We start from the raw sequence: 555,214 nt of genomic DNA on the forward strand, positions 1-555,214 counted from the left end.
AGGTCTCGTCGTAATAATTTAAGACTAATAGGGCTCCCGGAACATATAAAGGACTCAGAGCTGGGTAGTTTTTTAGAAACCTGGCTTCAGAGCACATTAAAAATGAACAATCTGCCGGGGCCACTGCGCATCGAGAGAGCACATCGGCTGGGGCCGAAGCGCCAAGGAGCGGCGAGACCACGGGCGGTGATCATGAAGATCCTCCACTACGGCCATAAACAGGCGATTTTGCAGGCTGTAAGGGCAGGAGGGGAGCTTCGGTATGAAGGCCAGAGGATCCTTTGCTTCCAGGACTATTCAGCACGTGTAGCAGCGGCGCGCAAGGAGTTTGCGCCAGTGTGCACGGTTTTACATGAGAGAAAAATCAGGTTTGCACTGATATACCCTGCCAAATTGAAGGTGCAGCACGAGGGAGGAGATAAAATATTTGAAGAGGTGGCTGCAGCTAAAGAATTCCTCAAGAGTGTTATACAGGAACCGGCAACCTGATGTGGAAAAATGGCGTCATCTAGAAGAAGTCCGGGGACGGACATATGTGTTGAAAGAGATTTTGGACATGGACTAGAAGACTGTTAAGTATGATTAGAGATGACATCTCTATACCTAAACTGTGGGTTCAAGGGAATAATTGGACAGAGGGACATAGGGTAACTACCCGGTCTCGATCATTGGAGACAGGCATAAATACTACAGGATGGGGTCTCCCCATGGAGCAGTTGGTAATTTACATTAGTGGGGGAAAGGACACTATACGTGATGAGTTCCCTGCTGGAACTCAAGGGTTTACAGAATGGAAGGGGGGGGCGGGAATGCAGGGGGGGGAAGGGAGGGGAGGGGGGGAATAGGGGAGGGGGGGGGGGAGCAGGTCTGTTTGAAAAAGGTATGTAAATATGGTGGGAAAAGGAAACTAAGAAGTGTTGTGAGTATACAAAAAAGTGGAGGGAGGTGTAGGCTGGGACACCTTTCTCTTTATTATGGGTTTAATAACACATGTGAGCCAATTAGGCATGGCGATGGTTAAGCTAATATCCTGGAATGTGGGGGGTATTTCCTCCCCAATCAAGAGGAGTAAGATTCTACAGACCCTAAATAGACAAAAAGCGCATATAGCAATGCTACAGGAGACACATTTAACAGCAATGGAACACAAGAAGCTGTGTAAATGGTGGGTGGGGGACTATGTGGAAAGCCCGTCACCAAATAGGAAGGCAGGAGTTATTATCTTATTTCGCAAAGGGCTACATATTACAAAAAAGCGAGTAATTGTGGACCCACTAGGTAGATATGTCTTCTTAGAAGCCCATATAAATAATCACCCTTTCTTACTAATTAATGTCTACGCTCCAAACCAATATGACAAGAAGTTCTATCAGACCCTGGTGAGACATGTGCACTCTTTTGATCAGATGCCTATACTTATGGGAGGAGATTTTAACGCAGTCTATGACCCATTATTGGATAGCACTGGAACCTCTAGAGTAGGGCCAGTGAACTTGACAAAGGGAATCCCACGGCTGTGCTCGATGTTAGATCTAGTAGATGCATGGCGCCTGTACCATCCGGGAGAGAGGGACTATACCCATTTATCCAGGGCACATGATACACTATCCCGAATTGATTATATTCTGGTTTCAGCAAATAGGACCCCCTGGTTGCAACAGGCTGAAATAGGGCCCACACAGGTCTCAGACCATGCTTTTGTGTGGATCACATTTGGGGGTGGGGGAGATAGAACCCAGAAGCCTAGGTGGCGCTTTCCCACAGAACTGTTCTATGACCCACAATTTGCCACCTATATACAATCCCAGTGGAAAGAATACTCAGAGTTTAATGAGAATAGTTATCACTTAGACCCGATACTATTTTGGGAAGCGGCCAAGGCCGTGCTGAGAGGAGCCATAATCTCATATCATTCCTATAAGAAAAGAGCTAGAGAAGCAGAGATAGTCAGGATGGGGAAAGAAGTGGAGCAGGCACGCCAGAGATTTGGAGCTAACCCAACGCTTTTGAATAAAACAAGGCTGTTAGAGGCTCAGGCATCTTTGAACCAGTTAATACACGCCAAAGCTAAAAAATCAAATTTCTATTATCGATATCAGCTATACAAACATGCAAATAAGCAAGGGAAATTGATGACACGACTGATACAGCAAGTGGGTGGCTCCAGATATGTGTCACAAGTTAGAGATGCACAGGGGGGTATTCAGCATTCTCTGGAGGGAGTGAATGAAGTATTCCGGCAGTTCTATGAGGCCTTGTACTCCCCGCCGGAGGACCAGGGGCTTCAAGCAGAGTGTTATTTAGCAGGACAATCACTCCCACAGATCACAGCGATACAACAAAGTAGCCTTAATAGATTAATAACAGAGGACGAGGTGTGCTGGGGTATACGAGCCAGTCCGTTGCATAAGTCCCCAGGAGTGGATGGACTCTCCTCTGAGTTTTATAAGCTCCTCAGATCAGATATTATACCTTGTCTGACAGAGGTTTTCAATAAATGTATAGAGAGGGGGGGCCTACCAGAGTCCCTAAGGAAGGCACAAATCATAGTTTTGTTAAAACCGGGCCGCGACCCACTCTTAGCCAGTTCATATAGACCAATATCTTTGCTTCCCTTTGAAACAAAACTACTGGCAAAGATTTTGGCAAACGGATTGGCACGGATACTACCGGAGATAGTGGAGGAGGCCCAGGTGGGCTTTGTACGAGAAAGATCAGTAGCCCGCAATATGAGACAAATTTTGGGAGCGTTGGAAAGTTTACATGAATCATCAACCCCGGCCTTAATAATTAGTTTTGACGCCGAGAAGGCATTTGATCGGGTTAATTGGGACTTTATGTTCGCCTCCCTGAGGGCATTTGGGATGGAAGGGTTTTTCTTACATGCCATAGAAACGTTGTACCAGGGACCTATGGCAGAGGTATGGGTAAACGGGCAAGCATCGGAAACATTCAGGATTGCCAGGGGTACCCGACAGGGATGTCCCCTCTCGCCCCTTCTGTTTGTGTTGGTGCTTGACCCTCTTATAAGAGAAATCCAGAATATGGAGGAGGTGAGAGGGGTACAGATACAGCAAACTTCCTTTAAGATCTCAGCCTTTGCTGATGACCTCTTAACTATAATACGGGATCCCCAGGTGTCTTTGCCATCCCTACTGGACATTTTTGCTGAATTTGGGGACTACTCTGGTTTTCGTCTCAACTTAGACAAATCTGAGGTCATGACACTTCAAATGAGCGAGGGGCAGTGGGAAAATCTGTGTTGTCCACTTAAGAGAGTGGGGGAGGCGTTCAAATACTTAGGGATACAGCTCACCAAGGACCCCAAGCTGCTATATAGTGCAAATGTAGAATACCTGTTAGAAGACACCAAGAGAACATTGGGAAGATGGGCAGGGCTGCCGATATCGCTGGTGGGACGCATCTCCTTGTTTAATATGGTGCTTTTCCCTAAATGGCTATACTTTTTACAGACAATTCCACTGTATCTCAAGCACCAGGAAGTGAGATCTTTACAAAAACTGCTTACAAAATTTTTGTGGGCTGGGAAACGTCCCCAGATAAGATTTTCACATCTGATGAGGCCTTGGAGAAACGGGGGGATGGGGATGCCGGATATTAAACGCTATAATGTGGCATGTTTACTGCGCCATCTAGGGGACTGGTATCTGCAGAGGGAGGATTACACCCCATTGGAGATAGAAAAGGCAAGGTGCAGCCCCTTGGGCCTGATGTATGTCTTACACGGGGCATTAAAGGACCTACCGGCAGGACTGCGGACTAGTGTTTTGGTGGGGCCTTTAAAGGCCGTATGGAAGGACTTGGCTAGGCTGTGGTCCTTCGATCCTAGATGCAGTAGATTACTACCCCTTATAGGGAATGAAGCGTTCCGTCCGGGGGATGAAAATCCTATAGTGAGTTCCTGGGGAGAAGGGGACAAAGTACTTATACATTACTGGTTGGAGCCCAGCGGTAAGCTTAAAACAATGGCCGAACTAAACCTAGATGTAGCAGATTGGGGGGTATGTTTTGCATATGAACAGCTTAGACACTATATAGCTTCACTCCCCCGTGCAGCACTTGGTGTTGATTTGTCCACTAAGATGGGGGAATTATTTGAGACGACAACAGAGGACCCTATCTCGATATCAGTATTACATAAAAGGTTGTTAATGGCTAGACCACAGGGAGACCTTACACGAGTGGCAGCAAAATGGTCAGCTGACATACAAAAAAGGATCATCCCGGGAGATTTGTTGAAGGGGTGGAGGGGAGTCCTGAAATGGACGCAAAACGCAAACCTTCGAGAATGTCAGGTCAGAGTGATCTACAGGGCTTATACCTCTCAGTCGCGTCTGTGTCAGATGAGATATATAGAATCTGCCAAATGCAGACGCTGTAATGCGCCAGACAATAACTTCTACCATGCTTTTTGGAAGTGCCCAGCTATAACAGCCTTCTGGACAAGAATAGTTAAATATTTAGAAAAAATAGGAGGGAAAAAGGTTACTCAGCAGCCTACGACCATTTTGTTGGGTTGCCATGCGCCAGTAGAGGGGGGTACGAGATACCAGAACATAATGGCCCATAAGGCGTTTTTGGTGGGCATGAAGTGCATACTTGTTAACTGGACGCAAGAAATGAACCCCTCCTTCTGGCAATGGAGGAATCGCTTACATGACTTACTTATGATGGAGCTCCGGGACTCCCTGCTTAACCCTCGGACACAAGGCTACTTTTTCCTTACCTGGGAAGGTTATATTAACACCCTGTCTCATAGGGCGAGGAGCCACATTATTAATAAACTTGGAGCATTGTCTAAAGTTCCACCGGCAACTGCTGGGAATTAAATGGGAATAGAGATCTTTTTCTACCAACCCTTTAGCAACTGACAAGACGGTAGAGCAGACCATGGCTGGGGGGGGGGGGGGGGGGGGGGAGGGAGGGTTTAGGGAGGGGGGCAGGAGAGGAGACTGTTTTATTTGGAGTTCTATTAGTCCTTTCCCAGGGTGAAATGGATGTCCCCCGTAGGGGGGTAGGGGGGCCATCAGAGCACAGGCCCCCTGGCTCGCCTGTGGAGGGGTATAAGCCCGTATAGTAAGGTTTGATCCTAATTTGAGGCTTTGTGGCTGCGCAGTTGACACAGGCAGGTGGTTATAATTTGGGGGGCCCAGCGTTTGAACACACGGTGTCAATTGGCAGTAAGGAAAGTTGGGGGGAAAGGGAGGGGGAGAATTTGTTGTTATTAGAGGTTGATGATAACATGTTAGTTAATAATATAGGAGGGGGGGGGATAAAGTAAAAAGATTAATGGAGATAAGCAATATCGTATAATTTCAATACTTGGTGTGTGTTGATTGTTTGTAGAGACATTTACAAGATGTAACCACCATTTTTGAGCATTATTTCTGTGCTTCATTAATAAAAAATGTTGAAACCTAAAAAGCAGGAAACCGGCCAAAGAGTCGGTTGGGCCGCTGGACGAAAATGGTGTTAAAGGGGCGATCAAGGAGGACAAAGCCGTAGCGGAGAAATTAAATGAATTCTTTGCTTCGGTCTTCACCGAGGAGGATTTGGGGGGGACACCGGTGCCGGAAAGAATATTTGAAGCGGGGGAGTCGGAGAAACTAAACAAATTCTCTGTAACCTTGGAGGATGTAATGGGTCAGTTCAGCAAGCTGAAGAGTAGTAAATCACCGGGACCTGATGGTATTCATCCCAGAGTATTAATAGAACTAAAAAATGAACTTGCGGAGCTACTGTTAGAAATATGCAATCTGTCCCTAAAATCGAGTGTAATACCGGAAGACTGGAGGGTAGCCAATGTTACTCCGATTTTTAAGAAAGGTTCCAGAGGAGATCCGGGAAATTATAGACCGGTGAGTCTGACGTCGGTGCCGGGCAAGATGGTGGAGGCTATTATTAAGAATAAAATTGCAGAGCATATACAAAAACATGGACTGATGAGACAAAGTCAGCACGGATTTAGTGAAGGGAAGTCTTGCCTCACCAATCTAATGCATTTTTTTGAGGGGGTAAGCAAACATGTGGACAATGGGGAGCCGGTTGATATTGTATATCTGGATTTTCAGAAGGCGTTTGACAAAGTGCCGCACGAAAGACTCCTGAAGAAATTGCAGAGTCATGGAATCGGAGGTAGGGTATTATTATGGATTAAGAACTGGTTGAAAGATAGGAAGCAGAGAGTAGGATTGCGTGGCCAGTATTCTCAGTGGAGGAGGGTAGTTAGTGGGGTCCCGCAGGGGTCTGTGCTGGGTCCGTTGCTTTTTAATGTATTTATAAATGACCTAGAGATGGGAATAACTAGTGAGGTAATTAAATTCGCCGATGACACAAAATTATTCAGGGTCGTCAAGTCGCAGGAGGAATGTGAACGATTACAGGAGGACCTTGCGAGACTGGGAGAATGGGCGTGCAAGTGGCAGATGAAGTTCAATCTTGACAAGTGCAAAGTGATGCATGTGGGTAAGAGGAACCCGAATTATAGCTACGTCTTGCAAGGTTCCGCGTTAGGAGTTACGGATCAAGAAAGGGATCTGGGTGTCGTCGTCGATGATACGCTGAAACCTTCTGCTCAGTGTGCTGCTGCGGCTAGGAAAGCGAATAGAATGTTGGGTGTTATTAAGAAGGGTATGGAGTCCAGGTGTGCGGATGTTATAATGCCGTTGTATCGCTCCATGGTGCGACCGCACCTGGAGTATTGTGTTCAGTACTGGTCTCCGTATCTCAAAAAAGATATAGTAGAATTGGAAAAGGTACAGCGAAGGGCGACGAAAATGATAGTGGGGATGGGACGACTTTCCTATGAAGAGAGGCTGAGAAGGCTAGGGCTTTTCAGCTTGGAGAAGAGACGGCTGAGGGGAGATATGATAGAAGTGTATAAAATAATGAGTGGAATGGATCGGGTGGATGTGAAGCGACTGTTCACGCTATCCAAAAATACTAGGACTAGAGGGCATGAGTTGAAGCTACAGTGTGGTAAATTTAAAACGAATCGGAGAAAATTTTTCTTCACCCAACGTGTAATTAGACTCTGGAATTCATTGCCGGAGAACGTGGTACGGGCGGTTAGCTTGACGGAGTTTAAAAAGGGGTTAGATAGATTCCTAAAGGACAAGTCCATAGACCGCTATTAAATGGACTGGAAAAATTCCTCATTTTTAGGTATAACTTGTCTGGAATGTTTTTACGTTTGGGGAGCGTGCCAGGTGCCCTTGACCTGGATTGGCCACTGTCGGTGACAGGATGCTGGGCTAGATGGACCTTTGGTCTTTCCCAGTATGGCACTACTTATGTACTTATGTACTTATATCCAGCAGATAGCCAAGACCTGTCGCTTCTTTCTCTATAACATCAGCAAAATTCGCCCTTTCCTCTCTGAGCACACCACCCGAACTCTCGTCCACTCTCTCATTACCTCTCGCCTTGACTACTGCAACCTACTCCTCACTGGCCTCCCACGTAGCCATCTATCCCCTCTTCAATCTGTTCAGAACTCTGCTGCACGTCTTGTCTTCCGCCTGGACCAATATGCTCATATTACCCCTCTCCTCAAGTCACTTCATTGGCTTCCGATCAGGTACCGCATCCAGTTCAAGCTTCTCCTACTAACCTACAAATGCACTCAATCTGCAGCCCCTCATTACCTCTCTACCCTTATCTCCCCCTACGCTCCTACCCGAAACCTCCGCTCACAGGACAAATCCCTCCTCTCTGCACCCTTCTCCACCACCGCCAATTCCAGGCTCCGCCCTTTCTGCCTCGCCTCTCCCTATGCTTGAAATAAACTTCCTGAGCCCATACGCCAAGCCCCCTCCCTGCCTATCTTCAAATCCTTGCTGAAAGCCCACCTCTTCAATGTCGCCTTCGGCACCTAACCATTATACCTCTATTCAGGAAATCTAGACTGCCCCAATTGGATTGTCTGTACATTTTGTCCATTAGATTGTAAGCTCCTTTGAGCAGGGACTGTCCTTCTTTGTTAAACTGTACAGCGCTGCGTAACCCTAGTAGTGCTTTAGAAATGTTAAGTAGTAGTAGTAAATTCGCCAGATAAGTGGTCCATGATACCTCTGGCCAACCAGCAAAGCTGGCAGTTCTTGCAAAATTGGTCATCTTCCGGTACCATTTTCTTTAATACAGAAACGGGAAGTGTCACTGACAGGCTAGGGGCCTGGACAGCTATCTTTGCCTGGGTCTGTGAGCTCCATTGTAGCTCTGTGAGCTTCTGCAACACTGGCTGCTGCATGTGTTGTTGCTGTTCAAGATGCACCTGTATAAATTGCTGCTGCTGTTGTTGCCACTGTAACTGTTGCTGCTGTTCAAGATGCACCTGCAAAAACTGCCGTTGTTGTTGCAGGCCCTCCACCAAGTCCTGGAGTAACTTCTCCATAAGCGGCTCACACCACACCGTTCACCAAACACCAAAATAAAAGCCTGCCTGTACGGCACTAACTATACCACCACCACCACCACCTAGGGCAGGGCTAACCCCTTTTACCCAATGTCCCAATGTAGTGCTGTTAATAGGGCCAGCACTCCAGAGGTCATGGATTAGGCTTCCTCAGGCAGAATAAGCTCAGGTGGTTGGGAGGCGGGGCTAGTGCTGGGCAGACTTATACGGTCTGTGCCCTGAAAAAGACAGATGCAAATTAAGGTAAGGTATACACAAAAAGTAGCACATATGAGTTATCTTGTTGGGCAGACTGGATGGACCGTGCGGGTCTTTTTCTGCCGTGATCTACTATGTTACCAACCAGCTTATTTTCGAAAGAGGAAGACGCCCATATTTCGACCCAAATCGGGAGATGGGTGTCCGTTTCCCGTGGTCACCAAAATCGGTATAATCGAAACCTGATTTTTGGCGTCCTCAACTGCAGTCCGTCACGGAGACGAACAAAGATCACGGGGGCGTGTCGGAGGCGTGGCGAAGGCGGGACTGGGGCGTGGTTATCGGCCGAGGAGAGATGGGCGTCTTTATCTGAAAGAAGGGCGTTTTTGACGAGAATTTGGTCCGCTTTATTTGGACCCTTTTTTTTCAGGTCCAAGTCCCAAAAAAGTGCCCCAACTGATCAGATGACCACCAGAAGGAATCAGGGAATGACCTCCCCTGACTCCCCCAGTGGTCACTAACCCCCTCCCACCAACAAAAACCCACTTTACAAACTTTATTCCCAGCCTGTATGCCAGCCTAAAATGCCGTACCCACCTCCATGACAGCAGAATGTGTTCTATCCTCTGACAGCCTTTCCCTGGTTCTGATGTGGGTCTCGGGTAAGTGTGACACCTTTTCTGTTGTGGTGGGTGTAGGGTATTGGGCTCCGTGATTCCACTAGCTTGTGTTAAATGCTCACGATGTTGGTGCTTTTCCCTCTGCTTACTGGGTCAGAGTGTGCCCTGTTTTGTTTCCGGTAGTCCATGAGGTAGTGGCCATTTGTGTAAGCCAGTTTTAGATCCCTTTCATGTGTTAGCCACGTTACAGCACTTAGTTCTTACCTTGACTGTTGCTGAAAGAGGGCAATGTACACCATTCTGCCAGCTGGGACCTACTGCTAATCTTAGTACCAGCGAGACTCGTTGCCAGTGGGGCACAACCTCTGATCTGCAGTTAACTGTGAGTAAACGTGCTTATTCGAATAAAGGACGTTTTCAGCGAGATTAGTCTTCAGGTGTCAACTGCTGTGCCAAGGTTATACACCAGCACAAGTCCTGTCCCTGGAGCACTTTTAGTGGGTACTGCAGTGCACTTCAGGCAGGCAGACCCAGGCCCATCCCCCCCCCACACCCGTAACACTTGTGGTGGTAAATGGGAGGCCTCTAAAACCCACTGTACCCACATGTAGTTGCCCCCTTCACCCGTAAGAGCTATGGTAGTGTTATACATTTGTCCCTCCTTGGTAAATGGGAGGCCTCTAAAACCCACTGTACCCACATGTAGTTGCCCCCTTCACCCCTAAGAGCTATGGTAGTGTTGTACATTTGTCCCTCCCACGACCAAATGGCTTGGCTTGGGACGTTTCTGAGCTGGGCGTTTTTAGTTTCCATTATTGCTAAAAAAAAACCCCCATCTCAGAAGGGACCAAATCCATGGCATTTGGTCCGTCCAAACCGTATTTTCGAAATGAAAGATGGACGCCCATCTTTTTCGATAATACGGTCTGTCCTGCCTCTTCACATACCCATTTCTGGATATAGACGCCCATGGAGATGGGCGTTCGCGTTCGATTATGCCCCTCTATATGATCCCATCAATGCCACTACATGTGAGACTCTGATGGGTGGCCCTGTCAATAACACAGTCAGACAAGATTGTAAAAGATTGTAAATATGAAATAAGTGTTCTAGGCTGTTCCTTCACAGGCCTAGAACAAAAGAAAAGTCTCTTATCTTTACCTTTCTGCTGTTGATATGTTACTTTTTATATCAAAGACAATAATGAATGAAGCTAATATGGATGCCATAGACATGAAAAGGCCGATATTCAGACCGTGAGAGTTAGACCAGCTAACTCCCGTGGCCGGTGCTAAAACAAGATATTCAATGCTGGGCTGTTTCCGATAGCTGGCATTGAATATCCAGTTTTGGCCGGTAACCAGCTAAGTCTATATTCAGACTCAGCTGGTTATCTTGAAACCAGCCAAAGATATACCCGGTTTTCATGTGACCAAATATGGCTGCAAAACTGGCTTTTAAAATCAGCAGATAGCTGATACAACCGGCTATCTGCTAGTTGCTAACCAGTGATATTCAGCGGGGGATAGCTGGTTATCCCCCACTGAATATTGGCAGATAGCCGGTTAAGTGCTATTTAACTGGTCAGCAGTCATTCTGGCTGGTTAAATAGCGCTGAATATCAGGGGGAAGAGTATCCCTAACCACACTCTTTCCAAAGGAAATCATGTGATCTGTGACCCCCCCCCCCCCCCCCCCCCCCCCCCCCCCCCCCAATGAGCCTTCTCTGGAGTAGCCCCCACACTCTGGAAGGCACTCCCAGAAAAGCTTCACCTAATCTAATACTATCTCTACTTCATGAGCAGGTGAAGTCTTGGCTTTTCTCTTAAGCCCTTAATGGAAGAGGCAAATAACTAGCTAGTCACACTCAAAAGGACTAGCACTAGCTGCTTATTTTATAGCAGGACTTGCTTATGACATATGCACCTTTTATGATTCATGTGCAATTTTTCCTTAAGCTAGTCACACTTATTTTCTATCTAATGCTTTCAAAATCTGCACCCTGGTTCATAAAATTATCTACAGTGAAGCCCTGGGATACATAACAGACCTCATAGACCTACCAACCAGAAACACAACAGGATCAACACGAACATACCTAAATTTCCACTACCCAAGCTGCAAAGGACTCAAATACAAGTCAACCTATGCATCCAGCTTTTCCTACATAAGCACACAACTATGGAACGCATTACCAAAAGCCATGAAAACAACTTATGATCACCTAAACTTCCGGAAATCATTAAAAACTAACCTGTTCAAAAAGGCATACCCTACCGATCCAACTTAAATGCATGTACCATGCAACACAACGAAACCAAAGATCATAATGGCCATATAATAACTCTTCCTCTCTACGATTCCCTAATGTGTCTGTACGCACAAACCTTATTCTACCACAACATTACTGTATTTGTTCATACCGGAATTGGCGAACACCTTTACAGTACTATGTAAGCCACATTGAGCCTGCAAATAGGTAGGAAAACGTGGGATACAAATGTAATAAATAAAATAAATAAATAATTCCTGTTAGTCTATCATATTTGTCTATATGTTCCACCTTCGCTTACCCCCTATGTTTTCTTTTAAGATGTTTTCATGTGTGTTGTGTTCACATTGTTAGTAGTATAACCATAGCACTCAAAAAGAAAAACATCTCAAAAGTGGCACAAAGTGCCAGATGGTCATTTTTATAGGGGAAAACGACCAAGTAGCAATTTTCAAAATTCAGATTTGAGATGGTTCATCTGAATCACAAGGGTGTGGGTTTTGGGTGGGCCCAGAATGTGGACATTTTCCCAGGATAGTGGAACAAGATAAAAATTTCTAGGGCAAAAATTAGGACATTTTTATCTGGACCTTTTTTAATCATGGCTAAGTCCCAGAAAGGTGCCCTAACTGACCAGCTGACCACTGGAAGAATTAAGACATGACCCTACCTTAATCCCCCCAGTGGTCACTGACCCTCTCCCAAACCCAAAAGATGTGATAGTGACAGTACATAGCAGGCTCTGTGACAGCTTCTTCTCTCTCCTTCTCTGCTCATATTCAACAAATCGCCAAAACCTGTCGCTTCTTTATCTTCAACATTAGCAAAATTTGCCCCTTCCTTTCTGAACACGCCACCAAAACCCTTATTCACACCCTTGTTACTTCTCGCTTGGAGTATTGCAATTTACTTCTCACTGGTCTTCCACTCAATCATCTTTCTCCTCTCCAATCTGTCCAGAATTCTGCAGCTCGACATATTTTCCGCCAGAATCGCTATGCCCACACTAGCCCACTTCTCAAGTCTCTTCTCTGGCTCCCTGTCCACTTCCGTATTCAGTTCAAACTTCTCTTACCGACCTTTAAATGCATCCACTCTATGACCCCTCCTTACCTCTCTCATTTCTCCCTGCATTCCTCCCCTTGAACTCCGCTCTCTGAGCAAGTCTCTCTTGTCGTCCCCCTTCTCCTCCACCGCTAACTCCAGACTTCGTTCCTTTTATCTTGCTGCACCTTATGCCTGCAACCGTCTTCCTGAGCCCATACGTCAAGCTCCATCTCTACCTGTTTTTAAATCTATGCTGAAGGCTCACCTTTTCATTGCTGCCTTTGGCTCCTAGCCGCTACTCATTTGCCCTCCTCCTCCCCTGTTCCTCTTTACCCTGTAATTCCCTTGCCCGTAATGTCTTGTCTGTCTGTTTTACCTAGATTGTAAGCTCTTTGAGCAGGGACTGTCTCTCTATGTCAAATGTTCAGCGCTGCATGCGTCTGGTAGTGCTATATAAATGCTATTAGTAGTAGTAATATTATAGCCATTCCTATTAGAGCAGCAACTTGTCCCAGAAGTAGGCTAGTGGTCAGTGCAGTGGACTGTAGAGAAAGGGACCCAGGTCTATATCCCACTCTAACTAGTACACTTCTGGTAGAAAGTTTGAGCCTTCTAAAACCCACAAAATGCTAACTATCCCTATAGATAGGAAACACCTGCAGACATAAGGGCTTTTACAGTGGTGTACAGTTAGATACAGTAGGTTTTTAGATGGTCCTGTTTACTAGCCCTCCTATCATCCTAGAGTACTGATAGAACTGAAAAATGAGCTTGCGGAGCTACTGCTAGCGATATGCAACTTATCCTTAAAATCGAGCGTGGTACCGGAAGATTGGAGGGTGGCCAATGTAACGCCCATTTTTAAAAAAGGCTCCAGGGGAGATCCGGGAAATTATAGACCGGTGAGTCTGACGTCGGTGCCGGGGAAAATGGTAGAGGCTATTATTAAAAACAAAATTACAGAGCACATCCGAGGACATGGATTACTGAGACCGAGTCAACACGGCTTTTGTGTGGGGAAATCTTGCCTGACCAATTTACTTCAATTCTTTGAAGGAGTAAACAAACATGTGGACAAAGGGGAGCCGGTTGATATTGTGTATCTGGATTTTCAAAAGGCGTTTGACAAGGTACCTCATGAAAGGCTACAGAGGAAATTGGAGGGTCAAGGGATAGGAGGAAATGTCCTATTGTGGATTAAAAACTGGTTGAAGGATAGGAAACAGAGAGTGGGGTTAAATGGGCAGTATTCACAATGGAGAAGGATAGTTAGTGGGGTTCTTCAGGGGTCTGTGCTAGGACCGCTGCTTTTAAATATATTTATAAATGATTTAGAGATGGGAGTAACTAGCGAGGTAATTAAATTTGCTGATGACACAAAGTTATTCAAAGTCGTTAACTCGCGACAGGATTGTGAAAAATTACAAGAGGACCTTACGAGACTGGGAGACTGGGCGGCTAAATGGCAGATGACGTTTAATGTGAGCAAGTGCAAGGTGATGCATGTGGGAAAAAAGAACCCAAATTATAGCTACGTCATGCAAGGTTCCACGTTAGGAGTTACGGACCAAGAAAGGGATCTGGGTGTCGTCGTCGATAACACACTGAAACCTTCTGCTCAGTGTGCTGCTGCAGCTAGGAAAGCGAATAGAATGTTGGGTATTATTAGGAAAGGTATGGAAAACAGGTGTGAGGATGTTATAATGCCGTTGTATCGCTCCATGGTGCGACCGCACCTTGAGTATTGTGTTCAATTCTGGTCGCCGCATCTCAAGAAAGATATAGTAAAATTGGAAAAGGTGCAGCGAAGGGCGACTAAAATGATAGCGGGGATGGGACGACTTCCCTATGAAGAAAGACTAAGGAGGCTAGGGCTATTCAGCTTGGAGAAGAGACGGCTGAGGGGAGACATGATAGAGGTATATAAAATAATGAGTGGAGTGAAACAGGTGGATGTGAAGCGTCTGTTCACACTTTCCAAAAATACTAGGACTAGGGGGCATGCGATTAAACTACAGTGTAGTAAATTTAAAACAAATCGGAGAAAAATTTTCTTCACCTAACGTGTAATTAAACTCTGGAATTCATTGCCGGAAAATGTGGTGAAGGCGGTTAGCTTAGCAGAGTTTAAAAAGGGGTTGGACGGTTTCCTAAAGGACAAGTCCATAAACCGATACTAAACGGACTTGGAAAAATCCAAAATCCCAGGAATAACATGTATAGAATGTTTGTACGTTGGGAAGCTTGCCAGGTGCCCTTGGCCTGGATTGGCCGCTGTCGTGGACAAGATGCTGGGCTCGATGGACCCTTGGTCTTTTCCCAGTATGGCATTACTTATGTACTTATGTCTAGGTGGCATACAAGCTAAAAGTGACACACAGTAGTTTAATATATATGTATTGACAATAGAGGACAGAAGAGGAAAAAAGGGCAGAACAAAAATATCCAAATAGGAAAGAGGGGAGGGGGAAAAAAGGAAGGAAGGAAGGGCATTAAACTCTGCAGTCAATCAGACTCACCCTCCACCCGGTAGCTAAATGGGTGGTGGTGTGTAGGATGGACAATGAGGAGAAGGCATCTAGGAACAGGAAGGTCTTAAGGTCCTTTTTAAAATTTTGAAGGGAAGTGTGGTGACGAAGTGGCTGTGGGAGCCAATTCCGTGTTCTGGGCCCTGTACAGAGAAGATAGTTTTTCTAGTGTGTTCATGTACAATCTCATGAAAAGACGGAATTATCAGCAGATTTTGAGTAGATGACCAAAGAAGTCTCTGGTTAGCATATGGAATCAATAGCCAGGAAAGATAGGATGGTTCTCCTGTGAAGTCCACTTCACTGGCCATTAGGCTGCCCTTCTGCTCTGCTTGGATGTCTGTGTGGCCACTTTACTAGAATAGTATCACATATCTATCCCCATGACTTCTTTTTGTTCATTTTTCTCTAGGACTATTTTTTTTTGTTGTTGAAAATGGTGCCTAAGGAAATATGTACTGTGCACAAAAACGTCTGTTAATTAGTGATTTTCAAAACAAAACAAAAAAAGATGTTTTTCTGTTTCAAAAATTGTTATGTTCAGGATGACAATTTTAGATGTTTTCACCAAAACATCTACAATTGGACTTGGACATCATATTGAAAATACATTTTGAGGAGTTGATATTCAGCCAGCAGCACTCAGTGTTTTGCTGACCGCCACCAGTGTTATTCCTGAAAATTCAGTGCCAGGTCATATCTGCCATTGAATTTCTGAGTTTGTGGAGTTGGCTACACCATAGCCGGTTAAGTGTGATATGCAGCACTTGACCAGCTATGGGGCACTGCATAAAGACAGAAATGTCTTTTATGTGGTCCTATTTATGTAGTGACTTTGGTCACTGAAGTGCTGAATATCGGTGCTAAGCGGTCATTTTCAGCGGCACTAACTGGTTAAGTGCTGCTGAAAATGACCAGTGAGCCCCAAACAAGTGATTTAACTAGCCAGGAGCCATTTCTGGCCAGTTAAATTGGACTTAAACCATACATCTAGGCAGGCAATGTCACGATATACATCCCGTTCAAACAAGATTTAACTGAAATCACAAACGAAATCACACACAGCCTCCATATAATGAACTCATGGGCGGACGCATTCCAACTAAAACTAAACGCAGAAAAAACACAATGTCTCATCCTGTCCTCACAATACAATACAAACAAACCCAATATCATAAATACTCCAGACTACACCCTACTGGTCTCAGACAGCTTGAAAATTCTGGGAGTCACAATTGACCGAAATCTCACTCTCGAAGATCATGTGAAAAACACAGCAAAGAAAATATAGTAACATAGTAGATGACGGCAGAAAAAGACCTGCATGGTCCATCCAGTCTGCCCAAGATAAACTCATGTGTATACCTTACCTTGATTTGTACCTGTCTTTCTCAGGGCACAGACCATATAAGTCTGCCCAGCAGTTTTTCCCGCCTCCCAACCACCTGACCCGCCTCCCATCATCGGCTCTGGCACAGACCATATAAGTCTGCCCTCCCCTATTTTCGCCTCCGAACCACCAACCCCTCTTCCCCCTCCGCCACCCAATTTTAGCTAAGCTTCTGAGGATACTCAATGTGGAAACTTAAAAGGATCAGACCTTTCTTCCCAAGGGAAGTATTCCGCAGCCTAGTACAATCAATGGTGCTAAGCCATCTAGACTACTGCAATGCCATTTATGCCGGATGCAAAGAACAAATCATTAAGAAGCTTCAAACCGCTCAAAACACAGCAGCCAGACTCATATTTGGGAAAGCGAAATACGAAAGCGCCAAACCCCTAAGAGAAAAACTACACTGGCTCCCACTAAAAGAACGAATTGCGTTCAAAGTTTGCACCCTGGTCCACAAAATCGTTCAAGGGGAAGCCTCGACATACATGTCTGACCTTATAGACTTGCCTACTAGGAACGCAAAAAGATCAGCACACACATTCCTCAATCTCCACTACCCTAACTGCAAAGGGCTAAAATATAAATCCACATATTCGACCAGTTTCTTATACGTTTGTACCTAGCTATGGAACGCACTACCGAAGGCCATAAAAACAACGCAAGACCTAACTATCTTCCGAAGGCTATTGAAAACAGATCTGTTCAAGAAGGCATACCATAAACAGCCATCTTAAATACTAAATAATAAGACTATACATGACCTAGACACAACCAAAATCATATCACTTGACTGTTTAACCTCTTTACTACTAGTGAACAAGCACTCTCACCTCAACCCTTATGTCGAACATGGCCTCTCCATAATCAACGACCTAATGAATGTTCTAATCCAATTGTCCTCAGGAACCTTCATGCAATACCATAATGTATTCTTCTTTACCATGTATGCTGGGAGAATTTTTTCAAAAATGTAGTAAATAAATCCTAATCAATAAATTCTTCTTTGCCATGTATGCTGGGAGAATTTTTTCAAAAAGGTAGTAAATAAATCCTAATCAATAAAACATAAATAAAAAAAACTATAAATGCAGTCTTAATTGGAAATGCAATTTATGATCATACACCAAATATATGTAAGACAAGAGATGTGTGGTATTTTGTCATTTACTCATGTAACTGCCATGTAAATATCAGTGTCTTCTTTACACCTATAAGCAGTCATTTTATAACTTTATCCTTTATGCATATGAAAGAGCATTTATAAAATTAACCCAGGGGTATGTTCTTACAATGTTTATTATTACTTAATATACTGCCTTTAATGCCAAGCAGATTAAAGTGGTGTGCAATTCTATCAAGAAACAACAGAAAAGAACTCTGTCAAATTGACAGGACATAAAGGAGAAGGACAACAACACACTACATCATAGGAGCCAACTTTTCGAAATGATTGGGGGTGCTGAATTTTTTTTTTCAGGTGGTGCATTCCCCCCTCCCTCTCCACCATCCCCCTCCCTCCTCTCCCTCTCTCCGAGTTCCAGGCCCTCTCTCCCTCCGAGTTCCAGGCCCTTCCTCCCTCCGAGTTCCAGGCCCTGCCCAACCACTTCTCCCACAACAGTCCTCCGCCGGTCCACCCTCGCCTTCCTGCGTGCCGCCCAGAATGTTAAAAGTCATCTTACCTTGGGGTCCCGGCAGCAGCAGTGAAAGGTGAGCAGGCTCGGCACTTCAGCCTTCCCTTCTCTTGTCTCAGCTCTGGTCCCGCGCTTGCGGAAACAGGAAATGAGGACAGGACCAGAGCTGAGACGAGAGAAGGGAAGGCTGAAGTGCCGAGCCTGCTTGCCTTTCACTGCTGCCGCCGGGATCCTGAGGTAAGATGACTTTTAAAATTCTGGGCGGCACACAGGAAGGCGAGGGCGGACTGGCGGAGCACTGTTGAGGGAGAAGAGGGCGGGCACCAGGCAGGTCGGGCTGGCGAACGGAACTTCCGATTCCGACTTCCGGTGGGTGAAATATTGGGGGTGCTGGAGCACCCACAGCACCCACAGAGTCGGCGCCTATGCACTACATGGACACAAATCAAAACAGATGATCGTGTAACAGCAGCAAAACAAATACAGTGACAAAACAGTATACAGTTTTATGTGTCATGCATGCATGTTATAGGGCAGAATTTGATGACAAAGAACATTACCACCACACATACACAGCGTCCTTGAAAAATGAAATTCTTTATAAAAAAAACCCGGCATGGCCATATTTTGCCCTCAGGCTGCCTCAGGGTACAAAGATACAGCAAATCCCAGGGTCATGACTCATGCAGTAATGCTGTGTGACAGATACTGTGAAAGTGGTTTGATACTTCAGTTTTATTCTGTTATTTAAATAGCCTTGTGTTTGACACTCAGGCTTGCTGTATCTTTGTACCCCTGAGACAGCATGAGGGTGGATATCTATATCTTAAGTATAAAATCCCATGGCAGCCAGAATTAAAAACAAAACACTGCTGACCATCGTAGACTGAACATTGACCCAAGGACCTTTATGATTCAATTTTGTTTATTCACAGACTTATACTCAGTTGAAATCAGTGTCTAAAAACAAACACAATCCCCCCTTCCACTCACAGATGAAACATACACAGAGAAAATTATTGTGCACAAATGCATTACTTTCCACCTCCATTTAATCTATGCTCTTGATAATACCCGCATGCTAAAATGTAAACAACAACCTTTTCTGCTGCACCACTAGCACCAAGCAGAGGTTAGAGATTTTTTTAGTGGCTTTACTTGAGGAAAAATGGAGAGAAAAGTAGAAACAACCACCAGTAGGGATTTCTATCAACTATCAATAACCTGAGTTCTGGCCCAATAGTAGGTTGTTTCCTATGACAGTAGTTAACTGACATTATGGTGTCAGTGACAGTACTGAAGCTAGAATTTCCGTCTCTCTGCTGTCACCATTTTGCCCTGAATATGTTGAAGCTCTGAATATTCTGTGTCGTCTTGAGATGGCAGAGGTGGCTTTCTTCTGGGGTTAATTCTGAGGAAATCAATGGTGGCGTAGTGGAGGGACTCATCTCCATTCTCATTCACTTCTACTGGGGCGCGTGTGAAGAAGGTCACAGAGGTGGGTGTTGTGGCTGCTGTCCTCTTTTCTGCTGTCACCCTGGGGCTCTTGAAAAGAAGCCAGATGCAGATAATATGAATGAGGGTATATCAGGCCTGTGGAAGCTCAAGATTGAATGATGTACATCATTAGCCTTGGGACATTGTATGAACAGCTCTGGGATTTTCAGTTCCATTCTCAAAGGATTCTGGAACTCATTAGGGACTTACATTAAGAGGCTGGAGAACTGGGGAGGACTTGACATGGAGCAGTGCATTTGGCACTCATAGGTTGTAGTACTGGATATGGGTCAACATGGGGACAGTGAGTATGGGATCTGTGAGGTTGTAATAAAAGTGGAGAGAGAGAATTCCTCTGAGTATAAGACTCCTTTGACCATCTGTTTAGTTGGAGATTTGTCTGTCTTGTGAGCCATATTAACACCTTTCCTCGCTGCTTTTTAGCAGGACATATTTTATCATTACCCATACCATGTAGTAGTAATATACCCACATATAGGAGAAAAGTAAGCAATCTGATCAATGCTCCTCTAAGTTACATAGGATTGATGTAATTCATTTACATAACACTGTGATAACTGAGGCCTTATAGGATAAGTGGGATTCTGGTGCAGAATGAAATGTTGACTGTGGATGGGAGATAGGTATAAGGAGGCTGAAAATGAGCCCAAATAACCTATTTTGTTAATTTCTGGGTGAAAGTGGCCATAGTGAGCAGGAGGAGAGCTGTAAAGAGAACTGAACGTTTAGTGCACCTTAGTTAAAGGACCCCCTTAATGTAGTTCATTTTCCCGTTCTTATATTGTTGGCTGTCATTTTTTCTGGAACCTCAACACTTCTGCTGCTGCTTAAATGTTTTAAATCCCCCTAGACTCCCTTTAGATTCCCAACTATCTCCATATATATAATCTTCTTAGAGTAGGAGCAACCCCCTTTGATTTCTGCCACACTTCTTATCTTTGTCACGATGGCATGAGCCAACCCAAGGCCAGTGCCATACAGCAGAATGGTACCAGTCTTGGTTTAGCCAGTGCCATCTTTTTTAATAGGCGATTGTTCTTACTATAATAAGACTATAAATAGTAAGAGAGAAGCCTAGAGGGGTGGGGAAGCAGAGTAAGGAAGGGCTTAAGGAAGGTTTAGATGTTTTGTTTTGGGTTTTTAAAAAACATTTTTATGGCAGCAGCAGTACTTTAGAAAAATGGGGCAGATCTTTTTTTCTTCTCTAAATAGTTTTTCATTTTTTGCTTTCCTTTCTTTCCCTATTGAAAATTTAATTATAAAAAATAAACAAAATATATAAGACAAACCAAATGAAATAACGTGCCCAATCTTAAATTAGCTGCCCTTAGTCCTTGGACAGGTCCAGTCACTCTCAGAGAGTTATATTTTTTTCTGAAATTCAGTGGTTAGATGGCTTGTCAAAAATTATTCAAAAATTGCAAAGCTTTTGCTGGGGCAGATACATGATTATCCAATTATGCAAAGCAAAAGTATAGAATGGCTGATAAGTGAAATTCTTAGAAAGTAGAGTCATTTGATGAAAAATAGACTCAAGAAATAAAATTGCTTTAAAAATAATGCTACAGTATCTGAATAGTGTATCTGTGCTGGATTTTGCTGACCAAGAAAAACTCTACAGACTGCTTATGGAAGCATAATTCTATATCAACCATACCCAGAAGGACCAAGACCTGTGGTCTGTGTGTGCCACAGTTTAAGTCACACTGAAAAAAACTGGAGATTACATAAGAATAACTATACTGCATCAGACCACAGGTCCATCAAGCCCAGTATTCTAGTAGGAGTGTGCAGCTAGAAAATGTTCTTTTTGTGTTTTTCATGTCATTTATACAGATGTTCATTTTCCATGAATTTTTTCATTATGGATGCCATGTTGTCAACAGTACGTATTATTTTGGAAAGTGTTCACTCTTTCAAAAGAGTACACATTTTTCACAGTGTTCACACTCTTCCTAAAGAATGTGCACAATTTTCAAAGAGCACAATCTTTCTCAATAGTGCACACATGTTTAGGAAGGGTGCAAACTCTTTGTAAAAAGTGCACACTTCTGAAATAGTTCACGTTCTTTAGGAAGAGTGTGCATTATTGATAATAGTTCACGTTCTTTAGGAAGAGTGTGCATTATTGATGGCAAATGGAATATAAAAATTCTATTTGCTTTCTTAGCCACCGCAGCACACTGAGCAGAGCATTTCAACGTATCATCAACAACAATGCCGAGATACCTTTCTTAGTTGGTGACTCCTAACGTGGAGCCTTGCATTACATAGCTATAATTCGGGTTCCTCTTTCCCACATGCAACACTTTGCACTTGCTGACATCTGCCATTTAGATGCCCAATCTCCCAGTCTCGTAAGGTCCTCTTCTAATTTTTCACAATCTTCTCGCGATTTGACAACTTTGAATAACTTTGTGTCGTCAGCAAATTTAATTACCTCACTAGTTACTCCCATCTCTAGATCATTTATAAATATGTTAAAAAGCAGCGGTCCCAGCAGGGGAACCCAACTATCTACCCTTCTCCATTGAGAATACTGACCATTTAACCCTACTCTGTTTTCTATCTTTTAACCAGTTTTTAATCCACAAAAGGACACTACCTCCTACCCCTTGACTCTCCAATTTCCTCTAGAGTCTTTCATAAGGTATTTTGTCAAACGCCTTTTGAAAATCCAGATACACAATATCAACTGGCTCACCTTTATCCACATGTTTGTTCACCCTTCAAAGAAATGTAATAGATTACATAAGTAATGCCACACCGGGAAAAGACCAAGGGTTCATCGAGCCCAGCATCCTGTCCAAGACAGCGGCCAATCCAGGCCAAGGGCACCTGGCAAGCTTCCCAAACGTACAAACATTCTATACATGTTATTCCTGGAATTGTGGATTTTTCCCAAGTCCATTTAGTAGCGGTTTATGGACTTGTCCTTTAGGAAACCGTCTAACCCCTTTTTAAACTCTGCCAAGCTAACTGCCTTCACCACATTCTCTGGCAACAAATTCCAGAGTTTAATTACACGTTGGGTGAAGAAACATTTTCTCCGATTTGTTTTAAATTTACTACACTGTAGTTTCATCGCATGCCCTCTAGTCCTAGTATTTTTGGAAAACGTGAACAGATACTTCACATCCACCTGTTCCACTCCACTCATTATTTTATATACCTCTATCATGTCTCCCCTCAGCCGTCTCTTCTCCAAGCTGAAAAGCCCTAGCCTCCTTAGTCTTTCTTCATAGGGAAGTCGTCCCATCCCCGCTATCATTTTAGTCGCCCTTCGCTGCACCTTTTCCAATTCCACTATATCTTTCTTGAGGTGCGGCGACCAGAATTGAACACAATACTCAAGGTGCGGTCGCACCATGGCGTGATATAACGGCATTATAACATCCTCACACCTGTTTTCCATACCTTTCCTAATAATACCCAACATTCTGTTCGCTTTCCGAGCCGCAGCAGCACACTGAGCAAAAGGTTTCAGTGTATTATCGACGACAACACCCAGATCCCTTTCTTGGTCCGTAACTCCTAACGTGGAACCTTGCATGAAGTAGCTATAATTCGGGTTCTTTTTTCCCACATGCATCACCTTGCACTTGCTCACATTAAACGTCATCTGCCATTTAGGCGCCCAGTCTCCTAGTCTCGTAAGGTCTTCCTGTAATTTTTCACAATCCTGTTGCGAGTTAACGACTTTGAATAACTTTGTTTCATCAGCAAATTTAATTACCTCGCGAGTTACTCCCATCTCTAAATCATTTATAAATATATTAAAAAGCAGCGGTCCTAGCACAGACCCCTGAGGAACCCCACTAACTACCCTTCTCCATTGTGAATACTGCCCATTTAACCCCACTCTCTGTTTCCTATCTTTCAACCAGTTTTTAATCCACAATAGGACTTTTCCTCCTATCCCATGACCCTCCAGTTTCCTCTGTAGCCTTTCATGAGGTACCTTGTCAGACGCCTTTTGAAAATCCAGATACACAATATCAACCGGCTCCCCTTTGTCCACATGTTTGTTTACTCCTTCAAAGAATTGAAGTAAATTGGTCAGGCAAGGTTTCCCCACACAAAAGCCATGCTGACTCGGTCTCAGTAATCCATGTCCTTGGATGTTCTCTGTAATTTTGTTTTTAATAATAGCCTCTACCATTTTCCCCGGCACCGACGTCAGACTCACCGGTCTATAATTTCTCCGATCTCCCCTGGAACCTTTTTTAAAAATGGGCGTTACATTGGCCACCCTCCAATCTTCCGGTACCACGCTCGATTTTAAGGATAAATTGCATATCACTAGCAGTAGCTCCGCAACCTCATTTTTCAGTTCTGTCCGTACTCTAGGATGAATACCGTCCGGTCCAGGAGATTTGCTACTCTTCAGTTTGCTGAACTGCCCCATTACGTCCTCCAGGTTTACCGTGAAGTCAATAAGTTTCTCCGATTCGTCCGCTTGAAATATCATTTCCGACACCGGTATCCTACGCAAATCTTCCTCGGTGAAGACCGAAGCAAAGAATTCATTCAATCTCTCCGCTACGTCTTTGTCTTCCTTGATCGCCCCTTTTACCCCTTGGTCATCCAGCGGTCCAACCGATTCTTTTGCCAGCTTCCTGCTTTTAATATACCACAAAAAATTTTTACTATGCTTTTTTGCCTCTAATGCTATCTTTTTTTCGTAATCCCTCTTGGCCTTCTTTATCTGCGCCTTGCATTTGCTTTGACACTAGTTATGCTGCTTCTTGTTATTTTCAGACGGTTCCTTCTTCCATTTTCTGAAGGCATTTCTTTTAGCCCTAATAGCTTCCTTCACCTCACTTTTCAACCAGGCTGGCTGTCTTTTGGAGTTCCGTCTTTCCTTTCTAATTTGTGGAATATGTTTGGCCTGGGCCTCCAAGATGGTATTTTTGAACAGCGTCCATGCCTGTTGTACAGTTTTTACCCTCTCAGTTGTCCCGCTACGTTTTTTTTTAACCGTTCTTCTCATTTTATCATAGTCTCCTTTTTTAAAGTTAAACGCTAACGTATTTGACTTCCTGTGTATAGTTACTTCAAGGTCGATATGAAAACTGATCATATTATGATCACTGTTATCAATCGGCCCCAGTACCATAACGTCCCTCACCAGATCATGCGTTCTACTAAGGACCAAGTCTAGAATTTTTCCTTCTTTTGTCGGCTCCTGCACCAGCTGCTCCATAAAGCTGTCCTTGATTTCATCAAGGAATTGTACCTCTCTAGCGTGTCCCGATGTTACATTTACCCAGTCTATATTTGGATAATTGAAGTCACCCATTATTATCACATTGCCTATTTTGTTTGCGTCTCTGATTTCTTTTATCATTTCTGCGTCTACCTGCTCATCCTGGCAAGGCGGACGGTAGTACACTCCTATCACCGTCCTTTTCCTTTTTATACATGGAATTTCAACCCATAATGATTCAAGGGTGTGATTTGTGTCCTGCTGAATTTGTAATCTATCTGAGTCAAGGCTCTCGTTAATATACAATGCTACCCCTCCACCAGTCCAGTCCACCCTATCACTACGATATACTTTGTACCCCGGTATGACAGTGTCCCACTGGTTATCCTCCTTCCACCAGGTCTCAGTAATGCCTATTATATCCAATTTTTCATTAACTGCAATATGTTCTAACTCTCCCATCTTATTTCTTAGACTCCTAGCATTTACATATAGACATTTCAAAGTATGTTTGTTGTTCCTATTTGCATGATGCTTAGTACTGGACACTACTGATTTGCCATCTTTTGTCTGATCTTTGGTTGTATTTAAGGGCACCTGGCCTACCACGGACTGTTGTGCAACCTCACTATCCAGAAACCCTATCTTCCCTGTTTATGAGGTATTTTTGCAAGATACCTTATCCCGAACCATGTGCTTTTGAGCGACTGTCGGCCTTCCCCCCCATTTCTAGTTTAAAAGCTGCGCTATCTCCTTTTTAAATGCCGACGCCAGCAGCCTGGTCCCACCCTGGTTAAGGTGGAGCCCATCCTTTCGGAATATGCTCCCCCTTCCCCAGAATGTTGCCCTGTTCCTAACAAATCTAAAACCCTCCTCCCTGCACCATCGTCTTATCCACGCATTGAGACTCCGGAGCTCTGCCTGTCTCTTGGGCCCTGCGCGTGGAACAGGTAACATTTCAGAAAATGCTACCCTAGAGGATCTGGATTTGAGCTTTCTATCTAAGAGCTTAAATTTGGCTTCCAGAACCTCTCTCCCACATTTTCCTATGTCATTGGTACCCACATGTACCAAGACAGCGGACTCCTCCTCAGCACTATCTAGAATCCTATCTAGGTGACGCGTGAGGTCCACCACCTTCGCACCAGGCAGGCAAGTCACCAGGGGATCCTCACGCCTACCAGCCACCCAGCTATCTATATGCCTAATGATCGAATCACCAACTACAACAGCTGTCCTAACCTTTCCCTCCCGGGCAGCACTTGGAGACATATCCTCGGTGCGAGAGGATAGTACATCCCTTGGTGGGCAGGTCCTGGCTACAGGAGTACTTCCTACTCCACCAGGGTGATGCTCTCCTTCTAGGAGACCTCCCTCCTCCAGTGTAGCACAAGGGCTACCAGACTGGAGGTGGGACTTCTCTACAACATCCCTGTAGGTCTCCTCTATGTACCTCTCTGTCTCCCTCAGCTCCACCGCTACTCTAGCCTCAAAAGAACGGACACGTTCTCTAAGAGCTAGGAGCTCTTTGCATCGGGCACACACATATGACACCTCACCAACTGGGAGATAATCATACATGTGACACTCAATGCAAAAGACTGGATAGCACCCCTCTTGCTGCTGGACTGCTGACTCCATCTTAGTGTTTTTGAGTTTTTCAATAATTTAAAACTTGCTACAGTATTAAGGATTAAATTGGTGAGGCAAGATTTCCCTTCACTAAATCTGTGTTGGCTTTGTCTCATTAATCCATGCTTTTGAATGTGCTCAGTAATTTTGTTCTTTATAATAACATTTTGCATGGCACCAACATCAGGCTCACCGGTCTATAATCTCCTGGATCTCCTCTGGGACCTTTTTAGAAAATCGGCGTTACATTGGCCACCCTCCAATATTCCGGTACCACGCTCGATTTTAAAGATAAATTACATATTACTAACAATAGTTCCGCAAGTTCATTTTTCAATTCAATCAGTACTCTGGGATGGATACCATCTGGGCCAGGAGATTTGCTACACTTCAATTCTCAAATTGCCCCATTGCATCCTCCAAGTTTATAGAGATTTCATTCAGTTTCTCCGATTCGTCAGTTTTGAATATCATTTCTGGCACCGGTATCTCTCCCAAAACTTCCTCGGTCAAGACCGAAGCAAAGAATTCATTTGATCTGTCCGCTATGACTTTGACTTCCCTGATTGCTTATGTACTTATGTATCACCGGGGAGTGAAGTTGCTGTGGTTTATCCTGTGCAGTTGAAAGTTTGGCGCAATGGACAAGCGCTCACCCTGGTTGGTAAGGAGTTGGCTAGTTAGTTCCTGGATGGCCTTAATTCACCAAATCTGCCAGGGGATTGCCCCTGGGGGGCCCCTCCAGCTCTGGCCTCAGTGTGGACCAAGCTTAGTTGCTACCCAGTGAACTTGTTAGTTAATCAACCGGACTAGATATGGAACTGTAGCTAGTACAGTCCTTTCATTTGCGATGGGCTCGGAGTCTTCTTAGCTGGCTGGCTATACTACCTGATGTATTGGGTTGAAGGGAGTACCCATGCCGAGCATGGGGCACTGATGTTGTGGCAGCCCCTGCTTATCCTGCCCATTTGACCCTGTGGAGACTGATACATAGTGGTGGGGACTGCATCAAGACTAGGATGCAAAGGGAAGTTCTGTCAAGTTGTGGACTTCTTTTCAGTTTTCTGCGGGCCTTATACTAACACTGGCCTGCTGGGCTGCAGAAAGCACATGAGGCAGAGTGGAGGTTTCCCTTTTTCTCGTTGCATCTGTGACTAGAGTCCATGTCCCTTTCCCTGATCTCTCTTCCTCTATTTTCCCTATATGCTGAGCACCTGGTTATTTGCATGAATTCTTATGAGGGGTATACTGGATTGATAGTTCTAGGCTCCTCTGCAGTACCTTTCTCCCTTAGTAGTTATGGGAATTTCCTGGAGAAGGTTGTTTTTTTGCTGCTTGGACCTTCAGCCAAAGTTTGGGAACAACAAAGGTTATTGGCTTTCGGAGCCTTGTAGGGGTGGGGAGGAAAAGAGGGTGGCAGGAGGGATTGGGATGTGGGGGGGATTAGTGTGTGTGTGAGGGTGTGTACGGTGGTATGGTTGGGGGAGTTTTTCAAGGGGGGCGGGATTGTGGAGAACTCATTTCTGGTACTCAGGCTTTGGGGATTTTCTTGTTTTTCATACTATTAGTGTTTGTTCTATGGGTTTTATTCCTGGGGGGGCCTAGCTGCTTGTGAAGGAAGTATACAGATGGCAGTGCATTCTACATATCTCACATGTTTACCTCATGGTTAATTTGCAACTGATCACCTTAAATGTTGATGGTGCCAATTTACCCATCAAGAGAAAGAAAGTTGTTTCCTGGCTGCAGAAGAAGAGAGTGAATATAGCATACCTCCAGTAAACCCATCAGCTTTAGAACATGAGAAATTTAGGAGAGGATGGGTGGGGGATATTGGGTATTCAGCCTTTAACAACAGACAGAGAGGTGTAGCCATGGCTGGCGCAAAGCGGTAAGCATTGCAGGAGAGCGCTGACCTCTGGAGGGTGCCACAAGACATGCTTACCAGGCGCTCCCAGGCCCCAAACGCAGTCCCCGGTCCTCACCTGCCCACTCTCAGCTCCCTCGCCAGCCTCCTTCTCGCTTTGTGCTGCCCTGCATTTTTTTAAATCTTTGAATCGGCCACGCCAGCATCTGTGAAGGAAGAAGGCTGTCTTGAGCCTTCCCTCACTGTGTCCCACCCTCCTCTGATGTTACGTCCTGTTTCTGCAACGGTCTCCTTTCTCTGTACGTTTTCTAACTCCACTATTCAGTTTCTGAGATGCTAAAACCAGATTTTCACCCAATACTCAATGGTCCTTGTTTTAGAAGAATATTCATGTTTTGGATTTCCATAAACTGGCATTTAGATGTCTGTTATGTTTACGGACATTCAAAACTGAAGAACATCCAAATAATCAGGGATTACTAGGGACAGGTAGTGTGGGAACCCAGGAGGGTGTAGTACTGGAGAGAGCTGAATTAGAGGGAGGTGAATGTCTTTTAAACTTGCCATTAAACAACATACATTTAATTTGTCTTGAGCTGTTGTATGTATTAACTTTCCTTGATCTACCATCCCATTCAGTCCAGCTTCAGATGTATTTCCTTTTATTATCCTGCAGAAACAAGAAGAGTATGAGACAGTAAATAAGCTGACTGCTGAGTTCTCACCTCTTCAGAATACACTTTTCACAGATGTCTGTAAAAGATCATAAAAATCTTTTCATTATATATAAGGTTGAGGCACTCATAAGAAATCCTGTGCTTTTCCATCGTACAGCTTCCTTGTCTTGCTGACCAGCTTTGCTGAGAAACTCCTTCATCATGTGGTCATCAGAATACAGATTTGCTCAAATTACATATTAGAGTCTGTTGCATGGTGATGGTTGTTGACTATTTATTTATTTATTTACTAGCCGTTGAGCCCGTAAAAACGGGCTGGTATTGGGGTTTTCCTTCCTTCCCCCTCCCTCCCTCCCCGTGAGGTCGCCACCGCTACCGTTCCCCCCCCCCCCCGGAGTCGCCGCCATCACTCCACCCGGCCCGGGCCCTCTCTCTGTCCGCTACTAAACTTACACATCCATTCGCCGGAACGCAGCACGCACATCAGCTGAGCTGCCGTCGGCCCTTCCTTCTCTGCCTGTGTCCCGCCCTCCTGTGACGTAACGTCAGCGAGGGCGGGACACAGGCAGGGAAGGAAGGCCGACGGCAGCTCAGCTGATGTGCGTGCTGCGTTCCGGCGAATGGATGTGTAAGTTTAGTAGCGGAGAGAGGGCCCGGGCCGGGTGTGTGTTTGGGGGGGGGGGGTAATGGTAGCGGCGACCTCGGGTGGGCGGGTGGGGGGGGGAGCGGTATCAACCTCGGCGGCGCAGTTTCCCTCTCTGTCCCGCCCTCGTCATCACGTATTGACGCGGGGCGGGACAGAGAGGGAAGTCTCTACTGCGCATTTGCGAGTGAGTCGGTCACTCACCGTTTATATGTTTGATTGCATTTGTATCCCACCTTTTCCCACCTATTTGTAGGCTCAAAGTGGCTTACAGAGTTTGGTTATGACTAGCACTTGTCTGTGGATCTTGAAGGCAGTGTCTTCAATTTGGTTGGTTTTGCACATATAGGGCTAGAATCAGTAAATGGCACCCCAGATTAGACACTGTTAAGATCCACACTAAGTGCCAGTTCTGTGAAGGTCACTTAGCAGCTGCTGAAACCTGGTGTTTATCCTCAAATCCAACTGATGGCAGTTGGGTATTTAAATCCAAGTATTCTATATCATTGCACTTAATTTCTGGGAATGCCCCTGACCCGCCCATGCCCCGTCCATGGCCACACCTGATTTTGAATATCACACTATGAAATTTATTTATTTATTATTTATTGCATTTGTATCCCACATTTTCCCACCTATTTGCAGGCTCAATGTGGCTTACAAAGACCTGTTATGGCATCGCCATTCCAGGGTAACAGATACAATTGGCATTACAACAAGATCAAGGATGAGAAAAAGATCTAAGCCAGTGATGGCGAACCTTTCAGAGACCGAGTGCCCAAACAGCAACCCAAAATCGAATTATTTATCGCAAAGTGCCGGTACTCATTATGGGCGGGGTCACCACATATGACTCCACCCTTATGATAGCCACACCCCTTACACCAGCCATGGCGCATATAAACAGACATCATTGAAAATATTATACTAGTATAGGAGAAAAAAATAACATGATTTTCTTTCATTATAAATCATTTCTGTAAGCTGTTACAGCTCCAGTATACCCAGTGCAAAATAAGACAGCAGATATAAATTCTCAAATTGGACATATTCCAAACACTAAAATGAAAATAAAATGATTTTTTCTACCTTTGTTGTCTGGTGACTTTGTTTTTCTGATCATGCTGGCCCAGTATCCGATTCTGCTGCTATCTGTCCTCTTAACTCCGTTTCCAGGGCTTCCTTTCCATTTATTTCTTTACTTTCCTCCTTTCTTCTTCATTTCTTGCCCTCGATCCATGTCCAGCAATCCTCCTCTCCCCTCCAGCCACCCATGTCCAGCCACCCTCCCCTCCAGCCACCCTCCTCTCCCCCTGCCCTCCCTCCCAGCACCAGGCAGCCCTCCCTCCCAGCACCCAGCATCAGGCCTTCCCAGCACCCAACATCAGGGCTCCCACCCAGCACCCAACATCAGGGCTCCCTCCCTCCCAGCACCCAGTAGCAGGCCTCCCTCCCACCCAGCACCACCCAGCACGAAGCCTCCCACCCACCCAGCACGAGGCCTGCCTGCCTCCCTCCCTCCCAGCCAGCACCAGGCCTTCCTCCCGCCCTCCCTCCAACCAAAGAAGCATCAGGCCGCCCACCCATCCTCCCTCCCAGCACCAGGAACCCCCCTCCTCCTTTGAAATTTAAAAAGCGTACCGTCCTACTCCTCGGGGTTAAGGCAGCGTGCGTCGGCAGTGAAGCGCGTGTTCTTCACTCGGCGCCTTCGGTCTTCCCTTCTGTCTCTCAAGCTCTGGTCCCACCCCATAGGCGGGACCAGAGCTTGAGAGACAGAAAGAAAGGCCAAAGGCGCGCCGCACAAAGAACACGCGTTTTGCTGCTGCTGCACGCCGCCTTAACCCCGAGGAGTAGGACGGTACGCTTTTTAAATTTCAAAGGAGGAGGGGGGTTCCTGGTGCTGGGAGGGGAGGGCGGGCGGGCGGCCTGATGCTTCTTTGGTTGGAGGGAGGGCGGGAGGGATGCCAAACTGGTGCTGGGAGGGAGGGAGAGTGGGCGGACCAGCGATGGCGCGCGTGCCAATGGAGAGGGCTCTGCGTGCCCTCTCTGGCACACGTGCCATAGGTTCGCCATCACCGATCTAAGCGGTCAATTATAGAAAGATGACTTTCCGAATAAGGTGAAGTGTTATAATTAAGCTATGGATTCTCATTGTAGGCCTTGTTGAAGAGATAAGTTTTCAGAGATTTGCGAAAGTTAGTTATTTCGGTAATCGTTTTCAAGTCAGTTGGTAGCAGTGGCATAGCCACAGGTGGGCCTGGGTGGGCCGGGGCCCACCCATTTATTGCTCAGGCCCACCCAACAGTAGCACACATTTAGTGGTAGCTGATGGGGATCTCAAGCTCGGCCAGCTGAAGACATCCCCCTGATGGTAACAAAAATGCTGCTCTCCACAATGCTGGCACCTGCACACGCTCAGTTTTCAGCGCATGCCTGCTGCATACTGCCAAGGTGGAAAGAAGCATTTTCCCGCCAGCTGAAATATTTTTTTGGGTGGTGGTTGGGAGGGGGGAGAACACTTGGTGCCCACCCACTTCTTGCCTAGGTCCACCCAAAATTTGTTTTCTGGCTACGCCCCTGGTTGGTAGTGCATTCCACAGCTGCGTGCTCATGTAAGAGAAGCTAGTCGCATGTGTTAGCTTGTATTTTAATCCTTTACAGTTGGGGAAATGTAGATTAAGGAATTTGCGGGCTGATCTTTTAGCATTTCTGGGAGGCAGGCCCACGAGATCTAGCATGTAGGTCGGGGCATCTCCGTGGATGATTTTGTGAACAATCGTGCAGATCTTGAACGTGATACGTTCTTTAAGTGGGAGCCAATGAAGTTTCTCTCTTAGGAGTTTTGCGCTTTCATATTTTGTTTTTGTGTTTGCTATAGAATAGGGCATAGAGCAGATGTGTGTAATGCCTAATTAATGCAAATTAACTCCAATAATTGATTGTTAGCACCTTATTAACTAATTTATGTGCACATCTGGGATCCACACCCAAATTTGGATGACCTGTATAGAATCTGGGGGGTAAGGATAGTGATAGACTTCATTCCTAGGCCAGAGATTTAGTAAGAACATTGTTAAGTGGTTAAGGTTCATAGATGATGTTTTTGTTCTGTGGGGTAGAACCCAAGACGAGTTGAACATGTTTATACAATGGGTAAATATTTGTGATGAAAATCTAATGTTTAGTATGACACCAGCAATCGATAAAATACAATTTCTGGACGTAGAATTGCAAGATACTATAATAGGGATTTTTTGTTACAACCTAGAATACACAATGTTGAGAATGATGTTCAAACGTGTTTTAAAATTTCCCTCTACTTGTACAGAGGTAACCAAAATCATTAGAAAAAATTGGGATATTGTTAAATTTCATCCTGCTTTTGAAAATGTAGATCTCAGAGTGGCTTTTTCTTATAATAAAAATTTCAAGGAGATTTTGTTCCCAGCAGATATTTTAAGAAAAATACTGTACCTAAGAATGTAGTTGTAGATCATTAAAAATGTATACAGTGTTCACTATCAGGCTTATTTTCAAAAGAGAAGGGCGCCCATATTTCGACACAAATCGGAAGATGGGCATCCTTCTCCCAGGGTCGCCCAAATCGGCATAATCGAAAGGTGATTTTGGGCGTCCCCAATTGCTTTCCGTCGCGGGGACGACCAAAGTTTCCGGGAGTGTGTCAGAGGTGTAGCGAAGGCAGGACTTGGGCGTGCTTAACACATGGGTGTCCTCGACCCATAATGGAAAAAAGGGCATCCCTGACGAGCACTTGGCCGACTTTACTTGGTCCATTTTTTCTTATGACCATGCCTCAAAAAGGTGCCCGAACTGACAAGATGACCCCTTACTCCCCCAGTGGTCACTAACCCCCTCCCACCCTCAAAAAATGTTTTTAAATATTTTTCCAGCCTCTATGCCAGCCTCAAATATCATACCCAGCTCCATGACAGCAGTAAGCAGGTCCCTGGAGCAGTTTTAGTGGGTGCAGTGCACTTCAGGCAGGCAGACCCAGGCCCATTCCCCCGTACCTGTTACACGTGGTGGTAAATGCGAGCCCTTCAAAACCCACCACAAACCCACTGTACTCACATCTAGGTGCCCCCCTTCACTCCTTAGGGCTATGGTAGTAGTGTACAGTTGTGGGGAGTGGGTTTTGGGGGGCTCAGCACACAAGGTAAGGGAGTTATGCACCTGGGAGCAACTTATGAAGTCCACTGCAGTGCTTCCTAGGGTGCCCAGTTGGTGTCTTGGCATGTGAGAGGGACCAGTGCACTACGAATGCTGGCTCCTCCCATGACCAAATGTCTTGGATTTAGTCATTTCTGAGATGGGCGTCCTCGGTTTCCATTATCGCAGAAAATCGGGGACGACCATCTCGAAGGATGACCATCTCTAAGGTCAACCTAAATTTCGTGATTTGGGCGTCCCTGACTATATTATCGAAACAAAAGTTGGATGCCCATCTTGTTTCAATAATACGGGTTTCCCCGCCCCTTCACCGGGACGTCCTGCAAGGACATCCTCAGGAAAACTTGGGCGCCCCTTTCGATTATGCCCCTCCACGTGACATCATGATTCAAACTAAAGAATTCAAGAATCCTATTTATGGGGAAGTTTATGTAATTTTTCTAATTGTAAAAGTGAATATGTTATTTACATAATTGTCTGCCCCTGTCAGAAGATATATGTGGACATTACAAGTCGGAATTTAAAACTATATCTACTGGAGCACAAGTCAAATTATTAATAGGTCGTTTAACAGCACCACTGATCGAACATTGTGTGGACAATAATCATAAAGGATCTACGTTGCTGTGTGATAGATATTGAACCATCATGGTATTGAGGAGGCAACAGGATGCAGAGGTTACAGAGATGGGAAGCTAAATGGATGTATAGACTCAAATCAATGCAACCTGTTGGTTTACATCAAGAGGTAGAATGGGCAGTGTTTTTGTAAAGGTAATGATTGCACATGAACAGTAGATGGCGATGTTGAGTTTAGATGTTTTGAGTTAATAAAGTTTTGTATATAAAGTGATTTCGAATATATAAGAATGTAAGATGGGTGATGGGTAATATCCACGGCATCCCCCTCCAATCGGAATCTTCACTAGCAAAGGCCTTTGCTAGCCCTCGCATGCCCATGCGCACCGCGCATGCGTGACCGTCTTCCCGCCCGAACCGGCTTCTTTTGTCTGCGCTCGGGACGGTCGTGTTTTGCCGCCGTTTCGTGCCCCTCAAGTTGACCTTGCGCGTCTTCGCGATTTTCGCTTTAAAAAAAAAAAAAAAAGGAGACCGATCCGGTCTTTACCCCTTTCCTGTGTTTCCAGCTTTTTCTCCGCGTAAGTTTCCTTTCGCTTTTGGGACCGGCCTATTTGGCCTTGGTACAGGTTTTTTCTCCCTTCTTTTTGGTGCCTTTCGTCATCATTGCGAATTTTTGATTTCGCCGGTGTGATTTTTCCGCCCATGTCATCAAAGTCTTCCAGCGGCTTCAAGAAGTGCACCCGGGTAATCTCGCTCACTGATAGGCACGCTTCATGTCTTCAGTGTCTGGGGGCTGGGCACCGCCCGCAGGCCTGCAGTCTTTGTGCTCTTTTGAAAAAGAGGACTCAGGTAGCGAGATTGGCCCAGTGGAACGCGTTGTTCTCGGGCTCTTCGACGACAACAGCACGGGACTCGTCGAGTGCATCGACGTCGACAGCATCGAAGTCTTCAAACACTGCATCGGCATCGACGGCATCGAGGCTTCTACCTCCTGCATCGTCGGTACCGAGACATCGAAAGGCTGCGTCGACGTCGGTGGTACTGGGACCTTCGCTATTGCTGATGTCGTCGGACGGTGGTGCTTCGTCTGGAGTGCAGGTGAGGGCTGTCCATTCCCCTGCTGGTGGCGGTGAGCCTTCGGGTGGGTCTCTTCCTGCGGTACAGCCCCCCCGAGATCGACCTTCTTCGGCCTCGGCCCCGAGGAAGCGACGGTTGGATTCTACGTCCTCCTCGTCGGTACCGGGAAGCTCCGGTGACATGCTTCACTTGAAAAAGTCGAAGAAGCATCGACACCGGTCTCCTTCCCGTCTCGGTACCGAGAGCTCTGGGTCGCCGAGGGAGTCGGCACCCAGTAGGCATCGGCACCGAGAGCACCGTTCACCCTTTATTCAGGAGGTGTCGATGCGCTCCCCCTTGGACAGGCCGGAACCGCCTCCACGCCCGGAACAGACTCTGACCTCGACGCCTGCATCGGCTTCTCAGTCTTTCTCCACAGCCGCTCTGCACGAGAGTCTCCGGGCCGTTCTTCCAGAGATTCTGGGAGAGCTGTTGTGCCCTTCTCCTCCGGTACCGGGGGTGCTTGCGCCTCCGGTACCATCGGGTGAGGTGACGGCTGGCCCTTTGCCCGAGGTGAGGTCTCCGGTATCGGTACCGGCTCCGGCCGCCTCCCAGGCAGACTCTCCGACGTCGGCGGAGGGAGCTTCGCCAGTGCTGGCGAGGGAGTCCACCTCTCGACGCTCCTACTGTGGCCATGTTCCCACGGAGTCGAGTCGGGCACAGCTTCAGACGCAGGTCCGTGAACTTGTGTCTGATACCGATGGTGAGGCCTCGTGGGAGGAGGAGGAGGACATCAGATATTTCTCTGACGAGGAGTCTGATGGCCTTCCTTCTGACCCCACTCCCTCCCCTGAAAGGCTGCTTTCTCCTCCCGAGAGTCTGTCTTTCGCGGCTTTTGTCCGGGAGATGTCTACGGCCATCCCCTTCCCGGTGGTCGTGGAGGATGAGCCCAGAGCTGAGATGTTTGAGCTCTTGGACTATCCTTCTCCACCTAAGGAAGCGTCCACAGTACCCATGCATCATGTCCTCAAAAAGACATTGCTGGCGAACTGGACCAAGCCATTAACTAATCCCCACATTCCCAAGAAGATCGAATCCCAGTATCAGATCCATGGGGACCCAGAGCTGATGTGCGCTCAGTTGCCTCACGACTCTGGTGTGGTGGATCTGGCCCTAAAGAAGGCTAAGAGTTCTAGAGAGCATGCTTCGGCGCCCCCGGGCAGAGACTCCAGAACCTTAGACTCCTTTGGGAGGAAGGCCTATCATTCCTCTATGCTCGTGGCCAAGATTCAGTCCTACCAGCTCTACACGAGCATCCATATGCGTAACAATGTGCGACAGTTGGCGGGCTTGGTGGACAAGCTCCCTTCTGAGCAAGCCAAGCCGTTTCAGGAGGTGGTCAGGCAGCTGAAGGCGTGCAGAAAATTCCTGGCCAGAGGGGTATATGATACCTTTGATGTTGCGTCCAGGGCCGCTGCTCAAGGTGTGGTGATGCGAAGACTGTCATGGCTGCGTGCCTCCGACCTGGAGAATAGAATCCAGCAGCGGATTGCGGACTCCCCTTGCCGAGCGGACAACATTTTTGGAGAAAAGGTCGAACAGGTGGTAGAACAGCTCCACCAGCGGGATAACGCTTTCGACAAATTCTCCCGCCAGCAGCCTTCAGATTCTACCTCATCAGGTAGACGTTTTTATTGGGGACGGAGGGCTGCTCCCTACTCTTCTGGTAAGCGTAGGTACAATCCTCCTCGCCAGCCTGCGGTCCAGGCTAAGCCCCAGCGCGCTCTCGTCAGCAGTGTGCGCCTCAGCAAGGCCCCACGGCTCCCCAGCAAAAGCAGGGGACGAGCTTTTGACTGGCTCCAGCAGAGCATAGCCGATATCAACGTGTCCATGCCGGGCGATCTGCCGGTCGAGGGGAGGTTGAAAGTTTTTCACCAAAGGTGGCCTCTTATAACCTCCGACCGTTGGGTTCTTCAAATAGTCCGGCAAGGGTACACCCTCAATTTGGCCTCGAAACCTCCAAATTGCCCACCGGGAGCTCAGTCCTACAGCTTCCAGCACAAGCAGGTACTTGCAGAGGAACTCTCTGCCCTTCTCAGCGCCAATGCAGTCGAGCCCGTGCCATCCGGGCAGGAAGGGCTGGGATTCTATTCCAGGTACTTCCTTGTGGAAAAGAAAATAGGGGGGGGGGGGGTGCGTCCCATCCTAGACCTAAGGGCCCTGAACAAATACCTGGTCAAGGAAAAGTTCAGGATGCTTTCCCTGGGCACCCTTCTTCCCATGATTCAGGAAAACGATTGGCTATGCTCTCTGGACTTGAAGGACGCCTACACGCACATCCCGATATTGCCAGCTCACAGGCAGTATCTGCGATTTCGTCTGGGCACACGTCACTTTCAGTACTGTGTGCTACCCTTTGGGCTCGCCTCTGCGCCCAGAGTGTTCACGAAGTGCCTGGCTGTAGTAGCAGCAGCGCTTCGCAGGCTGGGAGTGCACGTGTTCCCTTATCTCGACGATTGGCTGGTGAAGAACAATTCCGAGGCAGGAGCTCTATAGTCCATGCAGATGACTATTCGACTCCTGGAGCTACTGGGGTTTGTGATAAATTACCCAAAGTCCCATCTTCTCCCAGTACAGAGACTCGAATTCATAGGAGCTCTGCTGGATTCTCGTACGGCTCGTGCCTATCTTCCGGAGACAAGGGCCAACAATCTGCTGTCCCTCGTCTCCCGGGTACGAACGTCCCAGCAGATCACAGCTCGGCAGATGTTGAGATTGCTTGGCCACATGGCCTCCACAGTCCATGTGACTCCCATGGCTCGTCTGCACATGCGATCTGCTCAATGGACCCTAGCTTCCCAGTGGTTTCAGGCTGCTGGGGATCTAGAGGACCGTGATCCACCTGTCCACGAGTTTTCTCAAATCCCTGTACTGGTGGACGATTTGGTCCAATTTGACTCTGGGACGCCCTTTTCAAATTCCTCAGCCACAAAAGGTGCTGACTACGGATGCGTCTCTCCTGGGGTGGGGAGCTCATGTCGATGGGCTTCACACCCAGGGAAGCTGGTCCCCCCAGGAACGCGATCTGCAGATCAATCTCCTGGAGTTACGAGCGGTCTGGAACACTCTGAAGGCTTTCAGAGATCGGCTGTCCCACCAAATTATCCAAATTCAGACAGACAACCAGGTTGCCATGTATTACATCAACTAGCAGGGGGGCACCGGATCTCGCCCCCTGTGTCAAGAAGCCGTCAGCATGTGGCTGTGGGCTCGCCGTTACGGCATGTTGCTCCAAGCCACATATCTGGCAGGCATAAACAACAGTCTGGCCGACAGGTTGAGCAGGATTATGCAACCTCACGAGTGGTCGCTCAACTCCAGAGTAGTGCGCCGGATCTTCCAGATGTGGGGCACCCCCTTGGTAGATCTCTTTGCATCTCGAGCCAACCACAAGGTCCCTCAGTTCCGTTCCAGACTTCAGGCCCACGGCCGACTGGCATCGGATGCCTTCCTCCTGGATTGGGGGGAAGGTCTGCTGTATGCTTATCCTCCCATACCTCTGGTGGGGAAGACTTTGTTGAAACTCAAGCAAGACCGAGGCACCATGATTCTGATTGCTCCTTTTTGGCCGCGTCAGATCTGGTTCCCTCTTCTTCTGGAGTTGTCCTCCGAAGAACCGTGGAGATTGGAGTGTTTTCCGACCCTCATCACACAGGACGAAGGGGCGCTTCTGCATCCCAACCTCTGGCTCTCCAGGTCTGGATGTTGAGAGCGTAGACTTTGCCTCTTTGGGTCTGTCGGAGGGTGTCTTCCGTGTCTTGCTTGCTTCCAGAAAAGATTCCACTAAGAGGAGTTACTTCTTTTTATGGAGGAGGTTTGCCGTCTGGTGTGACAGCAAGGCCTTAGATCCTCGCTCCTGTCCTACACAGACCCTGCTTGAATACCTTCTGCACCTGTCTGAGTCTGGTCTCAAGACCAACTCTGTACGGGTTCACCTTAGCGCAATCAGTGCATACCATTACCGTGTGGAAGGTAAGCCGATCTCAGGACAGCCTTTAGTTGTTTGCTTTATGAGAGGTTTGCTTTTGTCAAAGCCCCCCGTCAAACCTCCTATAGTGTCACGGGATCTCAATGTCGTTCTCACCCAGCTGATGAAACCTCTTTTTGAGCCACTGAACTCCTGCCATCTGAAGTACTTGACCTGGAAGGTCATTTTCTTGGTGGCAGTTACTTCAGCTCGTAGAGTCAGTGAGCTTCAGGCCCTGGTAGCCCAGGCCCCTTACACCAGATTTCATCATAATAGAGTAGTCCTCCGCACTCACCCTAAGTTCTGCGAAGGTAGTGTCGGAGTTCCATCTGAACCAGTCAATTGTCTTGCCAACATTCTTTCCCCGCCGCATTCCTGCCCTGATGAACGTCAGCTGCATACATTGGACTACAAAAGAGCATTGGCCTTCTATCTGGAGCGGACACAGCCCAACAGACAGTCCGCCCAATTGTTTGTTTCTTTTGATCCCAATAGGAGGGGAGTGGCTGTGGGGAAACGCACCATTTCAAATTGGCTAGCAGATTGCATTTCCTTCACTTACGCCCAGGCTGGGCTGGCTCTTGAGGGTCATGTCACGGCTCATAGTGTTAGAGCCATGGCAGCGTCAGTGGCCCACTTGATGTCAGCCACTATTGAAGAGATTTGCAAGGCTGCGACGTGGTCATCTGTCCACACATTCACATGTCATTACTGCCTGCAGCAGGATACCCGACGTGACAGTCGGTTCGGGCAGTCAGTGCTTCAGAATCTGTTCGGGGTTTAGAATCCAACTCCACCCCCCTAGGCCCATGTTTATTCTGTTCCAGGCTACACTCTCAGTTAGTTGGATAAGTTGTTAGGTCAATCTCAGTTATGTCCTCGCCGTTGCGAGGCCCAATTGACCATGTTTGTTGTTTTGAGTGAGCCTGGGGGCTAGGGATACCCCATCAATGAGAACAAGCAGCCTGCTTGTCCTCGGAGAAAGCGAATGCTACATACCTGTAGAGGGTATTCTCCAAGGACAGCAGGCTGATTGTTCTCACATACCCGCCCGCCTCCCCTTTGGAGTTGTGTCTTCCCTTGTCTTTGTCTTGCTATATACGGGACTGACGAACATGAGCCGATTCGGGCGGGAAGACGGTCACACATGCGCGGCGCGCGAGGGCTAGCAAAGGCCTTTGCTAGTGAAGATTCCGATTGGAGGGGGATGCCGTGGACGTCACCCATCAGTGAGAACAATCAGCCTGCTGTCCTCGGAGAATACCCTCTACAGGTATGTAGCATTCGCTATATATATATATATATATATATATATATATATATATATATATATATATATATATACAGTGCACTCTATTTAAGTGCACCTCGGATAAGAGCGTGCTCTGTTTAACTGCATGACGTACTTCGGTCCCATTTTTGGCACCATCAGTTTCTATGGGAACAAACTTCGTTTTAGCGCACCACTGATAAGTGCAAGATTCACTTATATGCATGGTTCAAGACCGCTCCTCTGCAGGAAATACTCCGCATAAGCACGCGCATAGAATATGGAAGCTGATTGGCGCGTGACAACTGAGATTTCAAATTTGCCAGCTCTGTAACTGTCACAGGCAGATTAGGGAAAAGAATGTTGTTGGAGCATGCACCGGGGTTGTCGTCATCGTCGCGGCAGTGGAACTGTAAGACTTTAGCACTGGCTGAATGAATAGAAGTTCTTTAAAAAATTAGAAAACAAGGAAAGTCAAGCATCTATTGCTAAAGAATATGGTGTCAATCCCAGTCAAATTTCACATGTCTTGAAGCAGAAAGACCAGCTTCTGGAAGACTGGCTAAACAATACAAATCCACAACGGAAACGACAATGTGCGGGAAAATCTGAGGAGGTAGAAGATGCTGTTCTTCGGTGGTTTTCTTGAGTCAGGAGCAGACAGTTTCCTATCAGTGGTCCACTGCTTATGGAGAAAGCTAACCAGCTAGCTGAAAGTCTTGGACTAACTGAATTCAAAGCCACTGTTGGATGGTTGGAAAGATGGAAGGAGCGGAACAGCATAAAATTTAAGAAACAGCATGGTGAGAAACAAGACGCTGATGACTTTGGTGCTGAAGATTGGGTTGTTTCAGTTCTTCCTACCATCTTGAACGAGTTTTCACCTCTTGACATTTTCAATGCTGACGAAAATGTTCTCTACTGGCGAGCGATTCCTGATGGAACACTTGCATTCAAACATGCCGAAATTACTGGAGGTAAAACATCGAAGGACCGACTGACTATCCTCCTTTGCTGCAATATAGATGGGAGTGAGAAGTTGGAACCCCTCGTCATTGGAAAGAGCAAGCAGCCCCGTTGCTTCAAGAAAGTTAAGCGAATTCCTGTGTCATACGAGGCTAACACAAATTCGTGGATGACTGGAGAAATTTGGAAGCAGTGGCTAAAGAAGTTAGACACTAGAATGCGGGCACAAAAGCGTCAGATTTTGCTGCTTTGTGATAATTGTGCTGCACACAGGGATGATGTCAGGCTGTCTAACGTCAAGGTGGTCTTCCTGCCACCAAACACTACCTCTCTGATCCAACCTCTGATCCAATTTTGGTTCCAGCAAAGCTGCTTTCAATGAGTAGTTTGGTTTTAAACACTGGTAACTACTAGTGCTTTGATTACATAGTGCTTTATGAACATCAGTGAGTTTTACTTGTTTGGAGCATTGTAATCTAAATTTTTCTATAAAGAAATTTTTCAATAAATGAATTTTTCAATAGCCAATTTCAAACAACATTATCGGGCTCTTGTGCTACATCATCTGATGAGCATTATGGATGACCAGGCAGGGAAGGATAAACGTGCTGTTGAACTGGCTCGTAATCTATCACTGTTGGATTCCCTACATTTGCAGAAAGAATCCTGGAATCATGGTACACAGGCAACCATTGTGAACTGCTACAAGCGGGCAAGCTTTGTTAAGGATGTGGAGAGTGACGAAACAGGTGCAGCTGTTGCAAACGCGTCAGATGAAGAGGTTATTGACATCCCAGCCGGTTTTACTGAAGAGGAGTTCCATCACTACGTAGCTGTTGATTACGATCTACAAACAGCTGAAGACAGCATTGATGTCGAGATATACTCCTACACGCAGGCAACAACCGCTGATGATGGAACAGATGAAGAAATGAGCAGCGAGGCACATGCTGATGAAATTCAACAACCTCCTCCTGTCACTTTTGCAAGAGCGCTGGAGAGTCTCAACACTGTGCGGGCCTATCTGGAGGCCACGGGATGTCAGTGCTATGACAGTTTTTATTTATTTTTGTTACATTTGTACCCCGTGCTTTCCCACTCATGGCAGGCTCAATGCGGCTTACATATTGTATACAGGTACTTATTTGTACCTGGGGCAATGGAGGGTTAAGTGACTTGCCCAGAGTCACAAGGAGCTGCCTGTGCCTGAGGTGGGAATCAAACTCAGTTCCTCCACCACCCTAACCACTAGGCCACTCCTGGCAGACGTAGTCTATGGGACTCACAGACCCAAGAGTGTACAGAGGACTATAACTGATTACTTCAGGCCAGCCTAATGTCAGTTAACTAAGACTGTATACTGTACGTATAATAATAAATAGTACTGTACATATGTTTATCAGATGTCAAGCTTCTTTGGGTCACAACGGTTAAGTGCATGCTCTGGTTAACTGCATACATGTCTTTGGTCCCAGACCCTTGCACTTAAGCAGATTGCACTATGTGTGTGTGTGTGTGTATATATAGATAGATAGATAGATAGATAGATAGATAGATAGATAGATAGATAGATAGATAGATAGATACAGATATATATAAATGAAATGAAAAATGTATTGAAAATTTATTGTGTAATTTGAATAGCTCTATGAAGCGTAGGGCATCAGTGCTTAAAGTGCCAAAGTTGCCATCTGATGTAAGCAGCGCCTCGGTCAGATGTAAGAGACTCTGAACCGCATACACAGAAACCACAAAGTGTTAAAATATAATTGTCATAAAGGCTATTATTGTTTTTTTTTTAATTTAAGTTACTAATAACTGTTGTTATATTTGGTTGTCTGTCTGTAATTTGACCCTGAAGAAGCTGTGATATCGGTGAAACGGGTCCTGTTGGTTACAACACAGCGGTTTTTAATATGCTGCTTGGCTTTAAAACACTGAAGCACTTTGGTTCCAGCAAAGCTGCTTTCAATGAGTAGTTTGGTTTTAAACACTGATAACTACTAGTGCTTTGATTACATAGTGCTTTATGAACATCAGTGAGTTTTACTTGTTTGGAGCATTGTAATCTAAATTTTTCTATAAAGAAAATTTTCAGTAAAATAGTTTGATATTTTCTCTGCAACACTTGGCGGGATTTTTTTGTGGTTCTTTGCTTATATTTGAACAAGATTTAAATGCCATGATGAAGCTATATTTAAAAGATCTTATTTCAGGGTCAGAAAGTGTGGATCTATCTAGATGTAACAAAAGTGACTCAAGAAAGGAGAACACTTTTCCTATCTTTTAGACAACAAGTTAAAGAATTGGGAGCTTCTTTTTTTATTGAGCTATCCTTGCAATTGTGTAATTAAATATCTAGGTGTGAAATATGTTTTTTTTTGTACGTGATCAGTTAAAAGCATTCTTGGACTTAAAGAGACTTTCAGCATCTTCTTTAGCAACGCCTGATGCAGTTTAGTAGGTTAACAGGGTTTAAACATGCTATTGTCTTTCTTCCTTTCTTTTTTCCTGAAATTTTGCTCTCATATAATACTTAGGGCTGTCCCCCACTAGTTTGTGGTCTGATGTACGAGTTTATTTTCTTTCTTTTTTTTCTTCTGAGTATAAGGAATTGTTATTTTACCTCTTCTGTATTTTTCTTTGTGTTGTTTATTCCTGCTCTGTATTTCCTTAAACAAGTGTTTTGCTTGTGTAAATTTGATGCTTAAAATTAAAAAAAATTAGGGCTCTGTTTACTAAGCCATGTTGTATACGCGCTAACATTTTAGTGCGCACTAAACAGCACGCGCTAATGAGAGACACCCATTATATTCCTATGGGTGTCTCTAGCATTAGTAAGCGCTAATACACTAAAAGGTTTGCACGCCTACAGTGTGGCTTAGTAAACAAGGCTCTAATAAAATTGTTTGCTGTTCCCCCCTCCCCCTCCCCAGTCCAGGGATGCTCAGGCCAACCCAATTGCAGCTCAGAAAATATCATCACTTGCACATCTGCTTCCCTGGCTTAGAAGGAATTTTGATCTGAATAATAATTTTATGACAGGTCACCTAGAATGAGAGGGCAAGAAGGTGCCTATTTCATAAAGACACATGGAGGGGTATGTTCGATATATGTCATCTAAATATGATTTTGGATGTTTTGCAAAAACATCCAAAATTCAGTAGTGAACAAGGCCATTTTCAAACCAGAAATATGACCAACTGATTGTTTCAAAAATAGCCATTTGCTTGAAGTTTTTGTGCTCAGTGCATCTATCTTGTAGGACCATTTTCAGAAAAAAAGTCCAAGGGGAAAACGCACAAAAATAAGCCATTGGATATATAGGGACCAGCATTCTTAGTAGAATGGCCATACAGACATTCCAGCAGAGCAGTGGGACATCCTAGGGGGCACTGCAGTGGACTTCACATAAAAGGTCCCAGGTACACATCTCACTATTACCCCCTTATATTGTATGATGAGCCCCTCAGAAACCTATTGTACCAACTGTACACCACTACAATAGCCCTTGAGCCTACAGGTTTCACTTATTTGTAGGCACAATAGGTATTTAAAATTTTTTGGAAGGCTCACATGTTCCACCATAAGTGTAACAGAGTGGGATATGGGCACTGCACTGACCACTAGGCTACTGCTGGGACCTCCTTGCTGCTCTTATAAGGATGGCCATCATATCTGAAGCTGTCATAGAGCTTGGTATGTATTGTCACTATCACATCTTAGGGGGCGGGGAGGGGGGTCAGTGACCACTGGTTGAGTAAGGAGAGTTATTCCTTAATCCCTGTAGTGGTCATTTAGGGCACCTTTTGGTCACCTAGTCATGACTGAAACAGGTCTAGCCAAAAACATCTTAATTTTGGCCCTAGATGTTTTCATTTTCTCCGAGAACAAGCAGGCTCTAATATTCTTACATGTGGGTCGTCGTCCGCAACAACCCCAGGAGGCCGGAAAAATCTTCAAAGCTTAAGAATCTTCCAGAACGTTCCATCGCGCAGGCCGACCCACCGCGCATGCGTGGGCGACTTCCCGCCCATGATGCGAACATGCAGCTCTCAGTTCTTTTTCTTCCGCGCTTGAGGAGAGTTGTCTTCGCACTGCTCTCCTTCGTTTGCCTCAGGAGACCGTGTTTTTCTGTGTTTTACGCGCCCCCCTTTTCTTCTTTTTTCTTGTTTATTCACCTAATATATAAAAAAAGAATTTTAAGTTATCTTTCCTTTATTTTTTAGTTTTTCTTCCTTCGTCGAACCCGGCCCCGAGGAAGCGTGAGGATTCCACGTCCTCCTCGTCGGTACCGAGGAGCATCGATGACGGGCGTCCAGCGAAGGTGAAGAAGCACCGTCATCGATCTCCTTCCATGCACGGTACCGAGACTCCGGGGAGCCGAGGGAGTCGGCACCCGAGAAGTGTCAGCGCCGGAAGGACCGCTCACCATCCATTCAAGAGGTGCCGATGCGTCGGTCGTCTGGCAACCTGGTACCGGCTCTCAAGCCCCAGCAGATTCTGGCATCGACTCCTGTACCGGCCCCTCAGCCTTTTCTGATGGAAACTCTCGATGAGCGTATCCGGGCCCTTCTTCCAGAGCTTCTGGAAGGGTTGCTTCGTCAGTCTGCCTTGGTGTCGGGGGTGCTTGCGTCTCCCATACCGACTGTAAAGGAGGCATCTGGGCCATCGCCTGTGAGGAGGGTCCCCGCCACCCGGGTCGACTCCCCCTCGACGTCGGTGGAGGAAGTTTCACCGGAGTCCAGGCAGGGGTCGTCTTCTCGACATCCCCCACGAGGTTGTCGATCCTCGAAATCGAGGCAGGCTCAGGTTTGGGCTGCTCTTAGGGAGCTTCTGTCCGATACCGAAGATGAGCGCTCATGGGGAGAAGAGGAAGATCCCAGGTATTTTTCGGAGGAAGAGTCCTATGGGCTTCCCTCTGATCCTACTCCGCCGATTGAAGTAAGGATGTCTCCACCTGGAAGTCTTACTTTCTCATCCTTTGTATGGGAAATGTCTGAGGATATTCCATTCCCTATGGAGGTTGTGGATGAGCCCAGGGCTCAGATGCTCAAGGTCCTGGATTATCCTTCTCCACCTGCAGAGGTTGCAATGGCCCCCCTGCACAATACACTCAGGGAAGTGCTGATGCAGAATTGGTCTTGCCCTCTCTCTAATCCAGTGGTCCCCAAGAAGTCCGAGTCCCAGTACAGAGTCCATGGAGAGCCTGTAATGGTGAAGGCCCAACTTCCTCACAATTCCATGGTGGTGGACTCTGCTCTCAGAAGAGCCAAGAGTACTAGAGACTATGCCTCGGCGCACCCAGGCAGAGAGTCTAGGACCTTGGGTTCTTTTGGGAGGAGAACGTATCAGGCCGCAATGCTTGCCGCCAAGATCCAAACATACCAGCTGTACACGAGCATTCACTTACAGAATTCAGTGAGGCAACTGTCCAGTTTAGTTGAAGCACTTCCTGTGGAGCTTGCTGAACCTTTTCACCAGGTGGTCAGGCAGCAGAAGGCATGGCGCAAATTCCTGGCCAGGGGGGTCTTATGACACTTTTGATGTGGCATCCCGAGTAGCTGCTCAAGGTATAGTGATGCGCAGACTCTCGTGGCTGCGTGTCTCTGACCTGGATCAGAAGACCCAGCAGCGAATGGCGGATGTTCCTTGCCAGGGAGTTAATCTCTTTGGAGAAAAAGTAGAGGATATGGTTGATTAGATGAAAAAGTATCATGATGCCATGGATTCTTTCTCCTGCCAGACGTCTTCTGCTACTGCCTCCTCTTCCAGGAGGTTTTTTGGAGGAAGGAGGAGTGCTCCCTATTCCTAAAATAGGCATAGGTACACTCCTGCCTCTCGGCAGCTGGTTCAGGCTCAGCCCCAGCATGTATGTTCTCGTCAACGCCATGCCCCTAGAGCTCCCCAGCAAAAACAAGGGACGGGCTTTTGACTGGCTCCAGTGCAGCATAGCCGCACTAAAAGTATCCGTACCAGGCGACTTGCCTGTCGGGGGGAGGTTGATATTTTTTCACCAAAGGTGGCCTCTTATAACCTCCGACAGGTGAGTTCTTCAAATAGTCCAGTTAGGATACACACTCAGACTGGCATCCAAGCCTCCAATTTGCCCACCGGGAGCTCAATCCTTCAGCTCCCAGCAGAAGCAGGTACTTGCGGAGGAACTCTCCGCCCTTCTAAAGGCCAATGCGGTCGAACCTGTTCCACCAGGGGAAGAAGGGCTGGGATTCTATTCCAGGTACTTCCTTGTGCAAAAGAAAACGGGGGATGTGTCCCATTCTAGACCTAAGGGCCCTGAACAAATTGGATGGTTTCCCTGGGCACCCTTCTTCCCATGATTCAGGAAAATGATTGGCTATGCTCTCTGGCCTTAAAGGATACCTACACTCACATCTCAGTGCTCCCAACTCACAGGAAGTACCTTCGATTTTGACTGGGAACTCAGCACTTTCAGTACTGTGTACTGCCCTTTGGCCTAGCATCTGCACCTAGGGTCTTCACAAAGTGCTTGGCAGTTGTCGCAGCATCACTACGCAGACTGGGAGTGCATGTGTTCCCTTATCTCGACAATTGGCTAGTGAAGAACACTTCGGAGGCAGGGGCTCTACGGTCTATGCAGATGACTATTCAACTGCTGGAGCTACTGGGGTTTGCAATAAATTATCCTAAGTCCTATCTTGTTGCGGTGCAAAAATTGGAGTTCATTGGAGCTCCATTGGACATACACACATCTCGAGCTTATCTTCCCCAGGCAAGGACAGACAATCTTCTGGCTCTAGTGTCCTCGGCTCGAGCGTCTCAACAGATCACAGCTCGACAGATGTTGAGACTTTTAGGGCACATGGCCTCCACAGTTCATGTGACTCCCACGGCACGCCTACATATGAGATAAGCTCAAGGGACCCTAGCTTCCCAGTGCCAAGCCACAGGGGATCTAGAGGATGTAATCCATCTTTCCACTGACGTTTGCAGTTCCCTTCAATGGTGGACCATTCGATCCAATCTGACTTTGGGACGTCCATTCCAAATTCCTCAACCACAAAAAGTGCTGACGACGGATGCATCCCTCCTGGGATGGGGAGCTCGTGTAGTTGGAATTCACACTCAAGGGGTTTGGTCCTTTCAGGAAAACGGTCTTCAGATCAACCTCCTGGAATTGCGAGCGATTTGGAACGCGCTCAAGGCTTTCAGAGATCAGCTGTCCAACCAGATAATCCAAATTCAGACAAACAATCAGGTTGCTATGTATTACACCAACAAGCAGGGGGGCACCGGATCTCGCCCTGTGTGTCAGGAAGCCATCAGGATGTGGCTTTGGGCTCACCATCATGGAATGTTTCTCCAGGCCACATATCTGGCAGGTGTAAGCAACAGTCTGGTTGACAGGTTGAGCAGGATCATGCAGCCTCACAAGTGTCACTTAACATGGGCGTTGTCCACAAGATCTTCCGTTTGTGGGGCACCCCCTCGGTGGATCTTTTTGCCACTCAGACAAATCACAAAGTCCCTCAATTCTGTTCCAGACTTCAGTCCCACGACAGACTAGTGTCAGATGCCTTTCTCCTACATTGGGGAACAGGCTTTCTGTATGCGTATCCTCCCATACCTCTAGTAGGGAAGACTTTGCTGAAACTCAGGCAAGACTGCAGAACCATGATTCTGATTGCACCTTTTTGGCCCCGTCAGATCTGATTCCCTCTTCTTCTGGAGTTGTCCTCCGAAGAACCGTGGAGATTGGAGTGTTTTCCGACTCTCATCACCCAGAATGAGGGGTCGCTTCTACATCCCAACCTCCAGTCTCTGGCTCTCACGGCCTGGATGTTGAGAACTTAGAAGTCGCCTCTTTAGGTCTTTCAGAGGGTGTCTCCCGAGTCTTGCTTGCTTCCAGGAAAAATTCCACGAAAAAGTGTTATTCTTTTAAATGGAGGAAGTTTGCCGTCTGGTGTGACAGCAAGGCCCTAGATCTTTTTTCTCATCCTACACGGATCCTGCTTGAATACCTTGGAAAGCTAAAGGTGGACAAAGCCATGGGGCCGGACAGGATCCACCCCAGAATACTGAGGGAACTCAGAGAGGTTCTGGCGGGTCCTCTTAAAGATTTGTTTAATAAATCCTTGGAGACGGGAGAGGTTCCGAGGGATTGGAGAACGGCGGTGGTGGTCCCTCTTCACAAAAGTGGGGATAGGGAAGAAGCTGGAAACTACAGGCCGGTAAGCCTCACTTCGGTTATTGGAAAAGTAATGGAAGCCATGCTAAAGGAAAGGATAGTGAATTTCCTGGAAGCCAATAAGTTGCAAGATCCAAGACAACATGGTTTCACCAAAGGGAAGTCGTGCCAAACGAATCTCATTGAATTCTTTGACTGGGTGACGGGAGAATTAAATCAAGGACGTGCTATGGACGTCATCTACTTAGATTTCAGCAAGGCTTTTGACACGGTTCCCCACAGGAGGCTCTTGAATAAACTAGAAGGGCTGAAGATAGGACCCGAAGTGGTAAACTGGATTAGGAACTGGTTGACGGGCAGACGCCAGAGGGTGGTGGTAAATGGAGTTCGCTCAGAGGAGGGAAAGGTGAGTAGTGGAGTGCCTCAGGGATCGGTGCTGGGGCCCATTCTGTTCAATATATTTGTGAGTGACATTGCCGAAGAGTTACAAGGTAAAGTTTGCCTTTTTGCGGATGACACCAAGATTTGCAACAGAGTGGACACCCCGGAGGGAGTGGAAAACATGAAAAAAGATCTGAAGAAGCTGGAAAAATGGTCTAACGTTTGGCAATTAAAATTCAATGCGAAGAAATGCAAAGTGATGCACTTAGGGAGTAGAAATCCAAGGGAGGCGTATGTGTTAGGTGGGGAGAGCCTGATAGACACGGACGGGGAGAGGGATCTTGGGGTGATAGTATCTGAGGACCTGAAGGCGATGAAACAGTGCGACAAGGCGGTGGCCGTAGCGAGAAGGTTGCTAGGCTGTATAGAGAGAGGTGTGACCAGCAGAAAAAAGGAGGTTTTAATGCCCCTGTATAAGACGTTGGTGAGACCCCACCTGGAGTATTGTGTTCAGTTTTGGAGGCCGTACCTTGCGAAGGATGTTAAAAAAATGGAAGCGGTGCAAAGAAAAGCTACGAGGATGGTATGGGAGTTGCGTTCCAAGACGTATGAAGAGAGGCTTGCTGACCTGAACATGTATACTCTGGAGGAAAGGAGGAACAGGGGTGATATGATACAGACGTTCAAATATTTGAAAGGTATTAATCCGCAAACGAATCTTTTCCGGAGATGGGAAGGCAGTAGAACGAGAGGACATGAAATGAGATTGAAGGGGGGCAGACTCAGGAAAGATGTCAGGAAGTATTTCTTCACGGAGAGGGTGGTGAACGCTTGGAATGCCCTCCCGCGGGAGGTGGTGGAGATGAAAACGGTAACGGAATTCAAGCATGCGTGGGACAGGCATAAAGGAATCCTGTGCAGAAGGAATGGATCCACAGAAGCTTAACTGAAATTGGGTGGCAGGGGGAAGAGGGGTTGGTGGTTGAGAGGCTAGGATGGGGGAGGGCAGACTTTTTATACGGGGTCTGTGCCGGAGCCGGTGATGGGAGGAGGGACTGGTGGTTGGGAGATGGGAAATACTGCTGCACAGATTTATACGGCTGTGCCCTGAAAAAGACAGGTACAAATCAGGGTAAGGTATACACATATGAGTTTATCGTGGGCAGACTAGATGGACCGTGCAGGTCTTTTTCTGCCGTCATCTACTATGTTACTATGTTATTTATCAGAGTCTCGTCTCAAGACCAACTCCATAAGAGTTCACCTTAGTGCAATTAGTGCTTATCATCAACGTGTAGAAGGTCAGCCTATCTCTGGACAGCCTTTAGTTGTTTGTTTTAAGAGAGGTTTGCTTCTGTCAAAGCCCCCTGTCAAACCTCTGCCAGTGTCATGGGATCTCAACATCATTCTCACCTGGCGGATGAAAGTTCCTTTTGAGCCACTGAATTCCTGCCATCTGAAGTACTTGACCTGGAAGGCCATTTTCTTGGTGGCCGTTACTTCAGTTCTTAGAGTCAGTGAGCTCCAAGCCCTGGTAGTCCATGCACCTTATATTAAATTTTATCACAACAGAGTAGTCCTCCGCACTTTACGGAGAGAGTGGTGGACGCTTGGAATGCCCTCCCGCGGGAGGTGGTGGAGATGAAAACGGTAACGGAATTCAAACATGCGTGGGATAAACATAAAGGAATCCTGTTCAGAAGGGATGGATCCTCAGGAGCTTAACCGAGATTGGATAGCAGAGCCGGTAGTGGGAGGTGGGGCTGGAGGTTGGGAGGCGGGGTTAGTGCGGGGCAGACTTATACGGTCTGTGCCAGAGCCAGTGGTGGGAGGCGGGACTGGAGGTTGGGAGGCAGGGATAGTGCTGGGCAGACTTATACGGTCTGTGCCAGAGCCGGTGGTTGGGAGGCGGGGAAAGTGCTGGGCAGACTTATATGGTCTGTGCCCTGAAGAGCATAGGTACAAATCAAAGTAGGGTATACACAAAAAGTAGCACACATGAGTTGTCTTGTTGGGCAGACTGGATGGACCGTGCAGGTCTTTTTCTGCCGTCATCTACTATGTTACTTACCCTAAGTTCTTGCCAAAGTTGGTGTTGGAGTTCCATCTGAACCAGTCAAATTGTCTTGCCAACATTTTTCCCCGTCCACATACCCGCCCTGGTGAGGACAAGTTGCACACCTTGGACTGTAAAAGAGCATTGGCCTTTTACGTAGAGCGGACTAAGTCCTACAGACAGTCCGCCCAATTGTTTGTTTCTTTCAATCCCAACAGGAGGGGAATTGCCATCGGAAAATGCACCATCTTAAATTGGCTAGCAGATTGCATTTCCTTCACTTATGCCCAAGCTGGGCTGACTTTAGAGGGCCATGTCACAGCTCATAATGTTAGAGCCGTGGTTGCGTCAGTGGCTCATTTGAAATCAGCCTCCATTGAAGAGATTTGCAAGGCTGCAACATGGTCATCAGTCCACACATTCACATCTCACTACTGCCTTCAGCAGGATACTCGACGCGACAGTCGGTTTGGGCAGTCGGTGCTGCAGAATCTGTTCGGGGTTTAGAATCCAACTCCACCCTCCTAGGCCCATTTCTGTTTTCTTCCAGGCTGCACTCTCACTTAGCTGTATTTCTTTTCAGGTCAATATAAGTTATGTCTTCGCCGTTGCGAGGCCCAATTGACCAATGTTTATTGTTTTGAGTGAGCCTGGGGGCTAGGGATACCCCAAATGTAAGAATATTAGGGAACAAAATGAAGAAGGCCGACAGTCGCTCAAAAGAGCATGGTTCGGGATAAGGTATCTTTCAAAGATATCACCATAACAGGGAAGATAGAGTATCCTGATAGTGAGGTTGCAAAAGAGATTGTAGTAGATCGGGTATCCTTAAATAACAATAAAAATCAGACAAAAGATTGCCAATTAATACTGTCAAGTACTAAGCATGATGTACTTAGGAACAACAAACATAGTTTGAAATGTCTATATGCGAATGCCAGGAGCCTAAGAAATAAGATGGGGGAGTTAGAATATATTGCACTAAATGAAAAATTAGATATAATAGGCATCTCTGAGACCTGGTGGAAGGAGGATAACCAGTGGGACACTGTCATACCGGGGTACAAATTATATCGTAGTGATAGGGTGAATCGGATTGGTGGAGGGGTAGCATTGTATATTAACGAGAGCCTTGAATCAAATAGATTGAAAATTCTGCAGGAAACAAAACACTCCTTGGAATCACTGTGGATTGAAATTCCATGTGCAAAGGGGAAAAGGATAGTGATAGGAGTGTACTACCGTCCGCCTGGCCAGGACGAACAGACGGATGCGGAAATGTTAAAGGAAATCAGGGACGCAAACAAACTGGGCAACACAATAATAATGGGGGATTTCAATTACCCGCATATAGACTGGGTTAATGTAACATCTGTACACGCAAGGGACATAAGATTTCTTGATGGAATCAAGGACAGCTTCATGGAACAGCTAGTTCAGGAGCCGACAAGAGAAGGAAAAATACTAGACTTAGTCCTTAGTGGTGCTCATGATCTAGTGCAGGGGGTAACGGTACGAGGGCCGCTTGATAACAGTGATCATAATATGATCGGTTTTGATATTGGCATTGAAGGAAGTGAAACTAGGAAATCAAGTACGCTAGCGTTTAACTATAGAAAAGGTGATTACGACAAAATGAGAAAAATGGTGAAAAAAAGACTGAAAGGAGCAGCTCGCAGAGTAAAAAACTTGCGTCAGGCGTGGATGCTGTTTAAAAACACCATCCTGGAGGTTCAGGACAAATATATTCCACGTATTAGAAAAAAGGGAAAAAAGACTAAACGTCAGCCGGCGTGGCTAAACAGTAAGATAAAGGAAGTCATTAGAGCCAAAAAACAATCCTTCAGAAAGTGGAGAAGAGAACCAACTGAAAGTAACAGGATAGATCATAAGGAATGCCAAGCCAAATGCAAAGCGGAGATAAGGAGGGCAAAAAAGGACTTTGAGAAGAAATTAGCGTTGGAAGCAAAAATACATAGTAAAAATTTTTTTAGATACATTAAAAGCAGGAAACCGGCCAAAGAGTCGGTTGGGCCGCTGGACGAAAATGGTGTTAAAGGGGCGATCAGGGAGGACAAAGCCGTAGCGGAGAAATTAAATGAATTCTTTGCTTCGGTCTTCACCGAGGAGGATTTGGGGGGGACACCGGTGCCGGAAAGAATATTTGAAGCGGGGGAGTCGGAGAAACTAAACGAATTCTCTGTAACCTTGGAGGATGTAATGGGTCAGTTCAGCAAGCTGAAGAGTAGTAAATCACCGGGACCTGATGGTATTCATCCCAGAGTATTAATAGAACTAAAAAATGAACTTGCGGAGCTACTGTTAGAAATATGCAATCTGTCCCTAAAATCGAGTGTAGTACCGGAAGACTGGAGGGTAGCCAATGTTACTCCGATTTTTAAGAAGGGTTCCAGAGGAGATCCGGGAAATTATAGACCGGTGAGTCTGACGTCGGTGCCGGGCAAGATGGTGGAGGCTATTATTAAGAATAAAATTGCAGAGCATATACAAAAACATGGACTGATGAGACAATGTCAGCACGGATTTAGTGAAGGGAAGTCTTGCCTCACCAATCTAATGCATTTTTTTGAGGGGGTAAGTAAACATGTGGACAATGGGGAGCCGGTTGATATTGTATATCTGGATTTTCAGAAGGCGTTTGACAAAGTGCCGCACGAAAGACTCCTGAAGAAATTGCAGAGTCATGGAATCGGAGGTAGGGTATTATTATGGATTAAGAACTGGTTGAAAGATAGGAAGCAGAGAGTAGGATTGCGTGGCCAGTATTCTCAGTGGAGGAGGGTAGTTAGTGGGGTCCCGCAGGGGTCTGTGCTGGGTCCGTTGCTTTTTAATGTATTTATAAATGACCTAGAGATGGGAATAACTAGTGAGGTAATTAAATTCGCCGATGACACAAAATTATTCAGGGTCGTCAAGTCGCAGGAGGAATGTGAACGATTACAGGAGGACCTTGCGAGACTGGGAGATTGGGCGTGCAAGTGGCAGATGAAGTTCAATGTTGACAAGTGCAAAGTGATGCATGTGGGTAAGAGGAACCCGAATTATAGCTACGTCTTGCAAGGTTCCGCGTTAGGAGTTACGGATCAAGAAAGGGATCTGGGTGTCGTCGTCGATGATACGCTGAAACCTTCTGCTCAGTGTGCTGCTGCGGCTAGGAAAGCGAATAGAATGTTGGGTGTTATTAGGAAGGGTATGGAGTCCAGGTGTGCGGATGTTATAATGCCGTTGTATCGCTCCATGGTGCGACCGCACCTGGAGTATTGTGTTCAGTACTGGTCTCCGTATCTCAAAAAAGATATAGTAGAATTGGAAAAGGTACAGCGAAGGGCGACGAAAATGATAGTGGGGATGGGACGACTTTCCTATGAAGAGAGGCTGAGAAGGCTAGGGCTTTTTAGCTTGGAGAAGAGACGGCTGAGGGGAGATATGATAGAAGTGTATAAAATAATGAGTGGAATGGATCGGGTGGATGTGAAGCGACTGTTCACGCTATCCAAAAATACTAGGACTAGAGGGCATGAGTTGAAGCTACAGTGTGGTAAATTTAAAACGAATCGGAGAAAATTTTTCTTCACCCAACGTGTAATTAGACTCTGGAATTCGTTGCCGGAGAACGTGGTACGGGCGGTTAGCTTGACGGAGTTTAAAAAGGGGTTAGATAGATTCCTAAAGGACAAGTCCATAGACCGCTATTAAATGGACTTGGAAAAATTCCGCATTTTTAGGTATAACTTGTCTGGAATGTTTTTACGTTTGGGGAGCGTGCCAGGTGCCCTTGACCTGGATTGGCCACTGTCGGTGACAGGATGCTGGGCTAGATGGACCTTTGGTCTTTCCCAGTATGGCACTACTTATGTACTTATGTAAGATACATGCCTGTTGCAAGTATTCTCCGAGAACAGCAGGCTCAATATTCTTACAACCCTCCCTCCCCGTTGGAGTTGTTTTTATTTATATTGTTATGCTTTTTATTAAACTGAAAGCTGCACGTTCGCATCGTGGGCGGGAAGCTGCCCACGCATGCGCGGTGGGTCGCCCCGCGCGACAACGTTCCGGAAGATTCCTAAGCTTTGAAGATTTTTCCTGTCTCCTGGGGCCGTCGCAGACAACGACCCACATGTAAGAATATTGAGCCTGCTGTTCTCGGAGAATACCTGCTATAGGCATGTATCTTCATTTTGTTCCCTTATTGCCCAAGTCCTGCACAACCCCCCCCCCCCCCCCCCCCCCCCCCATACACACAGGCCACACGCTCAAATGCCCCCTTGAAATTTGGATGAACTGTGGAACAAAACATCTAAAATTGGGGTGTTGAAAATCACAATTTGGATGGTTTTGAGAGAAAAGCGGTCTTTGGCCACCTTATGATATTTTGGGGGTGTTTTTTTGTTTTGAAAAATGAGCCCAATAGGTGCTTATACCTTTATAAAACATTAGGGCTAAACCAGCAGAAATTGCAGCTAGATTGATGCTGCAGACAAAAGTTTAACATGTAATATATATAAATGCATGTGTAATTTATAAACTATTCATATACGTTGTGGCTCTACCTATGCTCTGCACAAACTCTACCTCAGAAGACGCCTATACAGGTGTCATGTAGCATTAAGTCCTTTCTTGGTACCGCACGTACAGTTACATGCATCAGTGGGGTTATTTTATTATTTTATTATTTATTACTAGTGTGAAACTGGGTTTTATATGCACGAAAACATTTATAAAAATTACTCCCCACATGTATAAATTAAATATTTAAAAGTATGGACAAATATTCAGAGTGAGTTACGTGTTCATCAGCAAGTGGTGAACACACAAAGTCACTTATTTTCAGCAAATCTAAGGGTAAAATCATGTCATTTGAACTCACTAAAGGAACAGATTTTATACACGGAAAAAGGGGTGGGCTGTGGGATGAGGTGAAGGTGGCATTTAACTGCCTAAGCGAAAATTGGACAAAGATAGGACTGTATTTTTTGTGGTCCAATTTGTCTGGTTAAGTTAGGCGGTTACATAAGTACATAAGTATTGCCATACTGGGACAGACCAAAGATCCATCAAGCCCAGCATCCTGTTTCCAACAGTGGCCAATCCAGGTCACAAATACCTGGCAAGATCCCAAAAAAGTACAATACATTTTATGCTGCTTATCCCAGAAATAAGCAGTGGATTTTCCCCAAGTCCATTTTAATAATGGTCTATGGACTTTTCCTTTAGGAAGCCGTCCAAACCTTTTTTTAAACTCCACTAAGCTAACCGCTTTTACTACATTCTCTGGCAACGAATTCCAGAGTTTAATTACAAATTGAGTGAAGAAACATTTTCTCCGATTTGTTTTAAATTTACTACTTTGTAGCTTCAATGAATGCCCCCTAGTCCTAGTATTTTTGGAAAGAGTAAACAGACGCTTCAAGTGTACCCTTTCCAGTCCACTCATTATTTTATAGACCTCTATCATATCGCCCCTCAGCCATCTTTTCTCCAAGCTGAAGAGCCGTAGCTACTTTAGCCTTTCCTCATAGGGAAGTTGTCCCATCCCCTTTATCATTTTTGTCACCCTTCTCTGCACCTTTTCTAATTCCACTATATCTTTTTTGAGATGCGGTGACCAGAATTGAACACAGTATTTGAGGTGCAGTCGCACCATGGTGCAATACAAAGGCATAATAATGTCCTCATTTTGTTTTCCATTCTTTTCCTAATAATACCTAACATTCTATTTGCTTTCTTAGCCGCTGCAGCACACTGTGCGAAAGGTTTCAACGTATCATCGACGACGACACCTAGATCCCTTTCTTGGTCGGTGACTCCTAACGTGGAACCTTGCATGACGTAGCTATAATTCGGGTTCCTCTTTCCCACATGCATCACTTTTGCTGAATATTGACACTTAACCGCATAAGTGCTGAGTCTGCTCACAATATAACCAATTTTCAATTTGGCAGTTAGTGCTGATATTCAATGACATTAACTGATTAATTGCCTCTGAACAGCCGCATGCAAGTGATTTAACCAGCCAAGAGCCTCTCCTGGCCAGATAAATCACTGAATATCAACCCCTTAGAGGGCAATTTTATGTAATGTGCTGCATGTAAATTCTGGTATTCTAGTAATTTACGTAGATGGTCACCTACACAACTAAATTATCATTTTCCAGCTAAGCGATATTCTGTAAGTATGTGACAAGATGTGATATTGTGTACTTTGCAGGTGGGTGGAGTTTAGGTGGAGTATAGGTGGGGTGCACATTTATGCATGCATGGGTCAATATTCACAGTGATTTAACCAGCCAGAAATGGCTCCTGGCCGGTTATATTGCTTGTTTGGGGCTCACTGGCCATTTTCAGCAGCACTTAACAAGTTAATACTTCTATTTTGAGGGCATTCAGGGGGCAGAGTTGGCTCTTGGCAGGCTAAGTGCCGATATTCAGCATTTAACCAGCCATGGTAACTGCATAAATAGGACTGCATAAAAGTCAGCCTTTCTTTATATGGTGCCCCATAGCTGGTTAAGTGCTGAATATCACACTTAACCAGTTTCTGCAAACCCAGAAATTCAATGTCAAAGCGTGAACCTGCCCAGCATTGAATTTCCAGACATAACACCAGTGGTGGTTAGCAAAATGTTGAGTGCTCCCGGCTGAATATTGGGCCCGTAGATTATAATATTCTTTTGCAACCTAGGAGTGAGCATTTACACCAACTCTATGGCTCGTGTGTTTATGCCTGCAAAGTAGACACGTGTAAGGTAGCTTACTCTTGTATTCTGTAATGAAAAGTAGGTGCATAGTTTTCTTTATAGAACAGGCTTCAAATAGGCACTTTCCTAGCAGCTAAATTTAGGTGCTGCATTATAGAATTACCCTTCATGCTGCTAAATGGATAAATAAATAATTGAGTTGCAAAGTAAATTATAACACCCAGTTTGTATAGATTGTAGAGGGAGGAATTAAGATATCCAAGTCAGCACATGATCAATTCGCTTTGTGTTGTGCAAAACACTCCTTTTACAAAGGTGTGCTGAAAAATGACTTGCGGTAGTTTAGACATGGGTTTTGGGCGTGCGCCAATCCATTTTTATTGTACCTGTAAAAAAGGCCTTTTTAAAATTTTTGCCGAAAATGCACGTGCAGCAAAATGAAAATTGCTGCACATCCATTTTGGGTCTGAGACCTTACTGCCAGCCATTGACCTGGAGGTTAAAGACTCATGCAGTAACCGGATGGTAATGACCTACATGTGACAAATGCCACTTGGCGTGCATTCATTACGTGTGCCCGAAAATAAAAAATATTTTTCAGTCACACGTATCGGACATGCGCCAAAAATGAAATTACTGCAAGAGCCACATGGTAGTCGGGCGGTAACTCAATTTTGGTGTGCGTTGGGCGCGCGTTGTCATTTACATGGCTTAGTAAAAGGGCCCCTAAGCCTCTTGTAAAATGCTTTGAGAATATGCATGTGTATTACCAGAATATGCAGCATGAGCAACAATTTTTAAATGAAAACATGAAAAAAAAAAGGGTCCCAAGCTCTTAAATTAGTGCTGTCGTAGTCAGGAACATTACAAGTTATTGGCTGCAGCAGTGAGATAGTGGGTCCTAAGTCAGGCCTGTTATCTATTAAATGCTTACTAGGGGATTCAGATTCCCCACCCCACCACACCAGACCTCACTAACATCATCACACCACCCCACAACCCTCTCCAGCTCTTACCTGAGGTGATTTAGCAGGGAGCAGGAGCAAACCCCCAATGTTCCTTCTCTATGAAGTGACAGGGGTCCAAAATGGCACTTTCGACTCTTAGCAATAATTTTTCATGCCCCTTATTTGGAAGCTTGACCCCTAGTGGCAATCTATGACCACCTCTAGAGGCCAGAGGCAATGTTTTAAACCTGGGTATGATGGAGCAGAAAACGATGGGGGACTGTTCCTGCTTCCTGCTGGACCACCAGAAGGAGCCCTTGATAAAAGGCAGAGAGGTCTTGGAATGGGGGAGGGTATTCATGATGTCAGGGGTGATGAGAGGGGATGTAGTGGATGTCCAGGGAAGAGGAGATTTATGACATCACAGTCTCACCATGCCCCTTGACATCTTAGGCTTTCTAGACATGCAAATGGCAGCTTCCCAATATCTCTGGGGTTCTTTTACAAAGCCATGCTAGTGTTTTTTATTGCATGCCAAAAATAAGCACACGCTAAACGTTAGAGGCACCCATATATTTCTATGGGCATCTTTAGCATTTAGCGCACCTTTTAAAAGGACCCCTCTGTTTGCAATAGAGATATGTAAATGGTGACATTTGCATGTCTTGACGCTTCTAAACTATTGGATCTATCAAGGTAATTCTATAAAGAAGGATTTAATATTTTCATCCCAGTTAAACACATCAATGTTTAGAATACTAGTATATATGTACATACATGCAGGATAAGCATCTATTCTGTAAATACACACATATCTGTGATAGTGAAAATTTTATAGGTGGGCATACATATGTGTGGACTTTATGGGAACCATGAGCGGGGTACACATTTACAACCTGTTTTGTAGAATGGCCTATTGATTCAAACTTCAGTGAATAAAGACAGAAGTGTGGAGAAAAACATTTGCTTTTTGACTCCCAGAGAAAAAACACTTACTTCTTGACTCCCAGGACAAGGAGAAAGCCCATCAGGATGATAAGACTTATAATCGCAGCTCCGTAGAACCCTCCTTGAATCATCAGCTTGGATGAGGTTTTCACCACTGAAATGCAGCAGAGACATTGTTACTAGAAATTCACTTTTTCTCTGCTGAAGATTTAAACAGTTTTGTGCCTCAGCACAGGCAGACAAGGTGGAATAGAAAAAAAGATGGATGGGGGGGGGGGGGGGGAGAGCTGAAGGGCTCCATAAGAGCTTTGACAGGTTATGTTATTCACTGTTTGGAAAGCACTCTTATTACACACACTGCTGTATTTGTGGAAGGTGTTGAGTAGGGGACCAAAGAGAAGTGGACAGTTTGTGTCAGTCATATAAAGAGGAATAATTAGGTTCTTCTGATGATGAGAGCTGTAACCTTGGAGAGAACGAGCTGTGAATATTATCTGTAACTGTTGAAACTAAATGTACTATACAGGGCCTTGACACTAGACAAGAAACTAGGCGTAAGGGAGGAAATGTGTTTGTAGTCTAGCTAAAGAAGATAAGATGTGCTGTAAATATTACAAGAAAGAAGGAGAGTATATTGTTTACCAAATTTATGATCGTGTAGTGGAATACATGGAATGTGCTGTCATGCTGATTATTGCTAATACAAAGTCAGAGCTGAGAAGGGAAATCAGAAGTCAGTCAAGCAAGGCTGCTAGACTTTGCAGCTGTGACACTGACCTCCCTAAAGCTTTAACTAACTTGCAAATACATTCTCTCGCACAAACCATGAACTCCGAGAGCCAAGATCTGAGGTAGGGTGTGCAAACCCCCAGGCTGGATCAAAACCACAGACAGTTTGGTGTCATGATGGGGATTTCAGAGCCCAGCATCTGTCCGACACAACCACCAATGGGGTAAGTAAAGACTAAGGGGAATTTGTTAAGAAAATGCATTAGTAGAGCATGTCAGATGCAGTATGAAGAGTGGCAAAAAGAAAACAGATGAAATTGCCAATAAATCAAAAAGTTTCTAGCAATAAGATGTGTCATCATGGCAAACAGGCACTGGAGCCATTTGCCAGGTAGCACTGTATGAGTGGTGGTAATACTAGCTTGCAGTTTCTGTTAGGGGGCACTTTTGAGATATTTAGAATACCAAATGGCATTGTCCGATTTAGTACAGCCACACACTAGTCATTAGTGGATCAAATTTTCTCCGAAGACAAGCAGGCTACTTGTTCTCACTGATGGGGTGACGTCCACGGCAGCCCCTGATGACCGGAAAATCTTCCTAGCAACAAAAGTCTGCTAGAGCCTTCGAGCGTGCACAGGCACATGCACCGCGCATGCGCGGCCATCTGCTTCTCAGCCGTCGCGTGAGAGTCCTGTCAGTTTTTTCTCTTTCCGCGTAGAGAGCGGTTGTGTTAGTCGTCTCTCTCTGTGCCCCTGAGAAAGAGCCTTCGTTTTTTCCGCGAGTTTTCGCCAGTTTTTCTTCTTTTTCTTTTCTTGTGCTCTGTTGAGCTCTTATTTAAAAAAAAAAAAAAAGGAGTCTCCTTAGGTTCCTAAGTTGGTCCCGCTTTAAGTTTCCTTTCGTTGCCATCACGGCCCCGTTTCTCCCTTTTGTGCCCTTTTTTCTCGGCACCATCGAGAACTTTGATCTTGCTGCCACTATTTTTCCGTCCATGACATTGAGGATTCCCAGCAGCTTCAAGAAGTGCGGTCGGTGCAGCCAGGCAATCTCAGGTACCGATCCCCATTCGTGGTGTATCCAGTGCCTTGAGCCTGACCATCGCCCAGTCGTGTGTAAGTTGTGTCTTAGCTTTAAAAAGCGCACACAGGCATCGAGAAAATCTCAGCGGGAACACCTGTCTGGAGCTTTGCCTGGCACATCGACGTCGACAGCGGTACCGAGGTCGGCGGCGTCGACATTGGCACCGGAGATGACATCAACATCGGGAGAGAAGGTAATAGCTGTCCGGAGACCACCACACGCTGGGAGCAGTGAGCCATTGAGTGGGTCTCCACCTGTCTCGAAGGCTCCTGCTGTGCAGGCCCATCAGGACCGACCACTTTCGGACCCGACCCCGAGGAGGCATGTGGATTCCACGTCCTCCTCGTCAGTACCGAGGAGTACCGATGCCGTGCATCGAGCGAAGGCTAAGAAGCATCGGTCCCCTTCAAGGCACGGTACTGGGAGCTCTGGAGCATCGAGGGATTTAGCACCTGAGAAGCGTCGATGTCGAGAGGACCACTCACCGTCCATCCAAGAGGTGTCGATGCGTCAGTCTTCGGACAGTCCGGTACTGCCTCCCTACTCTGCACAAGTTCTGCCTCCGACTCCTGCACCGGCCCCTCAGCCTTTCCCAGCAGACACTCTGGACGAGCGCCTCCGAGCCATTCTCCCAGGTCTCCTGGAGGGGCTGCTGCGTCAGTCTGTTCCGGTACCGGGGGTCCTTGCGCTCTCGGTACCGTTGATGGAAGCGGCAGCTAGCTCAAGGCCTGTGGTGAGGTCCCCAATGTGCTGCCACCCAGGTTGACTCCCCGTCTACATCGCTGGAGGGAGCTTCATCGCCACCGGCACGGGAGTCGACTTCTCGACGTCGTCATCGAGGACGTGGTTCCCCGGAGTCGAGACGGGCCCGGTTTCGGACTGCAGTTCGTGAACTATTGTCCGACACTGAGGAGGATGCCTCGTGGGGAGAAGAGGAGGATCCCAGATATTTCTCTTCTGAGGAGTCTTGTGGTCTTCCTTCTGATCCCACTTCTTTGCCTGAAAGGAAGCTTTCTCCACCGGAGAGTCTTTCTTTCTCCTCCTTTGTGCGGGAAATGTCTGTGGCTATTCCTTTCCCTGTGGTATCTGAGGATGAGCCCAGGGCTGAGATGTTCGAGGTCCTTGACTATCCTTCAACACCTAAGGAGTCATCCACTGTTCCTCTGCATAATGTCCTTAAGCAGACATTGCTGAAGAACTGGACGAAACCACTCTCTAATCCCACCATCCCCAAGAAGGTTGAGTCCCAATATCGAATCCACGGAGAGCCTGAGTTGATGAAGTCGCAGTTACTTCACGACTCTATGGTTGTGGGTTCTGCTTTCAAGAGAGCCAAAAGTTCTAGAGATTTTGCCTCGGCGCCCCCGGGCCGAGAATCTAGAACTCTGGATTCTTTTGGGAGGAAGGCCTACCAGTCCTCTATGCTCATGTCCAAAATTCAGTCCTACCAGCTCTATATGAGCATCCACTTGTGGAACAATGTGAACCAACTGGTGGACTTGGTCGATAAGCTCCCTTCGGAGCAAGCCAGGCTTTTTCAGGAGGTGGTCAGGCAGCTGAAGGCGTGTCATAAATTCCTGTCCAGGGGTGCCTACGACTCTTTTGATATTGCATCCAGATCCGCTACTCAAGGTATAGTGATGCGCAGACTCTCATGGCTGCGTGCCTCTGACCTGGATAATCATGTCCAGCAGCGGCTTGCGGATGTCCCTTGCCGGGAGGATAATATTTTTCGTGAGAAAGTCGAGCAGGTGGTAGAGCAGCTCCACCAGCGTGAGAACGCCATCGACAAACTCTCCCACCAGGCGCCTTCAGCATCTACCTCATCAGGCAGACATTTTTTTCCGGGGAAGGAGGACTGCTCCCTATGCTTACTATAAGCGTAGGTACAATCCACCTTTCCGACAGCCTTCTCAGGCTCAGCCCCAGCACGCTTGTTCATGTCAACAACGTGCGCCATGGCAGGCCCCTACAGCTCCCCAGCAAAAGCAAGGGACGGGCTTTTGACTGGCTCCAGTTGAGCATAGCCGCTATAAACGTGTCTGTGCCGGACAATCTGCCAGTCGGAAGGAAGCTAAAATTTTTTCACCAAAGATGGCCTCTCTTAACCTCCGAATAGTCCGACTAGGATACTCCCTCAATTTGATCTCCAAACCTCCAAATTGCCCACCGGGAGCTCAGTCCTTCAGCTTCCAGCACAGGCAGGTACTTGCAGAGGAACTCTCCGCCCTGCTCAGCGCCAATGTGGTCGAGCCCGTTCCACCGGGGCAAGAAGGGCTGGGATTCTATTCCAGGTACTTCCTTGTGCAAAAGAAAACAAGGGGGATGCGTCCCATCCTAGACCCAAGGGGCCTGAACAAATACCTGGTCCGAGAGAAGTTCAGGATGCTTTCCCTGGGCACCCTTCTTCCAATGATTCAGAAAAATGACTGGCTATGTTCTCTGGACTTAAAGGATGCTTATACACACATCCCGATAATGCCAGCTCACAGGCAGTATCTTCGATTCTGTCTGGGAACGCAGCACTTTCAAGCATTGTGTACTGCCCTTTGGTCTCGCCTCTGCACCCAGGGTGTTTACAAAATGCCTGGCGGTAGTTGCAGCATCTCTACGCAGACTGGGAGTGCATGTGTTCCCTTATCTCAGTGATTAGCCGGTGAAGAACACTTCAGAGGCAGGAGCTCTACAGTCCATGCAGATGACTATTCAACTCCTAGAGCTACTGGGGTTTGTCATAAATTATCCAAAGTCCCATCTTCTTCCAGTTCAGAAACTAGAATTCATAGGAGGTCTGCTGGATTCACAGACGGCTCATGCCTATCTTCCAGAGGTGAGGGCAGACAACCTTCTTGTTTCCTTGGCCAGAGCGTCTCAGCAGATCACAGCTAGGCAGATGTTGAGACTGCTAGGCCATATGGCCTCCACAGTCCATGTGACTCCCATGGCCTGTCTTCACATGCGATAAGCTCAATGGACCCTAGCTTACCAGTGGTTTCAGGCCGCAGGGGATCTAGAGGATGCAATCCAGCTACCCACCGAATTTTGCAATTCCCTTCAGTGGTGGACAGTTCGATCCAATTTGACCTTGGGACGTCCCTTCCAAATTCCTCAGCCGCAAAAAGTGCTGACAACCGATGTATCTCTCCTGGGGTGGGGAGCCCATGTAGACGGGCATCACACTCAAGGAGCTTGGTCCCTCCAGGAATAAGGTCTTCAGATCAGTCTCCTGGAGTTGCGCGCGATCTGGAACGCTCTAAGGGCTTTCAGAGATCGGCTGTCCAATCAAATTATTCAAATTCAGACAGAAAATGAGGTTGCCATGTACTATGTCAACAAGCAGGGGGCACCGGATCTCGCTCCCTGTGTCGGGAAGCCATCCAGATGTGGCTATGGGCTCGCGCTCACGCATGCTTCTCCAAGCCACGTATCTGGCCAGTGTAAACAACAGTCTGGCCGACAAGTTGAGCAGGATTATGCAACCTCACGAGTGGTCGCTCAACTCGGGCGTGGTGCGCAAGATCTTCCGAGCGTGGGGCACCCCCTCGGTGGATCTTTTTGCCACTCAGACCAATCACAAGGTCCCTCAGTTCTGTTCCAGACTTCAGGCCCACGACAGACTAGCATCGGATGCTTTTCTCCTTCTTTGGGGGAAGGATCTTCTGTATGTGTATCCTCCCATACCTTTGGTGGGGAAGACTTTGTTGAAACTCAAGCAAGACTGCGGAACCATGATTCTGATAGCTCCATTTTGGCCGTGTCAGATCTGGAATTGTCCTCGGTGGATCTTTTTGCCACTCAGACCAATCACAAGGTCCCTCAGTTCTGTTCCAGACTTCAGGCCCACGACAGACTAGCATCGGATGCTTTTCTACTTCATTGGGGGAAGGATCTTCTGTATGTGTATCCTCCCATACCTTTGCTGGGGAAGACTTTGTTGAAACTCAAGCAAGACTGCGGAACCATGATTCTGATAGCTCCTTTTTGGCCGCGTCAGATCTGGTTCCCTCTTCTTCTGGAATTGTCCTCAGAAGAAGCGTGGAGATTGGAGTGTTTTCCGACTCTCATTACTCAGAACGAGGGGGCACTGCTGCATCCCAACCTCCGGTCTCTGGCTCTCACGGCCTGGATGTTGAGAGCATAGAATTCACTTCTTTAGGTCTCTCTGAGGGTATCTCCCAAGTCTTGCTTGCTTCCAGGAAAGAGTCCACTAAAAAGAGTTACTCTTTCAAATGGAAGAGGTTTGCCATCTGGTGTGACAGCAAGGCCATAGATCCTCGCTCTTGTCCTACACAGACCCTGCTTGAATACCTTCTACATTTGTCAGAGTCTGGTCTCAAGACCAACTCCGAAGAGTTCACCTTAGTGCAATTAGTGCTTATCAATGTGTAGAGGGTAAGCCTATCTCTGGACAGCCTTTAGTTGTTCGCTTCATGAGAGGTTTGCATTTGTCAAAGCCCCTTGTCAAACCTCCACCAGTGTCATGGGATCTCAATGTCGTTCTCACCCAGCTGATGAAGCCTCCTTTTGAGCCACTCAATTCCTGCCATCTGAAGTATTTGACCTGGAAGGTCATTTTCTTGGTGGCTGTTACTTCAGTGAGCTTCAAGCCTTGGTAGCCCATGCTCCTTATACTAAATTTCACCATAACAGAGTAGTCCTCCGCACTCACCCTAAGTTCCTGCTGAAGGTAGTGTCAGAGTTCCATCTGAATCAGTCAATTGTCTTGCCAACATTTTTTCCCCGTCCTCATACCCGCCCTGCTGAACATCAGTTGCACACATTGGACTGCAAGAGAGCATTGGCCTTCTATGTGGAGTGGAGAAGCCCCTTCAGAAAGTCCGCCCAAATGTTTGTTTCTTTTGACCCCAACAGAAGGGGAGTTGCTGTCGGGAAACGCACCATTTCAAATTGGCTAGCAGATTGCATTTCCTTCACTTACGCCCAAGCTGGGCTGACTCTTGAAGGTCATGTCACGGCTCATAGTGTTCAAGCCATGGCAGCGTCAGTGGCCCACTTGAAGTCATCCAATATAGAAGAGATTTGCAAGGCTACAACGTGGTCTTCCATCCACACATTCACATTTCACTACTGCCTTCAGCAGGATACCCGATGCGACAGTCGGTTTGGGCAGTCGGTGCTGCAGAATCTGTTTGGGGTTTAGAATCCAACTCCACTCCCCTAGGCCCATTTTTATTCTGTTCCAGGCTGCACTCTCAGTTAGTTGTTTCTTCGTAGGTCAATCCTTGTTATGTCCTCGCCGTTGTTATGTCCTCTCTTTGTTGTTTTGAATGAGCCTGAGGGCTAGGGATACCGCATCCGAGGACAGCAGGCTGATTGTTCTCACCAACCCGCCCACCTCCCCTTTGGAGTTGTCTTTTTCTTTTTTTGCTTTGTTATTGAACTGACGGGACTCTCACGCGACGGGCGGGAAGCGGATGCCCGCATATGAACGGTGCGCGCGCTTGAAGGCTCTAGCAAACTTTTGTTACTAGGAAGATTTTCCGGTCATCAGAGGCTGCTGTGGACGTCACCCCATCAGTGAGAACAATCAGCTTGCTGTCCTCGGAGAATACCTTCTACAGGTATGTATCTTCATTCTATTGGTGGAACTATATAGTGCATGAAGAGAATGTAAGAATGGAGCAGAGCAACATACAAGAGTTAAGAGATACTGTTCATAAACTTGAAAAACAAATGTATCAAGGGTGCATGGCTGCACAGTCTGACTCAGAGGTGCTGTTGGTACCCACCGCTCTGCATGCTTATGAAGACGAGGTGTGTATTTTGGCAGCAGGACTCCCTGTTCAACCATCAGCCCAGCCTATACTGCCTCCCTCTCCATATTCAGGTAGGACCATGGGTTCTTGTTCAAAATAACATAATAAGGAATTGTTACAGGTTAATAGGGGAAGCCATGGGTAAAGATGGCTGCCCAATCAGTGTAATTTATTTATTTGCAAAACTTTCTGTACCGCTCTAGCTGACGGGCAGAACAGAGTGATGTACAAGCTAAGGTAGGAAACATGAAAGGAACTCCATTAATGTACAGAAGACCAGGATAGTTAAGTCTGGAAGACAAGCATAGCTAAAAGAAAAAGTAACACACATATAAAAGAATAGCAGGGTTGAATGGGTACAACTGGTAGTTTCAATCAGATTGTTTCCCCAAAAGTAATAGGAAGAGCCAGGATTTCAATTCAATTTTAAAGTTCTTGAAAGAGGAATTGCAATGGAGGGAAAGGGGGAGATTATTCCAGGTGTGAGGGACAAGAAAAAAGAAAGCGCTGTGACATGTTGATTCCAAGTGATCATGTTTAGGATAAGGCAGAACTAAATGGTGATCATTTAAAAAACGGAGGGTTCTGGAGGGGGCAGTAAGGAATGATGAAACAGGAAAGATAGTGATACCAAGACTGAAGTAATCCTTTGTTTGGCCAGGAGCCAATGATATTGTTTCAGCAGGAGTAAAATATGATCCGAGTGATAGGCACAACACAGTAACCTGATGGCGGTGTTCTGGAGTGACTGAAGTTTCTTTAATGAATGACAGGGCAAACCAGCATAAACAACCTTACAATAATCAAGACGGGTAGTAAAAAAAGAAAGGATTAATACATGAAATTGTAGAATATCAAAAATATGATGAATTGCTCGTAATTGGCAGAAGACTAGAAAACTGACTTTAGTCAAGTGTGAGATTTGTGGCAGAAAGGAGAGAGAGGAATCAAGGATTACACCTAAATAATGAAAAGTAACATACTGATGTAATAGACGAGTCAAACAGAGAAATAGGGGATGGGACCGCTTGATAACAGTGATCATATGATCAGATTTGATATTAGCTTTGGAGTAAGTATAAACAGGAAATCCAATACGTTAACGTTTAACTTTCAAAAAGGAGACTAGCTAGCGGGACTCATTTTCAAAGCACTTAGCCTTCTAAAGTTCCATAGGTTGCTATGGAACTTTGGAAGGCTAAGTGCTTTGAAAATATGATAAAATGAGAAGAACGGTGAAAAAAAAAAAAACTTAGAGGAGCAGCTGTGAGGGTCAAAAATTTACATCAGGTGTGGATGCTGTTCAAAAATACCATTCTGGAAGCCCAGGCCAAATATATTACATGTATTAAAAAAGGAGGGAGGAAGACCAAACGAAAGCCGACATGGTTAAAAACTGAGGTGAAGGAAGCTATTAGAGCTAAAAGATAATCCTTCAGAAAATGGAAGAAGTAACCGACTGAAAATAATAAGAAACAGCATAAGGAATGTCAAGCATGGGCGTAGCTACGGGTGGGCCTGGGTGGGCCCGGGCCCACCCAATTTCAGCCCAGGCCCGCCCACCCAGCACACACACAACTGCAGCAGCAGCAGCCTAGCTGCCTAGCGTGACGGCAGACAGACGGCACCCGACCCGCGGCACTCTGGCAGCTGATCTCAGGCTTCGATTTCCTCAGGCCCGCCCACACACACACACCGCATGCAGCAGCTGAGTGAGCCTAGCTGCCCTAGCGTATGTCGCGGGCACCCACGCTCAGGGCAGGCTCAGACGACATCTTCAGCCCACGCCCACCTACCTTCGGGCTTAGAGAGAGGCAGCTGAATGCACTTGCAGCGCGTCATGGCGTGGTTGTTGTTGGTCGCGTCGCATTCGCATCCATCACCTAGCGGGCGGAAGCGATATGACCCGGACGTGGGGCTTGGCTGTGCGCGGCAGCGTGCCTCTGCTCGCTGGTGACGTGGCATCTGAGAGAGGGCAGGCTAAGGCTAAGCTGCACATGGCCACATGCACGTACGCAGGGTTCAGCCTGGCCTTGGCCTGCCCTGGAAACGTGGAAATTGAATTTGGGAAAGGAAACAGAAAGGTCTGGTCGAAGTCGTCGAGTTCCTGTCTCCCGGCCCCAGGTAACTTACTGCCAAGTAGCAGCTGCCAACCCAGTCCAGCCCAGCCCAGCAGCAGGTAATAAAATTGTAAATGCTTTTGGGGTTTTTTTTACATCTCATTTTTTACATCATGTCATCATCATGTAATTTGTTTTTAAAATTAAGCTAGCTGGGGCCTGGTGGGCACTATTAAAATTTATTGTTGTGGAATTTCTGGGTGGGGTAAGCACTTCACTGCCTAGGGCAAAAAATGTATATATTTATTAAAATATACCTTTTTTTGCCCTGCAGTGAAGAACCCACCCCCACCCAGAAGCCCACCACCATGACCTGCCAGCATTTTGATTACTCTTTTATCATCAAAATGATGGCTGTGGTCTGGTAGTGGGCTTCTGGATGGGGGGGGGGGGGGGGTAGACGTTTCACTGCCTGTGCCTAGGGCAATGAGGAGCCCATCCCCACCCAAAAATTCCCCAACAATCAATTTTAATAGTGCCAAGCTAGCTTAATTTAAAAAAAGTTGTCTCTCTCTCATTTTGGTGGGTTTTTGGGTGGGGATGGTCTCTGCAGTGCCTAGTTTAAAAAAAAAAAAAAAGTGTAGGCACCGGCGGTTTTCTCTGGGTGGACCAGTGCGTGCAGAGGTGGGCATGAAAAAAAAGTCTTTTTTTATTTAATTCCATAGAGGGTGGGTAGGGAGTAGGACAGGGCTGATGCTAGGCTACAGGGAGGAGTGGGGTGAAGGATAGAGCTGATGTTTAGCTATGGGATGGATGGTGGGGAAGGGAATGATTGATACTGGGCTACAGGGATGTTTTTTTTTTTTGGGGGGGGGGGGGGGGGGGGGGGGGGTAAGGTAGAGAAGGGAAAAGCTGATGCCAGGCTGCTGGGATGGATGGGGTAGGGTAGGGAAAAAAGTCTTCAAAGGTTTTCTTCCTGTTTTGCTTAATCAGGCATTTACATTTGTTAAGCAAAGTTGCCATTGCTGTGATTATACTGTTATGTGTGTTGACATATTTGCCATTATAGTAGACATATCTGATCAAGTTTGATATGGCATAATGTAACTATTGGTATTTTTTCACATTAAGTAAGTGGTTTATGTTGATGCAGGGCAGCTGTTGGGCAGAATACTTAGAAACCCATCATCAAGTGCATTCTAAGGCATTATTTTGTAGTATCCCAAGAAACACTACTCGTGTCTCTCTATATCTATCTCTTTATATCTATATCTATCTATATCTATGTATCTATATATATATCTATATCTATAGATATATATATATATTTCTCCGAGGACAAGCAGGCTGCTTGTTCTCACGACTGGGTTGACGTCCACGGCAGCCCCCACCAACCGGAACAAACTTTGCGGGCGGTCCCGCGCATGCGCGGCCGTCTTCCCGCCCGTGCGCGACCGTTCCCGCTCAGTCTTTTCTTTTCTGCGCTGGAGAGAGCCGCGTTCGTCTCTCTCTCTGTCAGCCCCGGAAACTGGATCGCGCTTTCGCTGCGAAGTTTTTTCTCTTTCGTTGTTCTCCGTTTTCTATTTTATTTTGTCTAAAAAACAAAAAAAAACCCGCTGAACTTTGTTTTTCCCTCGTCTTTTAGCGGGGGCGTCTCGTTGCGGCCTTGTGGCCGCGCGGTCGATTTATTTTCGAGGTGTGATTTTTACCGCCACCATCGACAACTTTGACTTCGCCGACGCGATTTTTCCGTCGATGTCCTCGAAGGTCCCGAGTGGATTTAAAAAGTGTGGTCGGTGCGGCCGGCATATCTCGCAGACCGACACCCATGCTTGGTGCCTCCAGTGCCTCGGGCCGGAGCACGATACCAAGACGTGCACCTTGTGTCTCGGTCTCCGGAAACGGACACAGGTAGCGAGGCAAGTTCTTCGGGACCGTCTTTTTGGAACTTGCGCCGGCCCCTCGACGTCGACTTCGACAGCATCGGTATCGACGGCCGGATCTTCGGTACCGGTATCGATGTCCATGAAATCGGCACCGACGGCACCGACCCCAGGAGCACAGGTCCCGTCGGCCCGCCGGTCCTCCGGAGACGGCAGGGGTGAGAGGCCGCGTGGGCAATCAGCCCCGGTCACTCCCTCTACCCAGGGTCCTCAGGACCGAACCCTGTCGGACCCGATCCCTCGAGGCCGAGGGGGATCTACTTCCTCCTCTTCTGTTCCACCGAGCGCCGATGACGGGCACCGTAAAAAGGCGAAGAAGCACCGTCATCGGTCGCCCACGGCGCATCCGGCTCCCAGCGCCAGGGATGAGTCGACGCCGAGGAAGCGGCAGCGCCGAGAGGAGAGGTCCCCCTTTGTAGTAGAGGTATCATCACGTCAGGGTGCCAGCACTTCGGTGCAGTCTCCTGGACCCGAGCAGCTTCCGGCACCCACACCTCTACCGGCCCCCTCGCCTTTCCCGACAGCGGGCCTGGACGAGTGCCTCCGAGCCATCCTTCCGGGGATCCTGGAAGGGCTGATGCGCCAGACTGTGCCGGCGCCGGGGGTGCTTGCGCCGTTGATGGAGGCGCTGGCGTGCTCTAGCCCGGTGCCGAGGCCTTCGACGCCGACGCCACTTGCGGCGCCGGTCTCGACCGCCAAGCAGGTGAGGACTGAGTTGCAGGAGCTCATGTCCGACACCGAGGAAGAGGCCTCGTGGGGGGAGGAGGAGGACCCCAGATATTTCTCCTCAGAGGAGTTTGTGGGCCTTCCCTCCGACCCCACTCCTTCACCAGAGAGAAAGCTCTCACCACCTGAGAGCCTCTCCTTTGCCTCCTTCGTCAGGGATATGTCTATTTGCATTCCCTTTCCCGTGGTCTCTGTGGATGAGCCGAGGGCTGAGATGCTCGAGGTCCTCGACTATCCATCACCACCTAAAGAGTCCTCCACGGTGCCGTTGCACAATGTCCTCAAAGAGACACTGCTTCGGAACTGGTTGAGACCATTATCTAATCCCACCATCCCCAAGAAAGCGGAGTCCCAATACAGGATCCACTCGGACCCAGAGTTAATGCGGCCCCAATTGCCTCATGACTCGGCGGTCGTGGACTCTGCTCTCAAGAGGGCACGGAGTTCGAGGGATACCGCTTCGGCGCCCCCGGGGCGGGAGTCTCGCACTCTGGACTCGTTTGGGAGGAAGGCCTACCAATCTTCCATGCTTGTGACCCGCATCCAGTCTTACCAGCTCTACACGAGCATACACATGCGGAATAATGTGAAGCAACTGGCGGACCTGGTCGACAAGCTCCCGCCGGAGCAGTCCAGGCCTTTTCAGGAGGTGGTCAGGCAGCTGAAGGCGTGCAGAAAGTTCCTGTCCAGGGGTATATATGACACCTGTGATGCGGCCCAAGGTATAGTGATGCGCAGGCTGTCATGGCTGCGTGCCTCTGACCTGGACAACCGCACCCAGCAGAGACTGGCTGACGTCCCTTGCCGGGGGGATAATATTTTTGGTGAGAAGGTCGAGCAGTTGGTGGACCAACTGCATCAACGGGAAACCGCTCTCGACAAACTCTCCCATCGGGCGCCTTCAGCATCCACCTCAGCAGGTGGACGTTTCTTCCGGGCCAGGCAGGCTGCGCCCTACGCCTATAACAAGCGTAGGTACACCCAGCCAGCCCGAAGGCCTCATCAGGCACAGGGACAGTCCCAGCGCGCTCATTCCCGTCAACAGCGTGCGCCTAAGCAGCCCCCTGCACCTCCACAGCAAAAGCCAGGGACGGGCTTTTGACTGGATCCACGGGAACATAGCCGCCATCAAAGTGTCCGTACCAGACGATCTGCCAGTCGGGGGGAGGTTAAAATTTTTTCACCAAAGGTGGCCTCTTATAACCTCCGACCAGTGGGTTCTCCAAATAGTGCGGTGCGGATACGCCCTGAATGTGGCCTCCCCTCCACCAAATTGTCCTCCAGGAGCTCAATCCTTCAGCTCCCATCACAAGCAGGTACTTGCAGAGGAACTGTCCGCCCTTCTCAGCGCCAATGCGGTCGAGCCCGTACCACCCGGGCAGGAAGGGCAGGGATTCTATTCCAGGTACTTCCTTGTGGAAAAGAAAACAGGGGGGATGCGCCCCATCCTAGACCTGAGAGGCCTGAACAAATACCTGGTCAAAGAGAAGTTCAGGATGCTTTCCTTGGGCACCCTTCTGCCAATGATTCAGAAAAACGATTGGCTATGTTCCCTGGATTTAAAGGATGCATACACTCACATCCCGATACTGCCAGCCCACAGACAGTATCTCAGATTCCATCTGGGAACACGGCACTTTCAGTATTGTGTGCTGCCCTTTGGGCTCGCCTCTGCTCCACGGGTGTTCACGAAGTGCCTCGTGGTGGTCGCGGCGTATCTACGCAAGCTGGGAGTGCACGTGTTCCCATATCTCGACGATTGGCTGGTCAAGAACACCTTGGAGGCAGGAGCTCTCCGGTCCATGCAGTGCACTATTCACCTCCTGGAGCTGCTGGGGTTTGTGATAAATTACCCAAAGTCCCATCTCCAGCCAGCCAAGTCTCTGGAATTCATAGGAGCTCTGCTGAATACTCAGACGGCTCAGGCCTTCCTGAAGCGAGGGCCAACAACCTCCTGTTCCTGGCTTCCCAGACCAGAGCGTCTCAGCAGATCACAGCTCGGCAGATGTTGAGACTCCTAGGTCATATGGCCTCCACAGTTCATGTGACTCCCATGGCCCGTCTTCACATGAGATCTGCTCATTGGACCCTAGCTTCCCAGTGGTGCCAAGCCACCGGGAATCTAGAAGATGTAATCCGCCTCTCCACCAGTTGCCGTACTTCACTGCACTGGTGGACCATTCGGACCAATTTGATCTTCGGACGCCCATTCCAAATTCCACAGCCCACGAAAGTGCTCACGATGGATGCGTCTCTCCTGGGGTGGGGAGCTCATGTCGATGGGCTTCACACCCAAGGACTGTGGTCCCTCCAGGAAAAGGATCTTCAGATCAACCTCCTGGAGCTCCGAGTGGTCTGGAACGCACTGAAGGCTTTCAGAGATCGGCTGTCCTGTCAAATTATCCAAATTCGGACAGACAATCAGGTTGCAATGTATTACATGAACAAGCAGGGGGGCACCGGATCTCGCCCCCTGTGTCAGGAAGCCGTCGGGATGTGGCATTGGGCTTGCCAGTTCGGCATGCTTCTCCAAGCCACATACCTGGCAGGTGTAAACAACAGTCTGGCCGACAGACTGAGCAGAGTCATGCAACCGCACGAGTGGTCGCTCCATTCCAGAGTGGTACGCAAGATCTTCCGAGAGTGGGGCACCCCCTCGGTGGACCTTTTCGCCTCTCAGACCAACCACAAGCTGCCTCTGTTCTGTTCCAGACTACAGGCACACGGCAGGCTAGCGTCGGATGCCTTTCTCCTCCATTGGGGGACCGGCCTCCTGTATGCTTATCCTCCCATACCTTTGGTGGGGAAGACCTTGCTAAAGCGCAAGCAAGACCACGGCACCATGATTCTGATAGCGCCTTTTTGGCCCCGCCAGATCTGGTTCTCTCTACTTCTGGAGTTGTCCTCCGAAGAACCGTGGAGATTGGAGTGTTTTCCGACTCTCATTTCGCAGAACGACGGAGCGCTTCTGCACCCCAACCTTCAGTCTCTGGCTCTCACGGCCTGGATGTTGAGGGCGTAGACTTCGCTTCGTTGGGTCTGTCTGAGGGTGTCTCCCGTGTCTTGCTTGCCTCTAGGAAGGATTCCACTAAAAAGAGTTACTTTTTCAAGTGGAGGAGGTTTGTCCTGCACAGAACCTGCTTGAATACCTTCTGCACTTCTGGCCTTAAGACCAACTCAGTAATGAATCACCTTAGTGCGATTAGTGCTTACCATCTTCGTGTAGAGGGTAAAGCCATCTCTGGAGAGCCTTTAGTTGTTCGATTCATGAGAGGTTTGCTTTTGTCAAAGCCCCCTGTCAAGCCTCCTGCAGTGTCATGGGATCTCAACGTCGTCCTCACCCAGCTGATGAAACCTCCTTTTGAGCCACTGAATTCATGCCATCTGAAGTACTTGACCTGGAAGGTCATTTTCTTGGTGGCAGTTACTTCAGCTCATAGGGTCTGTGAGCTTCAAGCCCTGGTAGCTCATGCTCCATATACTAAATTTCATCATAACAGAGTAGTGCTCCGTACTCACCCTAAGTTTCTGCCAAAGGTGGTGTCGGAGTCCCATCTTAACCAGTCAATTGTCTTGCCAACATTCTTTCCCAGACCGCATACCCGCCCTGCTGAACATCAGTTGCACACATTGGACTGCAAAAGAGCATTGGCCTTCTACTTAGAGCGGACACAGCCCCACAGACAGTCCGCCCAATTGTTTGTTTCTTTCGACCCCAATAGGAAAGGGGTCGCTGTCGGGAAACGCACCATCTCCAATTGGCTAGCAGATTGCATTTCCTTCACTTACGCCCAGGCTGGGCTGACTCTTGAGGGTCATGTCACAGCTCATACTGTCAGAGCCATGGCAGCGTCGGTGGCCCACTTGAAGTCAGCCACTATTGAAGAGATTTGCAAGGCTGCGACGTGGTCATCTGTCCACACATTCACATCGCATTACTGCCTCCAGCAGGATACCCGACGCGACAGTCGGTTCGGGCAGTCGGTGCTGCAGAATCTGTTTGGGATGTAAATCCAACTCCACCCTCCAGGACCCAAATTTATTCTGGTCAGGCTGCACTCTCAGTTAGTTGTTCTTCATAGGTCAATTTCTGTTATACCCTCGCCGTTGCAAGGTTCCATTGACCTGGGTTCTTGTTTTGAGTGAGCCTGAGAGCTAGGGATACCCCAGTCGTGAGAACAAGCAGCCTGCTTGTCCTCGGAGAAAGCGAATGATACATACCTGTAGCAGGTGTTCTCCGAGGACAGCAGGCTGATTGTTCTCACCTACCCTCCCTCCTCCCCTTTGGAGTTGCGTTTGATCATTTTTGCTTGTCATTCAACTGAGCGGGAACGGTCGCGCACGGGCGGGAAGATGGCCGCGCATGCGCGGTGGGCGTGCCCTGCGTGCGGGACCGCCCGCAAAGTTTGTTCCGGTTGGTGAGGGCTGCCGTGGACGTCAACCCAGTCGTGAGAACAATCAGCCTGCTGTCCTCGGAGAACACCTGCTACAGGTATGTATCATTCGCTATATAGTGCCCACCCATATTAGCTCTGGGCCCACCCAAAATGTCAGGTCTCGCTACGCCACTGATGTCAAGTCAAATGCAAAGCGCTAATAAGGAAGGCTAAGAGGGATTTCAAAAAAAAGATTGCATTGGAGGCAAAAACACATAGTAAAACTTTTTTTTAGGTATATTAAAAGCTACAAGCGGGCAAAAGAATCGGTTGGACCGCTAGATGACTGGGGGGTAAAAAGGGCAATCAGGGAAGGCAAAGCCATAGCGGAGAGATTAAATTAATTCTTTGCTTCGGTCTTCACCGAGGAAGATTTGGGAGAGATACTGGTGCCAGAAATGGTATTCAAAACTGACGAGTCAGAGAAACTGAAAGAAATCTCTATACATCGAGAGGATGTAACATAAGTAACCAGGGCAACCAGGGGAAGCCTATGTGGACTGTAAACTTCAGAGACATGGACATGGATTAAAGATAAGTTTTGTTTATCATTTATTGAGCACATTTAGTTTGAGCACTCGTGTGTTTGCAATAGCACCTTAAAAAATTCACAATTAAGAGAGAGCCCTATGAAGAGATGCTATGCCACTAGGCAAAACAATCAATGATATTGCCTTTATAAGTGGTGTCTCCTGAGGATTCTCTTTAAGAGTATATAATAAAAAATTTGCATACATACAAAGAATAAATAAAGAAAGAAAGTAAAAGGTACTGCTATTTGCAGGCATTGAGTTAAGGTCTTTGGTTTTGTAGTTTACTAGTGTGTTTTTACCAAAGAATGTTTTGGGGAGATTTTGTGTTGTTTCATTACATAGTAGATGACAGCAGAAAAAGACCTGCACGGTCCATCCAGTCTGCCCAACAAGATAAACTCATATGTGCTACTTTTTGTATATATCCTACCTTGATTTGTACCTGTCCTCTTCAGGGCACAGACCGTATAAGTCTGCCCAGCACTATCCCCGCCTCCCAACCACCAGCCCCACCTCCCACCACCGGCTCTGGCACAGACCGTATAAGCCTGCCCAGCACTATCCCCGCCTCCCAACCACCAGCCTCGCCTCCCACCACCGGCTCTGGCACAGACCGTATAAGTCTGCCCAGCACTATCCCCGCCTCCCACCCACCAGCCTCGCCTCCCACCACTGGCTCTGCCACCCAATCTCGGCTAAGCTCCTGAGGATCCATTCCTTCTGAACAGGATTCCTTTATGTTTATCCCACGCATGCTTGAATTCCGTTACCGTTTTCTTTTCCACCATCTCCCGCGGGAGCGCACTCCAAGCATCCACTACTCTCTCCATGAAAAAATACTTCCTAACATTTTTATTGAGTCTGCCCCCCTTCAATCTCATTTCATGTCCTCTCGTTCTACCGCCTTCGCATCTCCGGAAAAGGATCGTTCGTGGATTAATACCTTTCAAATATTTGAACGTCTGTATCATATCATCCCTGTTTCTCGTTTCCTCCAGAGTATACATGTTTAGGTCCGCAAGTCTCTCCTAATACGTCTTTTAACGCAAATCCCATACCATTCTCGTAGCTTTTCTTTGCACCGCTTTAATTCTTTTTACATCCTTAGCAAGATACAGCCTCCAAAACTGAACACAATACTCCAGGTGGGACCTCACCAACGACTTATACAGGGGCATCAACACCTCCTTTCTTCTGCTGGTCATACCTCTCTCTATACAGCCTAACAACCTTCTAGCTACGGCCACCGCCTTGTCACATTGTTTCGTCGCCTTCAAATCCTCAGATACTATCACCCCAAGATCCCTCTCCCCGTCCGTACCTTTCAGACTCTCACCACCTAACACATATGTCTCCCGAACATTTCTATTCCCTAAGTGCATCACTTTGCATTTCTTCGCATTGAATTTTAATTGCCAAACCTTAGACCATTCTTCTAGCTTCCTCAGATCCTTTTTCATGTTTTCCACTCCCTCCCGGGTGTCCACTCTGTTACAGATCTTAGTATCATCCGCAAATAGGCAAACTTTACCTTCTAACCCTTCGGCAATGTCACTCAATATTGAACAGAATCGGCCCCAGCACCGATCCTTGAGGCACTCCACTACTCACCTTTCCCTCCTCCGAGCGAGTTCCATTAACCACCACCCTCTGGCGTCTGTCCGTCAACCAGTTCCTAATCCAGTTCACCACTTCGGGTCCTATCTTCAGCCCATCCAGTTTAAGAGCCTCCTGTGGGGAACCGTGTCAAAAGGTTTGCTGAAATTTAAGTAGATTACGTCTATAGCTCGTCCCTGATTCAGTTCTCCTGTCACCCAATCAAAGAACTCAATGAGATTCGTTTGGCACGATTTCCCTTTGGTAAAACCATGTTGTCTCGGATCTTGCAACGTATTGGCTTCCAGGAACTTCACTATCCTTTCCTTCAGCATCGCTTCCATTACTTTTCCAATAACCGAAGTGAGGCTTACCGGCCTGTAGTTTCCAGCTTCTTCCCTATCACCACTTTTGTGAAGAGGGACCACATCCGCCGTTCTCCAATCCCTCGGAACCTCTCCCGTCTGCAAGGATATATTAAACAAATCTTTAAGAGGACCCGCCAGAACCTCTCTGAGCTCCCTCAATATCCTGGGGTGGATCCCGTCCGGTCCCATGGCTTTGTCCACCTTTAGCTTTTCAAGTTGTTCATATACACACTCTTCCGTGAACGGTGCTCTATCCACTTCATTCTCATTTGTACTTTTTCCAGTCCATCGCGGTCCTTCTCCAGGATTTTCTTCTGTGAAAACAGAACAAAAGTATCTATTTAGCAAATTTGCATTTTCTTCATCATTATCCACATAGCGGTTACCAGTATCTTTTAGTCTCACAATTCCCTTTTTAGTCATTCTCCTTTCACTAATATGCCTGAAGAAATTTTGTCACCCCTTCTTACATTTCTAGCCATTTGTTCTTCCGCTTGTGCTTTTGCCAGATGTATATCTCTCTTGGCTTCTTTCAGTTTCATCCGGTATTCCTTCCCGTGTTCCTTTTCTTGAGTTTTTCTGTATTTCTGGAACGCCAGCTCTTTAGCCTTTATTTTCTCAGCCACTTGCTTGGAGAACCATATCGGTTTCCTTTTTCTCTTGCTTTTATTTACTTTCCTTACATAAAGGTTCGTGGCCCTATTTATAGCTTCTTTCAGCCTGGACCACTGTCCTTCCACTTCTTGTACTTCCTCCCAGCCCATCATCTCCTTCCTCAGGTATTCCCCCATTTTACTAAAGTCAGCATGCTTGAAATCCAGGACTTTGAGTTTTGAGTGGCCGCTCTCCACTTTAGCTGTTATATCAAACCAAACCGTTTGATGGTCACTGCTGCCCAGGTGGGCACCCACTTGGATATTTGACACGCTATCCCCATTTGTGAGCACCAGATCCAGCGTCGATCCCTCCCTCGTGGGTTCTGTCACCATTTGTTTGAGCAAAACACTTTGGAAAGCATCCATGATCTCTCTACTTCTTTCCGATTCTGCAGACGGAACCTTCCAATCTACATCCGGCAGATTGAAATCTCCCAGCAACAGCACCTCTCTCTTGTTTCCCAACTTTTGAATATCTGTGATCAGGTCTTTATCTAATTCCTCCAATTGTGTCGGAGGTCTGTAGACAACACCCACATGGACAGAGGTTCTATCATCTCTTTTTAATGTAATGTAATGGGGCAATTTGAAAAATTGAAGAGTAGCAAATCTCCTGGACCGGATGGTATTCATCCCAGAGTACTGATAGAATTGAAAAATGAACTGGTGGAACTATTGTTAGTAATATGTAATTTATCTTTAAAATCAAGTGTGGTACCAGAAGATTTGAGGGTAGACCATGTAACACTGATATTTAAAAAAGGTTCCAGAGAGGATCCAGGAAATTATAGACTGGTGAGCCTGACGTTGGTGCCGGGAAAAATGGTATTATAAAGAACAAAATTACAGAGCATATTCAAAAGCATGGATTAATGAGACAAAGCCAACATGGATTTAGTGAAGGGAAATCTTGCCTCACCAATCTATTACATTTCTTTGAAGGGGTGAACAAACATGTGGATAAAGGTGAGTCGGTTGATATTGTGTACCTCATGAAAGAGTCCAGAAGAAATTGGAGAATAATGGGATAGAAAACTGGTTAAAGGATAGAAAACAGAGAGTAAGGTTAAATGATCAGTATTCTCAATGGAGAAGGGTAGATAGTGGGGTTTTTAACATATTTATAAATGATCTAGAGATGGGAGTAAATCGTGAGATAATTAAATCTGCTGACAACACAAAGTTATTCAAAGTTGTTAAATCGCAAGAGGATTGTGAAAAATTGCAAGAGGGCCTTACGAGACTGGGAGACTGGGTATCTAAATGGCAGATGACATTTAATGTGAGCAAGTGCAAAGTGATGCATGTGGGAAAGAGGAGCCTGAACTATAGCTATGTAATTCAAGGTTCCACATTAGGAGTCACCGACCAAGCAAGGGATCTCGCCATCGTTGTTGATGATACGTTGAAACCCTCTGCTCAGTGTGCTGTGGCGCCTAAGAAAGCAAATAGAATGTTAGGTATTATTAGGAAAGGAATGGAAAACAAAAGTGAGGACATTGTAATGCCTTTATATCGGTCCATGGTGCGACCGCACCTCAGATATTGTGTTCAATTCTGGTCACCGCATCTCAAAAAAGATATAGTGGAATTAGAAAAGGTGCAGAGAAGGGTGACAAAAATGATAAAGGGGATGGGACAACTTCCCTATGAGGAAAGGCTAAAGCAGCTAGGGCTCTTCAGCTTGGAGAAAAGATTGCTGAGGGGAGACATGATAGAGGTCTATAAAATGATGAGTGGACTGGAAAGGGTTCATGTGAAGCGTCTGTTTACTCTTTCCAAAAATATTAGGACTAGGGGGCATTCAATGAAGCTACAAAGTAGTAAATTTAAAATGAATCAGAAAAAATGTTTCTTCACTCAATGTGTAATTAAACTCTGGAATTTGTTGCCAGAGAATGTGGTAAAGGCAGTTAGCTTAGCGGTATTTATAAAAAGGTCTGGCCGGCTTCCTAAAGGAAAAGTCCATAGACCATTATTAAATTGACTTGAGGAAAATCCACTGCTTATTTTTGGGATCTTGCTAGGCATTTGTGACCTGGATTGGCCACTGCTGGAAACAGGATGCTGGGCTTGATGGACTTTTTGTCTGTCCCAGTGTGGCACTTATGTACTTATGGAGGGGGAAAAGAAGTGCCAGAAAGCCAACAGGTCACAGTTTTATCCTAATTGCGCCTTACATGCTGAGGCAGATCTGGTTCCCTCTTCTTCTGGAGTTAACCTCCAAAGATTCATGGAGATTAGACAGTCTTCTGACCCTCATCACACAGAACGAGGTGTCTTTTCTACATTCCAACCTCCAATCCCTGGCCCTCACGCCTTGGATGTTGCGATCATAGAATTTCAAAACCTTAGATTTGCCAGAGGGTATCTCCCGCATCTTGCTATCTTCCAGAAACAACTCCACTAGGAAGTGTTAGCTATTTAAGTGGAAGAAGTTTGCTGTCTGGTGTGAGGGCAAGGCCTTAGATCACCTCACTTGTTCTACACAAAAACTGCTGGAATACCTCATGCACCTCTCTGAGTCTGGTTTTAAAACCAACTCTGTAAGGTTTCATCTCAGTGCAATTAGTGCTTATCACTGTGTGGGGGGGTAAGCCCATCTCTGTACAGCATCTAGTTGTTTGCTTCATGTGAGGTTTGTTATTGACAAAACCCTCTATCAAATCTCCAGTTGTGTCATGGTATCTCAATGTTGTACTCACCCAGCTGATGAAAGCTCCTTTTGAGCCGCTTGATTCCTGTCATCTGAAGTATTTGACCTGGAGAGTTGTGTATCTGGTGGCGGTCACTTCAGCTCGCAGGTTCAGTGAGTTCCAGGCCCTAGTAGCTGATCCACCTTACACTAAATTTCACCACAATAAAGTAGTTCACAATAATGTAGTTTCTAAGGTAGTGTCGGAGTTCCATCTTAGTCAATCGTTCTACCAACATTTTCCCCAAAACTGCATACCTTGGTTTGCAAGCGAACCTTATCCTTCTATCTAGAGCAGACTAAAGCCCATAGACAGTCCACCCAGAGTTTTGTTTCTTTTGACCCAAACAGGATGGGGGTAGCCATCGTCAAACGCACAATTTGCAATTGGCTAGCAGATTGCATCTCCTTATGCCCAGGCTCGATTGACTCTAGAGGGACATGTCAAGGCTTATAATGTTAGAGCTTTATGAGGTCAGCCTCCATAGAGGAGATTTGCAAAGCTGTGACGTGGTCATCTGTCTACACATTCACATCTCATTACTGCCTTGAGCAGGATACCTGACAAGACAACTGGTTCGGCAAGCAGTCCTGCAGAATTTGTTCTCTGTCTAGAATCCAACTTAATCCCCCTACACCCAGTTTTCTTCTGTTCCAGGCTGCACCTCCACATCTAGTAAACAAATTGTTTCAGGTTGATTAAATAACAGGCCTTGATGATTCGAGTACCTGTTGTCCTAGCATTGTTATTTTCAGTGAGCATGGTTACTAGGGATTCCCAGCTATGAGAATATGATGGCCTGCTTGTCCTCAGAGAAAACAAAGTTACTCACCTGTAACAGGTATTCTCCGAGGACAGCAGTCTTACATCCTCCCACCTCCTCTTGGGGTTGAAATCTGTAACTTTTTTACTACGACTGAGGATCCTGCGCTCACGCGTCGGGCAGGAAGGCACCAGTGCATGTGCAGTGGGGTATTACTAAAAAGTTCTTCATCTTGTTAGTCAGCTTCTGCACTGGGCTCCGTTGGATGATGTTACCTAGCTGTGAGAATACCTGGCCTGCTGTCCTCAGAGCACACCTGCTATAAGTGAGTAACTTTGCTTTTCTACTGTAGTAACATAGGATTGCATCCTAGAACCTCATAATTTAGAATGTTGTGTTTGCATGTGAGTGTGTGTGTATGGGTAACTTGAGTTGCAAATATTGTGTGTTGTTCATTGAATCTGTTTGTCTTTGACAGATAGGGGCTTTGTTTTGTTCTAGGGCTGATAAGATCCAGAGAGATTTGTAAAATTGCAAAGATTGCTTTAACAGGGAATTGCTTGAAAAGAAAAAGGTCTTCTCTCTTGTCATTTAAGCTTCAATAATTGGGATTATAATTGTAATTGTATTTTTTTACATTTATTTACTGAGTGAAAGTACTATTTTGATGCAGTTTTATTTGTTATAATATTGCCTAATTTGTGACCCTTCCCCCTAGTTTTAAATCTGCTTTCCTGTGCTATGAGTAAATGGAGTATATAAACTGCAATTTGTACTGGCTTGACTAAAATCTAACTTGGAGTAGATTTGATGAAGTCCTTGTTTCTTCTTCCCTTGACTGCAGCAAGGGAATGGGGAAGAAGGGGGGAGGGGTGTGCACTGAATTGTTTTTAAATGTCCTTTGTTTGAAATGGGTAAGTGACGAATGGTACAGCTGCAACAATAAATTGTTTTGTTTAATGTTGCTGTTATACAAATGAGATGGTGTCCTAAATTAAACCTTTTGTTTATTCCTTATATGTCAGTTTAGATTTAAGGTTATAGTTTCCTGTTTTATGACAGGAAGGAATAACAGAGAATTGTAGCAGGGAAACCAGATTTCTTAGGACAATTGGAGAATTCCATAAGGTGTCTGTATAGTTTTGAAATTATGTAAAATGGTCAATAAATAACAACACATTTGAAATGTTTTGTATTGTGAAGTTAGGATGCTTACGTGTTTTTAAAAATCTTTCATGCAAGTTAATTTGGCTTTCATAATTTGAAGTTATATCTATATAATAATTATCATATGTGTTGCTTGCTTGTGATACTTCCTGTGTATAGTTGCTTAATTCAGGAAGCCACAATGTCAGAGGGTTAAATTTATGTTTTTGAATTGTATGCAGTAAAGCTTTGAAGGAGCTGAAGGATTTGGAAGTATAATCCATGCATATTAAAGGTTAAGGATTAAAGAAATGTTTGAGTAAATGAGAAACACATTTATTATTGTGTTAAAATGATAACACTGTGAACAGTCACCTGACAAGGACAGGATGAACACTACCCAGATTGGGAAAGATGAGAGGGATACTAATAATACTAGTAATAAAAAGCTTGCCAGATGTTATACAGAGGCTGACTGATCTCTGGCCTGAACAAGTATGAGGTCCACACTGTAAATAATAATGAAGATGGTTGTTGTGTTTTAACTGATTTTGACTCTATCTCATTTGAACTATTTTTGCACTTTGGCACACCCTTTTACACAAACCCTATTTAACATATGTTGAAGCCTTATATTCACAGTCTTTCCAGAGAAAGGATTACCTCCCCCACCTAGATGACCATTCATGTCATGGAGAAATTACCCCCAAAAGACCAGGCTGTATGAAAGGTGCCTCAATGTAAGTTTCCACTGAAACTTCACATAGAAGGTCCATAGCCAAATATCATGGCCCAACATGGATCCACATAATCTCCTCATCAGCTACCACAGGAATCCGAATGGCTGTTGTGGGCTCATTTGCCACCAGGCTCACCATCTACAATTGCAACAAAATTTTAAGACTGCACAGTAAAGCTTCATAGCCTGTTTTTGTTTTTCTTGCAACTAAGGACTTATTTTCATTGTTACTTTAGGAGTTTTATTTTCCCTTAGCACGTATTAGGTATTGTCCTGTGTGTATTATTGGAATTATTACTAAGTTTGTAACAAAAAAAATCTTGAAGAAAGTGATAGTAAATTTTAGAAAAAAAAACTGTACCCCCCCAATATTCAAAGCTCTTTAACCAGCCAGACATGGCCGCTGACCAGTATATTGGTGCCTAAACATGGATATTCAGCAAGAGATAACTGGTTATCTTCCACTAAATATCCCGGGTTAGTGGCTAGCCACTAACTGGGTATATCACACAACATAGCTGGTTAGGTGTGGATATTCAGCACTTAAAAGGCTATGTTAAGTGGTTACAATAGGCTGTATAAATAGCAGGCTTATTTTTAACTGCTAAAAAGTTAACTGATTAGCGCTGAATATCGGTTCAACCGGTTAACGTTTTAGCGGATAACCCCCCCCCCCCCCTCCCCCGACATTCAATGCCAGTTGCTGGAAATGGCCCAGCATTGAATATCTGGGTTTAAGGCCAACAGTGGACAGCAAAAGCGCTGCTCGCTGCCAGCTAAATATCAGGTTCAATATATACCTCCTGTCTTGAATCTTATGTTTGTTCCTTATTTTTACTCATTTCAAGAGACTCTCTCCCTGTTCTCCTTGCTGTCCAGCTGAAGGTAGATCTTGAACGAGTACAGAGAAGGAAGACAAGATACCACCTGCTTACAAGAGATGGGGGCCATGGCTACTGCAACAGATGCTGTCATGACTGATTCTTATCCACTTTCCTTATGCAGAGGTGGAAGTTTCTGGGTTAGGGAGTGGAATGCTGAATGTGAGCACATAAAAGATTCCAGCACGGTCACCCAGACTTTAACACCTTGTGGGCACAGCCTGCAAATGTCCAGGGTAACCCAGTCTGCAGTGGTCAAAGCCTTTGTAGGGGAGCATGTGGATACTAGTTCTTTCTTGTGAGTGATGATTTTATTGACTTGTTCCATTAGGTGCAGTAAGCTCTTCACAGGATGAAACCATGCGTATATTTTGATGTACACTTCAGAAAGAGCAGTATTTTATGAAGATAAGATGTTTGAATAAGAAATTGTTTCACCTTTGTTCATGCAGTCCCCCATTGTAGGGTTGTCTTCCTCACTCCCTCTCAGGTGGAATTGGCATGTTTGGGACAAATTAGTAATCCCTTCTGGGATCAAAGGGGGGAACTGATGAAGGAGAACGACTATATGAAAGCCTGGTACTAGATGTCCAGCACGCATATCAAAGGTTATCTAGAGAAAATGTATTTTAAAATGCTTATCTAAGTGTTATAGAGTACTTAACTGGGTTTAGCAAGGAATATAACCTATACGTGGAGGGGCATAATCGAACGGCACTGGCCATCTCCGAGGATGGCACCACGAAGGGGCGGATCCAACTGTATTTTCGAAAAAGATGGCCGGCCATCTTTTTTTTCGATAATACGGTTGAGGCCGCCCAAATGTTAGAGATGGCCGGGTTTGAGATGGCCGGCCTCAGTTTTTGCCCATAATGGAAACCGAAGCTGGCGATCTCAAATCTGGCCAAATCCAAGGCATTTGGTCATGGGAAGGGCCAAGATTTGTAGTGCACTGTTCTCCCTCACATGCCAGGACACCAACCGGGTACCCTAGGGGGAACTTCTAAAAAGTAAAAAAGAAAAATAGCTCCCAGATGCATAGCTCCCTTACCTTGGGTGCTGAGCCCCCCAAACCCCTCTCCCCACAACTATACACCACTACCATAGCCCTAAGGAGTGAAGGGGGACACCTACATGTGGGTACAGTGGATTTCGGGTGGGTTTTGGAGGGATCCCATTTTCCACCACTAGTGTAACAGGTAGGGGGGGATGGGCCTGGGTCCGCCTGCCTGAAGTCCACTGCACCCACCACAACTGCTCCAGGGACCTGTATACTGCTGCGATGGACCTGAGTATGACATTTGAGGCTGGCATAGAGGCTGGCAAAAAAAGTTTTTCAAGTTGTATTTTTGAGGGTGGGAGGAGGTTAGTGACCACTGGGGGAGTCAGGGGAGGTGATCCCCGATTCCCTCTGGTGGTCATCTGGTCAGTTGGGGCACTTTTTTAGGACTTGGACCTGAAAAAAAAGGGACCAAATAAAGTGGACCAAATTCTCGTCAAGGCCGACTTTCTTTTTTCGATTATCAGGCGAAGCCGGCCATCTCAACGCATGCCCCCGTCCTGCCTTCGCTACCGTGCCGACACGCCCCCTTGAACTTTCGCCGGCCCCACGACGAAAAGCAGTGGGAGCTGGCCAAAATCGGCTTTCGATTATACCGATTTTGCCGACTTCAGGAGATCGCCGGCCATCTCCCGATTTGTGTCGGAAGATGGGCAGTGATCTCTTTCGAAAATCAGCTGGATAGTGTACCAAGCTTAAAGAAAATGAGGAACTATACTTTTTTCTGTTCTTGAACCTTGAACTGCAAGAAACTGCTGAATTAAGTAATTACTGTATGTCTTCTGTTATTATTAACTAGAACAATGCTGAATTGCAAATTGATCCACATAATCCACATCAGATGTCGAAGGGAACCCCCCCCCCCCCCCCCCCCCCCCCCAATACCTCTGCTTTTTGTATTTGGAGAATGCTTACTTCAAGTGCAACCCTGGCAACTTGTTTCATTGGGGTATCATCTTAAGTCTGCACTATTCAGGAAGTTACCACTTTTAATGGATTGTCTAATTATGAGGATTTCACATTCTCTACTCTATAATGTAGGGACTGTTAACACACGCTCCATTTACACTAATTATTAGCCATTCCATATCTCTTGTTACTGTTACCACTGCAACTGATAGATGCATTTACAAAAATAAAGCAAAGTATATTACTGACGTAGCCTATTCTGGTCTCCTGCCCGATTACCACCGGGTACAGTCCGGCGCCTCAAAAATTAATTTTTGTAGTGCCGGAAATGATGGCACGGTAGGGGTGGGAAGTACCATCTGGCTGCTGCAGTAGCCTGGCAGTACTTCTGTCGTAGCAAGTGGTAAGCCTACGTTGGGCTTACCACCACTTAGTAAAAGGAGCCCTTAGTGTCTTTTGTTTATTCTCCTATGTACTTACCCACTGGCTGGTTCCTTTTGTGTGGAAGAATTGCTTTCTTGTGTGTTCCTTCTAATTCCTCAGGAGGTTCATACACCATTGGAAGACTTACCACTGTAGCGTTTTTAAAGTGGTCCTCATCCGGTCATATTTATAACCTCTCCTCTAGATCACTCACCACCCAATTTTCCTCTGTCAATCTGAAGTACATTTATTTTCTGAAGCTGAAGCTCTTGCCTTGGCCACCTCCTTGGTTGGTGTGCCTAGGTTAGCACTTCATGTGCATATAGAATTAACAAATCTGACGTGTACCTTAGCTAAGACTATTAACCTTACTTCTTCTCTCATTATAGACTTGACCCAGGAATCCCATAGTTTGAGGAAAACAGTTATCCACAACCACCTTGTCATTATTTGCTCCTTAGGGCCAATCATGGGTGCAAGGAAATTGAGGGATTGCATTTTAATCTGACTGATAATAGTACCCTTGTTGAACAGAAATCTAAAGCCCTTAGAAATTTGTCTTCTGGCATTCATTACTCTACAGCAGGGAATCGTTTTTTGTCAAGTATCTCAGAGTGGTTTGCTAGCTGGCTGCCTAATATTGCCTGACTCTGTAGCCTCTTAGTTACAGTAATGGGCTTTCTTGCTACATTTATCATCATGTGCTGCTTTCTGCAGTGTTGCTGCTCCATCTGGCAGCTCAGCAAGGGGGTGTTCCTCAGAACTGGTACTGTTCATAGTACTTTTATATTGCAAACTGTGTGATTCTGGACAGAATCAAAAAGGGGATGGTGGAAGGGGTCCATTATGGGACCAAGGAGAAGAGGAGAGTTTGTGTCAGTCATATAAAGAGGAATTGTTAGGTTCTTCTGATGATGAGAGCTGTAATGTTGGAGGAAATTGTTATCTGAAACTGTTGAAACTAAATGTACTATATAGGACCTTGCGACTAGACATGAAACTGGGTATAAGGGAGGAAATGTGTGTGTAGTCTAGCCAGGGAAGATAAGGTATGATGTAGATGTTACAAGCAATGTGTGAGAAAGAAAGGAGTATATTGTTTAAAAACATAAAATAGCCATACTGGGTCAGACCAATGGTCCATCAAGCCCAGTAGCCTGCTTCCAAGAGTGGCCAGTCCAGGTCACAAGTACCTTGTTGAAACCCAATTAGTAGCAACATTCCATGCTACCAATCCCGGGGCAAGAAGTGGCTTCCCCCATGTCCATCTCAATAACAAACTATGAACTTTTCCTCCAAGAACTTGTCTAAACCTTTTTTAAACCTAGATATGTTAACCGCTGTTACCATATCCTCCAGCAACGAGTTCCAGAGCTTAATTATTTCTTTGAGTGAAAACATGTTTCCTCCTATATGTTTTAAAAGTATTTCCAATTTTGTTATGTAATGGAATGCATAGAATGTGCTATCATGTTAATTATTGCATATAAAAAGTTGGAGCTGAGAAGGGAATTCAGAAGTCAGTCCAGCAAGGCTGCTAGACTTTGCAGCTGTGACACTGACCTCCCTAAAGCTTTAGCTAACTTGCCAGTACATTTGGTGTTGTTGTATCTTATTTCCTTGTACAGACCTTGGACTCTGAGGCAGAATGACATTTACAAATAAGGAAAAAACAAGGGAGGGTTACAGAATCCTACCCCAAAGAGTTTACAGCTTGGAAAACATGAGTGGTGCACCAGAGCTATGACCCCAGGGAGGAGCAGAGACAGACGGATTTGGGGTTTCCAAAGTGCTTTAGGCAGGAAGTAGAGTACGTCTTGACATGAGAGTTGGAAGTAGGAGCATGAGGAACAGAGAGTGGGACAGAATCATTTTCCTGCAGTAAGGGAAGTGGAGAGCTCTGCTGCAGGAAGAGCAAAGAGGGGGATTAACAGCCAAAGATAAACTATTATTCAACAGGATTTTTATGTTCCTTTTACCTCAAGGTACTTTTGAATGGAATAATACCTCAGTATCAACTGCGCTATCATACCTTCACCTTTTGAACTTCGGGATAGCTTTATAGTGAGAGCACCGTATGTGTTTAAGCTTATGCACACAATCTGGGATCTGTTGCCCTCGCTGTCCTGGAGAGTTAAGTTGCTGGTGCCTGTGTGTCCATAAGTAATAGAAGACACCTGCAGGGTACCATTGCTGTAATTCCCAGTGAAAAGCTCATTATTAATGAGCCACCACATCACTGGTGGAGGATTGGACTGGATCACACAGGAACATTTGGTTTGGTGAGGGTCAGAGTTGCAAGTTGCACTGTTTCCATCTCCAGATCTGGGCCCAACTGCAAAACAGATCAATAAATTAAAATGATGGATCCAAAAAATCCAGTCCTTTCCTTTCACCTCTTCACATCAGTCAAGGAGGGTCAGAGTTCTCCTCCCTCACAAGAGAGCCCTACCAACCCCTGAAATACACACACTCAGCACTGAAGTATCTCAGTGTATATTGATGTCAGAGTGCTTATACAGGAAGTTAAGAAGAGCTGGAGTGGAGCAATATGGATTGAAGAGACCATACAAAAGTCACATGGCCCATTCCTAGAGGCTCTTAGAAGACCAGCAGAGGCCTGAGTGAGAGGAGAAATATGCAGCCATTGTGGGGGCTATAGAAGGACCTGTTTCTCCACAGAAAGCATTCAGTTCATTTTTGAGATTGATGACTAATTTTTGAACATTTGGAGTTTTTTTTTTTAGAAATTAATGCATGTAAAATTTGATTAAAATGTCTCCAAGTTTTTTAACACATGTAACTACTTTAAATTTGAAGGTTTTGTGCACATGAAGTCAATTTAGTGCCCCTATTGTACATGCATAAAACTTTCCAAATCAAAAATGGAAACCAAATGTACATCCCTGTTGCAAATATTTCAAAGTCCAATTAACTAACAACAGGGAGTCAACCATTCTTATATCCTCTCTGGAGCCTAAGAACACAGACAAACTCGCACTGCAGTTCATGAATGTAGTTCTCTCAATACTTCTTATTGATGTAGAGGCCCCTAGCCGGCCGATATTCAAAGCAATTTAAGTGGTGATATTTAGCAGAACTTAACTGGACAGTGCCACTGAATATCACCACAGACCTCCCCAAAAAAGTGGGCAGGTCAGGGGTGGCACTGGGGGTAGCATTAGGGAGGAGCCATGGGTTATGCAGTTGCTGGCAATTCAGTGCTGGGACCCGCTTAGCTAAGTGGGTTAATTTAGGACAGCTCAAAAGCTGTCCCTAGCCCACCCTCCCTCTTAGCCTGCACCCCTCAGAATTCTAGGTAGCCCCCCTCTCTGGGCCTATCTGATGTCCCTAGTGGTTCATGGAGATTGTTGGGAGGCAGGCACTGAATATCTGGGTCTGCAACAGCACCCGGAGCTTATCCGAGCACAGCTGATATATAATGCTGTACCTGCTTAGCTTACCAGGCAAAGTTGGGACTGCTAGTTGTTCAGTCCAACATGCTCAGTTAGCTATTGCTAGGTCCACTTAACTGTTGGATCTACCTTGAATCCAGTTCTGGATTATCCCTGTACTAATCAGAGAGTGCAGCGGCAGTCAGAGTGGATTTTCAGCAGCACAATCTGGTTAAGTGCCACTGAATATCCAGGTCTAGGCTGGCCAGTGTGATTTAACCAACAAGAACCTCTCCTGTCCAGTTAAATCACTTTGCATATCAGTCCTTAATATTCTGCTTAGTACTAAGTAAGCCCTAAAATAGATCATGATAAAACACTATCTCATCTTAATTCATTTGACTCACCACCTTTTAAACCTAACATCGAAGTGGCATATGGTCATGAGTAAAAAAAACCCATAAGCACAAATGATACATCAAACAGTACATCAGCATAGCAGAAACGCCAGCTAAAGGAACAACTAACAACAAAGAAGGAAACAGAGAGAGGCTAAAAAGAATCATTAAACCCAGTTTCTTTACAGTAATAATTTTTGCCATATTTAATTGTACCTGCACTATCTGTTCACCAAAGTTTGGATTTTGGATATGAGCAACATCACTGCTGTTAAAGTACTGTTTTCATTTTCTGACCCCTACCCCCCCCCCCCCCAAATCTGTGCCTCATTTATTTCTTCGCTCTGTGCTTGATTCCAGGGTGCATAGAATTTTTCTCTGCACACCCCGAATCGTTCATTCTGTTTAGGTGTACAGTTCCACTTGTGATCTTGACGAGGATTCTTACATTAGCTAAAGAGCAAAGTTACTTACACTGCACATTTAAGTTGAGAGTTGTCTTAGTGGATGCTCCTACTGCAGGGTAGTACACCTCACAGGTCAGTGTTTTGCTCTGGTCTCCTATGGATGGGATGAAGGACATCATGGATGCATGAGTGACTGTCCCGTCTCTGTTCACAGATGTGGTGTTAAGTGTGGAATTAGCTGTATTTAAAGTTCCTGTCCAGGTGATTCTGGGAGGGGTTCCTGAGCACCTCCCCGGAGCTGTGCAGGTGATATTCACAGGAGTCCCTGCAACCAGCTCTACAGAGGGAGAGAGCTCAGGCTGCTCCCACAGATCTAAACAAGAAACACAGAGTGTTACATAATTTGGGTCTTACTACTGTACTTTTCTTATTATGCTGTATTTTCTTGTGTTTGTGTTCTCGGTTTGTGGGAGACAGGTAGAATAGAGGTACAAAATAGAAATAAAATATCCTAGATTTTCAGAAGTTAACAACCACAGCAAGCATAAGTCATTGCAAAGTGCTTCACCTCATCACAAGTTCAGCAACATGAATCGTGTGTAGTTACTGCATCTAAAAATTTTATTTATTAAGATTTATTTACCGCCTTTTTGAAAGAATTCACTCAAGGCAGTGTACAGTAAGAATAAATCAAACAAACAATATACAATTACAGCAGTAAAAATATTTAAATAATACAAAGTGTGGCATAGTATACATAATGCATAATAGAATATTTTAATAGACAGCATAGGGTATAAGCAAAGATGGAACATATAGACAGGTAAGAGAAGTTAGAAAATAAGGTGACTAATTTAAAGAAAGTTGTATATGAGGTCCAAGAAGTGATTAAATATCTCAGCTAGGGTAGGAGTGGATAAACATGTCTTGCTGCAGTATGTGCAGCCGTGTCACTCCTTGTATGTGTGAGTGAGATTAACAAGTTAGTTACTTCTTCCATTAAAGGCCTGGTTGAAGAGTCAAGCTTTTACCTGTTTCCTGAAGTAGAGATAGTCTTGTGTTAAGCAGAGCCTTTCAGGGAGTGCATTCCAGAGTGTGGGGGCTACTCTGGAGAAGGCTCGCGGGTTCCGTGTAATGTCTTTTGAAGAGAATATGATCAGGGATACCCCTTGGGAGGACCTTAGTGTCAATGGAGGTGTGTAGAGGGTCATCCTGTTGTTCAAGTACTCGGGGCCATTTCCTTTAAGGGCCTTGAAGATCAGACAGAGTATTAAATTTAGCCCAGTGTTGTACTGGTAGCCAGTGAAGTTTTTGCAAAATTGATGTGATGTGTCTGTGAACATACTTTTAATAATTTTAACAAAAGTACTCACCTATTACATTCACAAAAGGTTGGGTTTGTTGTACGTAACTGTAATTAAATCCTCCATGAATCCTGAGAAAATATTTTTCACGATCTTCCTTCTTGGCATCATCAATCCTGAAGGTGCAGTCGTGTTTCTTAATGTCCCCTACCAGCTTAAAGCGACCGCTGGTCTCCTCAGACACTGTCCAGAAGCGATGATTAGTTGCTACAGGTTTGTCTATTTTAATATTGGCTTTTTCCCTGAACCAGAATCCATGAGGTTTATCACCTAATTGAGCGTTTTCAGGGAAAGTGAAGTTACATGGGATGAGGACACACAGCCCCTTTTGCACTGTAATACTCTCACTGACAATCACATCAAAAGATAAATGTTTCTGGAAAAGGAATCCTGCAGGAAGAGACAAATCTAGTGTTATAAATAAACATTTCAGTTTAAATTTCAGATTTAATACAGAGCTAAACCCTAAAAGAAACTCATTACATTACCAAACAGAGATCAGTTTCCAAAAACAACAGCTACACTTAATGCTCTTGCAAATGTTTTTCATAATTTGCACTTAAAGTCCAGAGAGTAAGATTATTATCTAATCTGAGCCCTTTTCCTTTGGGTACGGATCAGTGCTGAAGATCTAAAATGCCTTGGGGATGCCCATCAAAAAGTGTCTGTATCTGATCTAATGAGCCTGTTTTTGGATCCGGTACAGAAGAGAGGAAGGCTTCTTCCCATGGACATAGAATAGGAAAACTTTCTTTAATAAATGCCTGATGAGTGCTGCACCTCCTTATTTATTACTATGAATTCCGTTGGGTATCTTTCACTTACTACTGCTACAGTGTATCTGTCTCACACTTACCTGTCCGTATCAGACTTAGTAGAAGAAACCCTGCTCTCTTCATGTTTTCCAAGAAATTGATTATTGCTGTGGGTGAAGCTCTTAATAGAAGAATCAGCAGTGAACGTGGCTATCTCTCAGCTCTTGGAACACTCAGTGACCCACAAATCACTGGGACGTCAGCAGTGAGATCAGCAATCTCTCAGTTCCAAGTACAGTCACAGATCCACTTGGAAGTCAGATGTTCAGGATTTATATGCAACATTTATGAGCAAGATGGAAATACCTACAGAATCAGATTAAAAAGGAAAGGGAAGTTATTTCAGGACTGCAGCTGCCTTCTGCACAAAGTATACAGCAGGAGAGTAGCCAAACCTCGAGGTGGGAGGGGTTTGGTCGCTGCCGCCCACTGCCACTGCTGTAACATCTTGGCTGACGGGTCCCCAAGCACCGACGCCGCCAATACTTTGGCTGAGGGGTCCTTAACTCCTGCCAGCTGAAGACTTCATCCAGCACTGGTCTCTGGTGCCACTACATTGCCTGCACTGCTCTCTCTTCCCGTGTCCAACATGGGGGGAAGAGAGAGCAGGGCAGGCAATGCGACAACGCTACTGCCGCAGACCAGCGCTGCACAAAGTCTTCAGCTGGTGGAGGTTGAAGACCCCTGCCAGCCAACCAGGAACCCAGAGCAAATTTGGGGGAGCCCAGGCCCCCGTGGCCCAACCTAGCTACACCACTGGTACACAGGAGTCTAACTACTAGAGTGCACCCATGTATTAACATGTATATTAATGATTTAACATGTCTTTATGGTAACTCACATCCTTGCATTGCTATTAATGCAGAAAAAAATCCCATAGTGCACAAAAAACATTAAACCACATACTTTTTGTTAACTATCCTCATAATGTAAAATTGTAGCTGCACCTTGTGACGTGTGTCACAACCCCTATAGGTTAGTCCTTTATGTCAGGAACTCGGCACTAAACACTTATCACGAATGATCAGGACTTCCTGAAAGAAGTTAAGAACAGTATTGAAGTTCCCACTTTTTTTTAATTGAGATTTTATCATAATAGACAACATTAAAGAATAAACAAGAAAAATACAATATTATACAAAAGGAAAAACATGATCTTAAAGTCCACATTAAAGAGAATACAATGCAATCTTAAGAAGTATAATAATACAAGAAAAAACATATGACCAGCAAATTACTGGCATCAAAAACACAATTAGAACTATTGTAAGCTCTTTGAGCAGGGACTGTCTTTCTTCTATGTTTGTGCAGTGCTACGTACGCCTTGTAGCGCTATAGAAATGCTAAATAGTAGTAGTAGTAATCCCAAAAAGCAATCAAGAAGTAACAGGTCCCACATTACCTAAATTATCCTTAACTGGTTTATCTACTAAAAAAGTTTCAGTTGCATGGGATCTATAAAACCCATTGGGCCTCTTTTACTAAGCTGCGCTAGCAATTCCCAGTGTGGCAATTGTACCACAGCCCATTCACTGAGAATTGCTAACACAGTTTAGTAAAAAAAAGGCCCATAATGATTATTCTCATAGTCAACTAGGCATTTACAAGGAAAATTTTAAGAAAGGAATAAGCGCCTATTGCCAAAACTTTAGACGAGTTCTGAAAAGGTTTTTCTAAGCAATTGGGTAGGCCTAGAGATATCTGGAAATAACAACAGCCTGACCACAAAAAGGCAAATTCTTTTTAAGAAAATAGGCCCTCAAAATTGTCAGCTTTTGCTCCTCTGAAAACAAAGTAACTAATAAGGTTGCTCGCTTACTAATGACATCCTGAGATGATTCCAAAAACTGTGAGACATCTAAGCTATCTGGAGAACTAATTGCATCTATCCCTCCCTCCTCTCTGAGCTCTCTAGCACCTCTAGGTAAATAATAAGTATTAATAATTGCCAGAGATTCAGGATTAGGTAATTGCAATATGCCTCTCAGATACATTTTGAAGCACTCAGTTGGAGATAATGTGTCACAGGAAAATTCAAAAGTCTTAAATTGCATGCCATTCTGAATTTTCAATCATTTCCATCTGCATATGTATCAGTAAGTTATCCTTGATAGTTGCCGAAATTGCAGCATAGACAGTTTTAAACTGTGAGTTAAATTTAAGCAACTGTTGTTCCACTGAACCAATTCTGTTGTAATGTTCAGCAATTTTAGAGGAAGTATCTTCAGAAAATTTTAGACAATAGGGAAAGATTATCATGTAATATTTTCTCCATTCTAAACACTGCAAAGCCAATGTCTGTTAAGGAAATTTTATCAGAAATACTACCCACCATTGGCTTCACTGTGGAAGAGGAGTCATACTCAGATGAGCCCAATACAAGCTTAACTGGGGCAGGCACTGGTTAAAAAAACCCCAGAAAGAATAAGAAAAGTCTCTTGAGAACGCAAAGATCCTCTTAGAGATTCACTGCCTCCATTACTAGGTGGCAATGGCTTTCCCCATACATCTGCCAGTTGGGGAGAGTGGTGGAATTCGATAACCCGAAGACAGGGAGACCAAAGAGGAGGAATCAATACTCACAGTCCACCTTCCATCATGAGGTCGACTACTTGAATGACTTTGGCAGGGTAGGTATTATAAGAACTGTGATCACATGGGTATATAATTGGTTTAATCCTGACTTAAAGGGTGTGTTTAAATCGAGGACATTATGCTTACTTATGTTGTCATAGCTATCAGTCTTAGGATCTGTATAGAGTCATTGGAATCTTTTTCTTCTGTATACGATTCTTCTGACTTGCTTTGTAAATAAACCATTCTCTGTCCTAGTCCTCTCCTGGTCTGTCATTTTCATTCTCCGAGGACAAGCAGGCTGCCATCGGGTTGACGTCCGATGGCAGCCCCAGGTCCAGAAATTTTCCTAGCAACAAAGTTTGCTAGAGCCCTCGTGCACACAAGTGCACGCACCGCGCATGCATGACCGTCTTCCCGCCTGTCGCGTGAACGTGCCCTTCAGTCTCTTTTTTTCTGCAGTCAGGGTGGCTGTTTTACGGTCGCTCTGCGCCTCAGGAGAGAGCCCTTTGCGGTTTACCATCTTTTTCCTTTGTTCCTCGGTTTTTCGTGGGTTCACTCGCTTGATCTTCTAAAAAAAAAAAAAAAAAGTTAGACAACTTCACCTTCCTGTTTTATTAGTTTGTCGGAAGTTTTTTGTTTTCGTTTCTTGCGGGGTTTTGTTTTTCCCCCTTTTTGGCGCCATTGCGTCTTTTGAGATTTTTCCGTCGATGTCATCGAAGATCGCCAGCGGCTTCAAGAAGTGCACTCGGTGCAGCCAGGCAATCTCAGCCACTGATCCACACACTTTGTGTATTCAGTGTCTTGGGGCGAGTCATCGCCCTGACGCTTATACTTTGGGTCGTGCCCTTAAAAAGCGGACACAAGCGTCGAGATTAGCTCAGTGGCAGCACCTGTTCCACGCTTTGCCCAGTTCTTTGGCGTCGACGTCGGCAGCGGTACTGAGATCGGCGGCAGCGGTGTAGATGTCGGCACCGGAGAGTGCATCGACGTCCAGAGCACAGGCAATGGCTGTCCAGAGACCATCTCATGCTGGCAGCAGTGGGCCATTGAGTGGGTCTCCACCTGCCTCAAGGGCTCCTGTGGTGCAGGCCCATCGGGACCGACCCTCTTCGGACCCGACCCCGAGGAGACGTTTGGATTCCATGTCTTCCTCGTCGGTACTGGGGAATGCTGAGACCGTGCTTTGTGCGAAGGCGAAGAAGCACCGTCATCGGTCGCCCTCCCATCATGGTACCGAGAGCTCCAGACGCCGGCGTCGACGCTGGGAGGACCGCTCAACCTCCATTCAGGTGTCGATGCGCACTTCTCCGGATAGCCCGGTACCGCCTCCGCCTCCTCAGCAGATTCGCGCTTCGACTCCTGCACCAACTCCCCAGCTTTTCTTGTCAGCCACTCTTGACGAGCGCCTCGAAGCCATTCTTCCAGGGATCCTGGAAAGGCTGCTGTGACTGCCTGTTCTGGTACTGGGGGTGCTTGCGCCTACGGTACCGTCGATAGATGCAGTGGCTGGCTCCCCGTCCATGGTGAGGCCCTCGACGTCGGTACCGCTTGCGGTGTCGGCATCGGCGGCCACCCAAGTGGATTCCCCGTCAACGTTGGTGGAGGGAGCTTCATCAGCACGGGAGTCCACTTCTCGACACCGTCATCAAGGGCATCACTCCTCGGCATCGAGACGGGCCCGGCTTCAGACTGTGGTCAGAGAGATTGTGTCTGATACCGAGGGAGAGGTCTTGTGGGAGGCAGAGGAGGACCCAAGATATTTTTTGGATGAGGAGTCTTGTGGTCTTCCTTCTGATCTTACTCCTTCGCCAGAGAGAAAGCTTTCTCCACCCGAGAGTTTGACTTTCTCGTCTTTTCACCGGGAAATGTCTACGGCCATTCCCTTCACAGTGGTAACTGAGGATGAGCCCAGGGCTGAGATGTTCGAGGTCCTGGACTATCCTTCACCACCTAAGGAGTCATCCACTGTTCCCCTACATAATGTCCTTAAGCAGACATTGATGGTGAACTGGATGAAACCATTTTCTAATCCCACCATTCCAAAGAAAGCTGAGTCCCAGTATCGGATTCACGGGGACCCGGAGTTGATGAAGACCCAGTTGCCTCATGACTCTGCGGTTGTGGATTCTGCTCTCAAGAGGGCCAAGAGTTCTAGGGATTATGCCTCGGCACCCCCCACGGGGCGGGAGTCTAGAACTCGACTCTTTTGGGAGGAAGACCTATCATTCCGCTATGCTCGTGGCGAAGATCCAGTCCTACCAGCTCTACACGAGCATCTATATGCGGAATAATGTGAAGCAACTGGCAGACTTGGTCGATCAGCTTCCTTTGGAACAGGCCAAGCCTTTTAAGGAGGTGGTCAGGCAGCTCAAGGCATGTCGTAAATTCCTGTCCAGGGGTGCTTATGACACTTTTGATGTTGCGTCTAGAGCTGCTGCTCAAGGTATAGTGATGCGCAGACTCTCATTGCTGCGTGCCTCTGACCTGGAGAATCGAGTCCAGCAGCGGATTGCAGACGCTTCTTACCGGGGGGATAACATTTTTGGTGAGAAGGTTGAGCAGGTGGTAGAACAGCTCCATCAGCGGGAAACTGCACTCGACAAACTCTCCCACCGGACGCCTTCAGCATCTATCTCTTCAGGTAGATGTTTTTACAGGGGTCGGAAGAATGCTCCCTACACTTACAATAAGCACAGGTACAATCCTCCTTCCCGCCAGCCTGCTCAAGCTAAGCCCCAGCGCACTCGTTCACGTCAACAGCGTGCGCCTCACCAGGCCCCTGCAGCTCCCCAGCAAAAGCAAGGGACGGGCTTTTGACTGGCTCCAGGCAAGCATAGCCTACATAAAAGCGTCTGTGCTGGCCTCTTGTAACCTCCGATCAGTGGGTTCTCCAAATAGTCCGGCTAGGTTACTCCCTCAATTTGATCTCCAACCTCCAAATTGTCCACCAGGAGCTCAGTCCTTCAGCTTCCAGCACAGGCAGGTACTTGCAGAGGAACTCTCCGCCCTTCTCAGTGCCAATGCGGTCGAGCCCGTTCCACCGGGGCAAGAAGGGCTGGGATTCTATTCCAGGTACTTCCTTGTGCAAAAGAAAACAGGGGGGGATGCGTCCCATCCTAGACCTAAGGGCCCTGAACAAATATCTGATTCCAAAAAACAACAAGGCAAACGATCTGCAAACTCCAACGTAGACAACAAAACAGCAGATGCAAAACGGAAGAATGCTCAAAAATTTATTGATGATGTCAAATACCAGACTTATTGCCCGGCACAGGCCGTGTTTCGCCCAAGAAGGGCTGCGTCAGGGGCAAAAATCTCAGAGATATCATTCGTCATAATAAATGTTATTCACATGAACCTTGAAATGCTAGGTTCTTGACAGAATAATGAGTTCTTGAAAAAACAGCAGGAAGGATATACTAATGACGATCATCACATGCCTTTCCTCCAGTGCTGAGGTATTTGACATCATCAATAAATTTTTGAACAACCAAATATTTGATTCAACAAAAGTTCAGGATGCTTTCCCTGGGCACCCTTCTTCCCATGATTCAGGAAAACGATTGGCTATGCTCTCTGGACTTGGATGCTTATATGCACATCCCGATACTGCCAGCTCACAGGCAGTATTTTCGATTCCGTCTGCGAACGCAGCCCTTGCAGTATTGTGTACTGCCCTTTGGGCTCGCCTCCATGCCCCGGGTGTTCACCAAATGCCTGGCGGTAGTGGCAGCATCTCTACGCAGGCTGGGAGTGCATGTCTTCCCTTATCTCAACGATTGGCTGGTGAAGAGCACTTCCGAGGCAGGAGCTCAGCAGTCCATGCAGATGACTATTCAACTCCTGGAGCTACTCGGGTTTGTTATAAATTACCCAAAGTCCCATCTTCTTCCAGTTCAACAACTAGAATTCATAGGAGCTCTGCTGGACTCAAAGACGGCTCAGGCCTACCTCCCCGAAGCGAGGGCAGACAATCTTCTGTCCCTCATTTCATGGGTCAGAGCGTCTCAGCAGATCACAGCTCGGCAAATGTTGAGATTGCTGGGCCATGTGGCCTCCACAGTTCATGTGACCCCCATGGCCCACCTCCACATGAGATCAGCTCAATTGACCCTAGCTTCCCTGTGGTATCAAGCAGCAGGGGATCTAGAAGATGTTATCCAGCTGTCCACAGTGTTTCTCAATTCCCTCTATTGGTGGACAATTCGATCCAATCTGACCTTGGGACGTCCCTTTCAAATTCCTCAGCCACAAAAGGTGCTGACGACGGATGCGTCTCTTCTGGGGTGGGGAGCTCATGTCAATGGGATCCACACGCAAGGAGTTTGGTCCCTCCAGGAAACCGGTCTTCAGATCAACCTCCTGGAGTTGAGAGCGGTCTGGAACGCGCTAAAGGCTTTCAGAGATCGACTGTCCAATCAAATTATTCAAATTCAGACAGACAATCAGGTTGCCATGTACTACATCAACAAGCAGGGGGGCACCGGATCTTGTCCCCTGTGTCAGGAAGCCGTTCAGATGTGGCTTTGGGCTCGTCGGCACAGCGTGTTTCTCCAAGCCACTTATCTGGCAGGCGTAAACAACAGTCTGGCCGACAAGTTGAGCAGGATAATGCAACCTCACGAGTGATCTCTCAACTCCAAAGTGGTACGTCAGATCTTCCAAGCGTGGGGCACCCCCTTGGTGGATCTCTTCGTCACTCGACTCAATCACAAGGTCCCTCAGTTCTGTTCCAGGCTTCAGGCCCACGGCAGACTAGCATCGGATGCATTTCTTCTACATTGGGGCAAGGGCCTCCTGTATGCATATCCTCCCATACCTTTGGTGGGGAAGACTTTGCTGAAACTCAAGCAGGATCGTGGAACCATGATTCTGATCGCCCCCTTCTGGCCGCGTCAGATTTGGTTCCCACTTCTTCTGGAGTTGTCCTCCGAAGAACCGTGGAGATTGGAGTGTTTTCCAACCCTCATTACAACGAGGAGGCGCTTCTGCATCCCAACCTCCAGTCCCTGGCTCTCACGGCCTGGATGTTGAGAGCGTAGACTTTGCTTCCTTGGGTCTTTCGGAGGGTGTCTCCCGAGTCTTGCTTGCTTCCAGGAAAGATTCCACTAAAAAGAGTTACTCTTTTAAATGGAGGAGGTTTGCCGTCAGGTGTGACAGCAAGGCCCTAGACCCTTGCTCTTGTCCTACACAGACCCTGCTTGAATACCTTCTGCACTTGTCTGAGTCTGGTCTTAAGACCAACTCCGTAAGGGTTCAACTTAGTGTGATTAGTGCCTATCATTGCCATGTAGAGGGTAAGCCTATCTCTGGGCAGCCTTTAGTTGTTCGCTGATGAAACCTCCTTTTGAGCCACTGAATTCCTGCCATCTGAAGTACTTGACCTGGAAGGTCATTTTCTTGGTGGCTGTTACTTCAGCTCATAGAGTCAGTGAGCTCCAAGCCTTGGTAGCCCATGCTCTATATACTAAATTTCATTATAACAGAGTAGTCCTCCGCACTCACCCTAAGTTTTTGCCAAAGGTGGTGTCGGAGTTCCATCTGAACCAGTCAATTGTCTTGCCAACATTTTTCCCCGGCCTCATACCCGCCCTGCTGAACGTCAGTTGCACACATTGGACTGCAAAAGAGCATTGGTCTTCTATCTGGAGCGGACAAGCCCATTCAGACAGTCCGCCCAAATGTTTGTTTCTTTAGATCACAACAGAAGGGGAGTGGCTGTCGGGAAACGCACCATTTCAAATTGGCTAGCAGATTGCATTTCCTTCACTTACGCCCAAGCTGGGCTGACTCTTGAGGGTCATGCCACTATTGAAGAGATTTGCAAGGCCGCGACGTGGTCATCCGTCCACACATTCACATCTCATTACTGCTTCAGCAGGATACCCGACGCGACAGTCAGTTTGGGCAGTCGGTGCTGCAGAATCTGTTTGGGGTCTAGAATCCAACTCCACCCCCCCCCCCCCCCCCAGGCCCATTTTTGTTCTCTTCCAGGCTGCACTCTCAGTTACTTCTCTTTGTTTCAGGTCAATCTTTTATGTCCTCACCGTTGCGAGGCCCAATTGACCCTGTTTGTTGTTTTGAGTGAGCCTGGGGGCTAGGGATACCCCATCAGTGAGAACAAGCAGCCTGCTTGTCCTCAGAGAAAGCAAAAGATACATACCTGTAGAAGGTATTCTCCGAGGACAGCAGGCTGATTGTTCTCACCAACCCACCCACCTCCACTTTGGAGTTGTCTCTTGTCTTGCTTTGTAAGTTGACTGAAGGGCACGTTCATGTGACGGGCGGGAAGACGGTAGCGCATGTGCGGTGCATGCACTCCTGCACAAGGGCTGTAGCAAATTTTGTTGCTAGGAAGATTTCCGGACCTGGGGCTGCCGTCAGACGTCAACCCATCAGTGAGAACAATCAGCCTGCTGGCCTCTTAGAATACCTGCTACAGGTATGTATCTTTTGCTTTATCAGCAAATCTATCTACTTATCATTTCTATAGTGCTACAAGGCATACGCAGCGCTGTACACCATACACGAAAAGACAGTCCCTGTTCAAAGAGCTTACAATCTAAATAAGACAAGTAAACAGAACAACTAAGAGGCAAGGGAATAAAGAGGTGGGGATAAAAGGACAGGGCAAGTGAGTAGTGGTTATGAGTTAAAAGCAGCATCAAAGAGGTGGGCTTTTAGTCTGGACTTGAAAATGGCCAAAGACAGGGCTAGATGTACAGGCTCTGGAAATCTATTCCAGATGTGAGGTGCAGCGAGATAAAAGGAACGGAGTCTGGAATTAGCAGTAGAGGAGAAGGGGACAAATAAGAGAGATTTATCTACAGAACGGAGTACCCAAGGGGGGGGCGTAGGGAGAGACAAGAGTGGAGAGGTACTGGGGAGCGGTAGAGTGAATGCACTTATAGGTCAATAAGAGAAGTTTGAATTGAATGCGGAAACGGATAGGGAGCCAGTGAAGTGACTTAAGGAGAGGGCTAATGTGAGCATAGCGACTTTGGCAGAAAATGAGTTGCACAGCAGAATTTTGGACTGATTGAAGAGGAGAGAGATGGCTAAGTGGGAGGCTGGTGAGAAACAGGTTGCAATAATCAAGACAAGAGGTGATAAGAGTGTGGATAAGGGTTCTGTTAGAGTGCTCAGAGATTAAGGGAGGGATTTTGCTGAGCAGAGAAGGAGAGAGAGGAGTCAAAGATGACCCCAAGGTTACAAGCTGATGAGACAGAGAGAATGAGAGTGCCATCCACAGAAATAGAGAAAGGGGGGAGAGGAGAGGTGAGTTTAGGGGGAAAGATGAGAAGCTTGGTTTTGACCATGTTAAGTTTCAGATGACGTTGAGACATCCAGGCAGTTATCTTTTTGCATCAAACCACTGTAGTGTTCTGCACTCATTCTATTTTTAGATATTTTATTTATTAGGATTCACGTACCACCTTTTTAAAGGAATTCACTCAAGGCGGTATGCAGTAAAAATAGATCAAACATGAGCAATAGGCAATTACGGCAGTAAAAATATTCAAATAACAATACAAAGTATGGCATAGTATGCTACTTAATAATATCACATAATTTGCTCTAGAACCCAACAGTAACCCCAAAGATTACAGAATAATATATTAAAGAAAAGAAACCTCAATAGCCCGGGGTGCCTAAAAAGATGGTCTACCCCTAAAAAGGGCACTTATCACCAGTTTCAATCAAACCTCTGAAAACAAACCAGTGGAAAACAACTCCTCGCAGGGAGAAATAAAAAACGCTGAAGCCAACAATGTCAACACAATATGTAACAGAACATTTTAATTGACAGTGAAGCGTAAGAACTAGGCAAAGCCAATAAGGGGGGGGGGGGGGACGCACACAAACAGGCTGAAGGCCAATGAGGACTAGAGGGGGAGGGGTTAGGAGAGGGTCAGGACGAAGAACAGCTGCAGGAGGATTAGGTAAGGAAGGGGTTAAAGGAGAAAGGGGGAAGAAAGGAGGAGCGTCAGACAGAAAGGGCACTGAGAGGGAGTCATTTTGTGACCAGCAAGCGTAAGGAGAGCAGCGCTGACCCAACCCACCCACCCGATTACCAGGTGGCAGTTGTCGCAGCTAGGCGTCAGGCTACGATGGTTATGCAATGACAGCGACGGGCACACAGCATCGTAGCAGCTGACAGTTCTAAGTTATGTGGTAAATCCTTGTGTGGAAAATAGTTGTTGGAAAAGTTGAAACTTAAGTGAAGAAACATTATGCTTGCATGTTAGCGGGCTTATGAGTGAGAGAATGTGGACACAGCTTGTCTCCTGGCTTGGACGGCCGGGAGGCCTAGAACATCGGGTTTGAAAAGATTGTCAGTGCATCCTTCAATGGGATACACCAAAGGACAACGGGTGCTATGAGAGACTGCACAGGGCCTTAAGTAGTGGAGGAATTAGGCTCAAGCATGTGCAGCTGATTCAAGATGGCTGCCCGCATCAGCAGAGGTGCCTACGTCCAAATATGGGCTTCCTTCCTGACCTCGTTACTCCAAGATGGCTGCCCCCTCCTGAGCTAGCCAAGATGGCTGCTGTCCTTGATCCAACCAAGATGACGGCTGCCAGAAACAGGAAACAGAAACAGACCCATCCTGGAGAAACCACATCCAAAATAGCCGGCTATCTCAGCCGGACCGCACCTCGCCGGCGAATCGGCCGTGCAGTCCTGGAACCAGGTGAAGAACGTAACATTCCCCAGGATCTCAACCCACTGCACTATCAGGCAGCAGCGGGAATCAAACCCAGTTCCCCAGGTCCGCAACCAGCCTCACTAACCATTAGGTGGCAGCAGTGGTTCATTCATGCAGAGTAAGGATGTTATTCTAGGTTTCTTGGCATGTACGTATTTAATAAATTTGGTGAAAATTCATAGTAATTAAGATGCTTTTTTTTTCTGTTTTGTAAAGGACTTTTACACCCCAATGCAGATCTAGGCAAAATGAAGGTCTCCATTGATAAATTGCATTTAAATATAATTATGAACATAATTTTAAGATTATTTTTCAAAATGAGCACTAAAATTTCAAAAGAAAAAAAAACCTAAATGCTTGAATTAGCTTTTTACTATGAGGTGTTTTGACCAAGGATTATAATTTGCCACTGTTTTTGGAAAACCTACTGTGGGTCCTCTTAAATGGCACCTGAGTTCTTTCTTTCTACATATTATATATTTGTGAGGGACTCACTAAAATAAGGTTTCTGTCTCCTTGAGCTTACAAAGAAGTGAGTATTAATCCTTACCAGGTTCTGGATTTCTCTCTTTTGTTGGAGTAAAATCCAGAGATAGCCTAGGGACAATGCTGCCTGTTTTGGGACTGTAGCAGAGCTAGCATACAGCTAAAGGCAACACCTGGAGTGGATTCCTTTAAAATAGGACAATAAAACTCAGGAAGTTCCAGGACTCACTTAGCCCCTACTACCAGCAGTGATAGAGTTAATTTCACGGGGGGGGGGGGGGGGGTTAAACTATGGAGGATTCTGATTCAACTGGAGTGTTATCAGTTGGAAGCAAGGAGCTGAGAGGGAGCCAAGGAAGAGACTGGGGATGGTGGAGCTGGCCTGCAGCAATCCATAGGATTTAGCTCCTGATTGCCAGGGTGTCCAGCAAGCAGCAAGATTTCCAAATCATAAAGCAGATTTGAACTGCTATAGAGGTTCAACCAAAAGAGAGAGGTGTTTTTCTGCTTTGCAGCTAAAGGATCCTCTGGATATAGAGTGGAGCTCCATCCTGCCTGAAGCCAGAGCAGACACAGAGGAACTTCCACAGGAAATATTCCCACCATTAACAAAAGCTAAACTCAGAACCAAGAGTAGGAAAGAATGTATTATTCAGCCTGGGAAGGAACTACTGTTCAAGCAGGGTTCCAAAAGTGACCACATGGTTGAGAAGTTTTTCCACCTCAAGTAGAGAATTATCTACTATTAGAGATCTTAAGGAACTGACTAGGAAGCTTACATCTCCCAACATATCACAATGGGATCAATCTGAACTGTGTGCACACCCTGCAGAGTGTTTTACTTGTTTTCATTTTTTTCTTTTATCCCTATTTGGCTGCAAGTTCTTGCAGCTGGGTATTTGGCCTAGGACAGCACTACAGTCCTTTACCAATACTGCAAGGCCAGGGTTCATTTAAGCTGAAACTAAATTTGAATGTTTTATGTTAATGCCTGTTTAATGATTGAACTGATTACTTATATTCTTGTAAATGTCTTTCTCCGAGGACAAGCAGGCTGCTTGTTCTCACATGTGGGTGACGTCCAACGGTAGCCCCAGGACTGGAGAATCTCCCTAGCAACAAAAGTTTGCTAGCCTTGCGATTCCGTGCGCACTGCGCATGTGTGACCGTCTTCCTGCTCGAACGCGAGCGTGCTCGTCAGTCTTGTTTTTTCTGTGGCTCGGGACACTGCTTTGCTGTTCTGCCCCAGAGACCTCGCTGCGGACTTTCCATGTTTTCACCGGTTTCGGCGCTTTTTTCCGAGTCTAGTCGGTTTTTTCTTTTAAAAAAAAACTTAAAAATAACTTTCCCTTTACTTTCTTCTTTGTTTACCGTTAAGTTTAGTTTCTTTTTCATTAGTGGCCATTTTGGCCGCCCGTGCGGGTCCTTTTTCCCCTTTTTCTTGGTGTTCCTTTTTCAGGCACCATTGCGTTCAACCTCACCGATGTGATTTTTCCGCCCATGTCCGCGAAGCCTACCAGCGGCTTCAAAAAGTGCACTCGGTGCAGCCGGACAATTTTGCTCACTGATAGACACGTCTCGTGTCTTCAGTGTTTGGGAGCTGATCATCGCACCAATGCCTGTACGCTGTGCCTCCAGTTAAAGAAGGGGACCCAGGTGGCGAGACTAGCTCAGTGGAACGTTCTGTTCAGAGCTAGGTCCGGTTTTTCGGTATCGATGGAGCCAGCGGTACCGAGGTCGTCACAGGTATCGATGTCGGTATCGGAGAGTGCATCGACATCCGGAGCGCAGGTAATGGCTGTCCAGAGATCCCACGCTGGTCGCAGTGAGCCATCGAGTGGGTCTCCACCTGCCTCGAGGGATCCTGTTCTGCAGGCCCCCCGGGATCGACCTCCTTCGGACCCGGCCCCGAGGAGACTTGTGGATTCCACGTCTTTCTCTTCAGTACCAGAGGGTACCGTTCGCATGCTTCGAGCGAAGGCTAAGAAGCATTGTCATTGGTCAGCCTCCCGACACGGTACCGAGAGCTCCAGGATGCCGAAGGATTTGGCTCCCGAGAAGCGCCGACGCCGGGAGGATCAGTGCGCTCTTATCCGGACAGCCCGGTACCGCCTCCACGCCCCAGGCAGGTTCTAGCATCGTCGGCTGTACCGGCTCCTTTGCCTTTCTCTACACCCACTCTGAACGAGAGCCTCAGGGCCATTCTACCAGAGATTCTGGGAGAGCTGTTGCGACCATCTCCGGTACCCTCGGTGCTTGCACCGTCGGTACCGTCTGCTTCGGTACCGCAGGTGCTTGCGCCATCGGTACCATCGAGAGAGGCGATGGTAGGCTCATCGCCCGTGGTGTGGTCTTCGACGCCGGTACCGCCTGCTGTACCGGTATCCGCTGCCACCCAGGTTGATTCCCCGCTGGCGTCGTTGGAGGAAGCTTCATCGCCTGCGGCATGGGAGTCTTCCTCTCGACACCGTCATGGAGGAGATCGTTCCTCAACATCAAGGCAGGCCCAGCTTCAGACTGAAGTTCGTGAACTTATGTCTGATTCCGAAGGAGAGGACTTGTGGGAAGCAGAGGCAGACACCAGGTATTTCTCTGACCAGGAATCCTGTGGTCTTCCCTCTGATCCTACTCCCTCACCTCAGAGGAAGCTTTCTCCCCGGAGAGTCTTTCCTTCTCCTCTTTTATTCGGGAAATGTCTACGGCCATTCCCTTCCCTGTGGAGACTGTGAATGAGCCCAGGGCTGAGATGTTCGAGGTCCTGGACTATCCATCACCTCCTAAGGAATCGTCCACTGTTCCTCTTCATAATGTCCTCAAACAGACATTGATGACGAACTGGGCGAAGCCACTAACAGATTGAATCCCAGTATCGAGTCCACGGGGATCCAGAGTTGATGAGGACCCAATTGCCTCATGACTCTGGTCTGGTGGATTTGGCCCTTAAGAAGGCCAAGAGTTCTAAGGATTACACCTTGGCGCCCCCTGGGCATGAGTCTAGAACTATGGATTCTTTTGGGTGGAAGGCCTACCATTCTGCTATGCTCGTGTCCAAAATTCAGTCTTACCAGCTCTACACGAGCATTCACATGCGGAACAATGTGCGGCAGTTGGATTTGGTTGACAAGCTCCCGTCGGAGCAGGCCAAGCTGTTTCAGGAGGTGGTCAGGCAGCTGAAGGCGTGTCGTAAATTCCTGTCCAGGGGTGCTTGTGATACTTTTGATGTTGCATCTAGGGCCGCTGCTCAAGGTATAGTAATGCGCAGACTCTCATGGCTGCGTACCACTGACCTGGACAGTAGAGTCCAGCAGCATGTGGTGGATGCCCCTTGCCAGGGGGATGTTTTTGGTGAGAAAGCCGAGCAGTTGGTGGAGCACCTCCACCAGAGAGACACTGCTTTCGACAAACTCTCCCACCAGGCGCCTTCAGCATCTACCTCAACTGGTAGACGTTTTTACGGGGGAAAGAGGAATGCTCCCTATGCTTTTAATAAGCGTAGGTACAATCCACCTTCTCGACAGTCTGCTCAGGCTAAGCCCCAGCACGCTCATTCTCATCAACAGTGTGCGCCTGAACAGGCCCCTGCAGCTCCCCAGCAAAAGCAAAGGACGGGCTTTTGACTAGCTCCAGTGCAGCATAGCCGAGATCAAAGTGTCTGTGCCGGACGATCTGCCAGTTGGAGGGAGGCTAAAATTTTTTCACCAAAGGTGGCCTCTCATAACCTCCAGTCAGTGGGTTCTTCAAATAGTCCAGTTAGGATACTCCCTCAATTTGATATCAAAACCACCAAATTGCCCACCGGGAGCTCAGTCCTTCAGCTCCCACCACAAGCAGGTACTTGCAGAGGAACTCTCCGCCCTTCTCAGCGCCAATGCGGTTGAGCCCGTGCCACCGGGGCAGGAAGGGCTGGGATTCTATTCCAGGTACTTCCTTGTGGAAAAGAAAACAGGGGGGATGCGTCCCATCCTAGACCTAAGGGCCCTGAACAAATATCTGGTCCGAGAAAAGTTCAGGATGCTTTCCCTGGGCACCCTTCTTCCCATGATTCAGGAAAACAATTGGCTATGCTCTCTGGACTTAAAGGATGCTTATACTCATATCCCGATACTGCCAGCTCACCGGCAGTATCTTCGATTCCGTCTGGGAACACGGCATTTTCAGTACTGTGTGCTACCCTTTGGTCTCGCCTCTGCACTCAGGGTGTTCACGAAATGCCTGGCGGTAGGGCGGCGTCTCTATGCAGACTGGGAGTGCATGTGTTCCCTTATCTCGACGATTGGCTGGTGAAGAACACCTCAGAGACAGGAGCTCCACAGTCAATGCAGATGACTATTCAACTCCTGGAGCTACTAGGGATTGTGATAAATTACCCAGGAGCTCTACAGTCAATGCAGATGACTATTCAACTCCTGGAGCTATTAGGGTTTGTGATAAATTACCCAAAGTGTCACGTCTGTGGCCGTGACCACCCTCATACTTACCCTGTTTCTGGGAGTCAGTGGCTGTGCTGGCTTCTGCTTGTCTCTGTGTCTGTCTCTGTCTTAGTTTCTCTCTGGCTCTGTGTGCTGATTGCCCTACTGAATCTCACCTATGTGGGCTTTGCCTCTTCCAAGATGGCTGCTGCTTCCTCCTCCTTGCCAGTATCCAAGATGGCTCCCGCTGTTCCTTCCTATGGGATGACTGCTTTGTGTGTCAAGCCTCTGTTTGGTTGCAAGGTGATTGCTGCACCTGTAGCTCTGGTGTGGAGGGGCTTTATTAGTGACTTGGAAACTACAGTCCTGGCCTTTGCATTGCCATTCCCTCCGCAGTGCTTTAGGTCCCGAGGTTAGTGTGCTGTTAGCACCATTTGCTTTCCTTGTCTTTTGCTCTGTGGGTTTTCATCCCTTCTGTGTTTATTGTTCTGTGGGCTTCCTACCCTTCTGTGTTATTTGCTCTGTGGGTCTCCTACCCTTCTGTGGGTTTTCAGCCCTTCTGAGTTTATCGCTTTGTGGGTTTCCAGCCCTTCTGTATTTATTGCTCTGTGGGCTTCCTACCCTTCTGTGTTTATTGCTCTGTGGGTTTCCAGCCCTTCTGTGTTTATCGCTTGTGGGTTTCCAGCCCTTCTGTGTTTATTGCTCTGTAGGTTCCCTGCCCTTCTGTGTTCTTGCTCTGTGGGTTTCCAGCCCTTCTGTGACCATTGCTTTGAACCTACCTAGTGCCAGAACCCGGACATTCCCTGCCTGTCTGCCTTGCCATCGCCTAGGGGCCAGGGGGCACTCCTGGACCTTCATTCCTGCGGTTCCTGTAAGTCCTACCGGCTGCCAGAACCCGAGGGCTCAACCTGAGGGGGAAGGCAGTCAAGTGTAGGTGAAGCCTAGGTTCGGTCCGGGTTCTAGTCCAGTGTGTTCCGGTCCGGTGTGTGTTCCAGTCTGGTGTGCTCCAGTCCAGTGTTCCAGTCCTGTGTCCTCCAGTCCGGGGGATTCCAGTCCAGGTGTTCCGGTTCGCTGTGCAGTGCCTGCAGTCCCTGCCGTTGTGCTTACCCAGTGTTGGTTGGTGGGTTTTGCCTGCTGCTGTCGCTCCTCGTCAGCAGCCCAAGGGCTCACGTTTGCTCCAGAGCCCGGTCCGCGGGCTCAGAACCTGACAGAACCTGACACAAAGTCCCACCTTCCAGTACAAAGACTAGAATTCATAGGAGTTCTGCTGGATTCATGGACGGCTTGTGCCTACCTTCCAGAGCAGAGGACCGACAGTCTCCTGGCTCTCGTCTCTTGGGTACGAGCCTCTCAGCAGATCACAGCTCGGCAGATGTTGAGACTGCTCGGCCACATTGCCTCCACAGTTCATGTGACTCCCATGGCTCGTCTTCACATGAGATCAGCTCAATGGACCCTAGCTTTCCAGTGGTACCAAGCTGTGGGAAGTCTAGAGGACGTAATCCGATTGTCCATGAGTTTTCTCAAATCCCTGCATTGGTGGACAATTCGATCCAATTTGACCCTGGGACGTCCCTTTCAAATTCCTCAGCCACAAAAAGTGCTGACGATGAATGCGTCTCTCCTGGGGTGGGGAGCTCATGTCGATGAGCTTCACACCCAGGGAAGTTGGTCCCTCCAGGAAAAACGATTTCAAATCAATCTTCTGGAGTTGCGAGCGGTCTGGAATGCTCTAAAGGCTTTCAGGGATTGGCTGTCCCATCAAATTATTCAAATTCAGACAGACAATCAGGTTGCCATGTATTACATCAACAATCAGGGGGGCACCGGATCTTGCCCCCTGTGTCAGGAAGCCGTCAGAATGTGACTTTGGGCTCGCCAACACGGCATGTTTCTCCAAGCCACGTATCTGGCAGGCATAAACAACAGTCTGGCCAACAGGTTGAGTAGGATAATGCAACCTCATGAGTGGTCACTCAATTCCAGAGTGGTGCGCCAGATCTTCCAAGCGTGGGGCACCCCCTTGGTGGACCTCTTTGCCACTCAAGTCAACCACAAGGTCCCTCAGTTCTGTTCCAGACTTCAGGCCCACGGCAGGCTAGCGTCGGATGCCTTTCTCCTTCATTGGGGAGAGGGCCTCCTTTATGCTTATCCTCCCATACCTCTGTTGGGGAAGACTTTGCTGAAACTCAAGCAAAATCACGGAACCATGATTCTGATTGCGCCTTTATGGCCCCGTCAGATCTGGTTCCCCCTTCTTCTGGAGTTGTCCTTCGAAGAACCGTGGAGATTGGAGTGTTTTCCAACTCTCATCACTAAACGAGAGGGCGCTTCTACATCCCAACCTCCAGTCTCTGGCCCTCACGGCCTGGATGTTGAGACGGTAGACTTTGCCTCCTTGGGTCTGTCAGAGGGTGTCTCCCGTATCTTGCTTGCTTCCAGAAAAGATTCCACTAAAAAGAGTTACTTCTTTTTATGGAGGAGGTTTGCCATTTGGTGTAACAGCAAGGCCCTAGATCCTCGTTCTTGTCCTACACAAACCCTGCTTGAATACCTTCTGCACTTGTCTGAGTCTGGTCTCAAGACCAACTCTGTAAGGGTTCATCTTAGCGCAATTAGTGCTTATCATTACCGTGTAGAGGGTAAGCTGATCTCAGGACAGCCTTTAGTTGTTCGCTTCATGAGAGGTTTGCTTTTGTCAAAGCCCCCCATCAAACCTCCTACAGTGTCATGGGATCTCAATGTCATTCTCACCCAGCTGATGAAACCTCCTTTTGAGCCACTGAATTCTTGCCATCTGAAGTACTTGACCTGGAAGGTCATTTTCTTGGTGGCAGTTACTTCAGCTCGTAGAGTCAGTGAGCTTCCAGCCTTGGTAGCCCACGCTCCATACATCAAATTTCATCATAACAGAGTAGTCCTTCGCACTCACCCTAAGTTCTTGCCGAAGGTGGTGTCGGAGTTCCATCTGAACCGTTCAATTGTCTTGCCAATATTCTTTCCCCGTCCTCATACCCGCCCTGCTGAGCATCAACTCCACACATTGGACTGCAAAAGAACATTGGCCTTCTATCTGGAGCAGACAAGCCCCCACAGACAGTCCGCCCAATTGTTTGTTTCTTTTGATCCCAACAAGAGGGGTGTGGCTGTAGGGAAACGCACCATTTCAAATTGGCTAGCAGATTGCATTTCCTTCACTTATGCCCAGACTGGGCTGACCCTAGAGGGTCATGTCACGGCTCATAATGTTAGAGCCATGGCTGCGTCAGTGGCCCACTTGAAATCAGCCACTATTGAAGAGATTTGCAAGACTGCGACATGGTCATCTGTCCACACATTCACATCTCATTACTGCCTACAGCAGGATACCCGACGCGACAATCGATTTGGGCAGTCAGTGACAGTCGGTTTGGGCAGTCGATGCTGCAGAATCTGTTTGGGGTTTAGAATCCAACTCCTCCCCACTTGGCCCATTTTATTCTGTTCCAGGCTGCACTCTCAGTTAGTTAGTTTAGTTGTTAGGTCAATCTCAGTTATGTCCTCGCCGTTGCGAGGCCCAATTGACCATGTTTATTGTTTTGAGTGAGCCTTGGGGCTAGGGATACACCACATGTGAGAACAAGCAGCCTGCTTATCCTCGGAGAAAGCGAAAGCTACATACCTGTAGAAGGTATTCTCCGAGGACAGCAGGCTGATTGTTCTCACGAACCCGCCCACCTCCCCTTCGGAGTTGTGTCTTCTGTTTCTTGCTTTTTACTGGACTGACGAGCACACTTGCATTCGAGCGGGAAGATGGTCATGCATGCGCAGTGCGCACGGAATCGCGAGGCTACAAACGTTTGTTGCTAGGGAGATTCTCCGGTCCTGGGGCTGCCGTTGGATGTCACCCACATGTGAGAACAATCAGCCTGCTGTCTTCGGAGAATAACTTCTACAGGTATGTAGCTTTTGCTTTGTATGCTACAGTGTATACAGTACAGTTAATAATTTTGTGCCAGTAAAGCTGTTGTTATTGAATCCTGTTCTCTGGTAAATTCCGTGGTGTGATGGGGGTTGTCACAGAGCTCAGGGAGCAACTGTCTCTTTTGTTACTGGCCATCCATACTTTAGATGCTTGACAATAATCCTGGTTCGTATGTCTTTACTAGGTTTCCACATCTACAGATAAACTTGGCCAGTAAAATCCAGCCTTCACTAGTTCTGTGGTACAGTATTGGAGAGCTCAGCCTCCAAAAATCTGAAGGGGTACTGGGGCTTGCAGGGAGGACAAGGTGGGTCCCAGGGTTACATGTTTTTGTGTATTCACTTTTGATATACCACTCTTCCAGACAGGCCACAGCGGTTTACAAATAAAATATACAAAGAATAAGGAAAAGAGACAATAAAAATGGGAAAGGAACCCATCCGTCACACATAAAAGCAACACAACCAATCAAGCAGGTAGCAATTTATAGACCAAAAGAAAAACTTAATTGTGTCTCAAAAGCCCTCCTAAACAGAACAGTCTTCAGCTGAGACTTAAACTTCTTAAAAGAGAGTTGAAATGAAGGGATCAGGTAACTGATTCCACAATAAAAGAGCCAAACAATAAAAATAATTTTCCTTGTAGATTCTAACCAAACTATAGACGTGGCTGGAATATCCAGTCTATACACATTCGTGGAAGATAATTGTCAACCCAGAACATATGGAATTTCTCAAAGAGGATAAATATGTATGGCTCTCTCCAGAAAGTGCCCTATAAACCAAAAGTAGTACTTTAAATTCTATTCTCTGAGCTACAGGTAATGAGCGTAGCTGGATAAACAGAGGTGTGACCTGATCAAACGTTCTTTCTCTCCCTCTGACATCTCTAATGCTTCTTCCAGGCATTAACTCTGACATCTCTAATGCTTCTTCCAGGCATTAATTAAAAAAAAAAAAAAGTACAGGATGGGTCCAGCAGGGGGCTCCAGCTTCCACTATCTGCAATGAGGAAATGGAAGCAGTTCAAAATAATTCCATGCTGGTGACAAAAAGTTCTGGATTGGCATCCTGGCAGAAATTCACCACAGTTTCCAGGGCTGTCACTATGGGTGAGCAAGAACGGCTGGGAATCCTCTCAGGGCAATGTTGATGTTTTTTGTGTTGTTTCATTTATTGTATGTTTTTTTTACTATTATGTATGTTTTATCTGTACTGCGCCTAGAATTTTTTTTTAGATAGTGCAGGTTATATATTTTTAAAATAAATGGCAGCAGACATAAAGCAGTCAAGCAAGTTGTGTGCTGTCTGCCTCCATCCATCTCTTTCCCATTCATTTATAGAAATGCTTGCCCCAATGTGAGGGCAGGAATATGCAGCCAATTTTGATTGGTGGAAAGGGGAGGTGGCTAAGTGCCAGCCAGATCAGGTGCCAGTGACACTGTTGTCCAGGTAGCTGTGCTGTTGGCAATGATCCTGGTCACTTCTGTTCATCTTTCTGATTTTTTTTAAATCACCATCTCTTCACTTGCACATCCTCTCTGTTTTATCTCATGACTTTATATCTCTATATCTCCCCTTCCCTATTTTACCCTCCTATCTTCCTACCAGATATCCATTTTTCACTCATATTGCTTGCCAGCCCATAATCTAATCTCCCCACTCTCCATCCCTGCCTGTTTTATACCCTTTTTTTCCACCCCATTTACAGACCACTCTGGCCTTGCCTTCATCCTTTTCTTTAAATCCACACCCAGCTTATCTCTGCATTCCCTCACCCTTTCATCCCACCCCTGGCTTTCAGTATTTCATCCAATCCCTGCCTCTCTGTTACCCTTTCATACTGTCCCTGCCTGTTCTTTCTTTCTTTCTTGCATTTGTATCCCACATTTTCCCACCTCTTTGCAGGTTCAAAGTGGCTTACAATGTATCGTTCTTGTTGGTATTGGATTAGAACATAGTTAATTATTGTTACTTGGAGAATTAGAGTAACATAGTAGAAGTTTAAAACAAGCAGATATTATAAAATAATTACATATTGTTACATAGAGATTTTGAGTAACATAGTAGAAGTTTAGAACAACAGATATTATAAAAATAGGTCTGTGTTAAAGTAGAGGAGACGCACGCATATTTGTTGTTCTTTCAGCCCACCCCACTTCTCCCTCAGCCTTTCACTCAGTCCATTGCCAGCTGACCTTTACTGCTCCCTTCTGCTCCTCCTCGGCTCATCACTCTGCTTTTCCTTAGCAGTCTTTATTTATTTATTTATTGCATTTGTATCCCACATTTTCCCACCTTTTTGCGGGTTCATTGTGGCTTACAATCTGAGTTAAATGTTGGAAATACAATTTGTTACAGCTTGGTTATGGATTACATTTTGCAGAGTTATGCGAAACAATTGAGGTGTCGTTAAGGAATGTAACAATGGAGCACAAACATTGAAACTTTGGAAGGAAACAATGGGAGCTTAGAGGGCGATAAAAAGGCATGAAGACATATGGTATATATCTTTCTGTGATTAAAGGTATGAATGATGTGATAATACAGGAATGAGAGTTCAGAGGTGAATGTATGATGCATTCGTGAACAGTAAGTGTGGACTTTATGTGTTTTGGTTCTTTCCGTAAATCTTTTCGAAAAGATGGGTCTTCAGTGATCTGCGGAAGGAAGCGTGCTCGTTGATTGTTCTTAAGTTGCGCGGCAGTGTGTTCCAATACTGTGTGCTCATGTGAGAAAAGGTTGACGCATGTAGCGCTTTGTATTTCACGCCTTTGCAATTGGGGAAGTGGAGGTTAAGGAAGGTTCGGGATGATCTTTTGGCATTTCTGTGTGGTAAGTCTATTAACTCAAACATGTAGGCTGGGGCTTCGCCGTGAATGATTTTGTGGACTAATGTGCATACTTTAAAAGTGACGCGTTCCTTGAGTGGAAGCCAGTGCAGTTTCTCTCGTAATGGTTTTGCACTCTCATATTTTGGCTTTCCAAAGATGAGTCTGGCTGCTGTATTCTGGGCTGTTTGAAGTTTCCTCAGTGTTTGTTCTTTGCAACCTGCGTATAGTGAGTTGCAGTAATCCAGATGGCTGAGCATGAGGGATTGCACTAGGCTGCGAAAGACGGATCTTGGGAAGTATGGTCTTATCCTTTTCAGTTTCCACATGCTGTAGAACATCTTTTTAGTTGTGTTGTTAGCATGAGTTTTGAGCGTTAGGTGGCGGTCGATAGTGATTCCAAGGATTTTTAGCGTTTCTGAGATTTGAAGGTTCAGGTTTGGTGTGTTTATAGCTGTGAATTCTTTTGTGTTGTATTGGGAGGTGAGTATTAGGCATTGAGTTTTTTCTGCATTTAATTTCAGACGGAATGCATCTGCCCATGTGTTCATGATGTGTAGACTTTGATTGATTTCGTTGAAGATTTCGTTAATGTCTTGTTTGAAGGGGATGTATATTGTCACATCATCAGCGTATATATATGGGTTGAGGTTATGGTTTGATAGGAGTTTTGCCAGAGGGATCATCATTAGGTTGAAGATGGTTGGTGAGAGAGGTGATCCTTGTGGTACTCCACATTCAGGTGTCCATGCCTTAGACGTGGTCGAATTTGATGTGACTTGATACGAACGTTGGGTTAGGAACCCTTCGAACCAATTCAGGACATTTCCTCCAATGCCAAAGTATTCGAGTATGTGTAATAGGATTCCGTGGTCAACCATATCGAAGGCACTTGACATGTCAAATTGTAGGAGTCTCTATCCTATCTCTAACCTTTTCTCTCTCACCCTGCTCTGTCTAGCCAGTGTTTTGTGCTCTCAATGCATTTAAATACAGTACCAGTTCTGCTTCTCTTTCACAATGCTGCTTCTTCTGTCACCAGGTCACCCCTGCCAAATCTCACTAGTTGGGAGACTCCTGCTTTAGGATTTTACCTCCCACTGTCCTCTGCAAGAGCAAAAAGTTCCTGCTCAAGGTGGGAATCTTAGAAGGCTGAGTCCTCTTGTGTCTGTTAAGAAAAGTAGAGACAGCTGGAACATCTCTACTGGTTGGGAGGCAGGGCTTGTGCTGGGCAGACTTATACGGTCTGTGCCCTGAAGAGCACAGGTACAAATCAAAGTAGGGTATACACAAAAGTAGCACACATGAGTTGTCTTGTTGGGCAGACTGGATGGACCGTGCAGGTCTTTTTCTGCCATCATCTACTATGTTACTGGCACTCTAACACAACAACTCAGGTCAAAACTCGGGGCAGCACTTCCTGCTGCTGAGATTGTGATTTACAGATCAGAAATAGAAAGTGTTTGCTTACTGTTTTGACATAGAGGGGCTCCTCTGAGTAAACGAGGCATGAGGGGAGGGAGCCAGGTGAGAAGAGGCAAAGACAGTGATTGATGAAGAGGAGGGAGTGGGGGGGGGGGCAGATGCTCTGGTTGGGGCCACTAAAAACGCATTCACTGTTGAGGCAGATGGCTGTATATGTAGGTTAAAGTTGCCCCAAAACTGTCAAGGAGTCAACATGAACTTTCACTGTGGTCAGATGTCTCACAATCTCCATTGGATCAGTAGTACCATCTAAACTTGGTTTGCAATAACACACCTCTATAGCAGCTGTTTTGACCAATATATTTATTTATTACATTTGTATCCCACATTTTCCCACATAGCAGTAGGCTCAATGTGACTTACAGGTTCCGGAGAGGAGAGTACCAACTCTGGGAATATATACAGAGTGGAAAATAGAGTAACAGTAGGTGCAAGGAAGCTGATAAGGTTCCGGAAAAGAGAATACAACTCTGGGACGAATATATAGTAGCATATAGAGAAAAGTAATCCTAATGAGGCTGATAAGTCTCTGGGGATGGGACTACAGCTTCTAGTGAGCAATACAGAGTAGGATAAGGGTAGAAGTACATTTAATTATAACTGGAGTAAAATTCATACAGTTTGGATTATGCTGGAAGGGGTATTGTTTAGTTCGATAGATGTGATGCATTGTTCATGAATTAGTTCGGGTCTGCTGGGTAGGCTTTCCGGAAGAGGTGAGTCTTGAGGTCTTTTCGGATGGTGTTCAAAGTTCTAATGTTTCTAGGTAATGCGTTCCAGAGCTGGGTGCAAATGTAGGAAAAGCTGGATGCATATGTTGATTTGTATTTTAGTCCTTTACAGTTTGCAGGTTTAGAAATGTTCTTGATGATTCGATGATGTTTCTATTTGGTAAGTCAATAAGTTCGGTCATGCAGGATGGGGCCAGGCCATGGATTATTTTGTGGACAGAGTGCAAATTTTGAAGGATATTCATTCCTTGATTGGTAGCCAGTGCAGTATTTCGTGTAGGGGTTTAGCACTTTCGAATCTTGTCTTTCCGAAAATGAGTCTAGCTGCCGTGTTCTGCGCGGTCTGGAGTTTCCTTAAGATTTGTTCTTTGCATCCCGCATATACAGTGTTACAGTAGTCAACATGTGATAGTACCATTGTTTGAATTATGTTACAGAAAGTTTCCCTTGGGAAGAATTGTTTGATCCGCTTGAGTTTCCACATTGCATGGAGCATTTTCTTTGTGGTGGCAGAGGCTTGGCTCTCCAGGGTTAGGTTGGTGTCAATAGTAATTCCAAGGATCTTCAGTTTGTCCAATATTGGGAGAGTATGTTCCGAGGTTTTTATGGATGAAGGGAGGTTTGTTTTGTGGTGAGAAGAGAGAATAAGGCAGTGAGTTTTTTCCTTGTTAAGTTTGAGTTTGAATGTCGATGCCCAGGCATCCATTAAGCTTAAACTAGTCTTTATTGCAACAGTGATTTCTGTTGGATTAGAGTTCAACGGTATGTAAATGGTGACATCATCCGCATACAGAAAAGGATTAAGATTTTGCTTACATAGGGCATGAGAAAGGGTGATCATCATCAGATTATAATAATATGGGTGAGAGGTGAACCCTGGGGTACGCCACAGTCGGTACTCCATGATGGTGATATGTTTGAGTTTGCTTTTACTTGATAAGATCTCGTGGTTAGGAAACCCTTGATCCATTTGAGCATATTCCCTCCTATGCCTATCTTGTCGAGTATTCTTAATAGTATATAGTGGTCAACCATATCAAATGTGCTTGACAAGTCGAATTGCAAGAGGAGTATGTTTTTACCTAATTTGATTTCCTTTTTTAACTTGGCTAGGAGAGTTACCAGGACTGTTTCCATACTGTGGAGGGATCTGAAGCCCAACTGTGATTCATGAAGGATTGAGAAATTGTCGATGTATTCAGTAAGTTGTTTAGCCTCAATGCTTTCCATCAGTTTGGTTGTAAGTAGGATGGATGCCACAGGTCGGTAGTTGGTGATATCGTTAGTTTTCTTTTTGGTGTCTTTTGGTAATGGTGTGAGTAGTACATTACCTTTGTCTTTAGGGAATATGCCATGCTGGAACAAGAAGTTGAGGTGGGAGGTAAGTTCAGTGATGAATCAAGCAGGGGGGGTCATTAGATAAATGGGGTAGATGTCCAATTGACAGTAGGCTGTAGAGAGCTTATTGGTTGCTAGTTCTATTGTTTCTTGTGTGATCTGGGCGAAATTTGTCCAAGTTCGGTCGGCTGGATATTCTTCTGAGCGTGGGTCTAGCTCATTAAGGATGGTATCAAGGTTGGTGTAGTTCTGTGACATATTTTTGCATAGATCGACAACTTTACCTTTGAAGTAGTTAGCAAGTTCATCTGCTGTTGGAATTCCTGATTTTGTTGAGGACACTGGTTTTGTGTCTAGTAGTTTATCCAGTAGCTTGTATAACTTTTTCATGTCTTTGTAGTCAGAACCTAGTTGTTCATTATAGTAGTTTCATTTGGATTTTTTGATTTCATATTTGTATTTTCTATGTGATTCTTTCCAAGTATTTAGATTTTGATCATTTTTGTTTTTTCTCCAGGCTCGCTCGAGTTGTCTGGTTCTAGATTTTAATTGTTTCACATTGTCATTGAACCATGGGGTCCTGTTTGGTTTATGAGTGTTTTTTGTTCATAAAGGAGCTAATTCATTTAGAACGGTGATACATCTCGATTCCCAATCTGCAAGATAGTTGATGGAATCAGATGGAATAGACCAGTTGTTGTCGTAAATTGATTGCCAAAATGCAGTTGTGTCCACTTTCCCTCTGGTTTGGTAAGATCTTTTTTCATCAGCTTTGAGATGCCCATTTTTCAGGTAATGTAGGGTCAGATTTAATTTGAAGTGATCTGACCATGGAATTTCCGTCCATTTGTGATAAATGACTTTAATGATTTGGTCTAATGCGAATTTATGGGTTAGCAGTTCAAGTGTGGCCTTTTCTATGGGTGGCATTCGGATGTAGCCATTCGAAATCCCATAGTTGGAAGAATTCCATACAGTCTTGGACACCAGTTGAGTTTGGGTCTTCTAAATGAAGGTTTATGTCCCCAATGACTAGTATGTTTGAGTTAGATGTACAAGTGGCCGATATGAAATCCATTAGGGTTATATATGCTTCGCTCCAAGTGCCTGGCAGTCTGTAGAATAAGACGCAATTTAGATTGCCGGCTACACTTTTATGTTGCAATCTGATTGAGGCAAATTCTAGTTGAGGTGTGATTGATTCAGCAGTGGTTTCTAAAGTGAGATGGGATCTGTAGATTATGGCAATGCCTCCGCCTCTTTTACCTATTCTGGTCCAGTGTGTAATGTTCTATCCTGGAGTGCAAAGGTCCAGTATTATGGGATCTTTTTGGTCATGGATCCAGGTTTCGCTGATGAAGAGTAAATCTAAGGTTTCCAATGTGATCCAATCTTTTATAATTTCTGTTTTGTTTACTGTTGATCTTGTGTTGATGCAACCTATTTGAATTGTAAGGTATGGATCTTCCATAATGGTGAAAGTGGGAACCTTTATTAGTTGTTGTTTGTATGTCGATTTGGATTTATTGCTATTGTAAGTTCTGTTGCCGATTTGGTTGAGGTTGGTGTGTCTGATAATCCTGAATCAGCTATGTAGTATTGGTATGGTGTTATAAATATCGAGAGGTATGGCTAACAGTATTTGGAGCAATGTTAAGGAGTAGATTCCTATGAGTAATTTCATTACATTCATTCTGGTTCCTTTATGTAATAGCAAGTGCTTTCGGTTTTGCACTTTCTCAGGGGATCCTATGTAATCTGTTGCGTGTTAAAAGACTTCTAAGAATGAACTCGTGGGGGAGTATTAGAAATAAAAAAAAAAAAGTATTACAAAATACAAAACAAATGTAAAACAATAACTGAAAAAAACAAAATCTAATCTTATACAGCCTAGAAGATTACACAGCATATTTACCTATAAAACATAAGGAAACATATGAAAAAGTAAGGTGTGCAGTATATGTAGGCCAATTACAGCACAAAGGAAGATGAGGCTGCAGGGAGGAAAGGAGGGCACAATATACTATACACACAGTATTGTACATGAAGGAGCACACGTGGAGGGGAATAATCGAACAGCGCCGGCGAAATACATGGCCGGCGATGTATTTTGGCGGCGCCACAAACAGCTGGCCAGACCCGTATTTTCGAAAAAGATGGCCGGCCGTCTTTTGTTTCGATAATACGGTTCCGGCCAGCCAAATGCATTGGATTTGGCCGGGGTTTGAGATGGCTGGCTTCGTTTTTTAGCGATAATGGAAAGTTATGTCAGCCATCTCAAACCCCGGCCAAATTCAAGGCATTTGGCCATGGGAGGAGCCAGCATTTTTAGTGCACTGGCCCCCCTGACATGCCAGGACACCAACCAGGCTCCCTAGGGGTCACTGCGGTGGACTTCAGAAAAGCTCCCATGTGCATAGCTCCCTTACTTTGGGAGCTGAGCCCCCCAACCCCCCCCCCCCCCCCCCAAAAACCCACTACCCGCAAATGTACTGCACCCACTAAAACTGCTCCAGGGACCTGCATACAGCCTCTAGGACTTATTGCTGCTGTATACCTTTGGCACACCAGTTCACACCTGAAGACTAATCTCTCTGAAAAAGTCCTTTCTTGAAATAACCACGTTTACTCACAGTTAATTGCAGATCAGAGGTTGTGCCCCACCGGCAGAGTCCCCTGGTACTAAGATTAGCAGTAGGTTAGAGCTGGCACAATGGTGTACAATGCCCTCTTTCAGCACCATTCAAGGTAAGAACTACGTTCTCTGACGTGGGTAACACAGGAAAGGGAACTAAAACTGTCTTACAAAAATGGCCACTACCGCATGGACTACAACAGGAAACAAAACAGGGCACACTCTGACCCAGTAAGCAGGGGGAAAAGCAGAGCCTACCAACTACCAATACCTATACCCACCACAATGCATTGCTGATGTGACTCTGCAGTGCAAATAACAGAAAAGGTGCCACACTCACCCCAGAGCCACATCACAAGCAGGCAAAGGCTGTCGGACGACAGAACACATTCTGCTGCCATGGAGGTGGGTACGGCATTTGAGGCTGGCATAGAGGCTGGCAAAAGTATTTATAACTTGTTTTTTATGCTGGGAGGGGGTTGGTGACTACTGGGGGAGTACGGGGAGGTCATCCCCGACTCCTTCTGGTGGTCATGTGGTCAGTTCGGCCACCTTTTTGAAACTTGGACCTGAAAAAAAGGGACCAAGTAAAGGCGGCCAAATGCTCTTCATCGCTGGGTTTTTTTTCCATTATGGGCTAAAGCCGGCCATTTCGTAATCCCGCCCATGCCCGCCCATGTCCCGCCTTCGCATCGCTGCCAACATGCCCCCTTGAACTTTTGCCGGCTCTGCGACGGGAAAGCGGCGATGGTGTCAAAATAGCGGCTTTCGATTATAACGATTTGGCCGCTTTTGCGAGATCGCCGGCCATCTCCCAATTTGTGTCAGAAGATGGCCGGCGATCACTTTCGAAAATGAGCTGGATAGTAACATAGTAGATGATGGCAGAAAAAGACCTGCATGGTCCATCCAGTCTGCCCAACAAGATAAACTCATATGTGCCACTTTTTGTGTATACCTTACCTTGATTTGTACCTGTCTTTTTCAGGGCACAGACCGTATAAGTCTGCCCAGCACTATCCCCGCCCCCCAACCACCAGCCCACACACAAAGGAGTATGCTTCTTTGCTGCTGCAGTTTTGTGTCTGTGCATGCAGTGCCACTCTACACACAGGATAATCTTTTGTCATTGGTGGGTGGGCATCAGAAATAGTGTCAAAATCTCCGATGACCCACCCCTGTGATATCCCCATGCCCTTGTCTACTCCCTCAAACCAATACCCCCACATCTCCAACATACACCTCACCAACACACCCCATATACATAAATATCCTTCACACATCCTCCATTCAAACTCCTTTTATACCAAGCCTATCATCTACCACCCCACACCCACCCACATCCCCTCATATACACCCCACATACACACAGTCCCTACATACATCCCCCCATGCCCACATATCACAAACACAAGCACAACCACACACATTCCCCACAAAAAACTCCCAAACCCACTCCACAATCTCCCCACATCAACCCATATCTCCCATCCACTTGTAGGGGATAAAGCCCCCTGCCAAAATATAACCGGTATATTATAGACCTTAATCTGTGGTTATGGCTTATGATGTCACATGGATGCTCTTTATTCTGTGCTAAAAGACACACTGCCTTGCATCAGAGAAAGTAATGGCTGTGATCCTGATCAAGCTGTCTATCCGATGACTCTTCTGACTCAATCTGGAGGAATATATATAGGCAACCTTGGATAGAAGTAAAAAATTATTGTTTATGCAGCTCCAGACAACTTGGAGCCCCAAGTATTGAGGGATATCCAAACATGACCTACAAGACTTTCCTGTGTTTATGCTTAGCCACAACAAAAGGGCACCAGCTAATCACCTCTCATTATGATTTGAGGGGGGGGGGGGGGACATTACTGATAACAAATGATATAAAGATGAACCTGCAGAGGCAGAGGAACAACATCAACACACCAGAACAACACCGACGACTTCATCAGCATTTAGCATCAACAACTCAACAAGAAGACTGAGAGTGAGAGCACCACCTCCCGCATTATCAGGCCTCCATATATCACCTTGAGGAGATGACTCTACCAACATGCTGAGGTTGTATTGTTGAAGTTTGTGATCACAATTACAGGTGTTATTACAGTGGCCTTTGCCAATAGGGAGTGTGTGTTGATGTCACCTGATTTCTGTTCATATTAAGTATTAGTATTAGGTGATAGAGTCAGGGACTTATAGATCTGCCTTACCGGTATAAACCTTTATTTTTGTTTGCACTTTATCTTTGTTGCACTGATGAATACATTTGCTTTCTATATACTTTTGGCAATATGTGGTTCTTATTAGAAGATATGGAAGGGTTTGGATTTTTGGACTTGAAGTTAGGTGCTTCTTTCCTTAGACTTAGTGCTGTTACCTACATATTTATCGTACATCCTTTGGGGAGACATCCCCATGCCTACCACCCTACATGCACTCATCTTCTCACACACCTTCTTATTCAGACAGCCCCAGTATCCATATACTTACCACCCCATATGCACTCATACCTGTTGTGAGGAGGCAGGGAACTACAAGGTCCAGAATGCACTGCAGCAGCAAGGGAATCAGAGTCAGGGGGAGGACTCTAGGCAGGAGAGTGCGAAGTCAGCAGTTGATTGGGAAATTGAACCAGGTTGAGAGGGTTGCAGGCAGCTTTATTAAGAGAGTGGTGGAAAGCTGTAGGAGATAGATGGAAACACTGGGGAAGCTCTCTCTGGAAAAGGTGACACCTGGAGGAGGAAAGTAGATGCTTGTGTTTGACTGAGTTTGAGGAACTGTCTTAAGTTTGAGAAGGGTTTAAGTAGAAGGTTCTGAGTAAAGTACCTTTCTGTTATGTTTGACTTGAAGAAATGTTTATGTTAAAGAAGAAGAAATGTTGATGTTAAAGAAGAAATAAGCCATGAGGAGCATGTTAAATGGCCATTAATAAAACCCTTAATTATAAGAAGCCTGGTGTAGATGAGCATTTTGTGAAGGGGGAAGAGGAGGTAGAAAGCTCCCCAGTGTTTGAGACAGAATCCTGTGAGTTACCGAGGAGGCTAGTGCCCAGCAGTGACTGTGTGTGTGTGCTGGCTGGAGCCTGGAAGGGTGACCAGCTCACAAAGTGGTGGGATCCGTTGAAGTCCTGCCGGTAGATGCAAATACCTCACCTGTGTCCGGTAAGCAGGCACAGAGTTGGGGTAGGATTGTGAGAAAGGTAGAGAAGTCACAGGCTCTAGACAGGATATCTACTCTGAGGAGTGGCACTTGGGTCCTGTGTGTTGTGTTTTTGCAGGTGGAGGCATACGACCGGGGGCATGGATCCGAAGGAGCTGATGGTGTTTAAGGCACACCAGTTCCAGAAACAACAAGAGATGGCCCATAAGTTTCTGGAGGAATCCCTGGCGGCGTCACGAGCCCAGCAGCAACCTCTGCTAGACCTGTTACAGGACAGGATGCAGGATGGAGGAGCACGAGTGTATGGAGAGCCTCGCCAGGTGAATTGGCTGCCCTGGGGAAAATTGGCTCCAGGGGATGACATCGAGGACTATCTGGGAACCTTTGAGCGGGTCGCTGTGGCAGCAGAGTGGCCTCAGGAGCAGTGGGCCATTCAATTGGCCCCAGCATTGGCTGGAGAAGCCTTGGCAGCGTTTCGGGGTTTGACTCCAGCTGAGGTAACTGACTATGGCTGCCTTAAAAGAGCCATCTTGGACCGGTATGGCATCAGTGAGCAGGCGTACCGTCGCCGCTTCCGGAGTTGGAGGTGGACGGAGGGCTAGACCCCGAGAGCTCTGGCGCAGAAACTAATGGACCTTGCCACAAAGTGGTTAGACCCGGATAAGAGGTCAGTAAGGCAGATCTTACAAGAGCTGGTATTAGAGCAATTTCTAGAGGCTCTGCCTGCAACAGTAAGAACTGACTTGGTTAAGAGAGATTGTGAAACGTTAGAAGCATGGAATGTTACCTTGAGTCACAATGTTTAGGAAGACAAGGGGGGGGGGGGTGCCAAACACCTTTCACTCGTATCCTCTTGCATACCTATGCACCTATATCTTCTATATTTAAAACTATACGTACGCTGACATCCCCACATCCAAACATATCTCACATTCCCCCACTCATAGTCCCTTGCATAGATACTCCACCACATACCAACCCGTCATCACACCACTCCATATTCATCATACCCCATGTAACCACAACCTCAAACACATTGCCACCCCACTTCCCACACACCCTGCATGCACAGACAGCCATCCCAAGTATTACCACACACATCCCAATATCCCCCTCCACACACTATACATACTGTAAGGGGTTGGAGAGAAGACTGCCTCAAGGAGGACGAGGGCAGAGAGAGGAGGGAAGTGTTCTCCAGATGAAGAGCAAATGTCATGCCCAGGCTCCTGGAAGACATGGAATTTGCCCTCTAGTGGCCAAAAGGCAGACCAGAATAATGGCTAAAGATAGGGACTACCATTCCCACAATTCACCAGACCCTATGCAGAACTAACAGGAAATAGAGGGGGAGGGGCAGGATTGGGAGATGGTTTCTAATCAGGGGAATGGAGAGCAGCTAGAGGAACCCTGTGGGGAGGAGGAGGATATGGAATTGTATAAAAGGGAGGAAGGGGGGAGGGGAGGAGATGAGAGAGAAGTGTATGGAGGTGTCAGCATTCGCACAGACCCCAGATGATAAGGTGAGAGGTTTCCTAGCTGCAGTTTTTACCTCAGCTGTTTAAAATTGGGGAAAGAAGACTGGTGCAGTTGGGGAGGAACCTGTGGAGGAGAGTAACTCTAGCAGATTTACTGTGCACCGAAGGGAGTGCCTTGAGAGAGGAGACTGTGACTAAAACCCTCAGGAGGGGAGGAGGTTGAAGATATGTTGTGGAAAGATACGGTTTGTGAAACGTAAAAGTAGCCAGTAAACTACCTGAGAACAGAAGGTAGTGCCAAGAGAAAATGGACTTTGGTTAGAACACCTTGAGACAGGAACTTGAAATGTAAAAATGCTTGAAGTGAAGAAATGTCCTTTAATGATGAAGTTGAAATAAGTCAGTATGACTGAACTGGTGTAAATAAAAACCCTTTACCTATAAAAGTGTTGGAGTTGCTGCACATTTATTGAACTGCTACCTTAAGGACTGCTTGGGAAGCAGTTACCAGAAGGAGCTGCAGAAACAGAGGGTGTGGAACAAGGACAAGCCCGTAGTCTGAAGGTCTGGGCAGACATTGAAGTCTACTTGCTAAGGAGGGTCAACCCTGGCTGGAGAGTGGAAGAAGGACCAGCTGACAACACCTCATATATATCAAGCCTTACCACACATATGCCCTGCCCCCAGTGAGACACAGTTGTTTGCTGGCCTACCTACCAAGTCCCTCACACAGACAAGCCTCAGTCTATATCAATAGAGGAAGGGGAAATACTTCACTGCATCACACCACAGTGCTTCACCTCTGATCTGTCACTAAGAATAAATGAGGGAAGAATGCATGAACAGATGGGATAGTCTCAGATGTGGGTAAATTATGCATAAGAGACTAGTACAAGGGAATAGAGGTAAGCAGGATGGTGTCCAGTCTATTTATCCCACTTAGTTTCTCTTCCTACTGATTGTCATTCAAGTAGATCAGCACACAAGATTTCTCATCATGCTACTCATTCCTTTCAACTCATTTCTACCATCAAGAAGGTATTTAGCTTTGTGGCTGTAAAGTATTGGAATTCATTTCCTACTGAGGTTCCCTTAGAACAAGAAATTTTGTAAACAACTAAAAATGTGGCTCTTAAATAAACACCTAAATGTTAGCTAGCAATAGGTGTTAGCAGTGGTGTGCTGGAGCCGGCTCGCTCCGGCTCGCAAGATCCGGTTGTTAAATTTTGGCCGGACTTGCGAGCCGGTTGTTGGAAAGGGCGAGCCGGCTCTCCCTCCCTCCGCCCTCCGGATCCGGTCCCTCACAGATCCTACCTTGACTATCGAATTCTTCGGGGCAGGCAGTGTTGCCTGCCCGCTGCTATCGCTGACTTTCCTCTGCAGCCTGTTTGCACTTTAAAAATGGCCGCCGAGACTTCTGTAAGTCTCGGTGGCCGTTTTGAAGCGCGATCGGGCGGCGGAGGAAAGTCAGCGATGGCAGCGGGCAGGCAACACTGCCTGCCCCGAAGAATTTGATAGCCAAGGTAGGGTCGGTGAGGGACCGGATCAGGAGGGAGGGAGGGAGGAAGCAGAAGAATTTATGAAACAAGTCAGGAGGGGGTGGCAGGGGAGAGGAGGGTCACTGCTGGGCATGGGTGGATGGAGGGCAGGGGAGAGGAGGGTCACTGCTGGGCATGGGTGGATGGAGGGTAGGAGAGAAGGGTCGCTGGCCATGGGTGGATGGAGGGCAGGGGAGAGAAGGGTCGCTGCCGGCCATGGGTGGATGGAGGGCAGGGGGAGAGGAGGGGAGAGAGAATAAATGCTGGACATGGATGGAGGGGAGGGAAGAGTGAGGAAGGAGATAAGATAAGGGAAAAGGAAGAGAGGAGAAAAACTGCACATGGATGAAGAAAATAGGCAGAAGCTGAGGACCAGAAATGAAGAAGAAAGGAGGAAAGGAAAGAAATAAATGGAAAGGAAGCCCTGGAAATGGAGTTAAGAGGACAGATAGCAGCAGAATCAGATACTGGGCCAGCATGATCAGAAAAACAGTCACCAGACAACAAAAGTAGAAAAAATCATTTTATTTTCATTATAGTGTTTGGAATATGTTCCCTTTGAGAATCAGGTGCTCAACATGAAAAGTTTATATTTATTTACTTATTTATGGCATTTTATCCCACATTAAACATGAATTAGATTGGAACCTGGGATCATTTAATTTTTTTTTCCTGGAGAGAGTAATGCATTGCCCCCCCCCCCCCCCCCCCACCCACCGGCTATAGCCAGCTCTGCAATTTTGGGGGGGCGCAGAGGTGGACGGGGGGCGCAGAGGTGGACCGGGGAGAGAGCCTGTTAAAAATTTACCAGCACACCACTGGGTGTTAGCTATAGATTATTCTCTTTCCATATCACATATATAATTGATATTGTTTTTATCTTTGATTGTGAACTGTTCTGAGCTTTATGGTTGATACAGTACACAAAACTTGATATGTTATTTATTTCATACCCACAATTTATAGTATATTAAAACAAGAATAGCCCAGTGGTGTGCTGGTAAATTTTTAACAGGCTCTCTCCCCGGTCCACCTCTGCGCCCCCCCCCCCCCCCCCCAAATTGCAGAGCTGGCTATACCTGAAGAGCCTGGGGGGGGGGGGGGGAGGCAATGCATTACTCTCTACAGGAAAAAAAAATTAAATGCTCCCAGGTTCCAATCTAATTCATGTTTAATGTGCGATAAAATGCCATAAATAAGTAAATAAATAGAACCTCTGAACGTTGAGCACCTGATTCTCATAACATGATGTCTGTTTAGAAGCCCTTTACAAGGAGAAAAAAAATCTCTGCACCAATATAACAGGGTTAGGGTGTCCCTATAACCAGCCCCTCCAAATGACACATAGACTACAATTTATAACAAATTACTACTCTACCTTTGAAAAGTTATTTCCTTATTATACTTCCTCTGTGTCCATCCATATGCACAAGCCAGCATGTTTGAAACGGGGGCGTAGCCACAGGTGGGCCTGGACGGGCCCAGGCCCAGGCCCAGCCACTTTTGCTCCAGGCCCACCCAGCCTCTTCTGCCCGCTCTCTCTGTCCACGTGGTCTGCTCACTTTTACTGCCCTGAAGCGCCGTTCTCCCTCCAGCGCCTACTCTGCAACTTCCTGCGTCCCATCTTTGCGGAAAACAGGAAGTTGCAGAATAGGCGGGGCGCGCCTGAAAAGAGGCTCCGACGACGCGTGCTGGCAGAAGGCTGGCTATGGGAATCGCTGGTGCTAGAGGGAGAACGGCTTCAGGTCAGGAAAAATGACCAGAACTGACCATGTGCAGGGGGCTGTCGGGGGGGGGGGGGGGGGGGGGTAGCGGATGGAGAGGAAATCTTGCGGCGGCAGTGGGCGGGGGGGGGGGGGGGGGGGGGGCGGTAGCGGGTGGAGAGGAAATGCAAGGCCTGTGCCCACCCAGTCCACCGCCAGGCCCATCTAAAAATTAAACTCTGGCTACGCTACTGGTTTGAAAATACTTTTTTTTTTTTTTTTTTACAGTATCCTCCCTATGGTCCCCACCCCACCTACTCCAGGTGTCCTCCCCGCTCCCTCGAGCTGCAGGGTCCCAGCACATACTTTAATATTCCTGCTAATGATCCTTCCAACTCTTATATTTCCAAGTTACTCGCTTTAACGTCGTCCTTTAATCTCCAACTCTGCTCCACCTCCCCTACTCATCAAAATGGTCACTGTCTTGATCTCATCTTCTCCTCCAACTGTTCACCTTCTAGTTTCCTTGCCTCTGATCATCCCTCCTCTGATCACCATCTTATAACTTTCACACTTAAATCTCCTCCCTCCCAGTCCCGTCCTATCCTATCTAATTTATCTAGGAATCTTCTCGATATTGACCCTTCATCTCTATCCTCCCATGTTTCAAACCTCCTCTCTACTGTGGCTCCATCCACATCTGTCAACGAGGCTGTTTCTTCTTACAACAATACTCTATCCTCTGCCTTAGACACTCTTGCACCTTTGATGACCCGCCCTGTAAGGCGTACAAAACCCCAACCTTGGCTGACTTCTAATATCCGCTACCTACGTTCCTGTACCCGCTCCACCGAACGCCTCTGACGGAAATCTTGGGCCCTTGCTGATTTCTTACACTTTAAGTTCATGCTGACCTCCTTCCAATCTGCTCTTTTACGTGCCAAACAGGATTATTATATCCAACTGACCAACTCTCTTGGCTCTAATCCTCGACTTCTCTTCACCACATTGAACTCTCTCCTCAAGGTTCCCCCTCCCCCAACTCCCCCTTCATTATCTCCTCAGACCCTTGCTGAATTCTTTCACAACAAGGTTCAAAGATAAACCTTGCTTTCTCTACCTCACCACCTCTCCCTCCACTAGTCCGTTCCCCTCTCTCTCCTTCCCCTGATTCCCTTTCCTCCTTTCCTGAAGTTACTATTGAGGAAACTACACTTCTCCTTTCTTCCTCAAAATGTACCACCTGTTCCTCTGATCCCACCTTCTTAATGCCATCTCTCCTGCTCTTATTCCTTTTATCTGTCACATTCTCAACCTCTCACTTTCCACTGCGACTGTCCCTGCTGCCTTTAAACATGCTGTGGTCACACCTCTCCTTAAGAAGCCTTCACTTGACCCTACTTGTCCCTCTAATTACCGACCCATCTCCCTCCTTCCTTTTCTCTCCAAATTACTTGAGCGTGCTGTTCACCGCCGCTGCCTTGATTTCCTCTCCTCACGTGCTATTCTTGACCCATTACAATCTGGTTTTCGCCCTCTCCACTCAACCGAAACTGCGCTTACTAAAGTCTCCAATGACCTATTACTGGCTAAATCCAGAGGTCAATATTCCATCCTCATTCTTCTTGATCTTTCTGCTGCTTTTGACACCGTCGATCACAGCATACTTCTCGATACCCTGTCCTCACTTGGATTCCAGGGCTCTGTCCTTTCCTGGTTCTCTTCCTACCTCTCCCTTAGCACCTTTAGTGTTCACTCTGGTGGATCCTCTTCTACTTCTATCCCTCTGCCTATCGGCGTACCTCAGGGTTCTGTTCTTGGTCCCCTCCTCTTTTCTATCTACACTTCTTCCCTTGGTTCATTAATCTCATCCCATGGCTTTTCCTACCATCTCTATGCTGATGACTCCCAAATCTACCATTCTACCCCTGATATCTCACCTTGCATCCAAACCAAAGTTTCAGCGTGCTTGTCTGACATTGCTGCCTGGATGTCTCAACGCCACCTGAAATTAAATATGACCAAAACCGAGCTTCTCATTTTCCCCCCCAAACCCACCTCCTCGCTCCCCCGTTTTCTATTTCTGTTGATGGCTCTCTCATTCTCCCTGTCTCCTCAGCTCGAAACCTTGGGGTCATCTTTGACTCTTCTCTCTCCTTCTCTGCTCATATCCAGCAGACCGCCAAGACCTGTCGTTTCTTTCTTTACAACATCCGTAAAATCCGCCCCTTTCTTTCCGAGCACTCTACCAAAACCCTCATCCACACCCTTGTCACCTCTCGTTTAGACTACTGCAATCTGCTTCTTGCTGGCCTCCCACTTAGTCACCTCTCCCCTCTCCAGTCGGTTCAAAACTCTGCTGCCCGTCTCATCTTCCGCCAGGGTCGCTTTACTCATACTACCCCTCTCCTCAAGACCCTTCACTGGCTCCCTATCCGTTTTCGCATCCTGTTCAAACTTCTTCTACTAACCTATAAATGTATTCACTCTGCTGCTCCCCAGTATCTCTCCACACTCGTCCTTCCCTACACCCCTTCCCGTGCACTCCGCTCCATGGATAAATCCTTCTTATCTGTTCCCTTCTCCACTACTGCCAACTCCAGACTTCGCGCCTTCTGTCTCGCTGCACCCTACGCCTGAGCCCCTACGTCTTACCCCATCCTTGGCCACCTTTAAATCTAGACTGAAAGCCCACCTCTTTAACATTGATTTTGACTCGTAACCACTTGTAACCACTCGCCTCCACCTACCCTCCTCTCTTCCTTCCCGTTCACATTAATTGATTTGATTTGCTTACTTTATTTATTTTTTGTCTATTAGATTGTAAGCTCTTTGAGCAGGGACTGTCTTTCTTCTATGTTTGTGCAGCGCTGCGTATGCCTTGTAGCGCTATAGAAATGCTAAATAGTAGTAGTAGTAGTAGTAGTAGTACCTGAAGGCAACCACCCTGGTGGTCTAGTGGATTCTTCGGGGCAGGAAAGATCCCCAGACTTTCCTGCCCGCTGTCAGCACTGACCCTCCTGCTGTCACATTTTTATTTATTTTTTATTTATAGTACATTTCTACCCCACATTTTCCCACACATGAAGCACAATGTGGCTTACATAGGATTGAGAAAAATAACAATCTAATATAATAAAACGCACCCTCAACATTCTGAGGACAACGTTCTGAAGCCATCTGACGTCACTCCCAGGCTGAAGGGTTCGTGGATTCGTGGTGTGAAGCCTTCAAGCCAGCCAGCCGTCTCTGCCCCGCCCTCGCGTCAAATGTCATGACGTCGAGGGCGGAAAAAAAAACCCAAACAAATCCGGCAGCGAAGCGTCAGGGAAGGAGGCGGCGCTCCCGACGTCTAGCCTTCCCTTCGCTGTGTTCCGCCTTCTTCTGACGTCAAGGATGACGTCAAAAGAAGGCGGAACACAGCGAAGGGAAAGCTAGACGTCGGGAGCACCGCCTCCTTCCCTGACGCTTCGCTGCCGGAACCGCCACGGAGGTAAATTTAAAAAGAAGAAAAAAAACAAAAAGGGATGTTGGGGGGAGAGAAGAGGGTGGCCAGTAAAGTAGAACAATGGGAGCGGGAGGGAAGGGGAGAAACGACAGCATGGATGCGAAGGGGGGGGGCATGGATGTGAAGGGGGGGGGAGAAGAGGGCGGGCCAGGCTGGGACATGGGAGAGAGAGGAGCATGGATGCGAGGGGGGGTCATGGAAGGGAGAGAGGGGACTTGCTGGAAAAGGATGAATGGAGGCGGCAGGGGACAGAGGAGCATGGATGGGCATGGATTGCAGGGCAGGCCTCAGGGAGAGAGGGGAATTGCTGGATAGGGATGAATGGAGGGGACAGGTGACAGAGGAGCATGGATGGGCATGGATTGGGAGGGCAGGGCTCAGGGAGAGAGGGGAATTGCTGGATAGGGATGAATGGAGGGGACAGATGGGCATGGATGGATATGGATTGCAGGGCAGGCCTCAGGGAGAGAGGGGAATTGCTGGATAGGGATGAATGGAGGGGACAGGTGACAGAGGAGCATGGATGGGCATGGATTGGGAGGGCAGGGCTCAGGGAGAGAGGGGAATTGCTGGATAGGGATGAGTGGAGGGGACAGATGGGCATGGATGGATATGGATTGCAGGGCAGGCCTCAGGGAGAGAGGGGAATTGCTGGATAGGGATGAATGGAGGGGACAGGTGACAGAGGAGCATGGATGGGCATGGATTGGGAGGGCAGGGCTCAGGGAGAGAGGGGAATTGCTGGAAAAGGATGAATGGAGGGGGCAGGGGACAGATGGGCATGGATTGGGAGGGCAGGGCTCACACTCTCTCTCTCATATACAATGTCTTTCTGACTCTCACTCTCACACACTCTGTCTCACACTGTATCACATTCACGCTCTATGTGCCACACAGTCACTCACACACTCGCTTGGTCTCATACACTCACTCTCACAGAGAATCTGTGTCTCACACACACTCTCTCTCTCGCCCACACACACACACTCTCTCTCACACTGTGTCTCACATACACACTTGCACACGCTCATTCTCACAAACACACTCACACCCAGACTCACTCTCTCTCACACACTCACACTTTCACTCTGACTCTCAAACAGTCACTCTCACATACACTCTCCCAAACATACACACTCCAAGGAAAACCTTGCTAGCACCCGTTTCATTTGTGTCAGAAACGGGCCTTTTTTACTAGTACAATATAATAAGAGATATGTTAAGAGACATTAAGCAAGTAAAGGGGCATATCAGAATCGGGGAAAGCAAGTGGAATTATTAATCGGTAAGACTATAGGAGGGGTAGGTTAATCCAAATAGGTGAGTCTTCAGCAGCTTCTTGAACAGTTGGTGATCCGCAGGTTGAGATGCGAACGCGAGGTGGCTACTGCAGTGGGAATCAAACCCAGGTCGCCAAGATCAAAGCTTGCTGCACTAATCATGTTTAAAATGGCTCTCGAGGCTTACCAAGGGCGGCCTCGCAAGACTCCAGCGGAAGTCTCGCGAGGCCGCCACTTTTAAAGAGCGATGCGACAGCAGTAGTGTCAGCACCAGCAGGAAAGACGGGATCTTTCCTGCCCCAAAGAACCCACTAGACCACCAGGGTGGCTGCCTTCAGGCATGGGTGTAGTCTGGTCATTTCACCTGGGGGGGGGGGGGGGGGCAAAGGGTGTGGCTTGGCTTATTAGCATATTCATTTGCATGCATACATATTCATTATGGTTCTTCAAACAACACAAAACAAAAACACACCCCAGACTAAAACACTGAATATGAAGCCAGTATATCAAAGCAATGAAGTTTGTTTGTTTTTTTTACTGAAATGAGACAGTACCAAGGGGAATTTCTTTCATTATGCCCCTCACATTCATACAAATTAGCAAGGGAAGAGTGCCCTTTCCCTAGGCCTGACACAGCACCATCTCAGTTCGCTTTCTCCAAATTCCAGCTTTCTCCTTCCTTATCAACAACTCTCCATACCATGCCACATAGTGTTGGGGGGGGGGGGTATATTTTCTAATACACCTGCTACTGGGAAACTGGAACAATCTGGACTGTTACACATTCCTATACAGCCACTACATGCTAGCAGAATCCTTCACCTAAGTTGCACATGCAGAACATGGACAGTCCCCTCACATGGTACAAAATAGAGAAAAGAGGCAGGGTAGTGGAAGGATCTTCCAGCATAGGACTTTATCATGCAGGTAATTGCCAATAAAGCCTCTTGAACAATTACCTGCGTCTTAGTGTCCTATGTTGGAAGACCCTTCCACTACTCTCCCTCTTTTCCCTTCTAGACTATTTATGGTGGTCATCTGTTCCCCCACCCAGTGGCGTTCCTAGGGGGGCTGACACCCGGGGCAGATCGCCGATGCGCCCCGCCCCCCAGGTGCAGCGCCCCCCCCCCCCCCGGCGAAAGAACCCCCGATCCCCCAGCGAAAGAACCCCGCAGGTGTACGCCGCTGGGGGGGGGGGGTGCCACGCGCCTGCCGGCTCTTCATTTTCATGCTCCCTCTGCCCTGGAACAGGAAGTAACCTGTTCCGGGGCAAAGGGAGCATGAAAACGAAGAGCCGACAGGCGCGCGGCACCCCCCCCCCCAGCGGCGTGCACCCGGGGCGGACCGCCCCCCACCGCCCCCCCCCCTTGGTACGCCACTGCCCCCACCTCAATGGTTTTCATCATTATATAAAACAAGGAACCACTGAAAAAGAGATCTCCCTCAAGAAAGCCAGACTCTGTAAGCAGTGTAAACAGTGGTAAAAGAGAAACAGAAATGTATTTTCTCCTGCACTCTACAAAATACAAAAATAGAAAAGATGTACATTTCACAAAGCAGGCACATCTCAATCTTTAAAAAAAGTTTTAAATAAAAACATTTCTTTTCTACCTTTGTTGTCCGAGCACTTTATTTTTCTAATTGGGATGGTCCCAGCTATTTTCCACGTGTCAATTTTCTGTAAATTCTTTTCCACGTTGGCATTTCCATTTCTTCTCTCTCCTCTTGGCTTCTTCCTTTCCTTCTCCACATCTGTCTGGCAGTGACCTTTCATTTCATGCCCCCCCCCCTTAGTGTTAGTGTTATTTATCCCCTTTTCTCTCACCTTAGTCTCTGTTTCACTTCTCATCTACCCACTAGCTTTTACCATTGCTCCTTCTCTCTCACTTAATATCCAGTCTCCTAAACCCCAATCTTTCCCCATCTTTCACCCACTTCCTTAGCCCCCATTCCCATCCTATTAGCTCTCATCTACTCTCCATTGGATCTCATCACCCTTTCAGTCTCCAGCTCCATCCTTTTTTTTTTTTAATTTTTTATTTATAGATTATATGCATTTACATTTATGTAATATAACATAAATTCAGATATCAAAGAAATATATCAAAATAAATAAACAGGAAAATTTCCAATTATTTAGTCCACAATAATGGATCCAAGATCTAGGTAATACTGTACTCAATAAAATGGGAAAAAAAAAACAAAAAAAACAAACATGAGCTGAAGGAGCTGGTGAAGTCACAGCCGGGTAATAAGCGCCTAGCAATCCTAAGCTATTACAGCATTATTCTTTAGAGGAAATAAATTCAATTAATTTTCCTGGATCAATGAAAATATAATTCGTGGAATTGAAATAGACATAACATTTACAAGGAAATCTTAACAAGAAAGTCCCTCCAACTCGAAGAACTCTCTCTTTTAGCAAAAGAAAATGTTTTCTTCTTCTGTGAGTGTCTAGAAAGATCTGGAAAAATCTGCACTTTTGATCCAAGGAAAGGAGAGTTCATGTGGCGGAAATAAAGCTTAAATATGTTGTTGCGGTCAAGTTGCAGAGCGAATGTGACCAACAGTGTTGTTCTCTCTGCTATAACCTCCATAGAGTTCTCTAAGAAATCAATTAGATTTAAAGCAGCTTGTGGCTCATTTAGTAATTCTCTCCCCCCAGTACCAGAGATATATTGTAACCTAGTAATAGGTGGGAAACCCTCAGCGGGGACTCCCAATATTTCTCTGACATATTTTTTTAACATCTCTAGGGCTGGAATGAGAGGAGATTTAGGAAAGTTTAGAAAACGCAGATTATTGCCTCTAATCTGGTTCTCTAAATATTCTATCTTGCGCTGTTGGAGGTTACTGTCTTTAATTAACATTAAGATTGAGGAATTCACTGATTTCAAGTCCTTATCAAAAATTTCCATCTTATTTGTTTGCTCTGCAAGTTTGTTTGTCACCCCTACTTGAGCCTGTTTTAGTTCAGCCACTTCTCCCCTTAAAGTACCTGAGATTTGCTGCAAGGTGTTGTTCACAGCTTGAATTGCTTCCCATATTGTTTCCAGTGTAACAGACATTGGTTTTCTCAAAGCCTCAAAACTTAAGGAAGGCACACCTGAGCTTCTCTCCGACCGACATCCTGCCTGGCCTGATGTTCCCTCTGGCGTCGACGAGGCTGCGGGGTCTCCACATTCAGCCGCAGGGGTCCGACTTCCAGGTTCTGCGCGCTGCTCACTCGCTACCGGTCTATCCATTCCTGGTCTTGGGGGCGCTGTTAATGAAGGAGGGCTCAGCGAAACTCCTTCGGCGGTTTGGTCAGACAGGTCTTCCGGACCTCCCGAAGTGGCCGCTCCAGTTCCCCGCGCTCGCAGTCCCGATTCCTCGAGTGTCGTCTGACGCATGGGAGTGGGATTCACCCTGCCTGTGGAGATAGACAAATTGGGTTTCCCTTTCCTCTTCCCCATTATGGGTCTGTGGAACTCGAATGTGCAGCGTTTCTCCGGGCGAAGGAGACTGCTTCACGCACATCAGCTCAAGACGCCATCTTGGATCAACACTCCTCCTCCAGCTCCATCCTTGTCTCTCTTTCATTCCCTTGCTTCCAAGGCCAATCTTATATCTCTTACCCTATACCCCATGCCCTTCCTTCCTCTCCCCCCCCCTTTTCAAGGTCACGTCGCTTTCCCTCCCTCCCTTCTTTCTTCCCTCCAAGGTCCAGTGTCACTTTCCCTCTCTCTCCCCCTCCACAAAGTCTGGTGTTGCTTTCCCTCCATACCACCCCGCCCCCCCAAAAAAAGTCCAGTGTCGCTTTCCCTCCATTCCCACGCCCCACAAGGTCCTGTGTCGCTTTCCCTCCCTCCCCCTCCTATGTTCAGTGTTGCTCTCCTAATCTTCCTGCCTCCCCCCACAGGGTCGGTGTCACTCTCCCTCCATTCCCACAAGGTTCGGTGTCACCCGCCCTTCCTGCCTCCCTCCTTCCATACAAGTCCGGTGTTGCTTGCTCTCCCTTCTCCCCCCCACCCCACTTCTGGTTCCTGTGTCGTACTCTCCTTCCCCCCTGCAAGCTCCGGTGTCACTCCTTCACCTCTCTGCTTTTCGCCCGCTGCAGCCTTTCCATCTTCTGGGCTACTGCCAGCGTTAGCAATGTAAGCACGCTGCCTTCACGTGACCGGAAGCCTTCTATCTGCAGCGAGTGACCTGCCTACGCAGAAACAAGAAGTTGCAATAGAGAAGGCTTCCGGGCCTCACAAAGGCAACGTGCTTACATTGCTAATGCTGCCTGCAGCCCAGAAGATGGATAGGCTGCAGCGGGAGCAGAGCGGAGAGGTGAAGAAGTGACACCGGAGCCTGCAGGAAGGAGTTGGAAAAAGAGAGATGCTGCCATGCAAGCTGTTTGGGGGGGGGGGGCATTACCCCCCAAACTATGCCCATGCCTTCTGGTATGTGCTGGGACCCTACGGCTTGGGAGGAGGAGAGGCAAACCGACTCGCCCTACCTCAACAAACGGCTCGCAAAATGTCAAAAAAATTAATAACTGGCTCTTGCGAGCCAATGCGAGCCGGCTCCAGCACACCACTGTAATAGCCATACTGGGTCAGACCAATGGTCCATCTAGCCCAGTATCCTGCTTCCAACAGTCATCAATCCAGGTCACAAGTACCTGTCAAAAACCCAAATACTAACATTCCATGCTACCAATCCCAGGGCAAGCAGTGGCTTTCTCATGTCTGTCTAAGAAACTGAAACACAGATGATGTCAGATATTAAGAGTAGCTTGACACAGTTGACTATGTGGTTACAAAGTAACAGTCTTGTCCTCAACCTAGACAAATCCAGATGCATACTATTCTCAAACTCTCTCAACATCATTTTGCTACAATCCCCTAAGAGACTTTGTTTGGTATTGGTCCCTCAAAGCTCCATAGCAAAGGTCTTGGGAGTGGTTATGAGTGAAACACTTTCATTTCAACCTCAGATTGCTTCTGTAGTTCAAAGATGTTTCCATTGGCTTAGGCAAATTAGATCAATCAGATCATTGATAGATCCTCTGGCTTTGAATATCCTGAATCACTCTTTTGTTATTAGTCAGCTAGACTATTGCAGTGTACTCTATAATGGTCTTACGCAAAGAGATACACGCTGCTTACAACTTATACAGAATACCGCTATCACGTTAATCACCAGATCTAAGAAATTCTATCACATCTCCCCATTTCTGAAAGCTACGCACTGGCTATACCCCTAGCTCATCACTTTATGTACAAACCTATGCTCCTTGTACATAAAGTCCTTATGTCTGGGGAAACTCCAATATCTCTCCTGTCTACTGACCCCATACACCCCTCAAAGAATGTTAAGATCGTCCACTCAGCACCATCTTGTGATGCCTTCATTTACGGAAATTTTGCATGAGCATACACGGGTTGCCATTTTATCAGTACAAGATCCTGAAAACTGGAATAAATTGCCACAATCTTTCCGTGAACAAAAATCACTTCAGAAATCTAAAACGGACCTTAAATCTTTTCTCTTTCAAGATGTCTACACTTAAGGCTCTCTCTTCTCAGAGGTGGTTCTGAACAATGTCCCCTTTCCTTTTGTGATTTCCCCCTCTATCCTATCAATATTGTAGTTCCACCCTGTGAAATCCCAGGCAAGGGTTATGGGGTGGCCAGGTCAATAACACAGCTGGACAAGCTTGTAAATATGAAATAAGTACTTTTATTAACTTAAATTGGAGGCCTGTTCCTTCACAGGCCTAGAACAAAGGTAAAGTCTGTTATCTTCAGAGGGAAAAAAGATTTTGCATGGGCCTGTGGCCAACAGGGCCCAAAACACAGTCTATGGCCTGTGTCAGCCGCACCCCAAAACACAGTTTGTAATTTTCTTTCTTGGTCTGGCTCCAGCCAGATCTTTATTTATTTATTGCATTTGTATCCCACATTTTCCCACCTATTTGCAGGCTCAATGTGGCTTACATTATTCCGTAATGGCGATCGCCATTTCTGGAATGAGAAATACAAAGTGGTATTGCATTAAAGTACATAAGTAACAGAGTAGATTAAGCAGCCAAGTATAGAGAATTCATATTCGGAATGAGAAATAAAGTGGTATTGCGTTAAAGTACCTTCGTGACAGAGTAACTGAGGCAGTCAAGTATAGAGAGTTTGGTTTTGTCCAGTTCTGGTATGAGTTTCATTGTCTGGTATTTAGGATGGATCATTGTGGTATGCCTTATTGAACAGGTTGGATTTTAGTGATTTTCAGAAGTTAGTTAGGTCGTGCATTGTTTTTATGGCGTTTGGTAGTGCATTCCATAGTTGCGTGCTTATGTAGGAGAAGCTGGATGCATATGTTAAATTACATTTTAGTCCTTTGCAGCTGGGGTAGTGGAGATTCAGGAATGTGCGTGCTGATCTTTTTGTGTTCCTGGTTGGTAAGTCTATGAGGTCTGACATGTAGACTGGTGCCTCGCCGTGAATGATTTTATGAACCAGAGTGCAAATTTTGAACGTAATACGTTCTTTAAGTGGGAGCCAGTGTAGTTTTTCTCTTAGGGGTTTGGCGCTTTCATATTTCTTTTTTCCAAATATGAGTCTGGCCGCTGTGTTTTGGGCAGTTTGGAGTTTCTTAATGACCAAAACATGTGAAACTCTCGCATATATCCAGAAATGCTAATAATGCCTTCTGTTATATTACTATCATGTATTCCATTACCATGCAACCCAAAATCCTTCTGTAACACCAAATGTTTACTCCCCTCTCATTTCCACTATCCATGATGTATTGTAAGCCACTTTGAGCCTGCAAAAAGGTGGGAAAATGTGGGATACAAATGCAATAAATAATAATAATAATTTGTTATTTGCATCCAGCATAGATTGCATTGCAGTAATCTAGGTGGCTTAGCACCATTGATTGTATCAGGCTGCGGAATATTTCCCTTGGGAAGAAAGGTTTTACTCTTTTTCCACATTGAATGGAACATTTTCTTTGTTGTATTTTTTGCATGGCTTTCTAGTGTGAGATTTTGGTCAATTGTGACTCCGAGAATTTTCAGGCTATCTGAAACAGGAAGGGTATAGTTTGGGGTATTTATAGTGGCGGGTTTGTTCATGTTATATTGTGATGAGAGGATGAGACATTGTGTTTTTTCTGCGTTGAGTTTTAATTGAAATGCATCTGCCCATGAATTCATGATTTGGAGGCTGTGTTTGATTTCATTTGTGATTTCTGTTGGATCATGTTTGAACGGCATGTAGATTGTGATGTCATCTGCGTAGATGTAGGGATTAAGGCCTTGGTTGGATAGTGATTTGGCTAGAGGTGTCATCATTAGGTTGAAAAGGGTCGGTGAAATCTTTGAACAAGGTTTACAGTTATTCAAATAAAAGATTGGCTTACCTCCTCCAGATCACAGCAGTTAGAAGTGTTCAGTAAGGGCATATGCTGAGGCTTCTGTTCTTCCTTAACCGCAGCCTGGCTCTGTCTTTTAAACTCCCAGGTATTGACTCTGCCCTGCCCCAGCTCATTTCCTCCCGGGGCAGGATCAGTGCTCTTAAGGTGGCACAGGCTAATTAGAGAGGGATTTTCCTTAAGGGTGAGGGGCAGTGTTCTATATACCCTGTCACACACCCCTTATCCTTCTATTCAAGTCTTGTCTCCTCCTTCTCTTTCAGTTTATTTTAGTCTGTAAGCCACCTAGATGTAACTCACAATTGTTGGGGTAGTAAACCCCTAATAAACTTGGAAACCTGATGAAACCTGAAATACAGTGGAGAAATTATGAGCACAAGTTATGCATTATGAAATGGGTTAAAAGGTTAGAGATTGATAAAGACTGTATAACTCTGGGGTCTGTCAGAGATATATGACTGAAGCAGGGGCATATCTGCGTGGGGCCACAGGGGCCTGGGCCCCCGCAGATTTCGCCCTGGACCCCCTACCACCGTCAACCCTCCCCCGCCGTTGCCGTCACCTACCCCCGCCGAGGTTCGCTTCCTCCTGCCGGTGCCTTTAAAAATATTACTTCAGCTGGCGGGGGACCCCAACCCCTGCCAGCCCAGCCGAGGTCTTGTTTAAGTCTGACGTCGCAGCACGTTGTACGTGCAGGACGTCAACGTGCTGCGATGTCAGACTCCTTCCGAAACTGGAAGGGATGCAGGCTGCAGCTTTCAACAGCATGAGGAAGAAGAACTTAAAACAAGACCTCGGCTGGGCTGGCGGGGGTAGGGGTCCCCCACTAGCTGAAGTAATATTTTTAAAGGCACTGGCAGGAGGAAGCGGACCTCGGGGGGGGGGGGGGGGGGGGTAGGTGACGGCACTGGCGGTAGGTGGGTGAGGGTTGACGGTGGTACCCCTGCCCCCCCTACCGCCGAACCTCAGATACGCCCCTGCTCTGAAGTCTGTTAAAGATTAATGAGCCTGTATGATCTCTGGAATTTATGATACCCTTAGGGGGAAGGCAAGCGGGCCTGGGAAGGACAGCAAAAAAAAGTTGTTTAACAGCTTAAAAGAACCAGATGTTTGGAAATCAGATAAGCTGTGAGAAAGCTAGCGTTTCATAAGAATATTTCAGAGATGCAGACAGAGAAATATCTTATGTTCCTGTATTGATCTCTCATATGAGAAACTATTGTATTTGTATTGGTAAGAGAATAAACGGTACTTTCTCATATCCTATTTACTTAGCATTGGTTTCTTTTACTCCTCCCAGTTGAGAATGGCTGGTTTATGCTAATCTGGGAAGGGATACAAGCAGCCTTTTTTATTTTAAAAACAACGTCTGACACATTGAGAGTTATTTTATAAGAAAGAAGCCTTGTGGTACCGGCTTTTTCTACTATTCCTTATGCTGAGACATCAGGATTTGCTTTTTCTGTGGCAGGGCCAGTGCTTCCAGGGTATCTCAGGTTTTGTTTGAATTTGCAGCAATTTTAAGAAGCTTCTTAAAACTCATTTATTTTTGTAGGCTTTTGCTTATTAGGAGATGATTTCTTAAAGTAGCAGGGGTGTCAAGCACTAATGTTGATGGGGAATAGACAATTTTAATTAGTGTTTTTCATTTGGTTTTTTTGTGTTTGTATGATTTTCTTTTGAATTATATCATATTCTTTTGTAAACCACTTAGAGGTAAGCGGGGTAAAATAAATAAGGGGCTCAATGTTCAGTCTATTTTATAAAGACATGCAGGTATCTACTTGTCTTTATAAAACACTAGCGTAAGTGGCAGTCCTACTGCAAGTGTAATTGTCCGAGCCAAAACTTGTCAAGTACATGCATAAATGATAATATTTTATAATCCACATATGTATATGCCTGCAGTGGCCACCCTCCACCAAGACTCTACCTCTGTACATGCCCATTGGTAATGTAAACACTATCATTTCAAAGTGCACACTTTTGCACCGGCCAGTATTTTAGAAGAAGTCATCTATTACAGGAAGATAAAGAGTGGAGAAGTAGGCAAATGTTTAGTGCAGTGGCCTGAGAATAAGAGGAGCGGGGTTTGATTCTCACTTCAGTTCTATGTGACCTTGTGCAAATCACTTAACTCTCCACTGCTCCAGGTACAAAATGTTAGATTGTGAGCCCACTAGGGACAGAAAAAGTTCCACAGATAAACAGTACTCATCAGCCCACACCACCCACTTTCTTCAACACACATATTTTTAAAGCAGCCATGTCTTTACTAAGCATCTAAGTGCAATATAAACAAGGTGCCCTATAACTGACTATCTTCTCATATGTACTTTTTAAACAAAAACCCTTAGGGGTAAGGAAACTGTCTGTAAACCCCAGAGGACCAAAGAGATCTAAAAGAAGCAAATCACTTAACCCTCCATTGCCCCAGGTACAAAACAAGTAACTATATAATATGTAAATTGCTTTGATTGCAACTACAGAAAGTAAGTATCTCAGATCCCACCCCCTTTCTACTTCCCCATAGCTAATTTTAAATGCAATAGATGATTTAAAAGTTGAAGAACAACATTAACTTACAATTTGTGCTTGGATAGGTAACCAGTGTATCTAGACCAAAAAAGCACAAATTCTCCACTATCAAGAAACTTGTGTTGAATGGAGCATATGTGGGCACTAAAATATACTGAAAGGGGGATTAGCAAAAGAACGTCAGCTGCATATGAGAAAAATGTAATACTCAGTTCCCACAAACCATGGTAACATGAACTTAAGAAATTAAGCAAAACTGGTGAGGGGGTGGGAGATCTTTTTGAGACCCCAATTGCATCTTCAAGAGTGAGACAAAGAGACTGAAACTAAAGGGTAGGTTGCTTGACGAGAGATAAAGCCCAAAGGAGAAGTTCCTGGAGAGGTCAAAGGAAATCCCCCCCACATCTGCTCAGTCTTTGCCTCTGGGAAACAGGAAGGGAACCCCAGCCTCCTGCTCGCTGACTCCTTTTTTGGTCCAGAGAGAGGATTCTCTTACTCATACAGGACTGTCAGTTTAAGAAAGCATGGGACAACCATGTGGGATCCCTTAGGAAAAGGAGGAGTTAAGGGTTACGGAGGATGGGCAGACTGGATGGGCCATTTGGCCTTTATCTGCCGAAATATTTCTATGTTTCTATGTTCTGTCTCTTCTCAGGTTATGGTGGTTCCTGTCCAGCACCAATTCCTAGGGATGGGCAGTCAGAAAAATTTTGTTTCTGTCTCCTCTCAGGTTTTGGGGAGGAATTCTCCTGGGCCAGTGTGTTAGAGGATACTCTAGTGTACCACCCTGGCCAGGGCCGTGTCTAGGGTCTCTGGTGCCCCCCTGCAGACTATCAGTTGGCGCCCCCCCCCCCCCCCCCCCCCCCGCCTAGCAGAGCAGGAACAGAAAGGAGCAGGCAAGTAAGCTGGACCTCAGGAAAAAAATAGCACTGTATGTATCCCTCATTGATAAGTCTCTGACTCTAAAGTTTAGCAATTTCATTAAAGCAAAATTCATTTTCATAACACTTCAAAGATTTCCAACTCAAAATAGGAATGCTAATTCAAAATGTGAGCAAAGTCCTCTTAGTTTCCAAAGATTCTTTTTCTAATCTCCTTTGCATCAAAGGATATAATTCAGATCAAACATTTATTTCTGATCAACTATCTCAGATCAAATATTTATTTCAGATCAAATATTAAGGTTTCCTTGCTTACAGTCACTTAAATCTACCTACCCTTTATATAGCTTATAGGATTTAAACACTCTTAAACTGAAATTCACCCTTTTCTATTCTTCATAAACTTCAAGTAATCCTGAAATATTCAGATCCTTTTCTCACTAGAGAAACCTCAAACTTCAATCTCCACCAACCTCTTTTCACTCATATTTTCTCATTTACCACATAATCAGGCACTCTTTTATAATTTCAGTCAACACACACAGGAACTCACAGCTGCATGTCTCTCTTGGCCAAATGGACAGGGTCAGTTGCTGTCTCACTCTGTTCCCTTCCCTACAGATTTCTAACAGAAGCTGATCATCCAATCAGAGAGCTCTATTTGAATGCAGATTAACATACAGACACTGTAATGGGAATTTTTAGTCAAAAACACTAGATAAACCCTTCGTTTTTGGATCAAACTTCATACTTTGATCAGAGCCATGACCTAACATTAAGGGTGTAAATATTTCCATCATTTTTTATCCTTAAATATGCAAATGAGAACCTCCCAAAAATGGACTAATTTGCATATGATTTAAACAAATCTGAGCATATGACAACCAAGTACAGACTCCCAGCGCCTGAATTCTGCAATTAGATTTAATGCAAATACTTTTAAAACTTATTTTTAGCACTTTTAAAATTTCAGGTTCTTGAATGCTGGTCAAGCTCTGAAGCTCACCCTGAGTGTGGAGTTATCCCCAAACCAAAGACATATATACCAATCTGGTTGCATTCTCTTAAATAACTTGAAGAGCCTGCCTGCCTCAATGAATACTGCTGCGTTGCTTTCACTTCTGGTTTGCCATGAAAAGGAGGGCAGGGGAGATAGGAGAATCACAACTTCAAGTAAATTATTTTGCAAGTGAGCGGAAGGCAGGGAAGGCAGGGCAGGCGCCCCCCTGCCATGCTTACCCTGCTTGCTTACCGCATTGGCATGGCCCTGACCCTGGCTCCTTTGTAATCTCAGGTCATGCAGAGTGTGCTTACTGCCCTCTTCTCCTGGGACACAAGGAGGTGATTCTCAGACCAGTGCTGAGCATGTAACAGTGGAGTCTTATGTAAATATAGAAAAAAAGAAACCTTTACCTTGTCCCCTCCCTTTTCCCTGGGAGGGGGCATCTTGCAGAGGACAGGGAGGTGCAGAGGTCTCAGAGCAGCCCAGCAACAGCACTGACACCTTTTAGTTAAAATGTTTAAAGTGATTAAAATGCTCCAGCATTGTTGTAAAATGAAGAACTCAGGTGCCCATAGATGCTAGAGGTTTGTTTAAAACTTTACGAGTTTGTAACTGTGGGAGGATGGGCAGTGAAATCTGTTACAAGGCTCCTGATTTGCTGTCTGAGGCCCCAGAGCAAGCTGGGAACTAGAGGATGGGCAGTGTGGAAGGCAGCCAATGGGAGCCAGGATCTGCAAAGGGGCACAAATTTGGACCAATGAGGTGGCAGGAGGCAGTCTGACCCATAGATTGGCGTGAATTTCAAGCCAATCCAGGGGACAGGAGGGGTGGAACAAAGAAAAAGATTTGGAGTCCAGAGGCAGCCTGGGAAGAAGAAAGGCAAGCCCAGACAGACAAAGGAGGCTGAAAGCATGCTCTGAGAGAAGAAGATCAGATCCAGGCAGGATTGTACAAGCTGGGGCAGAGAAGGGCACGCTCGGGCAAGCTCAGGCAAGAAGAGGCAGCTGCTGGGTGGATGAGAAGGAGATCAAATACAAGCAGGAGTGAGTTGCAGTAGAAGAAAAGAAAGACGAGCCCCAGATGAAGAGAGAAAGCTGGTGAGTCCTCAGACCCGGGCCGGACACTAAAGCAGGCAGGATCAGGGGAAGAGGAAGAGAAGGGATCTGGAGTGAGCTGGGGCAAAAGAGAAGCTGTAGCAGTAGCCACAGAGGCCATTCTTCAGACAGAGAAGCAGAGGAGGAAGAAGGGAACACACTGGGAAGCCGAGACATGTTTGGAGCAGTGCAGAGCTGAATAGAGGGCAATGTGGCCAGGTCCCTGAATCCCCGGGAAGTCTACCCAGTGCATCCCTCCATATGTGTGTTTGCCTGCCCAGAGAGAGAAGAGAAAGCCGGCCGTGTGACTGCCTGTCCTGTAAAGAAGAGACCTATCCGGAAAGGGAAGAAGCCCCACAAAGAGAGAGAGACACCCCCCCCCCTGCACTGAGTGCCCAGACTCCAAAGGAACTTTTTTTAGAGTGTCTGCCAGCGTGAGTGTCTGCCTCAGGAGGATCCAGACAGAAGCCTGCTGGTTTGAGTTCCCGCACCGTATCCCATCCCGGGCCCTTACCTGGGCTCCCGCGGCGGGAAGCGATGGTCGACGGAGCCCGCGGGGCCCAGTGTGGCGAAGATGAGCCGCCGACGGGGCCGGCGCTGCCGCGGGTCGGCCCGAGGCCGGCGACCCGCTGGAGCGTACGCCGGCCTCGGAGAAGGGAATACGCCGGCCAAGATGGCGGCGTCGGCGTCTCCCCGGCCAGAACAGACCAGCGGGCAAGCCCCGCCCACTCGCGCCGGATTGGCGCATGGAAGGAGAGACTCCGCCTGCTAGGCAGGCCTGCCAATCCAGGCGCTCCTTGCCTGTCAGGGCCGGAGGGATTGGCCCTTCTTCCAGGGAGGGGATGGACTGGCGGGGAATTTAAACCTCGGAACAGGAAGGGTCCAGGGCTTCCGTTTCTAATGTCAGGAGCCGACACAGTGGATTGCGGAGTGTTGCCCTTCAGAGACTGTGTTCTTCTTCATTGCTAGCCGTCCTTGCTAGCCACCCTCAGAGACTGAGTCCATCTTCATTGCTAGCCGTCCTTGCTAGCCACTCTCAGAGACTGAGTCCATCTTCATTGCTAGCCGTCCTTGCTAGCCACCCTCAGAGACTGAGTCCATCTTCATTGCTAGCCGTCCTTGCTAGCCACCCTCAGAGACTGGGTCCATCTTCATTGCTAGCCGTCCTTGCTAGCCACCCTCAGAGACTGAGTCCATCTGCATTGCTAGCCGCCCTTGCTAGCCACCCTCAGAGACTGGGTCCGTCTTCATTGCTAGCCGTCCTTGCTAGCCACCCTCAGAGACTGGGTCCATTTTCATTGCTAGCCGTCCTTGCTAGCCACCCTCGGAGATTGTGTTCCTTTTCAGTGCTAGCCGCCCTTGCTAGCCATCCGCGGAGACTGTGTCCTTTCAGTGCTAGCCGTCCTTTCTAGCTGTCTTCAGAGACTGTGTTCCTCTTCAGTGCTAGCCGTCCTTGCTAGCTGTCCTTCAGAGACTGAGTTGCTGACTACCAGCCAGGCCGGCCGTCACCCCCGCGGTTCCAGCAGTCCTGCTGGCCGCCTGCAGCTGGGGGCTCAACCCTTGGTGAACGGCGGTCGCCGCGGGTGAAGATTCGGGGTGCGCGGCTGTCCTCTGAGGTCTTGCGGGGCCTCAGGGAACCTAAGGGCTCACCTATAACCGACACAGGACAGGAAACGGAAGCCATGAGCTCGCCTACGCAGCCTGATCTACGGGACCTGGCCAAGGTACTTCAGCAGCAGCAGGAGCAGCTGAACGCCCTGTCAAGGGCGCTCCAGAACGTATGTTCTCAACTTTCAACGCTTCAGGTACAGAACCAGGCCGCTGCGGTCCAGGGGGCCGCAGCAGCTCCCCGTTCGGGAGGGTTCCGCACGGGACCTCGGTTCCCTGAACCGGCACGATATGATGGGGCCCCCGGAGGTTGCCGGGGGTTCCTCAATCAGTGCAACCTGGCCTTCCGGATGCAACCGGAGGCGTTTGCTTCGGACCAAAGTAAAGTGGGATATATCATGGGCCTATGCGAAGGGAAAGCCCTGGCCTGGGTGGCCCCACTGAACGAACAGCAAGACCCCATCTTGGATGACTATAGTGAATTTCAGCGCCGTTTCCGTATGGTGTTCGACCTTCCTGGGAGACCATCTTCCGTGGCGTCGGAACTGCTGCGAATTCATCAGGGTGAAGGGACGGTGGCCGATTATGCCATTCGTTTCCGGACCTTAGCCACAGAGCTGCGTTGGAACCCGGAGTCCTTGATGGCAATTTTTATGGAAGGGTTAGAAGAACGGATCAAGGACGAATTGGCAGGACGAGAGGTCCCAGGCCAATTGGATGCCCTGATTTCGCTCTGTATCCGAGTAGATACCCGGTTCCAGGAGCAAGCTAGAGCCCGGGCGGAACGGCAAAAGTGGGCGCGGGGAACGTCCCGGACTGGTAAGGGGCCGTCCCCTCGCCGTGGGAACCGGGACTCCAAGGAGAATGGGGAGGAGCCGATGGTGATGGGCCATCAACGGCTGGCTCCCTCCGACAGGAAGAAACGCTTGTGGGACGGACTGTGCCTCTATTGTGGTGAGGCTGGACATTTTATCCGGGCCTGTCCCTCCCGGGCGGGAAACGTCTCCCCCAAGGCACCTTGAGGGGAGGGGTCTTGGGGCACTCCGCTCCCCTACCGGATTCCCTGATAACACTGCCGGTAATACTATGATGGCACGAGACCACGATCCAGACCCGAGCCCTGGTGGACTCTGGGTCGGGGGGCAATTTCATCGGGCACGAACTGCTGCAACAAATGGGCTGGCCTACGCTCCCGCGGCGGCCGGCGCTGCAAATAACCTCCATCCAGGGAACTACACTACTGCAGCCGGTCACGGAGATCACCCCCTTTTTGGGATTGCAGGTGGGGGAGGATCACCGGGAAGAAGTCCAATTCCTGGTACTATCCCGGACCATTCATCCAGTGGTCCTAGGATTGCCATGGCTACGGTGTCATAGCCCTGTTATTGACTGGACCGGGGGAAGTATCCGGGCTTGGGGTAGTTCCTGTCGGGAGAACTGTTGTAAGGGCCGGACCGGCAGCTGCCCTGCATTAGCTATTGTGCCCAGGGGGGCACGGATAGAGCTGGGCTCCCTGCCTATGGACTATAGAGACTTTGCAGATGTGTTTTGTCCAGTGGAGGCAGAGGTTCTACCGCCTCATCGGTCTTTCGACTGTGCCATTAATTTGATGGCAGATACCATGCCACCTCGGGGCCGACTGTATACCCTGTCCTGAGGAGAGTCCAAGGTAATGCAGGAATACATCCGGGAGAATCTGCGGAAAGGGTTCATCCGGCCCTCTACGTCCCCTGCCGGGGCCGGATTCTTTTTTGTTACCAAGAAGGATGGCTCCTTGAGGCCCTGTATTGATTATCGGAGGTTAAATGCCATCACGGTAAAGGATCGCTTTCCTCTACCGCTCATTCCCGAACTCTTTGACAGGCTGCAAGGAGCCCAGATGTTTACTAAGTTGGACTTGCGGGGGGCCTACAATTTAGTTCGAATCCGGCGAGGGGACAAATGGAAGACGGCTTTTAACACCCACGAGGGACATTTCGAGTATCGGGTGATGCCGTTTGGCCTATGTAATGCCCCTGCGGTGTTTCAGCGACTTATCAACTTTGTGCTTGAGGATTTGTTGAACTCCACGGTGATTGTATACCTGGACGACATTTTGGTTTTTTCCAAAGACCCCGCGGAACATGTGAGTCATGTTCGCGCAGTGCTGCAACGGTTACGGCAATCCCGCCTATTCGCTAAGCTCAGTAAGTGCGCTTTTCATCAGAGGTCGCTACCATTTTTGGGACACATTCTGTTACCCGGGGGGCTACAGATGGAGCCGGACAAACTCCGGGCGATTCGGGAATGGCCACAACCGCTGGGATTGAAAGCACTACAACGTTTTTTGGGATTCGCGAACTATTATCGCCAGTTTATTCCTCAGTATTCACAATTGATGGCGCCGTTGACGGCGCTCACTAGGAAAAACGCGAATGTCCGGGACTGGCCGCCCGAGGCGCAAGTGGCTTTTCGCCAGGTAAAAGAGGCGTTCAACTCAGCGTCCATCTTGTCAGCCCCGGATCCAGAGAGACCCTTTATTGTGGAAGTGGACGCGTCCGCATTGGGAGCCGGGCCGGTCCTCTCTCAGGTGAATCCCAAGGGCCGGCGCCAACCTTGCTCTTTCTTCTCTTGTAGATTCTCCCCGGCGGAATGTAATTATACAGTAGGGGATAGAGAACTCTTAGCATTAAAATTAGCCCTGCAGGAATGGAGGCATCTGCTGGAGGGAGCTGAACACCGGTTCACGGTGATCACTGACCACAAGAATCTACTGTATCTTCAAGAGGCTCAACGGCTCAATCCCCGACAAGCCCGTTGGTCATTGTTTTTTGCCAGATTTCATTTTCAACTGGTCTTTCGGGCTGCTGCTCAAAATACCCCTGCGGACTCTCTCTCCAGAGCATTTGAGGTTCCAGAGGAGACAGGGGAGATCCATTCCATGTTGGATCCGGCATGCCTCAGCGCGGCCGTGGGGGAGGTCGCTCCTACGAAAGAATTAGTGCCGGCCGCTGATCGAGCGAGGGTAATGCAATGGGGGCATTCGTCCAGATGGGCGGGGCATTTTGGATATCAAAAGACTCTTCGTCTCATTGCCAGACAGTATCGATGGCCTCAGATGAGGCGAGACATTCTTCAATTCGTCACCACCTGTCCTGTGTGCGCCCGAACTAAACCAGTAATCGGGGCCCCCATGGGGAAGTTACAACCGCTGTCCGTACCGGAAGTCCCCTGGACAGAGCTTTCCATGGATTTTATCACCGACCTCCCCAGTTCCCGGGGACACACGGTGATTTGGGTGGTAATTGACCGTTTTTCCAGGATGGCCCATTTTGTTACCTTGCCGGGACTTCCTTCGGCGGTCTCCTTAGCCCAACTCTTCATTCAACACATTTTTCGACTTCATGGGCTGCCTCTTCGGATTATTAGTGACCGAGGACCCCAATTCACCTCGCGTTTCTGGAGGGCCTTGTGTACAGCATTGGGGGTAAAGACCCATTTTTCATCAGCGTACCATCCTCAAACCAATGGCATGGTCGAGAGGACGAACCAAACATTAAAAGGGTTCTTGCGAGCATTTGTCAACAAGCGTCAAGATAACTGGGTCTCCCTGCTTCCTTGGGCCGAGTTTGCATATAACCACAGCGTCCACTCGGCCTCGGGAGACTCTCCATTCTTCTTGGTATATGGACGACATCCTCGGCTTCCAGCACCTTTCCCGTCTGGATCTCCGACCCCCATGGTTAATGTAACTCTGGCAGATCTGCAAAAGGTCTGGGAGATGGCCCGAGAACAATTGCAGAGGGCAGCTACCAAATACAAGGACTTCGCAGATCGTCACCGGCGAACCGCTCCAGTCTTGCAACCAGGGCAGAAGGTATGGTTAAGCACGAAATACCTCCGACTCCGGGTGCCCTCTCAGAGATTGGGACCGCGGTATATTGGACCGTTTGCAATCCAATCACGAATTGGAGCTGTGACCTATCGGTTGAGATTACCTAGTACCCTGCGGGTGCATAACGCCTTCCATATTTCTCTATTGAAAAGTTTTCGAGGATCTCGATGGCACCCCCAACGGCAGGAAGCCGAAGATCTAGAAGCAGATCCCGATCCGGAGTATGAGGTGGACGATGTTCTGGATTCAAAGAAGCAGCGAGGAAGGCTATATTACTTATTGTCCTGGAAGAATTTTGGTCCCGAAGACAACTCCTGGGAGCCCGCAGCGAATGTACATGCGCCAGAGTTGATCAAAGCCTTCCACGCCCGGTCTCCTTCCAAACCCGGGCCCGGGGAAAAGGGGGCATCCGGGGAGGATACTGTCCCGTCCCGGGCCCTTACCTGGGCTCCCGCGGTGGGAAGCGATGGTCGACGGAGCCCGCGGGGCCCAGTGTGGTGAAGACGAGCCGCCGACAGGGCCAGCGCTGCCGCAGGTCAGCCCGAGGCCGGCGACCCGCTGGAGCGTACGCCGGCCTCGGAGAAGGGAATACGCCGGCCAAGATGGCGGCGTCGGCGTCTCCCCGGCCAGAACAGACCAGCGGGCAAGCCCCGCCCACTCGCGCCGGATTGGCGCATGGAAGGAGAGACTCCGCCTGCTAGGCAGGCCTGCCAATCCAGGCGCTCCTTGCCTGTCAGGGCCGGAGGGATTGGCCCTTCTTCCAGGGAGGGGATGGACTGGCGGGGAATTTAAACCTCGGAACAGGAAGGGTCCAGGGCTTCCGTTTCTAATGTCAGGAGCCGACACAATGGATTGCGGAGTGTTGCCCTTCAGAGACTGTGTTCTTCTTCATTGCTAGCCGTCCTTGCTAGCCACCCTCAGAGACTGAGTCCATCTTCATTGCTAGCCGTCCTTGCTAGCCACTCTCAGAGACTGAGTTCATCTTCATTGCTAGCCATCCTTGCTAGCCACCCTCAGAGACTGAGTCCATCTTCATTGCTAGCCGTCCTTGCTAGCCACCCTCAGAGACTGGGTCCATCTTCATTGCTAGCCGTCCTTGCTAGCCACCCTCAGAGACTGGGTCCATCTTCATTGCTAGCTGTCCTTGCTAGCCACCCTCAGAGACTGAGTCCATCTGCATTGCTAGCCACCCTTGCTAGCCACCCTCAGAGACTGAGTCCATCTTCATTGCTAGCCGTCCTTGCTAGCCACCCTCAGAGACTGGGTCCATCTTCATTGCTAGCCGTCCTTGCTAGCCACCCTCAGAGACTGGGTCCATTTTCATTGCTAGCCGTCCTTGCTAGCCAACCTCGGAGATTGTGTTCCTTTTCAGTGCTAGCCGCCCTTGCTAGCCACCCGCAGAGACTGTGTCCTTTTAGTGCTAGCCGTCCTTGCTAGCTGTCTTCAGAGACTGTGTTCCTCTTCAGTGCTAGCCGTCCTTGCTAGCTGTCCTTCAGAGACTGAGTTGTTGACTACCAGCCAGGCCGGCCGTCACCCCGCGGTTCCAGCAGTCCTGCTGGCCGCCTGCAGCTGGGGGCTCAACCCTTGGTGAACGGCAGTCGCCGCGGGTGAAGATTCGGGGTGCGCGGCTGTCCTCTGAGGTCTTGCGGGGCCTCAGGGAACCTAAGGGCTCACCTATAACCGACACAGGACACCGAGAGAGAGAGAGAGAGAGAGAGACACCCCACCCCCCTGCACTGAGTGCCCAGACTCCAAAGGAACTTTTTTTAGAGTGTCTGCCAGCATGAGTGCCTGCAGTTAAGAGCCTGCTGCCTTTAGGAGATTTAGCTTAGCAGTCCATCAGTGTGAGTAGAGGGTAGGTGTATAACAAAGTACAAGAAGAAGGGCTAGATAGGAATTTCCCCTGCTTATCTTTTTATTTGAATCTAGTTAGCCCACAAGGTCCTTTGCCAAAAAAAAAAAAAGATACTGATTGGGGTTAGTACACACACCGAGCACATAGAGTCAGGGTTTTCCTTTTTTGAGTTTTTTTGAGTCAGAGCAGTAGGTATCCTGGAGTTCCTGAGCCGGTGAGCTGACCTCGCTAATCGAGGAGATGTGGATGTGGAGAAGACCAAGGTACCCAACGCAAGAGAGCAGCGATGCTAGCGAAGATTTGATATACCGGTAACATTATTGTGTGCACACAAACCGAAAGATAGATATATCAGATCTGAGTACACTAATTAGAGCTGTGTACATGTTTGGGATGTTTTGTGTTATTGCAGAAGTGGGGTTGGGGTTTTGGTAACTGTGATTGTAGTTTTGAACATGTTATTGCCTATATTGCCTTTGTAACCTTATCACAAAGTATTTAACACCTTGCACTACTTTTGTGCAATACTAGCAAACTTTAATAATTGGTACCAACATTAAGGAACATAACCAACAAGTGTTTCTATTTATTTTATCATTTAATAAACCATAATATTTTTTTTCTTGTCAAATCCCTTGGCTGCGTGGAGTTTATTTGGGAACCCTATTTGAAACTGTGACATTCCTATATATTTATTTCTTTAATTAATGTAAATTACCTTGCTCCGCGACTAGGGGGTTTACACTTACTACACTTGCATAGTTGCAGCCTTTACAGGAACCATGGTAAAAATCTGTCTGACTGATCTGCGGTTTTCCCTGTTTTTGTATGTGCCACTTACGGCCTGATATTCCAAAGGATTTAGCCAGGTAGAAGAAGCTCCTGGCCAGTTAAATCACATTATGGACCTCTTTTACTAAGCCATGGTAGGTATACCGCGGCAATGGTGCACAGCAAATCAGCCCTACCGTCAGGAGCTTACCCAGTCATAATGGGGCAACGCCTTGTGCTGCCTGGTTACTGCTGGGTTAGTCCTCAGTAGGAAATGAATTCCAATAGGAGGAGGCAGTAAGGGCTCCCCCAGGAAATGGTCACACACCAAGTGCTTAACTTGGTCTTCTTGTGTGGCAAACCCACGTGCCATTGCTACTGCAGGGGTCTTTTTTTACTGCAGCTTGGTAAAAGGACTCCTATGTGCCTTAGGAGGGGATATTCAGTGTTACTCAACTGGGTACTGCTGCTGAATAACTCCTTTGACCACTGTGGCACTGGTAGGGCACAGCCAGGGCAGTCTGAGGCTGTCCCTGAAGTTATGTGGGTACTAGCAGTAATCAGTGTCAGTGCTCACATAACTGACTGAACAAGTAGGATCATTCAAATAGCAACCTTAATTTTGCCTAGTTAGCTATGCCGGTATGGTACTGAATATCGGTCATGCCAGTATAACATCCAGATAAGACTGCTGAGCTGGATAATCAATGTTGGTGCCCAGACATGGACTGGCATTCAGTATGAGTCTAACTTAACTGATAGTGGTCACTGTTTACAGAAACACTCACTGCTCCAGCTAAATATTGACCTGTTACTATGAAAATAAAAAAATCTATTTTTTAACACAATTATATTTTCTTCCTTAAGACCTTAACCATAGGACAGGCCCTAACAGAGTATCCACATTAATATGGTGCTTTACCTATTGTAGCCACTCTTAAAATGTTTTAAAAACTTGTACTGTAAATCAGATGCTTTGGAAGCATCACCAAAGGGTTGTATACCCCAGCATGAGCAATGAAAACACAGTCACCACTAAACCTAGGGATACAAACTACAACTTCATTGACAGAACTGAAAGTGTAATGCTAAAAGGAATTGAGACATGCTGGAAAGCTTTCCAGGCACTTCAGGAAACAGCTTCGTGAGAATAAGGTAAATATTCTCTTTCTGACTTGAAGAAAGCATTACCTTTGAAAGATAATTTTAAAATGTACTGCGTTAGGCCAATAAAAAAGGAATCATCTTATCTTTTTTGGTTTATTTTTATATTTCTATTTATTACCTTTAAAGTAGACTAACACAGCACCCACACTATTTCATCCTACTGACTGAAGACACCAACATGTTGTGATATGTACAAGGATTTAACTCCTGGGAGGTGAACCACTGATTCCCTTGGGGTATGTGCTGTAGAATAGAATAGTGGGTTATTCTAATTATTTTGTTATGTAGTAAGCATCAGCTTTTTTACAATGTTTGAAATGTTTCTATTTTTTCCCCTTTGTACATCAGCTGAGTATATGTCAGATGCCTCTGGAAGGATTCTCTCTCTTACTGCCTGTTGTGTATGCTTGCTGTCTTGGAATATATCTTTTTCTGCAGCTGAAATGAACACAGGGGTGGGGGGTGGGGGTGCTGTGCTGTTACTCATACTCACTGCGCTGAGGATGTTTTCCTGTGCCCAGACTGGCTCCTGTCCTCGTGCTGTAGGTTCTGCCTTCTGAAAAAATCAAAAAACTTTATCATCCAATATAGAGAAAAAGCAGAAGTGGCTTTCTGTTCTCTAGTACTGACTGTGGCTAGTTAATATTCTGCTCACATTCAGTTCCTTCCTGTACATTTCAGAGCTTGCACACATGTATCCAGCCATGTGTATCAAACTCCAAGTCACTAGGACAGTTTAGACCACTCCTGGTAATGTGCTTTGTGTTTGTAGCAATGAAACATTAATATGGTAAACATATTTCCCCACCCATCAAATAAATCTGTATATATTTGAGACCCCCATGGTACACAAATCTATTTCATGCATATTTATTGTCATAATCCTGAATACCTGACTGGCTATATGTGTCTCCAGGAACGGGTTGAGAAGCTGTGTAGTAGATTATGATAGATAAAGAGAATTACCCAGTGTTCTACCCACACTGCTAAGGATATGTGTTAGCTAAGGATACGTACAAGCTTAATCACTGGTAGGATACTGCTTCTTATCTAATCAGTTTTGTATCTTCCTTCTTTGGTTCTCTGCCATCCTTTCTAGATGACCATACAAAATCCTATACCAGGGGTTCTCAACCCAGTCCTCAAGACACACCCAGCCAGTCAGATGTTCTGGATATCCATAATGAATATGCATGAGAGAGATTTGCATGCACTTCCCTCCTTAGTATGCAAATCTCTCTCATGCATATTCATTGCAGATATCCTGAAAACCTGATTGGCTGGGTGTATCCTGAGGTCTGGGTTGAGAACCCCTACTTCGTGGTAGCCATAGCCCGGGGATTTAATTAGTTCACTATTTGGGTATATTGCATGCATCTCCCTATGAAGACTGGCACAAGGGTATTGGGCACTGTATGTAAACATTCAGTAATATGCCTCCTCCATTCAATTAATTGTCAGGCCTCCAGCTCTTAGACTCCTAGGTTGTGCCATATTCAGTCAACAAATGGAAAGAAAGATAGCATCATGGACCCAAGTGTAAAGGAGCATAGCAGGTGCTAAAGTGTGCTTTTCCATGCAGTTGCAGGAAGAACACTCTGGGTCTCAGCTCCAGAAAGCTGCCAATCATATTTGAATAGGGTCTATTCTGAGAATGAGTATAGAAGCTTTAAGTTTTGGAGATATGGATAAAGCTCTAAGTTCAGGGAGGAGCCTTGTCTTCCTCCCCCAGGGGACTCCACAAGAACACATAGAACTACAGCAGGTGGGTTACTCCACTCTGGGGCCCCATGTGAGCCTTGGCTTGCTGCTCAAGCAGCTAAAGGGAGACAGAGAGACAAACATAGTGGTCAGCAGTCTTTCACAGCTGATCCCTGATGCACAGAGTGCCATAAAAGAAGTGGGATAGATCATCAGGAAGACCTGATCATCAGAGGAGAAAGATTGAGTGAAGCCGCTGCCAGAATACAGTCCTTATAAGGAATAGATTTGGAAGCTGGGAGTGGTGGAACTGGTGAGTGCCAATACACCTTAAAGAGATAGGAGGTAGGGCCCAAGTCTTGGGTGCAGATAAACCTGCCTGTTCTAAGAGACAAAGAGCACCGGGGAACAAAGAGGACTGAGGAGTGAGAGAAAGAGTATAGAAGTGTGCCTGGAGGGCAGGAAATTGGTTTGCTTACCAGGAGAGAGTGAGAGGAGTGAAGTGCAAGGCTTAAACCTTGCCCAAATGTACAAGTATCAAGAACTGATAAAAGAGAGCTAGGAAGCTAAAGGCACAATACAGAGAAGTAAGGATTTTAACCATTCTCCAGTCTGCAAAGAGGTATGAAAGATGTATGAGCTTGAAGTAGAGAGAGGAGACCAAAAGTTATCGACTAACACTTTTTGGTACTTTTTGTAGTTTTTTTTCACTTTGTTCTTATGAACTATTTGTTTCATTAATTTCCTAGCTCTTCTTTTATGCATATTTACACATTTTTGGAGATCCCAATAAATGGGAATTTTGTTATAATGAAAATCATTCTTCCAGCAACATTTTTAGCTTTGAAACTGTACTGTGCCTTTGCATTCGTGACAAAGAGGGACATATTCGAAAGGGGCGCCCAAGTTTTCCTGAGGACAACCTTGCAGGACGTCCTGGCGAAGGGGCGGGGAAACTCGTATTATCGAAACAAGATGGGCATCCACAAAATTTAGGTCGACCTTAGAGATGGTCGTCCCCAATTTTCAGCAATAATGGAAACCGAGGACGCCCATCTCAGAAACGACCAAATCCAAGACATTTGGTCATGGGAGGAGCCAGCATTCGTGGTGCACTGGTCCCCCTGATATGCCAGGACACCAACCAGGCACCCTAGGGGGCACTGCAGTGGACTTCATAAATTGCTCCCAGGTGCATAGGTCCCTTACCTTGGATGCTGAGCCCCACAACCCTCCCCCAAAACCCACTCCCCACAACACTATCATAGCCCTAAGGGGTGAAGAGGGGCACCTACATGTGGGTACAGTGGGTTTCGAAGGGCTCACTTTTACCACCACATGTGTAACAGGTGGGGGGGGGGGGATGTGCCTGGGTCTGCCTGCCTGAAGTGCACTGCACCCACTAAAACTGCTCTAGGGACTTGCATACTGCTGTCAGGGAGCTGGGTATGACTTTTGAGGCTGGCATAGAGGCTGGCAAGAAATATTTGAAAAGTTTTTTTTAGGGTGGGAGGGAGTTAGCGACCACTGGGGGAGTAAGGGGAGGGTGATCCCCGATTCCCTCCGGTGGTCATCTGGTCAGTTCGGGCAACTTTTTGAGGCTTGGTCGTAAGAAAAAATGGACCAAGTAAAGTCAGCCAAGTGCTCGTCAGGGACGCCCTTCTTTTTTCCATTATCGGTCGAGTGCGTCCATGTGTTAGGCACGCCCCAGTCCTGCCTTCGCTATGCTTCCAATATGCCCTCATGAACTTTGGTCATCCCCGCGACGGAAAGCAGTTGAGGACGCCCAAAATTGGCTTTCGATTATGCCGATTTGGGCAACCCTGGGAGAAGGACGCCCATCTCCCGATTTGTGTCGAAAGATGGGTGCCCCTCTTTCAAAAATAAGCCTGAAAGTGATCTACAATACTGAAGTTGCTGAATCTTCACCTGTCTTTTGCCATTTGCGAGACACAGACCATAGAAATGTGTCTGGCATTGGCCTTGGTACTCCAATGCTGGAGCTGCCAAATTTTCACCAGTCTTTTGCCATTTGTGAGACACAGACTGTAGGGTACAAATTATATCGTAGTGATAGGGTGAATCGGATCGGTGGAGGGGTAGCATTGTATATTAACGAGAGCCTTGAAGCAAATAGATTGAAAATTCTGCAGGAAACAAAACACTCCTTGGAATCACTGTGGATTGAAATTCCATGTGCAAAGGGGAAAGGATAGTGATAGGAGTGTACTACCGTCCGCCTGGCCAGGACGAACAGACGGATGCGGAAATGTTAAAGGAAATCAGGGACGCAAACAAACTGGGCAACACAATAATAATGGGGGATTTCAATTACCCGCATATAGACTGGGTTAATGTAACATCTGTACACGCAAGGGACATAAGATTTCTTGATGAAATCAAGGATAGCTTCATGGAACAGCTAGTTCAGGAGCCGACAAGAGAAGGAAAAATACTAGACTTAGTCCTTAGTGGTGCTCATGATCTAGTGCAGGGGGTAACGATACGAGGGCCGCTTGATAACAGTGATCATAATATGATCGGTTTTGATATTGGCATTGAAGGAAGTGAAACTAGGAAATCAAGTACGCTAGCGTTTAACTATAGAAAAGGTGATTATGACAAAATGAGAAAAATGGTGAAAAAAAGACTGAAAGGAGCAGCTCGCAGAGTAAAAAACTTGCATCAGGCGTGGATGCTGTTTAAAAACACCATCCTGGAGGTTCAGGACAAATATATTCCACGTATTAGAAAAAAGGGAAAAAAGACTAAACGTCAGCCGGCGTGGCTAAACAGTAAGATAAAGGAAATCATTAGAGCCAAAAAACAATCCTTCAGAAAGTGGAGAAGAGAACCAACTGAAAGTAACAGGATAGATCATAAGGAATGCCAAGCCAAATGCAAAGCGGAGATAAGGAGGGCAAAAAAGGACTTTGAGAAGAAATTAGCGTTGGAAGCAAAAATACATAGTAAAAATTTTTTTAGATACATTAAAAGCAGGAAACCGGCCAAAGAGTCGGTTGGGCCGCTGGACGAAAATGGTGTTAAAGGGGCGATCAAGGAGGACAAAGCCGTAGCGGAGAAATTAAATGAATTCTTTGCTTCGGTCTTCACCGAGGAGGATTTGGGGGGGGGACACCGGTGCCGGAAAGAATATTTGAAGCGGGGGAGTCGGAGAAACTAAACAAATTCTCTGTAACCTTGGAGGATGTAATGGGTCAGTTCAGCAAGCTGAAGAGTAGTAAATCACTGGGACCTGATGGTATTCATCCCAGAGTATTAATAGAACTAAAAAATGAACTTGCGGAGCTACTGTTAGAAATATGCAATCTGTCCCTAAAATTGAGTGTAGTACCGGAAGACTGGAGGGTAGCCAATGTTACTCCGATTTTTAAGAAGGGTTCCAGAGGAGATCCGGGAAATTATAGACCGGTGAGTCTGACGTCGGTGCCGGGCAAGATGGTGGAGGCTATTATTAAGAATAAAATTGCAGAGCATATACAAAAACATGGACTGATGAGACAAAGTCAGCACGGATTTAGTGAAGGGAAGTCTTGCCTCACCAATCTAATGCATTTTTTTGAGGGGGTAAGCAAACATGTGGACAATGAGGAGCCGGTTGATATTGTATATCTGGATTTTCAGAAGGCGTTTGACAAAGTGCCGCACGAAAGACTCCTGAAGAAATTGCAGAGTCATGGAATCGGAGGTAGGGTATTATTATGGATTAAGAACTGGTTGAAAGATAGGAAGCAGAGAGTAGGATTGCGTGGCCAGTATTCTCAGTGGAGGAGGGTAGTTAGTGGGGTCCCGCAGGGGTCTGTGCTGGGTCCGTTGCTTTTAATGTATTTATAAATGACCTAGAGATGGGAATAACTAGTGAGGTAATTAAATTCGCCGATGACACAAAATTATTCAGGGTCGTCAAGTCGCAGGAGGAATGTGAACGATTACAGGAGGACCTTGCGAGACTGGGAGAATGGGCGTGCAAGTGGCAGATGAAGTTCAATGTTGACAAGTGCAAAGTGATGCATGTGAGTAAGAGGAACCCGAATTATAGCTACGTCTTGCAAGGTTCCACGTTAGGAGTTACGGATCAAGAAAGGGATCTGGGTGTCGTCGTCGATGATACGCTGAAACCTTCTGCTCAGTGTGCTGCTGCGGCTAGGAAAGTGAATAGAATGTTGGGTGTTATTAGGAAGGGTATGGAGTCCAGGTGTGCGGATGTTATAATGCCGTTGTATCGCTCCATGGTGCGACCGCACCTGGAGTATTGTGTTCAGTACTGGTCTCCGTATCTCAAAAAAGATATAGTAGAATTGGAAAAGGTACAGCGAAGGGCGACGAAAATGATAGTGGGGATGGGACGAATTTCCTATGAAGAGAGGCTGAGAAGGCTAGGGCTTTTCAGCTTGGAGAAGAGATGGCTGAGGGGAGATATGATAGAAGTGTATAAAATAATGAGTGGAATGGATCGGGTGGATGTGAAGCGACTGTTCACGCTATCCAAAAATACTAGGACTAGAGGGCATGAGTTGAAGCTACAGTGTGGTAAATTTAAAACGAATCGGAGAAAATTTTTCTTCACCCAACGTGTAATTAGACTCTGGAATTCGTTGCCGGAGAACGTGGTACGGGCGGTTAGCTTGACGGAGTTTAAAAAGGGGTTAGATAGATTCCTAAAGGACAAGTCCATAGACCGCTATTAAATGGACTTGGAAAAATTCCGCATTTTTAGGTATAACTTGTCTGGAATGTTTTTACGTTTGGGGAGCGTGCCAGGTGCCCTTGACCTGGATTGGCCACTGTCGGTGACAGGATGCTGGGCTAGATGGACCTTTGGTCTTTCCCAGTATGGCACTACTTATGTACTAGAAGTCTGTCCAGCATCAGCCTTCATTCCCCCATACTGGATTTGGCAAATCTTCTTCAATCTTGTGCCATTTGCAGGACACAGACTGTAGAAGTCTGTCTGGCTGCGTCCTTAGTTTCCACTACTCTTGCCCAACATAATACCTCAACTGCCACAGGCATCCCCTGTGTCTGTCCCACATACTTTTGAATTTGCTCACTGTTTTTGACTCTACCACCTCTCCTAGAAGGGCATTCCAGGTGTTCATTACCCTCTCTGTAAAAAGTATTTTCTGACATTACTCCTAGGTCTAACTCCCTACAACCTCAATTCATGTCCTCTAGTTCTCTTGCCCATACATATCTGGAAGAGAGTTTTTTTTTTTTGGTATATTAATAATACCTTTCAAGTACTTAAATGTCTGCATCATATTACCTCTCTTTCTCTCCTTTTCTCTAGCATATACATATTAATGTCCTTCAGTCTCTTCTCATATATCTTATGGAACAAACCCTGTACCATTTTTGCTATCTTCCTCTGAAGCACCTCAAGTCTTTTTACATCCTTGAAGAGATATGGCTTCCAAAACTGGACACAATACTTCAAGTGGGGCCTCACCAATGACTTGTACAGGGGCATCAGCATCTCCTTTCTTCTGCTGGTTATGCCTCTTTCTATGTAGCCAAGTACAGAGTGGAGGACTAGCCTAGTGGTTAGTGCAGTGGACTTTGATCCTGAGGAACTGGGTTTGAGTCCCACTGCAACTCCTTGTGACTCCAGGCAAGTCACTTAATCCTCCATTGCCCCAGGTACAAATAAGTACCTGTATATACTAGGTAAAACACTTTGAATGTAGTTGCAAAAACCACAGAAAAGTGGTATATCAAGTCTCATTTCCCTTTCCCTTTCCTCAGGCAATAGCCACCACCTTAACACATTGTGGTGCTGCCTTGAGATCCTCAGACTAGGGGCGTAGCCAGACCTCGGCGGGAGGGGGGCCAGAGCCCAAGGTGGGGGGCACTGTTTAGCTGCCTCCCCCCGCTGCCGACCCCCCTGCCACTTTGGACCCCCCCCCCCCCGCCGCCGCCATCACCGCAAAAACCCTCCCCCCATTGCCACCGCCACCAGGTACCTTGTTTGCCCCCACCAGCTGAAGAATCTTCTTCAGCTCTGGTCAACTCTGGCGTCTTCGCTGTGTGATGATCTGTTTCGAACTCCTGATGTCCTGCACCATGCACATCCTGTATGTAGCCATGTGTAGGACGTAAGGCGTCAGAAACATTATCACACAATGAAGGCGCCGGAGGTGACCGGCGCTGAAGAAGACTCTTCGGCTGGCGGCGGTTGGGGACCCCCGCCAGCAAACAAGGTACCTGATGTGGCGGCGGGGGGGGGGGGGGGGGGGGTCAAATGTGGTCCATGATGGCAGTGTCCTTTTCATGGAAAAACCAGAGGAGATCCAAACTTTTATGGAGCGGCTGGCTTAAAGGGGAATGGGACTTGATATACCACCTTTCTGTGGTATTTTGCAACTACATTCAAAGCGGTTTACATATATACAGGTACTTATTTTGTACCTGGGGCAATGGAGGGTTAAGTGACTTGCCCACAGTCACAAGGAGCTGCAGTGGGAATCAAACCCAGTTCCCCAGGATCAAAGTCCACTTCCACTGCACTTGCCACTAGACTACTCCTCCACTCCAGAATACACGGGGTTGAGAAGAGCTCGTGTAGCCCGCCTGCCTGAGGTCTGGTTTCAAAAACACAAGTTCCTGCAATTTGGGGAAAGGAACTGTGTGGTGTTAGTATTATTATTTTATTATTACTACTTTATGTCTTACTGTACTTTGGCATCTTGCCAGTGAATGTACAAACGGCAAAGATGGGCCTACATAAATGGGGCGGAACATCTGTCTTTGCAAGGGTATTTTGGGTAGTAATCCATCCACCGAGTGAAGGAAGACCCGCGGGGGAATCCCATGACTGTCGTTGCAGGATTAAAGGAAGCCCCAGATGATGGAACGTTGAATAGTTTTACTTTTTTCTTTTTACAGAGGCTGTGAGAAGATATGGTTGTTTTTCTATGGCTTTGTATACATATATATATAGTTCTTATGTTATACCTGAACGCTGAAGCAAAGTGATTCTCTTTTGCATTTGTGCTGGGTTCTGAGTGGGAGGGGGAAGGTGTGGGTGGAGGGAGTGGCTACTTTGAGGGACTATTGTAACACTGTGTGTTCTTGGGGGGGTGCTGTTGTTGGGCTATGGTTGGATTTTTTCTGTTGAGAGGGATTGGCGGGGACGATAGGGAAGGGAGGAAGTTCGGTTGTTTGAGTGTGGGGGTGTTTGGTATATTATGAGTGTGTGGGAGGGGGCGATGGGGTGGGGTTAAGAAGGGGGTTGGGGTGGTTTTCCTGGAGATTGGGGACTCCTTTCTGCATTACACAAAAAGTGTTTCTTGGGATATGAGTGAAAGGGGGCGGCAAAACTGGGACGCTGCTTCGGGGGTCACCATTTTTTCTGATAGGCCAGAATGCATAACCATATATTTTCTGATATATGAGTAATCTAAGAATAGGCTCACTGAATGTGGATGGTATTCATTCCCCTAGAAAGCGCACAAAGATTTTGTCTAATTGCTCTAAAATGAAGGTGGATGTATTGTTTCTACAGGAGACGCATCTTTTGCTGGTGGAGCATTTAAAGTTTAAGCGAAATTGGGTGGGGGAATTAGCTTATTCTTCCTTCAACAATAGGCAGGGGGGTGTAGCTATTTTGTTCCATAAGAAGCATAAAGTTACCATGCATAATTTGGTTCAAGATCCGGAAGGCCGTTTTGTCTTATGGATGGGGGAAGTGGCGGGTAAGAAAGTTGTTCTATGTTCAGTATATGCCCCTAATGTGTATTCTCACTCTTTTTTTCTCTCGTCTACTCGCGCAGCTGGTGTCGGTCAGCGACTATCAGTTAATAGCATAGGCACCCCGTATAAGAGGCTTGGGGAGGCTAAGCCTCCCTAGCCAAGCTGTGATCTTACCTCGCCTTTTCCGCCGTCGCTGCAACTTAAAAAGGTTTAAACGCTGGGTGGCCACTGCAGGAAGGTCGGGGAGCTGAGAGGGCGGTGGCGGAAAAGGCGTAAGCAAGATGGAGGCCGAGTGGTTCACTCCGAGATTGAACGAGCAAGCCACGAGAAACGGCAGGAACTGGTGCTGCAAGGGCCTGCGGTGGAACAGGCTGACGGGGTGTTGCGCTGCCCAAGCCTGCGTGTGTTGTCGGCCGAGTTGGCACTTCTGCAACAGCTGCACAATCTAGTGTTGCACCGGAATGGCCTGCAGCAGCTTCACCCGGGGCTCGGCAGCCTATGTTCCCTGCGCCTTCTCGATCTCTCGGGCAACCAGCTGCGGGAGTTGCCGGCCGAACTGGGGGAGCTGAAGGAGCTGGCCACGCTGAACCTCAGCAGAAACAGGCTACAGGCTTTGCTGCTGTCTCCAGTAACGAGCTTTCCCCCGCGGCTTTTTCGGGCCCGAGCTCCATCAAGGAGTTTGAGCTCGACCCCGACGTCAGCCTCCTACCAGCTCTCAAGAGCTTGGATATGTCTAATAACAGAGTGAGATTCCTACAGAACTGGCTGACTGCCCCAAATTAAAAGAAATCAACTTTAAAGGCAACAAACTGAAAGACAAAAGTCTAGAAAAAATGGTGAATGGCTGCCAGACCAAATCAGTACTGGAATACCTGAGGGTTGGTGGCCGAGGAGGTGGCAAAGGAAAGGGTAAACTGGAAAATTCAGAAAAACAGCACATTAAGGAAAAAGAGAGAGAAAACAGAAGGACAGTGGAGATGGAGAAGAGGATGAAGTAGAAGAGGTCAGTAAAATGTTGCTAAGAATTTTGCATGTTTCTGAAAATCCTGCACCCTTGACTGTTAAAGTGACTCCAGACATAAAAGTGCGTCCCTATATTGTGTGTACTGTGGTGAGAGGGATGAATAAAACCAGGGAATGCACTGAAGAGGTTTCTAATGGCTCAGGTAATTCAGAGGGCTTTACATCAATCCTTTTCTTATTTTATTTTATCATCCTCACTTCAATATTCCCTTATCTCTTGTTTGTCCTGTTTGTCCTAATTAGATTGTAAACTCTGTCGAGCAGGGACTATCTCTTCATGTTCAAGTGTACAGCGCTGCGTACGTCTAGTAGCGCTATAGAAATGATAACTAGTAGCTTCTTTAAGGGGCGCCTATGATGGGTGCTTAGTGCCAAGTCCGCGGTGGCCGGTGTTGATTGTGGAAGTGGCAGCACACAACTGGGATGGAGGTGCTGGGACTACTGAACCAAGCTCCTGCAAAAAGGACAGGTTTATTCTGACCCCTAAATCCCTTACTTCTCAAATTGACTGGCTTAGGTGCTGGGACTACTGAACCAAGCTCCTGCAAAAAGGACAGGTTTATTCTGACCCCTAAATCCCTTACTTCTCAAATTGACTGGCTTAGGTGAGAAACTACCTGATATTTTGTCCTAAATTTTTAAGGCTTGTTGCTTAATCAATTTAATTAGCACTGGGAAACCTCTCTTTCTTGCTTTCTTTTTGTTCCTGCCAAGCTCTGATAAAGGGGAGGGGCATTTTTACATAGCTGAAACTGCTAGAATTATTGGCAATATCTAGATTTATTCAAAAGGAAAGTTATTAATATCTAGGGTAGTTTTAAAAGTTAAATAAACTGTAAGGTCCTTGATCAGACACTACCATTTGGGTCCATTAAGCTAGAGAATTCCCTTGATAGCAGCACTTAGCTGACACTTTGGGACTTATAATCCCACCCACCCCAGGGTTTTCCACACATTTATAGACAAACCAAACCTCATTAACTTTACTCCTCAGTCATACACAGGCAGTCTTGCAGGCTGATACTCCAACATAGTACACCTGTTCATACCCATTTCAACCAATCAGGATGACTTTTATTCTCTGCAATAATTGTGCTGCTTTAGTTTCAAGGCAAATCATCTGGAAACTTAAAGCTTGTCCTATCTGTCTTCAGCTATCTACTTTAAAACAAGAGCTCTATAAAGTAATGCAAGAATTAGATACAATTAAACCAATTTATAGGACTGTGCAGAATCATAACTTCTCACCACTGCCTCAGAGAATAAAACAACAAAGGAACAGATGGCTCACAGTAGGCTCAGGCAGAATTCGTCATGTGACACAGCAGCATCCACCCGCACAAGTGTTGCCACTACAAAATTCTGTTGCTCCACTACAGCACTGTGATGTTCCTGAAACTAAAATTGAAGCAGAAAAAAAAGAAAAAGCAAGGAAGAGGGAACAAAAAGAGGAGAAGGTACCCAAAGACAAAAGTCACTCACAAATCACTAAACCCAAAACACATACTAGGAAATGTAGTTGGAAAGCAATGACCACAAATGCTCACAGTCTAAGCAATAAAATTCATGACCTTCAAGCCCTGATGTTGGAGACTGACTTGGACATAGTTGCAGTCACAGAGACATGGCTCCATGGTTCCCATGAATGGGATGTAAACATACCAGGCTATAATCTTTTTAGGAAGGATAGAGAGGGACGTAAAGGTGGAGGAGTAGCTCTCTATGTGAGAGATGATATCGCAGCAACTGAAATGACAGGGAAGTGGGGAAAGGAAGAAGCAATATGGATCACCTTAAAAAGAGAGGATAGAACCTTGGTCCACGTGGGTGTTGTCTATAGACCCCCGACACAATTGGAAGAACTAGATAAAGATCTGATCGCTGATATTCAAAAGTTGGGGAAGAAAAGAGAGGTGCTGTTGTTGGGTGATTTTAATCTGCCGGATGTAGATTGGAAGGTTCCGTCTGTAAAATCGGAAAGAAGTAGAGAGATTGTGGATGCTTTCCAAAGTGCTCTGCTCAGACAAATGGTGAACGAACCCACGAGGGAGGGAGCCACGTTGGATCTGGTGCTCACGAATGGGGATAGTGTGTCAAATGTCCGAGTGGCTGCACACCTGGGAAACAGTGACCATCAAACGGTTTGTTTTGATGTAACGGCTCATGTGGATGGCGGCCACTCTAAACTCAAAGTCCTGGATTTCAAGCGAGCTGACTAACAAAATGGAAGAATACCTGAGGAAGGAGCTGATGGGCTGGGAGGACATACGAGAAGTGGAAGGACAGTGGTCCAGGCTAAAAGAAGTAATAAACAGGGCCACAGACCTTTATGTAAGGAGGGTAAATAAAAGCAAGAGAAAAAGGAAACCGATATGGTTTTCAAAGCAAGTGGCTGAGAAAATAAAGGCTAAAGAGTTAGCGTTCCAGAAATACAAAAAATCTCAAGTAGAGGAACACGGGGAGGAATACCGGATGAAACTGAAAGAAGCCAAGAGAGAGGTACGTCTGGCGAAGGCGCAAGCGGAAGAACAAATGGCTAGAAATGTACGGAGGGGAGACAAAAACTTCTTCAGGTATATTAGTGAAAGGAGAAAGACTAAAAAGGGGATTGTGAGACTAAAAGATACAGCAAAACACTATGTAGAAAATGATGAAGAAAAAGCCAATTTGCTAAATAGATACTTTTGTTCTGTTTTTACTGAAGAAAATCCTGGGGAAGGACCGAGAGGGACTGGCAAAAGTACACCTGAAAACGAAGTGGATAGAGCACCGTTCACGGAAGAGAGTGTATATGAACAACTTGGAAAGCTAAAGGTGGACAAAGCCATGGGGCCGGACAGGATCCACCCCAGAATACTGAGGGAACTCAGAGAGGTTCTGGCGGGTCCTCTTAAAGATTTGTTTAATAAATCCTTGCAGACGGGAGAGGTTCCGAGGGATTGGAGAATGGCGGAGGTGGTCCCTCTTCACAAAAGTGGGGATAGGGAAGAAGCTGGAAACTACAGGCCGGTAAGCCTCACTTCGGTTATTGGAAAAGTAATGGAAGCCATGCTGAAGGAAAGGATAGTGAATTTCCTGGAAGCAAATAAGTTGCAAGATCAGAGACAACATGGTTTCACCAAAGGGAAGTCGTGCCAAACGAATCTCATTGAATTCTTTGACTGGGTGACGGGAGAATTAAATCAAGGACATGCTATGGACGTCATCTACTTAGATTTCAGCAAGGCTTTTGACACGGTTCCCCACAGGAGGCTCTTGAATAAACTAGAAGGGCTGAAGATAGGACCCGAAGTGGTGAACTGGATTAGGAACTGGTTGACGGGCAGACGCCAGAGGGTGGTAGTGAATGGAGTTTGCTCGGAGGAGGGAAAGGTGAGTAGTGGAGTGCCTCAGGGATCGGTGCTGGGGCCCATTCTGTTCAATATATTTGTGAGTGACATTGCCGAAGGGTTACAAGGTAAAGTTTGCCTTTTTGCGGATGACACCAAGATTTGCAACAGAGTGGACACCCCGGAGGGAGTGGAAAACATGAAAAAAGATCTGAAGAAGCTGGAAAAATGGTCTAAGGTTTGGCAATTAAAATTCAATGCGAAGAAATGCAAAGTGATGCACTTAGGGAGTAGAAATCCAAGGGAGGCGTATGTGTTAGGTGGGGAGAGCCTGATAGACACGGACGGGGAGAGGAATCTTGGGGTGATAGTATCTGAGGACCTAAAGGCGATGAAACAGTGCGACAAGGCGGTGGCCGTAGCGAGAAGGTTGCTAGGCTGTATAGAGAGAGGTGTGACCAGCAGAAAAAAGGTTTTAATGCCCCTGTATAAGACGTTGGTGAGGCCCCACCTGGAGTATTGTGTTCAGTTTTGGAGGCCGTACCTTGCGAAGGATGTTAAAAAAATGGAAGCGGTACAAAGAAAAGCTACGAGGATGGTATGGGAGTTGCGTTCCAAGACGTATGAAGAGAGACTTGCTGACCTGAACATGTATACTCTGGAGGAAAGGAGGAACAGGGGTGATATGATACAGACGTTCAAATATTTGAAAGGTATTAATCCGCAAACGAATCTTTTCCGGAGATGGGAAGGCGGTAGAACGAGAGGACATGAAATGAGATTGAAGGGGGGCAGACTCAGGAAAGATGTCAGGAAGTATTTCTTCACGGAGAGGGTGGTGAACGCTTGGAATGCCCTCCCGCGGGAGGTGGTGGAGATGAAAACAGTAACGGAATTCAAGCATGCGTGGGACAGGCATAAAGGAATCCTGTGCAGAAGGAATGGATCCACAGAAGCTTAGCTGAAATTGGGTGGCGGGGGGAAGAGGGGTTGGTGGTTGAGAGGCTAGGATGGGGGAGGGCAGACTTATACGGGGTCTGTGCCGGAGCCGGTGATGGGAGGCGGGACTGGTGGTTGGGAGGCGGGAAATACTGCTGCACAGACTTATACGGTCTGTGCCCTGAAAAAGACAGGTACAAATCAAGGTAAGGTATACACATATGAGTTTATCGTGGGCAGACTAGATGGACCGTGCAGGTCTTTTTCTGCCGTCATCTACTATGTTACTATGATCATGGAGCTCTCTGTCGTGCATACCCTATCAACTCAGCTACAGCCCAGATAAGTGCCCTATTTAAATCAAAAAGTCTGTGCAAAAATACAGCTTAGTTGAATTCAAAGTTCATTACTCAATCGGAGGTTTTTTAACTTGTGAGGAGCTCCCAGCATAGTCACTAAGCAGAAATCTAGCCTGCTTGGGATATTGCACTGGCATGAATCTGTGTTTATTTATTTGGATTTGCTCACATCTTTTTCAGTAGTAGCTCAAGGGATACTACATTAGCCATTTAGTTTAAGTTTTCTCTGTTGAAAAAATGCTTAGGTTGATTCACATATTTTATTTTACGTGCCTTCAATTTGTGAACTTAGGGTTCTAGATGTCCTGTTTCCGTGACAGATTATTACTTAGATTGTTTCTGAAGTGAGTATAATGAAGGTTTGAATTGTGCATAGTGTTTTGCAGTTGAGGGATTGTGGTTAGTACAGTATATGCTTTGAGCAACCACTTTATTCTGTGACATATGATACTTAGCTAATATCTAAATTTAACAAAAGGTATTAATTGTGACTTATTTTTATTTTTTTTCTGTGTTATCAGACAATTATGGATTTAAGCTCCACCCCTGGCCCCACCCTAACCCCGCCCCCTTTTAGCCTCCCCAAACAGTTGGGCCACCGACCGCCTATGGTTAATAGTGGGAGGGGACTTTAACATCACAGTACACCCCCTTATTGATTGTAGCCCAGCTAGAACTAGACCTTATGCTTGGAAGGATAGGGGGGTGAACTTTCTTTTGCGTGAACTGGGGCTTTTAGATATTTGGAGATTGCTACATCCAGAGTCTCATGACTACACCTTTTTCTCTCAGGTGCACAGCGTGCATGCACAACCAGACTATTTGCTTTTAGATCCTTCTTTTCTCTCTCAGGCAGTGGCTGCTGACATTGTGGATGGGGTGGTCTCGGATCACTGCTTAGTTTGGGTGGAGGTGCACTGGCATCAGGGAGTGGGATCGAAGTTATGGCGCATGAGTCCTACCTTATATTTAGTCCTGGACTTTCGATCCTTCTTGATTCAGGCATGGGATAATTATCTTCTTGATAACGACCCTGAGTCAGTTGACTCCACTACTTACTAGGAAGCGGGCAAGACAGTTGTCAGCAATCGTTGTCTAGGGTTGGTCCCGGGTCCAGTTCACAGAGGCAGTGGGTTCCCAAAGAATACACACTCCACACGGGTTTAGATATATAAAGTATATTATATTTTGCAGATATATATAGGCTTACAGCACTTAGTACAGGTAACTGGTACAGGCTGTCTCTGGGTGTGTGTTTAGAGAGAGAAAGAAAGGATAGGGTGTTTGTTCAGAGGAAGAGAGAAGCCTTGGGGTTGTGCTGCAAGAGGTATATATATGTGTGTGCAGAGAGAAAGGAAGAGAGAGAAGGGCCTAAGAAAACACAGCTCTGTGCTCTGGCAGAGAAGGCTTTGGGGAAGAAATGGGGGCCAGAGCCGGAGCTCTGGTGGCTGGAGATGGGTAGGTGCAGAGGGAAAGACAGAGAGAGAAGAAGTGCATGCAGAGCCCTGTGTGCTCTGCTTGCAGAGAAACAGAGTGTGATATCCCCCTTCTCACTCAGGGTGACCTGGTTCTCAATATGCAAATCATATGCAGATTAGTGTGCTACCCCTTATCACTCAGGGTGACCTGGTTTCCACTCGGCAAATTAAGCAGGTCTCACCAACTGCATATTTCTCAGGCAACTCTTTATTCCAGCCCCTGGGCACACTTCTTCTAGCTTAACACTTTATGCTCTCATAGATCTTCACCTTGAGCCTCCCCACACAGATACATGGGCTCAGTACTATAACAATACTTTGGGGACTCTTAACCCCAGGCTTTGCAGCCTGCTTCTCTCAGTACTTTGGACACACAGTCCCCTCTTTGAACACACAGTTCTAGACACACAGTCTTTTCTTCTTCGGACACACAGTCCCTCTTTGAACACACAGTTCTAGACACACAGTCTTTTCTTATTCGGACACACAGTCCCTCCACTGAACACACAGTTCCTATAAGTACTGAGGACACACAGTCAAACACTAATGCTTTAGGGACTTCTTACCCCAGGACTTTCAGCCTGCTGATCTCCTTTGGACACTCAGTCCACCCCAAGTCCATCAGGTTAGCCAGTATCTTTCAGGGGCTCTCTCTTCCTCTGCCGCTAGCTCACTTCCCCTCCTTTCACAACTCAGGTGGGGTATAAAGTGGTTAATTAGCTACCCAGGACCCAGCCCATAACCACCTGCACCTGTGGACCTCCCAGGGCTCTCCCCCGGTCCTAGTGACCTCCAACTTCTTCTAGTGCCCTCTAGTGGCCTACACCATATAGGACAGCCTCATACCTTCTCACAAGAGCGAGAACTTGTTTGGAGATAACTTGTGTACTGAACTTTGAGACAGCTGTTATTGGCCTGATAATAAAAGCTTTTAACCTAGCCACTGTCTGCAATTGTGGTGAGCTCTAGAAGTTCGGTTGGTGGGCGGCTTCACCTAGCTGGGAAGCAGTAGACCCATTTCACAACATCCTGGCCTATACAGCAAAAACCCTTAAAGACCGAAATTGCCAACTGGTGGCCCTGTCTGACCAGCTACAGCAGTTGAGAGGCAAACATATTCTTACAAGGGATGAGACAGTGAGGCGGGAATATTACATAAGTACATTAGTATTGCCATACTGGGAAAGACCAAAGGTCCATCAAGTCTATCATCCTGTTTCCAACAGTGGCAAATCCAGGTCACAAATACCCGGCAAGATCCCAAAAAAGTACAAAACATTCTATACTGCTTATCCCAGAAATAGTGGATTTTCCCCAAGTCCATTTAATAATGGTCTATGGACTTTTTCTTTAGGAAGCCGTCCAAACCTTTTTAAAACTCCGCTAAGCTAACCGCCTTTACCACATTCTCTGGGAATGAATTTCAGAGTTTAATTACATGTTGAGTGAAGAAACATTTTCTCCGATTCATTTTAAATTTACTACATTGTAGCTTCATTGCATGCCCCCTAGTCCTAGTATTTTTGGAAAGCGTAAACAGATGCTTCACATCTACCCGTTCCACTCCACTCATTATTTTATAGACCTCTATCATTTTTCCTCTCAGCTGCCTTTTCTCCAAGCTGAAGAGCCCTAGCCGCTTTGGCCTTTCCTCATAGGGAAGTCGTCCATACGCAGGCAAATTAATGACCTTTTGAATGCCAGGGCATTTCAGGATATACATATGTATAAGTACAATCTTATTAGATGGGGAAATAAGACTGGGAAGTTGCTGGCCACATTGGTCAGGCACAGGGGGGCAAAGCAGGCTATAGTTAAGGTAAGATCACAGGAGGGTAGAGTGGTAACAGCAGCAGAAGAGGAGGTGCAGAATGCTTTTGTGAAATTCTACAAGGCATTATATGATAAAGGTGAGACTGATAGGGGGCAGAGGGAGTCGTTTTTCCAGGATCTTAAACTGCCTCAGCTGACGCAGGACCAGCGGGATGCTCTGAACGTCCCCGTCACGGGATCGGAGATATGTCACACTATCCGATGTATAAAGCTGGCGAAGGCGCCTGGGCCAGATGTCTTAGGTCTTGAGTTTTACACGCCTGGACCGCCCACCGGATGGCCAGGCACTCCTCAATGGTGGAGTAATTGATCTCGTGAGGAAGCAGTTTCCTACTCAGGTATAGCACCGGATGCTTCTCCCCTTGATGTTCCTGGGATAACACTGCTCTTAGTCCTACCCCTGTGACATCCGTCTGGAGGATAAAAGCCTTTGAAAAATCTACTGCCCTAAGAACAGGCTCCTGACACAGGGCCTGTTGTATTATACCTATTGCCCGCTTCTCCTCCTCTCCCCACTTCAATTGATGAGGATGCCTATCTTTTAGCCTGTCGGTTAAAGGGATAGACAGAGAAGAAAAATGGGAAATGAATCTTCTGTAATACCCTATCAATCCTAGGAAACCCCGCAACTGTTTTTTTTTGTACAGGGAAGGGGAAATTCCTGAATACTTTTAATTTTGTCCAAGAGGGGCCTTACCTCTCCCTGCCCCACCTCATATCCCAAGTATTTTACCCTATGTTGGACGAAGTGACATTTTTTTTTTTATTTAGGGCTAACCCTTCCTCCCTGAAGGATTTTAGGACAGCCCGAACACGCGCTATATGGGTGCCCCAGTCTCGGCTATGGATTACAATGTCATCCATGTAAGCGGCCACATAATCCCGGTGGGGCCTTAGTACCCGGTCCAACAGGCGTTGGCAACTAGCCGCTGCTGAGTTCAATCCAAAAGGTAACCGAGTAAACTGATATACTCCTAGCGGGGTACTGAATGCTGTCTTGGGCCGGGCTTCCCTCGTGAGGGGTATCTGCCAATAACCCTTGGTCAGATCTAAGGTGGTGAGAAACCCAGCCGCCCCCAGCCTATCTAACAGTTCGTCAATACGGGGCATGGGATAAGCATCGGCCCGTGAGATAGTGTTAAGCTGACGGAAGTCAATACAGACCCTCCATGACCCATCAGCCTTGGGCACTAGCACTACTGGACTGGACCAGGGACTGTTGGACTCCTCTATGACCCCAAATTCTAACATCTCTTGCACTTGCCTAGTTACCTCCTGCTTTTTCTGTGGGGAAAGCCTATAGGGCCTCTGCCTCACGACTTTCCCCTCCACCGTTATAATGTCATGTTCCAAGAGGCCGGTCTGCCTGGGACATGGGGTTAATACATCTTCAAACTCCCCCATTAACTTCCTCATTTCCTGTTGTTGGGCCCGATCCCAGTGGGGACTAATCCCTGGAGCCTCTGGTTTAAAAATATCCGTTATTTGCGGCCCCAATTCTTCCTCCGGCTCTTCCCTAAGACTAACCTTCTCTTTCAATCCAGGGTTTCATGAGATTAACGTGGAAGGTCTGCACCCTTCCCCTATCGCTAGCCACGGTATATGTGAGGGGGAAGGAGAAAATGGGACTTGATATACCGCCTTTCTGAGGTTTTTGCAACTGCATTCAAAGCGGTTTACATATATTAAGGTACTTATTTTGTACCAGGGGCAATGGAGGGTTAAGTGACTTGCCCAGAGTCACAAGGAGCTGCAGTGGGAATCGAACTCAACTCCCCAGAATCAAAGTCCACTGCACTAACCATTAGGCTACTCCTCCACTGTGAGGAGACCCTGCCTCCCCTTTACAGTCCAAGGACCCCTCCACCTAGCGTCAAATTTATGGGGTGACTCTGACACCAATATTAAAACCTTGTCCCCCTCCTTACACTCTCTCCACTGAGTCCCCTTATCATAATAGTCCTTCTGATACTCTTGGCTACGTTTTAACTTTTCTTGTGAATATTCTCTCAACCTGTTTAACCATCCCTTCAGATCACACAGGTAGGACACCACTGATTTATCCCCAGGCTCTGGGGCCACCCACTGCTCCTTCAAAATGTTCAGGACTCCTCGGGGTCGTCTCCCAAACATTAGCTCAAAAGGTGAGACCTCCAAGGAGGCCTGGACAGCTTCCCAACAGGTGTAAAGCACGAAGGGTAATAGTTGATCCCAGTTCTCTTGCTTCGTGCCTAACCCTCTCCTAAGCATTCCCTTCAGGGTCCTATTAAACCGCTCAACTAACCCATAAGTCTGGGGGTGGTAGGCTGAGGTGCGTATGTGCCTAATCTGGAATGCCTACAAGACTTGCTGCAAAGTGTGAGACATAAAATGTGATCCCCTGTCAGTACCTCCCTGGGGAATCCCACCTCACAAAAAATTTTAATCACTTCTGCGGCCGGAGCCTTGGCCGAAGTATTCCTCAAAGGGATGGCTCATGGAAACCGCGTAGCCATATCCATAACAACCAAAACGTAGCTATGGCCCCTACTGGACTTAGTGACAGGCCCAATAATGTCCATGGCCATACGCATCATGGGCTGGCCAATACGGGGCATGGGATATAAGGGGACGTGCTAGGGTGGATGATCCGCTACTTTCTGACACGCCGGAGAGGATCTGCAATCCCTTTCCACCTCCTTGTACGCCCTGGGCCAGTAAAACCAGTCCAGCACCTGCATCAGAGTGGCTTGGGTACACTTATGCCCCCCCCCCCCCCCGCCCAGTGGATGGTTGTGGGCCAATCGGGCTAACAATGGTCTGAATGCCCTGGGCACCACTAGTTGTCTCCTGCCCCCTTGATTCTCCCATGCTGGGACCTTCCGGTAGAGAATTCCCCCTTCCACTAGGAAGCTTGTGGACCCCCCACCTCCCCCTTGGCGTGAACTCTCCCAGGCACACTCGAGCATGGAATCTGCTGCCTGTTCCCTCGGGAAGTGGGGAAACTGCTGCTTAAGCTCTTCTGTATCCAAGGGCAAATAACTTTCCTATTCAACTCGATTTAGAGCCTCCCTCCTTTCCTTTTGATCCTTCTTTTTCTGAGCCCTTTCCCTACGGGTCTTCCCTGGCACTCCTATGATCTCCTCCAGGAATGGAAAGATTTGGGCTAGACCAGGATCGGCCTCTGGTTTCTGGCTTGCTTGGGCCCGGGTTGTTACCATAGCCTCCCTCTTTCCCAAACATCCCGTAAATGGGGGCCAATCCCTCCCCAAAATCATCTCTTGTGGCAGTCTGGGCAAAACTGCCACCGACACTCTTACTCTCCCCGTGGGTCCCACAATGTTCACCTTATGGAGGGCATACCTGGTTCTTGCTCCGTGAATACACTGTATGTTCACCTCTCCTTCAAAGGTCTCCTTAGGATCTTTTCTACCCGCCCTAATTTTTCCCCATAAAGCCCCCGAAAACATAGAGTGGTCCACTCCCGAGTCTAGTAGGGCCATTTCCCTCCACCACTACTTCTTGCATATACTGAGGGTTAACCCCTGGAAAAACCCAGGAGGTCCATCCCACCTTTCCCAGACAATTACTTCTAAAATGCCCCTTCTGTCCGCACCAAAAGCAGAGCCATTCTTTGGGTCCCCTCCCCCGGGTGACCGTGCCTTGGAAATGGGTGGGGCTGTCTCCAACTCAGGCCGGTGAGCCTTAGCACTGGGCATGGTGGACCCGGGTGTAGCTAGTGCTCTAGGGCTGGTATCTCCCCTTGCTTTCCCTCTGTCCTTTTCCTCCCTTCCCCAATGTTGAGATTCCATATAGCACTCCAAGCCCCCCACGGCCTCCTCTAAGGTCCTACACCCCCTTCTCACCACCAACACCCTTGTACTCTCAGGTAAGACCTGTAGGAATTGCTTCATTACTATCTCCTGCAGGATATCGGCGGTAGTTCACTGAGCTGGTTCTAGCCATTTTTTAGTGAGGTCCATCAGCTTATTGGATAAGGCCCTGGGTGGCTCTTCCTGGTCCCACTGCATTGTCCTAAAGTGCCTCCTATAGGTCTGGGAACTCAGCCCATACCTATCCCGGATGGCCTCTTTCAATTTCCTATAATCCACTGCATCTACCAGCGACAGGTTCCTGAAGGCCACTAAGGCTTCCCCAGACAGGGATGGGGCCAACCTAATAGCCCACTGTTCTGGAGGCCACCCTGCGGCCCCAGCCACCCGCTCAAAGGCACATAAAAAATCATCCACACTGTCCTTTTCGGAGTGGAGGAGTGGCCTAGTGGGGCCTAGTGGTTAGAGCACCGGTCTTGCAATCCAGAGGTGGCTGGTTCAAATCCCGCTGCTGCTCCTTCTGATCATGGGCAAGTCACTTAACCCTCCATTTCCTCAGGTACAAACTTAGATTGTGAGCCCTCCTGGGACAGAGAAATATCCAGTTTGCCTGAATGTAATTCACCTTGAGCTACTATTGAAAAAGGTGTGAGCAAAATCTAAATAAATAAATAACTTGCTCCAGGTAAGCCAGTTCATATGCAAGGGTCCTACTGCACTGTCTCTCTCCAGGCTTCTTCTCTGTTCCTTGGCATTGCTCGAGGCCCCTGGGACACTGACACTGGGCCCTCTCCTTAGGAACTGCTGGAATAGGTCCAAAACCGGCTGCTGCTGGGCCCGGGTCACCGCCAAGGACTCCCCAATCATCTTCACTGCCAGTTCATATAAAGCAGTTGTGCAAAGCAATTCAAACAAAGCAGCTCAAAAAGGGCTCAAACTCCCAGCAGTTCATGTGTAACAGTTTTGCAAAGTAATTCTCCAAACACGATAGATCAAAAAGGGTTCAAACTCCCCAGCAGTTCATGTATAGCAGTTATGCCCAAAACCACCACTCCTCCTCTCTCCCTTTCAAAAGAAATCAACCTAAGGAGAGTGGCAAGGGTCCCTCCCCAACCAGGCCAGCATTATACCCTGACCACCACCCGCATGACCCTTCCATGGTAAACCTGTTCTCTCAGCTCCCCTCGTGGGATAGTCGCCTTTTCCCTTCTTCTACCAGGCTCTCCTCCCGAGCAGCCCTCTCCTGTTTCACCTCCTTTCCTTCCAGTTTAGTCAAAGCAGCAATCTCCATCAGCTCCTCTTGCTCTAGTTTCGCCCTCTTTTCTTCCCATTGCCAGTCTATAGGTTCCTCCCCACACCCATTGCTCAGCTGCTCTCCATTTGCTTGATTGGGCAGGTTCAGAACTCCTTCCCTCATCCTGGCTCCCTGGGACAGGTTTTTCCAACTCCCTTCTCTTGCCCTTCTCCTGACCTCCTCTGGGGGCTGTTGGGGATTGAAGTCCCTGTTTCTATCATGGGACCTACTCAGGGGCTGCTGGGAATTGTAGTCTTTTCTTTTTCTCCTATCCCCCAGGGGAAAAGACTCCTTCCTTTCTCTAGCCAGTCTCCCTCCCTCTCGAGCCTCCTCGTTCCTCCATGTGCCTTCACTCTCCCTCTCACCCTCATATTCCTCACAATATGGTTTTGTATATTGTGTTTTTGCAGTTGGGTAAGTGAAGTAGTAAACAGCCTCTGGTTTCTGGGTTTGCATTTCATGGTGATAGTTCAGTCAGGGTTTCCATGTATTCAGGGGACATGCCAAACAATATTTTGAAAATGATAGTGCTAGTTTTGAAAAATAATCTAGCCTTAATTGGTAGCTAGTGTAGCATATCAAGTAATGGGGTTACTCTTTAATATTTCAACTTTTTGAATATCAGTCTTGCTGCCATGGTTTGAACCGTCTGCAGCAATTTTAGTATGTTTTCTTTACATCCTACATATGCTGCATTGCAGTAGTCTAGTTGGGGCAGTATCAGCGTTTGTACTATAAGGCAAAATGATTATTTAATGTTTTTGTTCCACATTATTTCATGGAGTTATTTGCAGTAAAAACAACAATTTGTTCTCTTAGATCTTAAGATCATTGTCAGTTACAGTTTCCTTCTGTGAAACATGTGAAATATAAATCTTATCATAGTTCTGGATTTGTCTATTGCTCAGTACAATGTTGAAATTCCCTTCCTTTGGAGTTGAGACTGATAGAATCGTATTTATGTTGTTGTAAATTGTTAAAAGCTCATTTCCCCCATTTACTTAATTTAAGTTTGGTGATTAATATTCTGAGATAGAGATTTAAATTTATGACTATTATGTTCTTTGTATACAGTATTTACTAGTGATGGCCTAGTTTTATTTTGTAATCCGCACTGATCCTAACTGGTATAAAGCAGAATATAAATTTTGTATTGTTGTGTTGTATTGTATTGTAAACCCTGAAACCAAAAAAGGGCCTTCAAGGTTAGGGATTCAAATCAGAATTTTATTGGTCAGACCTGACATGGTCTGTTTCGGCAAAACCACCTGCATCAGGGGTCTTACAGTGGTCACCAAACTCAATTGTCTCAAACTGTCAATTGAGAATTGCAATTCTTGAGACCCACAAAAAAAAGACGCTAACAAATGACGCGAGTGCAAAGGAAAAAATAAACTCTCATGTGATATACTTCTGCTCTAGTGCTGAAGAGATACAAATGTAACAAATAAATAAATAAAGTATCCCACATTTTCCCACCTATTTGCAGGCTCAATGTGGCTTACATAGTACCGTAAAGGCGTTCGCCAATTCTGATACAAACAGTTACCCAGTGATGTTGTGGTAGAATGAGGTTCACGTGGAACAAACACATTAGGGAATCGTATAGAGGAAGAGTTACGTTATGTCCATTACGTGCTTTGGTTTCGTAGTGTTGCAGGGTTCAGGCATTTAAGTAGGGTCGGTAGGGTATGCCTTTTTGAACAGGTTAGTTTTTAGTGATTTCCGGAAGTTTAGGTGGCTATACATTGTTTTCACGACTTTTGGTAATGCGCTCCATAGTTGTGTGCTTATGTAGGAAAAGCTGGATGCATAAGTTGATTTGTATTTGAGTGCTTTGCAGCTTGGGTAGTAAATGCAAAACTTTTCATCAGAACTTTGCAGCTAGCTATTAGATGAGTAACTGTTTCCAGCTCTTTCTTACAGATGTCTGTTGTACTAGTTCTTTCTATGCTTGCTACAAAGAGAACCCATAACCTTACAGAAATACTTACCAGCTCACCCAGCTATTAAAGTACACCTCTATACTATCCTGTCTAAAACCCTCCTTCTCACTACCCTTTCTTAATCTGTGTACACTACGAATTGTAACCGACTTTTTGTAATGACTATATCTATGTCATATGACTATGTCATAACAAAACTCTGTAAGCCACATTGAGCCTGCAAATAGGTGGGAAAATGTGGGATACAAATGCAATAAATAATAACCATCTTTTTCATAGTCTGCTGTCCTGGACTGCAAATATCAGTCTCTCATCTGTAGGTTTCAGTTCATCTCTCCTTATCCATTCATGTGTCTGATTCCTAGAGTAACAGTTTGTTTTTCCCACTGTACTTATGCAATTGCCACTTGTTTTTCCTCATTTGCTGGTCTAATTCTTTGAACAGTTTTTTTTTCTCTTTTGCAGATTCTGCTGCTTCCTTTCCTATGTGTACCAGTGGATTATCATCCATTCATTCTAATCATCGGAAAACGTATCCAAGTTTAATGTTTTGTTCTTTTATTGTTTTGACATAGTTTATTTATATTTTTGTTACATTTAATAGTACCTTTTGAAATTATCCCTCAGTTGTACAGAGTTATTTAAAGGGATAAGCTTTAGTATTTTTAATTTCCCAGTGAATTAGTGTTTTGTTGGAAAGAATAAGGACAGAGATGACCTGACATATGTGCAAACTCTGAAATGTTGAAAAAAGCATGAGAAAAGGAACTACAGAATATTAACTAATCATAGTCACTACTAGGCAACAGGAAGTGTGATTATTTCTCCTTTTTTATTACTCCATAAAGAGCATCTGCCTTTTCAGAAGGAAGAGGCTACAGGCAGGCTGGAGCCAGAACCCTGATAGAAGCAGAATCTCAAAGCACAGTGAGTATCAGCACTTTAGAGTATTCAAAACCCTACTGTACCTTACTTGCCTTGTACTCTGCTCTGCATTTTCTGTGGTTTAAAAAGCCAGAATATAAGCAGTGATAATAAATTAAATTATTTATTTGAACTATATTCAGGGAAGGTAGGTTTTCTTATTATTTGCAATGTGGATTGGTTAGATCGGGGTAGATAACTTCTTTTTTGTTGAGAACCACATTAGACAGGATCAATTGGTTGCTGGGTCAAATGATGTTCTAGTGGGGGGCAGAGGGGAAAGGTCTGCTTTTAATATTGTGGCCTGTCTTGGGGGGAGTCTCTTTCAATGACTGAAATGGATGCTAAATTTGGAAGCCTTGGGATTAGGACAGAAGCTTCTGCCACGGTGGGGTGATGGGGGAATGTGAGTGACAGCAGTGTTGGAAATAGGATAATCAGCTGCCTTTGGGGGCTAGGGGAGAGATAGAAGGTCTTGGAAGATCTAGTTATGGGCCAAATGAGACTGAGCCATGGACCAGATGGTTTCCTTGTTGTATTAGATTCATATGATAAAGTGCCTAAGAAGGGTATGTATAGTAAAGAATCCTTGCTGAACAAGGAAAATAAGGCACAGAGATTTCCAAGTAAAATGATAATCTGAAAATACAGTACTTACTATCAATATGAAATGACTGCTCTTACTTAAAGAGGCCAAAAGACTGGGTTCATATATGATGATGGTGCAGGAGACACATCTTAGAAGGCGTGATGGGAGTCTTCTTTGGAATATAAAGATAAGTTATTCACAAATGAATAAACACAAAGAAGATGTGTCTTTATTTAAAATGTATCTGTCTACCTGAAAATATTTGGGTGCACTGGTGACACAGAGTGACTGGTGGGCTCATTTTCGAAAGAGAAGGGCGCCCATCTTTCGACACAAATCGGGAGATGGGCGTCCTTCTCCCAGGGTCACCCAAATCGGCATAATCGAAAGCCGATTTTGGGCGCCCTCAACTGCTTTCCGTCGCAGGGACAATCAAAGTTCACGGGGGCGTGTCGGAAGCGTAGCGAAGGCGGGACTGGGGCATGCTTAACACCTGGGCATCCTCGGCCACAGTGGCGTAGCCAGAAGGCAATTTTTGGGTGGGCCAACAGGTTGGATGGATGGGCACTAGAGAAACACCTGCCACCTGATATGCCCTGCCCATGCCCCTACTCCTACTGCACACCTACCCCACTCCCAATAACTTCAATGGGAGTAGCAGTGCTGGCTTCAGTGGCTGCAGGCCACATTGAGAGCTAGGGGAAATATAAGAGGGTGCACTCTTCATCCTCCACTAAGCCACGGTCTGCCAACACACATATGCTTCCCCCAAAATATGCCCTAAATATTACGGTGTTTTTTAAACACTGGCCACTGCAGGCTAAATTAGACTGGATATTCAATGCCACCCCACATCTAGGCCCCAGCATGGAATATCTGGATCTTTGGCAGCTACTCTATTTTATCTGGGTCTAGCCAATATTCAGAGCTGTATCTGGATAGCTATCCAGTCAAGTTAGGACTGCTAAGAATGTGGTCTGTCTTGCCCATATAGTTACCTGGGCACCAGCACTGGATAACTTTCAGCTCTGCCTCTGCTTTGCCCTTTGACTTTCCAGTCACTAACTGGGCTCCTTCCCAGTTAGCTCTCACTGAATATCAGCTCCTATAAAGACTTCGAATACAGTATGACTGGCTACTGATGAGTTGTGCTTATCATGAGCATTTCTACAGCATTTTGAATAATTTGTGACTCTTGTATAATACAAGCAGCTGTTCCATAATGAACCAGATACTACAAAATTGTCCAAAAATCCCTAGCCAACATACTACTTTTATCTTATAAAATGAAAATTTTGCTAAAGCTCACACTTGATTATGCAAACCTAGCTTAGACTCTAACAGAAGATGAAGATCCACATTCCTCACCTCAGAACAATAGGGAACCGTGGTCTGACTGATGGTGCTTTAGTATTCCAGTTCTCTCTATTAAAGGTCTTGATGTCTTTCTGGACTCTGAGCTGACTATGTAACTGCACATTAAGGAGATACTTTTATAAAGGCTTTTCCAAGCACAAAGCTGGCTTTACTTCAAGAAAAGGCCTTTTTTAAAATTGTGGAGACTGTGTTTGCCCACAAGTATGCTCACCTATAAGATGGCTCATACTTGGGGGTGTAGTTGTGGTGGTCTGTCTTGCCCATATAGTTACCCGTCCGGGAGGCAGCATTCAGCATAGCCTGCGTCCTGCCCTGAAATAATTATTCTCCCCTGGCTCCGCTGCATCGGTCCCTGCATTCTCTATTTTTGCCCTTCACGCAGCGCTGTCATTCACACCGGCAGCTCCGCTCCCCTTTGCCGCGTCTATCCGATCCTCTCTGATGCACTTCCTGTTTACATAGGGCCAGATGGACGTGGTAGGGGGGAACGGAGCTGCCTGTGTGAATGGCAGCACTGCGTGAAGGGCAAAAGAAGAGAATGCAGGGACCGATGCAGTGGAGCCTGGGGAGAATAATTATTTCAGGGCAGGACGCAGGCTACGCTTAACGCTGCCTCCCGGACGGCCATACCCGGAGCCGCGGGAGAAAAGGCAGTGACAGCAAGCGAAGGATGTTGGATGGACAGGCCTGGAGGGAAAGTGACTGGGCCTGGGCCCGTCCAGGCCCGCCCGTGGCTACCCCCCTGCTCGGCCGATAATGGAAAAAAGAAGGGCGTCACTGACGAACACTTGGCCGACTTTACTTGGTCCTTTTTTTTTACGACCAAGCCACAAAAATGTGCCCTAAATGACCAGATGACCACTGGAGGGAATCGGGGATGACTTCCCCTTACTCCCCCAGTGGTCACTAACACCCTCCCATCCTAAAAAAAAATTTTAATATATTTTTTCCAGCCTCTATGCCAGCCTCAAATATCGTACCCAGTTCCATGACAGCAGTATGCAGGTCCCTGGAGCAGTTTTAGTGGGTACTGCAGTGCACTTCAGGCAGGCGGACCCAGGCCCATCCCCCCCTACCTGTTAAACTTGTGGTGGTAAATGTGAGCCCTCCAAAACCCACCACAAACCCCCCTTCATCCCTAAGGACTATGGTAGTGGTGTACAGTTGTGGGGAGTGGGTTTTAGGGAGCTCAGCACACAAGGTAAGGGACCTATGCACCTGGGAGCTTTTTCTGAAGTCCACTGCAGTGTCCTCTAGGGTGCCCGGTTGGTGTCCTGGCATGTGAGGGGGAACCAGTGTACTACGAATGCTGGCTCCTCCCATGACCAAAGGGCTTGCATTTGGTCGTTTCTGAGATGGGCATCCTCGGTTTCCATTATCGCTGAAAATCGGGGATGACCATCTCTAAGGTCGACCTAAATGTGGACGTTTGGGCGTCCCCGACCGTATTATTGAAACATAAGATGGCCGCCCGTCTTGTTTTGATAATACGGGTTTCCCCACCCCTTTTCGGGACGTCCTGCAAGGACGCCCTCAGGAAAACTTGGGCGCCCTGTTCAATTATGCCCCTCTGTGTGTCTCTAGATGATAGCAAGCTGCGCAGGCTGGTGGACAGAGCTTGTAACTGTGACACCTGCGTGTGTGCTCACAGTTATGTGCCAATTGTGTGTATATTTCATTAGAATAGTGCTGGAGGTCTTAATCCAGTCCTCAGAACATACCTAACCAGTCAGAATTTAAGGATATCCTTAATGAATATGCATCTCCTCCAAAGGATAACTACATATAATACTTTCATATGCACTTTATTTTATTACAAAATGCTTTTGAAATGTACTCCAAGTGATAGGTTTAACTATGCCTCCTCTTGCTTTATCTCTCACATTCTCACCACAGAATCTCATACATACTCTATCCACTCACTCACCATACTAACATATATCCAATATTAAGATTATTGCTCACTCTTTTTCCTGAGGTAATGGTGTTTACATAAATACAAAAAGCACTTGGTTTACCACTTTATGATTCTTCCTCTGCATATTTGCAACATTTGTTTGCTACTGATATGATATAATAACTCTGTTTTTAAATCAATTTTAACTGGCATTGAAATAATGTACTGGCTATAATGGCGAGGTGAATAAATGTTCATAATAACTTGCTTGTCCATATGAAAAATCAGTAACCATCAGTTCCTTCAGTAGTCAAATGATGAACTCATATCAATTGATGTAATGATTCGTGATCATGATTCCCTTTTCCGTTCTGAAGCTACAATTTCTCAAATTTGGCATCCTTTCAATGTTATCTCAAACTGGCTATCAGCTAATTTCCTCTGTTTGAATCCTGCTATTTGAATTGCTAGGAAACATCTTCTCTCTCAGTTGTCACCAGCTATTTGTGGTCAGGTTGTTACATCACACAATTATGTTATAACATTGCAGGTTCCCCTTGATTTCTTATTGACATCTGACCAACAAATTTCATCTGTAGTAAAGACATAGTTTACAGCTCTGAGACAGATTTGCTCAATCAGGGGCCCTTTTACAAAGCTGCGTAAGCGCCTACGTATGCCCTACGCATGGCAATTCTGAGTTACCGTCTGGCTACCACATAGCCCTTGCGGTAATTTCATTTTTACGCGCACCCACTACACGCACCAGAACATCTTTTTATTTTCTGGCACGCGAGCAGTAATTGGGCAGTAATTGGCATTTTATACATGGAGACCTTTACCGCCTGGTTACTGCGTGAGACCTTACTGCTAGGTCAATGGGTGGAAGTAAAGTCTCAGATCCAAAATGGACTCGTGGCAATTTTCATTTTGCTGCACGTCCATTTTTGGCAAAAATGTTAAAAAGGCATTTTTTACAGGTGTGCTGAAAAATGATTCTGGGCGCGCCCAAAACATGCATCTACACTACCGCAGGCCATTTTTCAGCGTGCCTCAGTAAAAGGGCCCCTCAAATATTTACTTGACACTAAAGATCTCTTGTCTATGACTCACAATCTCATTATTAATTGTATGTTATCCCTCTGGGGATAGGGAAATACCTTGATTATCTACACATAAATAACCTTTGAGCTCATATTGAAAAAGATATAAGCTAACTCTATAAAAAATACAAAACAGGAAGACAGACTACAGTATTTGGAAAAGGTTTTTAAAAAAGGCAGGGAAAGTAGTCGGGAGAGAAAAGATGCAAATGGAAGGCATGCTCAATTTCAGGGCCACCGAGAGACTAGGCCAGGCCCGGGGAAAGGCCACCCCGCCTCCGCCCCCCTGCCGCTGCTGCCCCCCATCGCTCCCTCCTCCGCTGCAGTCTCACCTGCCTACCTCCATGGCTCCGGGCCCCCTGCATTCAATGCAGCAGCAGTCGCAGATCGCCTCTCTTCTGGCTTTCCCTCCCTGTGTCCCGCCCTCGTCTGATGTAACTTCCGGTTTCTGTGAGGGCGGGACATAGGGAGGGAAAGCCAGAAGAGAGGCGATCTGCGACTGCCACCTTGAATGCAGGGGGCCCGGAGCCATGGAGGTAGGCAGGTGAGACTGCAGCGGAGGAGGGAGCGATGGGGGGCAGCAGCGGCAGGGGGGCGGAGGCGGAGCGGCCTTTCCCCGGGCCTGGCCTAGTCTCTCGGCGGCCCTGAAATTGAGCATGCCTTCCATTTGCATCTTTTCTCTCCTGACTACTTTCCCTGCCTTTTTTAAAAACCTTTTCCAAATACTGTGGAGGCAGGCAGGTGAGACTGGGAACTGCAGTGCCGGCGGCCTTACCCAGTGCCGGCCCCCCCTTGGAGGCCCGGGGAATTTTGTCCTCCCTGCTCCCCATCTCGGTGGCTCTGCTCAATTTCACTAAAAAACGAGCATGCACACAGGGGTGGGGGAAAGCAGGGCAGGCAGCGTGGCGGCAAGTATCACCATAGGAAACCAGCCAAACCAGCAGACCTTGGGGGGGGGGGGGGTGCTCTGAACCCAAATCAGGGGCCCAGGCCCCCAAGACCCCCCGTGGCCACTGATTAGAGAATGGAGAAGTGGAATTGTTGGTTTATGAAAAAGAGTGGACAGTTGCTGAGTTGTCTGTTACCTTTCCTTGTTTGCCCCTGTCTGAACCTTTTTAGCCTCACATTTCCTACCTTGCCTCCTCTGTGTCTCACCTCCTCAAGTCTTTGCTTACACCTGCCAGCCCCCCAATCACACCCATCCCTTGCTCTGTACCTTGCCCCCTTCCCCTACCAAACCCTCACTGTCCCCAACCCCCCTCCCACACCTCCCGTTCAAACCCCCTACCTGCCTGTCTTCTGTCTCTCATTATTCCTCTGTTTGTCCACTCCCAGTTTGTTACTGTGCTTTGTGTTGCTGCTGTTTGTGTGAGGACTGTGTGCTGGTGCTGGGAGAGTGAGTGCTGGGTGCTGGTGCTGGGTCTCACTGGGTGCAGTAGGTAGAAGAATGCGCAGTGGTGTTACTGGGCTTAGTGGGTTGCACCTTTGGTGGTTGGACATCTGCACATCAATCATGGATGCGCTGAATGCTATTGTGGCTGATGTTTTGCTGGATATGGATGAGAGTTTGGAGGGAAGGCTCAGGACCCCCGCTTCATGGACCTCACTGACCAGCAATGCCTTAACACTTTGATAGGGCTGCCATACAGCACCTCTGTCAGCAGCTACAATTCCCCTCCCCCTCCAGGCCAGGACACACAAGAATAATCCAGTGCCTATTCACCATAAAGTCACTGCCTCCCTCGCCTTTCTTGCCACCAGCACTTTTCAATCAGTGCTAGCACTCAATGCATGCCTCACCCAGCTGCCATCTCGAACTGTCTTGTCCAATTCCTTGATACCTTCCTCACCCACTCCTTACACTATAGTACCTTTCCCACTACCGCCCAGGCCTTTCAAAACATGGCTCAGTTCTATGTCATAGACTGCTTCCCCTCAGTCATTGGCATCACTGACTGCACACACGTTGCACTCAAACTCCCTCCCCCCTTCTGGGCACACAAGGAGACCTATAGGAATAGAAAATCATATCACTCCATGAACATAAAAAGTTGTGTGTGATACCCAGGGGGAGATTGTGAATGTATGTGCTCACTACCTGGGTCCACCCATGATGCATATATCCTGGAGCATTCTCAAATCTACTGCAGGTTTGACTGAAGGGAGATTACTGGTGGCTGGCTCCTAGGTGAGCAGCACTGGGATTCCTAACCCCCATACTCACTCCCCCACTTACATCACTACCCTACCTCCCTCAAGATGCCTTCAGAACCCACACCCATGACCTCTACTCCACAAGATCCACATACAAATACACACTCATGTCTGTGAATCCTGCTCCCCTATACGGGTTACAGAGGCTACCCCCAGTGAACTTGGCTAATGTCTCTCATTGTCCACCACCAAAATGAAGTGGAGGAGGAATATAATGAGACACAAGAACACCCCCACTATCATTGAGTGCACCTTTGGCCTGCTGAAAAACAGATTCAGATGTCTGGACTGTTCCAGAGGGCAGCTCCTCTACAGCCCAGAAAAGGTTGGCAAGATATTCATGGCCTGCTCATACTGCACAACTTTGCACTGCAACGAAGACAGTCCCTGCCAAAGGACACAGCAGCAGCAGCAGCAGAACAAGAGGATGATGACCGCCTTCCCCCTGCCTACAGAGCTGAGCAGGGACCACACCAGCTGGGAGTCCACACCGGACATAAACTCATACAGTAAAGTGCAGTATTTATTTGTGCTCACCACATCTTATTCTATCCCGTCTCCCCCAGCACATATCCCCACCCCCCTCCCCCTCCCCCCAGCACATGCCACCACAGCATGGTTAGTATTTGCCTCATAGCCCTACCTCATCGTCCCCCTCTCCCGCTCTCTGGGTCTGCCTCTCCCACCCCTCCATCTAACTGCTGGGGACACTCCAGGCCTTGCAGGAGCAATCACAGTGTCTGAGTCCTCCCCTGTGGGGCTGTCTCAACCCTCAGAGGCGTGAGATGTGGCTGCTTCTGCTTCCCCATGGAAATTGAGCCGCCTGGTTGGCCTTGTGGCTGAGTTGCTGCTGGGCTCAGCACCCAGCAAGGCAGTGTATGCTGCCCAAGGGGGGCCAGCTGCAAGGTAGACCCACTGACCTGGGATCCTGTGAGTCCCATCCATGTCCGCTTGGATTCTGGTTGTTTGGCCAGAGCTGAGGAGGTTGCTGTGAAGCTGAGCTGGGTGTTGTGGGCACTGGTGCCATTTGCGGCTGTTGTGGAGGGTGGTTCTAGCCTCAGTGATTTCCCTGGGAGGGTCAGGTGCCTGATAAGTGGGCAATGTGCTGGACAAGGTCTCTGTGTAATCATGCATAGATCGCCGAATCCCCCAAAGCTGCAGCCACATATTGTGCCTAGCATCTCTGTGCTCCTGCTGCATGGTACGCAGCACCTGCAGGCAGTCCTCTTGGACTTGGAGCCTCTGCTGCTGAACCTAAACCCACTCACGCAGTAGCCATAGCTTCTGGCGTTGGTAGGCAGCCAGCTGCACATTTTGGGCCTGGAGTTTGTTGGCCAGCTGCACAACCTGCCGCCTGTGGTGAGAGAGGGTCCTTTGTGGGCCAGCTGTGGCTCCTCTTCTAGCTTCTCAGCCTTTATAGGGGCATATGGCATATCCAAGTGTGGTGGTGGGGGGGAGAGTGGATTAAACCAGTAATTTGTCCTCCTCTTCCTCCCCTGCAGATGGCTCCTGGTAGGTGTCTTCAGTGAGCTCTTTTAGTGGCACAGTGCCCTGTTGTGACTCCTCTGCTGCCATGACACCCCCTCCTCCGCCTGAGGCACCTACTTTGTATGCTGGCTGCTGGTTTCAGCCTCTGCCTCCGACTCAGATTCCTCGCCTGCATAGGGAATGTATAAGAAATATGTCTGTTGCAATAGCTGTCAGTCGGTTGCAGCCTTCCTGAACCTATGACTCAATGTGCACTGGTATACCACAGATGATGATGTCTCAGTGGCGTACCTAGGGTAGTTGACACCCGGGACCGGTCATTTTTTAACACCCCCCCCCCAAAAAAAAAAAATCCAGTACTAGGCATGCCGAGAATACAAAACACTCAGGACCTATAGAGCAATTCTACCATACCATAAACAGTCATTTCTACGAGTCACACAAGGAAAAGGAAAGCATCTTAAACACTACAGTGAGCACTAGAACATCAATTCACCTATTGTAAAATGAAACCAGACAGAATAGTATAGATCACAGATCCTGCACAGTCAATGCCAACTGAAAGCCATGTCTTTTTCACAAACACAGATACACCCTAATCCACTATAGAATAAGTAATCATAAACTTTCTATTTAGACAAAAATTAAACTGAACCCCCAATGCCAGACTCTACATACAATGCAACACCACAGAAACAGAAACTGTCCCCTAGTACTGTGCAAAATATAAAGACAGCAGATGTAAATTTGAAAAAAACTAACAAGTACCAATCACCACTTTACAAATTAACAAATAGAAATAAAACAAATATAGAAAGTAAAATAATACCATTTTATTGGACTAATACATTTAGCTTTCAGAGGCCAAAACCTCCATCCTCGGGTCAGTACAGTATAGTGCTCTTGCAGTATCCTATCCTGACCTGAGGAAGGGGGTTTTGTTCTCCGAAAGTTAGTCAAAATGTATTAAAATTAGTCCAATAAAAAGATTACCTTGTTTACATGTTCTATTATAAACATTTATTAACACAGCTACAATACTACTTTATCCTAAAGCAAAAAACAAAAATATATATTTTATTTACAGTTTGTTGTCTCTGGTTTCTGCTTTCCTCATCTTCTTTTCACCGTCTTCCTTCCATCCAGCATCTGTCTTCGTTCTCTGCCATCCAGTGTCAGCCCTCTCTGCTGTTCCCTCCATCCAATGTCTGCCCTTTCTCCCTGCTCCTTCCATCCACATCTGCCCTCGATCTCTGCCCCTTCCATTCACTGTCTGCCCTTTCCCTTCCATCCACTCCACTGTCTGCCCTTTCTCTCTGCCCCTTCAATCCACCATTTGCCCTCCCTCTCCCATCCATCCAGGGTCTGCCCTCCCTCTCATTCCCCCTTCCATCTAGGATCTGTTCCCTCTCTCTCTGCCCCTTTTTCAGCCCCCAGTTCCAGCCCCCTTCTCCCCTCTGAACACCCCCACCCCAGTCCCCTTCTCCCCTCCCCTTCTCCTGTCTGAGACCCCCACCCCAGTCCCCTTCTCTCCTCCCCTTCTCCTGTCTGAGACCCCCACCCTAGTCCTCTTCTCCCCTCCCCCTCCTCTGTCTGAGACCCCCACCCCAGTCCTCTTCTCCCCTCCCCTTCTCCTGTCTGAGACCCCCACCCCAGTCCCCTTCTCCCCTCCCCCTCCCCTGTCTGAGATCCCCACCCCAGTCCCCTTCTCCCCTCCCCTTTTCCCCTCTGAACACCCCCACCCCAGTCCCTTTCGCTCCTCTCCTTCCCCACCTCAGTCCCATTCTCACTACTGTCTGAATCGGCGAAGCAGCATCGCAGGCAGCGCCTCGTCTGCCCTGCTGCTTGTAAAAAAAATAAAATCTCCTTCTCCTCGTCTTGACGTCTTGATGTCGACTCGGGCATTCCAATCAATCACTATGTCCCGCCCGCCCTCGCAGAAGTTACTTTAGAGGAGGGCGGGACATAGTGATTGATTGGAAGGCCCGAGTCGACGTCAAGATGAGGAGAAGGAGAGATTTGATTTTTTCACAAGCAGGGCAGACGAGATGCTGCCTGCGACGCTGCTTCGCCGATGTTTGTTTAAAGGAGGCGGCGGGAGCGGAGCACCCCCCACCCACTGGCACCCAGGGCGGACCGCCCCCACCGCCCCCCCCTTGGTACGCCACTGTGATGTCTGCCATTGTCATGCCACCACACGATGTATGCCTCCACATCCGACACTGCAGGAGCCAAGGGGTATGGTGCACTGTGGACCTCAGAAACCATGATATCAGACAGCCACACAGCCAGGTGCGAGCATAGTGAGAGGGCAACAGATGCCTTGAAATCAGGAATTGCCACTGGTTGGTGATGAACCGAGGGGGAAGGAGGATGGGGAAGAGGTCTCAAAAAATGACAGAAACCGCAGGAATCAAGTTGATGACCTGAGTGGTCCCAGACCTAGCTACTAACTACTACTCCATGCTGATTTGTTAGATCCTTTTTGCCTGTAGTCTGGAGTGCCTTCTGCTCCCCTCCTCCCACCTTTCTGAGAACCCTTAATACAGATGGGTTTCCTATTAGCCCCCCCCCCCCCCCCCCCACACTGTCCAAGTTTGCTGGAGAGAGTGTGAAATAGAGAGAGCTGCCAGGACATTTTTATTCCCCAAACCTTACCTGATTCCCCAGCTTGTGTGGAGGTGTCCTGGGTTCTCAGGCCATGGATGCTCTCCTTGGGAAGTAGTCTGTACACCATGTGCTCCATAGGGGTGAGGTTCACAGCCATCCAGCAGGAGTGGCAGGTTGGCTCCAGCCTTGCATTTGACAAACTTCTTCAGTTGCCTCTATTTCCTTTTAAATATTTATTTTATTGTAATGGTCATATGCAGTAAACAAGGGAAACAGGAACAATAAACAACAAGATAGCACAGTGGCAAGAAACAAGAAAATACAAAGCCAAGCCACCTATGCCCACCCCAGCTGATATGGATAAAGCAAAAAGAGAATGCAATAAGAACATCCCACATTCCACCACTGAGATTTTTGTTTTTGTAGGCCAGTCAAGCACACCTGCAAGACTTCACAAGCCTGCATCATGATGCATCCCCTGGGGGGAAAAACTTATGACTATACACATTGGGAACATAAATATTACAAAACAACAAACCTACCCCCATAGCTCGCCCAACAGGATGATGTGAGTGGCCCTCCTTGTCTTGAAAACACTTGTGTACCTGGAAGGGTATCTGTTTGTGGATGAGGATATCCACTCCTCGCTGATGTCCATTGAAGGCTGAGTAATACACCTCCTCCACTCATACCCTTCTCAGTTTTTCATGCTGCAAGCTGGTAAGGTGGGTCTCCTGTAAGAAGGCAATTGTGGTCGAAATCAAGTCATAGTGCACCACAAGGTGCCAACGTAGTCTACTACTGCCAACATGTACAAGAAAGTTAAGTCCAGCTAAAGATCTCACGACCAACTTGGGCATGATCAAGGTTGAGGAGCCCTCAACAACAAAGGATAAATGGAGCCAAGTGAGTTATGTAGGCCACCATTATGCAGGTCTTTTGAGTCCCTCTATAAAGCACTTACTACTACTACTACTATTTAGCATTTCTATAGCGCTACAAGGCGTACGCAGCACTGCACAAACAACAGTCCCTGCTCAAAGAGCTTACAATCTAATAGACAAAAAATAAAGTAAGCAAATCAAATCAATTAATATGAACGGGAAGGAAGAGAGGAGGGTAGGTGGAGGCGAGTGGTTACAAGTGGTTACGAGTCAAAAGCAATGTTAAAGAGGTGGGCTTTCAGTCTAGATTTAAAGGTGGCCAAGGATGGGGCAAGACGTAGGGGCTCAGGAAGTTTATTCCAGGCGTAGGGTGCAGCGAGACAGAAGGCGCGAAGTCTGGAGTTGGCAGTAGTGGAGAAGGGAACAGATAAGAAGGATTTATCCATGGAGCGGAGTGCACGGGAAGGGGTATAGGGAAGGACGAGTGTGGAGAGATACTGGGGAGCAGCAGAGTGAGTACATTTATAGGTTAGTAGAAGAAGTTTGAACAGGATGCGAAAACGGGTAGGGAGCCAGTGAAGCGACTTGAGGAGAGGGGTAGTATGAGTAAAGCGACCCTGGCAGAAGACGAGACGAGCAGCAAAGTTTTGAACCGACTGGAGAGGGGAGAGGTGACTAAGTGGGAGGCCAGCAAGAAGCAGATTGCAGTAGTCTAAACGAGAGGTGACAAGGGTGTGGATGAGGGTTTTGGTAGAGTGCTCGGAAAGAAAGGGGCGGATATTACAGATGTTGTAAAGAAAGAAACGACAGGTCTTGGCAATCTGCTGGATATGAGCAGAGAAGGAGAGAGAAGAGTCAAAGATGACCCCAAGGTTTTGAGCTGAGGAGACAGGGAGAATGAGAGAGCCATCAACAGAAATAGAAAATGGGGGCAGCGGGGAGGTGGGTTTGGGGGGAAAAATGAGAAGCTCGGTTTTGGTCATATTTAATTTCAGGTGGCGTTGAGACATCCAGACAGCAATGTCAGACAAGCACGCTGAAACTTTGGTTTGGATGCAAGGTGAGATATCAGGGGTAGAAAGGTAGATTTGGGAGTCATCAGCATAGAGATGGTAGGAAAAGCCATGGGATGAGATTAATGAACCAAGGGAAGAAGTGTAGATAGAAAAGAGGAGGGGACCAAGAACAGAACCCTGAGGTAAGCCGACAGGCAGAGGGATAGAAGTAGAAGTGGATCCACCAGAGTGAACACTAAAGGTGCGGAGGGAGAGGTAGGAAGAGAACCAGGAAAGGACAGAGCCCTGGAATCCAAGTGAGGACAGGGTATCGAGAAGTATGCTGTGATCGACAGTGTCAAAAGCAGCAGAAAGATCAAGAAGAATGAGGATGGAATATTGACCTCTGGATTTAGCCAGTAATAGGTCATTGGAGACTTTAGTAAGCGCAGTTTCGGTTGATTGGAGAGGGCGAAAACCAGATTGTAGTGGGTCAAGAATACCATGTGAGGAGAGAAAATCAAGGCAGCGGCAGTGAACAGCACGCTCAAGTAATTTGGAGAGAAAAGGGAGGAGGGAGATGGGTCGAGTGAAGGCTTCTTAAGGAGAGGTGTGACCACAGCATGTTTAAAGGCAGCAGGGACAGTCACAGTGGAAAGTGAGAGGTTGTGACTACTACTACTACTACTTAGCATTTCTATAGCGCTACTAGGGTTATGCAGCGCTGTACAAGTTAAAACTTGACAGATAAAAGGAATAAGAGCAGGAGAGATGGCATTAAGAAGGTGGGTGGGAATGGGATCAGAGGAACAGGTGGTACATTTTGAGGAAGAAAGGAGAAGTGTAGTTTCCTCAATAGTAACTTCAGGAAAGGAGGAGAGGGAATGAGGGGAAGGAGAGAGAGGAGAACGGACTAGTGGAGGGAGAGGTGGTGAGGTAGAGAATGCAAGGTTTATCTTTTGAACCTTGTCGTGAAAGAATTCACCAAGGGTCTGAGGAGATAATGAAGGGGGGGTTGGGGGAGGGGGCACCATGAGGAGAGAGTTCAATGTGGTGAAGAGAAGTCGAGGGTTAGAGCCAAGAGAGTTGGCCAGTTGGATATAATAATCCTGTTTGGCACATAAAAGAGCAGATTGGAAGGAGGTCAGCATGAACTTAAAGTGTAAGAAATCAGCAAGGGCCCGAGATTTCCGCCAGAGGCGTTCGGCGGAGCGGGTACAGGAACGTAGGTAGCGGATATTAGAAGTCAGCCAAGGTTGGGGTTTTGTACGCCTTTTAGGGTGGGTCATCAAAGGTGCAAGAGTGTCTAAGGCAGAGGATAGAGTATTGTTGTAAAAAGAAACAGCCTCGTTGACAGACGTGGATGGTGCCACAGTAGAGAGGAGGTTTGAAACATGGGAGGATAGAGATGAAGGGTCAATATCGTGAAGATTCCTAGATAAATTAGATAAGATAGGACGGGACTGGGAGGGAGGAGATTTAAGTGTGAAAGTTATAAGTTGGTGATCAGAGAGGGGAAGATCAGAGGCAAGGAAACTAGAGGGTGAACAGTTGGAGGAGAAGATGAGATCAAGACAGTGACCATTTTGATGAGTGGGGGAGGTCGAGCATAGTTGGAGATTAGAGGAGGACGTTAAAGCAAGTAACTTGGAAATATAAGAGTTGGAAGGATCATTAGCAGGAATATTAAAGTCACCAAGGATGAGAGAGGGGGAGGAAGGATCATGGAAGAAGGCAAGCCAGGCATCAAAGTCACTGAGAAAGGATGAAAGGGACTTATCAGGGGGACGATAAATGACCGCTATTCGAAGAAGTAGAGGAGAGAAAAGGCGGATAGAGTGGACTTCAAAGGAGGAAAAACAGTGAGATTGAGGTGGAAGAAGGGGTTGAAATCTGGAGGAGGGAGAGAGAAGTAGTCCAACACCGCCCCTGCGACCAGCAGGGCGAGGAGTATGTGAAAATAGATAACCGCCATGGCACAGGGCTGCGACTGAAGCCTCCTCCACCGATTGGGGAAGAAGCGATTTGCCATCGCACCAAATGTACAACTTTGCAGAGTAGATTAATGCAGTGCAGTGAGACGTCATAAGTTTCCTTTGTGCTGCCACCTTGATTGAGAAATCATTGAACAACAGGAGCCTCGCGTTGTCATATTCCAGCGGCCCTTCTTTCCTGTAGACCCTCCTTTCCTGTAGGCCCTCCTGCCAGTTGAAGAAATTAGCTATTGCTGGCCATAGCCTACATTCTTCCTGCGCTCTGCAGCCAATTTGGTGTATGTGCTCACAGCAAAATTGTCTACTCGAAGGGACGAGGCCCAATTTTTCCAGCAACCATTGACTGAAGATTCTATAAAGGTCTTTGTCTTAAACTTTATTTAACTTTTCTTTACTTTACTTCTTATATTCCGTATCTACCCATAGAGTTCAGTGCAGATTACAACAAGAATCAAATAGGCAGACCCTGCAAATAACAGCAATCAATTAATTCATATTGATATAAAGAAAATTAATATATACTAATTATAAAACTTCATAAAAAAAGTTTTTAGGGCTTTCCTAAAAACAAATACGGTCTGAATTTTTCTCAGTTGTGTAGGGAGAGAATTCCATAACAAAGGGGCTTGATACATAAGTCTAGCAGAATAAATGGTCTTATTTTTCAATTTGCTAGGACTGGGATAATGAAGTAGTAAATTATCTGGAAGGCCTCTGTCTTTGTTGGCCATTTGAACCCAACTGAGCAAGTATTCTGGAGTTAGTCCATAAAGAATCTTGTGGACTATGATGTAAACCTTAAATTGAATTCGAGCCTCCACTGGCAACCAGTGGAGGTCCTGCAACAGAGAAGAAACACTGTCATACTTATGAACAGAAAAGATTAATTGTGCAGCTCCGGTTTTCTTGTTCCTCAATCTGCTCCTGAAGGGCCTTAGTGGTTGCCTGAAGCACTTCCACCTGGTGAGTCAACTGGTCCTCTCTATCATCTTGCGCCGACACTCTGTGCTCCAATTCGGTAAGCTTTTGGCCCTTCGAGTCATAGCGCTCTCGCAACTTGTCCACCATGGAATGTAGTTTATTGAGTCGTTCTTCTAGGGCAGCCGCCATGGAGCGGAAAATTTCCTACACTCAATCCCCTGCCAGGATCGTGAACATGGCTGAGGGTGAGTCTGCTATTTTGGTAGGGCTGTTGCTAAGCTTGTCACAAGGCACCTTTGGAGTCTTTGGCAGCATCCTCTGTGTTGCTGGCCTGGATCGCCGCTTTTGAGCCCAAATTGATCTAGGGGTATTTAACCCCAATCAGGAGTGTAAGAAAGACATGCTCAGCCAGTGAAAAGTGCTGATAAAAGCAGATATAAGGGGAACAGTTCTGGAGCTCCTGTCTCCCATGTCATCTCAGGCTGGATCCATCACATAACTTCCCCTTCATTTCCTTTTAATGTCCTCTATATTTATTTGTTATATTTGCATCCCACATTTTCCCACCTATTTGCAGGCTCAATGTGGCTTACATAGTACCGTAAAGGTGTTCGCCAATTCCGGTATAAACAGTTACACAGTGATGTTGTGGTAGAATGAGGTTCATGTGGAACAGACATATTAGGGAATCGTATAGAGGACGAGTTACGTTATGTCCATTACGTGCTTTGGTTTCGTAGTGTTGCAGGATTCAAGCATTTAAGTTGGGTCAGTAGGGTATGCCTTTTTGAACAGGTAAGTTTTTAGTGATTTCCGGAAGTTTGGGTGGTTATATGTTGTTTTCACGGCTTTTGGTAACGCGTTCCATAGTTGTGCGCTTATGTAGGAAAAGCTGGATGCATGAGTTGATTTGTATTTGAGTCCTTTGCAGCTTGGGTAGTGGAGGTTTAGATATGTTCATGTTGATCCAGTTGTATTTCTGATTGGTAGGTTGATGAGGTCTGTCATGTATCCTGGGGCCTCGCCGTAGATAATTTTATGAACCAGGGTGCAGATTTTGAAAGCAATATGTTCTTTGATTGGGAGGCAGTGCAATTTTTCTCGGAGGGGTTTCGCATTTTTCCAAATATAAGCCTGGCTGCCATGTTTTGAGTGGTCTGAAGTTTCTTTATGTGTTGTTCTTTGAATCCCACATAAATTCCATTGCAGTAGTCTATCCTGCTTATAATCGAAATAGAAAAACGCCTATATTGTGACCCAAATCGGGAGATAGACGTTTATCTCACAAAAACGAATAAAGCGGTATAATCGAAAGCCGAATTTGGACGTTTTCAACTGTACTCCGTCGCGGATGTGGTCAAAGTTGATGGGGGCGTGTCGAAGGTGTGGTGAAGGCGGAACGGGGGCGTGGTTATCGGGCGATCAGAGATGGGCGACTTTCGCCGATAATGGAAAAAAAATATGCGTTTTTAGCGAGAATTTAGGGCACTTTTCCTGGACCCTGTTTTTCCACGAATATGGCCCCAAAAAGTGCCCTAAATGACCAGATGACCACTGGAGGGAATCGGGGATGACCTCCCCTGACTCCCCCAGTGGTCACAAACCCCCTCCCACCACAAAATATGCTGTTTCACAACTTTTTATTTTCACCCTCAAATGTCATACCCACCTCCCTGGCAGCAATATGCAGGTCACTGGAGCAGTGATTAGGGGGTGCAGTGGACTTCAGGCAGGTGGACCCAGGCCCATCCCCCCCCACCTGTTGCACTTGTGCTGGTAAATGGGAGCCCTCCAAACCGCCCCCCAAACCCACTGTACCCACATGTAGGTGCCCCCCTTCACCCCTTAGGGCTATAGTAATGGTGTAGACTTGTGGGCAGTGGGTTTTGAGGGGGATTTGGGGGGCTCAACACCCAAGGGAAGGGTGCTATGCACCTGGGAGCTGTTTTACCTTTTTTTTTTTTTTTTTGTAAAAGTGCCCCCTAGGGTGCCCGGTTGGTGTCCTGGCATGTGAGGGGGATCAGTGCACTACGAATCCTGGCCCCTCCCACGAATAAATGTCTTGGAGTTATTTGTTTTTGAGCTGGGCACTTTCGGTTTCCATTATCGCTGAAAAACAAAAACGCCCAGCTCAAAAAAAGATAAACGTCCATGTTTTTCGAAAATACGGTTCAGTCCGCCCCTTCACGGACCCGTTCTCGGAGATAAACGCCCATGGAGATAGACGTTTCCGTTCGATTATGCCCCTTCACATGGCTTAGAACCATTGATTGTATCAGGTTGCAAAATGTTTCCCTCGGGAAGAATGGTTTCACACGTTTGAGTTTCCACATTGAGTGGAACATTTTCTTTGTTGTAGATTTCACATGGCTCTCTAGTGTAAGGTTGTGGTCGATTGTAACGCCGAGGATTTTCAGGCTGTCTGAGATGGGGAGGATGGAATCTGGAGTGTTTATATTTATGGGGTTGTTCGCGTTGTATTGGGGTGAGAGGATGAGACAGTGTGTTTTTTCTGTATTGAGTTTTAGTTGAAATGCATTTGCCCATGAGTTCATGATGTTCAAGCTGAGCTTAATTTCGTTGGTGATCTCTGTCAGATCATGTTTGTAAGGAATGTATATTGTGACATCGTCTGCATAGATGAAAGTGTTAAGGCCTTGGTCGGATAAGGACTTGGCTAGTGGGGTCATCATTAGGTTGAAAAGGATCACTGATAGTGGTGATCCTTTACTCCGCAGTCTGCTTTCCACAATGATGACATGTTTGAATTTGATTTCACTTAATATGTTCTAGTGGTTAGGAAATCCTTGATCCAACTAAGTATATTTCCTCTGATCCTGAAGTAATCTAGAAGTCTTAGTAGTATATTATGGTTTACCATGTCGAATGCACTAGACAAGTCGAAATGGAGGAGAAGTATGCTTTTACCTGTTGCTGTTTCCTGTTTTAATTTGGCTAGGAGAGTAATTAGTACTGTTTCAGTGCTATGGAGTGGGCGGAATCCTGATTGTGATTCATGTAATATTGAGAATTTGTTTATTGTGAGGAGCAAAGAAACTACAAAGCCCAGAAGGCAGTGCAGCACCAGAGAAATTCGAAACTAAGAAACTACAAAGCCCAGAAGGCAGTGCAGCAACAGCAGAGGGATCAGGTGAAGGGAGAGGATTCTATGCAAGAAAGGGAGGAGCTGGGGATTGATTGGGAAATGGAATCAGATGTGGGAGGGGAGGAGCCCCTAGATCGAGAGGAAGGAGAGGAGAGAATGGAACTGGAGGAGGGGGAAGAAAGAGAGAATGAGGAGGAAATGGAAGTACTGCTGGAGGGCTCCTAAAATGAGTTATGAACTGATCATGAGAGAGTGAATGAAGATTTGGTGGATTGACCCGGTGGGTGGATGTCAGGAGGATTGGTGCTGACAAATGAGGGAGGTGGGTCATTAGGTCTAAGAGTGAGAAAGTGATTTAGACCATATTGCTGTTGAACTGAACTGTATTGAAAGCAGTGCGAAGCAGAACTGTATTGAAAGCAGTGCGAAGCAGAACTGAAGTGAAAGCAGTGCTAAGCTGAACTGTGTTGAAAAGCAGTGCCAGGCTGAACTGTGTTGAAAGCAGTGCGAAGCAGAACTGAAGTGAAAGCAGTGCTAAATCGAACTGTGTTGCAAAGCAGTGCTAAATTGAATTGTGTGGGAAAGCAGTGTTAAATTGATTTGTGTTTAGAAGTTGGACTATACCGGGTAGAGGAGAAGGTCTGGGAAGACTTAAAGAAGAATAGCGGTATTAAGGAGCTAATAAAGCACTTCTAGTGAATCTCCTGTTTTCCTGAGACACTGATTGCAGACCTTTAACCCTGGGAGTGGATGATGTGCGATGCCGAGGAGGCAGAGACTGTGAAGGAGTGGTGAGGATACAGCGAGTGATCCTGACATTATATAATCAGTAAGTTGTTTGGTTACCATGCTTTCCATCAGTTTAATTACCAGTGGGATAGATGCTACTGGGCGGTAGTTGGTGATTTTGTTTGTATTTTTCTTGGTATCTTTTGGTAGGTTGAGTAGGATGTTGCCATTTTCCTTAGGGAAGAGACCTTGTTGAAGCATGTAGTTTAGGTGGGATGTGAGGTCTGCTATGAAGCGGTCAGGGGCGGATTTTATTAGGTAGCTGGGGCAGGTATCCAATTTACAGTGGGTGTTGGAGAACCTTTTGATTGCCTGGGTAACTATTTCGGCGGTGAGGAGAGCGAAGTTTGACCAAGTTCGGTCAGCTGGGTATTCTCAATTTGAGTGGTGGAAAGCATTAAGCTTGTGGGCTATTGTCACCCATTCTTTCTGTTTGATGTAAGCACACATAGTTTGCCCCTTGGGAGCAAACAGATTGGCATGATGTGCCACTACCACCTTCACTAGGAGCTGTATCTCAGCATCTCTGAAATTGAGCTTCCTGCTAGAGGCCCTCTGTTTGGATGCCATTGCAGTGTGGGCTGTGGAGGTTTGAAAATCCAGAGATGCATGTTTTTGTAGGGCACTTTAGATGTATCAGCTATAGATACTTAGACGTTCGGGGGATAAACTTTTTTTTATAATGACTCACATATGAAAATGTTTTGGGGAAAATGACGTCTAAATAAATCAACTTCCCTTAACATTGCTAAGGGAGAGGTGGCTTATCAACAGCCAGGAATCTCAAACACCTGGAAAACTGGCTGTTATGCTCTCCATTCTGCTCCCATAGCATCAGGCAACTGAATCCTGGGAGCCATGAGCCAGTTGTAGTCCTCATTTGCCACTGTCTCCAGGTAAACAGAGACCTCAGAACCTACACTTCCCCTTCTGCTAAGGAGATGACCTGAGATCTGGTCTGCCCCATGTTTCTGCTAACCAAGGACTACTTCCTAGAGAGCTGCACCGGAGAGGGGATAGCGAGATTCCTGCAGGTACCGGAGATCCCCTCCATTCTGCGGGGATCCTGCGGGGATGGATCCAGGTCCTTGGGAATCCTGTTGGGATGGATCTAGATCCTGTGGGATCCCCATGGAAGTGCCTTCCCTCCCCCAAGCGCAGGGTGCCCTCCCAGCACATACCTCAAGGTACTCTGGTGGTCTAGTGGCTTCTTCAGGGCAGGAAAGATCCCTACTCTTTCCTGCCTGCTGCTGTGTCGCTGATCCTCTCCTGCACTAAAACAGACAATATGTTATGAGAATCAGGTGCTCAACATTCAGAGTTTCTATCTATCTATTTACTTATTTATGACATTTATATCCCATATTAAACATGAATTAAGTTGAAACCTGGGAGCATTTAAAATCTTTTTTTTTCCTGTGCCTACATCAAAAGAAAAAGATGGCATGTGGGAACTTGCTCCTTGTGTTTTGTGAATTGCAGTGGTATATTATAAAAATGCACTTGCCTTTTATCAATACTCTTTCACAGAAAGGTATTAAATAATTAGAGAAGGGCTTTCTTCATGCAGAAGTTTTGTCCAGTATCAGTCTAAATGTGCCAACATTGTCCGGTTCAGAATACTATTTGCTGCCAAGTTCATACAAAGTTAATTATGTTCAGTAGAAAATAAATCTGTTGCCTCGGGCTGCTTGCTATGTGAATATTGCATCAGGTATTTCCTATTAAGGGCATTTGTTTAAACTTTGTTTTAATTCATTTATCCAGTCCTTACATGTTCATTGTTTTGCTTTTTAATCCCAAAGGTGAATCCTAAGAGTGGTTGAACAATTGGGTATAAACTGTGTTCTTTCTGACTTTAATTGTTTTGGAATTTGGATTGCTTTGGATCCTGTGCTGATCTGTAGATCTGCTGTCTTAGTGGAGTGCAAAAGAAAATGATTTATGTTACTTTTACTAGTATTTTTACTGCTTATAGAATCTGGCTTTCTTAGGGGGGGGGGGGCAAGGTGACTGTGGCATGGCAAGGTCTTGGTGGGCCAGGAGCTGGGATGGAGGAGATTACTTGTGGTGGGGATGGGTGCAGATGGGCTAGATTCCAGCGGGAATGGGCAGGGATGGGCTAGATTTCCCCACAGGGATGAATGGGGATGGATTAGATTCCAATGGGGACGGGTTGGATTTCTGTCCTCGTGCAACACTCTACTACTTCCTTTTTGCAGGACCTGGCTTCTGGACAAGATACAGCACAGGCACTGGTCAGCAGCAATACAAATAACAGTAGTGGACTTTGCAACACACTGTTTTATCCTATTTATGTATTTATTGTTGAAACAAAAATACTGTGGGGATATGTGAAGATTGTACCCCAGTGGAACCACCTTTTGTGGCTTCCTTCATGAGAAGCTGGGTGGGAATTGGAGTCCCTAGTAATGGATCTGTGTACTATGTGGTCCTCAGGGCTGAGGTTCATAGGGTCCACATCTGCAGATTCTCTCCAGCTTTGCACTTCACATCCGCCTTCTGTTTTTTTGGCCAGTCCTCAACATCTCCATTTGTATAATAAGCTCTACTAAGCTTGGAGCATATGACCAACCATTCCCACCATTTAGGTTTACAATGCCCAATATAAGGTACTTGTATCCCTGTCCTTGTCCTCGCGTTTAGTAGACCCTGAGGCTGGGGTCCCTGTCCTAGCTTTAGAATTCCCTGAAGCTTCTGGTTGCCCTGGGATTTGTAGTATGGAGTGTTGCCACAATTTGGGTTTCTGCCAGGTACTTGTGACCTGGCTTAGCCACTGTTTGGAAAACAGGATACTGGGCTAGATGGACCACTGGTCTGACCCAGTATGGCTACTTTTATGTTCTTATGTTTTTATGACCTGCTTGGTTCCCATCTGCTATCTGTGGTGGTAGTCGCCTCTGGGGGCCTCACTGGTTCCAGTCAGGGCCGGTCTTAGGCCGAGGCAACCGAGGCGGCCGCATAGGGCCCCGCACCTCAGTCAGCCTTGACCTAGTTCTGCCCGGGGATCGCCGCCGCTCGTCCAAACTGCCCGCCCTCTTCTCTCCCCCACAATCGATCCGTTTCCTTTTTTGCTTTTAAATTTACCTCCAGTCCAGCAGCGTCAATGAAAGCGCTCCCAGTAAAAACGCTTCTCTTCGTTGTGTCCCGCCTTCTTCTGACGTCATGACATCAGAAGAAGGCGGGACACAGCGAAGAGAAGCGCTTTTACTGGGAGCGCTTTCACTGAAGCTGCTGGACTGGAGGTAAATTTAAAAGCAAAAATGGAAAGGGATCGATCGTGGGGGAGAGAAGAGGGCGGGCAGGGGAAAGAGGGACATGGATGGGATGGCAGGGCTCAGGGAGAGAGGGGAATTGCTGGATACATGGGTGAATGGAGGGGGGCAGGGGAGAGAGGAACAGATGGGAGGGCAGGGCCCAGGGAGAGGAGAAATTGCTGGAAATGGAGGGGAAGGGAGAGGGGAGAATTACTGGATGTGGATGGAGGAGGGAAGGGCAGAGAGGGCCAAGGATGGACTTGGATGGGATGGCAGGACCCAGGGAGAGGAGAAATTGCTGGAAATGGAGGGGAGGGGAGAGAGGAGAATTGCTGGATGTGGATGGAAGAGGGAAGGGCAGAGAGGGCCAAGGATGGACTTGGATGGGATGGCAGGGCCCATGGAGAGGAGAAATTGCTGGAAATGGAGGGGAGGGGAGAGAGGAGAATTGCTGGATGTGGATGGAGGAGGGAAGGGCAGAGAGGGCCAAGGATGGACTTGGATGGGATGGCAGTGCTCAGGGAGAGGAGAAATTGCTGGAAATGGAGGGGAGGGGAGAGGGGAGAATTGCTGGATGTGGATGGAGGGCAAATTGTTGAATTTAAGGGCTGGATCGGAACACTTTGAAGGCAGATGCTGAAACTGGAGAAAGGATAGGGACAGGGGGCTACAGATGGTAGACAGAACACATAAGGACACAGGAGGATGGTGGACATGGTGAGAGAAAAAATATCAAACGGAAAGAAGACACTGCATAAAACAGAAGACACGGACCAAAGCGAATAGAAAAACTAAATGATCAGATAACAAAGGTAGAAAAAAAGTATTTTATTCAGAATTTATTAATTGGAATATGTCAGCTTTTAGAAATGTGCATCTGTGATATTTTGCATGTAAGTTTCAATTTTTCTAGTATTGCTGCATGCTGAGTCTGACTTCTTGAGGTAACTTTCCATTCAGTATTTTGCCTTCATATTTGTTGTGTCATGTGTTTTTCATGTGTGATCAAGGTACAGTATCCTGCTAGTTTGTAGTATTTGCAGCCCTTTTTTTTTTCACAAGGTAGTGTATTGGTGTTTTAGAGCCTGGTGTAATTACAGTTCTGCCTTTCCATACATAAGGTTGTAGCTCGTCCTGTCCTTGGAATTAGTGCTGTTATGGTTTGGTAAGGTTCTGACTCTGTTTTTGCACAAGTTTGTGTATAGTGTTTTGCAGTGGAGAGATTGTGTGTCCGCACCTCTGACCCCCCGGGGTTATGAGAATTGGAACTACTAATTGTGGACTTGAACTGAATAATTTCTTGGGATGGGGGGTTTCATGATAGCATTGTGCTTATTATTTCAATCAGTTTTTCTGTACAAGTTTAGCTTCATTTGTCTTTATTTGAAATTTCATAAATAGAAAATTTTCTAAAAATTGAATAATCTTATCAATGGGTGGGGCGGGGGCGGGGCTAGGATAGGGGCGGGGCTAGGATGGGGCCCCACCAAATTGGTCTGCATAGGGCCTCGCACTTGCTAAGACCGGCCCTGGTTCCAGTGGTAGGGTCATGAGTCTGCTGGATGGGAGAGTGTGCTGGACAAGGCCTCAGTGTGCGCACTGTGTCTACAGTTACAGATACAGTTAATTTCTTATAGTCCACTAATTCCATTTGCATAGTTCAAAGTGAATTACAGTAAGATTCTACTACTACTACTTAACATTTCTAGAGCGCTACTAGGGTTACGCAGCGTTGTACAAATTAACAAAAAAGGACAGTCCCTGCGCAATGGAGCTTACAATCTAAAGGTCGAAATGTCAAGTTGGGGCAGTCTAGGTTTCCTGAATAGAGGTATAGTGGTTAGGTGCCGAAGGCGACATCGAAGAGGTGGGCTTTGAGCAAGGATTTGAAGATGGGCAGGGAGGAGGCCTGGCGTATGGGCTCAGGGAGTTTATTCCAAGCATGGGGTGAGGCGAGGCAGAAAGGGCGGAGCCTGGAGTTGGCGGTGGTGGAGAAGGGTACTGAAAGGAGTGATTTGTCTTGAGAGCGGAGGTTACGGGTAGGAACGTAAGGGGAGATGAGGGTAGAGAGGTGGGGGGGGGGGGGGCTGCAGATTGGGTACATTTGTAGGTGAGCAGGAGAAGCTTGAACTGTATGCGGTACCTGATCGGAAGCCAGTGAAGTGACTTGAGGAGAGGGGTGATATGAGTGTATCGGTCCAGGCGGAAGATAAGACGTGCAGCAGAGTTCTGAATGGACTGAAGAGGGGATAGATGGTTAAGTGGGAGGCCAGTGAGGAGTATGTTGCAGTAATCAAGGCGAGAGGTAACGAGAGAGTGGATGAGAGTTCAGGTGGTATGCTCAGAGAGGAAAGGGCGAATTTTGCTGATGTTATAGAGGAAGAAGCGACAGGTCTTGGCTATCTGCTGGATGTGTGGAGAGAAGGAGAGGGAGGAGTCGAAGATGACACCGAGGTTGCGGGCAGATGAGACGGGAAGGATGAGGGTGTTGTCAACTGAGATAGAGAGTGGCGGGAGAGGAGAAGTGGGTTTGGGTGGGAAGACAAGAAGCTCGGTCTTCGCCATGTTCAGTTTCAGGTGGCGGTTGGACATCCAGGCAGCAATATCGGAAAAGCAGGCCGATACTTTAGCCTGGGTTTCTGCAGTGATGTCAGGTGTGGAGAGATAAAGCTAGGTGTCGTCAGCATAAAGATGATATTGGAAACCATGGGATGAGATAAGGGAGCCCAGGGAAGAGGTGTAGATTGAGAAAAGAAGGGGTCCAAGGACAGATCCCTGAGGAACTCCAACAGAGAGCGGGATGGGGGTGGAGGAAGAACCATGAGAATGTACTCTGAAGGTACGGTGGGAGAGATAAGAGGAGAACCAGGAGAGGACAGAGCCCTGGAACCCAAATGAGGACAGTGTGGCAAGAAGTAAATTGTGATTGACAGTGTCAAAAGCGGCGGATAGGTCGAGGAGGATGAGGATGGAATAGTGGCCTTTGGATTTGGCAAGGAAGAGATCATTGCAGACTTTAGATAGCGCCATTTCTGTGGAGTGTAAGGGACGAAAGCCGGATTGAAGCAGATTGAGGATGGCATGAGAGGAGAGAAAATCAAGGCAACGGCTGTGAACGGCGCGTTCAAGTAACTTGGAGAGGAAGGGTAGGAGGGAAATGGGGCGGTAGTTGGAGGGACAGGTAGGGTCAAGTGATGGTTTTTTGAGGAGTGGTGTGACAACAGCATGCTTGAAGGTGTCAGGGACAGTTGCAGTGGAGAGAGGTTGAGGATATGACAGATGGGGGGGGGGTGACAGTAGGAGAGATGGTGTTAAGTAAGTTGGTGGGGATGGGGTCAGAGGAACAGGTGGTGCATTGCAAGGAGGAAAGAAGATAGGCGGTTTCCTCTTCGGTGATAACGGGAAACGAGGAGAAGGAGGCCTGGGATGGTTGGTTGAGGGAGTGAGTTATAGGGTGAAGTTTTGTGGTGAATTCGAGGTTGATTTTCTGCACCTTGTCGCGGAAATAGTCAGCAAGTGATTGAGGGGAGAGTGAGGGGGGGGGGGTGGGAGCAGAGGGCACTTTGAGGAGGGATTTAAGGGTGGCGAAGAGACGACGAGTGTTAGAGCTGAGGGAATTAGTCAATTGAGTGTAGTAGTCCTGTTTTGCGAAGAATAGGGAGGACTGGAAGGAGGATAGCATGAATTTGTAATGAATGAAATCAGTATGGGTGCGAGATTTTCTCCAGAGGCGTTCAGCCGATCGGGCACAGGAGCGAAGGTAACGGGTGCAAGGGGTCAGCCAGGGCTGGGGATTAGTGCGCCTTGTGGGACGGGTGATGGATGGAGCAAGGGTGTCCAGAGCACAGGAGAGAGTGGCATTGTAAGTGGAGACAGCCTTGTCGACAGACTCAGATGACATGATGGAAGGGAGGAGATTGGAGATACTAGAAGATAAGGTGGGAGGGTCGACAGCCTGGAGATTCCTGGAAGTAGTGGTTAGTGTTGGGCGGGATTGAGGGGGAGGGTGATGAAGTGTGAAGATGATCAGGTGATGGTCGGAGAGGGGAAGGGCTGAGGTGCAGAAATTGGAAGGTGAGCAGGTAGAGGAGAGAACGAGGTCAAGGCAGTGGCCAGATTGGTGAGTAGGGGTGGTGGAGCTCAGTTGGAGGTTGAAGGAGGAGGTTAAAGTGAGGAACTGGGAAGCGTATGAGTCGGATGGGTTATCAGTGTGTATGTCAAAGTCTCCAAGAATGAGGGATGGGGATGAGGCCTCGAGAAAAACGGTGAGCCAGGCATCGAAGTCGGTGAGAAAGGAAGAGAGGGACTTATCAGGGGGGCGGTAAATGACTGCAACTCTGAGTGGCAGCGGGTAGAATAGACGGATGGAGTGAACTTCAAATGATGAGAAACAGTGAGACTGCGATAGGGGGAGAGGTTGAAAACTGCAGGAGGGCGAAAGTAGTAACCCGACACCACCACCGCGGCCAGCTGGGCGGGGCGAGTGAGAGAAAAGATAGCCTCCATGACTAAGGGCCATGACTGAGGCAGAGTCGTCAGGGGTGAGTCAGGTTTCAGTTAGGGCGAGCAGTTGAAGGGAGCGGGAGATGAAGAGATCATGGGTGAATGAAAGTTTGTTGCAGACCGAGCGAGCGTTCCACAGGGCACACGAGAATGGGAGGGAGGAGGGGGGAGGAGGGGGATAGAGATGAGGTTGGAGACATCGCGGAAACGTTTGCATGGATGAAACGAGGACGAGGACAGATGTGGGGGACCAGGGTTGGGATTGATGTCTCCCGCGGATAGCAGGAGGAGGAGCAAGAGAAGAGCGGAGGAGGGTGGGGGAGGTAGGGCGACGAAGACGGGATGCGCGTAGGAGGAATGGGGAAGGGTTCATGGCAAGAAGGAGGTGTTGAAGGTTGAGAGCTAGGAAGGAGGAGGAGGACAGTAGAGATGGTGAGGTGGTGTGGGGCAGGGGAGGGTGGGGTATTGCAGTAGTGAGCAGGACGGGAGAGGACATGGATGGGCAGTAAGTTCATGTGGTATACAGCGGTGGGGGGAGGGGGAAAAGATTGGGAAGGGACAGGGCAAGGAAGAGAATGTGTATGGGGGCCATAAGTAGTGATTGAGGTAGGTAGTTGTAGGTAGTCTAGGAGGTAGGCTGGTTGTTGATGATGGACAGATAAGCAGGCAAGTTGAAGGGCTGGGAAGCAGGCAGGTTGGTTGGTTGGCTAGTAGTCAGGCAGGCAGGCAGGAACAGGTGAGTGCGGTGGAGAGTCAGCAGTGGGACTGGAGCAAGCTGGAATAATTTAGAGGTAGGTTGATTGGCTAGCAGGCAGGCAGGCTAGCAGGCGGGCAGGCAGGCAGGAACGGGCGAGTGCGGTGGAGAGCATAGCGGCAGACTGGAACAAGCTGGAATAATTGGAGCAGAAGAGAGCAGGTCAGCAGGGTTGGTGCAGCTGGAAGAAGCTGGGGCAGACGGGCTGGAACGAGCTGGAGTGAGCTGGATCAGGCGAACTGGAACGAGCTGGATCAGGCAGACTGGAACAAGCTGGAGCAGGCAGACCAGAGAAGCTGGATCAGGCGGACTGGAACACGCTGGAACAAGCTGGATCAGGCGGACTGGGACAAGCTGGAACAAGTTGGATACGCTGGAACACGCTGGGACAAGCTGGATCAGGTGGACTGGGACAGGCTGGAACAAGTTGGACACGCTGGAACACGCTGGAACATGCTGGAGCAAGCTGGATTAGGCGGATTGGGATATGCTGGAACAAGCTAGACACGCTGGGACACGCCGGGACACGCCGGAACAAGCTGGGCTGGAACAGGCAGGGAGACGCTGGAACAAGCTGGGCCGGAACAAGCTGGATCCTTCCATCCAGATGTCCAGCCTGAGCTTCATCCATTCTAGGATGTAACAATAGAAGGAGTACTTAACAAGACAATTTATCTGAGGTTCCAAAGTCAATCTGTTATCCAAAATAATACCTAATATCTTTATAGATTGATCTAGTGTAAAACTTTCACCATCAATAATCAGCTTAGATTTCACTTCCTGAGCTGATTTCATCTCTATTAATAAAAATTTGGGTTTTTTTCTTTCTTTAATTTTAAATAGTGGGAAGATATCCAATTGGACATAAGTGAAAAACTAGTTAGTCCCATCTCTAGATCATTTATAAATATGTTAAAGAGCAGAAGTCCCAGCACAGACCCCTGGGGAACCCCACTATCTACCCTTCTCCATTGAGAATACTGACCATTTAATCCTATTCTCTGTTTTTTAAAATCTTTTAGCCAGTTCTTTGTCCACAATAGGACATGACCTCCTATCCTATGACTTTCTAATTTCCTCAGGAGTTGTTCATAAGATACTTTGTGAAATGCGCTGAAGCCGAACTCGGCGATTGATCGCACCCCGGGCCTGCCCACACCACCCTTTCTGAGTCCATCCTGCGCTTGGCAGCCGAGGAGACGAGCAGCGGACCACCCAGAACCGCAGAGCCGAGTGGCAACAGACGACGAGGCACTGACTACCTCCACCTGAGCGGACGGTGCTCCCACTCACCCCACATCGCTGCCCAGCCGCCAGAACCCATGGGGGTGGCTGGAGAGAGAGCGGCGGATGACGAGCGGAACGGAGGCCTGCGGCGGCGAGGTGGAGGAGCTGCATGGGGACGCCGCTGCCCCCGGCAAGGCAGGAAACATCTATACATCTTCCATGGGGGCTATGCGAGACCCGCGCAGTGCTGCCCGAGTGCCCAGTCTGCCTTCCTGATGTCGGCTCCGCTGTGCGGAGTTAGTCACGGACTGCTGGGGTGACCCACCTGGTGAAGGTACCAGACTTTCCTGCTCACACAATCGCTCCCAGCGCATGCTGGTTCTTCCTGGCTAAACAGGGAGGCGAGCAGCAGGAGACCAACGGAGGCGGGGAGAGAGAGAGGCAGGGAGCCGGCCGGGAGGATCGGGAAGCCATGAGGTCGCATCCTGCCCACGTGGTGCCTGAGTCGCTAGAGCACAGAGACAAGTGCGAATCAGGGAGAACAGCAACGCTGGATGCACTCGCTTGCACCTATCTCCGGACCTGGCCGAGTGGGTCCCTCACCAGCCCTAAACATTTGAACCCGGTCTCTGATGGAGACGTTCGTCAACCCGCCACCGACGCACTAGAGGGACCAGACAACAGAGGAGAGAGGTCTACACCAGCTTCTCTTCTCAATTATCCTTGTCAAGGGTTTTATACCCTATGTAAACCTGGTGTGCCGCAGCGCAGGCAAGGAGCAGCTGTCTGCTGCTCGGTCCGAGTGGGAATCCGGTAGAAAGCAGGGACTGGGAGGCAGGCGATCATCTGGAGACGAGACCGGCTAGAGAGTACTGTTACATGCGAACATTTCTGGCACCGAACTACTGCCACGGAGGCTGAAAAAGCCATAAACCGCCCAAACACGCGGACCGCTGCGATCACACACACCGATGAGGAGGACACGTGGCACACAACACTGAATAAAACAAACTGCAAGCATATACCTGCAAGTACATACTCTCTTTGAAAACTCTCTTCACTGCTTGATGTTCACACAATATTGCATAATATATGCTTAACGTCGATACTGCTTGATGTTCACACAAACTGCTTAATATATGCTTATACATGCTTACAGTGGTGGAAATAAGTATTTGATCCCTTGCTGATTTTGTAAGTTTGCCCACTGACAAAGACATGAGCAGCCCATAATTGAAGGGTAGGTTATTGGTAACAGTGAGAGATAGCACATCACAAATTAAATCCGGAAAATCACATTGTGGAAAGTATATGAATTTATTTGCATTCTGCAGAGGGAAATAAGTATTTAATCCCTCTGGCAAACAAGACCTAATACTTGGTGGCAAAACCCTTGTTGGCAAGCACAGCGGTCAGACGTCTTCTGTAGTTGATGATGAGGTTTGCACACATGTCAGGAGGAATTTTGGTCCACTCCTCTTTGCAGATCATCTCTAAATCATTAAGAGTACTGGGCTGTCACTTGGCAACTCGCAGCTTCAGCTCCCTCCATAAGTTTTCAATGGGATTAAGGTCTGGTGACTGGCTAGGCCACTCCATGACCCTAATGTGCTTCTTCCTGAGCCACTCCTTTGTTGCCTTGGCTGTATGTTTTGGGTCATTGTCGTGCTGGAAGACCCAGCCACGACCCATTTTTAAGGCCCTGGCGGAGGGAAGGAGGTTGTCACTCAGAATTGTACGGTACATGGCCCCATCCATTCTCCCATTGATGCGGTGATGTAGTCCTGTGCCCTTAGCAGAGAAACACCCCCAAAACATAACATTTCCACCTCCATGCTTGACAGTGGGGACGGTGTTCTTTGGGTCATAGGCAGCATTTCTCTTCCTCCAAACACGGCGAGTTGAGTTCATGCCAAAGAGCTCAATTTTTGTCTCATCTGACCACAGCACCTTCTCCCAATCACTCTCGGCATCATCCAGGTGTTCACTGGCAAACTTCAGACGGGCCGTCACATGTGCCTTCCGGAGCAGGGGGACCTTGCGGGCACTGCAGGATTGCAATCCGTTATGTCGTAATGTGTTACCAATGGTTTTCGTGGTGACAGTGGTCCCAGCTGCCTTGAGATCATTGACAAGTTCCCCCCTTGTAGTTGTAGGCTGATTTCTAACCTTCCTCATGATCAAGGATACCCCACGAGGTGAGATTTTGCGTGGAGCCCCAGATCTTTGTCGATTGACAGTCATTTTGTACTTCTTCCATTTTCTTACTATGGCACCAACAGTTGTCTCCTTCTCGCCCAGCGTCTTACTGATGGTTTTGTAGCCCATTCCAGCCTTGTGCAGGTGTATGATCTTGTCCCTGACATCCTTAGACAGCTCCTTGCTCTTGGCCATTTTGTAGAGGTTAGAGTCTGACTGATTCACTGAGTCTGTGGACAGGTGTCTTTCATACAGGTGACCATTGCCGACAGCTGTCTGTCATGCAGGTAACGAGTTGATTTGGAGCATCTACCTGGTCTGTAGGGGCCAGATCTCTTACTGGTTGGTGGGGGATCAAATACTTATTTCCCTCTGCAGAATGCAAATAAATTCATATACTTTCCACAATGTGATTTTCCGGATTTAATTTGTGATGTGCTATCTCTCACTGTTACCAATAACCTACCCTTCAATTATGGGCTGCTCATGTCTTTGTCAGTGGGCAAACTTACAAAATCAGCAAGGGATCAAATACTTATTTCCACCACTGTATATATGCTTAATATATGCTTAATGTTGATACTGCCTGATGTTCACACAAAATTGCTTAATATATGCTTATATATGCTTAATATTGATACTGCTTGATGTGCACACAAACTTTAATTCATTAACATCACCAGGCATTACCAACCATTACTAAATACAGCCAACATGAATACCAACAAATTGCTCTTGATAATCTACTTCCTCCCCTTAATTTACCATGCATGGACCACTCCCAATATAAACAACAATCTACCCACAACACATAAACCCTACAGACAACCCAATGACAGCTCACCAGTCCAAAAGAATAACAACCAACAAAAAGGAAAAACAAATACATTCGGAAACAACCAACAGAAAGGGAAGAAAGGATACAACAGAACCAGATACCAAGAAAGCAGGCAAATAATAAAAATTAACACAACCAAGTCCCAAACTGAACCTTACCGACCAATCCAAATGGGATACGTAAACGCTAGATCAGTAGTAAATAAAACAGAGATCATAACAGATTGGATCACTACAGACAATCTTGACCTCCTATTCATCACTGAAACCTGGATTCATGACCTTAAAGACCCCATAATCCTAGATTTATGCCCACCAGGATACAAAATTACCCACTGGTCAAGAAACGGAAAAAGAGGAGGAGGAATAGCCATAATATACAAATCCGAGTTCACAATCACAGCCACAGCCGAATCTATTCTGCCACAACTCGAAATCGCCTCGGTAAGAATTAATCACCCTAACTTGCAGGAACACCTTACGCAGTCCTGTTCTATAGACCACCAGGCAACTAGCAAGACTCCCAAACACACTTCATGGACTTTATCTCGAACACTTGGGTTTCTACCTCAAATCTTATCATAATAGGAGATATCAACCTGCACCTTGAAGATCTCAACTCAACAAACACCCAAGAATGCGAAGAGTTCCTACAACTATGGGATCTTCACAGGACAAACACGCAGCCAACTCACTTCAAAGGACACACACTAGACATTGTCACACACAAATTTGATCCAGACTCAAACCTTATACTAACAGACACAAAATGGACACCCACACCGTGGTCCGATCATTATAAAGCAAACATCTCCCTCCAATGGCATATGAAAGACTCGCTGAATAAACAAGAATGGAAAACCTACACCACGAGAGGAAAAATAGACCCGGTAACATTCTGGCAACAGATCTACCACAACAAATGGACAATAAAAGCAGGTACAAGCCAATTCCTCTTAGAATGGGACAACAGATGCAGATCCATATTAGACAATATAGCTCCAATCCAAACCAGAACCTCACATACAAAGAATTCAATACCATGGTTCAATGAAGAGCTGAAAAAATTAAAACACAAGTTAGAAGGTTAAAACGAGCATGGAATAAAAAGAAAGACGAACCCACACTTAACGCCTGGAAACAACTCCAAAGAAAATACAAATATACCATAAGACAAACTAAAAGATTATATTACAAAACTGTAATTGGACCAAACTTCAAGGACACACATAAACTCTTCCAACTCGTGAATAAACTACTAGATATTACACCAATCACAACCAACAGTAAAGATGCACCAGGAGCAGACAATCTTGCGAGATACTTCAACGAGAAAATTGTACAACTACGACTTAAGATACCTGTCAGTACCATCGACTATGTTGAACTCCTTGACTGTCTAGACCCAGACCCTGGCATTTACCCAGCAGACAGAACCTGGACCAACTTCGAGACACTACCAGAGGATATCATCTCCCAAACGCTCAAAGGATTTGCCAAATCTCATTGCAAACTAGACATATGTCCAAACAACCTTATGACATCAGCTCCTCAACAATTTATAACAGACATAACGAAACACTTGAACTACATGTTACAAAATGGGCTCTTCCCGTAGGAGAAAGGAAACATTCTACTCACCCCCATACTCAAAGACGCAAAGAAAAGTGCCAATGAACTAACCAACTACAGGCCAGTAGCATCCATTCCATTAATAACCAAACTAACGTAAGGGTTGGTGACCAAACAACTCACAAACTATTTAAACAAATTCTCAATACTCCACAACTCCCAGTCAGGATTTCGGTCTAACCACAGTACTGAAACAGTACTAGTTACCCTCATGACTACATTCAAACAAATGATTGCAACAGGAAAGAATATACTACTTCTACAATTTGACATGTCAAGCGCTTTCGACATGGTTGATCATGGAATACTACTACATATCCTTGAGTACTTCGGAATTGGAGGTAACGTTCTCAATTGGTTCAAGGGATTCCTAACCACACGATCATACCAAGTGACATCTAACTTGACTACTTCAGCCACATGGATACCTGAATGCGGAGTCCCACAGGGATCCCCCCTCTCGCCGACCCTATTCAACTTAATGATGATACCCTTAGCCAAACTATTATCAAACCAAAACCTTAACCCATACATATATGCAGATGACGTAACGATCTACATCCCATTTAAACAAGATCTAAAGGAAATTTCCAACGACATCAACCAAAGTCTCCATATCATGCATTCATGGGTGGATGCTTTTCGACTGAAACTTAATGCAGAAAAAAACCCAATGCCTAATACTCACCTCTCAACATAACAAGAACAAATTCACAGCCATTAACACACCAAATCTGAACCTTCCTATTTCGGACACCCTAAAAATTCTTGGAGTTAACATCGATTGACACCTAACACTCGAAAACCACACGAAAAACACAACCAAGAAGATGTTCCACTCAATGTGAAAATTAAAAAGAGTAAGACCTTTCTTCCCAAGGAATGTTTTCTGTAACCTGGTACAATCAATGGTGCTCAGCCATCTAGATTACTGCAACGCACTCTATGCCGGCTGTAAAGAGCAAATAATCAAGAAACTTCAGACAGCCCAGAACGCTGCAGCTAGACTCATATTCGGCAAAACAAAATATGAAAGTGCTAAGCCCCTACGAGAAAAGCTACACTGGCTCCCACTCAAAGAACGCATCACTTTCAAAATCTGCTCCCTAGTTCACAAAATCATTCATGGAGATGCACCAGCCTACATGTCAGACCTGACAGACTTACAACCCAGGAATGCCAAAAGATCATCCCGCACATTCCTTGATCTGCACTTCCCTAACTGCAAAGGTCTAAAATACAAATTAATGCATGCGTCAAACTTCACCTACTTAAGCACACAGTTATGGAATGCACTGTCGTGCAACTTAAAAATGATCTACGAACTAACGAACTTCCGCAAACTACTGAAGACCCATCTCTTTAACAAGGTTTACCACATAGATCAACCAATGTGAATATACATAACTCCTCCACACATAGTTAGAAATGTCTTATAATATCTGCTTGTTATACTATTTTATTTTTTTTTAGTTACATTTGTACCCCGTGCTTTCCCACTCATGGCAGGCTCAATGCGGCTTACATATACAGGTATTTATTTGTACCTGGGGCAATGGAGAGTTAAGTGACTTGCCCAGAGTCACAAGGAGCTGTGCCTGAAGTGGGAATCGAACTCAGTTCCCCAGGTCCAGAGTCCACCACCCTAACCACTAGGCCACTACTATCATGTCTTATCATTATCATGTTGCCAAAAAATTTCTGTAATACTAAATGTCTATTTTCTATTATATTTCCACTACCCATGATGTATTGTAAGCCACATTGAGCCTGCAAATAGGTGGGAAAATGTGGGATACAAATGCAATAAATAAATAAATAAATAAAATCCAGATACACAATATCGACCAGCTCACCTTTATCCACGTTTATTCACCCCTTCAAAGAAATGTAGTGTAACATACAGGCTCGTTTTCCAAAGATAAAAATGTCCAAAAAGTGACATACGTCTGCATTTGGACGTTTATCTCACAAAAACGTCCAAATCAGTATTTTCAAAACCTCTTTTTAGATATTTTTCTCTGAAGTCCATCAGAAGGATGTCTAAATCTCAAAGGGGTGTGCCAGGGGCGTGTTCAAGGCGGGACTTGGGTGTTCCTAAGATGTAGACGTCTTTCAGTCATAATGGAACAAAACAAAAATGTCCAAGACGTTTTGAGCTAGACCTGATTTTATAAAAAAAATAGCTGCAGTGAGAATTGAACCCCCTTCCCTAGGATCAAAGTCTGCTACACTAACCACTAGGCTACTCCTCTACTTCACACAACAGGGGCCCCAAATGACCAGATGACCATTGGAGGGAATTGGGGATCACCTCTCCTTACTCCCCCAGTGGTCACTATCCCCCTCCCACCTCAAAATAATGTGATTAAAAATATTACTTTCCAGCCTCTATGCCAGCCTCAGATGTTATACTCAGGTCCATTAGAATAGCATGCAGGTGAACAATCTTAAAGAATGATGCTTCAATTATGCTGTGGAGAAAAGCCCTCAGAAACCGTGGGAGTGTTACCAATAAAAATCAATAAAAATTTATAACCCCGCTCAAAACCTGTGGCTGTGTGCCCATGGTTTCTGAGGGCTTTTCTCCACAGCATAATTGAAGCACCATTCTTTAAGATTGTTCACTAGAGTTTTGGATATCATAGTTACAGAGTTAACTCTAGTCTATACTGCCATTCCGGTTTGCTATTCTTTAATAGCATGCCGGTCCCTGGAGTAGTCTAGTAGTGGTGCAGTGCACTGCAGACAGGTGGACCCAGGCTTCTACCTCCCCTACTTGTTACACTTGTGGAGGAAACTGTGAGCCCTCCAAAACCCACCAGAAACCCACTGTACCCACATGTTGGTGCTCCCTTCAACTGTAAGAGCTATGGTAGTGGTGTACAGTTGGGGGTAGTGGGTTTTGGGTGGGCTTTGTGGGGCTTAGCAGACAACGTAAGGGAGCAATAGTGAGATGTGTACCTGGGAGCATTATATAAAGTCCACTGCAGTGCCCCAAGGATGCCCTATTGCTTTCCTGGGATGTCATTTTTCCACTATTCTACCTGATGCCAAGCTTTCTATTTCTTTTTATAACATCTGAGCCTTGTGTCTATTGTTTATCATTAGATTTGGGCTTTCAATTCAGATCTATAGATGAAAAGGAGGACTATTTTTCCATACTTCATAGCAAGAGTGTACATTCCCTAATTACCTGCCCCAATGCAACTGAAGCTTTTACCTCCTCAGTGCATGTAAATGGTTTCATTCCTGTGTGGATTCTTTGATGCTGTGTGAGGCTTTCTTTCAAACCAAAGCTTTTACCACACTCAGGCCATGTAAATGGTTTCACTCCTGTGTGTATTTTCTGGTGCATTGTGAGGTTTACCTTTTGACCAAAACTTTTACCAGACTCTATACATGCACATCGTTTCTCTCCCGTGTGGACTTTCTGATGCACTTTGAGATTTAGATTACAACCAAAGCTTTTACCACACTTAGAACATGTGAATGTCTTCACTCTATTGTGGATTTTCTTGTGTATTTTGTACATTTTGCATTTGGATGTATTTGTTTGAAAATGGACCAAAAAAATAAAACACCCAAATCACAAAACATTTTTCCAAACAGCATTTTCAAAAGGAAAAGAGAGATTATTTTTTGTAGAAAATGACCTTTCCTGTTCTGATTTTGGACGTTTTACAAAAATTGTCCAAATTCAGACTTAGATGTCATATCCAGAAATGCCCCTTGTGCATTTGACTCGCCCAAAGTCACAAGGAGCAGCAGTGGGAATTGAACTCATGTTGCCAGAATCAAAGCCTGCTGCACTAACCATTAAGCCACTCCTCCTCTGTTTTGGACATTTTGCATTTGGATGTTTTTTGTTCGAAAATGGACCAAAAAAAAAAAAGGACGTCCAAATCACAAGACATCAATAGCATTTTCGAACACAAAAGATAGACGTCTATCTTTCTCGAAAATTACCTTTCCTGCAGGATTTGGACGGTTTTGTAAAACGTCCACATTCTGATTTAGACGTTCTATCGAAAATGCCCCTGAAAGTAACATAGTAGATGACAGCAGATAAAGATCTGTATGGCCCATCCAGTCTGCCCAATAAGATAAACTCATAGCATAAGGTAAGATGTGATACTACATATGTATACTTGATCTTGATTTGTCCTTGCCATTTTCAGGGCACAGACTGTAGAAGTCTGCCCAGCAGTGGCCTTGTTCTCCAACTTCTGAAGTTGTCATTGAAGCCTACTCCAGCCCATCCAAATCTGTCCAGCCACAATCAGGACAAAACCATAGAAGTCTGCCTAGCACTGGCTTTGTTTCCCAATTAATAGTAGATTGGTGAGGCAAGATTTCCCTTGCCTAAATCCTTGTTGGCTTTGTCTCATTAATTCATGATTATTTATATGATCTGTAATTTTGTTCTTTATAATAGTCTCTTTCATTTTGCCTGGCACCGACATCAGGCTCATCGGTCTCTAATTTTCCGGATCACCTCTGGAACCCTTTTTAAAAACTGGTGTTACATTGGCCAGGCTCTAATCTTCCAGTAAAATGCTGGATTTTAAAGATACATTGCATATTACTAACAATAGCTCTGTGAGTTCATTTTTCAATCTTTCAGTACTCTGGGATGTATATGATCCAGTCCAGGTGATTTGCTACTATTCAGTTTCTCAAATTGCCCCATTATATCTTCCAGGTATACAGAGGTTTGTTTCAGTTTCTCTGACTCATCAGAATTGAATACCTTTTCTGACCCTAGTATCTCTCCCACATCTTCCTCAGTGAAGACCGAAGCAAAAAAATAATTTAATCTCTCTGCTATGGCCTTGTCTTCCCCGAGTACCCCTTTTACCCCTCGATCATCTAGCGGTCCAACTGATTCTTTTACCGGATTCTTGCTTCTAATATACCTAAAAAAATGTTTAATATGTGTTTTTGCCACCAACGCAATCTTCGTTTCACAGTCTCTCTTTGCCTTCTTTATCAGTGCTTTGCATTTGACCTGCCATTCTTTATGCTGTTTCCCATTATTTTCAGTCAGATCTTTCTTCTATTTTGTGAAGGATTTCTTTTAGCTTTAACAGCTTCTTTCACCTTGCTTTTTAACCATACCAGCTGTCATTTGGCCTTCCTTCCTCTTTTTTTAATACATGGAATATATTGGGTCTGGGCTTCCAGGATATTTTTGAATAGCATCCACCTGATATAAATTTTTGACCTTTGCAGCTGCTCCTCTATGTCTTTTTAAGCCATTCTCCTCATTTTACCATAGTCTCCTTTTTGAAAGTAAAATGCTAATGTATTAGATTTTCTGTGTGTACTTAGATTATATCAAATCTGATCATGTTATGATCACTGTTATCAAGTGGCCCCAGCACCATTACTTTCTGCACCAGATCATGCACTCCACTAAGAACTAGGTTTAGAATTGATCCCCCTTTTGTAGTTCAATATATTTTTTTAGTTCCTGAACCAGCTGCTCCGTAAAGCTGTCTTTGATTTCATTAAGGAATTTTACCTCCCAACCATGCTCTGATGTTACATTTACCCAGTCAATATTGGGGTAATTGAAATCACGCATTATTATTGTGTTACCCAGTTTGCTAGCCTCCCTAATTTCTGATAACATTTCAGCATCTGTCTGTTTATCCTAACCAGGTGAATAGTAGAGCACTTAATCACCAAAAATCAGGCCAAGATGTGTCCCCACAACATAAAACAATAAATACAACACAAAGGTAGACAACCTGTTCACTAAGATATCCTATGGTAGGAGGAAAAGGTCTCAGATATCACTGGATTACTCTGTACCATTTAGAAATGCAGGGATCAGAAATAATACCTCAGCAACCATTATAATCATTGACCAAAACCTCCCTCCGTCCTTTTATATATTTTCTTCAATTTACTTCATTACATTTTTAATGTATTTCAACAAAAAGTGACCATGCAATCTATCAATATAGCAGTCATTAGGCAGTTAATGAACTGTAGCAATGACACTTATCTATAACCCACTGATTCCCGACAGGCATCCGTTTCGCTACCGCTTCTTCTAGGATAAAAATCAGTGCTCACCTAAAAAAGGAAGAAAAAGGTCACTCGCAAACAAAAATAAGTGAACAGCAATTTCAAACTAGCAACCTGGCCGGCTTATTGATACAGGTCCTGTATCAATAGACAAAAATTGGGAGCCCTGTTGGTGCAACACTGTCTGACTCAAGCCCATACTTTTCATGATTTTGCTTGTTTTGTGATAGATTGGGTATTCCCCTCAAAACGCAGGGGAGAAGCAGATAGAATTTTGTTACAAAGAGAACTTCATTGGATGTATCATCTTTGATCCCTTGAACCTATGGGCTTGGCAGCAGCATGAATTGGGGCTGCTATTTGTAATTGACAGATAGCCCTTTAATTGATTTCACTTCCGATCCTCCTTTTTCCTTATTATAAGGTGCAGAAGAGAACATGATTTTGTTGCAATGCTTGTAAGCCGGCCAGGTTGCTAGTTTGAAATTGCTGTTCACTTATTTTTGTTTGAGAGTGACCTTTATCTTCCTGTTTTAGGTGACCACTGATCTTTATACCTTGAAGAAATGACAGTAACACAGGTGCCTGTCGGGTTTACAGATAAATGTCATTGCTACAACTCATTAACTACCTATTGACTGCTATATTGATGGATTGCGTGGTCACTTTTTGTTGAAATACATAGAAAAGGTAATCAAGAAAATTGAAGTAAACTGATGAAAATATATAAATGGACAGAGGGGGGGTTGGTCAATGATTACAATTATTATTATTATTATTATTATTACATTTGTACCCTGCACTTTCCCACTCAGAGCAGGTTCAATGCGGCTTACATAGTAACAGCGATTACAAAGTATTGATGAAGAAAAAAATAAATTAAGTATATCAAATAATAAAAGAAATAAGTAGGTAGAGATGGGCAAGAGTGAAGGGAGTTGGAGAGGTGTGAGCAAGGGTAGGTGAGCATTGGAGGAGGGGTAGAGGATGCGGAAGGACGATGGGACATGGGATAAGCATAGGGAAATTAGGTGGGAGAAGTGGTCTGGATTACTTAATGGTTTCATCCAGTTCCGCATAAGTGTCTCCTTGAGAACATTATGCAAAGGAACCGTGGATGACTCCTTAGGTAGCGAAGGATAGTCCAGGACCTCGAGCATCTTAGACCTGGGCTCATTCTCAGATAACACTGGGAAGAGGCTTTCACCTGTATGGTGGGTAGACTGCCTTGTCAGTGAGGGTTAATGGGTGTTGAGACCCTTTTTGCTCTTAACATCCATTTAAAACTACTTATTCCATCAAGGGCCTTGCCCAGTTAATATATCGGTGACCCTGCTGTAATGTTGCCTCTTCTGCATGAAGTCAAAATGCTTTTATTTCATTGTATTCAAATAAAACGTATAAAATGTTTCTATAAACAAGTATGTAAGAAAGCTCAATATAACTGATGGAACGCTACCATATTTCCTTGTGTATTTACTGACTTGTTTTTGCTACTTTGATATTTTTTCTGATCCCTGCATTTCTAAACAGGGCAAAGTAATCCAGTGAGGTCTGAGACCTTTTCCTCCTACCACGGGTTATCTTAGTGAACAGGTTGTCTACCTTTGTATTGCATTTATTGTCAGTTTGATAGTAGTACATTCCTCTCACTATCCTTTTCCCCTTTTCACTTGAACTTTCTATTCATAGGGCTTCCAAGATACATTTTGTGTCCTGCAGAATTTTTAATCTATTTGATTCAAGGGCCTCCTTAATGTATAATGCTACCTGTCCACCAATTCGATCCATCCTATCACTGTGATATAATTTGTACCATGGTATGACAGTGTCTCATTGGTTATCTTCCTTCCACTTGGGTCTCAGAGATGCCGATTATATCTATGTTTTAATTTAGTGCAATATGTTCTAACTTTCCCATCTTATTTCTTAGGCTTTTGATATTTGCATACAGACATTTCAAACAATGTTTGTTGTTCCTATTTACAACTTGCTCAGAAGTTGACAATGATAATTTGCAATCTTTAAAATTTGTCTGCTCTATTTAACCTGGTCTACTATGGTCTCTATTGTAACCTCACTATCAGGATGCCCTATCTTCCCTGTTGTGGTGATATCTTTTAAAGATACGTAGTTCCAAACCATTAGCTTTTGTGCAACTATCAGCTTTCCCCCAGTTTCTAGTTTAATTCCAGGGTAAGGTCATGGTTAGCCCACCCTTCTTATATTCCTGCGAGGAGTGTCCCTGACCCCATAATTAGCTTCAGTTACTTTATTCAGAATGTGGACATTATTAACCCCACTTTTTTTTACCAACTTTAATAAATAACTATCCTCAAAATGTATAAATGTTGATCATTTCTCTGCCTTTTCTCCCAGTGAGCAATTAGCTTATCCAGACCACTGTGCTATTCTGTTCACTGAATGTACCAAAGTGTTACTTTTCAGAGGCTTGCTGCCAGAGCAGAATGTCAGTTTTAAATTGCTCTTTTTCTCCCAGACAATTTACCTCAGCCAAAGAGAATAATCTGGTTTCCAAAATCATTTTAACCAAAGATGCCTTTTTTCCTTTTGGGGGGGGGGGGGGGGGTTCACAAGCTTATAAGAGTTATCCTCTCTTCACTGGGTCAGTGAGGAAACAAAGCAGTCACATTGGGTTTGAATAGTACAAACTCATCTAGGTCTTATGTTGTTCAGTGGTGTACCTAGGTTGACTGCCACCCGGGGCGGGTTGCTGCTATGCCTCCCCGGCACATCATCCCCCCAAACTGCATCACCTCCTCTGCCCGAAGTGCATCACCCACCTCCCCCCCCCCCCAAAGCGCATCATCTTCACCACCTGGGGGTGCATGGAGCAGTCTTGCAGCTGTCGGCTCCGCCGGTCCTCCCTACCCCGGAACAGGAAGTAATGTCAGAGAGGACAGGGAACCGGTGGAGACAAAAGACATGTGACTGCTCCATGCACCCCTGGGGTGGACTGCCCCCACCGCCCCGCCCTTGATACACTGGAGAGGCTGTGTACCTGTATTATCAGATATGAGGTCTTTGAACTGTAAAGTGGTACTGTCACATTACCTCTTTCTATCCCCCCAGCCTGTTTCAACGTGCAGCGAAAACCTAAGGAGTTCTTTTACAAAGGCGCGCTGAAAAATGGCTTGTGGTAGTGTACGCGTGGGTTTTGGGCGTGCACTGATCCATTTTTCAGCGTGCCTGTAAAAAGGCCTCTTTTTTTTTATGAAAATGGGCGTGCGGCAAAATCAAAATTGCTGTGCGTCCATTTTGGGTCTGAGACCTTACCGCCAGCCAAAGACCAAGCGGTAAAGAATCTAGGTGGTAATGACCTATGTGTGTTAAATGCCACTTGGTGTGCGTCTGTTACACGCCCCAGAAAATAAAAAAATATTTTCCAGGAGCACGTAGTGGACATGCGCCAAAATTGAAATTACTGCAAGGGCCAGGCAGTAACTGGGCAGTAACTTCAATTTGGCACATGTTCAGCGCGCGTAGGCGCCTACGAGGCTTAGTAAAAGGGGCCCTAAATGAGGTTGTACTCTTTAAATCCAGGGTAACTGCACTGCTTCTTCACTGACCTTATGAAGAGATAATAACTCTCAAACACTTGTCAAAGACACAGCTAGGGGACCATTTACTAAGCTGCGCTAAGAAATGGGCTTAGCCTGTCCTTACATGGGTCTTTCCAGTGCTGAGCCCATTTCTAGCATGGCCATAAATTTGGCCTTTTTCTATTAAACCTTTTTTTTGGCCATACACTAATGCTAGCATTAGTGCACGGCAATTAAAAAGAAATGAATGCAGGAGCCCTTAGCACCACTAATTTAGGAAGCGCTAATGGCTCCCGTGCTATGAACATGCTAACCAGTTAGCATGCCGGTAATGTCAGCACGCTTGCTGATTAGTGGATCCATGCTCATTCCCCGCCCCAGTATGCCAACTCCAAAAATATACAAAAACTGAATACCATGCACTTAGGGGGGGTCTTTTACAAAGATGTGGTAGTGTTTTTAGCGTGCGCTAATGATTAACGCATGCTAAACACTAGAGGCGCTCATAGCACATGCTTATTTTTAGCACGCGCTAAAAAGCCTAGCGCGCATTTGTAAAAGGGGCCCTTAATGCACAGATGGCAGAACTAGCGCAGAACACTTTGGCACATCCTGAATTAGGCTATTTTTCCTGCATTATGTATGCATTGGCACCTAGTGTAGCTTAGTAAAAGGGCCCCTGAGTAAATGTCCTGATTTTCCAGTGTTTCCTCAATTTATTTCACAGATGTGTTTTTAATTCTTAAGTACATAAGTAATGCCATACTGGGAAAAGACCAAAGGTCCATCAAGCCCAGCATCCTGTCCCCGACAGCGGCCAATGCAAGTCAAGGGCACCTGGCAAGCTACCCAAACGTACAAACATTTTATACAAGTTATTCCTGAAATTGTGGATTTTTCCCAAGTCCATTTAGTAGCGGTGTATGGACTTGTCCTTTAGGAAACCGTCCAACCTCTTTTTAAACTCTGCCAAGCTAACTGCCTTCACTACGTTCTCCAGCAACGAATTCCAGAGTTTAATTACTTGTTGGGTGAAGAACAATTTTCTTCTATTTGTTTTAAATTTACTACACTGTAGTTTCATCGCATGCCCCCTAGTCCTAGTATTTTTGGAAAGCGTGAACAGACGCTTTCCACTCCACTCATTATTTTATATACCTCTTTCATGTTTCCTCTCAGCCGTCTCTTCTTCAAGCTGAAAAGCCCTAGCCATGTGCAACAATTTGTGAGCATTAAAACAAGTTCTAGGATGCACAGACGACTTCCCTATGAAGAAAGACTAAGGAGGCTAGGGCTTTTCTGTGCATCCTAGAACTTTTTTTAATGCTCACAAATTGTTGCACATGCGTTAATTAGTAGGTATAGGTGTACACAGTTGATATATGCACATTACAATTTTTCAGGGGCCCAACTGAACACAATGTGCACTAATCTCGAGAACCCTTAACTAACTTTAACACAAAACCTCTCCACATGTATCCAGAATGTATCTTTCAATAACTGCTTGACCAGATCCTCTTGTCTTCTTTGACTTTTTTGTAACACCAATTGTATTATTTACCCTGGTATGGCAATGCCATAACAGTTCTTTGTAAGCCACATTGAGCCTGCAAAAACGTGGGAAAATGTGAGATACAAGTGCAATAAATAAATAATAATAATAAAATAAAATTTCCCTATCCCATAATCCTCCCCTGGAGCTTCAATATCCATGCCAGGGAGCGAATTATTTTCCACTTGGTGAAAAATGCTGACAGGAAACCACTGATATTTTAGGTCAGCATAAAATTTTAGTTCTAGCTCTTATTCAGTTATAATTTTTAATCTTATTTTATTCTAGTTCTAACAAAAGTCTTAATTCTAGTTTTTATTCAGTCCTCTTCCTAAAATTTTAGTCCTATTCAGTTCACAAACTTATGACAAATCATTTCAGTTCATGCTTCTTTCTTTTCTTTTTTTAAATTGAGATCAAAACAGAAACAATAACATACAGCTCCAGTATAAAACCAAACCAATAGCACAAACAGATTAGACAATCATCAAGAACAAATATCACATACACATGATTTAGTGCTTATGGGGCCCTTTTACCAAGCAGAGCTGAAACGTAGCCTACAGTAACCCCCAAATGGGTCTTTCCTGTGTGCTGACGCCACTTTTAGCACTGCTGGTAAAAGGTAGATTTTTCTATTTTTCCAATAATGGCCACGTGCTAATTTCTCCATTAGCTTGTGAGCCCTTCTGTCTCGCTGCACCCTACGCCTGGAATAAACTTCCTGAGCCCATACGTCTTGCCCCATCCTTGGCCACCTTTAAATCTAGACTGAAAGCCCACCTCTTTAACATTGCTTTTGACTCATAACCACTTGTAACCACTCGCCTCCACATACCCTCCTCTCCTCCTTCCTGTACACATTAATTGATTTGATTTGCTTACTTTATTTTTTGTCTATTAGATTGTAAGCTCTTTGAGCAGGGACTGTCTTTCTTCTATGTTTGTGCAGCGCTGCGTACGCCTTGTAGCGCTATAGAAATGCTAAATAGTAGTAGTAGTAGTAGTAGCCCTTACCACACCTAGGGCCCCTTTTACCAAGCTGTGGCAAAAGGGGGCCTGCACTGGTGTCGGTGCGTGTTTTTCACATGCGCCGAGGCCCCCTTTTACCGCAGCGGGTAAAAGGGAAGTCTCTCTCTCCTGTAGGAAATGACCGTGTGGCAAGTAAAGCACTTGCCACTTGGCCATTTTGAAGGGTGACCCCTTACCGCCACCCATTGAGGTGGTGTTAAGGGCTCCCGCGCTAACCCGGCGGTAACCAGGCAGTGCGCAGCACTGCCCGATTACCACTGGGTACACTCCGATGTTACAAAAATAAATATTATTTATTTATTGGTTACATTTGTATCCCACATTTTCCCACCTATTTGCAGGCTCAATGTGGCTTACATAGTACCAGAAAGGCATTTGCAGACTCCGGTGTGAACAAATACAAGGTGATGTTGTGGTAAGATAGAGTTCATGTGGCATGGCCACATTAAGGAATCGAACAGCGGAAGAGGAGTTCTGTCCGTATAAAGTATCACATACCATGTGAAATGAGTTTATCTTGTTGGGCAGACTGGATGGATTATACAGGTCTTTATCTGATATTTTTGTAGCGCCAGATATGATGGCACACTAGGGATGGAAAGTACTGCCGGGCTGCTGTGTTAGACCGGCGGTACTTCCTATTTAGCGAGCAGTAAGTCTCCGTCGGGCATAATGCTGCTTAGTAAAAGGGGCCCCTATTTTGTAGGCGTAAGGGCTCATGCAGGGCCGTGCCTAGGGTCTCTGGTGCCCCTCTGCAGACTATCAGTTGGCGCCCCCCCCCCCCCTCCGTCTAGCAGAGCAGGAACAGAAGGGAGCAGGCAATAAGCCGGACCTCATTGATAAGTCTCTGACTCTAAAGTTTAGCAATTTCATTAAAGCAAAATGTATTTTCATAACACTTCAAAGATTTCCAACTCAAAATAGGAATGCTAATTCAAAATGTGAGCAAAGTCCTCTTAGTTTCGAAAGATTCTTTTTCTAATCTCCTTTGCACCAAAGGATATAATTAAGATCAAACATTTGTCTCTGATCAACTATCTCAGATCAAATATTTATTTCAGATCAAATATTAAGGTTTCCTTGCTTACAGTCACTTAAATATACCTAGCCTTTATATAGCTTATAGGATTTAAACACTCTTAAACTGAAATTCACCCTTTTCTATTCTTCATAAACTTCAAGTAATCCTGAAATATTCAGATCCTTTTTCACTAGAGAAACCTCAAACTTCAATCTCCACCAACCTCTTTTCATTCATATTTTCTCATTTACCACATAATCTGGCAGTCTTTTATAATTTCAGTCAACACACACAGGAACTCACAGCTGCATGTCTCTCTTGGCCAAACGGACAGGGTCAGTTGCTGTCTCACTCTGTTCCCTTCCCTGCAGATTTCTAACAGACGCTGATCATCCAATCAGAGAGCTCTATTTGAATGCAGATTAACATACAGACACTGTAATGGGAATTTTTAGTGAAAAACACTAGATAAACCCTTCGTTTTTGGACCAAACTTCACACTTTTGATCAGAGCCATGCCCTGACATTAAGGCTGTAAACACTTCCATAATTTTTTATTCATAAATATGCAAATGAGAAACTCCCAAAAACGGACTAATTTGCATATGATTTAAACAAATCTGAGCATATGACAACCAAGTACAGATTCCCAGCACCTGAATTCTGCAATTAGACTTAATACAAATACTTTTAAAACTTATTTTTAGCACTTTTAAAATTTCAGGTATCTTTAATTTGAATGCTGTTCAAGCTCTGAAGCTCACCCTGAGTGTGGAGTTAGCCCCAAACCACAGCATATATAGCAATTTGGTTGCATTCTCTCAACTAACTTGAAGAGCCTGCCCAGGGAGAGGACAAATTGCTGGAAATGGAGGGGAGGAGGATTGCTGGCTATGGATGGAGGAGGAGGGAAGCGCAGAGAGGGACAAGGATGGACATGGGGGCCCAGGGAGAGGACAATTTGCTGGAAATGGAGGGGAGGGGAGAGAGGAGGATTGCTGGCTATGGATGGAGGAGGGAAGGGCAGAGAGGGACAAGGATGGACATGGGGGCCCAGGGAGAGTACAATTTGCTGGAAATGGAGGGGAGGGGAGAGAGGAGGATAGCTGGCTATGGATGGAGGAGGGAAGGGCAGAGAGGGACAAGGATGGACATGGGGGCCCAGGGAGAGGACAAATTGCTGGAAATGGAGGGGAGGAGGATTGCTGGCTATGGATGGAGGAGGGAAGGGCAGAGAGGGACAAGGATGGACATGGGGGCCCAGGGAGAGGACAATTTGCTGGAAATGGAGGGGAGGGGAGAGAGGAGGATTGCTGGCTATGGATGGAGGAGGAGGGAAGCGCAGAGAGGGACAAGGATGGACATGGGGGCCCAGGGAGAGGACAAATTGCTGGAAATGGAGGGGAGGGGAGAGAGGAGGATTGCTGGCTATGGATGGAGGAGGGAAGGGCAGAGAGGGACAAGAATGGACATGGATGGGAGGGCAGGACCCAGGGAGAGAGAAGAAATTGCTGGAAATGGATATAGAGCAAGAAATGAAGAAGAAAGGAGGAAAGTAAAGAAATAAATGGAAAGGAAGCCCTGGAAATGGAGTTAAGAGGACAGATAGCAGCAGACTCAGATACTGGGCCAGCATGATCGGAAAAAGAAAGTCACCAGACAACAAAGGTAAAAAAAAATCATTTTATTTTCATTTTAGCGTTTGGAATATGTCCACTTTGAGAATTTACATCTGCTATCTTATTTTGCAATGTATAGCAATTTGTTTCTAAGAATATTGCTGACAGTTCCTGTCAGTGTGGCAAGTGGTGAGCGATCATTTTCACCGGGGGGGGGGGGGGGGGCGTGATCATTTTCACCGGTGGGGGGGGGCGCCAACTGATAGTCTGCAGGGGGGGCGCCAGAGACCCTAGGCACGGCCCTGTCACTGCAGTGTTTAAGATGCTTTCCTTTTCCTTGTGTGACTCGTAGAAATTACTGCTTATCTTATGGTATGTTAGAATTGCTCTATAGGTCCTGAGTGTTTTATATTCTCGGTATGCCTAGTACTGGATTTTGGAGGGGGTGTTAAAGAATGACCGGCCCAGGGTGTCAAGTACCCTAGGTATGCCACTGGTACATAGTACACAATTTCTGTGAGTTTAATTGTCGGAGTTGTTGATTTTGCTGGATCAGATACAAATGTGTGTATATATATATATATATATATATATATATATATATACTAGGAAAAAGGGCCCGTTTCTGAAACCAATGAAACGTGCAGTAGGAAGGTATTGGGATGCTGCAATTAAATTAATGTTTTGAAAGGGATTGTTAGGAGAAATGTGTTGTTATGGTAATGAATAATTTACATTGTTGTATTATGTGTAATATATTGGGGGTTTTTTGTTTCTGATTTTTTTTCTTTGTGTTGGTTGAGTGTGTGTGTGTGTGGGGGGGGGGGGTGAGTGAGTGAGAGATGCTGATTGTGCATGCTAGAGCTTGTCTATTTATTGGGGGGGGGGGGGGGAGTGAGAGACAGAGATCTTGATTCACCATGGCAGAATTTGTGTATGATGTTGTGTTGGTGGTTGGGGGGAATGTGTGTGTGTGTCTTAGTGAGAGAGAGAGAGAGAGAGAGATCTTGATTTTCCATTTTAGTGTTTGTGTATTAAGGGGGAGGGAGGGGAGTGTGGGTATGAGTGAGAGAGAGAGAGAGAGATGCTGTTTCTCCTTGGCACAGTATGTGTATGATGATGTGGGGGGGGGGGGGGGGGTGGTGGTGGAAGGAATGTGTGTCTATGTCAGACAGAAAGATGGTGATTGTCCCTTGGACAGTTTGTGTATGATGTGGGTGGTGGTGGGGAGGGTGGCAGAGTTTGTGTATGATGTGGGGGTGGGTGGGTGGAGAGGGTAGCGGTGTTTGTGTGTGAGAGTGTTTGGAGGGGGGACAATTGCCTTTCTTCCCCTGAAGTTCCCTTGGTTATTGATTTGGTTGGGAGTGTGTGAGTTGCATGATCAATCTGCGTTACCATTCTTGGGGGGATGGTAGCGGTGTTCGGCATCAGTGTATGTGTTTGTGTGGTTTTTTTTTTGGGGGGGGGGCTGTGAGTGTCTGTGTGTGAGTCAGAGAGAGATATGTTGAATTTCCTTGGTAGAGTTTGGGTATGAAGGGGGGGTGGTGCTGGGAGTGTGTGTGTGTGTGAGTGAGATAGAGAGATGCTGTCTGTCCATGGCAGAGTGTGTGTATGTTCTTGTTGGGGGAGGGGGGGGTTGGAGTTTGGTTGTGTGTGTGTATGTCTGAGTGAGAGATAGAGATGTTGATTTTGCATTTTACAGTTTGTGTATTAAGGGGGGTGGGAGGGGAGTGTGTGGGTGTGAGTGACAGAGATTATGCCCGCTACCAGACAGCACCAGCGTATTTTGTTTTTCGTTTCATGAGTATCTCGGAGGTGCATCTGTAAACGTCAGATTCAGGACAACTGAGGAAGGCCTGTTGGCCGAAACATGGACCATGTAGGGTCCCAATAAACTTTTCTGGTGCTCTTACTCCCTATGGTCCTTTTCTGGTCTGTTTTGGTTCATCTTCCGCTCTTTTTGTGGTTTTCAGAGATTCTGTTTCTGCATGCAAACATAACGTTGATTCCATTGGTAATACGCGGTCTGCAAGCAGCCTGCAGTGTGTTAGTGCTGGTTCCTGCAGCGCTATCGCCAGGTGTCTGCCAGTGCCAGCACATAGCCCCGCGAAAACACAGCATGCGGCCGAGATCCTGAGAGAGACAGAGAAGAAAACGGTGAAGTGAAGGCCGTACCTTGCGCTTTAAATGTTTGGAGGGGTGGTTGGGGAGTGCCCCGCTGCGTGTTCACGAAGAATCATTTTTCCCACTGCCTCCTGTGGCTCTATGTGCCTTGGTTGTTAGTTCAATTTGTCTTTCTCTGCTGTTGCCGTCCGAAAGTTTGCAGGCGGTTCCTTAAGTTGTTTTTTTTTCCTGGTGTTGTGTGATGTGTGGAGACCCCGGCTGAAAGGTGGTTTCTGCTCCCTCGGGTGTCCAGTTCAGTTTTCTCTCATTTTCTTCCAGGACTTCCAGGTTACTTCTTCTCCTAATGGGATTAGGACTTTGGCTGTGCCTGGTAAAAAGCTTTGGCTGCTTCTACAGCACTCTCTGAGGTCAGTTTGGGGTACTGCCAAAAAAGGTGCTGGTACTCAAATGCTAGGCCACTGTTCAGGGGTGGGGTGATCACTGAGGGACCCACCCCACAATAGCCAGGCCTCCTGCGACCAGTCACAGAATGTATGACAAGGCAGAATTGGTGTGTAGAGCCTGAGCTCTTTCATTAAAACTTGGGGTCCATAGGTCAATTTAAGTAGACAATGGAAAAAGTGCCAGTACTCAGTACTCCCAAGTACCCCCTCAAAAAAAGCCCTGGGTACTGCTGAACCCATTGCTTCATAGGTAGTGGTAATCCTTCTAGGAGCTGCGGGAGGATGATTTGTGCAAGCTCTGGACTTGTCTTTCCTTCTGGTTGCAGCCATCTCCAGGCGACCTCCTTGAGTTGGTAAAAGAAATTCCAGGGGTTTTCTTTGGCTTGCAGGGAACCCTTCCGGAACCACTGCCAATAGACCTCTGGGGTGCAGCCCACCCTCTCTAGGATGGCCGCTTTCACCTGTACATAGGTGGCTGTCCCAGTGGGATTAATATCCTGGAACACCGTCTGACTGCTACCGGTCAGTAAATTCCCCAGATAAGCTGTCCAAGATACCTCTGGCCAATCAGCAAAGCAGGCCATTCTCTTGAAGTTGGTCATGAAATTGTCCGGGTCCTCCTCCGGCACCATTTTCTTTAATACAAAAACTAGAGGAGTTGCTGATAGGCTGGGTGCCTAGGCAGCTACCAATGGGTGTAGTTTGGGGGGGGGGGGGCGAGGGAGGCATTGCCCCCCCAAACGCAGGGCTGGTGCAGCACTGAAGGCATCTCTCCCTCCATCCCACCCTCAGCTCCGCGACCATCAGCCCTCCTCTCTGTTCCTTCCCCCCCCCCCCCCGGCGCGTTTAACCTTTTATTTTCAGTGGCAGCGACGGCAGTAAAGAAGAAAGCACTGCGGGCTTGCCTTCAGCTTCTCCCTTCCCTCACACAGTGTCCCGCCCTCGCGGAAACAGGAAATGCATTATCGCAGAAGGCGGGACACTGTGTAAGGGAAGCAGGGGGAGAGGAGATCACTGGACATGGAGAGGAGAGGAAGGCAGGGGAGCGAGAATTGCTGGACATGGATGGATGAATGGGGGCAGGGGAGAGAGGAATTTTGCTGGATATGGGTGGATGGAGGAGAGGGCAGGAGAGAATGGAAAGCTGCTGGACATGGATGGATGAATGCGGGCAGGAGAGAGAAGAATTTTGCTGGATATGGGTGGATGGAGGAGAGGGCAGGGGAGAATGGAGAGTTGCTGGACATGGATGGATGGAGGGGGCAGGGGAGAGAGGAAATTTGCTGGATATGGATGGATGGAGGAGAGGGCAGGGGAGAAGGAGAGTTGCTGGACATGGATGGATGGAGGGGGCAGGGGAGTGAGGAATTTTGTTGGATATGGGTAGATGGAGGAGAGGGCACGGGAGAATGGAGAGTTGCTGGACATGGATGGATGGAGGGGAGGGCAGGGGAGAGGAGAATTGCTGGACATGGATGGGTGAATGGACTGGCCAGAGCAGGCAACCTGTCCTCTTAACTACAAAGTAAAAATATTCAAATCGTGACTATCACCTCAGGAATAGCACACACATTCCTTCCACTGCTAGACACCTTGTTTAAATCAGATGGGCTTTTGTTTGTGTGGTGACTCTACAGGATGTGGATACCACTAGCCTTCAGCATTTTTATTTTGGGTGACAAAGGCGGCCCTTGCCCTAGAATGGCTGTGCCTACTTTCAAATAGGGCTAGACACTTTGCCATTCAGGTTTTCAAGCTATCCACAATGAATCTGCATGAAAAAGATTTGCATGTAATGGAGGCAGTATACGCAAATCAATTTTATGCATATTTAATGTGGATATCCTGAAAACCTGACTGGCAAGGGGGTACTTCAGGACCAACTTGGGAAACACTGCCCTAGAACACAAAACTTACCACCTCATAACAGCCATAACCCACCTATGAAAAGATAGTGCTATATATTTTACACTGGGTTCTGGAGCACCAATATACCTACTATTGGGAAACTGGAACAAGCAGCACTGTTACACATTCCTACACAGACACTACATGCTAGCAGAATCCTTCACCTCAGTCACACATGCAGAACATGGACAGACCTCATCTATATAACATAAGAGTAGCCATACTGGATCAGACCAATGGTCCATCTAGCCCAGTATCCTGTTTCCAACAGTGGCCAACCCAGGTCACAAGCACCTGGCAAAAACCCAAATTGTGACAACATTCTAGTACATAATAGGGAGCCACACAAAAAAACAACAACAACAAAAGTTGAAATAGAGACTCCTCTATGACCAAGAAAACCAGACTCTATAAACAGTGCAATACTGGTAAAAAGAAACAGAAAGCATTTTCTTCTGTACTTTGCAAAATAAAAATAGAAAAAAATATACATTTTACAAAGCAGGTACATCTCAGTCCTTACAAAGTATTAAATAAAATTAATGTTTTTTCTACCGTTGTTGTTTGGGAATGGCTGGTCCCAGTCTTTTTTTCCATGTTCCATGAGTCAGCCTTACAAATTCTTTTCTAGGCTGGCCTTTCCATTTCTTCTCTTGCCTTCTTTCTTTCCTTCTGTACATCTGTTTCGCACTGATCTTTCGTTTTATGTCCCCACTATCAAATAGCTATGTATAGAGCTCCCAAGTGATCCAGTTCCAGAAGGGAGATTTTTCAACCAGTCCTAGTGTGAACTCACATCCCCACATTAAACATGAATTAGGTTGAAACCTGGGAGCATTTTAAATCTTTTTTTTTCCTGTGCTTACATCAAAAGAAAAAGATGGCATGTGGGAACTTGCTCCTTTTGTTTTGTGGATTGCAGAGGTACATTATTATTATTATTATTATTATTATTATTATTATTTAAAAGACAGATATTGAATAATGAGGCAGAGCTACCTTCATGCAGAAGTCGAGTAAGTCTAAAGGTGCCAACATTGTCCAGTTCAGCATGCTATTAGCCACCAAGTTTATACAAAGTTAATTATGTTCAGTGGAAAATAAATGTTGGCTCTGTCTGACTGCTATGTGAATATTCCATCATTGTTTCATTATTACTACCATGTATTACATATGGGCATTTGCTTTAAACTTTGTTTTAATTTGTTTATCCAGACCTTACATACACGTTTGCTTTTTAAACCCAAAGGTGAAGAATCCTAAGGGTGGTGGAACAATTAGGTATAAACTGTGTTGTTTCTGATTTACTTGTTTTGGAGTGCTTTGGATCCTCCTGATCTGTACATCTGCTGTCTGGAATTTTGGAAGATGGAAATAAGGAAATAAAATTTAAATTTTGGATGTGCTCTGTAGAAGTTGTTGTTTACTTTTGCAATGATTTTTGAATATGTGGTATCATTAAAGGACAAACTTTTAAATGCCCAGTTGGGTATATAGGCTAATTGTCTTGTCTGGGAAGAAGGTGAGCCCTTAGGTCCCGCAAGGCCCCGAAGGACCTCAGAGGACAGCTGTGCAATCCCAAGTCTTCACCCGCGGCAACCGCTGTTCACCGGGGGTTGAGCCCCCAGCTGCAGGCGGCCAACGGGACTTCCGGAACCGCGGGGTTGACGGACTGACCCAGCACTGGAACCGGGAGCGGGGAGAGCCGGTGGAAAGACAGAGAAGTCCAGGAACAGGCAGCAGGTCAAGAAAGGCGGCTATCAGAGTCGTCCAAAAACAGGCAACAAGTCAGGGCAGGCAGCTATCAGGGTTGTTCAGTAACAGTCCAAAGGTCAAACCAGGAAAACTAGGGAACGCACAGAGAACAGGAGCACACGAAGACTGGCCTCGGGAAACAGAACCTGAAGCAATGTCTTGTTCCAGCCCTGCTCCTAAAATACTGTCAGCAATCAACCGCCCAGCCCCAGCCGACATGGGCAGCCAATCGGAACTCGGTTACTGAAGGAATCCCTCTGGTTGGTTCCGTCCGGCTTCCCAGGCAGGGCAACAGTGCCGGCATCCCATTCTTGTGCCTCTGAGGCGGAGCTTCGGGTTCCCGTGCCCGGAAATGGAGAAGACGCCGGCCATCGCGTCTCAGCGCCATCTTCCCTGCTAGTGCAAGCGCGGACTCCGTAGCCGGCGACTGAGAGCCTGGAAGCCGCGATCGCTGGCCTACGGGCCCGGCCGCGGACAGGGCGGCTATCACTGTGACGGGTCCTGGCTCTTGGCCGCGGTTCTAGAAAGGCCGGCCATTGCCGCAAGGAATACCGGCTCGGCCCTGACTGTACTCGGGATAGGCGGCCATCCGGGGAACCGTCGGGTAAGTCCTCTCTGGCTGCGGATCTTTCCTCCCGGCCCTTGCTTCCCGCAGAGGAGCAGCCTGAGGGAGCGAAGGATGTGACAGTATCCTCCCCAGATGCCCCCTTCCTTCTGGGTCCTGGTTTCTGAGGATAGCGATCATGGAAGGCCTGGACCAACTCTGGGGCATGTACATTGGTGGCCGGTTCCCAAGAGTTGTCCTCGGGACCAAAATGCTTCCATGACAACAAGTAGAGCAGCTTTCCTCGGCGCCTCTTGGAGTCTAAGATTTCTTCAACTTCGTACTCAGGATCCGGGTCGGCCTCTGGAACAACTGACTCTTTGCCCTGCGGATGCCACTTAGACCCCCGGAAGACCTTCAGCAGCGAAACGTGGAAAGCATTATGTATTCATAGATTTTTAGGTAACCGCAGGCGGTAGGTCACAGCTCCGATCCGAGACTGGATCATGAATGGCCCGATGAACCGCAGCCCCAGCCTCCAAGAAGGCACCCGGAGCCTCAGGTATTTAGTACTCAGCCATACCTTTTGCCCCGGCTGAAGGACCGGAGCAGGGCGCCGGTGCCGGTCAGCGAACGACTTATACCTGGCGGCTGCTTTCTGTAGTTGTTCTCGGACCATGTTCCAGACTTCTCGCAGGTCAGCAAGGGTTTGAGTAACCAGGGGTGTAGCTGAGTCAGAGGGAATGGGCGGAGGAAGCCGCGGATGTTGTCCGTATACAATAAAGAACGGAGATTGCCCGGAAGCAGAGTGTTCACTGTTGTTATAGGCGAACTCGGCCCAAGGGAGAGGAGATGCCCAGTTGTCTTGCTGCCTATTGACAAAAGCCCACAAGAATCCCTTTAGCGTCTGGTTAATCCGCTCGACCATCCCGTTGGTTTGTGGATGGTAGGCAGAGGAGAAATGGGTGACGACCCCCAGGGCGGAACACAGGGCTCTCCAGAATCGCGAAGTAAATTGGGCTCCCCGGTCGCTGATGATCCTGACTGGTAGCCCATGGAGCCGGAAGATGTGCTGGATGAAGTGCTGGGCTAGCAGTGCTGCCAACGGAAGCCCTGGCAGGGGAACAAAGTGTGCCATGCGGGAGAACCGATCCACCACCACCCAAATCACTGTGTGCCCCTGGGAGCGGGGAAGATCCGTAATGAAGTCCATGGACAATTCTTCCCAGGGGGGCTGCAGGAATGGGCAAGGGCTGCAGATTCCCCCAAGGGTGCCCAACAACAGACTTGGTCTGGGCGCAAGTGGGGCAGGTCGTGACAAACTGAAGGATGTCCTGGTTCATACGAGGACATCGGTACTATCGAGTGATCAGACGGAGGGTTTTTTGAAACCCGAAGTGTCCAGCCAATGCAGACGAGTGTCCCCAGTGCATCACCTTTTCCCGGTTCTGCAGATGCACAAATTCCCGCGTAGGGGTGACCTCGCCCGGGGGCCGCACAGAGGCAGGCTGGATCCAACATAGGATGAGGTTCCTCGAGGTCCTCTGGAACTTCGAAAGCTCTGGAGAGGGAGTCCGCAGGGGTATTTTGCGCAGCCGACCGGAACACTAGTTGAAACCGGAACCTGGCGAAGAACAACAACCAGCGGGCCTGCCGCGGGTTCATCCTCTGTGCCTCCTGCAGATACAAAAGATTCTTGTGATCCGTAATCACTGTAAATCGATGCTTCGCCCCTTCCAGCAGATGTCTCCACTCTTGCAGAGCTAACTTCAGGGCTAGCAGTTCCCTATCCCCTACGGTATAGTTGCGCTCCGCTGGGCAAAACTTTCGGGAGAAGAAGAAGCAGGGTTGGCGCCGGCCCTTGGCGTTAACTTGAGAGAGGACTGCCCCGGCGCCCAAAGCAGAGGCGTCCATCTCTACCACAAAAGGTTTGTCTGGATCTGGGGCCTGAAGGATGGGAGCGGACTCAAACGCTTTCTTCAACTGACTGAACGCCGTGTGCACTTCGGCCAGCCAGTTCTTAACATTCGCATGCTTCTTAGTGAGCGCTGTGAACGGAGCCGTCAATTGAGAATAGTGGGGAATAAATTGACGGTAGTAATTAGTGAACCCCAGGAACCGTTGCAGCGCCTTCAGGCCTTGGGGTTGGGGCCACTCCCGGATAGTGCGGAGTTTGTCTGGATCCATCCGCAGACCCCCAGGTAAGAGAATATGTTCTAAAAAAGGCAGAGTCTGCTGGTGGAAAGAGCATTTGCTGAGTTTGGCAAACAGACGATACTGCCGCAAGCGCTGGAGGACGGTCCGAACGTGGGCCACATGCTCCTGGGGATCTTTAGAGAAAATCAAGATGTCATCCAGGTATACAATTACAGTAGAATAGAGCAGGTCTTCAAGGGCGAAGTTCATGAACCTCTGGAACACCGCTGGAGTGTTGCACAGGCCGAAGGGCATCACCCGGTATTCAAAGTGCCCCTCATGCGTGTTGAACACAGGTTTCCATTCGTCCCCCTGCCGGATACGGACCAAGTTGTAGGCCCCACGGAGGTCCAACTTGGTAAAGATCTGGGCCCCCTACAGCCGATCGAACAACTCCGGGATAAGGGGCAGAGGATATCGGTCCTTCACAGTGATGGCATTTAGACCCTGGTAGTCGATACAGGGCCTCAAGGAGCCATCCTTCTTGGTCACAAAAAAGAATCCTGCCCCGGCAGGGGACGTGGAGGGGCGAATGAACCCCTTCTGGAGATTCTCCCGGATGTAGGCTCGCATGACCTTCGATTCCTCTCGGGATAGCGTATAGAGTTGGCCCCACGGTGGCATCTCGCCGGTCATCAAATTAATAGCGCAATCAAAGGACCGATGTGGGGGTAGCACGTCCGCTTCCACGGGATTGAACACATCAGCGAGGTCCCGGTACTCTTCTGGCAGAGCAGCTTGACAGACTGGCACGGTTCTAGGAGTGGCCACCACCGCGGGGCAGCTGGACTCCCGACCCCTCAAACAGGTCTCGGCGCAGGCACCACCCCAGGCTTAAATCTTGCCTAGAGTCCAATCTATTACAGGGGTATGATGCCGTAACCAGGGCAGACCCAGCACCACGGGATGAATGGTACGGGGCAGAATCAGAAATTGAGCCTCCTCACGGTGGTCTTCCCCCACCTGGAGCCCCAAAAATGGGGTCACCTCGGTGATAGGCTGGGGTAACGCCGTTCCCTGGATGGACGTCACTTGCAAGGCGGGCCGATAGGGCAGTATAGGCCATCCCATCTGCCGCAGGAGTTCCTGACTAATAAAATTTCCCCCTGCCCCAGAATCCAACAAAGCTCGGGTGTGAACCACCGTCTCCTGCCACCGCAGGGTCACCGGGAGAGTAATCAAATTGTCTGGTAGGGGATTTGAGTGCCCCAAGACCCCTCCCCTCATGGCGCCTTGGGAGTGGCGTTTCCCAGCCGTGCGGGGCAAGTGCTGACGAAGTGACCGGCCTCACCGCAATACAGGCAAAGGCCGCCCCGAAGGCGTTGAGTCCTCTCAGACGTGGTTAACCGTTGACGGCCAATGACCATAGGCTCCTCGGAGGCCTCCCTCGGCCCCCCTTCGAGGGCGGGACCAGAGCTGAGTGAGGGAAAGGAAGGCTCCTGAAACGCTGCCCAGCAGCTCGCACACTTTTCACTGCTGCTGCAGCCTGCTACCTGCCGGCCGCTGTAACCCGACGTCGACGACGAGGTAACTTTTAACATTCAGAGGGGGGCGGGCCTTGGAGCTGGGTGGGAGTGGGGCCTTGGAGCTGGGTGGGAGCTGGGTGGGGGGCCTTGGAGCTGGTGAGTGGGAGGGAGAGAGAGAGAGAGACAGGCCTTGGAGCGGGGAGGGAGGGGGGCCTTGGAGCTGGTGGGCAGGTGGGAGGGAGGGAGAGAGAGAGAGAGAGATCGGCCGGCCTTGGAGCTGGGTGGGAGGGGGGCCTTGGAGCTGGGAGGGGGGCCTTGGAGCTGGTGGGAGGGAGGGAGAGAGAGAGAGAGAGAGAAACCGGCCTTGGAGCTGGGTGGGAGGCCGGGAGGCCTTGGAGCTGGGAGAGAGGGAGGGAGCTGGGGAGCCCAGCCCTGGAGCTGGGGAGCCCTGGGCATGGCCTGGGAGCTCGGAGGGAGGGGTGGCTGCCCTGGAGCTCAGATGGAGGGGTGGCCGGCCCTGGAGCTAGGGTGGGGCGGAGCTAGGGTGGGGGTGGGGCTAGGATGGGGCCCCATCAGATTGGTCTGCATAGGGCCCCGCACTTGGTAAGACCGGCCCTGGCATTAGGGGCTTATAGCCCATTTAGTTATGTTTAAACAAAAGAGATCTGCATAAAAAATATTTATTTTTATTTTGACCTATAAAACCACTTGTCCCTGAAACATGCCTAAAAATAGAATAATCCATTTGTATATCTAAAATGTAAATTCCTACAAATGAGATGACATGAAAATGTGATTCTATGTGCCACAGTGAAAGGCAAGCTTAATTACTTCCATTTAACTTCAAAATATTCTATCATCTTTATATCACCAGGCTTACCAAAGGCAGATTACAAGAGTTAAGATGAACCCATCAGGAAACAGGATATCATCACTGAAATCTTCTTGGCCATATGCAGCTCACTTCCACTCGTCTGTTAAACCTTCTTCGGCAGCTCTTTCTCCCTCTGTCTTTTCTGCCTGCTGTCGCTGTTGTAATTTTTATTGCCTGAGAAGCGTTCTCCCTTGGCACTGGCGATTCAGCCAGCTTCGGGGCCTCTCCTCAGGCGCGTCCCGGATTCCCGCCTACTCTAATGCAACTTCCTGTATTCCGCAGAGGTGGGAGTGGGACCCGCCTGAGGAGAAGCCCGAAGCTGGCTGAAGGTTGACTGTGAATCGCCGGTGCCGAGGGAGAACGCTTCTCAGGCAATAAAAATGACAACGCAGACGAAGACAGCGAGCAGAAGAGACAGGAAGAGAAGATGCAACTAGACTACGTTGGTGGAAGGTGGCAGGGAAAGTTACTGGCAGCATCTGGCGCACAGGCGCCATTTCTCCTAAAATCTGTTTAGGGGAGTGACCGCTCCCCCTGCGCCCTCCCCCCCAGCTACGCTACTGTTTCTAAGGTCTAAACTGGCATGGTATGGGAAAGAGGGTGGGGAAATACTACTAGAGAGGAAGAGGGAGTGCTGGGTAAGGAGGAAAGAAGGAAAGGAAGGAAGGGAGAAAGAGCTGGATTTTTTGGGAATAACCATAATATATATGTATGAGATATCTCATACATATTCATTATGGTTATTCCCAAAAAAGCCAGTTCTTTCTCCCTTCCTTCATTCCTCCATATTAGCATATTCATATATATATATTCATATATATATATATATATATATATATATATATATATATAGGAAATGAATACGCTAATATGCCCCGCCCCATCCTTTGCCCCCCCCCCCAATGAAACTGTCAAACTACGCCCATGCAGTTATCCCTGCTTAGGCCTGAGAGCCCTGTTGTAGCTCTATGAGTTTCTGCAACACTTTCTGCTGCACCTGTTGTTGCTGCTGCTGTTGCTGCTGCCGCTTCTCGTAATGTGCTTGTGTAAATTGTTGCTGCTGCTGTTTTTGCAGGATCTCCTGCTGTTGCTGCTGGCCTTCAACCAAGGCCTGGAGTAACCTTTCCATGCTTTGTCCTGTAAGCGGCCCTAACTAGGGCAGGGCTAACTCCCTTTTGCCCGCTATCCCTGTGCCGTCTCATTGATAGGCCCAGAGCCCCGGAGTTTCCAGATCCGGCTTCCTTAGGCAGGACTGTCCACTTGTTGCTCAGCAAAAGCACCACTGGTGTGGTTGACGGGGATCCCCCAAAGCCCTGCCAACTGAAGAGATCCTTGGTTCAAAGCCCCCTGACTGTTAAAACACGGTGGCAGTCAGTGGCAATGCCCCTAGCTGCTGATGCTGGTGCCCAGTGCATGCTTAGTTCTCACACATGCTCAGCTCATGTAAGAGAACTGAACATGTATGGGTTGCCAGCGTCAGTGACTAGGAGCATGGCCACTGACTGCCACTATATTTTGTCAGCCAGGGGGTTGGAGTTGAGGATGTTTTAGCTGGTGGGGCTTAGGAATCCCCCCCCCCCCCCGATATGTTATTCATTTTATAAGTTTGATGGGGGGCAGGGAGCAGGGGTATTGTTGTGTAGAGAGGAAATGTCTCATGCCAACCCATTCCATCTGCTGGCCTATCCAAAAATTGCTTTCTGGCTATGCCACTGGTATATAGCATATACAAATCCCATATACAAATCCCAATTGCAGAAAGCTGCTATTCACACGTGGAGACCCATCCATGCAGAGATTTCAAGGTACCATGGTGTGGGCGTGGTTTGGAACTAAATCTACACATGTATGGGAAAATTTTCCACATTGAGCTTTACACCAGCTCAAAGGCTTGCACAGCGTATAAAACTGTGCTTGTTTCAGTCAGCAGTTTACATGAGGGATTAAGAAAGTGATTCTCTTTAATCCTATATAATTTATTTGCAACTCCAAAATGAAACCAAGCTAGAATTGGGCCTCACTGCTTCACTGGTGACACAAATGTAGGTTTGTAAAATGGAGCAACTACACATGGAAATTGCAAAACTGTCACTTCCACAGGGAAGCTGCTGGGTTTGTACCATTCATTTTTTCAACATGTTTGTTTGTAAAATGGCTGCTCCCGCTTGGAGTGTCAGCAAATACGTGTACACTACTGCAGATATTTTTGATAATGCTCCTTATTAGCAGAGGCTTTTCTAACATATCACTGAAAATTAGTAGGTTTCAGTTCCGATCTCTATGTTCTGTGTGAAATGGGGCTCTAAGAATTCAAGAGACAGCAATGGAAAAATGAGAAGAAAAAAGGAAGTAGGAGAATGAAAATTAGGGAGGAGAAAGTAAAGAGAAAAAGAGAAATGGAAGGGAAAAGAGAGAGAGGGAGAAAGAGAACTCATTGCATAAACAAAGGGCAGCTGATTTCCTCACCTTTTATTCTGTTCCTCTAGAACATTTTTGTCCACATCCATGCACAAATATTATATACAAGCCCTGAACGACTGAACTCCTGTGATTGGTCTTGAAACTGAGAGACGGTTATGCTGACTGTTGGGTTCTCCTAAGAGTTTCACCCACATTGAAAATCAATTCATCAGCAAGCATGAAGACAGCAGGGCTTCTTCTGTTGGCTGTGATGTGGGAAGGTAAGTGTAAGACACTTCCTGCTATATCAGAGGCAGACACACTGTTGCAATATAAGGGTAAGATACACAGTGGAATTGATAGTAATAAATACAGCAGGCAATATTCAGCCCAGGGCAGTCTGCAAATTTTAAGTCATTGCTAGCTACAGGCTGAATGTGACCTGGATATTCAATGCTGGGCCGAGTCTTCTGCGGACCCAGAATTATGCGAGTGCCATTCAGTACTCATAGCTCACTGGACAAAGTTAGGACAGCCTTTTGTGCGGTCCAACTTTCCTGGTTTGCTATGTGGGCACTAGGAATAGCACCGGTGCCTGCATAACTGCTCCTCCTTCACTCGACCCCCCAGACTGCCCTGGAACTAACTGGACAGTGTCATGACAATCACACTGGATATTGATTAACACAGTGCAGTTAAGTACTGCTGAATATCTGGGAATGGCCCGCTGATCAGAGTTTAAGCATGAAGGACCCTTTGAATATCTACCCAATAAGGAGTTGCTGTACTGGTCAGAAATGTGTAATAGAGGCTTCTTCCCATTGATACAGAAAAAGGAAAAAAACCCAAACTTCTATCTCCTTTGTCCTGGATCAGGGGACAAACAATTAGGGGCCACTGCAGAAAGCGGTTTACCTGCTCCTTAATGGCCACTGTATGCTGAAAAGGCTTCTGTGCTGCTGCAGTATACAGTGCACAGCATATTCAAACGCATGCTAAATAGCTGATTAAGCTACCCACAACATGCAGAACTGTGCGCTGATGTAAACTGCAGGGGTTCAATGCCAGAAGTATATCTCCAGGTCTGAGGCTGGCATAGAGCTCCCATGGTCGGCAATGACCCCACTCCTGCACCATTTGTCGAAATTATCTGACCTGCTTCCCTACCTGCACCCCCTCCCCCTGCAATATTAAAAACAAATTCCCCTGTGGCACCCCAAAGACAAAGGAAAGAACAGGAGTCACCCTCTGCGAAAGTCCAAAGAACACCATAGACAATGACTTCCACTGGAGTAATGAATCAAAGAGGCTTTTTATTGAGGCACCACAAACGAGATCTGAGATGGCGGACAAACCCGCCAGCTTCAGGGATCACAAGAAAACACTGTATACAAATGAAACATAAAAGATCATATCAAAAGAGAAGTCGCATATTGAAGTGAAATCATTTATACAATTTAAACCCAAAATGATAAAAATTAAAAGGAATAAGAACACAAATCTGTAAATATATAAAAATATGAATATATATATATATATATATATATATATATATATATATATATATATATATATATATATATAATAATTTATTATATAATAATGAGCAATGGACTGCATCTAAAAATGTGTGTGTGACAAATAAATGAGTGATCAACGGAGGTAAAACATATTTACTTATTAAGAAGGCATGAATTAAAACAGCATCTGTATAAAAGTCATGAACATCTAAATGGAATAAAAATGAGATTAAAAAAAAAGAGGCATAATAACATAAAATACTGACCCAAAACCAAAAGAGAAACTACAGTGCTATGTATGGTGCCAAAATGCAGATAAGTATGAACAGGAGTAACATCAAACAACCACTGTGCCAGCTACTGGGAACAGAAATACACCTTTATCAACTTATGGCTAGGATAAGATTTATTATAAAAAAAACCCCAAAATAAAGAATGAATATAAATAAGTATATAAAAATATGGGAAATAAAAAATTGGTGGACAACAATAAAACTAGTTAAAAACAAAAAAACGTTTAAAAAATAAACGGTTATTGCTTTAAAACCGGTACATACTTGCCGACATAAAAAATTACATTTATGGGTGAAAATTGCCTGATATATAATAAAGATGTATGAAAAACTGGGAGTGCAGGTGATACATATATAAAAACAGTATGTGAGAAGGTAAAACTTAATGAAATGTGGTACATAAGGCGGACCAGAAAAAAGGCAGTTGTAAAAATGGTGCCAAATTTGTGAAAAAGAAAAATATGCTTGGTTATTGCTCGAGATGAGATGAAAAAAGGAAACATAGATTTACAAAAAGACAGTATAATGTCTGGATGGCACCACAATGTAATGTAGAAAAGGAAACACATCATTGTAGGTCTATATTTAAATAGATTTGCATAAATAATACATGTGCAAGTAAAAGTGGGATGTTTGACCACGGAAAAACAAATCCTGGAGACAATGATCTTGGAAATGCTTATTTATTTGTTAAAAAAGACTCGACACAACTGTTGTGTTTCGGCCGTCAGGCCTGCATCAGGAGTCTTAGACACCTAAAAGAACAGCTGATCTGTGCTAAGGATGACCAATGATATAATGGTCTGCAGACAAAATGGTCTTTAAAAAGACCTTTGATTAAACGCAGCTTGTGAACAAGTCTGATATCGTAAGCAGGATTTGTTTTTCCATGGTCAAACATCCCACTTTTACTTGCACTTGTGTTCTTCCGTGGGGCATTCAAGTTCTCCGTTGTATTGCAGATTCTTCTGAACATAAATAATACATAAAATGACGTCAGTACTGACCGTGTGTCAGCATAAAATAGCATGGTTGAGATGGCTATGAAATTAAATAATAAAGATAAGTGGACATGAAGATTAAAAAAAAGTTAAAAGAAGAAATAAAAATAAAAAGTAAAAACTATCAAAAAGGTCTAATTCAGTATTCATGCCAGAGGTGCAAGGGATTCTCTGTTCTTCTCTCAACATCCAGTTATCAATGTCATCTCTTCTCCATTAGTTCTTAAAAACCTTGTATGCAAAAAGCTTGAGGCCATCAAAGGAGTAATTAAATGTGTTCCAGTGTCCTACTAGAGGCATAGAAACAATATTTCTACTATTATTCCTGCATTGAATTATTCGTGTCTTCACTATGCATTTGGTCTTGCCTACATAAAACATTTGGCACAGGCATTGTTTAATGTATATGAATGTAATGTATTGCAGTTGGATGAATGTCTGAGGATATGTGGTTTTTTTTGGATTGTGTGTGGATGAGTAAAGGTAGTGGTTTCATGTTTTTATATTTTTACAGATTTGTTTTCTTATTCCTTATATATTTTTCCAAGCCCCCCCCCCCCCCCGACCCTATTACCTTGACAGCCAAAGTGATACCTATTCGTTCCTGCCTCCAGGGCCTTCATCTCCAAAATGGCATCTCCTGGAATGCACTGGGCAGGGCCAGTCTACCCAATTGCAGCTCGGGCACTGACAGGAAGGGTGAAATTTGGCAATGAGCTGCAGATTGCTGCCGTGATTGTAATGTGGCAGTAATTTGCATACCCATTGATTACTGAACTTGCGGCAATTTTTTGGCAGGAACCTCGCACATGGTCTGCAGTTCTAATGTGCTGCTTTCCGCATTGGCCCCCATTAGATCAGATACAAACACTTCTCTTTCATGGATGGGCATCTCTAGGAGAGAGCTAGAAAGGCTTGCTCCTGTGAAAATCAGGGGATTATGGATTTTCAAAACTGATCCTCACCTGAGAAGGATGTGTCAGATTAGATAATCTTATTGTCAAGATTTTAAACACAAACTATTAATCACTACACACTGAATATAGCACTGAGTGGGTTGGTAAATATTTTGTTTGTTTCATTTGGTATGATGTGGCACATGTGCAGACTGTGTGTGTGTGTGGGGGGGGGGGGGGGGAGGGTCATGCAGAAAGCAACCGTGGACTTAACCAAAGGGTTACCGATGGTTGAAAGCAACTCAGAGAGGACTTCTGCATGGGAGTTAACTTGCACGGAAAACACAGTTGTATTAAAATGTATGCTTAATCTACTTTAGGTATTCCTTACAATGCAGAGTACGCCACCCACTTCTGACACATGCACAATGTGAGGAATTTGCCATGAGGGTCCAGCGTACCATAGAAGATTTTGCAGATATAATGTTCAATACATTTTATGCTGCTTATCCCAGAAATAAGCAGTGGATGTTCCCCAAGTTAATTTAATAATGGTCTATGGACTTTTGTTTTAGGAAGCTGTGCAGACCTTTTTTTTAACCCGCTAAGCTAATCGCCTTTACCATATTCTCTGGCAACAAATTCCAGAGCCCAATTATACGTTGAGTGAAGAAACATTTTCTCCGATTCGCTTTAAATTTACTACATTGTAGCTTATTCACATGCCCCCTAGTCCTAGTATTTTTGGAAAGCGTAAATAGACGCTTCACATCTACCCGTTCAACTCCACTCATTATTTTGTAGACCTCTATCATATCTCCCCTCAGCCGCCTTTTCTCCAAGCTGAAGAGCACTAGCCGCTTTAGCCTCCTTTCCTGATAGGGAAGTCGTTCCATCCCCTTTATCATTTTTGCCCCCCTTGTCTGCACCTTTTCTAATTCCACTATACTTTTTTGAGATGCTGTGACCAGAATTGAACACAATATTTCAGGTGCTGTCGCACCATGGAGCAATACAAAGAGATTATAATGTCTGTCAAAAATTTCAAGTTCACACAGTTTTAGAAAAGCTCATATTTAGGTGCTGAAGAACAGGTGCCAATGTGCTTATTCATTGACACTTTCAGTTTTGATTCAGATTTGTACACAAGAAGCCTTGCTTACTACAAAGCCTTGTGCGCATGAATCCGGTATGCTCCCCCCCCCCCCCCCATTTTTGCTGCAGATTTGCCACATCTAAAATTTGCAGTTGATTAACTTGCTGCATTCTGTGCTATTTTGCATGTGGTAGAAACCATGAGTTCAGACATCTACATGTGGCTCTACCACGCGCCTTTCTGCTTCTTCCTCTGGCTGTGGTGCACGGCACTACTTGCCCCTTACGTCCTGCACGCTCCTTTTAGTGAAATTGAGCATGCTCAGTTTCACTTAAAGGAGTGTGCAGGACGTGAGGAGGAAGAGAGAGCAGGGCAGGCAATGCAGTGGCGCTGGAGACCGGCGCTGGACAAGGCTTCAGCTGGCAAGGGTTGGGGACCCCCTCCAGCCAAGGTATTTGCTGCAGCAGTGGGTATGGAGCAGCAGGGTAGTGGGTGGAGTGGTGAGGTGGCAGGGGGTGGCGGCTGGGCAGCAGACTAAAATGTGCCCCCCCCCCACCTTGGGCTCTGGTTCCCTCCTACTGCGAGGTCTGGCTACGCCCCTGCACCATACCAAAGAAAATGTGAGGGATGCAGCTGTACAGAGTGCAAACAGGGTTGATGGGGGGCAGGGGACAAAATTCCCTGGGCCCGGCTTCTAAGCAGGGCCTGGGCCTGGACCTGGGAGATTGGGCGTGCAAGTGGCAGATGAAGTTCAATGTTGACAAGTGCAAAGTGATGCATGTGGGTAAAAGGAACCCAAATTACAGCTATGTCATGCAAGGTTCTGCATTAGAAGTCACAGACCTAGAAAGGGATCTGGGAGTCATCGTTGATAAGACATTAAAAACTTCTGCACAGTGTGCTGCGGCGGCTAAGAAAGCGCACAGAATGTTGAGTATTAGGAAAGGGATGGAAAACAAACATGAGGACATTATAATGCCGTTGTATCGCTCCATGGTGTGACCGCACCTAGAATATTGTGTCCAATTCTGGTCGCCACATCTCAAAAAAGATATAAAGGAATTAGAGAAGGTGCAGAGAAGTGTGACGAAAATGATAAAGGGAATAGAACAACTTCTCTATGAGGAAAGGCTGAGAAGGTTAGGGCTCTTCAGCTTGGAGAAAAGGCGGCTGAGGGGTGATATGATAGAAGTCTACAAGATAATGAGTGGAATAGAGCGGACAGATGTGAAGCATTTGTTTACACTTTCAAACAACAACAAAACCAGGGGACTCAAGATGAAGCTAGAATATGGTAGATTTAAAACAAATAGGAGAAAGTTTTTCTTTACTCAGCGTGTAGTTAGACTCTGGAACTCGTTGCCGGAAAATGTAGTGACAGCAGCTGGCCTTACGGAATTTATAGGGGGTTTGGACAGATTCCTGAGGGAAAAGTCCATTCAACATTATTAAAGATTTAATTTTTATTTTTTAATGGGTTTTGCCGGGTTCTTGAAGCCTGGATTAGCCACTGTCGGAGACAGGATGCTGGGCTTGATGGACCCTTGGTCCTTTCCCAGTATGGCGGTGCTTATGTTCTTACATAGGATTTCCAAGGAAGGGATCGGAGTGATGGAAGCACTCATCCCCACGAACATACCATGGTGCTGTTCCCTGGTCGCAGGAACTATACTCTCCCACCTGTTTCAGGTGTGAGGGAAAAGGTCACATAGCAAGAGATTGCCAAGATACAACAGAAGATGCTATGGATGTGAATTTGATAGCCACTCATGACTGCAGTTTTGTGGAAGCTGTCCCTCCAGGAAATAAAAATTGTGTGTTACAAGTGGACCTAGAAGGACACTCGTGCCAAGTGCTAATAGACTGTGGCAATATCAAGACTCTTGTCCGGAGAGAGGTACTCAAAGGGTCACAACAGAACTATGAGTGAATTGCGACTCCGGCCTGTGTACATGGGGACCAAACAGTCTCCGACAGCTCAACACCTATGGGGCAAGCTCGTGTGAAAGTAGCGGTCTTGCCTTGGCTACCTTACCCAGTGGTTTTGAGCTGGGATTTCCCCAATTTTAGTGCCATTTGGGCCCAGTTGATCAATGGCCCAAAGAAGGAGGAGAAGTCTTTTTCTGAGATCTTCCCAGTGGAGGACTCTGAGTTATACATTGAAAACCCAAAGTTGCCTAAGCCCCACCACCAGCAGTGGTTAGAGAAACTGCAGTGCTCTCTGAATCTAGGAGCTGTGGTAGACAGAGGTCCTGAGCAGGAGGAAGATGACAGGTCAAACAACCCCAACCCTTTGGACAGTCTACCCAAATGGAGTAGTGAGGGAGCTACGGGGAATTTCCCAGTATGGCGGAGCTTATGTACTTATGTAAGCTTCTTCCTGCCTGCTTCCGGTACAGGTCTGTCTTCTCTCAAGGAAGTTGGTCTCTCTCCTGCTCCTGCAGCGTGCCACCCAGGACCCGGATGATTGCATTGATGTGATATTGCGTTAATGCAATCGTCCGGGTCCTGGGCGGTATGCAGCAGGAGAGGACAGCAACAGTTGATAAGGTGGTGGGTGGCGCAAGTTGGTACAGCGGCAGTCCAAGTAAGGGGGGCAGCGCACGTGTGTGTGGGGGGGGGGGGGGCAGGGCGGCGGCCTGAGTGGGTGAGGAGCACAGTGGTCTGGGCCTGCCCCGGGCCCGGCTGGGTCTCTCGGCGACCTTGGTGCAAATATGGAGAAGCACAAAAATTTCTCCTAGCCCACTGGGAGTGGTGAAGAAAGAGGGACAGGAGCCACCAACCACCAGGGATGAATTTGCACAGAGCACAACTGTAGCTCAGTAAATCCTGATTCCAGCCTCAGTGAGTAGTGTGTATAGCTGGAAGACCAACCCCAATAACACAAACTTTGCATCTCCTACCTCTGCACCAGGACAAGGGGGAAGGGAAAAATGACACTAGGGGTGAAGGTGATTCATGAGTTGTCATCTGGCTCCAGATTTCCTTGACCGCAGGGACAGACTGACCAGTGGAACAACAGGGCAGTGCCTGAGGGCCCACAGCAGTAAGGGGCCCACTCTCCCCTAGCTTCACAGTAACATAGTAAATGATGGCAGATAAAGACCTGAACGGTCCATCCAGTCTGCCCAACAGTCACATTCATTATCAAGTCATGATTAAACCGGCAATGAATGGGGTATAAAATACTTGATCATTGTCTCTCTTTGGCATTTCTGGGCCATAGACCATTGAAGTCCACCCTGCCTTGTCCTTAGTTTCCAACTACTGAAGTTTCCATCTAATTTAATGGTTAAAAGATCCATTCAAAATAACTAATACAAAAATACAAACTAACTTAGATGCAAACCCCCCCCCCCCCCCAAAAAAAAAAACAACGAGTTAAAAGACAGAAAACAGAGAGTAGGGTTAATGGTCAGTATTCTCAATGGAGAAGGGTAGATAGTAGTGTTCCCCAGGGGTCTGTGCTGGGACTGCTACTTTTTAACATATTTATAAATGATCTAGAAATGGGAGTAACTAGTGAGATAATGAAATTTGCTGATGACACAAAGTTATTCAAACTTGTTAAATCGCAAGAGGATTGTAAAAAATTAAAAGAGGACCTTTCAAGACTGGGCATCCAAATGGCAGATGACGTTTAATGTGACCAAATGCGAAGTGATGCTTGTGGGAAAAAGGAACCCGAACTATAGCTACGTGATGCAAGGTTCCACATTAGGAGTCACTGACCAGGAAAGAAATCTAGGTGTCGTTGTTGATGATACGTTGAAACCCTCTGCTCAGTGTGCGGCGGCGGCTAAGAAAGCAAATAGAATGTTAGTTATTATTAGGAAAGGAATGGAAAGCACAAATGAGGACATTATAATGCCTTTGTATCGCTCCATGGTACAACCGCACCTCGAATACTGTGTGCAATTCTGGTCACCGCATCTCAAAAAAAAGATGCAGTGGAATTAGAAAAGGTACAGAGAAGGGCAACAAAAATGATAAAGGGGGGATGATTTCCCTATGAGGAAAGGTTAAAGTGGCTAGGGCTCTTCAGCTTGTAGAAAAGACAGCTGAGGGGAGATAAGATAGAGGTCTATAAAACAATGAGTGGAGTGGAATGGGTAGTCATAAATCACTTGTTTACACTTTCCAAAAATACTAGAGGGCACGCAATGAAGCTACAAAATAGTAAATTTAAAACAAATGAGAGAAAATATTTTTTCACTCAACGTGTAATTAAACTCTGGAATTAATTGCCAGAGAATGTGGTAAAAGCAGTTAGCTTAGCGGGGTTTAAAAAAAGGTTTAGATAACTTCCTAAAAGATAAGTCCATAAGCCATTGTTAAGATGGATTTGGGGAAAATCCACTGCTTAGTTCTAGGATAAGCTGCATTAAATGCACTGTACTGTTATGGGATCTTGCCAGGTACTTGTAACCTGATTGGCCACTGTTGGAAATAGGATGCTGGGCTTGATGGACCTTTGGTATGTCCCAGAATGGCAACAATTATGTTCTTATGTACTTTTGAAAGGTGGTTAGGGGCCCATGGCCGAGAACACTGTCAGTCCGCCCCTGCTTGACAGGGTTGATCCAGTCCTGTGTTTTACCCCATTGCATGCAGGGACTTGTAGTTCAGAATTCCCACATGTGTTCTCTTAAGAACAGCAAGACAAGTCCTAGCATGCAATGGGGTAAATCCAGGACCAGATCAATCCTGCCAGGCAAATCTGGAGCTAATAGACAACTCTGTCCATGACAGCAGGTACAGAGGAACAGAGCTGTCAAGTTATCCATTCCAGGAGGGAGACTTTTTGGCCGGTGCTGGATTTCTGCCAACCTCATCCTGGTGCGTTATGGGACCTGTAGCACTGATTTCAATGGTTAGAATCATGGCTTACAGATACTACACTGCTTTGGGATGTAAGTTTATAACCAGGATTGGCCAAAAAGTCCCTCTCCTGAAATGGGTAACTTGACAGCTTTGGTGGAGATCCATAGTGGAGATGAGGGTGGAGAGGTGGTGGCCATTACCCCTCATTTGAAATGGGCCATTTCATCTAGTAAAAAATATTTAGCTAGAGTGGTTGCTGTTAGAAGGTCTTAACTATAACGTCTTGTGAGTTTGGGGGATTTGCTACTTGATCTATACCAAAACTGAAATTCAGATTGAAATGTCTCTCCCTGCAGGTATCCTCTGCCAGAAAAAGTCAGATTTCGTTGTGACTGCTAACAAGAGTGTCACCGTGCAGGAGGGGCTGTGTGTTCTCATCCCGTGTAACTTCACTTTTAAAGCAACAGAAATATTAGGAAATTATGCTGGGGGTTTCTGGTTCATAGAAGGAGCCAATATCGACATAGACAATCCCGTAGCAAGCAACAAGTACTGGTTAGTGTCTGAGAAAACCAGAGGTCGCTTTAAGCTGGTGGGGGACATATGGAACCGTGACTGCACCCTCAGGATCGATGATGCCATGAAGAAGGATCATGGCAAATATTTCTTCAGGATAAAGGGAGAGAGTTTCAGTTACAGCTACAAAATGAAAAGCTCAACAGAACCATTTGTGAATGTAACAGGTGAGTACTGTTATAAGTATTTTACAACTTTGTATCTGTCTGTTTGACTTTCTAGAATGATCGACAGCATTTCGATCAGATGAACCAGACAGACGTGATTCATGTTGCTAAAGCTGGGGTACAGTGTGGAGCATGTGACTGGATTTCCCCGTACTTTCCCCTGGTACTGGCTCTTGTTTACTACCGGGGATAATAACTGCGGGAGGTCTGGACTGTGACAGTCTCTTTCTGTGCCTCTTGTTTAGATCTATGGGAGCACCCTGAGCTCTGTCCCTCTGCAGAGCTGGTTGCAGGGACTCCTGTGAATATCACCTGCACAGCTCCGGGGAGGTGCTCAGGAACCCCTCCCAGAATCACCTGGACAGGAACTTTAAATACAGCTCATTCCACACGTAACACCCAATCTATGAACAGAGATGGAACAGTCACCCATGCATCCATGATCTCCTTCATCCCATCCATAGGAGACCAGAACAAAACACTGACCTGTAAGGTGTACTACCCTGTGGTAGAACAATCCACTAACACAACGCTCAGCTTAAACGTGCAGTGTAAGTAACTTTCCTGTTTAACTACTCTAAGAATCCTCTTTAAGACCACAAGTGGGATTTATCGATTCCTTGGATAGCAAAGAATTCAGTCACAGAGCAAAGTAGAAATGAGACGGGGGGGGGGGGGGGGGCGGGGAGTACTGAATTAAAGCAGTGATTTTGCTCAGATCTAGCACAAAACTTTTGGGGAAGCTAAAGTGCAGGCACTGTTAAATATGGTAAAATTATTATTGCCAAGGATTTTTTATTCTACTTTTTTGTAATCATTCTTTTTTACTGGCAATTTAACGCTACAGAGCAAACCAATCTTATCTTTCCTAACACAACCTCTAAGCCTAGCATCATGTATTCATAGTTCTTCTCAACAGAAACTACAAATCCCAATATATAATTAAAATAAATAATCAGAATTCCCTCTGAAGTAATCCACACACACAGAAACCTTAAAGGAAAACATGCTTGCCAGGGAAACTGAGTTACGTAAAGCCTCACTAAACCATTACTGTTCCTTATGCAAAATTACCTTTTTCTCTCCTAGATATTATCTTAAAGGGTTTCCAAATCTTTTCAAACTGAATCACTGTTTTGTGATGAATTCTGTTATTACTACTACTACTACTACTATTTAGCATTTCTATAGCGCTACAAGGCATACGCAGCGCTGCACAAACATAGAAGAAAGACAGTCCCTGCTCAAAGAGCTTACAATCTAATAGATCATTTGCATGATATAAACCCTCCATATCCTTCTAAAACAACTTTAAATATTTGGGGGTTAAGGGGCCTTTTTACTTAAATGTGTTAAGCAGGAATATCTTGGAGGCCCATAGTAGCATATTCCCGGATATTTTCCAGATCCAGCCTGACACATTGTTCCCAAAAGGGTCAATTTTGGGCAGTCCCACCATGCATAAAGTATTAGCTGGATCCCATATTCTCACTGACATCTGTTCTTTATCCCTGTATAAATTTGCAGGGGAGTATGTGTAATTAGATACTTTCTATAATAGATTTTATAGGACATTGAAATTCATCTTTCACTCATAATCTTCCAGATTCTATAACAGTGACTACAGAGTCTACAAATCTGCATGCGTAGCCGATTTCTGTGCAACTTAATTGTTTAACAAGCTAATCAGTGCCAATAATTGGCCACTAACATGCAATTATTGGCACTAATTGGAACTAATTAGAATTTGTGCATATTCTGTAAAGTGGTGCGTATAAATTGTAATGCACAGATCACAGAAGGAGGCATGGCCATGGGAGGGACATGGGCAGGTCGTGGGCATTCCAGAAATTTACACACACTTACAGAATAAGCCTGATCCGCACCTAAATAAGATGTGGGCATTTGTACTAGGCTCTAGTTGGCATAAATGGCTATGCCAAAATTGTAGTTGTGGGACAGCGTTCTGTAAAGTGTACCTAACTTTAGGTGAGGTTTAGAGAATAGCATTAAGCGCAGGTTTTTCAGGCGTCAATTTTTTTTGCGCTGTATATAGAAACTGGCTTATTATGTACATTTGCACATCTGTCAGAAGAGGTCCTTTTTCCAAGCAAGAACATGTTTGGACTTTTGTGCAGAGAAATGGTTGCCTGTTTTTTTTTTAATTATTTCATAGTACCTCCCTGTATGTGGGGAGCAGCAGAAGGGGGTGGCACACATGATGTCATATGTGCACTTTCATGGGCTTAGAGGACACCATCCCCAGCACTGGGGAAACACCAGGAACATAAGCATAGGCAGGTCCTCTGTTCAGAAATTAGACTTAGCTGAGTAAGATGAGTACTTCAGTGTGTGTGTGTTTATATGGATTGGAGTGGATTGAGCTCACACCTTTCTCAGTAGCTCAAGGTGAGTTACATTCAGGTACAGTAGGTATTTCCCTGTCCATTGTGACCTTACAAGTTAACTCCCCTGCAGTGCCGTAGCGAGGGTGCCTGACACCCGGGGTGGGTCGCCGCTGTGCACCCCCCCCGGGTGCAGGGCACAGTGCCCCCCCTCCAGAGCGCACCCCCCCCCACCGAAACGCACCCTACCTTTCAGCAGGGGGCAGGCGGGAGGGCTGATCCGCCCCCAGTGCACATCACTGGGAGCTGCGTCAGCTCTGCTGCTTCCCTGCTTTCTCTGCCCCGGAACAGGAAGTAACCTGTTCCGGGGCAGAAAGAGCATGGAACCAGCGAGCCGACACCCCCCAGCGCGTGCACCCGGGGCGGACCGCCCCACCAACCCCCCTTCCTACGCCACTGCTCCCCTGTTTTTTTATGTACCATTAAATTATTGCAGGACTGAGTGAGGACAGGTTAAATTCTTGTGGGGACAGGTTAAATTCTTGCAGGGATGGGTAAGATTACAGTGGGGGCAGGAGGGGATGGGCAAGATTTCTGTCCCCGTGCAACTCTCTATTTTGAAAGAGAAATAAGGGCAGATTGCTTTTTCTTCATGGAGAGTTTTTCTCACTCATCTTGTTAGAATGGGTTCCAGGAGGGATCCAGCTGCATGAAGTGGAGTGGAGGAGTAGGCTAATGGTTAGATTAGTGGCCTGAGAACTAGGGAAGGCAGGGTTCAAATCTCACTGACATTCCTTGTAAGCTTGGGTAGGTCAATTAAACCTCCATAGCCTCAGATGCAAACTTAGATTATAATCACAGGGAAATACTCACTGTACCAGAGTGTAAATCACCATGAGCTACTACAGAAAAGGCGTGAGCTAATTGCAAATCTCCTTCCAGCACTCTGGCTGGTTACTTTCCTAGTCCAAGGGATAAGAAAAGGCATGCTGAGTCAGACCAAAGTCCATTAATCCCAGCATCCTGTTTCTAACAGTGGACAGTCTGGTCACTAGTACCTAGTAGATTCTAAAAAGTAAATCTAACTCCCATAGTTCATTTCCAGGGATGAACAATGGTTCTCCTAACTCTATCTGGTTAATAGTTTTTTTATGCACTTTTCTTCCAGAAACTTGTCTAATCCTCTTCTGAATCTATGTTAGTTGTTCTGATAACATCCTCTGGCAACAGATTTCACAATTTAACTGTGCACTGCATATGCATAATAAAATTCTACAATTTGTTTTTAATATGCCAATGTGGCAAAAGAATCAGTTGGACCACTAGATGACCGAGGGGTAAAAGGAGCCATAGCAGAGAGTTTTTAAATGAATTCATTGTTTGTCTTCACTAAGGAAGATTTCATAGAGATACTGGTGCCAGAAATGGTATTTAAAGCTGACGAGTCAGAGAAACAAAATACATTTCTATAAACCTGGAAGATGTAATGACGCAATTTGACAAATTGAAGAGAAGCAAATAGCCTGGAGCGGGTGATATTCATCCCATACTGATAGAACTGAAAAATGAACTTGCACAACTATTGCAAGTAATATGTAATTTATCTTTAAAATCAAGCATGGCACTGGAAGACTGGAGGGTGGCCAATGAAATGCCAATTAAAAAAAAAAAAATGGTTCCAGAGGTAATCTGGGGAATTATAGACTGGTGAGCCTGACGTCAGTGCTGAGCAAAATGTAGAGACTATTAAAAAGAACAAAATTACAGAGCATATTCAAAAGCATGGATTAATGAGACAAAGTCAACATGGATTTAGTGAAGGGAAATCTTGCCTCACCAATCTACTACATTTCTTTAAAGGGGTGAACAAACATATGGATAAAGTTGAGCCAGTTGATTTTGTATATCTGAATTTTCAAAAGGCATTTGACAAGGTAACTCATGAAATGGTCCATGTAGCCCAACAGTGGCCACAGGTACCTGGCAGAAACCCAATTAGTAGCAACATACCATGCTACCAAATCCAAGGGCAAGTAGTGGCTTCTCTCATGTCCATCTCAATAACAGACTATGGACTTTTCCTCCAGGAACTTGTCCAACCCTCCAAATATTTTTAAACCCAGAAACACTAACTGCTGTTACTACATCCTCCAGCAAAGAGTTCCATAGCTGGATTATTCTTTGAGTGAAAAAATATTTCCTCTTATTTGCTTAAAAATTATTTAATTGAGTATCCCTGGGTCTTTGTACTTTTTGAAAGAGTGAAAAAAAATCGATTCACTTTTGCCCAGTGGCTTAGCCAGACAGCCAGTTTTGGGTGGGCCTAAGCCCAAAGTGGGTGAGCACAAAATTTTCTCTGCTCCGCCCTCCCTCCACCACTATACCCACCATTTCTCCCTCCTCTCCACCCCTATGCCTACCATTTCTCCCCCTCCCCACCTATCCCCTCTGTATGCAGCATGTGTCCCTCCCCTCTACCAGTAGATTTTGTTCTGATAGGAAGGCTTTGAGCTGTGGTACATTGAATGCGATATCTCAGATCATAGACAATCGACAGAGAGACAATTGTTCTATCAGAGATTTTTTTGTATGAAAAATCACTAGACCCCTGACGCAGTCCTCTCAGGCCGAAACACGACTCGTGTCGGGTCGTTTTTATTGATTTGAATAAAGACCTTGTTCAAGAAACAACTGAGAGAGGAGCTTTTTGGATCCACTGTTTGTTCGCTTGACTTTCTTTTCTCTCATGGAGAGGTCACCTTCTGTAGGTGTTGGCTTGATTTGTCCTTGCCATTTTCAGGGCATAGACTGTAAAAGTCTGCCCAGCACTGCCCTTGTTCTGAAATTTCTGAATTTCATGCCGAAGCCCCTGAAAAGCTCCACTCCTGCCCATCAAAATCTATTCAGCCACGATTAGGGCACAGACCGTAGAAGTCTGCCCAGCACTGTTTTTATTTTCTCCAACTTCTGAACCTGAATCTGTCCAGCTATGATTTTAAATTAGTGAACTTCATAGCACCCTCTGTTTCACACTAAAAATGGGATGACATGTTTCTGTTTCTTTTACTGCAGATCCACCTGGTACACCAGAGATCAGTGTTATAGTCTTTGATGGAGAAGGTAAGCTAAACTCTGCCCTCCCCCTTCCCGGGAGTTGGTGTAGGCTTCTCTTCAGATGTTTGTACTGTATTCAAAATTTAGCTATCTGTATTCTTGCTATACATGAGAACTGAAGAACCTCTTATGGCCAAAGGATCATATTTACAGTTATGAGCCCCCTGGGAAGAGGAGGAGGTTCACAATGTCAGTGTTTGAAGGCTGGGGGAACCATGGAAATAATTTTATGAGTGGGGAGAACATGCAAGAAGGAATCTTCTCCAAAAACATCATGTGTTAGTATTCTCCCATGCCCTGACCATCCCCTTGCTGTCTACTCCTCCTGCTCCAACTGCTTTGCTTTTCCAACTGGCAGTCCTCTTCCTGTAGGGATCACAGTGTGCAATATCTAGGAGAAGGAAGAGGGAGATCACCATGCTGAATCCAGTCCACTGGGCCCCCACTGCAACTGCAGATTTGGGGAGGAGTCTGAGATGCAGTGTGCTTGCTTGCTCTGGATACACCATTTAAACTGAAAAAAACAAGACAGAAGATCTGTAGACACAGCAAAACAAACAGCAGACCAACACACTTTGAAAGTACTTGCAAGAACTTTTAATTAAACCCAAAATACTTACGTCTGACGTGGTTATGTTTCACCAAACGGCTGCGCGAGAGGCAAAACTAGAGAGGTATAGTCAAATACACACTTCTCTCTAGTTTAACACACAATGGGAATTAGTCCTGCGGTAAGTCCTCAGTGTCCATGTGTTCCTTTCTGGTGCCACTTTTCCACCACCTCCAGATCTTCAGAAAATGCAAGAAGGATCCGACTGAAAATCTTAGCAGCGTAAGGAATGGCAAGTCAAATGCAAAGCGCTGATAAGGAAGGCAAAAAGGGACTTTGAAAAAAAAAGATTGCGTTGGAGGCAAAAACACATAGTAAAAATTTTTTTTTAGGTATATTAAAAGCAAGAAGCCAGCAAAAGAATCAGTTGGACCTCTAGATGACCAAGGGGTAAAAGAGGCACTCAAGGAAGACAAAGCCATAGTGGAGAGATTAAATAAATTCTTTGCTTCCGTCTTCACCGAGGAAGATTTGGGAGAGATACCGGTACCAGAAAAGATATTCAAAGCTGACAAGTCAGAGAAACTGAATGAAATCTCTATAAACCTGGAAGATGTAATGGCGCAATTTGACAAATTGAAGAGTAGAAAATTGCCTGGACTGGATGGTATTCTTTCCAGAGTACTGACAGAATTGAAAAAATGAACTTGCAGAAACTATTGTTAGTAATATGAAGTTTATCTTTAAAATCAAGCATGGTACCGGAAGATTGGAGGGTGGCCAATGTAATGCAGATTTTTAAAAAAGGTTCCAGAGGTGATCTGGGGAATTATAGACCGATGAGCCTGACGTCAGTGCTGGGCAAAATGGTAGAGACTATTAAAAAGAACAAAATTACAGAGCATATTCAAAAGCATGGATTAATGAGACAAAGCCAACATGGATTTAGTGAAGGGAAATCTATTACATTTCTTTGAAGGGGTGAGCCGGTTGATATTGTGGATCTGGATTTTCAAAAAGCATTTGACAAAGTACCTCATGGAAGGCTCCAGAGGACATTAGAGAGTCATGTGATAGGAGGTACTATACTGTTGTGAATTAAAAACTGGTTAAAAGATAGAAAACAGACAGTAGGGTTAAATGGTCAGTATTCTCAATGGAGAAGAGTAGAAAGTGGGGTTCCCCAGAGGTCTGTGCAGGATCCGTTGTTTTTTAACATGTTTATAAATGATCTAGAGATGGGAGTAACTAGTGAGGTAATTAAATTTGCTGATGACACAAAGTTATGCAAAATTGTTAAATCGAAGAGGATTGTGAAAAATTACAAGAGAACCTTACGAGACTGGGAGACTGGGCATCCAAATGGCAGATGACATTTAACGTGAGCAAGTACAAAGTGATTCATGTGGGAAAGAGGAACCCAAACTATAGCTACGTAATGCAAGGTTCCACATTAGGAGCCACCAACTAGGAAAGGGATCTGGGTGTCATTGTTGATGATATGTTGAAACCCTCTGCTCAGTGTATGGCGGCGGCTAAGAAAGCAAATAAAATGTTAGGTATTATTAGGAAAGTAATGGAAAACAAAAATGAGGATGTTATGAGGACCTCGAATATTGTATGCAGTTCTGGTCACCGCATCTTAAAAAAGATATGGTGGAATTAGAAAAGGTACAGAAAAGTTCGATTCCCACTTCAGGCACAGGCAGCTCCTTGTGACTCTGGGCAAGTCACTTAACCCTCCATTGCCCCATGTAAGCCGCATTGAGCCTGCCTTGAGTGGGAAAGCGCGGGGTACAAATGTAACAAAAAAAAAAAAAGGGCAATGGAAATGATAAAGGGGATGGGACGACTTCCCTATGAGGAAAGGCTAAAGCGGCTAGAGCTCTTCAGCTTGGAGAAGAGACAGTTGAGGGAGATATGTTAGAGGTCTATAAAATATTGATTGGAATGGAACGTGTAGATGTAAATTGCTTGTTTACTCTTTCCAAAAATAGTAGGACTAGGGGGCACGCATTGAAGCTACAAAGTAGTAAATTTAAAAAGAAATTGGAGAAAATATTTCTTCACTCAACATGTAATTAAACTCTGGAATTTGTTGCTGGAGAATGTAGTAAAAGCATCTTAGTGGAGTTTAAAAAAGGTTTGGATAGCTTTCTAAAAGAAAAGTCCATAAGCCATTATTAAAATGACTGGGGAAAAATTCACTGCTTATTACTAGAATAAGCAGCATAAAATGTATTGCACTCTTTTGGGATCTTGCCAGGTACTTGTGACCTGGATTGGCCACTGTTGGAAGTAGGATGCTGGAACTGTTGGACCTTCAGTCTGTCACAGTATGGCAATACTTATGTACTTATGCTTCACCCCCTCCGCTTTCTCACTCTCTCCCTCCCTCCAGTCCTCCTACTTTTCACCCCTCTCTCCAGGGGCGTAGCCAGACACCCAAGTTTGGGTGGGCCTGGACCCAAGGTGGGTGGGCAGAACTCCGCCTTGTCCTACAAGTGATTTGATTTCTCCCTCTCTCGCCTGCATGCCATATGGCCTTTCAAACATCCCCTCTCCCCCATATACCTTTTAAATAGCAGATTTTCACCGGCAGCAAACAGTTGTTGGGAGTTTTTGGCTGGTGGGGCTTGGGGTCCCTGCCAGCCACATTATAGGTGTGCTGCTACTTGGTGGGCCTGAATCTATAGTGGGTGGGCCTGGGCCCACCCCAGCCCACCCTTGGCTACGCCACTGCCTCTCTCTACTACTACTACTACTACTACTACTATTTAGCATTTATATAGTGCTACAAAGCGTACACAGCGCTGCACAAACATAAAAGAAAGACAGTCCCTGCTCAAAGAGCTTACAATCTAATAGACAAAAATAAAGCAAGCAAAAACAATTAATGTGTAGAGGAAAGAGAAGAGGAGGGTAGGTGGGGCGAGTGGTTACAAGTCAAAAGCAATTTTAAAGAGGTGGGCTTTCAATCTATATTTAAAGATGGTCAAGGATGGGGCAAGACGTAGGGGATCAGGAAGTCTATTCCAGGTGTAGGGTGCAGCAAGACAGAAGGAGCGAGGTCTGGAGTTGGCAGTAGTGGAGAAGGGAACAGATAAGAAGGATTTATCCATGGAACAGAGTGCACGGGAAGGGGTGTAGGGGAGGACGAGTGTGGAGAGATACTGGGGAGCAGCAGAGTGAGTACATTTATAGGTTAGTAGAAGAAGTTTGAACAGGATGCGAAAACGGAGAGGGAGCCAGTGAAGCGACTTGAGGAGAGGGGTAGTATGAGTAAAGCGACCCTGGCGGAAGACGAGACGGGCAGCAGAGATTTGAACCGACTGGAGAGGGGAGAGGTGACTAAGTGGGAGGCCAGCAAGAAGTAGATTGCAGTAGTCCAAACGAGAGGTGACAAGGGTGTGGATGAGGATTTTGGTAGAGTGCTCGGAAAGAAAGGGGCAGGTTTATGGATGTTGTAAAGAAAGAAACGACAGGTCTTGGCGATCTGCTGGATATGAGTAGAGAAGGAGAGAGAAGAGTCAAAGATGACTCCAAGGTTTCGAGCTGAGGAGACGGAGAATGAGAGAGCCATCAACAGAAATAGAAAACGGGGGGAGCGGGGAGGTGAGTTTAGGGGGGAAAATGAGAAGCTCGGTTTTGGTCATATTTAATTTCAGGTGGCATTGAGACATCCATTGTCAGACAGCATTGTCAGACAAGCACGCTGAAACTTTGGTCTGGATGGAAGGTGAGATATCAGGGGTAGAAAGGTAGATTTGGGAGTCATCAGCATAGAGATGGTAGAAAAAGCCATGGGATGAGATTAAGGAACCAAGGGAAAAAGTGTAGATAGAAAAGAGGAGGGGACCAAGAACAGAACCCTGAGGTATGCCGACAGGCAGAGGGATAGAAGTAGAAGAGGATCCACCAGAGTGAACACTGAAGGTGCGTAGGGAGAGGTAGGAAGAGAACCAGGAAAGGACAGAGCCCTGGAATCCAAGTGAGGCCAGGGTATCGAGGAGTATGCTGTGATTGACAGTGTCAAAAGCAGCAGAAAGATCAAGAAGAATGAGGATGGAATAGAGACCTCTGGATTTAGCCAGTAATAGGTCATTGGAGACTTTAATAAGTGCAGTTTCGGTTGAGTGGAGATGGCGAAAACCAGATTGTAGTGGGTCAAGAATAGCATGTGAGGAGAAAAAATCAAGGCAGCGATGGTGGACAGCATGCTCAAGTAATTTGGAGAGAAAAGGGAGGAGGGAGATGGGTCGGTAATTAGAGGGACAAGTAGGGTCGAGTGAAGGCTTCTTAAGGAGAGGTGTGACCACAGCATGTTTAAAGGCAGCAGGGACAGTCGCAGTGGAAAGTGAGAGGTTGAGAATGTGACAGATAAAAGGAATAAGGGCATTATGATCCTTTCTTAACACATCTCTTCCCGTTTCCTTCCAATCTAACCCCTTGCCATCAATCCACTCCATTCTCTCTTCTTCCTCCCTGCCTGAGCCCCTTCTCACTGTCTCCTCCCATCCCTCATCCTCAGTCCCTGCATTGCACCTACCTCTCTCCTCCCAGTCCCTTTTTCAAGCCCTAAACCCCTTCTCATACCTTCCTTCCTGTTAGCCTCATCCTCTGTGTCATCCCCCTTCTCCTATGTCCAGCACTTGAACCCTTCTCCTACACCCACCCCTTAGCATCAGCCCTTTCTTCCATCCCCAGTCCCTGTGGTGTCTCTAAACCCCCTTCTCCCAGCCGCAACATCAGACTTTTATTCCAAGCCTAGTATGAGTCCTCTTCTACCACCCCATCATCTGCCAGCATTAGCCCCCTTCTACCACCCCACCATCTGTCACTATCACATGGCAGGAGTTTTGCTTCTTTGTTCCTGCTGTTTTGCCTCTTCCTGCCATTCTGCCTCTTCCCTGTCAGCTCTGGCCATCTGGCACTATGCAGGAGTTGAAATCAGAGCAAATACTTCCACGTATAACACAGGAAGTACTTGCTCTCTGATTTCAATAGCCCCGCAATGCAGCGGCTACAGCTGATAGAGGACAGGCAGAGCGATGGGAATGAAGAAGCTGTAATAAGTGCAAATCAATTCAAAGCAAAACTCCTGCTGCTCTGCAGCTGATTTATAAAACATGAAAAAAGTTCAGAGATGCCAAGGGTGGCCCATCCCAAAAAATTAGATTTACCTCCCCAGTGAGTGATAATGAAGGCCAACGAGTGATGGTTTTTCTTTTGGTGCATTTGGGATATAAATTTGATTTTGTAGTGGAGGGACTGAGGCTTGAGAAAGGGATGCTGGCTATTCTTATTTTATTTATTTATTTGTTTGTTTGTTTGTTTGTTACATTTGTATCCCACCTTTTCCCACTTATTAGTAGGCTCAATAATGCCTTCACATGCACCTAAAAATGGATTTCTGTATCATGGCTAACACTTTAAATATTTTGAATTCAATTATTTCAAGCACTTACAAACACTAAAAGGTGCTGGTACTCATACAAGTCCAACCCTACAGGGTGAGGTGACTATCCATGGCTCTGTCCATACTGTAGCCACACCCCAAGTAGCCATACCCCTTTTACCAGCCGCAGAGCATAAAAAAGCAGTTTCGGGTCCAAAAGGGCTGAAGGAGTGCTAACAAGTATCTTCTCATGTGGGGTGATGACATTGATCAACTTGTATTAACATCCCCTCCAAATCACATGGCCTTGGTCACACATGCAGAACACAAATACCCCTCTTCAAACACAGGATATGTGACCATAAACTAAAAGCACTATTGAGGACAAAATTAAAACTGTAATGCAACAACAGAGAAATAGAAACAGGATGCAAAATATGTGAACAGCAGAGTAAATTCCCAAAACTGACAAATTTCAATCACTAAACTGAAAATAAAACAATTTTTCCTACCTTTGTTGTCTGATGCTTTTATTTTCTTAATCATCTTGTTTTCATTCTCTGGTTCTGCTTCCCTTTCTCTGTGCTCTGAATGTTTCTAGGGCCTCCTGTCCATTTGCTATTTCTTTTCTCTCCTTTCTTCTTCACTGCTCGCGCTATAACCATCTTTAGAACTAATCTTTCATGTTCAGCTTTGGTCCATTTTTCTGCCTCCTTCTCAGATCTTTCTAGTTTTACTTATCTTCCCTTCCTCTCTAACCATGTGCAGCATTTCCTCCCTCTCTTCCCTTCTCATTCCCCCCATGTGCAGCATCTCCTTCCTCTCTCTTCTTCCCCTCTCCTCCATCCATGTGCAGCATTTCTTCCCCCTTCTCTTCTCACCATCTGTATACAGTATCTCCCTTCTCTTCCTCCATGCCTCTCCATGCATGTGCAGTCTCTCTTCTCTCTTCCTGTCCATCCATGTGCAGTCTCTCTTCCTTTTTCTCTTTCCTTCTATCCATTTGCAGTCCCTTCCCCCATGCTTCCCCATGCATGTGCAGTCTCTCTGTTCCTGTCCATCCATGTGCAGTCTTTCTTCCTTTTTCTCTTTCCTTCTATCCATTTGCAGTCCATTTCCCCCACTTCTCTTTCCTTCCCTCCATGTGAAGCCCTCCTCCCTCTTCACTTCCATCCATATGCAGCAAATCCCTTCTCTTCCCTTCCCTCCATCCATTGCAGCATTTCTCCATTTCTTTCCTTCCCATCCCTTCCCCTCTATTCATGCCCAGGATTTCCTCCCTTTCTTTCTTTCTTTCTTTCTTTCTTTCTTTCTTTCTTTTCTTTCTTTCTTTCTTTCTTTCTTTCTTTCTTTCTTTCTTTCTTTCTTTCTTTCTTTCTTTCTTTCTTTCTTTCTTTCTTTCTTTCTTTCTTCCATTCCAAGTTTCAGAATCTCTCCCCTACTCCCTCCCTGTGTGGCTCAACATTACTCACTCTCTCTTTCCCTCCATGGATCCAGCATCTCCCCTTCTCTCCCTCACCACCTCCCATGGGTCTGGCATCTCTCCCTACCTCCATTTCCCTCCCCAGCAGTCATCCAAACACTCATGTGTCTTCACCAGAAGCAGTTAAGGCAAGCTCTTTAGCCTACCCCAGGGATCTTTCCTCTGCCAAGTCCTACCTAAGCAGCAGCAGAAGTTCTGGCAGAGCAGTGACATAACCAGACAGCCAATTGTGTGTGGGCCTGAGCCCAAACTAGATGGGCACAAAATTTTCTTTCTGCTGCTCCTCCCCCCTTAATCTTCCAACTCAAATATAAATACTTCAGCTAATGAGGATCCTCGGGCCCTACCATCTGAAAACTTCCTCTTTTGGCAAGCTTTGCAGTCATCAGCAGTATGCCTGAGTTATCAACACTAGCATCCTGTGCATGCTTAGTTGTTGGCAGCTCAAGGATGCTGCTGCCCACTGCCAAGCTTGGTAGCAGGGAGTCCCGGCTACCTTCGAAGGAGGTTCTCAGCTGCTGGGACTTGGGGATTCCTACAACAAGGGTCAAGGCTAGTGTTAGATATGTTGGGGACAAGGGCAGAAAATATGGAGGGGGGGGGGTCCCCTGATCCTCCCCCCTGTCTCCTTCCCCAATTCTCCCATCTGCCATTACTAGCACACTGTCAGACCCTCACAAAATATAGATCACAAATTAGAGATAAAAACATGTAGACAAAAATTGAACTTGGAACGCCATGAAGTTAAAAACTTGGCATGTACTGCAACACTGAAGAAATAAAAACAGAAATTTGTTTCCTTTTCTACATAATATAGAGACATCTGCTATGCACCTTTCCCCCTCAAAGCTAACATATTCCAGTTAATAAATTAAAAATAAAATGCTTTTTTTCTACCTTTATATTTGGACATTTTATTTTTCCATCATGTTGGTCCCAGTTTCTCCTTTCTGCTTTCCTATCTGTCTTCTGTTAATTCTCCTTCCAGTGGCTTCTGTCCATTTATTTTTCTCCTCTTTCTGGTCTTCTCCTGTCTTGTTCCTTTCCCTCACTACACCTGTCTCTGACAAATTGATCTTTCCTTTTTAGCTCTTTCCTCCCTTCTTTTCTTTTCAGCCTCTCTGTCCACTCAAATTTCACTCTCTCACCCTTCTTTCTTTTATTTTGCACCGACCTATTAACTTTCCATCATCTTCTCTCTCCCATTTAGCATCTCCCTCCTTCCCCAGCCTTCTTTTCCCTTTCCATCTTTCATCTATTCCCCATTACCACACTTCTATTTGTGTAGTACCATGAGGCTGCTGCGAAAGGTAATGGCAACCATTTGCAGGCAGTAGCCACGAGGGGCCGGAGCATGTGAGTTTTGCTCCTTCCCAGTTGCCCCTACTAGGACAACCAGGGATACAGGTAGGTCAAGGGGGGCCCTACCTACATCATGGGGAGGGGGTTTGGGGGTGTGGGAGTCATTCTGGGGGAAGGAGGGTTTACAGTCTCATGAGCTGGAGGAGGGGGTAGAAAGGAGGGTGCTTTTTAGGGGGCCAGGAGGGGGATTGGGGTTGACTTAGGAATGAAAGTTTATTTATTTATTTATTTATTTATTTATTTATTTATTTATTTATTTTATTGCATTTGTATCCCACATTTTCCCACCTATTTGCGGGTTCAGTGTGGCTTACAATACATTGTAAATAATGGAAATACAATTTGTTGCAATTCAGTTATGGATTACATTGTGAGAATTTAAGCGAAAGCAGAGTCAAGGTATCGTTAGGGAATAGGACAAGGAAAAGAACAATGGAACAATGGAAAGAGACAACGGGAAATTAATAGGGTAATAGAACCTTAGCAAATGAACAATCGATATAACATTTTTTGTGAGTGAAGGTTTAAGTGTGATAAAATTACGGGGGATGAGAGTTCAGAAAAGAATGTATTGGTGTATTTCTGGAACAGTGAGTGTGGACTTCATGTGTATTGATGCTTACAGTAAATTTTATCAAAGAGATGAGTCTTCAGTAATTTGCGAGTCCCGGGTGATATTCCGTGCCGGAGCCTACATACTAGACTTTTGAGCTGTCCTAAATTCATCTGTTTAGCTGTTTGGGTCCCGCCACTGAATACTGCCAGCACCGGCATAACCCCTGACTCATCCTTGATGCCGCACCTGACTTGCCCACTTTTTGTTGGGAAGTCTGTGTTGATATTCTGTGGCACTGTCCAGTTAATTGCCGCTGAATATCACCATTTAATTGGCGATAAGCAATTTAACCAGGCAAGAGAGACTACTGCTCAGTTAAATCACTCTGAATATTAGCCAGCTTGTTCTTTGTTTTGGTCTTTGTTGGTTGTTTTATTGTATTTATGTTTATATGTGGTCATTTTACTATTGTTATGCTGTTAACAAAATTGTAAGTTTTATGTTAAATTGTACCTGCTGTGCATTGCCTTGGGTGAATCTCTTTATAAAAGCAGGTAATGAATCCCAATAAATAAATAAATAAAACAATATTTGTTACAGTTAGCTACAAAATTGCGATATGCCTCTGTAAATCACCAGTTTGCCATCTGCAATTGTTATTATACAGGTTCCAGTATGGAATTTCAAAATCAAACCTCAGTAGAAGTCCAAGAAAGATCGTCTCTTAAATTGCTCTGCTCTGTGGACAGTAACCCACCTTCTAATGTAACCTGGAGAAGGCAAGACTCTGTCATTGGACCAGAGGCTACAAGAAATAATACACTGGAGTTGACCATCTCACAGATACATACAAATGAGAATGGCAAATACTGGTGTGTGGCTACAAATGAACACAACACTTCCGAAAGCCACGTCAACATCATAGTGGAATGTAAGTGTGCTTACCATACTGTGAAATGTGGTGTCTCCATCCACCCTTTTGTGGTTGAAAGAATAGTAGATATACTGTGGCACTGAGAAGATTTTGCACTCTGATTGGCCAGTCTTTTTCCAAACTTGAGTTTGCTGTTCCAGCATCCCAGGCAGCCTTTATTTGCGTATCAACTGTGAAACTATCCAATGGTAAAGCTGCATGTGCAATGTCCAATGACATCACAAGGCACCAGTCCAAAGCACTAGTCTGATTCTCACTTAGGTGCTGGATGGTAAAAGAGCTTTGCAAATCAAGTTTATTGCATGACACAAAGCAAGCCACTTAACTTTCCTTTGCTTAAACGCATATTGCAAACAGAAGGCCTAATTTACTAAGCTTTTTTTTCTTAGGCACAGCATGGGAAAAATCTTAATAAATCAGGCCCATAGTTCTTAAGAAACATCAGTAAGAGCAAAGACATATAGCAGCTGCCAAATTACCAGTTCCACTTATTGCAATGGGTAGAACTGGGGACCTGAAATGCCACACTGCCCTGGGGATGTACACTGAAAATCAGCACTGACCTCAAATATTCCTACTGATCATGTGAGTGTGCTCTCAGACTCCACAGGGGATATAAGAGCTTATTGACTCTCTGTTTTTAGTTGGGTGTTCTGTGAGACATTTGCAGTTATGGCAAGCTTTGAGTTGAGATACAGGTCCTTCTACAACCCCCATGATGGCTGCTTGTTTCTCTTCTCATCCAGGCCTCTGCTGATCTCCTAAGAGCCTCTTGGAATCGGCCATGTGATTTTTGCATGGTCTCTTCAACCCATATTGCCCTACTCCTGCCACCCCTAACCTCCTGTATAAGTTTAGGGGGAGGGAGGAGCACAGGCAACCCCATTTAATCCTACTCTCTAACTTAAGATGCCCTCTAACATCAATATACAATGAGATACCTCCGTGCTAAGTGTGTGTGTTTCAGGGGTTGTTGGGGCTCTCGTGAGGGAGAAGAACTCTGAGCCTCCTTGACTGTTGTGAAGAAGTGAACAGAAGGGACTAGGTTTCCAAGATCCATCATGTTTGAAGCTCATTAAAACTATTGATCTTTTCTGCAGTTGGGCCCAGATCTGGAGATGGAAACAATGCCACCTGCAACTCTGACCCTCACCAAACCAAATGTTCCTGTGTGATCCAATCCAATCCTCCACCAGTGATGTGGTGGCTCATTAATAAGGAGCTTGTCACTGGGAATTACAGCAATGGCACCCTGAATGTATCTTCTATTACTCATGGACACACAGGCACCAGCACTTTAACACTCTATGACAGTGAGAGCAGCAGATCCCAGATTGCATGCATAAGCTCAAACAAACATGGTGCAATCTTTGTGGGCCTAACCCAAAGCCCAGAAAATAAAGGTACTGTAGGGGAATTGATCCTGAGATATGGTTATAAGTGATGTGCAGCCAGAAAATTTGTATTCTTATTGTTCCCTGTGTTTAATAGGAATTATTATTTTATTTGTTTTTGTTTTGCATTTTTCATTATAGAAGAAATATTGTTAAGAGTGCATATTTCTTTGCAAAAAGTGTGTACTCAGAGGAGTGTGCATTATTAACAAGAAGCAAAAAAAATCACAGAATTGTTTTTCCTGTTTCAGTAAAGAAAATGACACAAAATAACATGGGAATGTCACTGACATTTCTCTTGTTCAAACGAATGCACACCCCTAATGATTATCCCAATCAAAAGAACCTTGAGGAGTAACACTGATCATATTGAATAATGATTTGTCTTCTGCCACTGACCCCACTCTGGCTTCACTTCAGCTGCAGTGTTCTTCCTTCTCATGCCCGTTCTTCAACCTCTTCCTGTTAGTTTCTCTTCTCTCCCCATTACAGTATCTCTGTGGGGCAGGGCAGGGATACTCTCAGCCTCCTTCCTTACTTCTGTAAGCCCACCTCTCCTTTCTCCCTGCTTCTGCCCCTTCCACTTTCCAAGCCCACCTCAAAGCCAACTTCCTTTGCAAAATACTTTGTAAAGGCTATCAAATGTAAGTCTGAGACAGAAGATTATTTATTAAGTTGCACTGCTTAGACTGTACTGCTTATACTGTACTGCGTATACTGTACTGCTTACTGTTTAGGTTTAAGTTGTACTGCTTATACTGCACTAATTACACTGTACTGCTTATACAGTACTGCACTACTCATACTGTAATGACTATGTTGTACTGCCTAAACAGCACTGCTTACTACCATATTGCTATGGCAACACTATATTAATGAACTATAGCAATACTGTAATGACTATCTTATAATGATGTCTGATATGCTCTCCAACCTCTACCCTCTAAACATCCTTTAGAACATCCTTTAGATGCAACACTGCCTACTGTTCACACAAAATTTATTTCACTAATACCTTCAAACACAACCAAACACCAAGAACCATAGCCAACATGAACACCAAAAAATTACTCAGGATAATTTACTTCCTCCCCCTAATCTACCACGCATGGACCACTCCCAACTTAAACAACAACCTACCCACAATACATAAACCCTACAAACAACCCATCTACAACTTACCAGACCAAAAGAATAACAACCAACTAAAAGGAAAAACAAATACATACGGAAATAACCAACAGAAAGGGAAGAAAGGAAACAACAAAACCAAATACCAAGAAAACAGGCAACTAATAAAAATTAACACATCTATGGCCCGGATCGAACCTCACCATCCAATCCAACTGGGATACGTAAACGCCAGGTCAGTAGTAAACAAAACAGAGATTATAACAGACTGGATTACCACAGACAATCTTGACCTCCTATTCATCACTGAAACCTGGATCCACGACCTTAAAGATCCCATAATCTTAGATTTATGCCCACCAGGATACAAAATTACCCACTGGACAAGAAACGGGAAAAGAGGAGGTGGAATAGCCATAATATACAAATCCGAGTTCACTATCACAACCACAGCTGAATCCATCCTACCTCAACTTGAAATTGCCTCGGTAAGAATCAACCACCCAAACTTACAGGAACACCTTAATGCAATCCTACTTCACAGGCTGCCAGGCAACTGGCAGGACTCCCAAACATACCTCATGGACTTCATCTCGAACACATGTGTCTCTACTTCAAACCTTATCATAATAGATGATATTAACCTGCACCTGGAAGATCTTACCTCAACAAGCACCCAAGAATGCAAAGAATTCCTACAATTATGGGATCTTCACGTACCAAACGCACAACCAACACACACTAAAGGACACACACTAGACATTATCACATATAAATTTGATCCAGACTTAAACCTTGTACTAGCAGATACAAAATGGATACCCACACCGTGGTCAGACCACTACATAGCATACATCTCCCTCCAATGGTGAACGAAAACCACAATTAAAAAACAAGAACGAACAACCTACATCACGAGAAGAAAAATAGACCCGGTAATATTCTGGCAACAAATCTACTATAACGGATGGACAACAAAAGCAGACACAACCCAATTCTTCCTAGTCTGGGACGATAGATGCAGAACAATATTAGTCAACATTGCCCCAATTCAAACCAGAACCTCGCACAGAAAGAACTCAATACCGTGGTTCAACGAGGAACTGAAAAACTCAAAGCACAAGTTAGGAAATTAGAACGTGCGTGGAATAAAAAGAAAGACAATCCCACACTCAACGCTTGGAAACAACTCCGAAGAAAATATAAATACACCATAAGACAAACCAAAAGACTATACTACAAAACTGAAATTGGACCAAACTACAAGGACATACGCAAACTCTTCCAACTCGTGAAAAAACTACTAGACACCACACCAGTCACGAACAACAGCAAAGACACACCAGGAGCTGACAACCTCGTGAAGTACTTCAAAGAGAAAATCGTACAACTGCGACTTAAAATACCTGTCAGCCCCATCGAATACGCTACACTCCTAGACTGTCTAGACCCAGACCTTGGAGTATACCCAGCAGATAGGACTTGGACTGAATTTGAGATACTATCGGAAGATCTCATCTCCCAAACGCTTAAAAGATTCGCCAAATCTCATTTCAAACTAGATATATGCCCATATAACCAAAGGAGAAAGGAAACATTCTACTCACCCCTTTTCCCAAAGATGCAAAGAAAAATGTGAGTGAATTAACCAACTATAGACCAGTAGCATCCATTCCCTTAATAACCAAATACTTCTCCACTACTGCCAACTCCAGACTTCGCACCTTCTGTCTCGCTGCACCCTATGCCTGGAATAAACTTCCTGAGCCCCATCCTTGGTCACCTTTAAATCTAGACTGAAAGCCCACCTCTTTAACATTGCTTTTGACTCGTAACCACTCGCCTCCACCTACTCTCCTCTCCTCCTTCCTGTACACATTAATTGATTTGATTTGCTTACTTTATTTTTGTCTATTAGATTGACGTCGGTGCCGGGGAAAATGGTAGAGGCTATTATCAAAAACAAAATTACAGAGCACATCCAAGGACATGGATTACTGAGACCAAGTCAGCATGGCTTTTGTGTGGGGAAATCTTGCCTGACCAATTTACTTCAATTCTTTGAAGGAGTGAACAAACATGTGGACAAAGGGGAGTCGGTTTATATTGTGTATCTGGATTTTCAAAAGGTGTTTGACAAGGTACCTCATGAAAGGCTACAGAGGAAATTGGAGGGTCATGGGATAGGAGGAAATGTCCTATTGTGGATTAAAAACTGGTTGAAGGATAGGAAACAGAGAGTGGGGTTAAATGGGCAGTATTCACTATGGAGAAGGGTAGTTAGTGGGGTTCCTCAGGGGTCCGTGCTAGGACCGCTGCTTTTTAATATATTTATAAATGATTTAGAGATGGGAGTAACAAGCGAGGTAATTAAATTTGCTGATGACACAAAGTTATTCAAAGTCGTTAAATCGCGACAGGATTGTGAAAAATTACAAGAGGACCTTACGAGACTGGGAGACTGGGCGGCTAAATGGCAGATGATGTTTAATGTGAGCAAGTGCAAGGTGATGCATGTGGGAAAAAAGAACCCGAATTATAGCTACGTCATGCAAGGTTCCACGTTAGGAGTTACGGACCAAGAAAGGGATCTGGGTGTCGTCGTCGATAACACACTGAAACCTTCTGCTCAGTGTGCTGCTACGGCTAAGAATGCGAATAGAATGTTGGGAATTATCAGGAAAGGTATGGAAAACAGGTGTGAGGATGTTATAATGCCGTTGTATCGCTCCATGGTGCGACCGCACCTTGAGTATTGTGTTCAATTCTGGTCGCCGCATCTCAAGAAAGATATAGTAGAATTGGAAAAGGTGCAGCGAAGGGTGACTAAAATGATAGCGGGGATGGGACGACTTCCCTATGAAGAAAGACTAAGGAGGCTAGGGCTATACAGCTTGGAGAAGAGACGGCTGAGGGGAGACATGATAGAGGTATATAAAATAATGAGTGGAGTGGAACAGGTGGATGTGAAGCATCTGTTCAGGCTTTCCAAAAATACTAGGACTAGGGGGCATGCGATGAAACTACAGTGTAGTAAATTTAAAACAAATCGGAGAAAATGTTTCTTCACCCAACGTGTAATTAAACTCTGGAATTCGTTGCCGGAGAAAGTGGTGAAGGCGGTTAGCTTAGCAGAGTTTAAAAAGGGGTTGGACGGTTTCCTAAAGGACAAGTCCATAAACCGCTACTAAACTGACTTGGAAAACTCCAAAATTCCAGGAATAACATGTATAGAATGTTTGTACGTTTGGGAAGCTTGCCAGGTGCCCTTGGCCTGGATTGGCCGCTGTCGTGGACAGGATGCTGGGCTCGATGGACCCTTGGTCTTTTCCCAGTATGGCATTACTTATGTACTTATGTAAGCTCTTTGAGTAGGGACTGTCTTTCTTCTATGTTTGTGCAGCACTGCGTATGCCTTGTAGTGCTATAAAAATGCTAAATAGTAGTAGTAGTAGTAGGATGGTGACCAAACAACTCACAGACTATCTAAACAAGTCCTCAATACTACACGACTCCCAGTCAGGATTTCGTTCTAATCACAGTACTGAAACAGTACTAGTTATACTCATGTCTAAATTCAAACAAATGATTGCAACCGGCAAGAACATACTACGTCTACAATTCGACATGTCAAGCGCCTTCGACATGATTGATTATGGAATTCTACTACACATCCTTGAATACTTTGTTATTGGAGGCAACGTTTTCAATTGGTTTAAGGGATTCCTAACCACATGCTCATATCAAGTGACATCAAATTTGACTACATCAGCCACATGGACACCTGAATGTGGAGTTCCACAGGGATCCCCCCTCTCACCGACCATATTCAACCTAATGATGATACCCTTGGCCAAACTACTATCAAACCAAAACCTCAACCCATACATATATGCTGATGATGTAACGATCTACATCCCATTCAAACAAGGCCTAAAAGAAATTTCCAATGAAATCAACCAAAGTCTACATATCATGCATTCCTGGGCAGATGCATTTCAGCTGAAACTTAATGCAGAAAAAAACCAATGCCTAATACTCACCTCTCAACACAATACGAACAAATTTATCACCATCAACACACCAAAACTAAATCTACCAATCTCGGAAACGCTAAAAATTCTTGGAGTTACCATTGATCGGCATCTAACACTTGAGAATCACGCGAAAAACACAACCAAAAAGATGTTCCACTCAATGTGGAAATTAAAAAGAGTAAGACCATTCTTCCCAAGGACCGTCTTCCGTAATCTGGTACAATCATTAGTACTCAGTCATCTAGACTACTGCAACTCACTCTACACTGGCTGCATAGAGCAAATACTCAAAAAAACTCCAAACAGCCCAGAACACGACAGCCAGACTCATATTCGGAAAATCAAAATACGAAAGTGCAAAACCCCTACAAGAGAAGCTACACTGGCTCCCCACTCAAAGAACGCATCACGTTCAAAGTATGTACCCTAGTTCACAAAATCATCCATGGCGATGCCCCAGCCTACATGTCAGACCTGATAGACCTACCACCCAGGAATGCTAAAAAATCATCTCGCACATTCCTTAATCTTCATTTCCCCAATTGCAAAGGTCTAAAATACAAATTAATGCACGCATTAACCTTTTCCTATATGAGCACGCAATTCTGGAACGCGCTGCAACCTAAAAGCGATCTATGAACTGTCCAACTTCCGCAAACTACTGAAGACCCATCTCTTTGACAAGATATACCACAAAGATCAACACATGTGAAACTCCCCACATATATCCAGAAATGTTTAATAATGCCTTCTGTTATATTACTATTATGTATTCCATTACCATGCAACCCAAAATCCTTCTGTAATACCAAATGTCTATTCTCTTCTTATTTCCACTATCCATGATGTATTGTAAGCCACATTGAGCCTGCAAAGAGGTGGGAAAATGTGGGATACAAATGCAATAAATATATAAATAAATAAATAAATAAATAACAGCACTGGAGACAGAGAATTAGAAAACCAGATTCTCAGTCTGAGTTACATAGGTTTTGGTAAAATTTGTACACTGTTACATTGCTGTTATTACCTTAAACACAGCTCAGGATAATACAGACATGTTTTTTTAATTGCATGCACATATTTGTTAGTTTCATACCCTTAAATTCTATAAATAGTGCCTAAGTTAGGCATTCAATTATATGCCCAGTTATAGAATAGGGTCAGTTACACATGTAAGATAGGAGTATGTTTACTAAGGTGCGTTAGTATTTCTAATGCACCTTTACATTTAAGGCGCGTTAAACGCTAATGTGCCTATTCATTTCTGTGGGCGTGTTAGCGTTTAACGCGCATAAACCATTTACGTGTGTTAAAAATGCTAACGCCCAAAGCGCACCTTAGTAAACATAGGCAATAATTAGCTAATTGGTGTTAAATTGGCACTCAATTGGAGATAAGTACCAAGAAATGACATTAACAAGCACTAATTGGCACTAATTAGCAGTTTTTGTGCATAACAAATTTACACCCCTATTCTTTAAACTGAGCATCTAACTGTTCTCTCACATACAACTGCAAAGGGGGTGTTAACGTGAGCGGGGCAAGGGCGTGTCAGGGGTGTCCTGACTATTCCTGTGCACACTTTATAGAATGATTGCATTTATATCCTCAACTGCTGCTTTTAGGTGTCAGCATTTGTTTTTAATACTTATAGCCCGCCTTTATCCAAGGCAGGTAACAAAGCTACATACACAATATAAAATCAAATCAACACACATCCAGTAAACATATATAAATACAGTGGAGCTGCCAAGTCAATAAAAGAAAGGAAAATCATTGCAGGCCGATGGTTAAGCCCAACAGATAACTCTTCAGCATCACTTTAAAAGATTTAACATTCTGCTGTGACCTTCAGTGCTAAAGGCAGCTTATTCCACTCCAATGGACCAACTACAGAAAAGTTACCAGTCCTTATAATCAAACATAGCTGCTTAAGATTCGGTATAACAAGCACATAAGTGGTGGCTGACCTCAGTGCCCTTAATGGTGTACATTCTGCAAGTAATAAGAGGCGTCATGATACAATCCCAAATGTAGTAACAACAACAGTTTAAATTTAATCCTTTGAGCAACTGGGAGCCAATTCAGATGCTGCAACAAAGGGGAAACATGCTCAAATTTTGATAATCTGTACAGTAAATGGGCAGTGGAATTCTGCACTGTATGCAGTGCCTGGATACGTGACACTGGCAAGCTCAGATAGACAATATTACAATAGTCCAAAGTACTAAGAATCATAGCTTGTATTACCGTTTGAAAAATCCTTCTTAGTTATCATAGGTTGCAATTTACTTAGCAGACGTAGCTCGACATATGAATTTTTAATCACTCCTTGAATCTGCGACTTAAAGGAGAATGTTACATCCAGTATGATTCCCAAGTTCCGAACCTCGGAAGAGACCGGAACGGAGGTCCCTGCTAGGGAGATAGTTCAGGAGGGACTGGGAGTCAGACCCGAGGAAACAAACAGCACTTCCGTTTTACTTACATTTAATTGCAAATGGTTACTTACCATCCACTCCAGTATCCCTTCAAATATCTCCTGCACCCTTGCTCTAGAGGCAGCCATTGAAGATCTAAAGGCACAAAGAATTGAATAGCATCCGCATAAACCGTATAGGACACACCAAATGATTTCAATAAATTACAAAGAGCATTTGTGCCAGCCATAGACATGGCGTAAGTGGCCATATCTAAAGTATAGTGCAAAACTTGTATTTCTGTAACAAATTTGGCACACAACTCTATTATTATCGAATACTGGCAGCACCCAGTTTTTTGGTGCCTAACCTTTAGTACCATTTATAGAATTCCCCCATAATGCTTGGCTATTTCTCTTATGGAGAATGAATGCTTATATCTGGTGCTAGCTTTGGCACTAGGAATATAAAAGTGGTGTATTGCACACTTTTTTTTCAAAATCTGCACCCTGGTTCACAAAATCATGTACGGAGAAGCCCCGAGTTACATGACAGACTTGATCAACTTACCAATTAGAAATACATCCGAATCAACACGATCTTATCTAAATCTGCGCTACTCAAGCTGAAAAGGACTTAAATACAAAACAACTTACACATCTAATTTTTCCTACATAAGCACGCAACTGTGGAACGCATTACCAAAAGCCTTGAAAACGACGTACGACCACCTAAACTTCCGGAAATCACTAAAAACCAACCTGTTTAAAAAGGCATACCCTACCGATCCAACTTAAATGCCTAATCTCTGCAACACAACCAAACTAACGCACATAATGGACATAACACAACTCTTCCATTCTTCGATTCCCTAATGCAGATGTGCCACATGAACTTGATCTTACCACAACACCCTGTATTTGTTCACACCGGAGCCAGTAAAGGCCTCTCCGGTACTATGTAAGCCACATTGAGCCTACAAACAGGTGGGAAAATGTGGGATACAAATGTAACAAATAAATAAATAAATAAATAAATAAATGTATTTATAGAGCACTGCTCAGTCAAGAGGTAAAGGGCAAAGGTTAAAACTTCACCTCTCAAGTCTCTAAAAGCAGTTTCTACCTGCATGATAAAATTTCAGTCTGTGCAAGGCTATTTACACAGCCACATCTCTTAGGGGCCCTTTTACAGAGCAGCGGTAAAGCCCATTGCGGGCTTACCATGTGCCAATTTGGAACTACCGCAGGAGCCTGGCTGTAGTTCCCACCCCTAGCGCTTGTCATTTCTTGCACTATGAAAATATTTCCTATTTATTTAGCGCTGGAACTTACCCAGCAGTAATTGAGCAGCGCCATGCGCTGACCGGTTACTGCTGGGTTAGTGCGGGATCCCTTCTCACCATCTCAATGGGTGGCATTAAGAGTTGCCCACTGAAATGACCGTGTGGCATGTGGTTCATTTGGCGCATGGTCATTTCTTTCTCCCCATAATAGGCAGACTTTTACCCACTGCAGTAACGGGGGGCCTCAGAGCGTGTCAAAAACATGTGCTGATTCTAGTGTAGGTCCCCTGTTACCACAGCTTGGTAAAAGGACCTCTTAGTTTAAATAGCCATACGCTCTTCATTAACCTACACTTTCTTTCATATTAACTTACAGAATTACTTTACATTTATTCCACCTAATTTTTCATTCCACATGCCTTCTGTCAACCTGCAATTTCTCTCTTGGTACCTTTTTGGTATTGCTCAAATTCCTTAACTACCCCTAAATCCAAGCCTGCTGTCTTGTTTGTTTCCTACATTATGAATCTTATTTAATGTTTCTTTCTTGTCTCCTAAACTTCCCTCATTACATAAATGTGGCAGTATGTATAACAAAGATGCTTTTGCAAGCAGTACATTTCATGACCTGTCAAAGCATCTGTGGGCCTTCTTTCACTGCTTAGAATTTTTTTTTTTTTTTAGTTACATTTCTACCCCGCGCTTTTCCACTCATGGCAGGCTCAATACGGCTTACATATACAGGTACTTATTTGTACCTGGGGCAATGGATTTCTTCTATTCAGTGATTTCTTCATTTTCTAATCTGCCCATGCTGGCTTGAAACTTGCTGACCCTGTAGTGAATAGAATGAATTTCTATTAACTGGTTCTGTTGCTTTTCAGAAACAAAACCCTTATCCTCAGTAATGATTCAGGGAGGACTTGGTGGAGCTGCAATTATGGCTGTTGTTATACTGATGATCTTACTCCTTGCCTTCGGAGTCAGAAAGTAAGTGCACTTCAGGCAGGCCTCTTTCAGTTGAAAGGAAGCTCTGAAACCAGGGGGCATAGGGTGATGGTGCAAGAGGATTGACAGGGGTAATCTAAGGAAATACTTCTTTACAGAAAGGGTGGTGGATGTATGGAACATACTCTCAATAAAAGTGGTGGTGAGAAGAACTGTGTCTGAATTCCTAAAAGCAAGAGGACAATCAGAAGATCTCTGAGGGAAAAGAAGCGATTGTAGAGCTTAGCAGTTGGTGTAGATGGCCAACGTGAATAGGTCATATGATCTTCTTCTGCCTTCATTTTCTAAGTTTCGAAGACATCCCTTACACTCTTTAGAAAGGACTTAACACTATTTGGGAGCTCTTGGAAATAAATTGTCTCCCTGCTAGCACATTTATCAAACAAAAGACCACCTGGTGAAAAATGTTACCAAATTTTGGTTAAACAGAGCTTGAGAAAGGAAGCCATGAAAATACAAGGCTAGGTCTGATTTTACATGTATGCTTGTGTGTGCCAGTAAGAATAGGCATAGGTGGTTTGTGTACATATATGTGCCGGTAAGAATAGGCACAGGTAGAATTGTGTGCATATGTGTGCCGGTAAGAATAGGAGAAGCAAAAAACAGTAGAAGAGATGAGCACACAATGACTAGGAAATCAAGGTGTTGCTGTCAGTACTTCATTGGTTATATCTAGTGTTGTTGCAGCTGCATTAGTGATTGATATCGATGTGACATTTCATCAGATTTTCCATCAGTAATCACCATAGCACAAATTATGTTAAATAAGTACTGCCTGGAAGTGATATTTTTCAGATGAATGAATAGGTTGCAATAAGACTCCTGATGAAGGCCTAGGTGTTGAAACATGAGTCATGTTGAGTCTTGTTTGTTCAACCAATAAAGTACTAATAGCAGCAGCTTGATTTCCTAGTCACTGTGTGCTTGTCTTTTCCTCTGTTTTTGGTTTCTGCTGTGCGGTGGATTGTTCTTTGCATTCCAGCCCAGTAAGAATAAGCACAGGTGGAATTGTGTACATATGTGTTCCGGTACACATATGTACACAATTCCACCTGCCGCCAATTCTGTGTGCTGGTACGGTGCGGGGCCATGAGTATCTGCGCATGCTCATGGCCTGCTGGCTCTTGCTGTCTCTGAGAATCTCAGAGAGGAGAGGAAATGGCAGGCCTTGAGCATGTGCAGATGCTCAAGGACCCGCACTGGTCCACAGCACACAACATTGGCGGCAGCTTCAGCCAGCAAAAGAACAGTACCGATAAAAGTAATGCCAGTCAGGGCATGGGAAGAGGAGGACAGAAATGCTGGTTATTGGGTGGGGAGGCCGAGGACAGAAATGACAGTTTTCAAGGGGGGGAACGGACGACAGAAGTGCCAGTCTTGGGGGGGAGGATGACAGACGTACTGGTAATCGAGGGGAGGAACGACAGATATGCCCCTGGACCAGTTGGGAACTGGTTTCTAGTAGAGCTAGGCTTCCATTTCAGTTCTTTACAAACACAATTTTTGAAGAATGGAGAAATGTAAGGGAATACTTAGAGGAGTTCTTCCCTTTTACCTTTCATCTCCCTTTTCCCCCAATAATTTTGGCTGGGGCAAGGTAAGAGCAGGCCAACTGCTTACTGAGGCATGGAGGTGCTGAGATAGTCACTGAGATGAGCAGCACTGACAGCCATTAAGAGGAGAGAGAAGACTACTACTTGTTTTCTTGCAGCTTAGGATACTGACCAGCAGGTTGTTTAGAAGCATTTTCACTTTACCACTGGGTGTGATATTTATTTTCTCACTGTGGTTCTATGCGATGGTGAGAGTTTGGAGTCAATGAAAGGTGAGAGCAAGAGGAGGAGGGAGTACCAGGATCCAGGGAAGGCTAAGGCCTTCATGCCTCCAAGGAATTCAGTCTGTTGGGGGGGGGGGGGACAGATCTATTATGAGAGTAGGAAGAGTGAAGAGTAGGGTGATGGGAAAGATCATTGGGGGTACGGATGTTGGGGCAGAAGGGGAAGCGGGTTATGCAAGAAGGAGAAGAGAGGGAGATAGGGAGATGGCTTGAATAATGAGGGAGAGCTGAGAGGGCAATGGGGGTATTGGTATTGAGGGAGGTTGGGAAGGGGTGGAGGGTGGAACCATGGTGGTGTGAGAGGATGTTTTGGGGCAGGGGGTGGAGGGAGCATTGGCAGATTTAATATGGGTTCTGTGTAAGTTTACATTAATGAATATAAATGGCCGTAACATGGTGGTCAGGAAAGTAAAGAGGTTATGAGGGATTATTGTGAAGTTAATAACCTTTTTGGGAGGATAAAAGGTTACCTCGGTTTATATTCAAATGGGTTTATATTCGAGTATGTATGGTATATCATTTATGGATAGGTGCTATGTGCATATATGCCTACTTTTTATGCATTTATACCCCAAGCATGGATGGGCAGACTGGATAGATCATATGGTCTTTTTTTCCATAAGAACCTATTAAAGTACAGGAAACACTTCTACATGCTCAAGCCTCTTATTAAATTATGTTTAATAAAATTTGAATACCGCCTTATCTGAACACACAGGTCAGGGCAGTTCACAATAAAATAAAATATATCATAATGGTAAAAAGAAAAAACATAAAAGTAAAGAAACTCCAAAGTAATATAGGACAGAAACGTTCATACCAAATTGGTCCCTTAGAACACAGAAGTTCTGTGAGGGAGCTCTAGAGTAAGGCTGGAAGGTGGTGGGAGGGTTCAGGGATGATAGTTCTGAGATTTCATCTCAGCAGAGCTGTATTGTATTGTATCATATCCAGCTTCCCAAAGCAGTATGGTCTCTTCTATACCTGAATATATACACCCTAGAGGAAATGAGGGACAAGGGATGATATAATAGATAAGTTTAAATAATTGAAAGCTATTAATGAAAAGCAAATCTCTTCCAGAGACAAGGACATGTTAGAACTAGAGAACATGACTTAAGGTTGCAGGATCGTAGACTTAGGAGTAAACATCACAAAACTGTTTCACACAGAGAATAATGCATGCCTGGAATATCCTGGTGGCGGGGGTGGGGTGGGGGGACAAAAACAGTGAATTAATTCAAAAATGCTTGGTATAAACACAGAGGATCCCAATACTGAAAGAGGATGGAATTTAAAAAAACCTTAAATGACCTTCACACATGTGGAGTCATATTTTCAAAGCAATTAGACTTACAAAGTTTCATAGTAACCTATGGAACTTTGTAAGTCTAAGTGCTTTGAAAATGAGCCCCATAGAGGAATGTATTCTGTACAGTGGCGGGTACGGCTCTGGCCACCTTGTTGATTAGACTGGATGAACCACATGAATCTTTATCTGCCTTCATTTATATCCTACACCACCTTCCAGATGTTGTATCCTAAGACATGAGCTTTGAGAGCTCTACAATCACTCCCATGGCTCTATAGTGCTATGTAGCCATCTAGATCATGAAAACGGAAAAGATCCAAGCATAGTGAGACAAGCAAGTGGTTAATAAAAGATACTATGGTGTCTTACCTTAGAAAGCAGGAAGCTGCAGCAGCTTAGATTCTCAAACAAGCTCTAGCCAACATTCATCACCATTCAACACAGTCCAATGTGTAATCTTGTCTGATGATCACTGTTTATTAAGAACTAAAAACTAGCTGACAAGAAAAGAACTTGATTTCATAAGGGTCTCTCAAACTTGTATGCAGGAAACGATTTTTATGATCTTTCAAGTCTGTGATAAGTTGCATTCTGATGGAGTTGAGAAACCCAGATCCAGACCATTAATTGTCTTCTATGGTCATTCCTGCAGGATGAGAAAAGGAAATAAATCTGCAGTTGGAGAGGAGAGAATAATGAATGAAGACAATCTAATATATGCTGTGGTAGAAGATAACAGAATACAAGTATGTTTAATTTAATAACAACCTAGAGAGATCCTCACTCCTCATGCATGACACATCCACTGATGCAAAGCTGAAGTGTTTCCCAGTACTAGAACCTCCTAGGTCCCACATCCATTGCCCCTAAGTCTATTTCTCTCAAGTATTACAGCCCAATGGATCTCAAACTCACTGTCCCCATAATGAACCCCCCTCCTCGCAGTTGTATGACTGTATGTGTCCCACATTCACTGCTCCCATACTGACCCCCCCCCCCCAGTTCTATGAGCTCATGTGTCCCATACTCACTGCCCCCGTGCTTGCAAAGTTGACAACAGTGTTTTAATTTTATTGTGGATCGCTTGTTAACTATCGTGTTTTTACTGTGTTACTGCATGTACCTTTTTTAAAAATATAATTTACATGTATTTTCCATATTATCATGTATTTTATTTGGTCATGGTCATTTAATGGTTTTGTTCATTGTTTTAAATTTTTATATACTACTTTAATTCTACCTTTGTAGTTTACTATTTTAATGGTTTCATGTATAGATTCCTGAGGCAGGCCATTGGGTCAAAACACAGCCATGTCGAGTTGATGATGTTGTTGATCAGTAAATCTTCTAGACCAATACAGCATCATCGTTTTATTGAGCCACCTTCGCTGCCTTCTTAGAGATTTTATCTCTGTGAGGTTTCTGTTCTTCTGTATTTCTGCCACACTGATTGCCCCCATACTGAACCCCCTCCTCAGTTCTATGACCTCATGTGCCCCACACTCACTGCCCCCATGATGACCCTCCCACCAGTTCTATGACCTTATGTGTCCCACACTCAATGCCCCCATACTGAGTACCCCCCCCCCCCCAAAGTACTAGAACTTTGAAGAACCCACATTCGCTGATCCTTTAAAATGTGAAAAAATAAAACTCCAGATGAGGAACTAAGTCGTCAGTGGGTGGAGGAGGTTTTCTGCAGCTTCAGTTCCTAAGCTGGCTTGTGAGGTGCTATCCTCTGATATTCAGTGGCTCGTAAGCAGAAAATGCTGCCGAATATCACCACTCATCGCTAAATTCAAAGCTGGCTATTTGCGCAGTCCAGAGGTGGAGTCAGCACATAATGCAGTTCGCCTAAGTTAAGTTGCCAAATTGGAACACATAAAACACAGTCTTACCTTTATGTGGTGTCACTTTGGTGGTTAAGTGCTGACTAACACACTGAATTGCATAAGAGATAGCCAGCCGTATAACCCTGACAGTGCCGCTGAGAGGCTGGGCCTGGGGCAAGGCCGCCCCCAGGTCCCCACCACTGCCCCCCCCCCCGAGGTTGTTGCTGCTGCCGCTACCCCTCAAGGCCGTCACGCCGCCGCCACCCCCTCCTTCCACCACTGGGCCAGACCCCCTGCATTGAATTCACAGCGCCTCACCTCCCTGTCAAAGCGTAGCAGGCAGTGTTAGATCGCCTCCCTTCGGGCCTCCTTCCCTCCCTGTGTCCCGCCCTCGCGGAAGTTACATCAGACAAGGGCGGGACACAGGGAGGGAAGGAGGCCCGAAGGGAGGCGATCTAACGCTGCCTGCTGCGCTTTCACACGGCGGTGAGGTGCTGTGATTTCAATGTAGGGGGCCCGGCCCGGTGGCAGATGGTCGATGATGGAGCCACGGGCGGGTGGGACTGCGGCGCCGGGCCCCCCTCGGAGGCCTGGGGAATTATGTCCCCCCTGCCCCCCCCCCTCGGTGGCCCTGAACCCTGAAATCAACTCTTGCATGCCTACTATTGACAGAGGTAGGACAGTGTCAGCAGCTCCTACGGGGTGGAAAGGCTGAAATGAGACAAGCAGAAGGTTCAAAACATAGTCTTAAAATTCACAGGAAAGAGCATGGCCCATACTGAAGGAGCAGAGTTATACATGATAACTTCTGAGTTAAGGTGAGGTTACTCAGTAGGAAAGTTTATTTACGAAGAGCAATGAAGTGGCTTCAGCCCAACACCATCTTTTAATAGATGTATCCTTCCACTTAGTGAATTTTTGTCATTTTCTCAACAAGGATAATGGTTATTATAGAGACTTTTATAAGATATAGGGAGGTTTTCAGCCCCTAAACTGATTGGATTCTGTTCTGTTTCAATCCCTTCCCGCTCTTCCCTTTATTTATTTATTTATTTCTAGCACAAAGTACTAAAATTTCTTTTTTGGGGAGCTGGGCCATTTCCTCCTTTGCAGGTCATAAATTTTATAAATGACCAAAAATAAATAAATAAATAAATAAATAAATATAGTTTTTGTTTCAGGGGTAATGTGGTCAACAGTGCACACTATTGACAGAAGAAAACCTATTTTGTTTCTCTTATTTGGTTAGAAATGACATGAAATAACATGGGAATATTCCCATGTCCTTCAAACAAAATGCACATCCCTAGTGCACACGGGTCTCTGCACTAGGGTTGCTGTGTGACTACATGTGATAAGGTTTTACCATATTGCATGCATGGAGAAGAGATAGCTGAGTGGGGATATGACTGAGGATTACAAAAATCTGAGTAGAAAACGAATACATGTGAATTGATTGTTTCTCCGAGGACAAGCAGGCTGCTTGTTCTCACTGATGGGTGACGTCCACGGCACCCCCTCCAATCGGAATCTTCACTAGCAAAGACGTTTGCTAGCCCTCGCGCGCCGATGCGCACCACGCATGCGCGGCCGTCTTCCCGCCCGAACCGGCTTGTGTTAGTCAGTCTCCTTTTGTCCGCGCTCAGGACGGTCGTGTTTTTGCCGCCGTTTCGTGCCCCTCAGAGGACCTTGCGCGTCTTTCATGTTTTCGAAAAAAAAAAAAAAAAAAGAAAGAGAACCTTTTTCCCGTATTTCTAGCTTTTTCCCAGCGTAAGTTTCCTTTCGCTTTCGGCAGCGGCCTTGTTGGCCGCCCGTACGTTTTTTTTCCCCCTTTTTGTCTCGGTGCCTCGTGTCATCATCGTGAATTTTGATTTCGCCGGCGCAATTTTTCCGCCCATGACATCGAAGCCTTCCAGCGGCTTCAAGAAGTGCACCCAGTGCGCCCGGGTAATCTCGCTCACTGATAGGCACGCCTCATGTCTTCAGTGTCTGGGGGCTGGGCACCGCCCGCAGGCCTGTAGTATTTGTGCTCTTTTGCAAAAGAGGACTCGGGTAGCGAGATTGGCCCAGTGGAACGCTCTGTTCTCCGGCGCTTCGACGGCATCGGCATCGAGAGATTCATCGGGTGCATCGGCGTCGGCAGCACCGAAGTCTTCAGAGACAGCATCGGCATCGACTGCATCGATGCGTCCTCCTCCTGCATCGTCGGTACCGAGGCTTCGGAAGAGTGCGTCGGCGTCGGTGGTACCGGGACCCCCTCTGGTGCTGATGTCGTCGGACGGTGGTGCTTCGTCTGGAGTGCAGGTGAGGGCTGTCCATTCCCCTGCTGGTGGCGGTGAGCCTTCGGGTAGGTCTCCTCCTGCCCTGAGGGCTCCTGCGGTACAGCCCCCCCCCCCCCCCCGGGATCGACCATCTTCGGCCCCGGCCCCGAGGAAGCGACGTCTGGATTCAACGTCCTCCTCATCGGTACCGGGGAGTTCTGGTGACATGCTTCGCTCGAAGAAGTCGAAGAAGCATCGTCACCGGTCACCTCCCCGACTGGGTACCGGGAGCTCTGGGTCGCCGAGGGAGTCAGCACCCAGCAGGCATCGGCACCGGGAGGACCGCTCATCCTCTATCCAGGAGGTGTCGGTGCGCTCTACTTCGGACAGCCCGGTACCGCCTCCATGCCCGGAACAGATTCTAACCTCGACGCCTGCACCGGCTTCCCAGTCTTTCTCTACAGCCGCTCTGCACGAGAGTCTCCGGGCCGTTCTTCCTGGCATTCTGGAAGACCTGTTGTGCCCTTCTCCTCCAGTACCGGGGGTGCTTGCGCCACCGGTGCCGTCGAGTGAGGCGACAGCTGGCCCTTTGCCCGGGGTGAGGTCCCCGGTACCAGTGCCGCTTGCGGTACCGGTTTCTGCTGCCTCCCAGGTGGACTCCCCGACGACGTCGGGGGAGGGAGCTTCGCCGCTGCCGGCCAGGGAGTCCACCTCTCGATGCTCCCACCGTGGCCATGGTTCCACAGAGTCGAGACAGACACGGCTTCAGACACAGGTCCGTGAACTTGTGTCTGATACCGATGATGAGGCCTCGTGGGAGGCAGAGGAGGACATCAGATATTTCTCTGACGAGGAGTCTGATGGCCTTCCTTCTGACCCCACTCCCTCCCCTGAAAGGCAGCTTTCTCCTCCCGAGAGTCTGTCTTTCTCGGCCTTTGTCCGGGAGATGTCTACGGCCATCCCTTTCCCGGTGGTTGTGGAGGATGAGCCAAGGGCTGAAATGTTTGAGCTCTTGGACTATCCTTCTCCACCTAAGGAAGCGTCCACAGTACCCATGCATCATGTCCTGAAAAAGACATTGCTGGCGAACTGGACCAAGCCTCTAACTAATCCCCACATTCCCAAAAAGATAGAATCCCAATATCGGATCCATGGGGACCCAGAGCTGATGCGCACTCAGTTGCCTCACGACTCTGGTGTGGTGGATCTGGCCCTGAAGAAGGCTAAGAGTTCTAGGGAGCATGCTTCGGCGCCCCCGGGCAAAGACTCTAGAACCTTAGACTCCTTTGGGAGGAAGGCCTACCATTCTTCCATGCTCGTGGCCAAGATTCAATCTTACCAGCTCTACACGAGCATCCATATGCGGAATAATGTGCGAAAGCTGGCGGACTTGGTGAACCAGCTCCCTTCTGAGCAAGCCAAGCCATTTCAGGAGGTGGTCAGGCAGCTGAAGGCTTGTAGGAAATTCCTGGCCAGAGGGGTATTTGATACCTTTGATGTTGCGTCCAGGGCTGCTGCTCAAGGTGTGGTGATGCGCAGACTCTCATGGCTGCATGCCTCCAACCTGGAGAATAGGATCCAGCAGCGGATTGCGGACTCCCCTTGCCGTGCGGATAACATTTTTGGAGAGAAAGTCGAACAGGTGGTAGAACAGCTCCACCAGCGGGATAACGCTTTCGACAAATTCTCCCCCCGGCAGCCTTCAGCATCTACCTCTTCAGGTAGACGTTTTTATGGGGGAAGGAGGGCTGTTCCCTACTCTTCTGGTAAGCGTAGGTACAATCCTCCCTCTCGACAGCCTGCGGCCCAGGCTAAGCCCCAGCGCGCTCGCTCTCATCAGCAGCGTGCGCCTCAGCAAGGCCCCACAGCTCCCCAGCAAAAGCAGGGGGCGAGCTTTTGACTGGCTCCAGCAGTGCATAGCCGAGATCAAAGTGTCCATGCCGGACGGCTTGTCGGTCGGGGGGAGGTTGATAGCTTTTCACCAAAGGTGGCCTCTTATAACCTCCGACCGGTGGGTTCTCCAAATAGTCCGGCAAGGATACGCCCTCAATTTGGCCTCCATGACTCCAAATTGCCCACCGGGAGCTCAGTCTTTCAGCTTCCAGCACAAGCAGGTACTTGCAGAGGAACTCTCCGCCCTTCTCAGCGCCAATGCGGTCGAGCCCGTGCCACCCGGGCAAGAAGGGCTAGGATTCTATTCCAGGTACTTCCTTGTGGGAAAGAAAACAGGGGGGATGCGTCCCATCCTAGACTTAAGGGCCCTGAACAAATATCTGGTCAGAGAGAAGTTCAGGATGCTTTCCATGGGCACCCTTCTTCCTATGATTCAGGAAGAAGATTGGCTATGCTCTCTGGACTTAAAGGATGCTTACATGCATATCCCGATACTGCCAGCTCACAGACAGTATCTCCGATTCCGTCTGGGAACGCGTCACTTCCAGTACTGTGTGCTACCCTTTGGGCTCGCCTCTGCGCCCAGGGTGATCACGAAGTGCCTGGCTGTGGTAGCAGCGGCGCTTCGCAGACTGGGAGTGCACGTGTTTCCTTATCTCGACGATTGGCTGGTGAAGAACACATCCGAGGCAGGAGCTCTACAGTCCATGCAGTTGACTATTCGACTCCTGGAGCTACTGTGGTTTGTGATAAATTATCCAAAGTCCCATCTTCTCCCAGTACAGAGACTCGAATTCATAGGAGCTCTGCTGGATATTCGGACGGCTTGTGCCTACCTCCCGGAGACAAGGGCCAACAATCTGTTGTCCCTCATCTCCCGGGTGTGAACGTCCCAGCAGATCACAGCTCGGCAGATGTTGAGATTGCTTGGCCACATGGCCTCCACAGTCCATGTGACTCCCATGGCTCATCTTCGCTTGCGATCTGCTAAATTGACCCTAGCTTCCCAGTGGTTTCAGGCTGCTGGGGATCTAGAGGACGTGATCCACCTGTCCACGAGTTTTCTCGAATCCCTGCACTGGTGGACGATTTGGTCCAATTTGACTCTGGGACGCCCTTTCCAAATTCCTCAGCCACAAAAAGTGCTGACTACGGATGCGTCTCTCCTGGGGTGGGGAGCTCATGTCGATGGGCTTCACACCCAGGGAAGCTGGTCCCTCCAGGAACAAGGTCTTCAGATCAATCTCCTGGAGTTACGAGCGGTCTGGAACGCTCTGAAGGCTTTCAGAGATCGGCTGTCCCACCAAATTATCCAAATTCAGACAGACAACCAGGTTGCCATGTATTACATCAACAAGCAGGGGGGCACCGGATCTCGCCCCCTGTGTCAGGAGGCCGTCAGCATGTGGCTGTGGGCTCACCGTTACGGCATGTTTCTCCAAGCCACATATCTGGCAGGCGTAAACAACAGTCTGGCCGACAGGTTGAGCAGGATTATGCAACCTCACGAGTGGTCGCTCAACTCCAGAGTAGTGCGCCGGATCTTCCAAGTGTGGGGCACCCCCTTGGTAGATCTCTTCGCATCTCGAGCCAACCACAAGGTCCCTCAGTTCTGTTCCAGACTTCAGGCCCACGGCCGACTGGCATCAGATGCCTTCCTCTTGGATTGGGGGGAAGGCCTGCTGTATGCTTATCCTCCCATACCTCTGGTGGGGAAGACTTTGTTGAAACTCAAGCAAGACCGAGGCACCATGATTCTGATTGCTCCTTTTTGGCCGCGTCAGATCTGGTTCTCTCTTCTTCTGGAGTTGTCCTCCGAAGAACCGTGGAGATTGGAGTGTTTTCCGATCCTCATCACCCAGAACGAAGGGGCGCTTCTGCATCCCAACCTCCAGTCTCTGGCTCTCACGGCCTGGATGTTGAGATCGTAGACTTTGCCTCTTTGGGTCTGTCGGAGGGTGTCTCCCGTGTCTTGCTTGCTTCCAGGAAAGATTCCACTAAGAGGAGTTACTTCTTTTTATGGAGGAGGTTTGCCATCTGGTGTGACAGCAAGGCCTTAGATCCTCGCTCTTGTCCTACATAGACCCTGCTTGACTACCTTCTGCACTTGTCTGAGTCTGGTCTCAAGACCAACTCTGTAAGGGTTCACCTTAGCGCAATCAGTGCATACCATTACCGTGTGGAAGGTAAGCCGATCTCGGGACAGCCTTTAGTTGTTCGCTTTATGAGAGGTTTGCTTCTGTCAAAGCCCCCCATCAAACCTCCTACAGTGTCATGGGATCTCAATGTCATTCTCACACAGCTGATGAAACCTCCTTTTGAGCCACTGAATTCATGCCATCTGAAGTACTTGACCTGGAAGGTCATTTTCTTGGTGGCAGTAACTTCAGCTCGTAGAGTCAGTGAGCTTCAAGCCCTAGTAGCTCATGCTCCTTATACCAAATTTCATCATAATAGAGTAGTCCTCCGCACTCACCCTAAGTTCTTGCCGAAGGTGGTGTCGGAGTTCCATCTGAATCAGTCAATTGTCTTGCCAACATTCTTTCCCCGTCCTTATACCCGCCCTGCTGAGCGTCAACTCCACACATTGGACTGCAAAAGAACATTGGCCTTCTATCTGGAGCAGATAAGCCCCCACAGACAGTCCGCCCAATTGTTTGTTTCTTTTGATCCCAACAGGAGGGGAGTGGCTGTGGGGAAACGCACCATTTCCAATTGGCTAGCAGATTGCATTTCCTTCACTTACGCCCAGGCTGGGCTGGCTCTTGAGGGTCATGTCACAGCTCACAATGTTAGAGCCATGGCAGCGTCAGTGGCCCACTTGAAGTCAGCCACTATTGAAGAGATCTGCAAAGCTGCGACGTGGTCATCTGTCCACACATTCACATCTCATTACTGCCTGCAGCAGGATACCTGACGCGACAGTCGGTTCGGGCAGTCGGTGCTTCAGAATCTGTTTGGGGTTTGAATCCAACTCCACCCCCCTAGGCCCATTTTTTATTCTGTTCCAGGCTACACTCTCAGTTAGTTGAATAAGATGTTAGGTCAATCTCAGTTATGTCCTCGCCGTTGCGAGGCCCAATTGACCATGTTTGTTGTTTTGAGTGAGCCTGGGGGCTAGGGATACGCCATCAGTGAGAACAAGCAGCCTGCTTGTCCTCGGAGAAAGCGAATGCTACATACCTGTAGAAGGTATTCTCCGAGGACAGCAGGCTGATTGTTCTCACAAACCCGCCCGCCTCCCCTTTGGAGTTGTGTCTTCCCTTGTCTTTGTCTTGCTACATACGGGACTGACGAACATGAGCCGGTTCGAGCGGGAAGACGGCCGCGCATGCGCGGTCCGCATTGGCGCGCGAGGGCTAGCAAACGTCTTTGCTAGTGAAGATTCCTATTGGAGGGGGTGCCGTGGACGTCACCCATCAGTGAGAACAATCAGCCTGCTGTCCTCGGAAAATACCTTCTACAGGTATGTAGCATTCGCTTTACTCTTTCAAAAAGTACAAAGACTAGAGGACAGTCCATGAAGTTAATATCCATGAAGTTAATATGGTAATACTTTTAAAATAAATAGAAAAAATATGTTTCACTCAGTGCATAGTTTAAGGTCTGGAACTCGTTGCCAGAGGATTTGGTAACAGCAGTTAGTGTATCTGGGTTGAAAAGAGGTTTGGACAAGATCCCAAAGGAAAAGTCCATAATCTGTTATTAAAATGGGCACAAAGAAAGCCACTGCTTATCCCTGGAATTGGTAGCATGGAATCTTGCTACTCTTTGAGATTCTGCTTGGAATCTCGTTACCTTTGGGGTTCTGACAGGTACTTGTGACTTGGATTGGCCACTGCAGGAAGCAGGATACTGGGCTAGATGGACCATTGGTCTGATCCAGTATGGCTATTCTTTTGTTCTTATGTAGTTCTGATTGTCCCATTTAGTTTTCTAAGAAAATCAAAACTGCAAATCCATACGTGCCATACTGTAAATCCAGTGCTGGATTACTTTATTTCTTATGACATTGAAAGGTGGTAATCCTGTCCTGTGTGGTGCAACATTGTAACCTTGATCTTGCCCTGGGATTAGGAAGAGACAGCAGCTGCACCTTGGCAAGGAACACAATATTCTCATGCAGTCTCCTGAGATTCAGCAGCAATGTTCAAATGATAAAGTAAGGAGTTATAGAGGGCAGGGATCAGTCACCCTCCATTTCTACTGCAGATAGCACAAGGAGTAATAATTAGGTCAACTTGCAAAAGGTGGAGACATCTAATATTTAAGCATAAGATACCTAGATTTTTGAATTTATAAATGTGTTGGCTCTGAGCACCTTAAATCATAAGGCTCCTAAACTGAGGCACCAGGGTTAGAAAATGAAGTGAGCCCATAGCAATCCTAATTTTGGACCCCTCCATTTAAGGCACCTGAATTTAAAGCTAAGATGCCTACATTCATTAAAAAAAAAAATGTAAGCACTTCTAATATCAGCCTGATTGTATAACTGCAACCAGGGAATTGGGAAGAAATTTTTACCTTTTGAGAGGAATCAGACACTAAAACAAATTACTCAGGAAGTGATGGAATCTCCTTTGTCAGACACCTGCGTCTGGGATAATTTAGGGACACTAGATCTTCTGTTGCCTAGCTCCTGTCCTATCTTGCCTGTCTAGTTGTGATTTTTGTCTCTTTCAGTCTAGTCCTGTCCGGATCCAGTTCTTGCCTTTTCCTTGTCTTGCCCTTTTCTGGATCCAGTTTTAATCTACTTCCGTGTGTTCCCTTGTCTTGCATTTCTGGGTCCCAGTCCCAGTTTTAATCCAGTTCTGAGTCTTGCCTTGTCCTGTCTGGGTTCCAGTTCTGACCCCTTTGCCTTCTTTTCCTTGTCTCGTCTGGATCCGGTCCTTGTTTTGTCTATTGTGTTTAGTTACCTCTATCCTGCCTTGTTGAGTCTGTTAGTTTATCTTAGTCCAGTCTGTTCTGATTCCTGCCTGTGCCAGCCCAGGTGATTTGTCTACCAAAGCTCCAGCTTTGGTTCAAGGGCTCACCATTCCTGACAATTGTGACAGGATGATAGTAGTAAGTACAATAAGAATTGCTTGCAAGTTTACTACAGCAATGGCTAGCATCTGACCTAAACTTATCTGCACAAGTTGTGAAAGACAACTGGAGGAGGCTCGATCACCTCTGTTGGTGTAACAGATTTATGTGCACTGCATGAGAAGATATGTCCTGAGCATGAGAAGATATGTCCTGAGCATGAAATACTGACACCCGAACTTTGTCAGGTTTCAGCCCTGAAATTCAAACAGCAGCACCATGCAATAACCATCAGAAAGTGAAAAAGATGCTGGTATTTAAAAAACAAAACAAAAAACCTGCAGTATATTAGAAGCAAGGAGCCGGTAAAAGAATCAGACCACTGGATGACCAAGGGGTAAAAGGGTACTCTGGGAAGACAAGGTCATAGCGGAGAGACTAAATGAATGCTTTGCTTCAGTCTTTACTGAGAAAGATGTGGGTGAGATACCCGTGTCAGAAATGGTATTTAGCAGTGATGATTTGGAAGAAATGAAACAAATCTTTGTATATCTGGAAGATGTAATGGGGCAATTTGACAAGCTAAACAGTAGCAAATTGCCTGGACCAGATGGTATACATCCCAGAGTACTGATGGGATAGATAGATAGATAGATAGATAGTTGGATAGTTTTGTTCTTTCATATGTTTGTTTTATATTTATTAAAATTTGATATACCATCCTACATGCTGATGACATTTTTATTTTGAATCCTTTGTTTGATGATTATGAAGAAACTATCCAAATTTTGAAACTAAGAGGCTCAATTTCAAAGCACATAGATTTACAAAGTTACATATGTTACTGTGGAACTTTGTAAATCTATGTGCTTTGAAATGAGCACCATAGTATTCAGCTGGTAGATAATTGGATTTTTAACAATTTTTTAAAAATTAAACAAGCAAAAAAACTAAACTAGTATGGATTGGTGAATATCATCAATTGAATGTTAATGAATTAACTTTGATCTCGGATGAGACTTTATATATTGAGAGAGCATCTAAAGTCCCGGACATCATCTTGGATGCAAAACTTACGTTAGAAACACATGTTAATGATTTGGTTAAGAGGATATTTTTTAAGTTCCATCAACCGTAAGCTATAAGATCTTTGTTAAGTTTAGCCAGTTTCAGAACTATAGCACAAGCTATTCTACTACCTCAATTAGATATTGCAATGCTCTCTACAGAGGTATTTCTGTTAAGCTTTGCTGCAAGCTCTGCCAGATTGATTTTTGGGATGGGTAGATATGATAGGGCTTTCCATTGCTGAGAAATCTTTATTGGCTGCTTGTAGAACAGTGTATTAAATTTAAATTGCTACATTTACTTTAGATCTTTGAACAGCTTATGATCACTTGGCATCATTTGAACTTTGAATTCCTCAAGTATTTGTGTGAACTCTCATTTTAAATCAACTAGAAAACTAGGATATCTTACAATGATGAATGTTTGCGTGAAATCAATGCTAGAGCATTCTTTTACTCCCTTCTTTTCTCCGACTGGATTATAAATTGATTTTTTAATTTAATTATGTTTGATCGTTGTTATATCTCTTCTATTTATAGAAGATGTCTTGATTGTAATCTGCCTTGAATCTTTTAGAAATCAAGTGGATTATAAATCATAGACCAGAATAGAAATGGGAATAACGAGTGAGGTGATTAAATTTTTTGATGACACAAAGTTGCTAAATCATGTAAGAATTGTGAAAAATTGCTAGAGGACCTTACAAGACTGGGGAGGCTGGGCATCCAAATGGCAGATTACATTTAATGTGAGAAAGTGCAAAGAGATGCATATAGGAAAGAAGAACCCAAACTATAGATATGTGATGCAAGGTTCCATATTAGGAAAAGTATTTAGGTATCGTCATCAATAATACATTGAAATGCTCTACTCGGTGTGTAGTAGCAGCTAAGCAAGCAAATAGAATGTTAAGTATTATTAAGAAATGAATGAGAACAAAAATAAGAACATTATAATACCTTTGCATCACTCTATGGTGCAACTGCATCTTGAATATTGTGTGCAGTTTTTGTCACCACATCTCAAAAAAGATATAGCGGAATTAGAAAAGGTACAGAAAAGAGCAACAAAAATGAAAAAGGGGATAGGATGACTTTCCTATGAGGAAAGGCTAAAGAGGATAGGGTACTTCAGCTTGGAGAAGAGATGCGTGAGAGGAAGTATGATAAAGATCTATAAAATATTGAGTGGAGTGGAACAGGTAGATGTGAATCGCTTGTTTACTCTTTTCAAAAATACAAAGTCTAGAGGGCATGCAATGAAGCTACTAAGTAGTAAACTTAGAGCAAATCAGAGAAAATAATTTTTCTTTCAATGTGTGATTAAACTTTGGAACTTGTTGCCAGAGAATGTAGTTAAAGCAGTTAGTTTAGCAAGGTTTAAAAATGGTGTTGACAATTTCCTACAAGAAAAGTCCATAAGCTATTATTAAAAAGGATTTGGGAAAGTCCACTGCTTATTCCTGGGATATGTAACATAACATCCTTCTTACTCTTTTGGGATCTTGCCAGGTATTTGTGACCTGGAATGGCCACTGTTGGAAACAGGATACTGGGCTTGATTGACCTTCGATCTGGCCTAGTATGGCAATGCTTATGTTCTTCTTATGTTCCTTAAGAACATCAAAAACTATAGTTCCCTGCCCACAATGGGGTAAATCTAAAATTGGATCAGCTAATCCCTAATGACAGGACTCCATTTGATAATCCTACCAAATGTTTCAGGATCCTTTTATTCATTTTGCTATGCAACAGTATGGATCTAAAGGTTTTGTTCTGAAGTGTTAATGCAAAAGTACAAGGGGAGGTCTACATAAGATAGGTGGAAATGGTGGAACAGTGTGAGAAAAGCTGTCACCAAGCTGAGCCATTCTCTTTACTACAGTCTTATGTGTCCCATGCTCAGTGATTCCAAGTTGACCTCCTCCCACATTCAGTCTCCTAGGTTCAAACTCATGGATTTCAGGTTAGACTGTCCTCTAACTACAGTCTCCGAGATCTCCAGCTCAGTGACTCCAAATTGAACTCTCCTCTGTATTGTAGATTCATAAGTTTTGCATTCACTTCTCCCAAGTCAAGATCATCCTCCAAAGTATAGATTCATTATCCCACGCTCACTATCCCCAAGAAAAGGCTCTCTTCCATAATATAGTCCCATAATCACTACTTCCTGTGCTGAGCCCTTCACAATACTATGTCCTCACTGACCTCCAAACCGCCCCCTTCCTAGTGCTATAGTTTTATAAGTCCAACACTTATTGCCCCCACACTAAACCTTCCCCAGTACTACAGCGTTACTGGCCCCATGCTCACTGCTCCCAAGTTGAGCCTTCCCTGGTCTAATGCTCTCATGGGTCCCCCACTCATTGTCCACAATTTGAGCTCTTCCCTATTACTACTTCCTGGTGGGTCCCACACTTACTGTCCCCAAGACATGCCCTTCCCAATAATTTGTCCTCCTGGTTCCACCATTCACTGCCTTCATATTGCGTCTGTTCCAATATTATAGCCTCAATTCCAGAATTCTTTCAGTTCTGTCCCAAAAAATGTCCCAGGGCAAATGGAGCAGTTCATTCAGTCTTCAGTCTCTGTGGTATGGCTGTTCTCACTCACATTATCTACATCTGGCTTCTTTCCAAGAGCCCCAGTGAAGCAGCGGAGAAGACTGCAGCCACATCACCTACTGCCATGAACTCTTCCGTGAATGCGCCAAGACAGGTGAACGAGAATGGTGATGAATTCCTCTACTATGCCAACATTGATTTCTCCAAACTGAACCCCAGGAGTAGGCCACCTGCACAGCATACAGAGTACTCGGAGGTGAAACTGAAGTAAAGAATTTGAGGCAGAATGGGAACGGTCAGCTGATGTGAACTCGCATCACAATGGTGGTTTACTATGGATGTAAAAACCCTTTTTTTGATCCACAATTTGGGATTTGATTGTAGCTTTATGAACATTGATTGTTTCTCTTCTTTTAGGCAGCGGCACACAGCTTTGACTGGAAATGCTTTTGTTGTGAGTTCTCTCTGAAGACATTATTTTTTCTTGAAGGCTGGAAAGTAAGGCACTTGTTTGCAGTTAGTGTCTGAGAGGGATATTGAAGTGGGTGTGTGTAGGTTTGATATTTTCATAGACATGTTGAATAGTTTTAAAGCTGCACAAATATAGCTAAACACTCATATAGGTCCTGTTACTGGCATGCCATATATTGGACATGTATCTGTTACAATATCCTTAACTGTAACGCTAACTGTAAATTGGATGACTAATGTATAGAAAGCATAGGGCATGATTATGTATGTGGAAGCTCAATGAATCCTGGGGGCACATTACCATGTTGCCTGGGATTTCATGTGCTCCTGTATTTTAAAGCTTGATTGGCCACCACTAAACACATAAGAGCTCTTCTACATTTGCATATGTGTTTTGCATTTATGTTTAAGTCACATGGTGAAAGAATGCCTATACTAGTTAGACTTGAGAGCCACGAGTGGAGAGGTAGAAGATCTCTTGTTTCTTCACTGGCTGCGGCAACAATACCAGACAGTAAGAGAAGAAGAGGCTGAGGGGTGTTCCTGAGAAGTGAGGAGGCAGCTGAGAGGTGGCTGGTTAGTTGAGGAGTGACTGACTTGTAGGTTATAAGAGATTAGACAGTGGGGAAGAGATGGGGAATGGAAAGGTGAGCAGGGTACGATGGAATGAGAGGGACAGAGACTGGGTGAAGGCTGGTACAGGGGAATGAGAGAGATAGCTGTTGGAAATCCAGGCCATAGAGATGTGTGACGCAAAAAAGGCTTAGCACAGCTGTGGGGGTCATTGGCATGTTGATGATAGATGCTCAATTGAGGGAGGGAGAAAAGAGGCTACTGTCATTCTGTGGAGGTACATTAAAGAGGTAATTCTATAAGAGTGCGCCTACATATAAGTGCCTGCAGGGCACCTGATAGGAGCATATTCTATAAAGGAAAGTAGGCTCATCTTTCCTTTATAGAATAATTAGCTGTTAAGCCCATTAAAACGGGCGAGATTTCCAGCTACCCTCCTCGCCGCCGCTCCCTCCCCCCTCTGTGCCGGGCCCCCTGCACTGACCTGACAGCGCCTCTCACCTCCGTGTGAAAGCGCTGCAGGCAGCAGCAGATCACTCTGCTGCTGCCTGCAGTGCTTCCACACGGAGGTGAGAGGCGCTGTCAGGTCAGTGCAGGGGGCCCCGATACGGAGGGGGGCGGGAGCGGCGGTGGGGATGGGGGGGAGGAGAAGGTTGGTGCGTGTGATGTTCGTTTCCAGGCTCCAGCGGCAGCATCCGACAGTCCGACTCCGTTTCCCTCTCTGTTCCGCCCTCTGAAGTCATCACGTCTTGATGCGAGGGCGGGACAGAGAGGGAAGTCTCTACTGCACATTTGCAGGTGAGTCGGTCACTTGCCATTTATATGGCGTATATACCCATTTATAACTGGGTATATACGCATGTGTGAGGTTAGGCATGAGCACTTACACCAGGTATAGAGATGCTTCACCTAACTGCTGGAGATAGACATAACATCTAGTACTCTATAGTTATACTCATAAGTGGGAGTCCTGCCCATCCTCTGCCCAGACTCCACCTATATGTATTCCTACCTGTCAAATATGCGATATGCAAGATATGCAGTATTTACAGAATAGCACTTAGGTGGATTTTTGACATTAAGTTGCATATCCATTTGAAATGGCCGACAGGTAGGAGCTCTGCGGACGAGCTCCCGTGAGCACGACCGGACAGACACACCTGGGCCATCCAGACCGGACCGAACGGACCTGAGACAAATCAGGACGAAACTGACGGGCTGCTGAAGCAACGTCGGCTTGGCTAAAGCAAAGCCGGACCACATTCGGGACCGATCCGAGCATTGGCGATCCTAAGCGGCCTGATCTGCCTGAACCAGCCCGGACCACGTTGTCGCTGGGTCGGCCGATTGGAGCGCGACCCAGTGGCCCAGGGAAGTAGCGACGAGGTCCTCCTCCCGATCTGTCTTCCGATCCGTCTTACCCGAACGGCGACCAACACCAAAGCGTGGAGCCGAGAGGACCCAGAGCCGCATGGTAGGTGACCACCACTGGATCTGATCACAACCCTGTAAATCTCCCTCGTGGTTTCCCTCCAAGACGTAGCCCAGGGGGACTCAACTCGAGTGCCCGACCGGGAAAACAAATTACAGATCAGGGAGAGGGAACCACTGGAGCTTGGATAGTCCCCCTGGCGAGTTGCACGCAAGGAGAGCAGTGAGGCCATGTAGCGGACGACCGATGCTGTCGCGGTCTACCGGAGTGGAATCACACTAAACACGGAGACTCGAGAGGGTGGCGGAAAGCCCGACCGATGAACGAACCGACCGGAATGCACCTCTAAACCCGGAGTCCCAAGCCGGCGAGGCAACAGAGGAGAAGAGAGAACAGAGGAGCGACCGGGGATCGACGATTGGAGCGAAACAAGACTGCCCAACGGAAACCCGCCACGAGGCACCAAAACACACACCACACTACCGGGCCGCAGGCCATCCAAGCACATTGGAAGCACCAGGGGACCAGGCTGCAAGAGAGCAGTTGGTGGAACGCAGCCCAGACCTCCCTGCCTGCACAGGTTAACTCTTTGCTTGTTTGTCTGTTGCAACACTGTAGCAAGGAACTCCTATGATAAATTGCATGCAAAGACACTCTAATTGAAGGGCTACTATGTCTGCTAAAATATTGTAGTAGAAACCCTAAGTATCTGGCCAACCTAAATGTCTCAACTGCACTGCTACTCTTAAATGCATCTCAATGTTTTTCAAATGCTAAATGTCTTAACTGCACTGCTATTCTAAATGCATCTCAAGGTTTTTCGAATGCTTTGCTTTTTAGTGCCTTGCTTACAAATGTTTCTAAGTGCCTTGCATTATAAATGATTTATTTCACTTAAATGTTTAATGCCAACATAAATGTATTAATTGCCTCGCTACCTTTAAACACATGCCAAAACCTCTCAATCTGTCTTACTTCTAAACGTCTTGAATGCCTACCTTTTAAATGTTCCATAAACGACCCTACCAGACATCTAATAACACCATAAAGAGACGCGATCTATCACCTGCTACATAAATTTAAATACTTACTACGGACCTCAGAATAATTGCCACATGAACACCAACAAACTGATATGATAATCTACTTCCTCCCCCTAATATATCACGCATGGACTATTCCTAACACAGACACCAATCTGCCTACAACATATGCACCCCATATGCAATTTACGCATAACCACCAGAACAAAAGAATAACAATCAACTAAAAGGAAAAACAAATATATACGGAAATGACCACAGAAAGGGAAGAAAGGACACAACAAACTAGACATCAGGAAAATAGACAACTAATAAAAATTAAGACATCAACGCCCCGAATCGAACCTTACCGTTCAATCCAAATGGGATACATAAACGCCAGATCAGTAGTAACCAAAACAGAGACCATAACAGACTGGATCATTGCAGAGAACCTTGATTTCCTATTTATCACTGAAAACCTAGATCCATAACCTTCAAGACCCTATGATTTTAGAATTATGCCCACCAGGATACAAAATTACACACTGGACAAGAAACGGAAAAAGAGGAGGAGGAATAGTCATAATATACAATCTGAGTTCAACATCACAAACATAGCTGAATCCGTACTGCCAACAACTGAAATTGCTTCCATAAGAATAAGCACCCAAATCTGAAGGAACACCTTAACGCAGTCATACTCTATAGACCACCAGGCAACTGGCGAGATAGCCAAACACGCTCATGGACTTTATCTTGAACACCTGTATCTCTTCCTCTAACCTCATCATAATAGGAGATATTAACGTACATCTGGAAGATCTCACCACAACAAGTACTCAAGACTGCAAAGAGTTCCTACAACTATGGATCTACATGGACCAATTACGCACCCAACACACAAAAAGGACACACATTAGACATCATAACACACAAATTTGACCACGATGCAAATTTTATATTAACTAACACTAAATGGTCACCTACACTGTGGTCAGACCATTACAAAGCACACATTACCCTCCAATGGAGAATGAAAGACCTACCTAACAAACCAAATACGACAAAACTTACACTACAAGAGGAAAAATAGATCCGGTTAAATTCTGGCAAACAGATCTACATTGACGGATGGACAATAAAGCCAGACACAATCCAATTCCTCTCTAAATGGGATAATAGATGTAAATTAATACTAGATAACATTGCCCCAATCCAAACCAGAACCTCGCACAGAAAAAACTCAATACCATGGTTCAATGAAGAATTGAAAAAACTCAAAACACAAGTCAGAAAACTAGAACGTGCGTGGAACAAAAGAAGACGATCCCACTCTTAACACTTGGAAACTACTCCGAAGGAAATACAAATACACCATAGACAAACCAAAAGACAATACTACAAAACTGAAGTTTGGCCCAACTACAAAGACACACACAAACTCTTCCAACTCGTGAATAAATTATTAGACACTACCCAGTTACCAACAACAACAAGACACTCCAGGAGCCGACGACTTGGCGAAATACTTCAAGGAGAAAATCATACAACTGCGACTCAAAATACCAGCCAGCCCAATCGAATACCTACACTCCTAGAGTGCCTAGACCCAGACCCTGGAGTCTACCCATCAGACAGGATCTGGACTGAATTCACTATATTACCAGAAGATCTTATCTCACAAACACTTAAAAGATTCGCCAAATCTCACTGCAAATTAGATATATGCCCAAACAACCTCATGACGTCAGTCCCCCAACAATTTATAATGGACCTAACTAACCATGTGAACTTTGTTACAAAATGGACTCTTCCCAGGGGAGAAAAGGCAACATTTTACTCACCCCCATACCCAAGGATGCAAACAAAAGCCAATGACTAACGAACTATAGACCAGTAGCATCCGTTCCCTTAATCACCAAAATAACAGAAGGCATGGTGACCAAACAACTACAGAGTATCTAAACAAGTTCTCAATACTACACGATTCCCAGTCAGGATTTCGCTCTATTCATCGTACGGAACCGTACTAGTCACGCTTATAACCAACTCAAACAATTGATAGCAAACGGCAGCAACATACCTGTTACAATTCGACATGTCAGCGAATTTGACATGGTTGACCATGGAATTTTATTACACATCCTTGAATACTTCGGAATCGGAGGCGCGTTCTCAATTGGTTTAAAGGGTTCTTACCACCCGCTCATATCAAGTGACTTCAATTCGACTACATCAGCTACTTGGACACCTGAATGTGGAGTTCCACAGGGATCTCCCCTCTCACCGACCATATTCAACCTGATGATGACACCCTTAGCTAAACTACTATCGAGTCAGAATCTAAACCCATATATATACGCTGATGATGTAACGATCTTTATTCCCATTCAAACATGATCTAGAGAAATCTCCTATGAAATCAACCAAAGCCTACATATTATGAATTCCTGGGCAGATGCATTTCAACTGAAACTAAATGCAGAAAACCCAATGCCTAGTACTACCCGCAATACAACAAGAAGGAATTTACCACCAATCAACACACCTAAACTAAGTCTACCAGTTTCGGACACCCTAAAATTCTCGGAGTCACCATTGACCGACACCTAACACTTGAGAATCATGCGAAAAACATAACTAAAAAGATGTTTCACTCAATGTGGAAATTAAAAGGAGTCAGACCATTTTTCCCAAGGAATGTCTTCCGCAACCTGATACGATCATTGGTACTTAGTCATCTGGACTATTGTAACTCACTCTATGCCGGCTGCAAAGAGCAAATACTCAAAAAAACTCCAGACAGCCCAGAACACAGCAGCCAGACTTATATTCGGCAAACCAAAATACAAAGCTGCAAAACCCTACGTGAAAAACTACACTGGCTCCCACTCAAAGAACGCATCACGTTCAAACTCTGTACCTTGGTCCATAAAATCATCCATGGTGACGCCCCAGCCTACATGTCAGACCTAATAGAACTACCACCCAGAAACGCGAAAAAAATCCTCTCACACATTCCTCAATCTTCATCTTCCCATGTGTAAAGGCTTGAAATACAAATTAATGCATGCATCAACTTTCTCCTATACAAGCACACAGTTCTGGAACGCGCTGCCATGCAACCTGAAAACGGTCTATGAAATGACCAACTTCCGCAACTGCTGAAAACTTATCTCTTCGACAGAATCTTACCACAAAGATCAACACGTGTAATTGTTCATCCTTTAAGATATCCAGAAATGTTCTTTATGCTCTTTAATGTCTTTGCTCTAACACTATCATGTATTTCACCATCATGTATCCAAAGCTTTCTGTAAAACCAAATGTATACTCTTCTATTTCCAGTATCCACGATGAATTGTAAGCCACATTGAGCCTGCAAAGAGGTGGGATAATGTGGGATACAAATGTAATAAATAAAGTAAATAAATAAATAAAATAAATATGTGTAAACATGCGTGTTTATACTCATTTTCTAAACATTTATGCATATAATTAATGTGTAAGTGTTATTGCCAATTTTATTGAAATACCCCCGGATTCTATATAACGTGCCTAGAGATCTGCACCAAAATCGAGGCGTATTCTATAACAATGCATGTAACTTAATTGGCTTAACAAGCTAATTAGTGCTGATAATAGCACTTAACAAGCAATAATGAGCACTAATTGGAATAATTAAAATTTATACCCACAACTCACTAAGCGTATTCTGTAATGAATCGTGCCTAAATTATAATGTGTGCAGTTCAAAAGGGGCATGGTTATGGGCATTTTGTGGGCATACTGAAATTTACATGAATTTTTATAGAATATGGCCTTCTGCCCCTAAATCTAAGTGCTGGGATTTACACCATGCTTTTGTTGGTGTAAATGGAGGCGCGTAGTTTTAGGCACTGAGATATCAACTAAACGTATTCTATATACCGTGCCTAAATCTACTCGCTGCTTATAGAATACGCTTAGGCAGAAATTCTTTTCTCGCAGAGTTTTCAGGTACCATATATAGAATCTGGCCCGAAAGACCTAATTTATTAAGTTTTATTTCCTCATAGACACAGAATGGGAAACACTTTCATTAAACCAGGCCCTAAAGAAGCTGCGAGACTATGGAACTTCTTGACTGGGGAAGGATAATGAGAGTGATCTTAGCCACTGTTTTTTTTTATCTTAGCCACTGGCTCTTAAGTTTTTGGGCTGGCTCCTGGATTCAAGGAAAAATTTGTCAAGGCCTGTATATATGTCGGTATAAAAGTAGAGTGAGCTCATGACATTGCAGAGGTCAGAAGGCACAATTTTAATTAAATGATTATTTCTCCCAGCTTAAATTAAACTGGTTTGTTATCTAAGTTCTTTGCTAACTTTCAAGGACATCATACATTTTTATTAAGATGCATAATGAAAAATAATAAAGAAAAAAAACATATCATGAGCCTAGATAAGGCATTTTGTGAGTCCTCAGTCAGACTTGTATGATACCTGTCATTGATTTTATATATTGAGACACCTAAGGGGTCACAGTAGTGACCACGAGTTGAATGAAGACGGGGGTCAGCCCAGCCAGAGCCCAGGTACAAGGATTCCTGCTTGGGACAGCAGCAAGGGCGTAGCCAGGTTTTGATGTCAGGGGGAGCAGACTTTTGTAAATTAGGCACTGGTCGGTGTCGGACAGGTGGCAGTGCCAATATTGTTGCTTAGGTGCAGTGATTGTGGCCGGAAATGATTAATACAAGCTGCCTCTGCTGCATCCCACCTACAAGAAAACTGGAAGTTACATCAGGAGGTGGGAGGTAGCAGAGGTCCCAGGACCGGCCAGAGCAGGCAGCCTGTCTTAACTGTAAGTAAAATTATTCAAATTGTGACCATCACCTCAGGAATACTCCTTCCACCGGTAGAAACTCTGTTTAAATCAGATGGGCTTTTGTCTGTGTGGTGACTCTACAGGATGTGGAGCCCATTAGTCCTAAGCATTTTTATTTTAGCGACAAGGGCCACCAAAGGCAGCCCTTGCCTCAGAGCCTACTTTCAAATAGAGCCAGTTTATGAAATAACACAAAACCCTGCAATAAGTCACTAAAACCTATACAGAAAACTTACCACACCATAGCAGTCCTAACCCACCCATGAAAAGCTAGTACTATAAATATTATACTGGGCCCTAGAGCACCTGCTACTGGGAAACTGGAACAAGCTGGACAGATTCTTACACAGACACCACACATTAGCAGAATCCTTCACCACAAGAAACATGCAGACAAAAACTGAAATGGAGACCCCCCTCCCCTCAAGAAATCCAGACTATAAGTAGGGCAATATTGGTAAAAGAGAAACAGAAATGTATTGTCCCCTGTACTTTTCAAAATAAAAACAGAAAAAAAATGTACATTTTACAAAGCAGGCACATCTCAATCTTTAAAGTATTACATTAATGTATCTTCTACCTTTGTTGTCTGGGAATTTATTTTTCTAATTAGGCATCCCTTTCTCTCACCCTCTAGTGTCCTTTTCACTTCTCATCTACCTATTGGCTTTTCCTATCTTCTTCTCATTCTCTTTCCAACATTCCCACTGCCTACCCTACCATCCTCTGAACGCACCCTCTAAATCCTCATCTACCCTCCACTGCCTCCTATCCCCTCACCAGCTCCATCCCTATCTTTCTGTTCTTTCCTTGCCTCCAGACCATTCTTCTGTCTCTTACCCTATACCCCATGTCCTATTGCCTCTCTTTCACCATCTTTTATCCCCATTTCCAACCTCACTCAACCATGTCAGAGACTCATACCCCTCCCCAGTACCCCCATCCCTTTTCATTGCCTCTCATCCTCTCCAGTCTTCCAGGTTGTTCATATTATGTCTCAACCCTTTCCCAAACTTCATCCCCTTTTCTTGCCCCTCTTCTCCTATCTCTCATTTCACACTCACTCATTCTCCTAACCTATTAACATATACCTATTCTAACTACCAATTGCCAAGTACTCACTATCCCCTCAAAATTCCCATTCATCTTTTCTATCTGTAATTCCCTGTTCTGTTCCTCAACTCTCATTCGATTGCCCAATCATTTTCTGCTCTGTTTTCCTTCTCTCCCTTCCCCATGGTTTCATCCATCTATTCCCTTTCTCCCCATCCCCTAGTTCCATTCATCATCTCTGTTCTGTCCTCCCACCCTGTCCCATCTTCAGCTCTGTTTCCCTTCTCCCTCTCCCCAAGTGTCATCCATCTGCTACTTTGTACCTCCTCCTCCCCCCCCAAGTGCCATTCAACTACTGCTGTTTCTAGATCTCCTCTCCAGTTGACATTTTTTTCTCACTCCATCTCCACCATCATTCCCTCTGTATCCCTATTTTTCCTATAAAGCATCTCCCCTCTGTGCCTCTGCCCCCCCATGCATTCTGGTATTTCTCATCCTCCCTTCCCGTACTCACAGTCTGACATCTTTTACTCTTCCTTTCCCCCAGGTCTGGTAGTTATCATCCTTTCTTCCTCCTCCTCACTAGTCCTCCAGTGTTTCTATGGCTACCGGTAGCATCAGCAAGTAAAGCAAACTGCCTCTGGCTGGCCCTGCAAGCGTTTCCTCTGCTGTGTCCTGCTTCCTCTGACACGACTTCCTGTATCAGCGTAGGTGGGACACAGCAGAGGGAACGCTTGCAGGGCCAGCCAGAGGCAGTTTGCTTTACTTGCTGATGCTTCTGGTAGGCATAGAAACACTGGAGGTCCACTGAGGAGGAAAGGCAAGAGAGATATAGGACTACGCAGGACAGGGGAAATAGGGAAAAAATGCTGGATCATGTGATGTGCAGCTCCCCATGTGACCCCCTAGTGATGCTAGCCAATGGTTCTCAACTTTTTTTCAGTCAGAACACACATGATGGATGATGCTTGCATCCATAACACACTGCATACATAATCCTCATGGACCTTGGTCTGATACAGTACATCAGTTCTTAACATGCTCTGCATCTACAAAAACCTTATCTGCCCCACAACAACAGGAGCAGATCATAACTAGCACATTTTCTCCATTGGAAGTTACCATACAAGTCAAAAAAATTATGATTCTCACATCATCTCAATAATAGTGAAATAAATCCACTACCGGGCACATTGTAGAGTAACACAAAGCCTGAAAAGAATCCTAACTCGACATACACGTAGCAAATCTACTATAGAATGATAGCACTGCTTTGAACAAGAATCCTACTTAATATGCAGCACTACAAATATTTTATGGGGCCCAAGAACACCAATACAACTACTACTGGTAAAACAGAAAAAGTGGGGCTGCTACAGAGTTGTACACAGAAACTACTTGCCCACAGAATACCACACCTTGGTCACACACCAAATACAGAACAAGGGATCACAAATTAGAAATATAAAGAGAGAAATTGAATTGGGAACCCCAAGAATTCTAACTAGGTATGTTCCACAACATAGAAGAAATGAAAACACAAATGTATTTCCTCTTGTACTAAAAAAAAAAAAAGTTACAATGACATCTGTGTTGCACATTTCCCAAAGCTAACATAGTCCAACAAATAAATTCAAAATAAAACAGTTTTTTCTGCCTTTGTTGTCTGGGTATTTTATTTTTTCAAGCATGTTGGTCCCAGTTTCTTCTTTTGTTTTCCTGTCTGTCTTCTTCTACTCTCTTTCAAGTGAGTGCGGTCCATTTGTCCTTTCTCCACTTTCCATTTCTCTTCTATTCCCTCACTATATCTGTTTCTGACACATTTCCTCTTTCTCTGTTTTCTCTCCCCTCAGATTTCATGTTCTCATTCTTCAGTCCTCCACCCACCATTTCACTTACCAGTACCTATCAACTTTCCATCTTCTTTTTTTTCACCCCTACCTCTCCTGTCTCACTCCTTCCCTGACCTCATATTCCCTTCTCTTTCACCCACTTCCCCATTATACAATTCTACCCTCTGTACTTACCATCCTCCTCTCACTTATCTCTCCTTGAGAGCTGCCATGGTCTCTCCCCATATTGTTCCACCATGCCAGTATCTCCTCTCCCTTCTTACACCCTTGTAGCCCAGAATCTCAATGTCCCCCCAACCCCTCTCTCTCCTCCACCACTATGGTTCAGCATTTCCCTATCCCCTCTCCCTGTCCCCTCCACCCCTTTGGTCCAGCAATTCCCTGTCCCCTCTCTTCCCCTTTCCTCCTTATTGCACTAGGAGACATGGCTACACAAATCCCTAATGCCGTCAGCCTTCCAGCTTGTATAGGCAGCAAACTGCACACCAGAAGTGAAAGCCTGCTAAGTGTGGTTTACTGCGTACACAATCCGAGAAGGAACAAGCCATCAGGGTTTGTGTAGCTGCATCTGTGGGTCCAGCATTTCTCCCCTTCTCTCTTACTCACTTTTCCTCTTCCTCCTGTGGTCCATCTTCCTTCTCTCTTCCTGCTTTCCATCTTTATAACACCAGTCTTCCCAAGGCAGATTACAACAGATAACATGAACCCATCAGGAAGCAGGATATCCTCACTGAAATTTGGCCATCTGTATTATATAGAACAGTGTAGAAAAATGAGCACAAAATAAAACGTTTATTAGTTCTGTTTCTACCAGCTACAATAATTTTTAAGCTGTTTTAGTGATATTCAATTGTTATTCATGATATTTATATCTACATATGGGAAGCTTTCAAATAAATTGAAAAGCTGTAAAAAAACATAAAAATAAAAAAATATATTTTGTCCTCCACCTTTGAGGTACTACCTATCCAACTAGAACAACTTTAGACTTTTTACAGATGGACCACACATAGGCAGCCCCTTATTTCTAACAACCTTTTTGCTATTGTTTTCAATAGCGTTTACTATTGTTTTTGGTCAAAAGTCTAGATAGCCTCCCCCATCTCTGCTTTATCTAACATCCTTGCCTTCAACCTTCCTCCCCGAGTCCCGCACCGCTATTTCCCCTCTCTCCACCCCCCCAGTCCAGCACTGCTTTGTTTCCCTCCTCTCTCTCCCCTCCCGAGTCAAGCACCACTTTGTTTCCCCCTTCTCTCCTCCTCCCCAGTCCAGAACCGTTTTGTACCCCCACCCACCCAAGTCCAGCACCGCTTTGTTTCCCCCTCTCTTTCTCCCCCCCCCCCCCCGAGTCCAGCGCTGCTTTCTGGCACCCCACCCTGGACCATCATCAAACCTGCTTCATTTACCAGCCCCTGCAGCGATAGCATGCTGCTGGAGCCGGTGGCAGTCAGACTCAGATCCTTCCGTCTACCATCCGTGTCCCTCTTCTCTAGCTCAGACACTTCCTGTGCGCAAGGGTGGGACTTGTGACGCAAGCAGAGCAAAGAATCTGATGCCGGACTGGGCTCAATCAGACAGCTTGTTATTGTTGCAGGGCTTGCTAAACAAAGTAGGCTTGACAGTTGGGGGAGGGGGAGAGGGAGAACTGAAAATTGTGTTGGGCTTGGGGAAGGAGGGGTACCATGGAACGGTGGGGTGGGAAGGGAGGGGACAGGGGAGAAAGCACAAATTTTTTTTTAAATGTGCCGGCCCTGCCAGTTCAAGACTGTATAGGAACCGTTTAAAAAAAATCTGTTTGGGGGAGCGACTGCTCCCCCTGTGCCCCCCTCTAGCTATGCCACTGGTTGCCTGTTGAAGCTAGGGTGGAGTTCAAGGTAACATGCTGGGTATATTAAATTATTTGGGGGAAATTATTTGCCGGCCACCTGAAGCCAAGGGCTCAACCCTTGGTGAAAAGTGGCCAGGTGCAGGTGAAGCCTAACTGTTCATTAAGCTCTGCCTTGTCTCCGGTGTGGGGGTGGTTTTGCCTGCTACTGCCGCTCCTTGGCAGTGGCCCAAGGGCTCACAAACCAGTTTCCAGCTTTGAAAATGTGACAGCGGCGACCAGAATTGAACACAATACTCAAGGTGCGGTCACACCATGGAGCAATACAACGGCATTATAACATCCTCACACTTGTTTTCCATACCTTTCCTAATAATACCCAACATTCTATTCGCTTTCCTAGCCACAGCAGCACACTGAGCAGAAGGTTTCAATGTATTGTCGACGATGACACCCAGATCCGTTTCTTGGTCCGTAACTCCTAACGTGGAACCTTGCATGACATAGCTATAATTCGGGTTCTTTTTTCCACATGCATCACCTTGCACTTGCTCACATTAAACGTCATCTTCCATTTAGCCGCCCAGTCTCCCAGTCTCGTAAGGTCCTCTTGTAATTTTTCACAATACTGTTGCGAGTTAACGACGTTGAATAACTTTGTGTCATCAGCAAATTTAATTACCTTGCTAGTTACTCCCAGGTCCATGACAGCGCATGCAGGTCCCTGGTGTAGTTTAGTACTAGGTTCAGTACACTTCAGACAGATGGACCTAGGCCCACCCCCCCTACCTGTTACATTTGTAGAGGAAACAGCGAGCCCTCCAAAACCCACCAGAAACCCACTCTACCCACATATAGGTGCTCCCTTCACCCGTAAGAGCTATGGTAGTGGTGTACAGTTGGGGGTACTGAGTTTTGGGGTTCAACACACAAGGTAAGGGAGCTGTGTACCTGGGAGCAGTTTATGAAGTCCACTGCAGTGCTCCCTAGGGTGCCCGATTGCTGTCCTGGCATGTCAGGGGTACCAGTGTACTAAAAATGCTGGCTCCTCCCATGTCCAAATGGCTTGAATTTGGACATTTTAGGTTTGGGATATCTTTAGTTTTGAAAATCGCTGAAAATCAAAGACGTCCAAATCCAAGGATGTCCAACGTATTTTCGAACACAAAGATGGATGTCCATCTTTTTTCAAAAATGGCCTTTTCCCCGCCTCCGAATTTGGATGTTCTACAAAGATGTCCAAATTCCAACTTAGACATTTCTTTCGAAAATGCCCCTAAATATTCTTGTAGCTGAAGCCAAGATTTTAGTAAAGAACGTATGTCATTACTTTTTTCAGTGGCCACTTTTTCATACTTATGAGTCTGACAATACTGTGTTCCACCATATAACATAACATAACGTAACATTTTATTTTTATAGCCCGCAATACCTCGCAGTTTGATGCGGGTTACAAACAAAAAAACTGGACAATCCAGGAATACAGTACAGCACATAGTTTAAAGCTAACAATCATTTTCTACCAAAATTCAAAAACAGATATGTCTTAAGCAGTTGTCTAAAATGTTCATAACTTGGTGCCTGTACTATTAAAAAGAAACGTCTTTACCCTTTGTAGCAGCCTGATAAGATAATAAAGAATCGATAAATTTCTTTCTTACTTTACCCTTTAAAAAAGGAAAAGGAAAACAAATTAACTGGTCAGGTAGCACGCACTGAGGGGTCCTTTTACTAAGGTAAAATGGCCTGCGATAGTGTGGACACATGTTTTGGGCGTGCCCAAAATAATTTTTCAGCGCACCTGTAAAAAATGTCTTTTTAAACACTTTTGCCGAAAATGGACGTGCGGCAAAATGAAAATTGCTGCACATCCATTTTGGGTCTGAGATCCATTGAACTAGCGGTAAAGTCTCACGCGGTAACTGGGTGGTAATGACCTACGTGCGTGAAATGCCACTTGGCGTGCACCCAATATGCACATCCAAAAATAAAAATGATTTTTCAGATGCTCGCCAAAAATGAAATTACCGCAAGAGCCACGTAGATGCGGCTTAGTAAAAGGGCCCCTAACTGATCAGGTAGCACGCACTGAAATTGGCAAAACAAAACAATTTGTCAAATATAAAGGAGCTAAACCATAAGATACCTTGTACATCAAGCAGGATCATTTAAAAACAATTCGAGCAGCTACCAGCAACCAGTGAACTTTAGAATAAAACATTGTTAAATGATCAGAATGTTTTAAAGAATAGATCAACCGCAGTGCGGTATTTTGAATTGTCTGTAATTTTCGCATTAATTTTTGAGGACATCCCCAAAAAATTATATTGCAATAGTCTAAGGAACTAAGGGCCCCTTTTATCAAGCTGCGGCAAAAGGGGGCCTGCTCAGGCATTGGCGTGTGTTTTTGACGTGTGCCAAGACCCCCTTTTACCGCAGTGGGTAAAGGTAGGTCTTTCTTTTTTTAAAGAAATGGCCATTCGGCAAGTATCAAACATATAAATGAGACGTGACCGACTCACCTGCAAATGCGCAGTAGAGTCCGAACGTTGAAAGAACAACAGTCTAGAGGTGGGGCGACTCTGCCCCGAACACCCGTCGAGTTCCACTCCCCCTCCCTCTGAAGTTTACACATCGTTACGTCGTCCAGAGGCTGACCGCCCGTCGAGTTCCACTACCTCTCCCTCAGAATTGTAACGTCATCAAAATTACATCGTCAGGGTTATGGCGGCAGGCGGCGGCAGTGAAAAGCGTGTGAGCTGCGAGCTGCTCGGCGTTTCAGGAGCCTTCCCTTTCCTCTCTCAGCTGTGGTCCTGCCCTCCCAGAAACAGGAAATGAGGGCGGGTCCAGAGCAGAGAGAGAGAAAGGAAGGCTCCTGAAGCGCACAGCTCGCATGCGTTTCACTGCTGCTGCCTGCTGCTGTAACCCGACGAGATAAGATGATATTTACAATACGGGGGGGGGGGGGCATTGGAGCTGGGAGAGAGGGGGAGGGAGGCGGGCCTTGGCGCTCGGGAGGGAGGCCTCGGAGGGAGGGGGGATGGCCCTGGAGCTCGGAGGGAGGGGTGGCCGGCCCTGGAGCTTAGAAGGAGCTCGGTGGGTGGAGCTAGGGTGGGGCAGGGCTAAGATGGGGCCCCATCAAATTGGTCTGCACTAATACATGCCCATTTTACAGGCTTAACGGCTAGTATATAAATATAATGGGCGTCTTGGCGTTTAGTGCCAGATGATTTTTAGCATGAGCTAAAAATGATAGCGCACCTTAGTAAAAGACCTCTCTTAATTTGTTGCTATCTTCAGATGAACCGGATGAGCATGATGATCTAAAAAGAATGCATTCTGAATGCTAATTCCATTCTCTGAAGAATAAAGTTGTTGATAGAAGGTTTTAAAACAATGCAATATATCCGAGTCATGAATCATCTTTAATGGCAGATTTACTCTTTAGATATGTAGCTAGTAGGTGACCACTTTTATTACTTCCAGAATAATAATTAACAGCTTGCTTAAATACAGATTTTGCAGCATTCTTGCTTAACATTATATTATACGTGTAATGCAATTTCTGTAATTCTTCAAGCAAGAGGCTGTTTGAGTGGTTATCCTGCTTTTGTTGTTCTTTAAGTTTAATATCTTGTTCTAGTTTCAAAATCTCCTCATTATTCTAATTACACAATTTAGCAGCAAAGGAGACGATTATTCCTCTAATATATGCTTTAAAGGAGTCCCATAGACAAGGCCAAGAAGTAACCTCAGGCTTATTAAATTCAAAAAACTCTTTAATAGAATCAGATATGTAATCTTTAAATCTATGTTTTTTGTTTTGTTTTAAATTTTCAGCACTTGATATATACCACAAGTGATCCCTGAGGCAACTCTGCGGTTTACAATTTCTATTGCAGGTACTTTGCACTGTCCCTAACGGGTTTATAATCTAAGTAGAGCAGAGTTAAATCTCCAGTGATTTTTCTTTCTAATTTGAGATATACCATCTAATTTCAGTGCAATGGGAGCATGATCCAAAATTGATATTTCACCAATATCTGAACATAAGACATTTTTGAATAGTGAAAAAAACAGATGAGGTGAGAGGAAAAAAAAGTATAGTTTCTCTCTGTACTGTGCATCAACCTCCAAGGGTCAGTCAAGTTAAATTGCAAAATTATATCTTGTAGAACATGTCATGACTTGGATGGTACCTTAGAACTTCTGTCAATAGTTCATAATCTAGGGGCCCTTTTACTAAGCTGTGAAAGTGTCTACGTGTGCCCAACGTGCACCAATTTGGAGTTACCGCCCAGCTACCACATGGCTCTTGCGGTAATTTCATTTTTGGTGCGCGTCCAATACGCATGTCCAAAAATAATTTTTATTTTCTGGCACTTGTAGCATTTGAAGTGCATAGGTCATTACCGCCTGGTTAACGCTTGAGACCATACCGTTATGTCAATGGCTGGCGGTAAGGTCTCAGACCTAAAATGGACATGCGCCAATTTTTATTTTGCCGCATGTCCATTTTCGACAAACATTTTTAAAAGGCATTTATTGCAGGTGTGCTGAAAAATGGATCTGCACGTGCCCATAACATGCGCCTACACTACCACAGGCCATTTTTCAGCACACCTTAGTAAATGAACCTCCAAATTGGTTACCTCCTAAAATGTAAGGCATAGAAGAGTCAGCAACTAATTGGTTAGTTATTTCATTAAAAAACTCAGGCTGATCTAGGGAGTCATTTTACAAAGGCACGCTGAAAAATGGCTTGCGGTAGTGTAGGTGCGGGTATTGGGCACGCGCTGATCCATTTTACATCGTGCCTGTAAAAAAGGCCTTTTTTCTCCAAAAAATGGGCATGCGGCAAAATCAAAATTGCCGCGTGCCCATTTTGGGTCTGACAGCTTACCACCAGCCATTGACCTAGCGGTAAAGAATCTAGTCGGTAATGACCTATGCACGTCAAATGCCACTTGGCACATGTCCATTACGCGCACTCAAAAATAAAAAATATTTTTCAAACGCACGTATCGGACGCACGCCAAAAATTAAATTACCGCAAGAGCCATGCAGTAGTCAGGTGGTAACTCCATTTTGGTATGCGTTGGGTGTGTGTAGACGCTTACGCGGCTTAGTAAAAAGGCCCCTAGGTTGGGAGTGTATATATTCATGATCATCAGTTTTTGTGAATTAACAGTCAATGAAACCTTTACACATCTTCCATGAATGTCATTGGTTTGTGATAACAAAGTTATGTCAGGACTCTCATAGTAGAATGGAAACACCATTCTTTTTACTCACTGCAGCAGAGTAAACTGCAAGGAGGGACCATTTAGTTGAAAATTTAATGGTTACAGAATTATTCAAGTATGTTTCCTGTAATAATACAACCTCAAGGCAAATATTTATTTAAATATGTTAAAATATTTTTTCTTTTTAATCTGATTATGAGAAACACATTTAAATGAGATGATAAAAGAAATAAATTAGCATGTCTAGTACTGTGGATTTACCTGACAAACACACAATAGTGTTGCTACACTGGAAAATGATCCAGTATTCATCAAACTGCAGTTTAAAACTAAAAAGAAGTGTATTGTGAAACACCTTGTATCCGTGTGTTTAACCTCACAAGTGAATCAAAATAGCGGGTCAATAAGAACTACCAAAAGGCAGTAAAAATGTTGCCATGGCAGTATTTATCCCTATAGATGAAAAAAAAAATTGTCTATAGATGAAAAAAAATTGTCAACCATCAGTCTTCATTAGCTTTTGGAAAAATAGGTTAGTTGAAAGAAATGCACCCTCAATAATAAAATATATTGCTTTAACAATTCTATAGCAATTGATAAAGTTATACTGAACAATACTAAAAATTGAAAGTTAGTGATATTGGAAGAGCAAATAACTAAAACTCACTATGGGGTCCTTTTACCAAGCTGTGGTAAAAGGATCCTTGCTGTGGTGTTGGCGCATGGGTTTGCTGCACGCTAAGGCCCCCTTTTACCGCAGCGGGTTAAATGATTTCTTTTTAAAGAAGGAAATGACCATGTGGTAAGTTAAGCACTTGTTGCGTGGCCATTTCTTGGGGGAGCCCTTACTGCCTCCCATTTAGGCGCTGCCTGATTACCACTGGGTAAGCCTCTGGCACATACTGGAACTACTGCTGGGCTCCTGCAGTAGCCCAGTGGTATAGTTGATTTGCCACATGTCATTACCATGATAGCTCAACTGTGACTTTGTGAAAGGGCCCTTATATGCAGAATGTGAGATACATTAAAAAAATTGTCTAAAGCAAAAATCTTTAAATGCAAAAACATTCAAAACATTAAAGTGGTAAAACATAAGCGCTTATACCAAATATCAAATCAGGTAGCATCTATAGGAGTTGGGATTTATCTTCAATGAATGCCACAAGCGCCAGGATCAGTAAAGTCTTTGAATTGGTTATGGAGCATTACTCTCATGCAAGCTGGATAAAAAAAATGCCAAACCGCCATTAGCTGCTTTAAGTCTAGGCCTGGAAGCAAGAAGTTGTTTCTTCAGATGCGCTGTACTCTTATTGAGATCTGGTATAAGAAGTAGTGTGTGGCCTTCCTATTTAATAGGAGCTCGGAGTCTTGCCTTCTGCATAATTTCAATTACCGGAGTATATCTGAGAAGTTTAACAAAGACACTTCAGGGGTATTTATCATTTGATGACGTTGAGGAGGAACTCGGTGAGCACATTCTATTTCAGAATCTTTGGTAGATTGTAATTCTATCATAGATGATATAAGAGATTCCAGAAATTGACACATATTTTGGCCCTCCATAATTTTGAAGTTACTTCTGCAGGCTCGATTATTTGCTTCCTCTTTTTCCAATTGCACAATACGCTTCATCTGATGCTGTAGGTCCTTAATAGTTTCTCCAATGTCATCAGTCTATTCTCAATCATCTGAACTCATTGTTTGAGTAACTTACTTCCAAGGTAAGTGTAGCTAAATCTTCTTTAATTTCTGCTGTATCTTTTTTAGTTTCACTCATTAGTTCTTTAATAAATTTTAATTCATTCAAAATCGCTTGTGCAGAAGTTTCTTCTGGTTTATTTGAAAGCTGTGTTTGTGATGAATTGGGCTCCAGGCTTATAGCATTTGCTACTTTTTCCTGATGACATGTTTGTTCTAGATCAATACTGCCACAAAAATGTAATTTAAAAAGCAGGGCTGGCGTAACATGGTAAGCAGGGTATGCATGGCGGGGGGGGGGGGGGGGCACCAGAGTCTGCCATGCTCATCCTTGCTTATCCCTTCCCACCACCACAGCAATGCCACCATCCCCCTCCTGCGTACTACTACCTTGCTGCCTGCACTGGTGATGTAGTGGTCTCTGTAGCTGCGGGGGCAGGAAAGTATCCCACTTTTTCCTGCCTGCTGCTGCTACTCTTTCTCTGCCGCTCTCCACTGTTTTGTTCTGTGCCTCAGATGGCCCCGCAGTATTTTAAATGGCTGCCAAGGCTTCCGGCGGCAGTCTTGGCAGCCATTTTAGGAAAACACGGTGGTGGCACCCTTAGCACAGAAGAGAAAAGTGGAGAGCACCGGCGACGGAGTAATGGCAGAGGGCAGGGAAGAGTGGGATTCTTTCCTGTGCCCGCAGCTGCAGAGGCCACTGTGCCACCAGGGTGGGCATAAAGGTAGGACTCTAGTACACTGGAGCGTGATGGTGGCATCACTGCAGGGGGGGAGGATGGGGCATTTTGGAACAGTATAAGTCATCACAAGGACAAAATAAAGGAAACTAATGGACTGCATTAGGGACTTAAAGCCCATTTAGTTATGTTAAAACTAATGAGAAATCTGCATGAAAGAAAATATTTTTGTTTTAATTATTTTGACTTATGAAACCACTTGTCCCTGAAAAATGCTTAAAACAGAATAATCCATTTGTACAAAAGAGATGAGATGAAGATGTGATTCCATGTTCCCCAATGAAAGGAGGACTTAATTTTACTTTCAGTTTTTAAATACCAAGCTTCCCAAGGCAGATTACAACAACAGATAAGATGAACCCATCAGTAAACAGGATATCCTCATTGAAAATGTGGCCATATATTACTGTATTGTATAGAACAGTGTAGAAAAAGGAGCTCAAAATATAGCCTTTATTAGTGCTTTTCCACCAGCTACAATAATTTTTTAAGCAGTTTTAGTGATATTCAATTTTATTTCATAATATTTATATCTACATAGGGGAAGCTTTCAAATAAATTAAAAAGCTGTCGAGTAAAAAAAACAACCTGCTCTTCACCTTTTAAGGCACTGGGCTGAAAAAGGGTGCGGGGTGGGAGAAGGGGGGATAGAGAAGAGTGAAAGGAGATGCTGGACTGGGGGGGGGGGGGGCAACTGATAGTTTGCAGGGGGTCGCCAGAGGCCCAAGCACCAGCCCTGTAAAATAGTCAGATCGGAGGGAAGTGACATCACCCAGCTGATGGCAGCCTAACCGACAAGCTCCTCCATCCCCTAAGCAATAAGCTATCTTTAGCGAACTCTGCAGTGTTTTATTTGCAGTTTAGAGCAGTTTTGCTTAGCCATGGATATCAGCCGACGGCATGCCGAGTCGCAAACCAAGGACAGATTTAAAAGCTTTTGCCTATCAGACACATAGCGCATCGGAGCGATGGGCAGCCAAGATGGCGCAGGCTTTAACCTCGGCAGTTTCCCCCGTGGAAAACATCTGAGTCTGCAGCGGTGGAGGGATTTCAGCCACACGATTTACAGTCTGCGGGGGAGGGGGATGTCAAACGGACCTCCAATCTTTGATGACTGATTTTAAATTTACCATGGTGAGCCTCAAGCAGGAATTTCTGGCAGATGTTGCGAGCCTGCATAAAAAGATTGATGAGGTGGGCCAGCATCTAAATACTTTTGGGGAGAGAGTCATCCAGCATGACCAAGATGTGGCAGATTTGACCAAGCAAGCAGACATGCTGGATAATAAATACGAGGATCTTCTGACCCACGTGGAAGATGGTGAGAACAGGGTGTGCAGAAATAATTTGCGGGCGCGGGGAGTCCCGCAGGTGCTGCAGGAACAGGACCCGGCTGCTCTTATGTTATAAATATAACAGAATCTGTGTTAAGATAGAAGACTGAGTACACGGAGATAAAAGCATATACACCAGGTCCTTCCTTGAAAAACCCTTTGAGGTGAAATGGGACCCGTTCAGATGGTGAAATTAAGATGTGTTATATGCTATAAGACAAATGAATGAAAGATGGGAAAAGTTAAAATAAAATCGGAGGTTTTTTAGCCCGTGATGAGCCGAAGTCCAGTGAGTCATAAAAAAGTATATCAATGACCGAGGCCACGCAGAGGCTTTTTCCTCCAAATAAATACAATTAAAATTAAAACAAAGAAACAAAATTCAACCAAGCAGCTGTTCAGTATAGTAAACAGCCTACTGCAACCCCCACAACAAAACCAGCCTGCCCAGTCTAAACCGAACTGCAATGATTTTGCTGCATACTTTGCCAACAAAATTAAAAGTCTCCAGCAGGATTTACAGGCAATCCCACCCAGTGCCCAACCAGTCAGCCAGGGGTGCACAAACTCGCTCCCTCCTAACAAAGACAGATGGCACACTTTTAACCTAATGACAGAGGAGAGCCTTGACAAAATCCTAAGAGACCTTCCACCAACTACCTGCTCCCTCGATCCCTGCCCATCAAAGATAGTGCAGCAGGCAACTTGACCAGCACAAACTTGAAAGTTACAGGCCAGTATCCAACATCCCATTTCTAGGGAAACTCATAGGACAAACAGTCTGTGTTCAACTTAATGAATGGCTAGAAAAGAGTAACTGGCTAGAGCCATGTCAATCTGGATTCAGACCTGGTTATGGAACAGAAACGGTCCTCGTATCCCTGCTAGATGATCTTCACAGAAACCGAGACAAGGGATTTGCCTCGATGTTAGTACTGCTAGATTAGACAGCTGATAAAAATTAACACCACCGCAAACTCAACTGAACACCACCACCAACAAATACAAATAGGATACATCAGTGCCAGATCGGCAGTCAATAAAACCACGATACTAACCGACTGGATCACAACTGACCATCTTGACTTCCTACTTATCAGTGAAACTTGGATCCATGACCACAAAGATCCAATAATACTAGAGCTCTGCCCTCCAGGATACAAAATTACCCACTGGACAAGAGAAGGAAAAAGAGGAGGAGGAATAGCAATAATCTGTAAATCTCAATTCACAATCACAACAACAGCAGAATCTATTCTTCCCCAACTCGAAATAGCCTCAGTCAGAATCGACCACCCCAACCTACTGTCTTGTCTTGGAAAGAAAGTGAGCCCTTAGGTCCCGCAAGGCCCCGAAGGACCTCAGAGGACAGCTGTACAACCCCAAGTCTTCACCCGCGGCGACCGCCGTTCACCGAGGGTTGAGCCCCCAGCTGCAGGCGGCCAACGGGACTTCCGGAACCGCGGGGTTGATGGACTGACCCAGCACTGGAACCGGGAGCAGAGGGAGCAGGTGGCAAGTCAGAGAAGTCCAGGAACAGGCAGCAGGTCAAGGTAGGCGGCTAACAGAGTCGTCCAAAAAACAGGCAACAAGTCAGGGCAGGCAGCTATCAGGGTAGTCCAGTAACAGTCCAAAGGTCAAACCAAGAAAACAAGGGAACGCACAGAGAACAGGAACACAAGAAGACTGGCCTCGGGAAACAGAGCCTGAAGCAATGTTCTGTTCCAGCCCCGCTCCTTAAATACTGTCTGCATTCAGCCGCCCAGCCCCAGCCGACATGGCCGGCCAATCAGAACCCGGCTACCGAAGAGATCCCTCTGATTGGTTCTGTCCGGCCTCTCAGGTGGAGCTACAGCACCGGCATCCCAATCTGGTCCCTTGGAGGCGGAGCTTTGGGTTCCCGGGCCCGAAAATGGAGAAGACGCCGGCCATCGCATCTCAGCGCCATCTTCCCTGCTAGTGCAAGCGCGGACTCCATAGCCGGCGACTGAGAGCCTGGAAGCCGTGATCGCCGGCCTACAGGCCCGGCCGTGGACAGGGCGGCTATTGCCGGGACGAGTCCTGGCTTTTAGCCGCAATTCCGAAATGGCCAGCCATCGCCGCAAGGAATACCGGCTCGGCCCTGACTGACCCCGAGATAGCCGGCCATCCGGGGAACCGTCGGGTAAGTCCTCCCTGGCTGCAGAACTCTCCTCCCGGCCCTTGCTTCCCGCAGAGGAGCAGCCTGAGGGAGCAAAGGATGTGACACCTACGTGATCACCTAAACCTAATCTTATTCTACAGACTCCCGGGCAATTGGCAAGATTCACAAACGCACTTTCTGGACTTTATATCAAACACCTGTGTTACCACCCAGAACCTTCTCATAGCAGGAGACATCAATCTTCACCTTGAAGATAATAACTCAAGCAATGTACGCGAATGCAAAGACTTCCTGCAACTATGGGAGCTCCACTGGCCAAACACACAACCCACCCATAACAAAGGACATACACTAGACATCATCACCCACAAATTCTCACCAGAACCAATTATCACATTAATAGATTCAAAATGGACAGCCAGGCTATGGTCCGACCACTACAGTGCAAACCTTTCCCTCCACTGGAGAACAACAAAGACACAACAAAAACAAAAACAACAAACATATACTACAAGAGGCAAAATAGACCCACTAACATTCTGGCAACAATTCTACACCAATGAATGGACAACACCTACAGACTCACCCCAATTTCTCCAAGATTGGGATAACAGATGCAGAATAATACTAGACAATATAGCACCACTTCAAACCAGAACCTCACATAGAAAAAACTCAATACCATGGTTTAACGAAGAACTGAAAGAACTAAAAACACAAGTCAGAAGATTATAAAGAGCATGGAGCAAGAAAAAAAGACGAAAACACACACAAAGACTGGAAACAACTACAAAGAAAATACAAATACACGATCAGACAAACTAAAAGGACCTATTACAAAACCAAAATAGGACCAAACTACAAGGATACACACAAACTCTTCTCGCTCGTAAACAATCTTCTAAATACTACCAAGGTCACCTCCAACAACTCAGATACCCCATCAGCAACCAACCTTGCAAACTACTTCAATGAAAAAATCATAAAGCTCCGAATCATGATACCCACTAACACAACGGAGTACACAAATATCCTTGAATGTCTAGACCCAAAACCTGGAGAATGCCCAGCAGATCGATCATGGACCGACTTTGACAAGCTCTCATCAAAGAGATCTCACATTGGCTCGGAAAATACGCCAAATCACAATGCAAATTAGACATCTGCCCTAACAGTCTAATAAGATCCGCACCCAAACAATTCAAAACAGACCTCACGAATCACATAAATTACAGGCTTCAAAATGGACTCTTTCCCACGGATAAAGGAAACATCCTCCTCACTCCATTACCGAAAGATGCTAAAAAAAAGCACAATGGACCTAACCAACTATCGACCAGTAGCATCCATTCCACTCATGACCAAACTCATGGAAGGCATAGTGACGAAACAACTTACTGAATACTTAATTAAACATTCAATTGTGCACGAGTCCCAATCAGGATTTCGGATGAATCACAGCACCGAAACTATACTAGTGTCCGCAATGAACTCATTCAAACAGGCAATTGCAACTGGTAATAACATCCTCCTCTTACAATTCGACATGTCCAGTGCCTTTGACATGGTTAACCATGATATACTAATACATATACTAGAATACTTTGGAATAGGAGGCATAGTTCTCAAATGGTTCAAAGAATTCCTGACCACAAGATCATACCAAGTAACAACGAATGCAGACAGATCACCCCCATGGACACTTGAGTGTGGAGTCCCCCAGGGATCCCCTCTGTCACCAACATTATTCAACCTAATGATGATACCTCTAGCCAAACTACTAGCCAATCAAAACCTCAACCCCTACATTTATGCAGATGACGTCACAATCTAGATCCCATTCAAACAGGACCTAAATGAAATCACCAATGAGATCAACCAAAGCCTCCAAATAATGCACACTTGGGCAGACGCATTCCAACTAAAACTTAACGCAGAAAAAACACAATGTCTGGTACTCACCTCACAACATAACACAAAAAACTTCACCACCATAATCACACCATACTGTTTCCTTTCTGTCTCACAAAACCTGAAAATTCTAGGAGTCACCATTGATCAAAACCTCACTCTTGATACCCACGTGAAAAACACGATGAAAAAGATGTTCTACACCATGTGGAAACTTAAAAGAGTAAAACCTTTCTTCCCGAGATACATCTTCCGTACCCTGGTACAGTCAATGGTAATAAGTCATCTGGACTATACGTCGGATGCAAAGAACAGACAATCAAAAAACTCCAAACTGCCCAGAATACGGCCGCCAGACTCATATTTGGAAAAACTAAATATGAAAGCGCAAAACCCCTAAGAAAGAAACTTCACTGGCTCCCACTTAAGGAACGCATTGCGTTCAAGATCTGCACGATTGTACACAAAATCATTCATGCAGACGCCCCAATCTACATGCTAAACCTAGTAGACCTACCTTCCAGAAATGCCACTAAATCATCCCGCAAATTTCTCAACTTGCACTACCCCAGCTGCAGAGGACTTAAATACAAGCTGATGCATGCCACTACCTTCTCTTACATAAAGCACGCAGTTATGAAATGCATTACCTACAGACTTGAAAGCAATCAACGAAACAACTATCTTTCGAAAATCTCTGAAAACATTCTTCTTCAACAAGGCCTACAATGAGAGCCTACCACCTCACTAAATCACCTCATCAACCCACTCAATTATGAACGCCCACCTTCTACAACTACCCCAATCACTCTCTTCCTTCCTCTCTCTTCCCTTCCCTGATCGCTACACATTACTAACTGTATCTGATATCCTGAAATGATAATGTTAACAAATCTATGTAAGCCACATTGAGTCTGCAAATAGGTGGGGGAATGTGGGATACAAATGCAATAAATAATAATTTCTCAGCAGCTTTTGACACTGCGGATCATGCTATCTTGCTAGCACGACTGACAGAAACAGGTATCAATGGAACGGTACTTGCCTGGTTCAGATCCTATCTATCAGACAGGCAACAATCCATAATGATTGGCAGCAACTCATCACCACCATGGACACTGACCTGCGGGATACCACAAGGATCGATACTGTTAAATATAATGAGAAACAGTTGAACAGTATAAAGTTCCTATGGTCAGTGAAGTGCAAGTATAAGTATTAAGGCAAAAGAGCTATGAGTCACAAACCTGTGAAAACAATAAGGGAGTCATAGAATCAGCCTTGAGCTGGGTAGCCTTGTGTGAAACAGAGACAGAGAGTCTGTGCAAGGGTAGAAAAAATGTTGCTGACATTTTGCAGATAAGAAAGAACAGGCTTCAAAGAAAAGGGTTGCTGACGTGCAGGCATTGGGTGCAGTATGAAAGTAAGTGTATATAAACTAAGGAGAATATATGTAACCTAAGCAAAATGAGCAAACTAACTTCTGTGTATTATTGCTGATTGTGTAATGTGAGTATATTTTGCTTCCTATATGATGTTCTCATATAGCCTCTGTCCAAGGGAGGACAGTTGAAAAAATAAAAATTGTTGATTATTCTTCTTTATAATAGGTGTCAGTTTCTTTGTTTACATACATATAAGGTGTAAATAAACAATACTGTCACCTATTCTGTTCAATATCTACCTCAAGCTACTAGCTGAGCTGATTCGGTCAGTGGACACTCAGTTCTACATCTATGCGGATGATGTGCAGTTACTCATACCCATTGAACCTGACTTACCTACAGCCTTGAATAAATGGATCACTTGTCTAACATCAATTCAAGAATGGGCAAACACAAACTTTGCCTGAACACAAGTAAAACCAAGGTTCTCTGGGTGCCTAACACAAGTGGATACATACCTGACATCAAAATCCCTTTGGGAAGTTTGAACTCCCCCTCAAATCACAAGTCAGGAACCTTGGAATACAGTTAGATTCAACACTTACTCTGATTCCCCAAATCCAGGCAACCTTCAAGAGCTGCTTCTACTATTTGCGACAGCTACGCTGCCTCCCTCCTTACATCGAAAAGGTAAAATCTTATTCCAGTTGTGCATGCCATGGTAACATCAAGACTGGATTACTGCAATGCACTATACAAAGGTCTGACTACAAAGGGCCTGCACCAGCTCCAGTTGATTCAGAATGCAGCAGCAAGACTCATAGAAGGTTGCAAGTGACGTGACCACATCACACCATTTTTGCAAAAACTTCATTGGCTCCCAGTACAATACAGGGCTAAATTTAAAACTCTAGTCTGATCTTCAAGGCCCTGAAAGGAAATGGCCCCGAGTATCTGAAGAATAGGATGATCCTCCACACACCGCCAAGGACACTAAGGTCCTCCCAAGGACTTTCACTAACTACACCCTCTCCAAAAGACATTACACAATGTGATACCCGCAAGTGAGCCTTCTCTGGAGTAGCCCCCACACTCTGGAATGCATTGCCTGAAAGGCTGTGCTTAACACAAGACTACCTCTACTTCAGGAAGCAGGTGAAAGCTTGGCTCTTCAACCAAGCCTTTAATGGAAGAAGTAACTAACTTGTTAGTCTCACTCACACACACAAGGACTGACTCGAGCTGCACATACTGCAGCAGGACATGTTTATCCTCTCCTACCCTAGCTGAGATAATATTTGACCTGATGTGCAACTTTCTTCAAATCAATCACCTTACTTTCTAATTCTTCCTACTTTCTTACTCATCTATATGTTACAACTTTGCCTTACCCTTCACTACCAATTATAATGTTCTAGTACATATGGTGTTGTCATTGCAAGTAGTATACCATGCCATACTTTGTATTGTTGTTCGAATATTTTTACTGCTCTAATTGCCCACTGCTTGTGTTTGATCTATTCTTACTGTACACCACCTTGAGTGAATTCCTTCAAAAGGTGGTAAATAAATCCTAATAAATAAATAAAAGAAAATATAAAAGAAATTTTTTTAAGTGTATTTGTGAAAGCAGATGTTACCACAATTTGGTCACCATATATATGTTTTGAAGTAATTTACTGAGTTAGTGGTGAAGTTCACAAAAATTTAAAGTGATCTTTGCATTATTGGTATGTATACTATTTGTTAATTCCATCTCACCGGTGGTCTATGAAGTAACTCGAGATAGGGAAGGGAGGTCTTTGCTTCATAAAGTGGAGATTGATCAGCAGCTTTACACCCTTCTTAACGTATATGCTCCTAATGTGGAGCAGGGCCACTTTTTTGTATCCTTAAATAGGGTGCCAACAGAGTATCTTGCTAGAGGACCCGGTATGAGCTGTGGCTTAAATAATACTGTGTCATGCAGCTCAGGTAATACCTATTTGCCGTAATCTGTACCAAGAGCAAGGCATGATCCACCAGAATGAACGCTGATGAAAGATCAATTGTTAGATACTCTGGTGGATTTTCCTCTACTTCTATCCCATTGTCAGTTGGTGTACCTCAGGGATCTGTCTTGGGATCTCTTCTTTTCTCCATCTATACTTCTTCCCTTGGTACTCTGATCTCATCCCATGGTTTTCAGTATCATCTGACTCCCAAATCTACCTTTCCACACCAGAAATCTCAGCAGGAATCTAGGCCAAAGTATCAGCCTGCCTGTCTGACATTGCTGCCTGGATGTCTCACCGCCATCTGAAACTAAACATGACCAAGACTGAGCTTCTTATCTTTCCCCCTAAACCAACCTCTCCTCTTCCCCCATTCTCTATTTCTGTGGATAACACTCATCCTCCCTGTCTCATCAGCTCGTAACCTTGGGGTCATCTTCGACTCCTCTCTCTCCTTCTCTGCACATATTCAGCAGACTGCTAAAACCTGTTGTTTCTTTCTCTATAATATCACCAAAATTCACCTTTTCCTTTCTGAGCACACTACCAGAACCCTTTTCCACACTCTTACATAGTAGATAACGGCAGAAAAAGACCTGCACTGTCCATCCAGTCTGGCCAACTTTTTGTTTATACCCTACTTTGATTTGTACCTGTCCTCTTCAGGGCACAGACCGTATAAGTCTGCCCAGCACTATCCCCGCCTCCCAACCACCAGTCCCGCCTCCCACCACCAGCTCTGGCACAGACTGTATAAGTCTGCCCAGCACTATTCCCGCCTCACAACCACCAGCCCCGCCTCTCACCACCGGCTCTGCCACCCAATCTCGGCTAAGCTCCTGAGGATCCATTCCTTCTGAACAGGATTCCTTTATGTTTATCCCACGCATGTTTGAATTCCGTTACCGTTTTCATTTCCACCACCTCCCGCGGGAGGGCATTCCAAGTTAGTTGCTGTTCAGACTTGGAAGGAGGAGGAGGTGCAGCCGGAAGCTCTGCAGGTTCCAGGGAAGGGAGTGAGGCCTAGCTCCTTCCCTGAGGATGCGGAGGGTCCCTGGGGAGCGGTCCTCAGGAAAGGCCCAGGTCATGGGGCCTTCTGGGGCCAGGGACCAGAAGGCCGGGAGAAGCAGCTCTCTTTCCGGTCGAGCTTCTGACAGGAGGGAAAGGAGTCCTGTTGATCTCAGAGAGCGGAGGCCCAAGGGTGGAAGCCAGTCCAGTAACCCCCCCACGCTCCAGCAACATCTGGGAGGTGAGAGTGAAGATTGTGGGGAGGGGAGAAAGCTGGTGGAGGCCCTGGAAGGGCACCCTAAGCAGAGAAAGGAAGATGAAGCTATGGAAGTTAGCTCAGAATTTTTTCCTGCATTTGATGAGGCAGAAAGTGAAGAGAGTGGGTCTTCAGAGGAGGAAGAGGAGGAATTCCTAGATATTCCTTATGACCCTGAGGACCCGGCACGTAGTTTGATCTGTACAGTGCGAAGAATTAAACGTGTGGAGAAAGAACTGGTTGATTTGGGAAAGCGTGTGAAAATGACAAAAGTTATGAGTAAACTTGCTCCAGCAGAGCACAAGAAAGGTTATGTGAAGGAGGAAACAAAAGAAAGAACTGTTGCTGAGGGGTTTAAAAAAGGGACCTGAGAACCCTTTAAGAGAACTATATTGTAATCAAGAACGTATGGCTTTAAGGTCACAGTCTTCAGGTCAAGGGAGAACTGTGTCCCAGCAAGAGTCTGCAGTTCCCAGGGAAACAGAACTGCGGACATCAGGTCTAGCCTCCTTGTCTCCAGTGTTGCCAGGTGGGCGGTTTTCCGCGACCCGCCGCGGGAAATTTTTGCCCGCGGCAGGTTGCGGTTTTTTGGGCTCCTTTTAGGTCGTTTGGGCGGTTTTAAAAGCGTTTTTTTTCGGCCGCGGGGGGCGGGGTTAGTGACGTTTTGGGCGGGGTTCATGACGTTTTGGGCGGGGCCGGTGACGGGGGAGGCGGGGCCAGTGACGGGGAGGCGGGGCCGGTGACGGCGGGGTGGGGTTGATGACGGCGGGGGCGGGGTTGATGACGCGGGGGTGGGGGTGTCAGGGGCGGGGTTTGACTTTGGGCGGGTTTTGGGCTGGATTTGGGCTCGATTGGGTGGGAAAAAATTTTTCCACCTGGCAACCCTGCTTGTCTCAGGATTTGTCTAAACCAGAAGACTTGCCAGACTCTGCTAGTACATCCACTTTAGCATTTATGAAAAACCTGGCAACTCAGTCCAGGGGACTTACTAAGCAGGCAGACTGCAGGGAGGCAGCAGCAGGATGTGGTTCGGGGGCAGGGTTGATGACCAGTGGCGTACCTAGGGTAGTTGACACCCGGGGCCGGTCATTTTTTAACACCCCCCCCCCCCCCAAATCCAGTACTAGGCATGCCGAGAATACAAAACACTCAGGACCTATAGAGCAATTCTACCATACCATAAGCAGTCATTTCTACGAGTCACACAAGGAAAAGGAAAGCATCTTAAACACTACAATGAGCACTAGAACATCAATTCACCTATTGTAAAATGAAACCAGACAGAATAGTACAGATCGTAGCTCCTGCACAGTCAATGCCAACTGAAAGCCATGTCTTTTTCACAAACACAGATACACCCTAATCCACTATAGAATAAGTAATCATAAACTTTCTATTTAGACAAAAATTAAACTGAACCCCCAATGCCAGACTCTGCATACAATGCAACACCACAGAAACAGAAACTGTCCCCTAGTACTGTGCAAAATATAAAGACAGCAGATGTAAATTTGAAAAAAAACTAACAAGTACCAATCACCACTTTACAAATTAACAAATAGAAATAAAACAAATATAGAAAGTAAAATAATACCATTTTATTGGACTAATACATTTAGCTTTCAGAGGCCAAAACCTCCGTCCTCGGGTCAGTACAGTATAGTGCTGTTACAGTATCCTATCCTGACCTGAGGAAGGGGGTTTTGTTCTCCGAAAGTTAGTCAAAATGTATTAAAATTAGTCCAATAAAAAGATTACCTTATTTACATGTTCTATTATAAACATTTAACATATCTACAATATTTTATCCTAAAGCAAAAAAAATAAAAAAATATATTTTATTTACAGTTTGTTGTCTCTGGTTTCTGCTTTCCTCATCTTCTTTTCACCGTCTTCCTTCCATCCAGCATCTGTCTTCACTCTCTCTCTCTCTCTCTCTCTGCCATCCAGTGTCAGCCCTCTCTGCCATCCCTTCCATCCACTGCCTGCCCTTTCTCTCTGCCCCTTCAATCCACCATTTGCCCTCCCTCTCCGATCCATCCAGGGTCTGCCCTCCCTCTCGCTCCCCCTTCCATCTAGGATCTGTCCCCTCTCTCTCTCTGCCCCTTTTTTCAGCCCCCAGTTCCAGCCCCCTTCTCCCCTCTGAACACCCCCACCCCAGTCCCCTTCTCCCCTCCCCTTCTCCTGTCTGAGACCCCCACCCCAGTCCCCTTCTCCCCTCCCCTGTCTGAGACCCCCACCCCAGTCCCCTTCTCTCCTCTGAACATCCCCACCCCAGTCCCCTTCTCCCCTGTCTGAGATCCCCACCCCAGTCCCCTTCTCCTCTCCCCCTCCCCTGTCTGAGATCCCTACCCCAGTCCCCTTCTCCCCTCCCCTTCCCCCGTCTGAGACCCCCACCCCAGTCCCCTCCCCTTTTCCCCTCTGAACACCCCCACCCCAGTCCCCTTCTCCCCTCCCCTGTCTGAGACCCCCACCCCAGTCCCCTTCTCTCCTCTGAACACCCCCATCCCAGCCCCCTTCTCCCCTCTGAGATCCCCACCCCAGTCCCCTTCTCCCCTCCCCTGTCTGAGATCCCCACCCCAGTCCCCTTCTCCCCTCCCCTTTTCCCCTCTGAGACCCCCACCCTAGTCCTTCTCCCCTCCCCTTCTCCCCTCTGAGATCCCCACCCCAGTCCCCTTCTCCCCTACCCTGTCTGAGATCCCCACCCCAGTCCTCTTCTCCCCTCCCCTTTTCCCCTCTGAGACCCCCACCCCAGTCCCCTTCTCCCCTCTGAACACCCCCACCCCAGTCCTCTTCTCCCCTCCCCTTCTCTCCTCTGAGACCCCATCCCAGTCCCCTTCTCCCCTCTGAACACCCCCATCCCAGCCCCTTTCTCCCCTCTGAGATCCCCACCCCAGTCCCCTTCTCCCCTCCCCTGTCTGAGATCCCCACCCCAGTCCCCTTCTCCCCTCCCCTTTTCCCCTCTGAGACCCCACCCTAGTCCTTCTCCCCTCCCCTTCTCCCCTCTGAGATCCCCACCCCAGTCCCCTTCTCCCCTACCCTGTCTGAGATCCCCACCCCAGTCCTCTTCTCCCCTCCCCTTTTCCCCTCTGAGACCCCCACCCCAGTCCCCTTCTCCCCTCTGAACACCCCCACCCCAGGCCTCTTCTCCCCTCCCCTTCTCTCCTCTGAGACCCCCATCCCAGTCCCCTTCTCCCCTCTGAACACCCCCACCCGAGTCCCTTTCGCCCCTCTCCTTCCCCACCGGCGAAGCAGCGTCGCAGGCAGCGCCTCGTGCCCTGCTTGTAAAAAAAACCCATCAAATCTCCTTCCTTCTCCTCGTCTTGACGTCGACTCGGGCCTTCCAATCAAATTGATTGGAAGGCCCGAGTTGACGTCAAGACGAGGAGGAGAAGGAAGGAGGAGATTTGATTTTTTTTTTTTACAAGCAGGGCACGAGGCGCTGCCTGTGACGCTGCTTCGCCGTTTTTTTTTTAATGTGCGGCGCCGCGGGAACGGCCACGGGAGGCGGCGGGAGCGGAGCACCCCCCACCCACTGGCACCCGGGGCGGACCGCCCCCACCGCCCCCCCCTTAGTACGCCACTGTTGATGACTGCACCTGTTGGAGAAGAGAAAGTAATTAAAAAGCTGATTAAGACCTTCCAGATTGTGGAGACAGAGGAGAGAGCTTCAGGCTGTCGGCTTTTTTCTACAGAAGTAGTGGCAGAGGTGTCCAGTGAAGGAGATGGTGATTTACCAATATTAGAACCTCCAGAAAGAAAGATTGCAGCAGCGGAAGCAGAGCCGGAAGGATTGCAGCAGAAGCAGGTGTCTTTATCTGCAGCTACATCTCTGCCTCTATGTTTGGAGAAGCCCTGCCCCCGCGCAGTGTCCGGGGTGCACAACGGCAGTCTTCTGGAGGGAGAGCTGGCAAACAGTGAGTCGGGTGGTGGATGCGCTGTCCCCGGCAGAGAACGGTTTCCAGAGGCACCGGGAAAGGCTGGCAGTTCATTACTGGATGGTGGCATTTCAGACGGTACAGAGGGGCGAGTGGCGGCGATTGCTGGATTGGAGAGGCCCCACCCACCTGACACGGAGCACCAGGAGACTCTGGTCAAGCAGGCAGCAGGAGAAGGACGAAACTTGCTGGTCGTTGGCAGGCAGGCAACAGGGACTTTGGATCAGAAGAAGGAACTGACTGAAACGGAACTCCCTGTTCGTCTCGCGCAGGACCTGTCAGCTGAGGAGCGGCATGTTGAGCCAGCTTTACAACAGACGGCAGATAAGTTGCTGAACACTTTTCCTGACATTGCTGTGACTCAAGTGGGGGGAATGTTGAACTGTGAGGGTTTGTGTCCGACTGTTGACTCTGTTCCATGTTTGGGCAAGGACGATGGGGGGAGGCTTGGTTTGCAGGAAGGGGGAGGGGGGCAGGGATTGTGGAATGGGGGGGATGTGATTGACATGTCTCCTCCTGTTGAGGGGAATAGGTTAGCAGGTGTGGGGGGTCCGGGGGATAAGGTTCAGGTTGGAGAAGGGGGGAAGGGAGGGGGGGATGATAGGATCATGGAAGGGGATGGAGGGGGCCAGAAGGGTTTTGTAAAGGGGGGTTTGGGGTGTGCAGGGCAGGAAGCCTCGAGCGTCAAGGGTGGGGGGGCGGGGGGCTCCTCCTTTTGCCACGGTGGTTGGTATGGGGAGTGGTAGGGGGGGATTTGGGCAGCGGAGGGGGGCACGGGGGGGGGGGGGGGGGGGGGTGGTCTGGGGGTCTGTTACCAAACGCCGGAATGTGGTTCAATTGAGGTGGGTGGGGGAGGGGGGATGCCAAGTAGGGATGTGGTGTTAAAAATGGTTCTAGGGTTAGGATTTCTCCCGGAAGATCTGTATGCTTGCATTCACCCGGCGAACATTCCAGAGTATGATGTCAGTTTTTTGACCCAACGGGGAATGGAGATTTTTTGGGAGAAATACGGGGAGGTTAAAGGAGGGGGGGGGACTGGAAAAATTTTCGAGTTGTGCCTATTAGTAAACCTGACCTGGTGCAGGTGACTCTGTTAGTGCGGAATGAGTCAATCTCGGGGGCGGATTTGACCTACTGGCTGCAGAGGTATGCAGAGTTAAGGACTCCTCTGGTCAAGCTTCCAGACCCTAGTAGGGTATGGGCAGGGGGGTGGGGGGCGACGGTGAGGTTATACCAGGTGGGGCACGTCACCCAACACATTCCTTCAGCGGCTTTCATCGGAAGAGATCGGATCTTGTGTTTTTATAAGGGACAGCCTAGGCAATGTTTTAAGTGTGGTTCCTTCCGGCATTATAGTATGTCATGCCCAGTGGTTCAGTGTGCAAAGTGTGGGGCGAGGGAGCACGTGGCAGAACATTGTACCTCCATCCGGTGTGATTTGTGCGGGGATCTGGGGCACGCCTTTCGGGCTTGCCCGCAAGCCTTTCATAATGGGGGGGGAGGGGGAGGAAGGGGGAGGGCAGGGTGATGAAAGGGGAGATCGTGCTGGGGGGAGGGGTGGAGGTTTGGGGCGGGCAGTAGAAGTGATTGGAAGGGGGGGAGGGTAGAGGAAGAGTTGGGGGAGCAGGGGGCGAACGTTCGGAAGGGTGAGAAGAGGCAAGGAGGGGAGGGGGAAGGGTGGACACGAGTCTCTAGGAGGAGGAAGGGGGGGGTCTTCTGGTGGAGGCTGGAAGGAAGTTAGGGCAGGGAATAGCGGTGGAGAATAGATTTCGGGTCCTCGAAGATGAGGGACGGGGGGAAGAGTATGGAGAGGAGAACGGAAGAGAGGACAGTGAGGCATGGCAGGGGGTAGGTGAAGAGGGGGAGATAGGGACAGAGGGGGGAGGGAAGGGTACGAGGAGGGGAAGGGGAGGATGGGGAGGTTGGAGATAGGAGATGGTATGGACGTGCAGGAGGAGGGAGGGAGAGCAGAGGTAGGTGGGGGAGAAGGGGAGAAGAGGAAATTAGGAAAGGTTCAGGGGGAGCAGGGGGTAGAGGGGGGAGGAAGATGGAGGGGGGTGGGATGGGGGGGAGGGGGTGGGGGAAGGGGAGAGACCGGGATTTTTCCGGTGAAGGGGGAGGGGGGGAGGAGAGGAAGAAGAAGGGGAGGAAGAAAGCAAGGACCAGGGAAGGATGGAAGGGGGGACCTTTGAGTTTGGGGTTAGGGACTGGGCGGAGGAAGAGGTGGAGGAAGAAGCTGGGCCTTCAAAGGGAGGTCTGGAGCAGAGAGAAGGAAGGATGGGGAGGCAGGGCCAGGGGAGGCGGTTTTCTAATTGATAATGATGGCAGGTTCCTTGTTGGCGTTCATCACGCTGAACGTGGCAAGTATTGCCTCCACAAGGGCGAGGTGTCTGGCCTTTGAGGGCCTTTCCTCCATGTCGGCTGATTGTTTTCTCCTGCAGGAGACCAGGCTGCAGTCTTTGGCCGATGTGAGAAGAGCAAAGCAGGCTTGGAGATGGGGACCCTCAGTGTGGGGGTTGGCAGGGGAGAAGTATGGGGGGGTGGGAATTTTGTTTAAATCTCACAAAGCGGTGATTCAACGGGTGGTGGAGTTAGGGGTAGGGAGGTGTTTGGTGGTGGATGTTGTGTTGCACGGGGTGGCGTTAAGGGTGATAAATGTGTATGGGCCACAAACTAAGAAGGGGAGGTCACAGTTATTTGGGAAAATCAAACCCTATTTGTATTCTTCACGTCAGTTAGTGTGGGGGGGGGGGGCGATTTTAACACGATTCTGAGGAAGGAGGACAGTGGGGGCAGGTGTGCACAGGTGAGGTATGACGGAGTTCGTTTAGTGGGGATAATGAGGGGGGCAGGGTTAGTGGATGTCTACTTGGAGCACGGGGGTGGGCAAGGGGTTTTTACTTTTTTTAGAGGGAATTGTAGAAGTCGGATCGACCGGTTTTTGGTTAGGAGAGGGACCTGCGTACAGGCTCCCGAGTTGGTGGTGGTAGAGTTTTCGGACCACAGGGCGGTGCGGATAGAAGTAGGGGGGTCGGGGGTCCATAGGCCAGGAAAGGGGATGTGGAGATTAAATTTGAAATGGTTAAAGGAGGGGGAGGTGCATAGAGAGTATGTGGAGTTTTGGGGGGATCAGCAGACTATCTTAGGCATCTTCCCCTCGGTAGGGAGGTGGTGGGAAGCGGTGAAACAACGCACAAAGGGGTTTTTTCTTAGACAGGCAAGGCAGGAGGGGAGGGAGGCGACACGGTTGGGAATAGCATTAAAAAAGAGGAGGGATAATTTAATTTCCAGGGGAGGGAAGAGGGAGGATATAGAGGCTATACAGGTGGAAATTGAGCGAGTTCAGTATGACCGGTACTCCTCATTAGTTTATGAGAGGGATTTTGGCAAATTATTGAGTCCGGACCCGTTTGAGTGATGTAAGGAAAGAAGGGAACGTAAGGTCATGGAAGGGTTAATGGACAGGGACGGGGTTGTTCAGGATTCGAGGGAAGGGATTTTGCGGGTGGTGGAGGAGCATTTTGGACATTTCTTCTCCGATCTACATTTGGATGAGGAAGACATACGGAGGTATGTGGAAGGGACTCCGGGGGTGGGACAGGGGGGGCCCCATCTTCAGGCCTTGCTGCAGCCTTGGACAGTCAGGGAGGTGGAGGCGGCCATTGAGGCTCTGCGGCGCAAGACGGCACCAGGGCCCGACGGTCTCCCGGCAGAGTTCTATCAACGATTTAAAGTTCAGTTGGCACCTATCTTGTTGGAGGTATGGGAGGAGGCCCGGAAGGGAGGTTCTCTGCCAGAGTCCTTTGGGAAATCGGCCTTGGTTCTTCTCAGTAAGGGGAAAGATGCTCGAGATATAGTAAATTGGAGGCCCATTGCCTTATTGAACAGTGACCGTAAGATCTTTGCTCACATGTTGTTGGCACGTATGCGGCAGGTGGCAGGGAGGGAGTTGGCGGTGTCTCAGGGGTGTGGGGTCCCAGGGAGGGGGGTGTTGGCAGCAGTGGCCTGGGTTCGGGAGGGGGTGGAGCGGAGCCGGGAGGGGGGGGGGGGCAGGAGGGTCGTCTAGTAGTGGCCTTGGACCAGGATAAGGCCTTCGACCGGGTGCAGTGGAGGGTTCTTTGGAAGAGTTTGCGGTACTATGGTTTTCCGAGGGCTTGGGTTGAGCAGCTCCAGTTGTTGTACATCGGTGTTCGCTGCTTTCCATTAGTTAATGGGTGGAAAGGAAGGGAATTTGACATCACGGCTGGGGTGCGGCAGGGGTGCCCGTTGAGCCCCCTGCTGTACACTTTCGCGATTGATCCCCTGGTGCGCCGGTTAGAGTGGGGGGGGGAGTGGATGGGCTTAGAGGGATAGAAGTGTGTACGGGGGTGTCTCTGCGTGTGGTGGCATACGCAGATGACATAACAGTTTGGGTGGCGGATCAAGGGGAAGGGGAAATTTTGCACAGGAAGATTGCGGAGTACTCTCGGGCGACAGGATCCAGGATTAACCTGCAAAAGTGTACTTCCTTGTGGGTAGGTCCGGAAGGGACTCGTTTTGAGTTAGGGGGAGGGTTTCCGCCAGGGGTGGAAATGATGCGGGTTCTAGGGGTTTACTTTGGGGGGGGGGATTATGGACAGTGGAACTGGGAACGGAAGATCTTGGAGGCCAAGGCTAAGGTAGAGAGGTGGAAAGGGTGGAGGATGTCGATGACTGACCGGGTGAGATTACTGAAAATGCAGGTGGTGCCCATGTTTTTGTTTCTTAGTTATATTTGTTTGTTGCCGTAATGTTGTTATACAGGGCTTTATAGTGTTTTTTTTCAGTTACTCTGGGGGAACCGAATGAACCCTGTAAAGAGGAATATTACATATCTGCCACGGGGAAAGGGGGGGGTTGGGATGGTTAATCCGGTTCTTATGTTCAGTTCTTTCTTTATCCAGTTTAATTTGGGGAAGGCGGTGGGGCGAGATGCTCCGGGATGGGCGTGTAGTGTTGTGCAGTGGTGGGAGGAGTTTTGGGGTCCGTGGTTGGAAGGGGGGAAAGTGGTGGGCCGACGGAGGGGTTTCCCGGGAAGCGTTGGGTATTACAGGACATTGACTAAACTGGTGCGGTTGTGGGGGATTACGGTGGAGGAGGTTAAAGAGGGAAGGAGGGAGGTATGGGTAGAGAGAGTGCGGATGCAGCGATTCTCCTCTCCTTTGGCACTTCGGGACGCTCCAGAGCCAGTTCTGCAACAAGGCTTGCAGTTTGTGGCATCAAAGCGGATTCCACACAAATATCGTGACATTGCCTGGCTGTCCCTACACGGGAAACTGTATGTGAGAGCAAACTTGAATTATAGGAACGTACAAGATCGTGATTGCCCAAGGGGGGAATGTGTTGGTTGTACTGAGACAATGGATCATTTCCTTAGGGAATGTCCATTTTCGATTCTGGTATGTAAACGTGTGGCCTCCCTGCTTCATATCCCCAGCTTTTGCACCTACTCTTATGCGGATTGGGTGTATGGGCGGGGGCAGGGGTCGGGGGGCTTGGACCCAGGGACGGAGTTCTTGATCTCGGTCATTGTCCGTTTCTATCTTTGGATGGCACGGTGCGGAGTCTCCCTGCGCCAGGAGTTCAGGTCAGTAGAACGGGTTAGCTGGGATATTGTTGGAGCTGTGTGGGAAGTGGCACGTTGGGAGCGGGTAGAAGTAGGGAGGGGTACATTTTGCAAATGGTGGAAACATGTGCGATTGAAGCCACCTTGAATTTGTTTGAATTTATTTGACTGTGTTGGGGGGGTAGGGGGTTTGGTCTGTCTTTGTAAATAGGGGATTGAGGGGTATTTATGTACCTTTTAGCTTTTATGTATTTGGTTTTCCGTTTCCATTAATAAACGAATTTTCCAAGCATCCACTACTCTCTCTATGAAAAAATACTTCCTGACATTTTTCTTGAGTCTGCCCCCCTTCAATCTCATTTCATGTCCTCTCGTTCTACCGCCTTCGCATCTCCAGAAAAGGTTCATTTGCGGATTAATACCTTTCAAATATTTGAACGACTGTATCATATCACCCCTGTTTCTCCTTTCCTCCAGAGTATACATGTTTAGGTCCGCAAGTCTCTCCTCATACGTCTTGTAATGCAAATCCCGCTTCAATTCTTTTTACATCCTTAGCAAGATACGACCTCAAAAACTGAACACAATACTCCAGGTGGGGCCTCACCAACGACTTATACAGGGGCATCAACACCCCCTTTCTTCTGCTGGTCACACCTCTCTCTATACAGCCTAACAACCTTCTAGCTATGACCACCGCCTTGCCACACTGTTTCGTCGCCTTCAAATCCTCAGATACTATCACCACAAGATCCCTCTCCCCGTCCGTACCTATCAGTCTCTCACCACCTAACACATATGTCTTCCATGGATTTCTATTCCCTAAGTGCATCACTTTGCATTTCTTCGCATTGAATTTTAATTGCCAAACCTTAGACCATTCTTCTAGCTTCCTTATCACCTCTTATCACCTCTCGCTTAGACTATTGCAACTTGCTTCTCACAGGTCTCCCACTTAGCCATCTCTCTCCTCTTCAATCTGTTAAAAATTCTGCTGCACGACTTATATTTCGCCAGTGTCGCTATGCTCATATTAGCCCTCTCCTCAAGTCACTTCACTGGCTTCCTATCCGTTTCCGCATACAGTTCAAAACATAGGTGCCGACTCCGTGGGTGCTGTGGGTGCTCAAGCACCCCCAATAATTGAGACAGTGGCATGTGGGCATAAAGTGTCTGTCCCTCCCACTCCCTGCACCGTTCTGGTCCCCGCTCCCTGCCCTGCACCACTGTGCTGTCCGTCCGCTGTCCTTCAATGTTCCGGGCCGCCGTCAGTGACTCCGTGTCAGTGCCGTAAGCACACTGCCTTCAGCGGTCTGGAAGCTTTCCCTCTGTTACAGTTTCCTGTCATGCATAGGCAGGATGCTGCAACAGAGAGAGAGCTTCCGGAGCCGCCGAAGGTAGTGTGTGCTTACTTACCGCCCAATTGAGGCAGTAGTGGCGTCGCACGTGGGTATAGAGTGCCTGTCCCTCCCACTCCAGCTCCCTGCCCTGCACCGCTGTCCGCTGTCCTTCATTGTTCCAGGCCGCTGGCAGTGTCACAGTGCAGTAAGCACACTGCCTTTGGTGGCCCGGAAGCTTTCCCTCTGTTACAGTATCCTGTCCCGCATAGGCGCGATGCTGCAACAGAGGGAGAGCTTCCGGAGCTGCCGAAGATAGTGTGTGCTTACTGCATTGACGCTGCCGGCGGCCCGGAACTTTGAAGAAGGGCAGAGAGCGAGCCAAAGAGGTACAGGGAAGGGAGCCATCCCACCCCAGAAAGAATAGAGCCAGCCAGTCAGCCGCCAGAAGATGTTAAAAAGCTGAAGAAGGTAACTTTTCCCTCTCCTCCGTGCAGCTGTCGGGTGGGGGTCAAGGTGGTTTGTTTTCAGGCCAAAAGCACTTGTTGTTTATAACTTTATTTAAAGTAAGCTTTTAAATTCCAAAGTCTTACGTTTCTGTCTGCCACTAAACTTATTCTTGGTCTCAAAAAATGTGGCAGATCTACTACTGTTCATATTTCTCTTTGTTGGCTTCCTTTTCAATCTCGAGTTTTATTTAAGTTGGTCTATATAATTTTTAAAATGTTTGATTTTTTTTTTGTTACATTTGTACCCCGCACTTTCCCACTCATGGCAGGCTCAATGCGGCTTACATGGGGCAATGGAGGGTTAGGTGACTTGGCCAGAGTCACAAGGAGCTGCCTGTGCCTGAAGTGGGAATTGAACTCAATTCCTCAGGACCAAGGTCCACCACCCTAACCACTAGGCCAAGAAGGATCGATAGTACATCTCCAGACTATCCTTTTGGATTCATTTCTTTTCCTTCTATTCATGGAATCCTAAAAGATAGAGATCCGTTTTGCTTAATTTTACCTTCATTTTTAAACATTAGATATAAAAAGATTCTGGAAGCTTCTTTTTGTTATCAGGCCCCTCACTTTTGGCTTTCTCTCCATATTGAACTTCAAAGTTCTTTAAGTTATTTCTCATTCCACAAGACTCTAAAGACTTATTTGTTGAAAAGATTTGTCTTAATCTTTTAAGTTGCTTTTAATTTGCTTTGTTACCCGCTTTGAACTATTAATAAGTAGGATTTAGCAGGATAAGAATCATATCACATCACACCCCAACCAAAAAGTCATTGATGCAGTGCTCTGCATGTGGGAACTTGCTCCTTTTTGTTTTATGGAATGCAATGGTTATTATAAAAATGCACTTGCCTTTTTTATTACTGCTGTTTCACAGAGATATATTAAATAATGAGGTAGGATCTTCCTGCAGAATTTCTGTCCAGAGGCAGTCTAAATGTGGCAAGTATTACATATTAAGGACGGGCATTTACTTTAAACTTTGTTTTAATTCGTTTATCCAGCCCTTGCATGCACATGGTTTTGCTTTTTAAACCCAAAGGTGAATTCTAAGGGTGGTTGAACAATTAGATATAAACTATGTTTATTCTGAATTAATTAATTGGAATATGTCAGTTTTTGGAATTGAAAATGCACGTCTTTGTTTTCCATTTTAGTTAACTTCTTGAGGTTTCTAGTTCAGTTCTTTTGCCTTTATAATTGATCTCAGGCACTTAGTGTTATTATGGTATGGCAATGTTCTGAGTGTGTCTTTGCCCAGGTTTGATGTATATTGTTAAAGATGTCTTAGCAAGGTGACAGTACTTTGATGGTATAGCTGTAGTAATGTCTCAGGAATGAATGGTGTGCAAGCTAAAGTTCATGAAATGGCTAAACAGCTTCTAAAATGTTGATGATAAGTATCTATTTCACAAAACTGAACTAACTCCAGTTTTTCAGTAACACCATTATATTTTATATATATATCATATATAATCACATTATTTGTGTTGGGGGGATGGTACCACAGAAAAACTTTCAAAATTAATTGGGAAGCATCCTACCACATTGATTGTTAAGCAGCTGGAGAGATGTCTTTGCAATTCATATTTTTCTTCCAGTTACAGAAATACCCACTGCCTGTAGCAGCACATCCATAAAGCACAACTTGATCTTGATTGTAGAAAAGACAGCTAAAATGGATAAATTTGTAATTCGGATCGCAGTGGGAAAAGAAATGGAACAGCATATACCCCCAGCATCTGGAGTTAATCAAAATAACAGAAAACAAACTACTAAAGAGTTGGATGAAGATGAGAGACCCAGCACTAGCAGTGGTGAGAGACCCAGCACTAGTGGTGCAAAATCCAACAAAGGTCGCTCATTTCAAGAAAAGTGGATGTCCAATTTCAGCTGGCTCACCTACTGCAAGATAAAAGAAAAGGCATTTTGCAAGACTTGCCAAGATGCAAAAGGTAAAGGTTTAATACAGTTTGCTACAAAAGCTGAGGCTTCATTCATTGATGATGGATTTGACGCATGGCATCATGCATTGGAAAGATTCCGTAAGCATGAAAAATCTGAGTGCCACCGGGAAGGAACAAGCAAATTAGCAAGTACACAAAATATATTTGCCATTATGAGTAAAGCCAAGAAAAATGACATGCTGATTGCACGCCTGGTGCTGACAAAAGCCTTCACATCACTGAGATATCTTGCTCAGCAAGGCCAGGCTATATGTGGTCATACAGATGACAGGTCTAATTTTTTGAATTTGCTAAAGTTAAGGGGTGAAGATGTTCCTGAAATAAACCAATGGCTACAACGACCTAACTACAAATGGTTGTCACATGATGTTACCAATGAAATGCTTATGATCATGTATCAGGATGTGTTGAGAAAAGTGCTTGTGAACATTCAAAATTGTGATTTTTTTTTTCTATCATGATTGATGAAACAGCTGATGTAAGTGTGCATGAACAAGTTTCAGTTTGCATTCGCTGGGTTAGTGATGGTTTAGAGACTCATGAAGACTTCATCGGATTTTATGAAATAGGTGAAACAACAGCAGAAAACCTTTTTAATATTGTTAAAGATGTCTTAACAAGGTGTGGTTTGGATTTTAAACCATGCAGGGGACAGTGCTTTGATGGTGCCAGTAACGTCTCAGCAATAACAAATGGTGTGCAAGCTAAAATTCAGGAACTGGAGCCTCGTGCTATTTTTGTTCATTGTTTGGCACATTCCTTCAATTTGGTTGTTCAGGAACTGTGTAGTAAATGTATTAGACTGTAGGAATGTGCTCAATGAAATCAGGGAACTGATTAATTTTGTGAGTGCATCTCCTAAACGAGTAGCAAAATTTAAAAATCTGAAACATTCATCTGATGCACATAACCTGTAACCATTTGCACCCACCAGATGGACACTTCGTGCAGCTAGTTTAAAATCAGTTATTAACAATTACAGTGAGCTGCTTGAATTTTTCCACATGACAGCTGAGGAAGATCACACTGACATTTTCTGTGTACTTCATGCTACACCTACTTCTGAAGTTATTCTCTCATATTGATGTAGCAAACACAGCAGTACAAGCAAGTACTCTCTGCATCCAGCAAGCATCATCTGTTATTGAAAAATTGAAAACCACTCTTCAGTATCTACTACTACTACTATTCTAAGGAATAATTTTGATATGTTCTGGTCAGAAACAAAAGAACTGGCAAACAGTCTGAATACTGAACAGCCAGTACTGTCTGGAAGCGCAAAGTACCAAAGCGGTTGGATTCAGGAGTCAGTGAGCAATATACATTTTCCACAGTAGAAGATTTTTACAGGTGCCAGTGCTTTGAAGTTTTTGATAATGCAGTGACTGCTTTGCATGACAGATTTGACAAAGAAGGCTTGCATTTACTTATGCAATTTGAGAAATTTGTGATTAGAAAAGATTCAGGAGAAAGAGTGTTTCAGTTCTATGGCAGTGATATTGACAGTAGTAGATTAACCTCACAACACAATATGATGCTGGATATAATACGAGCTAGTGCTAGTCAATCCCTTAGCAGCATGAAAAATATAGAGGACGCTGTGATATTTTTCAGATCTGATCCAACATTTCCCATTATGTTTCCTGAAATGTTTAAGCTTATTTGACTAATTCTAACAATCCCAGTCACAACCTGCTCCAGCGAGCGATCTTTCTCTGCACTAAGCCTTCTAAAAACATTTCTCCGGTTAACAATGGGTCAAGCAAGACTGAACAGCATTGCTGTTCTCCAGATTCACAAAGAGTCAGATTTTGTTGACATAGAGGTGGTGGTAAATGAATTCATCAGCAGAACTGCTGTACGAAGGAGCACATTCTTCTTGACAACATAAAAATACTGATTTCTTTACATTTTGTGGTTCTGTTATGTGATAACATTTTGTCTTGGATGTTGGCGAATACACATTCAGGATCACTTGGTGGAGCCACTTCCTTAAAAATGCTCTTTTGCTCATCAAGAAATTGATTCTGTCCTATTGGGTGGCAGAAGATTCACCACAACTATCTGCAGCTATGGTTAGTCAATATGAGGGAAATGGCCTGTTTTGAACTTAGGACCTATCATCACAGCTGGCAGTCTCACTGTCTCCCACAGCTGATGATAAGAAATGCTGTGGCACAAGTTTTTACACTCATACCATGTGACTACTTAGACAGTAGACTAATTTTGCACACCATTCATTTTCGATTTGGTATTGCTCTGTTGTCAATTATTTTATCTGAATGTTGCAATAAAATATATTTAAAAAAAACAAAACAAAAGGTGAATGTAGTCTAAGACTATTTTTGGTGGTGGCAAGTGGAGGGTGAAAGTGAATATTGGGTTGCGTTCATTCAGCACCTCCAATCATTTTGAAAAGTTGGCTCCTATGGTTCAAACTCCTCTTATTGGCTTATAAGTGCATTCACTCTGCAGCTCCTCAGTACCTCTCCACTCTCATGTCTCCCTACACTCCTCCCTGGGAACTCCATTCACTGGGTAAATCTCTCTTATCTGCACCCTTCTCCTCTACCGCTAACTCCAGACTCCGTTCCTTTTATCTTGCTGCACCATATGCCTGGAATAGACTTCCTGAGCCGGTACGTCAAGCTCCATCTCTGGCCATCTTCAAATCTAGGCTAAAAGCCCACCTTTTTGATGCTGCTTTTAACTACTAACCCTTACTCACTTGTTCAGTACCCTTATTTCATCATCCCTACCTTAGTAATTCCCTTATCTCTTATTTGTCCTGTTTGTCTGTCCTAATTAGATTGTAAGCTCTGTCAAGCAGGGACTGTCTCTTCATGTTCAAGTGTACAGCACTGCATATGTCTAGCAGCACTATAGAAATGTTAAGTAGTAGGAGGAACAGCAGAAAAGCCTAATTATGGCCTTTCCCTGGTCCTGCCAGTGCCTTTCTTTTGCTGGGTCCCACCCAGAGGAAGTTACATCAAAGGTGGGACCCAGCATAGAGACAGGCCCGTGTGGAACTGGGCAGAGGCAGCCTGTTTCAGTTTTTGTTTCTGCTGGTGGCCTGCGGCACGTTTTGAGGATTGAGGGAGACGTGGGCTTAGAGAGATGCTGGCCCCTCATGGAGGATGGGCCGGAGACAATAGAAAGAAAGGAATGTCAAGAGTTGTGTGGGAGGTGAGGAGTGAGGAAGGGTTCACCACCACAGGGGGTGCTTACCATTGGGTGGCCTTGGACATTTTGCCAGGTTCACTTTAAGGTTGCTACTGCCTGGAACCCTTTATACCCCTGGGAGGTAAACATAGGACTGTGATGCCTCCTGTGAAGTATGTATTCTGAATTTCCCCATAGAGAAGGCATACCCATTGAGGGACACCACATCACAGGATCAACATAAGGAGAAGGGAACTCTGTGAGGAGGAGAAAGGTGGAGTTGGAAGTGTGAAAATGAGGGATGGAAAAGAAGGGAAAAGTGAAAACACAATATACAGAAAACAGCATGGCAGAAGACAGTATGAAAATGAGAGAAGTCATACATACATGTCAGAGATGGATGAAGGCAGAAAGGAAAAGAGACACATAAAAGGAAATGAGACCTAGGACAAGGGTATGTAAAAATTGTCCAAACACAGGATATTTTCATCTGGGCCATCTCTTACAAAATTTGCAAACCCTTGTTCTAAACCAGAGAAGTTGCACAAAAACACAAACATTGAGATGGCAGTTTAATACTGACATTTCTGTTTGGGAAGCTGTCATGAGTATGGGTTTGGGTTTGGGGAGAGAGGTGGAGATGCTGGACTAAAATGGGGGAGATGTTGAACTGGAAGGGGGAAGGAAGGGAGAGGTAGAGATCTGGACTAAAAGATGGAAGATGCTGGGTTGGAAGGGGGAAGAAGGGAGAAGTAGAGATGTTGGACTGGTTTGGGGGAGTGTAAGGGGATAGAGAGATGGAATGCTGAACCTCAGAGGGGGGGGGTCAGATGTGACAGAGTGAGGAGGGGAGAGAGTGAGTGAATGCAGGGAGGGATAATGGGGGAAGAAACAACAAAAGAGAGAGAGTGAGGTGGAAGGGAGGGAAAGAGCAAGAGAGTGCTCAGTAGGAGAAGGTGAGAGACAGGAGGAAAGAGATTTAAAAAGGAGAGGGGATGAGGGGGAAAGGGAAAAGATGGAAGGAGAGTGAGAATGAGTAAGAGGGAAAAGGAGACAGATGAAAGGGGATCAAGAAGAGCAGAACAAGAGTGGGCCTGGGTGGACAGGAGCCCACCCACTTTGGTGCACCCTTGCAGTGGCTGACAGGGATCTCGCAGCCTTGTCAGATGAAAATCTACTCCTCAGCACTTGAGCTGCCACTGCAGCCCCCCCCCCCCCCCCCAGTTTTTGCTTATGTGTGAAAACTGAGCATATGCAAGAGACCGGTGGTGGCAATGGTTTGGAACACTGCCACTGGCTGCTGAGCATGGAAGGAATTCTAGTGCCAGAGGAGGAGGTTTTCAGCTGGTGCGTATCCTCACCAGCTCATATATTTATATTTTGAATTTGGGAAGAGATGCTGGGGGGGGGGGGGGGGGGGGAGGGCAGGGGCGGAAGTAAAACTTTATGCCCACCCACTTTGGGCTCAGGTTCACTCAAAATTGGTTGTCTGACTACTCCACTGCACTGGAAAGACATAAGGAATGAGAGAGATTGTGGTGAAAAGGATAGAAAACCAAGAAGGAAATATGGAGGAAAAGATGAGGGAACTATGGAGAAGTGGAACAGGGTGAATGACTGGGGAGGAAAAACATATGTGAGGAGGAAAGGAGCAAGGGGTGTGGGACAGAGAGAGAGAGAAAGAGAGAGAAATCAGAGGAAAGAGAAAAAGTAAAGAAAAGGAAAAATTAATAAGGAAAAACTGGAGAAATGAAAATAGATCAAAATAGAAGAATTACAAAAAACATAAAGGAAAACGATAAGAATAGATTAAGAAATAAAAAGATTTGAAAATATTTTATTGTATCACACTGCTGCAGCTACAACTTAACAGGTGGAAGGGTTATGACTGATGGCGGCAGATCTTTGAGCAGGGCTGGGGTGTGAGTGATAGAGTTCACCCCCGAACTGAACTACCTATCTCTTGTTCTCTCCTCTCCCCCCCCCCCCCCCCACAACAAAGTCAGTAAACTACACCTATGGCAGCTAGCACTTGATCCCAGGAAGGACAGGGTTACTCTAAAGGAGCAGGTAACCAGTCTGAAATAATGTCATCTGAAGTTGCAGGAGTGTTTCTCATTCCATGTCTTATACTGCCATCTGCTGGCTATGAGTAAGACTGCTTTTACAAAATAACCAGGAAATGCAAACTTCCCAGCCTTTATGTTTGTGATCATGGAAAATAGTTCCTATTCACAAGCATTCTGCTCATCTTTAAGCTTTAAGCTCATCTTTTAACTACCACAAGAAATACAATCAAACAAAAATAAAACATGCAATACAGATATCACAATACTTTAAAACAATCACCATAAACAGGTTAAGTGAAGTCAGCATAAGAGAAACAAAAAGCCACCTTAAGGAAATGGATTTTCAAGTTCTTGAGGAATGAAAATAGGTCCAATTCTCATCACATTCCAGAAGTAGTATTTTCCATATTCTAGGATCTGCGTAGAAAAAGTTTGCATACAAGGTATGGACTTCATAGAGCTTCTTCCAAAAGGAACATTGTCACGCAACCCGGGATGGTGAGCCCTTGGGTTGCAGCCAGGCTGCGCAGACATAGGGTTACGATATGGCTCCAGAAAAAGGAGGACGGATTGAGCCAGCCGGGTTTTACTTCCATTGCTTTCCAAGCAATGGAAGTAAAACCCAGCTGGCTCAATTACTTCCATTGAAAGCAATGGAAGTAAAACCCGGCTGGCTCAATCCGTCCTCCTTTTTCTGGAGCCATATGGTAACCCTATGCAGACAAGTCCTCTGGGGAGGCGCAGAGCAGAGGCAAACCAGGCACTGAATACACACAGGATACCAGACATGGCAAATAGCACACTCAAGACAAGCAACAAGCACCACCAGAAAAGGGAGATAGACAACTCAGGTGGGCCTCACGGCCAATTCGGAACCCACCCATACAGAGTCCAAGCGTACGGGCCTCATGGCCAAACTGGAATCGAATCATATCAGAGGGAAGGGAAAAGAAACAGAATGGAATCTCTTGAGCAAGTACTACTCAAGCAGTGCACACACACTGCACTAAACAGAGCCACAAACAACTACTACTACTTAACATTTCTAGAGCGCTACTAGGGTTACGCAGCGCTGTACAAATTAATAACTAAGGACGGTCCCTGCTCAGAAGAGCTTACAATCTAAAGGACGAAATGTCAAGTTGGGGTACTCTAGATTTCCTGCGTAGAGGTGTTGTGATTAGGTGCCGAAAGCGACATTGAAGAGGTGGGCTTTGATCAGTGATTTGAAGATGGGTAGGGAGGGGGCCTGGCATATGTGCTCAGGGAGTTTGTTCCAAGCATGGGGTGAGGCGAGGCAGAAAGGGCGGAGCCTAGAGTTGGCTGTGGTGGAGAAGGGTACTGAAAGGAGGGATTTGTCTTGAGAGCGGAGGTTACGGGTAGGGACGTAAGGGGAGATGAGGGTAGAGAGGTAAGGAGGGGCTGCAGATCGAGTGCATTTGTAGGTTAGTAGGAGAAGCTTGAACTGTATGCGGTATCTGATCGGAAGCCAGTGAAGTGACTTGAGGAGAGGGGTGATATGAGTATATCGGTCAAGGCGGAAGATAAGACGTGCGGCAGAGTTCTGGATGGACTGAAGGGGGGATAGGTTGCTAAGTGGGAGGTCGGTGAGGAGTAGGTTGCAGTAGTCAAGGCGAGAGGTAATGAGAGAGTGGATGAGAGTTCGGGTGGTGTGCTCAGAGAGGAAGGGGCGAATTTTGCTAATGTTGTAGAGGAAGCAGTGACAGGTCTTGGCTGTCTGCTGGATATGCGCAGAGAAGGAGAGGGAGGAGTCGAAGATGACACCGAGGTTGCGGGCAGATGAGACGAGGATGATGAGGGTGCTATCAACTGAGATAGAGAAGAAGTGGGTTTGGGTGGGAAAACAATAAGTTCATTCTTGGCCATGTTCAGTTTCAGGTGGCGGTTGGACATCCAGGCGGCAATGTCAGATAAGCAGGCTGATATTTTGGCCTGTGTTTCAGCAGTGATGTCTGGTGTGGAGAGATACAGCTGGGTGTCGTCAGCATAAAGATGATAGTGGAAACCATGAGATCAGATCAGGGAGCCTAAGGAAGAGGTGTAGATTGAAAAAAGGAGGGGCCCAAGGACAGATCCCTGAGGAACTCCAACAGAGAGCAGAATAGGGGAGGAGGACGAACCATGAGAGTGTATTCTGAAGGTACGATGGGAGAGATAAGAGGAGAACCAGGAGAGGACAGAGCCCTGGAACCCAAAGGAGGACAGTGTGTCAAGAAGTAGGTTGTGATTGACAGTGTCAAAAGCGGCGGATAGGTCAAGGAAGATGAGGATGGAGTAGTGACCTTTGGATTTGGCGAGGAACAGGTCATTGCAAACTTTAGATAGTGCCGTTTCTGTCGAGTGTAGGGGGCGAAAGCCAGATTGAAGCGGATCGAGGATGGCATGAGAGGAGAGAAAATCAATGCAGCGGCTGTGAACGGCGCATTCAAGTATCTTGGAGAGGAAGAGTAGGAGGGAAATGGGGCGGTAGTTGGAGGGACAGGTAGGGTCATGAGATGGTTTTTTGAGGAGTGGTGTGACCACAGCATGCTTGAAGGTGTCCGGGACAGTTGCAGTGGAGAGAGAGAGGTTGAGTATATGACAGATGGTGGGGGTGATAGTAGGAGCGATGGTGCTAAGTAGGTTGGTGGGGATGGGGTCTGAGGAACAGGTGGTGGATTTCGAGGAGGAGAGGAGATGGGCGGTTTCCTCTTCGGTGATATCAGGAAAAGAGGAGAAGGAGGCCTGGGTTGGTTGGTTGAGAGAGTGGGTTATAGGATGAAGAGGAGGAGAAGGTTTGGTGGTGAATTCGAGGTTGATCTTCTGGACCTTGTTACGGAAGTAGTCGGCCAGAGATTGAGGAGAGAGTGAGGGGGGGGGGTGGGGGTGGGAGCAGAGGGCACTTTGAGGAGGGAGTTGAGGGTGGCGAAGAGACGACGAGGATTAGAGCTGAGGGACTTAGTCAATTGGGTGTAATAGTCCTGTTTGGCGAGGACTAGGGAGGATTGGAAGGAGGATAGCATGAATTTGAAGTGAATGAAATCAGTATGGGTGCGAGATTTCCTCCAGAGGCGTTCAGCCGAACGGGCGCAGGAGCAAAGGTATCGGGTGCAAGGGGTCAGCCAGGGCTGGGGATTGGTACGCCTTGTGGGACGGGAGATGGACGGTGCAAGGGTGTCTAGAGCAGAGGAGAGAGTGGCATTGTAAGTGGAAACAGCTTTGTCAACAGATTCGGAGGACATGATGGAAGGGAGGAGATCAGAGATACTAGAGGATAAGGTGAGGGAGTCAACAGCCTGGAGATTTCTGGAAGTAGTATTTAGTGTTGGGCGAGAGTGAGGGGGAGGGTGCTGAAGTGTGAATGTGATTAGGTGATGGTCAGAGAGAGGAAGAGCTGATGCACGGAAATTGGAGGGTGAGCAAGTAGAAGAGAGGACGAGATCAAGACAGTGGCCAGATTTATGAGTAGGGGTGGAGGAGCTCAGTTGGAGGTTGAAGGAGGAGGTAAGAGTGAGGAACTGAGAAACATATGAGTCGGATGGGTTATCAATGTGTACGTTGAAGTCACCAAGAATGAGGGATGGGGATGAGGGCTCAAGAAAAACGGAGAGCCAGGCATCGAAGTCGGTAAGGAAGGAAGGGAGGGACTTATTAGGGGGGCGGTAAATGACTGCAACTCTGAGTGGCAGCGGGTGGAATAGATGGATGGAGTGAACTTCAAAGGATGAGAAGCTGTGAGACTGAGGTAGGTGGAGAGGTTGAAAACTGCAGGAGGGTGAAAGTAGTAGCCCGACGCCGCCTCCGCGACCAACTGGGCGGGGCGAATGGGAGAAAAGATAGCCTCCGTGGCATAGGGCCGCAATTGAGGCAGAGTCGTCAGGGGTGAGCCAGGTTTCAGTTAGGGCGAGCAGTTGAAGGGAATGGGAGATGAAAAGATCGTGGGTGAAGGGAAGTTTGTTGCAGATTGAGCAGGCGTTCCACAGGGCGCATGAGAAGGGGAGGGAGGAGGGGGAGGAGGGGAATGGAGATGAGGTTGGAGATATCGCGGGAACGTTTGTATAGATGAGATGAGGACGAGGACAGGTGTGGGGGACCTGGGTTGGGATTGATGTCTCCCGCGGATAGCAGGAGAAGGAGCAAGAGAGTGAGGAGAAGGGTGGGTGGGTGAGGAAGGGCGACGAAGACGGGATGCGCTTAGGAGGAATGGGGAAGGGTTCATGGCAGGAAGGAGGTGTTGAAGGTTGAGAGCTAGAAAGGAGGAGGAGGACAATAGGGATTTTGAGGTGGTGGGGGACAGGGGTAGGTAGGGTATTGCAGTAGTGAGCAGGATGGGAGAGGACATGGATGGGTAGTGAGATCGTGTGGTATACAGCGGTGGGAGGGGGAAAAGATTAGGGAGGGACAGGGCAAGGAGTAGAATGTGAATGGGGGCCATGAGTGGTGACTGAGGTGTTCAGAGGGCAGGTAGATGGGCTGGGAGACAGGCAGGTGAGGGTGAGCAGTCGGGCAGGGAGTGATGAGCTTGTAGGTAGATGGGCTGGGAGGCAGGCAGGTTTCAGGGTGGGCAGTCAGGTGATTGGCTAGTTAGTCAGTCAGGTGATTGGCTAGTGGGCAGGAGCAGGTGGATTGGGCAGCAGGTTGAGTGGCTAGCAGGCAGGAGCAGGTGGATTGGGCAGCAGACAGGCAGGAGCAGGTGAGTGCGGTGGAGAGCACAGTAGCAGTATTGGAACAAGCTGGAATGGTATGAAGCAGGAGCTGGCGGACTAGAACAAGCTGAAACAAATCGACTGGAGCAAGCTGGATCAGGAGGGCTGGAACAGGCTGGATCAGGCAGTCTGGAGCAAGCTGGAGCAGAGGCCTGGAGCAGGCAGGCTGGAGCAGAAGGCCTGGAGTAAGCAGGGAGAAGCTGGATCTGGCAGACTGGAACAAACTGGAGCAGATGGACTGGAACAAGCAGGAAGAAGCTGGATCAGGCGGATTGGAATAAGCAGGAAGAAGCTGGATCAGGCGGACTGGAACAAGCAGGAAGCCGAAATAGGCGGACTGGAACAAGCAGGAAGCCGGAACAGGCGGACTGGATCAAGCAGGGAGAAGCCGGATCAGGTGGACTGGAACAGCAGGGAGAAGCTGGATCAGGCGGACTGGAACAAGCAGGGAGAAGCTGGATCAGGCGGACTGGAACAGGCAGGAAGAAGCTGGATTAGGCAGACTGGAATAAACAGGAAGCTGGAACAGGCGGACTGGAACAGGCAGGAAGAAGCTGGATCAGGCGGACTGGAACAAGCAGGAAGAAGCAGGATCAGGCGGACTGGAACAAGCAGGAAGCCGGAACAGGCGGACTGGAACAGGCAGGAAGAAGCTGGATCAGGCGGACTGGATCAAGCAGGAAGCCGGAACAGGGGGTCAAAAGACCCTACACACAAGCACAAAGAAACTGAAGGGGAAAAGACAACCCCACTTAGACTCACATGGTAGAAACCACAAGTAAAAGATAAGAAAACCACACAGGAAGGCAGCACAGGACTGGGCTTAGAAACCTACGGTAGCTATAAATGAATAGTCCTAACCAAGTTAAACAGACATCACACAGAGAGGTAACACAGGGCTGGGCTAGTAGTCCCAGCTAAAGAGAAGAACCCACTCAAGCACAAACAGAATCAAATAGAGAGGAGATTCAGGGCTGTGCTAGATCCACAGCTATAAACGAATAATCCTAACCAAGTCAAACAAATCACACAGAGCGGTAGCTCAAGGCTGAGCTAGAAGTCCCAGCAAAACGGAAGAGCTGTCCACTCGTGCCACACGGAGAGGCAGCTCAAGACTTAGCTAGTAGTCACAGCAAACAGAAGAACCACCCACTTTAAACAGAATCAAACAAAAAGGATGCACAGGACTGTGCTAGTAGACACTACTAAACAAATAAGCAATCCATTCAAACACAACCAGAAACCTCACAGAAACCTCAAACAGAAAGCACTTAGGAAAAAAATCAAGACAAGGCCACACAGAGGAACACTCACGGCTATGCCATACAGAACTCAAAGATAAGGGAAACCACTCATGAGGGAACACTCTAAGCTGTACCATACAGCACTCAGTGCTGTGTGGAGCAGTGGCCTAGTGGTTAGGGTGGTGGACTTTGGTCCTGGGGAACTGAGGAACTGAGTTTGATTCCCACTTCAGGCACAGGCAGCTCCTTGTGACTCTGGGCAAGTCACTTAACCTGCCATTGCCCCATGTAAGCCACATTGAGCCTGCCATGAGTGGGAAAGCGTGGGGTACAAATGTAACAAAAAAAAAAACAGGACTTTGCTTGGAAACAAAGTTAACAGGCTAGTAATCCATACAGGTTTAAAGCAGAACAACACACACAGAGAAACAGAAGAGGGCTTTAAGGAGAACAACCCACACAGAAAAACAGAAGAGGGCTTTGCTTGAGAGCAAACCTAACAGGGAAGTAATACATACAGATTCAAACCAAAACCACACACACAGGGCTCAGGGCTGTGCCCAGAGACACAGACTAACAAGAAGACCAGTTCCCTCAGAATCAAACAACAGTACAAGAAAAAGGAAAATAGACCTGTTGCAAAGGCAACGCAGGAAAGCTAACTGCGTCCTTATAAAGGAGTAGGCTGATGATGTCACAAGTAGGAAATGAAGCAGAAGCAGGGAGACCAAAGTGAGGCTTGGCTTCAGGGACACCAATGCGAGGCTTGGCTAACAGGAAGAACAACAACAGGAAAAAAGGCAGACTGGAGAGATCACAGAGCTAGATATAGAGAAACAATAGGTCTGAACATAAGGGCACGGCCACAACCATGACAAACATCCAGCAGGCTTTCATTCTGATCTTATAAAGGAACAAATTCTATAAATAGTGCCAAAAAAACAAGTGCTATTCTATAAATGGCACTGAAAGTTAGGTGCTGTTTATAGAATATGCTTAGCACCAGGACTGACGCCTAACTTTAGAAGCGAGCATTTATACCAATTAAACCCTAGTGTAAATCGTTGCATCTAAATTAGGCGCAGATCCCCCTTATTCTATAACAGCACACCTAAATTGTAGGAACATTCCTGATCTGCCCATGACCCTCCCATGGCCACACACACTTTTTGGATTTGCATGTAGAATTTATGTGCTGATCCCTGCGACTAAAATGCACACATAAATTTCAATGAACGCAAATTAGTGCCGATAATTGATTATCAGTACTAATTGGCTCATTATTCAATTAAATTGCACACGCAAATTGAATGTGCACCCAAATTTGCACATGCAATTTTAAGCGCCATTTATAGAATTTCTGGGAAAGTGTGCAAGTGTAAGATAATATGAAACCCGAACTTCAGCATCAACAAGATGACTCTGGTTCTCTGAATTTCAACTGTTTATTTGCAAGATAAATACAAATAATTTACTTACGGTGCATAGTGCTGAACTCAGAAGCCTTTGCCTAAGTTAAGAGTCTGTGATCTGGGTTATCAACTTTTGCTGGGGAGTGAACATGATGTTCTGGAAAAAAAGTTTATCTCAGAGGTGGAAATGTTCAGTGGCAGAACTTAAATGTTTGAGAAGTAGGGTGCTGAGTTTTTGCATGTGGGTGAAAAGGTTCAGTTTTAGGTGGAGGGAGAAAGAAGTAGAACCCTTGCTCTTGAGACAAGATGGAGAGTCTACCTTGCAGACGCAGGGAGGGGCAAGAAAAAGCACCCACGAGGCCAGAGGGCAAGGAAATGGGACCACAGGGTCAGAACCTAGGTTACATTGAGGTTACTCAAGGTCACTGAGAGCAGCCCTTGTTTGGAGGTGGAGGGACACATGCCTGTGCCAGCAGCTGACTTATGAGAGCATAGGTTGAAGGACAATAACGAAATGATAGTCAGCTGAAAGCATAGGAGCCAACTTTTCAAAATGATTGGGGGTGCTGAAATTTGTTTTTTTTACAGGTGGTGCATTCCCCCTCCCACTCCTCTTCGTCCCCGTCTGCCGTCCCAGTCCCCCCTCCACCTCTCTCCGAGTTCCAGGCCCACCTCCCTCTCTCCCTCCCAGTTCTAGTCCCTCCCAGTTCCAGGCCTCCCTCCCTTCCTCCGAGTTCCACGCCCCCATCCCTCCCCTCTCTCTCTCCTTTCCCTCCCACCTTCCCTCCCTCCGAGTTCCAGGGTCCCTCCGAGTTCCGGGATGCCTCCAAGTTCCGGGGTCCCTCCTCCCTTTCTCCGAGTTCCAGGGTCCTCCCTCCCTCCCTCTGAGTTCCACAGGGTCCCTCCCGAGTTCCACAGGGTCCCCTTCCCTCTGAGTTCCAGGGTCCCCCCATCTCCCTCCCTCCGAGTTCCACAGGGTCCTCCCCTCCCCACCCTCCCTCTTCCAGGGTCTCCCTTCCAGTTCCAGGGCCCCCCTCCCCTCCCTCCCTCCGTTCCAAAGGGTCCCCCCTCTGAGTTCCAGGGTCCCCTCGTCTCTCTCCCTCTGAGCTAGGGTCCCCCCTCCCTAGGGTTACCATATGGCTCCAGAAAAAGGAGGATGGATTGAGCCAGCCGGGTTTTACTTCCATTGCTTGAAAGCAATGGAAGTAAAACCGGGCTGGCTCAATCCATCCTCCTTTTTCTGGAGCCATATGGTAATCCTACCCCTCCCTCCCTCTGAGTTCCACAGGGTCCCCCTCCCCTTCCTCCCTCCCAGTTCCAGGGTCTCCCTCCCCTCCCCTTCCCTCCTTCCCAACCTCCTCCTCCCCATTCCACAGGGTCCCCCCTCCCCCCGTTCCAGGGTCGCTGTCCCTCCCTCCCTTCGAGTTCTAGGCCCCCTCCCTCCAAATTTCAAAAGTCATCTTGACTTACCTCGTCGGGGTTAGGGCGGCCGGCAGCAGCAGCGATAAAACCGTGCAGGCTTGGCGCTTACTTCAGTTTTCCCTTCTCTCTCTCTCAGCTCTGGTCCCGCCCTTGCAGAAACAGGAAATGAGGGCAGGACCAGAGCTGAGAGAGAGAGAAGGGAAAACTGAAGTACGTGCTGAGCCTGCATGCTTTTTATCACTGCTGCCGGCCACCGTAACCTCGACGAGGTAAGTCAAGATGACTTAAAATTTGGAGGGAGGGGGCCTGGAACTCGAAGGGAGGGAGGGATGATGACCCTGGAACTCGGCAGGGGGGGGGGGGGACGAGCCTGGAACTCGGAGGGAGGGAGGGAACGAACTTCCGGTGGGTGAAATATTGGGGGTGCTCGAGCACCCACAGCACCCACGGAGTCGGCGCCTATGGCTGAAAGGGAGGAAGAGGTCACATGCAAAGGTACATTACACACTAAGCAGGAGTGACTGGACTACATTACACATAATGTACTACTTACACACTACATCAGGAAGTTACAGGGGCATTGAGAGGCCAATCAAACTGCATCTCCAGAATGTCTGATCTATCAGATTAATGATAAATCTCACCTTTTTCAAGAGAGTTGCATTGATAAAGGAGTATGTTAAGACCTGTTTGGTACGTGGCTTCCACTTTTCCAAGCCTGCTTGCATTAGTCACATTTACATTTCATCCAGCCACTGTCCAACTCCACTGTTCTCCTCGCAACATCATTTTCGAAGGACTGAAATGTGTACCTTTGATGATGTATTTGAGATTCACAGAACTTTAATCATCTTCCTTTAAAAAATGCCTTCAGTGATTTTTTAGTTGGCTTAGGGGCCCTTTTACTAAGGCACGCAAAAAAATAGCTTGTGCTGGTGTAGGCGCATGTTTTGGATGCGTGCAGGTCCATTTTTCAGTGCGCCTGCAAAAAATTCCTTTTTTGTGGCTGAAAATGGATGTGCGGCAAAATTAAAACCAGAGCGTGTCCATTTTCGGCCTTACCGCCACCCATTGACTTAGCGGTAAGGTCTCACGCATTAACCGGACAGTAATTGTCAGCACATATACCCTGCCAATTACTGCCAGGTAAGCACCACACGGTAGAAAATTTTGGACACACGTCAACAATGGAATTACCACCCGGGCCACGCAGTATTTGGGTGGTAGATCCAATTTGACATGCGTTGGACATGCGTAGGCACCTATGTGCCTTAGTAAAGGGCCCCATATTTTTTATATTTTCTTTCTTAATCATTGTTTCCTTGTTTATTTTTGTTAGCCACTTAGGAGCCAAATAGGGATTAAACAAGTTATAGGTGACTAGATTAGATTAGATTAGATTACATCAAAGGCACAGTTTTAGACTCTTCAGATGGTTCTGGTGGAGGGTGGGGAGGGGCTGGTGGTCAACATCTTATGGAGGGGAAGGAAGAATAGCAAGGCACCCACAGTTCATTGTGGCTTTTTAAATATATCTACTGTGATGTAACGTGCATTCCGGTTGCTCCACATAGGGACCATGTAGGGTGCTATTTGCAATCTTTCAGCATGTGAGTGTGTGAGCATATGGGCTTGGGAACCCATAATCCAAATTACAAATGAAATAAATACATAAAAGGGGCAGCAAGCACAGGAATGCACAGTAGACAGCAAGGGAGGAAAAGACAAGAAGATTTGGAAGGGATTTTGCTTTTTGTTTTTTTTGAGGTATAGCTCAAGGAAAGTTACATTCAGATGCAGTGGAGGGGTAAGTGACTTGCCCAAGATCCCAAGGAGCAGCAGTGGAATTTGGTTTTGGTGGTTCTCATTAGACTACTTCAAGTAGCTTATAGCAGCATTAGCAATAATAAGACCATGGGAGGCCTCATTAGCTCTTTCCTCAATGAGGATAGAGGGGTATTAGATTCAAAAAGAGACTACTCAGTCACTCAGGTCAAGGCTCAGAGGGGCATTTCCCTTCCTCCAGGATCTCATCAGCATTAATGTCCTCATTCACAAAACTTCTCCACTCCTGGTTTACAGTATAAATTGAAATCTTTTTATTTTGAAATGTTTAATCTATTTTTATTAAGTTCGTTTTTTTAATACAACAGTAGCAATCTTAAGCAGCAAGGTGCATGTATCCAAATTACACAGTCTGAAATCTGCCCTTTGAAGTAACATATACAGGTTGAACGTGTAGTGACAGACATAATCAATCCCAGTTTAGCTCAAACCATCCATTTGTCTTCCTCTAACTGAGGGGAGGCGGGAACTCTATAACAGGAGCCCAAACTGCCTTAAAATGAGGAAGCCACTGTTCACTTAACACAGTCAACTTGTCTATTTCAAATATTCTCCACACTGTTTTGTACCATTTGCTCAATCACAGAGAATCTGCATCTTTCTACTTTGCTGCCATAGTTAGGCAAACAGCCAACAATAAATGATTCACCGACTGTTGAACCCCTGACTCCTCATCTGAGCCCTGTAGATTGTATCCCAACATCATGAACATGTACTCCAAAGGCACAGTTTTATTTTCAGACACTTAAAGGACGTGTAATTGGTATCTGTGTGAAGAAAGGAAGCCATTCTCATGGAAAAATGTAACCAAATTAAGAGATGACAAAACACTAGAAAGAGGAGAGAAGAGCTGAGGAAAGAGAGGACTAGCTCCACCTTATTTAAATAGTACATATCCAGGTTCTTGTAAACTGCTCAGATGATATTTTCCAGCCACTGTAAATAAACAGGCCTGTCTGAAAAGTGATGTCCTCAAAGTGCCTAAAAATACACTTGGGCCTCTCTAGTGTGTTGCATACTGAGGCCTTCCCATGGGTGTGTTAAGTAGGGAGGAAAAAGCACCATAAAATCTGTTTTCAAATGTTCAAAGCTATTGTGCTCCTTCTACCCCCTCCCTGCCACCTGCAGAAAGAACAGGTGCAAAGTAGGTGATGCCTGTAGCTTGCATGCATAGGTGAAAGGTGGCTCAACTGGGTGGGAAGGCTAAAGTGGAGCAGGGCTACAGTAGTAGGAGTTAAAGCCCTTGGGATGGTGGGGGTTTGTTTCTTGGCTCATAATTGTCTAACAGCATGCATATAGAAAGGGAATCAAAACAGTTTTCTTTAATTTTGTAGCAACTTTATTCTTTGGTATTTGGTATTATATCAAATATCTAATGTCTAAATTTAACAAGATAAATTTCAGTAGATATAGGGTTGCCAACTTTTGAAAGAGAAAAATAGCCATTTGCTACTGCCCAGGTTCTGACCACAGTTCAATACATAACTGCAGTGAGTACAGCAGTGCAGGCTTCAGAGCCTGCAGTCATATTGAGGGAAAGTACGAGTGGTTGCACTCTTCAGCCTCCACTGAGCCAGTGTCCCTTCTTCAGTCCCCGAACATGCAGATGCTCCTTTATATAGTATTAAATATAAACTTAGAGTAAAATCTGCATCCACAAAACCTGTAGCCCTTCCCCCATCAATGTATGCTGAGAAGAGCTAGAACATTCCCACATAGAATTTACTATACAAAAAATTCTGATTCTAGTGTATTCTCAGAAACATAGTAACATAGTAGATGATGGCAGAGAAAGACCTGTATGGTCCATCCAGTCTGCCCAACATGATAAATTCATATGTGCTACTTTATGTGTATACCTGACCTTGATTTGTATCTGCCATTTTCAGGGCACAGACCGTAGAAGTCTGCTCAGCACTAGCCCCGCCTCCCACCACCGGTGCTGCCACCCAATCTCCACTAAGCTTTGAGGATCCATGAGGAAACTGCAACATAAACCCTCTCAGTACCAGGCATATTGTGAAGTAGTACAAAACTCCACAAAAAGTCACTCAGGACCTAGAGCAAATCTACTATACTAGCTCTAATTTCCAAAACTCACACAAGAACCTACCTAGAAAAAGGCAGAACTGCAAATATTAAAGTAGGCCCTAGAGTGCCAATAGATCTATTGGGAGAACTGAAAAGCTAAATTACTACAAATCACTACATAGAAAATTCATGTTAACAGAAAACCTGGCCTAATCATGTAAACACAACACAGTTAGACCTTCACCATATACAGAATAATTAATCACAAAGTAAAAATAGAAATATGTAAAAAAAAAAAATTAATGTATAACACTAGGAATCCAAACTCTGCCTACAGTGCAATAGCCCTCTGTACTGTACAAAATATAAAGATAGCAGATGTCAGGGCTGATGTTAATGGGGTGCAACCAGAGCAATGTCCTGGGCTAGTCCCCAGCCATTCCTAACTCCGGTCCTGGCAGATGTACATTCCAAAGCCTGACATATTTCAATCACTAAAAAGAAAATAAAAATTATTTTTCTACCATTGTTATTTGGTCATTTTATTTTTCTGATTATGTTGATTCCAGGTTCTGATTTCTGCTTTCCTTGGTCTTTTCTTAACTCTGTTTCCAGGGTCTCCTATTCATTTGGCATTTCTTCTCTCTCTTCTTATCTTCACTTCTGCCCTTAGATCTTTATCTAATATTGATCTCTTCCTTTCAGTTTTCTTCCAGAATTCACTCCATCTTACTATGCAGTCCTGAATTTCCTTCTTTTTACTGCATCTACCTACAACTTTTCATCTCTTTCCTTCACCCCAAACTTCCCATTCCCCATCTCGCTGTCCTTTCCAGGCCTCTTATGCTCCAGTCTTTCATTAGCTCTACGTTCTTTCTCTCCTTCCTCTATGTCCAGTATCTCCCCTTTCCCCCCTGCGTCCAGCATCTTCTCTTCCCACTCAGCCACCCCTCTACCTCCCTTCCCTGTCTGTTGTCTTTCTATCTCTCCATGTCCAGTGCTTCCTTTCTGCCTCCCCGGTTCCCCCATTTCCTGCATCACATGTCTGTCTCCCTGGTCCCTTGGCCCCCACCAATGTCCGGCATCTCCACTCTTTCTCGCTGGGTATCCTCCCCCCCCCCCCATGTCCAGCATCTCCTTTATGCTCCCCAGCATCTCCTTTCTGTCCCCCTAGCCCACCCCATGCCCAGCATTCCCCATTTACTTCCCTAGCCCTCTCATGTTCAGTATCCTCCTCTGTTTCCATAGCCCCCCATATCCAGCATCTCTCTACTGTCATCCTATGCCCTTCCTACCACATCCAACATTTCCTCTGTCTCCCTTTCCTCTTCTCCCCTGCCAGTCCAGCATGTTTTGTCTTGTACTTTTGCTTCTCCTACCTTAGTCCAGTGGCTTTCGTGTCATATCTGCTAATATTCCAGTTAAAATCCTTTTCTTTCCCTATATTGTTACTGCCTAGAAGAAATGTCTGCCAAAGTGTTAGCTACATTTCCGCCTCTCAGGCCACAGTCACACAAGCTACTATGTAAAAGGTGATGCCATGACAAAAAAAGTGCATTGTTTACTACATTCAAAGTTTTACAAAAATATAGGAAATTAATTTACTTTGTAGGAAACAGAGAAGCCTGAGTGATGAAATCAGAGGGAAAAACAAGTAGGGTCCAACATGCAGAATGACAACAGGCTCAGGCAGGAAGGAGGTGGGACATCAGCTAAATGAGTGATCTTATTGGTTGAACAGTCAAGATGGGTGTGTCTTATGGTGAAATGACACGACCTGCTTCTGGAATTTTTGTGCTGGGGAATTTATCCTTATATAACAGGGATGGGTAAACTTTATACACAGAGGACCGCATGAATGTCAGTAGCTATTGCTAGTGGGCTGCAACATTAAATAACGTAGGAACTGGAAATGCACAGAGCTCCATAGGCCTTTGGTGATAAATAAATAAGAAAACATTTAACTAAAAAACAACCCCCTCCCCTGATATTCAGACAGCTGTTGACAGCGCATTGACTGCCTGTTGCTGGCATTCAACCCAGATTTTCAATGCCGGCCATTTCCATTCAATGCCGGCCATTTCCAGCGACTGGCATTGAATATCCGAGTTTTTCAATGACAACTAACGCATGACCGGTTAAGTCGATATTCAGACTTAACCGGCCATGTCTCAGCAGGCAAAGATAGGCCTGCTTTTATGCGGCCTTATTTGGCCACTTATCCTGGCCAGTTAAGTTGTGAATATTGGGACTTAACCAGTCACGCCCCCGGAACACCCCCAACATTGCCGGCTTTATTTTAGAGCTAACCGGGCATTTTCAGCAGCGTTAACCAGTTAAATGTCGCTGAAAATGACCAGTTATCTGCTGAGACGTGAGTTAACCGGTCAGTGGCCATTCCTGGCCAGTTAACTCACACTGAATAGCGGGCCCAAAACATAACATAGGGGGGAGGGGGAGAGGATAGGGGTTATATAACTGTTGCGTTAATTCCACCCAAATATTCATAGACTGTTCCCACCATCCACAGTCCTTGCTTTACCCTTGGCCTTTGCCCCTCCAGGATCAGTAATTTTGGTATATAGCATCGTCATATCTATCAGAAAACACACTCTGATAACTTCCTTCTGAGCTCTTCTTACCACTGCTGGGGGCACTTTTTCTGTGCTGTGAAAAAGGAACAGAAAAACCTCTTAGTGGCGTTAAAACATATACTGTGCAATTTTTAAACCCTGCAAGATGCTTTCAGGCCTGGGGAAACTTTTTAACTCTTCAATTTATCTAGGTAACAACACAGTTATCCAGGCATAGTCTTCTGTGGAACAAGAAAGCCAGAATTTAAATCACACTTCTCCCACTGATGCTCCTTATGATTTTAGATAACTCACTGAAGCCTCTGTTGCCTCAGCTACAAGCTTAGGGGCCCTTTTACTAAGCTGTGTTAAAATGTGGCCTGCGGTATCAGTAGTGCAGGGCTTTCTCATGCACTGAGGCCACTTTTAGCGCAGCTGTAAAATGGCCGCATTTTCCACTTTCTGTATTTATTTATTGAGATTTATTAACCGCCTTTATGAAGAGATTCACCTAAAGTGGTGTACAGTATAACATAAAACATAATTTTGTTAACAGCATAACAATAGTATAATAACCAAGAATAAACAAAAATACAACAAATGAGGTAAACTTGAAAACAATAAATTGAAACCCAATAATAGAACTACCGTGAAACATTATAAAAAATATACACATTTAACAGCACTGGAATTCAAATACCAGAGATATAATACAATGTTAGTATAATACTAATGATATACCTAATAAGCATGCATTAGAACATTCAGCTAACATAGATACAATGCTAAAAGTTTTCTACAATACGGCCTAAGCAACAAAACCACAGGAGTGGAAAGAACAACAGTGTCCCATATAAAGTCACAGGAACAGAAGAGTGGGAACAGAATCAGGCTCTTCAAAAAACAGACCAAGGATGTCCAAAGTAGAAATAATATTTACTCAGGAGTCTACACAAATACAGGAAAAGATAAAAACATCTTAAAAGAAACTTAAAAATAAAAATAGAACGTATAAGTATGACAAAGTTACAATAAAGTAATAGAATAGGATATAGAAGTCTATATCTATTTTATTACTTTATTGTAACTTTGTCACCGTGTAGAGTCTTCTACTGTAATAAAACGCACCCTGAACGTTCTGAGGACACTGACGTCACTGCAGGCACTCAGACACCGGTTCGTAAGTTCATGGTGGTGAAGCCACAACACTCACCATGTCTTCATGCCCTGCCCTCGCGTCACACGTGATGACGTCGAGGGTGGAACACGTAGACAACAACCCAAAAGAATGCACGGGGAGCAGTACTCCTCCCCTTCCAACAAATCGCAGCCGCCGAGGGCGTGCCCATCACCCCGCCCCTTTCGCACCATCGCACCGCCCCTTTAAAGCTACCGCCCCGCCCCCGGTCGCCCCCTCTTCCACCCATCACCTTCCCTCCCCCCTGTCACCTCCCCCCCCCTTACGCCACTATCCCTGGTGGTCTAGAGGTACCTGTTCACTCAGGGCAGGAAAGAAAGAGCCCCCGCTTTCCTTCCCGGAGCGCTGCTGCTAGCTGCCCTGGTGCATCCTGTGTGAGTCCGGCTCTTGGCGTTTCAAAATGGCTGCCGAGAGTTGAAGCAGCCTCGTGAGACTTCAACTCTCGGTGGCCATTTTGAAACGCTGAGAGCCGGACTCGCACACGATGCACCAGGGCAGCTAGCAGCACCGCTACGGGCAGGAAAGAGGGGGCTCTTTCTTTCCTGCCCCGACCGAACAGGTACCTCTAGACCACCAGAGAAACTAGTGTTACGGGAGGGGAAGGGAGTCCCGTGCCCGCTAGCGCCCGTTTCATCACAGGCTGAAACGGGCCTTTTTTTACTAGTCTCTCAATAAATTTTATTTCTACATTGGATATCCTCGGTCTGTTTTTTGAAGAGCCTGATTCTGTTCCCACTCTTCTCCTGCTCCTACAATACGGCCTTCCATATAGCTGAAGGACCAAAAGCAGAAATATGATGGGAACAAGATGCGTGGTACAGAGTCAGTTGGGATAATTTGATGGTTAGCTAAAATCAAGGCAAGTTCTTTGTATAGCTAAGCAAGAGATAAGGAACTGATCTAAGTTACAGTATGTGTAGCAAGCTAGTCCAGGTGCAGAATGGGTTTATAGTCAGCCACCCTGTGTTTTAAAGGCTACACGCTAGTTTCCCCATTAGCGTGTGGCCACCGTATTGCCACCCATTTACTAGGTGGTAAGGGCTCCCATGCTAACCATGTGCTAATCAGTTAGTGTGCGGTGATGCAGCTACACTTACCAATTAGCACTGGGTATGTCTACTCTCCGCCCCCAAACATGCCCCGGCACTAAAAACTGTTTTCTATTATTTAGTGCACGCTAAACATAGAACTACTGCAGGACACTTGAGCATAACCCAAGGTAGTGGATTTTAACCTGTGGTAAGCATGTGTTAGTGCTTACTGCAGCTTAGTAAAATCACCCCTTAGATTGTAAGCCCTTTGGGATCAGAGAAATACCTACTGTACTTGAATGTAGCTCATCTGGAGCTCAGATTTGGAAAAGATGATTAATAAATCTAAAATCCAAGTCCAAATTCTTTTGAGAATTTTTCTTGTACAGTGGAGTATCCTTGTTCACATTTCATAAAGTATAGGATCTAGGTTAAAAAGGAAGGGTCATGGATGGACTTGATATACCAACTTTCTGTCATACATCCAAAGTGTTTTATCTTTTATTATATACAAGTACTTTCTCCCTACTGGGCTCTCAATCAGTTTTTGTACTAATTTTAGAGAGCCTCAGATGTTCTCGGGAGAGTTAGAAATCAACTTTTCAAAATGATGTTTTCCAAGCCTTTCTTTTAATTCATTCTTTGTTTTCCCTCTCTCTAATATGGTAGGTTTCCTCCTGATGTTTCTCCTGTATATTTATTGCAGGAGGCGTGGTAAAAGCAGTTAATACAGTGTTGTTTAACAAAGGTTTGGACCGGTTCCTGTAGGAAAAGTCCATAAACTGTTATTAAGGTACACCTAGGAAAGCGCTGCTTATCCCTGAGGGTAGCTATTTTTGGGACCCTGCCAGGTACTTGCGGCCTGGATTGGACTCTGTTCAAAACAGAATACTAGGTTTGATAGACCTTTAGTCTGACTGAGTAATGCAATTCTTATGCTCTTCATACCAGTGGCGTAGCCAGACAGCCAATTTTGGGTGGGCCTGAGCCCAAAGTGGGTGGGCACAAAATTTTCTCTCTGTCCCTGCTCCCTTCCTCCCCGCACTCTCCACATCTCCCCCGGCACCTCCCAATTCAAAATATACTTTAGCTCATAAAGATCCCCAAGCTCTGTCAGCTGAAAACTTCCTCTGACGACAGCCAGCAATCCCTTTTACCAAGCTTGGCAGGCAGCAGTAGCAACAATGCTTTGAGACACCGATGCTGGCACCCCATGCATGCTTAGTTATCGGTGGCTCAAGGATGTTGCCGCCATCTGCCAAGCTTAGTAGAAGGGAGTTTGGGCTGCTTTTAGAGGAGGTCCTCAGCTGATGTAGGTTGGGGATCCCCACCAGCTACAGCAAGGGTCAGGACTAGTGTTAGACATGCTAGGGCACAGACTCTCACCAAATACAGAGCAAGGGATCACAAATTAGAAATAAAAATATGTAGACAAAAATTGAACTCGGAACCTCGGCATGTTACAGTGGAGAAATAAAATCAGAAATGTATTTCTTTTTTCTACTGAACACAATAAAATGATATTCGCTATGCACATTTCTCAAGCTAACAAATTTCAGTTAACAAATTCAGAATAAAATGTCTTTTCTACCTTTGTTGTCTGGTCATTTTATTTTTCCATTATGTTGGTTCAAGTTTCTCTTTTCCACTTTCCTGTCTTTCTGTTAATTCTTCTTCAAGCAGCTGCTATTCATTTGTCTTTTCTCCACTCTCATTCCATTCCCTCACTACACTGACATATTGATGTTTGTTTCATTTTAGCTCTTTCCTATCTTTTTTTTTCTTTCCTGCTCTCTGTCCACTCAAATTTCATCTTCTAATCCTTTTCAATTTTCAGATACATATCAGATTTCCATCTCCTTCTTTCACACACTAGCTCTCCTATTCCCCATCTCATTCCTTCTCCAGCCTTCCATCTTCAATCTACTCCCCGTAATCACTATCATCCTCTCGTTCATTTCCTTACCACCCCCCTTGGCCTTCCACATGGTTCCACCATCCCAGTGTCTGCCTCCTTCCAACCCTTCTAGCCCAGCATCTGCTCCCTCTTTCTCCTCTCTCCACCCTCTATCCCCTCCTAGCATCTTCCTGTCCTTTCTCTCTTTCCTCTTGCCCCTTCCCCCAAGGGCCAGCATTTCTCCCCTTCTTCCCTCCCACCCGCATTCCAGCATTTCTCCCTCACTGTCTTCTACCCCTGGATCCTACATCTCCCTCCTTCTTCCCCCTCCTCCACCCTCATGTTCAACATTGTTCCCTCTTTTCCTCTTCTCTCTCACCCTTGCATCCCAAGTCTAACATCTGTTTCCCCCTTGCAGCATCTCTCCCACCACCATGTAACATTTCTGCTTCATCCCTCTCTCCCCTGTGCAGTACCTTTTCCTCCCCTCCCTCCCAGGTCCAACATTTCTCTTTCTTTTGTCATTCACCCCTCCTTCCCTCCCCACCCTACATCCAGCAATTATCCCTCTGTCTCCCCTCATATCCCAATAATGATCCCCTTTCTTCTACTCTCCCATGCATGTCTCCCTCTCCTACACCCCCCTGCATCTCTCCCTCCCCTCCCTAACAATTTCCCTCACTCCTACACCCCCTGTGTAGCATCTCTTTTCTTTCCCTCCCCTCCACTCCCATGCCCAAGCAGCCCAACAATTTTATCTTCTCTCCAACCCCCCCCCCCCCCCCCCATATGCAGCATCACCGGCTTTCCCACTCGCTAGTCACCAAACAACTGAACGCCCAGCTCCTCTCTTGGCCCCTTCTGAGCCAGCTGGCAGCAGCGATTTTCTTCTAGCTTCGGTCCCTGCATTCTTTCCTTCGATTATCACCGGTAGTGCTGCCATTCACACACTGCTCCTCTCTGCCGCGTCTATCCGGCCCTCCTACGTAAACAGGAAGTGCATCAGAGAGGGCCGGATGGACGCGGCAGAGGGGGGCGGAGCTGCCTGTGTGAATGGCAGCGCTGCCGGCGACGATCAAAGAAAAGAATGCAGGGACTGAGGCAGCGCCGGTGGGGAGGACAAGAATTTCCGTTGCAGCCGGACGCCGGAGAAAAGGTAGCGAGCGACGTGGGCGGGCCTGGAGGGAAAGTGGGTGGGCCTGGGCCCACCCATGGCTACGCCCCTGCTTCATACTCCTGCCTTTCTAAGTGTCTGTTGCCACTTTCTAGCTCCAGTTCAACAGAACTGAGAGACTTTAAACAGTTTTCCTCTTTCCTACAGATCCAGGTTTGATCACAGACACACGACCTTCCTCACCACCCAAACTCATTTAAGCAAAGCTTCAAACACACAGAACATCTTGCTTTTATATGAAAATGGTATGTTTTAGATTGTGTAGCACAGTCACCAAATGTACCTCCTATTTACCTAGAAAAGAACATTTTGGAGTTCTAAGTCCCTGCCCCTATTCCTCTAGCTACCTAGAGAGGAACATCCTGGAGCCCCTGCTCCTAATCCATACCCAGAGAAGAACATTCTAGAGTCCCTGCTCTTAACCCACTATATACCTACAGAGGAACATTCTGGAGCCCCCCTCCTACTTCTCTATCTACCCAGCAATAAACATTTAGGAATCTCTACTCCTAACCCTTTATCTACCCAGAGAGGAACATTCTGGAGTCCCTGTTCCTAACCCTCTATATACCCAGAAAGGAACATTCTAGTGTCTCTGCCCCTAATCCTCTATATACCCAGAGAGGAACATTCTAGAGTTCTGCTCTTAACCCACTATCTATCAACAAAGGAACATTCTGGATGCCCCCCCTTCTACCCTTCTATATACCCAGAAATGAATATTCTAGAGTTTCTGCTCCTAACCCTCTATCTATGTAGAGGAACATTCTAGGATCCCTGCTCCTTACCCTTTTTATACCCAGAAAGGAACATTCTAGAGTTCCTGTTCCTAACCCTATATCTATGTAGAGGGACATTCTAGAGTCCTTGTTCCTTACCCTCTGTATACCTAGAGAAGAACATTCTTTCCTCCTTCCTCCTAACCCTCTATCTTCCCAGAGAAGAACATTCTGGAGTCCTTCCTTCTAACCCATTATATACCTAGAGCAGAACATTCAGAAGCAGTGGCGTATTTAAACTAAGTGTGTCAATGGTGTACACACTCCTTATCAGACCCACCCCCTCACCTTAAAATTCTCTTGGCTTTAGCCTTCACCTGGGCAGTGGTAGCGGCACTCATAGGTTCCCTGCGGCCTGCTCCGGGACTTCCTTCCTGAACCATCCCACCCTTAACAAAACAGGAAGTTGCATCAGAAGGAACGGGATGGTTCATAGAGGAAGTCTTGGAGCAGGCCGTAGGCTGCCTGTGAGTGTCGCTGCTGCTGCCCAGGTGAAGACTAAAGCCGAGAGGATTTTAAGGTACTGGGGGGGGGGGAGGGAGGGAGGGAGTAGCACCCCTTGTAAAATGTTCCTGGCTATGCTACTGTTCAGGAGTCCTTGTTTCTAGCCTTCTATATACCTAAAATGGAATATTATGAAGCTGTACTTAACCATCTATCTGCCCAGGGAGAAAAATTCTGGAGTCCCTTCTCCTAACTCTCTGTCTACCTGAGAGGAAAATTCAAGATTCCTCAATCTACCTGGAAAGAAACATTCTGAAGTCTGTGATCCAGAGAGGAACATAAGAATAGCTGTCAGGATTGCTGGAAGTCAAAATTATTGCTGGACATATTTATATTAATATGAAACCAGCTTGACATACTTAGAGTAATATTAAACCAGCTTCTGACCTCTGAGAACCACCCCCTCCCTCAGGAATCAGAGGATGGCAAAATGGAACAAATGGTGTTGAGCTGCCTGCTAGCCCTGTGTTTAATTACTCTTGATCAGCATACCTTTTGTTCTATCTGAGAGCGGGGCTCTCTTTTTTTTTTTCATATTTTTATTAAGGTTTTACAAGTCTGACAAAATGAATCCAAACGAGCCCAGGTCTTCAAGACAGATTGAACACAACGGTGCTTATGGGCTAGTATAGTTTCATATTTCCTAATCACACACACACGTTACTCCACCATTCATTATAATTGAGATGTACATTATTTTTCCAGTTTAAAACAATTAAATGTAAAGCAACCGCTAACAAAATGTTAAACAATTTCTTATCGGATTCTAAAAGAGAGAGGTTAGGAGAAGAGGCCCTTAAAAGCACAATATCATAAGAGATCACGGTTAATGCAGGCAACTGAAAAATAAAGCGCAACTTAGCCCAAATGAGTCGCCAGTATGCTCTTACGTTCTTACAGTAAAAAAACATATGGGAAAGGGATCCATCTGATTCTTGACAGGACCAGCATTTGTAATCAAGACTTTTAGTGATCCTGGCCACTCTAGCAGGTGTCCAATAAGCCCTGTGAAAAAGAAAATAGGAGGATTGGGAAATTGCTGCTGATTTAGTTGGACGCATCGAATGGACCCAAAAAGTGTACCAGTCAAAATCAGACGCATCAAGACTGAGATCCCTTTCCCAAGACAGCCGTAATGGAGCAACAGCATCAACACACGAATCCTGAAGTTTTTTATAAAGGACAGATGCTTTTTTCTTACCATCTGCAATACTGAGACAGAGGGCAACAAAATCTGAAGGAGTAGTGAGCAGAGAATTAGAGACCTGAAAGGTCGAGAGAAAGGTAGAGATATCCTTCCATATGGGAGAGGCCAGCAAAGAAACACCATATAGTGCAGCCAAAGCATCCGGTGACAACAACATACCTGCAATATAAAGGTGAGATAACAGCCATATACCTTTACAAGACCATTCAGCTTTTTGGGACTGCAGGTGAACAGACTGCAAGCTAGAGTTATACCAGAGAGAGACATCCTCCAGGGAGGCAGCGCAAACTCCAAGACCAGCCCTAAACGTACGGATATTAAAGGCAGAAGCCTTCAACAACCGCAAGTGCTTGGTATATGGATACAAATCTGCAGAGGGTAAAAGATATAAGGGGCAAGGGCGCACCAAGGCGGCCTCAAAAATCAGCCACCTAGGCATCAAATGAGAGAATTGAGAACAAAGGAGGCCAGACATAGAGGCTCCATCACTAGTAACTTCAAACAGGAGAACCTGTGAAATTGCTCACCTCTCTGGACTTCAGAGAAGTTTGGCTGGGAAGGAAGATAAGTTTTTTGATCTCTTTGTTCTGGAGGTTTAAATGCAGAGCACATGCTCAAGGCACTGCTCTCTGTCCAGGGCACTTCTCTGTGTCCAGGGCACTATGTCTCTCTCTTTCTTTCCCTCTGCCCACCACCATCTTGAGCCCCAGAGCACAGGGCACTGGGGGCTGGCATCTTCTCTCTCTTCCTTTCTCTCTGCACACATATATATCTCTTGCAGCACAACCCCAAGGCTTCTCTCTTCCTCTGAACAAACACCCCATCCTTTCTTTCTTTCTCTCTCTAAACACACACACAAACAGTCTTGCACCCTTTATGAGCCTATACATATATGCAAGCATACAATATACTTTCTTTATATATATCTCCAAACCCGTGTGGACTTTGTATTCTTTGAGAACCCACTGCCTCTGTGAACTGGACCCTGGGACCAACCCTAGACAACGATTGCTGACAATAGCCATACTAGGTCAGATCAATGGTCCATCTAGCCCAGTATCCTGTTTCCAACAGTGGCCAATTCAGGTCACAAGTACCTGACAGAATCCCAAATAATAGCAAAATTCATTCTACTGATTCCCAGGAACACCCATGTCCATCTCAAAAGCAGACTATGGAATTTTTCTCCAGGAATGTGTTCAAGCCTAAATCCAGATACACAAACTGCTGATGCTACATCCTCTAGCAACGAGTTCCAGAACTTAACTAATCGTCGGGTGAAAAAATATTTCCTCCTGTAGCACCATGTAACTTCCTTGAGTGTCCCGCTATTACCTCTTTATTTAGTGCTACATACTTTAACTCTCCTATCTTATTTTTAGGCTTCTAGCATTTGTATACAGACATTTGAAAGTGTGTTTTTTCATTGCATTCACAAGCTGCTTAGAAGTTGGCAGGGATAATTTGCAACCTTTGCTCTGTTCTACCCTTAAACACTCCTGGCCTATCCTTGGCCAATTTCAACTTTACCAGCCAGCGCTGAATATTGACTTGGCCAGTTAAGTTGAAACCTGCCAAAAATAAACCTGATATTCAATGCTGGTCACTGGAAATGGCCCAGTATTGAATATCTGGCCTCAATGCTGACCTCAGAAGTTAGCCCGGCTACCTCCCGTAGTCTGAATATCAGGCCCTTACAGAATAGCCCTTGGGCAGCATACTGGCTTATATATATGTAGGTGTATACCTACACACATATGTTCTAAATATGTATGCATGAATTAGCATGTCAATATTAGCACCCAGTTTACAGAATTGCCCTTATTGTGGCCAATTCAAAACAAATTTTGGCTCAATCTGTAAGAACTGAATTGGACTCAGTTCTGGTCTGGATTTAGCCTATAAGGTGTGTCTGAAGTAAAGCTGGTGACCCAGGCCTTGTTTTCAATTTCTCCCCCTCTTGATGCATTCTGGTATCTGCAGTACTGGTCTTAAATGGAAGCTGAAAATGTCTAAAGATAATAAAAAAAGAATTATCTCAACTCTCCCTTCTCTGCTCAAGGGTTCAGACAGCAGAAAGAGCTACAAGGTGAAAGTTCTCAAAGGTTTAGAATTCAGAGACTAATATTTGCATTGCAGGGCAGGAGCTTGGGGGTGCTGGAGTAAAGATTTTCAGAGCAAAGCAGAGAAGCCTCCACCCTGTGCTTACTGGTCATATTTCTCTGTCACCAAGAGGAGGGGGCCACAGTTCAAGACAGAGATCCAGAATTGTTTGAGACAATAGGTCATGCCATAGGCATGGATATACTTACCTTAGAAAATTTAATAAAATCCACGTTGACATACAGCTCTGTGGAATTTGCCGTTAGAAAACTTTCTTTGCTATGTATGCCATTCTTTATTTTTTCCTGCCTAGCTGTCTTCAACACAGCTATATCTGGGTCCTTCTTAATCTGGTCTTTCTTTCTCCTGTAAAGCAGAGAGACAATGTGAGAAAGAGAGAGAGAGGCTAGAATAAAGGAAAGAGGAGAAAGTTAAATTATGAGGGAGACAAAGAAGGAAGAAAATAAAAAAAGACTGTCAAGAGATGAAGATAGAAAAAAAAAAGAAAAAGAAAGAGGGAGAGGGAGAGAAATCAAGTAGGAAAAGTATGTACAGCCCCTTTTACTAAGCTGCATAAGGTTCTACGCGTGCCCAATGTGCGCCAAAATGGAGTTACCGCCTGGCTACCGTGTGGCTCTTGTAATTTCAATTTTGGCACGCGTCCAATACGTGCATCCGAAACATAATTTTTATTTTCATATGCACGTATTGGACACGCGCCAAGTGGCATTTGACGCACCTAGGTCATTACCATTACCACCCGGTTACCGCGTGAGTTTTTACCGCTAGATCAATGGCTGGCAGTAAGGTCTCAGACCCAAAATGGATGCGCGGCAATTTTGATTTTGTCACATGTCCATTTTTGTCAAAAATTTGAAAAAGGCCTTTTTTTACAGGCGCGCTGAAAAATGGATCGGCGCATGCCCAAAACCCATGCCTACACTACCACAAGCCATTTTTCAGTGCACCTTAGTAAAAGAACCCCTAAATTATTTTTAACCCTTCTGTTTGTGTGCATTTGAAGTGTTTACATACATATTTATGTTTATATTCATTATGAAAACTTGATATACTGCCTTATCTGGTCAGCAGTTCAAGGTGGTTTGCAAACAGTATAAATGTAAAGGAAAAAGAAAAGGAATGACAGGATAGGACAGGGGACAGTCAATCAGACAAGTAGAAGGACCAGATGAGAATAAACAAATCTCATTAGGGTCAACCAGGAATGTAACTAATGACCAGAAGACCAAAGCATGTGCCCAAATGTCAACTCAAAATAATGAGTTTTTAAAAATGCTTTAAATTTGGAGAAGGATTGTTCAGCATGAAGAGCAGGGGGTAAAATCATTCCATAATCTGGGGGGCGAGGAAAAAGAATACATTCACGTGTGTGCATGTGTAACTAAGTTGTCTTCTTGTGTGTCTTTAACATGGAAAAGAGAGGGAAGGAGAAGCTAGAATGATATAGGACCCAAACATTCTGTTGGTTTGAAAGGAATAATCCCTGTAGGGAACTTGGGGGGGGGGGGGACGACTCAGACCCCTAATGTTTGTATTTTCAGAGAACCCATCTGAATAACGAAACAAGGATTACCTGTAAGATTTATTTCATCCCCCTCCCTAATTATTCTGTGTGCTGTTTTCAATCCTTGCTAACTAGATCAGGCTGCAGGGTTACCTTGTGAAATTGTACAAGGACAGCCATGTGACCCACACTCCTCCTGACTAGACTGGACCCAAATACATGTTTATGCATTTAGCATGATTTGTTGTGCAAGCAATGGGAGGTGAAGTGGACCCTTCACTGAGACAGATGTGTGTGGGGGTGGAGAAGATTATAGAATCTTGCTTAAGATCTTGGGGAGGGAGGGACATTTGGAGAATGGAACAAAAAACAGTTTTTAAAAAATATTTTTTCTGACCAATGTTAAGGTCATGTCTAGGGCAAGATACTATACAAGACAGCTTAAGAATTTATTGATTGTGAACTTTGTTACAAGCTTTTAGTAGTTAAGGATATGCATATAGAATGGTCCAATGAAATTAAGATTACTTCAATGGATATTTAGATTTTATATTAATCTTTGGGTCAGATTTCCTGTGTTTTATATACAGTTTGAAACCACATTATATTTAGATAGTGAAAAGGGTAAGATGGAAAAAGTCTGCTAGCCAACCACGAGGTCAGCTGGCATAGCAAAAATAACAGTTATAGTTTGGATATGTAATACAAAAACTGCTGAAGTAGCATGAGGAGGGGGGCATGGAATTTGTGACAAAGGTATGGCGGGAGAGAAGTTTCTAGTAGTTGGGCAACATAAGCAGGTGTGATCAGATGATTGGTTAGTGGGATGTTCTAAGATGGTAATTAATTTCTGGATTATTGTATAAAAATGAGTGATAGACTAGGGTTCAGGGGGCTTCTTTGTTCCCAAGGCAGTGAACTGGCCTGGAGAAAAAGGGCCCCTCAAATCATTTCTTTTCTCTGTTTCAGACTTGCAATAAGCCTCTGCTTGAGCCACTATTTTACTTGTCTCCAGAATAAACTTTTATTTCAGTTCTGAGTAGTAAGTATTATTTGTCTTATTAGTGTAAGAAATCCATGGACGTGAGCGCTCCAGCTGTAGTCAGTTGAGGTAAGTGCGTGGGGTGATTGTCTAACATGTGATAATCGTAATCAGATCCCACACATCCCCCCGATATTCAAAACTATTTAACCAGCCAGGAACAGCTCCTGGCTGGTTAAAAAGTGTTAAAGCGCCTAACCGTGGATATTCAGGAAGACATAACCAGTTATCTCCTGTTGAATATCCTGGTTAACAGCTAGCCGCTAACCGGCTATATCAACATAGCCAGTTAGGTGCGGATATTCAGCAGGCCTATCTCTGACCGCTAAAAAGTTAACTGGTTAGCACTGAATATCAGCATAGCTGGTTAACTTTCTGGCTGCCAAAATAAACCCAGATATTCAATGCCAGTTGCCGGATATAGCCGAGCATTGAATATTCAGGTTTAACGCTGGTGGCAGACAGCAAACGCACTACCTGCCGCTGGCTGAATATCGGACCCAATATAATTTAAACCAAGTGTGATAAAATATGAAACCATTAGATATCACTGACAGAAAATTTGATGGGATGCATTTTACACTTTAACCACAAGGTGTCACTGTCACACAGGCAGGACTGAATTAATATACTATATTGAGCCCTAGACAAAAATACGTTGGTGGGCCCTACCAAAGATACCCATTCTGTGCATATGTGTGCACCCATGCATGTAAGTGCTAACATATTAATCAAAAATGAGGAAACACTCACAAAAACAGTGTAAACTCAACCAAACTCAAACGCGTGAAACCATTCTTCCCAAGGGAAACATTCCGGAACCTGATATAATCAATGGTACTAAGCCACCTAGATTACTGCAATGGAATTTATGCGGGATGCAAAGAACATCTCATAAAGAAACTTCAGACCGCTCAAAACACGGCAACCAGGCTTATATTTGGAAAAACGTGATTCAAAAGTGCCAAGCCCCCCCCCCCCCCCGTGAAAAATTGCACTGGCTCCCAATCAAAGAACGTATTGCTTTCAAAATCTGCATCCTGGTTCATAAGATTATCTATGGCGAGGCCCCGGGATACATGACGGACCCCATCGACCTACCAATCAGAAATACAACCGGATCAACACGAACATATCTAAACCTCCACTAACCAAACTGCAAAGGACTCAAATACAAATCAACTTATGCATCCAGCTTTTCCTGCATAAGCATACAACTTTGGAACGCACTACCAAAAGCCGTGAAAACAACGTATAACCACCTAAACTTTCGGAAATCACTAAAAACTTACCTGTTCAAAAAGGTATACCCTACCGACCCTACTTAAAAACCTGAACCCAGCAACACGACGAAACCAAAGAACGTAATGGACATAACGTAACTCTTCCTCTATATGATTCCCTAATATGTTTGTTTGTTCCACATGAACCCTATCACTGTGTAACTGTTTATACCGGAACTGGCGAACGCCTCTATGGTACTATTGTAAGCCACATTGAGCCTGCAAATAGGTGGGAAAATGTGGGATACAAATTTGTGGATGAAATATATAAAAAAATATTAATGGAGGAAAAGTCCTGAAAGAAAAGCTGTGTGCTTGTTAATGCGTATTAAATGAACACTACATTTGTGTTTATGCACTATTGCACTCTTTTGGAGGTGTTTTGACCAATAATTATGAGTAGTCTGGTGTGACACTGAGCATAGAAGCTGTTTGACAGGTCTGGGTTGTCAAAAGCCGGGATCTGTCAAACAGCAGAAGAGGTTTGACAGGTCAGGGTTTTTCTCCTGGACCTGTCAAACCTAAGTCCGCCCGCCCCCAAACATAAGATCTGGAGGTCCAGTGGACCTCCAGGGCCCCTACCCCCAAAACACAAAAACCCTAGTGGTTCAGTGGGATAACTAGCTTCCCTCTCCCACCCCCACTCACATCGCACATAAACATCCTGGTGGTCCAGTGGGACTGGTATCTATCCACATCCCTCCATCCTGGCAGCCTACCTCTCAGTAATTATAGTAGTGGGAGGAAGGAGGAACTAGCACTCCCTCCCTCCTCTTTGGGCGCCTTCCCAAAATGGTGGCGTCCCGACCTGCCCGGTGCATCCTGGGATGTGCTGGGAGAGGCTTAACTTCCATATATGGGCTAAGCCCCACCTGACACATCCCAGGATGCACTGGGCAGGATGGGATGCCACCATTTTGGGAAGGCGCCCAAAGAGGAGAGAGGGAGTGCTAGTCACTTCCTCCTCTCACTACTACGACTACGGAGAGGTAGGTTGCCGAGAGGAAGGGGGTGGATAGATAGCGGTCCTACTGGACAACCAGGGCATTTTTGTTCGATGTGGGGGGGTAGGAGGGCGGGGGAAGCTTGCAGTCCCACTGGACCACCACGATTTTTGTGCTTTGTGGGTGGGGGACTGGAGGTCCAGTAGACCTCCAGGTCTTGCGTTTTGTCGGGGGGGGGGGGGGCGGGCTTAGGTTTGACAGATCTGGGAGAAACTCTTGGACCTGTCAAACCTCTTCAGTGGATCTCCCTTGTTCCTCCCTCGATAGCAAACCCTAACACTAGCTAAGGTTTGCAGTGGTAGCAGCGTCCTTGTCTGGTGCGCTGCCTGCTGATCATGAGGGATGAATGCGGGAGACCCTTGTTTGCATGCATTCGCATGCAATTGGTGTTCAGAGCCCGCAAGCGCGTTATTACATGCGCTTACCGGCTCTGATCATCCGGGAGCAAACACAGGAGCTAGTATGACGCTATTGGCCTCTAGCGCCTGTGTTTGTTTCTGATCATCGGCCCACAGGTGCCTTAATGAGTATGTTTATGCAAATAACCATCAACCTCCCTTATTGTTTTTTTTTTTTCCCCACAGACATTTGAGAGGATATTTAACCAGCTACCATGGACCCTTTATGTGTTCTATCTGCATGGGTAGAGAGTGGTGAAGGAGAGTGTGATTTTTGGTCACAGAAACCTAAAAATATTTTTCTACCCACCACAGGGGTGCTTCTCATCCCCACTTTATTAAATGACCAGGAGAGTGGAAAGGACAGGAAAGGCAGTTGCTATCCCCTGCTATATTTATTGTCAATGTTTCTATGCAGCAGAAGCTGAATATACACAACAGCAGTGGCTTACCAAGGGAGGGGCGGTGGGGGTAGTCCGCCCCGGGTGTCAACGGGTGGGGGGGTGCTCTGCTGGCGAGTCCAGCTCCATTCACCCGGCAGCTGTGTGGTGCGGCGCCTCACGTCTGCGCTGCTGTAAAAGAAGAAAATCGCCTCGTTGGCCCTTCCCTTACTCTCTCTGTCCCGCCCTTGAGGAAATTGGACATTACATCAGAGGGCGGGACAGAGAGAGTAAGGGATGGGCCGATGAGGCGATTTTCTTCTTTTACTGAAGTGCAGAGTTGTGCGAGGACGGAGCTGGCAAGACAGGTGGGGACTGGGGGGGTGCCGTGTCGCCTGGGTCATGCTGGGGGGGGGGTGCCATGTTGCCCTGCAGCCGGGGGGGGGGGGGGGGTGCACGCAGCAGTGATCCGCCCCGGGTGGAAGTGAACCACGGAACGCCACTGCATAACAGTAGCCATACTGGGTCAGACCAATGGTCCATCTAGCACAGTATCCTGTTTTCCAAACAGTGGCGAAGCCAGGTCACAAGTACCTGGCAGAAACCCAAATCATGGCAACACTCCATACTACAAATCCCAAGGCAAGCAGTTGCTTCTCATGTCTGTCTCAATAGCAGACTATGGACTTTCCCTCCAGGAATTTGTCCAAACCTTTTTTAAACCCAGATATTCTAACCGCTGTACCACCCCCTCCGGCAAAGAGTTCCAGAGCTTAACTAAGCTGAGACTGCTTCTCCCATAGAAATGCACTGGGCCATTTTGGGAGGTCTTATTTGTCCTGGAATCCGCAGTCCGATCTGACCAATTTTCAAACTCACTGAGTCTTTTCACTGTTTTTTTTCTGCCATGCCAAATTGGTCCTATTCTATTATGCTTTCAGAGTTATTTTGCCCCCCACCCCCCACCAACAGAGAGAGAGACTTTATCAATGCCTTATATATAATTCTTTCTAACTACTGTTGGGTTGGGAAAAATACAAATGAAAGAAGAAAGGAACAGAAGCTGATAGAGATGTTGTGATACAGGCAAGGAAACGCCAGACAGAAAGGAGAGAGAGAGAGAGAGAGCAAAACTCACCTCTTCCATATACATCCAATCACTGCAGCGGTGAAGAGAAGGATAAACAGTGCTCCCACTGCAGCCGCCGTGGGAACAATCCATGACTGGTACCATGAACCTGAAAAAACAGGATCTGTCTTGTCACCATAGTCAGTATTGAGGGTCTCCCCTCCTACTGAGTAGCACTAGGGAAGAACTGGCATCGGCTCTCCTGCGGTGATTTGTGATTTGAGTAGGGGAATTTCAAATGGAAAACACACAATACTTTCTTAACAATAGCCCAACACCATCCTGATTACAAGGAACATCCTAAGCTGATTCGTGGAGTAATTTTCTCAGTTTCTGAGCAGCTCATAATGAGTGAAAGAGTAGCCTAATGGTTAGTGTAGTGGCCTGAGAACCTGGGGAGCTAGGTTTGATTCTTACTGCAGCTCCTTGTGACTCTGGGCAAGTTTAGGGTTACCATATGTCCGGTTTTACCCGTACATGTCCTCTTTTTGAGGACATGGTCAGGCAACCGGGCAGGTTTTGCCAGCCTGCCTGTTTGTCCGGATTTCCGGACAATGGGCAGGCTGGCGGGCCGGCCTAATGGTGTCCTATCCTAGTCTCCTTCCCTTCCCTTACTTTGACAAGGTACCCCATGAAAGGCTACAGAGGAAATTGGAGGGTCATGGGATAGGAGGAAATGTCCTATTGTGGATTAAAAACTGGTTGAAGGATAGGAAACAGAGAGTGGGGTTAAATGGGCAGTATTCACAAGGGTAGTTAGTGGGGTTCCTCAGGGGTCTGTGCTAGGACTGCTGCTTTTTAATATATTTATAAATGATTTAGAGATGGGAGTAACTAGTGAGGTAATTAAATTTGCTGATGACACAAAGTTATTCAAATTCGTTAATTCGCAACAGGATTGTGAAAAATTACAGAAGGACCTTACGAGACTGGGAGACTGGGCGGCTAAATGGCAGATGACGTTTAATGTGAGCAAGTGCAAGGTGATGCATGTGGGAAAAAAGAACCTGAATTATAGCTACGTCATGCAGGGTTCCACGTTAGGAGTTATGGACCAAGAAAGGGATCTGGGTGTCGTCGTTGATAATACACTATAACCTTCTGCTCAGTGTGCTGCTGTGGCTAGGAAAGCGAATAGAATGTTGGGTATTATTAGGAAAGATATGGAAAACAGGTGTGAGGATGTTATAATGCCGTTGTATTGCTCCATGGTGTGACCGCACCTTGAGTATTGTGTTCAATTCTGGTCGCCGCATCTCAAGAAAGGTATAGTAGAATTGGAAAAGGTGCAACGAAGGGCGACTAAAATGATAGCGGGGATGGGACGACTTCCCTATGAAGAAAGACTAAGGAGGCTAGGGCTTTTCAGCTTGGAGAAGAGACGACTGAGGGAAGACATGATAGAGGTATATAAAATAATGAGTGGAGTGGAACAGGTAGATGTGAAACGTCTGTTCACGCTTTCCAAAAATACTAGGACTAGGGGGCATGCGATGAAACTACAGTGTAGTAAATTTAAAACAAATCGGAGAAAATATTTCTTCGCCCAACGCATAATTAAACTCTGGAATTTGTTGCCGGAGAACGTGGTGAAGGCAGTTAGCTTGGCAGAGTTTAAAAAGGGGTTAGACGGTTTCCTAAAGGACAAGTCCATAAACCACTACTAAATGGACTTGGGAAAAATCCACAATTCCAGGAATAACATGTATAGAATGTTTGTACGTTTGGGAAGCTTGCCAGGTGCCCTTGGCCTGGATTGGCCGCTGTTGTGGACAGGATGCTGGGCTCGATGGACCCTTGGTCTTTTCCCAGTGTGGCATTACTTATGTACTGCCCTGGTGGTCTAGTGACTTCTTCAGGGCAGGAAAGAACCCCCCTCTTTCCTGCCCGGAGCTCTGCCCTGCATACTGTTCCCCTTGCTGATGGTCCTAGCGCCGATTCAAAATGGCCGCCGAGACTGAGTTGGGCGTGCAGCAAACCATTTTTCAGCGCACCTGTAAAAAAGGCCTTTTTAAAATTTTTGCTGAAAATGGACGTGCGGCAAATTCAAAATTGCTGTGCGTCCATTGTGGGTCTGCGACCTTACTGCCATTGACCTCGCAGTAAAGTCTCTTGCAGTAACTGGGTGATAATGACCTACATGCGTCAAATGCTACTTGGTGCACGTCCAATATGCGCATCTGAAAATAAAAATTATTTTTCGCCTGCGAGTATTGGGCACACGCCAAAAATGAAATTACCGCAAGAGCCACGCGGTAGCCAGATAGTAACTCTATTTTGGTGTGCATTGGATGCACATAGACGCTTACGCAGCTTAGTAAAAGGGCCCCTAAGTTTCTTTTTTGTACCTAGGACAATGGAGGATTAAGTGACTTGCCCAGGGTCACAAGGAGCACAAGGGGCAAAGTGGGAATGAAATTCAGTTCCACAGGTTCTCAGCCCACTGCAATAACCATTAGGCTTCTCCTCTAATGTTGCATGTGAGTTTTCAACACCTCACAGGTCTCTTTTCCTAGTGTCTGATATGACATGCATGTACAATACAAAGAACAGCCTAAAATTCCTACATCTACTCAACTCTGGTAGGTCATTCATGGTTAATGACCATTTCTTGGTTTCACACTTCAAGAAGGATGTGGAGAAACTGAGGTAATGTGAATCAGTCTTGGGGGGAGGGATTGAAACAGTCTAAACAAAGCATATTTTGGCAACTTAAGGTTGCAAAAGAAAACAGTTTATCAAATAGCAGCAAAACAGCAATAGAAATCACAGTTTCTCTTTGGCTTTTCTCAAAGTTAACAATGAAGTAGGCTAATTTACTGGGATAGGAAAGCAAAGTTGCTTACTTGTAACAGACAGTATGATGAATCAGACACAAAGTGGATGATGTCATCTAGCAGCACCAACATCAGTGGCAACCTACCCTCATTGCCACCCGGGTGGAGCACCCTCTTCCTCTGAGCAAGGGGGTGCACTGAGCCCTCGAGCGGCTGCTGGATCTGCCTGTCTCCCGCCCCCTGTGACGTCAACTTCTTGTTCTGGGGCAGGGCACCGGCAGAGGAGCTGCACGAGTGCTCAGGGCACCCCTTTGCTGCCTGCACCCTGGAGGGTGGACCGCCCCTACTGCCCCACCCTTAAAGGCCCTTTTACTAAGCTACAAAGGCGCCTACGTGCACCCAACGTGTATCAATTTTGAGTTACCGCCTAGCTACCACGTGGCTCTTGCGGTAATTTCATTTTTGATATGCGTCTGCTATGCGCGTTGGAAAATATTTTTATTTTCTGGTGCACGGGCGGTAATTGGCATCTTATGCGCGTAGACCATTACCGCCTGGTTACCGTGTGAAACCTTACCACTAGGTCAATGGCTGGCGGTAAGGTCTCAGACCCAAAATGGATGCATGGCAATTTTCATTTTGCCGCACATCCATTTTCTATAAAAATTTTAAAAAGGCATTTTTGACAGGTGTACTGAAAAATGATTCTGTGCGCACCCAAAACACACGTCTACACTACCACAGGCCATTTTTCAGCACGTCCTTGTAAAAGAGCCCCTTAGTACACTAGACACCAACATAATTAGCTTTCTCAGGGGCCAATGCAAAAACGTGTGCTAGGCTTAGCGACTTGGTTAGGGTTTACCATATGTCCTCTTTTAAAAGGACATGTCCTCCAAGTTTTTAATTTTTAAGAAAATATCCCCTTTTTCTTTAATACGCCTAAGACCAACACCAGGACATAGTGATGTTTATTTGTATTGAGAATGTTCATTTTCTTCATAGGAGACTACCTTGAAACAGCATTTTTGAACGCGAAACATGGATCTGTGTCGGTTGACATCTGGTCTCCAACATTATGAATATAATGAAAGCTAAAAGCTAAGTACTATAATATACTAAGAAAATGCTATTTGCAATAATTTGAAAAAATCTAGAAACTATTGATTTATATAAAAAAACGCTATAAAGCTATAAAATATATTGAAAAACTCTAAGTACATTCAAGGATTGATGAGGATTGTGTTACCCCCCTTTTCAGACATATGCTAGGCTCATTTAGCTTAATTAGGGGAAGGTACATCGATCTGATAGATCCTATTAAGAGTACTATGGTTTCCTGACCCAGTTTACCTGTGAAAAAATATGTATTGATGAAAATAATAGATTGGAGTAGAGCACGTATATAACTATTTGATTGTGAGCTCCCTTCTATATGAATAAATTATGGTGCTTATTGGTTATAAGACCAACACATGGCAACTTCTGTGGTTCCAGACCACTATTCTAACCAGTAGGCCACTCCATTTGAAGTGTGTGCTTTCAAAGACCTCATGCTCACTCACAACTTGCTGCTGCCATCTCACCCAGAAATAGGCCTTGCAGCATTTCCTATTCTGTTTCTTTAGAGGTGAAGTATGGAGGGAAAACCATGAACAAAGATCCCAGCAGGGGAACTCTGTAAGTCTAAGTGCCTTGAAAACATGCCTTCTCATAATATGGCTTTCAGTGACTCCTGCAGATATGCCGACCACATTGAAAACAAAACAAACTTACTTTTTAAAACCTAGATTAAGTATATGTTTTTTTAAACTTTATTTTTACTGAACCTTTTTCAATTTTCCATCATTTAGTTTTTGTACAGTAGTTTCCCCTGTCACAGACTTATATTTCAATGTGTTTTTCAAAATTAGGATCTGTGTAGTCACGTCTCTTGCCCCTGGGAAGGGGAAAACACTTCAGCCCTAGCGGCTGGAATAAGAGAGACAATCAGACTTAGGTGTAGGCGCAACCAGTAAAAATCTTTATTGGTATTTCACTAAGCCAGTACAAAATAATTGTTCTCTCTGGAGCAATGTTGTCACACAGCCAAACAAGACGCTAAGGCTAAGTAATAAGGCTGCTCAGATTGGCTTTCTCATTCTGTATTTTTATACTGTGATAAGTTTCATTTCTCCTAAATCATGTGATTTCTCTTATTCTAACTTATTGTACATATAAGGGAATTTCCTGTTTCCTTCATTATACAAAAAAGACCATACTCCTCTGATATTATTTCTCATAATACATAAAAGGTAATTTCCTGTTCCTGTTTTCTTACCAACCTCTGCTGCTCCAATCACATGCACACTATGTGCTCATTGGCTAATTCCCTTACCCCATACACGTGGTCCCAGCAACAGCAAACAAGTTGCATGAAACACCTGGTGTCCTTTTGTCTGAACACATATTTTTGGAGGAACATCTCCCTTTTTGGAGGGTCCTCAGTCTCACTTCACCATCAAGGTTATATCAATTTGTGTCTGTCATATATGGGCCGCAAAGCCTCAGTTCCTCCTGTGTTTCTCCTTGACATGTGACCAATATTTTCCATGTACTGATCAAGCACTTTGCTTACATGTAGCTTGAAGGGAGAAACCTAATTTATGCTGATGACAGCAAATCTGAGGGCTAGCAGGCCTATCTTACAGGCCTAGTATTGGGAGGAATATACAGATCTTATGAATTTTCATGGTTTAGTGCTCTGGGAAGAAGTTTTTGTTAATTTTTCAATTGGAAAAACTCCATTGCAAATTATGCCTAAAAAGCCTGAATGACAACTTTCGTTTTAGCGGCTATGTTTTTAAATGTGGACACTTCAACAGAGGTCAGAAAACCGGTTTTAAAGATTTTTTTTTAAAGATTGATCGTTTTTACGGATTTGGAATTATTTTTATGGAGTAATTAATACTCTGCTAAGTTTTTTACTGTATTGTCATTAGGTGGCACATACACATTCTATTAACAAAGCATAGGCAGAAGACAAATGGCTAGAGATGTAAAAATAGGAGGAAACCTACAATTGGAATTGTTAGACTGAAAAATGCTGAGAACTGCTATGTGGAGAGTGAAGAGACAAAAATGGACATGCTAAACTCCAGGAGAAGGACAATGGTCAGCTGACAAATTAGATATCGTACCATTAACAGAAGAAAGTGTTTTTGATCTACTTGACAAAAAAAAAAAAAGAAGTCCAAGTCTCCACAAAAAAACAAGAGATAAAAACAGGGTGGAGAGAAAACACACACATAAAAAGGTGTGAACACAGAAAACACAGAAGCCCACCCTTTTATATTTACGTTTTCTCTCCACCCTGTTTTTCTGATCTACTTGAAACACCATGGGGTCCTTTAACTAAGGTGCGCTGAAAAATGGCTTGCGGTAGTGTAGGCATGGGTTTGGGGCGTGCGCCGATCCATTTTTTAGCGTGCCTGTAAAAAAGGCCTTTTTTTGTTGCTGAAAATGGACGTGTGGCAAAATCAAAATTGCCGCACGTCCATTTTGGGTCTGAGACCTTACCGCCATCCATTGACCTAGCAGTAAAGACTCACGTGGTAACCGGGCGGTAATGACCTACGTGCACCAAATGCCACTTGGTGTGCATCTGTTATGTGCGTCCTAAAATAAAAAATATTTTCCAGATACGTGTATCGGATGCACGCCAAAAATGAAATTACTGCAAGAGCCACGCGGTATTCGGGTGGTAACTCCATTTTGGCATGCGTTGGGTGTGCGTAGATGCTTACTCGGCTTAGTAAAAGGGCCCCTAAATGTGGACAAAGCCATCGGGCCAGATGGGATACATCTCAGGATGTTGAGGAACTCAAAAGGTCCTAGTGGGTCTTCTTTTTAAAAAATCTTTATTTATGCAAACAGCAAGGTGACCAACAACACAGTATACAAGTATTGCAACCATGAGCAGCCAACAAACCATACCAAAAAATCAAGTGAAACAGAAACAACAAACCAAATGTCCCCATGGGTTGTTTCTTATCCGAGAGGGAAACCAGTGTGTCAGGCAACTCGCTGTAAGTGTTTTATCTAGTAAACCTCATATACCACACTTACCCCACAATACAACTCAGACATATCCCTCCCCCCAAGCAAGGCTGTGGTCTTTAATCAAGGTCAAAGTCTATTCAGATAAGGCTGAAGGCACCATCCAATATCCCCTGCTTGTATATCAAGCATCAGGATCAACAGATTACCTCTTGCTTCAGATAAAATGAAGCTCAGTAGTTTGGTCCAAATCTACTTCTGAGATTCGGTGGCTGGCCTTCCATGCCAGGACAAAGCCAGAGTTTATTCAGCTACTTGATGCATCTAATGTAGCCACTGGTTATAAGATGAAGGTATCTCATCTATCCAATGCTATAAAATAAGTTTGAGCAATGTAAAGATAAGTGTCTTTTTCCAGTTTATGCTGTCCTTCCCAGTTTCCCAACAATAACAAGACCATTCTTTCCCCCCTCCCATAATTTTTCCCAATACAGCAAAGACATACCTCCAAAGTTCATGAAGGCGAGGGCAATCCAAAATTGTTTGAATCCAAGTTTCCTGTTCAACATTGCAAACATTGATCATCAGACCATAACTTCCTTTGATAGCCAAAACCCTAGTAAGATAGGCTCTATGTATGATCTTAAATAGGGTCTCCTGTAAGTGAGAACTAGCAAGCAACCTGCATCCATATACCCACAATTTGGGGAGTTTGGTCCCTGTGATATCTATGGTTAAGTCAGCTGACCATATTTGTGCCAACACAGTAAGGGACATTCTGATCCTACAAAAAGTGAAGATATTAGGATCTCTATCATCAGAATGGATCCCAGAATGTGGAGTGCCTGACGGTTTCCCCATCACTGTTTAATATTTTGATGACCCCCTTAGGCCACATTCAAAAAGTGAGCAATTTTAATGCTTACATCTACGTAGACGATATAACCATATGCATCCCCTTTGATAATGACATCCTGGATGTGCTAGCCGACATCAAATGTGCACTTGATCTGATGGAATCTTGGGCCACGACTTTAAGCTGAAACTTAACAGAGAAAAGGCGAAGTTCATGACGATAACCAACCTATTCAAACCAAAAGCAATTTTCAAATTTTCTATTGATCGAACAGAATATTCTGTGGACACTAACATCAAAGTGCTGGGAATACCACTTGACCAGCACCTAACATTAGAACCGCAAGTGTCTGCCCTAGCATCTGAAATATTCAGATTGCTATGGCAACTGCAACAATTAAAAGCCTACTTTTCAAAAAACACCTTTCACATTTTGGTCCAAAGTTTTGTTCTGTCCAAGATAGACTACTATAATGCGGTCTACATGGGATGAAGGGAATACATCTTCAAAAAGCTACAAACAGTAAAAAAAATACCTCTGCGTGTCTGATCTGTGGCGTATCCAAATCAAATAGGATCATGATACACCACTACTGCAATCCCTGCACTGGCTACCAGTAAGAGCGAGAGTGGTTTTCAAAATTTGTGCTTTCATATACCAGGTCGTCTATGGCTATATGATGTCACTAGTAGAGCTACTCCTACCAAATCTCAGGGATAAGCTGAGAGACCACCTAATTATGAATTTCCTCAGCTGTAAAGAGGTGGTCTACAGTCAGCCTATATCGCCGGCTTTCCATATAACGAGGCCAAATGGTGGAATACATTTCCCAAACACACACGACATGACACCACCTATGAAAGCTTTTGTAAAAAACTAAAAACATTTTTATACAAGAAATACCTGTTGATATTTAAGATGTGTTTTAAATCTGAGCTGCAAGGCATCCCAATAATTAATACCCCCCCCCCCTCCCACCCTGACTCTATTAACTTACCTAAAGGCTTCGTGCCTAATACCAAAGAGCTGTCTATCCTCCACTGGGTCTCCTTCCCTAATCTTACATCCGCTATCCTATCAGCTCACTGCCTTATCATGCATCCTTGACCTGTATTTGTATATTCTGCTTAATTTTATGTAAGTCACATAGAACTGAGTTCTCGACTTGGATGACTGTGGGGTATAAATCCAATAAAGTGTCATACCTGTTCAAAGGAAGGAAAGTTCTCTGGTTCCAATTTAATAAGATCCCCCAATCTTGTGCAACCTCTTTGCCCCCTAGCCTGAAAGCCTCTCAAACCTAATCCCAGTTCAAAATCTGAATTCCCCACCGAAGCTAAAAAGGGAGACTTTTTTGGCAATCTCTTCTAGAACTTGCTCCACCAAAAACCACACTTTTCACAGAGATGTGGTAATAATGGCGATATTGTATTTCCACCTGCCATAGCAGGGTTAATATCAGTCAAAACAGTCTGTATATCAACGGGGACCCATTTTGGTGCTCAACTTTTTAATTTATGCACCCATCTCATGAGTGCCACTACATAAAAAGGCCGGAGGTCCAGAATCCCTAACCTGCCTCTTTTCTTGGGGAGAATATGTTTGTTAAGACCTATAAGTGCAACCCTACCCCGCCACAAAAATTGCCTCATTAAACTCTTGAATTATTTTTCTTCTTTACAAGATATCTAAAAGAGATATATTTATCCTCTCCCCAGATCAAAGTACTTTTGAAGATACTCTTCTTTTTGTGAAGTGTTATATTACCATAGTGGATAATTAGACAAATAAACAATTTTCTTAGAATAAATAAACAGAAGACTAAAGTTTTGTGGTTTGGAGGTTTGCAACCATTTCTCCAACTCATGTTACTTTGTCCTCAGGGGAAATGTTCAAATTTGAAAGTAAATCTAAAGTTTTAGTTGTGATCCTAGATGCAAAATAGACTTTTGAATTTCAGAAAGTGAAAGTGCCTTGGTGCTTTGTAGCTTTTACTATATGAGACGTGGGGTAAGGAATAATATATTGTAGAGGAATATATTCGAGTTATTCCCCAAGTTTTCCACGTCATCACTGTGACCCCTGACGCAGGTGCTAGTCACTGAAACACGGCCCGTGTCGGGTCTTTTTGTCAAGGCTCATTCATTAAAGAACTGTGTTCCATTTTTAAAGGCCCGTAGTGCTGTTTTTTTTGTTTGGACTTTAATTTGTACTTCGTTCCCTCTCTTTTGTTATATAAATTTAGGCCTGCCATTCATGTGCCTGGATTTATCAGCCTAGTGTTGAAAATCAGTGATAAGCTCCAAAATGTTTTCACCTGTCCTTGATTCATCCCTGTTGACACCCATTTTTTAAACTCCTAAATTTAGGAATTTAGTGACAATTTTGAGTATAAATATAGGCGCTGAGCCCTAGTAAATTTAAAAAAAAGCCCAATTTATCAACATAACTTTCAAAGGGGCCCTTTTAGTAGAGTGTTAAACCCTAACATGGGCTTAGTGTGTAAACAAATACCGCAAGATGCATTAAAAATTGTGTGGTAATTGGGCTGTTAGTACATGCAGTAACTATTTTAAAAATATTTCTTGAGGGGGTTAGTTATAGGCAGAGATGGATCATGGGAAGGCTAACCAGCTAGCCCGTCCGCATGAGTGCATACTAACTGATTAATGCAAGTTTAATGTGGGAGCACGTAGCACCTCCTAAATAAAAGGTGATACTGCTCTTGTTAATTTTTTTTCAAGTTCCACTTGCTAATGGATAAATTAGCGCAGGACCTGCAAAAATAAAAAAAGTAAAAGTACTGCCATATGAAATTTGGGCTTAATGCATGAAAAAGTCCCACATTTGATATCCTCCACCATTCACAATCAGGTTTCCAAGTTCAATATAGCACAGAGACTGTCCTGGTCACCCTCCTATCTAACTTCCGGCAAGAGCTAGCTGTTGGACGGAAGATTCTTCTGCTGCAATTTGATATGTCTAGCACTTTCAACATGGTGGACCATGAATTCCTGCTTCACCTACTGGACTCTTTTGGTATAGGAGGACCGGTATTGCACTGGTTCAAGGGTTTCTTGACTTCCAGGTCCTACCAGGTCATGGTGAACTCCAACACTTCTGAACCGTGGAAGGCCTCCTGTGGGGTCCCACAGGGGTCTCCCCTTTCACCTACCTTATTTAACATTATGATGATGCCTTTAGCCTCAGCACTTGCAAATCTGGACCTCAATTCTTTCATTTATGCGGATGATATTACAGTCTACATCCCATTCCACTCCATTGTATCGGAAGTTGCCAACCTCATTGATGCCTGTTTCTCTGCCTTGGAGCATTGGGTCAGGATGTTCCGCTTCATACTCAACAGGGAAAAAACCCATTGTCTCATCCTCTTGTCCACTCATGCCCATGTATCCGTCACAGTGCTTCCAGTATTGGGCTCCACCCTTCCGATTGCCAAAAGCCTGCTGCTTTTAGGAGTGCATCTGGACTCACATCTCCAGATGGCTGACCACATGCACTTGGTCTCCAAGAAAATGTTCCAGGCGATGTGGAGGCTTCGGCGCATCAGAGACATCCTTCCCAGAGACTTGTTTCGGACCCGTATCCACTGGCTCGTCCTATCCCATCTGGATTATTGTAGTGGAATTTATGTGGGTTGTCCGGCCTCCTTATTGAAAAAGTTCCAAACAGCTCAGAACACTGCGGCGAGACTCATACTTAGAGAAAGACGCTTTGCTCACGCCGCACCCTTGCGCTTTAAACTTCATTGGCTGCCTGTACAGGAGCGCATTGCTTTCAAGATCTGCTCCCTAACACATAAAGTCATCTATGGGGCTGCCCCGGAATACATGTTCCCCTTGATCGACCTTCCACCTAGAAATGCCAACTCTGCTGCTCGGTCCTATCTGCACCTCCGCTTTCCGAGTTGTAAGGGTGTCAAGTACAAGAGGATCTTTGCCTTGTCCTTCCGCTACTGGAGTCCCAAACACTGAAACGCTCTACCTCGCCATCTTAAAACTCAAGTGGACCATGCCCTCTTCAAGAAGTTGTTAAAGACATACTTCTTTGCTAAGACTTACTCCCCAACTTATACCGTTGATTGATGCATCCCCTGTCTCTTACCCTGCCTAGCTCACGCTGTTAGATTCCCCTCCCTTGCTTGCTTCTTGTACACTTTCCTAAGCTTTTCACTGTGTAATTTTTATTTAATTCTCTGTAAGCCACATTGCACCTGCATGAGTGGGAAAATGTGGGGTATAAGTAACCCATAAATAAATAAACATAAATCCTTTGGAATATCGGGCCTGAATTTTATTCTATTAGGACTCCTTTTACAAAGCCATGCTAGCAATTAGCGGTGTGCTAAATGCGACACAGCCCATTCACTTCCTATGGGCTTCATCACATTCAGCGCACAGTAATCACTACTGCAGCTTTGTAAAAGGAGCCTTAAATATTTACTGATTCACATGTATGTTTTTTTCCTAAAGGGGGTCTTTTACTAAAGATTAACTCGCGTTATCTGCAGCAGGGCCCACAGGACCCCCAAACTGACTACCTTAACAAGTTTGCACACTCACTGCTTTTATTTGTTTGTATCTATTTGTACCTGATTGCCATCTCTGACTAGACACCCTGTTATAAAATTACCCTCAATGAGTCCAGTCTAGATGCAGGGTAATCGACTGGGTGATCAGCTAGTTCTAAGATTCTAGCTGAGCCCTTTTCTTTCATACCTATCTGCCTAGGATTATATAAGAAACACTGTTCTTACCGTATCCATGGAAACCAAGCTGTGTTACCCCCAACTTATTGCTTGCAGTGCATGAGATGTTGGCTCCCAATGATGTCGGCCCTACAAGTAGACTTCTGGTCATGCTACTACTGAGATTAAAATTCAAGCTGATATCCACATCAGTCTGTTTCACTTTCCTGTCCGAGAGGTACCAAGTGATGACGGCTGAGGGGTTGGACCGCACCAAGCACTGACACTCAAACTGACGGTAGTGAAACACACAGTTAGATTCTGGCAGGATCTCTGGCTTGTCTGTAAAGCAATTAGACATAGAATAGGGATTGTTAGAAAGGCATATTGTTTTGTATGTCAACTTCACATAACATGTGATTAAGCTATGCTGCAATCAGTGTTGGGCAGACTGGATGGACCATACAGATCTTCACCTGCTGTCATTTACTATGCTACTATCCAGTCAATATATAGCCTACGGTGGTTGGTGTTTTCTTAAAAATGCTGAACACCACATGCAGAATTAGCTCCGGATCTTTAATGCCAGGTTATGTGCAGGTACCAGCACTGAATATCAAGCCTCTGGGGATCTTGGGGTGGGGGAGGTCTGGATGTTGCAGGAGGCTACAAGAGAGGGAGAGTGGATTGGAAGGAGGGATTCTTGTTATTACAGGGTGCGGGAGGGAGGGAGGATCGGCAAACTTCAGTTTAGTACCCAGAGTTATGCGGGTGCTGGCCAATGTTTAGTGCTGGTATGTGTATAGTTAAATGACCAAAGATAGAGTTGCTATTTATGTGGCCCTGTTTGATTGCTTAGCTATGCAAGCCCTGGCACTGAATATTGCTGTTATCATTTGGAGAGAAATAGTTACCTGACTGCAAGTGAACTATGAGCGAACTGAGATTGAGGACCAATGACAGTATCCTACAGCTCAGGTACCCTCAAGTCTCTAGTAGGGCAACTCGACTGGAGGTAGTAGTCTTGCCATGGTTTCATTACTCAGTTGTCTTGGACCAGGATTTCCCAAAATTTGGGCCCATCTAGGTTCAGCTTACCAGTGGCCCATGAAAGAAGGAGGAGGAGTCTTTCCCCAAAATTTTCCCTTTGGAGGACCCTGATTTCTGTATAGAGAACCCAAAGCTGCCTAAACCTCGCCGAGAGTGGCAGTTGGAAAAATTGCATTCCTCACTTTTCTTAGGGACTACAGTTGATGAGGACCCAGGGTCAGGAGGAGATGGACAGGACACCCCTGACCCTTTAGATAGTCTGCCCAATTGAAGTGGGAGAGGGAACCTGTGAGATTTTTAGAGGGCTCAGGCAGAGGATGAATCCCTTAGAGATGCCCAGGCCAAAGTTATAATGGTAGATGGAAACCCCTTGGGCAATCAGAACCCCTCTATAGTAATTCCTCCATATTTCATTGTATAGGGAACCTTGGAGGGAGAGGAAGTAAAGCAGTTGTAGCGCTGCAGAAATGATAAGTTATAGTAGTAGTAGTAGGATGTACCAGCACAGCTTGAGCTCTTGCAAGCTCTCTTTGGTGAACAGCTTTCACTCACACAGAAAGCCGACCTGAAACAGTTGATCTGCCAGAACCAGGACGTCTTTTCCAATATGCTGGGCTGCACCCACCTTGCAACCCATGATGTCATCACTGAGCCAGAAGTAGTGGTCTGGCAATGCCTGTCCCGGATCCCAGAAACCTATCAGCAGGCAGCGGCAAAATAAATACCTGAGATGCTCGACCTGGAGGTTATTGAAGAATCCACCAGTAATTGGTTGTCACCCATCATGATGGTACCTAAACCAGAAGGTGAATGTTGTTTCCAAACTAGAGGCTTGACCAATACAAAGGGTCAATGAACTCATTGAGAGGCTGGGAGGAGCCCAGTTCATCTCAACCCCTAGACCTGACCAAAGGATATTGTCAGGCACCCCTCATTCCAGCTATCAAGGAGAAGGAAGCCTTTTCAACACCCCAAGGACCATTCCAGTTCACTGTATTGCCTTTTGGCCTTCATGGAGCTTCAGCTATCTTTCAACACCTTGTTGACTACCTACTCAAGCCACATACCCCCCAATATTTAAAAAACATTTAACTGGCCAGGATTAGCACCTGGGCAGTTAAATGCCTCATAATCGGCTATCTGCAAATTTTCAGTGCTATCTGGCCAGCCATGACCTGCTGAAAATTCGCTGTTAATGGCTAGCAGCTAGCAGGTTATATCACACGATATAATCGGCTATCAAACAATTTTCAGCACCAGTTTAGTGGCCATATTTGGCCACATGAATGCCAGACCTATCTCTGGCTGGTTCATACTTCTGTCCATTGCTGAATATTGGCTTGGCCAGTTGTTTGAATCATCCAAAATAAACTGGATATTCAATGCTGGTCACCGGAAACAGCCCAGCACTGAATATCTAGGCTCAGCGCTCACCGCGGGAGTTAGCCAGTCTAACTCCCATGGTCTGAATATCGAGTCTATAGTGACTACATGTTTGCTTAGTTGGATGGCATCATCATCTACAGTACAGACTGGAGGACTCATCTCATCCAGGTCGAAGTGGTTCTGGATTTTATGGACCACTGGATTGACTACAAATCCAAAAAAGTGCTTCCTAGGAAGAAAAGAGATCCAATACCTGAGGTACTTTGTCGAAAGAGAGCATATGAGATCCCAGGTCCGGAAGGTAGAAGCAATCACACAGGTGCAACTACCACAGACCAAGAAGCAGATATGAGCCTTCCTGGGGCTCCTTGGATACTACCACTGATTTATCCCAGGGTTTTCTGAGAAGGTTGAACCACTGATCTGTCTCCTGCAGAAGAAAGCTCCTGGAAAGGTGCTATGGATGTCAAACCTTGGTACTGCTTTCCAGACTCTGAAGCAAGACATTTGTTCAGAGCCAGTTCTAGTCAGCCCAGACTTCAGCTGGCCCTTCATAGTGCAGATGGATGTGTCGGATGTCAGTCTTGAGGCCATCCTAGCCCAAGAAGTGGAGGGCGAAGAATACCCTGTGGCCTACATTTGCCATAAGCTGTTTCCTAGGGAGAGGAACTATGAAGTGATTGAAAAGGAAGCGGTAGCTGTCAAGTGGGCCTTGGAGACATTCCTGTATTATCTGCTGGGATGTCACTTCTTTCTCATCATGAACCATGAACCCCTCAAATGGATGGCTTGCCACAAGAATACGAATGCCCACATCATGTGGTCATTTTTCAGCCTCTAGCCCTTCAGTTTTGAGTTTCAACATCGGGTGGGCTGAGACCATGGAAATGCTGATTTCTTGTCATTGGAGGTGGATCTGGAAATGGCAATTGCTCAACTGGGCATGGTTGAGCTGAGAGGGAGGGTATGTGAGGGAGTCTATAAGACACTGCCAATTCCCCTTAAGAACATTCTCTCACAGCATAGGCGGTCGGTGGCCCAACTGTTTGGGGAGGCTAAAGGGGGTGGAGTTAGGGGCGGGGCCAGGGGCGGTGCTTACCTCCATAATTGTCTGACAACACACAGAAAAAAAAAATAAGTAAAAATAAAATAGTCACAATTAATACCTTTTATAAATTTAGATATTAGATTGTAAGCTCTATTGAGCAGGGACTGTCTCTTTGTGTCAGGTGTTCAGCGCTGTGTGCGTCTGGTAGCGCTATACAAACGTTAATAATATTAGATATGTATCATATGTCAAAGAATAAAGTGGTTGCTCAAAGCATAAGCTAACCAGTCGCTCAACTGCAAAACACTATGCACAACTTTGTGCAAAAACATACTCAGAACCTTACTGTACCATAAATATTACACTGGACAGAATACACCAATATACCACCCATACGGAAAAAGCAGACCATCAACAATATGAAACAAAGGATCATAATATCACAATTCTAATGTAGAGCCACAAAACACCCTTTTAGGGTGGATAGTGTTCACAATGAGCTCCTTTTATTAACAACCATATGTAGATCCTTCAAGAGGAAGTGTGTCATGATTTAGGCTCTACACCCTTTCAGATGTTTTGGTGCCAGCTCAGTAAGGCCAACACACAATCTCTCCACTGCAAAACACTATGCACAAACTTATGCAAAAACACACTCATAACCTTAGCAAACCACAACAGCACCAATTACAAGGACAGGACAAGCTACAACCTTATGGGTGGAAAGGCAGCACTACAATTACACCTGGCTCTAAAACACCAGTACACAACCTAGTGAAAAAAATTAAAAGGGCTGCAAATACTACAAATACTACACGCTAACAGAATACTGCACCTTGATCACACATGAAAAACACATGACACAACAGATATGAAGGCAAAATACTGAACTGGAAAGTTACCTCTAGAAGTCAGACTCTGCATGCAGCAATACTAGAAAAATTTAAACTTGCATGCAAAATATCACAGATGCACATTTCCAAAAGCTGACCTATTTCAATTAATAAATTCTGAATAAAAAAGTTTTCTACCTTTGCTGTCTGAGTATTTAGTTTTTCTGTTAGCTTTGGTCCCAGTTTCTTCTGTTGTGTGCAGCAATTCTCTTCTCCCCTGCCCTCACCTCCTCTCCAGGGATCTGTTCTCTTCCCCTTCTCTCCAGCGATCTCTCCCCTCCCCTCCATCCATCCACCCATGGCCAGAAATTCGCCTCTCCCCTCCCCTCCAGCGATCTGTTCTCTCCCCCTGCCTTCCCCTTCTCTCCATGTCTTGTCCAGCGATGATCTGTTCCCCTCCCCTCCCCTCCCAGCGATTCTCCCTGCCCTCGCCTTAACCGTTTTACTCTCCCTGGCAGCAACGTGAAGAAAAAGGCACTGTCTGCAGGATCGCCTTCAGCTTTTCCCTTCGCTTCGCTCTTCACACAATGTCCCGCCTTCGCGGAAACAGGAAATGCATCATCGCAAAGGCGGGACACTGTGTGAAGAGCGAAGCGAAGAGAAAAGCTGAAGCCGGAGGCTATCCTGCAGACAGTGCCTTTTACTTCACGTTGCTGCCAGGGAGAGTAAAACGGTTATACACGGGGGGGGGGGGGGGGGGGGGCAAGGAAGGCTGCCGGTCGAAGGAGAGCAGGAAGGAAGGACGGTTGGGAGAGCTCCCTGGCTGCTGCGCAAGCCCTGCGTTTGTGAGGGCAGCAGCCAGGGGAAGGTCAAGATTGAGCTGGGGAGGCTTAGCCTCCCCAAGCCTCTTATACGGGGCGCCTATGTCTCACAGTGTCAGGACCACCTTAAAATCCCTAGACCCGCCCAAGTGACATAGGAGGGGCGCCGCCAGGCGGGCATGGTCCAGGAAGTATAAAAGCCCAGGCCAGAACTAGATGAAGGGGGTCCAGAGGGAAGCAGTGACACCCACTGCAGATGCCTCTGCACCAAAGCTGAGAAACTGCAACCACTACGTTCAGGTAGGCCAAGTTCAACTTGGAACCTTGAGTTTGTATTTTGACCTGGCTGGCTGCAAGTCAGCCTTGTGTACCTGCTAGAGACTGCGCTGGTATCTATGGGTCCAGGGACCAGGCCAGAGACCAGTAAGAATTGCTGCTAAGCAGAGAAACATATATGTATGCTGTGGTTCTGCAGGTGCAGGCCACCCAAAGACACTGTTATGTTTACAGAAATAGCTTTGAGTACTTCTTCCTCCCTTCCAGTGAAGTAAACATGAGCCCTTACTGGACACCTTTAATAAATATTATTTGTTTTCACTGTAGCTTGCTGAGTGTGTGTGGCTTGTGTTACCTGGCTCCACGGCCTGCCTTTGCTCATGTTACCACACCCTCACACCCCACTGCTGAGAATCATTTGTGTCTTTTCCAGACTTTACTCCTTCTACCCTACTGCTGAGGATCCTCTGTGTCTCTCCCAGACTTTCCTCCTTGTACCCCACTGCTGAGGATCCTCTGTGTGAGTCCAGACGTTACCCCTCACACCTCACTGCTAAGAATCCTCTGTGCCTGTACCAGGCTTTAACTCCTGCTCCCTCACCTCTAAAGATGATCTGTGCCTGTCCAAGGGTTTCTTAAACTTTAGTTACTGGTTTTGTCTCTATTAGGCTGGGCTGTCATTGCATGTCATTAACAAATGAAAATGAGCCAAAAAAACAAACATGAAATTATGGAGAAAGAGTGTGCACTCTTAACAACATTGCCCCTGAAACGAAAATGAAAACAAAAACTAACCAAAACAATGCTGCAAACAACATGGGATATGAAATGAAACAAAAAATTTGGGGCTGCACATCTCTAGCTTCTACCAGCTTCCTTGGCCAGCGCTCACACACCCACCACTTTTTCAGCAAAGAAATGTTTTAAAACTCCTGAGCCTATCTTCTTGCAGCCTGATAACATGTCATCATATTTCAGGATCATTTGCTAGCTAAATCGACTCTTACATTGGACATTGAAATGCAGCAGAGTGGAATTCTGGGCCCCAAGTTCATTCTTCACCATGCAGAAGTAGGAAGGATTGGCTCTTGAGATGTTTGTGGCCTGAAGAGTATGGTTGTTCTCCGGCAGTCTGAGGATGGTGTCCTTTAGAACTCTATACCAAGTGTAGCTGGTTGCTGGAGGGTTGCTATTGCTGGAGCACATCAGGGAGACACTGCTGCCTTCTTCTGGGGTTTTGATACCTTTTCTTATCCTCACAGATGTGTTTTGGGGGGAATCTAAATCAAAGGAAAACATAAACACACAGAGATGCCAAGGATGGCCCATCTGAAACATTGAGATTTTTTTTGCCCTGAGGAGTAAACATTTTAGGGGTGTACATTCACATGCACACCCCTCCTCCCTCACAAGAAATTCTTTCTTTTTGGCCTCAATCAATTTCCATCCTCCAGCAACCTTTCTTCACCTCAGTCACACCTGCAATGCCCCCCAAGTTCCAGTTAACCCCCCTTCACCTTTATCACTCTTACCCCTCCCAGCAACTTACTCCCTCTGCACTCAATCACAAGCCCTTTCCTCCCCTCACAGAAAATATCCCATCTTTGGCCTCAGCTCACCTCTGTTTACAGAAATTGGCAACTGTTCTGCCTCCATATTCATGAAGGCAGGTGCTTGTTGTTTTTATGTGTTTTATGCTGTGGTTGTACTTGTAGTTACCTTGTGATAGGTTTTCCTGAGCACCTGTCCCTGTTCCCTATACCTAGAATTCTCCTAGCAACTCTGTGCATGCTAAAAGACAGGGGTTGGTTGAGAACAGACTCCAAGTTCTGCAGGGCAGAGACTCTTGTCCAGCACACTTAACTGTAAGTTATTTTCTTTTGTCTGAATTTGCATTAATGAAGATTTTGATTCAAGAGTTCTGAGTCTTCACAGTGATGTTCTATACTCTGATTTAGCTGAGTGTTGGAGACAGAACTTTTGCAAGGGCTGTACAGCAAAAATTTGTGGCAACTACAAAGGCACAATAAACTTGGTAAAGGTGCAATGTGAAGAATATTACAAGCGTTATCATAAGCATATTAGAAAGCAGAAATTAGTGAGATTGGTGCTGGTCATCTATGCAGACAGAAGCAGACAGCATACAGCTAGTGTAACCCTGCATAATTAATTAGCTGAAACTGAGCTAGCTAGCACAACACCCCACCATTGCTATAGTGATATCAAAGTTTCAATTTAAGGTACACTCCGTGCCTTATGGCTAATTAGAAAAAAAGAGGACTTCCATATAGGGACTTCCAGCTTCTTCAGTCTCAAGCAAAGTATGTTCTGTCTTTTGACAGCCTTGCCTAAGTTACAGTGGAACCCTGGAATGGGATAATGTTTGTTATTATTTCACTGCTAGGTCATGTGAGCTAGGCATTATGTGTAGTGCAGTTTATTGTAATGCAACCACTCTTGACAAGCTCTGTTTCTATTGGTCTTTACCTTCTCCTCTGGGCTTGTGTGTGCCCTACTTTCTAGCCCTCTCTCTTGCTCCCTCTCTATGATTCTGTATCCATTTTACTTCAGCCAGCTCATGTCCTGTTAAATGCTCTGAAGAGAACTTGGACATATCTTTATGTTAAGATATAGCATTTCCAGCAGACCAGCTCTGATCCTCTCCTGTAAACCCAGCTGTGTTTTTTCACCTGCTCAGCAAAGCTGGGTTTCTCAGATTTCTGTCTCCATCCACTGAAACAACTGTCAGAATCACAAAGTCTCTGTGCCGTGAGGCAATTCTTCTGAACTGCTGACTGTGAGTACTTTGTTGTGTTATTCAATAAAGAAAATATCAGAAAAGAAAGAGACTTCAGGTGCGCTGGTATGCCAAGGTTAACTGCAAGATACTGAGACTTTCAGGTAACAGGTCTTAGAGACTTGTACAAAGTATCCATTTGGGGCACACACCCTCTCTATAGCACACTCACTACCAGCAAAGTTTCAGTTTAAGGTACACGCTGTGCCTTATGGCTATTTAGAAAAAAGAGGACTGCCATATAGGAATTTCCAGCTTCTTCAGTCTCAAGCAAAAGAATTTATTGAGCACACCCCACCCCACCCCACCCTCTTGCTGTTTCTAAAAGGCAACATTTAGCACATAGCCAAGGTTCTCTGTGCAAGGTATTCTAAGAAAAAAAGGGGGATTTATTTATTTACTAGTGTAAGCCACGGCAGAATCTATTGAGTTACACAGACCAGTTCCTGAGCAGGCTGACATAGAGGACACAGACACAGCACAAGCAAGTCATGGCAGTGAAAAGGGTTCAAGTTCTAAAAGACTGCTTGTACTGACAGAGAAAGCCAGAGAGGTGTATGAAGCTGAAGTAGAAACTTATGCTCCCCTTTGAACAAAATCTAGGTCAAAGTACAGCAAGGAATATATGATGTTCCAAAGGGCAGCCATGCTGAAGGCCTAAATACTGACCTGCTGCAAGCTACCTATCAGCAATATCAACAGAAATCACAGGAATATTGTGAATTTCTAAGCATGCAAAAAACATCAGACAGTTTGACCCAGCGGAAGAGACAGCAGGCCACAGATCTTACACGCCAGTCTATGATGACAGAGGCAATTAAAAGCACAGCCACTCGCACAAACCCCACAGGAGAAAATCATTCTCAGCATGCTAGAAATCCCAGACACAGCACTAGAAGCACTAGGTCATTGAAATCACACTGGACAAGCCATTCCAGCAGATCTACTACAAGCTCTCTTGCTCTTGAATTGTAAATAGATGCAGTGCCATATCGAGAGTTCTTTATGGTGAGCAAAAAGCAGCTAAAAAACTGGAGAAACTTAAACTAAAAGAAGAGAGAAAGAAAGCAGCTGCTGTTGTTGCCACTGCTGAAGCTAATGTTGCCGCCATGGCTGCCGCAAAAACCAACAAAATCTCCCTGAACCCACAAAAACAGACATTCTGTTGGTTCATAACACCGGTGGACAGGTGCCTGATTTCAAAATACCATTTGGGAAGCATGAAGTCCTCCTAAAATCACAGGTCAGGAATCTTAGGATACTGCTAAACTCATCTCACTTACTTTGATCCAACAAATTCAAACAACCTTTAAAAACTGTTTCTATAATCTGCTGCACCTAAAAAATCTCTCCCCATATATTGGGCTAGGTTACAGTAATGCCCCTTATACTGATCAAACCAAAAAGAGTTTGCACTACTTCCAATTAATTCAGAATGCTGCAGCACCATTGATAGAGAGTTGTGAGCAACATGAACCCATCACACTGACCAGTATGGCAAGGAAATAGAATTTACTGGGTTGATCCTAGCCATACTGGTCAGTGTTGTTTTCTTGTTTGGCTTTCCTGGTGTCTCCAGGTCAGGCTGGACTCTTCAGCTTACTCATGCATTTTTGCCTCTTTTGGTTTGCATGTTTCCTAATAGGGAGGGTCGGCTTAAGGGGCAAGGCACTGAGTCACAGGCTCAGGGCGTTAACAGCTCAGGGACGCCACAAGCCTACCTCACAGGCTGGCCCACCACAGTGGAGGAAACATGTTCCTTTCCTTCTGCTCCTATGCTTTTCTGCATTATGCCGGTGCTGTTACTAACACCACAGCTGATTTTAAACATGAGAACCAGTACATACTGTAAAACCATGAGATATAAGAAGAACAGATTTTTCTGTTTACAATCAACAATGGTGGCTGTCCGTTATGGCCCCAGAGGTCAGATGACAACTCTGGCTTTGGTCTGATTCTGAGTTCCCTTCTTTTGATACTGTCCACTTCTTAGGGGCAGTGAGTTTTGTAGCACAATAATACAACACACAAAGGTGGCGTGAATTCCTGTCAGGGCACATTTTAGGGAGACAGTGGTTTATTTCTATTGTTTTTCCTGAGTATTGGTTCTGGTTTGTTTTATTGCTCGGACACTGACATTCCCAGGGATCAGACTAGGAGGGGAGAGGGGAATGTCAGAGCTGGTCTCCCAGAGGTCTTCGGCTGACACAGAGTAGGTCCTGAAGCTTCAGTTAGGCTAATGCTGACAGTGGCAATAACAGTGCTGGAACAAGCCAGAGTCTCCTCTCCCTCTCATTTAATCCTTTACACAGTGATGGGAGCATGTTCCTTTCCTTCTGCTGCAGTGCTCTTCTTCTGTGTTGTTCCAGCACTGTTATTGCCAATGTCAGCATTAGCCTAACTGAAGCTAGGAGTCAGGAGGGCTGATGCTGGGGATGGGCTGGGATTAGAATAGGGCTGGTTCTGGGCTTGGATGGAAGGGAGCTAATGACTGGGGGGGGGGGGGGTTCTGGCTGGAAGGGGGTTCCATATTGGGGGAGGTCATGTTGGTGAGGTTAGTATTGGAAGCAGACTGATGCAGGGGGGCTGGGCCTGGAAGGGAGCATTGTTGGGGGCTAGGGACCTGGAACTGGAAGGAGAGGGTTGATGCTGGAAGGGGGCACGAACTCGAAGGAGGCTGATCTGGGGGGGGGGGGGGGCTGGAACTAGAACAGGGCTGGGATAGAAGGGGCTGGTGCTGGACTGGAAAGGGACGCGTGCATTGGGGGGGGGGGGGGAGGGAATGGAAATGAAAGGGGTCTGATACTATGGTCCATGCTGTAAGTGTCACTCATCATGTGGCTGCAAATGCAAAAGATAGCTAAGGGCACTGCTAATAGAGCATCCACACAAAATAGAGTGAATTCAGTGTTACCTTATAGAAAGATAGAAAAAATAAAGCCTGTGAGAGACAGCTAGATACTGTTGGATAAACGGAAAATGAAGGAATAGATCTGATGCTATTGAGAACTGTGAGAGAGTGAGTGGTATAGCAGCAGGTGTTCCTAGGAACACTCCCTCATTGAAGGTGCAGGTTAAGGACACAGTTTAACTGCCTAAAAGCAGGTAGTGCGAAACTGCCAGAATCAGAAGTGCAGGGCTCAGAGGGAAGGAAGATGAAATGCCCTGAGAGAGTGTAGAACTAGGGAGGCCCCAAAGCAAGAGATCTCCAGGAGAGAGAACCTGAGTTTAGAGTCACATGGAGGGAGACTCCAAGGGAAGGAATTCTCCCTAAGTGTTGGCTGGGCTGCAGTCCCTAGAGGGGAGTACCAGGGAAGCAAGGAATGGCTCTGGCTTAGAGGTTTGCATGAGAAGGAACAGAAGACTGCAAAGGTAAAGGAGTGCCTTCATTTTTTGTAAATACTATTGGGGTTGCTGATCAGGGTTGGAAAGAGTGTGACAGGGAAATAGACTATATTGCTTTAGTTATTTTGTATCAATAAAGTTTCCTTTGATTTTGCACTGCAAACTGCCTGTGTCTGTGAAATCCTGTAGTAACCACCAGTCACACTCACAAGAACAAACAGAAAAATAGAGACAGATAAGTAAAAGAGAGATGGTAGGTCCTGTGGTATATACATACATTTTGAAGACAGTTTCAAAAGTTATTTACACTGTTAAAAAGCTACAAAAGAATTGCCAACCATGTGTGGGTAAAAGTGTACCTCTTCTTCCACCTCCATCATGTGTAGGTAAAGTGTAACTCTTGTTCTACCTTCCCCGTATATGGGTAAAAGTGTACCTCTTGTCTACTGTCTTCGTGTGTAGGTAAAAGTGCACCTTTTGTTCTATCTCAACCGTGTGTGTGTGTGTGTGTGTGTGTGCAAAAGTACATCTCTTGTTCTACCTTCACTGCGTGTGTGTAGAATTACACCCCTTCTTCTACCTCCATCATGTGTAGATAAATGTGTACCTATTGTTATACCTCCAATGTGTGTGTGTAAAGGTGTACCTCTTATTCTACCTCCATCATTTTTAGGTAAAAGTACACCTCCTTGTTCTACCTCCACTTTTGTGTGTAAAAGTGTATCCCTTGTTCTACCTTCACTGTGTGTGTGTAAGCAGTGTACCTCTTTTTCTACCTTCACTGTGTGTGTGTAAAAGTGTACCCCTTGTTCTACCTCCACTATATTTGTGCGTGTGTGTGTAAAAGTGTACCCCTTGTTCTACCTCCAGTGTGTGTGTGTGTGTGTGTGTGTAAAAGTATACCCCTTGTTCTACCTCCACTGTATGTGTGCGTGTGTGTGTGACTATAAAAGTGTACCCCTTGTTCTACCTCCACCGTGTGTGTGTGTAAAAGTGCATTCCTTGTTCTGCCTGGAGTTGCCTAATGGTTACTGTAGTGGTCTGAGAACCAGAGGAACTGGGAAGTCTCTTAACCCTCTGTACTTGCATATAATATGTAAACCACTTTGACTACATAACCATAGAAAGGAGGTATATCAAATCCCATCCCCTATCCCTACTTCTACCGTGTGTGAGTAAAAATGCACCCTTTGTGCCCTTTTACCTGTATTCTGGTGGAGGCATTCCCAGGCCAGGGTTTTACATTTTCAAAATGATATATACTGTTTTTGTGGAACAGTGAGGCAAATATTTGTGGGTGCTCTATCCTTGGGCTGGTTTCAGAGGGAAAGCATGTGTGTATGTTCCCTTTAAGAACTTGTGTGAAATCCATGGGTAGTGCATTTGCCTGCAGAGATTTGAAAATTGTCCTCCAAATACTGGAGAGGGAGAGATTAAATATGACTAGAAGGATAATTTAATTACCCACAAAGCTGTGTCACTCACATAATACACTGAATGTTTTTCCTGTTATCCTGGCTTCCTGACCGCTGGGGTACTGCGCCTTACAGCTCACAGCCTTCTGGTGGTGGTTGGCAGACACCAGAAACGTCTGCTTAGATACGACCTCCCACTCCCCTTCCCCTAGCATTCTGTGCTCCTCCTGTACCATGTCAAACTGGGGTTGCCACAGCAGGGTGGGAGGATTCACAATACATGTATGGGTGGTCCTGCATGTAATAGTCAGCAACTCTCCCTCAGTCAAATCACTTCTATAGCCCAGGAGCTGTGGGTCAGTGGGCCTCTCTGTGGAAAAAGGAGCATACAGAAGTCAGAAGAAGGATCCCATGCTAGTGCAACATAGCACTATAAACATATCTTTCAGTGTTGTGATGAAACTCACCTTGGACAGTGACATGGGGAGAACTAGGGAAGCTGTATTTGTCCAGGTTTCGAATTTCCAACCGCAATTTATATGACACACCATCCTCTTTCTTTACTTGTTTGATCCACAGGGAACAGTTTTTATGTTCTAAGTTCCCAACCAAGGCTGCCCGGCCTTGAGTCTCTGGCTTGTCACTCTGGTACAGTATTGTATATTCATTCTGGTACCAGATGGCTGTTATGTCACTTTGTGGTTTGGATTGTCCGGGGTAGTTGAATGTACAAGGAATGACCAGGCATGAGTCCTTCAGAGCCATCAGGCTTCTGGGCGTTCTGGCTGTCCAGTCTGCATTGACAGGAAGCAGAGCTGAGGAGGAGAAGATATTGTATAAACCTTCCATCAGTAGAAAAAAAAATCATTCAACCAGGTAACAAATTTTTACTTGTAATATTTAGGGCCCTGTTTACAAAGGTGCACTAGCATTTTTAGTGCGTGCTAAAAATTAGCGCACGCTAACCGTGTAGCTGCCCATAGGAATATTATGTGCATCTACACGATTAGTGTGCACTAAAAACGCTAGCTCGCCTTTGTAAACAGGGCCCTTGGTATTTGGTTCACATCTTTTTAGGCTCATTGCATTATATCAAATGGAATAAAATAATAATAATAATCTTTTGGTATCACTATTGCTTAATCTCTATCCCCTTTCTCTTTCTCTAGCTGCTTTTACCCTTTTTCTTGTTGTCTCTGCCTTTTTTTTTTCTATTTTAATTTTGTACACTGCATAGATGCCTACCGATCATAGGCCCATTGCGGTATATCAAGTGCAGTAAAATAATAACAATAATAATAATTGTCAGAGCTCTCTGAAATTCCAGAAAATAGAATCTGAGTTTGCTGCATTTGAAAACATCAATACAAAGTCTGAAGGTCTCCGAGAAAGCTCAGAGGACCAGCAGTGATTCTGAAACAGCTCAAGGGACCACGGGGACAGGAGCTGGAAGTCTCTGAGAGACCTCATGAGACCAACAGTACAAGGACAGAGGTCAGCAGTCTCTGAAAGAGCTCAGGGGACCAGCAGGACAGGAGCTGGGGTCAGCGGTCTCTGAGAGAGACCAGGGGGCCAGCAGGTCAGGAGCTGGGGTCAGTGGCTTCTGAGAGAGCTTAGGGGACCAGCAGGAGCTGGGGTCAGTGGTCTGTGAAAAAGCTCAAGGAGCTAGGAAGGCAGGAGCTGGAGTCAGCAGTCTCTGAGAGAGCTCAAGTGGCTGGGTAGAAATGGCTCACAATAGTTACTACTTGATCAGTGAAGATATAGTGTACTGTGCTTGAATCATTTAAGGGACAGTAGAATTTGGTTCATACAGAAAAGACTGAGTGTGTGGAATGGAATTCTTGACTCAAAGTCTAGTGCTGCAGCCTCCCAAGGAGAAAAATCGATTCTGCCCCTGGTTCCAAACCAACAATTCTGATGTGTGCCCCTTCACCTAGCTTCCAGGCAGTGGTGTAGCTAGGTGGGGCGCAGGGGGAGTGGTCGCTCCCCCAAATAGATTTCTTTAAAAAAGGCGCCTATGTGCATGCGCTGCGCAGTGGCCACTTTCCCGTAGCGCTTGCATGCGGTGCCGCCCACCACCTTTCAGCTAGCACACCACGCTGCCAATGCCACTTCCAGAATGCGCCGGATCAGATCGCCGGCGTCGCTTACTGTGAGCCGTCTGCAAACTCCCAGTCTCCTGGCTGTCTCCCGTGACAGGCCCATGGTCCTCATCAGCACACGGCCCACCCGACCCACTCACTGTTGCAGCCCAGCTGTTCGACAGCAGCGCTTGGCCTGTTGGCTGTGTCAGTGTGAGTAGAGGCTGAGACTCTGCCTGACTCATGTCATCAATGTGAGCTGTAAGCTGTTCAAGCCTCTTCTTAAGGTAAGGGACCCCAACCACCGTTCCCGTTGCGGGTGCTGTGTGTGCTCTTTGGCTCGCTCAGCCTCGTTGTGTGTGTGTGTGTGTGTGTGTGGTGTGGGCTACTAGGTGGGGGGGTGGATCATGGAATTGGACAGGTCGGGCGGTTCCGCCTCTGCGGCACTTGCAGAAGCTCATCCGACCCATCCTCGACACAGCACAGACAGGAAGTTGAAGAAAACAGGAGATGAAGTATTCTTCCTTCCTATCTAGACCATTATACTAACTTTAGGTCACCCCAAAACAATAGCAAATTAAATGCTAAAGCAATAGCAAAAGATTATAAATGCAAGATCCATTTGTAAAAAGTCTAAAGCTGTTCCAGTTGGATAGGCATTAGGCAGTGCCTTAGAATGTGGAGGGCAAAAGATTTTGTCTTCTTTTTTTTTACTTATTTGATGGCTTTTTAATTTATTTGAAAGCTTCCCATATGTAGATTTAAATAGGAAATAAAAATTGAACATCACTAAAACAGCTTAAAAATGATTATAAGCTGGTAGAAACAGCAGTTACAATTCTCTGTATTTTGTGCTCATTTTTCTATGCTGTTCTATACAATACAGATGGCAAAATTTCACTGTTCAATCCTTTGGGATTGGGAAGCCTGGTGTTATAAAGATGAAATATACTGAAATTAAATGGAAGTAAAATTAAGCTCTCCTTTCATTGGGGCATATGGAATCACATCTGCGTCTGATATCTGTTTTGGTGGCCCTTTACTAGGTGAAAACATCTCTACATGAATACAGGGGGAGTCCCTATAGATTCCGTTTGCTGTATGGTTTTGAGTAGCATATTTGCAGGTTTTTGTGAATGCATCACAGTATCTGGCAGTGGAATGGTATTTACCACAATTGTACCAAGGATAGACTGGTGAAAAAACTAGGCAAAAGGTAAAATGGGAGGGGAGAGCAAGGCAATTGAAATACCCAGAGGTGGGTATAACTCTCAGTAAAGAGCATAAATCCTTTGAATATTGAGTTCATAATTGGTACTTTATGCTGGGTTCTCTTCATTTAGTTGAGTTCAACTTTGTTTATTCAACTTTGTTTTTTCTCTCTGTTTTAAGAGACATAATACAAAACTTGTAAGTTGATTAAAGTGTCTTGTTACTTCAGTAAAAAGATATCAGCGTATATATATTTGCTTTGCATTTATTAACCTGTATTTTTGTGCATTCAGATTCAGTACTGTACCAGCACTGTCAGTAAATCCACCTTAGCATTTTCCTAACTGCTGCCTATTGTCTGGAATTGCACTTCACAGTACACAAAGGCCAACAGCTTGCCATGCTAATATAAGCTGCAAGTGTAAAAAATATTTGTTCGGTCTATGTTTGTATTAGTGCTTACACTTGGCTGCCACTTGGCAGTACAGTGAAAAAAGATCAGAGAAGTTCCTGTTTGGTTGTTACCTTTTGTAGGAGAGTCAGAACCTAGGTACATTCCCCTTGGAAGATGTGCTAATCCCAGCAGTGAGACTCGACTCCAAAGCAGCCACCAGTGTCCCCTAGGCTTGGGGAACATTAGCAGTGCCTTGACTTTTCCAAGAATGTCTAGTTGCACCTTTATTGCCTGCCTAGTGTGGAAGGAATGTGTGTGCTAGTCCTGAAGTGATGGCCATGATTTGAATATTTTTACTTTGTAGTTAAGATGACAGGTTGTCTGCTCTGGTCAGCTGAGGGACCTCTTCTGCGTCCTGCCTCCTGATGTAACTTACTATTTCATTGTAGGTAGGATGCAACAGAAACAGCCTGTATTAATCATTGCCCGCCACAGCCCCTGAGCAACAACACAGACACTACTGTCTAGCTGACACCAACCAGCGCCTATTTTATAAAAGTCTGCTCCCCCTGAGATCAAAACCTGGCTATGCCTCTGCTTCCAGGTCTTACACTAGACAGCTACCTAGATGTGCAGATAGGTCGGGGGGGGGGGGGGGGGGTAACATGTGAGAGAGCTGAAAGACTTAGTGAGGGGTAGGTGATAGATGTTAGTGAACTATTCATATAGTGAAAGATGACTTTTTGTACTATACCCTGAAGGCAGACTTGTAAGAAGAAAACTGTGCATATAATTGACATATCATCACTTCTGGAGCAGCTTCTTCACCTAAGGAAAGATGGAAAAGAAATCCAGCTGAGGGAGTTGAAGACACAGGAAACAATCTCTCAGTAATGCATTTTCCTTTTTTACAGCTATGTTTCAGAATGAGCTATATCTGCATATTGACTAAGGCTCTGGCCCATGGCAGGTTCTGGAACAGGTGAGAATGCTGAACATGTTTCTCGCTGGAAGGGTGTGGGGCTGCCTCTCCTTCCCCTTCCCCCCACACTGGATATGTTGCTAATGCCACTCACCTTTCTCATTATACTAGATATAAGGTGAATGGGGGGTGGGGTGGAATTGGCCACTATACAGCATTCCCAGTTTGTATAAACTCTGAATGAAGTGGGCAGGTAGAAAGATATAAAACCCATATCCTCTGGTTCTGATGATTTCCATCTTAAAAGAGCTGTTGGAACTGTTGGACCAATATAACAAAACAGTGGGTAAAAAACCAGGAGTTCCAGAGTGAAGATGAACCAAACTTTATTAATCAGTATATTGACTCGACACAACGTTGTGTTTCGGCCAAAGGGCCTACATCAGGAGTCTACAAATAAAAACAATATATAAACAAAATATAAAAGAATATAACACTAAAAACAAATGATAATACATATATAATCTGAAAACTATGCAAATATCAAATGAGAAAATAAAAAACAAAACAGCTAGAGCATTCATATGTCATGAAACATGAACATCTTGAAAGTAAATAAAGCTTAAAACATATATATAACAAATATAAAATTTTAAATTTAAATGCTATGCAAATGTGATGTGATTTTAAAGTGAAAAGCTAATATAAAGAACAAAACAGCAAGAGCATTCATATAACATGAAGCATAATAATAGTAAATAAAACCTAAAACATTGATATGAATAAATACTTCCATTTTTTTAAAATGAACATACACAAAATGAAACAATCCAGAGAAAAAGTAGAACAAACCTAAATACTTGAGAACGATAATGATGCTCCAGAATTAGCAATGTTATAAAATACAGTCTGTATTGTAGTGGTCTGTGAAAATAGTAAAAAGCACACCACAGTAACTAACCAGAAAGGGAAAACCACTGTAATGTGAGGCACTGCCTGAATACATAAGGAAGTGCTGGCTATGGCTGTTAAAACTAGAGCCGAAATGTGACCATTAAAAACGAGAATTGTTTTAAACCAGAAACAGGGGTTAAGTCTAGGTGTGACTGTACAGAGAGATGCAATGAAGTGGAAAGCCACTGCAATATGAGATACTGCCTGAAGACCTCATAAAGAAGTGCTAGGTATGGCTGTTAAAACAAGAGCTCAATGTGACTGTTAAAAGGAGAGCTCAGTGAGACTGTTGAAACTAAGAATTTGTTTAGGTGTGCAGGGAGAAATGCAATGTAATGTGAGACACTGCCTGAAGATCTCATAAAGAAGTGCTTGGTATGGCTGTTAAAACGAGAGCTCAGTGTGACTATTGAAAACAAGAATTGTTTTAAATCAAAAACAGGGGTGGCCATCAGGAAAAATGCAATGAAATGGGGACTTTAAATTTCTTTGTGTTTGGTATAAACTCACAGTATATTGATACAATCTAATTGAGATTACAGATACAATGTTGCATATATTTTTGCTAGCTTTAACACTGTCTGATACAATGTGTATACTGCATTCTGAACTAGGCACAGTCAGGAAACTTTGCCACAGGTAAGTGAAAGGGAAAAAAAAAGGGGGGGGGGGGGGAGATCCTTATCACAGGGTATCACAAAGCTATATCTACAGTTTATCAACAAATGTACCTTAAAAAAGACCTTTGTTCTGAAGCTTGAGCCAGATCCTCTGGGCTGTGCAGTCTAAGAAACAGCTGATAGTGAATGACAGCCCTTTTGAGCTTAGGAAACAAGAGAGAAAAAAAACGCAGGGGAAAAGCAGTTGGAATCACCTGATGGGTGACCTGTACTGCACTGCTCGGAGGAACAGCTGATAATGATTGACAGTCCTGCAATGAAAGCAAAGGAAAACACCAACAGAAAAAGCTTTGCCATATGTTGCACGTAAACACTTGCATATAATGCAATAGAAAGGAAACTAAATCTACTGGCAGAGAATGTGATATACTTATTTAAAAAATAAAAAATAAATAATAAAAGCGGCAAGTTTAAAAATAAGAATAAACATACAGCACTGTGTATAGGTAAATTACTGAAATGACAAATTGGTATCCAAAGCAAAGTGAGGAGCCCTTGTATCATATGATGTGTAACAGTGATTTGCATAAACAATATATCTCTAAAAAGGATATATGGAAGAAAAGATTTCTTAAAATAAATGAAACTAAAAAATAGTTGAAAATAGAATATGAAATGCCCAAAAAACATATTAATAAAATAATGAAATAATAAAATGTATGAATGAAATAATAGAGTAAAAAGGGGACATAGTAATATAATATACAAATCTACTTGTGAAAATCATATCAATAAAATGATGAAATATTGCAATATGTAAATAAAATATTAGAATAATTATAAGGACACATATCATATAATGATAAAATTGGACATAATTATGTAATATACAAATTTTCAACAATAGAAGACTCAATATCAATTGTATTGAAGATATAAAAATTAATAAAATGCCAACAGCTACATATTTTGTGATAGCGATTAAACCTGATTCGTGTACGCAAGCCCAACTTAAAAAATTACAGCTTTCAACTCTTGTGTTGAGAAGGACATCAAGAGAATAGAAAGGAACAAGAAACCAAGATATTATAACATCAATAGTTCTGAACGCAATGCCGTCAAGGATTTGGCCAACAACTTGGATATTATTATCAAACCAGCAGACAAAGGCGGAGGGATTGTGGTAATGGACCGTACTCAGTATGTTGCTGAAATTAAGAGACAATTAGAAGACCAGGAATTCTATATTCCTTTAGAAGAGGACCCAACAGAGGAAATCCAGAAAGATATTAAAGAACTGGTAGACATTCCAGCTTATAATTGAACGAGAAAAACGCCCAAGTTCCGACCTAAATCGGGAGATGGACGTTTATCTCACAAAAATGAATAAAGCGGTATAATCGAAAGCCGATTTTTGGGCGTTTTCAACTGCACTCCGTCGCGGATGCGGACAAAGTTTATGGGGGCGTGTCAGAGGTGTGGCGAAGGCGGAACTGGGGCGTGGTTATCTGCCGAACAGAGATGGGCGCATTTCACAGATAATGGGACAAAAGTATGCGTTTTTAGCTAGAATTTAGGGCACTTTTCCTGGACCCTGTTTTTTCACGAATAAGGCCCCAAAAAGTGCCCTAAATGACCAGATGACCACTGGAGGGAATCGGGGATGACCTCCCCTGACTCCCCCAGTGGTCATAAACCCCCTCCCACCTCAAAAAATGATGTTTCACAACTTTTTATTTTCACCCTCAAATGTCATACCCACCTCCCTGGCAGCAGTATGCAGGTCCCTGGAGCAGTTGTTAGGGGGTGCAGTGGACTTCAGGCAGGTGGACCCAGGCCCATCCCCCCCCCTACCTGTTACAATTGTGCTGCTTAATGCTTAGTCGTCCAACCCCCCCCCCCCGAACCCACTGTACCCACATGTAGGTGCCCCCCTTCACTCCTTAGGGCTATAGTAATGGTGTAGACTTGTGGGCAGTGGGTTTTGAGGGGGATTTGGGGGGGCTCTACACACAAGGGAAGGGTGCTATGCACCTGGGAGCTCTTTTACCTTTTGTTCTGTTTTTGTAAAAGTGCCCCCTAGGGTGCCTGGTTGGTGTCCTGGCATGTTAGGGGGACCAGTGCACTACGACTCCTGGCCCCTCCCACGAACAAATGCCTTGGATTTATTCGTTTTTGAGCTGGGCGATTTCATTGTCCATTATCGCTGAAAAGCAAAAACGCCCAGCTCATAACTTGGCGAATAAAACATGGACGTCTAATTTTTTCGAAAATACGCTTGGGTCCGCCCCTTCACGGACCCGTTCTCGGAGATAAACGCCCATGGAGATAGGCGTTTCTGTTCGATTATGCCCCTCATTGCTTCCAAGATGGGCTTCCTCACACAAAAGGAGAAGGATTTCCTACAGGTCACACATCCAACAGTTCCTACTATCTAAAATACACAAATCATTGTCTAACCCGCCCGGGAGACCTTTCATCTCTGGAAATGGCTCAATCCTAGAACCACTGTCAATATTTGTAGATTTTTTTCTGAGGCCGTTTGTTCCTCTAATACCATCATACATTCAAGACACTACACATATGATCAATATTTTGCATGAGTATGATTGACCCCTTACGGATACCATCCTAGTCACTATGGACATTGAATCATTATATACTAATATCCCACAGCTGGAGGCTATACAGATCATCGAGAACGTTCTACAAGGAAGAACTACACACAAGAGAATACCAAATCATCTTATTCTGACATGTGCTACTATTGCTCTCACCAAAAACTACTTTGGATTTGATAAGGTTTATTATCAACAGATTAAAGGCACAGCCATGGATTCCAGCATGGCTCCAGACCTGGCCAATCTATAAGTAGCAGATTTTGAAGCCCAACATCTTACTGATCATCCGTTTATCCAGCATGTGAAAATTTACAGACGCTATATAGATTATATTTTTATTTTGTGGCAAGGATCTGAAGAAACTTTACATTCCTTTTTTCAGTGGTTCAATACGAGAGATCCTAATCTCAGATTTAAGATGGAATTTGATATACATGAAATTCATTTTCTGGACCTTACCATCCCAAAACATGAATATTTCTTCAAAACTACTATTTACAAGAAACCAACGGATTGCAATACTTTTTTTTACATTATTCCAGCTACCACAACCCTAAACTTAAAAGTAATTTACCATTGTGCCAGTTTCTCCATCTTAAACGCATCTGCACAGATTTTGAAGAATTTAATCAGCAAGCACAGCAAATGAGTGACAGATTCGCATCAAGAGGATATCCCCAGAGACATATTACCAGTGGATATGAGAAAGCTTTGGCACAAGAACGAGAAAACCTCTTGAATCCCACTCGCAAGAAAGAGGCCCCTGATATAGTCTGTACACTACAGTATTCTTTTCTGGCTGAACACATTTCAAGGTCTATTCGCAGACATTGGCACATTCTTGAAGGCTTGGACTGTTTCAAAAACAAATCATTAGTCATTGCATACTCCAGGAACAAAAACCTTAAAGCATACCTGGTTCCTTCAACCTTACCGGAGCTTCCAATCACAACATGCACTCTTCCCTTGGGACATAGGAAATGCGGGCACTGCAGTGTCTGCAGTTTGTGCCTTGAAGCTGACATATTTACTCATCCTATCACAAATAAAACTTTTCCTCTGAAACATACATCAGACTGCAATACCACTTCTGTTATCTATATCATTCAATGTCCATGCCCTCTATTATACGTGGGGAAGACCATCAGAGCGATCAAAACACGCATCATAGAACACAGGAGTTGCATCAACAGAGGAATTGAGTCTGCACCTCTTGTCCAGCATTGGAATTCAGCTAACCATACTGCATCAGACTTACGATTCATCGTCTTCAAGACTTTCAGCAAAAAGTGGAGGGAAGGCAACCTTGATAAACTCCTACTCCAGGAGGAACAAAGACAGATCTTTCAATTAAACACACTCAGTCCCCATGGCCTTAACAATGAATTCGATTTCTGTCCTTTCCTTTAAAAGCAAACTTGTTTTTTGGTTTATGTCACACGCATATATATGTCTTCTCTTATACACTTGCTGTTCTTTTATACATATATTTTTTACATAATCTTTATTTTTTAAGTTGGGCTTGCGTACACGAATCAGGTTTAATCGCTATCACAAAATATGTAGCTGTTGGCATTTTATTAATTTTTATATTAATTTTTATATCTTCAATACAATTGATATTGAGTCTTCTATTGTTGAAAATTTGTATATTACATAATTATGTCCAATTTTATCATTATATGATATGTGTCCTTATAATTATTCTAATATTTTATTTACATATTGCAATATTTCATCATTTTATTGATATGATTTTCACAAGTAGATTTGTATATTATATTACTATGTCCCCCTTTTACTCTATTATTTCATTCATACATTTTATTATTTCATTATTTTATTAATATGTTTTTTTGGGCATTTCATATTCTATTTTCAACTATTTTTTAGTTTCATTTATTTTAAGAAATCTTTTCTTCCATATATCCTTTATAGAGATACTAGTAAAAAACGCCCATTTCTTGGAGAGATGAAACGGGTGCTAGCAAGGTTTTGGGGCATGGGGAGATTGGGTTTTCAGCATCGACGTACCATCAGCGAGGCAGCTGTCCCGCAACCCCTCTGTGATGCAGGTTCGGTGTGAGGCATGGCCACCAAGTCGCTGAGGGCCGGGCAGGGGGAGATAGCATTTGCAGTGTCGCTGTCCCAGCCGGGAGATTGAGTTTGTGTCCTGCTCCTGCAGTGTGCTCCGCCCTTGTCGTCATGACGTTCTGATGCGAGGGCGGGGCATACGGCGCTTCAGAGTTCTGAGTTCCGGTTTGGAGGCCTGGGCAAACAGGATATCTTTGAGGCCTCACACTTCCGGTTTGGAGCAATTTGGAGGCTTCATTTAGAACGTTGGGGTTGGGAATTATGTCCGGAAGGGGCGTGGCTGGGGGGGGCGGGTCTATGAGTGACAGTGGTGCATGAGTATGAGAGTGAGTGTTGTGTTTGCCTCCCACAGAGTGAGCTTCAGCACAGATTGAGCTTCAGCAGGTGAGAGAGAAGGTGAGAATTATTTATATAGATATTGTTTATGCAAATCACTGTTACACATCATATGATACAAGGGCTCCTCACTTTGCTTTGGATACCAATTTGTCATTTCAGTAATTTACCTATACACAGTGCTGTATGTTTATTCTTATTTTTAAACTTGCCGCTTTTATTATTTATTTTTTATTTTTTAAATAAGTATATCACATTCTCTGCCAGTAGATTTAGTTTCCTTTCTATTGCATTATATGCAAGTGTTTACGTGCAACATATGGCAAAGCTTTTTCTGTTGGTGTTTTCCTTTGCTTTCATTGCAGGACTGTCAATCATTATCAGCTGTTCCTCCGAGCAGTGCAGTACAGGTCACCCATCAGGTGATTCCAACTGCTTTTCCCCTGCGTTTTTTTTCTCTCTTGTTTCCTAAGCTCAAAAGGGCTGTCATTCACTATCAGCTGTTTCTTAGACTGCACAGCCCAGAGGATCTGGCTCAAGCTTCAGAACAAAGGTCTTTTTTAAGGTACATTTGTTGATAAACTGTAGATATAGCCAGGGCCGTGCCGACACGGTAAGCGAGGTAAGCAACGCAGGGGGGCGCTGACCTCTAGAGGGCGCCACTCACTTGCAAAGTCTTTTACCTCGCCACTCACTTGCAAAGTCTTTTACCTGAAATTGTGATTCTCCTCTCTCCCCTGCCCTTCCGGCATCAGGAAGTGAAGGTAGCCCAGCAGTGCTGAGACAGACACTGCTCTGCTAAAGCTGCTTCAAAGAGTACAACCAGCAGCTATTTATGGCTTTGGTGTGTGAACAACTTTCATTCAGGGTGAGCTGGAACAACATTCAAATTAAAGAGAACAGGTTTGGCGGCAGGTGTGCAAGTGAGACTGGGGAGAAATAAAAAATAAATAGTGTAATTGTTATCTGTAAGTGGTTCAAAGTTTTTGTTTTTTGAGCATGTACACTGAGAGGAGGGCATGACTGCAATGATATGTACATAATTATCATAGCTACAGCTAAAATCCATTTAATTGGCTGAGGTTCAAAGAGGAAGTTTAGCTGAGGTATAGTGTAGAATAGCTGGTAAGTAAAAATCTGATTGCTTTTTTGTGTGTTTGTTTTATATAAAACATTCTGCTTGGATAGGGAGAGTTTGTGATATTTGAAAATACATTTTGCTGTAATAGTAACATAGTAACATAGTAGATGACGGCAGAAAAAGACCTGCACGGTCCATCCAGTCTGCCCAACAAGATAACTCATATTTGCTGCTTTTTGTGTATACCCTACTTTGATTTGTACCTGTGCTCTTCAGGGCACAGACCGTATAAGTCTGCCCAGCACTATCCCCGCCTCCCAACCACCCGCCCCTCCTCCCAACCACCGGCTCCGGCACAGACCGCACAAGTCTGCCCAGCACCATCCCCACCTCCCAACCACCAGCCCCGCCTCCCAACCCCGGCTCCGGCACAGACCATACAAGTCTGTCCAGCACTATCCCCGCCTCCCAACCACCAGTCCCGCTGCCCACCACCGGCCCTGGCACAGACCGTACAAGTCTGTCCAGCACTATCCCCGCCTCCCAACCACCAGCTCCACCTCCCGATTAATGAAATTGCTAAACTTTAGAGTCAGAGACTTATCAATGAGGGATACATACAGTGGAAAGGAAGCCCTGGAAACAGAGTTAAGAGGACAGATACCAGCAACAGAATCAGATACTGGGCCAGCATGATCAGAAAATGAAAGTCACCAGCCAACAAAGGTAGAAAAAAATCATTTTATTTTCATTTTAGTGTTTGGAATATGTCCACTTTGAGAATTTACATCTGCTATCTTATTTTGCAATGTATAGCAGTCTCCAAGAGACTGGGCTCCCAGTGAGCCAGGGAGGTCAGACTGTGTAAATGAGATGAACAGACTCCCCACACACACACTGTAACAAAGACAGGAACATGCATAATCAAAGCTTAGGTCTCTGCAGTTACAAGGGCTGGCCATTCCTAATTATGCTAATAGTTTTTAATAGGCTAAGTCCCACTGAAAAGCCTCTTTATAAAGGCAGTGCTTTCTCTGGAGAGCAGTGTTAAGAAACAGCAGGAATTGTGTTTATTTTTTAAAACTGCTTTCCTGTGTAAGCTAATTTACAGTTTTCTAGTATATGCTTGACATTGAAGGGTGTGGTAGACCCTTTTGTCAGGTCTGGCTGGGCCTGTAGTTTTCAGTCTAAAGGAAAGACAGGTAGCAATGGAGAAACATCTAATGAAGAAGCGAGACGGGGGGGGGGGGGGGGGGGGGGGGGAGAGGGGGGGCACCAACTGATAGTCTGCAGGGGGGGCACCAGAGACCCTTGGCAGGGCCCTGGATATAGCTTTGTGATACCCTGTGATAAGGATCTTTTTCCTCCCTTTTTTTCCCTTTCACTTACCTGTGGCAAAGTTTCCTGACTGTGCCTAGTTCAGAATGCAGTATACACATTGTATCAGACAGTGTTTAAATTTCTTTGTGTTTGGTATAAACTCACAGTATATTGATAAATCTAATTGAGATTACAGATACAATGTTGTATATATTTTTGCTAGCTTTAAGTCCCCATTTCATTGCATTTTTCCTGATGGCCACCCCTGTTTTTGATTTAAAACAATTCTTGTTTTCAATAGTCACACTGAGCTCTCGTTTTAACAGCCATACCAAGCACTTCTTTATGAGATCTTCAGGCAGTGTCTCACATTACATTGCATTTCTCCCTGCACACCTAAACAAATTCTTAGTTTCAACAGTCTCACTGAGCTCTCCTTTTAACAGTCACATTGAGCTCTTGTTTTAACAGCCATACCTAGCACTTCTTTATGAGGTCTTCAGGCAGTATCTCATATTGCAGTGGCTTTCCACTTCATTGCATCTCTCTGTACAGTCACACCTAGACTTAACCCCTGTTTCTGGTTTAAAACAATTCTCGTTTTTAATGGTCACATTTCGGCTCTAGTTTTAACAGCCATAGCCAGCACTTCCTTATGTATTCAGGCAGTGCCTCACATTACAGTGGTTTTCCCTTTCTGGTTAGTTACTGTGGTGTGCTTTTTACTATTTTCACAGACCACTACAATACAGACTGTATTTTATAACATTGCTAATTCTGGAGCATCATTATCGTTCTCAAGTATTTAGGTTTGTTCTACTTTTTCTCTGGATTGTTTCATTTTGTGTATGTTCATTTTAAAAAAATGGAAGTATTTATTCATATCAATGTTTTAGGTTTTATTTACTATTATTATGCTTCATGTTATATGAATGCTCTTGCTGTTTTGTTCTTTATATTAGCTTTTCACTTTAAAATCACATCACATTTGCATAGCATTTAAATTTAAAATTTTATATTTGTTATATATATGTTTTAAGCTTTATTTACTTTCAAGATGTTCATGTTTCATGACATATGAATGCTCTAGCTGTTTTGTTTTTTATTTTCTCATTTGATATTTGCATAGTTTTCAGATTATATATGTATTATCATTTGTTTTTAGTGTTATATTCTTTTATATTTTGTTTATATATTGTTTTTATTTGTAGACTCCTGATGTAGGCCCTTTGGCCGAAACACAACGTTGTGTCGAGTCAATATACTGATTAATAAAGTTTGGTTCATCTTCACTCTGGAACTCCTGATTTTTTACCCACTGTTTTGTTATATTGTGACTATCCGTGGGATTTCGTTGAGTTCTCCACGTTTGTGGATTCTCTACTGGAACTGTTGGACCTGCAGCTTTTAGGAGAGGCAGAGGATGTGGGTTTTACCTGCTTAGTAACATTTCGCCAGATCCAGTGGCTCTGATGCATTCCACATTATAGGAGTTGCCAGACTGGCAGCTTCCAGGAGATCCAACTTTGATCCATTTTAGCACAGAGGTTTGTGTGATGTGAGTTGCTTCACAGCCAGATCCAATGCATTCCACATTAAAAAAAAAAAAAAAGTTGCTCTAAGGTGGGTAAATGCTGGCAGAAACAGCAGCTCCTTCCTTGGAACCCTGCGGAACTGCAGGATCCGGTTTTACTTATTTCTGGGGCAGACTGAATTGATGGGACACGAAGAGGGGCATTTTTGGATGGAGCAGGCCATCTCTAAGGGCACCCATCTCCGAGGACGGTGCCACGAAGGGGCGGGGCCAACCGTATTTTCGAACGAGATGACTGGCCATCTTTCGTTTCGATAATACGGTTGGGGCTGGCCAAATGTCAGAGATGGCCGGGTTTGAGATGGCCGGCCTTGGTTTTTGCCGATAATGGAAACCGAGGCCGGCCATCTCAAAGCCGCCAAATCCAAGGCATTTGGTCATGGGAGGGGCTAGCATTTGTAGTGCACTGGTCCCCCTGACATGCCAGGACACCAACTGGGCACCCTAGAGGGCACTTCTAAAAAAAAAAAAAAATTAAAATAGCTCCCAGGTGCATAGCTCCCTTACCTTGGGTGCTGAGCCCCCCAAATCCTCCCCAAAACCCACTCCTCACAACTGTCCACCATTACCATAGCCCTTATGGTTGAAGGGGGGCACCTACATGTGGGTACAGTGGGGTGGGTTTTGAAGGGCTCCCATTTTCCACCACGTGTAACAGGTAGGGGGGGGATGGGCCTGGGTCCGCCTGCCTGAAGTCCACTGCACCCACTAAAACTGCTCCAGGGACCTGTATACTGCTGCGATGGACCTGAGTATGACATGTGAGGCTGGCATAGAGGCTGGCAAAAAAAGTTTTAAAGTTGTTTTTTTGAGGGGGGGGGGGGTTAGTGACCACTGGGGGAGTCAGGGGAGGTGATCCCCGATTCCCTCCGGTGGTCATCTGGTCAGTTTGGGGACTTTTTGGGGACTTGGACCTGAAAAAAAGGGACCAAGTAAAGTCAGCCAAATGCTCGTCAGGGCCGGCTTTCTTTTTTCCATTTTCGGGCGAAGCTGGCCATCTCTTAAGCACGCCCCAGCATGCACCTGCCCCGCCTTCGCTACCCTTCCGACACGCCCCCTTGAAGTTTGGCCAGCTCCGCGACAGACTGCAGTTGAGGCCGGCCAAAATCGGCTTTCGATTATGCCGATTTCGCCGGCCTTGAGAGATGGCCGGCTATCTCCCGATTTGTGTCAGAAGATGGCCGGCCTTCTCTTTCGAAAATAAGCTAGCAAGTGTCACTCCCGGTTCATACATGCTCAGGGTTCCACAGGCTACTGCACTGCTTGCCCCAACCCAAAGCCAACCCTGATCTGGCCAATCACAATGGGGATTGAGCAATGCTTGATGACATCACCATAGAGTTTCACTATACTCAAAATTGGTCAAACCCAAACTTGGAGCTGCAATGAAATGTTATCTTATGTGCCTTCATCAAACAAAAGGCCAACTCAAAGCCATTTACTTCAAACAATATAATAAAACACACAAACGTAACCATCAGGTCCTGGTAATCTATTTGGTTTCTGAGAGTCAGCACCGGACAAACAGGACTATGGACTTTGAATACCTCAAGGAGACCCTGGAATTCTCTTCTTAGTTATTATTTTCACCACACTGTATGCATTTATAATTCATCCATTGTCACATCTGGGTGGCTTACAAGAAAACACACAATCAAATTGCACTAAAACAGATCCAACTTGCAATGAAACATACACAAAAAATCATAGTAAAGCAAACACAACACAAGCTATCTATAAGTCTGACAATTAAGTCCTTGCCATACGACCCACATGTGGACTGTGAAGGGTTAATTCAGTGGTTAGGGGATCCTGTTGCCTGTGAAAGTCTCTTCCTGTTCTGTTATTCAGGACTTCAGTTATCCTCTAAAAATAGAGCGTGAATGACTGCTGAAAAGTGGCCCCTTTTTTCCATTTAGGTTGCTATTTGGACTTTCAGATGCATAAAAATGTGCCTGAAAATAACTTTTACCAGCAGTCCTGTTCATTCAGTGAGTGATTTCTCGTTTCCTTATAAAACTCATTGTTGAGTAATCAGTTTAACTGGCTTCAAAAAAGGGATTTGACAAGTATGGATGAGTGTGCAGGTCAAAATGTTTTGTTTTGTTTTGTTTCCTATTGGGCTCATTTTTGAAAGAGAAGGAGGCCCATCTTTCAACACAAATCACAACATGGGCGTCCTTCTCCCAGAGTCGCCCAAATCGCCATAATTGAAAGCTGATTTTGGGTGCCCTCAACTGCTTTCCGTCGCAGGGATGAGCAAAGTTCCCGGAGGCATGTCGGAAGCATAGCAAAGGCGGGACTGGGGCATGCTTAACACATGGGCGTCCTCAGCCGATAATGGAAAAAAGAAGGGTGTCCCTGATGAGCACTTGGCCGACTTTACTTGGCCCATTTTTTCTTGCAACCAAGTCTCAAAAAGGTGCCCGAACTGACCAGATGACCACTGGAGGGAATTGGGGATGACCTCCCCTTACTCTCCCAGTGGTCACTAACCCCCTCCCACCCTAAAAACAAATCTTTTTAAATATTTTTTGCCAGCTTATATACCAGCCTCAAATGTAATACCCAGCTCCCTGACAGCAGCATGCAGGTCCCTGGAGCAGTTTTAGTGGGTGAAGTGCACTTCAGGCAGGTGGACCCAGGTCCACCCCCCCTACCTGTTACACTTGTGGTGGTAAATGTGAGCCCTTCAAAACCCACCACAAACCTACTGTACCCACATGTAGGTGCCCCCCTTCACCCCTTAGGACTATGGTAGTGGTGTACAGTTGTGGGTAGTGGGTTTTTGGGGGGCTCAGCACCCAAGGTAAGGGAGCTATGCACCTGGGAGCAATTTCTGAAGTCCACTGCAGTGCCCGGTTGGTGTCCTGGCATGTGAGGGGGGACAAGTGCACTACAAATGCTGGCTCCTCCCACGACCAAAGGGCTTGGATTTGGTCATTTCTGAGATGGGCGTCCTCAGTTTACATTATTGCCGAAAACCAGGGACAACCATCTCTAAGGTCGACCATCTCTAAGGTCAACCTAAATGTTGAGATTTGGGTGTCCCCGACCGTATTATTTTTTGTTTCAATAATACGGTCGGGGACGCCCAAATCTCAACATTTAGGTTGACCTTAGAGATGGTCGACCTTAGAGATGGTTGTCCCTGGTTTTTGTCAATAATGTAAACTGAGGACGCCCATCTCAGAAATGACCAAATCCAAGCCCTTTGGTCGTGGGAGGAGCCAGCATTTGTAGTGCACTGGTCCCCCCTCACATGCCAGGACACCAACCGGGCACTGCAGTGGACTTCAGAAATTGCTCCCAGGTGCATAGCTCCCTTACCTTATCTTGCTGCCCATCTTGTTTCGATAATACAGGTTCCCCCACCCCTTCGCCAGGACGTCTTGCGAGGACGTCCTCAGGAAAACTTGGGCATCTCGTTCAATTATGCCCCTCCACGTCATTTATGGGATTTTTGTTTCTGGGGCAATATCATAAGTAGTGTGTGCTATTTTGCACATCCTTTTGCTCAAATAGGGTGCATTATTTATTTTTTTATTATTCTTTTATATTATTTAATTCACACCTTTCCCGTGGTAGTTCCAAGATGAGGTACATTTACATTTAGGCACACTAGGTATTTTGAGCAGAACAGGGTTGATCCAGTCTTGGGTTTACCCCATTGCATGCAGGAACTTGTAGTTCTGATTTCCCCATTGCATGCCCAATGAAAAGCAAGACTACAAATCCCAGCATGCACCAAGTAAACCCAGGATTGGCACTGAATTTCCACGAAAGGCAGCCTGGATAACTCCCGTGGTCTGAATATCAGTCCCAAAAAATTAAAATCAAATAATAATGAAACAGAGCAAAATATATACAGGCAAAATTGAATCAAAACATTAAGGGGGTCTTTTACTAAAGATTAGCTCATGTTATCTGCAAAAAGGCCCATTTTATTCCTATGGGCCCTGCTGCAGTTAACTTGAGCTAAGGTTTAGTAAAAGACCCCTAAGTCAAATACAAAAGTCTAATTACATACATTTGAATATAAATGAAATATACTTTTAAAAGACAACCCATATATACATATATTTATAAGAATATGAAATCTAATATAGACATACCAGACAAGATAGAGCATCAATATGAATGCCTTCACTCTCTTCTATGGATAAATATATCTTTCTAGAAGTTAATTTAAAAAAGTGTCATCTCAAATTTAAAAAAAATAAGTAAAAAAAAAAAACAACAAAGCTGATAAGTATTATATCTAATGTAATCTGGACATTTATATTTTGCTTAACCCATTTAGGCAGATAACAAATTAAGGGGCCCTTTTACTAAGTTACCATGCGCCAATCTGGAGCTACAACTGGCCCAACACGGGTGTCAGCAGTAGTTTCATCGTGTACTACCTGGTTAATGCCAGGTTAGCGCAGGAGCCCCTTACCACCACCTCAGTGGGGCCGTTTTACTAAAGCTTAGCACATGTGAATGGAATTAGTACACGCTAACTCCATAATTCTGTAAAAGTCACCAAAAATTACGTGCTAAATGTGGGTGCGGGCCCAATTCTTGCATGCAATTGAACTGAATAATGAGCCAATTAGTACCAATAATTGGCTTCTTAACAAGCAATTATTGGTGCTCATTGAAATCAATTTTATGCGCATCCTGGAAAAGGGGCATGGAAATGGGTGTGACATGGGCATTTGAGGACGGAGCATGGGCATGGATTCAAGATACACACACTATTATTGAATAAGGGGGTTCTGTACATAAATTTAGGCTGGGGCATTTGCTTCTCATTTTCTTGGTGCAAATAAACGTGCTTAAATTTATGAGGGACCCCTGTGCTTCCACGTCTAACTTTGTACGCAGCGTATAGAATAGTGCATTTTTTAAAGGCATGATTTATAGAACTCATCCCTAAATACTAAGAAGCCTATTTTATACCAATAGTGTGTGCTAAATACTAAGAAGCTCAAGGGCCCCTTTTACCAAGCTGCGGTAAAAGGTGATCTGTGGTAGCATCGGCGAATGGATTCACTGTGTGCCGAGGCCCCTTTTTACCACAGCAGGTAAAAGGCTTTTCTTTTTAAAGGGAAATGGCCCTGCGGTAAGTGAACCACTTGCTCTGCGGCCGTTTACCGGAGGAGCTCTATAATAAAGAAGCTCTTTGAGCAGGGACCGTCCCTCTTTGTTAAATTGTACAGCGCTGTGTAACCCTAGTAGCGCTTTAGAAATGTTAAGTAGTAGTAAAGAACAAAATTACAGAGCATATTCAAAAGCATGGATTAATAAGACAAAGCCAACATGGATTTAGTGCAGGGAAATCTTGTCTCACCAATCTATTACAGTTCTTTGAAGGGGTGAACAAAAGTGGATAAAGGTGAGCCTGTAGATACTGTGTATCTGGATTTTCAAAAGACATTTGACAAAGTACCACCTCATGAAAGACTCCAGAGGACATTGGAGAGTCTTGGGAAAGGTGGTAGTGTTCTATTGTGGATTAAAAACTGGTTAAAAGATGGCGGGGGGGGCGTTTCAAGATGGCGGATGGTTTGGTAGACGCTCGACATCGACGCTGACTCTTCCTAGGTGAACGATTACTACGGGGAAAAAATTTTTTCCTAAAATGCCGCACACCAAAAGGAAAGGGGTAGTAAAAGGCTTACCGGTGAAAAATCCCGAAACTACCCTAGTGCAGACGACGATGGAGAGGTTTGCCGCCAGCACTCCACGACGGACCGGCTTGAGTTTCCCCACAGTGGAAGACGAGGGTGGATCGCCTTTTCCACGGGGAGTTGAGACCTCATTATCCTCGCCGGAAATTAATCCTCCGCCTTGCCCAGCAGGCCTCAGAAGTGGGTTAGGACTTCTAGATTCGTCTGAAGATGTCGAAATAGAAGAACTAATCACCGGAACCCACGACGAGGCCCTGGGACAACAACAAAACAAAGTGGAGCTTAAGACCCCCGAGGCGGTAACTTTGGACACTATCTGGGCAGCGATACAAACGTTAACTTCTGTGGTAACTCCAATCGTGAGTAAACTAGATTTGGTAACTTCTGCGTTGGATACCTTTAAAAAAGAATCTGAAAAGACTAATATAGTTGTCCAACAGGATTTAAAGACTTTGAAAGAGAAATCTGATATGCTTATTAAGGATAAGATGGCAATTCATCGAAAGATAGAATACTTTGAGAACTTTAATAGACGTTTAAATTTAAGATTTTTGAATTTTCCTGTTTCCCCTGAAATTAATGTGAAGGATCTGTTTAAAAAATTTCTTATGGAAAATCTTCTATACTCCCCAGATTTGATTCCTCCAATTAATAAAATATATTACTTACCAGATTTGAAAAGGGGAGAAAAATTGAAGACTTCAGGAGATTTACAAAATCTAACAGCCTTCTTAGAAGAATCAACTACTGAAATTCTAACTAGAAAAACTATGCTTGTTTCATTAGTTTTTGAACAAGATGTGAATGCCATTTTGAAAATGTACTTCAGAAATTCAACTAAAATGTTTTTTGGAGAAAAGATATGGATATATCCAGACGTGGCGAAGACCACACAAGATCGAAGAAAAGCTTTTTTAGCTTATAGAGAAGAAACTCGATTGCTAGGGGCAAGATTTATTTTGTAATACCCTTGTAAATGCATGATAAATTACTTAGATAAAAAATATGTGTTTTTTGAACCAGAACAACTGAAAGTCTTTTTAGAGATGAAAAAAAATAACCAGATAATTTCCGAATAATGAAAGATCAGGATTAATAATAATAATAATTGTGGAAGCTATCCAGGCCATATTTATTAGATATTTGTTTTCCACATGATTGTTCCATCATTTATGCTTAGCCCCCTCCTCTTTACTTTGTTGGTGGTCTAGGAAAGAACTTGTATGAGAGGAGAGTTAAAACTTTATTTCCTACTAAATATTATATGTGTTCTGCTTTTCCTGAACAAGATTTAATGCTTGTATAAAATTGTTGAAATTATAAAAAAAAAAAAAAAAAAAAAAAAAAAACTGGTTAAAAAATACAAACAGAGTAGGGTTAAATAGTCAGTATACCCAATGGAGAAGGGTAGATAGTGGGTTCCCCAGGGGTCTGTGCTGGGACCGCTGCTTTTTAACATATTTATAAATTATCTAGAGATGGGAGTAACTAGTGAGGTAATTAAATTTGCTGACGACATAAAATTATTCAAAGCTGTTAAATCACAAGAAGATTGTGAAGAATTATAAGAGGACTTTACGAGACTGGGAGACTGGGCATCCAAATGGCAGATAAATGCAAAGTGATGCATGTGGGAAAGAGGAACCCGAACTATAGATACGTGATGCGAGGTTCCATATTACTACTACTAATCATTTATATAGTGCTACAAGGCATACGCAGCACTGTACACCATACACAAAGACAGTCCATGCTCAAAGAGCTTACAATCTAGATATATTAGCAGTCACCAACCAGGAAAGGGATCTATGTTTTGTAATTGGTATGTTGAAACCCTCTGCTCAGTGTGCGGTGGTGGTTAAGAAAGCAAATAGAATGTTAGGTATTATTAGGAAAGGAATGGAAAACAAAAATGTGGACATTTTAATGCCTTTGTATTGCTCCATGGGTCGACCACACCTCGAATACTGTGTGCAATTCTGATCACCGCATCTCAAAAATGATGTTGTGGCATTAGAAATGATATAGAGAAGGGCAACGAAAATGATAAAGAGGATGGGATGACTTCCCTATGAGGAAAGGCTAAAGTGGCTAGGCTCTTCAGCTTGGAGAAAAGATGGCTGAGAGGAGATATGATAGAGGTCTATAGAATAATGAGTGGAGTGGAAAGGGTAGACATGAATTGCTTGTTTACTCTTTCCAAAAATACTTGGACTAGGGGGCACACAATGAAGCTACCAAGTAGTAAATTTAAAACAAACTGGAGAAAATATTTCTTCACTCAACGTGTAATTAAACTCTGGAATTTGTTGCCAGAGAATGTGGTAAAAGCAGTTAGCATAGCAGGGTTTAAAAAAGGTTTAGGTAGGTTCCTAAAAAAAAAGTCCACAAGCCATTATTAAGATGGACTTGGGGAAAATCCACTGCTTATTTCTATAAGCAGCATAAAATGTATTGTACTGTTTTGGGATCTTGCCAGATACTTGTAACCTGGGTAGGCCATTGTTGGAAACAGGATGTTGGGCTTGATGGGCCTTCGGTCTGTCTCAGTATGGCAACACTTACGTACTTATGTAGATCTTACCACACTCACTCTGGTTTCAGTGCCGAAACCAAAACCAAAATTCAGTCGGCCTCTAATACAAATATGTAGCCAAACCCATTAAGTGCCATCAATTAAGTAAAGATATCACCATTTTTTAAAAGGTAGAAATAAAAAACAGAAAAGTTAAGCAGAATTTACTCCTTTAAGCCCTCATTTAAAGCCCTGGGCAAAATGAGCACTTTTTAAAAAATCTGTGCATACCTCTGAGCTGGTGCACAACCTAATGAGGAAATTTTGTAACAGAGATGTATTCCTGATGTAAGAAGGGGAATACACATGTAGATTTCAGGTTCCTCCAAACCACACCCAAGCAACACACAAGCCACGGCCCCTCCACATGTAAATAGCAGCTTTCTGAAGTCAGCATGTATACATGTATGTGATCTGCACATGTAAATGCAGTGAAGAAGCTTTAAAATTGAGGCCATAGTGTATGAATAGGGTTGAAGTATTTAAGCTAACAGCCAGTCACAGAATTTGGCATTTGGTGATTGGATTTACTGCTCTGGAGGAATTGGAACCCATCCCAGGTTTGTTGTTTATTGGATGGATTTGCTATATTGCCTTATCTGGGATCAGGTCAAAGCGGTTTACATAAAATTAATAAAATAGGAAATAAGAAAGGACAACAGGAAACAGAAGTAAGGCGAAAACTGTTCAATCCATTTAGTATCACCAAGACCGGCAACTATCAGAGGCATGATGTTCCATAAGCCAGTTCAAAATAGAATGTCTTCAGATGAATTTTAAATTAAGAACATAAGAGTAGCCATACTGGGTCAAACCAATGTCTCATCTAGCCCAGTATCCTGTTTTCCAAACAGTGGCCAAACCAGGTCACAAGTACCTGGCAGAAACCCAAAGTGTGGCAACATTCCATGTAGAACCCCAAAGAATAGCAGGCTTCTGGAATTCTAAAGAGTGACAAGATTCCATGCAGAATCTCAAAGAGTAGCAACATTCCATGCTACAAATCCCAGGACAAGCAATTGCTTCCTATGTCTGTCTCAATAGCAGACTATGGACTTTTCCTCCAGGAATTTGTCCAAACCTTTTGTAAACCCAGATATGCTAACCGCTGTTACCACCTCCTCCGGCAAATGATAGCTCAGAGCTAATGTATGGAGAAAGGGCATTCCAATGTTTGGGACCGCAAAAAAAATGGTGGAATTTCTTGGGTGGAGGGAGAACAAGACAGTGTGCATCAAGAGATTGCAGTGAACGTTTAGGGATGTGCAGACCATGTAATGTGCAAGTAAGAGAGAAAACCCAAGTGATAGGCTTTAAATGAAAGGCATAGAATTTTAAACTGGAAATTAAAATGAATAGGTAGTCAATGCACAAAGCGTAGTAAGAGTGACATGACCTTTCTTCTGTGTGTGACAAAGGAAGTGGGCAGCAGTATTCTGAATGGTTTGTAGACAGCATAGCTGATGCTTAGTGATACCCGCATAAACTGAATTGCAATAATCTAATTGTGAGGCCAGAAATGCCTATACAAGCATATGGAGGGTTGAAGAACTGAGAGCACTACAGAGTGAGCTTGTACAGCTAATCCAGAGATGATGTTTGTGAGTTTTTGAGACTAGACAAGTTCTCTCTTCCAAGAAAACACAGGCCACAGCTGAAGAACACCTGGGTCACATCTGGTGAAGGGACTTGTGCAGCCTCTACAACTTGTCTCCTGTTTAACCTTGAATATCTCCTACATCAGTGTTGTTATAATAACAGTCTAATTTTCAGCAGTGATTGGATAATACTCTGGGGCTATGACTGTAAATGCTGGTACAAGCAGAAATTGAACTGGAGTGTAACATTTTGCCAAAGAATTATATGAGTCAAAAAAAAATCTTTTGGGTTTCTGTCTGTGTTCCCTTTATAAATGCTGACTCAGCAGACCCTGAGAAGGTTAAACTGCTTCTTATAGCCTGCAGGGACTGCAGTGTTGTGGTGGTGGTGTTTAGGGGAGGAGGTATTGATCAGTTTTCTCAGCTTTTCATGCTGATCAATAGACAGCCTATATACAGCACCATCAGCATTCTTCTCCCTCTACTGATGACTTAAGGGCTGATAAAATTCAGGATGCTAAAGCCCAGGAGAACTTCATCATACCCAGATTATGAGGAACAAGTGACTACACCACTGGAGGTGAGGCAATGGAGGCTACAACCCAGGTACTGCAGAGGCAGTGGTATGTTAGTGAAAAGAAGAGCTTTGCCAGCTGTCTGTGAACCCATATGCAATTTGTAACAAAAAAATAATAAATACTACTACTATTACTATAAATCACTTCTAAATAAATCCCTCTACCTATGCCCCCTTTCACAATCTCTGACCAACTGAAAACCTCTCTCCCAGCTGCCTGTGTTCCTCTTCCATAATCGGACCAATTCTGTCAGCTAATTGACCAAATTAGGGTGATGATAGATTTTAAAGTGTTATTTGTTTTTAAATGTTTATATGGTATGGCACCAGCATATATGATACTATGTACCAATATAGCACTTACAATCACAGACTGAAATGCATTTAGCTCTGTGTAGAGTTTCACTGACAAGGATTTCAATGTACTAGAAATAGAACAATTTCTGTTTATAGACGACTTTTAGCGCTTCTTTACCTCGTTCTGTTAGAGGGATCTCTTCCTATAAAAAATTAAGACAGGAATTGAAGAGGTGGCTTTTTCAAAAGTATTTATTGAATGGAAAGATTCTTGTATAACTTTGTTATATATGTTCATTAATATTATGTGATGTTCAAAAACTGACCTCTTTGAAAATTATTATTGTAACTGCCTTGACCTGGATGGAGAAACATAGTAACATAGTAGATGATGGCAGAAAAAGACCTGCACGGTCCATCCAGTTTGCCCAAGATAACTCATATGTGCTACTTTTTGTGTATACCTTACCTTGATTTGTATCTGTCTTTTTCAGGGCACAGACCGTATAAGTCTGCCCATCACTAGCCTCGCCTCCCAACCAACAGCCCCTTGATTTGTATCTGTCTTTTTCCGGGCACAGACCATATAAGTCTGCCCAGCACTAACCCCGCCTCCCAACCACCAGCCCCACCTCTGCCATCCAATTTCGGCTAAGCTCCTGAAGATCCCTTCCTTCCGAACAGGATTCCTTTATGTTTATCCCACGCACATTTTGAATTCCGTTACCGTTTTCATCTCCACCACCTCCCGAGGGAGGGCATTCCAAGCATCCACCACTCTCTCCGTGAAAAAATACTTCCTGACATTTTTCTTGAGTCTGCCCCCCTTCAATCTCATTTCATGGCCTCTAGTTCTACCGCCTTCCCATCTCCGGAAAAAGGTTCATTTGCAGATTAATACCTTTCAAATATTTGAACGTCTGTATCATATCACCCCTGTTTCTCCTTTCCTCCAGGGTATACATGTTCAGGTCAGCAAGTCTCTCCTCATACGTCTTGTAATGCAAATCCCATACCATTCTCGTAGCTTTTCTTTGCACCGCTTCAATTCTTTTTACATCCTTAGCAAGATACGGCCTCCAAAACTGAACACAATACTCCAGGTGGGGCCTCACCAACAACTTATACAGGGGCATTAAAACCTCTTTTCTTCTGCTGGTCACACCTCTCTCTATACAGTGGAATATATGTAGCCTTGTTAAATTAAAATTAATTTAACTGAAATTAAATACTATAGCAAGACATGTTTATACACTCCTACCCTAGTTAAGTATCCTTGTTAAATTAAAATTAAATTAAATTAAATACTTTAGCAGGACATGTTTATCTACACCTACACTAGCTAACATAATATTCAAGCACATTTCTGACCTTATTTGCAACTTTATTTAAATTAGTACCTTAGGGCCCGTTTTATCATGCCACGCTAGCGTTTCTTGAGCGGCGGTACCAATGGAGCCCATTCAGAGTGAATGGGCTTTGTCAGCATTACCGCACGAGGAGCTGCTACTGCGGCTTGATAAAATAGGTCCATATTTTCTTACTCTTGTTACTCTGTGTTATCTATCTATATGCTCTATCTCTGCTTACATCCTATGCCGTCTATTAAAATGTTTTATTGCGTATTGTGTTGACATTGTAATATAGCATATTATGCCATATTTTATATTGTCATTTGAATATTTTTACTGCTGTCATTGTCTATTGCTTATGCTTGTCTAATTCTTGCTGTACACCGCCTTGAGTGAATTCCTTCAAAATGGTGATAAATAAATCCTAATAAATAAATTAAGGCTTCAAGTGTATTTATTTATTTACTGCTTTTTTGAAGGAGTTCACTCAAGGCAGTGTACCTCAAGAATAAGTCAAACATAGGCAATAGACAATTGCAGTTAAATTAAGGTACACAATAAAACATTATCACAGACAGTATAGGGTGTAAGCAAAGATGAAACACACAGATAGATAAGATAGAGTAACAGAAATAGAACACAAGGGGACTAATTTAAAGAAAGTTGCATCTGAAATCAGAAAGATGCTTGAATATTATCTCAACTAGTATAGGAGTGGATAAACATTGTCCTGCTTTAATATGTGCAGCTGGTGTCACGCCTTGTGTGTGTGTGTGACTAGCAAGCTAGTTACTTCTTCCATTAAAGGCCTGGTTGAAGAGCCAAGCTTTCACCTGCTTCCTGAAGTAGAGAAAGTCTTGTGTTAAGCAAAGCCTTTCAGGGAGTACATTCCCATGTGTGGGAACTACTCTGGAGAAGGCTCCCTGGCAAGTATCACCTTGTGTGGAGAGGGTGTGGCTCAGGATATTCCTTGGGAGGATCTTTATGACTCTGAAGGTGTGTAGAGGGAGATCCTGTTCTTCAAGCACTAGAAAGAATACCTCCTGAACTTTGCTTTCTATTGTCACTCTGCACTACCTGGAACTCCTTTCAGTAATGGCTTTTAGCAATTGGAGAGACTCCATGAAAAGCAAACTGCCAAATTTGACATTCTATCACAGGAAACTAAGAGCTGCACATCTTTGCTTTCAAGGTGTTTGTGTTGGGTGGGAGGGGGGTGCGAGTTTGCAATCATTAGGAAGGCATCCGCTGCTGTATCGATTTCTACTGCCTGTAAGTTTGTGCATGTGATCTGCTCAATTGCTAACAGAATTGTCCTATGTAGGAAAGAATTAAACAGAACCCAAAGATTATTCTCGGATTACTGCAGAGATTTGGAAAGCAAGGGAAGGTAGACAGCAAAGATGCCAAGATGACTTCAAAAGCATCAAGAGTTCTTTGACAGGCTCTGTTATTTAAATACCCATCCAAAAGCATTCTGGGATTTGCAGTCCTGCTTTTCCCTTTAAGGAAACAAGACTCTGAACCCAAGAAGAATGTTTGAATACAAAATCTTTTCTGAAAAAGGATTTTACAGAAGGCATTGCATCTGGAAAAACAGTTTACATGGGTACATTCCATCATTTTTTCATTTTTGAAAAAAATATTTTTGACCCTGCAGTTTTCTTCCAGATCGGTCAAAACCAGACATTTTTATATTGCCCTGTCACCTGCCCCCAACTTACCTAGTCCAGTCATTAAGGGATCCTTTTACAAAGGTATGCTAGCGTTTTTAGCATGTGCTAATGATTGGTGTGCGCTAAATGCTAGAGGCACCCATAGGAATATATGGGTGTCTCTAGCATTCAGCACACGCATATTTAACGCAAGCACTAAAAACGCTAGCGCACCTTTGTAAAAGGACCCTTGAGACAGAAACCCTCAGCTAGCCTAGAAGCAATGTAGGACTTATTTTGCAAATCTGGGTGCTAAATGTAGCCACTAGGTGTCACTGTTACTCCACTCATCCCTACTTTCCTCCCTGGTGTTTGTTTATTTATTTATTTATTTATTTATTTATTGCATTTGTATCCCACATTTTCCCACCTCTTTGCAGGCTCAATGTGGCTTACAATAATCATGAATAGTGGAAATATATTAGAAATAGGACATTTAGTATTGGGGAGTGGAGGACTTTTTGAGCAGAAATCAAACCCATATCCTTCCACATAGTAATGCACACTGAAAAAGCTGAGTTCAGAAAATTATCTAATCTTATTTTACATTTATTCTGTGCCCTTTCAGAAAAATCTGAATGATGGATTTTCTGCTTCACGTTTCAAACTGTGAGAAAAATGTATTCAGAGTTGGCTAAAAGTGCTGGTAGCTTAGGAATCTGCCCAATGTGACCATTCTTTGACCTTTCAAAGATGTAGGTGGCATTTAGGTAACACATAGATATGCATCACTCACTCCACTCTGATCTCTCCCTACACCCTTCCCTTGGAACTCTGTTCATTGGAGAAAATATTTCTTCACTCAATGTATAAATAAACTCTGGAATTTGGTGCCAGAGAATGTGGTAAGAGCAGTTAGCTTAGCAGGGTTTAAAAAAGATTTGGACAATTTCCTTAAAGAAAAGTCTATAAAGCATTATTAAGATGGACTTGGGGAAAATCCACTATTTATTTTTTTCTGGGATAAAATCTGTTTTACTTCTGACCTAGATTGGCCACTGTTGGAAACAGGATACTGGTCTTGATGGACCTTCGGTCTGTCCCAGTATTGCAACGCTTATGTAAGTTAATTGATAAATATAAACATAAACAAAATCCTTCCAAGCAATGCAAGAAGCTGAAAGCTTCAACATTGCCTAATGACAGTGATTAAACAGGCGCCAGAAGACATGAGATTTGCAAAGATGCCCCTATGGTACATGCCCAGTTCTCTCAGACCTCATCCATCACTTTCAGTTCCTGTTCCAAAACGTCCCCCCAAGGGTAGGCACCACACAGCGCCCTTATCCCCTGCCCCTAAGCAGCTGCTTTAGACTGCCCACAGTATGCCAAATATAAACCAAGACTATTTTCCCTAACTACGTACTGTACATCGATTGTTTGCAAAGAAAATGACCACAAGCCACAAAATGCACTTTGATCACATTAGTGAGTGTTTTTAGTTGACAGGGAGAAAACAGAAAAGCTTGGGATGACGTGCACTTTGCCTTATGCTTGGTTGTTTCTAAACAGGAGCTGTTAGCTATAAGAAAAAGTGGAAAACAAGGAGTAGATCCTTACCTTGCGCTTTTCCCTGTTATTTGTGTTCATTTATGAGCTTGTAAGTGCCCCTGCAGCCCAAAGTTGTTGGATTGATCACTCTCCCCCACCCCCCACTCCCCGCCTTGAAGGAAGAGCATCACTTCCTCTTGCTCCTGTCAGCCCTCTGAATATGCCATCCATCTCATACAGAGAACAAGTTTCCTTTAAAACTGGCTTTTGAATGCTCCTAGACTCAGAGGTCGACACAGAAAGCCACGCACGGAAGGTTAAGTGCATGGCTTCTACCGTGAGTTTAGTTAAAAGATATTCTACCGCAATGAGATGCAAATTCAGGGGCCGATGCAGAAAGCGTTCACGGTCACAGATACGGGTTACCACAATTTGAACGCAGGTTGTACACGTCAAGTAATGCCAAGTGGAATTGTGCACAGATGTTAGCTCATGCAGGATGGGGCCCAATTATTGGTACTAATTGGCTCATTATTTAATTACATTGGACACATGCACAGTTTTTAGCGCTGCTGATAGAAATTGGGGGATGTGTTCACACTGTGAATATGGTTAATGATCACTGAGATATCAAAAATCCCTTTGTCTAGTTAGCGCGCAGTCAGAACACACTAAAAAAGTGATTCTATGACTGTACACTAGAGAGCTGCATGGGAACAGGGTTTGCGGGAATCCCGCGGATTCCGCGGGATTCCCGCAGGGACGGAAGCAGTTCCGTGGGGTTCCTGCGGGGACGGAAGCAGTTCTGCAGGGTTCCCGCGGGGACGGAAGCAGTTCCTGTGGGGTTCCCGCGGGGATGAAAGCAGTTCTGCGGGGTTCCCATGGAAGTGTAAGCTACACCTGCACCAGCCTCTCATCTACTGAGTACCAAATTCTTTGACTGCTGTCTCCTCCTCCTCTTCCTCCTTGCTTTAACAGCACAAATGTGGAAATTTTTTCCATTAAGGAGGTGGTAGAGACACAAATGTTGATGGAATTCAAAAAGGCGTGGGATGAGCACAGAGGATCTCTAATTAGAAAATGGAAGTTATAAAAAAACCTAACCTAAAATGGCTGCATGTGTGTGGATGTGTGAAGTAGTGCTTAGATGGCGACTCTGTCTGTGATTAACTAGGCCAATAGCGGGCAGACTTGTATGGTCTGTGTCTAATATATGGAAGTCTGGTTTAGGATGGGCTGGAAAGGGCTTAGACAGCAACGTCAGTAGCTGGAACATAAGGACAGTGCTGGATAGATTTTTATGATCTGTGTCCCACAAATGAGAAGATGAATAGACTGGAGTGGGCTTCAACGACAACTCCAGCAGTAGGAACATAAGGATAAGGCCAGATAGACTTCTATGGTCTATGTTCCAGAAACACAAAAGAAACATCATAATCAAGTATATAATATCACAATCGTTGATTTAATCATGAATTGATAATGAGTGTGACTATTGGGCAGGCTGGATGGAGCATTCAGGTCTTTATTTGTTGTCACACACTATGTTACAATTAATCCTCTTTGCTCCTGGGCTGATGAGCAGATCTCAGCTCTGACACAGGCATGAGCATCAGATGTCACCTGACCTACTGGTGTGTGCATGTGGTGACCTCTCAAAACACAGTGACAGTAAATCAGAGACAAATCTTACATGTGCACACCAGAGTGTTCCAAGTTTCAGCTTCCATTCCTCCCTTGCCTACAGTGCTGTGGCTCAAATCCAGAGAGAGACTGAGGGAGCTGACTGGAATTTTCTTTTATGTACCATTAAATTCTTACAGTGATGGGTGGGATGGGTTAAATTCTTGCGGGGATGGGTAAGATTCCAGCAGGGACGGGCGGGGATGGGTAAGATTTCTGTCCCCGTGCAACTCTCTACTTTGAATCTACCTTCCTCTCGCTCTAAGTTTTCAGCTGTAGGATATGATGGCGCATTGCCCAACAATAAAATATTTCCATCTTTTCCTGTGCAAAGTTGAAATCTTTTCACTTCTGGCATGAAACAATTGTCATACCAGTCAAGGAAAACTTCACTGTTCATCCAGGCTTTTTAATTTTTTTGGCTTTTGTATAACAGTGGTAGCTTATGTACATTTTTGAAAGCACAAGGGTTTTTAGATTTACCAATCTAATATAATAAAACGCACCGTGAACGTTCTGAAGACAACGTTCTGAAGTCACTCAAACACTCCCTGTAGGGTTCGTGTTTTCATGGTGTGAAGCCAGCCAGCCAGCCGTCTCTGCCCCGCCCTCGCGTCAAACGTCATGACGTCGAGGGCGGAAAAAAAACCAAACAAACGGATTGCACCCACGCACGGTGCATTTTATTATATTAGATTTACCTCCGTGGTGGCGGTTGCGGAAGCGCAGCGTCAGGGAAGGAGGCGGCGCTCCCGACGTCTCTAGCCTTCCCTTCGCTGTGTTCCGCCTTCTTCTGACAACAAGGATGATGTCAGAAGAAGGCGGAACACAGCAAAGGGAAAGCTAGACGTCGGGAGTGCCGCCTCCTTCCCTGACGCTGCGCTGCCGTAACCGCCACGGAGTTAAATTTAAAAAGAAAAAAAAAAAAAAAGGGATGTTGGGGGGAGAGAAGAGGGTGGGCAGTAAAGTTGAACAATGGGAGCGAGAGGGCAGGGGAGAAACGACAGCATGGATGCGAAGGGGGGGGGAGAAGAGGGCGGGCCAGGCTGGGACATGGGAGAGAGAGGAGCATGGATGAGAGGGGGGGTCATGGAAGGGAGAGAGGGGAATTGCTGGAAAAGGATCAATGGAGGGGGCAGGGGACAGAGGAGCATGGATGGGCATGGATTGGGAGGGCAGGGCTCAGGGAGAGAGGGGAATTGCTGGAAAGGGATGAATGGAGGGGGCAGGGGACAGAGGAGCATGGATGGGCATGGATTGGGAGGGCAGGGCTCAGGGAGAGAGGGGAATTGCTGGAAAAGAAATGAATGGAGGGGGCAAGGGACAGAGGAGCATGGATGGCCATGGATTGGGAGGGCAGGGCTCAGGGAGAGAGGGGAATTGCTGGATAGGGATGAATGGAGGGGACAGATGGGCATGGATGGATATGGAATGCAGGGCAGGGCTCATGGAGAGAGGGGAATTGCTGGATAGGGATGAATGGAGGGGGCAGGTGACAGAGGAGCATGGATGGGCATGGATTGGGAGGGCAGGGCTCAGGGAGAGAGGGGAATTGCTGGAAAAGGATGAATGGAGGGGGCAGGGGACAGATGGGCATGGATTGGGAGGGCAGGGCTCACACTCTCTCTCTCATATACAATGTCTTTCTGACTCTCACTCTCACACACTCTGTCTCACACTGTATCACATTCACTCTCTATGTGCCACACAGTCACTCACACACTCGCTTGGTCTCATACACTCACTCTCACAGAGAATCTGTGTCTCACACACACTCTCTCTCTCGCACACACACACACACTCTCTCTCACACTGTGTCTCACATACACACTTGCACACACTCTCATTCTCACACACACACTCTCTCACAAACACACTCACACCCAGACTCACTCTCTCTCTCACACACTCACACTTTCACTCTGACTCTCACACAGTCACTCTCACATACACTCTCCCAAACATACACACTCCGAGGAAAACCTTGCTAGCGCCCGTTTCATTTGTGTCAGAAACGGGCCTTTTTTACTAGTTAGCAATAACTCCAACTTCTGACTTACGGTTGCATTTCCCTCCACTAACAGTGTGACACATTCTTTGGACCTAGGAGCTGATTGCTCCTTATGACTAATCAGAGATGTACTGGGGAGTGATTTCCAATTCAGACCCGTTTTGTCTGCATTATAAACACAATCAGGATCACAGTTTTTGATAAGGTCATTAAATTGTACAAGAAAGTTATTAGCCGCTGGTAAATTCACACAAAAATTTTCACCATGAATTTTAATCTTCCTAATTCCGTGGTGATGTTTAAAATTTCAAAGTCATCCAGTGCTGGCTTTGAATTTGGAATCCCCATAAAGTTGCTGATAACAGCACCTTTTTGGCTAATATCGGCCCAGAAGTCAGATGGCCCAATGATCTTTTTGGTAAAAACCATAGATATAGAACACTATCTACTTGTTCATTAGTTGACCTTTTTATGTGTTGTTTTTTTCTGGAACTCCTTTCTTCTTTTTCAAAAACCGAAACATAGTTGACAAGAGCATCACTTTGTCTTTTTATGTTGGATATTGTTGATGTTCCTACACCATGTTCTTCTGCCAATTTTTTCCCCGACACTCCAAGTTTCCAAGTTTAATAGTGAGCTTGATATATTGCTCAAGAGCAGTTTACAATATAAATTCAATAATTATCAACAGAAACAGAAAGGAACTCCATAAAAATAAGTAAAAGGGAGTAGATATAGGAGAAGAAGAGAGAGAATGAACACCATTAAGGGGCTACAGTCAGACCAGCAGGCAACGAGGCACTATAAGAATCAAAGGCCTTGGTAAACAGATAAGCTTTAAGTTGGGCCTTAAAGGCAGGCAAGGGAGTTTCTAGTCGAAAAGCTAGAGAGTCATCATTCCAAAGCAGTGGTCCTGTCACACTAAATATGTGTTTGCGTATGGAGGAAAGGTGGAGGTGTCAAAGTGAAGGGATCTGAAGCAAGTGTTCCTGAGAAGAGCGAAGCATCCAAGAGGGACGATAGGGAATTGGATATTGAGACAAATAAGGAGGCTGGCCTGAACGGTAGATCTTATGAACTAGAGGAAGCAGTTTGTATGGAATTCGGAAAGCGACAGGTAACCAGTGTTCTTTATGGAGGAGTGACATGATTGTAGCATGAGAAAGCATTGTTTTGAATCAGCTGCAGTCACTGGGTAGTTTGGAATTCCTTGGAGGACAGCAGTGTTTGTTTTGGTTTTTAATGACAGAACAACCCTTTTTCGCTTTGATGGCATTTTAATTTTCTTGATGTTAGAAAGAAACCCAGCACTGTACTGTAGAAACCTTTCCATATGGGAGTTGGGAGGAAAAGGAAAGGGCAGGGTTTTCTTCTGCTGTCCCCACTCTTGTTGATGTAATTTCCAGATGGAAGCCTGCGGAGGCTAGCGCAGGCTGTGAAGATGAATCACTGAGGTATACTGGGGAGGATTCAGAGAGGGGACAGATGCTGGGCCACTGGCGGAGGAGAGAGAGACAGGAGAGTGAGGCACTGCTGCTGGATGGGTCTGTGCCCACCCAGGCCCATCCATAGCTACACCACTGCAGTGCAGGTACTCTACTGTACTAGCATACGCTTTTCATCAAATCTTATTCATAACTTTGTTAAAAACATGTTTCTAGTTTCCAGAATACAGTACAGTGTACAGTTTTTGTTTCAGATTTAAAAACAATAAACTGCAGCACCAGTCCCGATCATTGGACATCCGGATAATCAGAGTTCTGATAATCAACATTCCACTGTACCCACTATTTGGTTAATTTTTCAGAACAGCCCTAGACATTCCATTGGACCTTCTATATGTATGTGAACAACTTTTGGCTACACAGCAATGACAGAAGACAGATGAGAAAAGGACCCAAGATTGGAAGAGAGGAAGGAATCCAAAGGGATAGTGTAGGAGGAAAAGGATGAGTAATGGAGGAAAGAGGAGAAAAATGCCAAAAGGAAAACAAGTAGAAAGAAGAAGAAGAAGAGAAAACAAAACAAGAAAGAAGAGAAAGTATTAAAATATCTGATGGTGAAGGAAAATGATGGAGAAAGTTGAGACAGAACTGAAAGACAGAGGAAAAAAAAAGAGGCCACCAAAGAGAGATAGAAACAAAACAAAAGGAACTGAGAAAAAGGCTGAGAATGAGAACAGAGAAATGCTGAGCCAAAAAATCATGTCAGAAACACCAAATATTGGAAACTGTTTTACTGTCTTCTAGATGATATTAGTTAAGAAGAAAGTAAATCCTGGGGATGGGGTGGGGGGGGGGGGGGGGGGGGGGGGAGCTGGAAGCAGAGAGAAAATCCATGCAGCTTCAGCCCCTCCCCTGAAAATCTCAGAGTGAACAGAACTCAAATGTCCCAGGTTTCATGATCCTATGGCTCCTTATGGGGCTCATTTTCAAAAGAGAAAATTATCTAAAAACAAAATGGCAGAAAGTGGCATTTGGACGTTTTCTCCAAAACCGTCCAAATCACAATTTTCATAACTCGTATTTGAGACATTTTTCTCTGCAGTGTGTGCAAACCACAAGGGGGTATGTTGGGGGCGGGATTCGGGCATTCCCAAAACATGGATGTTTTTCTGTCATAATGGAACAAAGCAAAAATGTCCAGGGCTAAAAATTTGAAACAGGTCTAGACCAAAGTGTCTATCACAACTAAGTCACAAAAAGATGCTGAAAATGACCAGGTGACCACTGGAAGGATTAAGGCATGATATCCCTCCCCTTGGTCCCCTGGTGGTTACTGATCCCCTCTTACCCCCCAAGGATACTACAACTAATCATTTCTATTGCACTACTAGATGTATGCAGCATTGTACACATTATATGCAGGTATTTTCTCTGTCCCTAGTGAGCTCACAATCTTAAGTTTTTGTACCTGGTGCAATGGAGGGTTAAGTCAATTGACTTCTCCAAGGTCACAAGGAGCTGCAGTGGGAACTGAACCCAAATTGCCAGGATCAAGGCCCACTGCATTAACCATTAGGTTACTCTCCCCTAGAGAAGTGAAAAAAACAGTACATACCAGCCTCTACAACAGCTTCAGATGTTATGTCCAGTCCTATTAGAGCAGCAAGCAGGTCCCTGAATTAGCCTAGTGGTCGGTGCAGCAGACTGTAGAGAAAGGCACCCAGGCCCATATCCCACTCTAACATTAACACTTGTGGTGGAATGTGTAAGCCCTACAAAACCCACATTTAGGTGACACCTGGAGCCATAAAGGTTGTTGTAGTGGTGTACAGTAATTTGTTTGTGGGTTTTGGAGGACTCACCATACAATATAAGAGGGTAATGGTGAGATGTGTATCTGAGATCTTTTGAGGGGCATAATTGAAAGGGGCACCCAAGTTTTCCTGAGGACGTCCTCGCAGGACGTCCCGGCGAAGGGGCGGGGAAACCCGTATTATTGAAACAAGATGGGCATCCATCTTTCGTTTCAATAATACAGTCGGGGACGCCCAAATCACGAAATTTAGGTCGACCTTAGAGATGGTCATCCTCGATTTTCGGCCAAAATGGAAACTGAGGACGCCCATCTCAGAAACTACCAAATCCAAGCCATTTGGTCATGGGAGGAGCCAGCATTCGTAGTGCACTGGTCCCCCTCACATGCCAGGACACCAACCGGGCACCCTAGGGGGCACTGTAGTGGACGTCACAAATTGCTCCCAGGTGCATAGCTCCCTTACCTTGTGTGCTGAGCCCCCCAACCCTCCCAACCCACCCCCCACAACTGTACACAACTACCATAGCCCTAAGGGGTGAAGGGGCACCTAGATGTGGGTACAGTGGGTTTCTGGTGGGTTTTGAAGGGCTCACATTTACCACCACAAGTGTAACAGGTGAGGGGAGATGGGCCTGGGTCCGCCTACCTGAAGTGCACTGCACCCACTAAAACTGCTCCAGGGATCTGCATACTGCTGTGATGGAGCTGGGTATGACATTTGAGGCTGGCATAGAGGCTGGCAAAAAATATTTAAAAAGTTTTTTTTTTAGGGTGGGAGGGGATAAGTGACCACCGGGGGAGTAAGGGGAGGTCATCCCCGATTTCCTCCGATGGTCATCTGGTCAGTTTGGGCACTTTTTTGAGGCTTGGTCGTAAAACAAAATGGACCAAGTAAAGTCGCCCAAGTGCTCGTAAAGGACAGCCTTCTTTTTTCCATTATCGGTCGAGGACACCCATGTGTTAGGCACGCCGCTACACTTCTGACACGCCCCGTGAACTTTGGTCATCCCTGCGACGGAAAGCAGTTGAGAACGCCCAAAATCAGCTTTCGATTATGCCAATTTGGGCGACCCTGGGAGAAGGACGCCCATCTTTCGATTTGTGTTGAAAGATGGGCGCCCTTCTCTTTTGAAAATAAGCCTGTTGTTTGAAAATGGCCATATTCGCTACTGGATTTTTGGATGTTTTTCCCAAAATGTTCAAAATCCGATTTAGATGTCATATCAAAAATGCCCCACCATGTCTATCTAGTATAATGTGTGTACACTTTAGACTTGCTTTCTACAACACTTGTCTTCACTTATGTTACTGATGTGTCTGCCTCAGGCACACTCAAGAGTGATTTGTGTAACTAAAATGAAATCCATTCCCACACACTCCATTTTTCTCTTCCTTAGCCCATCTCCTACCCCACACTCTCTGCTCCCTCGTTCCAAAAGTACAAAGACTAGGGGACACTCAAGGAAGTTACATGGAAATACTTTTAAAACAAATAGGAGGAAATATTTTTTCACTCAACGAATAATTAAGCTCTGGAACTCTTTGCCGGAAGATGTAGTAACAGCAGTTAGTGTATCTGAGTTTAAAAAAAGGTTTGGAAAAGTTCCTGGAGGAAAAGTCCATAGTCTGCTATTGAGAAAGACATGGGGAAGCAACTGTTTGCCCTGGGATTGGTAGCATGGAATGTTGCCACGATTTGGGTTTCTTTGGCCACTGTTGGAAACAGGATACTGGGCTAGCTGGACCATTGGTCTGACCCAGTATGGCTACTCTTATGTTCTTATATCTCACTCTCTTTCACCCCTTCTCCCAGACCATCTCCTCTGTAGCTCTTCCCAAAACCCTGTGAACTCTCCCCCCTCATTCCTCTCCTCTACACTTTTGTCTCAGTGCACCCTCTCCACATCCCCATTCTAGTTGCCTCAATCTCCACACATCTGTCCAACAGGTCAGCCTTCACAATTCTAATCCCTTTCCCTTGGCCTTCAAACTGATTCTCACTCAAGATTGTTAATCTTCCCCTTACTTTCTCCAGATTTTCTTCTGGCACCACTGCTAAACCAGTTGTTCTGTTTTCTTTTAGAATCACTTCATTAAATGAGGGATGGCTCATAGTGACTTTGACCTGTTCAATGCCTGTACTCCTACACTGGTCCCACAGTTTTGAAGAAAGAACAGAGCACAGAGCCCTAGAAGAAATCAGAATGGCTGTTCCAGAAAAGGGGAGGAACGTGTGTGTATCCGGGAAAAGAGACAGGGACCTGCCACATGTAGGGTCAAGGGAAGCTGCTACTAGCTTTTCGGCATTACAGCTGTAAGCCCCAAGCTCATCCTATCTGCCCTGCTGCTGTTTATGCTCTGCAGAAGGCAGACCTTGTACACCTTCAGATTTTTGGGGAAAGCCACTGCTTATCCCTGGGGTTGGTAGCATAGAATCTTGCTATTTTTGAGGATCCTGCCAGGATCTTGTGACCTGGACTGGCATCTGCTGGAAACCGGATTCTGTGCTAGATGGGCCCTTGGTCTGACCAAGTACTGCAGCTCTTATTATTCTTATGGATTTTGTGGGGCTGAGCCCTCCAGGACCTGAAATCAGGGTTCTGGGACTTGTGTTTGGTAAAGTGTAGGTAGGTGGTATCAAAAGAGTTAATAGCTCCCTGAACTGCATGACAACCCCGCCCCCCCTTGCACTTTAGAATTTACCAGAGAACAGTGTTCAATAACAAACAGCCTTTACTGGCATACACTTAGTAACTGTACTGTACACTAAAGCATACAAATATATTTACAAGAATATAATCAGATGGATCATTAAACAGACATTAACATAAAGCATTAAGTTTAGTTTCAACAAAAAGGAGCGCTGGCCTTGGAAGCACTGGTACTGTAGTATTGTTCTAGACCAAGTGCCAAGCTGCAAGAACTGGCAACCAAAAGGGGATGAAAGAAAACTAGAAAACAAGCAAAACACTTTGCATGGTGTGCACACACTTCAGATAGAGCCTGATGAGATATGGTGGAGATGTTCTTTGAGAGCTCAGATATTAACTAAATCTTTACTTGAGATGAAACCTTCTCAACCACATCGTCACTGTGTAACATGTGTTGAAACAAAACCTTTGTAGGCCCCGTTGTGACTGTGGGCAAGTCACTTAACCCTCCATTGCCCCTGGTACAAAATAAGTACCTGAATATATGTAAACCGCTTTGAATGTAGTTGCAAAATACCACAGAAAGGCGGTATATCAAGTCCCATTTCCTTTTCACTTCCCTGTTTGGCCAGAAGTCCTTTCCTGGACCAAATACTTCTAAATGCAGTTCCATCCTTCTCCCAATTCTGGGCGAGACTGGTCTTGTGTTAATGGTGAGGGTTTTCTGTGGAATTCCCTCTTTGTCTGCTCAGGCCAGGGGTGGGGCTCAGTTATGAAATCAGAGAAATCTTTTTACTTGGGCTCAGGGGCTAAGTCCTGTGGATTTCTGCAGCCCACAGCCATCATCTTCAGTTTTTTCCTCAGTTTCTTCTCCACTCCCAACAGAATCCTCTTCAGTAGCATCACAACCCCCCTCCCCCTCCCAGGTCAAAACAGCCCAATAAAGTTAACTTCATTGCACTGGTTTAAAGGAACCTACCCAGGATTTCTCCATAGCTGCCTGCAGCAGGTTCTTGAGTCTTAAAGCAAGCAGCAAAGTCTCTGATTCTGGGCAAGTCACTTAACCTTCCATGGTACAAAACTTAGATTGTGAGCCCACTAAATACCTGCAAATAGTATATATGTAAACTGATTTGGTTGTACCTGCAGAAAGGCGGTATATCAAATATGTGAGCCTTTTACTCCAACCAGGGTAGGAAAACTCCAGAAATCTGATAAGTGTAATAATCAGTACTTTGTAAGCTCAAGGTAATGGGGACCTCTCTATACTGAGGCTCCCTTCACCCAGTAGAGAACAGTGACATGCATTCTCTTGTGCAAACTCAGACACAGCTATACATACTGTAAGATCTAAGGTATTGACTAGTTCACTTCATTAAATGATGGATGGCTTTGGTTACATCTGGAAAAATCTGAAAAGTATTTTATTTACCAGTACCTACTGGTACTTTTTCTTTGTCAGGCACTCCCTGAGTTCCAGGGTCTGCCAGTTGGAGTTTTTTTCCTAAGTTGTCTCAGGCATGAGAAAGGCTGAAGCAGACATGATGAAACACTACTTCTATATTGAACAAACCCCTAACTCATCCATTTCCTCCCAGTCTCCATGACCACAGGTGCCAGGGGCGTAGCTAGGTGGGGTCACAGGGGCATGGGCCCCCACAGATTTAGCCATGGCCCCCTCTACTTTCCACCCCCCCTCACTGCCGACCCTCCCCCTCCACTTTCGACGCCCCCTCCTGCCGGAGGCCTCCCACATGGTTTTCCCCCTGGGGGAACTAGCATAGGTCACTAGGACGCCCCACCTGGCTACCAAGATGGGTATCTTCCCCCCCCCCCCCCCCATCTACCTTCAGGCCCATTCCACTGGATCACTGCCCTGTAGAGGAAGTCTTTGGCTGCTCCTGCTAAACATGTCCGCCCCTTTATTTACAGGGAAGAGGAATCTCTGTTCACCTGAGCTGTGGGGGACCCCATAGCCCTCTTAATGGGTTTAATAGAAAAAGGAGGGCAGGATGAAGAGATAACAGACCGTGGCACCACTACATTTCATTTCCTTGCAATGTTTTAATTATAGCAACCTGTTCCGAAAAGTAATGTGCTCTTTAGTGGGAGGCAGTTTTCAGTTTGTGCAACTGTTATTTTACAGATTAAAAATAATATGGGGATTGCCAGAGATACAGAGCCTGTCACAGGGGACTGTCTGGCACAGGAATGGGCTTTGAAAAGTAAGTGTTATATTGTTCAGGAGGAGGGGGAGGGGGGGGGGTCAGTTTTGTGCAGGAGGACACCAGAGTCTGTGTTTCTCCATGTGGGCCCTCAAAAGCTACGGTTATCTCAAGTATTCTGTACAGTCTTCACAGCATAGAAAATAAATTCCAGACAGCTGTCTCACTAACCACATGCAAGGATATGCTACTGAAAAGAGCAGTGCAGTTGGGGGAGGAAGCTGCCTCCCATGATTAGTCAGAACTTCACAAAACTGCCACCAGGAAATACTTCAAAACATTTCTTTATTTTCCAGATTCATAAACAAAACTTCACTCCAGAGTAGAGACTTGCTTCTCCGGCAGGGCAGTTTTGCCTTGCTTAGTACATCAGCCAATTACACAAAGACTTTGCCCCCTTCCCTGAGGGGAATGCAATAGTCCTTCGGAAATCCCTGCTTTTTGGTCCCAGTCAGTAGCAAACAAATAGTACTTGTCCCACAAGCAGGATTTCCCCTCAAGACAGTGTTAATCACCAAGCAGCCTTTACTTTCAGGAGGTTCAATACTTTTGGGACTTCCTTCCACCCAAGGTATTTCAGCCTGCTTCAGTTCTTTAGGGACCTGTCTTGCCCAAGGATTGGGGCGAGTTTATCGGCCAAGCAGAGATGGGCGCCTTCGGCCAATAATTGAAAAAAAAAATGGCCGTTTTTAGCACGAATTAAGGTCGCTTTTTTGGACCCTTTTTTTTCACGAATGTCCCAAAAACGTGCCCTAAATGACCAGATGACCACTGGAGGGAATCGGGGATGACCACCCCTGACTCCCCCAGTGGTCACTAACCCCCTCCCACCAAAAAAACCCCAACTTTAACAACTTTTTTTCCAGCCTCAAATGCCATACCCAGCTCCATCACAGCAGTATGCAGGTCCCTGGAGCAGTTGTTAGTGGGTGCAGTGGACTTCAGGCAGGTGGACCCAGGCCCATCCCCCCCCCCACCTGTTATACTTGTGGTGGTTAATGTTGAGCCTTCCAAAAACCCCAAAAACCCACTGTACCCACATCTAGGTGCCCCTCTTCAGCCATAAGTGCTATGGTAATGGTGTAGAGTTGCGGGCAGTGGGTTTTGGGGGGGATTTGAGGGGCTCAGCACCCAAGGGATGGGAGCTATGGACGGGAGGAATTTAACTTTTTTTTTTAATTGTTACAAGTGCCCCCTAGGGTGCCCGGTTGGTGTCCTGGCATGTGAGGGGGACCAGTGCACTACGAATCTTGGCTCCCACGACCCAATGCCTTGGATTTGTTCATTTTTGAGCTGGGTGCCTTCAGTTTCCATTATCGCTGAAAAACGAAACTGCCCAGCTCAAATCCGCACAACTCCGATGCATTTGCCAGGCACAAACCGTATTATCAAAAAAAAAGATGGGCGCCCATTTTTTACGAAAATACGGTCTGTCCCGCCCCTTCACATACCCGTTCTCGGACATAGACGCCCTTGGAGATGGGCGTTCACGTTCGATTATGCCCCTCTTGGTGTCCTAGATGAACCTTCATTCTTACCCCCCTCCCAATTCACTTTTAGGCCCTTAATCTGCACCCCTACCCCCTAGACACAGACATACATGCACACAAATATTGAGAGCAATTTCTAAAAGTCTTGGTAAATGGGTATTTGAAACCTGTCCACCCAACCTTCACGTAAAAGTATGCATTGGTGTTTGCTGTGTCCAGCAACTTTCCTCTCCCCTGCCCTCCCAGCCGTCCACCGATGTCCAGCAACTATCCTCTCCCCTGCCCTCCATCCATCCATCCATCCATCCATCCTTATCCAGCGATTCTCTTCTCTCCCCTGCCCCCTCCATCCATCCATACCCAGCGATTCTCTTTTCTCCCCTGCCCTCCCTCCAGCCAACAATACCCAGCGATTCTCTTCTCTCCCCTGCCCTCCCTCCAGCCATCCATATCCAGCAATTCTCTTCTCTCCCCTGCCCCCATGCCCCCCTCCAGCCATCCATACCCAGCGATTCTCTTCTCTCCCTTGTCCCCCCTCCAGCCACCCATACCCAGCGATTCTATTCTCTCCCCTGCCCCCCCATAGCCATCCATACCCAGCGATTCTCTTCTTCCCCCTGCCCCCCCCTCCAGCCATCCATACCCAGCGATTCTCTTCTCTCCCCTACCCCCCTCCAGCCATCCATACCCAGCAGCTGTCCTCTCTCCCCTGCCCTCCCCTCCCCTCCATGTCCAGCAATTTCTCCTCTCTCCCTGGGCCCTGCCTTCCAATCCATATCCATCGATGGCTTTGATGCTCCTCTGTCCTCCCTTTCCAATGTCCACCTGCCCGCCCTCTTCTCCCCCCAACATTCCTCTTTTTGCTCCTGCCATCCTGGGGGGGGGGGGGTTAAATCATTGATTTACCTCCGTCGCAGCAGCCGCAGTGAAAGCCCGTCTCTAGCTTTCCCTTCGTTTCCTGTCAGTGTCCTGCCCTCGTGGAAAGAGGAAATGATATCAGAAGAAGGTGGGACACTGACGGGAATGAAGGGAAGACTAGAGATGGACTTTCACTGCGGCTACTGCGACGGAGGTAAATCAACGATTTAAACCCCCCAGAGCGGCGGGAGGTGAGGTAAGCATGGCTTGTGGCACCCTCCTGCCATGCTTACCTCACTTACCGCCGGGTTGCACCGCCCCTGGGAGCCGGCTCGCCTGCCAGAACAACCGGCTAGCAAGAGCTTTAAAAATTTAACAACTGGCTCTTGAGAGCCGGTGCGAGCTGGCTCCAGCACACCAGGCTCCTGCACACTTATACCACATTGAACTAGAATGCTAGCACTATTCAATGGCATTTTTTTTAGACATGTATTGTATTAGCAACAACAGTTCTCAGTGCTGTGTAGAATCTGTATGTGTCAGTATAATGCTAGTCACAGTTCACAAGGTGTACTTCCTGTCTTTGGATAGCATAAAGATACATGTATTTATTTTATTCTTACACAAAAGAAATAAAAAAAAAAAACCTGTATTTGGCTGGTGTCAATTGATATCCATAAGATTGGGTAGATGTCATTATACGCTTTAAATTTTGGGAGCCAGCAAATGGTAACACAGTCAACTTGGAGTTTGGTTTATTTTAGTTATGACATTTGTATCCCACATTATCCCAAACAAATTCAGGTTCAGTGTGGCTTGCATTCAAGAAAAACATAAAAAATATGATAGATAATTAATTATAGCACCACGGGCCTTTAAAAATGGAACACAGTTCTTTAATGAATGAGCCTTGACAAAAAGACCCGACACGGGCCGTGTTTCGGTGACTAGCACCTGCGTCAGGGGTCTACATAGAATACAAAACATAGAAATAATATATTTTTAAAAATTTTTTAAAATATAATGAGTAAAACCAAAGATTAATATTTAGACTCATCAAGCATACATATATAAGCCTATATAAACACCTAAAGCATCTAATATTTTAACATTGCATTTAATATTTTAACATTCTCATATATTATTATATAGTAATTTAAAAATAAATGGATAATTAATCAAAACAAAAATGGTAACTCACCACAGTGATGACGTGGAAAACTTGGGGAATAACTCGAATATATTCCTCTACAATATATTATTCCTTAAAAGCAGAGCCTTTTGAGAGTATTAAAAGCAGAGCCTTTTGAGAGTATTAAAAGCAGAGCCTTTTGAGATTGTATTAAAAGCAGAGCCTTTTGAGAGCACAGCTCTTCATCCATTTTGATACAGAAAGTGAAAGTGCCTTGGTGCTTTGTAGCTTTTACTACATGAGACGTGGGGGTAAGTTTTTGTCATGACAATAAATTGTAGGAAGTTTCTTAGTTAGGCACTATAGTATTTGCTGCCTCATGATTTGATAACTTTTATCAATTGCACAATCCTCTTGGTAATGTCTGTGGCATTATGGTTTGTTATACTTATTGAAACCCTTCTGTTTGGCAATACAGTCTGAGGTATACAGATTTTTTTCTTTTGACACTTGAGTTAAAATGAAAGTCAGTATTTTATTGCTTATGAAAATCATTTTTGCTATGTTCTAAAAGAAATATTGAAGACATTTTATTAAATGAATGCTGATGTGAGAAACATATGTATGTGAACAAAAGCCCTGTTAACCCTTTGTCACTATTTAAGATGCCATTTGTATAATTCATTGTGATTGGCAGATAACAAAATAAATGCAAATTTTAAAGGTATTTTGTCACTAGCTAAAATACCATTAGCAGTTACAAATAAAATTTACATAATTAATTGTAATTGACAGATAACGAAACAAATATACCCAGAGCTCCAAAAGATAATAGAAGCCCTGTTAATGCTATAATATATGTTTGTGTGTGTGTATACGTGCACACACATGCATGTGTATATATATATATATATGTGTATGTGTGTATGTGTATATATGTATGTGTGTGTATGTGTGTATGTACACATACACATATAGTGACAAAATGTTGTCTTTTTAAAATTAAGATCAAGTAATGCCACTAGATATTATAGTTTTGGCTTTTTTATATTTGAAGATGTATATATTTATTCATTTCTGTGCTGATTTGAATGTTTTTGAAGGTTTATGATATTATCAGTGTAATGTTTGAAATTTATTGTATATTTTAAAATGTTTTAAAAAATTATTTTTGACCTGTTAGTTTAAGCTTTTATGAATATGAAATTTAGTTATAGCCAGTATTATATAATATGACCTTTTTATAAAATATATTATAAATAATTAAAATAAGCGTTTTAAACATATAATATTAATATATGAAAAATTTTTTGTCCAAAAGTAAGGAATAATATATTGTAGAGGAATATATTCGAGTTATTCCCCAAGTTTTCCACGTCATCACTGTGGTGAGTTACCATTTTTGTTTTGATTAATTATCCATTTATTTTTAAATTACTATATAATAATATATGAGAATGTTAAAATATTAAATGCAATGTTAAAATATTAAATGCTTTAGGTGTTTATATAGGCTTATATATGTATGCTTGATGAGTCTAAATATTAATCTTTGGTTTTACTCATTATATTTTAAAAAAATTTTAAAAATATATTATTTCTATGTTTTGTATTCTATGTAGACCCCTGACGCAGGTGCTAGTCACCGAAACACGGCCCGTGTCGGGTCTTTTTGTCAAGGCTCATTCATTAAAGAACTGTGTTCCATTTTTAAAGGCCCGTGGTGCTGTTTTTTTGTTTGGACTTTAGTTTGTACTTTGTTCCCTCTCTTTTGTTACAGATAATTAATTATAACATTTAACAAACTTTGGAATTCTCAACCCAAGCAATTAAGGTACTTAATGATTCTGTAAATTACTAAAGGCTTTTCTATTATGTACATATCTTATCAAAAGACAATAAACTAATGTTGCTGTCTCTTTTATATGTTTCAGCATAACCAATATTCTAGCCTTTAGTAAATTATGTAATCTCAGATAATCTTCTAAGTACCTTTATTGCTTGGGTAGAGAATTCCAAAGTTTGGTACTCTGATATGTGAAGGCTTTGACAAGGATTGATTTGCAAGAAAGACCTTTGCAGTTTGGATAATGGAACGTCAGGTATTCTCTAAATGTTTTTACTGTATTACGTGAAGGTAAATCAATTACTTGTTGCATGTAGGAGGGTGATAAACCATATATGATTTGGTAAACATGAAGTGCCCCCTCCCTGTTATGAGTGAGTCTGCTACAAAGAGCAGCCCAGAAGAAAATATGTGCTTTGAAATCTCTGTTTTGTTATGTTCATTTGATTTGCATTAAAAGTTTATTGTTCCTGAAATCAACTCTTGTCCTGTCAATAATGCTGCAAAAGCGACTCTGCTAACACACTTAACTGGGCAATGCTGCTGAATACTGGCTCTGACCACCCCAATGCAATTTGCATAATTTCTAGGTTCACTGAAGACCCAGATATTCAATGCTAGTGACTGGACATGGCCTGGCATTGGCCATCTGGCTCTAATTCACCTGGAGGCAGTCAGCACTTAAAAAATGCCGATTGCCACTGGCTGAATGTTGGCCACCGCGGTCAGATTTAGGAAGGATCATAGCATAGAAACTATAATATTTTCATTCCATGACACCATCAGAACTTCACTAGACCAGCATTTCTCTGTTGCAGTTGTGTCTTTTGACCTATCCTAAGCATTTAGTCTGTTGGATCACAACCTTCTCCTTATCTGTCTGACCATAATTGGTCTCACAGGCACAGTCTTCAATTGTTTCCACAGCTACTTTAACAACAGGACATTCCAGCTCTCCCACCATCAGTCCCGTTCCCCTATTTCTCCCTTTGGTATGGTTTTCCTCAAGGATCTATCCTACCATCTACCCTTTTCAGTATTTTTCTCGCCCCTCTCCTCACTTTGATTGAATCATTTAACTGCACTCCCTTCTGTTATGCAAATGACATTCAGCTTCTCTACCACCTTACAACTGAGCCCCCTGACCTCTCTGAACTTAATTTTTCCCTTGATAAGGTCTCTTCCTGGCTGTGCGACTACTGCCTGTACCATCCTCAACACCAGCAAATGTAAGGCAATTCACTAACCCCTATATAGCCAACCCCTTCCTCCTCGTATCAAAGATTCACCACTCATCTTTAGAGATTCCATTAAATTTCTTGGAGTGATCTTTGATCATCAGCTTACATTTAAACTTCAGATTGATTCTGTTCTTTGCGCCTCCTTTTTTTCCCTCCATCATACTTGTTTGGTCAGATTTGTTCTCCCTTCTTCTGCCATTCGCTTTCTCTTTGTTATGATTGTGGTCATAACCCCTCTCAAACTTACCTTTTTCCTGGTGGTCAGCTTAGCTGGCTTCTGTTTCTTTTGTCTGTCCTTTCTGAGCTGGCTCTGTGCTGGCAGCTTCCAGCAGCATGACTCTAATTGTCTCACTTTACTACAGCTGTGTGTGTGGACTGAGTTAGCTCTACCTCTCTTTGGGTGTACTGGCTTCAAGTGCTTCACGGTGCTGCATTGGTGTGGGTTGGGCCTCTATGGGTTTCAGTGTGCTCTCTGTGTTTCAGTGTGCTGCCTGGGTCTAGGGAGTGTGACATCATCAGGGAGGGCCTTGATAAGGAAGTGGTGTTCTTTCCTTCAGAGCCTTTGCAACGGTTGCGTTTGCTTTAGGTAGGGCGGTGCAGTGTGCACTTCTGACTTTGTGTCTAGTTTCCCTGCTTGCTTTTGCTAAAGGTCCAGGTTAGTGTGAGTGCAGTGTGCACTTGTGACTGTGTGTTTGCTTTCCTGCTTTTCCCTTGTGGTTCCCCTGCTTTTCCCTCTTGGTGGTTTTGGAAGCATTGCTGTGTGTAGGGCTTTGGAAGCTCTGTTGCTGTTAGAAGTTCTTCTGGGTTTGGTGTTGTTAGGAACACTGCAGTTTGCTGTTAGAAGTACTTCTGGTTTTGGTGCTGTAGGAAGCACTGCTAGTTTGCTGTTAGAAGTTCTTCTGGTTTTGGGTGCTGTAGGAAGCACTTCAGTTTGCTGTTAGAAGTACTTCTGGGTTTGGTGCTGTTAGAGGCACTTCAGTTCGCTGTGAGAAGTACTCCGGTAGCTTGGTGCTTAGTGGCACCTGGGTTAGGTTAGTGCGGTGGTGCACTGCTGTAGCGTGGGGGCTTAGGAAGCTCCTTTGCTAGCTTGTGTATTTAGTTCCCTGCTCTGTTAGTTTAGGGCTTAGGAAGTCCCTTTGTTGAGCAGGGCTTAGGAGCTCTTGTTTAGTATAGGGCTTAGGAAGTCCTTTTGTCAGTTTACTGTTAGGAACACTCCTGCTGGTTTAGGGCTTGGGAGCACTTAGATCAGTTTAGGTTTAGGAGTACTTCTGTTTCCAGTCCTGGTCCCTGTCTCATCCGGTATCCGGTAAGTCCTGCCGGCCACTCGAACCCAAGGGCTCAACCCTTGGGGGGGTAGTGGCCAAGCGCAGGTGAAGCTGTACGGACCAGTCCAGTGTGCTCCAGTCCAGTGTGTTCTGGTCCGGTGTGTGTTCCAGTCCTGTGTCCTCCAGTCCGGGGGATTGCAGTCCAGTGTTCCAGTCCTGTGTCCTCCAGTCCGGGGGATTCCAGTCCATGTGTTCCGGCTCGCTGGGCGGTGCCTGCAGTCCCTGCCGGTGCCGGTGTGCTTGCCCAGCATTGGTTGGTGGGTTTTGCCTGCTGCTGTCGCTCCTCGTCAGCAGCCCAAGGGCTCACGTTTGCTCCAGAGCCTGGCCCCGTGGGCTCTGAACCTGAGAACCTGACACTCTTACTCAGCCTTGTGATTCCTCATCTGGATTACTGCAACTCTCTCTTCACAGACCTGCCACTATACTCCCTTAAAAACCTTTGGCTTGTTCATTCTACCACAGTCTGTCTTCTTCATAATTCTAAGCCTTTTGATAACATCACCCTCTTCTTCAAAGAGAACATTGGTTATCCGTCTCATCACACATCAACTTCAAAATCCTAATTCTTGTTTTCAAGGGGTGTTATCCATCAGCTCTCACCAATATTAATCATCTGCTTATTTCATATGCTCCTCCCAGAACCCTCCACTTCACTAATTCTAGTCAAGTCATACTTCCACCACCTTCCCTTATCCACCTGAACATCACCATTAGTTACACTGGTCCCAAACTTTGGAATGCACTCTCTTTCCAACTCTGCCTGGAATCCTTTTACGCTAAGTTTAAGGTTGTTCTCAAAACCACTCTTCTCCACGGCTTTTCTAAAACCTAATTAATCTGCTTTCCTCCTCTCCTGCCCCTCATTTCCTCTCTCTCTCTGTTCACTCCTGTTGTTTTGCTTACCATTGTAAACTGCATAGAAGTCAACATTGGTCTTTGCGGTATATCAAGCATCTGTAAATAAATAAATAAGATATTCAGTGTCGGGCTATATCTGGTTACTGCACTGAATATCCAGGAGACTGGCAGCTGATGGAAGTTCTCCGGGTGCTGCCAATATTCAGTGCCAGTATCTGGATAGCTATTTGGGCAGGATAAGAGTGCTATCTTTGCAGCCTAACTTGCCCAGATAGTTATCTGGGCACTAACACTGAATATCATTGATGCCTGGATAACTCTTGTCTCTGCCCCTAGATACCCCCCCAGCACAAACCAGAGAGGGAAAGGTGAGTAGCGGAGTGCCTCAGGGATCAGTGCTGGGGCCGATTCTGTTCAATATATTTGTGAGTGACATTGCCGAAGGGTTAGAAGGTAAAGTTTGCCTATTTGCGGATGATACTAAGATTTGCAACAGAGTGGACACCCAGGAGGGAGTGGAAAGCATGAAAAGGGATCTGAGGAAGCTAGAAGAATGGTCTGAGGTTTGGCAATTAAAATTCAATGCGAAGAAATGCAAAGTGATGCATTTAGGGAGTAGAAACCCACGAGAGACGTATGTGTTAGGCGGTGAGAGTCTGATAGGTACTGAGGGGGAGAGGGATCTTGGGGTGATAGTATCCGAGGATCTGAAGGCGACGAAACAGTGTGACAAGGCGGTGGCCATAGTGAGAAGGTTGCTAGGCTGTATAGAGAGAGGTGTGATCAGCAGAAGAAAGGAAGTGTTGATGCCCCTGTACAAGTCGTTGGTGAGGCCCCACCTGGAGTATTGTGTTCAGTTTTGGAGGCCGTACCTTGCGAAGGATGTTCAAAAAATGGAAGCGGTGCAAAGAAAAGCTACGAGAATGGTATGGGATTTGCGTTCCAAGACGTATGACCAAAGACTTGCTGACCTGAACATGTATACCCTGGAGGAAAGGAGGAACAGGGGTGATATGATACAGACGTTCAAATACTTGAAAGGTATTAATCCGCAAAAAAATCTTTTCCGGAGATGGGAAGGCGGTAGAACAAGAGGACATGAAATGAGATTGAAGGGGGGCAGACTCAAAAAAGATGTCAGGAAGTATTTTTTCACGGAGAGGGTGGTGGATGCTTGGAATGCCCTCCCGTGGGAGGTGGTGGAGATGAAAACGGTAACGGAATTCAAAGATGCGTGGGATATGCATAAAGGAATCCTGTGCAGCAGGAATGGATCCTCAGAAGCTTAGCTGAAATTGGGTGGCGGAGCAGGTGGAGGGAAGAGGGGTTGGTGGTTGGGAGGCTAGGATAGGGGAGGGCAGACTTATATGGTCTGTACCAGAGCCGGTGATGGGAGACGGGACTGGTGGTTGGGAGGCGGGAAATACTGCTGGGCAGACTTATACGGTCTGTGCCCTGAAAAAGACAGGTACAAATTCAAGATATGAGTTTATCTTGGGCAGACTAGATGGACCATGCAGGTCTTTTTCTGCCGTAATCTACTATGTTACTATGTTACTATGAGTGCTGCGATGGTCTGTGCAGATATTCAGATGGATCACCTCATTAATTACCACTGAATATCTGTAGTGGACTCAGCAGCCGTTAACTATGTAGGAGCCGTTCCTACCCAGTTAACCGTAACTGAATATTAAGCGGAATACAGACAAGCAGGTCTCAACTGAGGACTGAAATGTGTGGCCACCACTCAAAAGAAACACAGAATATAAATGTATTTTCTTCATGCTGTGTTTCTTCTGAGTGGTGGCCACAGAGGTTTATTAAAACTATGAAAGGACCGCATCAAAGATCGAACCTGGAAGACCTTTGAACCTTGGGGCCCCGTATGACTCCTTCTAAACTTATATACAGCAGAGGTTTATTAAAACTATGAAAGAACTACATCAAAGATCGAACCTGGAACACCTTTGGACCTTGGGGCCCCCTATCACTCCTTCTAAACTTACAGTGATTTCCTTTAGTTGCTTTGAATTATCACCATCAAAGAAGGTATTCAGTATGGGTGTGAGCCCAGTATCCTCCTCAATAAAGACCAAGGGCCCCAGACTGCAGGAAGTAGCTAGGCTGCCTCCCGCGGTCAGCGCTGAGCCCGGATGTTCAATACCGGACTATTTTCGGTGGCCAGCACTGAATATCTAGTTTATTTTTGGCCGGTTCCAACTTAACTGGCCAAGGTGATATTCAGTGCTGGCCAGATAAGTTGAAACTGGCCAAAGATTTTCCAGGTATTGACCTGGCCAAATTGGGCCAGCGATGCGCTGAAAATTGACAGATAGCCAGTTATATCATGCGATATAACTGGCTTTCTGTTAGGCACCAGCCGGTGATATTCAGCAGGAGACAGCTGGCTATCTCCTGCTAAATATCACCAGAGAGCCAGCTAAGTACCATTTAACTGGCCAGGTGCCATTCCTGACCAGTTAAATGGTTTTGAATATCGGAGGGCAAGGTAGACAGAGAAGGTTAAGGTTCAGTTTATTTATTATACTGCTTATACAAATCTCTTAAAATTAGTGGAAAGGGATAGCCTAGGCAGAAAAATCATCCTTAACGCAACTTGATATGTCAAGTGCATTCGATGTAGTAGGCCATAATTTGCTATGTGCACTAATGGACAACTTAGTTATAAGAGGGTCCGTCCTAACTTGGTTCCGAGGATTTTTAAAATCTAGATCCTATCAAGTCAAATCTCCTAATTCCATCTCACCCAAATGGGCTCCAGTCTATGGAGTCCCACAAGGATCCCCCCTTTCACCCATCTTATTCAATATTATGATGTCTCCCTTAGGAAAGGTACTCGATGCCCATGGTTATAATAATTTTATTTATGCGGATGATGTAACCATCTACATCCCTTTCAAATATTCTATTGAAGAAGTGCTATCTATCATCAAATCTGGTATAGACCTGATGGAGAATTAGGCTTCCACCTTTAAACTAAAATTGAATAGAGAGAAAACAACATTTCTGTTATTATCTAACCTTCACTATCTCATAAACCATTAAAACTTCACAATTGATAATGTAATTAATCCATTGGAGTCCCAACTGAAGATACTTGGAGGTGTATTTTCAAAGCACTTAGACTTACAAAGATTGTAACCTATGGAACTTTGTAAGTCTAAGAGGCCTATATTCAAAGCGATTTAAGTGGGCAAGAGCTTCTCCTGCCCGCTTAAATAGCTTCCCGCTGCCTAACCGGGCATATTCAGCGACACTTAACCGGACAGTGCCGCTGAATATCCCCTGAGACTGCCCAAATAAAAAGTGGACAGAACAGGGGTAGTGCTGGAGGTGGCACTGGGGAGGAACCCCAGGTTATGTGGGTGCCAGCAATATTCTGTGCCGGCACTCCAGTGATGTTCCTTGGTCGTCTGTCACCTGGGGCGGATCACCGCTGCACACCCTTCTCCGGGTGCAGTGTCATCCCCACCCCGGTGCAAAGTTGGCCCCATCCTCCTAGCGCTCCACCCCCCCCCCCCCCGCATTGCTCTTACCTCCTGGGGTGCTGGTTCCCTGCTCCCTCTGCCCTGGAACAGGAAGTAACAGAGGGAGCAGGGAACCAGCGGAGCTGACAGCTGCGCAACTACTCTCTTCACCACCTCTGCAGTGTGCACCCGGGGCGGACCACCCACACCACCCCTCCCTCGGTACACTGCTGCGGCACTTGCATAGCTAAGTGGCTTTATTTAGAACAGCTCAAGGACTGTCCTAAATAAGGCCGCTTAGCTATGCGGGTGTCGGCTCTGAATATCAGGCCGGCACCCGCATAGCTGTTATTTATTTATCTATACTTATTTTTTTTTAACTAAAGCTCCTCAGCCCCCTCAAGCCCCCATTGCCAATGTTCCCTTCTTTCCCTCCCCCTCCCAGCCCATATCAAGACCACCTGTTTCTGGAAGACCCCCTGTCCCCCCAGGTTCCAGGCCTACCTGTATCCCTTGTGGTCCAGCGGGGTCATTGGGTGCAAGAGCACAGCCCTCTCACTCCTGCCCCTTGTGGCACCGGTCTAAAATGGCTGCCGTGACCTCTTGCAGCAGCTCACGATCCTTTTATGCGGCCCTGGTTGAATATTGGCCTGGACAGCATAAGTGCCAGGCACTCAGCCTGCCCCCAAAAATCTATGATAGTCAGTGCTGGTGCCTGGCCATGACCCAGCACTAAATATCGGGGAATAAGTTAGGCAGCAATGATCAACGTTTAAAAAAACGCTGACCACCACTGGCTGAATATCAGGAAGTAAGTGCTTTGAAAATGAGCCCCATAGGAACTTTATAAGTCTAAGTGCTTTGAAAATGAGCCCTCTGGTATAATAATTGATTCCTACATGTTATTCAACATCCAAGTCCAAGCAGTCATCACAAAAACTTTTAAAGCAATGTGGAAACTAAAAAGAATCAGGCATCTCTTCCCTAATGATATGTTAGAACCTTAGTACAAGCATTAGTATTGTCACACTTCAACTATAGCAATGCCGTTTATGCTGGATGTAAGGAATCTTCCTTGAAAAAACTGCAGACAGCTCAAACTACAGCAGCCAGTTTAGTCTACAAGGCTATGAGACCCTTTGCTTATAAAGTTACACTGGCTCCCAATCAAAGCCAGAATAATATTCAAACCATGTACATTTGTTTTCAAAACTCTATATGGCTTAACCCTTGATGACTATGTTACTATCCAGCTTATAATCGAAGGTGATCACCAGCCATCCTCCGACACAAATCGGGAGATGGCCGGCAATTTCTTAAAAGCGTCAAAATCGGTATAATCAAAAGCGGCATTTTTTGACAGCATCGCCGCTTTCCCGTTGCTTTGCCGGCAAAAGTTCAAGGGGGAGTGTCAGTAGATTAGCGAAGGCGGGGCATGGGCAGGCATGGGCGTGGCTACCAGATGGCCGGCTTTCGCCGATAATGGAAAAAAAAAAGCGGCGTTAAGCAGTATTTCACCGGCTTTACTTGGTCCTTTTATTTTCACGACCAAGCCTCAAAAAGGTGCCCCAACTGACCAGATGACCACTGGAGGGAATGGGGTATGACCTCCCCATACTCCCCCAGTGGTTACCAATCCGCTTCCAAACTAAAAAAAAAAAAAACTAAAAACCTTTTTTGCCAGCCTGTATGCCACCCTCAAATGCCGTACCCACCTCCATGACAGCAGAATGTGTTGTATCCTCCGACAGCCTTTCCCTGGTTGTGATGTGGCTCTCGGGTGAATGTGACACCTTTTCTGTTAGGTGCCCTGCAGAGTCACATTAGCAATGCATTGTGGTGGGTGTAGGTACTGGGCTCTACTCCCATGGTGCTTTTCCCCCTGCTAACTGGGTAGGAGTGTGCCCTGTTTTGTTTCCTGTTGTAGTCCATGTGGTAGTGGCCATTTTTGTAAGCCAGTTTTAGTTCCCTTTCCTGTGTTACCCACATTAGAGAACATAGTTCTTACCTTGAATGGTGCTGAAAGAGGGCATTGTACACCATTATGCCAGCTCTGACCTACTGCTAATCTTAGTACCAGGGGACTCTTTGCCAGTGCGGCACAACCTCTGATCTGCAGTTAACTGTGAGTAAACGTGGTTATTTCAAGAAAGGACTTTTTCAGAGAGATTAGTCTTCAGGTGTGAACTAGTGTGCCAAAGTTATACAGCAGCAATAAGTCCTAGAGGCTGTATGCAGGTCCCTGGAGCAATTTTAGTGGGTGCAGTACATTTGTGGGTAGTGGGTTGGGGGGGGGGGGGTTGGGGGGCTCAGCTCCCAAAGTAAGGGAAGCTATGCCACGTGGGAGCTTTTCTGACGTCCACCGCAGTGACCCCTAGGGTGGCTGGTTGGTGTCCTCCTGGCATGTAGGGGGGCCAGTGCACTAAAAATGCTGGCTCCTCCCATGGCCAAATGCCTTGAATTTGGCCGGGGTTTGAGATGGCCGACATAACTTTCCATTATCGCTGAAAAACAAACCCAGCCATCTCACCCGGCGAACTCCACGGCATTTGGCTGGGCTAAACTGTATAAAAAGATGGCCGGCCATCTTTTTCGATAATACGTTTCCGGCCAGCTGTAGCGCCGCCGCCAACATAGATCGCCGGCGATCTATTTGGCCGGCGACGTTCGATTATGCCCCTCTATGTTACTATGGTTCCAACTTCTCACTCCCATCCATATTGCAGCAAAGGAGGATCATCAGTCGGTCCTTCGATGTTTTACTTCCTGTAGTTTGGCTTGTTTGAATGCAAGTGTTCCATCAGGAATTGCTCGCCAGTAGAGACCGTTTTCATCAGCATTGAAAATGTCACGAGGTGCAAACTCGTTCAAGATGGTAGGAAGAACTGAAACAACCCAATTTTCAGCACCAAAGTCATCAGTGTCTTGTTTCTCACCATGCTATTTCTTGAATTTTATGTTGTTCATCTCCTTCCATCATTCCAACCATCCAACAGTGGCTTTGAATTCAGTTAGTCCAAGACTTTCAGCTAGCTGATTAGCTTTCTCCATAAGCAGTGGACCACTGACAGGAAACTGTCTGCTCCTGACTTGAGAAAACCACCAAAGAAGAGCATCTTCTACATCCTCAGCTTTTCCCGCCCGTTTTCGTTTCCTGTGTGGATTTGTATTGTTTTGCCAGTCTTCCAGAAGCTGATCTTTCTGCTTCAAGATACATGAAATTTGACTGGGATTGACACCATATTCTTTAGCAATAGATGCTTGACTTTGTTTGCTTTCTAATTTTTTAAAAACCTCTATTCGTTCAGCCAGTGTTAAAGTCTTACAGTTGCGTGATGACAACGACGACTCCAGTGTACACTCTAACAACTTTCTTTTGCTTATTCTGCCTGTGGCAGTTAACCAATGAGATTTCAAATTTACTGCCCCTTTGTCACGTGCCAATCGGCTTTCATATTCCGTGCGTGCGTTTATGCGGAGTCTTTCCTGCAGAGGAGGTAGTGTCTTACTGTGGATTAAAAACTGGTCGAAAGATAGGAAACAGAGAGTAGGGTTAAAAGGTCAATATTCGCAATGGAGAAGGGTAGTTAGTGGGGGGTCCCTCAGGGATCTGTGCTGGGACCTCTGCTTTTTAACATATTCATAAATGACCAAGAGATGGGGGTAACTAGTGAGGTAATCAAATTTGCTGATGACACAAAGTTATTCAAAGTCGTCAAATTGCGGGAAGATTGTGAAAAATTACAAGAGGACCTTACGAGACTGGGAGACTGGGCGTCTAAATGGCAGATGACGTTTAATGTGAACAAGTGCAAAGTGATGCATGTGGGAAAGAGGAATCCAAACTATAACTACGTCATGCAGGGTTCAGCGTTAGGAGTCACGGTCCAAGAAAGGGATCTAGGTGTCATCGTTGATGATACGTTGAAACCTTCTGCTCAATGTGCTGCTGCGGCTAGGAAAGCAAATAGAATATTGGGTATTATTAGGAAAGGGATGGAAAACAAAAATGAGGATATTATTCTGCCATTGTATCGCTCCATGGTGCGACCGCACCTCGAGTATTGTGTTCAATTCTGGTCGCCGCACCTCAAAAAAGATATGGAGGGGCATAATCGAACTGCGCCGGCCAAATAGCTGGATGGCCATCTTCAGGGCCGGCGCTGCAAGGGGGCAGAGCCAACCATATTTTCAAAATACGGTTGGGGCCAGCTAAATTGATCGCCGGGTGTAGAGGAGATGGCCGGCATCGTTTTCCAGCCACAATAGAAACTGGACCCGGCCATCTCAAACCCAGTGAAATGCAAGACATTTGGTTGTGGGAGGAGCCAGCATTTGTAGTGCACTGGCCCCCCTCACATGCCAAGACACCAACCGGGCACCCTAGGGGCACTTCTAAAAATAAAAAAAAATAACAATAGTTCCCAGGTACATAGCTCCCTTACCTTGTGTGCTGAGCCCCCCCGAAATCCCCCCCCAAACCCACTCCCCACAACTCTACACCATTACCATAGCACTTATGGGTGAAGGGGGGCACCTACATGTGGGTACGGTGGGTTTTGGGAGGGGTTGGAGGGCTCCCATTTACCACCACAAGTGTAACAGGTAAGGGGAATGGGCCTGGGTCCACCTGACTGAAGTGCACTGCACCCACAAAAACTGCTCCAGGGACTTGCATAATGCTGTCAGGTAGCTGGGTATGACATTTCAGGCTGGCATAGAGGCTGGCAAAAGAGGTTGGGGTTTTTTTTGGGTGGGAGGGGGTTGGTGACCACTAGGGGAGTAAGGAGACGTGATCCCCGATTCCCTCCGGTGGTCATTTGGTCAGTTGGGGCTCCTTTGTGAAGCTTGGTCATGAAAAAAAAGGGACCAAGTAAAGCCGGCAAAATGCTTGTCAAGCCTGGCTTTTTTTTCCATTATCAGGCAAAGCCGGCCATCTTGTGAGCACGCCCCTGTCCCGCCCCCGTCCCACCCCCATCCTGCCTTCACTACCCTACCAACACGCCCCCTTGAAGTTTCGCCGGCTTTGCGACGGAAAGCAGTTGGCGCCGGCTAAAATCGGCTTTCGATTATATCGATTTGGCCGGGTTCAGGAGATCGCTGGCCATCTCCCGATTTGTGTCGGAAGATGGCCGGGGATCTCTTTCGAAAATGAGCTGGATAGTGGAATTAGAAAAGGTGCAGAGAAGGGCGATAAAGATGATACAGGGGATGGGACGACTTCCCTATGAAGAAAGGCTGAAGAGGCTGGGGCTCTTCAACTTGGAGAAAAGGCGGCTGAGGGGAGATTTGATAGAGGTCTATATGATAATGAGTGGAATGGAACAGGTCGATGTGGAGCATCTGTTTACGCTTTCCAAAAATACTAGAACAAGGGGGCAAGCGATGAAGCTGCAGTGTAGTAAATTTAAAACAAATCAGAGGAAATTTTTCTTCACTCAACGCGTAGTTAGACTCTGGAATTCATTGCTGGGAAAAGTGGTTAAGGCGGTTTACTTAGCGGACTTTAAAAAAGGTTTGGACGGCTTCCTGGAGGAAAAGGCTATAGAATGTTATTGAATGGATGTGGGAATAATCCACTATTTCTGGGATGGGCGGGACAAATTGTTTGTTCTTTTGGCCGCTGTCGGAGACAGGATGCTGGGCTCGATGGACCCTTGGTCTGTTCCGGCATGGCGATGCTTATGTACTTATGTAGGAGCGGTCTTAAACCATGCATATAAGTGAATCTTGCACTTATCAGTGGTGCACTAAACCGAAGTTTGTCCCCATAGAAATTGATGGCGCCAAAAACAGGACCGAAGTACTGCATGCAGTTAAACAGAGCATGCGCTTATCCGACGTGCACTTAAATGGAGTGCGCTGTACAATCTTTAGTTAAAATACACTTTTTAAAGAACAATTCATACCATAAAATAAGTAAAAAAAAAGGGAGAGGGGAAAAGGAAAGGTTACAATAATGTTAAAGGTGTGAGGGAGTAAGGGAGGATCAGTAGGGCAATAAAAATCCAATCTTGTTTATCGCAAGCCAACAGCAGAAAGCAAATTAGAAATTTTTAAATAAATTGAAAGGGAAAAGGAAAATCAAAAGGAAAAGGATGAGGAAAAAATAATAGGTTTTCAAGGAAGTTTTAAATAGGGCCAGACATGGAAAATAACATAAAACCCTGCAAAAAGACTTTCTAACCTATAAAGCAAACTTACCAAACCAGCCCAAACTCACCTATGAAAAGACAGTGCTGTAAATATTACACTGGGTCATATAGCACCAATATATCTGCTACTGGGGAACCTAGAACAAACTGGACTGTTACAGATTCGTACACAGACACTACATGCTAGTAAAATCCTTCACTTCAGTCACACATGCAGAACATGGACAGACCCTCATATGATATAAAATAAAGGACCACAAAACCATGCAGACCCCATCCAAGAAAACCAGACTCTCTAAGCAGTGCAATACTGGTAAAAGAGAAACTGAAATGCATTTTCTCCTGTACTCTGCAAAACACAAAATAGAAAAAATGTACAATACAGAGAGGCAAAGCCAAACTGCAGCAAAAGTTCAGAAATCAGAAAAAAAAGAGCAGCCAGAAGAACCAACCCGTGCTAATAAAAAAAAAAAAATAATTTATCTGAGAGGCAATCTTATTTTATTTTTTGTTACATTTGTAACCTGCGCTTTCATGGCAGGCTCAATGCGGCTTACATGGGGCAATTGAGAGTTAAGTGACTTGCCCAGAGTCACAAGAAGCTGCCTGTGCCTGAAGTGGGAATTGAACTCATTTCCTCAGTTCCCCAGGACCAAAGTCCACCACCCTAACCACTAGGCCAATGATGAAGTGTATTTTATACATATTCCTACTGCATAAGTATTTTAGTCACAACCCAACGTGTTTCGGCAGCTGGACTGCCTGCATCAGGGGCACAATCTTTGTAACAGGAACAAATGACACACCCTGAGACAGGAATTTCATTGCACAAACAGGTCAATGTACACTTCATAATTGAAGTAAAAATCTTTGTTTTTGTAAAAAAAGAAAAAAAGTTCTTTTGGCTGCTTTTTTTCTCATTTTTTAAAGCAGACACATCCCAATCCTTAAAAACTATTAAACTATAGTTTTATCTTCTACCTTTGTTGTCTGAGCATTTTATTTTTCTAACTGAGTCAATCTCAGTCTGTTCCGCTTTTTGTGTCGGACTCCTAAATTATTTTCCAGGTTGGGTTTTAATTTCTTCTCTCTCCTCTTGTCTTCTTCTTTTCATTCTCTACAGCTGTATGACACTACTTTCTTTTTATTTTTTTTCCACTTTTCTTTTCTCTGTGTTTATATCCACCCATTTGGTTTTACCTTAATTCCTTCTTTCTCTCACCCTCTTCTTAGATGAGAAGTGAAAAGGAGGAGATTACTGGATTTTCCCACCTTCCTCTCATCCTCTCTCTCCAGTACGCCCAAATGCCCCCTCTGTCTCTCTCCTTTTCAAATCTCCTATTCCTTCCCCATTTTTCACCCACTCCCTAGTCTTCTATTTCCATCCTCTGTACTCACCCTCTCAGCCCTCTACTGCCCCAACTTCATCCCTGTCTCTCCTTCCTTCCCTTGTGTTCAGACTCTTCTTCTACCTCTTAACCTGTACCTCATCTCCTATTGCCTCTCATTCACCATCTTTTAACCCCATTTCTGCCCCCACTCAACCCCTTCAGAGACCTATCCTCTTCCTCTCATAGCACATCCTGGTACCCCCATTCCTTTTCAATGCCTCTCATCCTATCTCCAGTCTTTCAGGTTATTCACATTATGTCTCAACCTATTCCCACACTATATCCCCTTTCTCTCCCCCCCCCACCCCATTTCCCACCCTCACTCATTCTCCTAACCCATCAAAATATCCCCACTCATGCCTACCAATTGCCAGACCTTCACTAATCCCTCAAAATTCCCTCTCTACCTCTTCCTTTTCTTTCATAATTCCCTAATCCTACTCTTCTACTCAGTCACCAAGTCCTAGTCATCTTCTGCTCTGTTCCCCTACCCCCACCCGAGTCTTATCCATCTTCTGCTCTTTCTAGGGTCTCCAGTCCATATGACATTTATCTTTCCATGTCCACCATCATTCCATCTGTGTCCTTAAATGTCCTAACATCTCCTTTCTGTGTATGTGCCCCTTTCCCTATCCCTTCCCTCATGATCAGCACCTGCCCTATTTGTCCCCATAATCCCCTTCCCTATGTCCAGCATCACCCCATCACCCCTCTATGTTCATGTCCCTCTTCATGTCAGATTTTCCTCTATCCCTATCCTAGGGTCAGCGTTTGTCTATCTCTTTCTCTCTCCCTCTCTCTCTCTTTCTCTCTCTCTCTCCCCCCTCCCCCTCTCTCTCTCTCCCTCCATGCAGTCCAGGATCTCTCTTTTGTCCGTCTGGCAATCCTTGGTCCCTCCACTCACCAGCATCTCTCGCTCTCTCTCTCCTTCCCTCAGTGGTTCCATGTCTCTCCCCCTCCCATCCCGCCTACATGGGAACAGAAAGTAACATGATGTGTTAAAGAGAAAGCCAGCTGGTGGTGCTCTTAACTTAATTGCTGACATTACTGTCAATCTAAGGAAGGTTAGAGGACTGAGGGGGGAGGAGGGAATTTGGACTGTGGGGGGGGGGGGGGGGGGTGAGGGTAGATGCCTGTCTACACCAAGAGAAGAAGTAGATTTGGAGGGACATAATCGATTGGGGCGCCCAAGTTTTCCTGAGGATGTCCTCGCAGGACATCCTGGCGAAGTGGTGGGGAAACCTGTATTATTGAAACAAGATGGGTGTCCATTTTTCATTTCGATAATACGGTCGGGGACACCCAAATTGCGAAATTTAGGTCGACCTTAGAGATGGTCGTCCTTAGAGATGGTCATCCCCGATTTTCGGTCATAATGAAAACCGAGGACGCCCATCTCAGAAACGACCAAATCCAAGCCATTTGGTCATGGGAGGAGCCAGGATTCGTAGTGCACTGGTCCCCCTCACATGCCAAGACACCAACCGGGCACCCTAGGGGGCACTGCAGTGGACTTCAGAAATTGCTCCCAGGTGCATAGCTCCCTTATCTTGTGTGCTGAGCCCCCCAAACTCCCCCTCAAATCCACTCCCCACAACTGTACAACACTACCATAGCCCTAAGGGGTGAATGGGGGCACTTAGATGTGGGTACAGTGGGTCTGTGGTGGGTTCTGAAGGGCTCACATTTACCACCACAACAGGTGGGAAGGGGGGGGGGGCCTGGGTCCGCCTGCCTGAAGTGCAATGCACCCACTAAAACTGCTCTAGGGTCCTGTATACTGCTGTGATGGAGCTGGGTATGATATTTGAGGCTGGCATAGAGGCTGGAAAAAATATTTTAAAAAAACTTTTTTGAGGGTGGGAGGGGGTTAGTGACCACTGGGGGAGTAAGGGGAGGTCATCCCCGATTCCCTCCGGTGGTCATCTGGTCATTTAGGGCACATTTTTGTGGCTTGGTTGTAAGAAAAAAAGGACCAGGTAAAGTCGTCTAAGTGTTCGTCAGGGACGCCCTTCTTTTTTCCATTATTGGTCGAGGATGCCCATGTGTTAGGCATGCCCCAGTCCCGCCTTTGCTACGCCTCTGACACACGCCCTTGAACTTTGGTCATCCCCACAATGGAAAGCAGTTGAGGACGCCCAAAATCGGCTTTCGATTATGCCGATTTGGGCAACCTTGTGAGAAGGACGCCCATCTTGCGATTTGTGTTGAAAGATTTGTGCCCTTCTCTTTCGAAAATAAGCCTGATAGTGGACCTTGGTGGGAGGGTAGGTAGAAGATGCAAAAAATACATGTCCCGTGAAACTGGGTTAGCAAAGGGGTGGCAAGCCATTTTTTGGGGGGTGGCAATTACCACCCCATGCCACCCCATAGTGATGCCTATGCACATGTGGTGTAAAGTATGAGCCCTCCAAAACCTACTGTACCTACGGGGCCATGAGCGAACTTGTCGGCCACACGACCACACAGACCGGACCACTGGACGTGATGTGGTGAGCCGCCAAGAACAAACAGTGAACTCCCTTTTGCCCAAAAAGCCTGAACTCGCGCTGCCGAGCACGGTGTCCTGCAACAGCCCAACTCACCGACCTAACCGCGTGACTGATCATCATGGTCAGAACTGGCTACACAACGTGAGGCTCGCACTAAGACACAGCGAGACCGCCGACACTGCAGACCCCCAAAGAAACACCTTCACCCCAGCCTGATCACAGTGAATGTAAGGACTTGCAGCATCCAGCGCCCTCATGAAACCCAAGGAGCGTGGCTCTGAGACCCAAGTACCCTCCGCGCTGCTACCCACGTGGAACGAAATCTGGAACTAACGGCAGGGATAACCCTCACCTGAAGCAAGATCTGATCCGCTGATCAACACTCCCAAAACATCCTCGCTGATTGATTGTATGATTTCTCACAAAAAGATTTATTGGAGATTATGAGGAAAACACTGCAGATGAATCCATTACAAGTGGGTTCCTGATCTTCCTGATCAACCGATCATACTGCACGCCGTCCTTACCCGATCCAACCGGATTTGAGACAGAGCCGGAGACCTGCGGAGAACTGAGGAGCCTACCAGAGAGCTTGAAAGGCCCATCTCAACATAACGCTCCAAACCCACCAACCTGACCACCCAACCAAGTGGATGCGACATACCGCATGGCAGCGCCCGAAGTACCCGACCGAGGGATTCCTACCGGACAGGAAAAGGAACCGGAGACCTATGGAACTGTGGAGAATACCTGACGACTTGAAAGACTTGAAAGAACGCTCCAGAACAGAACAAAGAACCACACGCCAAGACTGCACAGGAACACCGAGACTAAACCGAACCTGCGGATCGATCGCGAATCGCTACGAGCTCATGCAAAAAAAGGACACTGGACGAGAGAAGGAACAAAGCATGGATCATAATGCGTGAGCACTACCAAACCTAAATAATGTGAGTGATATTCTCTGAACTTCTGCTCTGTAGCAAGTTAAAAAGCTTCCTCTGAAGGCTTTAAAGTTCTGACTACTTCTAATGTAGCAAGTGAAAGACTTCCTTTTGTTTGCTATAATGCTATAAATGCCTAGATGCTTCCTTTAAACACTCTAAATGCAGAGTCGCAGGGTAGAGGAGCTCGATGCGGCGATTCCCAGGGAAGGGGATTCGCTGCTGGGCGAAGAAACATCGCTTTCCCCCCCTGCACCGACAGTTCCTCCGTGTCCAGCGTTAACTGCGCCAATAGAGGAGAAACATCCCCCTTCCGGAAGTGGAGTAGGGATGCGATTCAGTGGGGAACTACCGACGCAGACAAAAATGCTGGGTGAAGAGGCCCGAATGAAGGCCCCAGAAAATCAACCGGAGTTAAATCTAGAACGAATTTGGCAGATGCTAACTAAGATGGACCAAACCCTTCAAAGATCTTCCAGTGAAGTAAGTCTTTTAAATCAAAAGTTTGAGGATTTAAAAACTACTGTGGAATCTGTTAAATCTTTTTTTTTTTTTTTTTATTCTTTTATTTATCAATTTCAATTTTTTCACAAGCATTTAAATCTTGAGTAGGCAAAGTAGTACATATTAATAATATAAACATAATATACAAAAACAAAAATTGTATCACTTGTATTAGACCACCATAGGGTGAGGGGTTTAAGCAGTTACTCAGGAGATGAGATTTCAAAATAAGAAAAAAATAATTCAACAAAGTAGAAAGGCTTAGCCCAAATTTAAACCAGATTTTACATTATATCTCTTTAAATCTATTACTTAAGGCAAATTATACCTGTTAGGCAAAAACATGTATTAAATTATCTTTTTCTGAGCAATAAAGTGTTTTAAATGTTCAGGGTTTAGGAAAGCATATTTAACCCCGAGATATTTGATGTTGCATTTACATGGATAGTTCAGGTTGAAGGAGGCTCCTAGAGCCAATGTTGCTGATCGAAGTGCCAAAAACTCCTTTCTCCTGGCTTGCGTCTGTTTCGTTACGTCTGGAAATATCCAAATTTTACTCCCATAAAATGGGGTTTGTAAATTTCTCAACGCAATTTTCCTAACATTTTCCAGATCCTGCTGAAAAATAAAAGATACCAGGAGAGTTTGGCGTTCAGTAAACTCTGTCAGAGAAGATTCCAATAGTTCTGATATGTTGAGGTCTTTTCCATCCGGTTGAATATCGCTTTCTTTTTCCTTATCTTTTTTCATTGGAAGGTAATATATTTTATTCAGCGGAGGTATATTATCTTCTGAAAATTTCAAATTTTCTATTAGATATCTTTTGAAAATTTCATGCGGTGGGTAGATTGGGGTCTTGGGGAAATTCAAAAAGCGTAGGTTTAGTTTCCTATTAAAGTTCTCGAAATATTCCAATCTCCCATGTATCAAAGTATTGTCTTGTATTAATTTTACAGTAGTTTCCTTCAGCTTAATATTTTCTTCTGATAAATGATTTATCTTATCTGCAACATCATTTTTCATAGTAGTAAAAGAAGAAGTCAAAGTCTGAACATTTACTACTAAAGATTCTATCTTACTTGTTGATGCCAGAACAGTCTGGAGCGTCCCCCATATTGCCTCAAGTGTTACCGGCGCAGCTTGAGCCTCAGTTGGTAAAAGGGCCTCGGGAGAGATTTCGGCTATAGGGCCCAGATGTGATACAAGACCTCCACTTTCGTGGGTCCGTGATTCCCCTCTAGAGCCGATCTCTGCCGGTTGCGGCGGAGGAGAACGCGTTGGGGGGGACAACGATATGTCCTGTCCCTGGAGTATGGCTTCTCCTTGCGCACATTGCTCAGCGGGAACTCCCAACGCCTGACTGGTTCTCGCGAGATATCCTTCGATTGTTTGCTGGGTTGGTGTCGATGTAAGAACCGGCTGGGCTCCCGTTCTAACATAAGCCTTTCTCTTAGTATGAGGCATCGTGGTAAACAGGTAAGAGTAAATCGTTGTTTAAAGCAACAACTATAAGGCAAATGTGAAAGGCTTAACTCCAGCAAAATTCCTCGAATTGTTTCGCGTTAGAATGTTACGGCCGCCATCTTGCTCCGCCCCCCTCCCCGAATCTGTTAAATCTGATTTAATAACGTGCGTGACATCGCTTCAAAAAGAAATGGAAAACTTCAAAGAGTTTCAATCAACAGTAGTTAAAGAAAGAATTCTCATACAGAGAAAAATCGAAAAAATCAAAAATTTTAATAGGAGGTTGAACTTAAGACTTTTGAACTTCCCAAAATTATTAGGATATACCCCAATGGATTTATTTCATAGATATCTAATGGAGAATTTGAAAATGTCAAGAGACTATACCACCAATAAGTAAAATCTTTTATATTCCGAAGAGAAATATTGAAGGAATGAGAGGTGGAGCTTAATATCCTATGGTACAGGATAAAAGTGGAGGTTTAAAAGATATTTCCGCAATATTGGAGCAGTCCCTAGAAGATGTGACAGAAAGGGCCACTCTTCTTGTGGTCTTTGTGTTTGAACAGGATTTGAACTCCATACTACGATTATATTTTCGAAATGCAAAAACTCCTTTTGGTGGAGCAAAGATAATGATGTTCCCAGACGTAACTAAACAAACGCAACAACGGAGGAAAGAATTTTTGAATTTAAAATCAAAGACTTTAGAGCTGGGAGGATCCTTTTTGTTAGTATACCCCTGTAAATGTATAGTGAAAATAGGGATGGTCAAACATGTTTTCTTTGTACCGGAGCAGCTCAAGTTTTTTCTGGATGCTAAACAACAGAACTGACGCTAGATAGAATAAACAGACATACACTCGTCAAGTTCAGACATACTTTTTTTTTTCTTCTTTTCTTCTTCCCTAAATTGAGTACGCCCCACACTTATTGTGGTCTAAGGAAGCTAACTTTAAATGTATCAAACCTATATATATGTATATAATAACAATGTTTTGTATATGGAGCTGTGTTTCTGTAGCAAGATTATTCTTGTGGATCTAGTTTATTTTGTTTAAACGATAAATCAATAAACAAATTTAAATATATAAACACTCTAAATGCTTAACCGCTTTAAATACTCTGAATGCTTTAATTGCTTTTTATGCTTCAATACTCGATAGTACATTTATTCAATGCTCAATGTTTATACAGCTTAACGTTGAAACTGCTTAATGTTGATACTTAACTGCTTAATGTTGATATTACTTGATGTTCACACAAAATTTCATTCACTAACACCACCAAGCACTAACAACCATTACTAATTACAGCCAACATGAACATCAACAAATTGCTCATGATAATCTACTTCCTACCCCTAATCTACCACGTATGGACCACTCCCAACATAAACAACAACCTACCCACAGCACACAAACCCTACAGACAACCCAACCACGACTCACCAGATCAAAAGAATAATAACCAACTAAAAGGAAAAACAAATACATTCGGAAATAACCAACAGAAAGGGAAGAAAGGTCACAACAAAACCAGATACCAAGACAACAGGCAACTAATAAAAATTAACGCATCCATGCCCCAAACTGAACCTTACTGACCAATCCAAATGGGATACATAAACACCAGATCAGTAGTAAACAAAACAGAGATTATAACAGACTGGATCACTACAGACAATCTTGACCTACTATTTATCACGGAAACCTGGATTCATGACCTTAAAGACCCCATAATCTTAGATTTATGCCCACCAGGATACAAAATCACCCACTGGACAAGAAACGGAAAAAGAGGAGGAGGAATAGCCATAATATACAAATCCGAGTTCACCATCACAGCCACAGCCGAATCCATACTACCACACCTTGAAATCGCCTTGGTAAGAATTAATCACCCAAACTTGCAGGAACACCTTAACGCAGTCCTGCTCTACAGACCGCCAGGCAACTGGCAAGATTCCCAAACACACTTTCCAGCTTATAATCGAAAGTGATCGCCGGCTATCTTCCAACACAAATCGGGAGATGGCCGGCGATTTCTTAAAAGCGGCGAAATTGGTATAATCGAAAGCGGCATTTTAGACAGCATTGCCGCTTTCCCGTCGCTTTGCCGGCGAAAGTTCAAGGGGGCGTGTCGGTAGATTAGCAAAGGCAGGACATGGGCGGGCATGGGCGTGGCTACCAGATGGCCGGCTTTCGCCGATAATGAAAAAAAAAAGCAGCGTTAAGCAGTATTTCGCCGGGTTTACTTGGTCCTTTTATTTTCACGACCAAGCCTCAAAAACGTGCCCCAACTGACCAGATGACCACTGGAGGGAATGGGGGATGACCTCCCCATACTCCCCCAGTGGTCACCAACCCCCTTCCATACTAAAAAAATAAAACTAAAAACCTTTTTTGCCAGCCTGTATGCCACCCTCAAATGCCGTACCCACCTCCATGACAGCAGAATGTGTTGTATCCTCCGACAGCCTTTCCCTGGTTGCGATGTGGCTCTCGGGTGAGTGTGACACCTTTCTGTTAGGTGCCCTGCAGAGTCACATTAGCAATGCATTGTGGTGGGTGTAGGGTACTGGGCTCTACTCCCATGGTGCTTTTCCCCCCTGCTAACTGGGTCAGAGTGTGCCCTGTTTTGTTTCCTGTTGTAGTCCATGCAGTAGTGGCCATTTTTGTAAGCCAGTTTTAGTTCCCTTTCCTGTGTTACCCACGTTAGAGAACGTAGTTCTTACCTTGAATGGTGCTGAAAGAGGGCATTGTACACCATTATGCCAGGTCTGACCTACTGCTAATCTTAGTACCAGGGGACTCTTTGCCAGTGCGGCACAACCTCTGATCTGCAGTTAACTGTGAGTAAACGTGGTTATTTCAAGAAAGGACTTTTTCAGAGAGATTAGTCTTCAGGTGTGAACTGGTGTGCCAAAGTTATACAGCAGCAATAAGTCCTAGAGGCTGTATGCAGGTCCCTGGAGCAATTTTAGTGGGTGCAGTACATTTGTGGGTAGTGGGTTTGGGGGGGGGGGGTTGGGGGGCTCAGCTCCCAAAGTAAGGGAGCTATGCACGTGGGAGCTTTTCTGAAGTCCACAGCAGTGACCCCTAGGGTGGCTGGTTGGTGTCCTGGCATGTCAGGGGGGCCAGTGCACTAAAAATGCTGGCTCCTCCCATGGCCAAATGCCTTGAATTTGGCCGGGGTTTGAGATGGCCGACATAACTTTCCATTATCGCTGAAAAACCAACCCAGCCATCTCAAACCCGGCGAACTCCAAGGCATTTGGCCGGGCTAAACCGTATTATCGAAAAAAAAAGATGGCCGGCCATCTTTTTCGATAATACGGTTCCAGCCAGCTGTAGCGCCGCCGCCAACATAGATCGCCGGCGATCAATTTGGCTGGCGACGTTCGATTATGCCCCTCTTTATGAATTTTATCTCGAACACTTGTATCTCTACCTCAAATCTCATCATAATAGGAGATATCAACCTGCACCTTGAAGTACCCAAGAATGTGCAGAGTTCCTACAACTATGGGATCTTCACAGGACAAACACGCAACCAACTCACATCAAAGGACACACACTAGATATCGTCACATACAAATTCGATCCCGACTCAAACCTCATACTAACAGACACTAAGTGGACACCCGCACCATGGACCGACCACTATAAAGCAAACATTTCCCCCCAATGGCGTACGAAAGATTCACCGAACAATAAAGAACAAAAAACCTATGCCACAAGAGGAAAAATAGTATTCTGGCAACAGATCTATTACAACAAATGGATAATAAAGGCAGATATAAACCAATTCCTCCTAGAATGGGACGAGAGATGCAGATCTATATTGGACAATATTGCTCCAATCCAAACCAGAACCTCACACAGGAAGAATTCAATACCCTGGTTCAATGAAGAACTGAAAAAACTTAAAACACAAGTTAGAAGGCTAGAATGTGCATGGAATAAAAAAAAAAAGACGACCCCACACTCAACGCCTGGAAACAACTCCAAAAAAAATACAAACATACCATAAGACAAACTAAAAGATTATACTACAAAACTGAAATAGGACCAAACTACAAGGACACACATAAACTCTCTCAACTCGTGAACAAACTATTAGATATTACACCAGTCACAACCAACAGTAAAGATGCACCAGGAGCAGATAATCTCGCGAGATACTTTAACGAAAAAATTGTACAATTGCGACTTAAGATACCTGTTAGCACCATTGACTATGCTGAATTCCTTGACTGCCTAGATCCAGACCCTGGCGTATAACCAGCAGACAGAACCTGGATCAACTTCGAGACAGTATCAGAGGACATCATCTCCCAAACTCTCAAAAGATTTGCCAAATCTCACTGCAAACTAGACATATGTCCAAATAACCTCATGACATCTGTTCCTCAACAATTTATAACAGACATAACGAAACACCTGAACTATATGCTACAAAATGGACTTTTCCCGAAGGAAAAAGGAAACATTCTACTCACCCCCATACCCAAAGACGCAAAGAAAAGCGCCAGTGAACTAACCAACTACAGACCAGTAGCATTCCCTTAATGACCAAACTAATGGAAGGGATGGTGACCAAACAACTCACAAACTACTTAAATAAATTCTCAATACTTCATGACTCCCAGTCAGGATTTTGGTCTAACCACAGCACCGAAACAGTACTAGTTACACTCATGACTAAATTCAAACAAATGATTGCAACCGGAAAAAACGTACTACTCCTACAATTTGACATGTCTAGCGCCTTCGACATGGTTGATCATGGAATTCTACTACATATACTTGAGTACTTCGGAATCGGAGGTAACGTTGTCAATTGGTTCAAGGGATTCCTAACCACTCGATCATGCCAAGTGACATCTAACTCCACTACTTCAGCCACATGGACACCTGAATGCGGAGTCCCACAGGGATCCCCCCTCTCGCCGATTCTATTGAACCTAATGATGATACCATTGGCTAAACTATTATCAAACCAAAACCTCAACCCATACATATACGCAGACGATGTAACGATCTACTTCCCATTTAAACAAGATTTAAAGGTCCCAGAAAACAACAAGGCAAACGATCTGCAAAATCAAATGTGGAAAACAAACAAGCAGATCAATATAGCATTCAAAAGACCTTTATTGAAGATACCGTATAAAATGCCCGACACAGGCCGTGTTTCACCCAACAATAGGGCTGTGTCAGGGGCCAGTCTGTATTTTTCTTAGATAAGATCGGTATCTACTTATCAGAACAGGGATACAAGGAATTATCTTCATACAAAACCAGCATGAGCAGCACAAATTAACGTATCCTGTGCAACGCCAGGAAATCAATGACTGGTCTGCTATTGTCGTGGTATTCAGTTGGGTACAGTAGGTTTTTGGTGAGGTTTGGAGGGCTCACCATAAATATAAAGGGGTAATGGTGAGATGTGTACCTGGGACCTTTTATGTGAAATCCACTGCAGTGCTCCCTAGGGAGCTCCACTGCTCTGCTGGGATGTCTGTGTGGCCAATCTACTAAGAATTATGGTCCCCCATACATCCCAATGGCTTGTTATTGTATATTTTTCCCTTGGACTTTTTTTTTCAAAAATGGTCCTAAAAGATATACATACTGAGCACAAAAATGTCTAGAATCTTTATGTATGTTTTAAATTAAGACATGGGAAGAAAAGACTTCAGAAGCTGAGCCACTGTGTTGAATTCATTGAATACTCATTTCATTGCTGATCAGCTTCTTCATAAGTCAGAAAAACCTCCCTGCTTATTTTTTTACTATTTTAAATTATTTTTCCTATTTCATATACTGTAAAATTTGAATATTTAGCTGAAAACGGCAACTTAACTGGCAATTGGTTCACTCAACAGAGCGCTGCTGTTTAAATATTCCTTCCTCAGGAGCGGCAACAATTGTGTTTCTTTCAACATTTCCTGTAAAATAATTATATCAGACTCAATGCCTTTAGTTAACTTTGGTTTATTTATTTATTTAATTATTTAATTTATTGCATTTGTATTCCACATTTTCCCACCTCTTTGCAAATGTGGCTAACAATACATCATGAATGTTGGAAATGTCTAAGAGAATATACATTTAGTATTACATAAGGATCTTGTTTAACATGAAAATGGTGAAACATGATAGTAGTGTAACAAGCAACTACTGTAGGACAATTCTGGATATATTGGTAGGAGTTCATATTTGTTGATCTTTGTGGTAAGCCTTGTTAAAGAGATGGGTCTTCAGTAGTTTGCGGAAGTTAGTTAGTTCATAGGTCTTTTTCAGGTCGCGCGGCAGCACGTTCCAGAATTGCGTGCTCAAGTAGGAAAAGGTTGAGGCATGCGTTAGTTTGTATTTTAGACCTTTACAGTTGGGGAAGTGAAGATTGAGGAATGTGCGGAAAGATTTTTTAGCATTCCTGGGTTGTAAGTCTATCAGGTCTGACATGTAGGCTGGGGCATCTCCGTGAATGATTTTGTGAGCTAGGGTACATATTTTGAACGTAATGCGTTCTTTAAGTGGGAGCCAGTGTAGCTTTTCTCGTAGGGGTTTCGCACTTTCATATTTTGTTTTACCGAATATGAGTCTAGCTGCTGTGTTCTGAGCTGTCTGAAGTTTCTTGATTATTTGCTCTTTGCAGCCAGCGTAGAGTGCGTTGCAGTAGTCTAGATGACTGAGTACCATTGATTGTACCAGATTGCGGAAGACGGTCCTTGGGAAGAAAGGTCTTACTCTTTTTAATTTCCACATTGAGTGGAACATCTTCTTAGTTGTGTTTTTCGCGTGGCTCTCAAGAGTTAGGTGTCGATCAATGGTAACTCCAAGAATTTTTAGGGTATCCAAAATTGGAAGGTTCAGTTTTGATGTGTTAATGGTGGTGAATTTGTTTGTGTTATGTTGAGAGGTGAGGATGAGGCATTGGTTTTTTTCTGCATTGAGTTTCAATGAAATGCATCCGCCCATGAATGCATGATATGTAGGCTTTGGTTGATGTCATTGGAAATTTCCTTTAAATCTTGTTTAAATGGGATGTAGATCGTTACATCGTCTGCATATATATATGGGTTGAGGTTTTGGTTTGAAAGTAGTTTGGCCAAGGGTATCACCATTAGGTTGAATAAGGTTGGTGAGAGGGGGGATCCCTGTGGAACTCCGCATTCAGGTATCCATGTGGCTGATGTAGTCAAGTTAGATGTCACTTGGTATGATCGTGTGGTTAGGAACCGCTTGAACCAATTGAGAATGCTACCTCCAACTCCAAAGTACTTGAGGATATGTAGTAGTATTCCATGATCAACCATATCGAAGGCGTTAGACATGTCAAATTGTAGAAGTAGTATGTTCTTGCTAGTTGCAATCGTTTGTTTGAACTTATTCATGAGAGTAACTAGTACTGTTTCGGTACTGTGGTTAGACCGAAATCCTGACTGGGAGTTGTGTAGTATTGAGAATTTGTTTATGTAGTTTGTGAGTTGTTTGGTCACCATCCCTTCCGTTAGTTTGGTCATTAAGGGAATGGATGCTACTGGTCTGTAGTTGGTTAGTTCACTAGCATTTTTCTTTGCGTCTTTGGGTATGGGGGTGAGTAGGATGTTTCCTTTCTCCTTCGGGAAAAGTCCATTTTGTAGCATATAGTTCACGAGATTTGTTAGGTCTGTTATAAATTGTTGAGGGGCAAATGTCATAAGATTGTTTGGACATATGTCTAGTTTGCAATGAGATTTGGTGAATCTTTTGAGCGTTTGGGAGATGAGATCCTCCGATAATATCTCGAAGTTGGTCCAGGTTCTGTCTGCTGGGTATACACCAAAGTCTGGGTCTAGACAATCAACGAGTGTGGCATAATCGATGGTACTAACAGGTATTTTTAGTTATAGCTGTATGATTTTCTCATTGAAATATCTCGTGAGATTGTCTGCTCCTGGTGTATTTTTGCTGTTGGTTGTGACTGGTGTGATATCTAGTAGTTTATTCACAAGTTGGAACAGTTTATGTGTGTCCTTGTAGTTTGGTCCAATTTCAGTTCTGTAATATAGTCTTTTAGTTTGTCTTATGGTATATTTATATTTTCTTTGAAGTTGTTTCCAGGCGTTGAGTGTGGGGTCATCTTTCTTTTTTTTCCACACATGTTCTAACCTTCTAACTTGTGTTTTAATTTTTTTCAGCTCTTCTGTGTGAGGTTCTAGTTTGAGTTGGGGCAATATTGTCTAATATTGATCTGCATCTTTCGTCCCATTCTAGGAGGAATTGGTTTGTATCTGCCTTCAATGACTGTCCGTTGTGGTAGATCTGTTGCCAGAATATTACCGGGTCTATTTTTCCTCTTGTTTGGCTCAATCAATGTACAGGCCTTTCAGAAAATAAAGGGAGCGATACAGCGACAAGAAATTTACCATAAAGCCTCTTGTTGGCTAATGCAACTGATAGCTGCTACTTTTCAAAATGGCACCTGTTAGTTAAATAAGACGTCATCAAAAAGGAACCAGTCTCCTCTTGTCTATTAAAACAAGCACTTTTAATAGGTTGAAACAACTGTCTGTCAACATAAATACACTCCTAATTTTTCAGATTTATAAATATTCAACAACAGAGAGAAATTCCATAGATGCTTATTAAAGGAAAACATTCCAATCGATATTGACGTTCAACCCTTTAAGGATTAAAGAGTGTAATCTGACGATCCATCATTGTTCAAACTGTAATAACTTTTTACCCCTGTCTCCGCCCCTTATATAATCCCCAACTTGATCAATGACACAATATTTAAATTTATCAAATTTATGTGAAAACTTCACAAAATGAGTTATCATAGGAGCTAAGTTCGTTCATTTTGATCTTCAAGGTCTCGTAGTTTGCCTACATAACTTTTTGAATATGGACAGATCTGTCGAGCAAACCAGTTGTCAGTTATGTTGCCTTTTTCAGTTAAATATTCTATTTTACAGCATATGAAATAGAAAAAAATAATTAAAATAGTAAAAAATAGAGAGGTTTTTCTGACTTATAAGGAAGCTGCTCAGCAATGAAATGTGTACTCAATGAATTCAACACACTGGTTGAGCTTCTGAAGTCTTTTCCTCCCTTCTCTTAATTTAAAACATGCATAGAGACTCTTTATAGAAGATTAAAAGTACTACTTGGACAGTTTTGTGTTGTGATTTGTCAGTTAGCAAGTACATGGCCTTATGAGTTGATGTGCAAAACTAAAACATTTGAAGACAAGGCCCCTAAAAGGCCAAGGCTAAACAAAATCCTGATATTGTCCTGTTATTCAAACAAGTTTATCGAGATACCAGCACCTGCTGACTGGATACATGCCACTGACTAGGGCCATCTGTTGACTTTCAGTGCCAGGGAAGGAGTAAAGACAGAGCCAGAAATTATATAGTTATTCCTGTCCACTAACTAGATAACTATCCAGATAAAGTTAGAACAGAAAAAAAATCCTGTCTTGAATATATCTGCAGGCTGTTTTACTAAGATGCAGTAAAAAGTGGTTTTAGCATGTGGCTGATGCATAAGGCGGTTTATAAAAGAGTGCCCAGTACACTTGTTGCATAGCTTCAATTATATCAACCTGTAAGATGTCTGTGATCCCAAAATAAACTACTTTTAGAAATTTCCCCTTTTGATATATTGATTACTATCTCGCAGCAATTGATTTTAGCCAATTGGAAAAACTCCAAGTTGTTGATGGGCCCTTTTACTAAGCCACATATGCGCGTCCTACGCACATCAATTTTGAACCACCGCGTGGCCCGGGCAGTAATTTCATTTTTTACGCATGCCGGAAAAGTTTCCAGCGCGCGGTGCTAACCGAGCAGTAATCAGCATTGTATGCACATTGACGATTACCGCTCAGTTAACATGTGAGACCTTAATGCTAAGTCAATGGCTGGCGGTAAGTTCTTGGGCCCAAAATGGACACGCGCCAATTTTCATTTTGCCGCACGTCCATTTTTGCCCCCCCCCCAAAAGGCCTTTTTTGCAGGTGCGCTGAAAAATGGACCTGCGCGCGTCTAATACACGCATGTACACCAGCGCAGGCCATTTTTCGGCGCACCTTAGTAAAAGGACCCCTGAATGAACTCTTTTGGTGGCAATCAGTATTGCTATATCATAAATTTGAACTAGCGGCTGCTGCTCTCTGTGGATCTATTCTTTAAAACGTTGTATTTGGGCTCCACTTGCTGAGTTTGTTAATTCCTCTGGGTTTCCTACTTAATACACCTATATTCATGAATGGACATCTCCTTCATTGTCCTGTTTTCATTAGCCTGCACTCTTTATTTTTGCCTCTGAACCTTCATATGTTTCTACTTATTATGTTCGTATTTGCTTCATGTTATCTTATTTCATGTTATCTAAAGTTCAATAAAATTTCAAGAAAAAAAATTCCCTACGTTTGGGAAACACGTCTATGGTGGACTAGAAGAGGGGCTTTTTTTTTTTTTAGCACCTGAGCTTTGGAATACTCTCCCACAATCGTTACAGGAGGTTCAGCCATTGACACGTTTTAAATGATTGTTAAAAGCTTAATTTTTTTCAGTTAGCTTTTTCAGTACCATTAGCTGAAGGTTAGAAGAGAGGGTTAGTAGGAATTCTATGAGGAGGGGATTTTTATGTGTGTGCTGAATGATTTTGTATGCTTGAAACTGTCCTATTTTTTAATGACATTCCTTTTTTTCTGATTTTCTGATTGTTATTTTAATTATTGGATGTACACCACTGAGATCTTATGATAGTATGTTAAGCAATTTTCATGGCCCTGGCTGTGCTCCCTGTTCCCCGGCTTACCAGAGGCATCTCCAGGGCCTGGACACCTCTCCCATCGCTATGAACCACGTACATAGTCGTCCTCGGTGGCTCAGGTGCGCCCCAGGTCAGTGTTCAGCACACGTTGTTATGATGCCAGCAGGAGCTGGCTCTCCTAGGGCATGCGTGCACACCAAAGCACCAAATTTAAATGGTCCACAACCTTGGGCAGACGCTGACACTCCCTGACGATGTCCTGCCAGGCCTTCCCCCAAGGGCTCTTTTCAGAGCCATCCGCTGGATTCTTCTGCCCTAGAGTGACTCATCTGCTGTCCATCATAACCCTCTTGACCTCCGGGTTAGGAGCTCAGTGTTTGCCCAAGTGGCCTAGTGATTAACATGGTGGACTTTGGTTCTGGGGAACTGAGTTCAATTCCCACTGCAGGAACAGGCAGCTCCTTGTGACTCTGGGCAAGTCACTTAACCCTCCATTGCCCCAGGTACAAATAAGTACCTGCATATAATATGTAAGCTGCATTGATCCTGCTATGAGTGGGAAAGCGCAGGGTACAAATGTAACAAAAATAAAATAAGGGCTCACCATCTACACCTGTGACAGAGGTATAGCAAATATAATAAACTGTAACTGTGCTTACTTGGGTCATTCACACGTACTAAGGCCATTTTTACCATGTGGGTATAATGGCCGATTTTCCTTCCAGCATTATTGGCCACATGCTAATTTTCTCATTAGCGCATGAGCCCTGAACTACGCCTATTTTGTAGGTGGTAAGGGCTCACTTGCTAACCATGTGCTAATCAGTTAGTGTGCACCAATTTAACTGTGCTAACCAATTAGCACAGAACATGCCTACTCTCTGCCCCCAGACGCACTCCCAGCGCTAAAAAAATAAAATCTATTATTTAGCGCATGGGTAGTGCACACACGTGGAAAAAGTACTGTGAGGCGATCAGCTCTTTTTTGCAGCAGTAAGCATGTGTTAGTACTTACTGCAGCTTAATAAAAGGACCCCCTGGTTAGCTATCTGGATAGTGGCTCCAATTAAAGCTCTACCCAGATATTCAGCACTGTCTACTATCTGATACAGGGGCTGAATATTCAGATTGATTGATTGATTCTGCTGTTGTGGCTGGTGTTCTAAAAAGTGCCAACTGAGCAGCTAAATACTAGCCTGATACTTTTTCTGCTATTACCTTATCTTTTTCTCATCCCTGTTTTCCTCATTAGGGTCTGCTTTCCATTTTCTGAGAGATGCTTTCACTGCATTTTCCATCTTACCATTAAACTATGCTAGCTATCTTTTGGCTTTCTTCAGCTTTTTTTAATATATGGAATATATTTTATCTGGGCTTTCAAAATTGTTTTTAAAATAACATCCACACCTTGTACAAACTTTAATCCTGGCAACTGTTCCTTTGAGATTTTTCTGACAATGCCTCTTCTTTTATTATAGTCTCCCTTTTTAAAATTAAATGCTACAGCAGTAGATTTTTTTTAAGTGTTCTCCTTCCAGTTATAACAAACATGGGGCAGGCAAAAGCAAGAGAAAAGGCACCAGAAAGCCAGAGGAAAGTCATCTACAAGCCAATTTTGGCCCAAGAGCCATAATCTGCTCAGACCTTGTGTTGGGGGAAAGTGGCTTGTTGCATTATTGTTAGGTCATCTAGGGGGGATAATCGAATGGGGGCGCCCATCTCTAAGGATGACCCCATAAATGGGTGGGGCAACCCATATTATTGAAACAAGATGGACGTCCATCTTTTGTTTCGATAATACATTCGGGGACGCCCAAATCATAAAATTTAGGTCGACCTTAGAGATAGTCGTACCCGGTTTTCAGCGATAATGGAAACTGAGGATGCCCATCTCAGAAATGACCAAATCCAAGCCATTTGGTCATGGGAGGAGCCAGCATTCGTAGTGCACTGGTCCCACTAACTGAATGGAAAAAGGCCTTCCCTTACCGATCCTGAAAGGAACGAGCATGCATGAAGGAAATTGCATGCAAATGAGCTGCTTGCTGTTAGCTCATTTGCACACGATTTCCTTCCTAAGGAGGGAAAGCGACGCAGTTGAGGACTTCCAAAATGTGGATGTTTCTATGAGAAGGACATCCATGCCTTTGCTATACCTCTGATACTCTTTTTATTTATTTGGATTTTGGATTACAAGTAGCAGCAGTGGGATTTGAACCAGCCACCTTTAGATTGCAACAGCAGTGCTCTAACCACTAGGCCACTCTGCCATTCTACTTCACTCCTTTGAAATTTGGCCATCCCTGTGGGGGGCAGTTGAGGACGTCCAAAATGTTTGAAAGAAGGACGTCCACGCCTTCGTTATGCCTCCGCTGACACACACAAACCTCCCCCCCAGGGACCTGTATACCGCCCCCCCCCCCCACAGGGATGGCCAAATTTCAAGGGAGTGGTGTGGAGTGGCCTAGTGGTTAGAGCACTGGTCTTGCAGTCCAGAGGTGGCCAGTTCACATCCCACTGCTGCTACTTGTGATCCAAAATCCAAATAAATAAATAGAGAGGGTGTCAGAGGCATAGCAAAGGCATGGATGTTCTTCTCACAGAAACATCCACATTTTGGACATCTTCAACTGCCGTCACAGGGACGGAAGCATAGCAAAGGACATACTCTAAAAAAAAAAAAAAGGCAAACGTTTTTGAAGTTGTTTTTTTCGGGATGGGAGGTGGTTAGTGACCACTGGGGAAGTCAGGGGAGGTCATCCCCGATTCCCTCTGGTGGTCATCTGGTCAGTTCAGGCACCTTTTTGATGCTTGGTCATGTAAAAAAATGGACCAAGTAAAGTTGGCCAAATGCTCATCAGGGACGCCCTTCTTTTTTCCATTATCGGCCAAGGACACCCATCTGTTAACCACACCTCGTCCTGCCTTCGGTACACTGCCAACACGACCCCTTGAACTCTGGTCGTCCCCGCAACAGAAAGCAGTTGAGGACGCCCAAAATCAGCTTTCGATTATGCCGATTTGGGCGACCTTAGAAGGACGCCCATGTCCCGATTTGTGTCAGAAGATGGGCGCCCTTCTCCTTCGAAAATAAGCAGGCTAGTGTTAAGGGAGTTTAATTCACATCTGCTGTGCTCAAGAGGAAGTACACACAGCACCAACTTCTTTCATTATCACAGAAACACATGAACAAGCAAAGAGGACTAAATGCAGAGAATCAGAGTGTAAGGATATTAGATTTCATTCAAAAAATCCCACAGTCTAGCTAATTCTGACTTTCAGGATAGATAAGAAAAGGCAAGCACTATGAGACCCTTTTACTAAGCTGCGAAAGCTTCTACGCACGCCCAACTCAGGCCAAAATGGAATTACCGCCCAACTACTGCATGGCTGTTTCGGTAATTTCATTTCTGGCACGCGTCCGATAATTTTTTCAGACACGTGTATCAGACGTGAGCCACATGGCATTTGACGTGCGTAGGTCATTACCACCCGGTTACCGAGTGAGACTTTAGGTCAATGGCTGGCGGTAAGGTCTCAAACCCAAAATGGACGCGCGGCAATTTTCATTTTGCCGCACATCCATTTTTGGCAAAAATTTTAAAAAGGCATTTTTTTCAGGTGCGCTGAAAAATGATTCTGCGCGCGCCCAAAATACACGCCTACACTATGGCAGGCCATTTATCAGTGCACCCTAGTAAAAGGACCCCTTTGGTAGGTCTTATCCATGTTTTTCAACAGGTAGTAAAGATTCTATTAGTAGAAGGCTGGCCAGGAAACATCATATTGCCAAAGCTGTCACCCCTGCTAATATTTCTGCCTCTATATATCCTTCACTCAAGCTAAATAATTATTACGCAGCCCTAGACGTAGAAGAGGAGAATCCATAACTCAAATCTCAAAGCTGCAGGATCAGCAGTCACTGTGCCTAGGGTAGTGTTGGTTGGTGGCTTGCTTCTGAGGGGCATCTATTTGCTGATCGGAATGGATGTCCTGGAAAGTGAGCAGTCTGTTGGATGGAAAAATCCATGACAGTGTAAAACGACAATTTATGTGATGTGGGGGGCTGTCTGTCTCTCTGCTGCGATCTTGCGTTTGTTGTAATTTTACAATTTTTTTTCACTGATATTACGTGTGTTATTTATTTGTTTACGTTGGCTGTTGAAACTGTAAAATTTTATAGTGTATTATTTGCTTGCATTTTAGATCTTTATAGGTAAACCACTTTGCTGTTTTATTATCAAAAGGCAATCGATCAGATAACATAAACGTAAAAATCACTACTCAAGACTTTGAGCTTTGTGTGAATTCTCTCCATCTTGGCTGTTATATTAAATCATATCATCCATTAATCACCAACACCTAAGGTGGATATCTGCCCAGGCACTAGCAGTACTTTCTCCATTCGAAAGTACCAGGTCTAGAAAAACTGCTTCTCTCATAAGCTCCATTACCATTTATCTGAGGTGAGGAGACACCCTTGAAACGTGTTCAGGATCTCCCTACATCTAACTTAATGACTCAGTCTATCCAGTCAAGGCCATGCCTAGGGTCTCTGGCGCCCCCCTGCAGACTATCAGTTCCCCCCCCCGCCCCCCCCCCCCCCCCTCCCGTGTGGCACAAGATGCAAAGGAAATAGGAGCTGAACGATGGAGTGCATCTTTGTGGGATTGCTCAACAAATAGATCACAAATACTTTTTTATAATTTTTAACCGTGAAAATGATCGCTCACCACTTGCCACACTGACAGGAATTGTCAGCAATATTCTTAGAAACAAATTGCTATACATTGCAAAATAAGATAGCAGATGTAAATTCTCAAAGTGGACATATTCCAAACGCTAAAATGAAAATAAAATGATTTTTTTCTACCTTTGTTGTCTGGTGACTTTCTTTTTCCGATCATGCTGGCCCAGTATCTGACTCTGCTGCTGTCCTCTTAACTCCGTTTCCAGGGCTTCCTTTCCATTTATTTCTTTACTTTCCTCCTTTCTTCTTCATTTCTTGCTCTATATCCATTTCCAGCAATTTCTCCTCTCTCCCTGGGTCCTGCCTTCCCATTCATGTCCATCCATGTCCATCCTTGTCCCTCTCTGCCCTTCCCTCCTCCATCCATAGCCAGAAATTCTCCTCTCTCCCTTCCCCTCCATTTCCAGCAATTTCTCCTCTCCCTGGGCCCTGCCCTCCCATCCATGTCCCTCTCTGCCCTTCCATCCTCCATCCATAGCCAGCAATTTTCCTCTCTCCCTTCCCCTCCATTTCCAGCAATTTGTCCTCTCCCTGGGCCCTGCCCTCCCATCCATGTCCATCCTTATCCCTCTCTGCCCTTCCCTCCTCCATCCATAGCCAGCAATTCTTCTCTTTCTCCTCCCCTCCATTTCCAGCAATTTCTCCTCTCCCTGGGCCCTGCCCTCTCATCCATGTCCACCCCAGTGGCGTACCCAGACCTGAGATTTTGGGTGGGCCCAGAGCTAATATGGGTGGGCACTATCAAACCTATAAATGGCAAGTGACCGACTCACCTGCAAATGCGCAGTAGAGACTTCCCTCTCTGTCCCGCCCCCGCGTCAAGACGTGATGACGGGGGAGGGGGGCGGGACAGAGAGGGAAACTGCGCGGAAGGGGAGGGAGGGAACCGCTGACGTCGCTACCGCTCCCCCTCCCCCCCCAAGGTAGCCGCTACCGCCCCCCCCCCCCCGGAGTCGCCACCACCCCCCCTTCACCCGGCCCGGGCCCTCTCTTCAACTTACAGCAGCACCGAAACAGCAGCAAGCAGCTCAGCTTCAGCTCCCGTCGGCCTTCCTTCCCTGCCTGTGCCCCGCCCTTGCCGACGTGATGTCACACGAGGGCGAGGCATAGGCAGTGAAGGAAGGCCAACGGGAGCTGCTGCTTGCTGCTGTTTTGGCGCTGCTGTAAGTTGAATAACGAAGAGAGGGCCCGGGCCGGGTGAAGGGGGAGCGGGGGCGACTCCGGGGTGGGGGGGCGGTAGCGGCTACCTTGGGGGGGGAGGGGACATGGGAGGTCTCAGAAGGAGGGGGGCCTTGGAGCTGGGAGGGCTGGACTGAAGGGGGCCTTCCAGCTGGCTGGGAAGAAGGCACAGGGGGGGCAGGGGGCCTTGGAACTGGGAGGGAGAGCAGGGGGCCCCTTACAGTTGTGAGGGAATGGGGCCCCTTACAGTTGTGAGGGAGAGCAGGGGGCCTTGGAACTGGGAGGGAGGGAAGGGGGTCTTGGGAGCTGGGGGGGAGGGCCTGGGGCCTTGGAACTGGGAGGGAGGGAGGGAGGGCGGGCAGGGGGCCTTGCGGCTGGGAAGGGGGGAGGACTGGAGCCTTGGAGCTGGGAGGGAGGGACAGAGGGGTCTTTGGAGCTGGCAGGGAAGGAGGATGGCAGGGGGCCTTGCAGCTGCAACGGGAGGGGGGCCTTGGGAAAAAAAACATTCCAATACGCGCTCGTTTTAACGGGCTTAACGGCTAGTGTATATATATATATATATATATATATATATATATATATAGGCCCCAGCAGCTAGCCTTAATTAAAAAAAATTACATGATAATGATTATGATGAAAAAAAAAGCATTTACAATTTTATTACCTGCTGGCTGCTGGGCTGGGCTGGGCTGCTGGCAGCTGCTGCTTACCTTGGCAGAGTTGGAGACACTGGAACTCGATTCTGGAATGATTTGGAACTTCCCAAGCCAATTCCTACCCCAGGGCCAGACTGAGGCTCGCCTCGCACCTGCATGCGTGCACGTGCAAATATTTTTTTAAAGCCTGCCCTCTGAATGATGCCATGAGCGAGGCTGAGCATGTCACTGCTCACAGCAGCGCAGCCACGTCCATTCAGCGCTGCTACCGCGTAGGATGGATGATGGAAGGGAAACTACGATGTGCTGCCTGCACGGCCCTGCAAGTGCACTGCAAGCAGCAATCATTCTGGGAAGGTAGGCACCGGCGGGCAGGCTGATGTTGTCTGAGCCTGCCCTGGAGACCTGAGCGGGTGCCCGGCTGGTGGCTGCGCGACTTGTACGCTAGGGCCTAGGTTGCCGCTGCTGCACTGCAGACTACAGTGTGTGCGCTTGGGTGGTGGTGGGCGGGCGGGCGGGCGGGCCTGAGATCAAAATCGGGCTGGATTCTGTCGAGCCTGATCAGCTGAGCGCTACAGCGGGTGCGCTGTGCGGGTGGCGTCCCTGCCGTCGTGCTGCTGCTGCAATGTGTGTGCGCTTGGGTGGGCAGGCCTGGGACCACCCAGGCCCACCCGTAGCTACGCCCCTGGTCCATCCTTGTCCCTTCTGCCATTCCCTCCTCCATCCATAGCCAGCAATTCTTCTCTCTCCCCTCCCCTCCATTTCCAGCAATTTCTCCTCTCCCTGGGCCCTGCCCTCCCATCCATGTCCATCCTTGTCCCTCTCTGCCCTTCCCTCCTTCATCCATAGCCAGCAATCCTCCTCTCGCCCCTCCCCTCCATTTCCAGCAATTTGTCCTCTCCCTGGATCCTGCCCTCCCATCCATGCCTCTCTGCCCTCCCATTATTGCCTTTCTGCCCTTCCCTTACCTCAGCTCTGCGCCCTGGGGCCTTTAAATGTTTTACCTCCGGTCGCAGCAGCGTCAGTGAAAGTGCTGCCGACGTCTCCCTTCCCTTCGCGCTCGTTGGTTCCCTCAGTGTCCCGCCTTCTTCTGACAAAGAAGGCGGGACACTGAGGGAACCAATGAGCGCGAAGGGAAGGGAGACGTCGGTAGCGCTTTCACTGACGCTGCTGCGACCGTCGAGCCTCGGAGGTAAAAGGTTTAAAGGCCTCGGCCGCGCGGAGCTCATGTAAGTGGCGAGGGTAAGCACCGCAGCGGCGTCCTCCAGAGGTCGGCGCCCCCCTGTGGTGCTTACCCCGCTTACCGTATTGGCATGGCCCTGTATCCAGTAGCTTCAAATCTCCTACCAGCAATACTTCTCTCTTCATTGCCAGATTTTGCATGCTGGCCAGATCTCCATGTAGTCCGTGTGCCTGAGTCAGGGCCGGCATTGGAGGGGGGAGGGGTGGCAAATAGGGCAGCTGCCTTGAGTCCCACAGCTCCAGGGGGCACTGCGGTCCAAGCATCTCCTCTCCTTCTCCCCACCACAGTCCATCTCCTCCTCCCTTCCCGATCTTCTTTACAAAAATGTATTTTTAAGAGATGCAAAGAAAAGCTACAAAAATGGTATGGGATTTGCGTTACAAGACATACGAGGAGAGATTTAGGGGTCCTTTTACTAAGCCGCGTAAGGCTCTATGTGCGCCCAACGCACGCCAAAATGGAGTTACTGACTAGTTACCTTGTGAGTCTTTACTGCTAGGTCAATGGCTGGTGGTAAGGTCTCAGACCCAAAATGGACACATGGCAATTTTGATTCTGCTGCACGTCCATTTTCTGCAAAATTTTTTAAAAAGCCTTTTTTACAGGCGTGCTGAAAAATGAACTGGCGTGCGCCCAAATCCTGCACCGACACTAACACAGGCCATTTTTCAGCACACCTTAGTAAAAGGACCCCTTACTGACCTGAACACGTATACCCTGGAGGAAAGGAGAAACAGGGGTGTTATGATACAGATGTTCAAATATTTGAAAAGTATTAATTCACAAACAAACCTTTCTAGAGAAGGGAAGGCAGAAGAACTAGTGGACATGATGTTGAAGGGAGGGGGGGCAGTCTCAGGAATAATGTTAGGAAGTATTTTTGCACAGAGAGAGTGGTAGATACTTTCAATGCCCTCCCACTGGAGGTGGTGGAAATGAAAACTGTAACGGAATTTAAAAATGCATGGGATAAATACAAAGGAATCCTGTTTAGAAGGAATGGATCCACAGAAGCTTAGCGGAGGTTGGGTGACAACACTGCTAATTGGGAAGCAAAGCCAGTGCTGGGCAGACTTCTACAGCCTGTGCCCTGAAAATGGCAAGGACAAATCAAGGTCAGGAATACATATGAAGTATCACATACCATGTGTAATAAGTTTATCTTGTTGAGCAGACTGGATAGACTGTACAAGTCTTTATCTGCCGTCATCTACTATGTTACTATTGGGCTCATTTTCGAAAGAGAAGGACATCCAAATCAGTATAATCGAAACCCGATTTAGGACATCCCCAACTGCACTCCGTTGCAAGGACGGCCAAAGTTCAAGGGGGCGTTTCGGAGGCATAGCGAAGGTGGGACTTGGGCATGCCTAACACTTGGACGTCCTTGACCCATAATCGAAAAAAACAAGGACGTCCCTGACAAACACTTGGACGTTTTCACCCGGATCTGTTTTTCTTACGACTAAGGCACAAAAAGGTGCCCGAAATGACCAGATGACCACCGGAGAGAATCAGGGATGACCTCCCATTACTCCCCCAGTGGTCACTAACCCCCTCCCACCCTCAAAAAACATATTTAAAAATATGTCGTGCCAGCCTCTATGCCAGCCTCAGATGTCATTCTCAGGTCCATGACAGCGCATGCAGGTCCCTGGAGCAGTTTTAGTGGGTACTGCTGTGCACTTCAGACAGGCAAACCCAGGCCCATACCCCCCCTACCTGTTACATTTGTGGAGGAAACCGCAAACTCTCCAAAACCCACCACTGTACCATATATAGGTGCCCCCCTTCACCCGTAAGGGCTATGGTAGTGGTGTACAGTTGTGGGTAGTGGGTTTGGGGGGCTCAGCATACAAGGTAAGGGAGCTATGTACCTGGGAGCAATTTAAAGTCCATTGCAGTGCCCCCTAGGGTGCCCAGTTGGTGTCCTGGCATGTTAGGGGGACCAGTGCACTACAAATACTGACTCCTCTGACGAACAAATGGCTTGCATTTGGTCATTTCTCACATGGACATCTTTGGTTTCGAAAATCACTGAAAATCAGAAACGACCATGTCTAGGGACGTCCAAATCTAGGGATGGCGAAATTTAAAGATTTGGACATCCCTGACATTATTTTCAAAATGAAAAATGGACGTCCATCTTGTTTCAAAAATACGGGTTTCCCTGCCCATAGATTTCACTGTTTTGCAAGGACGTCCAAATCGCAACTTGGACGTCCCTTTCGAAAATGCCCCTCCACGTATTTCCCTTCTCAGAGGGACCCTGGGGCAGCAACCATTCTCACAAACTCACTGCAGCTGTTCCGAAGCTTTCCCTCTCTGCTGCGCTGCCATCTACCCCCTCTGATGCAGTTTTCTGTTCCCGCCTGGGCAGAGAGGGAAAGCTTCAGGACAGCTAGAGGCAGCTTATGCGGAAGGCTGCCATGCCAGTGCCCCTCTGAGAAGGGAAATAAATGTTTTAAAGAAAACTGCAAGGTGAGGGGAAGGGAGGGAGACAGACTGAAGTGGGGAGAAGGGAAAGAGATGCCTGGATCGCATAGTAGCAATGCAGGTGGAGAGATTGGGGGGAGGGGATCAGGGACCCCCCTCCTTAATTTCTGCCCTGGGCCCCCAAGTCTAAAACCGGCCCTGGCCTGAGTGGGAGGAAGTGCTGCCCAAAGACCATGTTATATTTTATTTATTTAGATTTTCTCACAACTTTTTTTTCAGTAGTAGTAGCTCAAGGTGAGTTACATTCGGGTACTCTGGATATTTCTCTGTCCCAGGAGGGCTCACAATCTAAGTTTGTGTTATATTTTCACAAATAATGTATTTCGAATTTTAAAATATTGTAAGCAGAAGTTTTCATGTTTTAGGTGAATTGCCCCCCGGAGTGATCACTGTAATCCTTGCATAGAAATCTGCAGAAGATCTCTTTTCAGCTGTCTGTGTGTTATATATATGTTTTAAATGTATCAGTGTGGTTCTCTGGTAATGATTAGCATGGCAGCAGCCCTTCAAATGTTGGTAAAACATGGCCTTAGTGCAGCCTCGTATGAGTCATTCCCATGAGCTAAGAATAGTTTTGCTGTAGAGGTAATGCTGCCGATTTTCCTATTTCCTTTATTAATGGCCACGTGCTAATTTTCCCATTAGCATGTGAGGCCCAACCGCCACCCATTATATAGACGGTAAGGACTCACACGCTAAGCGCACGCTAATTGGTTAGCAAGTGGCAATGTAGCTGCACTAAACAATTACACTCTCTGCCCCAGACCTGACCCCAGTGCTGAAATAATAAATTTTCCTTTTAATGTGTGGGTAGCGCATGACGATCCCACGGGATACCTGAACGCACCCCACAGTAAGGCATTTTTTGCAGCAGTAAACATGCATTAGTGCTTACCGTAGCTTGGTAAAAGTGGCCCTAAACTTCCTAATGAGGAACAGAATTTTCAACGGCATTAATAGTTAGGAACCAAATTTAAAAAATCATGCTGCTTTGGCTATTTTAACTGAATTATCCCCTCATATATTTTTGCTAGTACTTCACCATTAAATCCCTACTGCCGGCCATTTTTTCTGGTAGGAATGTCACCTAACTCATGATAAGGAACAAGTTATTCCAGTCCTAGTTTTACCCTATTACATGCATTGACTAAGGGGCCCTTTTACTAAAAGGTTGGTGTGCAACAACGGGCTTGCCACGTGCCACTCTGGAACTACTGCCGGGCTACCATGGTAGCCCAGTGGTAGTTCCCACCCCTAGCGAGTGCCATTTCTGGCACTACAGTAACTTTTTAGATTTTTGTAGCGCTGGAAATTAACCGGCGGTAAATGGGCAGCGCTCAATGGGTGGCGGTAAGGGCTCCCCACCAAAATGGCCATGCGGTAAGTGGTTCACTTATAGCATGACCGTTGCTTTTCACCAAAATGGCCAGCCTTTTACTCACTGCTGTAAAAGGGGGGGTCTCAGCGCACATAAAAACATGCACTGACGCTAGTGCAGGCCCCCTTTCACAGCAGCTTAGTAAAAGGACCCTTATAGTTTTAATTGTCTATGAAGTTTCTCATGTCATAGGGTGAAACTAGGATTGGGCTGGACTTGGAGGGGGTTTAGAAAACCTGAGGAAGTGGCACTACAGTACTAGGGGAGATTTCTTTTCAGTTGCTGCTCTCTGCCTGGCTGAAGTGTGCAGGGAAGAGATTCGGACACCACCAAAGGGATTCTTTCCTGCCAGTTCTGGCTCAGTTCCACCATTGTGAAACATGGCATCTCTGTGAGTTTATCCATTTTAATGTGGCAGTTACTCATGGTGGCAGCTAAACTCTCACTCCTATTGCAAAAAGGTGAAAAGGACTTCTAAAGCTTCCTTTTTGTGACAATATCAGTTGTTTAGACAAAGCCGTCCATTGTATTTAATAGAAGTTTGTGGGCGTTCCTGTGAGATCTCAGAATGCAGGAGACAATGTTAAGCCACAAAAGGTGAAAGCCCGATAATTGCAACATTAGGGACTACAGACAAGATGGTTCACAACCAGCACAGGAAAAACTGGCACAACAGAAACATGCACATTCTGTTGCACAGAACTGGAAACAATTATACATCTCATCACTGCCTGGGACAGAAGAATAGCCATAATGGGTCAGACCAGTGGTCCATCTAGCCCAGTATTCTGTTTCCAACAGTTGCCAATCCAGGTCACAAGTACCTGGCAGAAACCCAAATAGTAGCAATATTCCACGTAGAACCCCAAAGAATAGGAAAATTCCAGAATTCTAAAGAGTAACAAGATTCCATGCAGAATCTCAAAGAGTAGCAACATTCCATGCTGCCAATCCCAGGGCAAGCAGCGGTTTCTCCATGTCTATTGTGAGGTGGCAGGGAACTACAAGGTCCAGAATGCACTGCAGCAGCAAGGGAATCAGAGTCAGGGGGAGGACTCTAGGCAGGAGAGTGAGAAGTCAGCAATTGATTGGGAAATTGAACCAGGTGTGAGTGTTGCAGGCAGCTTTATTAAGAGAGGGGTGGCAAGCTGGTGGAGGAGTGGCCTAGTGGTTAGGGTGGTGGACTTTGGTCCTGAGGAACTAAGTTCAGTTCCCAGCACAGACAGCTCCTTGTGACTCGGGGCAAGTCACTTAACTCTCCATTGCCTGCCATGAGTAGGAAAAAGCGCGGGTACAAATGTAACAAAAATAAATAAAAATAGGAGGTAGATGGAAACACTGGGGAAGCTCTCTCTGGAAAAGGTGACTGCTGGAGAAGGAAAGTAGATGCTTGTGTTTGACTATTTGAGTTTGAGGAACTGTCTTAAGTTTGAGAAGGGTTTAAGTAGCAGGCTCTGAGTAAAGTGCCTTTTTGTTATGTTTGACTTGAAGAAATGTTTATGTTAAAGAAGAAGAAATGTTGATGTTAAAGAAGAAATAAGCCATGAGGAGTATGTTAAATGGCCATTAATAAAACCCTTAATTATAAGAAGCCTGGTGTTGATGAGCGTTTTGTGAAGGGAGAAGAGGAGGCAGAAAGCTCCCCAGTGTTTGAGACAGAATCCTGTGAGTTACTGAGAAGGCTAGAGCCCAGCAGTGACCATGTGTGTGGAGGAAGCTAAGCAGGGTTAGCCCTGGCCAGAGTTTGGAAGGGTGACCAGCTCACAAAGTGGTGGCAGTGGTGGGATCTGTCGAAGTCCTGCTGGTAGATGTGAGTACCTCACCGGTGTCTGGTAAGCAGCTGGTAAGCAGGCACGGAGTTGGGGGAGGATTGTGAGAAAGGTGGAGAAGTCATGGGCTCTAGACAGGATATCTACTCTGAGGAGAGGCACTTGGGTCCTGTGTGTTGTGTTTTTGCAGGTGGAGGCATACGACCGGAGGCATGGAGCTGATGGCGTTTATGGTACACCAGTTCCAGAAACAAAAGGAGATGGCCCATAAGTTTCTCGAGGAATCCCTGGTGGCATCATGAGCCCAGCAGCAACCTCTGCTAGACCTGTTACAGGACAGGATGCAGGCCGGAGGAGCACGAGGGTATGGAGAGCCTCGCCATGTGAATTGGCTGCCCTGGGGAAAATTGGCTCCAGGGGATGACATAGAGGACTATCTGGGAACCTTTGAGCGGGTGGCCGTGGCAGCAGAGTGGCCTCAGGAGCAGTGGGCCATTCGATTGGCTCCAGCATTGGCTGGAGAGGCTTTGGCGGCGTTTCGGGGTTTGACTCCAGCTAAGGTAACTGACTATGGCCGCCTTAAAAGAGCCATCTTGGACAGGTATGGCGTCAGTGAGCAGGCGTACCATCGCCACTTCTAGAGTTAGAGGTGGACGGAGGGCCAGACCCCGAGAGCTCTGGTGCAGAAACTAATGGACCTTGCCACAAAGTGGTTAGACCCGGATAAGTGGTCAGTAAGGCAGATCTTACAAGAGCTGGTATTAGAGCAATTTCTAGAGGCTCTGCCTGCAACAGTAAGAACTGACTTGGTTAAGAGAGGTTGTGAAACGTTAGAAGCAGCTATTAAATGTATGGAATGTTACCTTGAGTCACAATGTTTAGGAAGACAAGGGGGGTGTGCCTCCCAGTCCAAGAACATGTTTGAGAAGGCTTCTCAGCAGGGGCGTAGCTATGGGTGGGCCTGGGTGGGCCCAGGCCCACCCAATTTCAGCTCTGGCCCGCCCACCCACTCTTCCTCAAGGCCCGCGCCAGCCCCAGCTCCCATTGCCGGCCACTGCTGCTTTTCCTGATGAGCAGCAGGGCCGGCGCTACAAAAAGAAGAAGCGCTCAGCTGACTGAGCTGAGCGCCAACGCTAACGCGACGAGAAAAAAATGTTTTTTAAAAAACGCGGCACCGCAGGCAGCCTCGAAGCATTGGCTGCTGGCTCTGCAGGCTCCTCCCATCTCTTACGTCACTGCCCCTGCTTCGCTCCAGGGGCAGTGACGTAAGAGACGGGAGGAGCCTGCAGAGCCAGCAGCCAATGCTTCGAGGCTGCCTGCGGTGACGCGTTTTTTAAAAAACATTTTTTCTCATCTTTAGCGTTGGCGCTCAGCTCAGTCAGCTGAGCGCTTCTTCTTTTTGTAGCGCCGGCCCTGCTGCTCATCAGGAAAAGCTGCAGTGGCCGGCAATGGCAGCTGTGGCTGGTGGGCCTGAATCGGGAGAGGGAAAACGGATGGCAGGATGGGGAGAAAGGGAAAACAGATGGGAGGATGGCAGAGAAAGAGGGAAAACGGAAGAATGGGGAGAGAAAGAGGGAAAACAGATGGGAGGATGGCAGAGAAAGAGGGGAAATGGAAGGATGGGGAGAGAAAGAGGGAAAACAAATGGAAGGATGGCAGAGAAAGAGGGAAAACAGATGGAAGGATGGGGAGAGAAAGAGGGAAAACGGAAGGATGGGGAGAGAAAGAGGGAAAACAGATGGGAGGATGGCAGAGAAAGAGGGAAAACGGAAGGATGGGGAGAGAAAGAGGGAAAACAGATGGGAGGGTGGCAGAGAAAGAGGGAAAACGGAAGGATGGGGAGAGAAAGAGGGAAAACAGATGGAAGGATGGGGAGAGAAAGAGGGAAAACAGACAGAAGGATGGCAGAGAAAGAGGGAAAACAGACGGAAGGATGGGGAGAGAAAGAGGGAAAACAGACGGAAGGATGGGGAGAGAAAGAGGGAAAACAGATGGAAGGATGGCAGAGAAAGAGGGAAAACAGATGGATGGGGAGAGAGACACTGGATGGAAGGATGGGGAGAGAAAGAGGGGAGATGGATGAAAGGATGCAGAGAAAAAGGGGAGAGACTGGAAGGATGTGGAAAGAGAAGGGACACTGAACAGAAAAGGGTAGAGAGATAGACACTGGTTAGAAGGAGGGAGAGAGACATTAGATGGAAGGATCAGGAGAGAGGGTAGATGGGCAGAAGGATGGGGAGGGAAAGAGGGAAGACGCTGGATGGAAGGGTAGGGAGAAAGAGGTGACACGATGGAAGGATGCAGAAAGAAAGAGGGGAGAGAAAGAGGAGAGCTGCTGCATGGAAAGGGGGAGTAGTGAAAGATTGGAGAATAAGAGGAAGGGGCATGGGGAGAACAAGGGTGAGAAAAAGATGAAAAGCCATAAGTAGATGAAGGAAATTAAAGAATGGATAGTAAGAATGAATAAAATCTGGACACAGAGAGAGGCAGAAAAATATTGAAGAAAGCAAAGAAAAAGGAGAGAAAAATGACAAATGGCCAGGAAACCCTGGCAGAAGAGTTAAGCGAAAACGAAGGAAAGCAGAATCTAGAGACTGGGAGCAACACAATGAGAAAAAGTAAATGGCCATACAACAAAGGTAAAGAAAATAATTTTATTTTTAATTTAGGATAAAGTAATATGGTGTTAATAAAGTTTCAGAGACCAATACTTCCTTCCTTAGGTCAGGAGAGGATACCGTAACAGCATTATACTGACCTGAGGCAGGAGGTTTTGGCCTCTGAAAGCTCACTCAAAAGGATTAGGCTATTAAATAAATTGTCTGAAATCTGATGCGCTGAAAAGCAGCATTTTACCCTGTGTGACAAATGCATCTGAGTGTGACTAAATTTTGCTGGGGGGGGGGGGGGGGGGGGGGTAGAGAGAAAATTTTGTGCCCACCCACTTTGGGTTCAGGCCCACCCAAAATTGGCAGTCTGGCTACGCCACTGCTTCTCAGGAAAAGGGGAACAGAGGCTAGGCAGAGTGTGAATGAGGAGAGAATGTGTTATAGATGTGGGGAAAAAGGGACACTTAAAGAAGGATTGTTTTGTAAGGTTGGGATTCACCTCCTACTCCCAGGGGCCAGGTGTGAAGCCATGGCAGCGAACAGTGGAGGTACTGGGTGTCAGGGTTAATGCACTGTTAGATTCAGGAGCGGACCAGACTATGCTTTCTCGGTCCCTGTGGGAGAGAATAAAGAAAAGAGGGAGAGATAATAATAGGGGCCGGGAGGTTAGTATTCAGTGTATTCACGGGGCTTCCACCACATATCCCCTACAGAAGGTTCAGATAAAAGGGCCCATAGGTACACACTGGGTGTGGGTGGCTGTATTACCTAGACTGCCACATGAGTTAATTCTGGGCAGAGATTGGCCCGCATTTCCCCGCTGCGTAAGAGGGAAAGAGAAAGAAACCTGGGAGAACATCAGGCAAAGAAAGGGGTACATCCAGCAGATGTTGGGTCTCGGATTGCTAGCCCATTGAAGAAAGAAAAAAAAAATTAAACGGACTACCAATTCTTTGGCCAGGGGGGTATGTGAGGAGGCAGGGAACTACAAGGTCCAGAATGCACTGCAGCAGCAAGGGAATCAGAGTCAGGGGGAGGACTCTAGGCAGGAGAGTGAGAAGCCAGCAGTTGATTGGGAAATTGAACCAGGTGTGAAAGTGTTGCAGACAGCTTTATTAAGAGAGTGGTGGAAAGCTGTAGGAGGGAGTAGATGGAAACACTGGGGAAGCTCTCTCTGGAAAAGGTGACAGCTGGAGAAGGAAAGTAGATGTTTGTGTTTGACTGTTTGAGTTTGAGGAACTATCTTAAGTTTGAGAGGGTTTAAGTAACAGGCTCTGAGTAAAGTGCCTTTTTGTTATGTTTGACTTGAAGAAATGTTTATGTTAAAGAAGAAGAAATGTTGATGTTAAGGAAGAAATAAGCCATTAGGAGTATGTTAAATGGCCATTAATAAAACCCTTAATTATAAGCGTTTTGTGAAGGGAGAAGAGGAGGCAGAAAGCTCCCCATCTTGTCCCTGGAGGGCTAAGTGACTTGTTCAGGGTCACAAAGAGCCACAGTGGGAGCTGAGCCCAGTTCTTCTGGTTTTCAGCCCACTTAACGAACCATTAGGTTGCTCCTCCATATTTCAGTGTCAGAAAAACTTAATGTGGAAAGGAACAGGGCCCCTTTTATCAATCTGCAGCAGAAGGGGGCCTGCGCTGGCATCAGAAAATGTTTTTGATGCGTGCTGAGGCCCCCTTTTACCACAGTGGGTAAAAGGTAGGTCTTTCTTTTTTTGAGGAAATGGCCATATGGCAAGTAAAGCACTTGCCATGTGGCCAATTGGGGGATGAGCCCTTACCACCACCCATTGAGGTGACGATAAGAGCTCCAGTCCTAACCCAGTGGTAACCGGGCAGCACGCGGCACTGTCCGATTACTGCAGTGTGCTGGGGGTGGGAACTACCGCTGGGCTGCTACACTAGCCCGGTTGAACTTCCTTTTTAGCAAGTGGAAAGTCTGCATTGGGCTTACCGCCGCTTTGTAAAAGGGGACCACAAATCCTTATATTCTATATAGCTCACCCAAATATGGGCAGGGATCCCAGAACATTAGCATGTCTGCATTTACACACCTAACTTTAGGCATGAGCACTTACGTTAGCCAAATGACTGGTGTAAATGCTCAAACCTAACTGTAGGCAGTTAAGCATATAAATGCTAATATTCCATAACTTGTGCATGCAGTGCTGGGCACACCCCTGACCCAGCCATGCCCCTCCTATATTCATGCCCCCTTGTATTTGCATGCTATACAATTTGTGTGCACAATTTATAGAATACTGACTAAAAGCAATTGTGCACTTAATCAGTGCCAATCAACACCAATTATAGCCAATAATTAGTAGTTATGCCAATTAGCAGCTAATTATTTAATCAAGTTATGCGTACAATTGCCCTTATTCTATATCTTGCATGCTAAGAGTAAAATTGAGCATGTAGGTTTATAGAATTAGGGGGAAATATCATTTTTTTTTCTGTTTCCTTTCATTTGTTAATGACCTGCAGTCGCATGGGGTATGTCATTTCTCATTTCCTATGTCATTGCAAATGACAGCCCATCCCTAGTACATGTGATGAAACAGGAGAGCTTTGTGCCAATAGGGGCAATCAGAGGCTAAGAAAAAGTTGCAGAGAAATACAGAAATATTCCCAATTGTATTGGGTGCCAGTGGCTTGATTAAAAATAACTTCCAAACACACCTCAATATGTTGTCTGCTCATATCACATCAGTGAGTTCTAGAAGGAAGCTCTCTGAACAGTGCAAGTATTGGGGTCACGTATTGCTTTTGAGATGAGCGGACAAACCCCAGCCCAGCTCCAGGGAACCCTCACTAATATTCATCAACATAACATTGAATATGTCCCATCTGACTGCCATTTTAGACACAGAGATATTACTTTCCTGAGCTTAGGGAGCCCCTCTGAGAGTGCCATTGTTGACTTATGTCGAACAAGGCTGCCTGTGGAGTCTGAGACAAGAACAAGACACAGGACTCCAAGATGGCCGATGCTCCAGCAGGCCCGATTTTCACCCTTCATGATGCTGCTGTTCAGGAGCTCACTAAAAACCTCATGGCGATAATAGAGGATAAACTGTCAAAAATTCAAGCTGCTATTGAGGAGATTAAGGAAGGGTTTGAGATCCATGCCAACCGGATACAACAAGTGGAGGACTGCATTGCACAACAAGAAGACCATGCAGACAACTTCAAAGAGTGTACTTGAAGCCTAGAGACAGCTAACAAAGAACTGTTTGACAAATTGGAAGATCAGGAAAACAGACATAGGCAGATTAACCTGAGATTCATTGGATTACTGTTGTCAATAAAAGATCAGGACCTACGTGATAACCTTGGAGAAATGGCTGCCGGGTGTGCTGGGCCTGGTGGTCCCCTCAAGTGGTCTCAAGATCAAGTGGTCCCATCACCTAGGTCTCTACCAGGATCATGACGCTAGACCTAGGGCCATTATAGCCCGGTTCCTCAAATTTGCTGACAAAGAGGACATTTTAAGGAACTATCACATGCAGAGAGACCTGTAATTCGAGGAGGCAAAAATTCTAATATTCCAAGACTTTTCTGCACAGGTCTCCATGAAAAGGAAAGCCATGGCTCCTCTGTGCACTGAACTCTTTAAACGAAAGATCAAATTTTCATTGCTGTACCTTGCCAGAGCATGGATCCAGCATGACAACAAAATTCTGTACTTGGATTCTGTGAAGGAACAGAACAGTTTATCCATAACTTACTGTTGCCTGCTGCCTTGCCTCAGACGAGCTTGTGGGCTGCACGGGGCTGCAGCTGGAGCAGGGCTCCATCAATTTTCTCGGATCTTTCTGTTTCCTCTTTTGACTTAGCGATTACACCTCACCCAGCAGAGGGCTCCTTGGTCAGAGATTTGGGGGTGCAGTGATATTGTTGGTGAAGGAGAAGGGACCCTCTTTGTGGGCTCCCTTTCTTATTATCAGAACATGCGGCTCCTCTATTACTGTGCCCCTTTGCAACGCTATCTTGGAATACCTGTTTGGAACCTATTCTTGATATCTGTGGTGATTGAGGTTCTTCCTCTGACAGCCTTTGCAGATACCAGGATTGCAGGCCTCTCCTTATATCCATTTTCTGATCATTTGGATCAAGAACTCTTCCCCTCATAGAACATGTCACCTTCATGGAAACCACACTGTTCCTTGAGGAGGATTGACCTGCCACCACATGGGTCTGAGACTTTGTTTATTGTCTTTCTTTGATTATATTTGAGGGAACCCAGGGTTGCTTGGGGTTCCTGTGGGCTCAGTTTGTTGGTGATGCTTCCTTGGGTTGGGGGAAACTTATATATAGGAAGACTGGATAGTCAGGGTAGGGTGTTTATGTTGTTGGTGCAGATGGTAGCATGCATGAGCATGGGAGAGTGGAGAGTGAATGAGACCATAGATGCATTCCAAGATGTTTGGATTGGTATATTGCATTTGGGTACCTTATTTACAATTTTTCTGAGAAATGGTTTCTCCATGGGATCTGGATTCAGATTGAGCACTAGTGGGTTGGAATCCAACTGGGAGACCCCAAATACCATACAGGTATATATTTTCTCACACGTTGTACTTCTGTGCCCTTTTGATCCTGGTTAGTTTAAAATGATCACAATGATTGTTGATGGGATACATTCTACTACTACTACTTATCATTTCTAAAGCACTACTAGATGTACGCAGCATTGTACACTTGAACATGAAGAGACAGTCCCTGCTCAACAGAGCTTACAATCTAATTAGGACAGACAAACAGGACAAACAAGAGAGATAGGGGAATATTAAAGTGAGGATGATACAATAAGGGTTCTGAGCAAGTGAATAAGGGTTAGGAGTTAAAAGCTGCATCAAAAAGGTGGGCTTTTAGCTTAGATTTGAAGACTGCCAGAGATGCAGCTTGACGTACAGGCTCAGGAAGTCTATTCCAGGCATATGGTGCAGCAAGATAAAAGGAACGGAGTCTGGAGTTAGCAGTGGAGGAGAAGGGTGCAGATAAGAGAGAATTACCCAGTGAACGGAGTTCCCGGGGAGGAATGTAGGGAGAGATGAGAGTGGAGAGATACTGAGGAGCTGCAGAGGGAATGCACTTATAGGTCAATAAGAGGAGTTTGAACTGTATGCGGAAACGGATAGGAAGCCAGTGAAGTGACTTGAGGAGAGGGCTAATATGAGTATAACGACACTGGCGGAATATTAGTCATGCAGCAGAATTTTGAACAGATTGAAGAGGAGAGAGATGACTAAGTGGAAGACCTGTTAGAAGCAAGTTGCAATAGTCTAAGCGAGAGGTGATGAGAGTGTGGATAAGCTTAAATCCATAATTGTCTGATAACACACAGAAAAAAAAATTAAAATAAAAGTCACAATTAATACCTTTTTATTAAATTTAGATATTAGATATGTATCATATGTCAAAGAATAAAGTGGTTGCTCAAAGCATATTCTAAGCACAATCGCTCAACTGCAAAACACTATGCACAACTTTGTGCAAAAACACACTCAGAACCTTACTGTACCATAAATATTACACCGGGCAGAACCTAATACACCAATATACCACCCATACGGAAAATGCAGACCGTCAACAATATGAAACAAGGGATCATATCATCACAATTCTCATGTAAAGCTACAAAACACCCTAATTCATGTTTAATGTGGGATAAAATGCCATAAATACGTAAATAAATATAAACTTTTAATGTTGAGCACCTGATTCTCAAAGTGAACATATGCCAAACATTATAATGAAAATAAAATGATCTTTTCTACCTTTGTTGTCTGGTGACTTTTTCTGATCATGCTGGCCCAGTATCCGATTCTGCTGCTATCTGTCCTCAGTGCAGGTCAGGAAGTCATCTTCGTTAAATATCTCCCTGGCAACCCAGGACACCTCCAGCCAACCCCCTTGCTCTCCCAGTAGTAAGGTAAACAAACCATAAACCAATTTCTACAACTGGTTACTCAAGGCTAGAGGGCTTTCACTGCAGCTCCTGCTGTGAGGATGGAGGTAAATCAACAATTTAAACCCCTCAGAGCAAAGCAGGGGAGGCTTAGCCTCTCCAAGCCTCTTATACCGGGCGCCTATGAATAGAGACCTTTGGATCTGGCCAGGAACAGATCATTGGAGACTTTAGCCAGCGCTGTTTCAGTTGAATGAAGGGGGCGAAAGCCAGATTGAAGTGGATCAAAAATAGCTTGAGATGAAAGAAAGTCAAGGCAACGGCGGTGAATAGCACATTCAAGTATCTTGGGTAGGAAAGGGAGGCGGGAGATGGGGCGCTAGTTGGAAGGACAGGTAGGGTCCAATGAAGGTTTTTTAAGGAGTGGTGTGACGGCATGTTTGAAGGCATCAGGAACAGTCGCAGTGGACAGTGAAAGATTGAGGATATGACAGATAAAAGGGATGACAGTAGGAGAGATAGTGTTAAGTAGATGGGTGGGAATAGGATCAAAGGAACAGGTAGTTAGTTTTGAGGAGGAAAGAAGATGTGTAGTTTCCTCTTCAGTGATTTCAGAAAAGGAAGAAAAGGAGGCAGGGGTTGGAGGGTTGAGAGAATGGACTAAGGGAAGGAGAGTTGGAGGTGACCTGGTGTCACGGTTGTGCCCATGTTTCATGCTCTGTCACCTCGCCCCCCGGTGGTTAGACCTGGTGGCTGCTATGGACTGACTGCTTGCTGTTTCCCATGTTCCAGATGATATTCCAGTCCGGTACGGATCTTTCAGCCTTCCAGATTGTTTTGGGAGTTTTTTGGAACTAAGCAGTACCCGTACCTGGTGAACTCCCTTGTATGTTGCCTTTATTAATCACCTGGGAAGCTTTCTAGTTTGCCTTGCAACAGAGGTCCTTAGAGGAGTTTCCTTTGGTGAGAGTTTGTTGCAGTGCTTTTGTGTTATTTCCAGTTGCGGCTTTGACCCTGCTTGTTCCCTGGTTTATTCTACTGTCTGCTGCCTGCCTAGACCCGGCTTGTCCCCTGGTTTATTCTACTGCCTGCTGCCTGCCTTTGACTCTGTCTGGTTCCTGGAATATTTCTCTGCTTGCTGCTGTCTGGGATCCCGGTGTGGTTTCTGGAGTGATCTGCTGTTTGCTGGCCGGCTGCTGATCCCTGCAGTTCTGACTTCCTGCCCTGTCTGGTAAGTCCTGCCGGCCGCCTGCACCCAGGGGCTCAACTCCTGAGGAACGGCGGTCAAGTGCAGGTGAAGTTTTGCTGATTTCCTGTCCTGCTTGCTCCAGCTTACGTTGCCTCGGCTGCAGTTGCCTTCTGGTAGTTCTAGTCCTGGGTTTGCCGGTACGTCTGTTCTGCCTTGTCTTGTGTTTGGGTGATTCTCCTGCCGCTGCCGCTCCTCAGCAGTGGTCCAAGGGTTCACTAACCCAGTGGTTCCACGAGAATCCTGACACCTGGTTGAGAATTCAAGTTTAATCTTGTGAACCTTATCATGAAAGAACTCAGCCAGAGTCTGGGGAGAAAGTGAAGGGGGAGTTGGAGGTGAAGGCACTTTGAGGAGAGAGTTCAGTGTGGCAAAGAGACATTGAGGGTTTGAGCCAAGAGAATTTGTCAAGAGGACAAAATCCTCTAAAGTGGCACTCCTTCAGGAGACACACTTAAACACCCTAGAACATCAGAAACTGCATAGGGATTGGGTGGGTACACGTGGGTTCTCAGCCTACTCTTCACGACATTGAAGGGTGGCCATTCTCAGTCATAATGCATTCCGTGTACCCTACATAAGCAATTGCAAGATCCCAATGGCAGGTTCATACTTATGATGGGTGAGTTGTGGGGGCAAAATATCCTGTTTGGTAATATCTATGGCCCTAATACTGCTGGGTGATGACTTCAATACTTAGTAGATTCAAGGTTAGATTATAATCCCCCCCACCCCCAACCTCCAGCCCAGTAAGCTAAACATAAAGGTTTTAATTTCCTGATGAATGTCTTCAGGCTGGTAGATACTTGGAGGGTGTTGAACCTGGACTCTTTAAACTATACCTTTTATTCCCATCTCCATGAGAGTCTGGCGAATGCCGTCCTCTATCATAGCCCTGACTTTCACATCTATTTACAAAGTAAATGGCAGGAATATATATGATTGAATAACACTCCTGATGTCACCCATGTCATTTTATGGGACATGGCTAAGGCGGTGATTAAGGGGCATATACTTGCTTATTCGGCTCATAAGAAAAAGAGGCAAGAGGGTGAACTCCTATCACTAACCAAAAAACAGGGAATGGAGGGCTCAACATATCCTGTCCTACAACCCTGCCCTAGAAAATAAGGAATTTAAAATTCCAACTTAATCAGCTTTTACAAGGCAGGGCCAAGAATCAAAAATTTACTTTTCATTGCTGGGGCAATAAAACGGGCAAATTATTAGCGCACCTTATCTGTCCCTGTAAGACCAAACATATTATTACCAACATCAAAGGTAAAATAGGCAACCTCTACACCAAAAATGAGGTTATTGCACACCAATTTGTGTTTTACAAATAACTTTATTTGGCTCAACCAGAGGTCATAAAGCATAGGACCCGTTTTTCTGTCAAAATCTGGAGATTCCCAAACTCTCAGAAACACAGGAACAACACCTTAGTGTCCCCATTACTGTAGAGGAAATTTTAAGACGATCAAGGCCCTTAAGCTAACAAAATCTCCGGGCCCTGATGGTCTCAAGGCCTGAATATTATAAGATTTTGCAGGACTTGGTTGGAGTACCTTTACAACTTTTTTTCAGGGTTTATTACAGATGTCTCAGGTGGCCCTGGAGCGCAACATGGCGCACTTTGTCATCCTGCCTAAACTTGGGAAGGTACTGGACCAACTTTTCTCTTATCACCCTATGTCATTGCTTAACCAGGATAACAAGATACTGGCAAGTATATTAGCAGCTAGATTAAACACCTATTTACCTTCCCTGATACATGAGGACCAGGTGTGGTTTGTTCCTGGTCGCTACGCATCCATGAATTTACTTAAGGTGCTAGCAGTGATGCAATCAAGAGCAACCTCTGACGATAGAGCAATGATAGTGAGTCTCAATGTCGAAAAAGCATTCAAAATAGTGTATTTGGATCACCTGTTTCAGACATTTCCAGAATATGGTATAGAAGAAGACTTCATGTTATGGATTTGTATTTTATACACTAACTCCATGGTCTGACTGATAATTAATGGTGCCCTTACCCCAGCTTTGAAATGCAATGAGGCACACGGCAGGGCTGCCCCCTCTCCCATCTATTATTTCTATTGTCATTAGAGCCCCTTGCAATAAAACAGGGCGGATGCAGTTGTTCAGAGTTTACAGGTGGGATCTTCCAAATTTTGCATTAGTATGTTTGCTGATTATATGTTGCTTTATATGAATTACGCAGATAGTACTTTACCATCCATAATGTTCATCATAGACTCATCTGGATCAAAAGGTGTCAAGAACAATTTATTTATTTATTTTAGTACATTTATACCCCACATTTTCCCACAGGAGCAGGCACAATGCGGCTTACAAAATTACAAAAGTTACATATCAAGAAGGGAAATAACTGTTTGAAACAGGTTCAGTCAAGAGGAAGAAGGTGTGGGCTGAGTGATGTAGTGGGAATATGTCTTCTCAAACAAGAATGTTTTTAAGGATTTTTTGAACATTTGATGATCGTATATCTCCTTTAAGGACTTTGGTAGACTGTTCCAAAACTTAGGACTGACATAGGTGAAGGATGAGGAAAGGAGCAGTTTATATCGAACAGATTTATAGCTTGGAAAGTGTAAGTTAAGGTAAGATCGAGCAGTCAAGGAAGCATTTCTGGATGGCAGGTCAATCAGGTCTTCAATGTAGGCAGGGACCTCCCCATAAATGATCTTGTGAGTTAATGTGCAGATTTTGAAGGTGAGACAAGCTGAAATGGGGAGCCAATGTAGGTTAAAACGAAGAGATTCTGCATTTTCAAATCGTGGTTTGCCAAAAATAAGTCTAGCAGCTGTGTTTTGGGCAGTCTGCAATTTTGTCAGGAAAAATTTTCGACTACCAGCATGAATACCACTGCAGTAATCTATATGGGAGAGGACTAACCAATGAGTAAGAGTATGACAAAACAGAGGCACTTCCACTTAACCCTTGAGTGGGAGACACGTGATATAAAATATTAGGGGTTAGCCTCGCTAAGGGTAAATTAAAATATTTAGGTATTATCTTCCATCTTGATTATACCCTTTTGTACAGATCTAACATTACTGACATGATTGGAAAGGTGGGCTAGTTATGCCAAAAGTAGATGCATCTGCCTTTATCCCTCGGATAGCACTGGAAAAAAATGGTATTGTTACCAAAACTTCTATATCCCTTGCAAACCCTTCCTGTGGGTCACTTTTCTGTTCCATCATAAGCTCCTTTATCTGGCATAATGCCCAGTGGCGTTCCTAGGGGAGCTGACACCTGGGTCGGATCGCTGATGCGCCCTGCCCCCCCGGGTGCAGCGTGACCCCCCCCCGGGTGCATGCCACTGGGGGGGGGGGGTGCCGCGCGCCCGTCCGCTTCGTTCGTTTCCATGCTCCGTCTGCCTCGGAACAGGAAGTAACCTGTTCCGGGGCAGAGGGAGCACAGAACGAACATAGCGGACAGGCGCATGGCACCCCCCCCAGCGGCATGCACCAGGGGTGGACCGCACCCACCCCCCCCTTAGTATGCCACTGGTAATGCCTCAGCTAGGATTAGCTGCCTCAAATTGACCCTACCTAAAGAGAAGGGTGGTCTTGGACTACCAGACTTATGATTTTAAAATACATAATCATAAAAATACATTAGATCAGTGACCACATTTTTATCGTGTGTAAATAGTCACGTGTAGATATAACACATATAAAAATGTACACATATAAAACTCTTCAAGATATTAAAACTTTGAGTACAAAACACCAAACATAAACAAAGAGATAAAAGAGCAAACCTAGAAATAATATAAGGGCAAGCTGAAAACTATTTCTAAAACATTACAATTGAGAAAACAAGGTGTGAAACATAAGTACGACTCAATAAAAAGATAAGTCAACAGAAGTCAATGTTGTGTGTATGGTACTCCTCAAACATGCCACACAGTCAAATCTGTAAAAAGAACAAAGAGGAAAGGAAGAAGGGAAAGGAAATCAATGCATTTAAACCCTCCAAAGTTCTACATAAAGCTGGACTAAAGACCGGATAAAATAAACAACCGGATATAAAATAACTGGTTATACTAAAACTGGTTAGAGGTCCACTAATATATATATATAATATATATAAATGAATGATTAAAAAATGGCTTTTCTATGTAGCACAACAAAGCGCAGCCGAGCTAAACTGCCCTAGCACAAAAACAAAGCTAGGACTACAGAGAAAGCAGGAGAAAATGGTGAGGGGGAGGGAAATAAATGATGTTCACTTTTAAAATATATCAGCGCACCCACCCAAGGGCCCTTTTACGAAACAGCAGTAAGCCCAACACGGGTTTACTGCTCGCTAAAAGGGAAGTACCGCGCAGCAGCCCGGCGGTAGTTCCCTCCCCCAGCATTCGCCATTTCTGGTGCTGCAAAAATATTTCAGTTTTTGTAGTGCCAATGTGTACCCAGTGGTAGCGTGGGAGCCCTTTCTGCCACCTCAATTGGTGGCGGTAAGTTCTCCCCCCCCCAAATGGCTACACAGCAAGTGGTTCATTTCTTTAAGAAAAGAGAAATCTGCCTTATACCCACTGCGGTAAAAGGGGGCCTCGGCTCATGTCAAAAACACGTGCTGACGCCAGCGCTGGCCCCCTTTTGCTGCAGCTTCATAAAAGGACCCCTGAGTTCTAAACTGAATTATAACAGTGCCACTGTAAGAACTAAAAATACCCAGCAATCGGCAAACTCTACCTGCATGTTACTGCCAAAAGAAACAAACACTTTCAGGAAACTGTCACCACGAATGACATCATCAATAAGAATTCTGGGGTTTGTAAATGTATATTTAAATTGAAAGCTTATAAATATGCATAAGGCAAAGAAAAAGGTAAAAACAATTAAAAATATACAACTAAGAAGTAACCTGGCTAAAAGATATAAAACCAACTATAGAAGAAAACCAGTTAAGAAGCATAAAACCGGTTAAAAAATCAATATGCATAAAAATACCGCTAAGAAGTAACCCGGGGAAAGATAAAGAGAGTTGGAATTTGAGTGTGATATTTAACTTTAGGTGTGAGCATTTATGCCTGCCAAAGGCTGGTGTAAGTGCTCGCACCTAACTACTGTCAAGTGTGGAAATTAAAGAATTATATAGCTCAGCGCCTAAATCCTGGGACTCCCATGCTCCTCCCTTGACCACGCCTCCTTTGGAGTTGCATGTGAGATATATTAGATATGCAGGTTATAGAATAGGGGTGCAGAGTAGCTATGTACGAAACCAGTAATTACTGCCAACTTGTGCTTAAGGCTAACTATAGAAATACTTAAGTGTATATCTGCAATCTGTACCAAAAATTACGTGCCTGACTTTGGGTGACCTATACAGAATTTAGAGGTAAGTGTATACCTACCCATGAAAGTGCTAGTTTTCTGTAAATATAAGTGTGCAAGGAAGCACGTAAATGTCGGTGTACAGTAGAGAGTTGCACGGGGACAGAAATCTTACCCATCCCCGCCCGTCCCTGCTAGAATCTCACCCATCCCCACTGGAATCTTACCCATCCCCACCCATCCCCGCAAAAATTTAATCCATCTCAACCCGTCCCCACAAGAATTTAACCCATCCCCACTCATCCCCGCAAGAATTTAATGGTACATAAAAGAAAATTCTGGTCAGCTCCCTCAGTCTCTCTCTGGATTTGAGCCACATCACTGTAGACAAGGAAGGAATGGAAGCTGAAACTTAGAACACTCTGGTGTGCAAATGTAAGATTTGTCTCTGATTTCTGGCACTGTGTGCTGAGAGGTCAACATATGCATGCGCCAGTAGGTCAGGTGACATCCGATGCTCTTGCCTGTGTCAGAGCTGAGGTCTGCGCATCAGCCCGGGAGCAAAGAGGATTAATTGTAACATGGTAAGTGACAGCAAATAAAGACCTGAATTGTCCAGCCAGTCTGCCCAATAGTCACACTCATTATCAATTCATGATTAAATCAACGAGTGTGATATTATATACTTTCTTTCGTGTTTCTGGAACATAGACCATAGAAGTCTATCTGGCCCGATACTTATGTTCCAGCTGCTGGAGTTCTCGCTGAAGCCCACTCCAGTCTATTGGTCTTCTCATTTGTGGGATACAGACCGTAAAATTCTGTCCAGCACTGTCCTTATGTTCCAGCCACTGAAGTTGCTGTCTAAGCCCTTTCTAGCCCATCCTAAACCAGACTGCCATATATTAGACACAGACCATACAAGTCTGCCTGGTATTGGCCCTAGTTAATCACAGCCAGAGTCGCCATCAAAGCGTCACTTGACACACCCACACACATGCAGCCATTTAAGGTTAGGATTTTTATAACTTCCATTTTCTAATTAGAGATCCTCTGTGTTCATCCCAAGCCTTTTTGAATTCCATCATCATTTGTGTCTCTACCACCTCCTTAACGGAAGACTTTCCACATTTGTGCGGTTAAAGCAAGGAGGAAGAGGAGGAGACAGCACTCAAGGTACTCGGTAGATGAGAGGCTGATGCAGTGCAGCTTACACTTCCACAGGAACCCCGCAGAACTGCTTCCATACCCGCGGAACCCCACAGGACCTGCTTCCGTCCCCGTGGGAACCCTGCAGAACTGCTTCCGTCCCCACGGGAACCCCGCAGGAACCCCGCAGGAACCCCGCAGGACCTGCTTCCGTCTCTGCGGGAATCCCGCGGAACCCACGGGATTCCCGCGAACCCCGTTCCCGTGCAGCTCTCTAGTTAGAAAGCAAACCCTAAAAAATGCATGGAACATTATTCTAAACAAATCATAAAGGCATAGAGAAGGAGAAAATGATGATGTCCTTAAAACATTTGGATGTTCTACAGGTTCCTGGCTGCTCCACTTGTGATGTAGAGAATATCAGCAAATGGAAATGCAGTGATGCTAATGATCCAGGGTATCAGATCATAACAGATGATGAAATTGTGGAATCAGTATAAAACCGGTAACATGAAGAATCAGAAACTGATGACGATCACCAGATTAATGCTGATGTGGGACCAACACAAGTAGAATGTTTAAATACAGCAATGGCTTGGCTGAAACCAGCTCCTTTGTCTGAAGAGGTTACGTGATGTTGCAGCAGAGAAACAAAAATCAGCACTGAAGCAATTAAGAATCACTTCCTTTTTTAAAAAATAGAAATACAGTAATACTACAAATACAGTACTGAACTGTAGTTTGTTATTTTCCCCTTTTATTGTTGAAAATAAAAAATAATGTTCAACATGCAACTTTCAGGGTGTGTGCTCTTTTCAAAGAGGTAGGCCCAATCTTTTCTAAAACGTTTGTTCAGTCACCCAGATTTTCCTTTATCCGGACTGCCCTCTGCTGAGGTTAGTCCACATAATCGGCATCCTACTACATATTTAGCCACTCTCTGGATAACGTTACAGATTCCCACCCATAAGTTATCCAGATATCTTCAACCTGCACTATTCAGTAAGACTGAGATATCTGTATAAGTTGGCTGATAAAGATAAACAGATAAACAATTCAATTATCTTTATGCAGCACCCTTCCATCTGAATATCGGTTCATATACAGTATATATACTACTACTACTACTTAACATTTCTAGAGCACTACTAGGGTTATGCAGCGCTGTACAATTTAACAAAGAGAGACAGTCCCTGCTCAAAGAGCTTACAATCTAATAGACAAGTGAACGGTTGGTCCGATAGGGGCAGTCAAATTGGGGCAGTCTGGATTCACTGAACGGTAAGGGTTAGGTGCCGAACGCAGCATTGAAGAGGTGGGCTTTAAGCAAAGACTTGAAGACGGGCAGCGAGGGGGCTTGGCGTAAGGGTTCAGGAAGGTTGTTCCAAGCATAGGGTGAGGCGAGGCAGAATGAGTGGAACCTGGAGTTGGCGGTGGTGGAGAATGGTACTGAGAGGAGGGATTTATCCTGTGAACGGAGGTTACGGGCGGGAACGTAAGGGGAGATGAGGGTAGAAAGATAGTGAGGGGCAGCAGACTGAGTGCATTTGTAGGTAAGAAGGAGAAGCTTGAATTGAATGCGGTATCTGATCGGAAGCCAGTGAAGTGACCTGAGGAGAGGGGTGATATGAGTATATCGGTTCTGGCGGAATATGAGACGTGCAGCAGAGTTCTGAACAGACTAAAGGGGGGATAGATGGCTAAGTGGGAGGCCGGTGAGGAGTAAGTTGCAGTAGTCCAGGCGAGAGGTAATGAGAGCGTGGACGAGAGTTCAGGTGGTGTGTTCAGAGAGGAAAGGGCGAATTTTGCTGATGTTAAAGAGGAAGAAGCGACAGGTCTTGGCTATCTGCTGGATATGCGCAGAGAAGGAGAGAGAGGAGTCAAAGATGACTCCGAGGTTGCGGGCAGATGAGACGGGGAGGATGAGGGTGTTATCAACTGAGATAGAAAGTGGAGGAAGAGGAGAAGTGGGTTTTGGTGGAAAGACGATAAGCTCGGTCTTGGACATGTTCAGTTTCAGGTGGCGGTTGGACATCCAGGCAGCAATGTCGGATAAGCAGGCCGATATATATATATATATTTAAGAAGGCACCAAATCTTCTCCTGTTTCTTACAAAGAGGAAGATTCTAGCACTCCTGTTCCTATTCAGAGTCTATAACAAACAAAACAAGCAGAAGTGTCCCCTGACAACAAACCACAAAAAAGTGGCCACAAAAGGAAAAGCAGGGAGCAGATCAAATTTATTTATTTATTTACAAAAATTTATAATCCGCCCACTCAAAAATCTGAGCGGAGTACAATAAACAAACAAAGCATATAAAACACCATTAATACACTCAATAAACATAAATAGTAAAAGCAAAATGTAGTATGCCTTAATGGACCGTTGCAACATATTGTATTTTGCTTTGATGATTTTTGTTGCATCATTACATCTGTTATAGATGCTGTTACCTTTAATGTCTTAGCATTTCTTTATTACCACCACTGATTGAGAGAAACTTGACTCCTGAGGCAGGTGCTATAGGCGCCGAAACGCAGCACTGCGTCAAGTCTGTTTTATTTGTACTGTTTTAATAAACTCATTGTTTGAATATACATTTGCTCTGTCCCCTGCTTTTTCTTTAGTGGACACCTATTCAGTCTAGCCATATAGCGTAAGGTAGTGAGAGTTGGGCCTGCCTGCCCTTCAGTGGTCAGGGGGTGTCTCCTCCTAGGTTTTTGGAGGGAAATATTTAACACTCTTCCCCTAATATTCAGCAATATTTAAATGGCCAGATACCGTCATTGATTGCTGATATTCAGTACAAGATAGCCGGTTATCTCCGCTGAATATTGCTGGTGAGCACCAAAAATATAACTAGCTACAGCGCTGACCAGCTAAGTTTAGTGGCCAAATTGTACCACCTAAATAGAAGTCCTATTTTTGGCCAGTGCTGAATATTAACACAGCTGGTTAAGTTTGAGCTGACCCTGGATATTCAATGCCGGTCATTGGAAACGGCCTGGCATTCAATATCCAGGGTCAGCACCAATCATGGCACATACTGTAGGTGGGCTGCCTCCCACGGGCTGAATATCAGTCTGTCCGTCTTTAAGGACCGAGGGTCTTCTTCCACAGGGTTTCCAACAAAGGGCTTCAGGAATTCAGGAAATTGTGATAGTTTTCCTGGAATGAATCCCTGTTTTCTCACTCTTTGGGAGAGAAGAATGGTATCCTCATTTTGTGTCCACTTTTAAGAGATATGTAGAAAGGAGAGGTTTAGGACAAATCTCTTTGTGGAGTCCAGAGCACATGACACTGTTAGTAAATTACTAAGCACTGATCCATGAACTGAGGAGGTGAAGAGTGTGTGCGTGTGGGGGTGGGGGCAATCCAGGGCCTCAGAAATGTGAAGAAGAGAACAGTTAAGCAACTGAAACAAGGCCTGTCTCTTGGATACTGAGAGGGGCATAATTGAAAGGGACATCCAAGTTTTGTTGAGGACGTCCTCACAAAACATCCTGATGGAGGGGCGGGGAGACCTGTATTATCAGAACAAGATGGACGTCCGTCTTTCGTTTCGATAATACGGTCAGGGACATCCAAATCTTGAAAATTAGGTCGTCCCTAGAGATGGTCATCCCTAGACTTGGTCGTTTCTGATTTCGGCGATAATGGAAACCAAGGACGTCCATCTCAGAAACGACCAAATGCAAGCCTTTGGTCATGGGAGGAGCCAGCATTTGTAGTGCACTGGTCCCCCTGACATGCTAGGACACCAACCGGGCACCCTAGGGGGCACTGCAGTGGACTTCATAAATTGCTCCCAGGTACACAGCTCCCTTACCATGTGTGCTGAGCCCCCCCAAAACCCACTACCCCCAACTGTACACCACTACCCTCACAGGTGAAGGGGGGCACCTAGCTGTGGGTACAGTGGGTTTGTGGTGGGTTTTGGAGGGCTCGCTGTTTCCTCCACAAACGTAACAGGTAGGGGGGATGGGCCTGGGTCCGCCTGTCTGAAGTGCACTGCACCTTTTTGTGCCTTGGTCATAAGAAAAACACGACTAGATAAAGTCATCCAAGTGCTCATCGGGGACGCCCTTTTTTGTTCCATTATGGGTCGAGGACGTCCATGTGTTAGGCACGCCCAAGTCCCGCCTGTGCTACGCCTGACACGCCCCCTTAAACTTTGGCCATCCCTGTGACGGAAAGCAGTTGGGGACGTCCAAAATTGGCTTTTGATTATACCAATTTGGCCGCCTCCGGGAGAAGGACGTCCATCTTCCGATTTGTGTCAAAAGATGGGCGTCCTTCTCTTTCGAAAATGAGCCCATGAGTGAGTTTTACATTTTTGTTTTTTCCCTTACTACACTGTTCTATTTTTCTACCCTAGGAAGCCACAAATAAAGGTGTTTTTATTTACTGAGACCCCAACGATATATCTGTAGGCTTTCTAAGAATTAAGCTACCAATGAATAGGCATGAGCTAAAAGTAAATTTTACAAAAAATGATACAGCAGATGTCCCAAGAGGAGCATGTTATGGAATCAACTCCCTTTGGAGCTGAGAGAGGAAAAATGCTTTGGTAATTTAAGGTGTGTTTAAAATCTTATTTTTTTCAGAAGGCTTTTAGATTATCTTGACGTGAGTGCTTAGGAAATCTGTAGAGTTTATTGCCAGCTTGGTTTGTGTTTGATTTATATATTTTAATGTATTTTAAGGGGGGGTATACTTATACTTTATTAGATTTGCTAGACCATTCTAGCTGTCCTGGCAGAGCAGAGCAGTGTAAATAACTAAAACATATAGAAAAAGAAAAGGAACTCCAATTATTGATAGAAAAGAAATTACTAGAAACTAACAGCATTCCTACTATCTACAGACCTTACCGGCCTTCTAAGCATAATACTCTTCGCCATAATAATAATAACAATCAAAAAAATGGAATTCATACCTCACTTGAACAACATCGAAACAAAGAAAAAAAATGAGCACAATAAACCTTCACTACTAATTAATAGACAACTAAGAAAAATCAACCTTGTCCCTGATCTTACTGATCTCTATCAAATAATCCAAATAGGTTATACAAATGCAAGATCAGCCGTCAACAAGACAACAATATTAACAGATTGGATCAAGGATGACAACCTAGACCTACTGATTATAAATGAAACATGGATCCACAATCTCAATGACCCAATACTACTAGATCTCTGCCCCCCAGACTATAAAATTACTCACTGGCCAAGAATTGGAAAAAGAGGAGGAGGCATTGCAATAATTTACAAATCTCAACTCACTATAACAACCAGGGCTTTTTTTGAGGGGGTACTTGGGGGTACTGAGTATCGGCACCTTTTTCATTGTCTGCTAAAATTGACTCATGGTCCCCAAGTTATAGTAAAAGAGCTCAGGCTCTACACACCAATTCTGCCTTTTCATAGATTCTGTGACTGGTTGCAGGGGGCCTGGCTATTGTGGGGTGGTCACCTGAAGGATGGTCTGGCATTTGAGTACCGGCACCTTTTTTGCTAGAAAACACGCACTGATAACAACTATATCTGATTCCATGACACCAAAGCTAGAAATTGCCTCAATTATTATTAAACATCCTTCCTTGTCTGATCATCTACACATCATCTTATTTTATAGACCACCAGTAAACTGGCATGAATGCCAGCCTTATTTCATGGATTTCATCTCAAATGCCTGCGTGTCTAATTCTAATCTCCTCATATTAGGAGACATAAATTTACATCTAGAAGACCTCAATGCAAAAAACACACAAGAATGCAGGGAATTCTTCAAACTATGGGAATTCAATTGGTCTAATACTCAAGTAACACATGTTAAAGGCCACACATTAGACCTATTCACATACAAATTCTCTTCTGACCATACCTTTACAATAACAGATACAAACTGGTCTGAAGTACCATGGTCAGATCACTTTAAATTAAATATATCTATGCATTGGCGGATAAAAAATCTGATCCAGAAACAGGAGTGACAAACTTTCACTACAAGGGGTCAAATCGATCCAATACTTTTTTGGCAGCAGTTCTATGCGAATGTTTGGATTGTTCAAACTGATTCCAACCAATACCTTTTAAATTGGGATAACAGATGCAAATACATACTTGATGCAATAGCACCATTGCAAATAAAAACATCACAAAGACATAACTCACTTCCTTGGTTAAACGATGAGCTGAAAAAATTAAAAACTCAAACAAGAAGACTTGAACGTGCATGGAATAAAATGAAAAATGAACACATGCTCACCGCGTGGAAACTAATGTTAAGGAAATCAAATATACCATCAGACAGACTAAAAGGTCATTCTACAAATCCAAAACTGGACCACATTACAAAGATTTACACAAGTTATTCCAATCTGTTCATAACCTACTAGATGTTACGCCGGTCACCTCAACCAATTCTGATACCCCATCAGCATTTGATCTAGCAACTTACTTCAATCAAAAAATCATCAAATCTACCTTATCAACTAACTTTTCTAATTACGAAACATTTATTGATTACTTAGACCCAATTACCGTCGAATATCCAGCTGATCGAATATGGACAAATTTCATCTCCCTTACTGAGGATACAGTCACCCAAACGATCAATAGATTTACCAAATCCCATTGTAAACTAGATGCTTGCCCTAGTCATTTAATAAAATCTGCTCCTCAACATTTTTTAACCGATCTTACCTCCTATTTAAACCATTTGTTCCAACATGGATCCTTTCCTGCTGACAAAGGTAATATATTACTTACTCCAATCCCCAAAGATCAGAAGAAAAAATTAAATGACATAACTAACTATCGCCCAGTTGCATCCATCCCTCTTGTAGTCAAATTAATGGAAAGCCTAGTAACTAAACAACTTAATGATTATTTGAGTAAATTCTCAGTATTACATGCATCCCAATCCGGATTTCATGCTAATCACAGCACTGAGACAGTTCTTATAACACTCCTAACTAAATTCAAACAAATTATCGCAGCTGACAATAATGTTCTACTCCTCCAATTCGACATGTCTAGTGCGTTTGACATGGTTAACCATGGTGTTCTATTAAACATCCTTGAATACTTTGGACTGGGTGGAAACGTATTGAACTGGTTCTACAAATTCCTAACTGTAAGATCTTATCAAGTGATATCTAAGTCGACCATATCCTCACCATGGAGACCTGGATGTGGAGTGCCTCAGGGCTCGCTGCTTTCACCAATTCTCTTTAATTTAATGATGTTACCACTAGCCAGATCACTATCCAATCAAGGCCTAAACCCGTATATTTACACCAACGACGTCACAATATACATTCCATTTAAGAGCAACTTATCAGAAATTACAGATAAAATTAATACCAGTTTCCAAATCATGAACTCATAGGCGGATGCTTTCCTACTTAAACTCAACGCAGAAAAGACTCAATGTCTTATCTTATCATCGCAGTTTAACAAGACTAAATACACCAATATAAACACACCATGTCACACTCTCCCTGTTGTGAATAACTTAAAACTCCTGGGTGTTACTATTGATCGAAATCTCACCCTTGATTGCCATGCGAAGAATGTGACAAAGAAAATGTTTTTTGCAATGTGGAAGCTGAAAAGAGTGAAACCTTTTTTCCCCAAGGGAAGTATTCCGTAAGCTAGTGCAATCACTAGTACTGAGTCACTTGGATTACTGTAACTCCATTTTCGCAGGATGCAAAGAAAAAAAACCATTAAGAAACTCCAGACTGCCCAAAATACCGCAGCTAGACTCATATTCGGAAAGGCGAAATATGAGAACGCCAGACCCCTCAGAGAAAAATTACATTGGCTTCCACTAAAAGATCGAATTGCATTCAAGGTTTGCACCTTAACCCATAAAATCATCCATGGAGAAGCCCCATCATACATGTCAGACCTAATTGACTTACCAGCACAAAACATCAAAAGTTCATCACGTACCTTCTTAAACCTCCACTACCCCAATTGCAGAGGACTCAAATACAAATCACTACACGCATCTACCTTCACATACCTCTGCACAAAATCATGGAATAAACTACCGAATGCTATAAAAACAACGCGTGACTTGACAGCCTTCCGGAAGTTATTGAAGACGCACCTGCTAGAAGAGACTTATAATAAGAATCCTCCTTAATGACTTGATTCCATTCTATATCTAAACCAACTAATACTGATCCCTCTAAATTGATTATGTTAATCATACTATCACTATTGGTCATTATATCTTACCTGTTTTTATTTTGTGTTATGTAAATCATTCTACAGACCTATCTACAGTGGCGTACCAAGGGGGGGGGGGCGGTCCGCCCCGGGTGCCAGTGGGTGGGGGGTGCTCCGCTCCCGCCGCCTCCCGTGGCCGTTCCCGCGGCGCCGCACGTAAAAAAAAAAACGGCGAAGCAGCGTCGCAGGCAGCGCCTCGTGCGCTGCTTGTAAAAAAAAAAAATCAAATCTCCTCTTACCTTCTCCTCCTCGTCTTGACGTCGACTCGGGCCTTCCAATCAATTTGATTGGAAGGCCCGAGTCGACGTCAAGACGTCAAGACGAGGAGAAGGAAGGAGATTTGATTTTTTTTTTACAAGCAGGGCACGAGGCGCTGCCTGCGACGCTGCTTAGCCGGTGGGGAACGAGAGGGGCGAAAGGGACTCGGGTGGGGGTGTTCAGAGGGGAGAAGGGGACTGGGGTGGGGGTCTCAGACAGGGGAGGGGAGAAGGGGACTGGGGTGGGGATCTCAGAGGGGAGAAGGGGAGGGGAGAAGGGGACTGGGGTGGGGGTGTTCAGAGGGGAAAAGGGGAGGGGAGAAGGGGACTGGGGTGGGGATCTCAGAGGGGAGAAGGGGATTGGGGTGGGGGTGTTCAGAGGAAAGAAGGGGACTGGGGTGGGGGTCTCAGACAGGGGAGGGGAGAAGGGGACTGGGGTGGGGGTGTTCAGAGGGGAAAAGGGGAGGGGAGAAGGGGACTGGGGTGGGGATCTCAGACAGGGGAGAAAGGGACTGGGGTGGGGGTGTTCAAAGGGGAAAAGGGGAGTGGAGAAGGGGACTGGGGTGGGGATCTCAGACAGGGGAGGGGAGAAGGGGACTGGGGTGGGGATCTCAGAGGGGAGAAGGGGACTGGGGTGGGGATCTCAGACAGGGGAGAAGGGGACTGGGGTGGGGGTGTTCAGAGGGGAAAAGGGGAGGGGAGAAGGGGACTGGGGTGGGATCTCAGAGGGGAGAAGGGGATTGGGGTGGGGGTGTTCAGAGGAAAGAAGGGGACTGGGGTGGGGGTCTCAGACAGGGGAGGGGAGAAGGGGACTGGGGTGGGGGTGTTCAGAGGGGAAAAGGGGAGGGGAGAAGGGGTCTGGGGTGGGGATCTCAGACAGGGGAGAAGGGGACTGGGGTGGGGGTGTTCAAAGGGGAAAAGGGGAGTGGAGAAGGGAACTGGGGTGGGGATCTCAGACAGGGGAGGGGAGAAGGGGACTGGGGTGGGGATCTCAGACAGGGGAGAAGGGGACTGGGGTGGGGGTGTTCAGAGGGGAAAAGGGGAGGGGGGGGGAAAAAAACCCCATGCCTCACAGCTGATCCATGTCCAGAGGAGGGTCGCTGGACATGGGTGGCTGGAGGGGGGCAGGGGAGAGACTAGGTTCGCTGCACATGGGTGGCTGCAGTGGGTGCAGGGGGAGAGGAGGGTTGCTGGACATGGGTGGCTGCAGGGGAGCCGAGGAAAACCTTGCTAGCGCCCGTTTCATTTGTGTCAGAAACGGGCCTTTTTTACTAGTTAGAGATAACACCAATCTAAAAGCCTTGAACATCAACAGAGCGATTTTGTAAGTAATTCAAAATTCTACAGGAAGCCAGTGATGATGTTTAAGGGAGACATGTGGTCAAAGCAACCAGCGTGACAGTGTAATCTGATAGCCATGTTCTGTAATGTTTGAAGTTTCTTAAGAGCAGAACAAGGTAAACCTGAATAGATGATGTTGCAACAGTCAAGACGTAAACCACTTTGATTAGAAAAGTGGTATATCAAGATTTTTTAAACTATTTATGAATTTGGGCAAGCGACCAGACCCAGTGTCATTTTAGTTTTGTTTTTTCCTATCTTTTCATTTCATTTTATATTTTAAGTGTAATAGCAGTTCCCTTTGTGTTGTGCCCATTGCCCAGATAGTGATGGAACCCTTACATAAACAGTATTTATTTGGTTCGGACCAGGGTCGAGACTGGTAACCATAACCAATTCTCCACACTCTCTCCAATTTTTCATGTACACAACTGTTTACGGAAATCAAGTCCTGGGCAATCAAATACACTGCGGCAGAGGAAGACACGAGGCAAAGACAACAATTAGCAACTAAATTATTTACAATTAGGCCAATATTCAGGCTGTGGGAGTTAGCCCAGCAAACTCCCGCGGATGGCGGTAATGCCGGATATTCAATGCTGGGCTGTTTCCAGTGACTGGCACTGAATATCCAGTTTATTTTTGGCCACTAAAAATATAGCCAGCCAAGTCAATATTCAGCACTGGCCGCTAAGTTCATAGCAGCCAAAGATAGACATGTTGTTCCAGGTAAGCCATATCACTGTTCTGCTACCTCACTCCCAGAATGATTAGCACGCAGTTTAAACCCAATACTGTAAGCATACAACATCGCCAAGATAGAGTCTCAGTTTTTAAGCCAATCATCTTTAATGTAGTAACTTGAGCAAGGAGAAAATAACTTGCAGTTTGTTGTTTGAAAGGTATTGTAGGCTGTGCTAGCACAGTCCACTCTCAACCAGTATACTCCAGACTCAGGGAACTAGGAGAGGAATTTCAGCACATGCTGAGAGATAATGCTGTACAGTCAAATAGTAGGTTGTAGTTTATAGATGTTGGTTACACTAGGAGTGGTAAAAAGACTTGTTGGAATTACAGAGATTTTTGGAGGCATGCACTACTTGCTAAGTCCTAAGTCAGAGGGCTGCTTCCATCATGCTCTAAGGGGGGAAAGGGAAGAATAAAGAAAGAAAGAAGGGGGGGGGGGGGCAGGAAGGCCAGCATGGTAGAAGGCAAGCAACCAACAGGAAGCCTCCTATAAACCACAGGGAGTTGTTCATGTGCTCTGAAGGAGCTCATCAGAGAGAACTACAAAGTTACATAGATTTGTATTCCTGGGGGCTCAATTTCATCTCTTAAAGGCACAAGCACTATACACGCTACAAACAATATGCAGCCTGCCTCTATGTATATGGGAGCAGAACAATAGACCTGCTATTAACATGACCAGCTTTGGCTGTCAAACTTAGCCAGCAATGCACTGAAAATTGGTGGATAGCTGGTTATATTACGTGATATAACTAGCTATCCACTAAGGCTAACTGGGGATATTTAGCGGGAGACAGCCAGCAGATAGCCAGTTACTTTTTAACCGGCCAAGTGCCATTACTGGCAGGTTAAATGCTTTTGAATATTGGAAGGAATGTTTATAGTGCTTTGTCCTGCCAGAGAAAGTCAAACTCTCTGAAGCTGATATTCAGACCATGGAAGTTAACCGGGCTATCTCGAGTGATCAGCGCTAAAACTGGATATTCATTCCCAGACCGTTTCCAGTGACGGCATTGAATATCTGGTTTACTTTTAACTGGTTTGACTTTGACCGACCAGGCTGATATTCAGCGCTGGCTGGTAAAAGTCAAACCGGCCAAAGATAGGACTGCCTTGCACGCGGCCAAACAATGAAAATCGGCGGATAGCCGGTTATATCGCCTGCATAGCCAGTTATCCACTAGTCACTAATCAGCAATATTCAGCAGTACATGGCCAGCCATGTCCTGCTGAAAATCGGTGGATAGTCAGCTATGTGGCATTTAACCAGCCAGATGCCGATCCTGAACAATTGAATGCCTTTGAATATTGGGGGGGGGGGGGGGGGGGGGGGAAGGCTCTCTTTAACCCTAATACTGTGAATAACAGGCAATCAATATAATTCACTATGATCTCCACTTACAATTCTGGCCATAGACACCAAAAAAACCCAGGGAGTCTGAGGCAATTCTCTTCATATTATGTTCAGCTGGGATGCTGTTGGCACCCCAGAAATACTGTAGATATAGATAGTAAAGTTTCTCCTTCAGCCCAATAGGTATTCCTGGACCACCAATAGACGGGAAACATCCAGGGTGCCTTGCTGGAAAATTCACTTATTGCTCAGTCTCTTCTGTCTTCTTAGTTTATCAGAAGGGATGTAGAGGGTTCCCTGTTCCTTCAGGCACCCAACAGGGCAACATTTGAGTGGCTTCTGGATTCACTCCTTGACTTTTTTATACCAGCTAGGATAGCAAGATATGTGTCTTTAGTATTTCAGAGTCTATATAGCTAGGGCTTCAGGCTAGAAGGGCTCTTTCCTCAAAAGAGCCAAAGACAGTTAGGCAAATATGCAACAGCGTTTTACACTCAAAGGAGGGTTCTTACTGAACAGTTCCCTCCCTCTGGTTCTACAACTGGATCATTAAATCCTCCTTCCTTCTGGAAAAGGCTATACGTTTCAAGTCAAATACATGTCTGCTTATAGTAGAGGTTCTGGAAATCACTGCAGGCATCCTCACTGCACTATTCCTGTATCTCTACATAAATATGCAAATACCAGGAAAAAGTTATAACAAATTATGTCATTGATTTTTCTTGCCATTTTCTCTGGCGCAGCGTTTATGATTATGTTGTTGAACTAGTTTTTGTATTAATTACAATGTATGTCAGGATGGCTTTGTAACATATATATTGTATATCGATAAAGTTAATTTTGTTAATAACAGAAAGATTATAAATGATTAGATATTATCCAGGATCATATTATCCTGAGATAAGTATAGCTGTTATACAGAGGTGGCAATGTTCAGAGAGCAAAGCAAATGGACAGGTTGTCAGTTCCAATGATCAAGTCCTTAATAAAGAGCCATTCTTCAATGCCCAGAGGAAGCATTACACAAGCTTTACTGCTGAACATTGGAAGTTAGGCTGGGCAATTCATTTATAACTATTTGAAGGATTACATTGCAACACAAGTAAATGAAAGGGCTTCCCTGCTGAAGGAAATAGCCGCAGAAAAGATTAAAAAGAAATATTACTAAAAAGCAGGAAAAAATAAGCCTGCTGTTTAACCAATGTTTACTTGTAAGCCATTTTGTTATGTTTTGTTTTTAACATAATGAAGTGACACACTGAAAAAAAGAATTATACCCTGGCCAAAAATGCATCTGAGAAATATTCAGCAAGAAACATTCCTTCAAGGGAGCAGCAACAAAAGAGCAAATTGATCTGGAGGTATAATTGAATGCTTTCCTTGTCTCCATTTTGTTAGGATTACAACACAACTAAAAGATAAATTCGAGAATACGATTATGATTGATGCCACTCGGCCTTTCTGCAGCTCTGCTTTCTAATGGCAGGATGTTTTACAGGCAGAGACACTCAGCTGTTCTACATAGTTCCTGCTGCCTCATGAGAAGATGCAGGGCAGAAACACTGGGCCCTTTTAAATAGACCTTCCTTCATGATAAGATGTGATACTCGGACATTCAGCCTCTCAGCACAGTTCCTGCTGCCTCATGAGAAGATGCAGGGCAGAGGCACTCAGGGGGTCTTTTACTAAAGCTTGGCTTGAGTTATCTGCATCAGAGCCCATTTTATTCCTATGGGCCCTGTGCAGATAACTCGAGCTAAGCTTTAGTAAAAGACCCCCTCAGCCCTTTTAAATAGACCTTACTTCATGATAAGATGTGATACTAGGACACGTGGATGCATTTTCAAAGCACTTAGACTTACAAAGTTCTATAGGTTCTAAGACCCCCCTTTTACTAAGACGCGCGCTAAAAACGTCAGCGCGCCTTAGTAAAAGACCCCCTCTTTGCTTTGAAAATGAGCCCCTGTCAGCCTCTCAACACAGTTCCTGCTACTACTTACCATTTCTATAGCGTTACTAGACATACGCAGCGCTGTACACTTGAACGTGAAGAGACAGTTCCTGCTCGACAGTGCTTGCAATCTAATCACAGAGCTGCTCTCTCATGAGAAGACGCAGTGTGGACACACTCAGCTTTTTACACAGACTTTGTCATGATGTATTACAGGGACACTCAGCTCCTCAACATAGTCCCTGCTGTCTCATGAGAAGATACAGAAGCCTTATTTCAATTTCATGATAAATGTGTTACGGGGACATTCAGCCTCTCAACATACTCCCTCCTGTCTCAGGAGACACTCAGCCCTTTTGCACAGACTTTATTTCGTGATGAGACATGTTACAGGAACCTCTACTCACTTGCCCTGTCCTTTTATCCCCACCTCTTTAATTCCCTTACCTCTTAGTCGGTCTGTCTGTTTACCTGTCTTATTTAGATTGTGAGCTCTTTCAGCAAGGACTGTCTTTTCGTGTATGGTGTACAGCACTGCGTATGCCTTGTAGCGCTATAGAAGTGATAAGTAGTAGTGGTAGTTACAGGAACACTCTGCCTGGCATGGCTGTTAATTCTTTCCTCTATTTCTTCTATTGTGGTACTGATGTTTTTTTTTGTAATTGACTGTTTCTTTTTCTCCTTTTCCGTACCTATTTTTAGTTGTACTTATTTAAAATTGTAAACTGCCTTGCTGTGTATAGGCCTGAAAAGTGGAAAATCAAATCTAATAAACAAAACTAAATTGCACATAGTCCTTATTTCATGACAGGATGTGTTACAAGGACACTCAGCCTCTCAACATAGACCCTGCTGTCTCAGGAGCAGATGCAGTGCAGAAATTCATTCCTTTTACATTGACTTTATTGTGTGACTGTTTGTATTACAGGGAACTCGAGCCCATTACATAGCCACTGTTTTTTTTTTTTTTGGGGGGGGGGGGGGGGGGGTTGCAGTCCTTGTGTGTTGTGGACCATTGGTTGGATCACTTTTTTTTTATACATTTTGAATTATGTTTAGAAAGTTTGGTGAGGCCCTATGAGAAAGGGAAAGTTGAGAAAATTTGTTTTAATAAAGAGCTATTGGAAGACATTACAGAAAATTTTGAGGTACTGGTTCCATGGTATAAGATGAGCTAACTATAGGTCAGAACACAACCTTGGAATATTATATTAGCTCAGGTAGTGGATGAATTCATGGAGGTAAGGGTTATGGGCCTGATATTCAGTTGGCAATCAATCAATGTTTTGCTAACCACTGTCAGAGTTAACTCTGGAAGTTCACTGCCAGGCCACATCTGGGTTCTGGCACTGAATTTTCAGGTATATGGAGCTGGCGAAAACTAGCCAGTTAAGGGGCCCTTTTACTAAGACACATAGAGGGGCATAATTGAATGTCGCTGGCGAAATAGATCGCCGGCGATGTATTTTGGTGGCGGCGCAACAGTTGGCCGGAACCGTATTATCGAAAAAGATGGCCGGCCATCTTTTTTTTCGATAATACGGTTTAGCCCGGCCAAATGCCAGAGTTCGCTGGGTTTGAGATCGCCGGTTTTGTTTTTCAAGCGAAGCGATAATGGAAAAAAATGCCGGCCATCTCACACCCGGTGAAATCCAAGGCATTTGGTCATGGGAGGAGCCAGCATTTGTAGTGCACTGGTCCCCCTCACATGCCAGGACACCAACCGGGCACCCTAGGGGGCATTTCTAAAAAAATTTTTAAAATACCAAAAAAGCTCCCAGGTGCATAGCTCCCTTACCTTGGGTGCTGAGCCCCCCAAATCCCCCCCAAACCCCACTCCCCACAACTCTACACCATTACCATAGCCCTTATGGGTGAAGGGGGGCACCTACATGTGGGTAGAGTGGGTTTTGGGGGGGGGGGGTTTGGAGGGCTTAACATTTACCACCACAAGTGTAACAGGGTCTGCCTGCCTGAAGTGCACTGCACCCATTAAAAACTGCTCCAGGGACCTGCATACTGCTGTCAGGGAGCTGGGTATGATATTTGAGGCTGGCATATAGGCTGGTAAAAAAAGGTTTTGATTTGTATTTTTTTAGTGTGGGAGGGGGTTGGTGACCACTGGGGGAGTACGGGGAGGTCATCCCCCATTCCCTCCGGTGGTTATCTGGTCAGTTGGGGCACCTTTTTGAGGCTTGGTCGTGAAAATAAAAGGACCAAGTAAACCCGGCGAAATACTGCTTAACGCCGCTTTTTTTTCCCATTATCCGTGAAAGCCGGCCATCTGGTAGCCATGCCCATGCCCGCCCATATCCCGCCTTCACTACGCCACCGACATGCCCCCTTGAACTTTCGCCGGCAAGGCGACAGGAAAGCGGCGATGCTGTCAAAAAAGCCGCTTTCGATTATACCGATTTCGCCGCTTTTGAGAGATCGCCGGCCATCTCCCGATTTATGTTGGGAAATGGCCAGCGATCACTTTCGAAAATAAGCCTGCATGGCGCCTATGCGCACCCAACGCACGTCAACTTTGAGTTACCGCCTGGCTACCACATGGCCCTTGCGGTAATTTCATTTTTTATGCAAATCTGCTACATGTGTCAGAAAATATTTTTATTTCTGGCGCACGGGCAGTAATTGACATTTTATGCACGTAGACCATTACCGCCCGGTTACCATGTGAGACCTTACTGCTAGGTCAATGGCTGGTGGTAAGGTCTCAGACCCGAAATGGACGCATGGCAATTCACATTTTGCCGCACATCCATTTTTGGCCAAAATTTTAAAAAGGGAGGGTCCAAGGAAACAGAGGGGCAGACGATCTGCAAACTCCAAGATGGAAAATATACAAAGTTGATGAATAAAAATGATTTTAATAATATTTTAAAATATGCATACAATAGCCCGACACAGGCCGTGTTTCGCCCTACTGGGCTGCTTCAGGGGCTACTCAATGTTTCTCCACTACCAAAGGAGGAGTAAGATGATAAAAGCAACTGTAATATAATATGCAGTTGATATCTTGAAAAAAACGGCTCTCCCAGAGATGTTGAAACAAACAATCAATAGCATACAATCAATCAAACAGTCACTTATCTCCCAGAGTGCTGGGAATTGCACTCAACTTTAGGCGTGGCCATTTGCATCACTGCAATGTGGTACAAATGTACACGTGTATCCCTGTTATTCTATAACAACATGCATTAATTTTAGGAACAGCCCCGTTCTGCCCAAGACCCTCATTTCTGTGCCCCCTTTTTCAAATCGCATATAAAATTTGAACCCCCCGCCCCCCCCAAAAGGATATTTAATGCTGATCACTGGAAATGGCCTGGCATTGAATATCCAGGGTCAGTGCTGATCACGGCACATAGCAGGCTGTCTCCCATGGTCTGAATATCAGACCCAGAGTATTTAAGTAGCAATGACCTAAAACATATCTATGATAGCCAATAATCACATAATAGCAGAAAAATAAGGAGGGGGAAGTTACAATATACAATAGAAGACAAAATGGAAGGTGTGAGAGCAGATCTCCCATCATGTTTGCTTACATGCTCCCCTTGATTGACCTTCCGCCCTGAAATGCCAACTCTGCTGCTCGGTCCTATCTCCACCTCCACTTCCCGAGCTATAAGGGTGTCAAGTACAAGAAGATCTTCACCTCGTCCTTCCGCTACTGGAGTCCCAAACATTGGAACGCTCTACCTCGCCACCTTAAAACTCAAGAGGACCATACCCTCTTCAAGAAGCTGTTAAAGACCTACTTCTTTGCCAAGATTTACTCCCTAATTTCCGCTGTTGATTGATGCACCCCCTTGTCCCTTCCCTGCCTAGCTCATACTGTTAGATTCTCCTCCCCCTTTTTGCATCTTGTATGCTTTTCTGTGCTTTTACCTTTGTAATTTTTACTTAACTTTCTGTAAGCCACACTGCGCCTGCATGAGTGGGAAAATGTGGGATATAAGCAACCCATAAATAAATAAATAAATAAAAGCACCATTTTTTAAGTGCAGATGAAGCTGTGTAGGGAGCAGGCTCTACAGAGAGGGAGCAAGGCGACTAAAGGCTGTGGAATGGGAATAATCCAATCTTGATTTTGCTACAGGAGGGTCAGCCAGTAGATTAGTATTTGAGGAATGGAGCATACAAGAAGGCTGATAGAGAATGAGCATAGAGGATAAATAGAACAACAAATCAATATAGATGGCATTATGAGTCAACAGAAGAATTTTGAACTGTATCCTAGAATGGATGGACAACTAGTGATGATCAACTAGAAATAGAGTGACATGGTTATATTTTTTGCATTAAGATTCCACGGAGATTGGGTGGTGACGCCGGTAATTGGAAACAAAACGGGAGCTCAGCAGACTTCTATGGTCTATGCCCTGATCGTGACTGAATAGATAGGGATGGGCTGGAGTGTAAATTTGAAGGGGCTTTGATGTTAGCTTCAGAACTTAGTACAAGAACAGTACTGGGCAGACTTCTACGGTCTGTGCCCTGAGAAAGGCAAGGACAAATCAAACTCGGGTATACACACAGTGGCGTACCAAGGGGGGGCGGTAGTGGTGGTCCGCCCCAGGTGCACGCCGCTGGGGGGGTGCCATGGCGCGCGCCTGTCGCCCTGTCTCTGAGTTTGCATGTGTTCACTGCTCCCTCTGCCCCGGAACAGGTTACTTCCTGTTCCGGGGCAGAGGGAGCAGTGAACACATGCGAACTCGGAGCCGACAGGGCGACAGGCGCGCGCCGAGGCACCCCCCCCAGCCGCGTGCACCCGGGGGGGGTGTCATTTTGGCGGGGGTGGGGGAGGTGTCATTTTGCTGGGGGGGGGGGGGGCGCCGCGCTGCACCCGGGGGGGGGTGCATTGGCAATCCGCCCTGGGTGTCAGCTAGCGTCGGAACGCCACTGTATACACATAAAAGTATCACATACCATGTAAAATGAGTTTATCTTTTTGGGCAGACTGGATGGACCATACAAGTCTTTATCTGCCGTCATTTACTATGTTACAATGTTGCTCACAAATATATTGAACAGAATCGGCCCCAGCACTGAGCCTTTAGGCACTCCATTATTCACCTTACCTTCCTCTGAATGAATTCCATGAACCACCACCTTCTGGCGTCTGTCAACCAGTTCCTAATCCAGTTCACCACTTTGGGTCCTAACTTTAGTCTGTCAGGTTTATTCAAAAGCCTCTAGTATATGTCCTTGATTCAATTCTCTGGTAACCCAATCAAAGAATTCAATCAGATTCGCTTGGCACAATTTATCTTTGGTAAAACCATGCTCTTGCAGACCTTGTAACCTATTTGTATAAAAAAGGGAGGCCTGTCGAGCTGATTTAAAATAAAGGCATGGGCATCCAGGAATTTAAGATTTGGTATACCACCATTTGAACTAAGAATTGACAGCATAGTGGTTTAAGCTAGCTGAGAAAATCTGAACAACAATACAGAAACACCTACATGTGATAAGACATGACATGAAGGATGGGGGCTTAAAAACTGGAACAATATATATAAAACTCCAACAAGGAAAAAAAAAAAAGGAGGAGAGGCTTTTCCACAAACAGGAGGCAAAATCCCCTCCAAGATAAATTGAAATTTTGCCTGAACAGCCAAGAAGTAAAGCACACCTGACACAAAGCATTCCGTAGCCTGATACCATGTGCATCTGGGAGCTTTGAGCTGACAGTAAAGACTTATTAAAGATATAGAAATTGCAGTTTTAAAAAAAGGCCTTTCATTCTCTCCCACTTCCACCTATGATGAATTTCAGACGCGCATAGATCTCTTTAAGTTTCAGAGGAAATTACAGATCAAAAAATTTTTTTCATCCATTGAATCCACACAGACTGATATATCAGTTGTGAAAAGGAATTCTAAATGGGTTCCCCCTGGACCTTGTGACCCTGCTATTAAAACATTTTATGACGTCGTCCTCAGGGACATCACAACATTAGAAAAGAGCACTAAAAGACGCCCTTTTTATAATCTCACAAAAGATGAAAATCAAGCATTGCGTTCCCTATCGTTGAATACAAATATTGTCATAAAACCAGCAGACAAGGGTGGAGGCATTGTCATTCTAGATCGAACATCTTATATACAAGAAGTAATGAGACAACTAGGTGATACTACCTTTTATGTGCCTCTTGGTGATGACCCTACAGATACCTTAAAAAATGAAATAACTACAATTGTTGACTATGCACATAGTATGGGTTTTTTAACACTTAAAGAAAAACAATTTTTGATTACCGAGCATCCTGTCATTCCAACGATTTATATCCTACCGAAGATACATAAATCTATGACTGATCCACCAGGTAGACCTATCATTTCAGCAAACAGTTCAGTTTTGGAACCCCTTTCGATATTTACAGATTATTTTCTTAGACCATATATTCCCAAAATCAAATCATATGTACGCGACTCATCTCATTTCATTAATATGTTGGAAGAATATAATGGTGATGTAGAAAATTTATTATTAGTTACATTAGATGTTGAATCATTGTACACTAACATACCACAGTTGGAAGCACTAATTGTCATTGAAGAAACCCTACGTGATAGGCAGACTGACATACGGATTCCTAATAGGCTCATTTTAGCCTTAGCTACTCTTGCCCTGACAAAAAATTATTTTTACTTTAATGGCAATTTTTATTTACAAATTAAGGGCACAGCTATGGGGGCATCTATGGCCCCCGATATAGCCAATCTTTATATGGCCAAATTTGAAGATTTATATCTATTAGATCATCCATACAAACAGCATGTTAAAATGTATAAGAGATATATAGATGATATCTTTATACTGTGGAAAGGTGATAGTTCTTTATTGCAACAATTCCATGAATGGATCAATACATGTGATTCAAATTTGAAATTTAAAATGCAATTTGATAAAGACTGTATTTCTTTTCTAGACATTGAGGTTAAAAAGGACAGACATTGGCTCACCACCTCATTATACAGAAAACCCACAGATAAAAATTGCTATTTACATTACTCAAGTTACCATAATAGAGCACTAAAAGATAATTTACCATTTTGTCAATTTTTAAGACTTAAGAGAATATGTGCTGATGTAGATGATTACTATAAACATTCTAGAGATTTAAAGAAAAGATTTAGACAACGAGGGTATCCGAATAAATGTATCACAGAAGGGTTTAAAAAAGCCAGTCTGAGAACTAGAGAAGAACTGTTGAATACTGGCGCTAAATCCTTTTCTAATCCAGATTTAGTCTGTGCTCTTAGATTTTCATCCTTAAGCCATTCTTTTAAAAAAATTATCTTAAAACACTGGCATATCATTCAGATCCATCCATGTTTCAAAGAAGTCGTTCCAATTTTTGCGCTTTCTAGAAACCCTAATTTAAGGAATCATTTAGTTCCATCTTTCCTTCCAATGATTAGAGATAATTCTATTCGTAAATTTGGTGGACACAGGCCATGCAATTCTTGTACTGTCTGTGCCCACTCCCTCCAGTTAGATTCATTTATACATCCCTCTACAGGTAAAAAATATGAACTAAGATTCGATAGTGATTGCAATTCTGATAATGTGATTTACATGATTCTATGTCCTTGCAACATGATCTATATTGGTAAGACTAAAAGGAAAATAAAAACTCGGATAATCGAACATCGTAGTTGCATCAGGAGGCAGGTTAAATCAGCTCCATTAGTTGAACATTGGATCGATGCTGAACACAGCATTGATGATTTAAAATTCTTTGTATTACAGCTTATTAAACAAAATCCCCGTGGTGGAGATATTGACCAGAAATTATTAAGAGCAGAACAACGTGCTATATATCAAGCTGAATGTGTAGCTCCAAAAGGTCTTAATAAAGAAATTGAATATTTACACTTTCTTGGATAATATCTTTGCATTAATCCATCAATTATTCTGATCTATTTTCTGCTATTAACTCTCATATATATATATATATATATATATATATATACATTTTGATATTATTGATATTATTGATATTATTTATATGTTTACGTTACGACTAGTATCAATTTTTTATGTTAGTTTTCTTTTTTTTAATATTTCATAATAGTAATCTTAATATTTCATTATAGTAATTTATTGATTATTCTGTCGATATATATATCCAAAATATAAATTTTAATATTATTTTGTATTAGAAGCATAAAACCACTTTTTATTTTTACTTTTATTTTCATTTTTTGGATTAGATTTATGTTCCTTATAATGAAATTCTATTTGCGATGATGGACCTCTTTTTACTATTATTATATTTTTTTATCATTATTCTTTATCATTATTTTTATTTTTATCCCATGATAGTAATTTATTGATAGCTCTGTCCATGTGTATCCAATATATTCAATTGTAATATATGACCAAATCATTTTTAAATATTTTTTAGCAGAAGCATTAAACTATTTTCATTCTTGGATTGGATCTATGTTTCTTATAATGAATATTCCAGTTTTTTTGTGATGATAGACCTATTTTTATTTACTATTTTGTCATTATAGGATTTTAATAGCCCTATAACCCATTTTGTTTCAATAGAGAAAGATATCTGATGTTATACAAATAGGTACTAATGTGCCTGTCATCACGAATATTCAATTAACATTTGTTTTAACGATTTTTCGTTTTATATATTGATTCCAAGGAGCTAATTTATAGGCTTATTCTTTTGTTAATTATTGGTTTAAATTACTATTCCAGTACCATTTAAATTAATTAAATACCTTGGTTACTACGTCATGGTTTTAACCATTTACCACTGCTGCTATATGTACCCATAATTTCTGTCGAGTCCCTCAGAGCTGTACTTATCTCAGTTTAACTTCTTATGACATTTCTTACTAATTGGTTGATATATCGTTTACAAATTTTGGCATCTTTACATATGTATTGTTTAAAATATCCGTTAAGTATTACTTGATTAATTATTTGGTTATTATTCTATCATCCCTTATTTTTGGTTATTTTCTAAATATTAATTTATTAATTTATTATCCTATTGAGCTCTTCAAAACCGTTTTCTCAATTAATTTTTTAATTTCTATGTATTCTTTTAGCTTTTCATCTAATTATCTTTTAAATGATTATGTGACAAATTTATCACTTTACACCTCCATCAATTTCATTCGCCTACCCCTACAATGATTGTCTAATGTAATAGTCATCCGTTTTTCATTAGTTAGTATATGTGCCAATCCTTATTTTGAAATTTGAAATACCCTATCCACGGGTTCCACGTTACATCATATCGTTATTTAAATAATGCCTTTTCTGGCGCCCTTTTCAATACAATTTCAAACTATACCTATTGGTACGAGGCTACATTTTTTCTTCATTCAAGGTAAGGTATTCTTCTTTTCTGATTTTATTTAGCTTAACATCTTTACCCGACACGGAACCACTGATGTATATGTAGCTGGCTTTCATTCTAACTACATGATAACTTTACTATCGATATGTCTTTTCTGTTAGAACTTTGGGCGGCTTTAAACGTAAGGTACATACTGATATATCTATCTACATCTCACATATTAGCATGGAGTGGATCTTGGCATTTAGTTTTTTATTTCCTTACCAAACTGAAGTCATATACAAGGTTTTTTTTTTTTTATCAAAACACGATGACCGATTGATACAACACCATGAGTATATATTCCTTAGTTGTTGCTCTCTCTGCTAAGACCTTCGGTGCTCTTTTCGTTAGGGATGTGCACATATACACATATCTTATGCGCTAGTATAATTTGAAGTATATAATTTGTTTTGACATATAGTCCTCTTTTAGGTTTGTTGGAATGTGTAAGTGTAGACCTTTTCTGTCCTCTCAAGTTTTTTTACGTTTGTTGATAAAATTATCGACATTTGGATACACATGTTCAAAACCTTTTAACTTTTACTTCATGATTTCATAGATGGTGAATTTATATATTTTCACTTAATATGATAAAATTTTTTTTGCTATCTTTTAAGCATAACAAAATTTTGGTCGTTAAACGTTTTAATACAACATATTATTATAATATTGATTATGATCTTTAATTATTAAAATCTTTTTTATAGAGACTACATTTTCACAAGCTCCTTTGTCTGTCAGTATATCTCCTGTGCTACTACTGATTGGTATGTTCAAAATGATTTTTTCTTTCCTTTTTATTTAATATATATGCATTAAGAAGATATCTGCTGTAAATCTTCTGTTACTCACCTGTTATTTATTTTTCATTTAGCATATCATTGCTTTTTCTCATTAAGAAAATATCTGCTGTAAACCTTTTGTTATTTACCTGTTATTCATCTCTCATTTAGCATATTATTGCCTTTTCTTATTCAGCATATCATTGTCTTTTCTTTAATACATAACATTAATGCCTTCTGTTGAATTCATGACATTTATATATAATTTTTGTTCTTCCATTCATAGATACCATTTCTGTTATACATAATTTATACACTATATTATGGGTCATATTTATATCAAATTATTTTAATATATAATATTTTTGGAAACGGTTTTATAATGTTGGTTTAATTACATATAATCAATTTACTAATTGTCTCATAAATTAATTACTTATAATTGATTTACCATTTGTTCCCTATGACATCCATTTGATAATAACAATATATATATGGATTCAGTCAACACTTTCGAGTAATGAATTTGATTCATAATGAAAATTTTTTTTTAAAAATTCTTTTTTATTTATACATTATATTTGTTATATGTGGTGTATTTTTACATTTCTATATTTGTTGTAATGTATTTGATTTAATTTGTTTTTAATTTGTTTTTATTTAATAATATATATGATTGATTGTTATCTTTTAGACCCCTGATGAAGGTTTTTATAAAAACCGAAACACGGACCGTGTTGGGTCCTCAATAAAGTTTTTTGGAGCATCTCAACCCTGATCCTGGTTTGATCTCTTGAAACGTTGTTTCCACTTGCTTCTCTCTTGTCACAAATATATTGAACAGAATCGGCCCCAGCACTGAGCCTTTAGGCACTCCATTATTCACCTTACCTTCCTCTGAATGAATTCCATGAACCACCACCTTCTGGCGTCTGTCAACCAGTTCCTAATCCAGTTCACCACTTTGGGTCCTAACTTTAGTCTGTCAGGTTTATTCAAAAGCCTCTAGTATATGTCCTTGATTCAATTCTCTGGTAACCCAATCAAAGAATTCAATCAGATTCGCTTGGCACAATTTATCTTTGGTAAAACCATGCTCTTGCAGACCTTGTAACCTATTTGTATAAAAAAGGGAGGCCTGTCGAGCTGATTTAAAATAAAGGCATGGGCATCCAGGAATTTAAGATTTGGTATACCACCATTTGAACTAAGAATTGACAGCATAGTGGTTTAAGCTAGCTGAGAAAATCTGAACAACAATACAGAAACACCTACATGTGATAAGACATGACATGAAGGATGGGGGCTTAAAAACTGGAACAATATATATAAAACTCCAACAAGGAAAAAAAAAAAAGGAGGAGAGGCTTTTCCACAAACAGGAGGCAAAATCCCCTCCAAGATAAATTGAAATTTTGCCTGAACAGCCAAGAAGTAAAGCACACCTGACACAAAGCATTCCGTAGCCTGATACCATGTGCATCTGGGAGCTTTGAGCTGACAGTAAAGACTTATTTATTTATTTTTACATTTATATCCCACATTTTTCCAAACAATGTTTAGGTTCTATGTGGCTTACAATAAGAAAACATTCAACTCTTTATTAAAACTACTATTAAAAAAATTTGATAGCATCACTCAACTAATTCTACGATATTGAATTCTGGGGTCCCCAGTAGGATAACTGCAGAGCAGAACTGGGACACTGTGCAAGAAGGAATATTCAAACAGCACCCCTGTTCCAATAACAACAAAAAAGGAGAAATAATGTATTATCAGTTTAGGATGAAAAAACTAACTACAGAACATAAAACAGACAAGAATGGAACAGTACCACGTGTTGATTCTTATACAATCAGTGATATGCTGCCAGTTTCGTATCAAGGGCTCTCACCAGCTCTGCTCCACTTGATGAAACATTCCTTTAAATAAAATGATTTAACACTTTAAGAAACAGCACAGGGCACTATGCTTTTCTTTTCAGCTCTGCATTCTGCATTCAACATAACTTGACAAAATAACTTGTTTTGGGGCTTGATTGTTGCACCCTTCCACAAAAACTTTATTAAACACCAACTGCTTAGCGTGTGCAGTTGGCAAAACTAACGCAGGATGCTTTAGCGTGTCCTATATTAGGTCATTTTTGATGCGTTAGGTGCACGTTAGATCTAATGCAGCTTAGTAAAAGGGCTCTTTAGAAAATACACAAGAAAATCAAAGTTATTATGCGGATGATATTTAAAGCGATTTAAGCAGGCATAAGAGGCTCCTGCCCACTTAGATTGCATGGGGCTGCCCAACCGCTGATATTCAGTGGCACTTAACCTGGCAGTGTCACTGAATATCAACTCTGACCAGCCCAGAAAAAGCGAGTGGGTCAGGGGTGGTACAGGGAGCAGCACTGGGGGGAAGCCGGAAGTTATGCGGATGCTGGCAATATTCAGTGTTGGAACCTACTTAGCTAGGCGGTAGAAATTAGGACAGCTCGGCTGCTAAGCTATTCGGGCCCCAGAACTCAGTACCAGCTGGAACCTGCATAACTATTGAAAAGGTGCCTTGAGCCCTGCGAGCTCCCTGCCAGCCCCCAAAACAGCTCCTCCTGCTTCCCTTTCCCCTGCCCCCAGACGCCAATAGTCAGCATCCCCCCCCCTCCGAAACACCCCCACCCAACCCAAAATAGCCAAGCTCTATGGTCCTGATAGGCTCCCCCCCCCAGGCTTACCGTAGTACCATGATAGTCCATTCACTCCTGCCCCTTGCAGCTGCCTCGTGTACCACCAGCTGCCGTGAGAGGTCGAGACAGCCTTTTTCTACAGGCAGCCACAAGGAGCAGTAACGAGTGACTTTGCTCCTGTTCCCATTGCCCCCACTGGACCACTAGAGCGCTAAGGTAGGCCAGGGGACCTATCAAGCTTGGGGGGGGGGGGTGTGTTTTGGAGAGAGGGGGATCTGACTGTAAGCAGCTGCGTATGCCTTGTAGCGCTATAGAAATGATAAATAGTAGTAGTAGTAGCAGCTGGGGGTGGGGGGGGGGGGAGGAGAAATGGAAACATAGAGGCTGTTTTGAGGGCCAAAAGGGGGCTTTCAGGGCTCCACAGGTCTTTTCAATAGAACATAAGAACATAAGAGTAGCCATACTGGGTCAGACCAATGGTCCATCTAGCCCAGTATCCTGTTTTCCAAACAGTGGCCAAGCCAGGCCACAAGTACCTGACAGAAACCCAAATTGTGGCAACACTCTGTACCAGGGGCGTATCTGGAATCCGGCGGTAGGGGGGGCCAGAGCCAGAGAGGGGGGGCACATTTTTGCCTCCCCCCCCCTCCGCCGCCGCCGCCGCCGCCTCTCTCCACCCCCTCCCCGCCGTCAACCCTCCCCCGCTGCTTACTTTTGCTGGCGGGGTCCGACCCGCAATCTCCATATTTCGGCTTCCTCCGTGGCCATGTGCTTCCAGGAAGTAACGCTGCAGCGCTGATTCGTTGAATCTAGTTCGGCGTCTGACGTGCTGGGACGTCAGACGCCAAACTGGATTCAACGAATCAGCACTGCAGCGTTACTTCCTGGAAGCACATGGCCACGGAGGAAGCCGAAATATGGAGATTGCGGGTCGGACCCCGCCAGCAAAAGTAAGCAGCGGGGGAGGGTTGACGGCGGGGAGGGGGGCCAGGGCGAAATCTGCGGGGGCCCAGGCCCCTGTGGCCCCACGCAGATACGCCCCTGCTCTGTACTACAAATCCCAGGAATTTGTCCAAACCTTTTTAAAACCCCGATACGCTAACTGCTGTTACCACATCCTCCAGCAAAGAGTTCCAGAGCTTAGCTATTCATTGATAACTTCCTTATGTGGGCCCCATCTGAATATCAGCCAGGACCCGCGTAATCTCTGGCAGCCAGCCCCACTTAAATTAGTCCCAGAAATTGAGTGCTGGTGCCTGGACATTGCCTGGTACTGAATATCTTGGGCTATTCTGCCTGCAGCGGTCAGCGTTTAAAAAAAAAAAAAACACTGACCACCGTGGGCTGAATATTATCCCCTCATGTTTATATTAAAATAACCTGTGTGCCCATCTGGTAAATATGGGGAACTAGAGCAGTATCTCTTTGAAAAAATAGGACAAAATATTATGGTTGCCAGGTTAGACCACTTTTAAAGTAATAAGTATAAATAAAACAAAACAAAGGAAAATAAGGTGATACTTTTTTAGTGGACTCACAATACATTTTTTGACAAGCTTTCGAAGGCGCCACTTTCTTCTGCAGGTCAGATATTGTCATCTTTTGGTCATACCTGACCTGAAGAAGAAAGTTTTGCCTTCATAAGCTTGTCAAAAAATGTATTATGTTAGTCCAATAAAGAAGGCATAACCTTATTTTCCTTTCTTTTCTTTTTTTTTTATTTCTATTTCTTATCTTCGAACAAATGAACAAGCAATGCTAAGTTCTTTCAGAGTCAATCTCTTTTTTTTCCACAGAATTAGACATAGGAAAAGTTCTGAAAAATATCTGAATATATGATATTTGGTATTGTAGGGCTGCTTCCAAGCACAGACTGGCTTCCCAAGCTGTCTCAGTTAAGGAAATAGGTAAAAATCAAATCCTCCGGGCCTCATGTATTTCACCTTAAATAAAACCTGCAGGATCAGCTGATTTTGTTTTGACTGTTCAGACTAATTGTTTGTACTGATTGTTTGGACAGCCTAGTCAGCAGTGGATAAATCCACCAACAAACTGATAATACTAATTATTTGGACTGCAGATTGGACAGATCAGCTGTAACAACGGAAATAATGCAGACAGATCCAGTGAATCCTGATCAGCCTGATCTGAATTTGCTGCTGCAAGACAAACCTGCCAACGGCTGCATATAATTTTTCATTTAATTTCTTATATGCTGCCTGAAAGCTATTGAAGCAGTGTACATTCAGCTACAGTAGATTTATTTATTTATTTATTTGTTGCATTTGTATCCCACATTTTCCAACATTTTTGCAGGCTCAATGTGGCTTACATAGTTCCGTTTATGGCGTTAGCCGGTTCCGGTCTGAACAAATACAATGTGTAACGAATACACAAGGTGGTGCTGTGGTAGAATGAGGTACATGTGTGATAAGTATAATTGGGGGGAAATTAGAAAGGGGGAGGAAGATACTTTTCTGTCCCTGGAAGGCTCAAATCTGAGTTTGTACCTGAGGCAATGGAAGATTAAGTGAGTTGCCCAAGATCGTAAGCTGCTGCAGGGTAGAGTTACCATATTTGTGGAAATAAAAAAGAGGATACAAAAAATAAAATGCCGCCCAGCCCTGCCCCGCCCCGCCCCCACTGCACAGTCACGGCTTGACCCTCCAATAAAGCCAGATTCTATAAGCAGTGGAAATACTGGTAATAGTAACAGAAATGCATTTTCTTCCGAAGTCTAAATATAAAATTAGAAAAGATATACATTTCCAAAAGAGCAAACATCCCCCTCTCCTCTCCATCCCCTTCTATCCATGTGTTGCATTTCCCTCTTTTCCCTTCCCTTCCCTCCATGTACAGCATGTCCCCCTCTCCTCTCTCTTCCCTTCCATCCATGAGCAGCTTGCCCTCTTCTCTCCATCCCATCCATGAGCAGCTTGTCCCCTTCTCTCCCTCTCTGGTGCAGGAAAGAACCCCATTCTTTCCTGCCTGCTGCCACTGACCTCCCCACTGTTGCCGCTTCTTGATAATGGCTGCCGAAACTTCGAGCGGTGGCAGCAGAGAGGTCAGCGGCAGCGGGCAGGATAGAGTTTTTTTTCTGTCCTGAAGAGGCCACTAGACTACTAGGGTGCACTATGGTAAGTTCGGGGGGAGGGGGAGAAGGCCAGTCCGCCAGCCCAGAAACCCGGAAAAAATGGGCTGGCTGGATAAAAATGTCTGGACCCCTGACAATCCCCTGTAAAGAGGACATGTCCAGGGAAATCCAGTGCAATGGAATATGGACCAGGCTCCCCTGGTTCTCAGCCCTCTACACTAACCATTAGGCCATAGGTGCCCAGTATAAGAGGCTTGGAGAGGCTAAGCCAAGTGGTGGAACTCCTTACCACCCAAAATAAGAAATATACAGGAATATACTAGATTCCACGAAGTCCTCAAATCGTTCCTATTCAAACAAACCCTCACAAAGAACAGCCATATCTCAAAGAATTAATTATTACTTGAATTGGTTATTACTCTATTTACCATTAACTTTCTCTTTGCTTCATGTACAATTTCTCATTCATAATAGATTTTCTAAATGTTAAATATCCATAGCTATCCCAGTATGTTTATGATATTGTATTGTAAAATTGGATTCTTACAACAAATTACTTTCTTATGCATTATTCTCTGTTATGTATCCTATACTGTTTATTGTAAGCCACATTGAACTCATTTGGGATAATGTGGGGTAAAAATGTCACAAATAAATAAATAAGTAAGTAAGTAAGTAAGCAAGCCACTTCAGCTGCAAGCTTAAACTCAAAAACTGGAAGCGCACAGTAACATAGGGGGCCTGAGGACCTGCTTTCTTTGCAGTGGTGGCAGTGGTACCCCCCCACCCCACCCCTCCAACTCTCACTCCAGGCACTGTCCTGGGCCAATCCAGATGCTGGTATTTCTCCCTTGATCGCTGCAGGTACTGTCACCACAGCATTTAAGCAAGTTGTCTAGGGGGCCTCTGGCTTCTCTATGACATGTCCTGCCTCCTCTAATGCAATTTCCTGTTTCTGTGCAGGTGGGACATGTCACAAGGAAGCATGAGGTCCTGACACAGTCATAGCAAGTTAGAGGGACCATTAGAACTTTGGGGGAGGGGGGAGGAAAGGGGAGAGACACTGGAGCTGCAGAATGGAGGGAGAGAGTTATGATGGACCTGGAGAGGGAGAGGTACAGATGCTCTGCTGGATGGGGTGGGGGGACAGAAAGAGTTGCTGGACTCAGGAGGAGGAAGGTCAGGGATGGATAGATGGTGAACCAGCAGGGAGGGGAGGAGGGGGAGAGAGAAAGAGAAAGAGAGAAAGAGAAAGAGAAAGAGAAAGAGAAAGAGAGAGAAAGACTGGACTGGGGAAGGGAAGAGAGGGGAAGGATACTGGATGGAAGAGAGAGGAAGAGATACTGGACCATTATGGTGCAGGGTGGGAAGACAGAGGGAGAGATACTGGCCCCATGGGGGTGTGAGAAGAAGGGAAGAGAGAGGGGAAGGACAAGGAGAAAGAAAAGAGATGCTGGGCATGGAGAGAGCATAGGGGCAGGGACCCAGAGGGGCAGTGTTGGACAGAGAAAAGACAGGGATGCACAGGGTTAATGATGGACAGAAACATGTAGTAAACAGAACCTAAGGACAGAAGACCTTCAGCTTTTCCAGTTGGGGCTGGTAGCAGCAATTATCATGGGGGGGGGGGGGGGGGGGGAGGGATTTAATGTACTTGGCTCTCAGGACCTCTAATCTCCCCAGTTTGCAAGTACAGATAGTTGTTAAGGAAAGCACAGACCCGCTGTTTATACCAATTTTTTTGTGACACACCTCCCACCTCTTGGAGGGACACTGGCGATGAAATACAGACTTAATTCAATGCAACACATACCCCCTAATTCTAGAAAGTTACACACCTAAACTTTCAATTAATGTGCAAATCTGTTTGCACAATTTATAGAAAAAAGTTCAGTTGCATGTATAATGGATAGATGGTTGACCAGCAGGGAGGGGAGGGGGATAGAGGGAGACAGAAATGGGACTGGGGAGGGGAAGAGAGGTGGAAAGATACGGGATGAAAGAGAGAGGGAGAGATTCATATATAACTTAATGAATTAATTAAATGCTAATTAACTTTAACCAATCACTGACGAATTGGTGTTAATTGGCACTAATCTGTAGTTATGTACATAACTGTACTTAGTCTGTTTTCTATAAGTTGCATACTCAAAAAATCCCTGAGCGCTCAACTCAAAGGAGGACATCAGAGGTGTAGCTAGGTGGGTCACCAGGGGAGTGGCAGCTTCCCCAAATGGACTTGTGACAGCGCTTATTTCTCATGCGATCTGTCCCGTTTAAAATATGTGCCGGCAGAAATCCGGTCTCCACTCCCCCTGTGTCCTCAACCTGGCTACCCTTCTGGAGGACCTGGACCTGGGAATGGCATGGTTGGGTCAGGCTGTTACACGCAGGTTATTGAATACTAGCATTTACAGGCCTAACTGCCTACAGTTAAGCATTATTTGCAGCAGGGGAGTTTGGCGTGATCTCTGCTACATTTCTGGAGCCTCGTGTTTATTGGCGCTTTCGGCATCGTTCAATGTTCACTGATGCCGGGCTCACAAGATAAGCACTTTTTCATTTATTTGTAAGTGACAGTAGCTTATTGTTAAGATGATATTTTGATTCAGTGCATATTTGTTTTGATAACATTATAGCACTAGTTGGCACGTTATTGCACTCAAGCAACACTTGGAGTGAGTTGCCCAATGAAAGAAGTGCAATACTTCATCCTTTAGTGATCGCTGAAGTTGACTACTACTTGGGTGTGCTTAAAGTCTGATGGCAGTCCTTTAATTTTTATAGTTCTTACGCCTGGTTTTGTTTGGTATTTACATTGGAGTATTGTGTTCAGTTTTGGAGGCCATATCTTGCTAAAGATATAAAAAGACTGGAAGCGGTGCAAAGAAAAGCTACAAAAATGGTAAAAGATTAATCTACAAACAAACCTTTTCCGGAGACGGGAAGACAGTAGAACTAGAGGACATGAATTGAGGTTGAAGGGGAGCAGACTCAGGAGTAATGTCAGGAAGTATTTTTTCACGGAAAGGGTGGTGGATACATGGAATGCCCTCCCATGGGAGGTGGTGGAGATGAAAACGGTAATGGAATTCAAACATGCATGGGATAAATGCAAAGGAATCCTCTTTAGAAGGAATGGATCCATGGAATCTTAGCGGAGATTGGGTGGCAACACCGGTAACTGGGAAACAAAATAACTGCTGGGCAGACTGGGTAGACTTCTACGGTCTATGCCTTGATCGTAACTAAATAGATATGGATGGGCTAGAGTGTAAATTTTAATGGGCTTTTGATGTTAGCTTTAGAACTTTTAGTACAAGAACAGTGCTGGGAAGACTTCTACGGTCTGTGCCCCGAGAATGTCAAGGACAAATCAAACTCGGGTATACATATAAAGTATTGACTTTAGTCTTTTACCAGTGAGTTTGTGGATTATTTGTTTTAGTATACAGTTAAGCACAAGCATTTATGCCTGCCATTGAGCTACAGTATGTGCTCAATTAATTTTAAGGTGCAACAATGAATATACAAATTACATTCTGTTGAACCAATGGGACTTAAAGACATTGAGTGGACGATGTTAGTCTAATATGTTCCTGGGATTGGATGCTTTTTGAGTCAGCTGACCTCAGCGTTTTGAAGTTTTTGAAAACACCACGACCACTTTTGTATTGAGCAGCAGGTCCTGATATATGCTGCAGAAGAACTGAGGTATTTTGGGGGGAGGGTTCTTTGGTAATATGAGAGAATAATTTTTATTAATATTAACAATTTTTCATATTTGTTTCTTAAGGGGATGCCTTGAGAAAGCTTTGGGCGAAACGTGTGGTGGCACAATTACCCCTGCTATGCAATTCAGATAATTAATACTTGATGAAGAAATAATGTTAGAACATAAGTTAATAAGTTTACATATATTGATTGTTTCTAAAACAAACTGGTAAAAAAAACCCAAGAAAAATATTTAAAAGATTGATGAAGACATAAGGTGAAACACCTACTTCCATTATTTCCAAAGCAGATGGCTTAAGTGGAAGGTCACCTCTGAAGATCCATTTTCTATATTTTTATTACGTTTATTAGGTTTTTTAACAGCATATCTTACAGTATTTTGACACTAGTTGATGTTGTTGAGATAATTTTGACACTTAATGCCAGTGAAATTCATGTCTAAAGTTAGGCACATAAATTAGGACTTCTCTAGGATTCTATAATAACAGTTGTGCGCACAACTGATGTTATACAATTTGCACTTAAGGGTAAATTCTATAACTGGCAACTAAAAATTGGAGCTGAAACTTTTACGTGCTGTGTGCTATTCTATAAAGGCTACATGTCCCTTATAAATTAGGCATGGTTTGGCCAAATTCTGTGTTTACGTGCATAAAATTTTGGAATGCCCCAAGCCACGCCCCCCCAAAATTTACAAGTGTTAAGATTTACATGTGGATTGTTATAGAATATGATCTGTGAGTAAATCCTAATTAGGGCTAATTAACACCAAAAATTGGTCATTAGCAGCCAATTATTGGTGCTGATTGGCTTGTTAAACAATTAAGTTCATATGCAAATCGGCTACGTGCGCTGATTTGTGCACACAACTCTAGTCACTGTTTATAGACTTCCGGGTTAGTGTGCAACATTACATTCCCTAACTTTAGGTGGCCTATAGAGAATTAACCCATAACCTCCTAACATTAGCAGCATAGAATGAGTCTAGGGGAAAGGTGGCAGTCTATTAGGAAAAGGTTAAATGACACTGGTAGAGTTCCTATCAGTCTGTGACCTTCAGGCGGGCCACACAAGCTTAGCTGATTTGTCACCTCACAGTCTCTGTACATGACCAGTGGTGGCGTAGCCTAATGGTTAGTGTAGTAGGCTTTGATCCTAGTAACCTGGGTTCAATTCCCACATAACCCTCCATTGACCCAGGTACAAAAACTTAGATTGTGAACCCTCTAGGGACAGAGAAAGTACCTGCATATAATGTATGCAGTGCTGCACATGTGTAGTAGTACTATAGAAATTATTAGTAATAGTTTTCCTTTCGCTCAGATCTTCCACCATGGTTTTTCCATCTCCGTTCTTTAGTGCACTCTTTCATTCGAGGTCAGGTTCTCCCAGCCATACAGCAGAATTCCTCTGTAACAGCACATTTGATATATCCCTTTGTCCTTCTTGGTCCCTTTTACTAACAGACTGAGTTTCACTTCTGTTTCCTTGCACCGAGATGACGTATGCGCTCAGCAGTCTGTATTTTTTTTGTTGTTATTTTAAATCTAAGTTCCTCTTATAAAAACCCTTATGATCTTAAAAAACAGTTCTTCTTTCTATTTTTGTTACACATCTTCTATGATCCATGTGATCCAAATACCCAGATATTTAAAGTTTCAGTTGTGTTCCATCAGCAAATTTTTCTTATGGTTGATTATTATTCTATCTCATAGAAATTGGATAGAATTATATAAAAGGCGTTGAGAATGTCTGCCTCGGGGCAAAATAACGCTCTAAAAATTTAATGGAATGGGATGAAACTTGGTAGGATTGAAAGACTGGTAAAAAGACACAATGAGCTTGAAAATGGGCCAAATCAGACCAGGAGTTCCACATAAATAAGCTTGTACACCCTCCCCCCCTAACAAAAATGGTCCAATGCATTTTTATGGGGAAAGGCATTCTGGCTTCTGTTGCATAGAAACTTAGAGTGCAATGTAGCAGTTACAGACAGGAAAAAGCAGAATACTAGCACTTATGTGCATGATTGACGCCGATAATTGAAAGTTATGTGTGTAAGTGGTTGACACTATTATGTAACCGGTACATTTAAGTCACTTAAGACCCCTTTTACCAAGCTGTGGCAAAGGAGGCCTGCGCTGGCATCGGCACATGTTTTTCATGTGCGCCAAGGCCCCCTTTTACCACAGCGGGCAAAAGGGAAGTCTCACACGGCCATTTCTTGGGGGGGGGGGGGGGAGCCCTTACCGCCACCCATTGAGGTGGTGGTAAGGGCTCCAGCACTAACCCAGTGCCAGAAATGATGGCGCACTAGGGGTTGGAAGTACCGCCTGGCTGCTGCGGTAGCCCGGTGGTATTTCCTATTTAGCACATGGTAAGCCTGCGTTGGGCTTACCACCACTTACTAAAAGAAGCCCTTAGAATTAGATTCAGTAAATAGCGCAAAAAAAATGCATGCTGAGCACTATTAATAAACAGTGCTCCGAGTTGGATGTTATTTATACAACAGCGCATAGTGCCTGGATCCACGCCCAACTTTGAGTGCAAAGATCAACTGAAACCTGGTGTAAATCCTTGAATGTAAATTAGGCACAGATCCCCCACATTTACAGCACGCCCTTGATCCA

The 555,214-nt window shown here is 45.2% G+C and overlaps 3 protein-coding genes and 1 pseudogene across 7 annotated transcripts; 2 read left to right on the forward strand and 2 right to left on the reverse strand.

Annotated features, from left to right (window-relative positions):
* Window positions 1-19,035: 19,035 nt before the first annotated feature.
* On the reverse strand, window positions 19,036-160,468 carry LOC115476703 (sialic acid-binding Ig-like lectin 13). The gene is made up of 8 exons (XM_030213234.1): window positions 160,410-160,468; window positions 95,917-96,181; window positions 95,070-95,450; window positions 93,764-94,069; window positions 91,529-91,831; window positions 61,024-61,129; window positions 28,929-29,019; window positions 19,036-19,668 (listed from the first exon to the last, which is right to left on the reverse strand). Exons 2-8 carry the CDS (start codon window positions 95,957-95,959, stop codon window positions 19,426-19,428), a joined length of 1,473 nt encoding a protein of 490 aa, XP_030069094.1. The 5' UTR covers window positions 95,960-96,181; window positions 160,410-160,468; the 3' UTR covers window positions 19,036-19,425.
* Window positions 160,469-169,611: 9,143 nt separating this feature from the next.
* On the forward strand, window positions 169,612-193,960 carry LOC115476794 (annotated as a pseudogene).
* LOC115475504 (sialic acid-binding Ig-like lectin 13) lies at window positions 186,201-305,200 on the forward strand. Its single transcript, XM_030211250.1, has 10 exons — window positions 186,201-186,270; window positions 249,287-249,481; window positions 259,187-259,573; window positions 259,819-260,124; window positions 264,991-265,038; window positions 275,049-275,312; window positions 276,416-276,718; window positions 286,470-286,575; window positions 290,395-290,488; window positions 304,461-305,200. Exons 2-10 carry the CDS (start codon window positions 249,439-249,441, stop codon window positions 304,653-304,655), a joined length of 1,746 nt encoding a protein of 581 aa, XP_030067110.1. The 5' UTR covers window positions 186,201-186,270; window positions 249,287-249,438; the 3' UTR covers window positions 304,656-305,200.
* On the reverse strand, window positions 290,232-441,645 carry LOC115475505 (myelin-associated glycoprotein-like). 5 transcript variants are annotated; one of them, XM_030211255.1, is made up of 11 exons: window positions 417,293-417,378; window positions 416,460-416,531; window positions 415,440-415,513; window positions 411,466-411,813; window positions 411,069-411,368; window positions 404,449-404,721; window positions 398,097-398,369; window positions 385,658-385,757; window positions 379,097-379,253; window positions 368,943-369,088; window positions 290,232-290,388 (listed from the first exon to the last, which is right to left on the reverse strand). In XM_030211255.1, exons 3-10 carry the CDS (start codon window positions 415,483-415,485, stop codon window positions 368,987-368,989), a joined length of 1,599 nt encoding a protein of 532 aa, XP_030067115.1. In that variant the 5' UTR covers window positions 415,486-415,513; window positions 416,460-416,531; window positions 417,293-417,378; the 3' UTR covers window positions 290,232-290,388; window positions 368,943-368,986. The 5 variants fall into 5 exon arrangements, with proteins under 5 accessions (XP_030067115.1, XP_030067111.1, XP_030067112.1 ...); XM_030211251.1 differs by lacking the exon at window positions 290,232-290,388 and having other exon boundaries at window positions 368,820-369,088; XM_030211252.1 differs by lacking the exons at window positions 290,232-290,388; window positions 416,460-416,531; window positions 417,293-417,378 and adding an exon at window positions 441,580-441,645 and having other exon boundaries at window positions 368,820-369,088.
* Window positions 441,646-555,214: the final 113,569 nt, after the last annotated feature.

This window comes from Microcaecilia unicolor, chromosome 8 (assembly GCF_901765095.1).
Source record: "Microcaecilia unicolor chromosome 8, aMicUni1.1, whole genome shotgun sequence".
NCBI classification, from domain to species: Eukaryota; Metazoa; Chordata; class Amphibia; order Gymnophiona; family Siphonopidae; genus Microcaecilia; species Microcaecilia unicolor.

Excerpts from the sequence above, each read along its gene's own strand:
- LOC115476703 (XM_030213234.1), bottom strand. The coding sequence starts at position 95,959 with ATGAAGAGAGCAGGGTTTCTTCTACTAAGTCTGATACGGACAG. Across the intron at positions 61,130-91,528 it reads CCGAAGTTCAAAAGGTGAAG|TGGTGAAAACCTCATCCAAG; the intron begins GTATGATAGCGC and ends GCTGCATTTCAG. Across the intron at positions 19,669-28,928 it reads CAGCTCAAGACAAATTAAAT|AGCCCCAGGGTGACAGCAGA; the intron begins GTATGTTGTTTA and ends CTTCTTTTCAAG.
- LOC115475504 (XM_030211250.1), top strand. The coding sequence starts at position 249,439 with ATGAAGACAGCAGGGCTTCTTCTGTTGGCTGTGATGTGGGAAG. Across the intron at positions 260,125-264,990 it reads GCTCAGCTTAAACGTGCAGT|ATCCACCTGGTACACCAGAG; the intron begins GTAAGTAACTTT and ends CTTTTACTGCAG. Across the intron at positions 276,719-286,469 it reads CCAAAGCCCAGAAAATAAAG|AAACAAAACCCTTATCCTCA; the intron begins GTACTGTAGGGG and ends GTTGCTTTTCAG.
- LOC115475505 (XM_030211255.1), bottom strand. The coding sequence starts at position 415,485 with ATGTCAATTATATGCACAGTTTTCTTCTTACAAGTCTGCCTTCAGG. Across the intron at positions 404,722-411,068 it reads AAAAACATTCAGTGTATTAT|ATTCCCCCCAAAACACATCT; the intron begins GTGAGTGACACA and ends CCTTTGATTTAG. Across the intron at positions 379,254-385,657 it reads ATTGGATGTATATGGAAGAG|GAGAAAGAAAGACCAGATTA; the intron begins GTGAGTTTTGCT and ends TCTGCTTTACAG.